The sequence below is a fragment of the Pantherophis guttatus genome, chromosome 2, assembly GCF_059756535.1.
Source record: "Pantherophis guttatus breed Tessera chromosome 2, ASM5975653v1, whole genome shotgun sequence".
In the NCBI taxonomy this organism is placed as follows: Eukaryota; Metazoa; Chordata; class Lepidosauria; order Squamata; family Colubridae; genus Pantherophis; species Pantherophis guttatus.
Genome location: NC_142064.1, coordinates 71,784,130 through 72,246,743, shown reverse-complemented (window position 1 = coordinate 72,246,743; position 462,614 = coordinate 71,784,130). Strand labels below are relative to the sequence as shown.

General features: G+C 38.0%; 10 protein-coding genes and 2 long non-coding RNA genes across 22 annotated transcripts; 5 read left to right on the top strand and 7 right to left on the bottom strand.

Moving 5' to 3' along the window:
- Nucleotides 1-2,688: 2,688 nt before the first annotated feature.
- Nucleotides 2,689-47,628, top strand: ERMP1 (endoplasmic reticulum metallopeptidase 1). The gene is made up of 15 exons (XM_060690504.2): nucleotides 2,689-3,567; nucleotides 9,562-9,857; nucleotides 12,713-12,840; nucleotides 13,795-13,900; nucleotides 16,787-16,933; nucleotides 23,162-23,254; nucleotides 26,048-26,260; nucleotides 30,939-31,159; nucleotides 31,831-32,005; nucleotides 35,941-36,131; nucleotides 37,426-37,578; nucleotides 40,227-40,429; nucleotides 41,490-41,605; nucleotides 42,345-42,511; nucleotides 44,109-47,628. Exons 1-15 carry the CDS (start codon nucleotides 3,230-3,232, stop codon nucleotides 44,271-44,273), a joined length of 2,712 nt encoding a protein of 903 aa, XP_060546487.2. The 5' UTR covers nucleotides 2,689-3,229; the 3' UTR covers nucleotides 44,274-47,628.
- Nucleotides 47,629-53,098: 5,470 nt separating this feature from the next.
- On the bottom strand, nucleotides 53,099-100,188 carry RIC1 (RIC1 partner of RAB6A GEF complex). The gene is made up of 26 exons (XM_034410356.2): nucleotides 99,433-100,188; nucleotides 88,872-88,979; nucleotides 86,058-86,134; nucleotides 78,551-78,658; nucleotides 75,249-75,391; nucleotides 74,466-74,599; nucleotides 73,814-73,905; nucleotides 72,549-72,637; nucleotides 71,210-71,354; nucleotides 70,429-70,477; nucleotides 69,671-69,817; nucleotides 69,189-69,392; nucleotides 68,678-68,716; nucleotides 68,382-68,492; nucleotides 66,259-66,348; nucleotides 64,934-65,094; nucleotides 64,268-64,406; nucleotides 63,523-63,639; nucleotides 62,151-62,879; nucleotides 61,556-61,714; nucleotides 60,390-60,526; nucleotides 59,887-60,173; nucleotides 59,156-59,353; nucleotides 56,148-56,325; nucleotides 55,823-56,011; nucleotides 53,099-55,130 (listed from the first exon to the last, which is right to left on the bottom strand). Exons 1-26 carry the CDS (start codon nucleotides 99,571-99,573, stop codon nucleotides 54,842-54,844), a joined length of 4,260 nt encoding a protein of 1,419 aa, XP_034266247.1. The 5' UTR covers nucleotides 99,574-100,188; the 3' UTR covers nucleotides 53,099-54,841.
- Nucleotides 100,189-105,142: 4,954 nt separating this feature from the next.
- CD274 (CD274 molecule) lies at nucleotides 105,143-138,378 on the bottom strand. Of its 4 annotated transcripts, none has more exons than XM_087886196.1 (7): nucleotides 135,727-138,378; nucleotides 122,463-131,604; nucleotides 117,533-117,601; nucleotides 114,262-114,618; nucleotides 112,907-113,188; nucleotides 110,589-110,724; nucleotides 105,143-109,720 (listed from the first exon to the last, which is right to left on the bottom strand). In XM_087886196.1, exons 3-6 carry the CDS (start codon nucleotides 117,585-117,587, stop codon nucleotides 110,624-110,626), a joined length of 795 nt encoding a protein of 264 aa, XP_087742322.1. In that variant the 5' UTR covers nucleotides 117,588-117,601; nucleotides 122,463-131,604; nucleotides 135,727-138,378; the 3' UTR covers nucleotides 105,143-109,720; nucleotides 110,589-110,623. The 4 variants fall into 4 exon arrangements, with proteins under 4 accessions (XP_087742322.1, XP_034266242.1, XP_087742323.1 ...); XM_034410351.3 differs by having other exon boundaries at nucleotides 122,463-122,587; XM_087886197.1 differs by lacking the exon at nucleotides 117,533-117,601 and having other exon boundaries at nucleotides 135,727-138,377.
- Nucleotides 138,379-143,299: 4,921 nt separating this feature from the next.
- On the top strand, nucleotides 143,300-152,197 carry PLGRKT (plasminogen receptor with a C-terminal lysine). Of its 3 annotated transcripts, none has more exons than XM_034410350.3 (5): nucleotides 143,300-143,460; nucleotides 144,802-144,888; nucleotides 149,548-149,678; nucleotides 151,550-151,659; nucleotides 151,752-152,197. In XM_034410350.3, the coding sequence occupies exons 2-5, from the start codon at nucleotides 144,808-144,810 to the stop codon at nucleotides 151,871-151,873; spliced, it is 444 nt and encodes a 147-aa protein (XP_034266241.2). In that variant the 5' UTR covers nucleotides 143,300-143,460; nucleotides 144,802-144,807; the 3' UTR covers nucleotides 151,874-152,197. The 3 variants fall into 3 exon arrangements, with proteins under 3 accessions (XP_034266241.2, XP_034266239.2, XP_034266240.2); XM_034410348.3 differs by lacking the exon at nucleotides 143,300-143,460 and adding an exon at nucleotides 143,677-143,975; XM_034410349.3 differs by lacking the exon at nucleotides 143,300-143,460 and adding an exon at nucleotides 143,709-144,162.
- Nucleotides 152,198-157,232: 5,035 nt separating this feature from the next.
- JAK2 (Janus kinase 2) lies at nucleotides 157,233-249,464 on the bottom strand. The gene is made up of 24 exons (XM_034410346.3): nucleotides 249,085-249,464; nucleotides 219,615-219,865; nucleotides 205,008-205,131; nucleotides 198,189-198,306; nucleotides 197,798-197,943; nucleotides 196,555-196,876; nucleotides 195,449-195,565; nucleotides 190,683-190,840; nucleotides 188,720-188,831; nucleotides 186,801-186,987; nucleotides 183,880-184,007; nucleotides 182,944-183,078; nucleotides 181,423-181,510; nucleotides 177,572-177,699; nucleotides 176,204-176,342; nucleotides 175,217-175,368; nucleotides 173,486-173,636; nucleotides 173,173-173,309; nucleotides 171,783-171,972; nucleotides 169,363-169,487; nucleotides 166,224-166,396; nucleotides 165,870-165,987; nucleotides 164,322-164,435; nucleotides 157,233-161,287 (listed from the first exon to the last, which is right to left on the bottom strand). Exons 2-24 carry the CDS (start codon nucleotides 219,832-219,834, stop codon nucleotides 161,180-161,182), a joined length of 3,390 nt encoding a protein of 1,129 aa, XP_034266237.1. The 5' UTR covers nucleotides 219,835-219,865; nucleotides 249,085-249,464; the 3' UTR covers nucleotides 157,233-161,179.
- A 7,549-nt stretch (nucleotides 249,465-257,013) lies between these two features.
- RCL1 (RNA terminal phosphate cyclase like 1) lies at nucleotides 257,014-278,896 on the bottom strand. 2 transcript variants are annotated; one of them, XM_034410344.3, is made up of 9 exons: nucleotides 278,504-278,896; nucleotides 269,967-270,038; nucleotides 266,680-266,855; nucleotides 264,588-264,662; nucleotides 264,254-264,378; nucleotides 262,578-262,703; nucleotides 261,624-261,780; nucleotides 260,095-260,198; nucleotides 257,014-258,225 (listed from the first exon to the last, which is right to left on the bottom strand). In XM_034410344.3, the coding sequence occupies exons 1-9, from the start codon at nucleotides 278,637-278,639 to the stop codon at nucleotides 258,075-258,077; spliced, it is 1,122 nt and encodes a 373-aa protein (XP_034266235.1). In that variant the 5' UTR covers nucleotides 278,640-278,896; the 3' UTR covers nucleotides 257,014-258,074. The 2 variants fall into 2 exon arrangements, with proteins under 2 accessions (XP_034266235.1, XP_087742319.1); XM_087886193.1 differs by having other exon boundaries at nucleotides 266,709-266,855; nucleotides 278,504-278,848.
- Nucleotides 278,897-286,486: 7,590 nt separating this feature from the next.
- On the top strand, nucleotides 286,487-302,291 carry AK3 (adenylate kinase 3). The gene is made up of 5 exons (XM_034410342.3): nucleotides 286,487-286,937; nucleotides 294,244-294,363; nucleotides 296,194-296,366; nucleotides 297,893-298,011; nucleotides 301,318-302,291. The coding sequence occupies exons 1-5, from the start codon at nucleotides 286,787-286,789 to the stop codon at nucleotides 301,439-301,441; spliced, it is 687 nt and encodes a 228-aa protein (XP_034266233.2). The 5' UTR covers nucleotides 286,487-286,786; the 3' UTR covers nucleotides 301,442-302,291.
- A 2,848-nt stretch (nucleotides 302,292-305,139) lies between these two features.
- On the bottom strand, nucleotides 305,140-319,546 carry CDC37L1 (cell division cycle 37 like 1, HSP90 cochaperone). Of its 4 annotated transcripts, none has more exons than XM_034410341.3 (7): nucleotides 319,433-319,546; nucleotides 316,608-316,911; nucleotides 315,166-315,256; nucleotides 314,766-314,881; nucleotides 313,306-313,428; nucleotides 310,580-310,738; nucleotides 305,140-309,416 (listed from the first exon to the last, which is right to left on the bottom strand). In XM_034410341.3, the coding sequence occupies exons 1-7, from the start codon at nucleotides 319,438-319,440 to the stop codon at nucleotides 309,330-309,332; spliced, it is 888 nt and encodes a 295-aa protein (XP_034266232.1). In that variant the 5' UTR covers nucleotides 319,441-319,546; the 3' UTR covers nucleotides 305,140-309,329. The 4 variants fall into 4 exon arrangements, with proteins under 4 accessions (XP_034266232.1, XP_034266229.1, XP_034266231.1 ...); XM_034410338.3 differs by having other exon boundaries at nucleotides 316,608-316,889; XM_034410340.3 differs by having other exon boundaries at nucleotides 305,140-305,902; nucleotides 316,608-316,889.
- A 696-nt stretch (nucleotides 319,547-320,242) lies between these two features.
- SPATA6L (spermatogenesis associated 6 like) lies at nucleotides 320,243-350,547 on the top strand. 2 transcript variants are annotated; one of them, XM_034410336.3, is made up of 13 exons: nucleotides 320,243-321,268; nucleotides 324,795-324,932; nucleotides 326,824-326,872; nucleotides 328,349-328,390; nucleotides 336,415-336,539; nucleotides 338,266-338,343; nucleotides 339,362-339,625; nucleotides 342,466-342,577; nucleotides 344,658-344,701; nucleotides 345,187-345,362; nucleotides 347,911-348,004; nucleotides 349,586-349,701; nucleotides 350,370-350,547. In XM_034410336.3, the coding sequence occupies exons 1-12, from the start codon at nucleotides 321,230-321,232 to the stop codon at nucleotides 349,685-349,687; spliced, it is 1,263 nt and encodes a 420-aa protein (XP_034266227.1). In that variant the 5' UTR covers nucleotides 320,243-321,229; the 3' UTR covers nucleotides 349,688-349,701; nucleotides 350,370-350,547. The 2 variants fall into 2 exon arrangements, with proteins under 2 accessions (XP_034266227.1, XP_034266228.1); XM_034410337.3 differs by having other exon boundaries at nucleotides 320,243-321,309.
- On the bottom strand, nucleotides 335,743-339,528 carry LOC148115149 (uncharacterized). The gene is made up of 2 exons (XR_015732266.1): nucleotides 339,426-339,528; nucleotides 335,743-336,566 (listed from the first exon to the last, which is right to left on the bottom strand). It is a non-coding gene; the product is annotated as an uncharacterized LOC148115149 (long non-coding RNA).
- A 12,901-nt stretch (nucleotides 350,548-363,448) lies between the features above and the next one.
- SLC1A1 (solute carrier family 1 member 1) lies at nucleotides 363,449-408,918 on the bottom strand. The gene is made up of 12 exons (XM_034410334.3): nucleotides 408,038-408,918; nucleotides 397,575-397,715; nucleotides 375,402-375,494; nucleotides 374,318-374,432; nucleotides 373,519-373,561; nucleotides 372,737-372,841; nucleotides 372,045-372,229; nucleotides 370,771-370,878; nucleotides 369,882-370,004; nucleotides 369,012-369,206; nucleotides 367,715-367,849; nucleotides 363,449-365,912 (listed from the first exon to the last, which is right to left on the bottom strand). Exons 1-12 carry the CDS (start codon nucleotides 408,135-408,137, stop codon nucleotides 365,672-365,674), a joined length of 1,584 nt encoding a protein of 527 aa, XP_034266225.1. The 5' UTR covers nucleotides 408,138-408,918; the 3' UTR covers nucleotides 363,449-365,671.
- On the top strand, nucleotides 396,055-400,449 carry LOC117661487 (uncharacterized). Its single transcript, XR_004590024.2, has 4 exons — nucleotides 396,055-396,159; nucleotides 396,244-396,347; nucleotides 397,827-397,907; nucleotides 400,323-400,449. It is a non-coding gene; the product is annotated as an uncharacterized LOC117661487 (long non-coding RNA).
- Nucleotides 408,919-462,614: the final 53,696 nt, after the last annotated feature.

Here is a 462,614-nt window from a genome sequence, read left to right as displayed (position 1 = left end):
GTCCCGATTTTTCATTCTGCCTCCTCAGTCCTGCTGCCTCTTGAGCCCCAGCTGATGGCTAGAAGAAAAAAAAACTGTTTAAACTCTTGCCCGGGGCTTCAAAGGGCCGCCCTACAGGCAATCAGTGTAAAGAGTTCCTGAAGCAGTTTTTTTTCTCCCTAGCTAAGCTGCAGAAACGAAACCGAAACCAGGATCTTTGGTGCAACGTGACAAAATGAGGCAGAGAGAGATTTATTTTTATTTTTATTTTTCCTCCCCAAAAAAGGTAGGTGAAAAACTGCAAACAATGGGAAATTTAGGAGGAGAGTTCAAGATTTTAAAACACAAAAGAAAAAAAAGCTGTATTTAACTAGGGAATTGTAATAATTGAGATACTATTAATTGTATATTGTGTTGAAAGCAGAAATGGTTAAGTTGTGGTTCAGAGGAATATATGGGGGAAATTATTTGGTTTATTATTATTGGTAAATATAATTAATTGATTTGTAAGAAATTGGATTGCAGGGAAATAATTGGAATATTCATGTTCATATTGATTAATATACAAAAAAGATAGTTTTATAACTAATTGATTTATATTAAAATGTTGAATTTGTATTAAACAACTGTATTACATAATTACATAATTAAACAATGTGAGGATGGATATAAAAATAGATGACAATGGAAAGGGGTATAATATAGAATAGAAGGGAAAAATTGAATTTGATTAAGATTAGAGATGAGGATGAAGGGTAATATTGGTTTTTTTTAAAAAATAGATGAGGAATAAATATGGCAAAAAGGAAATATAGAAATTGTAAATTTAATTGAAGTGACTAAACACTATTTAAATTTGTGAACCGGCCAAATACTCTGTTCAAAGAAAATAAATTGTATGTTTGTATGTGTGTTTCTAATTACTGCTATTTATTCATATTTGTTCTCTTTTATTCTTTAAAGTTTAACCATTCATTCTTTATCTTAATATCTTTATATTTGTTTGGGGTTGGCTTTCTTCCCTTTCATCTTTTTTATTGTACAGCAATCTTTCTCCTCAAACCTACCACCTCTCTCTTTTCTTTCCTTCTTACTTTCTCTTCCCCCCCTCTTCTTCTCCTCCCTACTTCCTCTTCCTTTCTCCTTCTCCTCCTCTCTTCCTCCCCCTCTTACCCTCACTCCTACTCTAATTTCCCTTCCCTTCCTTCATCCCTCTCTATTGCTGTATCCTTTTATGCATATGGACTACTCAGAGGGCTGAAAAAGTTATTTTTGACTGGTCCTCGCACTTTTGATCAGTCCTCGAACTTACGACTGTCCTCACATTTTACGTTTTTGCCCTATCTTGTCATCATGGTGAAGAAAAGCAGTTGTGAAATGAGTGACATGGTTGTTAAGAAAGCTGCACGGGCATAAATGTGAGGATGGTCATAAGTGTGAGGACCGGTCAAAAGTGCGAGGCCCAGTCAGAAATGACTTTTTTCAGCCCTCTGAAAAAAGTCTATGCACATAGTCACGCCCACCCGGTCACATGATGAGCTAGCCATGCCCACCCGGTCACATGACCAGCTAGCGACGCCCACCCAGTTACATGATTGCCAAGCCACACCTCCAACTAAGCCACGCCCACAGAACCTGTTGTTAAAAAATTGAATCCCACCACTGGTGAAAGGGCCTCATAAGTGGAATAGCCTAGGGCCCCTTTCAAACTAAATCCGGCCCTGGGTATTTCCGGTTCTTATCTTATGTAGATATATACCTGTAATGATGGCTTGTTGGGTGTCCTTCTACGATTAAAACCACTTGAAACAGCGTGGCTTGGTGGGCGTGGTATGGCTTGGTGGGCGTGGCAGGGAAAGGATACTGCAAAATTTCCATTTCCACCCCACTCCAGGGGAAAGATACTGCAAAATCCCCATTCCCTCCCCACTCTGGGACCAGCCAGAGGTGGTATTTGCCGGTTCTCCCAACTACTCAAAATTTCCGCTACCGGTTCTCCAGAACCTGTCAAAACCTGCTGGATTTCACCCCTGGGTAACATCCACTAGCACTGGTCTTACCTAGTTTGGATAATGAATCTGCAAGAAAACAAGGAAGCTCAGAGAGCACCAAGGACCCCGCTTATCTGAGTATTGATTGCTAGCAATGTGAGCGTTCTGGTCTTTTTGTTTCCTTTTTACCTTTTGGAATACAATACAATAGAATAACAAGAGTTGGAAGGGACCTTGAAGGTCTTCTAGTCCAACCTCCTGCTCAGGCAGGAAACCCTATACCATTTCAGACAACTGGTTGTCTAAAAACTCCTAGTGTTGGAGCATTCACAACTTCTGGAGGCAAATTGTTCTACTGACTGTACCTGACAGAACAGACAGTCAGGAACAATCTGTTGTTGTCTCTTTTGAACAGTGTGGGAAAGTGTTTTATCTCCTAGGCCTGTTTTATGGATGTAGTTTCATACACCATTCAAAAATAATTCATTTATACGACACGGGGAGTAGAAAGGCAAAGGAAAAGAGGCAGCAAAGAGAACATGCTGCCCCTGCCAAACTGCCTCCACTCCAATCCAAATTTCAGGTGCTTGGGAAGGTATGAAAAGGGCATGAAATAGGAGGGTGACGCGGGGTGTGGAGGAGGGGGCAGAAAAAGAAAGTGGGAGGAGAGAGGGGGGAGAGAGAGAGGGAGAGAGAGAGGGGGGAAGGCGGGAGTGGCAAATGCCTGGGCAAGAGCGGAGGGGAGACGACAGGAACCGAGGAAAGCCGCTTAGCTCGGCTCAGGAGGGAGAGAGAGAGAGAGAGAGAGAGAGCCATGAGGGGGGGGAGGCGGGGCGCGCGCGAACCTGGGTGAAAGAAAAGGGAGGGGTGAGTTTGAGAGCGAGAGGAGAGCAGAAAAATAAAGGGGAGGGGGGAAAGAGGAGAGACGAGACCAGCCGGAGAGCGAAGTGGACAAACCTGAGACAAAAAAAGAAGAGGAAGCGAAGCTCTCTTTTTTGCCTCTCAGTTTCCCTCCTTTTCCGCCCGCCCCTTTTCTCGGAGCCGCTGCGGCTTCCCGAACGATTGGGGATTCCCGAGCTCCAGGCGATTGGTGGACTCGGAGGAAAGTCCTCCTTCTTCTCTCACCCCCCTCCCTCCGTCGCGAATGAGAAGCGGTACTGATTGCGGGGAGGAAGTTTTGGACCTTTCTCCCTGCCGTAGGCTTCTACACCGCGGCAAGTCCCGACGGGATCTTCAGCAAGGACCGGCTCAGGATTTAGATGGAGCGGAGTTCGGCGGCAGTAAATGCGGTGAAGCGCCTCCGGAGCCAGGCGCCGCCGATGCACAATAACAACCACCACCATCAGCAGCAGCAAGGCCGACGGCGGTGGCAGCAGCAGCATCAGGAGCCTCCGAAGCAACGCTGGGAAAAGGAAGATGATGAGAGAGACGGCAAGAAAAAGCCGGCAGGGAGAGGCGCGAGCTCCCTTCCGGAGCTGCTGACGGCGCTCGTGCTGGTCCTCTACTTGCTGGGTCTTCGCTGGCTCGTGCACCTTTCCTTCCAGCAGTTGGTGACGGGGACGAGCGACCCCGCGGAATTCAACGCCCCGCGCGCCAGGTAATTGACAGCCCCGCGCGCTCGTCCCGCCACCCCCTTCCCTCCGCGTGCTGCTAATAGAGGACAGGTCCTTTATCCGCTTGGAATAAGAAGCACCTGGTCCTAGTGATGGGGTTTTTTTAAAAATATATATATATATATATATTTAAATTTTATTTTATTGTTTTGCAAACTTGGACTTTTTTACTCTCGCTTGAGCTTAACCCTGTCAGTTTGGCAGTTCCTTCACTAAGTGCTAAATAGCGGCACGTTTCGCTCCGTTACACTCCTCACCTGTGAGAGATAAATATGAAGCCTTTTATTAGGACTCCTACGGGCAGTTGCACCTTGTGTTCTTCCCTGTTGTCAAAGTCCGGATTTTCACCATCGCTCCCGCCCCGCCCTCGTTCTTTGTGAGGATTTAGCGATTGTGGCTTTTGGGTTTCCCCCCCCCCTTCACTTATCTCCAAAATGAATCGAGGAGAGTTGCTTTCAAATGCATAGTAACGTTCAGGAGGGTTTCCTATTTTCCACATGCATTTTTGCTAAACGTGAAACTTTGCTGATCGATCTTTGGAGGGAAATTAGGTTTGGGCCAATAGAGTCCTTCAGTAAACCATTAAAAAAAAAGGGGGGGTCTCCTGAATTCCTGGTTTTATCTCACCAGCGTTGTAGCTTCTACATCTTGTATGTAAAAGAGAATAGTGGCCTCTCTGACATTTCCAGTTGGGTATAGAGGAATGTATAGATAACCTTAAGGAAGGGATGCAAGAACATTTAAGGCAAAACAAGAGACAGCTCAGCCCTGGGAATGGAGAAGGTGTGAGAAAGAAATTTGAAATAACACTGCTTTGCTTCTGTTTGGTATAAAGGGGCAGAAGGAAGTTGGCAGGCTTTAAAAGATTATTTTTTTATTATACCCTACAATAGTAAAATGCCATTTGTGGAATCCTTGCTCTGTTTTCTGATCTGGTCTGCATCGACAATACGGGCTGGCAGTAAAAGTCTGTTGGTTATTACTTTGATTCAAGACAGAAAGTACAAAAGCCATCTTTTTCTTTATGCTCCTTTGAAAAATTAACTGTATACTCTATTTGGGCTGTGGTGTGAACAGACCAGGAATAAGAAGAAGGTTCAGCCATAGAAATTCACAGGATGAATTTGGGACAGTCACTCTCCTTCAGTCCAGTTCATCTTAGAGTTCTTATAGGAATGAAATGATGGGAAATCCCTATGCATACAGAAGATAGGTAGACAGACAGACAGACAGACAGACAGATCGATCTTTTTGGGAGAAGAGAGTATATAAAGAAATATATCTAAAGTACATAAATAATATTTGCTGCTCAGTACCAAACGTTTCTCTCTTGAAGTTGAAGAGTTTGTATGTGAGATTTATCTATATATGCAATCTATTTATGCAATGTATTTACACAATGTATTTCACAATGTAATTATGAATTTATTATACTCCCTCAGTCCCCAATAGAGGCTCAGATATTACACAATTCTCATTTGAGCAATCCCTGCTGATTTTTCCTCAGGCCCATTGCATGTGCAGAGAGAACTTGAAGAGAAGTAAGATCAGTCAATCTGTATCACTTTGCATGGAGCATTTGTAGAAGCCAAAATGAGCATAATGAAAAGAGATAGAGTCCCTTTCAATATTTAGAGAATAAGAGTACTTCACCATATAGATGAACATGTTTGATTTGGAGTGAATTGAAGCATACATCAAGCCAGTTAAATATTGAATAGCTTTCTCTTTCTTGCAGTGACCTGAATAATGGGAAGAATAACCACACCAGTAATGAATCTCTCTGAGTGGATGTTAGCCTTTTGTAGATTTTTATATCACCTTACCCAATGTTTACTTTTGTATGGGTCATTTGGTTTATTTAAAACTTTGGTCTAAATTGTGCAACCTTCTTTTGATATGGAAACCATATAGTCAATTTAGTACAATGCTGAATAGACAAATGATCTACATTTGCTATTTCTATTTCTTACAATATTTAAGTAAGGCCCATCTTTATATTTTTGAAAGTTATAAAACCAGGAAAAGACAAGAAGTGGCATATCCCTTTTTTATACTATTTCCATTTCTTTAATTCTCTGAATATTTCTTTCTTATATCGCTATACTGAAGTAGATATGGTATCCACATTTTTATACCAACCTGTATAAATAAATAAACATTTTTCTAGCTTTCTGTGAATATTATTTTGCAGGTTACTCTTGACTTTAAAAATAGGCATGAGTAACAAAACCAGTTAAAACATTTATTTTGATCATATTTAAAACAGTAAAGTGAAAATAATAACATACTGTTCTATTGTACTGTTATTTAAAATCATATTGAATGAATACAACACTATAAAAATGCTTGGACACTTTAATGCAGGTGAAGATGTAGTTCCCTGGACAGGTCATGCCATAAGCAGAAAACAGCTAGGATCCACTAAAAGAAGGATTGGTCCTTCTAGCCTTCTAGTATAGGGAAAAGACAGTAAGTTAAATATTGGCAGCAAATGTTAAGTAGTCATTTTTCTCAGATTTCTATGCAATCCTGAAAAAAAGTTATTGTGCCATCAAGGTGCTATCAACTCTTAGTAATTACATGGCTAAATTTTCTTCCTAATCTGGTGCTTCCGATCTTCCAGTTCCCATTGTTCCCATTGCCATGGTAAATGAGTCACTCCATCTTGCTCCTGCTTATCCTCTTAATTTCTTCCACTTTTCCCAGCATTGTCTTCTCCTGAGTGGAAAAAAAGTTGAGGCCGCTTTACTTAGGGAGATTCTGTGCTTATGTGAAGCTCTTCCAAATAATATTCAAAGCTATAAGAAGAACCAGTTCTCCATTATGGGTGGAGACAGCAGCCAGGATGGGGTGTGCTCGTCTGTTCAGGTTGATAGACTGAGCCTGTCAAAGTTGCTAAGTCCCGCCCTTGGTACTGGGCAGACCCAGCTTTTGGTTCAGTCTGTCAGCTTGGAGAGGCGTGTGGGACTGTTCCTCTGGCCAATTTCTAACTGATTATCTATCTTTCCTGTCATTTGAATTCTGATTCTTCTTGATATTACTGGTTTGACTTGGACTGTGATCTGGACTACTCTTGGACTTCGACTACAAACTGTGAGACTTTTGGTCCCCAGTAACTGGCTTGCCTGGTTATCTGGGGAAGACTTCCCTCAGCCCTTTCACTCCCATCCCATCGTATTGCGCTTCAAACGCTGGTTTTCGGGGGTTGCGTAGCTTCGTGCTCCCATGTGCAGGGCTGCAGGCTTGGTCTCGGTGCCTGAGCTAAATTGGCAGTTGTGGAGTTTTCACGCTCCCCTGGGTATCCTCCGGTGGCCATTTTGAATCGGCTAACAGCCGATAGCTTTTTACTGACTTTTCCGACAGCGCAACGTTGTGGGGCATTAAGAGGCTGATCGGAGCCAGCTAGCAGAGCTTCGCGCTCCCGGCGGTGACAGTTTGAGTGCCTGAGCCGTCCATCTGCTCGGCACCTTGAAGAGGTTTTTTTGCATGCCGCTGCCTGTTTTGGCGTGAAAGTCAGCTGAGGGCGCCATTGCCCTGACCATTTCTCCGCGCCATTTTTTCTGTTTCGCACATTTCGCGCCAATGAGTTAAGCCATGAGGATCTGGACTCCCTGGCTTTTAAAAAGAAATAGGAGGGGTCTCGTGCCCCCATTGGCAGCATTTTTGGCGACCCAGTGAGGAGAGCGATCCTTGTGGAGCTTTGCGCTCCCCTATCAGCGCAGATCGCACAGGGCTCAGTTCGGCTCCATTAGCGAAAGCCCGATCGCTCATATAATTGGTGGAATTTTCCTTGCGCTCCCATTTGACTTATTATTGCCCGTCCATTTGCCTCAGCGTTGTTTGCGCTAATTTTAGGCCTCCAGGCTTCGGCCTGTGCCTTCTGAGGGCTTATTATACCTGGCCTTGCCCGTCTCTGCAACATTGGGCACTGCTCCTACCCTTTGTCTGAAATTTGCGTGTCAGGAGGTTTCTTCTTTGACTGCCTGTTTTTATTAATTGACTGCCGTGTTAATTGACAGTGCCCAAAGCTTCACATAAGTCGAAGCATGGCCGGAAGGCTGGACGCTCGGAGAGCCCCCATTCTCGGGGGGACTCGCCCTCCAGGAAGGACCAATCTACTGTCCCTTCATCTAGACCGATGACCTCTGATGCTCCTCAGTCGCATCATAAGTCCTCCTCCCACTTTGCACCCTCCCGTGCTGAGGCCCGCTGGGATAAGTTCTCAAAAGACTATGTGCAAAGGCAAGCGGACACCAGCCTTCTGCCAGGGAGATTAGTGCTGTCTCTTCGCGGGTGGCCACCACATCTGATCCCGGGGCACAAGTTGACCAAGTTTCCCTCCAGGATTGCCCAGTGGTCATACAACCAGACAGTTTGTGGGGCTCGGGGGCTGCTCTAACACCTATACTTCCACCTGAGTCCTCCCAGGCTCCAGGCTCCTTGGTGACTTTTCCCGAGGCAGCTGCTGCGCCTGCCCCTACTGACCAGGGACCTGGAGTTGGGCAGCAGCGCGATTTTCTGTTGCCAGACCAAATCCAGCAAATCATTGCGGCAGCAGTGCAGCAGTCGTTGGCTTCACAATTTCTACCCGTCAGTAAGGAGGCCTCTATCCGGTCTGGAGTTTCTACTTCTTGAGTGGATGTCCAGCAGGAAGACGCTCTTTCGATCAAAGCTCCGGACTCCCCAGTCTCCTTCGTTGCGAGCCGTGTGTCTTCTCAGGCCGATGAGATATCTCGGGATCTGAATCTGTCAAAAGATGAGGACCTCCCTCTGTTCTTTCGGGGGACGATGTTTCGTACCAGCCTGGTCCCACCCAATTGTAGAGACAGTGAACTTTGGTTTGTCCCATCCTGCTGCTGTCTCCACCCACAATGGAGAAGGGGCGTTGGTCCTACCTGAGACGCACCTTCTCATTGGGTGGAGACAGCAGCCAGACCCTCCCTTCGCCAGTCTGGTCTCTATCTCTCGCCTATTTCCTTTCTCTCTTGTTTGGTGTCCCACACGCCGAGCCTGTCTTCTTGTCTTCGCCAAAAGCTGGGTCTGCCCAGTACCAAGGGCGGGACTTAGCAACTTTGACAGGCTCAGTCTATCAACCTGAACAGACGAGCACACCCCATCCTGGCTGCTGTCTCCACCCAATGAGAAGGTGCATCTCAGGTAGGACCAACGCCCCATATCTCAGTTCCTGTTTAAAAACATCTACAAGTTCCAGGTTTCATGTTCATTTATCAAGGAAAATAGTCCAATAACATTAGAAAAAACTTCCCCACTTGTACAATTTCCTTAACTTTAGAATATTTTGAACCTGAATTATATTCCAGATTGATTTTGTGTTATATACATTAATGCAGTAACTCCACATATGTAATGCTGTGCATATTGAAGGAAAAGTGGTAGTCTTTTATGATAATGTAATACAAAAGTATGTAGGTTTTCTCAATAGTATGACTTTATTCTTATGTATAAATCTGAAGCACAGAAATCAGCAGGTCACATATAAGTATATGAACAGTACGTTGCAGTATTGAAGTCTTCTATAATTTTTCTTGCAGGTAATAGAATGTTACATATGAACCCCATGAACTACAAATCATGAAAAAGTTATTAGAATTATTTCATAGTACATACCAGTCAATTTGATACTTGAGTCAGAATTTATAAGAGCTGTACATTTCACCCATATTTATAGATTGCTGTGTTTTAAGTCACTGATTTTCAATTGGTGCCATATGTACTACTGGTAGGACTCCAAAATAGTTTAAATGGGATATAAATTGTTGAACCTTGAATTGAGTCTTTCAAAACTTACCATACACAATAAATGTAGGGAAAAAACTGACTCTTCTTGTTAGCAAAAGTGGGTAAATTTTTGTTTTTTATAATAATGGGATCTAAATTCTTTAATGGAGTGATTGGTGGGAATTATGAAATATTTTATAATAATTTTCTAAAGTTTTATTTTATATGTCCCACAGGAAATATTTAGAAAATATTACTGCAATTGGTCCAAGAATTGTTGGAAGTCCAGAAAATGAAATTTTCACTGTTGACTACCTCTTGAAACAAATTAAAGCTATTGAAATTAATCATGCCCATACAATCTCTGTAGATATACAGAGGCCAACCGGCACTTTCAGTATTAACTTTCTTGGAGGATTCACCAGTTATTATGACAATATTACTAATGTTGCTGTTAAACTGGAACCCAGAAGAGGAGCTAAACATGCTGTGATGTTGAATTGTCACTTTGACTCTTTACCAAATACTTCAGGTAAATAGATCAAAGAATTTTACAGGATAAATTGTAATTGTTGAATTCTTTTTAATTCCATTGTGTTTCTAGCCATCAAAGACAGTCACAGCACAGTGAGGTATATCTGTTCTATTCAGTGGTGGGATTCAATATTTTTAACAACCGGTTCTGTGGGCGTGGCTTAGTTGGGGGGGTATGGCTTGGTGGTCATGTGACCGGGTGGGCGTGGCTAGCTGGTCATGTGACCGGGTGGGCGTGGCTATGTGCATAGGGACTACTCAGAGGGCTGAAAAAAGAAGAAGGAGAGACAGGGAAGGAAGAGAAGGGAGGAAGGGAAGGGAAATTAGAGTAGGAGTGAGGGTAAGAGAGGGAAGAAGAGAGGAGGAGAAGAAGAGGGGGGGAAGAGAAAGTAAGAAGGAAAGAAAAGAGAGAGGTGGTAGGTTTGAGGAGAAAGATTGCTGTACAGTAAAAAAGATGAAGTGGAAGAAAGGCAACCCCAAACAAATATAAAGATATTAAGATAAAGAATGAATTGTTAAACTTTAAAGAATAAAAGAGAATAAATATGAATAAATAGCAGTAATTAGAAACACACATACAAACATACAATGTATTTTCTTTGAACAGAGTATTTGGCCAGTTCACAAATTTAAACAGTGTTTAGTCATTTCAATTAAATTTACAATTTCTATATTTCCTTTTTGCCATATTTATTCCTTATCTATTTTTTAAAAAAAAAACAATATTACCCTTCATCCTCATCTCTAATCTTAATCAAATTCAATTTTTCCCTTCTATTCTATATTATACCCCTTCTCATTGTCATCTATTTTTATATCCATCCTCACATTGGTTAATTATGTAATATTACAGTTGTTTAATATAAATTCAACATTTTAATATAAATCAATTACTTATATAACTATCTTTTTTGTATATTAATCAATATGAACATGAATATTCCAATTATTTCCATGCAATCCAATTTCTTACAAATCAATTAATTATATTTACCAATAATAATAAACCAAATAATTTCCCCCATATATTCCTCCAAACCACAATTTAACCATTTCTGCTTTCAAGACAATATACAATTAATAGTATCTCAATTATTACAATTCCCTAGTTAAATAGAGCTTTTTTTCTTTTGTATTTTAAAATCTTGAACTCTCCTCTTTTTCCCTAAAGAGGAACTACCTCTTTAGGGAAAACTACCTTTCCACTAAAGGTAGTTTGCACCTACCTTTTTTGGTGAGGAAAAAGAACATAAATCTGCCTGCCTAATTTTCCAACGTTGCAGCAACAGCAAAGCCAACAGCCTGCTTTACTTTCAGTTTCGTTTTTCAGCATAGATAGGGGGAAAAAAATCTGCACTCTTTGCAAGCAAGCAGCAGAGCCCTGAGCAAAACAGCTGAGAGCAAATCAGCTGAGAGTCGGGAGACCAATAGAATCAAGGGGCTAATTAGCCTATGCTGAAGCTCCGCGGGCCAATAAAATTACAAAAAAACACCGAACCGTTTGTTAAATTGCTGGCTCGCCCGCCCCTCGCCCACCACTATTTATTGGCAATAAATAGTGGTGCGGAGGGGCGGGGCAAGGGGTGAGCCAGCAATTTAACAAAGGGTTCGGCTGAACCCCTTAGAACCGGCAGAATCCCACCACTGGTTCTATTCTTAAACAAATGTAGTATAATTGAGTACAGTAACTGTTTCAAAATCATTCTAATTGGATTGAGATATAAAATAGTAGTTCTCTTCTGTTTCAGCTTTTTCTGTTGAACTAATTCTCAGCATATTCATTTAAAATTGCATACTGTTTGTATGAACAATATATTATTTTGTTTAATTAAATGTATAATGCTTAAAAACAAATATAACTTATTCATGTGATTAGATTCTTGCAAATATTTATGAATTTATCTTGGCAATTCAAAACATTGTCCCAATTTATCCTATAGAACATTCCAACTGGAAAAAAAAATCACAGTAGCAATTAATGCTGCAAGTCCTTACAGGTCATGGATTTTCTTCTTTTTATTATTATTCCTCCTGAACAATCTTAATTTTGTAATAGTAAATTTGGCAGTGTTGAGTTCTATAATTCAGTTCCTGTTTGTAATGAACAGTAAACTTTTTTTTTACTTTTTTATATTAAATGGCTTATATTTTATGGACAAAAAGTTATATAAAAATGTCAACTTTTTTTGCATAACCGCAGGTCTATTCCCATTTTATTTTATTATTTTCTGAAATATTCCGTTTCCCATCAATCCAGGCACTTTGGAGATAGTTCATCCAGTCTTCTATACTATGATCTTTTAAAATGTTCTATAACACACCAGAGCAACTAGACACAAGAACAGTTTTTTCCCGAACACCATCACTCTGCTAAACAAATAATCCCCTCAACACTCGCAAACTATTTACTAAATCTGCATTACTATTAATCTTCTCATTGTTCCCATCACCCATCTCCTTCCACTTATGACTTTTTGACTGTAACTTTGTTGCTTGTATCCTTACAATTTATATTGACTGTTTCCTAATATGATTTGATTGCTTATTTGTACCCTATGACTATCATTAAGTGTTGTACCTTATTTTTCTTGATGAACGTATCTTTTTTTTATGTACATTGAGGGCATATGCACCAATACAAATTCCTTGTGTGTCCAATCACACTTGGACAATAAAAAAATTCTATTCTGTTCTATTCTATTCTATTCTATTCTATTCTATTCTATTCTATTCTATTCTATTCTATTCTATTCTATTTTCTATTCTATTTTCTATTCTATTCTATTTTCTATTCTATTCTAATTATGTTTCAGCCTCAGGAAATTAGTGTGTAATATATCTTATTATTTTAAGGTGCTAGTGATGATGCTATCAGCTGTTCTGTAATGCTTGAAATACTGCACATACTTGCAAAATCGTCTGAACCTTTGCAACAATCTGTTATATTCCTGTTTAATGGGGCAGAGGAAAGTATTTTACAGGTAAGAAAGCACTGAGTAGATTCTTAATACGTACTGAGAAAACATACAGAGTTTATTCTTTAATGTCAAACTAAAATTGCTATGAAAGAGTACAAAATTAAAGGATTTGACAGATACTTGAATAAAAGTAAGAATTTTTTTTCTTTCCCATCATGGCAGTGAAACTGAGTTTAGTTCTTACTCTTGATTATGTGCACATGTGTGAGCATGTGTTTCATGAAAACACTATTGCAATTAAGAAAAGAATAGTTTGCTCAACAATGGCTAAGGTGTTGACAGTGCCTATTTAAAATGGTCCTGCCCTCTTTGAGTTAGGAAAACTGTTCTATCAAGCTGTTCCTGCGGAAGAACATCAGAACATCTTGAAAATACATAAAGTGGGTATATATTATGTCATTGCTATTGCCTGCCAAGATTAATCATTTAGATTACTCAGTCTTTCAAATGTGCACGTTCTCTTCTCAGACTATGAAAAAGCTGGCCTGCTTTTTTTTTAAAAAAAATTTGATTTATATGCCGCCCTTCTCCGGAGACTCAAGGCGGCTTTACAATGCGTTAAGCAATAGCCTTCATACTTTTGTATATTTATACAAAGTCAGCTTATTGCCCCCACAAACTGGGTCCTCAATTTACCCACCTTAGAAAGGATGGAAGGCTGAGTTGATCTTGACCTTGCTTAACATTTATTAGTGAATTGTTACATCATTTATTCTTTTTACATTTCATGTTGTATAATGTATAAACACATTTAATATGTTTTATTAGTTTTATTAGTTTTTTGATGCTGGCTTGTAACCTAATAAACTTTGAACTAATTAAGCAAGAAAGCCAAGAGAGCAACAAAACATTTTTCCAGAACTAGAATCATCTTTGTGCAATCAGAAAGTATTTCAAATATAATATATATATATATATATATATATTCTGTCCATTGTCTTTACTGTTTAAATCAAGGCTAGTCATGGCTTCATTACACAACACCCATGGGCCAAATCCGTGAAAGCATTTATTAATCTGGAGGCTGCTGGAGTAGGAGGGAAAGAACTTGTGTTTCAGACTGGTAAGATTTTTAATACTGTTCATGAAAATCTTGTGACAATTTCACTTCAAAATCACAATGCCTACGTTTTCAGTTGAAGATCACAATAAGATTTTCATTTCTGATAAACAATGATTTTGCTTTTGTTACTTGCTGTTAGATGTACTTTTTATTGAGTTTTTAAGCCTGGATAATTGTTAAATGATTATTTGTTACAAAACTGTCCCATTGCTATCACAAAGCTTTTATTGTGGCCTTTTAAAAATAGATTACTGTGATAAAGGGGAATTTGAAGTGGATTTTATTGCTTTTATAAATAGATTTATAAAATTTCATTGGCATATTTGGTAATTGGTTTAAATACAGTTGGTATTTGTGAATGTAAATGTGTGTTGAAAAGTGTGAAATGTAAATGAGGAGAGAGAGCTGGCCTCTTTCCAGAAGCCTTTTGTGACCCAGGCCCTGCTTCTCTGGGCTAAATGTTTATTTTCATCTGGAAGTCAGTACTGTTTAGTCTGCACAAATATATGTTCAGAATGGTGGTATCCCAGGCATTGGTGAACTGTAAAATTTATTACTATCGGTTCTGTGGGCATGGCTTGGTGGGGGGGTTAAGGTGACTGGATGGCCATGGCCAACTTTTTTAAAAAAAAAAAAACTTTTAAAAGCATTTTTTCTACAACCTCTTTGGCCGAAGAGGTTGCAGAAAAAATGCTTTTAAAAGCCTCTGATGATCAGGCAACTCAGCTGGGATCGTTAGAGGCTTTTAAAGGCATTTTTTTCCCCTACAACCTTTTCGGCCGAAGAGGTTGCAGAAAAAAATGCTTTTAAAAGCCTCTGACGATCCCAGCTGAGCTGCGCAATCATCAGAGGCTTTTTTTTTTACTTTTAAAAGCATTTTTTCAGCCAAAGAGGTTGTAGAAAAAATGCTTTTAAAAGTAAAAAAAAACAGCCTCTGATGATCGCGCGGCTCAGCTGGGCATAGGGGGGGCCGCAGGGACTTTTGCTATTGGTTCTCTGAATCACCTGCCGCCATCGCTACCGGATCAGATGATCCAGTCCGAACCCAGAGCATTTCACCCCTGATTCCAGGGCTATATCAGTCTGTGAGAACTGACATGACATTCATTTCTGTTGTATGACATTCCTGCAGCTTGATGGAAAGTGATCTGCCAATATTAACAGAATTAAACATGAAAGAGCTGAAGCTTTAGCTACAGTTTAACATCAACCTGATCTCAGCTTTAGGCAGTTTATAACCTAAGAAAGGCATTAGAAACACATCTGGGTGTAGCAAATATTTGGTTGCTTGCTACAGAAATTTATATAAGGAAGATTCTTCCTTACCTAAACAGCCATCTGAGTGGCATACAACATTTGGGTCAAAGTATTATCTTGGAGGAGTTTTAAGACAGCTTGTACTAATTCATTGTTAGGAAAAAGACATTTTAATGGCTGTTGCAGTTTCTTGTGGGATGGAAAAATCACTATATATTTAACTGGGTTCAGTTGGATTCCACTCTACGTTCATTTTTGGACTTTGGCTCTTTTAGCAAATGCCATGACTTTCAGTTTTTGGAAATTATCTACCAGCCTATTCAGTTTGCAGTGCTGAACTACAGAGCTCATTGGCATTCTAAGTTGCATTGGTGAGCAGGAGATAAGGCCTACATCATCTCCATATAGGACTATTATTTTGGGAGTGTAATAATCTGTGTTAGTCACTGTCTCAGTTAGAGAGTTAAAGAATATTAACAAAGTAGGGCCCAAAATATATTCATGACACATTTGTATGAATATCGCTTCTGAAAGCAGCCCTTGGTTATTATATCTAACTCTGAGGAAGGAGTTGGCATATGAATTTTTGATCACACAAAGAAGATTCATGTTGGTATTCCCGATATTATCCCACAGACTTTCTAATTGTAGAGTCAAAGGTAAATAGAAAGTCCCAAAATGCCACAAATAAGGTTGATTATATAAATTATTCCTGGATAAAATGATGTAATATCAAAATATGGTATACACTGACTGACTATCTCAACTTGTTTGTCCCCTATAATTTCCCTGGATTTCATCCAAATGTAAAGTTTAATACTCACGTTCTTTGCATATAACTTGCCTGGGATATGTATTAAGATAAGTTTGTGATTAGTGAGGTTTTCCTCATTTTTTTAGAAATAGGAACATTTATGGTTATCCCAATCCTTAAACAACTTCTCTATTGAAATTGAGCACAGCATACAAAGTTTCATAATATGCTTCCCGAGTTTGAGTCCTGATTGGCCCTGAGCAGAAATTCACCCAAACCGAGAAGTATTCCTTTTCTTGACAGAAAGGATGTGTTGTTGCTATGCATCTTTCATAGTCTTTAGCTTCTTCTCCCTAAGGATTGATTCATATTGTGATTTGAGATCTTACAAAATTTTACAAATGGCCTAAGATGATAACATTTATAAACAACATAGATGACTTTAATTTTCCTTGTGAGCAGCTGACATTCTCAAACCTTTGTTGATCTTAGTTGTTCCTCTTGAATCAATTTTGCCGATCACCAATCATACAACTGGAAAACTTGTGGTCAATTGACAAATAAATTGAGCAAATTTCTAAAACATCTTTGATGTTTCATCTTCAGCCATTGAGTTGTGGCATTAGCATTTTTTTTACTACCTTTGGGTCATGGTAGAGTGTATCCTCTGAAAAGCTACTCTCAGGTATGTCACGTTAAATGTGGGAAAGGGAATGGGACAAAAGGAATTTAAAATTCTTGTGAATTTGCTTTTGAAATCATATTTAGAATCAAAGCCATGCGTTTTGCTTATGGTAAAGCATAAATTAAAATATAGAACGCTAAATTAAAGTTTATTTTTATTTCACTTCTCTTAATTCTCTTAATTCTTACAGGACCTGAAAACCCTTGGCTGGTACAGGCATACATCTCTGCTGCAAAGCACCCTTTTGGTTCTATCGTGGCTCAAGAGGTGTTTCAGAGTGGTGTCATCCCTGCAGACACAGATTTCCGTATTTACAGAGATTTTGGCAATGTTCCAGGTGTGTTAGATAGGCTTAATAGGATCAGTAGCTTTTGGGCCTATACTTGGAAGAACAATGAAAAATAGGTAGGAGGATTGTCAAGCAAAGAAAAGCTTGTGAACAGAGCTGTCCAATGATGTTCATGTCTAATGTTGATGTGCACATTGCAGATTTTCTGAACCAAGGAAGTGGTAAGATAATGAAGGTGGGATTACAAAGACAATGGTTTTATTAAGAATGGTGAATTGGACAAGGAGAACCTCCCTTGTTCCCCATTATTGCTGGGCCAGTGCATTCTGAGCTAATGTTGGTTTAGCAATAGCAATAGCACTTAGACCTGTATACAACCATAGTGCTTTATAGCACTCTCTGAACACTTTACAGTGTCAGCATATTGCCCCTAACTATCTGGATCTTCATTTTACTGACCTCGGAAGGATGAAAGGCTGAGTCAACCTTGAGCCCCGTCAGAATCAAACTCCATGCTGTGGGCAGAGTTTACCTGCAGTACTGCATTCTACGCTGTCAGCTTTACCAACCAGAGTAATAAAGAACTGTTTATTAATATTTTTCTGAAACATTTTCTGAAGCCACCATGTGAGAAAGCAAGAAAGAAAAGCAACAGCTACAGACTCAGAAAAAAGAATTTGATGTGGGAGATTTAAAAGAATTTATTTCTAAAACTTTGGATGATAAATTTCAAAAATCTCAACAGGAGATAGATGATAAACTTCAAAAATCACATCAGGAATTTATGCAGGAAATTAATGAAGTTAAAGATATGGTGAAACAGAATCAAAACAAGGTGACCAAAAAAATATCAGAAGTGGCATCTGGCCTGGCAGAATTTATTGGGAAAGTTGATTTTAAAGTTGAAGAACTTAAATCAGAAGTTAATGTTAAGATGAAAGACAATGATTATAAAATTGCTGATGTTGACAATAAAATGCAAAGAGTAGAAAACGAGATTGTCATGATACAATTCAGGGCAATGGAGTTTGCTATACGGCTTCGAGGAATTCAAGAGGAGGAAAGACAGGATTTGAGACAAGTTTGTTCTGAGGCCCTGGCCAAGATTTTACAAGTTAATCCTGATGTGGTTTTTCACAAAATAGACAAAATTTACAGAGTGAACTCCTGGCCAGACAAAGACAATTACCTAGAGATGTGGTCATATATTTTACAGATAGAGAAATAAGAAACGATATCCTGCAAAAATCCTTTTACACTTCTGTACAAGTGGGGGGCTCACGAATTGGAATTTATAAAGAATTGCCTCCTAAAATGCTGAAAGCTAGAAAAGAATTTGGCTTTCTTGTTAAGGAATTGCAAAATTTACAGATACCTTTCCGGTGGGACGCACCAGTTGGCATAATTTTCAGATACAAGGGAGAAAGATACCGTTTGAATACCGTGGAGAAGGCACAGCACTTCTATACTACTATCCTTAAGGAAAGAACACCATCTCCACGTACATCTACAGTTTTGGAGATTAAAGAGAGTGAAGAGAAGCAACCTCAACGAGAACTGCAAGAACAGTCTAAGCAGGAATTAGAGGAAGTGCAAGGTGCAGAAGGAGGTTTTCTGGATGAGCCCTTGCTGGAATCTTCTCCAATCTTGGACCTGGTTCGGATGATTGAAGTTAAGGATCAACGTATAACTCGAGCTCAATCTAAGTTACTTAAACAAAAGCAACAACAACAACAGGAAAGACAAGACAAGGAGGCAGTTAAGAGTACTGCACAAGAGACTGGAGCCATGGGGGGAGCGAGATCGAAGCTTTCGGATGACCTTCAATTATTTTGCTCTTTGCTCCAGAAAGAGGGTGATGATGTTTAAGTGTTTATCTTGGAATGTTAATGGGTTGAATTCAGCACAGAAAAGGAAGAAATTATTTACATATTTGAAACAATTTAATAATGATATAATTTGTTTACAAGAAACGCATATCACAACTCAAGATCAAAAATATTTGATAAACTCCAAACTAGGAACACATTTTATATCTTCAACTTCGCAAAAAAAGAATGGTGTGGTTATTTATGTAAATAAAAAGTTAACAGCTAAAGTTATAGAAACAGATGAAGATGGTAGGTTTGTAGCAATTGAATTGCTTACAGTAAATGGCCAAATTCTTTTGATTGGAATTTATGCTCCCAATCAACAACAGGACTATTTCTATAAGATGTTACATACTAAAATATTGCAATGGGATTACAGATCTATTTTAATTATGGGAGACTGGAATGGAGTAATCGACTCTAAATTAGATAAAAAGAGTTTGGCAAAGTCTAGGATCAGATTACCACAGACCTTTTTTGACATGAAAGAAGATATGGAACTAAAAGATGTTTGGAGAATACATAATCCAAAAGAATTGGACTATACTTTTTTTTCTGACAGACACAGATCCTTCTCTAGGATTGACTTTATTTTGTTGACAGATGATTTACTTGTCAAGACAAAAAGAACAAAGATTTTTCCAAGAACTTTGACTGACCATAGCCCAGTATGGATAGAAATTGAGATGGACAAGGTTGAGAGACGTTCTTGGAGATTAAATGAGAATTTGTTTAGATATGAAAAAAATACAACAGAACTTAAAAAGCATTTGAAAGAATTTTTTGAAATAAATTTGAATAAAGGTACCCCAATTGAAATTGTGTGGGATGCAAGTAAAGCTTATATGAGAGGGGTACTTATCTACATGAACTCTAAACATAGACTGTTCCGACAAAAGAAAAGATCTGAACTGGAAATAGAAATAAAGAATAAAGAACAGTTTCTTATTAAAAATCCAACAGATGAAAGAATACGTAGTGCTATAAAACTTTTGAAAGACCAATTTCAAATGCTTATGGCGGAACAAGTTGCAACAAACTTACAATATGCGAAGCATAACACATTTTGTAACGCTAATAAACCGGGCAGATGGTTGGCTTACACATTGAGGAAAAAACAAAGTATACGGACTATTGATAGTACTGATATTGGAGGGAAAGAAATCTTTCAACAAAAATTAATTAAAGAAGCTTTTGTGGACTATTATACTAAATTATATGCTAAAGAGGAGGTGCAGAATGGACTTATAGAAAAATATTTAAACGATAAAAGAGTTACAAAAATTACTGATCAACAAAAGGAAAGAATGAATTATCCTATAACAGAGGAGGAGATAATAGTAGCAATTAAACAGTTAAAAACAGCTAAAGCTCCTGGCACGGATGGCTTGACCGCAGTGTATTACAAAACTTTGCAAGCTGAAATGGTGGAACAACTTAGAGATTTATTTTGCAATATTCAGCAAGGGGGTAAAATACCCCCATCATGGACAACAGCTTACATATCTTTGATACCAAAAGAACAAATTGGTCCTAAAAAACCAGAGAACTATAGACCAATATCTCTTTTGAATACAGATTATAAAATCTTTGCGAAAGTACTAGCCAACAGGTTGATGCCAGTAATTCAAAAGGTGATTCATGATGATCAAGCGGGATTTATCGAGGGCAGATATATGAAGGACAATGTAAGGCAAGTAATAGATTTATTGGAATATCTTGAGAAGAATAAACAGATTCCTGCAGTGCTGGTCTTTTTGGACGCAGAGAAGGCCTTTGATAGAGTGGATTGGAATTTTCTACTAAAGACTTTAAAAAAGATGGACTTTGGGGATCAATTTATACAGGCGATTTCGGCAATTTATCAAGAGCAAAAGGCACAGATCATTATTAATGGAAGTCTGACAACAGAGTTTAAAATTGAAAAAGGAACAAGACAGGGATGTCCGTTGTCCCCACTTTTATTTATTTTAACACTAGAAGTCTTGCTAAATACAATACGGGACTCTAATATCTTGAAAGGTATAAAGATTAGGCAAGAGGATTACAGAATAAAGGCATTTGCAGATGATCTGGTTGTTACCCTATCACAACCAATGGAATCAATAATCTTGATGAAGGACATTATACAAGACTATGGTAAAGTTTCAGGTTTTAGATTGAATCCAAAAAAGACTAAAATGATAGCTAAAAACATGACACAAGATCGTAAACATGAGCTTGAAAGGAGGGCAGGTTTTGAGACTGTACCTAAGGTAAAATATCTAGGAGTTCAGGTTGCAGAATCAAACATGAAATTGTTTCAAAATAACTATGAGGTGTTGTGGCGAGAGGTGCAGAAAGATATGGAGACTTGGAAAAAACTGCAGCTGTCTCTACTTGGAAGAATAGCAGCAGTTAAGATGAATATTTTGCCAAGATTTCTTTTTTTGTTTCAAATGATTCCGGTGCTTAAAAGTGACAAACAATTGAAAGTTTGGCAATCTGGAGTGAATAAGTTTGTCTGGAACGAGAAGAAGCCGAGAGTGAAATTGAAAATTATGCAAGATGTTCCAGAAAGAGGAGGTCTTAAACTTCCAAACCTACAGCTATATTATGATGCAGCAGCTTTAACTTTAACAAGTGATTGGTTTGGGAGTAAAAAGGCTGGAATATTGAATGCAGAAAGTTTTGATCTTGAATTTGGATGGCATGCTTACTTATTTTATGATGACAAAGTTGATAAAGTATTTAAAAGTCATATACTTAGGGACTCTTTGATGAGAGTTTGGAAGAAGCATCGACTCAAATGGGATTATAAAATACCGCTATGGCTGGATCTTGGTCATACTTTGTGGAATACAAATATAATGTCACTCGGGGGGGTTTTATACAAAGAGGTTCTTTTTACAGATGCGGGCAGATGGCAGCTGAAGACATTGCAGACACTGTTGGACGAAGGGATTAATTTCACTTGGTTACAATATAATCAATTACAATTGAGATGGAAAGAGGACCAAAAAACTGGTATTATGTTGCACGAGGAAGAATTGGTTAGACATATAAGAGAGAAAGGTCCAATGCATATCAAAAGGCTTTATAATGTTTTGCTAGAAAGGGACTCAGAAACCGAATTAGTTAAAGACTGTATGATTAAGTGGGCACAAAATTTTGAAGAACCAGTGATGTTGGAAACATGGGAAAAAATTTGGGTTCAGAATGTTAAATTTACACAGTCGCAGAACCTGAGGGAAAATTTCTATAAAATGTTTTATAGATGGCATTTAGATCCCAAAAAGTTGTCATGTATGTACCCTAATGTTCAGCCAAAATGTTGGAGATGTGAATGTTTGGATGCTACGTATTATCATGTTTGGTGGACCTGTAGGAAAGTTAAGGCTTTTTGGATAAAAATTTGGTGGGTCATGCAGAATGTTTTAAAGAAAAAAATTCAATTTTCTCCACAACTGTTTTTATTGGGTATAGTTAAGGGTTTTACATTGGGTGAAACAAAATTGATATTGTATATGATAACAGCAGCAAGATTGTTGATAGGTAAATACTGGAAGAATGAAGCTTTGCCCACTATCGAGGAATGGACTTTGAAGATGGCCAGTTTTGCAGAGATGGTGAAGATTTCAGCATATTTAAAAGATTGTTCACAAGAGACTTATGAATGGGAATGGAAAAGGTGGATAGAATATGTTCAGAACAAATATCAAACTAGAAAGTATCAAATAGCTTTTATTTGAAAATAATGTATTGGAAATATTTTAATGTAAGGAGGTAAAGAGAAAAATTATACAGGGGAGGGAGGGGTTCAAGTTTATATATAAGTGTTATATTAAGGGTTTTTTATGAGTATGAGTATATTATAGGGAAGTCTGGGGGGGAGGGGAGGGTTAGGGAGGGTTAGGGAGGTTGGGAAGTCTGGGGGGGGAGGTGGGGGGGGGGAAAGGGGTGAAAATGTAATTGTAAAACTTTTGCAATAAAAAGAAAGAAAAGCATAAATACTAAGCACACAAAGAAAATTATGAAGCTGTAAGCAAATATTGAAATATGATTGTTTAGTAGAAAATTTCATAGCAATAACACTTAGACTTACATACTGCTTTACAGCCCTCTCTAAATGGTTTACAGAGTTAGCATATTGCCCCCAACAATCTGAGTCCTCATTTTACCAACCTCTGAAAAATAGAAAACTGAGTCAACCTTGAGCCTGGTGAGATTCAAACTGCCAATTGCTGGTAGCCGGCAGTCAGCAGAAGTAGCCTGCAGTACTGCATTCTAACCACTGTGCCACCATGGCTCTTCATAGTTAATTTAACTTTACTTGTCAAATAATTAAATTTAGTTAGGAATACTTTGTAAAGTTACATTACAAAGTTATATTAAATAACATGATTTAATTTAATTATACTGACAGGAATAGATCTGGCTTTCATTGAAAATGGTTACATCTATCATACAAAATATGACACGGTGGATCGAATTTTGACAGATTCTATTCAGAGAGCAGGTAAGTATTTTCAGTTTTTAATGATTTCAATGGCAAGGCAAGATTAAATTATTGTTCCTCTTAACGAAAATTGAAATTAATAGACCCAAAATCTCAGTATCCTAAAGATAATGCTTTGAAAATAAAAAGTTTATGGATAAATGTAACTAGGTAAATTAGTTTTGCTTCTCCTATATTAAGGAGTTTGGGTAAAGTTAATTGATTTTAATTACTACAAACAATTTAGATATGGCTTACTTTTATACACGTTTCCTTGAAATTTCCCCTGGTTATGTCTTACTTGTTTCTTTATCATTATTGGCCCTGCAATATACTAAATTATTTCTCTATTTATATTAAGGTTTTGTAACTACCGTGTTTTTCGCAGTATAAGACGCACCTGAGTATAAGATGCAGCTTAGTTTTTGGGGAGGAAAATAGGGGGAAAAAATCTGCCTACCAGGTATTCATCTGGCTAACGTCCTTAGTCTGGTCAGCTTCAGCACATTAGTTTGCTAGTTTTGAGCATGTGCACACACATACTTTTTATCCCCAGCTTGGGGATAAAAAACAGCTTCTAAAGCACAACTGGAAAGAGAAGCAATGAGAAAAGCAGGCAAAGCATGGAAATCTCTTCACTTGCTAGCGCCTCGTTAGGACCAGGGCTGGATTTTCCTATAGGCTAACTAGGCTTCAGCCTAGGGCCTCAAGATCAAGAGGGTCCTACACAGTGGTGGGATTCTGGGGGTTCTAGGGTAAGGTGACCAGACGTCCCGCTTTTGGCGGGACAGTCCCGATTTTTAGCAATTTGTCCCGCGTCCCGCGGCGTTTCAAAAAAGTCCCGATTTTTCATTCTGCCTCCTCAGTCCTGCTGCCTCTTGAGCCCCAGCTGATGGCTAGAAGAAAAAAAAACTGTTTAAACTCTTGCCCGGGGCTTCAAAGGGCCGCCCTACAGGCAATCAGTGTAAAGTGTTCATGAAGCAGTTTTTTTTTCCCCTAGCTAAGCTGCAGAAACGAAACCGAAACCAGGATCTTTGGTGCAATGTGACAAAATGAGGCAGAGAGAGATTTATTTTTATTTTTATTTTTCCTCCCCAAAAAAGGTAGGTGAAAAACTGCAAACAATGGGAAATTTAGGAGGAGAGTTCAAGATTTTAAAACACAAAAGAAAAAAAAGCTGTATTTAACTAGGGAATTGTAATAATTGAGATACTATTAATTGTATATTGTGTTGAAAGCAGAAATGGTTAAGTTGTGGTTCAGAGGAATATATGGGGAAATTATTTGGTTTATTATTATTGGTAAATATAATTAATTGATTTGTAAGAAATTGGATTGCAGGGAAATAATTGGAATATTCATGTTCATATTGATTAATATACAAAAAAGATAGTTTTATAACTAATTGATTTATATTAAAATGTTGAATTTGTATTAAACAACTGTATTACATAATTACATAATTAAACAATGAGGATGGATATAAAAATAGATGACAATGGAAAGGGGTATAATATAGAATAGAAGGGAAAAATTGAATTTGATTAAGATTAGAGATGAGGATGAAGGGTAATATTGGTTTTTTTAAAAAAATAGATGAGGAATAAATATGGCAAAAAGGAAATATAGAAATTGTAAATTTAATTGAAGTGACTAAACACTATTTAAATTTGTGAACCGGCCAAATACTCTGTTCAAAGAAAATAAATTGTATGTTTGTATGTGTGTTTCTAATTACTGCTATTTATTCATATTTGTTCTCTTTTATTCTTTAAAGTTTAACCATTCATTCTTTATCTTAATATCTTTATATTTGTTTGGGGTTGGCTTTCTTCCCTTTCATCTTTTTTATTGCACAGCAATCTTTCTCCTCAAACCTACCACCTCTCTCTTTTCTTTCCTTCTTACTTTCTCTTCCCCCCCTCTTCTTCTCCTCCCTACTTCCTCTTCCTTTCTCCTTCTCCTCCTCTCTTCCTCCCCCTCTTACCCTCACTCCTACTCTAATTTCCCTTCCCTTCCTTCATCCCTCTCTATTGCTGTATCCTTTTATGCATATGGACTACTCAGAGGGCTGAAAAAGTTATTTTTGACTGGTCCTCGCACTTTTGACCAGTCCTCGAACTTACGACTGTCCTCACATTTTACGTTTTTGCCCTATCTTGTCATCATGGTGAAGAAAAGCAGTTGCGAAATGAGTGACATGGTTGTTAAGAAAGCTGCACGGGCATAAATGTGAGGATGGTCATAAGTGTGAGGACCGGTCAAAAGTGCGAGGCCCAGTCAGAAATGACTTTTTTCAGCCCTCTGAAAAAAGTCTATGCACATAGTCACGCCCACCCGGTCACATGACGAGCTACCCACGCCTACACAGTCACGTGACCAGCTAGCCACGCCCACCCAGTCACATGATTATCAAGCCACACCTCCAACTAAGCCACGCCCACAGAACCTGTTGTTAAAAAATTGAATCCCACCACTGGTGAAAGGGCCTCATAAGTGGAATAGCCTAGGGCCTCTTTCAAACTAAATCCGGCCCTGGTTAGGACTGAAAAAAAGCTTCTAAAGAACAGCTGAGAGTCGGGGGGGAGAGTGTGTCTTATACTCTGAAAAATATGATATATTTTTAAAACTCAGGCCCTCAATATATTGAATTTTATCCAGCCCATTTAATTTTCCCCTTTCAATTTTTATTTGTTTTGCGAATTTAAAAAAAAATCAAATTCCAATTGTTTCATGATATAATATTAATGAAATGGTGTGCTGATATACTTAATAAAAGACAAATCCTTAATATATACTATTTTTCTCCCCAAGGTGACAATATCTTAGCTGTGCTAAAATACTTAGCAAACTCAGATATATCAACCAAATCTCAGGAGTATCGACACGGAAATGTTGTCTTCTTTGATGTTCTTGGCATGTTTATTTTGGCTTACCCAGCTCGTGTTGGTGCCATTATGAATTGCATCATTGCGTCAGTTGCCATGCTTTATCTCGGCAAAAAAGTTCTACAGCCAAGAAAAAGAGGTAAGTTCATTTCATGTTCTGTCCCACACAGGCATTACCCAGGAATATTGTTTTATTTAAGAATAAGCAACCTTATATAAAATATAGAAAAAGAAGTAGGGAGTAAAATACATTAGAAGCAGGAGTTAAAAGTAAAGGAAAACTAAGTAAACCTTGTTTGCATACTGTGCCATATGGATTTCGGGGCCTGGCAAAGCCACTGCTTTTGGAGATGTGAACCAGACATTGGAGTGAGGAGAAAGAGAAAAAAGAAATTTAGCTTTGACAACTCTGCTGTCATAAGGCTGATGAGCTGATCTGCCTACTAGGACCTCCTCAATTGCTATGGGACATGTTGCCAGTTTAACCGAAAATTGGAGATAGAGAGTAAGACAAGGAAGAGAGGAAGAGGGAAAAAAGAGTAAAGTTTATAGCTGGAGCAACCAGAGATGCTGGAAAGAAAAGGATGAAGAGAAATTGGAGAGTAAATCAAAGAACTGAATTGAAGGGCAAGTGTTGGTTCCTGTTTGGGGAGAGGAAAAGAACAATCTAGGGGTTGCTTCCCTAGAAGTCAGGAAACAAACAACCAGAGTCCCAAGATCTTGGAGGACTAGGAGGAGTGTGCCTGGTTGCAAGAAGTAGCTTCACCCACGATTGGAAGAAACAGAGGCAATCAGCTGCTGGTAGGAAAGCTCTGGTTTTGGAGGAAATCTGGACAGAAGACGCTGAGAGAGATTCTTCCCCCTATAGAGGAATGGAAGGTGTTAAGTTGAGATGGGAAAAAGTCAAGTGATACTACGAACACTCCAGTAATCCCAGCCAATTCCTTTCTTTTCTTGTTTCTCACTAATCAAGTCCAAAGGGAAATGGAGAGAAACAGGGAGAAAGCAGGGGAGGTTAAGGGGAATGGTCACTGAGTAGGGAGACACAAAGTCAGAACTGTGATTTATACCCGTTGTAAATTCCTGCTGAAAATAATCTGTATAAAGTCAAAAGCATAAGGCCTCTTCTACTGTTCTGTGTTTCTGTGTCTATTGCTGCCTTTGCTCAGAGATAGACCTCCAGTTCAGAATTAAACCCTGTTACGCTATAACACATAAATGACACCCAATAAGGGGCTAATTATCCCCTTGTTAAAGGGTCAGTTGTTAACACAGAGCATGGATATGAGACAAGGAGGAGTGTTTGCCAAGCTGCAAAATCTAAACGGACCAGTTACCAGAAATTTGCTAAGGCATTGGGGGTGGGGGGGGGGTAGTAAAGGTTTGTAAATGGAAGAGCCAATGCAAAGCATACAGGAGGTGCTACATGGGCAGTGATAACATCTTGTGAGAAGACAGGCTGTCTGCAAAGTGGCCAGTATATGGGCTGCTGCCGCCCTGTTCCATTAAGATCTGAGGGATCCTTGGTGCTGTCTGAGCTTGTTTGCTTTCTTGCAGATGTTTCATTACCTAAAACTACGTAGCATCATCAGTGCTAGTAAGAAGTGGGGTTTGCTCTCAGTTTAAATTCTAGTGGCTTTTCCTGATATATATATATATGTATGTATGTATGTATGTATGTATGTATGTATGTATGTATGTATGTTTGTTTGTTTGTTTGTTTGTTTGTTTGACTTATATGCCGCCTTTTCTCCACAAGGACTCAGGGTGGCTCACAGCAATAAGCAACAAGTCCAAATTAAAATTCAAACAATAAAAGAATCTAAAATTCCTGTTAAAACCCCTTCAGTCCAGGCCAGCCTGGCGAAACAACCATGTTTTAATGTCACGGCGGAAAGAGCGAAGGTCGGGGGCCACCCGGAGCTCCAAGGGGAGCTGATTCCAGAGGGTAGGTGTGCCTACAGAAAAGGCTCGCTCTCTAGGGGCCGTCAACCGACATTGCTTGGCCGACGGAACCCCAAGTAGGCCCTCTCTGTGTGAGCGCACCAGGCGATGGGGAGCTGTTGCTGGCTGCAGGTGATCCGCCAGATACCCCAGGCCTAAGCCATATAGGGCTTTATAGGTAATCACCAACACCTTGAACATATTGTTGGCAGACGTTCTTTGGTTGGGCTGTTTACTGTTGGCTTGTTTGGCAGTTCCTTGATTGGGGTATTGTTTACTTGATTGTTGGTTTGATGTTAATCTTGGAGTTAATCTATGTTCATCTGGGTGCTGATTGCTGGTGGGGAGGTGTTTTGGTCTTTTTGTTTCCTTTTTTGACTTATTGATTGTCTCTTTTGCATGGTATGTAGATATTGTTTATATCTATGTGTCTATTGATGGTTAGTTTGTCAGAAATTCCCTGGCATTTTTGGACTTGGCTTGGATGGTCACAGTTCCCCAATTGAAACTATGGTGGTTTCTGAAACTAAAACATCCTGAAGCAGCCTAAGGCACATAGAAGATTTACTGTTTTCAGAACTAGGGCTCACAAAGAGAAGTAGTAGAGGAACAAGAGTTGTTGTAGTAGTTTTAGGGAAGAATGGTATAGTAAGTAGTGAGTGCTAGCATGTGGGTACTTGTAGGTGTATCATCTAGAGGCCAGGTGGGGTTGTGTTGGCTTTCTGGGGTTTTGGAGCCCACTCCCCTGTATATAAGAACCAGTGACACATCTCAAAGGAAAGAGAGGCAACAGTGAGAGAGTATGAGCCAGGAGTGATTCTCTGGAGGAGTCTGAACAGAAATGAAAGAAATGAGAAAGAAAATTTGAAAGCCAAGAGGGAGCTTTCAAGTAGCTTGTGCAGAAACTGAAAAAGGAGGTGTGGACTGCTTGGAAAAATGTTGGAAAGGGAGGATGTATCTGAGGACAATGTGGGGGCTGAAGCCATATCTGTACCAGTGTAATTATATGGGACAGGGGTGGAGGAAGATGTTCCACAGGACTTTCTTGCTATGTTTGAACAGATGTCAAAAACAAAGTACTGGACAAAAAGGAACATGATGGGTAGATTAGTTGCATGTTTGATAGTTACCAGTACTTAACAGGGTTATGATGGGTGGCTAGATTAACTTTGTGTTGCAATTATGAGTGTTTTAAGATGGAGATTATGGTGCTGTGAAGATGGCAATTCTGCAGCACTTTGAGGTCAAGCTTAGAGGTAGGCTTTCCAGAATTTCATAAAACTCTAACTCTAACCCTAAGGGAGACAAAGGGACTTTAAGCATGGCAGTTCTCATTATATGTAGAAAAACGTCATGGAAGCAAAGCATGTCTAAAGAACAAGGTGCAAACAATTAATTAGACAAGATCTCAAAGAACTGCACAGTTCCTGGTCATGGTCCCAGGTAGGATGAAGTACGCTCCTATGCTGGCTCAACAATCCAAAGCATCCTTGGGAACGCAAGGAAAAATCTCCATTATAGGACTGGAGGTGTGGGCCTGAAAACCACTGCCATGTGAAGGGGTGTGTGTGTCAAGGATTTTCTGCATGATATCATGTTGGGAATGGACATCCTTATCACTTAAGGGAATGTTGGTTGGCATGCCAGCTGCCTCTTCAAGCATCTTAGGTGAGCCCCCTCCACCCTCACCTAGCAAGTGTTGGTTCATGTTTGGGGAGAAGAGAAGAACAATCCAGAAGTAGCTTCCTGGAAGTCAGATGGTGAAGATCCAAAGGCATGAGTTCCATCCAATAAATGCTGTGAAGGATCCAGCTGGTTGTGGGTGGTGTCTTCACCCAAGACCTTGGAAAAGACAGACGGGTGCTGGAAGAGAAGCCCTGGTTTTGGTGCAAAAACTAGGCAGAGGATCCAGATAGGGGTTCACAACCCCTCTTCAAACCTTATTCCCTCAAGCCATACTTTCTTCCATTACACCCATATTACAATTTATACATTTCCCAGAGGTTTATAATTTCATTTTCTGTTTCTGTACCTCCACTGGAGGAAGTGAACAGAAGAAGCTACTTTTAAACTGCAGACTGTAGACAGGAAAAGTATATAAAAGTAAGAACAATTTGGGAAACCCATGAAAAAGAAACTAAGAAATTTAAGCTTTGATAATAGTTCCTTGCATCAACTAAGCCTTTATACATTTTCCCTGTCAGTTATTTAGCATGAATATGATTGAAGTTAGGATTGCCTGAGTTTCTGAAACAGGTCAGAGTAAGGATAGTGGTACATGCACAGAAGTTCAGTTTGTTAGTCTGCAATGTAGGATCTGCAGACTAACAAACTGAACTTCTGTTTGTATCCACAGTTAGTTGGGGACACAACTTACCCAGATTAGTAAATATATAGACATTGGCCTATTACGATTATTGCCTTTCTCCTCTCATAACCTTGATATGATGCTTTTGATGGCGTATGTATGAAATGCTTCTTGGTCTAGAAGAAAAGATAATCGGTAGAAATGCATCTTAGAGAGTAAGTAAAAAATACTGAGTTGAGAGCCATGGTACTAAGCAAAATGAAGTTTTCTGCTAATTTTAATAAGGCACAACCTGCTATATACTGTATAGAAGCAGTTTCTTCCATAAAAGAGTAAAAGCCTTGCCATGTTGCAATTAAGTCCAATCAGAAACACAGTGACTAGAATACAAAAAGGTAAAATATATAGGGCAATAATTTGCAATTCAGTCATGAAAGGAAAAAGCTTTGTGGTTTTTGTTGCCATTTTTATTTTACCAGGAACCACGTCTTATTACTTTAGTCTTCCTAAAAGAAATGGAACGGTATGTCTCTGATTTTAATATTCTTTTCCTTTTCTCCCCCAGCAATTAATTATCTGAAGGAATTTGCCGTTGCTTTAGGCTTTATAGTGCTTGGTGTCTTTGTCACCTTGACTGGCATCCTTCTTGTGGCAACGTTTATTTCTCTTATTGGACAATCTCTTTGCTGGTATACCCACTACTATGTCTCCTATTTTCTCTACGGATCTGCAGCTCTGGCTACACTGATTTTTGTGCATACATTAGCCAAGAAATTTTATTATAAAGTAAGTACTATTATGTTTTATTACATGATTGAATTTAGCAATGATTATTTTCCTTCCATAAATATAAAGACCTCTGTTAGATGAGTCAGACTGCTCAGTAAAACTCTTCTCTAGGCAGAAGTCTATCCCAACTTTCTCTTATTTGGTCCTTGTTGATTAAATGTTTTGATGTTTCCTCTAAATTCCTTAGCGAGGCAAAATTTTCAAGTGAACTTCATTAGAACACAAAAATTGGCAGTTCTCGGACTATGTGAATCCCAGATCATTTTGATCGCCCTTTGACCTTCTCAAAGTTGGGCTAGCAGAATCCAGGGATAAAATTGTGATCTTTGACAGGATGATGCTGACCCTTTCTTAATAATTTAAACCCTACTTCTAGTACATCCACACTTGTTCAAAAATGTGATAAGATTCTGGAAAGCTGCCCTTCTGTTTCACTTAGATTCCTCTTTATACTTGCTTTTTCAAAGACTTCCTTTTGCATCCCTTGTATTTGTAATCAGAAGTAGTAGACAATTTCTGGTTGGGACAGCTCCTGTTTCCACAGGAAGTGGAACTTTGTATATATTGTGTATTAAGAAGCAATTTTCTGCTTTTAAAATGCCTGATGCATTGACTTCAAATTTAAATCAAAGAGAATTGACATTTTTATCTTGTTTTTCTTTTCCCAGCATACAAATGAACAGTTCCTAGGAGAACTCTTCTTTGATGTCCCACTTGCAGTTTGGTCTATTTTAGGGCTTCTGCTTACTTACCAGGGAATTTCCTCTGCATATCTTTGTGCAATATGGGTAGCTTTTCCACTCCTCACAAAACTAATGACTTATAAGGAATTGAAAGAAAAAGGTATGGCAACAAGACTTATCCCCATAAGTTCTGGTAATGCAAGGGTGGGCATCTTTATAGCTGAGACAATATTTTTGTGAACTCTGAGAGCTGATGTTGTAAATGGTGATGATAATGTGATGTCTTCAGTCTGGTATTTTCAGCCCCTTTTGGAACACTTATGGCATCTATTTTGTTCTTAAAACCTCCCAACCCTCCCCATGGGAATTATTAGCCCAATTTTGGTGATTTTATTTAAATAAGATGCTATAAGATACGTAAGATGCTATAAACTTTAAACAAGGTTTATAGTATTCACATTTAGTCCCTATAAAACTCTAAATTGGCAAAAGAATTTTGGCGTCAGCTACTCCAGTGTATTCCAAGGCCATAAGGAGGTACTAGGAATTTTACACTTGCTATAAGCCATGAGGCCACCAAGCCAAAAGCAGCCCCTGATGTAATTTCGTTTCATGTAGTTCTCGTGTCTGACAAGAACGCTTTATGCCCTTCTCAGATGTTCTTATCTTGCACTCTTCAATATGCCATTTTACCTCAGCCTTTGGATCATGTCATCCCTGGAACTGGGAAAGAGGAAACAGAGAGAAATCTTCACTGCTTCTGCCCAATTATTTCATGGTTTAATATAAGAGAGTGTCTTGGCAACTTGGTTCCTAATATAAAATAGGAAAAGGCAATCCAAATGTCTTATAATCAAAGATCTCTAGCCAGGTTGACTGATTTTTGTGAGAGTTCTATTTCTTACACAGCCACAGTTATCGATTTACAATCTGCCCCTTATGTGACATGGAAATGGTCCAGAGGAATTCAGCAGAAATTCTTGGTCTTCATCTCCAGAGGTGCCTCTGTAACAGCTGTTACATCAAACCTTTTGAAACCAACACATCTCATTAAATCCAAGAATTTAGTATCAGGGCTTGGAAAGGGTGCAGTCAAAATTCCCAAGAAAACTAATCCAAATGGTGAAATATGTGCCTAGGTTTGCCCTGAGGTTGGAGGCAAAACTTACAAAACTTGAAATAAGGACATCACTTGTATGTTCAAGTACTCACCAATAGTTCATTTCCAACTTGTTGTCTGACACAGTTAACATTAATTGATAAATACGATTCTTCCTGAAAACTCTAAATTGACAAATAATTATATGAAACTGGATTTTTCAATCCAATTCGTGCTCTTGGGACATGATCAGGTGATATCAGTCCTTAAGCAAAGGATCCTTGATAGAAAACAGAATATCGTAAACTCTCAAAAGTGTAGAACTGGAACATATCAACAGCGCATGCTTCAAAGCAGCCTTTGAAATACCTAGTCAGGTTAATAAACAATACATTTCAGCCAGCAATTATGTTGTTATGGCTCAATATTCTACTATCAGCTAGATAGAAGATTTCATTTCATTTCATATGCAGAAAGACTCCGTCCTTAAGAAGATGGTAACATTGAAACGCAAAGTCATATTCTGTTGTAACTTTTACCATAAATATGTTTATCATAAACTTTTACTAACATGCTTTTATTGGCAAAATAAGATCTCACGGTAACTCTGACTGTTGCAACATTTGTTTTTGCAACGTATAAAACTTGCACATGGTAGACAGCAAATTACAGCTAGTCCTGGAGTTGCCACTACTATTGGGACCAGAATTTTCATTGTGGTCAAGTGACTGGACCCAATTTTACAACCATTTTATGATGGTTGAAAGTTAAATTGCATGACTATAAATGCAAATCCAGCTTAACCAATGTCAGTTTTTTTTCCGGAAAGTGTCCAAAAAAGGTCACACATTGTGATCATGTGACCACAGGACATTATGACCAATTGTAAATGCAACCTAATTGCCAAGCTCCCAAATTATGACCATGTGACCATAGGCGTGGGGCAGTGGTAATAAATTCAAATTTATATTGTAACTTTTTTGGAGGCAACATTAATTCAAGCTATTGTTAAGCAAACGGGGGTAAGTTGAGGACTACCTGTAAATGATTTTATTTGATTTTATTTGATTAAATGGAATTTGATCCTACAGAGCAAAACAAATATTTAAATCAACCTACAGAAATATTAGGCATTTCCCCACATTTGTTGGCTGATTAGATGTTCAGTACAACCAAGGTGCTATGAGTTCAAATGAGTGGAATAAAACAGCAATAAACACAGATCTTCAAATAAATAAAAGTGTGATTTCCTAATAGGTGTGCCTTCTGGCACAGGTTATATGCATACTGTATGTTAAGTCTCTTTAAAGCAAAGTCTTGTAAAGCGATTCACATAACAATACATATAAAGCTACAACACTATGTAGACATTTAAAACAAACAATTTAATGTGGGAATATCAATCATGTAGTTCAAGTTATTTACTTCCTAATATAGCCTTTAAATTTTTTGTACATTTGAATTAATTCTGTGTTGCATTTAAAGTAATTTAAATTTACAAACTAGTTTCAGTAGCAACTTCTTGGATTGAAAAGGCATATTCCTAACCAGGTGAAGAACACTCTATGCCCTTTTTTGGCAGCCTTCTGCATAGAGAGAAGAAATAGGAAGTTGGAAAGAAAAAAGGAAAAACAAAATTGTCAAATTAAAAAATGTACTAGGAATCATATTTACCAATTTTGAACATTGGCATTGCACAATTCTTGTTTATCACCCTTAAAATATGTAAGCTTAGGTATCAATGTTCATACTTTCCTGCTCATCCTTTTAAAATTCATAATTGGTTATTTATACCATAATTGGTTTTGAAGAAAATTGAATGAATTATTTATAATTAGTTCTCGAATATGTTTTAAAAGAGTCTGTGTTACTTTCTAAAGGTCAGTTTGGTCATGCATGGTCATCACAGCTTATTCAAATCAGTTGTTAAAATGTACATGTAAAGTAGCTAAACTATACTAAACACCACGGATATATCCCTTCTAACTTGGCTTTTAACTGGAAGCAAAAACAAACAGGTTCAGTGCAGATAATTTATTGAGTGATGTTGCAAATGATACATATCTTTCCCAATTTACTTGCATTTTGCTGTTGTTGAGACTCCAATGTGGCTCTCAATGTTTGTTCCAGTTTCCCTGAAAGTAAGTTCCACTCAACTCAGTGTACCAGGAAACAGACATACCAATTTATAGAAATGCAAAAATTTGTTTCATGGGCTGTTTAGAGGGTGTTCTGTTCTGGCCAAAAGAATAATTCATGCTATGCTGAAATAACATACTATACCAAATTTGTACCCTCAATTATCAAATCCCTTCTTATTTATCAATCAGAAATAAAGAACCTTGAATTAGCCTTCTTCTTCCACACAATTACTGCTCTCTTTTCAATTTAACTTAAAGAATGCATGAATTACAGACTTGGTCTTTTGTGCCTTGATGCCTTGATGTACAGACTTGCATAAATAGCTGGGGTTTTTTTGTATGATTAAAAAAACCTGGTTGATCTACTTTTTAAACCATTCTTCATGTGATCGAATGAGTATGTAAAATAAATATATCTGCCAAAAGCCAATCTTTTGGCTTTCAGATGAGTTAGAATTATACTCTAGTACTCACTGGAAGGCATTGATTTGTGGAAAATGATAAAAATAGTATCTGTAATTTCTTTCTCTACTTGCACTTCCAGACTTGTTCCATTGTTCCCCTTCTTGAGTAAGCATGTCTTGAGCTGAAAACTTGCTGGCATATCCACTTTTTAAAATGGTTCTACTAGAGCTATGATGATTCATATTGTCAGAAAATCTGGTTGGCCTGCTTTTTAAGCCATTGTTTAATCTATTAAATCAACTTACCTGTTTTGTAAGAAAAACACAATAATTGCCTTCAGACAGAGTTATATTTACATAATACTGTACCAGATAACTTCTAAAATGCTCTGAGTGGGGAAGACAGTAGCTACAATTTCTACATTACAATCCGTTTATGTCTTTGTTACAGGTGCTACAATAAAATTTGTAACTGTTTATCTCCTGGGAATGTTTATTCCATACCTCTATATAATATACCTCATCCGGCTTGTATTTGAAATGCTAGTTCCCATTATGGGGCGCAGTGGTTCTGAAGCTCCACCAGACGTAGTCATGGGTATTTTCATCGTTGTAATGTGCATATTTCTGTCTTCCTATTTGGTAAGATAATGTTAAAAGCTTGACTACTATGTTTGAACTTATTTAATAACTTTTGAACAGTATATTTAAGTGTGTATCCCGTCAGTGTTCTCACCTGAGGGAAAAAAGGCACCATTGGCATGAAAAAAATTGCTATGAAGGAGGAAATACAATCAAAAAAGGAATTTTTTGGGGGGGTATCTGGGACGATTTTGATATGCATATCTTGCTATCTTCCATGTACACAATGAAGAAGACATAAACAGAGAGGCAATATTCCCCTTCTTATTCCAGCCACCTGCTTCTGATATTCGGAAGCAATCTTACTTTTTCAGTAAGCATGTCTATGGTTGGACTGCATATTTTATCAATTGAATCTTTCTTCTATACAATACCTAGTTAGAAATTTCCCATGGCAAAAATTTGAAATCGGGCAACACATTTGTGCTGTACTCAATTCTTTTTTAGTCATTAAAAATAATTTGTAATAATAGATTGGTTTTTCTGATGAGGTACAATTTTCCCTGGGTTGAATGAGAGCACTGTGTTAGCATTCCTTTTGCATCTGAGTATTGTCTCTTGGCTTCCCCTTTTCTCACAAAAACTAAAAGGGAAAAAGAACTCAAAGAACACAGAGAAGTCAAGCTTAAAATTTTTAGACATTTAACTGTATCTTGTAGCTTAAAATGGATAATTTTCCATTCTGTGAACTGAGGTGACCACATCCTGCAGTTCCAAATAACCATTTACAGCTCTCATTCTTCTCCATATCCTCTACCTTTTGTGAATTTTCATTTGTGCAGGGCAACTAGTGCAGTTCACAATCTATGGAATGGGCTTGGAAGTAGAAATAGATCAAAATTCTGTAATAGAAAATAAAGTTTTGTGCCTTTTTTGTTGCAAATTATACCTGCCTTCTTAATTGATCTATATTTTGTAGCTTATTTAGCACCTGCCAAGGGTACTAAATTTCGTTTCTTATGAACTATGATGTTCATAAAGGCATGTTTTGTAGAACAATAGGAAATGTGTACTTGGTTTTTTTCATCCATCTCTCAGTCAAGGGCAGCACAAAATCAAATGCCTGTGCTACATTGCGGATGGATTTGGGGAAGTCCCTAGCTTTCAACATGATCTCTGATTTGCCACAAACTTAAAAAATTAAAATTAAATTGTATAAGTGGAAAGATATGTTTTAAAGAAATAAAATGATTTATTTTTACACGTTTAACATTTATGTTTTGCTTGACACACTTGTTTTCTAGGAATAATTCAATAAAAGTAATCACTTTCTTTTATTTTCCATTTTTTCTAGCTCAGCTTTATTTATCTGTCTAGAAGCACAAAGGTGACCTTAATATCTTTGACAACCATCTTTATAGTCACATTCATCCTTGTTTGCAGTGGAATCTTCTTCCCTTTCAGTTCGGATTTGGCAGACCCAAGGCCTAAGCGAATGCTTTTTCAGGTAAAAAGTGTTTCTGAATTTGCAAGGAAACGTAAGATTTGTTTTTATTTTTTTAAGACTCTCCTTTGAAAGGATGAGTACTTTGCCGTAAATCCAGTGGTTTAAAATTCATACGTGTGCTTTATTTTCATCAACCTCATTCTCAGATGTTCTTATCTTGCACTCTTCAATATGCCATTTTACCTCAGCCTTTGGATCATGTCATCCCTGGAACTGGGAAAGAGGAAACAGAGAAATCTTCACTGATTCTGCCCAATTATTTCATGGTTTAATATAAGAGAGTGTCTTGGCAACTTGGTTCCTAATATAAAATAGGAAAAGGCAATCCAAAATCTTATAATCACAGATCTCTAGCCAGGTTGACTGATTTTTGTGAGAGTTCTATTTCTTACACAGCCACAGTTATCGATTTACAATCTGCCCCTTATGTGACATGGAAATGGTCCAGAGGAATTCAGCAGAAATTCTTGGTCTTCATCTCCAGAGGTGCCTCTGTAACAGCTGTTACATCAAACCTTTTGAAACCAACACATCTCATTAAATCCAGGAATTTAGTATCAGGGCTTGGAAAGGGTGCAGTCAAAATTCCCAAGAAAACTAATCCAAATGGTGAAATATGTGCCTAGGTTTGCCCTGAGGTTGGAGGCAAAACTTACAAAACTTGAAATAAGGACATCACTTGTATGTTCAAGTACTCACCAATAGTTCATTTCCAACTTATTGTCTGACACAGTTAACATTAATTGATAAATACGATTCTTCCTGAAAACTCTAAATTGACAAATAATTATATGAAACTGGATTTTTCAAGGGGACCCTCGTGCTCTTGGGACATGATCAGGTGATGGCAGTGCTTAAGCAAAGGATCCTTGATAGAAAACAGAATATCGTAAACTCTCAAAAGTGTAGAACTGGAACATATCAACAACGCAGGCTTCAAAGCAGCCTTTGAAATACCTAGTCAGGTTAATAAACAATACATTTCAGCCAGCAATTATGTTGTTATGTTGTCAATATTCTACTATCAGCTAGATAGAAGATTTTATTTCATTTCATATGCAGAAAGACTCCGTCCTTAAGAAGATGGTAACATTGAAACGCAAAGTCATATTCTGTTGTAACTTTTACCATGAGTATGTTTATCATAAACTTTTACTAACATGCTTTTATTGGCAAGCTAAGATCTCAAGGTAACTCTGACTGTTGCAACATTTGTTTTTGCAACGTATAAAACTTGCTGGTTAGATGTTCAGTACAACCAAGGTGCTATGTGTTCAAATGGGTGGAATAAAACAGCAATAAACTCAGATCTGTCAAATAAATAAAAGTGTGATTTCCTAATAGGTGTGCCTTCTGGTACAGGTTATATGCATACTGTATGTTAAGTCCCTTTAAAGCAAAGTCTTGTAAAGCGATTCACATAACAATACATATAAAGCTACAACACTATGTAGACATTTAAAACAAACAATTTAATGTGGGAATATCAATCATGTAGTTCAAGTTATTTACTTCCTAATACAGCCTTTAAATCTTTTGTACATTTGAATTAATTCTGTGTTGAATTTAAAGTAATTTAAATTTACAAACTAGTTTCAGTAGCAACTTCTTGGATTGAAAAGGCATATTCCTAACCAGGTGATAAATGAGCATTTTACCATTCTGTACATTTTCTGTGTGTGTGTGTACCAGAATGTAATATAAAATATGTTATGCGCTATTTTAGGAACTGAGGATAGCAGATTGACAAATATATTATTCTGTGAAAATTGCTATTACTGTGAAAAGGGATCAAATTTTTGTAGTGATTTATGTCACTCGCTTGATTTGCCATGTCTGCTGACCTCACTGGGGCAGGTAAATCACAGTGGATAATTTTGGTTATTACGGTTTGTCACATAGTCAGATTATCATATTTATTTGCCACCCATCTCATGGTTTAAGGCAACTCTGAGCAGATTACAACAGCAGCCATTTCTGCAAAACTATATTTTAATCTTGAGTGGGCATGTTGGTGTCCAGAGTGTGCTATTACTGCTTATAACTTGATTAAACTGATAATCACCCTACTTGCTCACTCAGTAACTTCCGCTCTGACCTTTTCTTGCTTTCGTAATATTATCAGCTTCTTCAATCCAAGATGTGATCATAATTCTTTTTTCATGACTAGCAACAGTCATGATTAGTATACTGTTTACCAGGAGTGTCAAACTCAAGGCCTGGGGGCCAGATCTGGCCGTCCCTCCCGAGCTCTGTTTTCATTGGCAGAGGGTTGCAGGGGGCCGTGACAGCCAAAAATAGAGCTTGGGAGTCCATTTTCGCTGGCAGAGCACTTGGGCCACCACAGGCACCTCCAACAGGAGTGACATCAAGCTAGCCATGCCCCCCCCAGCCCCCTGAGGTCAAACACAACCCTGATGCGGCCCTCAATGAAATCAAGTTTGACATACCTGCTGATGACTATCATACAATCAGCTTTATGCCTAGTCCAACAAGCACAGTCAGATTTAATACTCATATTGCGTATTTGAGAAGTCACCCAGACGTTCATAAAGAAAGGACACCCTTTGCCCCAGTGAGCTATTTTGTATCTGCCTCATGGACAGCTGGCAAAGTCTTAGCGGCTTCTTGTCTTGTCATTTTTCCAGCATTTAAACAGAAGATTTCATAGCCTGGACGGTCACTTGGAAAAAAGTGATTCTGGAATATGGATGAATGGGATGGACTACACTGGGATATCACTCGTTACACCCCACCTGCCTGAGCTCAACGACTCTATTGCAGCCACATGTGAGGAAGGATCCCCCCTCTGTGGGTTTCCCTGGATTCTACCAGTGAACTACTTTTTTCGGTTGGTTATGATCTCACCTAATAAACCACTTAGTTTTAACAGAAGTATCAGTTGATACAATATTAGTATCTTCAAGTGAATCAGTAAACCTGTTGCACAATGCCACCAGAAGGAAACCAATTGCAAAATAATGCCCATAAAGCCGCAGTCGGACTGGAAAGAGTCTGAAAATGCAGTTTAGGATTTGTTTTGAAAATTGGGCGAAGAAGTTATATTTTTCTTTCTTCCTGTATCTTTTGCTGGACTGACAGGGCTTCCTAAAACTTCCTGCACGGGACAGGAAGGGTTTTCTGTTTTAATCCCTTTAATCTTGAAAGGCAAAACAGATCTTCAGCATGAAGGCAGCAGGCTAGAAGCAGGAGAGTGTGAGTTGTAGTCCTCTGTTAGGCACAAAGCCAGCTGGGTGATCTAGGGCCAGTGCTTCTCTCTCAACCCTAGAAGAAGGCAATGGCAACCAGTTCTGAAATTATGCCACGAAACAAAGCAGTCACAGTGGTCAACACTGACATGAAAGTACAAAAGAAGAAAAAAAGAATGTTCTGGGTGCCATGCATCAGAACTCTGGCTATTGGGAGGCTGTATGCTTTTGCACCTTTTCTATTTACGCTTAAAGAGTGGTAATGAATCCTAACGTTTTCTGAATAATCTTGGCCTCATCTGTCAGTAATACCATCAACTTATTCCTGTCTCTGTAATAGGGCCTCTTGTCATTCCGCTTTATGAAGGTTTTCAGCTTTGGGCAAAACTTTGTCCCTTTTGTCATTATTTCCTGGGGATCTGATAAACAAGGGTGGGCTTAAAAAAAAATTACAACAAACACTACTTTGACAGATTAATCCTTTTATTTTTATATTAAGATGAAAAAGGCTAATCGCTTTGATTTCTTTTGCATGTAGGGCTGTAACATTTTGCATATTCAGTAGCATTTTAGGATTTAATATACTCAGCCATATTATACTTTGTGTAACAGAATTAACCTGAAACAGTAGTTTGAAATATTTTAAAGGACTCTTACAGTAAATTACATTGATAACTTTTTTAAAAATCCCTTATTTAACAGGAAAACATGGTATCTTCCTGCACCAGCAATTACTCCCCGAAACCCTGTTCACTTTCAGCTTCTTTCCAAAGAGCAAACACAATGGGATTCTACAAAGCTAACCTTTGAAGTAATAGGTGGGTGACCATCTCATCCTTTCTTGCCTTGAGACGATTCTTATAGGGAATTATTTGATCATAACAAGAAGTTAGCTATGGCAATTTATTTAATTCATCTAATTATTTATCCAATTATGATGTAATATTAAATCTGGCACCTTCAGTCAAAGTTGTCAGAGATAGCCAATCAGTGTGAATACAGCATATCACAGATACAGCATGCATTTTACAGGCTGTACCTGAACATATTTTTGACTATGATAAGCAAAGCACTTAAGGACAGGACATGAAATAACAGGTGGAACCTATCAAAGAGAGACCTAGAATTAAAGAGAAATTTCCTGACAGTGAGAACAATTAGTCATTGGAATAGTTTGCCTCTGGAAGTTATGGGTGCTCCATCACTGGAGGTTTTTAAGATTGGACAGTCATTTGTCCAGAATGGTATAAGAATAGGGGGTTGGGCTAGAACACCTCCAAGGTCCCTTCTAGATGTATTATTCTGTATTCTGTAAATTATGCTACAAGTCACTTATGCCAGTCACTTTTCTTAGGATGCATTAAAAATTTCCTAGATGTTTTTAAAAGCATGGGTCATAAATTAATCCAGAGATTAGGAAAATATCCTTTCCATGATATTACGAAAACCTAAATAAGCAATTGGTGTATAATTTGCTTTAGATTGAAAAAAAAGTGGCAGCCCCACTATCCTTTCTTCTGAATTCATGTAGAGATTTTTGTTTATCACTTGCTTCAGGTTCAAGCCACATGGCATTTTATCTTCGACTACATCAAGGCTCAATACTGTCCACTTGGTCTCTTGGAAATGGATCGCCTCTTGTTAATAGCTTGAATGGAGACTATTTTGTGTATTATGCACGTGGGCTCCATGCCAGGCCCTGGCACTTTTGGATAGAGCTGAAGGTGAGTTTGTTCTTTAAAATCACATTCATTTCTTAGATCTCTCCTCTTGTCTTAGTTTATTAATTCATCTTCATCTTTTAAGGTTAACACACAATTGCTTTCTAGTGCTATTAATTTTAATATGCATTTTCTTTTCTTTAAGTATCCTTGACATGACAAGTTTTTATCTTTCATTTCAGGAATACGTTAAATCAAATATGCCCTTGAATATAAGATATTCAAGGGCATTAGTATAAATATTAGTATAATTGAATATGCAATTATACAACCAGCAGATAGAAATTAATCCTGTACTCCTGTATTTGCTTACTTGAAACTCACTGAACTTGCGTGGTGTTTCCAGATACTCACTTAAGATTTATAAATTATCTGTCATTGACTTACTGACCTGGTTATATTAGCAGATGCAAACAGGGTAGCATATACTGTACTATTCGTATATTACTATTGGTTACAGTAAACCAGAGAAGCAAATTAGTATTTGTCTAGAGAGAAGTTCTTGAAAGGTGTCCTTTATCTAACAGCAAAATCTCAAACTGCCTTTATGTCTATAAAATATGAGCACGTTTTCTATCTAGATATATAGAGTCTGAATTACATTTTGATGTAGAATGGTATTGGCAAAAGAAAAGCAACAGAATATCTTGATGTTTGGCTCTATATGTTTGAATTAAGGTTCACTTCCTCAGTTTTTTGAATGGGGACTAAACATATTCTACATCCTCCCGATCCATAAACTAACCTTAACCCTAACCCCAGAAAATGTAATTAACATAGCCTCAGGAATTTAATCTGTTTCTTCCATTTTATTTGCCAGGTATAGTGCAGTGGTGGGTTCCTCCCAGTTTGGCCTGGTTCAGCCGAGCCAGTAGTGGTGACGATATGACATCACCGAACCGGTTCTCCCACCCCATGTTATTCTTACCTTTTATTTGGCCCCGCCCCCAATCTATTCACTGCCTCCCGAGTCCCAGCTGATGGCTAGAAGGAAAAAACCTGTTTAAACTCTTGCTGCGGGGCTTCAAAGGGCCGCCCTACAGCTGATCAGTGTTAAAAGGCAGGGTGGTGGTAGACCGGGACGCTCGAAAAACAAATGGGTAGACCGGAATGCTCAAAAAACAAATGGGTAGACCAGGATGCTCCAAGAACAAATGGGTAGACCAGGACGCTCCAAGACTAAATGGGTAGACCAGGACACTCCAAGAATAAATGGGTAGACTGGTACAGCTCTGCAAGCAGTTAAAAGCCTGGTAGACCAGTATCTCTGCTAAATCCTAAAGAATTGTCACATGACCATCAAGCCACGCCCACAAAATAAGCCACACCCACAGAACCGGTAGTAAAAAATGTTAGAACCCACCCCTGGTATAGTGCTTATGCATCCTGCTTCAGGCTTAAATAACATTTTGTTTTGGAAACAGCCACTTTAACACCATTTCAGTGAGCATCTTGGAATTCTTTAAAACTTTGGTTTCTTTAGCTGATTATACTCTTTAGTTCATTCTTTGCAAGCTTTGAATTCTACCATTACACAGTGCTAATAAGAATAGGATTCAAATAATCAGACATGAGCTTATTTGCTTTTTTCTCTTTTTAGGGTTCGGACAAATCCACGAAAGGAATGGTCACCCTTGCTATAGTTAACCATTATTTTTTTGGAGAAGATCAAAAGTCATCTCAGTTACATGCTTTACTGGAAAGATTGCCCAACTGGATTTATCCCTTAAGCTGGACTTCTACCTATGACCAGTTTATATTTTAATCTAGAATTACAAAAAGGTCAATTGTCTCTCAATTGTTGGATGCCACTTTTGTTCGTAGGGAGCTTGGGTGAGTTGGGAAAGATGACATTCCTGACCGAAAGAAAAACTATGAGGAATAATTTAGCCACAAGTATATATTAATGGCAATATTGATAAGACCGCTTTGGGAAAGGAGGTCTTGTGTTTCTTTAATGCAAAAAAAAAAAAAAAAATCACCAGTTTCTGCCACTTGAATAGTCCCTATCTGCTGACATTATAACATGAAACTGCCTTTTGGAAAGTAGCTTTAGAACACCTGTTCTTGGCTTTTTGCAATAAAAGGAGCTTTTGCACTGGAGCTACAAGCACAAAATAACATACTTTACTGCCTTTAAATAACACAAGTGCTGCCTTGTGCTTAATATTTTGATGTGTTCTCATTGACTAAGGAATTGTTGTAATTAAGCACCGTTAAGGCTATCATGAAGAATATGGAGCTGTTAATGGTAATTGCTGCAATAATGATATTCATTTTGAATGCACTATGTAAGTAAAGCTCTTTTAATTATAATGCTAACAAACATGATGGTCAATCTCACTGAATTCTTAAGTTTGTGTGTTCTGGTTTTACTGTTTTTCCTTTTTTTTCTGAATTCTTTTATGTCTATGAAAGGAAAGTCCATATTTACCTGACTTACGGCAATTAAGCAGTATATGAGCAAAACAGTTGCCTGTTCATCCAGTGTAAGCATCTAGCACTATACTTCTAAGCAGAGTCACCTTTCTGGTCTCCTGTACACACACATATTTTGTATTTTGGTGATAATATGCCCATTAGTTAATTACTGAACTGGTTACTTACAATTATTTTTATTATTTTCCTGATATTTCAGGAGAGTGTCATTTATACTCCATTGGAAGCTGCAAGTTTCTACAAAATTAGGAAAACGTATGGGGAAAATCAAGTTGCATTATTGATCCCTTGTCTATGTGTAAAAAATATTAATTACTTTTACCAAATAAATAGGAATAAATAATTCCTAAGCCGGAGGAACTGTAAAGTTGATATGAGCCTCTCTGTTGAAGAGCGCTAAGGTTTTTTGTCTTCTTTCATGGAGGCAGTAACTCTGGAGTCCTTGAGGGAACGCTCCAGGAGGTACTGAGTAGCCTGACACTCTTTCTCTGTGGCGAAGGGATTCATCCTTGGGGGAACGACATCCAACCTCCCAAATATTATCATTGTAATCTTTGCTGCTCCAGACCTGAAGACCAAATGGGCAGAGATGGATGGGGGAATTGAAGTCCCCTCTGACTGTAAATGCAGGCCGACTGCCAATCACCCAAATTTTGATATTCCAACGACAGTAGCTTCAACACCTGGTCATAATATACCATTTATTTAGCAGCACTGTAATATCCAATGGTCGCTAAATGAATGGTTGTTAAGCAAGGATCATCAAGGATCCCCTATTTTACAAATAATTTGAGAAAATAATGCTGTTATGAGGAATTCAAAGTAAAAAAAGGAGAATTGGTCATTGCTGTTCCATCCATGTTCTATAGAATAGGGATTGGATGAGGCCAAATTGGGCTCTTCCTTTTGCTGTATAGTTGCTCTTTTAGTACCTTGTATTAAGAAAACTGAACAGTGTTCAAAGATTAGAAACCTCAGGGCAGAGGGAAAATAAGTTTTAAAGTAAATCATTTTGCTAAGAGAGAAAGGAGGGATAGAAATTGGGATCTGATCTTATTGGTTAGGGGTTTCTTGAATTTTGGAAAGATACCATTTAAATCTTTATTAAAAAGTATCAAATGAAAACTACCCCAGCCATTTGATTCATTGTATTTTCTCCTCTGTGCGTCTATTTTAGAAAAACTTTTTTAAAAATAATAAATTATTTTATTGTACGGTAACTTGAAAGACAGCTTTTGCACACGGCCAGCTGGGTGACTTTGGGCTAGTTTCTCCCCGAGTCCTAGATATTGGAAACCACTTCTGAAATCTTGCCAAAAAAACGTCAGGGACTGGAAAGCATCCAAAAAATAAAATAAAAAAACTTAGGCGTGGTAAAGCAACAGAAGAGTTCCTGGTAAATGGAGCAGCTTAAGTAGTTACGGATGCAAGGTAACCACTGTTTGGGAACTGCATTGGCTGCCACTTGGCTTCTGAAGACAGTTCAGATCCCTGTTTGACCCTTTTAAAGCTCTACATGACTCAGGGACAGGAAATCTTATTCAGGTTGAATCTGATTCGTCTAGTAAGAGAGAAGGGGAGGAGGGTTTCTTATCTAGGGCAGTGTTTCTCAACCTTAGCAACTTTAAAGTGGGTGGACGTCAACTCCCAGAATTCTCTAGCAATTCCCAAGTTTGAGATATGTCAGTGATAGGTCCCCTTCTTTGTATCAGTTTAACCTGATAGCCAGACAACCCCTTACGGCATTTTCAGAGAGCTGTAAAAGCTCTTTAGAAAGGTCTTCGGAAAGGCATTTGGGAACAGGTCAGATTAGCTGCTGAGGTGAACACTGGATCGACTATATATAATTCTAGTTAATTTTTGTTTTTACATTTATTCTATCAGTGCTGTAATAACTGAGAATCACCAGAAATGTAGCTGTTATATAAATTGCAATAAGAACATCATTATAGACTGGACTGTTCTTCAATATTAAAAATTGGAAAGCCAAAATCTCAGCAATGTTCCAAGTACCATGCACAGATTTCTTCAATCTTGAGATCCTCCTTTTAGAGTTCAGTTTACATAATCTGCAGCCTTTGAGGCCATGCTATCAGGAATTTAGGAGAGTTTCTGCACTATTATTGGAGATTAAATTAAGAAAGATGATGTTAGTATTTTAAGTAAAAAAGCAATGTTATATAAGCATCTTGATTAGTGAAGCTGCAGTGGTATTTTATGCAGTTCTTGGGATTCATAATGGAATCTGTTACGTTGCTACTAGAATATCAAATCACAGGATACTGAATTGTGTTTGGCAGAAAGTGATAAACATAAAAGCAAAAGAGGTAACATCTAGTTTATAATCACTTCAAGTAAATGTGATAAAGTATTCATTGATTTGGAAGTAGCTTTTCAATATTTTCAAGTTTTAACATTTGGTATGACTGTCTAAAAATTATTTGTAGTTGTAAATCAGATAAGCATTGACTTATACTGATTCAGTTTCTTAGAATATATTGGGTAATTATAACAAGCTAGTTACAAAACCTTATGTGTTAGAAGAATGTTCCACTCCATTATGTGTGGTAGAATTTATGATTGATGAAAAAAGTGCCTTTGTCTCATAGTTGTCAATGGGATAGAAATTTAGATTATCATGTTAAAAGAGCTCAATAAATTGTCTGGGACACTCAAATGTCCAGGTGTCGTGGTTGAGTTGTGTATTTGTTCAATATGCCATTTGATCTTAATTAACCAAGAAACATAACAGGAGAATGTTGTAAAATAAGTATCAATAGGCACTTATCCAACTACATTATTTTATGTCTATAAACTGTGTGATGTATATACATACTGTACACCTAAATATCCAAGAACATATTAGAAACGTCAAGAAAACAATTTTCTTTCAAAACAATTGTGTTTGGAAGAAAAACAAAATTGACTAATTCAAGATATATGCTTTATTGTAGGTCAATAAAATGTCAACAATTTAAATAGAAAGTCAGTTATGATAAGATTCCACAATATATTAAGACCTATTAAACCAGTCATTACCTTTTAACATACAGAATTATTTCTTTCAAGAGATTAAACATTAAGGATTAATTTTTGCCATGGCTTCTATTTAAAACACTACTCTTCCTAGAAAAGGAGCTCAGGTTCATTTGCAGATAACCAGTATAAAATGAAAGGAGGTTCATGCAACTCACCAGTCTGTAGAAGCCCATTTTTCTACTGCCTGCAGTCCCATCATAATGTTCTGCAACATTTCCCCATCAACCTCTGAAGATTGCACCAGACTAAACACTTGATTGATGATGGAAGATTCTCGAAGGATTAGTCCTATAATCATGCACTAGTCCAGACATCCTGCTTCTGATTGCATTAAAATATGAGGCAACTATGGTACCAACAAAAAGACCCAAAGGCACAGAAACATGGGGTATTATCCTTGGTCTCCTTCCTCCAAGAACAACTCAAAGGAATCCCAATGACAATACAAACTCCCATCACATTTACTGCAGCTGAACATATGATTTGTGCGACCCTTTGCTGGCTAGCTCCAAAGAGATATCTTCCAATTCAGACTGCGTCCAATTCAAGGTGGAATAATTTTCATCCACCATAGTCCAGTCTCCATCCATAGAGCTTGTTTCTGTCAGATCCGTGGCAGAGCCAATGCTCCCCCTCGCCACCTGTCAAAAAAAGCAAAACAAATACGTTCTCAAAGATGTTTGAGAAAACGCTCACTGAACTTACACAAGAAGGCTGGCAGAGTGCACAGTGATTTGACCAAGAGGTTCCCTTCTATAATCACTAATAGCAAACAACTTTTCTAAAAGAAACCTGGCCCCTTTGAATTCATGTTTTATAATCAGGATTCAGGAAAGTTGGGTAACAGTGGAGTTCAGTACTCTGAGTGATTCAACACTGTCCCTGAAGCCTCTATATTAAGAGCTTCGGATCTCAGGCTCAGAGTTTCTCTGACAGTTGTGCATATTACTTAGATTAGGATGCTTTACATATGAGTTGACCACTGCCTGTCAAATCTCTTGGCACAAGGCAACAACACAAACACAATCAGTTTGGGGAAAGGGGTCCCAGGAGCTACTCTTATAATTCATCCAATGCACACCCATTAAAGGTCACTCAACTCCTTCCAATTTCTCTAGCACATCCACACAGTTGACTTGGCAAAAGTACAGAAAGTTTGCTACTGCCACCTTTTGGCCAAATATCTCCTTTACTTTATGAAACTAAAGAATATCTAGGACCTGTCAGTGTATAAGGGTTCATGAATTGAAATAGTCATAGTAACAGGTCAGCCAATGGGGACTGTTTGGTGACCCAGACAGCTTGGAGCCTGGGCGTGGTTTAGGTTCACTGATGTGTGTGTATATATATATATATGAGTGCTGGTTTTGGATTCTGCTGCATGGGTATTATATAGAAAGAAGTTTCTTATATAAATGAATCCTGCTGAATTATTTACTTGTGTGGTGATTGGATCACTGTAAACTCTAGCAGGACTAAGGCATGAAAATTATTACAGGTAATCCCTGGGTTACACGTGTTCCCTTAGCAAACATTTGAAGTTACGTGATAAGCGTTTACGAACAAGTCCAGAAATTATGAATATTGTAGCACCACAGCAGTTGTTCGCTCTTCCAAACAACTACAGAGGCTCAGCAACATTCACCCCACCTACTCCCCATCCCCTGGCCAGGACTTCATAGGCACTTCATCTGTGGAAACTCACCTTGCGAAGACCTCTGTTGCGCTTTCTTTGCCTGCTTCATTGCTTCAGGTTTTCGGTGCATTTGCAGAGAACAGAGGCCTAATATACTGTGAAATCACGCGAGATCTTGTGCTACTGATCTCATGTAATATCACACTTTAGGCTTCTATTCTCTGCGAATTGAGGCCTCAACATTTGCAAACGGATGGAAGGCTTCAGGCCTTCCCTCAGTTTGTCGTTTCCTTGCCGAAGCCTGCAGGGAGACTGCGTTCCTGTAGGCATGGCAGTCCTCTGCAAAAAGCTTTTGTTGACACCAGCAGAATTTGGGAGGAGAGGGCGTGTCCCTCCAAAGATCTGTTCCTACTGGCAAAGGCTTTTTGAAAAGGGCTAAAGGGACACAACCCTCAAGAGCTTTGCTGACAGGAAAGGAGGTCTGGAGGGCTGCGTCTGGCCTGCCGAGCCTCCTTTCTTGCCGGAAATCCGTTTAATGAGTTTTCATCACTGGAGGCTTCCTCAAGCAGATCTCCAGTGAGAAAGGAGACCCAGAAGGCCACGTGTGGCCCTCTGGGCCTCTTTTTTCATTGTCAGAGCCCTCATCAAGAAAGGAGGAAGCAAGCAAAGAAACAGGCTGGAGAGGAGACATATCTTCATAAGATAAATCAACCTGATGTGGCAGCATGGAGGGGAGCAATTGTGGGGACTTCAGGGGAGGGAGAATGAAGTATCTGTGGGTCGGGAGAGGCCTTGGGGGGTCTGAAGCAGTGGCCTGTTCCATCACTAGGCCCCACCCCATGGCCTTTCCCACCCTGAGATACCTCATGTACACTTAACAAGACATGCTTTTGATTAGGGAATGCGTGGGTGAAAGGAGGGAGTGATCACGTTCAAGGTACAAGATTCATTCCCACGAATCCTTGGGTTACGAATGGAATGGGTAGGCTCCATTATATTCACAACTTGAGGACTACCTGTATTACTGAAAATCTGTTACTTCTTCCATTGCTCAATAGCAACTTACTTTCCTGATTAGGAAACTCAAAAATGTAATTATCAGAACTTTAGACAAATTTTGATTATTTCTTTGTTCAACAAAACCAAGACAAAGTAATAAACTATAGGTGAAATAATACATGTAATGTTGTAATGTAATACATTACATGTACCATATAATGGCACATATGTGGAGTTAAGCATGCTATTGCCTGTGTACAAATGGCATTTCATCTAGAAGTTTTCACCTGTTCTTCAAAAGTTGTGCATTGGTAACACATGGCCAACAAGAAGTCCCTTGGAGTTCAATAAAACTTATTCCCAGGTCAGTGAATGTAGTAATCTGCCTAAGCCTGAAACCTTCAGGCAAATGGAATATCAGTCATCGTGCTAGTCGGAAGTTAGAAGTTGGGAGTTTAATTCATCCGCACAGCACTACATTTGAGATGGTACATGGAATCACAATGTCAGAAATAGGAAAAAAGGAAGACATATAAAATTAATTTGTATTAAGTAACTATCTTGATGAAGAAACAGTTTCCAGGTAAGTACCCCCTCTTAGCAACTGGTTTGTTAGATTTGCGCAAAACAGAGATGTTAATATTGGGTAAGGAAGCAAATCATTTCTAATAAGTTAAATTGCACTTGCATCAGCTTTTCAATTGATGTTGAACATAACATCTTCAGCATCACCTACAAGGGAATGACTCTGAAGCAACTGTGATTCGCTGTATCAGAGGCAGTGAACAGGTCAAGGAGATCAAAATGTGAGATGTTTTGTTTTGGCAGCAAGATCATGATATATTTGTAAGAACAATAACATCATGTGTTAGTAGCACATTAAAACAGTGAACACAGTAGGAATTTGGAAGCAAAGTGTGAAAGAGTTTAGAATGATGAAAGGAATCAGAGTGCAGGGAGGAATCAAGAGAACATTATTAAAAGGACATTTAAGAAAATTAGTTGGGAAAGGAGAGAAATATAAGGTAAATCTCAGGATTGAGAATTTAAAATATTGAACGAAATCCAACTAGTCGAGTTGCTACTCCATTGAAGATTTATTGACTACTATTGTTAGAGGCAAGACATAAATGTCTCTCAATATTCAGTTCCCTTCCTAAACTTGAATTTCAAACTGCCCACATGGCTGTTACCAACTAGGAGAGAGAATAAGAGCGGGTTGTGGGAAGAGATCATACTCCTTTATTTTTGCTTCTTGCAGTAGGCGGCTGATACAATTGCAGAATGGCAGTACTCTTGCCAGTAAGATTTTGAATTGCAGGAATTCTACAATACAGCCTCTATTTTCTAGTCATCCGAAAGGAGAATGTTCCCTACAGGGGTGGGTTCTACTTACCTTTACTACCGGTTCGCAGTGGGGCCGCGCACGCTCACGATGACGTCAGTGTTGGTGGGCGGAGCCGCCCGCTGGTTATACTACCGGTTCTATAGAACCGGTGCGAACCGGGGGCAACCCACCACTGGTTCCCTACTTCAAATAATTGTACCACCTCACTAGACCAGGCAGTTGTATTATTTTCAATCAACAGCAATTCCTTCCTCAATAAAGTGAATAATATACATGCTATATTAATTTCTTCCATCAGATTTTTAGGTGAAAAGTCTTTACTGCTTAATCTATTAGCTAAATTGAATCTTTTCCCATTCTCATCATTTGCTTGCTTGGAGAGAAAGCAGATGCAAAACACAAACAGGCCCTGTACTGTCTCCTAGCAACAGGAAGAATTGTGTTTAAAACTTATTTTCTGAAGTCTAGTGGAACTGTCTGTATGTGTGGATCTCATTCCATCATATAAAACAACTGTGACTTGGTTTCTCCTTTAAACTGGAGAAGACACTCCTTGTATCATCATCTGTCCCAATGAGAGAGACTATTGGACATTCCTCTTGAACTGGAGCTTTAGAAAGTGGCTCAAGTAGCCGTTTCTATGCAATTTTAGATCTGCTGCAAACCAAATGTGGAATGTCTTTCTCTTATATTTATCGTCAAATTAACTATTTAACACCCCCCTTTCAATTTTAACAGTATTATGCAGCTTATTCAGAGGGATATGTTGGTCAATTGGAAATATTTCTACTTTCAGGGCAGCATCCGTCTTCTAATGCGGGTATCAAGTAAGATAAGGAACCTGCTTAACTTCCAAAGAAGGACGATGCCCCCATTTTAGAGGTGTGAAAAGGGCTTATTGAGAGTAACAGAATTAAGAGCACTGGAGATAAGGCATGTGATGAATGCTATTAGGAAAAAAAAAAGCTGCTTAGGCTGGAACCACAGCAGTGTAGTGCTTAATGCTGTGGTAGTAATAATATTAATATGTCCAAGACTACAGTATAGAATAGTAGTACCTCTTTTTTCTGTTGTAAGAAAAGTGACAATTTTTGCACCCGTGATGGTAGACAAAATACAATGTCAGAAATATGGAAAAATTAGGTCATTTCCACCCCTTTATATTTTATTTAAAAGTTATTGCACATGTACCACTACTTATAGTCTTACCAACGGTAAAGGTTACACAACAGCAATAAAAACTGTCTAATTACATTTATCAATAAAAAGACATGACCATGCCTTTCTAAGCAAATATATAAAGTCATAACCAATATTTTTTTGCTGACCCTCTTGACCAGGTTTCCCAACATTAGCAAATTCCAGTTATATGGACTTCAACTCTCAGAATTCCATGGCCATTTTAACCATTGCTGAGAATTCTGGGAGTTGAAGACTGAGACTCACCTTCAATTTGCTAAGGATAGGAAGCAATATTTTTCACTGTTCGTAATATATTCATTCAGAATTTGCAGAGAATTTCATGAACAATGACTGTGGCTGATGCCGATTCTCATACTACCTAAAAGATAAATGATTTTGGTCCATGTATGTATTAATTACACCCATATTATAAAAATAAGTGTTAGGTTTCTGTAGAAAAAGTAGTAGTGTTGCATTTTTCCCAATTGCACAGTACAAGCCATACAATATTTAAATTTTAATACTGTTACAGGTATTTAATATTACACACCAGTATTTATAATACCAATCTGGAGTCAGCAGATTGAAAAAATAAGTACCTCAAGCAAACATGAGATTCTGCTGCAGCCAGTTTTTCATAATATTGTTGTATGAAAGTTAAAATAAACATTTTTTAGTTACAAGTATATGCATTATAAAATATTAGCAAGATGGTGGCTTAAATATATACACTGTACATTGCCATTACAAAGTCTTAATAGCGGTAATATATAAATTGGTTTTATTTACACAAAAATAATCTTGAGGAAAGCATCTTTACAACTGAAATAAATAAGGATTCAGTAATTCATTTAAAATCTTTTTGCTCAGAATGGATCTGAACAGACTAAATGACAAAACGAAGCTGCAAATAATGCCAGATGAAAGTCAGTTGCATTCTGATAGAAGTGAAATTTTACTTTTAGTTTTCTTGGAGTTAAAAGTACAAACATGCAAGATAGATAAAGCTACCCTACACTGTGGAGCGAAGACCAAAAGCATAAACAGTAAACTTGAAAATATACAAGAGTATTCACAAAAGATACAAGGTATTTTATAATTTTTAATATATAATATTTGATGTCAAATTTGTGATACCTGCATAATTTATAGAACAGAATTTAGCTTAATCAGGCCATCATTTCCTTTAGGCAATTAAACTACACAGAATGCATCAAAATTTCATCCCAGCAAGCTTCATTGTCAACTCGTTCAAGTTTTGGTTCAAAAATTGGGTTGGGGATGGTGCGGATGGGTAAATCTTAGAATTGTCTCCAAGATTTTTTTTTCTTTCATTTCAAAAAAAATGCAATAAAGATCATATACACTGATACAGAGTAGGTGTTCTGCATGATTAAGTAAAAATAGAGAAAACTTTACAAGAGCTTCAAATAAATCTTGGAATACAGGTGAATATTGCTGCTTTTCATACAATCAGATAAACAAAAGAACTGAGGAAATTACTGGGAAAGCATTCACAAATTCAAGGAAATTCTCTACTCATGTAAAAAAAAAAGTATTCATTAAAAACAGAAACAAATCAAAACTAAACGTATGTTTTGAAAACAAAAATGATTACTGTACTTTCTTCCAAAAGCTTCAATGCCATCATTATGAAGCTCTACTAAAACAATTATTATATTTGATGCTGTCAGGAGACAGTACAATCATAACTGCCTTCCTGAAGGGGATGGTCTTCCTTTTCCAATCCAATCATGTCCTCATCAGGTCGAATTGAAGTATTAGGACCAGTGTCACTTTGAGGACTAACACTGTGGTTAGTTGAAATCCGGTTCTCCTCTGCCCTTGGACTGGTTTGTTCAGCCACTCTTGATAGATTTGTAGGCTGAAAGGATTCCTGTTGCACCTGTTCCTCCGATACCTCACTCAGTTTCTGCAGTTGTGGCTTGATAATGGTTAAAAATGGCTTATAGCCAGGACTAAACAACATAAGATAAGAAAATAAGCAATTAGCTCAAACATCAAATTCGGTAACTATACTTCTCTGGTTATTAACTTGGTGTAGTAAGCCAGCCCAACAGGTGGATGCCCTTTGCACAATGAAAATATATATGATGCTCAAATTTTCGCTAAAATTCAGCTTGGTTTCAGCTTGGTTTAGTGAATCACATGGATATACTTAAATTTGTTTATATCAACCAGCAAACGGTTTTTCAATGCTTTTATCTGGTGGAGATGGTTCTTGTTTTTCTTCCCATCTAATCTACAATCCTGGAGCTTCCTAGCTTTTTCAAATTAGGCCCAAGTTTGGTACTGCAATGTGCTGCTTTACTATGAGAAATATGCTATTTCAAGATACTGTGCATATCATTGGATACATACTTCTCTGTTCATATTACACATCTTCAAATGTTGAAGTAAGAACTCTTGTCAAGTGTATTGATAGGAACAGTCAGTCAGTTAAAAAATAATTCCACAAATTCTACCAGGTATTATATGCAATATTTCAACATATAGAATACTGTCCTCAAAAAGGTTAAGCATTAAAATTATGTTTTCCTATCTGTTAAATTTTGAATAAGTTAAACAAAATTATTTCTTTGTTTACTGCTGTTTCTTAGAAAAGCAGCTTAAATCATATGTATAGTGAAAGGAGGTTCATGCAACTCACCAGTCTGTAGAAGCCCATCTTTCTACTGCCTGCAGTCCTGTTTTAATGTTCTGCAACATTTCCCCATCAACCTCTGAAGACTGTGCCAGACTAAACACTTGATTGATGATGGAAGATTCTCGAAGGATGAGGCCTATGATCATGCACCAGTCCAGGCATCCTGCTTCCATGAAAATATGAAGCAAATACCTACAAAAAGACCCAAAGCCACTTTCTAAGGCACAGAAACATTCCCTTTTCCCCACAGGATATTATTCTTGGTCCCCATCTGCTAAGAACAACTCAAAGGAATCCCAATGACAATACAAACTCCCATCACATTTACCGCAGCTGAACTTGTGATTTGTGCGGCCCTTTGCTGGCTAGCTCCAAAGAGATATGTTCCAATTCAGACTGTGTCAGACTTAAGGTGGAATAATTTTCATCCACCATAGTCCAGTCACCATCCACAATAGAGCTTGTTTCTGTCAGATCCGTGGCAGAGCCAATGCTCCCCTCGTCACCTGTCAAATACAGCAAAACAAATATAGATGTTTCAATGTCTCTGTGATTTATTTAAAATGTGCAAAAAAACTGCATCTCATCAGTAGAGTACTTGGCTGTTTCATATTTTTTTATGGATAAATATATAAGGATGCTTGTGGAATATGAAAAGTATGAAACCTGCATGTATTTTTGTATGTAGATGATGTCATATTATCAAGCACCACATCTGCAGTGAACACTAGTCTATGTGATGCATGAAAGTGTATCTAAAAAAATTAATGTATCAAAACAAAAGGAGCCTTGGTAGTACAGTGGTTTAATGCACCCTGTTATTAACACAGCTGCCTGCAATTTCTGCAGGTTCGAATCTTACCAGGCTCAAGGTTGACTCAGCCTTCCATCCTTTCTAAGGTAGGTTAAATGAGGACCCAGTTTGTGAGGGCAATAAGCTGACTTTGTATAAATATACAAAAGTATGAAGGCTATTGCTTAACGCATTGTAAGCCGCCCTGAGTCTCCGGAGAAGAGCGGCATATAAATCAAATTAAAAAAAAACAAACAAGTTAATTGTGTTTCTCTGGGAAAACTGAATGAGTAATAACAAATTATACATAAGTAGCCAAAATAGCAGCAAATAAGTGACTTTACTAAAGAAGGGGAAAGAGAGCCTTGGTAGTACAGTGGTCTAAAGCACCCTGTTATTAAGACCAGCTGCCTGCAATTACTGCAGGTTCGAATCTCGCCAGACTCAAGGTTGACTCAGCCTTCCATCCTTTCTAAGGTAGATAAATTGAGGACCCAGTTGTGGGGGCAATAAGCTGACTTTGTATAAATATACAAAAGGATGAAGGCTATTGCTTAACGCATTGTAAGCCGCCCTGAGTCTTCAGAGAAGGGCGGCATATAAATCAAATAAAAAAAAAAATGGGGAAACAAAATTTAAAATATGTAAATACTAGGAGAAAGGCTGAGGATGGCATGTTTTCTGCTGCAAGGAATGGTTGTTTAATGAAAAAAAGTTAAAACAGTTGTGTACTAAAGCATGAATCTCCCCAACGGCCCACCGGCAGCCAGCAGAGCTGGCAGCAGAGTCGGACAGTGAGGAGGTTGGGGAGGAACATGGGCCAGTCCTGGAGGCTGGGGAAAGCTTGGACAAGGGCTCTGCGTTGAAGGCAGAGAGGGAGCTAGACAGCAGTGAGGCAGAGGAACAGCTGGAGTTCCCAGTGTGAGCATGCGCAGAGCTGCTAGAAGACAAGAACAACTAAGAAAGCAGGGTCAACTTGGGAGTAAAGCCACACCTTGGAGATGATTGGCCCTTCCCATAGGAAACAAAAGAGGAGTGAATGGGGAGGGGGCTTTTGCAGGAAACAATTTGTTTGTTCAGTTGTTTCAAGAGTGGGAAGTTCTGTTCGTGACTCTAAGAGACTCTGTGCCAAGTTTTGCCTTACACTACACTTGGAAATAAGTTACGTAGCAGCTTGCCAAGTGAGATAAAGTGTGTGATAAATATTCCTTTGAAAAATTGTTTGGACAAGCCTTGCTGACTGTGAATGAAAGTAATTCACAGTCTTGCAAATAAAAGAGGTTTTGCCGGGACCAAGACTCTGCTTCCTGCTTTTTAAGGAAGCCTAGGTCAGAACAATGAGAATTACTATAGGTATGACTATATTATGGGATATTTAAGAAGTGTATGCTGTACATTTGTTTTTGATTTTTTTTTGAACTATAATAAAAAATTAAAAAAAAGAAGAAGTGTATGCTGTAAAACAAGAGGTAGGATAAGAATCTCTTGGTCAGAGGACCAAGATTCAGGCACTTGGCAATCGGCTTGCAATTAAAATGGCTGCGTGTCCCTCAGTCAGATCATCATCATGTGTGACCTTCACTTTTGTTGGCTTCCAACAAAAGTCAAGGGAGAAGCCAGCAGGTGGTCACAAATGGCAATCATATGATGTCACAATGACTACACAGGATTTGCTTAATAATTGCAACTACAACTGCCACATTAAGTCAGTACAGTCACACACATGTATTTTATGATCACTTTGTGTATATTTTGTGATCGCTTAGTGGTAGTGTTGTTGATTCCAAGTACCTCTTTTAAGGAAGGACTATGTGCAGAGAGAATGAACGTGAATCTAATAGCAAAGCAAATATACAAAGAGTAAACTTGTTGAGAGTAAGAGGACTTTCAGGAGGTTGTGCTTAATGATATCCTTAAGAACAGCAAGTTAAGTAGTTTAGTGATAGTTTGTAAGGACAGACACTGAATGATGTTGATTTGAACAAGAGAGTTTGTTCTAGTGGTTAGGGCACCAGGCTAGTGAGTTCTAGTCCCTCTTTAGGTCTGAAAACCAGCTGGGTGACTTTGGGCCAGTCACTCACTCTTAGCTCAACCAATCTCAGAGGGTTGTTGTGGGGAAAATAGGAGGAGGATTAGATATGTTCACCACCTTGAATTATTTATAAAAATAATAAAGGTGGAATATAAATAAACTTTTTTTTCCAACTTAATATTTATTATTCTTTTTCTGCACTTTGTGAACACTACTTATTCCAGAAGAGACTGGCATGGTCACTATACATACAGGTATGCTATCTTCTGATGAAGTTCTAGATTGCTGCTGCCAATAGAATTCCTATTTTGAATTCATTCTAAATATGAATTTATACATATATTATTGGTTTGTTTTTCCTCTGCTATTTAATCCTTTACCTTCTACATTATTCCCAAGAAAGATGAAGAAGCAAATGGCAGTTGTTATATATGAAAAGTATATTTTTATTTTCAGATAAAATACCCAGAACCACCTAAAAGAAAGCCAAATATCAGAATAAAGAACTCACCCACTTTACTTAACAAAGGTGAGAGGAATGCTTCCTGCATTTGAGGGCCATGGGAAGATGCTGTATCCATCTCTCTTTGTGAGGAGCTGATGGCACCAAACCAGCTATGAGTCCTGGGTACACCTGGGATGCCAGAGTCTATTTCCATGTTTAAAAAGCTGTCAGCAGACTGTGATTTTAAGAGTTGTTCGCCTATTACTGGAAATGAGAGCATGTGAATGAGGTGTTGTTCCAGCCTTAAACATGTTATTTAAGATTTCAAGCTTAATTCATTTCAAGGACTTGTAACCAACTCCTACTGCTTCAGGATGCCTACCATAACCTTCAGTATAGATTAATAATGCCACATATAGTGGAACCTGCACACAATGAAACCAAATTGATTTATTTTCTTTCCTATGAACCCTTTAACTGTAACATTCATCTGGTAGATAGTATCAATTCCAACAATTTCTTGCTATATGTTTTTATTCTTTGTTTAAATACAGTTTAATTTCAAAGACTGAATTAAACATGTTTAATCGTAACGCGCTAAAGTGCAACATCACTTGAATTCAAAATGTCTGCTAAATTTGCCTCTATGGTAGCACCAACAATGGATTTGGTACAAATATGAAAATAATCATCTGATCTGAAAACACAAAATGAAAGGTAACAGCACTGTAAGACTCCATTTACTCTAAAGCTACATTTAAATTCTGGTAAATTAAACGAGAGGGAGGATAAGATACCTGTTCTACATTTTCCGTTCTTCAAAGGTGAATTTATAGAGCACACTGGAATAATGGGATATGGCCAAAGAAAATCATTGTGTAATGTCTTCAAAGCAGACACAAAATCCTCCACACGGGCAGCTCTGTTGCGCTCTTTGCACAACCAGCCTATCAACTCAAAGCCCAGCTGTGCAGCAAAACAACCAAGGTCCTTAAGCCTGATTTCTTCCAGAAGACGACGAGCATGTCTCCACAGCATCATGTCAATGTACATGTTCTCAGCACAATCACTTTCCTTACTCAATCTACAAAGGTGGGAAAATAAGAAGGTTAACACCAAAGACAAACTTCCATTTTATTTATGGATTTGGTCTAATTTTCTAGGAATCAAGTTGGAGTACTGTGAAATTTCATCATCAAACAGAATCAGTATTGTAGTAATAATCTCTGTAATTTAATATATGTAGGGTTGATGCATGAAATATATAGCAAGAGACATATATTCTCTTCTGCTTGATTACCTTTTGCCAGATGGGCCAGATGGCATGCTCAGAGTTTTTTGCAAGTTAAATTTGCCAGCTGGCAGTGTCTCTCCAGATTGAGACAAACTAATACTGCGATGTCTGAAGAACTCAAAGCCACCACTTGAAGTAGGTTCCTACATGGAAGGAAGAAAGGGATAAGAATAGACAGGTTGGAGACTTCATTAGAGTTGGACAGTGTCTAAACTGATTAAATTAAATTTAAAGCAAAGAGCAGACTGGCTGAAAACCAGAAATGCTGAGAGTAGGTTTTATGGTGAAAGAAATATTTCTAATGAATTTCACAATAACGAGTTATTCAAGTAATCCTCCATCAAACAGATGCTCCCTGAAAAAATATCCATTTACTTATAATGACTTCAAAATTTTTTAGATAATAGGTATTTTTTCTTTTGTTTTGTTTTTTTGCTTTCTTGCTATATTATGACATTAAAGTGACTACTGCTTCAGACAGGCTTAATGCTACATTTGGTTATTTTTCAAAAAAGGTCTAAAACTTTTAGGATCAAAAACCCTTAGCTTAAGAGAAGAATGCTTCTGTTCAGACATCTTGCCATCTGCTACCAAAACAGCATAGGCCTGGCTTGGACATCTTGCAGATTGCAGACATCAAAGTATGACTAAAAGCAAATAGTGGGTCTGCTAAGACTGAGAATGTTATGCTATAGTTCTGAAAATATGACTCTTTTCTCCTATTCCCTTGATCAAAATATCCAACTACCCAACTTCAAGGAATTTGAAAGCAACAAGTTTGAAATGGCAAAAGCAGTAGTACGATACGGACTGATGAGTCGTTTTGATTTATAATACTTTTACCACACTTCTGTTTCCAGAATAACACATAAACAAGTCTTATGACATTATACACAAGCAAAGCTAGGCAGACCCTTTGCTTAAGGTGCCAAATACAGGTTGCAAGTTCTAGTTACCCTTAACCATCAGATAATCATGTTCACATACAGTCATTCATTAATAAAAAGGACTATGGTTTAGTGTATGATTAAAATCCATTTATTGAGGAAAATATCTGATATGATAACTGGACAGTTAGCAAATTTCACAAGTGACTTGAACATTTCCTCCTCCAAATTACATCTGGTTTAGTGTCAAAGACATTTATGATAGAGCAATTGTGCCTTTCAAACCTGAGTTGTTGGTGTAGCAGGAGGGGTCTCCGATTCGCCAGAGCCAATGGCTTTCAGAAATCTGATCATGTGTCGACAAAGATCCCACTTTCCTTTCTCTAAAGCTGTATTGAATAGCAGAGTTGCATGCTGCCTACTAACTGCTGGAACTTCCATATTCTGGAACCAATATAAAACACTTTTTACACAGAAGCCACTGATTCTTTTTATTTAGCACATCAATAAGCAAACAGAAAAGGCTGCAGATAAAAGCGTGCATCAAACTTCACACCTTTTGATTTCATTGTCTGAGTCCAATAATCATGGCCCATGATTTTACTGTCCATGACTATGATAGGACTGCTAACTGGAAATGACCTAGAGGCATCTATTATATCAATCAGCTCCTTTATACTTACACATATGACTGTATAGTAGACAATTTCATTCCCAAAGATAATTAGCATCTCTCTCTTATTTTTTATTTCCATCCTTATTTAATAAATATATACTTGTAAGAGACAAAGCTCTATCAAAATAAGATGCTTGTATTCTTTGGGTTGTGTGCTTAGCACACCGTATCACTTTTCCGAATAAAATGAGTGAATATAATTACCTGCAGAATAATAAGGTAAGATGCGGCTGTGTCCAAATCCTGGGCCATTAAACACTCTTCAAACAAGTCTTTTGGATTTCCAACAGCAGCAAAGAGATAATTCCACAGGGCATATTCTGTTTTTCTAGCACAATGAACAACAGTCTGTAGGAAGAGGGGGAACTCTGTAATAAATTTAGCCACAGTGGGAAGGAGAGGATCGGGAATGGGATCCCGCGAGGTAGCTTCTTCTTCCAGCACTTCATGGAGCATCAGTTCTAGTACATGAGGAAAATATGGTAATGTGGCACAAGAGTGAGCCAAAAGCAAGGCTTGTTCACCTAGGTTCCTCACCAAAAGCTGGCGTAAAATGTGATGGAGGTAGATCTGAGATGTTCTCTCAACAATACAGAAGGGGAAGAGGACCTCTAAATGTTCAACAGCACTGCTGTGAGTATATAAACAGTCATAAAGCACAGTGTCATTGACAGCACCAAGAACCAAGGCATCTTCAAACAAAACAGCCAAGGGGTAGATGTTAATGTGGAAAGGCAGCATGATCCGTCTTGAAAGAAAGGAATGTGGTTTGCGATGGTCCCTGGGAAACAAAGGAAGCCAGACCTTCATACCTGATCCCCCGCAGCTGAGCCACAGAGCTTCCAATAAGTGCCGTTTCTGTCTGTTAGAACGGCATGTTGTCCAAACATTTTCTACAGACTGGGCAAGTACAACAGGAGCACAGAATGGCAGCTGAGAACATAGGAATAATACTAATTAGGCTATTTTCTTTTCTCCCTTTATACAAGTTGTTCATCAAGTTTAAATGGCAACACACAAACATTAATTCTGCTGACATCTCATTCTTCCTTAATATAAGCACGATCATGTTAGTTTACTAAATTAATGTAACTCTCCCTAATCTCCATAATTTTCTTCATATTATCCTGTTACTACAAAGTATTTTTCCCATATTTTTAAATAATCAACAATATAGCTTATCTATTTTTCTTCACTCTGTATTAACATAAATGGGTTACCAAAGTACAGAAATGAAGGAAAGGTTCTTTAAAAATAATCTAAAGTTACAGTACTGCCTATATTTGCTACTGATATTAAATCCCTTATTTTTGGTCTCTGCTATGTTTATTAAGATATTGCTACAGTTCACATTGTTAGTTGTGTTTGAAAACAGCCTTCTACATTAGTCACTATTATACAATGTTGGGTAAGCAAGTGCTATTTGAAAAGCAATGTTACAAGAATTCAGAAAAGTTACAGTCATTTATTAATAAAGAACGCTTGCTTTAATTGTAAGATCAACAAAGTATTACACATTCAGATTAATTCACAATGTGCATTCGTTTCATTGAGATTTTTCCATAAGTTAACTCACAAGTTTCCTTTGGTTGGGACTACTTTCTTTTTCTCGTATCTGAGGACCTGATCGATCTCTCTGTACCATGATTAACTGTCCTGCTAAATTTAACATAATGCTCTCTGCTTCACAGGCCTTAAAGAAAAACAAACATTTATTATTCCTTTTCAATTTTGCTGAATTTATTTTTCTGAAAGTTCAAACACATCATTATCAGCACTGTGTTTATAAAAGCATGCTATTCAATATCATTCAATCCACACTGGTCATAAACAAAAAGCTGATGACCCAACTGCCCTCTTCGAAAAGTAAAGCTGACTGTCATTCAGCAGACTGATAACATTATATCCCCTATCCCTCACCATAGTTTATTTTTGATGTTGAACGTCTTAGAGCCATACTGAATCCTCACAAATGTTTTTCAAGTAAACTATCATTCAAAACAACAGCAATTTCTTAGTAACATCAGCTTTAAAAAACAAAAAGCCTACAGGAAGCTGCAAAAACAGCAGCTTATCCAAATCATTCCTTCATAAAGATATTATGCACATTAGGATATTCAATGTTAGTTCAAACACATGCATTTTTCTCTTGTCTTTAACCTAAAACACCATGATTTATCAATTTATCAACCACGTCCTCTCATCTATCTTGCCCCAACAATTGGGGAGATTTAATGAGGGACGGTCTTATATATACTGTTTTCAAGTGGAAAATCTGCTTTCTCTAGCTTTAAAATAATTTTAAAAAACCCTGTAGATACCTGCTGTGGCATTTTCAAGCTGATACCTGTCTCTGTTCTTACTGATGTTAAAGTAACAGACACAACAAGAAACGGGTGAGGAATATAACGTGACATAGAAACCTCTTGTAGAACCTGAATACTTGTAGTGGGATTAGGGCTGAAAGACAAAGAAAAGTCCAGTGGTCAGTCTCCTATTAGCCCCAAATAAACATCTGTGAGGTATTCTAAAATCTTTGTCTATCAGTATGATAATAATTTTCAGATAATACAACAATCCTGACGAGACAAAGATATTGCAAATATTCCATGTAACCAAATAAAGCAAACATTATTGAAAAGTAAGTCAGATTACAATTGGCTATACTGTATATTGAATTATTAACTATATATTCCTTTGGCAATTTTCTAATGCTATTGATTAAGGAAAATATTTTTCATTTTCAAGGTTAGCTTTGTCGAGTTCCCTAACATAAAGTACCTGCTGAGCTAAACATGACTTAATGCCTGTAATACTGAACTCTGTGTTAGTATTTACACACATCAGAATGAACAAGAGCAAAAAGGACACCACTCAAATCTGATTCAAGAGATTTTCACCAAAGGCTTCCTTTCTCCCTCACCCATACTTTAAAACAAAAGTAAAGTAAAATGAATTATGCAATAACATATTTGAAGTATACTCACCCATCAGATTTTCTTTTAATACTATAAAGGCAAATAGAACAGTCTGCTCTGAACAAAATTATGATGTCCCGAAAGACGCTGAGCAATAAAGTTTCTGCCTGCACTTTGGTGATATGAGCAAATGCATTGTCCAGATTGGCTGTTCGTAAATATACTCTTAGCTGAAAGAATAATGAATACTTTTGATCACAAACTTATAAGGAGAATTTAAACTAATTTTCAAGCCTCGTCCTTTCATGAGAACTGGCTGATCCACACCCTAACTACCGGTAGATTTTTCATGGAATGGATTTTTCATCTCTGTTGTGATACTAAATACACTTCATTCATTATCCTTTTCCTATGTATGTTTAAATAATATTGTGATTGGTATTAGAACTGTGTATTAAAACACTGAAATAAAATAATGATTGTACCTTAATACAAATAGATGCAAAGAGTGAAATATGAGAGGTAAGTTAAAAATGAGCAGGATTCAAAGCACCAAAGTGGGCGAGAGATGTTGGATAAAAAGAAAACGTCTTTTGATATAAGAGTGATATGATTAAAAGTTAGAATAGAGACAGAAATAAGAGAAAGGGGAAATATTAGTATACACATTTTTACATAATAAAATGAAAGCAATAACAAGAGGGAAGTTTAGAAATTGAATGGCGGTATTATTATGTATGTTTAAATAATATGGTAATTAGCATTAGAACAATATATTGAAACATGGAATAATTTAATAATGAAAGACTAACTTAATATGTGTACTATTATTAGAAATACATAAACTGGATGAATGTAACAACTATGATTAATATTACTAGTTTTATCTGAATTAAAATGTATAACACCCAGGTGCCACACTGTTCACGCATCGATATGTATGTATAAAATAAAATAAAAAACTTGAAACAAACAAGAAAACAAACAAACAAAAAATTGGGGGATTTCTCTTATTCCAAGTATATCCCAATATAGCCTGCCATAAAATGTCCTTGGAGTTTTAGAAAGAGTCTACTTTCTCCTTTTGGTTTTGTTTGTAAAATATCACTGGGCATTCCTTATCTCAATAAGGTAATATCAGCTGCAATTTAAAAAAACCTGATTTACAAAAATCAGAATTTTGAGGAATATTAATTTTAATCCTGATACTTTCTGAGAACAGAAAGAAAAATGAAAATAACAAATGGTTATTGTTGTTATTTGTAATTGTTATTGCTATGCAGGCAATAAAGTTTCTAATGTAACTAATATAACAGGCAGATTTCTATTTAATGTTGCCATAAAAGTGCACCAACAGGAGAATTTCAGTCTTTTATATTCAAGGTCTGCCTTACCTCTTCCTGGCGGTCACTTAAGTTGTAACATGCAATGACAATGAAGTCATTCCACCATGCTAAGCCTCCAGTAACAGTCATACTTTGTTCCTAAAATTAAGTGAAAAGCTTGAATTATTCAACTTTTTAAAAATCCACTTACCCCAACAGCTTATCCATCAAGGCTAATATAATCAAGGCTAATACAATTATATAATAAAAAGATGTTAATAATTTTGGTAATAACATTTATGGATAAACATTAGAGTATTAATTTTATTAACTCTTCCTTGGCCCCAAGTATTCTAGAAGTCAGTCCTAAATGTTATATTTATACAATTTATAAGAACTGCAGGTAAGAGCTTTGACATCACTATATAATCATTAGGGATTGATCTTGAGAAGATAGCAGAAAGAAACATGCTATCCCACTAGAAAAAAAATTGAGCCAGAAATGTCATTTTGAACTTGAAAGAGCTGTGTCAAGCTTGAGAGGACTGATCTGATCCCACAGGAAATGTTTTGATGCTGTTCTGAACTTGCTGGATTTTTTTTTTAATTTATTTTTTTGGTTTTGGTAAAGTCTGAATGGCACTGAAAAAGGCAGATTTGCTATTGAAAACAGCTGTTTAGCACTCAAAACAAGCTGTTTTCATATTTTAAATATTCTGCATACCTCCCTTGCTATTGAAAGCAATGCTATTGTCTTAAATCTCCAGAAAGAATTTCCTTGAAGTGTTTCTGGCTGAATGATGGAGTTAATTTTACCTAAGTGACAGGTGCACAAATTGGATCTACCACTTCTCCCACTACCACCACCAATATTCCTTCAAGTTGAGGTTTTAAGTTTTAAAAATCTGAACATGAAAGTAGAAGCAGAAGTAGTTTTATAGAATATAGAATAACAGAGTTGGAAGTGACTTTGGAGGTCTTCTAGTCCAACCCCCTGCTTAGGCAGGAAACCTTACACCACTTCAGACAAATGGTTATCTAATCTCTTCTTAAAAACTTCCAGTGTTGGAGCATTCACAACTTCTGGAGGCAAGTTGTTCCACTGATTAATTGTTCTAATTGTCAGGAAATTTCTCCTTAGTTCTAAGTTGCTTCTCTCCTTGATTAGTTTTCATCCATTGCATTGCTTCTTGTTCTACCCTCAGGTGCTTTGGAGAATAGTTTGACTCCCTCTTCTTTTGGCAACCCCTGAGATATTGGAACATTGCTATCATGTCACCCCTAGTCCTTCTTTTCATAAGACTAGACATATCCAGTTCCAGCAACCGTTCTTTATATGTTTTATTCTCAAGTCCCCTAATCATCTTTGTTGCTTCTCTCTGCACTCTTTCTAGAGTTTCAACATCTTTTTTACTTTGTGGTGACCAAAATTGGATGCAGTATTCCAAGTGTGGCCTTACCAAGGCATTATAAAGTGGTATTAACACTTCATGTGATCTTGATTCTATCCCTCTGTTTATGCAGTCTAGAACGGTGTTGGCTTTTTTTTCCTTCCTGATTCCCTCAGTTTATTTTATTTATTACATTATTTAGAACCCATATTTCACAATAACAAATCTCCCAACCAGCTAATATACAATGTAAAAAACAGAAAACTTCCAGGATCCTTCCTACAGAGTTACTTGTTGTAGCTGCCTTTGGCAGAAGAAAGAATCCAGTTAAGCTGTTTTGGGGATAAAGATATCCATGGCCTGCTTTCTCCCCCACCCTTATTATAATCCACCTCCTCCATTCACAAAATTAATAAACAACAGAAACTATATGGCTTCCCTCTTCTCCAAAATAAATTCTGCCAGAATAGCTATTAGCCAACAGTTCTATTTCTTAGCGAAGTTATAAGAAATCCTTTAATTACTGGAATAATATAATTTTATAAGATGCTTTCCTCCTTTCTCCTAAAATACAAAATGTCATATCTATCGCTGAGCACTGACACAAGAAAGTATTTCTATGAGCCTTAATGTAAATGTCTATTATTTAATACATACGTATATTACATACATTACATTACATACATTACACACAACAGATTAGCAAACAGTCTATAAATCTCAATGACATTCTATAAATTGGTAACATTTTTAGACGTAATGTTTCTTTGTCCATTAATTCATTTATAATCAGCCACTCACCTGGGTAATGTTGCCAAACAGTTTCCATTTTTTGGAAAGCAGAGAGCAATGTGCAAAGCCAAATTTGCCAACTACAGCTACATTCTGCCCCATCTTATCAATGGCTGAAAACTGTTTATGAAGAAAACAAATGCAACTTGTCAGATCCTTATTAACAGAAGAATTATACTATTTGCCCTATTTCATTAATAATGATTTCTAATACAAGCTGCCCCATCCAATTCATTTCTATAAAAAGAAATTTCTCTCTCAATACAATCAAAATTGTAAAGTATTCGCGTTTTAAAGCAACTTACCCTTATGGGCCAGTTGATCTCTAAATATATATTGTGAATCTTTAAAAGAAGGGGAAAAAAAGCATTATGAAAATTTATTATAATTATCACATTTCATCAAAGTCAATAAATAAAATATTACATGATTACATCTGCAAATATTTATTCTCATTTTCAGTAGATCATCTCTGGGTAATATAGTAGATATTCATCATTCTTTATTTGCATGTATATTTTATATATTTATTGACATATGTGTATTTATTGGCTTCTATGTGTAGTCTATCAGGAACATAAATAAAAAAATTCAGTTAGGAAGTTTTAACAGTAAAGATATTTTGATCCTACTAGACAATAGAGATTATAGAACTAAGAATAGGTTTCTTATATGAGAGAGTCAAAGCATTTTAAGATGTAGTCTTGGGAAGTCACTAGTTTTTAATCTGGTCTTCTTTCACAGCAGAAGCTGACAGGCATTAAAAAAAATAAGTTGTGAAAAGGGAAGCAGTCAAGTGCCAAGAGAGGAAGTTACCTGTACAACATGCCAATGCCTGTGCCCTAATAAAGTGCTTAAACCCTGAGAATCTAAGCTCTCATATGAAAATTGGCCTCTTTCTCTGACAGTCTTATGTTCAGCATGTGCTGAGGAACTTCTAGGAGTCTGAGCTTGCACTACATCTCCACAGTTCAAGTATAAGCGATCTTCTCCCTGAAGGAGGACCTGCTCCTGGCTGCTCTGTGAATAAACAAAGAAACAAATACTTCAGACAGTGAACAGTAGTAACATAAATAAAGTTTCTAAGAAAATAAAAAAATAAAATTGGGAAAAGATTATTTAAGAATGGTGGCACGTTCATGTTTCAAATAAAGTTTACACAGCAGCATTGTTATATATTCTTTATTTATATTTTCTTTAAAAATATTTTTTAAATATAATTCAAATTAGGCAATGCTTTGACCAAAAATATAATAGAAGTAACCTAGCACTACAAATCATCAAACTTGAATACTTACTATGCAAGGATTAACTGCGAGTGCACTTTTGATGAACTGAAATTGCAAAATACCAAAATGTTGCCCTTTGTTTTTGCTCTCAGTCATTGAATTCCCAGAGTTATTTGCATCGATTACCCATAGATGATAACCTTCAGATCCCCAACTCTAAGAAGAAAAATAAAAAATAAGAGTATATCATTTAAAACAACTAAGAGATTGGAACAGAGAAATACTGTCTAGAATTTTTCTATTCAAAGAATGCCTAATATAAAGTTGACACCAATAAGTTTGATGAAAAGCACAGTTCTCCTCCTTTATATCCCTTTCCCACCATTTACAGATATTTTCACAATTTTGTATACCTTTTACAGCCATGTGTGCTAAGAAAAACCACAGACAAAATCTCTATCCAAAGGTCAGCCTTGTTCTGTGAAATAGTAGTATTTGCTAGAACTGTTATCCAAGACATATTCCAGTTCCTAAGAACTGAATGGTCTTGTTATTCTGACCGAAGGAACATACTGCGGTTTTCTAAGATCTGTCCCTAGCAGGGAATATAATTTGCTTATGAACCTCACTATTTTTCTTTGTGTAAATTAAGTAAATTAAATTTAACCTGAAAATATCTGGATTGTAATATTAATGCAGAAAGAGGCTTAAGTAGAGTGGATAAATCCAAGTTAATTTATTGGTAAAGTATTAGAATAAAATTTAATTGTGTGTACGTACATGAGAAAGAAAAATAAACTAGTAAAGTAATAATAAATGATGCTCACCATAGAGCTGATCTTCAGAGGGTCCTTTTTAGTACCATCAGTTCGATGACTAAAATGAATAGCATAAACAAAATATTGCATTTAAATATTGGATAAAGAGACTTTGTGTTTCAATTCACTACATACATACTAATGGGGGGCATTTTTAATTCCCTATTTCCAAGTCTCACCTTTTCATCCTTGATATATTAAACCTAAATAGCCAAGAAAAATAGGTATGAGATATTTGGGCAAATATTTCTATTTGCCCAACCCTATTCTAGGGATCTTTAATATCATTTGTACTTTTCTACTAATTTAAAAGTATTACATCAGATCAGTTTAATCAACTTCGTCAAGTCTAATAAACAGAGGAAAAAAGGAAACTCTTCTGTAGCTATTAAAAATAGTTCTGAATTTAGAAGGTACAGTATACGTAGCACATAAAAACATAGATCCATATTTTATACAGCAGAGACTGAAGGGAGAACTGATTTTGTAGCTGCAGATAAAAAAGCTGCAGGGAAAATAAGTAGGTGAAAAGTCAGCCGTCCCTTTCCAGATGCCTTCGCTTCTCCTTCTTATGTCAGCACTAGAGTAAATGCAGGTTGAAGTGCTGACATTGTGCATAAAAAAAATGAGCGTTTTGCTTTTCAGCATTTTCCTTTTTACTAATTCAGTTGATAATATATACAGTATGAGATATTAAATAATTAAGCAAAGAAAAATAGTTTTAAAAGCTTTGCGTAGCAAATACAAAATTTACATATTAATATCCTAATATGAAGCAAAAGTTACTTACATAAAGTCACCTCCTAGAGTACAAATAAGCTGGGCCCCAAATACACTCCATAAAGACAGGCCTCCACACTCCCAGGTCACCATAACAACACAATTATCTGGAGACCATCTGATGAGTTTAACAGCTCCTGTTTTGTTCCAAATATCTATTGAAATACAAAAATTGTCAGCAGATTTTAAAAACCTATTTTTAACATTTTTAACTATTTTAAAGATGGGTAGTAGTTTAATATATTTAACTCCCACTTTTCTTCTGGAAATTCAAAATGCTACACAAGGGATTCAATTCACTTCTACAATTGCTATTCTTTTAGGATGAGAAATTTAGCTGCAAGGTGAAGGTGTAGTATATTGGCTCTATGGGATAGGTAATATACTCCAAAATATTAATCCTAACAGGATGCAATTTAATTTTATTAAACAATGCAGAGTTTTATCCTCCTCATGATACACATACAAATGCACGAAAACAGAGTAAGAAGTCATCAGGATGAACAGAAAATGCATATCTACATTCTACCCTCCCTCTTTCCTCTGTATAAATTATTCTTGCTTAAGGATATGAAAAACTTTACCGGAGCTCTTAGCTCAGTTGTCATAGATCTTTGGAGCCCTGCCACAATTCTTTCCAAGCTAGTAAAAAATATTGGAATAGCGTAAGTGAACCTTATAACTGTTTCCAAGCAATTTCTCTATTTCTCTAACAAGCCTGTAGTCAGAGCACAATACCCGGAAATGCAAAGCAAGATTTATAGCTTTCTAAACTATGTGTTAGATGTATAAATGTTGGTGCAAAGGGAACCTTTTTTACTGGTAACTAACCACTCGGTTTCTCTTTGTGTGACTAAGAAACAATGCATTCATGTTGGGTAACTAGTAGAACGTCCTGGGTTGCAAAACCATTACGACCACTAGATTTTAAAAAATATATATTATGGCAAACATAGCTCTTTCCCAACCTCTAGAATTTTTTTAGATTTCTTTTCAGCTCACATCTGCTAGCTCTGTTACTGTTAACTGTTGACTCCTCCTTAAAAGAAAGAAATAACTGTCTTTCCGGAGCTGGTACAGCTATGAGCACAACCTGGCCAGCCTGTACTGTATGATGGGTAATAATAATGATACTTCATAATTTTTGTCAGACATATATTCTCTGCTACAGAATTGTACGGGATATGCATAATTGAATGTGCATAGACCCAGATGATTGGATAGGTAGGTCAGCCTTTTGTATGGCCACTGTATGCTAAACTGTTTACTTGTTATAAATTAATCAGGGAGGGATATCACCAAAAAGATGGTAAACAATCCAACCTGAATGTTAATATAATTGGGCTTACCAGGATATTGCTTGGGTGTTAGTTCCAGTTTGTGAGATAGCTGCATGGCCCCTGTGGAGTGATCTATTGTATACACTTGCACAGAACCACTAGAAAAGCAAAAAAGACAAACAATTCTGTGACAAGAATTTTAAAATTAAGATGAAAATGGGAATGTAAACAATAAGTCCACTTCATATAATTAATTCAAATACAGGTAGTTCTCGATGTACGACCACAATTGAGCCCAAAATTTCTGTTGTTACATGAGACATTGGCTAAATGAATTTTGTCCCATTTTATGAACTTTCTTGCCTCATTTGTTAAGTGAATCACTGCAGCTGATAAGATAGTAACTCTGTTGTTAAGTGAATCCGGCTTCCCCATTGACTTTGCTTGTCAGAAGGTTGCAAAAGGTGATCACATGACTTTGGGACACAGCAAGTCATATAGACCAGTTGCCAAGCACCTGAATTTTGATCACATGATCACGGGAATGCTGGGAAGGTCATAACTGTAAAAAAGGATCATAAGTCACTTTTTTCAGTGCCGTTGTAACTTTGAATGGTCATTAAATGAACTGTTGTAAGGCAAGGACTTCCTATACCTCATTAGTGTCAGAGGGAAGCAGATGTTACAATCATATTAGGACTGTCAAGGGACAAAAGGTGATGGGTATGAATGTAGCATCTGCAGGCCTTCTTAAACCAATTCTAGATTTAAAATGACTTTTTGAAAGAACTGCTGGTGGGTGCTACATAAACATTCTGCATCCAACTGAATCTGTTGGGATCTACTAGATCAGGGGTGTCAAACTCAAGGCCTCAAGGTATTCCACCTTGAATACTCTGTCCAAGTCTTAAAGAAGAATTCAGAAAACTTGAAGAAGTTTAAGAAAGGGCAACAAGGATACTTAATGCACTAAAAACCAAGCATTATGAAGAGAGAGTGAAGGTATTTGGCATTAGTTCTGAGGAGAATGCAGTGGATATGATAGCACACCTCAAATATCTGACAAAAGATCAAAACATGTTCTACATGTGTGCAGAATATAAGACATATAATAATCAACTTATAAGAAGGCAAATTGTACAAAAAACCTTGCAAACATCCGAACAATGTCCCATATTTCAACACCACAACTCTAAAATGTTTTGAACATTCTACCACAGGAAAAAGAAAAGCAGTTCAAAGCAAGCCTTTTGCTCCTTTGTTTTTCAGCCATAAGTATGGCTTGATAATTTAAAAAAAAATATTCCAGTTCTGAGTTAAGATATTCAACTTACTTTGCACAGCCAAATGCCATTAATCTGTACTTGTTGTTTACAGCCACACAAGTCCCATCGAAAACTTCCTGTGCCCAAACACCATGGAGTTGCTGCAAGAGTATTTTATCCAAATTATCTGTTTAGCTTTCAGCACATTGTGTTACATCTTAAAATGAGGCATGACCTATATGCCCTTTTTAAACTGATAACAAGTTTTAAATTGAGTACAGTATCATGCATTTTGAAATATTTGTTTTATATAGTGCTAAATATTAAAGAAAGAATGCATAAATGATGCACAAGGGAACAACGTATTTTAAGTAAATAAATTAACAAGAAACAAAATGGTATAGCTGAAATTTATTAGCAGAATATAATAATGCCAGTATGAGATTATGAAACAAGCTGATATTCTAGAAATATTATTTGTCTACTTCACTCTTTCTTTATAGGGATAATCTTACATTAATATTTTACTGCAAAAAATGAATCTCATTTTATTTAGAATATTTCTGTAAATTAACCCTATTTTCTAGTAAACGAGGCTATATATATTTTCACAATTTCACAGACATAACTCAAATATTACTACAGACTACGACATAAGACCAAATAATTTGCTATATCTTGGAAAAGCTAATCAAACTACTGAACTGCTAAGAAATCTTACCTCTGCTGTGAATCCACTTGACATTGGTGTAATAAAACCAACTCTGCCATCATTAAACACTACAGCAAATCCATCAAGAGTAGCACAGTATTCCATATTTTTTATGTGTACATTTTCAAAACCCAAAAAAGAACCTGGTAAAGAACAGAGTTATTAAAAGCTGCCATTATTAAATTGTAAGTTCTCTTCATCAGTTCTATTTCTATGTAATATAAGAAACTAGCTGAATACCCGTGCTCCACTATGAAACTATGTGATCAGGCTTGATAAATCGACCTTACAGCTTGAAAATTAATGAGTAGTTATGATTGGCCTCTCCTCTCCCCTTCTCTCCCTCAACCTTGCCCCACAGAAGCCTATCCAATCCCCCTTTTCTCCCTCAGCCTTACCCCACAGAGGCCTCCCCTATCCTATTCCCTTCTCTCCCTCAGCCTTGCCCCATACAAACCTCCCCTATCCTATCCCCTGCTTGCTGCTGTGAAAGTAAAACTGAAACTCCTGTCCTCTGCTTGTGTTTTGCATTTGGAACAGATTTCTTGGCAGGTGGGGAGGGGGAGTAGAACTTCCTAGCATCAGAGCGTGTTAAAATAATATAGGAAATACTAATGTTCTGATGGTCATTTTGAAAAATCCTTTCTTAGTGAGCACCTAGAAGCCAAGAGGAACATATGTGGCAAATTTCAAGTTTGTAGGCTTTACGGTTCTGGAGATTTTGTGATGATGCGTGAGTGGTTTTTTGCTTATATATATCTATATATCTATAGATAGATAGATAAGAAATACCTCTAGATGAATGTAGATCCACTGAAAATGGTACTGTATTGAGATTTATGGCTTTCCTTCCATTTGTCAAACCATCCCAGTGAATAAGATGTAGAAGACCATCAGCCGTAGCAATGATCAGATCCTCTAGCATGGACTGTAAACTACAAGCAAGGCACATTGTTTTATCAGACATTTGATACAAAAGAAATGTCATTCTTACCAATATATCAATTCTCTTTAAATTTTTCAACATTTTTGCAGACATAAGCCAACATTACCACCACCTCCAAGATCTGCTCTAAATAATTCTCCAACTTTTTGGAGCTGGATGTAGAGACGGAAGGACAAGAACTTTTGAAAGTAGCCCTGCATTCTGCTAAGAGAAGCAGAATAAATCAGACACAGACCTTTGGGTGCTACTTTAGAGCTTCCCAACTATCTGAAATTAATCAAAAGGTATATACAGTTCATCTTCTATTAAGCTTTCAGAGCCAAGAGAGATGTAATGTTACATTATTTCATGCTTGCACGTATACAAGGTTTTACATGATTTCCATCCCCTTCACTTTAAGGGAAAAGGAAAATGTTCTATTTTTATACAATGTATATATTGTGTTTTCAGTTACACTGGTCACCACTAGGAGGCGTTACAAGACCAGATTTGCCCTCTTTGGGACTTGCCACACAAAGGTAGGCAGTGGGAATTCAAAGGGGTTCAAAACCTGTATTGGCAATTGAAATCATGGATATTTGTACTTTTACATAAATATAGTACAGACTATATACAAGTGGTCCGTTGACTGCTTGTTCAGAGACTGATCAAAGATATGATGCCATTGAAAAAGGAGGCTCATAACCAGTCCTCAAAGTTGCGGCCATCACAGCATCCCCAAAGTCACATGATTGCAATTTAGGCACTTGACAACCAGTGCACATTTACAATGGTTGAGGTATCCTATGGTCACGTGATCGCTATTTGCAACCTCCTCAGCCAGCTTGCAACAAGCAAAATCAACAGGGAAGTCACAAGAACTTGCAAGTTGCAGTCACATGACATTGCACTTAACAACTTGTGGTGATTCACTTAAGAACCACCGGTAGAACTAATGTAAGTCAGTGCAATCACGTAGCATTTCAATTAACAACCACTTTGCTTAGTGACAGATTTTGTGGTTCATAAGTGAGGATTAGTTGTACAGTGCAAAGGCTTTAGGAGTATCCATGTCCTGACACTCAGTGTTGCTGCAGGAAAAGATATACAGAATCTGTCCAAATAGTATCACACACACACACACACACACTCATGAAATAACATTTGGAAGTTCAAAAGTCCTCTCTTGCAGGATCTATATTTCTTATAAATTCAGAATTTTCTTTAGATACTTTGAATATTGTTGGGACATTTTTCAATCCATAAAATATATTGATCTTATTTCAGGAATGCCACGCTGAAAAGATTTAGTAAAAAATTAATTCAAAATTACATATTTTCTAAACTAAAACCATGTCTTAAATGTTGAAATAGAAATTTGCTGAAGTGTTAAAATGTTTGAAATGAAATGGGGCTATGATGCTTGAAAGGTAGCAAAACTCAGTCCTGTTTTTGTTATATAATCTAAATTTCACAAAACAAAACAGAAGGGGTGATATTTCAAACTACAGCCAGCAGTAGACTACAAAAGTATTGTTGTTGGCACCAGTGGTATCCTGACTGTTAATGATCAATTCCATGCTTATTTGTAGATAAACTAGAGCTCTTGGCAATTGATAGAGATCTATGAACACCCTTCTTTTATTTAGCTAACAACCAGTCGATAGCATCCATGGGTCTGGGGGTGGGGGGGCAGTTAGACTCATAACAACTGCCATTTTAACTATTTTAATACTCAAAATAGTTACAGTATGACTATGAACACCAGTGCTATCACCCATACAATTATTCCCCTCAATATATCAAGAATGATTAGAGATATTTGGAAGACGACCATATTTTTCAGAGTATAAAATACACTTTCCTCCCCCCCAAAAGAGGCTGAAAATTTGGGTGCGTCTTATACTCTGAATGTAGCTTTTTCGAAGCTTTTTTTCAGCCCTAATGAGATGCTAGCAAGTGAAGCGATCTCTATGCTTTGCCTGCTTTTCTCATTGCTGCTCCCTCTCAGCTGTGCTTTAGAAGCTGTTTTTGATCCCCAAGCAGGGGATCAAAACCAGCAAACTAATGTGCTGAAGCTGACCAGACTAAGGACACTAGCCAGATGAATACCTGGTAGGCAGATTTCCCCCCTCCCATTTTCCTCCCAAAAAACTAAGCTGCGTCTTATACTCCAAAAAATACGGTAATTGATATATTCTGAGTTTCCAAAAAAAAAAAAAAAATACTAAGGAAAAAATATTGCATTACTACAAACAGAATAAACAGAAGCATTTATTCCAATTTTTATTTTATTATTTATTAAAAATGTTTCTATACTACTTCTCATTACAAATACACTGAACTGAACTACCATGTTCTACTATCAATAACACTAATGATGAACAATCATCGTTTTATCAGAATTAAAGAAACTCAAAATGTCCCAATTAAATAGAAAATTAGAAACAAGAAAAAATGGCCATTTAATTTTGCTGAAAATAATTTCATAAATTCAGAGTGCTTTGAAAAACCAAAAAGGACAAATGGTCTGAAAATAGCTATTCTGAGAATATTTGAAACATACTGCACAACATATTCATTTTCAATACGTAGTGCAGGAAATTCATATTCATAACAAAACTGGTAAAATATAATTCTATCTACTATTCAAGGAAGCTATTTTGCAATCTTGTATTGTTTGCAGAGAGTGAACTTCTGTACGTTATTTTCAATGAAAAAAATGAACCTGTATCATTCACATTTTAAAATAAAATTTCATGTTATTCAACAGTAAATTAATTGCATTTGAATTAGGCATGTAACCACAAAAATGATTATTATAAACAATATGTCTAGAAATAAGATAGCACATGTTTTAGTATTATTTTGTATTCACTGTGAGTCACTTTCTGAATGAGACAGCAGTCAAACTGATAAATAACAATATGTAAGTTTTTTTCCAGAAATTGTTTGGTGGGGATAGTTGCAGCATTTCTGATTAAAAGAATTAGATAGCAGATGATGATAAGGTTTACTAAAGATTCTGAGGAACTGCCAAAAAAATTGATACTCTAAAGCTGGTATTATTCACTTCTACTCTTAATTATACTATATGCTGCATTATTAATCACCTTATTTCCTGCTGTTCTGGTAAATAATTTAAATATATGAATATTAGTCACTGTACCTGGTAATAGCTGCTTGTAAATCTAGCACTTGTTTCTTCTCTAGATTTAATGATGGAGCGCATTGTTCTTCCTTATAATATGGTGTTCCTTTCAGATGGGGGCTTCCTCTTTTAAAAAAAGAACCAACAGTGCTTAATTCATTTCCCCCCCAAGTTCTATATATTAACATACTAATTTAGTCTGTGGTTAAATAAATCCTTAAAATAAGTTCTTAAAATAAATCTTGATCTGAGGAGAAGATACATAATAAAGCAAAACATTCCAAACACCCACCCACACCCACCCCCTTGTAATTTATATTACAAGCTGTGGTCCTGAAAACAATTCTTATAAAAAAAGGCCTGAGGAGACCAATACTCAGTCTAATTCACATTTTTCCTCCAGCAACCAAAGCAAGCTATAAGGAGATGCTCTTCAACCCCAAATTACTGGATGGCATTGAGATTCCTCTACTCATGGAGATATTACTTTATTTTTTTCTTTTTTCTTTGTAAAGTCTTTTATGGTTTTGATTATGAAAATTGTGATACAAATAATTGAAATAAACAAATCTGTTTTTTCTGCACAGATAAGCTTTTCTTGATGAAAATTTCTTTCAAGCTCTTTCAGATTGCAACATACAGCTGTTGTTGATTAGATAGTATCTTTCTGAGCATAAAGTAAGTCTTCAGTCTTTATGATTTTAAAACACTGATTAGATTGTGATCTAGTTATAGGAACTGTGGGAGCTATTTTGCATAAAACTCAGGCTTGCAAAGATAATCTTTCTGAAAAGCTATGAATATTTGATTGTCTTAGTATCACATATTTGATTATATCAAACGTCAAAATAATTTTTAAGTATTTTGCAGTGAAATACTGTTTTTCAAAAATTAACAAATGTTCAGGATCTGATCCACAAGGTATTGGGAGAGATCATTTCAGGGATAAGAGTTAGTCCAGCTGGAATAGGCTCTAAATTACCTTAAAGGGAATACTTTATCATACCATGCAAATTGTTCTTGTAATTTATGAAAAATACTGCTTCAATAGAAAAACCATTACCATTAACTATGAACCATAATAATTTCTCATCGTGTACTGATTATTTTCAGATAATCAAATAAGAACTGACCACTTTGAAATATAATGTATTAATGTGGGAGTCCAAGTCCTTCTAAATTCAACATATGAAACTTAAATGTATACTTCAAACAGAAAAATGCAGTCAAATCAATAAGATAATACTATCATAGAACAAATACTGAATAACAATCAGGTTTCAGTAGAATTTAAAGAGCCTTTTTAAAGTGAGAGAGAATTCCTGCAGTCAGAAAGCATCCTGTTCTCTTTCTACTCTGCTCTCCTCTAAATTTCACTCCCATGATCAAACACTTGCAGAAACATCTAGGCTAAGAGCAATCTGCTACTCCAGCTAACACAGAGAGATTGTAATTAACATTTCATTAATCACATTTTATAATAATGATATAATAGCAAAGACACTACACACTGTTCTTCAGAAGAAGACTGACTACATTGTTACATTAAATAGGGATGAGTACTGATTTCTGAAAGACACTCAGTCCAAAATATATAGCATCCCTTCAGTTTATTGCATTGGATTGTGAAAGTATATAACTCATTACAACAGGCTAGGAAGACACTGGACATATTATAAAGTTATTTAAGAATCTGGAAAGAAAAAAAAGTCAACAATAAATGAAATGAATTACAGTGGGGCAAAAAAGTATTTAGTCAGCCACCAATTGTGCAAGTTCTCCCACTTAAAAAGATGAGAGAGGCCTGTAATTGTCATCATAGGTAGACCTCAACTAAGAGACAAAATGAGAAAACAAATCCAGACAATTACATTGTCTGATTTGGAAAGAATTTATTTGCAAATTATGGTGGAAAATAAGTATTTGGTCAATATCAAAAGTTCATCTCAATACTTTGTTATATATCCTTTGTTGGCAATGACAGAGGTCAAACGTTTTCTGTAAGTCTTCACAAGGTTGACACACACTGTTGCTGGTATGTTGGCCCATTCCTCCATGCAGATCTCCTCCAGAGCAGTGATGTTTTGGGGCTGTCGCTGGGCAACACGGACTTTCAACTCCCTCCAAAGGTTTTCTATGGGGTGGAGATCTGGAGACTGGCTAGGCCTCTCCAGGACCTTGAAATGCTTCTTACGAAGCCACTCCTTCGTTGTCTGGGTGGTGTGTTTGGGATCATTGTCATGCTGACAGACCCAGCCACGTTTCACCTTCAATGGCCTTGCTGATGGAATGAGGTTTGCACTCAAAATCTCACGATACATGGCCCCATTCATTCTTTCCTGTACACGGATCAGTTGTCCTGGTCCCTTTGCAAGAAACAGCCCCAAAGTATGATGTTGCCACCCCCATGCTTCACAGTAGGTATGGTGTTCTTTGGATGCAACTCAGCATTCTCTCTCCTCCAAACACGACGAGTTGTGTTTCTACCAAACAGTTCTACTTTGGTTTCATCTGACCATATGACAATGTCCCAATCCTCTTCTGGATCATCCAATGCTCTCTAGCAAACTTCAGACGGGCCCAGACATGTACTGGCTTAAGCAGGGGAACACGTCTGGCACTGCAGGATCTGAGTCCCTGGCGGCATAGTGTGTTACTGATGGTAGCCTTTGTTACGTTGGTCCCAGCTCTCTGCAGGTCATTCACTAGGTCCCCCCGTATGGTTCTGGGATTTTTGCTCACCGTTCTTGTGATCATTTTGACCCCATAGGGTGAGATCTTGCGTGGAGCCCCAGATCGAGGGAGATTATCAGTCTTGTATGTCTTCCATTTTCTAATTATTGCTCCTACAGTTTATTTCTTCACACCAAGCTGTTTGCCTATTGCAGATTCAGTCTTCCCAGCCTGGTGCAGGTCTACAATTTTGTTTCTGGTGTCCTTCGACAGCTCTTTGGTCTTCACCATAGTGGAGTTTGGAGTGTGACTGTTTGAGGTTATGGACAGGTGTCTTTTATACTGATAACAAGTTCAAACAGGTGCCATTAATACAGGTAATGAGTGGAGGACAGAAGAGCCTCTTAAAGAAGAAGTTACAGGTCTGTGAGAGCCAGAAATCTTGCTTGTTTGTAGGTGATCAAATACTTATTTTCCACCATAATTTGCAAATAAATTCTTTCCAAATCAGACAATGAGATTGTCTGGATTTGTTTTCTCATTTTGTCTCTCATAGTTGAGGTCTACCTATGATGTCAATTACAGGCCTCTCTCATCTTTTTAAGTGGAAGAACTTGCACAATTGGTGGCTGACTAAATACTTTTTTGCCCCACTGTAATATCACCTGAAGACTGTCAGTAGCCTCAACTGAAAAGCAGTCAAAACCAATAGATAAAATAGTTAGGAATATAGCCAGCTGCTTAATTTTATGAGAGAATAATGCAATAAACACATTTTTAAAAACCCAAAAGAACAAAACTTTTTGATAAATCAGAATACTAGCATCTTAAATGCATCTCAGTTTCACTCAAATACAAAGACAATGCAAAATGACAACTATGTATAAAATATAAAAAAAACAATAAAACTGAAATAAGTTGAAGTCCCCTATAAGAAATAATTCTTGGTAACCTCATTTTAAAACAGTCAACAAGCTTAATTAAGATGTCCTGTGTAACAGCAAAAAAAGAAAACAAAATACATGTCAGTAAGTTATGAGATGATGCACTGTGTAGATCAAGCAATCCTTGTCCATTCTAATTCTAGGTAAACAAGAGGTACGTTGTACATTTGGTATTTTCTTTCTTACTTACCTTGATTTTAGTGTGATAGTGAAAGATAGAATTTATGTGCTAAATATGTATTCTTAGACATGAAAGAAATAAGGCAATAAATATGTACTTGTAAACTATCTTGTACAGGTAGTCCTAGATTTATGACCACAGTTGAGCCCAACATTTCTGTTGTTAAGTGAGACAGTTAAGTGAGTTTTGTCTCATTTTACCACCTTTCTTGAATTCACCCATGTTTTGATTCTTACCATATATACATCCACCAAATTGGTTGCTGAACAATTTTGGTAGATATTCATGTGTGTGTATACAAATGCACAAGTGTGGGAAAAAGCAAATCAGTTTGTGAATTCTCTTCCAGGCTTAAAATATCTTTAGCCCTGTAATCCCAAATAATTCAAAAAAGGAGTCTGGTCTCCTAGACCTCCCCTGGCTGCCTCCCCTGCTGGAAGGCACTCACAGGTCATCTGAAACATATGATCAGGAGTTATTTTGAAGGAAATCCTGTTTGTTTTATTCTTTTTTTAATGGCCTATTTTAAGGAGCCTGAAGCTGCTGTTGTAATGAAGTTAGGCAAGTGGCAAGAAAGTTTGCACTCTTTTTCCCTTGGGGGGGTGGGGTGTCTTAAGTAAATAGATTCCCTTGGGTTGACCAAGTACAGCAAGGAGAAAGGCAAAATGGACTGCTAAATTGGCCACGCCCACCCAGTCACATGACCATCTAGCCATGCCCACCCAGCCGGTCTAGCTCTCCCCACAACAGTCTGAGGGACCATGAATCGGCCCCCTGTTCAAAAAGTTTGAGGACCCCTGCTTTAACAGAAATGATTCCACTTATTCTTTTTTTCTTTGTTGATAGCCACTGAAAAAGTTGAAAGATATAAGATGATCACACCCCTTTAAAATACTCAGACACACAAAATAGCCTTGTGAACTTATTTTAGTACTTCAATAGCTTTGACCTTTAAACTCTGAATGTAAGTTGGTGACAGAAGCAGGAAAGAATGTTTCATCTATGTTGCAACATCAACAAGAGCTATATTTCTGCAGTCTCTTATCATAGATGTCTAAAAATTAGGAGAAATGAAAAGGAAGATCTAAAGAACACATGAATGACAGAAGGCAAAAACAACAAATGATTCTATATAAAATGCTTTATATGCATTCATTGTATAGAAATTATAATTCTATTACAAGGAGATATAATGAAGGATTTTCAGCAAAAACGTTTTATAATACTCTTAGAAATTTATTTATAAAGCCTGAGCATTTTTGAACTATATATGTATCCCTACTTCTATCATAAACATCATGTATAGCCTTTCCAAACAATTAAGTTATTGTCCAAGATGATTGTCATTTTTCCATAACAGATTTACAAGTTTGTTTTTTTTTCAATATTGACAGAGTATTAATACTAGAAGCAGCAGTGATGATAAGAGTTTCTGAAGGTGAGTACGGTTTTAATCAAAAGCATAAAGTATTTAATTTTTGGCTGAAAACTAAAAAAATTTCAAAATCGCAGGACACAATTTGATATTAGGAGAAGGAATATTTGGAGTTGTTACATCCTCACATTATTTATGGTAGTTCACTTCCCTAAAAATTAGCTAATCTCTTAACACAGTGAAAGAAGGAAATTAATAGAATTCTGTTTAATATGAAGTAAACACAAAATGGTCAAAACACAATGGCAGATTGTTATTAAATGAAATTGATTTTTTTAATGCAGATTGATTTCTAAAACTTTATTGTCCCTGTTCTTCATACCCAAATTAAGGAACCAAGTGGTAAATATTAAAATGTTCAACTAAGATTTCATTATAAGGATGCTGAAGAGCTCACCGCTTCACAAACAATTCTGGAAAACTCTTAAATCTTCCATTTCAGCCACAGACCATCCCTGGGACATCATTATCCTGGAAAAAGTATACTCTGATGTGGAAGAATTACAGAATGTTCCAAAGTTCTCCTGAAAGTACTATTCCAAACTGGGGAGTTTTATATATCCCCAAATTAATTAATTTGCCTTAGATGCAACTAATTCAAGATAGTGGCTTAATGAAATGGAAATGTCATCAAACACCAGGATCTTATTATCATATGTGGTGGACTTGTCCCGAAGCAAAAAATTATTGGTACAAGATTAAAATCTGGCTGGAAGAAATGATACAATAACGTATTGAATTTAAACCAAAGTTGTTCCTACTGGGTATCTTTCCAGAAAATATTAGGAAGGAAAATGTATATTTGACTATACATGAATTGTGTATGCTCAAAATTGGAAATCAGAGAAAATACCTTTGGAAGAAGAAGTAATAAAAAAAAAAAATTAGACTGCAGAAATGAATAGATTAACTTTGATGATTAAAGATAAGGAAGAATCAGAATATTTTAAAACATGGAATTATTTTTATAGTTGGTTGGAAAAGAGATATAAATGATTGATACTATAATTGTGTATAAATGATGACTATAATATTGATTTAGAATGAAATGTTAGAATGGTTTGGATGAATATGAAGATAGAAGAAATTTATGGAAGATGGAAAAGAAGCCTAGAAGATAACACCGATGCATCACAGGGAAGGGAGGATTGATGTATTAAATTGTTTGTCTGTCTTAAAAAATAAAAAAAAATTGTTAAAAAAAAATAGTGGCTTAGTATCATTTCTATGCCATCATAGCAATTCATCATAGCTTTTAAAGCAAAGCTTTATTACAATGTAACACTTCATATGAAGTGTTAAAATGACAATTATTGGGGTAACTAGATATTGGCTAATTTACATAACACTTCTGAATATACTGAACAACAAACCATTGCCAATACACTGAACCAACAAACCACTTCTAACAAACCACTGCCAACTTCTGAATACACTTGAAACCTGTTCACCCTTTCTCTAGACAACTGATCCAGATATGTATTTTTTCTTATTTATACTTATTCAATAGAATTTTCAAGCGCCTGCTGTTAAAACATAATTTTAAAATTTCATATTATGGAGTAAAAAGAATTGGCAAATATACTGTATACATTACTAATATATCCATATTTTTATGTCATACAAAAAGCAAATTTCTTTGTCTTTCCGTATATTTTCCTGTATGAATAGTTTTCTGGATCAAAAATAATATTTTCAGCAAAATGTTAAAGTACCAAAGCAAATCAGGGAGGGATGGGAAGGAAAATAAAGGAAAATTCCTATTGTGCAACTAGATATTTGTTTCTGTGGTATTGTCAGGGGTGGGCTCCTGGGGGTTTGGGCGATCCTCTAGCCAAGGATCACCAGGGTTCAGCAAAACCCCAAATGCCACCCTTGGCTGGCCACGCCCACCACGCCCCTCCCAGGAATCTCCACGCGGCCCATTCATCATTCCAGGTAAGTGCAGGGGCCGCGCAGAAAGTCTGGGAGGGCAAAACACGGGCCTACCAGGAGACTCCAGAAGTCCAAAAATGAGCCTGTTTCCGGCCTCCGGAGGGCCTCCGGATCCTGGGGGAAGTTGTTTTTGCCCTCCTGGAGGCTCGAGGAAAACCTCCATAGCCTGGGGAGGGTGAAAAACATGACCCCCTCCTGCTGTGGTGCAGGTGGCCGCCTAGGCCACGCCCACCATAGCCATGCCCACCCAGCAACAGGACAGTGAACCTGTTGCTAAAGGATCTGAAGCCCACCCCTGGGTATTGTACATGTAACCCTGTACAGTGGAACAAATAAAAGATTTACAGCAAAACTTACTTGGGATAGACTGGCTCATACAGGTATTTGTCTCTTGCAGAAATAAGATTGAAAAATAATATGTATCCATTTGCAGTCTGAAAGTTAAGATAGACAAAATTAAAAAATGCATAGATTTAAAAGTTTTCCAAAAAATCAGCTGTCAGTAATTTAAACTCCATATATTTAAAACATATGGAATGTTATACTCAGGGGGAAAAATGAAAACAGGTAGTCCTCAACTACAACCATTTTTTCTGTGGCCATTTGAAATTATGACAGCACTGAATGAAGAGACTATCATCCATGTCCAAAATTATAGCCACTGCAATGCCCCCATGTAATCCTATGGTTATGTATTCATAATTAAGGCCCGGTGGTTCACCCAAACTTATAACCGCAGGGGCCCTTCATTTCCCCCACCTGCCTATCTCCTCCTTATCTCTGCAAATGTTCCCTGAGCTAATGATACTTTCCCATTGGGTGAAATTACCTCCAGACTCCCCCATTGGCTGGCATTCTTATTTGCATCTTCCTATTGGGTGAGGCTAGGGAGCCATGTGTACTAAAACATTTAGTGGAAAAGCTGAGGGACCAAGCCCAGAATAGTTTGATTGGGATGGATACTTGCTTAATGATCCACAATTCTCAGTTAATGACTACAATGCGAAGCAACAGGATTGCTGTCATAAGTCTGTGATTATGTAATGTCTCGCTATATGACCATACCAACTGATGACAGTAGTTCCAGTGTCAATTGTGATCATAACTCAAGGTCTACTTGTAAGTCAAATCAAATCAAACTTTATTATGTTCATTGACCAGAATAAATCAAGCACATTCTTTCTTTTAATACTGTTGAACGTGTGTGTGTGTGTGTACACACCTGACTAATTTAGTTTGCTGCCCATATACTTAACCCTAAACTCCTATGGACTTTATTAATTTTCCCCAATATTCAGACAATCTTAATTCTGACTTAATGGGGAATAATCATTTGTTTTCTTAATGAAAAGATTTTCACCTCTATGGTGAGAAGAAGTTTTATATTTTAGTTTTATATTTTAGCCAAATTAATGGCAAAAAAAAGTTTAAGAAAACCTTAAGATAGAAAGAGAGAGGGAGGGAGGGAACACAATATCACAGTTTGAACACCTGATTTTTGAATTTTCATTTTTTAGTTTCAGTATGTTGTTTTATTTATTTAATCCCAACCTCCCCATTTGATGGGTAACTGCCCACAATACTAATAAGCATTTTCCCCAAAATTTAAATTAAAATGGACTCTAAATCAAAAATAGACATTAAAAGAATGTTTACTAGATTCCTTAAATTAAATAATTTAATATATTTCTCAAAGATAGAGGGAGAAAAAAATATAAAGGTTTCAGGTTTCTTTCCAAGCATGATTTCCTGTTTTTCAGTTAAGAATATGATGGAGAAGGAAAGCATATTTCCACAGCTGCTCCTAGTAATACTTTCAATATTTGAAGCAAAACTACTATAAATCCAAAGATAGACAGATTTATTTATATATCTAAGTATGTATTACAATTTCCAGATTATGTTCTAATTAAATTCAGTGTTTGAAAGAAACAAAAGGAACAAGATAGCACTGTCTATTTAATTTTGCATTCTTTACCATTATCTGTCTTTAAATAATTTATTCATTTGCTATGTCATGCTACAAGAAAGTGTAAGACAACACTATGTAGTAGAAGTATCAACCTGACATCAGCATAGATGCACATTCTTGAGTTCCATTTGCCATACAAGTTGATACTGTTACAAGGTTCAGTTCTGTATATACTGACACGAAAAAGGCTGACATATTTAACCTACATTTTTCTGTAACAATTATTATTCCAACTTATTATTTTATATTCAGTTATATAATTTTAAGAAGCTACCACTAACTTTCATTGGAATTTGTATAAGTAAACAGATGTAGATTTAGATACAGATTTTTCCAAAAAATAGCAATTGTCATTATGGAAAGCTACAGCAACCCAGAAGAATGATATCAGTTTTTTTAAGCAATCCAAACCTAATCTTGCCATTCTTAAAAAAAATTAAATGTTTTCACAACTTTGACACAAATATATACAAATAAAAACTGCCTTAAAATAGTGCTTTGGAATGTAATGAGTAAAAAAACAGCTAATGGCCAACTCTGATTCTGAATAAAATTAGCCAATCAAGCAAGTAAACAATGGAGAATAACTATGGCCTCACAATCTCCCTGTGCATCATTCAGAGAACTTTAAGATTGCACTGACAAATTACAGGAATATATTAAAGAATTAAAATAAAGAGTTTCAAATCTTAACAGAAAATGAAGTAAGCATGTTTCACCTCTAAGAGGCTGTCCTATTATTGCTGTATTTGTGTTTAATATATTACAAAGATTAATACAATTTAAAGATGTGAATACATGTTTGAATTAGATACTAAAAATTCAGAATGTATGTCTTTATGAAGAATGATGGTTTTATGAAGCATAATGCAACCCCAAATTCAGATGTAAATTGTTTCTGGAATCATAGGACACTGAATTTTTTATCCCACATACTTGGAGGAAAGACAAAAAAGAGAGCCCAAAGGACTTGTGATAGCCTTGTGTAACAGCCCTAACTGATGACAGCTTAAAGAGATGGCACCTAACTTTCAGATCATGGTTGCTCTAAACAAAAAATATAGATGAAAAATATAGATACCAACTCAATCTACATTTTAAATTTACTTTTTAATTTTCTATCCGTTTCAATAAAACGTTATGTGAAATGTCTCTCTATTAGAATCATCAAATCTCTCTATACAAGGTTCTTTACTTACCGAAACAGCTATTGTGGTACTGTCAGGCTTCCATTCAGCTTGGTCATAATGTCCAAATTGCGACACAGCTTTTAGTGTTTCTTTGTAGCTTACAATTAGCACACTGGGCTGGGATAGGAAGAGAGATAGTACACAGTTACATTCTTTTATATTTCAATGTTATCTTTTTAAAAAAGTTAAATCTACTAGCTATTACTTTCATAAATTGATTTAAACACTTTAAGTGATAGCATACCTACCAGTGGTGGGTTGCCCCCAGTTAGGAAGAAGCGGTAGTAAAACCGGTCGGAGGCTCCGCCCACTGACCCGGACATCATCATAAATGATCTGCGCATGCGCAGAAGAATACGCACACGAGCGAAGCGAGCGTGCGGGCATAATGCGAACCAGTAGTAAAGGTAAGTAGAACCCACCCCTGAAACCTATCTAATTCTTTTTAAAGAAGACTATAGTAGAACTGTAAAAATCATTATTTGTATTTTCTAAAATGTTGTTTTATACCTAAATTCAACGCATAATAACAAAAGCATATATTAACATGTTTAAGAAGCTCCCTCTTAGCAAACTAATTAAGAATTGTGGCTAGGAAAATCTAAGACTTCCTTATTTCAAAACCACAATATAATCTTACTTACTTGACAAGTAATAAATTAAGCATGATGCCTTAAAATGTTCTGCTTTAAAAATATGGCTCATGCACTATTAGTAGTTTCAATCGTTTATTCAAGATGTAGAGTTATCATTCAAAATGGTTCAATTTAGATAGTTAATTATTCCAAAGTGAGCAATGTATTAATAAAAACTAATGTTGCATCACAATTCTCAGGCTTGGAAAGATCAGAACATTCTCTTTTGCTCAGAAATGTTTATTTTAACAAATGACTGAGCATTTGTTCAGGAATTTATTTTATAATAGTGTTTGATTTCTATCATTTACAGTGCAAAGTTTCAGATCTATACTAGAAACATTGGGAAGTAAGCTGATGCTTCACCAAGATGCTAATTTATAAATTCCCTATAGTATCAATAACATACTTCTAGAATCAATTTGATGGGTCCCAGGAGTATATTAAAAGATTGTAAAATAAATATAGTATGTATGCCAAAACTATGGGTTTTTTTCATTTATGAATATCTAAATAAAAATAGAGTACCATTTAAGAACTTGCTTTTATTACAAAACAATAATGTCTTGAATAATTTACTTTTCAAATAATTGTACTCTTTTTTGACATCTGGATAGATTTATGGTTTTTCAATGCTATTTTTTTAAACAAGGCTAGCAGAGTGTTATATGTGGCGTATTTCCATCACAGATCCACAATCAATAGATAGAAAAGCTATGATCATAAATTCTACTACTTATTAATTTTATTGTAATGCTTGGTTTCTAGTATATTCAAATGAATAATCTGATTAATATCTGCATGTTTAATCTTTTAAATGGATATCTGAAAAACTGCTTTTGGCCCCACCTTCTGGAACAGCAGTCCCTCAGAGATAAGGGTGACCTTATCTTTTCCTTTTCTTGTACAAATCTGGAGAGCTTGAAAATCTGGCTTTGGTTGCAGATCTGGGGGCGATGTTTATTATTTGTTTAAGGTCCCTATTATGTAGATTTTGTTTATTACATCATTTTAGTTGGAGCCGTCCATCTGATTCAATGTTTTTAGCCATGTTTATGTTTTGTTTTATATTTTTATACAGTGTCCAGAGTCCATTGGATTTGGGCCATGAATAAAATAAATAATAATAAATATACATTCTTATTGTAACCCATGAAATTTAACAGTGTGAAAAAATTTAGTTTTTAAACTCTGTCAAGCCCAAAGCAGCCCCAAAGTACTATAATACACCAGCACATCATAAATGCATTAACCTCCTTATCTTTATGCTTCAAATACATTTCAATAATTATAGGAATTCAGCTGAAAAGTCATATCTTAAAATGAAGTTATGGAATATTAAGATACTGGTATTCTGGCATGTGCTGTACAATAATATTACTTCAAACTGTTTCAATCTGGTGCCCCTCCACTTGTTTTGAATTACAATTTCCATTTCCTCTACTTCCATTGCCATTTAAGGCCTGCAGTCAAGAACAATGGTTGCTATAATCCAAAACACCTGGAAGGCACCAATTGGGAAAGTCTGATATAGAGTTTAAAGCACAACCTTGCCTATAACATTTAGCAGTAACTAATGGCAACTTGTTCCAGAAGATAAGCTGCTGAGGAAAGCAGCATAATGGGAACAGAGAGCTGCAGCACTTAAGAAGAGCAGTGTTTACTGCCTGTACTACTGTAATGACTTCCTCCTAATCAGAAATACTTGTACTTCATTTCACTATTTTCTCACTAATTTCTTCAATAGAAATTATAGTAAAATTCTAACTTGAATTCTAACATTAAAATTCTCTTATCTTTCAAAACTATTTTACATATAATTTCTTTTATCTCATCCTGCATTTAGCTCAGAAATATTGTATAAATTATATAAAAGGAGACCTACTCCACTCTCTTTCTCAGATTATTTATCAGTATTACTATGGAAATATATTTTGCCATATGAAATTAACAAAAAGAATTACCGTAAATAATCTTATAAGGACCCTATGAAAAGAACCACTTACTAAAATACATATGGTACTTATGCTGGGGACATACCTGCTTTTATAAATAGTTTTAAACAGTTTATTCATATTTACAGAAACTTTCTATACTGAAAGTAATATTAGTACATTTAAGAGGTTCTATTTAAGGATTCTGTTAAACATTACGTTCATATTTTTGGTTATTTGAAGGACTGCCTTTCAGGAAGAACACCCACCCATCCCACTACATTAGGTAGGGTAGACATACTCCCAGAAACCTTCCCATTTGGCAGGAAACTTGGAAGTGTGCCTTTTCTATGGCTGCTCCTACCTTGTGGAACACCCTTCTTGGCAATTCAACAGGCCCCCACCATTCTAACCTTTCAGAAGGCCATTAACACCTGGCTTTTTACTGAGATGCATGGGAGGAGGGCGGCTGAGGGACAATTAGGGTACAGGTTTAATTGTTTTTATGATTGCTTTATTTATTGGTTTTATGATTGTTATAAGCTGCCCAAATTGGCTTAAGATGGATACTCATATAAATCTTTTAAATAATAAGTACTTTTAAATATCTTAGACTCAATGAAAAGAAGTCCTACTTTTTTCCCACAAGGAAAACTGACAATTGTATGGAAGCAAGCACAGTAGCTAGTCTAGGCATATAAGCTTACTTCAAATAAATAACATGCTAAAACAATAAAATTATCTTGTTTTGTTTCAGACAGGCACTAGCAAGACCCATAATCATTCATTAATTTTAAAATGTTTCCCTTTCAGAAGATAGGATAATAATCAAGACTTAAATTTATTATAAATATGTCTTATGTTCACATACTTCTAAAGAAGATTTCACTGCATATCAAAAGAGGAAGAAAATATTTTTATGGATGTAGTATTTATTTACATAGAAGTCTATAAATATTTACCTCATAGAAAATTCCACTGAAAATAATCTTATTTTATATACTGGTAAAATAACTTAGAATTCAAGAAAATGGAAGAGAATAGCAAGGAGAAAGCACAAAAGAAGTTGACCATGTCAAGACTAGGGCTGACAAGCTATTTCAAAAATGCTTCCACAGAAGATAGAACATTTTGGAACTATTCTTCTACAAATAATAAACAAATTCCTATCTCAAATCAACATTGCTACCTTCATCTCGTCAGAAGAATTATTTCAGTTCTTTCAGACATTCTTGGTTTATTCGTTTACTTTACATCCTGATATCAAAGAAGACTTTTTTTTCCCAAAGTCATTTGTAGAAATTTAAGTTTTCCTTATGCATTATCATTTCAAGTGCATTTCACTTTTTCTCATTATTTTCACAAGAGCTTAAACATTTGAAATAAAATGTCACAAAGCACTGATGCATATTATTACCAATTATAAATACTAACTGGTGTTTAAAAGATGACTAAATTTTCAGTCTTCTGACCTTGCTGAAAGATATGCCAAAAGTACTTCCACATTTTAAAACAAATTCTTTAATTGACAACTCAAAATATGAAAATATTTAAGTGTATTCATGTATCAGAAAAAATGACATAAGGACTGCAATTAACAACTTGGTTTCAGTATATTTAGAAGCAATCCTATTTTACCTATTTGTAGTTCATTTACTGGATTCTAAAGGCTATCCTGCTGATTCTAAATGTTGCGTATCATCTCAACTCAGTGGGTTAAAGGACTTTCAAGCATTTGTAAAAGTAATGATGACCCAGTGCAAGCCTTGTCTCCATTTGCTACACAAAACTATCACAATTTGCTTTCAAATGAATTTTTCAGAAATATTCCTTATTTTTTGTTCCATGCATTGTATAGTACAGTTCATTAAATATGCATTGTCAATGATAGGAAATTACAGAGTGATAGCAGAGCACTGTAATAAGCATACGAACAAACTGCCTATATAATCATATGTTATATGTCAACCAATTCTTATGCATCAATTTAAAAAATTCAAGCTCACACTGGATTTTTGAAAATCACAAAGATAAAGAGCTTATAAAGCACTTGAATATAGGAGGTGTTTCCTCTGATGCTACCACCCTACCTTGTTTTTCTTGATTTATGTGTATATGTGCAACATATATTTAGCAAATGGCCTTCAGGAAAAAAAAAAAAGCTAGAGGTAGCAGAGAATACCCAGGAATGGCTCTAACCAATACAAGAGAATATTTGGTCTTCTAAATGTTGCTGAAATATGTGTGTTTACATGCCCACTTTGTTTCTTATGGTGGGCATTTTTGCTAGACAATATGAGGCAAATTGCCTGGGTTTCTTATGTGTGTCCCAAATGTTTTTTCTTGCAATGGTTTGTTTCCTGGTTAAACTGGAAATCCTCACGGAGATGTTCAGAAGACAGCTCACAGAAAAGTACTGACATGAACAATTATCAGAAGCTAATGGGTACTATTCTAAATATTTAGGAAAAATGTAATAGAACAGTTTTGTTTAATGGAAAGTCAGCTCAGCACTACTGGGGGGCCTTAACATGTTAAGAGTTCATTATAAACCGTGGATCAATCTTGCAATACCCCCTGGATGGTATAGATTTCATGAACATTGATAGTGTATCTGAAACATTGAAAAAATGGAAAATGTGCTATAAAGGGACTTGTGAAACTACTAGACTGCACTGAAGTACAGAAAGTCCTTTTTCCACTTAGCATAATTTCAATGAAAATGGAAGAAAAGCTTAAGTTATTAATAATCCATAATTGGGAAAGAAAAATGTAGGGAATGGTTTTTGTCGGTAAGAAAATAATTATGTAAGATGAACAGGAGCTTTCAGGATCCTGTTTTAATATCTATAACTTTCAAATCCAACTGTCTTCAGTAGGATGACATACAGATTGTAAGAATTCATATTTTTTCCCTAACTCTGGCCCTGCTGAACTAGAGTTTTAAATTGTTAAAACTCTACAATGTTTAACTCTACAAAGTTAAAGGTACAATGAAAGCAGCTACAACCTGCCACCTGAAACGACCTCCCCTTAGTCTCTAAATGCGATAACAGCTATCCTATTTAGCCACAGCTTTGGAATTAGTAGCCTTAACCACCAGAATCCCAGAAACATGGGAATGCTCTGAGGAAGAGATCTTCTCACTATAGAAATCCTGAGGGAAACAACTGTAGAACCCTTGGTAAAGTGGAGGAACTTTGAAAGTCATGCAGATAGGTTCACAAATCCCAATGTGATCCCTGTACCGGCTAGCTCTAAACTGTAACTACGTAAGAATCATGAATGAAGGGATGCTTGCCTTATCCCATACATGACTTAGTGTCTTAGCAGCAGCAATTAATTAAAATATAGACAGGTGTAGGACCTACAAGCTCACTAAACTCTTTGTTCCATTATGGGAGTTGAAATAACTTGGAATGGAGCAGGCTGAAACAGACATAAGCTTCTGAAGGAAAGATGGAATAGAGAATAAGCCTAACAAACAAACTTTTTCCTCTAACAGCTATAATTAACTGAAGATGCTACTAATTATTAACAAGCTTTTCATATCTTCTGCATATTTGTAGTTATGACTCATACAATTTAGAACCATTCTGCTAAATTATCTTTAGCCTCAGTACCTTGACTTCAAAAAAAATGGTCACAGCAATATTTAGTGATTTGTTAATAGTTCTCTGATGCTGGCCACTTTATTTAGTACAACTATGGCCCAGTTCCAAATCCATCTATTGGCCCAAAAGGGTTGAAAACTGAAACCTGGAAGTCATATTAAGTATCTTAATTTAACTCCTGCACTGACCCTATTCCTTTCCCTCTACTGCCTTAGATTTTAATAGAGTCATAATCTTATTGTCTTTTTCCAAAAAATGCAAAGGTTACCCAATTCTTCATCCATCCAAAATTGTGTATATATTCATGATGTCAGAAAAAAGTGCTTTACATATTAGAAATATAAAATTGGACTGCAATTTACAAGTGAAAACATGTTTGCAAATGGTTGCTACAAACTGGAATTATATTGTTGATAGTATACATTGATTCAGTAGAGAATATTGTTAGCAATAGAAATGGAAAAGATTCCTCTTTTCAATTGTTTAAATCCCACAACTCAAGGCAGTGTCCATATGTAATGGGCCCGCATCCTCTTTTCTCCATAACAGTCCTGTGAGGTGGGTTGAGCTAAAAGATAGCGACTGGATCAATGTCACCCAGTCATCTCCCATGCCTAAGGGAGGATTAAAATGCATTTTCCTGGTTTCTAGCCCAACTTCTTAGATGCTCCATTGAATTGGTTCTTTTTTTTTTTTACTGCAACCCTTCTACCCCACAAACTGTTCAAAAGGTCTCTCCATTACACAGAACAGAACTGGCTGTAGAGGGAATAAATCATTATTAAATATTGCTTCCATTTCTTACTTTAATGGCAGAAACCTGGATCAAACTCATTTCAGTGATATTTTATCTCGTTGATATAACAAAGCATATAAATAAAGTAGCTCACATTGTTAATAAAATCCCAATTGCAATTAAAAAGGTAAATGTCTAATCTGATAGCAGAGATTGAAAAAAAATTAGCCTCCCAGCAATGCTTATTAATATTGAAAATTATTTACAATTTTGATGCCACTTACATAACACACATTACAAATAATTACTGATATTATTGATGATTATAGACACATGTATAAAACTAGGCATTTTCTAAAAAATATTTATCTATACAAGATGGTAATCTACTCATAGAATCAGAGCTGGAAAGAGCCTTAGTTGTCATCTAATCCAACACCATCTCAAAACAGACTATTACAGCAACTCTGACAATAACCATCCAACTTCTGTTTGAAGATTCTATCAAAGGAGAATTCACAACTTCATGTGAAGTCATTAGGACAGGATGAACAGCAAAATAAAGGTCAGTAATATATTCAAAACTATTGGGATTTGGGCATATAAAATGCAGAAAACGTCTACAAAATTATGCATATGTGAAATACTAGAACAAGATTGAAGATAACAAAGGCTTTTTGTATTTGCATAAAGAACCTAATCATAAGCACAGTATTAATCTGGACAGAAGAAAATAAGAACAATCTTATTACATCATCAAAGGCCCTTATATATAGTAGATAATTTTTAACATGTTTGCAAATGGATTATAAACTTGCCCTCCTCACCAGAAAAATGGAAGGATAAATGATAAATTATAAACAAAAATAAATTATATTCATCTTTTATAACTAACAGCTATCCAAAGGCTAGTATGTAATGGCATAATTCTATCCTTGTTCATTTAAAACTTGATATTCTGTTATTTAGCTCAGTGTTTATTCTCATGTAAGTATATGTAGAACTGCATTCTAAATTGTTTAACGCCATGTAGATGATTAATATGCATTGAGAAAATGAACTGTAGGTAATTATATATTTTCTTTTTCATCCTATATCCGTGATGGCGAACCTATGGCACGAGTGCCACAGATGGCACACGGAGCCATATCTGTGGGCATGCGAGCATTGCCCTAGCTCAGCTCCAGCATGTATGCGTACGCCAGCCAGCTGATTTTTGGACCTTTTGGGCTCACCGGAAATCAGGAAACGGGCAGTTTCTGGCTTCCGGGGAAGTGGGGAAAGCTGTTTTTGCCCTCCCCAGGCTCCTAGAAAGCCTCTGGAGCCTGGGGAGGGCAAAAAAACAGGCCTACTGGGCCCACCGTGCCATAAGCGGGGGGAGCGCGCGTGCATGCACGTGGGGCGGGCACATTGAATTATGGGTGTTGGCACACGTGTGCTCGACTCCCTGCACTCCCCCCCACTTTTGGCACGTGATGGCAAAAAGGTTAGCCATCACTGTCCTATATCTTCCATTGCATTTGATTTACTATTCTTCAGTTCTAGTCTTATACCTGATATTCTTTTTTCATATTCACTTTTTAAATTTCTTCTTTATTACTCCCCCTCTACTTTTTTTTTTGTAAATTGAGAAATCCCAAGAGAAGGTTCTCCAATCATTTTAATTTTAATCACTGTTTTCTGAATTTCCTTCCAGTATTATGTTTTTTATAGACCATCAGATCTCATATAAAAACACATTGCTTTGTCCCAGGCAGATGACACTCTAATACAATCATATGTAGTAGTATTATAAACATGTTTAATATTACTATTTTGAATGATAACTTTGCACGGAATTGTAGACTTACACTAGCTTGACTGTTTTGAAACCAATGCTCACAAAGATATTACTACTGGAACTAACAGACTGCCACTGCAATACAATGTTGCATCATAGATATCAAGTGAATTATAAACTAAGGCATATGGAACAACTAAAATTCAACTTCCTTTCTGGACTTTATAAAATCAATGTGTCGATGCTAAATTTAGACCAACAGATTGATGGGACATTACAAGATATTAAAAAGTTCAGTTACAGAAATATTTGTTAAGGAACGGGCACCATATGGTGTATATAGTAATTGAGTATACAGCACTTATACTGTGTCAGAAATATCATTACTAAGTTGTTATTGAAAGATACTTCACTCTTACACAAAGTTTAAACCCTCTGAATTAGCTTCATCATTACTGTTAGTTACTGGTTCTTTCTAAATATGCCTCTATATAATTTACATAAAAAGCACATCCTACTCCTTTTCCATGGAATTGGATATCCAACGAAATAAGAAATGTATGAAATAAACTCAAATTTATGAAAATTTCAGATGCTAACTTAAATGCCTTTCATAACTATCACATGTATACAAAATGGATATTCAAGAGGAATATGCCTAAAATGTAGATATAAATTAAGAAAATATTGAGAATGCAGTTCTATTACTCCTTTTAAAAGTGGTGAACAGCTTCTTGGAATTATATTTTTCCCCTATGCCCAAGCCACTACAACTACAGGTAGTCCTCAACTTACAACCATTCAGTTAGTGACCATTTGAAGTTACAACAGTGCTGGAAAAAATGACTTATGACCATTTTTCACACTTATGACCACTGTAGCATCCCCTTGGTCATGTGATCAAAATTTAGATGCTTAGCAACTGGCATGCATTTATGATGGTTGCAGTTTTCCAGGGTCATGTAATTATCTTTTGTGATCTCTGACAAGCAAAGTCAATAGAGAAGCCAGATTCAATTAACAACCATGTTACTAACTTAACAACTGCAGTGATTCATTTAACAACTGTGACAAGAAAGGTCATAAAATGGGGCACAGCTAACTGAACAAATGTTTCCTTAGCAAATTTAAATTGAGGACTACCTGTATGTACCTGAAGGCAGGTTTGGAATTGAGATTAAGAAATGCCAGTAAAGTTCAAAAGAATTTTTAAAAAAATTCCTAGGACGATACAACAGAACTGATCTGCAAAACAAGTCCTTTCTTTTTAAGTAAGCATCCCTTACTTAAAAGGGTTTCTGACACATCTAGAGTCCATTAAGTAACTAAAAATACATCTCAACTATGCTGTCAATCTGAAGAGTTAAGAGAAGAGGCAAAGTACCCACATTTAAAAGGATAACATTAACACACATGTTCAGCATTAGCTATACCACAAAGCAAAGCCACAAGTTTTGTTTGAGCCTTTCAAAGTATGTCCCAATTCAGCATCACATCCCAATAAAGGAGGGAGGGATGGATAGATTAGATAGACAGACAGACATAGATAGATAGATTAGATAAAAGATAGATAAGATATACATACAGATACACATATATACGGGTACATCTAGAGACAGACAGATGTAGATATCTATGTCTACACACACACGCATACATGTGTGTATATACACATATACCGGTATATATACCGGCACATACATACACAACACACATATATACCCAATTCTTTCTTACCATTCAAAAACGAGAGGGGGAAGAGGCCAAAGTCAGGTATGGAGCAATCTGGCTCGGGGGGGGGGGGGGAACCAAGGGAGGAGACGGTAGCCAAAAAATAGGCAGGGCGATTATAGGGTGACAACTCTACTCACCCTGTTGTACCAGATGCTGAGCTGGGACGGTGACAACACGGCGAACAAAGTCCTTTGCGGGTCGGCCTGGATCCCGAGCGGGGGTTCCTGAGCCTCTATTGGGCAGAGCAGTCTCTTGGGCCAGCCGCTGAGGAAATACATGGCCGGAGAGCCAACCCGGCGTCCTGGCCAGGCGCCGTCCTAGCAGGCAGAAACGGCGGCCGGAGCCTGAAGGGGTTTCAGCATCTGTCTCGGGCGGCCGGGGCTCCCGAGACGTACCAGCATAATAGCGAAGGAATGGAAGCGCCCCTCGAGAGGCCGGCGTCGCCCCTGGCCAGGCTGAGAGGCGCTCGGAAGAGGAAGGGAGTCGGAGCTGCCTTTCTGGCGGGTTGAAGCAACGGGACGGGGGAGGGAGTAGGGAGGGGGCGTCCTAAGGGGAAAGGACGGTTACAGCTCGAGACGGCGCCCTCGCGACGTCGCCTTAACCTTGCGGGTGCCTCGCGCTCTTCCCGCCGCGGCTTCCTTTGCCGCTGCCGTCGCCGCCGCCGCCATCTCTTTTTCTTTCTGCTACGTCGGCGTCTGGCGGTGGACAGAAAGAGGGGGGCGGGGGTGAAGAAGGAGAAAGAGCGAGCGAGAGACGCGTACAAGCCGAAGGAGGGAGCGAGCCCCGTTTGCCTCAGGACGGCAACTCAGTACTGGTTGGAGAAAAGGGGGCGGAGAATTCGGGCCAGAGGACGCCGCGATTGGCTCCAGGGCCCTTAGGGGAAAAAAAAAAAACCCAACCAGAGGTGACGTTTTGAGATCTGCGGAAGAACCACCGAGAAAGGCTAGAACGGACGAAAATCCTTCCCCCTCCCCCTCCCATTTCCTGTGCAGTGGAGGACTTCTCCATTTTGCGGATTGGATGGCGGTCCCCAGAGCGGTCGGCGAGATCGAGGCGTGCGGGGGGGGGGGGGGAGAAGAGGGGTCTCGGTTTTTCATTTGGCTTTCCCGGGATGCAGAGTCGGGTCTCTTCCTCCACGATGATGCCCAAGGAGTTAGGCAGACGCGCACTTTTCGTGTTCTTATCGGCAAGATATCGTTCTGAAGCCGTCAGTCCAAAATGTACATGTACAGTACAGGTACTCCTCAATTTATGGCAATTGAGCTCAAAATTTATGTTCCTAAGTGAAAAATTTGTTAAGCGCGGCTTGCCCCATTGTACGACCTTAACAACCGTGTTAAGGAGCCTTGGTAGTACAGTGGTCTAAAGCACCCTGTTATTAAGATCAGCTGCCTGCAATTACGGCAGGTTCGAATCTCGCCAGGCTCAAGGTTGACTCAGCCTTCCATCCTTTCTAAGGTGGGTAAATTGAGGACCCAGTTTGTGGGGGCAATAAGATGACTTTGTATAAATATACAAAAGGATGAAGGCTATTGCTTAGCGCATTGTAAGTCGCCCTGAGTCTCCGGAGAAGGGCGGCATATAAATCAAATTAAAAAAACAAAAAAACTTGGTTTCCCCATTGACTTTGCGTGTCAGAGGGTTGCAGAACGGGATCCCGGGATGTGAACCAGTTGTCAAGCATCCAATTGTAAATCAGGTGACCCTGGAGTTGCTGCTAAATAAACGGTAATAAATGTGATAAATGGTCATAACTTTTTTCAGTACCGTTGTAACTTCGATCACTAAGTGAACTGTTGTAAATCGAGGACTACCTGTATTTCGTCAGGGCTTCCCTATCACATTTTATATTTCGTATGCTGTATTTTTATCTGTGTTTTTTTTACCAAAATGTGATGTGAATGTGCCATGTGATAAATACCTGTAAATAATCTCCTACCACAAAGGCAGGTGCATCTTGTAATTTAAGTTCCCCTCCCTATCTCTCCGTGATTAACACATCTAGTGACCAGTTTAATTAGTTTAGACGTTCGTTTTGAAATTGAAACATGAACCTGCACCTAAAGCAGATTTAAAAGGGACACGGTGGCTCAGTGGCTAAGACGCTGAGCTTGCAATAGAAAGATTGGTAGTTTAGCGGTTCGAATCCCTAGTGCCATATAACGGGGTAAGCTCCGGTTACTTGTCCCAGTTTCTTCCAACCTAGCAGTTCGAAATCACGTAAAAAATGCAAGTAGAAAAATAGGGACCTTTGGTGGGAAGGTAACAGTATTCCATGGGCCTTTGGCGTTTAGTCATACCGGCCACATGACCACGGAGACATCTTCAGACAGTGCTGAGTCTTCGGCTTTGAAACGGAGATGAGCACCGCCCTCTAGAGTCAGGAACGACTAGCACATATTTGTGAGGGGAACCTTTACCTTTAGGGCAGATTTTCAGTTACAGAGTTTCTACTCCTTCGCTGCTTGCTGTAAAGATATTTGAGGGTTTTTTTACTAATAGAGGCATTCAAATGCAAAGGTTTCTTTCATATAACAAAGTAGCCATCTTATAATTTGGAGGGGGCTTGATTCATCTGTTGAACTGTATAAGAACATAGGTTTGTGTTGGTTCAAGCAGAAAAGAAAACCTTGGTGTTTTTTTTTTCCTGTGAAAAAATTTCCTGTGAAAGACCTTAGAAACAACAAAACTAAATAAAACGTGTGTGAGAGCAAGAGTGATTTGGAGACTGTACTGTTAGGATATATTTACATTAGAAATGCTTGAGGTGCAAATATTTACCAAAGAAACATTATAATCATGCATTGATTTTACCAGTATAAATTGGAAATGCTGTATTTGCAAATAGTGGAGTTATATCTGTACTCAAAGACTTACTCAAATCTGAATTTACTATTCTAAATAGAAAATTAGGTTTCAATCCCTTAATTATTCTGATTTCATGATTAAATATAAAATTCAAAAGATTATTATGATTGCACTTATTGGCACAGTTAGCATTAAACTATGCTTGAAATAGCTTGAGTGAACATACTGTCTCTGGGAAGTAACAACCATCTGGGTTTCAGGGTTTTTTTTTCCAAGCAGAAATTTCAATTCATACTTAATACTATCAAAAGCCTTTGCTTAAAAACAATAAACAGATGTTGCACAGTATTAATAAATAACTTTTAACAATTCATTTTTTTCAAGGGAGCTTTATGATTTTCTGCTCCAGCCATCATGCAGGAAGCATGAGTGTCTTATGCACATTTTATTGCATTTTGAGTTTGAAACTTTCTTTAAAAGCAGCTCAAAACACAATAGATTGCATTAGTGCAGTTTTTCCTATTGAGTTGCCTTCTAGATATGCTGATCTACATTTTTCCAAACCATCTTCATTAAACAATTGAGTAGGTTTTACAAATATTTTGTTTGCTTTTTTTCCTTCCATACGTTTTGATTCTTGGCGGCTAATTGGACTAATCCATGCCACTTTCTTGTCAAAAATAATTGGTTTGCCTTCTTCCTAGGGAATGACTGGCCCAAAGACATCCAGTTGGCTTTCATGCTTAAGGCAAGATTAAAACTCAGTCCTAGTTGCTGGCCCAGTGCTTTAATACTAGAACAGAAGTAGAGCAGAGTGCCTCTTATCTGGGGATGCTATAGATGATGAAATAAGAGATAATTGATCATTTCTAATGAGCAGGATCCCATTTCTTCTGAGATTTTCCAGTTGTTTTTATTAATAAGATGTAGAACCTCTAGGGCAAACACAGAATATTTGCCTTCATTCGTAACACAGATTATATTCTGCAATATATAAGCACCAAATGTGATCTCAAAGAAGTTTGTAAGCACAGTACGCATATTAAACTTGCAATTAGAAATGACAGCTCATGCCAGCTGGAGATAATTCACTGTAGTTATAGTATGCAGCCAGTTTCTTTTTGTAATGTACTCAGAGTTGGCACTTGGTTATTTTCTCCCATGGGCCTGCATTTTTACTGCAAAATCAAAGTAGCACATACTTATTTTAATAGCTGTGTTGAAAATAATGTTTTTTCCCCTTTACATTCTGGATATTACATTTCTGCATGGATCAGTAAAAGTACTTTTAAATAATATTTTCTAGAGAGTAGCAATATTTGTAACAATAAGAACATTATATATTTTGTTGACAGCCATTTCCATTTTTCTTGTGCAAAAATAGACAATGCTTGTCTTTTTTTTCCCAAGGCTTTTAGTATCTTTAGAAATGGGAACACCTGCTACACATAAATGTAGTCAAGAAAATTACTAGAAGTAGTAGCTTTATTTATTACAGTATGTATTTGTTAATCTCAAATTAAATGTGTGACTTTCTTACTCTAGATGCCCCTTTACTCTTGCTACATGTGTACATGGCTTTACTTTCCATAACCCTCAAAACAACACAATACAGTAAAATACAAACAATAAAAATTCATCATCAGCTATCAGACTTAAGATTTTATTTTTTTGATTTTACAGTAGAGAACTCAAAATTGTTATCTCCACTTCTCCAAAAATTACAAAATAGTCCCTAAAATAGTTCCTTATTTTTAAGCTTTTTTTGATCAAAGCCATCTTGAGATATTCCTGTTGAGCCTCATGCTTCAAGACATAAAATGGGAATATTCAAGATATTGTAATGATAATGCTATGTTTTAGTTAGCTTTGAACATTCTTTACTGAATGAACATCAGATATGTTAATAAAAACGGGTGGTGAGCAATAAGACAAAATTTGATTGAATAAATAATTCTCTTTATTTCCATACTAAAATTGAGTGTTCATCATTTCTGAACAAAAATGATTTGTAATCCAAATACAATAGAAAACACAAGGGGGAGCTGTACCACATCTTATATTGGAAAATAAACTTTAGTTCAAAGCAAAAACATTACAGCTGTCTCAGCTCATTACTTCCTTTCAAAGATTCTGGATCAAAGAATGGAAAAGCCAGTTATACAAATAGTATATTTTCTTTTAGTAACATAATCCCTCTTAATCAGTAATTGCGGGCACCACGAGCTCTGTCCGTTCCTTGTGTTTGTGTAATGTCGGGCATACAAAAATCCCAGAGCAATGCTACTTTCTTTCCGACCCACCTTCTGTCCTACGGGCACGTCTGTTGTTAATTATAAAACCATTGATGGAGTGATAAATCATTTAGGGACCAATTTAAATCGGTAAAGGGATCCATGGGGAATAATACCTTGAAAATAAATGCTGCTAAAATGGTCATTATATTCCTTGTGAAGGGCTTTAATTCCAGCAAGGTAACACTATCAGCCTGAGTGGGAGTACCTTTTACAGAAAGAGCAAGTGCTGAGTTTTGGGAGTGCTCTGGGATCCAAATCTCTCTGTCTGTTAACCAGATTTAAGACAAAGCTAGGATGACCTTTTACCAGCTTTGGTTGACTTGTCCAATGTATCCACCTCTGGAAGATAATGAAAATAATGCACCTGCTGAAAACCCCTGACTCCCCTCCAGCAATGTTTGTACAGGTTGCTTTCGTTCTGTACTACAAACTTCAGCTAGTGCTGATACAGCAGAAGAGAAAAAAAAGGCTTCTCTCAGGCTGCCTGGATCTAAAGCCATTTAAGGCTTTAAGTTTAGAATAAACAAAAGGCGTGGGCGGCCTAAAAAGGAACAGGCAGGCAGCCTTTTCAACAAAGATGTAATGAGGCATTTTTTATTCTTCTCAAGACTAACCCAGCTGCCAAGATTTATACTAACTGAAGCATGGGGTCCTAAGCTCAGTTGCTTTCTTGTAGACATTTCATTTCTAAACTAGATAACATCATCAGGGCTAGAAGGGAGTAGGGTTTGCTCTTTATTTATCTACCCCATTCCCTTCTAGCCCTGACGATGTTACCTAGTTTGGGTAATGAAACTTCTGCAGAAAACCACCAAGCTCACAGCACCAAGGACCCTTCATTTCAACAATGACCTATGGTACAAATATTATTTGAGCTTCCATGCTGCTTGGAATCATCTGAAGAGCTTCACTTACAGTTGCCACCAGAAGTATCTGCGGGGTATGATTTTAAAAAGTCAAAAAGATTTTTAAATATACAATGCATATAAAATGCCCCTGTGGCTGCACTCTGCAGCAGGGGTGGGCAATTAATTTTTTCGAGGAGCCACATGAAAAACTGGATTTATTCATTATTAATGGTGCTTGTCTTTTAAATCAAAAGCTCAGTTAAAACAGTGTTTAATGCCTCAATCTTAAAACTGTCTTGTAAACTGCTGAGAGCAGTAGTTGGCACATTACTAGGTTAGAAGACTAGAATACATTTGTATACCTATGAAATTCCACATGAGAGGGGAAGCATTTCGCCTACTCAAACCGACTTTGTGGATAAACTCTACAGGAATATACCTGTTCATATATTTGTCACATCTGCAGTTGCCAAGAAGGGGTTAAGTTACAAGGTTCCAGCTACCTTGTGATTTCTTCTATAATGTGAAGAAGTTCATGGCTACCTCCCTAACAGAATTAAATTTTATGAAACAAATACAACGGTCTGCAAACTCAACAGACTGCTCATCTGATCAGCAAACACAAGGTCCAAGTCATGCAATGGATGCGTGACATATTTAGAAAGTCCCAGGGTTTTATAGTTAGTTTTACTTTCACTGAAGCATACAAAATACAGAGAGAAAGATTGAGGCTGAGAGACAGCAGGAAGTTTGGGTTTTTTAAATACATTTCATTGCTTTTCTTATAACACTAACTTTTTACCTTAAAAAAAAAATCCAACAAAAAATATAAAAACCAAATATTATAAAAAAACAAAATTTGAGTCATTCCAGAGTGCTATAAGTATAATAATTAGATCTGTATAAAAAATACTATAACTCAAGATGGGACCCTTTGCCCACAGAACCACAGAACCACATGATCCACTGTTTTTTTGTTTTTTTTTTTGTGATAAAAGAACCGTTTCAAAGGCTAACTTTTTTAAAAAATAATTTTTATTGAATAGTTTACATTTTTAAAACCAAAAACATTTTTTTAATCCACTTTTTTGTATCTAGTATTTAGGTGTCTTTCCATGAGCACATAATCTTTTTGGCAACTATTTAATCACGATAGAGCCAAATCTCTTAATAAATGGATAAATTGAGGGACCGTCTCACCCCACTGGGATTGGCCTGTACCACTCATGCTGGCAGAGGAGGCCTGCTGTGGGTCCAGAATACTCATGTGGGCTGAGTATTCCTGCTGGCAGGATCCAGGAGGAAAGCTTTCTCTGCTGTTGCTCCTGCCCTTTGGAACATTTTGCCCACCAATGTGAGGTGGGCCCCAACCCTCCCATCTTTTCGTATGGGCCTAAAGATGTGGCTGTGCCAGTTGGCTTGGGGCTCCAGTGGGGGTGGTTGATTGAGTAATAACAGATCCCACCTTCCCCCCCCCCACTCCACCACCCCCTCCTCCATGTGTGCTTTTGCTTTTAATATTTGTTTCTAACTTTTTATGTTTTAGATTTTATGTAACTGAAAGCCACCCAGAGTTACCCTATGGTAAGACAGGCAGCCAATAAATTTTATAAATAATAAAATAAAATTCCAGATTGTTTAAATATAAAGTAATTGCACATCAATGTCTTTGACCTCCTCCCCAAACTCTGGTTCATTGCATTAAAAACATAGAACCAATAAAATAATTCTAACGAATAGAATCAAAGCATGTGCATTCTATCTGCAACATAAGGACAGTAACCAGAATTATTTAAGCATTCATTAGGAAGTCCAGTAAACCTAAAAAGGGGGGGAGGGCTTTAATCATAAAACACATATTTTACATAAATTAAGACCTGAAACCACTGATTTTGTAGTAAGAAAACTTGAATTCTCTAATCTAGTTTTCTTTCATATTATCCAAATTTATTTTTGTAAACGTTTTAGACTATTGGTGGTACTGAGCTATGATTTTACTCTTGATCAAAACCTATAATATTAAAAAATCAGGGCCTTTGGAGGCTGGCAAAGCATTTGGAACAAAATGAGAATATAACAAGGACTTTAATTACAAGTAGCCCTTGACTTACAACCGTAATTAAGCCTGGAATTACAGTCATAAATCATGGCGATTGTTAAGTAGGTTACTACATGACAGTGCCTGATTTTACAACTTTTTTTTTTTTTTTGCAACAATTGCTAAGCAAACCCCATGGTCATTAAGCAAACCCATTTTCACCAATGGGCATTCTTGCCAGAAACTGGCAGAAAAGCCAGAAATTGCAATCACATGACTCTGGGTGTTTGGTAACACAACTGAATTTATAATTGTTTATAGCATCCCACTGTCAAACCTGACTCGACTCCATAGTCGCCTGTACCTGCTTTCGCTTGCAGCTTTGTCAAAGTGTGGTGGTGAGTGGTGAATTCCTAAGGGTGTTGGGAAGCTATGGAATACAAATGAACCGTCTGTTGCCGGAGGGACATTATCTAAAAAGGCCAAATGATGAAGAATGTTTTGATTGAAGCAAACAGCTTTCCCCAAAGCAAAAGAACTGAACTCAGTTGGTCAATTATGAACTGTGAGTTCATAATTCAGAGGGGAAAAGGGGAGTTACCCATGTGGGTTTTTGCAGGAAAATCCCAGAACTGTCTTTGCTTCTGCCATGCCTAGATGGATTTTTCAAAAAAGCTACCCTCTTAAAGAGCCAGGGATTTCTTTTGTTGAATGTGCCAAATGGCACGGTTAACACCCCCAGTCATGTGACATTTTATGACATTTTTGCTGAAAAACTGGCACTTCTGGTTTTCAGCAAGACTGTGCCATAGGCGGAAAAATGGGTTTGCACTTATTACTTACTGTCATATTCATTTAATGACCATGAAAAAAAGTTGTAAAATCGGACCGGTCACATGACAACTTGTCAATCACAATATATAACCATAATGGGCAGGCTTCATTATATTCACATGTTGAGGACTACCTGCATAGTTGGAACCACATATATATACAGGATTTCAACAGTTCCAAAGCTTGACTTTCCAAATGGCCCATCAGCCAGATCTATTCAGTATTATTTTCATCTGAATGCATTATAGACACTGAATTATATAATTTGCAGTCAGGAAAGTTAGAGCTTCTATTTTCATATGTTTGAAACGGAAATCCTATTTACCATTCAACGGGAACTAAATCAATAATCAATTTGTCTAAACTATCCAGTGGAATCAACAAAAACCATCCTGGTTAATGTATTATCAGTCTTGAGGCAATATTCATTTTTGCTACTTTTAATCTTCCTCAGATTCATAGCGCTTTTCAACTACCTAATATTATCCCCGTTAATCTGAACTATGCATTATTAAATATTCTAATCTACTGAATAGGATACTTTTCCTAGAAATGATTATCTATAATAATTCTTTAATAGACTAAACAAAAAGTAAAAACAAGTGTTATTACCATTTGGCACTTATGAGATTATTCCAATTGATTGTATATTTGTAGCATTTATAGCATAACATCATCTCCACAATAAAGTTTTTTTATCATAATTGAAAAGATCCAGAATGACATTAGCATACAAGAAGCTTGTCTATAGTTGCAGAAGGTTTGAAATGGCACTTATCTGATTTGTAACTCATACTTTGCACATGCTACATTACAATAGTTTATAAATATATTTAAAATGTTAGTTACAATGTTTCATAAGAGCACCGGACAGGACAAAATGGAATCACTACTCTTCATACCCATCCAGAAGCCAACTACTGTACAATAATAGCTAAATTTTAATTTAATAGTAACAGGACAACATTCTCCTTAATGCTTGAGAATATCAGGTTGTCTTACAAGGGAGGAGCCCTATTCCACACAACTGTTTCCTAGGACCTCATCATCTGTTGATTGAGATGCTGCTGTGCAATAACCAATGGTGGAGCTAGCTTTCAGAAAGAACATTTCTATAGCAAAAATGTGAAGTCAGACCAAAGGCACCTGCAGCTAGCCACAAAGGTGCCAACATAAGGAAATGTTCATTGCAATAGTAGAGGATAAGCCCTACCTTTTTATTTAAATCATGACATCACACACAAGCCCATAAGGGCTGGAGTTTGTGTTGCAACAAGAAGAATGTTTTCTTACTGTATATATCACCTGTTCTGTATGAGGCTATAACTGGAAGCTGCAGGGAGTCTTGAAAATAAGCAAATCCCGAATCTCTAACCTGCACATTTTTCACAAGTATTTGGAATGATCAATGGACATACGAAAACCAGAGAGATCAGCATTAATTACAGCGTCCAACTTCCTTAAAGAAGTTTCTAAGAGGAGGAATCGGATCAATGGAGGATCAAACAACAAAGAAGAACTGCTTCTTGTATTTGCTCAGGCTTCTCCATCTGCATCAGTCATCAAACTTTATTCTTGATTTGATGCTCCAGATCTTCTTCTAAAACCAACAGCAGGGAGACAAAGAGATTTACACCAAAAATATTGAGTTGTGGTTAGCCAACCTTTTCCTATGGATATGCCAACATTAAGACTTCTAATAAATGGGCTCAGTGGTACAAACCACAGTTCATACCTCATCGGGAAAGCCCAGCTTCTCAAATTTCTCAACTTTTGTTTCACAAACCAAAACACTTCAGTTCATTTCCAATACAGATTTGACTGTTCAGCAACAGGAAATAGTATAAAACAAAATTCAATATAGGCTTAATGAGATAGAGAAAATATTACTTTCGCTTTTTACATGCCTGATCACACATTTGCATAGACATTTTCAATCCTTAGAGTAAAGGAGCCAAACTTGCTTTTATCAAAAACAGCCATGTCAAAATTATACAGCGGAAATAACGGGGTAAATACAAATTTTGTTATATATATATAGTACATACACACAGCGGGTGGAGGGAGGGAGAGATGTGAAAAAAAATCAAAGTATCAGGTTAGCAAATAAATGTAACCCAATCAATCAAAAATTAGTATATTAAAAATCAAGCTCATCTTTAGTGACTTTGTGGAAACCCCATTTCTTGGCAATAGTATGGAACTGGGATTGCCATGCCACCTGTCTACAGTTTCCCTGTATCTACTATACAGTCTAGCCACAGTGCTCATTTCCCATCCAAATAGTAACCAGAATTTCTTGCTTAGCTGCTAAACTCACACATGATCACACAGCCATGTGCTGATAAATTAAAGGTTAAAGGTTCCCCATAAATACATTAGTATTATATAACTGCCAAGCAATAAATACTTAAGATATCAAACAAAGTTAAATTTCCAATTTCATTGGAAAACAAATAGATACTTACCTTTCTAGGTGTGCAAATGTATTAATTTCCCCCCCTTAGATTTTAGTGATAGTAAATAAAATCATAGCACTATACAAAATTGTTGGGATAAACAAGATCATGGAATTTTTCCCAGTGCCTGATCCATTTCTTTGACCTGCAAAAAAGAAAATACAATGTGTTGGGATTTTTTACAAAACCCGATTCTCTATTGTTAGGTCTAAAAAAAATTGGATAGATGCATCTGTTTTCATAATCCTTACCATGGCAAGATGGGGGTTTTCTTTAACTCCAAGATGCTTTATGTATCACAGAAATGTGACCCTTTACAACAGGGGTATCAAACTCGTTTTCATTAAGGGCCGCATTAGGGTTGTATTTGACCTTGGGGACATGGGGGGCATGGCCAGGGTGGGCATGGCCAGCTTGCCATCACTCATGTCAGGGGCATCTGTGGTGGCCCAAGTGCTCTGCCAGTGAAAACCGGCTCCAGAGTTCCATTTTCAGCTGCGACAACCTCCTGCCACCCTCTGCCAGTGAAAACGGAGCATGCGGCCCTCCCGAGCTCCATTTTCACTGGCAAAGGCACTGCAGGCCAATCCTTTACTGTTTCTAGGGTGTCACCGCAGGCCAGATCCGGCACCTGGGCCTTGAGTTTGACACCCCTGCTTTATAACATGATTGCTATAAGGACTTGCCTGTTCACAACATGGCTATCCAATTTGTCTATTTATTTTTTTTTTAATTTGGGAGGAAGTTGGTAGGCGTATTTCCCATTGCATTCTATTTCAGATGGTTTTTCTCCTGTGCCTTCAAGTTAGTGTTGACTCCTGACAACTGTTTGTGGTTTCCTTGGTAAGATTTCAGAAGTGATTTGCTATCACCTGCTTCCTAGAGCTGAGAGAAAGAGAGTACCTCAGCTTCTTTTGTGCCTCAGGGAAGACTAGAATGTTTTTAACCTGGTCCCTTATCTTATCTGGTGCCATGAAACTGGCATACTCTACCTTGCTTATAATCTGTCCTTAACTGGAATACATCATGCCTTTCTTAGTCCTGAATAAACATTCATTTTGAAAACGACATGCAAATATGCAGAAAAAAAATCTGCAATACATTTGGATGGCAATTCTGAATTACATACAGACTTGAGAGAAGATTTTAGTAATCATTTAGTAATGATTGTTAAGATGAAAGAATATTTTAGTAATCATCTATGGTAGTAATGACTGTTCAGATGAAAGATAAGGAAAGGCAAGACTAAGAAGAGAAGTGGACTTGTGGCTCATAGGAAGATATGTATAACAAATACATCACAGAAACATAATTGGTGTTCTACTTGATTTAAGCAAGCTTGTGAGACATTCTAGATGTCACCCCAAATACTGAAATATTGCATGTTTTTTTAAAAATTGAAGTTCTTTGGAATCTGAAATGTATCAATCCTACACTGAAGTCCTAAGGCTGCAATTATGTCTCAAATCCAATCTGTGGCTCTAAGAGAAAGTGACAAAGTAATTGGTAGACTGGATTAGAGTAATTCCTCCCTATACTTGTTTCAGAAGAAAAAAATACCACCCATCTTCTCTGCCCATGGTTTCTTTCCAGACTCGGCCATGTTCAATTATTCTTCCTAGATGTTAACCCATTGCATCTTAGACTGTTTCTTTCAGCTACCTTACATTTAGGTTCCTTAGCGATCATCTACATGTTTCTAGGGCAGGGGGTCCCCAAGTCCTGCGCCACACCCACTACCACACCATGGCCTATTTGGAATTGGGCCCCATGAGTGGCTGCTTAGAGCACATGCACACTAGTGGTGGGTTGCCCTCAGTTCGGACCGGTTCTATAGAACCAGTAGTAAAACTGGCAGGAAGCTCCGCCCACTGACCCTGACGTCATCGTAAGTAATCTGCGCAATTCTGTTGCAAACTGGTAGTAAAGGTAAGTAGAACCCACCCCTGATGCACATGTGAGTGCAGCTCAACTTGCATGCCCACAAGCAGTGGGCTGGTGGGCATTCGCGCACATGTGCGCCAACCTACCGCTGATGTAAGTTGAGCTGCATGCTGGCCCACCATTTGTATAAGGGCTGCATGTGCACACAGAAGCATATGCCGGCCTACTACTCGTGCAACCAGTTTTCTCCTCCACCCACCAGCCAGGCCACCAAGCCACAAAGATTGGGGACCTCTGTCTTAGGGCATCTTCAATATTGCAGGCCGGTTTTCCCTATCTATTCACACAACACTTTTTATCCTTTCCCATTTTTATGGTTGGAATAGCTTTTCCATTTCTGCCAGGATTAAACTCCCACATAATCAATGCATTTTTCTTTTTACCTATTAGAAATACTGTTCTGTGAGCTGAGGTTTGCCTCAATTCCTTATTTTGGAATATGCAGCTGTAATTTCCAGGAGCATTTGGTTTGATTCTCAAGACACTGGTTATGTTGAAAAGTCCTGTGTCTGTCAGCTTATGTGTAGTGTTTGCATATATCGTGTCATTGATTCTGTTTTCATAAAGCCAAAGAACATCAGCCAGGGGGTATCCTTCTGCCTGGCAAGTTAAGATGTGGTTGTCTTCTTCTTTTCTTTCTTGGATGTTTATCCTCTTGTAAGGCGCTACATAAAAAGAAATAAAGAAGTGTTTATTTTCCTTAGAGGCGATTGACAAAAACATTATACAAGGAAATATATCTTGTGTTGATTTTGTTAAATGCGCTTTTTCATTCACTGTGCAAGTCTTTAAAAAATGTTTGGGGAGAAAACTACAATGGTATTATTAGCAGTTTTCCTTCCAATAACAAAGGCTTAGAAGGAGCCATTTTTATCATGGCCACAGAAAAGAAGAAAGGTTTTAAATCTCTCTTGCTGCCTGTTACATTTTGATAGTTATGAATTCACACACAAGCTCCCAGCTGCATTTTTTTAAAATCTGCATGTTAAAGGTAAAGTATTCATTAATGTTTCAGCCTTCTGATATAAAGGAAAAAATGCAAAGTGCTACAAGTATAAAATATAAGTCTTTTTCAAGATTGGGGGTGGGGAGAGCTAACTTCAGAACTTCCCTTCCAGGGAAATTTCTGCGAAGCCATAAAAATAGGAGGCAGGAAGTAGAATCTCACTTCTTCTATGGATATTCATAGGGATAATTGAGAAGATATGAAGAAAGTCGATCTGTTTATTTGTTATGAAACAAATGATGACAATAATGAGATTTATCACCCTCCGTGATTGCAAGAGTGTGAGGAGGACTGGAGATGACCCTGATTCCACCACTGCCATCTGAGTCACTTTGTTGGAACATAACCAGATTGCCTTCCTTGGGTAGGTTTCTTCCAAGGCTGGTTGGGTAGGCCCTCTACCTGATCTTCTAAAATAAATGAGCCCCTCCCTTGAGATCTTGCCTCTGTATGAAGTCAGCAGAGAAAGAGCAAAGAGGGCCCATAATGTACTTTTATACAATTCTATCTGCATAATGGATTAATATATCAAGTCTTTAAAAATCAAAAGGAGTCAGGATAGCAATTTCCAGGCTAACAATTCTTATCAAGGCATATTTTTGGCCATCATAGACTAATACATCTTTTCTCCTACAGGTAGTCTGAATATATAAAAGGATATTCTGAAATTCTCACTGATAAATAATGACACATCATTCAGATTTTTGTCCGTGACATTCTATGGCTACTAACCTTCAATTTTCAAGTCAATGTACTTGTGATCAGCTTCACGATAGTTGACAACGCAAAGGTAATATCCAGCATCTGTGATCCTTAGATGGGTGATATGTAGCATAGAATAGCCCCTTTTCAATTCCTCATATAATAATGTAGCTCTTCCTTGAAAATGTTGGTGTTGCCCTGACAGGTCTTCGCGCCCATTTTGGAGCTTGTAAACTTCCTTGGCTTCGTCTGACAGTTTTTGCTGCCAGAAGATATTCAGTTGTGTCAAATTCAAGGAATTATCAGTTGGAAAGCGACATCCCATAGTCACGTTGCTTCCATATTCTGCAGAATAATGAGGCTGAATAACACTCACCCTGAATAAAGCTGGAAAAAATATAAAAGAAGCAAACATACTTGAGTATCTACCGGGCAATTAACATTTTTATGCAGGAATATGTGTGCTGTAACTCAATTAACTAAGAACCTGAAGACTAATCATGTGGGGTCCTTGGTGCTCTCTGAACTTGGTAGTTTTCTTGTAGATATTTCATTATCAAACTAGGTAACATCATCAAGGACCCCACAGTTCAACCCTGAGCTACAAATATTCTCTTCTATCGGTATTTTGCAAGTACCAAGATATGCTGAATATCGAAATATTTGCATTTCCAGAGTATAAATGAAACACAACCACTAAGGTTTATGCTAACTGAAGTGTGAGGTCTTTAGTGCTCATTGAGCTTGGTTGTTTTCATGTAGATGTTTCATTATCAAATTAGGTAACAATAATCAGTGCTAGAAGGGAATTGGTTTGCTCTCTTTTTACATACTTTATATAATCAAAACATATACTTTATATAATTGATCTCTAATCAATTAAATGCCTTTGGTTTATACAGGTAGTCCAATGGAGCCTAAAATTTCTGTTGTTAAGTGAGACATTTGTTAACAGAGTTTTGCCCCATTTTACAATCTTTCTTGCCACAATTGTTAAGTGAATCACTGAAGTTGATAAGTCAGTAACCCGGTTGTTAAGTGAATCTGGCTTCTCCATTGATTTTGCTTGTCAGGAGGTCGCAAAAGGGGATCATATGACCTCAGGACACAGCAACGGTCATAAATATGAACCAGTTGCCAAAGCGATCTGAATTTGGATCACATGATTATGGGGCTGCTGCAAAGGTCTGTGAAAAAATGGTCATGAGCTGTTTTTTACAAAGTGCTGTTGTAACTTTGAATGGTCACTAAATGAACTATTGTTAAGTTGAGGACTACCTGTACTAAGGTGACATGTTTTTTTTCTAAGAGATTGCACATTCATGTGCTCAGAATCCTTGCTGCTCCCATAATGCAGAAGTTGGTCAACTGAAAGGGATTGATGGGGTCATCTTAATCATTACAGGCAGTCCAGATGAGTAACTATGATCTCAGAAGTAGTCATTTCCTTTGGTCCTCATTTTAATGTAGACTTATTCAGTAATATCATTTGCATTTCTAGTATGCAAAACAGATAGTTTTTCCTGCTAGCTGTACTTTCACTGATAGTGTGAAAAAGAATCATAACTTAATGAAAGGCGCCCATAGATGATGTTAGGAAAAACATCTACTAAACATAGAACTACTAGGAGAAAAAGATATGAAAATGGGAAAATATTTCTAATCAGATCCTTTTTTTCTCTTTTTGACTTGAACTGATGCAAAATGGGAAACAATCTGTTTGAATTTGAAAATAAGAAAAAAGTGAAGGAGAAGCTAAGCAGCGCCGAGCATGGCGATTGCTTCTAAATGGAGAAGCAGCCAAAGACAGTGCAGAAAGCTACCCAAGATGAGTTCTTCGAAACAATTTCATGGTGAAGAGTCCCTGATTTCTAGCCGGTGTTTTATTTTTATGACACATTTCATAAACTGGGAAATTACTGTGAGATATTCCAGGCATTTTTTTTTTAAAAAAGATACTTTGCAAATATTAAGGGAAATTGATAGTGCAGTTAGTAACATTTTTCTTCTTCTAGTTATGATTACTAAAATGCATGTTATGTTAATTTTAAGGGTCTGCGAATATCAAGATAATTTTTTAAAAACCCTGTAATTCTAGAAATGGAAATCTTCAATAGCATAAATTGGGATGTGGGGCAGCATTTTTGCTGGTACTTGGCATTTAGTCTGTATAGTGAAGGTCTCAGGAATGCCACAAGGATGGTCTTCCCAGCTCATAAACCTGTTATCATGGCTGCATGGTGAATTAAAAAATGAAAAGTCCAGGTGAGACACAGGAAGGGTTGTTGAAGGAGATGCCTTCAGGCACACTGCTGGCCAAAGCATCAGGTTGGTGGTTCCAGCTGATTCCCCCAAGCCTGCTTAGATGTGGCTTCTTCCCTAGAATGTCTCTGGTTCCTGACTGCTTATCCTGAGTTTGAATCCATAACCAGAACCAATCCTTTGGCGATTACTCCAGATATGTAGGGTCCTTGATCTTCTTTGAGCTTTTCTTGCATATGTTTCATTACCTAACTAGGTAAACAATACCTCAATCAAGGAACTACCAACTCAGACAAACAATCAAACAAACAGTAAACAACAGCAATAATCAAGGGATTACCAAGACTGCTCCCACCAATACTGAAGGGACAAGCCACTTGTATACAAACAGACAGAAAATCCCATTCCCTTCCAGCACTGATGATTTTACCTAGTTCAGGAGTTCCCAACCCCTGGTCCATGAACCGTTACCGGGCTGCCGCATGCCAGAAACTGGGCCGCAGAAAGAAGCGAAGCCCCATCTGCAGGATGCAGGCAGCATACGAAACCATGCCCCCTCTGGTCCGTGGAAAAATATCTTCTTACAGAACTGGTCCCTGGTGCCCAAGAGGTTGGAGGCTGCTGATCTAGTTGGATGAATGAAACCTCTGCAAGAAAACAACCAAGCCCAGAGAGCTTCAAGGATGCCACCGTTCAAACCTGAGCTACAAATATTCTGTTCTACTGGTACTCCAGATGTTTGGAAGACCTTTTATGCTGGAATGAATGGAAAAGAGGGAGACACAAGCAACAACACTTGTCCTTTTGAATATCTCCCTATAAACTACAACAGTGCTTGTACCCAAAGGATCACGGCCACACCCAAAGCACTGCAAGCACTGATTCATTTGAGCTTAAAGCCCATTACTGCAACAGTTCTCCTGACCTGAACTTTTAGGGAGTAGTGAACAGTTTAAAGTTCTGGCATAAATCTGAAGTTCTTAATTTGGTGGACAATTCTGAGAATATTATTGGAAAATATCCAATAGAAAACTCTCACCTGCTGTCAACGAAAGCTGGGTTGCAAACAGCAGAACTGGTAGGAACTTGGCCATTTTTCCAGAAATATCTTTAAAAAAGAGTTTTATCATTAATATCATAATACTTCAGCAGGTTGACTCAAGCTAAGGTGCTTTGCAATGTTTTTGTCAATAAAAGCCAATTCACAGAGGACTTTAAAAAAAACAATTGATATGCAAGTAGGAAGATAGATATATTTTTCCTTTGCCACAGAGAAATGGCTCTTTAGCCTACTGTCTTTTAAAAAAAACATCCCTGTCAATTGAGACCATACTCAGGTTCATTCGCCATGTGTCCCCTGACCTTGAAAGGTACTGGGTAGACAGACAGACCCCAAGACATTTGGCTGCCTCCGACTCCAGTTTCACCAGAAGAAATGAGCTAGCATTTGTATCTTCCTGCCTAAAGTCAGTAATGACACGTCTGTCCCATGGCTAGGTGTGCAGGCAATGTTGCGAATTGAGAGCCTAATTTTATAATTCAGCAGAAACTTTGCTGACCTGGTATTCAAGTTTAAAGTTCTTCCACAGAACTTCGCATTTCCTGCTCAGATGGATTAATAGTTGCATTTAACCTGTTAACTTACCTCTTGCATGCTATTTTCGTGCATTATTTTAGTACTAGATGGCGCTTTGTAGTTTTACTTCATGTTTTTATTTAACGGTATGCTTCTATATACCGGTATGCTTTTGGAACCTGCCTTGAAGATGCATGGATAAAGATTTCAATAAATCTAATTTAAAAAACAAGTACTCTCTAGTGCAGAGAGGGTGCCTGACATTAGTTTGGACATCCAACCTACTTTGGATAGTCCTCAACTTACAACCACAATTGAGACTGGAACTTCTGCCATTAAGCAACATGGGTAAGTCAGTTGTGCCCAATTTTATGACCAGTTTTGCCGTGGTTGTTAAGCAAATCACAACATTGTTAAGTAAATCCAAGCTTCCCGATTGATTTTTGTCAGAAAATTGTCAGAATTCCCCTGAGAAGGTTGCAGATGTTGATCACATGACCCTAGGACACCACAGCCATTGTACATACATGCCAGTTGCCAAGCCCCCAAATTGCAATCATGTTATTGATGTAAGGACCTGTCACAAGTCACTTTTTCCAGCATCATCATAATTTTGAATTGCTGTTATATGAATGGTCATAAACTGAGGCTACCTGTATGGCCAAAACAGAAAGAGGCAGGCTGGATCAGACCAAGGACCTATCCAAATGCAATACTTCTATTCATGCATGGTTCTTGGAAAGAGGCATCAATAAGTATATACATATCCAACTGGTAAGGTAAGAAGGAAAATTAATAAGGACAAAAGGTCTTTTCCCCCCAAAGAATAGAAGGGCATTTTTAAATTAAATCCCATGTCCTATGCAAAGGCACCCCAAAGGTCACAGGACAGATCTCATCCTCAAAGAATTGTGGAATCCAATTCTACAAGAGAAATCCCAATCTCTTCTCTGGGTCTGAATCCAATCTCAGGCACAGAGAAATAAAAAACATGGGCTTTGCTGAGTTCTCTCTCTCTCTCTCTCTTTTTTTCTCTGTCTGTCTGTCTCTCATCTATCTACCATCTCTATCTATTATCTCTATCATCTATCATCCCTATCATCTATCGTCTCTATCTATCATCTCTATCATCTCTATCGATCTATCATCTATCTATCATCTATATCTATCATCTCTCTATCATCTATCATATCTATCTATCATCTCTCTCTCTCTTTCATCATTTATTTGTTTGTCTATATGATTTTTATCCTGCGTTTATTATAAGTAACTCAAGGCAGCAAGTATGTCTAATTTTCCTTCCTCCTTGTTTTCCACACAACAACCCTGTGAGGTGGGCTGGGTTGAGAGACAGGGGCTGACCCAAAGGCACCCAGACACTTTCTGGGCCGATGTCTTAATCACTAAACCAAATTGCCGCTGGTGTTGTGCTGGAAAATCTGTGGATGTACAAAATCTACTTTTTAATTATTTTTTTTACCTCGCCCAACCATGCTGCTCATCATTGCCAGCCTGTAGGTCATTCCAATCCAATCCCTTCCAGTAGCTTCAAGGGGAGAGGATTTGCAAAATAAACACATTTTTAAAACCGGGAAGGGGGGGCAGAAATTGGCATGGCCTGCCTCCCTCCTTCCCTCCCTTTTGTGTATCCTGCAGGCTCATAGCTTCTTCTGCTTCTGACCCCCTCTCTCCCAGTGAAAGAGAATTGCTCTATAAATTGGCAGTGTGAGGCAGAATCATAGCATTAATGAGCTAGTTATCAAGTTACTGAACCTAACCCCCTGCTCCAAATTAAACTATTGTAGGTAGGTAGTGTCTGCTCCTGCACAATTGCACGAATGCAGCCAGTGAAGGAAAGTCTTTGGATTGGTTCCACCATCTTATGATGATTTTTTCCACCCTCACTTCCTACCAGAGCTTGCCGGCCTGTACTTTAAATCCGTTGTCCTATATCCTGCCCTCTGGGATGACAGAAAGCAGAACTGGGAACACCCGTCGTTTGCTGATGATTCGGACCACATGATATTCAGACCACATGGTCAAGCTAGCCTTGCATTAAAAATCATGCCTTTGTGCTTTAAACCAGCATATATTTTTTTCTAATGACTCAAGGACCTGGTCATGGTTAGAAGAAAGAGCATGATGGAACAGGATTGAGACACAAATGGGAGTTCCACTTTACCTTTTCCTTTATCATGAGAACAAAAGAACACACAAAGCCAACAGAGGTGAAATGCAGAATGAAAACAGTGGCAGGAACCTAACAATCGCATCTACACAGAGCTTCCCAGAAGAGGCTTGGAAAGTGACAAGGGACGCCGAGGGAGGGGAGAAGGCAGCTGGCCAGCATCCTTTGGCTGTAATTGAGATGCTTGCGTCTTTTTTAACACCCGCTTTCCTCGGTTTAGATGTCATTAGGGAACTGGGTCTGACACGATAACCACTGTACTTAATCTTGTCCTGTGCACAGAATTCCTAAAGCAAAATCAGATGTTTTTCAGTGAATGTCTTCCTTTTCCAGAGAATCCCTGCATTCTGGATTTGATCAATGTTAGGGCTGTCTGGGAGCCCAAATCTGCAATAGTTTTTGAAGCATCCAGAGATGAAGTCTTATCAGTTGCTCTTTCAACTTCCAGCAACTTGTTGGCACCTGGGTTGGTGCATGAGTTCCAGTGGTGACTATAGCAAACTGCTGTTATATCCTCCCCCTGCCCACTCCTGTAAACCCCCATGACTGTTTTACCTACCCTCAAACCAGGGGTGAAATGCTCCTGGTTTGGACCAGATCGCCCAATCCGGTAGCGATGGCAGTGGGTGGTTCGGAGAACCAGTAGCAAAAATCCCTGCGTCCCCCTCACCATGCCCAGCTGAGCCGCACGATCATCAGAGGCTTTTTTTTTTTTTTTACTTTTAAAAGCATTTTTTCTACAACCTCTTCCAAAGAAAAAATGCTTTTAAAAGTAAAAAAAAAAGCCTCTGATGATCGCGCGGCTCAGCTGGGATCATCAGAGGCTTTTCAAAGCATTTTTTTCTGCAACCTCTTGGCCAAAGAGGTGGTAAAAAAAATGCTTTGAAAAGTCTCTGGCAACTCCCAGCTGAGATGCCTGATCGGCAGAAAGGTATTTTTTAAAATGCCTCTCTGACGATGCCAGCTGAGTTGCCTGATTGGCAGAGGCTTTTCAAAGCATTAGAAAAAATGCTTTGAAAAGTTTAAAAAAAAAAAAAGTTGGCCACACCCACCCAGTCACATTAACCCTCACCACCAAGCCACGCCCACAGAACCGGTAGTAACAAATTTTACATTTCACCCCTGCCCCAAACCCCTGTAGACACCAAGCACTATTTTGCACCATCTTTTATATCTGGACTAGAAACTTGCTTTTGAAGATGGCCCTAACCAGTTACCTGAAATATGACCCTCCTTTGCAAATGCACAGAGATTTAAATACAGTTTTTTCTTTAAATTATGCCAAACAGCAAAGCCAAAGGGAAATGAAATGCCATCCCCTAGATTATTTCAGAATCTCTGCTCTTTTGCTGTTATTTGTCATATTCTTCTGAGGATGTTTTTAAAACATTAACTAAAATTTAGCAGCTGGGAATTCTGTCAAATTCAACCTCCAACACACATGGGGAGTTTCAGGCTTGGGAAGGCTTTCCTGGTTCTAATACAGGAAGGCTCCTATTCCCATTCCAGCAATATTTTTATCTACCTGTTACTTTTTACAATCCATCCAATACCTGGAATTCTCTAGGTGTACCATGGGTGATTGAAAATAATTACATAAATAAAAATTATGGAAGCAGCAATATACATAAACTCTATTTATTGTATTATCTGTGTGTCTTCCCCTCTCTCATCCATTTCTCTGTATCAGTGTAATAGCAAACCCTTAAAATAAAATGAAAAATAATAATAATTAAAACACGCCTGAAAGAAGACAAGTCTTAGCCTGGTCCAAAAGAAACATGGGATAAATAGTAGGCATGCTTCCCTTTCTCCTTGGGGCCCCTGAACAAAGGTTTTCCCTAAACAGGATGGATTAAACCCCATAGAAAACCTGGATTTGTACACAGAAAGATTTCACTGAGAGAGCTGCCTGTAAACACAACAGGAGTTGGATGGGCAAGGGAGAGGGCTTTGGCTGGGAGCAACATGAAGTTGAGCCCATGGCTAGAAATGCCTCCTGGTGGATGGAAGCCACAAAGACATTGCACACAGATGCCACTATACAAATTGATGCCATCAGGTATGCAGTAAGAGTTCTTTCCATCACGCACTCGACCCCTTCTGAATTCTCTTCATTTTGAGTGCAAAGGACTTAACACATTAGAGAAACTTGTTCTAGTGCTCTTCAGAGATACCACTGTTGCTTATCAGGATTCTACTCACCTCCGGAGCCGTGTCAGACGATTTCCCTTGATTTCTCTCAAGCAGACTTCCCTCTGCACTGGTTTGAGATAAATGACTAAATGCCACCAGAAAGCAATAATTCTGCTTCCTTTGCAGTCGGCTGGCTGTTAAAAAAAAAAAAAACAAGCAGCAGCAGCAGTGGTTTTTTTTTTCTAGGAAGCAGAATTTGTTTCATTTTCAGCTATAAACACTGTCCATCACTTGTTTGCCCATCAGTGGGAGTTTCCTGACTTGCATCTCATCACAATAGTAATGCTGATGGTATTGGGAGTTTTTTTTCCCCCCCTGCAGTGTGCTTTCATCTCATTTCCCATCTATGAGTAAGGCAGTCTTAGGTCATCCAGAGGTGAATCAGGTGATTTTCCTTTTTTCACAGCAACAGCCTTCTGTGATGTTTTGGGGGAGGGGGTGACAGAAGCCCAGTCAAGTGCACCCATGAGCCACCTGGTGCCTGTTGGCCACTTGAAGCTGTCCAATCAAATGTTTACCCCCACCCACACAAACCATCACTGGACAATACCTGTAAGAAATGTGCCAGATCCTAAAATTGAGAAATGGGGTTATAGTAGAATAGATGGAAGGACAAATCCCTTCTATTGCCTCACATACAAAAAACACAGAGGAATCTAGAAACTGGCATTTGTTGCCTCTATTTAAAAAAATGGAAAAATACAGGAGTATAAGAGGCACCTACCTTGGTGAGGAAAAGAAGAAAAAGAACTCTGCCTCTGAGCAATTTTGTCTCATTACAGCAAACAGCCTGCTTTACTTTCATTTTCGTTTTCAGCATAGCTTGATTAGCACAAGGGAAAAAAAATCTGCTCCAGCAATTTACCTCTTTGCAGCAAATAGAGGAGCTCTGTGCTTTGGCTGAGAGCAAATCAGCTTAGAGTCCGGAGGCAGATCCAATCAACTTGTGCTGAAGCTTGCTGTTTGCTTGCAAGGAGGTAACTGCTGCGAGAAAGAGGCCAAAGGGTGGGGGCCAGTGGTTGGGGGGGGCTACATTCGGTGTATAAGACGCACCTAAATTTTCACCCCCTTTTAGGGGGGAAAAAGGTGTGTCTTATACTCAGAGCAATACGAATTCCAAAGTAATAGTGTGTTTGTTTCCAACTGTTTTTTTTCTTTTTAACTTTCTTTGAATTAGAATGGGATGTTACTGAAGAAGGACATAGAAGGAATCTAAAGATGATGAACGTATCCTGCTGTAGTGGCCTTGATTGGCATGTGTTTTTCTCACTGGCTGGTAGCCTGCAAAGAGGGTGGGCAGCATAGCTTGAAGAATTAACCAATCACTTTGCTCACCCTGCTCTATTCCCACAAAATCAGGGCAGACGTGGCAAGGAATCAAAACAGAGATATAATGAAAACCATGGGAGAAAGAGATGCTGTTAGGGAATGATGAGATAAAAGGGGAAGGAGGTGGCAAGTGAATAACAGGCAGAGAAAGAAGCTTAGAAAGGATCTGCTCTAAATAATCTGTTTGATGTACTTAAGAGCCTGGCAAGAGGTACAGAATAGAAGGTGGCAATGGGGTAGCCAACTTCAAAATGGTACAGGTGGTCCTCATTTAGTGACTGCCTCATTTTCCAACTGTTCACAATTATGACAATGATGAAGAAGTAACTTTGTGGCCAGTCCTTTCATTTACAACTTTGCAGGTCTGTAAAAGCAAAGGAAAGCTAAAGTAAAACTGTAAATCCAACCACAATTACTTAGCAACTGTTTTGTTTAGTGACTGAATTGCCAGTCCCAATTGTAGCTGATAAACCAGGACTACTTGTATAATTTTCTGCCCGCCCAAGAATGGGTAAAGGGTTGAATAGCACATTAACTCTGCAAAATGGAAAGGCCCACATTCATAGCATTTTGTCCAGATTTCTCCAGAACAAAAATATTTTGTTTGTATATAGGAGCCAAACAAATACTTCTCAGCGCACTAATGGAATTTAAGGCCTAGATATGCTGGGTTTTTTTTTCCAGCAGGCAGATCAGGTTGGTTGGTGATGAGGGAACATGGCTGAACACAGGCTGAGAGTTCGGCTACAATCTCCCTCAGCAAAACTGAGACAAAGAAGATTTGTCCAGTCTGCCTTACTCTTTAAAGATACTTTAAAGATACTGACTGAGCCAGGATGAAGGGGCAAGAAAAGACATGTATTTTAGGTTCTGCTCTGGAAGAGAGCAACCAAGGAAACCCCAAAGGCAGCTCAGAAAAATTCCATGTAGGAGGACTACCATCCTTAGATAGCAAAAATTCACCAGCCCTTTCCTTAACAGTCTGTTAAAGTCAGTCAGTCAGTCAGTCAGTCCCCTCTCTTTCACATTGGGTGAGCAACAGTAGTGGGATTCAAAAATTTTTATTACCGGTTCTGGGTGTGGCTTGGTGGGCATGGCATAGCATGGCATGGCTTGGTGGGCGTGGCAGGGGAAGGATACTGTAAAATCTCCATTCCCTCCCCACTCCAGGGGAAGGTTACTGCAAAATCCTCATTTCTTCCCAATCAGCTGGGACTTTAGGAGGCAGAGAATAGATGGGGGCAGGGCCAGTCAGAGGTGGTATTTACCGGTTCTCCGAACTACTCAAAATTTCTGCTACCAGTTCTCCAGAACTGGTCAGAACCTGCTGAATGCCACCTCTGGTGAGCAAGCACAGAAGTACAACCTATCCTGCAGCACTCTTACCGTACCATAACCCTCTGGGAAGTGGCAAGAAGAATTAGCCCTAAATAGTCACAGCAAGTGGAGAGAGGAGGTTACTCAGCTATTCATGTTCCCTTCCTAAGAAAACACAATTGGAAAAAAAGCCAGAAATGTATGGGAAGCAGGGATGCAAAAGAGAGAAGGAAAGCCCTTGAGAGAATTGGAGGGGAGAAGGGAAATACCATAGTAAGTACTTGCAAAATCTGAATGGAAGAAAAAGAATTCCCAGCTTTCTAAAGGATTGTGAGTAATTGCTTCTCAGGAAGGAAGAAGCATGTTCACATTAACTTTATTAATATTTATTAACCCAGCCTTCAACCAACTCTGGGTGGGTCCCAAACATGCTTTCATCTGAAGATACAGAACCAGGGGTGAAATCTAAATTTTTTTGCTACCGGTTCTGTGGGCGTGGCTTAATTAATAGGCATGGCTTGGTGGTAAGGTGACTGGGTGGGCGTGGCCAAGTCAATGTCACTTCTTTGCCCTTTTTAACCTATAAAACACAACACAACACAACACAACTGGCTCACCCACAATGTAAAAGCAGCTGTGCTAGATCCAAAATGGCCCCGCAACAAGCAGGAACCACACACAGCCACAAAAAGCCCAAAAAACCAACTTTCACACTTTACACACACAAAATTCCACATACAGCTTTGTGAGATTTTGTGTGTTTGTGTAGTTAGAGTGAAACACTACAGAAACACACTAAATCTCATTTCCCTTCTCCTCTCCCTCACCCATGTAACCCAGGTGTATCAGCTGGGCATGTTTGGAAACATGGAAACATTCATAGTATCTGACTGATAAAATTCCCACTTCTACTCACTCCACCAAGCCGCTGGAGTTTTAGCAAAAGGGAGGCGGGAAATGGATCTAAGAACGGAGCAAAATTCAATTCAATTCAGCAGAAGGTCCAGACAGAACTGAATTCTTCACCCATCTTTTAGTCATCAGGAAACTATCCTAGCCTGAAACTTGCTGTCTTCATTGCCAGTCCTCATCCCGTTTCTATTCTCTCCCCAGTGATTGCCAGGCATCTGAATTCTTCTCTGGGTAATGGGTGACAAACCTAACAAACACTCTGTGTTGTCAAATTAAGAGAGAAAACATGAATTTAATGATTTAGTATCATAGAGTTCATGATGACCTAACCCTGTCTTATTCAAAGACTCAAACTCAAGGCCCGCGGGCCGGATCTGGCCTGCGGGGTGCTTAGATCTGGCCCATGGGGTTGCCCTGGAAAAAATGAAGGACCAGCCCGCAGTGCCTCTGCCAGCAAAAACGGAGTTCGGGAGCGAAAACGGAGTTCGGGAGGGCCGCGGGCATGCATATAGGGCATGCAAATGGATTGGGCCCTCAATGATATTGTCAAGTGCTTACTCCAACTCCTCAGCAGGGTTTTATAGAAAGTTGCTTCTAGTACCTTCTAAACAGAGCTGCTAACGAAATTGTCACAGGCTAATGTCACACCAGGCTACTCCCTGGCTAAGGGTGGGGTTGAATCTTGCTCTTCCCAGTCTTAATCTAAATCTTATGCACTGTAGCACATTAATTTGAATGTCCCTGGGAGGGCCATGCGTGGGCTGCAGAACATTGAGCTGGCCATGCCCCCCCAGCCATGATTCCCCCCCGAGGTCAAACACAACTCTGATGTGGCCCTCAATGAAATCGAGTTTGACACCCACCCCTGCACTATAGGGAGTAAACTAGAAATATGCATTAGCTTTTAGAATGTTAATTTAATTCACTTTATTTGAGTGTTGGTTTTCAGCAAAAATGTAAAATCTGATATGGACAGCATTTCTCTCACAAAGTCAGTGATCTGTTGCTTTGGATATTACAGAGAAAAATTGTCACAGCTTCCTCTAAACAATTCTAAGAACTGTACTTTGTTCCCATTGTAGAGGACTTTTAAAAATTCCCTTAATTTCCTTATGTCACTAGATATTCCAGGTGTTTTTGAGGAAATAAAAGGCCATTAAGGAAAACATATGAGAAGGACTTTCCAATACTTTAGGATTAAGGGCAAGAGACAGTCCCTGCCTTCTTCAACTGAGAATGCCTCTAGCAGTTGTGCTGGAAAGCTAGAAAATACAACCAAGCACTGTTAAGAGGTCATTATTGGGCCTACACAGTGGCAATAGACATTGTGGCAAAGGATCCATTCTTCTCTTTACCAGTCGCATCTGTGGATCACTACCTGGTGACCCTGTTCAAAGACAAAGTCAACTACTAGGATTTTGGAAGCCAACGCTATAAAACAGCCTCTGTATGGAGATGCAGATGATCCCAACTCTGCTGGTTTTCAAGAAACTGGTAAAAATCTGGCTTTTCTCCCAGGCTCTGGGGCCAGGATGTTGATGGAGCTGGAATGGAGTGGCTGGTGAATGAATGAATGAATGTTTGATTGGGGTCTCAACATATTTAGAACCTGGCTGTCACAAAATCCACTTGGCTTCCTCTGTAACTGGAAAATGGATAACAATCTAGCAACTGGATTATACATTATAACTTAGGGAGTTACAAGTTATACACCAGTAATACTAACTGGTATAAAATATAAACGGATATAGTGAAGCACAAGTCCCAATGTGGCTTCCATGAACATGAATACATCCAGCAATCCCTCCCTTGCTGTTGTCCAGGTTCCAATGCAGGGGTGAAATCCAACAGGTTCTGACAGGTTCTGGAGAATCGGTAACGGAAATTTTGAGCAGTTTGGAGAACCAGTAGCGGAAATTTTGAGTAGTTCAGAGAACTGTCAAACACCACCCCCGTCTGGCCCCAGAGTGGGGTGGGAATGGAGATTTTGCAAAATCCTTCCCCCAAGAGTGGGAAGGGAATGGAAATTTTGCAGTATCCTTCCCCTGCCACGCACACCAAGCCACATCACGCCCACCAAGTCACGCCCACATAACCGATAGTAAAAAAAATTGGATTTCACCACTGTTCCAATGGTTCCTTATTTTATTTTGGTAAAGATATATTTAAATAAAAAGGAATTATAACTATGGGAAGATGGTGTGCTGTAAAGTGTGTTATTAAGAATGAGCACATTTCCCACGATCCCTTTGTGCAAGAACATCTGTAGCAAACCAAGGTTCCGTCAAAATGTGTTGCAATGTCGCAAAGGCAAACTGCAAGCTTTAGAGACTTGGGTATAAATGCCAGGAGGCTACAGAGATGCCAGAGCAATTGCCACAGTTTGTGTTCCCCTAAATTGGTCTCTTGAGGTTCCACATTCCCACTATGCCAACTATTTTGTGCAAGTATCCAAAAGAGCTGCTCAACATTCCAAATCTGGATCCAGAGATTACGGTTTCTTGCATTAAAGGCTAATCCTCAGTGTGTTTACTTGGCATTAAGTATTCCAAATAAGGGAAATGGCGATTTCTTCCAAATAGGTCCAAATTGTCCCATTTCTCAGAAGGCAAAGTTATGAGAGAGTGCATATTCAAAGGTCTCAGTGAAGCAAAGGGGGGGGGAACACCTGTTATTAACATCTGATTTTGAATGATTGAATATTTTTAATTTTTAACTTTAACATTTTAATTTTATGTACTGTTTTATATTCTGATGTTTCATTGTATACCACCCAAAGTTTCTCTTTAAGGGAGAAGGGTGGTTCAAAAATGTGAAAAATAAACAAAGAAATAAAATGTATGAGTTCATTTTTTCCACACATACATATCCATTTGCTTGCTTGAGGTACAATGCAGCTAGATGAGAGATAGAGATGAGAGATAGAGATGAGAGATAGAGATGAGAGAAAGATTGTGTGTGCGTATGTCTGTGTTGTGTGTATGAACTCCATTCTATTCAATTCAACTCAGGTAACTGTACAAAGGATCATCCCCCTTATCTTCATGAAAGACATAACTGTTACACCATAGGAATTTTACGTGTTTCATGTTTCTCTTCTACAGGAGAGATATTGGCCTATGAAGCTTTATCCATCTTATCATCATCCACCATAGGTTCCACACTACTATAGCACAAATCAATAGTAAATCAGGCCTCTAGAAGGAATTCCCCTAGTTTTCTTCACTTGAGGCCTTTGGCTGTAGAAGACAAATGCTTCCCACAGTTCATATTCAGTCATTTCCGGGGCAGATCACAAACATTTTGATTTATCTCAACAGGAAAAGGTTTATCAACAGCTTTATCTCAACAGGAAATCAAAAGATTGGCAGTTCCTGCCTGATACAGTAACAATTCACAAACTACGATAAAAAAAAACGAACACATTGATTTCCTAACATACCGATATCTGAATTATTAGAAACGAAGTAAACCCAGCCACATTCCAGATTCCTGCAGCAAGAAATGCTGCTTATCACTTGCAGGAAATTACTGGCTGAATCAGAAATTGTTAACCACATTCAAATCACATGGTTGTCAGTACTCAATTCTGTAAGAATGACATGCCTAGCAGTTTGGCGTGAGACACTGGGGGAAAAACCTCTGGTCATGTGAAAAAACATTTTAAAGCTCCTCTATGTTGTCTGTCACCCAATATTCCAATTAGACAGCAGATGAGCCCTAGATCTTTAACCCAGATGCTGTATCATAGGCCTATGGTCAGCAATAGAAGCTGGGCTAAAGGTATCCAAGATAGCATCCATTATTCTCAGTTTATACTACATGGCCAATCAGAAATTTTGGGTCAAACTGACAGAAGTTAAAAGGCCTCTGATCTCACCCCTCCCCCTTTTAACAGCTCTCAACTGCCAACCAGTGGTGGGTTGCCCCTGGTTCGCACCGGTTCTGTAGAACCGGTAGTAAAACCGGCGGGAGGCTCCGCCCGACCCCAACATCATCAAAACGCTTCTGCACTTGCGCAGAAGAGCGCGCGCGCGCGAGTGAAGCAGGCACACACACACGGCCCCGCTGCAAACTGGTAGTAAAGGTAAGTAGAATCCATCCCTGTTGCCGACCAGCCTCAGAATAAACATACAATCCTAACGCTTAGATCAGTATCTCATTGACTCAAAGAATGGAATCCCCCCAGAATACAGGGACACACCAGAGTTGGAATCTGCATATCTGAGGGTGATCTTCCTTTCTCAATTTCACATGCAGCTCAGGATCAAAGCTCAGATCAAAAGCATCGTGAACTGCACATCTCCACAGGAAGGACCCACGTTAAAACCAGCATGCACACAAACTACACCCCTGAGCTCCCACCAAGGACCAGTCCCACCCTGTAAAACCAAGTTTCTGAACCCAAGGTTGACTCAGCCTTCCATCCTTTCTAAGGTAGGTAAATTGAGGACCCAGTTGTGGGGGCAATAAGCTGACTTTGTATAAATATACAAAAGGATGAAGGCTATTGCTTAACGCATTGTAAGCCGCCCTGAGTCTCCGGAGAAGGGCGGCATATAAATCAAATTTAAAAAAAAAAAAAAGTTCCTCTGTAATCTCTTTGTTCTTGGGATTAAAATGAATCTCCTTTTTCACAGTGTGTCTGGATTTCATTTTTGATTTGTTCTTGCATCAACCCAATTCCTGGAAACCCCAAGTTATTCTTCTAACAAAATGAAAAAGACAGTTCAGAACAGAAAGCTCTGGACTTCTGAAGAGTGACCCTGGTAGAAGTGTCATGCTTGACCGATGTCCTAGTGCCAGTTCTGAAGAACTTCTGGATGAATCCTCACGATGTTTTTGAGCATTTTGAGATCAGAAACATGTGACATTTATATGTAAAAAGCACATGTAAAAATTGGCAACACAAACCTGCACAGTAATCAGGTTACCATGCCTCATATTGTGAATCAAGTAAAAAAAAAAAAAAACTTGCCTGGGCATAAGTACTTTAATTGAAAGACGTTTTACAAATGGATGTATAGAATGGAAGCTTTAAAAGTGCCTCGTTTTCAACTGATCTTATGATTTTCATTTATTTCTAAGAAATTACAATTCTTAGTAAGAAATTGTGTTCTTTAAATTATTTCTCAAGAAGTCAAAGTCCCATTTTTGAAAAAAATTGTCCCTTCCACTATAAATAACTTCCTTGCAATGCTAACCCCAAAAGAAGAAAGCAAGATCATGACAGTGCATTATTACACTTCTCCTAAAATAACTACGAATTAATACTTAACTCAGAACTCAAAACATTACTTCATGTATCACATTACAAAATGAAGTTCAGCCCATCTGACCTATGTTCAATTTATTAATTTCCCTCTTTTACTATAAAGCATAATTTATTCAAGGCAATTTAGAAAAAGTAAAGTAAGACAACAACACTGAATAAAAGCACCACTGAAGATAGAACATGCAACAATAAAAAAAGAAACACACCAAGGCATTTTCAGAAGCTTATCAAAACAATGCTATAGTTATCCTGATCGAATAGGGATCTCTCTTTGAGGACTCAGTTCCATAGTCTTATGCAGCCACAAAGTCATTTGCTCTGATGGGGAAAGGAGAAAGGAAGAATAAAAATTAAAGGTGTTAAAATGAGAAGCCGGAGCTTTTTTGATAGTCTGAATGTTTAGAGCAGAATTTGTCAACCTTGGCAACTTTAAGATGTGTGGATTTCAACTCCCAGAATTCTGCAGCCAATTGCTGTGTGTCAAGTCTGCACATCTTAAAATTGCCAAGGATGAGAAACACTGGTTTAGGGTCAAAGTTAGTACCTTGAAACTGAATCAGAAAGCAAATTGATAGTCAGCACAGATTGGCAAACAAAAATTCTGAATCTGAATTATCTGCACTTCAGAACCACCTTAAAAGTAGCCCCACCTATAACAGTAATCCATCTTGGAAACATTTAGCACATGGAAGGCTCAGTCAAAGTTTACCTTCTTCTAGAACGGGACTATGATTGTGTGAGAGGATGGCCAAAGTCCACCTGTGACCATTCCAAACTGAATGGTCTGCATGCCGTTGTTGAGCCCCATCATCTTCCAGAGACCAAGTCAGCTGCCTTGATGGAAGGGCAGCTATCAACTCAGTGTTCAGTTCCATGGAATTGGCTGGTGCTGGACCAATGGTGATGGTACTGCCATCTATGCCTCCTGTTTCCATCAGTACTGCTGGTGTCTTAGTTCCGGAGAGATCAAGATATTTCTTCTTGAGTTGTAAGCAGCAGAAGACTTTCTGAGAGGTTATTGGCCTGACAGGAGTGTGGCCTGGATCATAACTCAGATCCAAGGGGACTTGAGCCCCACCTTGGGCCCTATCCAGCACAAGGAGGCACCAGGTCATGTAACTTGACCCTTACAAAGTCATAGTTACCTCCCCAAAAGTGGAAGTAAACATAACTGTGTGTGTACCTTTCTGTGCGGTAAGAGTTGAAACTGATATGTATTACATAAGGACACAGTGGAGGCAATTTGTTTGTCAGAGAACAAAGAAGTGGTAAGAATGGCTGGGGTTGTGTATGAGACTGCTGAGGAAGAGAAGGAACAAAATGTGGAAGTAAAAAGGGATGAGGAGAGAAGAGTGTGTTTGCAAGCATGTACACATGATGTGAGACAGAGGCCACCAGGATGTCCATAGGGTGTTGTCAGAAAAGTAAAAATGCATCGTGTGTGTGTGTGTGTGTGTGTGTGTGTGTGTGTGTGTGTGTGTGAGAGAGAGAGAGAGAGAGAGAGAGAGAGAGAGAGAGAACACATAAAAAAGGCAGCACCTCTATGATCTGCATTTTGACTTTTCTTTAGGCATGTGCTCCAAACATCCCTGGAGGTCACCAATGCCATGAAGCTAGAGGAGGAGAGGCAAACTTGGAGGGAACTTCAGTAGGGAGGGCTCCAGCAGCAACAGAAGTGCCCAGCTCTTCTTCCCCTGAATGAAGGATACCAGCTGGGAGGGACTCAGAACTCAAAAGAGTTACCTCACGGTGAAAGGAAGGAAGGGAGTGTGTACAGACAGGGGTCAGATGAGCTGTGCAAATTCCAAAGAAAACCAAATGAAGGGCAAGGGAGCCGCTGAAGAGAGGCCCTAGAGGGTGCAAGGGGCTCTGGGGAAATTGAGGCAGAGGAAGATAATAAAACACTAAAATTTAACAGTGGTATAAAGCAGGAAAAAAAAAGGGAGCAGGAAACAGAAAAGGTGAAGCGGAATTGGATGGAGACAGACATTCTTAAGGATAATGAAGTGTGTGATTTTACAGTTAAAAAAACCAGAAGCCTAACTACAAGAATGAAGCTATAAACAGTTTGAAGTCAGTTGGAAATAGAGTAAAAAACTGAACTTTAGAAACTGTTGCCAATATCATTGTAATATAAAGCAAAGGACAGATGAATAGAAAATGAAAACTTCAAAAACACAGAGGAGAATAAATTTATGCAAATACAGAGGCAAGGTAAAACTAACAAATCAAAATGCACATTCCGAGTTGTGTTTCTTTCATACACGTTTTTGTAATGAAACATTATTTTTTAGTAGAAGCGAAATGTGTCCTGTCAGATCTGTAACATGCCTAAAATGATCCTGTGACAGATGGACCACAAGTTGTAGACTACTCTCCTGCTCCTCTCTTTTTCCTTTGTTTCTCACTCATATCAGCTATCAAGGAGATCTTAAGAAGCTTAATTTTACTATTTACTTTTATTAATACTATCCAGTATTAATTCTACAAACCCTAAATCTTTTTTGTTCCAACTCCTTTTCTCCTTTCCAACCAATAATACATTTTATTTCAGATTTTATAGTATTCTGTCTCATTCTTGTTTTTGAGTTCTAGTGTCAGAAATGTTTTGATACATTTCTGCATGTATCAAAATCTTCCTTATTATTTTTTCTTCCCGGGGAGATTTCTTCCTTTTTCTAGTACTGTGCATAAACCAACCTGGCTCCTGTTATCACATGAAGCATTAAGTATATTGATTCTTTGCTATGATTCCCTTTTATGATTCCTAGTAGGAATAATTCTGGTTTTAGGTCTATGTTTTGTTCTAATATCTCCTCTAGCCATGCCTGAATTTGGTGCCAGAACTCCCTAGTAAAAATATACTAAATGAAGACAAGGGATATGTATATAAGAACAAAGTAACAATGTATGTTAAATAGTAATTATATTTGTCGTTATGGAAAGAATATGTATGGATATGTTAAGACCAGGAGGGTCACACTGTGTCCAATGTTTATTTAATGTTATTAAATAAAAAACTTTATATATATAAAAAAAGAAGCTTAATTTTATCAGTTCAGACAAGATTATGCTTTCCTGGGACCAGCCATGCATTCCAGTGCCTCTCTCTTCTCATCTGGTCTTGATTATCTGAATTAAATTGGCTAATGATTCAAACTTGGCTCCCTGACATGGATTTTTCCCTAACACTGGCCAACGGTCCTTTCTCCAAGCTGTCAACCAGTTGTAGCTCCATCCAAAACAGATGATATTCTTCCATAAGCTTAAAAACTTCAGCAAACTATATTTTCTGGACTGTTGGCAGTTTTGCTTTCATTCAGTTCCAAATAGGAGTTATAGATTTCTACTGCCTTCCCAGGACTGCATATTGAGGACATCTTGGTCCAATCTCCAAATAAGGCTCTCCAGGTTGATACACAGATATTTAAATAGGATAAACCACTAATCTCTCTCAAATCTCTAAGGTCAGCATAATCAGGCTGGAGAAGAAAAAAAAAACTGACCACAAGTTGGCAAGAAAGAAATACACTGTGGAGTCCTTGCTGTTCTCTGATCCTGTTTTCTTGATACGCTAAACGAGGAGTGTCAAACTCGATTTCACTGAGGGCCTCATCAGGGTTGTGGTTGGTCTTGGGGGGGTGGGCTGGGATGGGGGAGTGGCGTAGATGGGGCATAGCCAGGGTGGCTGTGGCCAGCTTGATGTCGCTCATGTCGGGGAGGCGCCTGTGGTGGCCCGGGGTGAGGTGGGGGCTGGGAAGGTCCATTGTCTCCAGCAGAGGAAGGAGAGACCAGGGCAAGCGCCAAACCCTTGTCCACCAGAGGAGTCTTGCCATTCCTCTCAGGCAGAGGACCCTCGGAAGATGTTGCGGGCTGCCTGGAGCCCTGGACAGTGAAGGTCAAGTACCTAGTCGGCCCTCAAGCTCCCAGGGCATGGGGACCTGTGGTGGGTTGCTCCTGGTTTGCAAGAACTGGTAGTAAAAATTTGTAGTAGTTCGGAGAACCAGTAATAACATTGGCTGGCCACGCCCCCGAACTGGTCCCCGGCCCAGTCACCACTCGCTTACCCCACCCACCTCATCAGTTTTTTTTTTAACTTTTAAAAGCATATTTTCTACAACCTCTTCAGCCGAAAAAATGCTTTTAAAAGTTAAAAAAAAAAAAAGCCTCTGATGATCACGCGGCTCAGCTGGAATCATCAGAGGCTTTTAAAAGCATTTTTTTCTGCAACCTCTTAAGGTTGTAGAAAAAATGCTTTCAAAAGTAAAAAAAAAGTTGGCCACACCCACCCAGTCACATTACCCCCACCACCAAGCCACACCCACAAAATAAGCCACATCCACAGAAGCAGTAGTAAAAAAATTTAGAACCCATCCCTGATGGGGACCCCACAGCCCAGCCCAGCCCTGCTTCCCCAAGGGGGCTCCAGGTTGCACTTACCTTCTCCTCGAGGCTGCTGCTGCTGTGCTCGCTCTCCTTGGCCAGGTTGCTCATGGTGTGTGCAGGAGGGCAAAGTGTGTGGGTCAGAGGGAGCCCCACTCCCTCTCCTTGTGAGGAGACAAAGTAACCAAAGCATCCTCAGAAATAGGATGGGAGACCACGAGGAGAGGTCAGGAAGAGGGGGCAAGAGGATGGCGAAAAGGCAGTAGGGCTGCTGGTGGCTAAGTGCTAAAGCAGGACTTCCCTCAGACCCTCCTCCCTCCTTCTCATTATAATCTCCCTCTCTTCCTTTTTTTCCCCTTTTCTTCTTTTTTCTTCCCTCTTCATTCTTTTCTTTTTTCTTCCTTCCCCTCTTTCCTTTTTTTCCCTTCCTTGCTCTCTTCCCTCCTTCCTTCTTTTTCTTTGTCTTTCCTCTTTCCCTGTCTCCTTTCTGCTTTCCTGTCCCTTCTTGGATGCTCAAATGCAAAAGGGGAAACATTTCTCGATGCCTCCTTGCCTTGTGATCAAATGCCACTTTTGCTAGTACTTTGTGGCCACTTAAAAGACTGAGAACAAAACAGCCTTAATTTATGCCGTGTTTGCATTTAGTCGGGGCGTCCACAGACAACAGTACAGCAAAACTGTTAAAATGGTGGCTGTGATAGTTGATAGAGCTCCTCTGTTTTTTATGTGCAACACCGTTACCATTTAGGAAGTGAGCTAAGTTAGTTGCTATTCTCTTAATACATAATCCTTAAAAGGGCTCTTCTGTAGGGATCCTGCATGGTCTAATTCAGAGGTCCCCAACATTTTTAGCACCAGGGATCGGTTTCACGGAAAACAATTTTTCCATGGATAGGTGTGTGTGTGTGTGTGTGTGTGAGAGAGAGAGAGAGAGAGAGAGGTGTGTTTCAGCAGGTTCGGTCCAGTTCTGGAGAACCGGTATTGGAAATTTTGAGTAGTTCGGAGAACCGGTAGTAAAAATTCTGACTGGCACCACCTCCATCTATTCTCTGCCTCCCAGGTCCCAGCTGATCGGGAGGAAATGGGGATTTTGCAGTAACCTTCTCCTGGATTGGGGAGGGAATGGAGATTTTACAGTATCCTTCCCCTGCCATGCCTACCAAGCCACGCCCATCAAGTCATGCCATGCCTACCAAGCCACGCCCACAGAACCGGTAGTAAAAAAATTTGAAACCCATACTGGTGTGTGTGTGTGTGTTTGTGTGTGACTGAGACTGAGACAAGTGTATAGTTTGGGAAAGAGGCACAAGCAGAAGTGGTAAATTAAATAGTGGGTGGGCCACGCACAGACTAAAATAAGTGTGGGATTCTGACTTAAGGACTGCCACCAGATGATTTTGCTCCAGAAGAAAATCAGAATAAACACATAGGGAACACTTCACTAGAAAGGGCTGTTTTGCTCCAGGAGAAAATCAGAATAAAGACATGGAAAAGTCTTCACCGGAAGAGGGTTTTTTTCTTCTGCTCTGGAAGAAAATTAGAAGACCCAGAGACATCTTCACTGGAAGAGGCTCTCTGCTTCTGCTCCAGAAGAAAACCCCAATCAAAGACCCAGAGAAGCAGAAAGACGGTGAAGAGACCACCACCTGCACTTTTCAATGGTTCAGCACAGTGTTTCCCTTCCAGATTAAACCTGTGACTTTCTACTTCTAAGGAAGTGGGAAGGAAGGTGGGGGAGAAGAGACAATTCTAACTCAGCCTTCCAGCAAAACAAACCGAAGACCCAGCACGTTGGGGAAGTGCTGAAAAAGAAAGGGTTGAAAAAGGCTGAGAAAACCATCGAAAAAGAAAAGATACCCTTGGAGACACAGCACTTAAGAGGGGAGAGGTAGCTTCTCCCCTCCCCCATTCCAAGCCAGGTTGGCACACGCCTGGATTGCAAACTTGGAAAGCTGCAAGGAAGAAAGGAGCATGAACCTTGTTGGGGTGCCAGGACGGGGAGAGGAGGAAAGTGAGGAAAAAGAGGAGAAGAGATAGCAGGAGGAAGTGCTGAAAAAACCATTTAAAAAACCAAACCAACTCGGCATAGCACAATGCCTCTTTGCAAAGTAACCCAAAGCATGCAGTCGCCTCAGTTTGCAAAGGCTTGGACCAAGCAGTGAAAGTCTTTTAAATAAATACACACACAAACACACACCCTAAACCAAACTATGAAAAGCAGGCAGGATGTTGCCAAACCACATGAGGCATCCTCAAGCATCAAAACAAAAGCAAAAAAACTCCAGCTGAAGTGCAACGGATCCCAGCCGTCTTTAAGCGGTGCAAACGAGAGAGGGATTCCCTTGGAGACGCAGCAATTAAGGTGAAAGGTAGCTTCTCCCTGCCCCTATTTGCGCTCTGAGAAAAAGGCATCCACACACACACATACCTTGGTGGGGTCCCCCTCCAATGAGGCCTTGGGGGAGCCCCCAGTTACAAGTTGGGCTACTGCGTGCTTGTCTTGCAAACATGGAGAGGTGCATGAAGGGAGCGTGAGTGCCAGGAGAGGGAAAGGGAAAAAGTGAGGAAGAAGAGGAGGAGGAAGAAGACGACGTAGCTGGAGGAAGAGGAAGCAGGACCAGGAAAAGGAGGAGGAGGCAAAAGCAGACATAGCAGAAGGAGCAACACTGCCCCTGGCCCTGGAGCACTTGTGGGCGCCGGCCTCACTGTCTGAGGGCAGGAACGAAGCCTTCAACTGAATGAAGCCCTCGCAACCACGTTCGGCTCGCCGCGCTGGGGGAGGAATGAGACGCCATTGTCCTGCGGGGTGTGTGCAAATGGAGCGCTTGAAAATGGAGCGATCTTTGAGGGCAATCCCACTGCTGCACTTCAGATTTCTTCAGCTCGCATGGAGCTGGGGCACCCAAGCTGCTGGTGGCGACAGGAGCCATCTGAGCAGCCATGATCCCCCCTCCTCAGCCAGCCAGCCCAACTTACTCCCTGGCTGGTTGGCCAGCCGGCACAAATCCTCACCACTTTCCTCCTTCCTGCTCAAGCAGTGGCGGGCTCCGCGGGACAACGGGTCTCATTTCTCTCCCGGCACGGCAAGCTCTGGCATGTTGGATGCAGGTGTGAGGGCTTTGCTCAATTGAAGGCTTTATTCCTGCCCTCAAACAGTAAGGCCGGCGCACATGAGCAAGCAGCCCACCTGGGCCACGGACAGCATTGGTTTCTGCACCTGGGTCTTAGATACGACCCACCCTGGAGCTAGTGAGAGACACCGCCCTGCTGCCTTGGCCCTGCCCCGTGTGTGCACACAGGAGGCAGCGGGCATGCGAGCACTGGTATCCTGGGTGAAAGAGAAGCACTCAGAATGCCATCAGCCTGTGGGGCAAGATGGTTTCTGGGGCCATGAGGCCCTGGACACATTCGCTGCCTCCTATGCGTGCGCTCAGGGGGAGGGGCAGGGGCGGCCCCCCCGCCAGCTCCAGAGCGGCCCTGTGGATCTAAGGGTGGCTGTGTTCCAGCCCGGATGGCCACCACCAGGTTGTATATTTGCTCCTGGTCAGCCTCAGGCTGGCTGAGGCGCCACGGGCCACTCCTTCACTGTTTCCAGGGCAGCCCTATGGGCCAGATATAACCATATTGTGGGCCGGATCTGGCCCGCGGGCCTTGAGTTTGACACCACTACACTAAACAGTGTTTATTGAACAGCAACTTAATGTTGTATAGACACAACTGGCTGGTGAATTCTGGGAGCTGATGACCAAACATCTTAAGGTTGCCAAATTTGAAAAAAAGTTATTAAATATATCTTTTTCTTACAAACTAGCAGCTATCTAGGTTTTCCAATCCAGTTAAAGTAGTTTTGTTCTAGTTTATACAGGTATATAGCAGCGGTGAAATCCACTTACCTTTTGCTACCAGTTTGGGAACGGGAGTGCACAGGAGCATGCACACTCTGCATGTGCATGCCTCTTCTCCGCAAAGAGTTTAAAATGGGACTTAATGATGTACTGGCAGGTCGGCGGAGCTTCCTGCCACTGGCGCTACCGGTTTGCATGAGCCAGATAGATATGTCCGGATATCACCACTGGTATCTAGCAATAGCAATAGTACTATTGCTATTGCCCCATGGTGCTTTACAGCTCTCTCTGGGCAGTTAACAATGTCAGCATATTGCCTCCATCAATCTGGGTTATTATTTTACTGACCTTGGAAGGATGGACGGCTGAGTCAACCATGAGCCTGTCAGGATCAAACTCCAGATTGTGGGCAGAGTAAACCTGCAATACCGCACTCTAACCACTTTGCCACCATTAATCTTAATTCTTTTTAAACAGGAAGCAGTCATACTTTATTTTGCATTAAACAAGTTTTGAATCAAATTAGGATGTTTACTGGTTACCTAAGTTACTGGTTCACAAAAGTTGGTCAAAGATGGATAATTTTCACAATGCACAGATCCTTTTGAGAGTTTCACACAATGTTGGTGGTGGTACCCTGTGCTTTAGTGTTATGACTAAGAGAGGAAATATGAATATAGGAGCAAAGGCAGGATATTTAGCTGAGGCATGCCAGTAATTGCTGGATTAACAAACCGTTCAGGTATATCTAATCACAATTATATGCAAACTTCAGCTGCCCTAATAGCTGCAGGGTGCTGGACTCTAGAAAAGCAATAGCACCGCCTGGTGTGCAATAGATATAAAGCATCTTACAAAGGCCAATCAAAGTTGTCTTGCACAGATCATATTTACATAAAGCATAAGATTAAAAATATGCTTGGAGGTCTTCCTGTTCTACATTCAAATAATAATCTGCAAGGGGCTGCTAATCAATAGAGACAGGGCAAAGAGTGGGTGGAGCTTCTTTTTTTTCTCCCTGTTTTCTTCCTTACCAAATATAGTTTCTTTGGGCTTTCTGCTTTGACATAATGTCACAATTTATGTCATAATTTGTACAGGGAAACGTTGCAGTCTGTGTACACCTTTGAACTCATTGTTATACCCTCAGGCCCAAACTTAAATGAAATTAGATATATTAATACATTTTGAATGGGGGCGAAATTAAATGCAATCAATGAGATTTTTACTTGGATGTCAATATTGCCTGGATTATCCAAAATTGTGAGAATCAGATCTGAATTTTTATATGTATTAATTGAGACAATATGGGTCTTTCTTGAATCGTCTGCTCTTTCAGTCAGAAAACTGTTGTCCTACAATCTGGGGGACAAGGCTCTTTTTTGGGCCTCCTATTTGAATTGGCAAAAATAGAGCCAGCCAATTCTAAAACATTTCATTCTTTGGTAAAGTGACTAAATTAGTGGACCAGCAAAATGCAGCAGTCATAGTATACTTGGATTTCAGTAAGGCATTTGACAAAGTAGACCACAACCTATTTCTTGGTTAGCTAAAAAAATATATGCGATAGACAGTATTACCACCAGATGGATTTATAATTGGCTGACAAACTGCACTCAATGTGTAGTCCTTAATAGAACCACATCTACATGGAGGGAAGTATGATGTGGGGTACCCCCACAGTTCCGTTTTAGGCCACATACTCTTCAACATCTTCATAAATGATTTAGATGAAGGAATAGGAGAGAAACTCATCAAATTTGTAGATGACACTAAATTGACAGGAATAGCAACACCCCAGAAGCAACGCTCTACTCAAGATCCAGATGGATCTCTACAGACTTGAACACTTGATTCTATCTAAGAAAATGAAGTGCAATGCAGAAAAAAGTAAGGTTTTACACATAGACAAGAAAAAAAAACAAATGTACAGGTGCAGATTAGGTAAAAACTTGGCTCAATAGCAGTATCTCTGAGAGGGATCGTAGAGTCCTAGTGAACAGTCATTTAAATTTGAGCCAGCAGTATGTGGCAGCAGACAAAAAAGCCAATCTAATCCTAGATTGCGTTAACAGAGGAATAAAATCAAGATCATGTGAAGTATTAGTTCCACTTTATAAAGCTTTAGTAAGACCACATTTAGAATACTGCATCCAGTTTTGGTCACCATATTATAAAAAAGATGTTGAGACTCTGGAAAAAGTGCAGAAATGATGTATAGGTAGCTGGAGGCTAAAACATATGAAGAAGGTTGCAGGAATTGGGTATGTCTAGTCTAGTGAAAAGAAGAACTAGGGGTAACATAACAGCAGTGTTCCAATATTTGAGGGGCTGCCACAAAGAGGAGATCAACCTATTTTCCAAAGCACCAGAAGACAAGATAAGAAACAATAGATGGAAACTAATCAAGGAGAGAAGCAACCTAGAACTAAGGAAAAATTTCATAACAGTGAGAACTATTAACCAGTGGAACAGCTTGCCTTCAGAAGTTGTAGGTGCTCCATCACTGAAGACTTCCAAGAAGACACTGGACAGCCACTTGTCTGCTTGAGCCGGAGCTGGACTAGAAGACCTCCAAGACCCTTTCCAACTCTGTTATTATGTTAGACTTTGGTCACCCCTTACCATATCAGGTTTTTTAAAAAAAAAATCTGGGGCCAAGTGAGAAGGCAGAAAAGTCTTTCACATATATTTTTTTTCTGGGGAGTTACTTCCATCTCTTGCTACAAGCCTGGCCGTGGCCGGAGATGCCCTCGACACTTGTCGACACCACAATGGTCGGCTTTGGCCATTGACGCGGGTTTCTCTTCCAGCCCGTTAAGAGAGGGCCAGGCTTCGACCGCAAGGGCGTCGCCGCCTCGTCTTAATTTTGTTTTTAACCCCGCTCTGTGAGGCTCTGTGAAGGGAAGAGTCTCTCCCTGACCATTTTAACTGTTTAAAACTTCATCTATTTACGTCCCGCCTTTATTATTTTTTTATAAACAACCGAAGGCAACGAACATACGCCTTCCTCCTCCGGTTTCCCCCTCAACAAAAACAACCCCGTGAGGTCAACCCTGAGCGCAGTGTGTTCGCGCCTTGTCTTAAACTCGCAACTTTTCCTTAATTTGGCATTTCTGAGCTACGAAGCCCCAATCGGCGTTTGGCCTATTTAGCTGCATAGCAGCGTCAGATGTAGGGTCTCCATCTTAGGCAGGGGGTTGGACTCGATGACCTGCAAGGTCCCTTCCAACTCTGTTAATCTGCTTTTCCAGTGTGTGCGTGTGTGTTGTTGTTGTCGCCGTTGTTTGTTGGTGCCCGATCGTGGCTACACTCAAGAGCACCCCACCACCAAAGGCGTCCCAAAAGGCGTTGCAAAGAGTTGGGTATAACCACCGAGCTTTGTCTTTTTTTAAAAAAAAAAAGAAGAAGAAAAGATGCGTTAGAAAAATGCAATTTTATCATCCAGCCGGTTATGGAGCAAAGGGATGTTGCCTGGCATGAATGATACATAAACCATAGTCCAACCGTCCTGGCCCAAGGCCAAACGAGGAGGTCTCTTACGGTAGCATTTGCAGTCCCGATCTGAGATTCTTTACCCCAATTGACTCTTCCCTCAGGATTGCGTAGTATGGTCGCTAATCAACCCGACACGGGTGATTCCCCCGCACCCCCCCCCGGGTGGTTGTTAGTTGCAACTCGTTAGTTGTTGTTATTGCAAAGCGCATACCGTAGCAGGAGATCCTTCTCTGAGCTGGATCCCCCCCCCATCCCCCCACGCCCCCCCCCTTCCTGCCTCGCTGGCCATTTCCACAACTGTTTCTAATTGTCTTTGCTCTTTTTGAACGCCCATTACGAACTCCGCGCAATCTGTTCGTCGGCCGCGCTGAGCGAATTGTGCCCGGAAGTGTTTTTGCAACCTAGGCTAACTAGGTTCTGAGCGAGCGAAGATCACCTGAAAAAAAAGGTAAAATATGGGAGAGTTTTAGACCAGAGGTCTTCAAACTGGGCAGCTTTAAGACTTGTGGATTTCAACCCCCAGAATTTTCCAGCCAGCTGAATTCTGGGAGTTGAAGTCCACAAGTCTTAAAGCGGCCAAGTTTGAGGACCCCTGGTTTAGACTAAGGCAAGGTGTCCAACCATGGCAACTTTAAAGACCTGTGGACTTCAACTCCCAAAATTCAGTTGGCTGGAGAATTCTGGGAATTGAAATCCACAAGTCTTAAAGCTGCTACACACACACACACACACACACACACACACACAGTCCATGGAAAAATTGTGTTCCATGAAACTGATCCCTGGTGCCAAAAAGTCCACAGCTCTTAAAAGTTGCCATGGTTGGACACCCCCGGGCTAAGGAAAGGCCAAGAAGGGAGAGGAGTTGGGAAGCATGGTCTCTCTTCGTTGCTTATGCACGATCGGGGCTTGGGCAGAGCAGCGACGTCAGGCGCCGCGGTGGTTGGCACGGACTGGGCATCGGTAAGACTCTGGGACTACAACTCCCATCATTCTCCCGCTTGGATACTCGACACCGCGTGGGCGGGCACGTGCATCGCCCGCGTGAGTTTGTGGTGTCTTGACTTTTGCGGACCGCAGCGCCCAGGCTGAGCCTCTCGACAAAGGAAGGAGATCCCACCCCTCCTATTCGCCCGTCTCGGCAATTGTGGTTTGTAAACGACGATTTGTCATTTTAGTTATGTAGTAAGGAAGTGGGAGTACCGTAGCTGGGCTGCAGGTGCCTCCACCGCCACTAAGATAAAAAGAACCTTGGTAGTACAGGGGTTTAAGGCACCCTGTTATTAAGCTGGTTATTAAGACCAGCTGCCTGCAATTACTGCAGGGTTCGAATCTCGCCAAGGCTCAAGGTTGACTCAGCCTTCCATCCTTTCTAAGGTAGGTGAAATGAGGACCCAGTTTGTGGGGGCAATAAGCTGACTTTGTATAAATATACAAAAGGATGAAGGCTATTGCTGAGCACATTGTAAGCCGCCCTGAGTCTTCGGAGAAGGGCGGCATATAAATCAAATTAAAAAAAAAAAAAAAAAGATAGCAAGAACCGAGTTTCTATAGTTTTCGGTTAGGTTTTATGATTCCTTTGTATCCTTTGACCTGGGATTTTTGCAGCCCGGATCTGATAGCCCTCATCACAAATTCAGCCTAGTGTTGGCAACTATAGTTAAAGGCACAGCAAAACTATCCACCCCCACACTCTGGTTTCTTCAAGATATATAGGTTAGCATTATTAGGTGTAAAATGTTTGGGAGATTGTTAACTACGGTTGCAATGCCTTCTTCTCTCCTTTTAGATCAAAATGGGATTCATCTTTTCAAAGTCTGTCAATGAAAGCCTGCAGAATCAGAAGGAATTCATGCTTATGAATTCTCGACTTCAGGTGGGTTTCTTTTTCTTTTTTTTCTTTTTTTTTGCATTATAGAACTTGGTAACAATGTGAAGATTTTAGAAATGCTGTGGGATCCTGTTCTCTCTTCCATTTAAAAAAAAAATCTTTTTAGAGTTAGGGCCAAGTCTCATATAGTACAAAATATAGTAATAGAAAAATAAAAGATAAAATAAGGTGCCCATGTCAGTTCATTTTGTCCAAGTCTAAGGGGGAGATAGTTGATATATTTCATTTGGTAATAAGACTATATCCAATTGACAGCTACTGTAACATATTTTTATTTTATCCTATTTAAGAACTACACAATTCCCTCACAGAGGGAGGCCTTTAATAGCTGAATCCTATATCTGTCTATTCATAAGTACGTCTCATTGAGTTCCAGTTATTATTTTATACAATGTAGAGTTATACTATATATTGCTCTATTTAGAAATCAGTCATTGATTTCAATGTAACTATGCCCAGGTAAGTAGATACTGTATTCTAACATTTGTTTCCTACGTGTAACAATTTTACAGGAGGACATGATTTTGTGCAGTTTGCCACCCACAATATAAATCATACATTTCTCTGTCAACAAACAGATCCTAAACCTCAGTTGTCTGCTTCCTAAGTACAAGGGTGTGAGTGAGGTGTAGGCTTAATTGGTCATCAGTGATCATGGTTTAAGACAGTGGTTCTCAACCTTCCTAATGCTGGGACCCTTTAATACAGTTCCTCATGTTGTGGTGACCCGCAACAATAAAATTATTCCTAAAACCATTGAAAATATGTGTTTTCCAATGGTCTTAGGTGGCCCCTGTGAAAGAGTCATTTGACCCCCAAAGGGGTCCCGACCCACAGGTTGAGAACCACTGGTTTAAGAGTTGTGGTTGCCTCCTCTTCTGACACCAACCTCGGTCTTGTTTCTTCAAGTGTGCAAAATCTCCTATACTTCCCTACTTGCTACCAAAAAGGTGGGCTCACGTGACCAATATTGAGCGTGATCAGAGGTGTACAGGTAGTCCTCGACTTACGACCACAATTGACCCTAACATTTTTGTTGCTAAGTGAGACAGTTGTTAAGTGAGTTTCGCCCCATTTTACAACCTCTTGTGCCACAGTTGTTAAGTGAACAACAGCAGTTGTCAAATTAGTAACACGGTTGTTAAATGAATCTGGCATTGACTTTGCTTGTCAGAAAGTCACAAAAGGTGATCACATGACCCCGGGACACTGCAGCCGTCACAAATATGGGTCAGTTGCCAAGCATTTGAATTTAGATCATGTGACCAAGGGGATGCTACAGTGGTCAAGTGTGAAAAACTTGCCTGGTGGCTCAGCAGACTAAAAGCATTGTGATTAACACCAGCTGTCTGCAATTACTGCAAGTTCAAATCTCACCAGGCTCAAGGTTGACTCAAGGTTTACTCAGCCTTCCATCCCTTCTAAGGTAGGTAAAATGAGGACCCAGTTTGTGGGGGCAATAAGCTGACTTTGTATAAATATACAAAAGTATGAAGGCTATTGCTTAACGCATTGTAAGCCGCCCTGAGTCTCGAGAGGAGGGCGGCATATAAATCAAATTTAAAAAAAACAAAACAGTCATAAGTCACTTTTCTCTGTGCCGTTGCAACTTTGAGCAGTCACTAAATGAACTGTTGTAAGTCAAGGACAACTTGTGTTCAGAAGGATTGGTAAGCATGGATGGCCATTAGCCATCTTTGCTGAGTCCATTTTTCTGACATTTCCATTTTTCCACTTGCATTTTGTTTCTTGCATTCCTTTCACACACTTTACCTAGCTCCTCATTGTTTTCAGTACCAAACTCTATTCAAGCTTCGCAAAAAGCAGAGCAAAATTGCATATATTTATTGGCAGAAGAGAAAGTGCGTGTGTGTGTGTGTGGAGGGGGAGAATTTCTTATGATTCATTTTTATGGACTTCTCCACTTATATCTTTACATAAAGCCACAGCTTTCCCTCATTGTGGTGTCCTGAAAAATAATGAGGGGTATTGAACTGGGCTTTGTAGCTAGGTTGCCAATTTCTCTCTCTTTGCCACTTTCAATCACTCCCATCCCCAGGAAAGAGAGAGGTGGTTCTTCAGCAGCTCTTCCTTGATTGGCTTTGGAGGAGTTAAATGGTTGCGCAGCATGGCAACATTTGTCTATGTCTTCACTAGATCTATTACTGTCCTGGTGCCTTCAGGTGTCTAGTTATAGGCTGTCCTGGTACCTATTATTTACTGTTATATCTCATTGTTTTACACAGTGGGGAGGCTGTGGGGAGGAAGGACAGACAAGTGAGTTCTGAAGTCAGACCCTCCATATCTGCTTAGTGACTTGATTTTTTTCTGTGCTGGCTGATGATATGATAAAAAGGAACTTTAAAAAGCCAGAGAAGCAGTGGTGGGATTCAATTTTTTTTTACTACCAGTTCTGTGGGCGTGGCATGGCTTGGTGGGCGTGGCTTGGTGGGCATGGCAGGGGAAGGATACTGTAAAATCTCCATTCCCACCCCACTCCAGGGGAAGGTTACTGCAAAATCCCCATTTTCTTCTGATCAGCTGGGACTCAGGAGGCAGAGAATAGATGGGGGTGGGGCCAGTCAGAGGTGGCATTTACTGGTTCTCCAAACTACTCAAAATTTCGGCTACCTGTTCTCCAGAACTGGTTAGAACCTGCTGAATACCACCTCTGCAGAGAAGCCAGTCACTTTGCTCATATTACTTACCAGAACATTACCATTTGGCAATAAGACAGACCCAACAGAGGCAGGATGGGCACTGACAACAGGATCAACAAATTTATTCCAGTTTTGTTTTTCTGCCAGGTTTCATTCATAAGTACATAGCTCTTTAACTCCATAGTGGGGTGAGAAAGAAAGAAAAAAGACAGATAGATAGGGACTGAAACTTTTCAGGGCCATGAAGCACTTTATCATGTATCTAGAATTCGTTGCTTTAGAGGTCTGTAGTAGGAGAGTTCTAGAGCATTGATATATACAGGTAGTCCTTGACTTATGACCACAATGGAGCCCAGGACAACAAAAACAAAAATTCTCTTGTTAAGTGGGACATTTGTTAAGTGAGCTTTCCCCCATTTTACAACCTTTCCTGCCACAGTTGTTAAGTGAATCACTGCAGTTGATAAGTTAGTAACCTGGTTGTTAAGTGAATCTGGTTTCCCCATTGACTTTGCTTGTTAGAAGGTCACAAAAGGGGGATCACATGACTCCAGGACACAGCAACAGTCATAAATATAAACCAGTTGCCAAGCAGCTGAATTTTGATCACATGACCATCGGGATGCTGCAACAGTTGTAAGTGTGGAAAATGGTCATAAGTCCCTTTTTTCACTGCCGTTGTAACTTTGAACGGTCACTAAGTGAAGTGTTGTAAGCCGAGGACTACCTGTATCTAATAAACTGAATTGTAACAGCAGAATATATCATTGTAACTATCATTGCATGCTAAAGCACTGATTTGAAACTATTTTGAGATCCAAATGGTGATATATTAAAGTCTCATTTGGACTATGATTCAGGAAATAAAACATGTTGATAATATAATAGAGATACAGATAGTCCTTGACTTAGCAGCCGTAACTGAATGTATGCATAATTATGACTGTAAATCATGAGGGTTATTAAGCAGGTCATCACATGACCACACCTAGTTTTGTGACTTTCTTTGCAGGGGTTGTTAAACAATTACTGTGATCATTAAAAGAAGCCATTGTTTACTGTGGGCGTTTTTGGCTAGAAACCAGGAATAAATGCAGTTTTCTAGCAAAAAGATTGCAAATTTTGATCATGTGACTGGGATGAGAGTGCTCAAAATACAGTCACATGACCATGGGGATGGGGCAGCCATCAGAACTTTGAATCTGGGTTGCAGGTTACTTTTTCAAGATTCATTGTAACTTTAAACAGTTGCTAAGGGATTGGTTGAAAGTCAAAGAGTATCTGTACTTAATAGTCTCCTGTTTTGGAGTATTTGAACCTTGTAGCAGTAATTACATTGACTTGACACCTAGCTATTAATCTTATTTGACATCAGATGGTGACACTGGTAATTTTGAATGATCGAGAATTATGATGTGATACTTAAACGTTTTCTGAAGAAATAACAATATTAGGTTTTCTGTTCATAAAATCTTGGAGCTGACTAGCTGTTAAAAAATTAACAACGTTGGAAGAAATTTGATTGCACTATCACTTTTCACTTTACTAATTCATAAATTAAGAGATAACCAATTACACATGGTGAATCCATGACAATATAATGAATTGAGTCTGGTTTCAAGGGATACACTAAACATACCTTTCACTAGACCAAGTGTCATCAAATTTGCAGATAGTTCTGTAAATGCTTTTAAATAAAAATGTTGCATTCTGACAAATAGAAGTTGTCATAATATTGAGACCTTGTACAGTTTTCCTGTCTCTTTTGTCAGAAGCTGATTAAGTCATCCAAAATGAAAGACGGATATTTATGCAGTAATTTGGACAAGTGTATGATATTTTGTAATCCAACAAGTAGTTTAAGATAATAATTCTTTATCCTGAAATTATGAAAATAGGTACCAAATATATAAAGGCTGAAAACATTGTTATTCTGTGTTACTGAAATGTATAAGTAAAATCTTTTTTTCTTTTTTACATTCAGCTAGAAAGGCAACTTCTGATGCAAAATCAAATGCGTGAGAGACAGATGGCCATGCAGATTGCGGGCACAAGGGAGTTTCTCAAGTATTTTGGATCATTTTATGGCCTTACAACTGTGGGTCTAACAATTGGGTATGCAGTTATTCTCCCCCCCCCTTAAATAGCAAATGAGAGACAGATTTTATTATTTTTACTCTCATTCTTTCAGTTTTTAAAGGATACATTTAAAATAAAACATTAACTAATAAATAAATATAACTGATTGTATATTCCAGTCTAGAGGTGTACATGAAATGAAAAAGGTGCTTTGGTCCAGGCACAGACCAGCTATGCATGCTGTATTAGGGATTACAATCACATTAGTGATTATCTCCCTTTTCTGTTCCTTTCAAATAAGAAATGCTACATCACATAAGGAAGCATCCTTCACAATACTGGTTTATAGTGTATTATGGCAGAATATGCATGCAGTCTGTCACTCCAGCTTGGTTTCTCCTGATAGCAAAAGAAACTAAGCAAAAAAAAAAAAAAAAAAAAAGAGCCTTGGTGGCGCAGCAGACTAAAGCACTGTTAAGTAACACCAGCTGCCTGCAATTACTGCAAGTTCAAATCTCACCAGGCTCAAGGTTGACTCAGCCTTCCATCCTTTTGAGGTAGGTAAAATGAGGACCTGGTTTGTGGGGGCAATAAGCTGACTTTGTATAAAAAAGAACACTGCTGGGGGGGGGAAGCCCTACTAAGCAGGTATATACAAAAGTATGAAGGCTATTGCTTAATGCATTGTAAACCGCCCTGAATCTCCAGAAAAGGGCAGCATATAAATTGAACCAATAAATAAATAAATAAATAAGCAACCTGAGTTGGCTTAATATTAGACCTGAATTGACATTTCTGATTTATATCTCCAGCTGTGATTTCCATTGGAGCCAGCCTAGTTCTATTCTTAGTTTAGCAATATTGGTCTATGAAAAGAGGGATAAACAAAGGCTCCTGATTTGCATTTTTTTTGGTTGGCTTCTGACAAATAGCCCCTGCAGGATTTTGGACATGGTTTGCTATTGCCTTCATCCTAGGACTGAGAGAAAGCAACTGTCTAAAATCACTGAGCTAGCTCTGTGCCTAAGGCAGAACTAGAATTCAGTGTCTCTCAGCTTTTAGCTGCTGTCTTAACCACTACATCATACTTGCTCTATGAAACAACATCAAAACAACACTTCCTAATTGGTTTAACCATTTTCATTTGCTTTTTATTTGCATTTGTTAGGTTTATATCCCACCTTTCCTTCAGGAGTTGAAAGCAGTGTACATAGCACTCCAGCCTCCATTTTTGCCCTTTGAAATAGTTTGGTCTGAGTGATTGGTCCAAATTCACCGAGTGAGCTGCTATAACTAAGGATGGACTTGAAGTTGACTATCTGCATTCTTAGGCTAACATCTTAACCTCTATATCACTCTGGTATATCAAGCAATATGGGCTAGTTAAGCTTGCTTGCTTAGAGTAAACCACTGGAATGGGAGGAGAGAATTTTCTTATCAAGAAGTGCCTTGCATTTTGGTGTGTTGAAAACATATTAGAACAAATATTTATCATAATTATCATAATATGGCCAGAAACAAATTTACATTAAAGGAGTAAAACAGTGGGAGTTTGTTCTGCTATAATCTGGTGAACTGAAAAAACCCTTACAATAATCAATTAAGCAAATGTGGGATTTACAGTTAGCACAGCAAAATATAACTGTTAGCATAATTGTTAGCAATACTACATTAGTAGCATATTAAAAGAACTGAGTATGTGTGAGATTTGGTTATCCATATTATTTGCATAATTATACCAAATGAAAATATAAACTAAAAGCTACAGAGCTTTATTACCACAAAACATGTTTAATTTCAGCATTAAGTAATCTTAATATTTTGCATTTAAAGCATATTTTCTGGATATTGATTATATTACTTTTTATTGCCTATTTATCTAGTATATAATTTTTTTTCCAATACAGAGCAATAAAAAATAAGAGACCTCAACTCTTTATTCCAGTTATACCTCTGAGCTTTATACTTGCCTATCAGTACGATAAGGGATATGGAACTTTACTACAAAGAATGAAATGTAAGTATTGTAAACTCCTTAACAGAAAGTTAGTATCAGTGATTATCTCTGGTCTTACAAAACTGATGCAATATATACATCTTTTTCTTTAGGTGAAGCCGAGAACATAATTGACACAGATTATGCTGTGTTAGAAATGCCAAAAGGACCTATCACTTTTGATGATCTTGAAAAAGCCAGAAGAGCACAAAGCAAACTTTTTATTGAGAAATAAAATAGGTATGTTTATAATCACATTGCTGACTTAAACTCTGACACAAGCATTGTATGTGGGGCCTTTTCTGAAACTTGAAAAGTTCATCATCTGGTCCATCAGAAAAGGAATATAAGGGTGCTAAAACTAGATCTTCGTTCTCCGTCCCAAACAAAGAGAGACATATTTTTAACTATTTTAATTAGGAGCAGGAACAGACAGTTTCTATTGATGATCACTGACTCAAATTGTATAAGTTGACCAAATAAAGTGAAACTTTTTTAAAAGAAGTATTGCCTGTATATCATCTGCTTTATTAAATAAAACCATGTAATTCAATATGAATTCTATTATTTTTTAAATTATTTTTAAACTACTTTTATTTTTTATTTATTTTATTATCTCATCCTTTAGTGTAGGCTGAACTCAATATCCTTTGTAGGTATCCATCATAATAGACCATGAAATACATAGTAATGGCAGAGAATTGAACAGAATACTACTGTTACTAGGAAGAAATCCTACCAACAACCTGTATAAACCTTGTGCACACAGTCAAATCACCTTGCAGCAGGGGTGAAATCCAGCAGGTTCTGACAGGTTCTAGAGAACCGATAGCGGAAATTTTGAGCAGTTCGGAGAACTGGCAAATACCACCTCTGGCTGGCCCCAGAGTAGGGTGGGAATGGAGATTTTGCAATATCCTTCCCCCAGGAGTGGGGAGGGAATGGGGATTTTGCAGTATCCTTCCCCTGGAGTGGGGTGGGAATGGAGATTTTGCAATATCCTTCCTCTGCCACACCCACCAAGCCATGCCCACAGAACTGGTAGTAAAAAAATTTGGATTATAACACTGCCTTGCAGTATTCTCTCTCTCTCTCTTTTAATTTATAATTTTATTAAAACATATATTCGACATTTACACAACATACTACATATATAGATATATAAGATATATAAATGATATATCTTATCATTTTTAAGCATTGTTTCATAGTGATCTTCCATTTGTTACTTTGTTCTTCTTCCCCTATAACTTAGTGTAATACTCCTTCTTCTTCCCCTCGTTTTCCTTTTTTTTTTCCTTCGCTTCCCCCTATGGAGATCTATACATTTTAATTATATCTTTAATACTATGCATTTCTACATTTCTGTTATATTTTTATTCCACTACATGCATTTGTTATATATATATTTTGTACTTCTAATCTTCTCTCCTTATCACTATTGTTCTTTATTTCTAATCTCGAGCCATTTATACCATTTATTCCATATTCTGTAATAATCTGTTTTGCAGTATTCTCATACAAGGGTGCAGCTGCTTTCTAAACTGATGTTTAAGTTTTCCTTATACTTTTCTAGGACACAGGACAAACAGTAATTCAGAAAAAGAACAGAGTGCTTTGAGAGCTGTTCCATTGACCTTATGAGTTGATTTAGATATTTGGACATAGATATTTTCATCTGGGGAAAAAAACACCTTTTCAATCTGAAGGTTCTTTTTCATCAGCACATTGTTCTCTTTAAAAAAAGAACTTCCAAGAGCAATTAATTGAACTGTTAGGTATTTTGGTTCATGAGCATGCAGTCTCGACCACAGTGTGTGTGTGCGTGTGTGAAACACTTGTAACTTTGAGGATGGGTTGTAAATAGACTTTTTAAAAGTCCATTGTAACTTAAAATGGTTGTTCAGCAAGCGGTCACACATCAGGGACTGCTTGTACTTGCAGTAATGGACTGGGAGATTATCTGGGATGTCTTTGCTTCCACAGGTAACAACTAGTTTTCCAGTTTTGTTTGTGGTAGGCCACCAGGAGTCACTGGTAGATGTGGCTGCTAGGAACACAGGTGTGCCATTTGCACAGTCAGAAGCAGCAGGCCTGATTATTAGGGGACAGATTATCATTTTTCACCATTTTTCTCAAAATGTGTTGTGCCTTATTTGATCCTGAGGACATAATACGTACCTATCTGAAGCTTTAGGGGTCAACAGTAATTTTTTATAGCGGTGCAATGGTTTTCATTTATATCTACCTAATATTTGGGTAGGACCTGAATTATTAAATTTCTCATGGTTAGTGATAATTTATTCATTTTCTTTCTAGGTACAATATTCAAATAGAAATGTCCTCATATATTGAATTTCTTATAAGCCGTACAATTATTTGGATTATTTATTTTCTATTACTGATCCATTATGCAGCATTTGTGGAATTGTGGTAAACCATTAATACATATTAGCTATCCAGATGAAATAAATCACTTAAAGTTCATGAATTCTGAGTGCATACAGTACAGGTAGTTCTCAATTTATGACCACAATGGAGCCCCAAATTTCTCTAAGTGAGACATTATTAAGTGAGTTTCGCCCCATTTTATAATCTTTCTTGCCATAGTTGTTAAGTGAATCACTGCAGTTAGTAGCAGAGTTGTTAAGTGAGTCTGGCTTCCCCATTGGCTTTGCTTGTCAGAAGGTAGCAAAAGGTGATCATCTGATCTTGGGACACTGAAACTGTCATAAATAGGAGTTGCCAAACATCTTGAATTTTGATTATGTGACCATGGAAATGCTGCAATGATCCTAAGTGTAAAAAATGCTCATAAATTACTGTTTTCAGTAAACCAAGCTCAGAGACTGCCAAGGACTCCACAGAACTTGCGAAGTGTAGATGTTTGGCAGGTGTTCCAAAAACATTGGGAAAGTTTAACAATGGCCATTCAAGAATGACTCCTTAAAATAGATTTTAGCACACAGACAGCAACCATCCCCCACATAATCTGGTTCTGAAGAAATATGAGCTGTAAGAATGTGTAAGAATGACATTTGAATTGTTTTTGGAAACACTGATAAACGATGAGGGAAAAAACATCTGAGCGCCTGCGTTCAGATATTGTGACACTACAAGCATCTAGAAAAGGAACATCAAGCACTCAGTGCAGTGTTCGGATCATCTTCAGAGGTAATCACATCTCAAGCACAGTAATCCAATTTAGTGGTGATCAAAGACGTAGGCAAAGTGAGCAGATGACATCACTGCTGATAAGGTTACAGCTAGAGTAACATTAAGGGAGGAATAGAACATTATGATAGCTTGTAAATTTATTGGATTGAATAAAAGTATTATTATTTGAAGTTTACCATTTGGAATCACTGCAGGATTGTAGTGTTCTTGGTCTGAACCAGGCAACTGGAACAAGAGGTCAGTGATGGGATCTGTCAACCCCAACATAGCTGGGCGAGATCAAGGAAGCAAGCATAAAGTACTGTTACTATGGAATCAAGATAGAATCTTGGAAACTGCAGTAAGAATTTTAAAGTCTAATTTATACTGAATTATTAAGCCAGTCTCTTTGAATGACCTGGGATATTCATCCCAGATTTTTCTTCAGCTAGGCCCAACTTCCAGTTATGAGATAAGCTGTCAGCTGACTCACCTGCTCCCTCTGAATTGCTTTCCTTTTCTTTTCCTGCCTCTTTGCAACCACCTACAGTGGTGGTTCTCAATCTTGACAAATTGAGAGGTACTTCTTAAAACTGCCAAGTTTGAGAAACACTATAGCACCTGCACAGCATGTTTGCTTCAATGTGTCAGAAAGGCTTAAGCACCTGTGAACAGGCATCAATCAACTCAACAGATTTAGCAGAATGTTTGACCAAACTTTTGATGGATGGCCTGTGTGCTTTGCTTGGGCTTTGGGTTCTTTACTTCCCTGGCTCAGGCACTGGAATTAGATAAGTTCTATTTATTTGCTAAATCTGGTATCGTTAGTATTCTAGCCACTTGTGCCAGTTAGTAACACAAACTGTTTTCCAAATGCAGACATGCAGTGTTCGACCTTCCTTTAATAAATCCTTGACCCATGAATCCTGCACTTATGTAAATTTTACATTAAATAGGATAGGGATTAATTGATAATATGGGCGCTTAAAGTTCTGCAAATCATAACCTTACCGGTAGTTCTTAACGACCACAGTTGAGACTGGAATCTGTCATTGAGCCAAATGATTGTTAAGGGACTTATTCACTAAACAAATACTGTAGAATCCTTGCATCCCCAGTTGTAGTTATTTAAGTAATCTCCAGGGACGCTAACAGGAGTTCCAGGTAGGGAATGCATTGTGCATCTGGAAACCCTGGGAAGTATCCACAGGGGGAGTGGGGAATACATAATTGGGCTGCAGAAATGGAGCTAAGATCTTCAGGATTCTAGCTCTGTTCCTGCAGCCCACCAATCCATCCACTGGTAGGAAATCCTTTGTCGGATTGCAAGAATGGATTTTAATGCTCCTAATACCCAATGAAGGATTTAAACCCCATCCTCCATCCCAAAGGATGCAGGGGAAACCCTTCCTGGGGCTGGAAATGTCAGAAACCACACAGAGCTGGTAGGAAACCCTTTCACTCAAAAGAGCTGTCCTGCTGCCTGGGGATCCCAATTCCACATGGTTAGCAGTTTTTTGAGACAGTTCTCAGAGATGAGACGGAATATTCTTAGGTGGCAGCAGCTTGTAACCTTTTGTGCTGGCTTTCCCATTGACTTTCTGGGGAAGCAGGCAGATTGTACATGATGATCACATGATCATGTGATTTGGTGGCAACCAGCCATTAAATGTGAACAGGTTGCCGATGACCCAGTTCGCAATCATGTGACTTGGAGGGTGGGGAAATGCTTTACAAGAGCCGGAAGTGCCTTATGGACCATAAAGTAACTTTTCTGAGGACATAGTAATTTCAAATGGTGGTTAAATGACTAGTAGTTAAGTCTAAGAGCTCTGGTGGCTCAGCAGACTAAAGCACTGTTGTTAACATCCACTTACATCTGCTGCCTGCAATTACTGCAAGTTCAAATCTCACCAGGCTCAAGGTTGACTCAGCCTTCCATCCTTTCTAAGGTAGGTAAAATGAGGACCCAGATTATGGGGGCAATAAACTGACTTTGTATAAATATACAAAAGTATGAAGGCTATTGCTTAACGCATTGTAAGCCACCCTGAGTCTCCGGAGAAGGGCGGCATATAAATCAAATTTAAAAAATAAAAATAAATAAAAAATAGGATTAGTCTAGGATTTTGACCCTTGAAATCATGCTCAAAGAACAGGTCAAAATCTTCAGCCCAACAAACTGTTGGGAGGCTAAATTCTGCAAATGGGAAGCAGGATATACATTGTTGAAATCTGCCATTTCTTCATGTCTTTCTTTTTTTCTTGCCCTTCAAAGAACGTCCATTTTTAGATACTTTTCTGATTGGTTGATTCTTCTATAAAATGCCTGGATAGTCTACACTCTTTCATAGCAAAGACCTGGATCAAGTGAAATAGCTTTAGTTTTGCAAGTGAAGGAAAGGAGTCAAAAAGTATATGGAAAATAAGAGGAAATGTAGTTTTAAAAAATATTTAATACTCTGTTATCTTAGTATACATTTAAAGCAAATTATTCTGAATTCTATCGTACTGGACCACAGACCAATTAGCAAATAAAAATACAGAAATGTTTTACAAAATACAATCTATTTATATAAAATGGTATAGATTAAAAAAAGTTCTAAAAAGCAGTAGTTGTATTATCACTTTACTCAATGGAGCAGTCTTATCTATGCAGCATTTTTTTTTCCTAAAGCAAGTCACAGCAATTATTGGTATCATGGTAAACCATTATGATAAAGTGAATAGCGCTCTGGGAAAGGGGAAAAAAAACAGAAGATTTGTGGTATCTTTTCATATTAACACATTTTATTAAAATACATCTGCTTTTGTAGGCTACAGCTCACTTCATCAGAAGCATGGAGTGAGTTTAGCTCAAAGAAGCTAAACGTTTTAATAAAATCTGGTAATCTGAAAGGTGCTACAAGATTCCTCCTGATTTTTGGCTTTCATAGACAAACACAGCTTTCTTCCTACAGTGGAATAGGAAAATTACTGAGAACACTATTGATACACAAATGGTATAATAATGTAATGTTTAAATGATATGTACAAAACTGCTATCACAGAATTACAATTTTTATTTGATTGACTGGTTATTATAGTTTTTGAATTGTGTGCATGACCAATATTATTCTGAAAGCACAAATGAAATCAAGACTTCATGCATAATGACAGGAGCCAGACAAATGCAAGAGCTCAGTAAACGTAATTTTTTGAGAACCCTCCTCTCTTGAAAGTCTCTTGTGTCTTTTAAAATCTTGAACCGGAACATTTTTAAAGTAGTCTCCAATCCAGCCTGAAAGACTGTATCCAGAAACTCCTTGAATATGTGGAAATATTTGTGCCAAAAAACAGAATCTGCTTGAATTTCCATTTAAACAGAGCCAAAGTGAATGGAATAAAATGAAAAAGAAATCTGGACAATGCTTTATTTGTGCTTTACAACACAATGCTAATCATGTTCACTTAGAAATAAATCCAAGCTCAAAATGTTTTACTTTGTGTGCAAGCACTTATATGGCTGCAACAATGGACATTCAAAATTGAGTAGGTTTCAAACTCTTAAAGCACTTCAATATTTTTGTTAAATGTTTGAAATTCCTTATATCAGGAAAGTAGAATATTCCACTTCTATTAGATCAAACAAAAAAAAAATCACTTGAAAAAAATAATTATGGAAGAACTTTTATTTGCATTACACAAAATTCCCTGAGTTTTTCTTCCTTTATATGGAATATGAAATCCTTGATCAGATGCAGTTCAAAAACAGACTGATGTTGAACCTGATGCCTCGTGTTGCTTTCAACTTGATGCTACGATAATTTTGGTTAACCGGGAAATCCCACCACCAAGCATTTACCACAATATTCTACAAAACCAAAATGAAGTTTCTGTACAATAAATTTTATATCAATGTACAAATGTGCAATGTATCATCCAAAGCCATTAAAAATATACAGTCAAACTGTCTCTTAAAATACTATTGGAAAAAAATTCAGCCATCAATAACAGGATAACAGACATTTTACAAAACGTTAACTATTTACAATTTCAACCTCCCTGCCCCTTTGTTGCTTAACATAATTTCCTACTCTTTAAAATAAAATTAAGGCTTTACCTGAGCAAATTATGGTAGATAGTGGGATGGCTCCTCTCCTCTAATAAAGGGACTTCCTATCGCCTGCCACCCAATAGAACTATGGTTTGTGCATGGATTCTCCAAAATAGACTGGTCTTGTTCCCTTATCAGCGAGCCAGACTGAGGAAGTTGGCATGTTTGGAAGGGGAGCTTTGCATATATGCCAGGCCTAGTCAGTCCACTTTGATATATATGTTAGTGCTCATAGTGACACAAACAATTTTAAACTGGCACTCACAGGCTGGACATTTTGAGGTACTTGTTCAATCCCATACAAGATTCACATTGCTGTACCTTCTTCTATGCTTGAGGTAGGTAGGTAAGTAAACTGACTATAAAGGCTTATAGAATATGGCCACCTACCCTAAATTTTGCTATAAATGCATTTCAAGTTTTAATTTGGCTTCTGTAGCAAAGAATCACTGCTTCTTTGATCAAACTTACTCATCCGATATTGGGAATTTGAGTTCAAATTTGCTTAAAAGAAACTTTACATTTCAAAAGCAAGACTTGGCAGTCAAACTATGGAAAAGGGAATTCGATTCACTTGCTTTCCTCTGAATTTTTATGGCCAATCCTTAACATAGAGTTTGAAAGCACAAGAGTGCCAGAAACAGCATACTATTTTGCAAACGTGAAGTTGTGCCACTGATACTGACAAGCATAAATCTGCACAGACTAACCCTTATTTCACACGGCTGAAGTCACATACAGCCAAATGATCCAATAACCCAAGAAAAGATGGGCCATGATTATCCTGGTAACATCACAGGCATACTTCTCTTTTCAGGTGAATGAATCATCCTGTAAAAGTTAAAGAAATAACAAGACTAACAAGGATTAAGCTGCTACAATATGGTTTCAATCTTTGCACCTTTAGGCGACATAGTTAAGCTTTACAAGTCCACAAACACAAAGGTAGGAAAATAGACAACTATTTGCTTATTTAAAAAGGCAATTTTAACATATTTTCTTTTAAAAAATACTTATCTGTTCCCCTTCCCTTCCCCCACAAATATATACAGTGCATTATACTGCCTCAACAGGCATATCTGCTTCTTTTGCCGACCCGCCATTGGCTCAGATAGGCATACAGTTGCTCAATCCTACTAAACCTATGATTTGTTCTCTTCACTGGAGCCATAACGCCTCGACATGGTAAAAACTAGCTAAACTAGCATTTTTAAAAAATGCAAGCCCTTGTGTAAGCCATGAAAAAGCATGCGAAACCATTTTGTTTCCTAAAGAAAAGGCAAACAGGAAATCCTGGGGGGCTTTTTGGAATGTAATCCACAGGCACTCAGAATTGCTTTACGAATTCTGGCAGGATAGAGATGTCTTCCTCATTCTGCAAAAGTTTCCTTTTTTGCATGCCACACTGAAAGTCTGGGGATCTTCCACGATATAAAGGCAACTCCAAGAACCAGTTGTGCTATTTTCTCCTCTCACCTTGAGAGCTCTTTGCTTCTCTACCATGTCTTTTTATGTTGAATGCATATTCTCAAAAGAACTGCATAATCATATACAAGAAATATGCAATGGGCAAATGAACAAATGAATCTCATCTGCTTATAGGAAACACAATGGACAAATGGAGACTTTTAAAAAAAAGTGTAGAAATCATTTTTTTCTAATCAGTACAAGTGATCGAGACCACAGTGTGAATCTGATGTCTTAGGCATTGCTAAGCTTCAATTCAAGCATTTGTTCCTCTTCAAAGTGATGCCTTTAGGAATGTGCTTTTCTTTAACAGTTGTGCTGAAGCTGAATAGTATACATTCTGCAGGTAATCTACTGTTTAAGAGCACAATTCTATCTGTTTTCTTAGAATAAGTCTCAAGAAATTAATAGGGTATATCCCATGGAATAGATGATATAGGATTGCAGCCTAAATTTTCTTCAGCTGAGAAAAGAAAAATTCTGTAGACCAACTCTCCACCTTTCCATGACTTTTCTTCTTGACATTTTGATCTGTAAATCCATTTACAGGCGATACTATCCACTGTTTTACTCTTTTAAAAAAGGAATTCCTTTTTCTATCAAAGTGCTTTTCATTGGTGCATTGTGGTAGTGTTCCTGATGAAAAAGCTAAAGCAGAGATCTTCTCCGTTTGTACGTTCTGAGGGGGTGATTTCCTCAAAGTCTCCAACTTCAAAGATGGGAAGAAGATGTATGGGAAGGCTGATAGTCTGCAACTGCTTAAGGAGCAAAGTACATTTGCTCTGCATGTTTTCATGTACCCTTGGATCAAGTTCAGGATTTTCATCCACCCAGGCCTTCCCTTATGACATCCACTCTCAAAGCAAGATCCCTAAAAGATGGCCGCTGACTTGCATTATTATTCCAGCACTCTGACATGATGGCATAAACCTTGATAAGATAAAAACATCAGTATGAGATAACAATAACAATAGCAAAGACATCAATAATAACAATCCAGTGGTGGTATTCAGCCGGTTCTGGTTCGGGCGAACCAGTAGCAGCAGCTGCAGGCGGCTCCGCCCAAATGTCATCACGTCCTGTTTTTGATGCTCTGCGCGTGCGCAGAAGGCCCTGCACATGCACGGAGGTGGCATGTGCGAGAGTAGCAAGCGTGCGTGTGCGCACATTTACGAACCGGTAGCAAAGGTAGAGGGACGTGATGGCTCAGTGGCTAAGACGCTGAGCTTGTCAATCAAAAGGTCGGCAGTTCAGCAGTTCAAATCCCTAGTGCTGCGTAACAGGGTGAGCTCCCGTTACTTGTCCCAGCTTCTGCCAACCTAGCAGTTCGAAAGCACGTAAAAAATGCAAGTAGAAAAATAGGGACCACCTTTGGTGGGAAGGTAACAGCGTTCCTTGCGCCTTTGGTGTTTAGTCATGCCAGCCATGTGACCACGGAGACATCTTTGGACAGCACTGCCTCTTTGGCTTTGAAATGAAGATGAGCACCGCCCCCTAGAGTCGGGAACTACTAGCACATATGTTCAAGGGGGGAACCTTTATCTTTACCTAGCAAATGGATTGTTACCTGAACAATCTTTACCTGAATGGATTGTTACATCCCTGTAACAATCCATTCAGAATCATAAGGGGCTACTAATTTTATCTCAGCTTATTAATAAACTTGGATTATTAATAACCTTGGAGCCAAAGACATTGAACATTTTGGTATACTATACATTAGCTCACATAAATATCTTCCTCTCTTAGTATCATATATTAAATGCATCTAATTTGTAGGCATACAATTCCTTGATTAGGCAAGAACAAGACTGAGGAACTGATTTAGTCTACATCAGGGGTGTAAAAGGCTTGCAGGCTGGATCCCGCCTGTGGGGTGCTTAGATCTGGCCCATGGGGTCACCATGGAAACAGGGGAGGACCAGCTCACGGTGCCTCTACCAGCAAAAACTGAGCTTGGGAGGGCTGCATGCGGCTCTCCCAGACTCTGTTTTTGGCCACAACGTCTTACTGCAGCCCTCTGCCAGTGAAAACAGATCTTGGGGGGCTGCAGGAGGCTGTTGCAGCTGAAAACGGAGCTTGGGAGTCCATTTTCACTGGCAGAATGCTCGGGCCACCAAAAGCACCCTCAACACGAGTGATGCCAAGCTGGCCACACCCACCCTAGCCAATCTCCACCCCAGCCGTCCAAGGTCAAACACAACCCTGAGACAGTCCATAATCAAATTGAGTTTGACAGCTCTGGCCTACATGATATATAATTTTAGAGAAAGAGTATGAAATTTAAACAGTTCTGTGGGGAAAGCAGAAATCTATTACTTTCCCCAATTTCAATTTCCCCCTCTATTTTCATCTCCATCTTACCTATTAAATATCTTCTATTGCCAATGAGGCTGGTAATCATAATTCTAAAGTACTGAGAAAAAATTCTCATTCCATTGAGCCATGAGGTTGTATCCCTCAAGTAAATTTGGGGATGCTGTGTTATACACTTAAGATCATTTCCTACTTGCAAAAGGAATTTATATCTTCTCATTTGAGAATACTTTTATGATATTTTACATTGTGAAGTGAAAACAATCTTATTAAAGTCAATTACAAAAAAACATTATTTGCCTGCTTTGTTATTATGGTACAATAAGAAAACATTTATGACCATAATAAATGTCCATTGATTTCAAAATCCACTGAATTCATTTTCAGGATGACTCTTGTTCAATGTAGTTGGTGGTAGTAGATTTTAAACAAAATATAGGAGGACCTCTAACAGTCAGGAAACTGAAAACAGCCTCAATTCTAAAGGGGATCATTGATTTCACCAACAATTATTACATTTTTAAGGAGCCTGGATAGCTCTGCAGACTAAGCACTGTAATTTAACACCAGCTGTCTGCAATTAAAGTCTTACCAGGCTCAAGGTTGACTCAGCCTTCCATCCTTTCTAAGGTAGGTAAATTGAGGACCCAGTTTGTGGGGGCAATAAGCTGACTTTGTATAAAATATACAAAAGTATGAAGGCTATTGCTTAATCCACTGTAAACTGCCCTGAGTCTCCGGAGAATGGCAGCATATAAATCAAATTAAAAAAAAAAAAACATTTTTAGGCTGCTGCTTTGTTTCTAATTGAAACGGCTAATTAGAAATTAAATTACTTTTGATTTTGTAACACGTCTATTGAGAGGTAGATGCTGATCACAAAATATCAGGTAATCTTTGCTTAGCAACCACTCATTCAGTGGCTGTTTGAAGTTACAACAGCACTGAAAAAGGAGGACCTTTGACTATTCCTTGAAGCTGTTGTTGCAGCATCCCTATCGTCATGTGATTGCGATTCAGGTTGCTTGGCAACTGGCTCACAATTATAATTGTTGAAGCTTCCCGCAATCACACGATCATCATTTGCAACCCTCCCCAGTTGGCTTCTCATAAGCAAAGTCAATGGGGAGACTGGCAGGAGTTTGCAAGCTGGCTCCCACTGCTTTTTCTCCCAGAGAGACTCTGGGTGGCAGGAGGATCTTAGACTCTGTAGTGCCCACCCACACCACTGCCCACTGGTCTGCTTTGCTGGGATGTGGTTTCAGTGGTGTTAGGAAATGTTTCTCGATTCCTACCTCTTGCCATATTGCAGTCATGTGAGGTCCCTTACCTAATGACCTATGCAGTTCTAGCTTAACAAATAACAAGATCGCCTGGATTTTCCCTACCAATTCTGTGGGCGTGGCTTGGTGGTCATGGCTTGGTGGTCATGTGCCTGGGTCAGCGTGGCTTGGTGGTCATGTGACAATGTGCTTCATGACTGCATCATTTAATAATGGAAAGCCCAGTCACAATTGCTGTTGTAACCTGAGGACTACCTGTAGTCTTATGACAGTAAATACAAGCCATTTTTCTCTGATGACACCATCTCTACTAACTGCAGAAATGATTCAGACATTCTCATTACATGCAAGTTATAACCCAATACCTCATCAGGGCATCCATCGGGTCTTGGCAGCCTCCCATTATTCTTCAAAAGCTCTATCAAATGGAACACAATCATCTGGTTTTGCTTATCATTTCCAATCATGCGCATGAACTCCTGAAATAAAAATCCAAAAATGAATTGGATTGAACTGAACAATAATGATAAGGATTATTTTTCTTTTCTTTTTTTTTAAAACAATCAAATTTGGATTATCAGGGCAAATAATAAACACAGACGAAGCAACAATAAACTGGGATGGTGAAAGTTGCAATCACATCACCCAAGGATGCTGTAACCATTATAAATACATATTGGTTGCCAAGTGCCCAAATTTTGATCACATCAGTGGTGAAATTCAAAAATTTCCCCTACCGGTTCTTTGAGCGTGGCTTGGTGGGCGTGGCTTGGTGGTCATGTGACTGGGAAGAACAACTATCACACTTTACACAAAAATAACACAAAAGCTACACAACTGACACACACACAATGCAAAAGCAGCTAGACTTCACACAAAATGGCCCTGCAATAAGCAGGAATCTCACAGAGTCACAGAGAGCTCAAAAACAAACGATCACACTTTACACAAAAATACCGGTTTGGGCAATAGATAGTAAAAAAATGCTTTAAAATGTAAAAAAAAAAAAGTTCTGACCATCATGCAGCACAGCTGATTATCAACTTTTTTTTTTAGCATTTTTTTACTACCTATTTGCCCAAACCGGTAGTTAAAAAATGCTTTTAAAAAGTTTTTTAAAAGTTCAGATGATCAGCTGTGCTGCGTGATTGTTGGAATTTTATATTTTTATTTTTTTTCCTTTTTAAAGCATTTTTTTACTACCAGTTTGGGCGAACCTGTAGCATTTTCATTACTGGTTCGGGCGAACAACCCCGAACCGGTAGCATTTCATCCCTGTCTGGATCACATGACTATGGAGATGCTGCAACAGTTTTAAGTGTGAGGACTGGCCACATGTCACTTTTTTCAGTGACATTGTAACTTTGAACGGTTGCCAAACAAATGGTTGTAAGTTGAGGACTCCCTATAATTGCATCTACAAGTCGCTAGAAGCAGGATCATTGCACTGGTTACACTTAGAAATAAACTCCATTTGGTTCTTCCCACACTTTGAATTTTTTCCATTCAATCTGGTAATTTTATACATGTAGTAATTTTAAGAGTTTGTGTTTTACAATCCTTGCCTTTTTTCTCTCTCTTATATATTCTTTTTTTTTTCCTTGCATTTGTCTTTGGAACACAAGCTGAAACATATTTCCGGCAAGCTGTTTTAGAGATTTTTTTCAACCGAAGAACTGAGAAAAAGTGTGTCAAACAAATAAATAATATTTTTGCATTATATGCTTCAGGTATGATCCTTCAGTGAGTCTCCTGTTATTACTATATTTGATTCAAGCTACTTTTGGTGGTGTGGCAGAAACATATAAGGCAATAGAGCATGCTGCCAAGAAACTAATCTTTTAAGCCAAGAAGATAACCACAACATTATACTTCCACATATAAAAATGTAGGCATATATACACATTACTTACTGCTGGAGGGCTTTTATTCTTGTCTATATAAGTGAAGAGTTCATACAAAACCACACCGAAGCTCCACATATCTGAGGCCACAGAAAACCTGTTGTCTGTCAAGGATTCCAGAGCATACCTGGCATATAAATTAAATAATTAGTTAATTAATTAATTAAACAAACAAACAAACAAACAAACCTGCAGGATAAAATGAGAGGACCCAGAAATTTGCAAATGCAAATATTACTTTGAGCCTAACCAGGTTAAGTGACTTTTTAATTGAGAAATTCATGGTAGTTAAAAGCCAGAAGTCTTATGAAATAATCTATTGTATCCTTCTAGTTTAGACTCTATCACCAATCGGAAACATACCAAAATATAGGACTCTCTCCTGGTTCCTTTACTTTGTAATATTCCTTATCCTGTGGCAAAACTTTTGTCAAGCCAAAGTCTCCAATTTTCACTCTGTTTTCATTCTCCACCAAGATATTTCGTGTTGCCAGATCTCTATGTACATATCTTTTTGAACCCAGATACTCCATGCCCTATATATAGATGAAATCAAAATTAATTGGTTTAGTGAGTACCAAAGTCTTGGTGGAAGACTTTAATGAGTCCTATAACTTTTTCTGAACATTGCATATTTTTTTGCAATAACATCCCATGTTAAGCTGACCAAGAACCAAGGCATTATAAAGCATCAAAAATCATCTTGCATTCTCAGGAGGGAAAAAAAATTTTTTTTACAAGACATGTTGAACAGGAAGTTTCCTGAAACCGATTATAACTCATCATTTTCTGTTAATTACCACTAGATGTCTAGTTACCACTAGATGTCACCGTTAATTACCACTAGATGTCACCGATTATAACTCATCATTTCCTGTTAATTACCACTAGATGTTCATCTTCTTAGGCCAGATGAATGAAATGATAAACTGTTTATTCTTAAAATGGTTTCATCATGCCTTGACATACATACATTACAACTGACTTTTACTATTCTTCACCTTCCATGGCAGAATGAGACTTAGGGGATCTCTAACCCAAACTTGTCTTTCTTTCTTTTAGTTTGTATGACTGTATTTAGCCAATTAGGAAGCTGATATTAAATATTGGTATGCATTATTTATGTGATTCAGATAAGAACAGAAAGAATTATTTCTGTTCCAGGATATCTTTCAGTGGAAACAATCCAAGTAAAAGTTTGGATCCTGTATGTAATTTGTGACTGCAACACTGCTAAAATGAAATGAGTATGGGCTTTATGGTTTCTGGAAAAAACACCTCTGTGTTTGTGTGTATTTGTGTAAGATATAGCTGCCCATCTTTCAACCAACTGTGGTTGGCTCCCAATCAAAGTAAATGACTTACAACCATTCTGTTAGTGACTGTTAGTGATTTATGACTATTTTTCCGCACTTCTAACCATTAGAAGGCATCCTTATGGTCCTATGAGCCAAATTAGGGCACTTGGCAACTGGCATATACTGAAAGTTGCACTGTCTTGGGGTCATGTGATCACAATTTGTGTCTTCCCCAGCTGGCTTCTGAAAAGCAAAGTCAAGGAAGCAAGCTAGATTTGCTTAATGATTGCATGATTGACTTAACAACTGCAGTGATTCACTAAATAACTGTGGCAAAGTCATAAAATGGGGCTAGCTCACTTAACAACTTGCTTAACAATGGAAATTATATGGGCACAATTGTGGTCATAAATCAAGGACCACCTGCATTAAAAAGCTACTTCAGGAACAAATGAAGTAAAAGTATCACTATCAAGGGCAGAAAAAAAATCGGTTGATGCCTAGAACAATCCCACTCTATACCTATAATCAGATTACAAACAGCTTTCACTATTATTATTCACTATTATTACATTATAGAACATTCTCTGGCAGCTACAGAAATGCCTTCCCTCCCCCCCACGATCAGTCAAATGAAGAGGAAACTAGTGCATTCAATTGCTTTTCACTATTAGAAACTAGTGTGTGTCAAGAAACAAGATGTAAAGAAAATTTAAAAAAATAAGCAAGAAGAGTCACGACTGTGTTATGAAAAAAAGATTGATTATAGAAAGGGAATGGATTGATTTTGTGTCACTGATGAGAAAAAAGAACATTTCCCACAAGAATATTTCATGACTAGAATTTATGGAAAACAATGAAGACTGTATATGGAGATTCTCAATCATCCAGATCATGGTTGTCCCAAAGGTGCTTTTTTCTTCTTCTTTTTTTTTATTGAAAAGTTTTACAAAAAGTTTACATATTTCCCCCCCCCCTTCCCTACCTCCACCTCCCCCCTCCCCCCCTCCCCTTCCCAGAACAAATTACAGGGTATAAACTTCAACAATCATAATCAATCCTAGTCTAAACAATTATGACATTCCACATCTCTTGTTTCTTCAATTCCCTAATTACCCGCCTAGCTTTATTACTTAAAGACACACTAAATATCTATATAATCATTCATAACCTATCTGCAATTTCTTATTCCGATATTTATTTTGAATATAATCTATCCATCTTCTCCAGTCTCTTAAATATCTTTCATTTGAATGATCCTTCAAGTACGCCGAGATTTTTGCCATTTCCGCTAGGTTTGTAACTTTCATTGTCCACTCTTGGATTGTAGGTAAATCTTGCTTCTTCCAATATTGTGCCACCAACAGTCTTGCTGCAGTTATTAAATTCAAAATCAATTTGGTCTCTATAACTGTACAATCCATGACTATACATTATTATTATAAATAATAATGGCGATAAGGGACATCCCTGCCTCGTGCCTTTTTCAATTTTAAAAGTTTCTGTCAAACTGCCATTAATAATTATCTGAGCTGTCTGTTCCTGATATATTGCTTTTATGGACTGCATAAAGCAATTCCCAAATTGCATCCTATTAACCACTCTCAATAAAAATTGCCAATCTAATCGATCAAAAGCTTTTTCCGCATCCAGAAATATAAGCACCGCAGGGATTTGGTTATTCCTTTCCAAATGTTCCAATACGTCAACAATTTGTCTTACATTATTTTTCATTTGTCTACCTTGTATAAAACCCGTTTGGTCAGCATGAATCGTCTTCTGCATTACTAGCATTAACCTATTTGCCAATATCTTAGCAAATATTTTATAATCTGTATTCAATAAAGATATAGGTCTATAATTTTTGGGTTGTGTCAAATCTTGATCTTCTTTTGGAATTAACGAAATAAAGGCTGTTTTCCATGAAGGTGGTACCCCTTCACCCAGCTGAATTCTATTGAATAATTCTTTAAGAGGTAAAACCATCTCCAATTGTAAATATTTATAGTACACAGCTGTTAATCCATCCGTACCAGGAGCCTTACCAGGCTTCTTTAGCTCTGAAGAAGCTTCTTGGATGAGAAGCAAAACGTCTTCGAAGAAAAAGCGAAAAGTCCAGTTGCCTCTAGAAAAAGCACCTCTGGGACAATGAAGACTGTAATTCAGTTTAATCCCATAGTAGGTTTAGTAGGATTAATTATTACCTTACATATCTGAGAAGCATACTGTAGGAGTTTCTTATGATCCAACCTGTCCTTGTGTTTCTGGAGATAATCCCGTAAACTGCCATAGGGTAAATATTCCATTATCAACTTCAGATTTCTCCGACCTTTTCAAACAAACATAAATATTTAGAACTATAGTTTAAAGTGATTTCTTCGTATATAGTACTGAAATTCTCCTGCATAAAGCTACTTCTGACATTATGGCTAGCAAATACCTTTCTAAAAAGAGAAGGGAAGAATCGCAATAATTTTCTCCCTTCAGATAGATGCTTGTTGTAATCCAAAACACCAATGCTGAATGATCCTTAATATATATTAAAGCTTCAGAACATTGCGTTTAAAACTCTAACTCTATACAACTACTCTATGCCAATAAAACAGAAAACAGCAATTAATTGAACCCTGGTTTCCATAACTAAAGGCATTATATTATCTGTGTGCTTATCATTCCAAATACATCTTTCAACTCTGAGCCAGCCAAGAGAGTCTGTCTAGATTGCTATTGATAACAATAACAAGATGCTATTAAGACCAAGTGGCAGGGGGTGTTTGGGTCATCCAGATCTCATGATATTCTATATTTGATCTTGCACTTGTATGTTCAAGAGCGTTAGGTAACTTGAAGAGTCTTTCTGGACTCACAGCTCTTGCTTGTTGTGTAAATAGCAACTGTGGCAGGGGGGAAATCCAGCAGGTTCTGGCAGATTCTGGAGAACCGGTAGCGGAAATTTTGAGAAGTTCAGAGAACTGGCAAATACCACCTCTGGCTGGCCCCAGAGTGGGGTGGGAATGGAGATTTTGCAATATCCTTCCCCCAGGAGTGGGGAGGCAATGGGGATTCTGCAGTATCCTTCCCCTGCCACGCCCACCAAGCAACAACCACAGAACTGGTAGTAAAAAAATTTGGATTTCACCACTAAACTGTGGCCAGGAAGGCGTTTGGAATTTCATCTGCTGGGCCAGTTGTGTCCTTTCTTGGATCAGACAGTCACTCATGCCCTGATCACTTCACTGCTGGTCTACTGCAATGTATCCTATGTGAGGCATCCTTGAAGACCACCTACAAGTTTCAACTAGTGCAAAATGCAGCAGCATGGGCAGTGATGGGCATGCCTCAGTATGCCCATTTAACACCTCTGCTTTGTGACCTGCACAGGTTGCCAGTTTGATTCCAGATTCAATTCAAGGTGCTGATTGTTACCTATATAGTTCTACATGGCATGGGCCTGGGTTCTTGAGGGACTACCTGTCTTCCAGAGTATTTGCCCTGACAATGCAATCCAGCAGAGTTGGCGTGCTCCAGTTTCTTCAATTAAATAATGTAATCAATAGGGACTCAGGAAGCGTTCCTTCTCTGTAGCTGTGGCTACCCTCTAGAATGAGATTCCCCCAAGCATCAAATGACCCCCATTGGGCTGGTGTTTTAAAGGCTCTAAGTGAATTCCCTCTGCATTCTTTTTTTCAATCCAGTCAGTTCCTATCATCTTGCTATCTTTTATTCCTTATTTCTATTACCAATTGTATCTTTTAAAAAATGTTTTTACTTGTGAGCTGCCCAAAATCATCGGGAGTTGGATGGACACAAGAGGGAGGGAGGGAGGAAGGAAGGAATGGAGGGAAGGAATATAACTTTTTATCCTGAACTGACAACAGGACACAAATCTGAGAAAATAAAAGCTAGAACTTCTGCTGTTCCCTGGCCAATGAACAAGAAAACAATTGCATTGTGAGCATCACACATGCCCTCAATGAAACAAGTATCTGAAATGAAATTACACCTTTCTCAGGCAGTGAATATAAACACCTACACACTGCTGAACTATAACTCCTAATAGCCTCAGACAGCCTGACTAATACCAACAATAGTGTTTTCCAGTAACATGTGGATGGGCTCAAGCTCACCCGTTTGATACGTAGTAGCTTTTGCGACTATTAGATAGATTTGTGATTAAGACATGAAAGAGAGGCCAGTATTATCTAGCTTGGTTTTGAAATACCATTACTTTGCTTCTAGCATCAATCAGCAGATTTAAAAGTAAAGCAAAACAGGTTTTAGGTCTGATTGTAAACTCTTCCAAGCAAATATGAATATGTACAAGAGATAATCTTTAGAAGTTACAAAGAAATAATTTTGCAATCATTTAAAAGCCACCGCTAAACATAAGTCTATTTCATGCAACAGCAACAACAAAAATAAAAACTAACAAAAGCTCCTCATCATGGAAAAAACAAGCTTTCAAATTTTATGTGCAGCAGAAACTAACCAGAAATATTAAAACACAACAAAGAAAGTAGTAGTTCATTAAAATGCTTCTATACATTAACGGCAAATATTATTCCAGGTCACCAGCATTTTCCTTAAGTATGTAATGAATAATGTGATTAAACGTGCAGGGTACCTGCACTATAGCACACTCCTTTGTACTTGACAATGTTGTCATGTTGCAGAGATTTGAGAATTTCGATTTCTCTTTCGAAATCTCGCAGGTATTCTTCTGTGCTGTGCTGCAGTTTCTTCACAGCTACTACCTCCCCTGTATTATCCTGCAGTGGATCGTATCGACACATTTCCACACTTCCAAAATTACCCTGCAAAATAAAGAAATCGAAGCGTTTTGAAAAATGGAGAGAACAGCCAGAAAAGTAGGTAGTCCTCACTTAGTGACTATTACAACAGACCTAAGGCTACTTATGACCTAGTTCACGAATGCCAACAGATGCACACTCTCCCATGTTCATGTGGTTGCATTTTGGGCATTTGGCAACCGGCTCTCATTTATGGCCATTTGCAGTGTCACACAGAGCAACGGATTCACTTAATGACTGTGGTGTTTGCGTAACAACCATTGCAAAAAAGGTCATAAAATCAGGAATGCTCACATGGTGTCCGACAACCATCACAACTTACAGCCATAATTCTGGGCTCAATTATGGTCAAAGGTTGAGTAATACCTGTACTACAAATTGTTCTTTCAGCCTAATGCAAGGATTGAGGCCGATATATGATGTGCTGTGCAATATTCTGCCTAATAACTGGATCTACCAGCAATTCAATACAAACAGCTGTCCCAGTTTGCATTAATTCACAGGGTATTCAAATGAAGGAAAACCAAATTATATAAACCAAAGAAGAAAATAATAGGTTATGGCCAAGATAATTACACTCCCAGGGATAGGCAATTATTTTCTCAAGGGAAAAACTGAGACTCTTGTGGAGGGCTGAACCAATAGGGCTGTGGTGTGGAGGTGCGTACGCAGGCATGCATGCATGCACATACATAAATTGGAAAAAAAATAGCAGCTACCTTCAAAATAAAAGCAATCCATGGACAAGGACAGCCAAAGGACTGAATGTGGCCTGGAGGCCATAAAATACCAGTGACATAGAAATCTATTCATTAAAAAAATTCTATTCATGAAAAGAAAAAGTTTCTCCTGTCCAGGTGTCTCCTACTCTAGCCAGGGGCAGTGCTCATCTCTATTTCTTAGTGGAGAAATGTCTGAAGACATTTCTGTGTTCATGTGGCAGCATGACTATAGGCTGAAGTGCATGGAAGATTGTTACCCTCCCAACGAAGTCTCGACAACCTGAGTCTTGAACACGGGCTGTCAGTTTTCCAGCTCTGTGTCTTTAACTGCTGAGCCATTGCGCCCCCAAATTCATGAAAATACATATGCAATATGAATTATACTGATTTATGGACCCCTAACATGTTCCAATTCATACAGTAGTGCATAAGTCTGAAAAAAAATGGCATATCACTGCAATAAGCTATCCCAGCTTCTTACCTTGCCAAGTTGCTGCAAGAATTTGAGGTGTCTCTCTTCAAAGTAAGTTGGGTCCCGGCCTTCAAAAGCTTCAGAAAATCCAAGAGCACCAATTCTCATATTTGGTAACATATCATTTTCTGTCAATAATTCGTAATCTTGAAAAAGGAAAAAAATCCTCAATTATTTAAATAGGTAATACAGATTTTACAGATATTACCTTGCTATAATACAACAAACACTAAATCCAGTTACAATATTCAAGTTCCAGAGACTGGATGAAATTCCAAGGGAATCCAAGAAAACGGAGAATTCTTTCCTCCATTTTACCTACCTGGCGTAAATAAGCTGTTCAGATCTCGTATAACTGCTCTGAAAGAGGGGCGGAAATCTGCTTCATATTCCATACAATTGTTTATCAGATTTGCCAGTTCTGTCCAATTGGGAGCAGGAAGCTGATGCCTGTCTTCATAAAATTGTAGCTTCTAGACATTGAGACATTATATGGATTATTAATATGATTTTAGATTAATTTTAAAATGCTTTCTACAGCAAGAGAGACAATTGTTTACGTTTCTTAGCATGCAATAAGCACAACACAAAAGTTGTATTCTGGAACTTACACTCAAAGCTCAATTGAAAACGAGTGTAGGATTTTGTTGTTGCTAATTTCATACTAATTATGCCTATTTAAACTTCTTTCAACAAGATTGTAAAACAGAAGCATTTACTCCCAGTGTTCTGTTAAACATTTCCCCCAAATCCTTTTTTCTCCCAAAAAGCCAATCATTTCAAATAAATCAATAAAACCAAATCTGAATAATGGGTGAATCATCATAAATTAACCAATTAAAAGATGCTTCATAGAGCATTTATTAGCAGAGTTGGGATGTTTTCCCTGAATCAGTGATATCATAAATGAACTGCTTAAGCCTTTTGAAATTCCAGACAAGATCTAGGAGCACCTCTTTTTCTTCTTCTGAACAGAAAATCACCTTAAAATTATTTAATAAGTCACACTGAATTTTCTTAATAATATTATTTTAAAACTTAAGTGATAGCAAAAAACTAAGACAAATTCAACTTAATTAGTACTTGAATGGAAAATGAAAATGAAAGCCTGAGTGGGTGGCTCAGTGGCTAAGACACTGAGCTCATTGATCAGAAAGATCGGCAGTTCAAATCCTAGCACAGGACTCCTGCGTGAGCAGGGGGTTGGACTAGATGACCTCCAAGGTCCCTTTTGACTCTGTTACTGTTACAAATGGAGAGCCACAGGAAATCCACGGACTGAAGGTTGGACTGAAATTTAAGAAAAGGTCAGATGAAAAGCAAACCGCTTCCATACTGTTACCAAGAAAACACTAAAGGTGCAAGTAACAGAGTTTAACCCAAGGAGGCTTACTTAACACAAAGCATGACGAAGTCCTTAGTACTTCTCTTACTTAATGAAATCCAACCAGGGGTGGGTTCTACTTATCTTTCCTAGCGGTTCACAACGGACTTGCGCACATGCGCAGAAGCTTTTGTGCATGCACAGATCACCAATGACGACATCCAGGGCAGTGGACGGGGCTTCCCACCGGTTTTAATATCGGTCCGAACCGGGGGCAACACACCACTGAATCCAACCCTCCTCTCTAAAATGGGGAAGTATTTGTAAGTTCAACAAAAAAAAGTTACAAAGAGGAACCTGAGGGAACCAGCCTTTTCAGCAAAATCCTATGGGACTATAGGTTCTGTTTGATAGACCAGAAAGGCAGGCATGGAAATCATGCCTGCCAGTATGTCAAAAACTATTTTCTAGATCAGGAGTCTCCAACCTTGGCAACTTTAAGACTTGCGGACTTCAACCCCCAGAGTTCCTCAGCTTTGCTGGCTGAGGAACTCTGGGAGTTGAAGTCTGCAAGTCTTAAAGTTGCCAAGGTTGGAGACCCCTGGTCTAGACATTAATGTAAGAGGGAGCCGCAGGAAGAAACTGCACTCAAATGTGAGAGCAACTGGTGTGCCTTAGCATCTAGAAAGTTTCAGTGTAGAGGGACGGAAATTGCTCAATGAGTCTTACCCTTTGAGAATCCAGTGCATTGAGAGGTTTGTCTCCTCCACTGCAGATTTCCCACAGAGTTGTCCCAAAACTCCACTTGTCTGCCGCCTGGCTCAACTGCTTGGGACTTTCAATGCATTCTGGGGCCACCCATGGAATCCTCTCCAGAAGAACTGACCATGGGGGGAAAAAAAAGAGTGAACTTTTACTGGGTAGGAATTATTTTAGACTAAAGATTCCTGGAATGTTTTAATTGCTTTCCAGTTTTATAAGCTCTTGAAGGGAAGTTAATAAAAGTTAGTAGTGAGTTCTAGTCCCGCCTTGGACATGAAGCTGTCTGGGTGAGCTTGAGCCAGTCACTTTCTCTCAGCCCTAGCAAGGAGACAATGGCAAACCACTTCTGAAAAGCTTTGCCAATAAAACTGCAAGGACTTGTCCAGGTGATCTATGAGAATTAGACAGGACTGAAAGGAAGAAAAAAAAATAACAAAGCAAAATAAAATAGATAATTAACTTTGTTAAGAAAGCCAATGCCTTTGGGTAAGAATGACATGATTGTTGTATATATGTTAAGTTTATGCACCGAATTCTTTGCTATAAAATATACTTGCTTCTATATATTAGGCACTATTAGTTACAAAGCAAGAACAGCTGTGTAATTCTGCCAGATTTGTACCAACAGATTATGAGCATTCTGACAGAAAGTAATTACAATATACTGCAAATAAATATTTTGAGCTTATACTCTATGATATTTTTATACTTTTTTCAGCATCGTATTGCGGTATGCAATATCATCTCATAAGAAAGACATATTTATAAATGCAAGCAATTTTAAACAGCATAATTTGTTAGCAGTATGAGGATTAAAATATGTCCCACAATTGTAGAAAGTTCATCTTGAAAATACAAAGGAAAACAGGAATTCCCTGGAATAAAATAGTTAGTGAAATTGGAGAAAGAAAGACATTTTCATAGTATGTTCAAATTGGTGAGTCAGAGACTTACTGTCTTTTGGCAAAACTGTAATGCTGATACCAGGATCACTAAGTTTGATAAAAGGAAGGTTCCCAGACTTCCTATCTTCCTCTCTGATAAGCAAGATATTTTTTGCACATACATTCCCATGTATGAGGTTTTTATCCTCCTGAAAAAGATAAAGGTGAAGATTTGATTATTCATATTTATTTGATTATAAATATGATGTAGTGGTCCGTATTTCACTAACTTTTCAAAGTCAAGCTGTGTTTACTTCAAAACACTATTTAAAAATATTAATCATAAAGAGATTTAAAAACAGTAATATGGTGTAGAGATCTTCTCTAATTCTAATTCAGAGATATGCCACTGTGTTAGGCTTGCTTGTCACATACGGCACTACACAGTATTCAGGATCTTGAGATAGGTGGGATAAAAAGGGAAGGGAGGTTAAAACTCTTTCTAACTTCTTCAATTTATCTATCCTCTTTTAATATATTAGTGCCCCAGCAACTGTAAACTCCTATTCCGAGAGTGTCGAACATCTGGATTCAAGCCAGACACCTACCAACCACTATAGCAGGGATCTCCAAACCTGGGAACTTCAACACTTGTACACTTCAATTCCCAGAATTCCTCAGCTGGACATATTTGGAGAGCTCTGCACTATAGGAACACGATGATTTTAGAACAGCCTTTCTCCAAAGATTATAACATCAAGACAGAAACCAGAGAACAAGACGTTCTGTAAGTGGTTCCTAAACCTTGCCAAAATGGGAATTGCACCATCTAATTTAGCAGAGAGCATGGAAGGTATTTAGGAGACAACTGGTTGCACTTTATGTTGCACTGCCTGATTAATATGCACTACATCTAAAAAAGCTGTGATTTATTTCCAAATCTCAGTTAACCTTTCTTGCTATAGGCTAAAGGAAAGATTTCAATTCAAGCTTTATATAGTGCATTTATGTAGTGCACTGACGTGAAAATCCTTTACCTGGACATGGTAGAAACATTCAGTGGTGTATAAAGGTTAGAAAAGTGGGGGACAGAAAACATGACCCTAAAAGTTATAGCTTGGTGAAGTTGGTCCAATACACAATTTGCCCTAAAACAAACTAATGCATAGTTTCCAAAAGAGAAATTAACACGATTATCCAATAGCTGGTAGGCCTGCATAACTCCAATTTCTCATCCTAGAAAAAGCAGTTTTCTGTATTTGTTTATCAGCAATCTCCAAGTTATGAAAAAAATACAAACTCAAATTCCAAATAACTAAATAATATTCCAACAATGCGAAGTTTATAAAAATGGATAATTATAACCAAAAGCCTAAAATATTCTGAATAAACTTAAAAGAATTTTTACCAATATCAATAAAAACGAAAAAGAACTTACCAAAAAATGCATTGCCATTGCCAGCTGTTTTGCAACTTCTAATTTCCACAAAATATTTATAGAAGTTTTATTTTTCTTCAAGTAAGTATCCAATGATCCAAATTTTACATACTCCTGAACCAGAATATCTGATAAGAAATATATAACAACAAAGTGGAATTCAAATAGTAACTTTTAATTACCAGACTAGTTAATCTTATGTACTGCAGTATACACTGTAAATTACTTAAACTGAAGCTCTCACTCCTAGAATAATTAATGCTAAATAATTCTCGGAAAAGGAACAGATTATAAAGCTGCTTTCATATTCTTTCCATAAAAATGCTAAAATATGGAACACAACGTCTTCTAGGTAGCCAGACAAAACAACTGCACTCAGGAGCATTATCAAGTACAAGTACAGGTAATCCTCAACTTGAAACCACAATTGGGGTCAAAATTTCCATTGCTAAGTAAGGCGGTTCTTAAGTGAATCATGCCCAATTTTACAACCTTTATGCACCATTGTTAAGCGAATCACTGCAGTTGTTAAATAAACCAGGCAGTTGTTAACTGAACAGGCTTACCTGTTTACTTTGCTTGTAGGAAGCTGGCTGGGAAGTCACAAATGGCGATCACATGACCCCAGGATGCTGCACCCATCATTCATTCATTCATTCATTCATTCATTCATTCATTCATTCATTTATTTATTTATTTAATATACTGCCCTTCTCCCAGAAGGACTCAGGGCGGTGTACAGCCAGAATAAAACACAGAGATATAAAATTTAAAAAACAATTTAAGAAATATTAAATAGTTTTTTAAATGCTTGTTGGTTGCCAAGCACCCAAATTGTGATCACGTAAATGTGGGGATGCTGCAATGGTCGTAAATGTGAGGACCAGCCATAAGCCACTTTTTTCAATGCCGTTGTAACTTTGAACGGTTGCTAAATGAATGGTTGTAAGTTGAGAACTACCTGTACTTAATATGACTGTATGTTATGGAATACATAAAGCACAGTCTTTTATTAATTTCTCAAACTCCATCCTGTCTCTGAAAAGTTGGGGACAGTATTAATAACAATACAAGCTGATGCCAAATATGTGCAAGATTAAATTCAGGTAAGCACCAATTACTTTTTCATCGGTTTAGGATGGTAATCAAATCTTTTCTAGTATTTTGCCAGCTAAGCCACCTGAATTACAGCAAAACGACCTCATTGCCCTCCATTTATTACACATTACTGGAAGATGTGAATTTCCTTTTGCTGACTCACAAGCTAAGCAGAAAATTTTTCCCACAATACCAAATACAAAGCAGCAGATCCAAAAAGTGTTTGATCAAGCATCCTAGATAAGCAAAGGTGAATTACAACTTCAGATCAATTTAGCCACAAGTTTCTACTTGCTTATCACATCTTGACATGATAAACAAATATGTTAACTGAAAAGATCCAACCAGATTTCCCCAAATCTTGACTTGGCACGGTTTCACTAAGGATCTCCAACATACAGGCTACACAAGACTCCTTATTCCATACTCAGCAGAAACAACCACAACAGGTGTATGAGTTCTGCCATCGTGAATTTCCAATTTCCACTTAATGTTCCCTTTTTGGTGCTTCTTTCTACCCTTCCTACGATTTAATGAACTTTTTATCCAATACCCTCTTGCCTTGAAGGCAGGTGGTTCTTCATATAACTGACATTCTGCCCTTAAAAAATCTGGTTGGTGGGACACACAGTTTTATTATCATAAAAGTCTCAGGAGCATTTCAAGATTTCAGTGTAAAGAACAAAATAATCAGAATATCCAGGTTTGCTGTGATTTTAATACAAGCCATAAAATCTTACTTTTCAAAGTTGTTTTGATGGATAAGAAGATGATTAAGAGATTTTAATAGTGGGCTATCGTGTGGATATGATGCATAGTTATTATCTTAGACTGTTCAATTTTTTAATGAAGCAAAAATGTACGCCAACATGAAGCAAAAAGGCATTAAGAAAGCACTTAATCAAAAATAACTTTCACACACATATACAGTTGCAAGAAAAAGTATGTGAACCCCTTGGGATTACGTGGAGTTTTGCATGAATTGGTCATAAAATGTGCTCTGAACTTCATCTAAATCACAACAATAGAAAAACACAGTCTGCTTAAAATAATACTACGCAAACATTAGATGTTGCCATGGTTTAATTGAACATAACATGTAAACATTCACAGTGCAGGGAGGAAAAAGTATGTGAACCTTTGGACTTAATAACTGGTTGACCCTCCTTTGGCAGCAATAACCTCAACCAAACATTTCCTGTAGTTGCAGATCAGACCTGCACTATGATCTGGAGTAATTTTGGACCACTCCTCTTTACAAAACCGTTTCAGTGTAGCAATATTCTTGGGATGTCTGGTGTGAATCGCTCTCTTAAGGTCATGCCACAGCATTTCAATCGCGTTGAGGTCAGGACTCTGACTGGGCCACTCCAGAAGGCGTATTCTGTGCTGTTGAAGCCATTTTTTTGTTGAATTACTTGTATGCTTTGGGTCATTGTCCTGTTGCATCACCCATCTTCTGCGGAGCTTCTGTTGACGGACAGATGGTCGTACATTTTCCAGCAAAATGTCTTGATAAACTCTGGAATTCATTTTCCCATCAATGACAACAATCCGTCCAGGCCCTGAGGCAGCAAAGCAGCCCCAAACCATGATGCTCCCTCCGCCATGTTTTACAATGGGGATGAGGTTTTGATGTTGGTGTGCTGTGCCTTTTTTTCTCCACACATAGTGTTGTGTGTTCTTCCCAAATAACTCAATTTTGGTTTCATCTGTCCACAGTATATTTTGCCATTAGTGTTGTGGAACATCCAGGTGCTCTTTTGCAAACTTCAAACATGCTGCAATATTTTTTTTGGACAGCAATGGCTTCCTCCGTGGTGTCCTCCCATGTACTCCATTCTTGTTTAATTTAATTAATTAAGTGGAATTCAAACAGTAACTTTTAATTACCACACTAGTTAATCTTATGTATTGCAGTATACACTGTAAATTACTTAAACTGAAGCTCTCACTCCTAGAATAATTAATGCTAAATAATTCTCCAAAAAGGAACAGATTATAAAGCTGCTTTCATATTCTTTCCGTAAAAATGCCAAAATATGGAACACAATGTCTTCTAGATAGCCAGCTGCTATAGAGAAGGCCTGTTACCAACTTACACTTGTGATTGTCTTGAAAGAATAGAATAGAATAGAATAGAATAGAATAGAATAGAATAGAATAGAATAGAATAGAATAGAATAGAATTCTTTATTGGCCAAGTGTGATTGGACACACAAATAATTTGTCTTGGTGCATATGCTCTCAGTATGCATAAAAGAAAAGATACATTCATCAATAATCATAAGGTACAACACTTAATGATAGTCATAGGGAACAAATAAGCAATCAAATCATATTAGGAAACATGAAATAGAAAGATTCTATTACTAAAGTAAGTGAATGGTTGGTCTGATCCAGCAGGATTCGTATCAATAGAACATTTGCAGCTCAGCCTGGCTATTTTCTTGCAGATGTTTCATTACTAAATTAGATAACATAATCAGTGCTAGCACTGAGATGTTGCCTACTTTGGTATTGGAACATCTGCAAGAAAGCAATCAAGCTCAGAGAGCACTAAGGATTTAACAGCATTTTTCTGTTTTCAAGAAAACACATAATGGTTTTACACAAATGTGGTTAGTGTAAAACCTTCACTATTTCATGTTTTTGCCCTTATTCGTTATTCAAATAATGTCTCTCTACTATAGAAAGAACTTTGAGGGGAAAAAACTCTAATCAGAGTACAAACCATTAACTGGATTACTCACTTTCTTCTCCACAGACACAAACTCCATAATTTAATACTAAATGTTTGTAAGAAAGCTGACTCATCATGCTTGCTGCTTCAAAGAAAGACTACAAGAAAAAGATAACAATAAGAAAGTGAGTCAAAGTAAGAACTGGTTGGAATTAATTCAGTCATATTGTCACACCACTTCATTCCCCGTCTTCTGCTACTTCTACTTGTTGCACAATTAATTCTGCAGGACTGGTCTCAGAATTTTTGCTTCGGAATTCATTTGCCATCATGAACAAGTATTTTAATAATAAATGTTGTGGAATGTGTCAATGGGCTTGGGAAACGAAAGGATGAGGTGCTACCCAGGAAACTACCAGATAAGAGAGGTAGAAACCTCCAGGGGCTTAATAGTCAGAGAAAGAAAGGATCCAACGTAATGGATCAAATGGCAGTGGGAACTTTGTACTTGCAAACTTGCAAATTTCTGTTAATTAAAATAGAATCAGTTCATCTTGTTGTATTTCCTGTCTGGTTTTATCAGGGAGGGCTGACAACAGTGTCATTCACTGGCGAGAGATAAATTTGTGATGAGCATCTGAATGCTCTTCATATTGGATCATAATACTATAGATGGCATACTGATATACAGAAATAAGATTCAACAAAACAAAGATGGGAACAATTAACAAATCAGTCGTTAGGAAATTGCTTTTGAATTCCAAGGTACACAATTTTTTTTATAGTCAGAGACAAACTTTCATAGAGAACTTTTATCAGCTGTATCATATTAGCAAATTCAACACATTTGCTTTCAGAAGGCATGGAAAAAGCTGACACAGTTTATCTCCTAACTGTTGATGGTGCAGAATCATCTTAATTCCTATTTGATATAGACATTTAATCAGTATCTCTTAAAAATTTTCATGGGATAATCAACTTCATAACATCAGAATTTATCAGAACTCCTAGTCAGCAATAAACAACAAATCAGTCTGCACTACCATGAGAAAGACTGGAAGGAGAAGTCTACATTTTTATTTTTCTGAAATCATGAGATCAATTTATTAAAGTACTTAGATTAAAGTATATTTATTTAGAGTAGGTGTAATATTTTAGTACAATCTCTAAGCCAACCCCAATTCAGTACTGAAAAGCTGAAATTCTGCAACTTCAGCAACTTAAGGAAATGGAAGTGTATATTTTGTATAAATTATTTCACTTAAACCATTCATGGGAGAATAAGAAAGAAGAAAAGCTGCCACTCAGATCTATTTTTGTCTCCTGGATATTCAAAATCCTACTGTATATCTAAAATATGAGTAACTTTGCATATTTTTCAACAAAGGAAAATTCATCAGGTTTATTCAACTAAGAAATGGCTATCAACAAATAAATTTGACCTGCATCTTGGGTGTTCCTTTCAGTTGTGATGCTTTTTAATGCTTTGTTTCACTGTATATCATTTCAAACTATTATCATAGCCAGTACTTAAAAAGTAGTGTTTTTTAATTAATATTAACAATAGGACTTTTTAAATTAATATACAAACCTCAGAGTAATGTCTGTGTGTTTTATCCAGAACTTTCAGTAAGACTTCAGTTTGATGCAATTTACCATAGTCTCCTACTTCTTTCCTTACTCCTTTGAAAATTTTAGTAAAGGTGCCCTGTCCAAGGCTTTCATTCTACCCAAAAAACAGAAACAAAAAAGCCAAAATTTGAGATTAAAGGAAAAGATTAGTCAAGCATTTCAGCCCACGTGAAAAACAATCAAACATGAAATTTTTTTAAAAAAAACACTAATACAAGAAGATTGCTTTGGAGCAAGGCACTACTGGGCCTTGAGCTGTTTGGAACCAGGCCATGGAAGTGGGTGAGCGCGTGTGCAATCTATTTGCATGAGTGGTGGGCGCATGTGCCTGCTACTCATGCAAGTGGAGTTGCATGCAGGTGGTCTGCAACCGCTCACATAAGTTGGGGTGCATTCATGGGTGCACTCACCCACCACTTCTGGAACCATCCCCTCTCCCCTGCCCCCACTAGTCCGCAAAGTCAGAAAGGTTAGGGAACTCTGCTTTGGAGCACAGAGATATTTTTAGACAACAAATTAAATAGCCTCATTTTTTAACACTACAGAAGTATAAACTGAGGGTGGGAAGGGCTGTAACAAGATCAGCTCAAGAACTCACCTTTATCTTAATAAAAGCACAAATCTATCTTAAAAAGGAAATGATAACACATCCTATCTTAATGAAAGTACTTGCATAGTAAATGAAATTCAATTTTCAATGAATAATGAGGGGGAACCTTACATCTTATATTTATATGCTTTTATCATAATAAACATCCAGCTTTCGGTAAATACAACAATGTACAAATTATTTCCAGTAGCACATACCACTGAGAAAAAGCCCAAGGATATTTAAATTAATTGAACTTAATTCTAAGATGCTGATAAAACAAGAATACTAATGTATTAATCTTACAAAGATAAGATCTTCATTCCGAATTTTGTGAAAAACCATCTGATTGACATTATTATGTCTCTGCAAAGTAGGTGATGTTGGCATATCAGAATCTCCATTGCTCCTGAAGACAAGAAGGTTGGACTTATCTGGAAGAAGAAGTCAATGGAGTGTTAAGTTGACACAACCATATTTTACTCGCTTGTCTTCTAGCCCAATATATAAATGATTTCCACCAGATAATTATTATATATGCTGATAGAGAATATTAAGAAGGTTCTATGGGAGATGGCTCATTTACAAATAAAAAATGAAAAACAAGCAAATACAAACCTTTGCATATGTAACTAAAAATGTTAAGACAATATATTTTTTTAAATACTTTATTGAGTTTTCTAAAACAAAAAAGAAAATATACAATCTATCTCTCCTTTCGGAGGTGCAGTGTTTTACAATATAGTGAAACAAAAGTTTAAAAAAGACTTCATCCTTAACTATACATTATTTTATACAATACAACTATAGTACATGTGCCAAGTCAAATTCTATAGTCATGTTTTCGTCTTATTGTTCAACCAGTGATACCAAATACCCCATACGTCATAATATTTTGAGTTGTCCTCGTTTTTTAACTCACTTGTCAGTTTCGCCATTTCTGCGCACTCTAGGATCTTATTTATTAGAGTTTCTTCTGAGGGCATAAGTTTGTTTTTCCAGCATTTTGCGAAAGCTAATCTAGCCGCAGTTATAATCTGGATTATCAGTTGGGTTTTGTTGTTATTAAAGCCTTCTTCGGTTATGCCTAGGAGGAAAAGCTCTGGGGCTAGGTCTACCTCCTGTCCCATTATTTCACAGAGCCAGTGTCGGATTTTGGACCAGAACTTTTTAGTCTCAGGGCAGGTCCACCATAGGTGGTAGAAGGTGCCGACCGTTTTTCCACATTTCCAACATGTGGGAGAGAGATTTGGAAACATCTTGGCTAGCCTCGCTGGGGCTAGATACCACCTGTGTAACAATTTGTAATGATTTTCCCTAAACGTTGTCGATTTAGTTATTTTGTAGTTTCTATTCCAAGCTATCTCCCAATCATTAAAATTTAGTCTATGTCCTAGATTTTTTCCCCAGATGTTCAGTTGATTTCTTGCTATGGACTCTGCCCTATCTTCATCTAATAGAAAGTTATAGATTTTCGATAACATTTTCTTATCTGTTCCCCAAATAATTTTGTCAAAGTTCCCAAATTTCGCTGCTATACCAAATTTGTCTCTGTCTTTTTGGAATCTTGAGTTGATCTGAAAATAGTTCCACCAATCCAAATTTAGGCCCTGATCTCTCAATAAATCCAATGATTTAAGTTTCCCTTCTTCATCGAGGATATCCTTGTATGTACCCCATTTGTACTCATCTCTCCTGTTTGGTGCCGCCAACGCTTCCATGATGGAAAGCCAGTTGGGTACTTTCGTATAGATCTTCTGTCTAATTTCGACCCACATGTGAATAAGGGTCTCCCTAATTTTATGTTTATGAAAATAGGATTTTTTCTTGTTCTTTATATCCCAAAGGTGGGAATGCCATCCTTCTATAAGGTCATGTCCTTCCAAGGTCAGGGTTCTCCTATCTTGTAACTTGATCCACTCCTTAATCCAGATTATTTTTGCCGCCTTTTGATATAGTTCCCAGTCAGGGAGCCCAAAACCTCCCAAATTCCTTTTCCCTTGGAGTATCTTAAAAGAAATCCGCGATTTCTTGCCCTCCCACAGAAAATTCCTGATATGTTTGTTCAGGTCCAAAAAGAATTTTTTATCTAAAGATAACGGAATATTTTGGAATAGGAACAAAATTTTTGGTAGGATATTCATCAAAAATGTTAAGACAATATATTACTTTGTTTCACTTTTAACCAAAGGAAAAGCTGATAATTACTACATACAATATTCTGCACTCAGCCTGTGTAAACTTCTATGTAAATTTACATAGTTTCCTATGTAAATTTTGATTAATAAAACTGGGTAATTGTGGGGTCCTCATTGCAACTCTCGACCTAACTTCCCCTCTGACCTAACAAAACTTCCGACCTAACAAAAATGGGGAAAGCAGCAGCCATGGAATAAAAATACAATTAAGTATCTCCCAAAGGTGCTTTTTTCCAGAGGCAACTGGCCTTTCTTTGAAGATGTTTCACTTCTCATCCAAGAAGCATTTTCAAACTTTCCAGAGCACAGCAGCTCCAAAGCTAAGCTTGTATAACAGTGCACAGAATCCAAACAGATTTTAGAATCCTCTAGTTGAGGATGGAAGACTTAAACACTTCCTATGTTTTAGGGTTAGCAACTTACATTCTTTTTTTACTACTTCCCTCCTTATCCTAATCCCAATGTATCACAAATATACAAATATGTATAAACACAAATATCATTTGTGCCATGCATTCTGGACATTCAGTGGAGCATATATCTTTTATTGCAGGAATGTGGAACTTAATCTGGACTGAGAATAAAATCGTTCCCAAACTCCAAAAGATCCAATTATATCGGTCAGTGGGGTAGGGGGGTTGCAAAATGGAGCTTCAGCATCAGTTGCAATCAGCATCCTTCTACATGGCAAAATATTCTCTGCAATGAAGGAGGAAGACAGCAATTGTTCCTCATCCCTCTTTCCTCTTTATCTATCCTTATCTTATCTTATCTCATCTCATCTCATCTATCTAATCTTGCCCATTAATCCTAGTGTCTGTCTGTCTGTCTGTCTTGCTCTATCTAATTTGGAGAGCGTGCCTATGAATATGTATATATGTGCCTATATGAGAACTATGTTGTTAAAACTTCTGCTCTTTTATTGTTTAACGTAGGTCTTTGTATTTTTCTCAAACGACAGCTATTTCTCTACTTCAGTTAGCCACACAATTATTATCATCCTCAACAAATAAAATTCAAATTGCTTACCTTTTGGCTTTGGAGGGCAGCATCTGATAAACTGGAAAACCATACTATTTGCTTGGACAGTTTCTGTACGGTAACAATTCAACAGATCCACAAGGTTGGTAAAACTTTTTCTAGTTCCACTGAGATTATATTCGCCATTTTCATTTTTTGTTATCAAGCAATGTTTATAATCAATTATGCTGTCTTGCTGCAAATTTAAGGAAAGTTTTAAAATGATACTTCAGTTCAATGCTTTTATTTGTAACTTTATAAATTTAATCAAATGTCATGCATAATTCTAGTTTGGCAATCAGGACTAGGAATATATCTTGTAGCCATATTGGATGGGCAAGGGAAGTTAAAAAATTGAGAGAATAGAAAAGAACAGTTTTTATGGCAAAGGAATTGCCATACCAATCTAGTAACTTAATTCATTACTGGTCCCTTTGTAGCTTTCTAACTTTCACTCATCGCACAAACTCTATTACAAACAATGGAATATGTTGGTGGAGGGAACAAAATTATGTTTTAATTTTACTCTGAATATCCAGCTATCATGACATTAATATTTACAGATGTTAAGTGTAAAATCTGATCGATTTTATCTGCTCTATAAATGCCATCTAATGCAAGCCTAATTTTGTTTTAATCTACAACAAAGCTTGCTGAAACAAATGATTGCCACAGCTCAACACTTCAGCTTAGTTTAATACCAAGGAACTGTACTGCTAGGAGTTCCTTTAGTATATAAAAATAAAGTTCTATAGCAAATATTTTGATTTTTTTATAAAGCTCTGAACCTGAATCATTTTAATTGTTTTGCACTCTGCTTAGAAATATCACAATAGCAATAGACACAAAAATTGGCAACTTAAGAAGCTAAAAATGTATGTGAATACCAGCAGCATGTTCTTCAAAATTTATAACTTTTAAAATAAATTGCAGATACTTATGAACAATATACTTTTTTTTTAACAAATGAAGAAACCTTCTTCATTTGTTGATAAGTTACTTCTTGATAAGTTATTCTTTAATAATAAATATTGTGCTGTGTCTTTTGAAGGAAGAACTGAGGCTAATAATCTTTATAAACCATTTCAGAAGTTCCTCTAAGAAGTTCCTGAGACTTCCGGTATCTCTTTCTAAGCTACTGTTCTATTGGCAAATTCACACAAATGGATATAAACCACAACCAAACTCTGAAAATTTAAATATTATATGGCACTTTTCATTTTCATTTTTCATTTTATTTAATTTGTATACCGCCCTACTCAGGACTCAGGGCGGTGAACAGGCACAGGATAAAACACATAGAATACAAAAATTTAAGAGCAGAAGTAAAATCAAATTAAATCAATTTAGCCCAAGACAAATTTAAAACCCCAGGTTAAGAACAAATTAAAATTTACATTAAAATTTACATTAAAAAGAGAATGGGAGAGGTTAGGCCAGACCAGCCTGGTGAAATAAAAAGGTCTTGAGAGCGCGGCGGAAGGTGCATAGATCTGGGACCCTCCTTATCTCCGGGGGGAGCTCGTTCCAGATAGTACGTGCCCCCACAGAGAAGGCTCTCCCCCTGGGGGCCGCCAGCCGACATTGTTTGGCCGACGGCACCCGGAGGAGTCCCTCTCTGTGAGAGCGTACCGGCCAGTGGGAGGCCGTTTGCGGCAGCAGGCGGTCCCACACTTGAATGAACAGTGAGAGCGAATGGGAAAAAATAATAAAATATTGGTCCAATTTGCTGCCAATTTTCATAACTACATATGCTATTCTCAAAACATAGGTACTGATGTTATTCTGAAAACAAAGGATGATTTTTTGCTCCCAAGAGCCAAGAAAAGCAACAGATAAAATATAAATATATCTCCAAAATAAAAGGAACTGAAATCTTGTCTTAAATTTAAGCAAAGCAGTTAGAAATCTGGTTCCTTAATACTAACCTGCACGGCAAAGGTAAGAAAGTATTTATTAAACTCTTTTGGATTGCAACGAAGAACATAATAGCCAGTCTGATTGCCAGCTTTTTTCAATTTACTGATTGCAAAGTCCATGCTGTTTAAAAAAAAAAAAAAAGGAGGAGGAAAAACAAAATATTAAAAAGAGCCAACACTTCTGAATTACAGAATATATTGGGATATAGCAGATTTTTCATAAAAAGAATCTGTCAGCGAAATGGCAATTCTTCTTCTTCTCTCTTGATTGATCTAAGACTGCTCTTTCCACATTTCTTTTAGTAAATAAAAAATTGTTAAAATCATTTCCCATTTCCTCGACCTGTTTTTTCACCAGCAGAATGCCACCAAATAAAATTTACAACTTGTTATAATGGCAATTGGGACCTGAATATCCAACACTAAGCAATGTGGTTGTAGTGTAATGTCACATTAACTCATTAGCAACAGCAATCCAGATGTGTTCCCCTGGCCCTGCTGGACCCATGTGAAGCTCCAAAACATCTCAAGAAGTTTACAAATGATTTGGACAAAGGGCAGGTACAGCCTTAGGAACATGGTTTAGCATAGCCATCAGCTGCCTCACAAATGGCCAGACCAAGCATGTCTCAGAAGCAGTTGCAGGAAGGAGGAGGTAGTGAAGGTCAGCTGTAGGCTGCACAGTCGGCAGGGCCAGTGAATGCAGCATGACAACAATGGCAAGCATAGTACGGTAAAGGTGACAGGGCCAGCAAGTACAGGGTGGCAAAACCAATGGGCTGCCCAAAATGGCAGGGATGGGAGGTAGAGTAGGCAGTTGGAGGGAATTAAACATCCCTAAGGTTTTAAGTACGGGCAGGTTGCCAAGTGCCCAAATTCTGATCACATTATTGTGGGGGGTGTTACTGTTGCAATTGTTTTGGGGACCATGACATAACCTTGAACCATTGCTAAACGAATGGTTGTCCTTTGAGGGCTATCTTTAATTGAATAGGACAAAATGGGATGGATGCAACAGATAGTAAAATAACTAAACATATTTTAATATAAAATGGAACTTCAGAAGAGGTTTGAAGAAATTTGGCAGGCTATAAAGGACACAATTCAGAGAATTATTCGTCCTCCAGTTAGACAAAAAAGAAATTCTGTCTTCCATCATGATAATGTGATTTCCTAAAGACGGAGACCAATATCTGACTTTCTCTGAGTGACATTGTTATGGTGAACTTTTTCCTATGCAATACGCACTTGATTTTATAATTCATCATTACCTTAACTGGAACATGCTAATATATTAAATTGCGCAGAACTGGGACGTATTATACATATCTACTCTGATATATTCTTTTCCTCGTCTTTATGAAAGGAACAGTAAGATGTAGACTGTACCAAGAGTAATTTCTTTTGTTAGCAATTTTCCATATTCCACAACAATCATTGAAATAACTAGTGTGTGTGTGTGCATAGATAAAAACTTATAAAATCTGAGAGTCTGGATGGAGATATGTATCAATTCAAACAAGTTAAAGTGGATCCAAATAACTGTTACTAATGCTTTGTTCATAGGTGCAAACAAGGGTTGGTTGATACAAATGAACATCTATCTCCCTTCCTCCTTATCTGCAGCACTCAGGACCCCTGGCATTCCATCTCCCATCTGCATGACTCCCTGCTAACTACACTAGTCCCATACATTTGCTGATTGGCTCTTGCTTTTGAACTTCCTCTATTGCTAGCAGTAACAATAAGAGCAAGAACAAAGCTATTTTAACCTGCTTCCTCGGGTAGAAAGAAGTTTCTTCCTCAATATGGTCCATGTTGAATCTATAACCATGGAGGCAAGTTGTCTATACAAGTGAGCAGGGCTAATGTACACAATGATTACTGTGTTCCCAAATGCCTAACCTGATGCGCCTCTAGTTCAAAAGGTTATCCATTCCCAAGATAAATGTTAGAACAAAGTATTGCTTACGAAATTGGCCCATGGCAATTGCTCTGGATATTTTCAAGAACTGAAGGAGGTGCCACCTCTTTACAAAGGTAATGATGAGCATCCGCTGTTAATCTATAATATCCATCGATTAATGATACAAAAGAAAGAGCTTCTTTTAATGAATGAAATTCAACTTCCTGTAAAAGACAAGGAGAAAAAATGTGGTAGAGAATGTGAAGCAATAAAATGCAAATTACAAAAAAAAGCATACAGTCAATGCTATGCACTGAGATGAATTTTCTATCTTAACATTATGTTTTTGAATAATGCTATTTAATTTATTTATTCACTTTATTTGACCTCTGCTCATTCCTGAATGCTGTGGGCAGCAATGCAGACACCATAGATGTAATGTAGATTTAAAAGAGTACCAATTAAGAGTAATATTTGTAGCTCACTGCAGTATCCTTGAATAACAGAAAAAAGAAAACAGCATCTATATAACATATTCCAACAAAATGGATATCTACACAACTTTATCAAAAAGTGCTTGTCCCCTCAACCCAATACAGCACAACCACCATCACAAGCCCTAAAAGGCATAACACTGCCATACATCAAGAACACCTCAGAAAACAACAACAGACTATTACAACTACCTGGAATTAGTGTAACATAAAAGCCAACTAAAGCCCTTCAAAACATCCTAAGTAAACCAAAAGACCCAGCAGTCCCAGAAAAAAAACCCAGAAATCATCTGCAACATACAGTGTAATGACTCAAACAGCCACTAGGTAAGACAAACAGGCAGAAGACTGGCAGAATGTATCAATGAACAGCAACTAGAAGTCAGAAGACAGGATGAAAACTCTAATTTCCCAACGTATGAATAGTTTCAATTGGGAAACTGACCATTTCCCAAGCTAAGTCCAAAAATGCTATGAAATTTCTAGAAGACTGCCACTCTGACAAAATAGTCAACCATAGACAGGGGAAAGAAAAAGAGATACCGGCTAGTGCCCAAATTATAAATAAAGTATTAGAGTGCGCTGAGGCGGACAGAATGACATATATGTTGAAAGAAAAAGAGGATTCTGAATTTTTTCAAAGTTGGGACAGTTGGTATCGGTGGTTGAATAAAAGGATTGAGATGAAGTGAGGGTCTAAGTCAATATGAGGAGAGATATACCTATCTAGATTGAAACATAATTGTATGGAAACCATATTTGGGGATTATTTACTTTATTCTGTGTCGTGGGCATAATTATTTATTAATGAGGGCAGGAATATTATCTGCCGGGATAGACGTGTTTGTATGTTTAGTGTTATGAATGGGGGAGGGAGGGAGGGGAATGTATGGTTTTTGTTTTTATGTATAATCAATGTTTTTGTCTCATGTTGATTTTAACCTGGAAAACTTAATAAAATTTATTTAAAAAAAAGACACATAGACATAAACAACATCTACATACTATGCAAAGAGGCAATTAACAAACCCAAAAAGGAACAAAAAGACCAAAACACCTCCCCACCAGCAATCAGCACCCAGATGAACACAGATTAACTCCAAGATTAACATCAGACCAACTATCAAGTAAACAATACCCAAGTAAACAGAACTGCCAAACAAATCAGCAACAAATAGCCTAACCAAAGAACCCTTAAGACTACACCCACCAATACTGATAGGGCAAGCCATTAGAATATAAATTGAGAGCAAACCCCACTCCTTACTAGCACTTATAATATTATCTAGTTTGGGTATTGAAATGTCTGCAAAAAAACAATCAAGCTTAGAGAGCACCAGGCGCCTCTAACTTAAAAGAGTGAACTAAGCCCTTCTTCAGATGATTAACTAAGAACTCCTTCAATGTAGCTAACTTGCCTCTTAGCTGGGATTTGAATTTCTGGCTTACTTAGGTGCAAACAATCAAAGTGGCTCCAGGATTTGGGTCAAGAGGTTCCTTTATTGTTGACTCCACTGTACACAAGAATCTTGCCAAACTCTGTTTTTCCGTGAGAAAGCCAGATAGAAACCTGGCTGGTGTTTGCCTTCATATGCTTCCTCCCATCTATAAAGTTCAGACTGTCCTTTCAGCCACTGATTCCACCAAAGGTTTCAAGTTACAGACAAGGAGGAAGCAATGAAGTTGTTTCGTCCTCCCTGAAAACCTTAGCAAATTCTGTATGCCTTTTTTTATTTTTGCAAGGAACAGGATTCAAGAAGGAGAGGAAGAAGCATTAAAGTGGAAAGCTTACAAATGGTGCTTCTAGACATTTCTGAGATGGAAAAAAAAGTTAGTTGCAGTGAGCATTTGGATCATGTGTTTGCAGCCAATCAATGCCCATCACAATGGGAATATCTAAGGAAGCTGTAAAACAGAGTTGCAAGAATTCTTTGAAATCAGCCAAGTCTCATCTATTGTGACCTAATTATATTGTATTGTAGTGTATTTCAGAACCTGAGGTTCAATGAAGAGTAACAGGAATAGTAAGATACACTTGCCAGTTGCCAGTTGCTTGAGCCTCTCTTGAGGCTCTCTGATCTTTTTGGAGTATTGCCTTTCTTAAGAGGTAGAGATTTTAAGTGGGTCACATAGCTCAACCTGATGATCACTACCAAGAATAAACAAACTGAATATATCTTGAGTCAGATCTAAAAGTACTGAACGTGGCCTTTGAGCTGCTATAAAATTAGTTAAAATTTTAACTTTTTAATGTAAATAAGTATTGTTGGCATCTATCACAGTCCAGCCAGTCAAGGAGAAAATAGAGATTATGTTTTTCAAAAGCAAACTGAAAGGTAAACCTTTCAAAGAGCCACAAATAATGATGGGGAAATTCAATTATCCTGACATCTGTTGGGATACAAACATGGGTTGTTTGTTTTTTTCTTTTCTTTGAATGACTTTAAATCACCAGATCACAAGAACTGCATGCTTCTTTCACCATGCAAGAGGTTGAATTAGATGTCCCTTCCAAGTTTATGATTCTAATAAGACATTATTCAATAGCAAGGAACTATTCAAATTAACCATACTTGGTTTATATATGCTTGAATCAAGTTTTATTTTGATTTAGCGCCTTTCTCTTTTTTTGAAATATAGTGCTTGATCTATCGCTAAAAGGACACAGGCTATATAATAGGTGTGGAAACAGTGGGGAAATGCAGCCAGTTCTATCTGGCTGGGGTGAACAGGTAGCACACCCAGCCGGACATCATCACGTCCTGTTTTTGACACTCTGCACATGTGAAGAAGGTCCTGTGCATGTGCAGAGGTGTCGTGTGCGAGCGAAGCGAGCGCGTGCATACTCCCATTTGCGAAACAGTAGCGAAGGTAAGTGGATTTCACCCCTGTGTGGAAAATAGTTATGGGCCCTGATTTAGGCCCAGTCAGTTCAGGATTTTAAAAGGTCCACATCAGTGTGTATTAGATCTCATACATATATAAGAAGCCTTAGTATATGAGTCATTCCCCATAGTTATCTGTAGATAAAAATATGTGTTCTGTACATGTAATTAATATCTAGAGTACATGATTGTTATGTCAAAACCATCAACTTTCAGAACAAAACATAATTCAAGTCCTACAATTACAAGGGTATCAGCAATTTTACACAGGCTTAGAAAACATGTCATTTATCAAAAGAGTTATCCAACTGAGGTGGAACGAAAATTTGCACACTATCATTTAAAAAAATCGTGTAAGGATGCTCTTATGTGAGGAAAAGGAATAAACATGAATACTTTACATGTCAATCTTATTTAGGCCTGTTTAGATACAAATACCAATAGGTAAATCCCTCCAATATTTCCACACTGAAATGAGACATGGATTTCGGGATATGTGCTTCCCTGTTTTCTACCCTCAAGAATAGAAATCTCTAGAAAATTTGGGAATGTGCTGAAATGAGCAAATTGACATTTGAAATTAGAGAACAGGAAGACAAACAATTTTACTTGATATGGGATTTATTTTGTCAATGGTTAGATAATAAAGCATGGAAATGAAATATGAAATGGATGTAATGATAAAATATATAAAGCGGGATTTTTTATGGGAGATAAGCCACTGTTAAATAATTGGTAAATGAGAATAATAATACAAAGGAATATAATAAATTGTCAAATAAGAGAATTTTGGATATGGGATTAAGCACAAAAGATTTGTAACCGATTGATAGAGTTTCTGTAATTGTAATGGATGATGGTTGTTTTAAGTTTTGTTTAAAAATAAAAAATAAAATAAAAAAAGAATAGAAATCTCTAATATTATAGAGATATTATATAAATCTCTGATATCATAGTAGATAATATATTACTTCAAATTCATTTCCAAAAACAAGATTCAGAGTATCTCGGATTATAAATGTGGTATCTCCCTGCAACTCTTTAAAATAGCTGTATCTTTAGCCACAACTGTGTATGGGAATAGGAAAGCAATGTAGTTGATTTAAAGAATAGCAAACAGGTAGGTGACTGTTATATTTGAGCCTCCCATCCACATATTCTAAATGTTTCTCAGATTGGAAACTGAAACACTGTATAATGCTGACTGTGATATTTAGCAAATAGAACAATCACCCACATTAATCTTGTAAGAGAATAAGTAAGGGTTTTGATGTCACCCTTAAAAGCTTTTCTAACTGGATAATTTTATTGCACATTGTAGAAATAACTGTTTCTATGATTGCCTTCTATGGCTGTATTAGATACCAAAGATACCAAAATGCAAAGCATATTATCCAATCTATTTGACCAATTAATACTCATAGCACAAAGTCACCAAAGTTAGCTACAGTACCAGATTCTTGCTGTGTTTGTGAATGGTTACAATTCTACTTTCTCCAGAACTTTCTTGATTTGCTTGCTTAATACTGACATCTATAATATCAGGAAAATCACAGTAGGTTTGTATGTCCTGCAAAAACAAGATCAAAAAAACAATGTTGCTTTGGAAGATAATCATTTTAAATATTTAGATTGAGATTTGATGCAATTCCAATTTAATGATTATAGATCTGACCTGCCAAACACTTTAGGGGGCCCATTGCTAATAAATATATGTGATGATAGTTTATGTGGCATTAACAGAGATCTTTAGGACAGGAGAACATCCCTCCTCCACTTGCTCCCTTACAACATCTGCAGCCCAGCAGAAATAGGGATTGGAATATAGCCATATGATTAAAAAAATTAATAAAGATTTGGAAAGATTTCCAAAGGTCAACAAGTAGAAGGAATCCATCTGAATAACTGTTGAAAGATTACTCCATCCTCAAGCAGCAACTGCAAATTGTGGTGAAACAATTTCCAAACATTTCTCTTCTGTAGTTATATAAGGAAAACCTCATGAAATACAAAGTTGTAGTATTGCTGTTAAGAGACTGAACATTAAAGGAAAATTTATATTCCAATACCACAGTGAAAAATTGAAAATGCCGTTTTACAATAATTTCTATTGCTAAACCAGTTTTCTCTGCAGTAACAATACTGGTAATCTTAAGTAGTCCAAGTTTGCAATTCTGCTGGTTTTCGGCACAAATTAAGAAGAACTACATGTATATTACTGTGCGTAGGCCTATAGTGAGTGTAGGCCTATATGAAGATTAAGAAGCAACATATAGCTGGAACTCCACAAGATTAACCAAGCTCCTGCATAATTGAGATTGTGGGGAAAGGGCAGGTGCCAACTAAGATTTATAAAGCTTTCAATCTTCCATTCTGCCCATTAATTATCTTCTGGGAAATTATCTACTTAGCTACTGTGTAATTTTTAATCACTGTACAGTGTTGTTTCTAATTAGTTACTATGCATTCTCACGACAAAGCAAAGTCATTCTGTCCATCCAGGTACATCGTAATAGGTTTCTCCTGAATTAAGCATGAAAGAACATAATCAAATATTACCTCATCTGCAAGCATCTCACTGGCATTTTGTTTTCCTCTGGGACACTGTATTCCGCCATTTCCACTTATAATAATGGTTGCAAAAGATTCTGCATTTGAAGGTTCTCTTCCAGGATCCTTCACTTTAAACACTTCTGAGTAAAAGGCAGACTGGAGGTTTTCCAAATTAATGAGATACTTCAGTTTCAGATTTCTGGCAGTTGTTTTGCACTGGCTGAATTGCTGAATAAATTTCCGGAACCTGTACCTTATTCTTTTTCTTGTTAAAATATGATAATCTTGGATTTTTTCTCTGATGCATTTTGGCAAAAACATTTTGTAGCTGTGAATACAAGAACTACCAAATGAGTAATCAAACATCACTAAGAGCAATTCAAAAACAGTTATTTTTCTACAGAAAAAAATCAAGGAGCATTTGTTTCACCAAATATTCTATCTACAGCCAACAAAACTAAGAACTTAAGCAGAAGGGGAAAATATACTGTATTGTATTGAAATATAGATTTAAAAAACAATTCAATACGCTTGCATTTGGATATTGCTTTCCAATAAAATGAAGCACACTACTAGCTCCTTCAAATCTGTCAATATCTCATTTCTGCAATCCAATGTAGTATAATGGACAATATGTACATTTTAGAACTGTGGAGATGAAACTGCTGACATGCTGTAGGTCAGTCATATCTTTCAGAGTTGTACATACTGTACTGAAAGCTTTGGGGAAAAGTACAGCACTGTGCGTTGATTTTAATTTTCAACGTGTGAACAAAATAGAGCTCCCACCCATCCTTCCTTCTGCATAAAACAGATGACTATGCAATGCTGGGATGGATGGTGTGTGTGTGTGAGAGAGTGTGCAAAAGGAAGAAAGGATTGGCATTTCTGCTTGCACAATTACAGTTTGGGGCTTCTGCCAACAGATCTGAAAACCTCAACTACCGGTTGTGAAAAACAGTTAATAGGTTCAGCAGCAGTTATTGTTCTAAACCTAATGGATATGCATGTTTTTGTTAAAGAAAGTAGAAGATTATGACAGAAAGAAGAAATTCCCCTTGATACAACTCTTTGTCATTACTCTTTTAACTTTACTCTCATCTATAGCAGGGGCATTAAGCTTTGCCACCTAATACCAATACTTAGATATGAATTGCAGTGATCTATCTAGATAGCATATATGAGAGTGAGAATGTACTTTTACACATGATGTATAGGCGATTCATCTGTCTTTTCAAAAAAGAATTACCTTACAGAATTGTAAATGGATAATATAGTTTGGTCCGTTTCTTTGGCTATTCTCATCATATCAAGGACGGCCATTCCAAGACATTCTTCCTGTGTTTCATGAGTCACAGCCATTTTTACCCACTCGTGGACAAAATCTTCTCGCCACTGAATCAAAAACAAGAGTGAGAACTCAGGATTAGTGTTTCACTGTGGGTTATTTTTACTGTAACTTGAAAAACCTTCCATAAGAATCAGTCCAAATCACACTGTTCAGCAGTATTTTGATGCTACTCCCAATCTTGCTATACTGAAGGGTATAACCTTTCAAGTGTTTTTAGATAAGCAATATAAGCATAATCAATCTAGGAGTAAATAGCTATAGACCTATCTAATAAATTAACAATTTTTACCTGAGCAAATAGGTAAGACATGACAATATCATCAAGGACGGGACTCTCTGCACTTCGAGAAACGCCATACCGATATGCTCGTATATTGTTTCTAGAATACCAGTGTGGGAAATAAAATCTGTATGGAAACAGTTTGTCACATATTAAAGTTTTTACTTTTTTACAGAATAAAGTTACTAAAATCTAAATGAGAGAAAATTAAGGTTTTGAATATGTATGTTATTCTGTCGGTCAATCAAAATGGTTTTATTTTTTTAAAATTGTTACCTCTAAATTTTTGAAAGTAAACTTCATAAATGTGGGTGCTACGCAAAACTCATGAGAACAATATTCACACCACAATTTTAGCATTTTGTTTTTTATTAAACCAAGCAGTAATTTAATACCGGTATCGAATGTCCTAGATAGCAGGTGCTCGGGAGGTGTGAAATCCACCCACTGTTCATGTGATGGTCGATCTCCAGAATCGTTGGCTCACATTGTATTTACATGCCCCCATTATCGGGAGGTAAGGTCAGAACTTTTCTCTCCCATTTGCCAAAGATTTCCTGGATTATCTGAAAATCTTAGTCTTCGCTTCTTACTCCAGGATACTGATTCTAAGATTACATTAAAGGTAGCAAAAAATTTTTGCTGCAGTCTTGGGATGTAAGAGCCGGGGGAAGGGATGGGCTGGACCCATTGACTGAGGTTAGCTTTATTGATTGCCAGTGGTTGAGTCAGCTGATGGTTGTATAAAGTGCCAATGTGTGGATTTTATGCAAATTGCAATATAGTATTTTCTACCTATGTACAATTTTAATCGACTATAGTCCATATAGACTGGAGCTAAAAATTTAAAATACATGAAACTGTGAGTTTGACGGAGTGGTTTCCACCACTGATCTTGTTGCCGTATGGCACTTCAGTCTGGTTGTGTACCAGCTATGTGCCTTGGATGTTTTGGTTCTTTGGTCTATGACCGCAATAAAGTATACTTACCTACCTACCGGTATATGTCAAAGTAGTTTTCAATTTGAAATAAGATAACTATGTGATTGGGCTTGATAAATCGACACAATTTGAAAATTAATAAGTAGTTACGATCAGCCTCTCCTCTCCCCTTCTCTTCCTTAGCCTTGCCCCACAGAAGCCTATCCTATCCCCCTTCTCTCCCTCAGACTTGCCCCACCGAAGCCTCCCCTATCTTATTCCCTTTTCTCCCTCAGCCTTGCCCCACAGAGGTCTCTCCTATCCTATCCCCTTCTCTCCCTCAGGCTTGCCCCACAGAAGCCTCCCGTACCTTATCCTATTTGCTGCTGTGAAAGTAAAACTGAAACTGAAACTCCTCTCCTCTGCTTGTATTTTGCATTTGGAACAGATTTCTTTTCAAGTGGGGAGGGGGAGTAGAACTCCTTAACATTAGAGGGCTGTTTGGAAAGTGAAACAGTATTTGCTGTGTGAGCAAGGAAACAGGAAGAAGCCTGGCCGCGGCTTAGCTCAACTGTTCTGTAGTAAAGCTGCTTGCTACTGTGAGAGTAAAACTGAAACTGAAACTCCTCTCCTATGCTTGTGTTTTGCATTTGGAACAGATTTCTTTTCAGGTTGGGAGGGGGAGTAGAACTCCTTAGCATCAGAGTGTGTTAATAATAATATAGGAAATACTAATGCTCTGATGGTCATTTCAAAAAAATCCTTTCTTTTTGAGCACCTAGAAGCCAAGAGGAACATACGTGACAAATTTTAAGTTTGTAGGCTTTACAATTCTGGAGATTTTGTGATGATGCGTAAGTCGTATTTCGCTCTGTGTGTGTGTGTGTATACATACACAATGAGTATGCAACCAACTATAATATAAATTATTATGCTAAATGTAGTCAAGTTTGAAAATCAGACTTTTGAAACAGCCTTATGATCGGTGCAGTTGTTATTTTCTCAATGTTTTCTTAAGCCCATTTTAAGAAAAAGCTTTGTATTCCTGCTTAAATAAACTTCTGGTATAGAAGAAAGTAAGAACATCTAAGAATATGGCTTGTGAGAAGAGAAGGCAGATATACCAGTAGTTCTCTAGAGAAAACTATTAATCATGGTACAACTGCTGATGTATATCAATGTAATTCTAGATTCTGTAGGATTGGAGAATAAAATTTTCTCACAACTGCTATCGGGTTACATTATGAAGCTGTGAAGAAAAGGTAGATTGTTTTCCGTATCGGCTATCTGATAAGGAACGGAATAATTTCACTTATGCATGAGACCAAAGACCAATCATCATGTGGGCACTATGATGTGGGAATGTCCAATAACTACTCTTCCAGTTTGAGGCAAATACTTACATTACCTCAAAATTATTTTTCAGATCTGAATAATAATAAAGGCAGGGTATAAATAAATAAATATATCTGCAGAGTGACTCTTCAATCTGCACTTTGCTTGCTCAGAAGCTACAGTGTAATGATGTAAATCCTAACATACTAAAAGAACTGCCATTTTTGACAATGCACAAGTGTCTCTTCACATTCTGCATGTCATACTTCTTCTATCACAGCCTGAATTACATTGTGGCACGATTCAATGTTCTAGGCTAAGTTTCTTAAAATGTGGTTGTAGGACTCCTGGAGATCCTCCAGGATCCTCTCAGGGGTACTCAAAATCAGAATTATTTGGCAGTCTATGTTGAAAAATAATACAATATGAAAATCCCATTAAATAATCATAAAAAGCGGTACAGCAAATTTACAGTAAATATAATTTTAAAAAACTAAAAGCGATGCTGAGGGAAATTTTTTTACGAAACACTGTTATTGACATAGCACATTATTTTTTTCCTTTTTCCTTTATTATCCCTTTGAAATGTTTTTGTTTCACTCAATGACATACATCACGGGTTTCAAACTTGATTTCATTGAGGGCCACATCAGGGTTGGGTTTGACTTGGGGAGGCAAGGCGTGTGTGGCCAGCTTGACATTACTCGTGTCAGGGGTGCCTGAGCTGCATTTTTGGTCGCAACGGCCTACTGCAACTTCCCGAGCTCCATTTTCACTGGCAGAACCACCGTGGGCCTGTCCTTCGTTGTTTCCAGGTTGGCTCCGTGGGCCAGATATAAGAACCCCGCAGGCCAGATGTGGGCTGCGGGCCTTGAGTTTGACACCCCTGACATACTAAGCCCCACTGCTGCCTAATGTCCAATCTTAATAGGCAGTACCAAATATCCCAGATCTAATTTTGACACATAATTTCAAGTTTTGATTTGATATGAGATGTTTTGGTCTCAGCTGGGGTGACAATTCACCCTCACCAACTGCAGACCTAATCAGGATACAAGAAACTGCAACAGCCAAATGGAAGTGACAGCTCAGTTGTTAAGATTGCCTATAGCCACAGGTAGTCCTCTTATCAGTGATAATTATGACCAGCAACTCCATCGCCATGGGGGCACAGCTTTAAGTACAATGTCATGTGACTATGCCAACTTATGATGACATTTTCAGCTGTCTCAGTTGCTGTCATTTTAGTCAAATTCCACATGATTGCAGCATCCCGTGATCATGTGATTGCCAATTGTGGGCTTCTGCCCACTTCCCCATTGACTTCGCTTGTCAAAAGTTGACAGTGAAGGTCACAAATCGCAATCACATAGCTACAAGATGGTTCGACATAATTGCAAGATGGTCACTAAGTGCATGAATCACGATCAAATGACCAAAGGCTGCATCTATAGCGATCCATCTTACATACCCCTTGTCCAGCGCTATAGCAACTTGAAACGGTTGCTGAATGAGTGAAGGTTAAACGAGGACTACTGTATACTATTGCCCAGGTGGGTTAGAGCCATATAAAGCACCAGAAATTATTATTAGCCCGTAAGTCATTTATGCTGAAGGGTACATAAAGACGGAATTTTACCTCTGAGTAAAAAGAATGATAAGGATCATAAAAGGCAACAAATAGCAATAGTAATTAGTCTTATGTACCACTTCAGAGTACTTTACAACTCTCTCTAAGCGATTTATAGAGTCAGCATATTGCCCCCCAATAATCTGGGTCTCATTTTACTGACCTCGGAAGTCCAGGAAGGAACCGAGTTCAGTTGCACTCACTTCCAATATGATGAAGTGTTTTGAGAGGTTGGTAAAAGACTATATGTTGTCATGCCTTCCTCCTACATTTGACTCATTACAGTTTGCCTATTGGAAGAACCGCTTTATAGATGATGCACTTTCCTATGTGCTTCATCTTAGCTTGGCACACCTGGAGGAGAAGAATACTCATGTACAAATGCTGTTTATTGATTTCAGTTTGGCGTTCAACACAATTATTCCTCAGCATTTGGTGAACAAACTGGGCCTATTAGGTTTTAATACTCCTTTATATAATTGGATACTGGATTTCCTTATTGATAGGCCCGTTTGTGTGACTTGGAAGAAAAGTCTCCAACTGCATCTTCTTGAGTACAGCTTCCCCATAGGGCTGTGTCTTGAGTCTGCACTGCACACCAGAACAACTAGACACAAGAACAGTTTTTTCCCGAATGTCATCACTCTGCTAAACAAATAATTCCCTCAACACTGTCAAACTAGTTATTAAGTCTGCATTACTATTAATCTTCTCATCGTTCCTATCACCCATCTCCTCCCACTTATGACTGTATGACTGTAACCTTGTTGCTGGTATCCTTACGACTTATATTGACTGTTTCCTAATATGATTTGATTACTTATTTGTACCCTATGACTATCATTAAATGTTGTACCTTATGATTCTTGACGAATGTATCTTTTCTTTTATGTACACTGAGAGTGTATGCATCAAGACAAATTCCTTGTGTGTCCAATCACACTTGGCCAGTAAAGAATTCTATTCTATTCTATTCTATTCTATTCTATTCTATTCTATTCTATTCTATTCTATTCTATACCTTGATATCCATGACTGCTGTGCCAAATCTGCTACAAATTATATTGTGAAGTATGCAGATGACACGGCAGTGGTGGGTCTTATTCAGGACGACAATGAAGATGCATAGGGAAAAGGTGAAGGTTCTAGTGGATTGGCGCAATAAAAGTAGCCTGGTTCTAAATGTTAATAAAACAAAGGAGATCATCATAGATTTTAGAAAGAGCTGGCATGCTCATACTCCACTCAGTATCAAGGATGCAGCTGTAGTCAACAGTATTAAGTATGAAGTATCTGGGGGTGCAGATAATTAACAATCTAAACTGGTCTCTCCACAAGTCATCCTTGATGAAGCATGCAAACCAGTGTCTGCATTTCCTGCATCGGATGAAGAGACCACATCTTTCTCCTTCTATCCTGGCCACTTTTACAGAGGCACAATTGAGAGTGTTTTAACAAACTGCATCACTGTTTGGTTTGGTGGCAGCAGTGCCTCAAAGTCCATTCAAAGAGTGGTGAAGACAACTGAGAAGATTATAGGAAGCTCGCTTCCTGTCATTCAGGATATTGCTTATAAGCGCTATGTGCTTAGAGCTCAAAGCATTGTTTGAGACCCCACACAACCATTTTACAATCTGCTTCTGCCATCTGGAAGGAGGTTTTGAAGTATTTCCAGCAGGACTTCCAGATACTGTAACAGCTTTGTTCCCTATGGCATCCATCTGGTAAATTCACAAGATTTGTTTCTATCGCCATGTACATGTATACATTCAAACTAGACTGTGTTGTTTCTCCGTGTCATATAATATATGTGGTACATGCATGATTTTGTATTTATTTATATACTTATTTATTTATCTTATCATGTTTATGTAGTGTATATTAGAGGTGGAGACCCTTTGAGAGCTGTATGCAATGAAATTTCATTTTAATGTATGCCGATTAGTGTACATTCAAAGTGACAATAAAGTTATTCTAAGATAGACTGCTGAGTCAGTCTTGAGCCACTCAGAATTGAACTTCTGGAGTGAGCAGAGAGTTAGCCTGCAATACTGCATTCTAACCACTGAGCCACCATGGCAAATCCTCTATATCAGGGGTGTCAAACTGGTGGCCTGTGGGCCAGATGCATCATGTGCAGGCCACGCCCACCCCAGCTCCCCGAAGGGAAAAAACGTCGTGACAGCAATGTGATGCAGCAAGTTTGACACCCATGCTCTATATCCTTCAACTAAGGCTTGCATTGGGCACTGATCCTGACACTCTTAAACTATTTCAAGATGGATGAAATTAAATTCCCAGAGTTTTACAGAATCTTTATCAGCCATGCTGCCCTAAAATCTCTGAGTGACTCTGTTGTTCAAGATTGTCAGTAAAGGGCTAAAAAAATATACTGCTCTTTGTATGAAACACTCTTATTTATGAGGTCGAATTTGGGACCAGAGATTCGTAAACCACCGGGACCAGAGATTTACTCTTCTGAGTTTTCGGACTCGTGCTGGAGCCTATCTTCAGGAAATTTCTCTCTACTGAAATACATGTTTTGGGCTGTTCTATGAGTCATGTTTACATGGTGCCTTCCTATTGGCTGATTGGTGTGTTGATGGCTGGTGATTGGCTGTTGTTTCCTTGTACAGCTAAGCCTTCAGCTCCTAAGTATTTGATAAGCTGGTGGTAATTCAGCATTCCTGTTAATTCTTATTTATATCCACATATTAGAAACTCAGATTAAAGAAACCATTAACTGATACCTGTGGTTCTCTGATTAAAGTTCCTTCTTTATATATGACTGAAAAAAGTCCTTTAAGATGATACATTAGTAAAATCAAATTCTGACACAAACCTTCTCCAGAAATATTAGCTTAGTTTTCAGGAACAAAACACTGCAAACTCACTCCAAACAGAGTCCCATTTACTTCCAATTAAACCACAATTAGCATTACCTTATTCGGTAGAGTACAGTGACAGTAGCTGATCCATCTATTTGGAAGGTGTAATTTGGAGGATACCAACATCGGTCAACCTCATTCATTAGTGCAAACATGTTGTGGTACACAGGCAGGATCCCTATAAGGCAAAAGAGATAGATAGACCTCACTTAAGAATGGTAATTGAGATTGGAATTTCCATAACTAAGCAATGTGGTCATATGACTGTTCTACTTAGCGACAGAGTTCTACTTTGGCACTTCCAGTTGTCATCATTCAGCAAATCACTGTGGGTTAAGTGAGGATGCCACATGTTCATAATTTGTAACCTACCACTTGTTTCCTCATTGATTTGGTAACAGGAAGCCATCAAATGATGATCACATAACTGTGGCGATGCTGTGATCAATGTAAGTACGAGGACCTGTCATAAGTTTGAACAATTGCTGAATGAATGGCAGTTGAATGAGCACAATCTGTAAAGTCTTTATCACACAGAACTTGGTATTAAAAGATGCTTAACTGGCAGCACCCACAAGGTTTCACTCTTTCTTTGGATTTTAAATCTCAAAAGATTATCAATAAAAATTTTTAAAAAGCAAATATCTAGACAGACAGCATTATATCTCAGTAATCCTTTTCAGCAATTTTTAAATAATGTTATACCAATACAAGAGGTATAAACAAACATTATACAGAAAGGAATAGGACTGGATGTCCCTTTAACAGCAGTCACTATATAACCTCCCTTAACTACTGGCTTTGATTTCACAAGTTGGATATATATTCACATGCTAAAAATAGAGAAGATAAACTAAATGGAAACTGTTAATGGTGTGTCTCTGCAAAGAAAAGGCTCTTTGGCCCAGTAGATGCTCATCTGATCAGAATGAGAGTTGATTTCCAGGAATTTTATAGTTAAGACATGCACATGCATGCACACAGACATCACGCTATGTCAATCTGTCCCAGAAAGCTGGAGAATCCTTGTAACACTATGGGACAGTTCAATGTGAACAAGAAAATGACAAAAATCAGCTTCTTCCTTGAATTAGGAAATTTTAATATATGTAATTGGATAGCAAAATCCCCCCTGCCCAAATTCTTTTCAAATCCTTGTCAACATTTTTCCTTATATAGAGAGTACATTGTTTGAATGGCTTTATTCCTTTAAACCCAATTGCTCAAATTATTATCAATGACCTATAAATACATTGGGAATTAAAAATCTGTTTTAGAAAGAATGTATGTATTTATAGTGATATTTGAATTTTTTCTACTTGGTTTTTTGCACCTGCAGAATTTTCCCCTCAAAAGTCTATTATTGTGAAAAAATACAAAACAATGAACTAGACTGATCTTGTCTTTATGAATTGAGAAACAGAGGGTTGAAATATCAACCCTGTAGACAGATCAACATATGTCAATCTGCCACCTCAAATTTGAAAATTCAGATAGTTATATTTTATTCTACTTCCAGCTACAAAGCTAGGTTGTAATGCTAACCTAATAACTATGAATAATAAAATTATCTGGGGAGGCCCTTGAATTCATCTGCAGATCTTTCTATTTGTTCTATGCGAAGCCCCTTGAATCAAGATGAAGTCAGCAACTCCTAGGATTAAAAAACTGCTCCAGACATAACTATACTTTATGATGGAGATAAGTATCTGTTTGGATATTTTAATTGCAAGCTGCTTTGGAAACCAGTTCTAACTGGTTTAATAAATTATGGATATAATTAATTCATGACAAGTAAACCTTATTTATTAATGTACTTTCTCATTCCTTACAAAGGAGTCTAAGTAGCAATAAATTATGCCAAGAAGTATGGAACCAGGTAATATGCTCCTAATTACGTATTTTTTCACTGTTCTGCTCTTTCAGTGTTTCATTATTCCTCCAGGGTAATTCACCATCTTGTCTTACAAGATGATGTCTTAAAATGAATAATGGAGAGAATTTAGTCCTCACATTTTATTGTGGAGCTGGTAAAAATGTTCTCCCAAATGTGCTTTTTCAGGAGGCAATTGGACTTCATTTTTTTCTTTTGAAAACATTTAGCTTCTCATTCAAGAAGCTTCTTCAGCTCTGACAGGATAGTGGGAAATGGAAGGTTTTATATTCTTTGCAGACAGCTGGTCATTTGCATCCTTTTAGAGGGTCATTGAAGCACTTGGAGGTTTATCTGTGTCTTCAGGGTCATTTGAGTAGTGCTCCTGGTTCCTGTAGTCTGCAATTTTTCGTCTGGAAATCCATTCCTACTCCCACACCATTCAAAGGGTGTCCATCCCAAATTGTATAGCAAAACGTCTTCAAAAGAAAAAACAAGAAAGTCCAGTTGCCACCTTTGGGACAACCTTGACCTGGATGACTGAGAATCTCTACAGAATGTGCTAAATGTTCTGAGCTTGAAATATGCTGACTTCAAAGCAGCTATTTCCTTAGTGTTTTGAGCAAAAGTCAAAATATGTGTGTTCTGAAAATTTTGTACACCCACAATACAGCTGCATGTACCTTGTTTTGTTTGAGAATAAGGGCTTTGCTGCTTGTGGGAAACACAGACTACATATTGCTGCCAGCAGTTTTCAGAACAGTTTTGTGATGCTAAGCAAATGCTTTAGTATCCCTATGTAAAACATATATTCAATATTCCTTTTTCTACTGATGTAGGCATGAATCTTCAAGCGTAAGGGTATGCAAGACACTTGATTTGGATGTGTTGGGTTGACTTTTGGTTTTCTAGGTTGTCACCCTCACAGCTGTGAACCCCTATTTAAGATAGTCAGCCTCTGGATTTCTAACGAAAAAACAAGTTAACTAGGGGAGCAATCAGTGCAGCTTCCTTCTTCACCTGTGCTGAAAGAAGAGCCCCCCCCTTCCCCCCCAAAATAATTAATGTCGCTGCAAGAACACTTAGCTTGAAAACTGTCTGCCCATGTGTCACCACTGCTACATGGCTGTATTGTCAGTTGGTTTCCAAGGCAATTCAAGATTCCCTTTGTTAAGCACTGACACGTTGTGGGACTGAGGAATTACTGATATAAAGAGGTAGTCCTCGGACTACTGTGTACACTACACCCAAACATAGGCATGCAGTACATTATAGATATTAGGTCCAAAACAAAAAGCAGCATAAATATCTTACCTCTCTCACACAACTAATGATAAGGATCAGTCATGAGATCTGTCCTGTGCATATTTATGTAGTTTAGTCAGGTGTGCATATCGCATTTTGATCTCTACAATTATTTCAAAACTAAAACAGAAAACACCTCTCTACTTCTTCCTATCAGTGCTTTTAAAGTGCCTTTATTTTTCTCTCCTAGCTGCTTTCTCCACTTCGAGCTAAATTTCTGCTGTTCTAGAAGCAAACTTCTACTCAGTTATGAGTCAGCAGAGACCATGTTCATATTTATAATTTTGAATTTATATTTTATAATAATTAAAACGATGCAATAGTTTATCATCTTTAATGATGATTCAAACATCCAGGTACTGAATTCAAGAGATTGAACGATTTGGTTACATATGTTGGGCTTTTGACTTGAACAGGAATTATGCATTCTAATTGTTTTTCTAGACATAGGTTGTTAGTGTGTTGTTGTTCACCAAATATTTTTTTTAATCGTTATACATCAGCCCCTTAATGTTACAATTTTAACATAAATGTAATTATTGTTCCCTATCTATTAAGAAGAGAATGCTAGTAGATCTTCAAGTAGAAATGTAGGAATTACCATGTTGGGTAAGGAGTATTTGGCAATACAGAGGATTTTTAAAAATCATATAATAGATATTAAAAGAAAGGCATGAAATGAAATACTATTTCCTGGACAAATAATGCCAAAAACTAGTCAGCACCATATCTGGAAAAGCACATGAGCTAAGGCAATAAATGTGAGATGTGAAAAGCTGCAGGACTGTGCTATTTGAACTTTAAAGAATAGTATTTTCAAACCAGTTAGTGCATTTTCACATCAAGTGGCACGCTTATATACAAAGCAGGATATTTTGAGTTTCCTTGGAATATATATACTTAAGCCTTTTCAGGGTATGTTTAAACAACTGAACTTTTATAGCAATGTTAATGGAATCAAATATGGGGGTTAGCAGATATTACCAAGAAGATAACATTTAAAAATACTATTAATATAATCCAATTACGGATAGTTTCTTCTGAGAGGTATACAAAGGCTTTGAGTTTTGGACTATTTTGGAAGCATTTCAAGCTCAAAATACTTCCACATGTCAGCTTTGGAAGCCATATTAGGCCGGAAGCTTCGATGCTGCCACCTTCTCATGTGTGGGAAAGTAGGAGGGGGGATTAAGGAGAGGGGTTGTTAGTAGACATAATAGCATTCTTCCTGTCTGTCAAGGTCAGGGCGATCCAGCATCTGGAGAAGGAGTGGTCAGGGGGCTGGGTCAAGATGGAACGGACGTTGATTGGAGCATGTGATCGACTGGGGAGAAAGGGGATGGTTTTGGGAGCTTTGACTTACTGAAGGAAAACCCGGGCTTTTCAGATTCGGGTTTTCCCAGATGTGCCAGTTTACCTATTCTAGTAAAGAGAACTTTGGAAAAATGCTTGCTTCTGTGTCTTTACTTGGAGTTGGGGTTTTTCTGGAACGCTGACACCACAATGGTTTAAACAATCCATTTTCAAATCAGACTAACGGCTTCAAATTTGAAATGGAATTACTTTAAAATAAAATATGTTTTACTTTACATATTTTATATATTTTGGGTATATCTCATCAGGTCACTGTAATAGCTTCGCTCCATGAGCTGCAATGGTTACCAGTCAAGGGAAGGATGTAATTCAAGTACTAATTATGACCAATAAGCCCTTTGTGGCTTAGGGCCTGGTTAGCTAAAGGACCAGCTGTTCTCCATGGTTTTTGCATGGACTATTCTATTGACTAGAGGTGGCATGCTCCAGGTCCCATCCATCTGATGGGACCTAGGAAACATGCTTTCTCTGCCAAAGCTTCTGTCTTCTGATACATCATCCTCTCCTTGAGCTACACTGCCCCTCTCCCTTAGACCATCCATGGTCATAACAGCTCTGAAACCTGGCTGTATCTCCAATGTCCCACATGGCTTATTGTTTTTTAATGGTTGTTTCCTTTCAGACTTTTTTTGATTTGGGGGGGGGGCATTTGTATTATATTATACTACTGTTTTTAATGTATGTTGCCTAGAGCTGGGTGGCCTTATAAATTATTTAATATATTATATTAATGAATACTAATAAATGAATGCATGAATATTAAATAATTCTCAGCATGTCATTGTTTGGATTTTTATGGTTCATTCAATTCTTTTTAAATAAAATCCATCATAACCCTGTGAAAGCTGATCTATAACTGATCTATAAGATATAAAGAACAATTCTGTTGAAGGGATGGATCTGACCCAATAACTCACAATACAAGCATATGTATTTCTTAAATTCTTTTATTACAGGACTGAATCGATCCTAGGCCTATTCCATTAAATCTAACTGACCTTTGTTCTTTCCCTTGCAGGTATACATCTGGAACTGCTGGACGGTGGAAGGTTTTATACCCAGAGGGAGGAGTCAGGAGGTAAGGTGTGGTTATGGGGATGATGGGATATGTGACTTGTTAACTCTTGCTGGGCTGTGGGGTTGTTGTGTGAGATAGCTAGACATTTAACCTGACAAAAACCCCTCTAAATGTCTAACTGATTACAAGTGCATGGTATTTACATGAGTACATGTTACATACATAAAATTACATTGACTACACATAAACTCATATTTTAGACATGAGGTATGCTTGTTCTTTGTGGGGTAGAGGTTTTGTGAGTATATCGGCTGTCTGCTCCTCAGTGTCACAGTGTACGGCTTTAATAAAACCAATCTCTGAAAATTGCCTAACGTGTTTGCATTTGATATCGATATGTCTTGATCGTTGGCCGACGGCATCGGCCCTTGATATCTCTATTGCTGCCTTATTATCCTCATGAATAATTATTGGATATGATGGTTCAGTCCAAATATCACTGAGTAAGTCATCAAACCATATTAGGTTGTTTGCGGCCTTTGACAAACAGACGAACTCTGCCTCGGTGGTGGATGTGGCTACAAGTTTTTGTTTCCCTGTGTACCAGTGAATAGGGCTGCCATTGAGGAAGATCACATAACCTGAGGTGCTTTTCCTACTCTTGATATCTCCCGCCCAATCAGCTTCAGCTTGGCAGGTCAGCTTTGGTTTCGTGGACAGGTCTGGTTCAAGGCATAATTGTGCATTGATACTGTATTTGAGGTATCTGAGCAACCTTTTGATGGCATCTCAGTGTGATGTCGTATGCTTGCTCACGTGCCTGGACAGTAGGTTGACAGCCAGGGCGATGTCTGGTCTAGTCCAATTGGCTATGTATAGTAGCGACCCTATGGTAGACCTGTATAGCTTGTTGTCAATGAAGGGTTCAGACTCATCATACATACTTTTTAGAAAGTCTGGTTGCATGGGGGTCTCACTGGGCTTCGCCTCTGACATATTGCATTTTGACAGAAGTTCAACGATCTTTTCCTTTTGTGAGGTTCGGAAGCCTTTGTTGGTCTTGGTCACTTGAACCCCTAGGTAATTGTCTATATTCCCTAGTGATTTTAACGAAAAATGGTTCCCCAGTTCAGTGGCAAATTTATCACATTTGTCTTTTTGCTTGCCTATGTACAGAATATCGTCCACATAGACAAGGATGCCCTCAAATGATTCATTTTCCCCTTTTGTAAAGAAGCATTTATCAGCAGAAGTGGCGGTGAAGCCCATAGAGCTTTGGCTAGGCAGTCATACCACCTCTTGCCTGATTGCTTGAGTCCATATAAACTTTTATTCAGAAGCCATGTGTTGTTTTTTCCTTCATTGTATCCTGGTGGGGCTTTGACATAGATTTCTTTGTCCAATTCTGCATGGAGATAGGCGGTCTGCACATCAAATTGGAATACTTCAAGTCCCAGAATAGTGGCTATTACCAGTGCACTCTTGACGCTCTCAGACCTGACTGTAGGCAAGTAGGTGTCGGTGTAGTCCTCTGGATACTTCTGGGCAAATCCTTATGCGACCAGCCTCGCTTTGTACAGTGCCTTGTTGTTTTCCAGTGTCTTTATTCTGAACACCCATTTGGTTCCTATTCGTTTTTTGTTTTCAGGTGCTTGAGCTGGTGAGTATACATGTAGGTCCCTGAGGCTGTCCATTTCTCTTTCCATGGCTTGTTCCCACTTTTCTCTCTCTTCCTGAGGAAGGTTGAGTATTTCTTCATAGGAATTTGGCGTGGGGTTGTTGGAATGTACAGACATAACGTAATCTTTGAGTTTCTTTGGCAATCTGTTCCTACTTGCCCTGACTGGCCTGTCTGGGGGTGTATCTGTTTCATGCATGTACTCGGCTTGTTTGTGAGGCTGTCCAGGTTTAAGGTGTGGTATCCTTCCTTCCATTCCTTGGTCTTTATTTCATGATGTTTGGGTTTGTGTGTCTTGGCCTCCTTCACCTTTTCTGTTATTGTTTCCTCATCTCCTTGGTTATGTGCGAGTGCGTCCCTACCTATGAGAATGTCGTTAGAGTGGAGCCTTGACTAGTTTAAATGTTCATGGAAGTCTGCAGATCTGGATACTACAAACTTGTTGTTGCAGTCTACGAACCTGAAACCTTTCATTCCTGGTTCATACCCCATGAACTTTAACCTCTTGGATATCTTTTCTCCCTTCTTTCTCAACTGTCTGGGAATGTGGACGTCTGCTGGGGCACCAAATATATGTAGGTGGGCCAAGTTGGGCTTTCTCTTATACATTATCTCGTATGGTGTTTTGTTAATCAAACTTGACCATAACCTGTTTAATGTATAGTTGGAACAATGCAGTGCCTCTGACCAAAATGACTGGCCCATTCCTGCGTCCTCTAGGATACACCTCATCATTGTTTGAAGTACACCGTTTTTTCGTTCTATGACCCCATTCTGAAATGGTGAAAAAAGTGAAGAAGTGTAGTGTACTATGCCCTGTTCTCTTAACCATCTTGTAAAGTCTCTGGCCATGAACTCTGACCCTCGGTCGGTCATTATTTGATTTCTGTATCGTGTTGCAATTCTACCCTTTTATGGAACTCTTTGAATTTTTGAAATACTTCATTTTTATGCCTGAGTGAGTAAACATAGCCATACCTGCTATAGTCGTCCACAATGGTTAAGAAGAACCTTTTTCTATACCTAATTGATGGTTTCAATGGCCCTACCAAGTCCATATGTACCAGTTGGAAGATAGAGTCAGTAGTCCGTTCTGACTTCTTTGGCCTTGCCTTAACCTTAATTTTTGATCGCTTACAAACAGAACACTCTAAGTAGTTTTCACAGTCCTTTACTTTTAGGCCCTCGGTACATTCCAGCATTTTTCTTACAACAGGGAAACTGATATGCCCTAGTCTCCTGTGAAGGAGATGTGCGCAGTTATCATGGATGGGCTTTCCCAAAGACATTGTGTTTTTACTTGGTGACTTACTCTCGGTTGCCCCCTGGTGTACCCCCTCAGGTCCCGTGCTTCCCTTTTCTTCCCCATTAGTGTTTGTGTTTATGCTTCTTCTGTTGCTGTCGTTGGGTGTAAAGTAGGGCAGATCTTCATGTATTGTTACCTCCCCAACCTTATTTCTTTGGTTAAATATGTAAGCTTCTCCTCCCTTGAACACTACCTCACTGCTAGTGTCCTGTGTGAGTTTGGTGGTGGCTAATACGTTGTAGGGTATTTCTGGTACATATAATACCCTCTCTATTTTTCCAATTTCTGGGATATGCACGCTACCCTTCCCTATTATTTTGGCGCTACTCTGGTTGGCCACCTTTATCTCGAAATCTGTTTCTGTGAGTGAACTGAATAGCCTTGGGTTGCATGTGGTATGGTTTGTGGCTCCTGAGGCTAAGAGCCACATGTCCTCACTTATTTTTATTTTGGGGTCTGGTTTCCCATATCTGAAACTGTACATGTAACTTGAATTGCTGTCCCTGGAACTGTCCCTACGGTCATTGTGTCGCCTGGGATTGGGGGACCACCCATGCCCTCATTCTCTAAAAGGCCTACGGTCTGGTGATTGTCTCCCCCTGCGATCATTGTATCCCCTGTCCCTGTTGTTCCTGGGGCAATCCCTTTTTAGGTGGTTCCTAGAATCACAAGAAAAACATTCAGGGGTACTCCTTGTCCTATCCTGGAACTCAACTTTCTTAATGGGTCTGGGATCCCTCCTGGATAGATGGCGGTCCCTCCTAAGGTTGTTCTCTGCGATTAGGTGATTTGTGAGTGTGCCTAATGATAGATGCTCTATATTGAGGCTATCTATTTGAGTCACGAAATTGTCCCAGCTGCTGTCTAATGAGTTTATAACTATATCAGCATACTCTCTTCAGTAATTACCTCTCGCCTTTGCATTAGTTCAGCCCTGGTTGCATTAAGTTTCAGTATATGTTCGCTCATGGGGACCCCTGGTCTGAGTCTAGCAGAGTGGAATTCCCTGGATATCCTTGTTGTAGTTGCTCTGTTTTGACTATAGAATAAACCGTATAATTTTTGCATGACCTCATATACAATTAAATTGTTACCTATGCTGGGATACATAGTGGGTGGGATACTGGTTAACAATAGATAAAATGCCTTGTGGTGGACACAGTCAACCTCAAATGACCAAGGCTTTTTTGGAGGTTTGGAAATTAAAAAGAGTACATTTTCTTTCATAAAGACAATTTGTAGCTGCTGGCTCCATTCTAAAAGATTCCCTCCATCTATTTGTAATTTTGGAAAGTTAACAGGTATTGCCCCAGAATTGTTTGAATAGTTACTTACTGAGGGTAGCTGTCCATGGTTTTGTAAATGAGGGAACTCACAATAAGGCACAGGAATGCATGTTGTTACTCTGTATTGACTGGTCTCTGTTTCTTTCCTCTCTCTCTCTGTAGGTGGAGAATGAGCATGCGCGAAGCTCATTTCGTGCCGGAGGTCGTTGGGTGAGGAGCTCGCTGCTGTGGCTCCCAGGCCTAGGCCTAGGCCTACCGTTGGGAAGCTGGACTCACCCCTGGCGTATCTGGACCCTTCGCTGGACGTTGGGATTCGTTGCTGAGTGGCTGGATCTCCGGCGAAGAACGGGAGGAGGTGTGGAGGTGAAGTGGTCATAGGTCGAGGACCTCCGAAGTTCGGCGGCGCAGCACCAGTGACGATGGGCCCCGATTCGCGTTCGTTGGTCTCTGGGCGAGCTGGGAAGCCTGGCGGAGGTTGTGGAACAGGTAAGTAGCTGGCTTGTCTTTCCTCCCTCGGGTCTCGCGTCATTGGTGCGGTGGATGGTGAGTTCGAATCCTGCCGTTGGTTTGTCCCGTAGGCAGTTGGTGCTCGTCACTCATTTTCGGGATGTGTCGTTCCTCTGTGGAGTGGCTGGGCTGGTGCTTCGAAGTCGATGGCCATTCTGTGGTCCTCTTGGCTCCCGGATGTTTCTCTGTGGTTTGTGGCTGGCGCGGGAGGCTTAACGCGGAGCCAAATGCTGCCGCTAGAGTCTCAATTGCTTTTTCTACTTCGAGCTCGGTAAGCGAGCTCCCGTTGGTTTGGATTCTTTCTTCATGGTTGTTTTCGGGTTGTTCCCCATTTATTTTGGGGTTCTCGTTGTTTCGCGCCATTGAATTTGAATCTCGGCTCCCCATTGGTTGTTGGCCATTCCAAGATGGCCACCAGGAGCATGGCGCAAAAATGAAATTGTCCATGTCCGGTGCTTCTGCTTGGGAATGCCTTTCCCTTACCGGATTGGCGGCTTCATGGTTTTGCTCCTGGGCATTCATCGCTGCTCCATGGTTTTCTAGGAGGCCTTGGAGTTTCGCGATGAGCTCTCCCTTGCTGATGGGCGCTTCCATCATTTTCAGTAAGGCCATTCTGAATTCGTTTTTCTCTTGCGGCTTTTCTCTGTCGTGTTCATCTGCTTCCTCTCGTGGTCTCTCGTTTCTGGTAAGTGGGTACGGATCTTCATCCTGCTCACTTTCAGTCATTGTGGTTCTTGCCATGGCACCTTTGAATGCCTGTAGTTCAGCCATTAGTCTGGCGTAGGCTCTTGTGTTTATTCTGTTCTTCATTTCAGAATAAACTACTGGCTCTGTCATTATTCAGAGTTATGGGTAACCATCCTCTGCTACCATATTGTTATAGGGATGGATCTGACCCAATAACTCACAATACAAGCATATGTATTTCTTAAATTCTTTTATTACAGGTCTGAATCGATCCTAGGCCTATTCCATTAAATCTAACTGACCTTTGTTCTTTCCCTTGCAGGTATACATCTGGAACTGCTGGACGACCTCATGGTGGAAGGTTTTATACCAGAGGGAGGAGTCAGGAGGTAAGGTGTGGTTATGGGGATGATGGGATATGTGACTTGTTAACTCTTGCTGGGCTGTGGGGTTGTTGTGTGAGATAGCTAGACATTTAACCTGACAAATTCTAATGTGACTAGATAGCAAAATTTTAAAAAACCACCTTGTTCTTATGTGGTTATTTGGTAATTATTTCATATTGAGAAAATTTACCCTATTTGAGTGAAAAAGAACAGAATGCTTACTATTACTAATAAAAAGAAAACTACAAATATTGAATTTTACTCATCCTAGAATTTTTTTTAATGTTGCTCACTGGATATATTCTGTAGCTATGCAACCTGCCCCCATCAGGAGCAAAAGAATAGATCCATACATGAAGGTTCAATTAAACTGATTTATTGCTAAAAGCCTATGCACAGGAATCTTCTTAATTAATGGTTGGCACCTGTATAGACTTAGATAAGGATCAATGGCACTCAAGGAAGGTTGGAATCAGTTCTCTTATGGCTACATAGGGATTCTGGGCTGATCCCTCTTTTCACTCTGTCCTCAGGTTCTGCCATCCCTTCTCCTCCATGACTCTGCAGAAATTTTAATATGGAAACTAAGTATCAATTCAGACACAGAAAAGCATTCTGGCACTATGATTATGTATCTGGGATGAAAACCAAGTCAGACAGAGGATTAAGATACGTCTGTGACCTTTAGCATTCTTGCCATCACACTGATCATAGCCAAATACTTTCACTTACTGCTTTCTGTAGCAACTGCCAAAGTTAGCAAATCTTGTTTTTACAATGCAAACAATGCTATCTTGTTAAGTTTTTTTTTAGTTTAGTCAGTTACCTGCTGCCAAAATGTTTAAATCAGGGCCCCTCCTTTAAAACAAACAAGTAAAATTTGCAAATACAACTTGACTTGAAAAGTTAGTTTTATGCAAGCATTTATAGGCATCTCCCTGCATATTTTACAATTTAAAATGTGGAATGTGTGTATGTAAATACGAATTCTGTCCTCTAGCTCTCCACTTAATCATCAGGAAGGTGGTCACAAAAAGTTATCTACAATGAGAAACCTGGATAAGTTGGGAATGTAAATGTATGAAGTTAAACATACTTAGAAACCACTTGTAGAACTTCTCAGAAAATATGCAAAATACACTGTTCAGGAATATTGGGGAATGGGCTTGCCTGCACCCCCTATCTTTTCAATACTTTAGCTCTTGTACATGGAAATCAGGCCTACTGTCATACCCCTATTGCTCTTCTTATGCAAGGAAAACACACACTGCAAGACAAAAACAAGGATATTCTTCCAGTGTGAAGTCAATTTTTCCTGAGAGAAATTGATATTACATGCCAGTAGGAGGCAGGGTCAAAGCAAAAAAAACCCAAAAACTTCATATTCAATCACACGTTCAGCCATATGCTTGAAAATAGCCTCCATAATAGTAAGGGTCACCATTTATATCAAACCAATATTAAACTAATATATACCACTGTATTATATAGTATATAATATAACCATGCTAAACCAATATCCATCAAATCACATTATGGCTTATTGCAATGTATGCAAACAGTCAATGAGATATGAGACAGGAAGAGATTAATTCAGGTGCCATGCCATACCATGTCTTGCAAAAAACATACTTTACAGACCCAAATTGCTTTGAAAATCCATATAGGCAAAATATTATTTTTGGTCTATACAAATTCATTCCTGTCACTAGGGAAAGCGGCCAAAGTATTAGTTTCAGACAATTTGAGGCATGATCCAAATTGAACTGCAAGAGCTGTGGTGGCCCAGTGGTTAGAATGCAGTACTGAAGGATACTTCTGCTGACTGCTGGCTGCCTGCAGTTTGGCAGTTCCAAGTCTCATCAGCTCAAGGTTGACTCAGCCTTGCATCCTTCCAAGGTCGATAAAATGAGACCCAGATTGTTGAGAGCAATAGGCTGACTCTGTAAATTGCTTAGAGAGGGCTGTAAGGCACTGTGAAGCAGTATAAATGCTATTACTAATTTCAGAGTTACAGTGGTAAATAAATGATGCAGTAATAAGACTTGCAAGTAAGTCAGCCATGAAGTTATTTCTTATATATATCGGGATGGGCATTTTAACTGTCAAATCTTTGCCAAATTAAAGTAATCAATGCCTCATATTAATTCTGCAAGAGGTGCTTCCAAAGACAGAAGTGTGAACATAGCATCTGTCTGCCACTCCAATAGTCTTTATCTGTTTCCAGGATGACAAAACTACAATGGAAAACTCCATACAACAGTTGCATAATCTTAGCAGCACACACACCCCCTCTCCAAACGTTGCTTTAACAAATTGCAGACAAGCACTGCGTTCATGATCTCATGTGTTCCAAAAACTGCTATCAAATTACTCACTGGATAACAAAGATGCCTGGCACTGTTCTCAAAAATGATTTTGGAAGTAACTGTTCAGATCATGTATCACAGCATGAGTTAAATTACTTTTTAATCTATTTTACATATGATACCATAAACTAAAGGTAAGGATTTAATCAATAAAAAGATACGTAATATGTATCTCTAAATTAGAGTTCAGAGATACATAAATGAGTTCCCATTTCCTCCTTTGGCATGATCAATATAACTTGCTATTTTATTTTAGCACTGTACATAAACTTTGATTAGCCTTATTTTTTATGTATTTTATTTATTTATTATGAAATTTATTTGCCTCCCATCTTGTATTTAATGACTCTGGGTGTCTTACAACATAAAAACATTAAAAAACTTTACAGTGTGAAACTCCCCCATTGGGTCCTAAAACCATCTGGCAGTTCTTATCCAGGGTTTACTGAAAGCACAATTTCTGTAGCTGTACTATAAAGACGCTATGTTTTACATTTGAATGTGATTTTGCGACTGAACTATGGATAAATTAGAAACTGAATTTTTCTGCTGACTATGCCAGAGAAAGGGAGTGGGAAGTAATGGGAGTCTTTGGAGGTGTTAGGTGGCGTACAAACTGAAGAGAAAGAAGAAGAGAGAGAAAGAAAGAAAACAAATACAAAATTTGTCTGAACAAGACTAATACAATGAGCTACCGTTGCATACTGAAAGGGGGAGGGGTCTATTTCAGGAGTTGAACAGACCCATTCATTTGATCCAAAGAAATCACAAAACAAACCCCAAAGTACAAGGTTGTTTCTTACTAAATCCTAACAAAGAAAGACAATATATTATTTGTACAATTTTTTTTTAAAAAAAAGTTATGTTCTTACCACAAGCCTTACAGCAGGCCACGCAAATTTCTTCTGCAACATACTCTCCAGCTGGAAACAGTAGATAGTCACCTTCTGCCTTTCCTGGGGAATTATAAAGGTAAATTCGAAACAGCTGCTCTGAAGGTCGAGAAATAGTAGAATTTCCAACAATGCCACCATTTTGATGAATAGTAGAAGATACTGTTCCTTCCATATCTGTCACTGTAAGTAAGGCCATGATATCTTTACATTCTGTTCAGCATATCTTCCTGCAAGATATTAAAATTAAAATCTGTAAACACTTTTATATTCTAACACATATATATTCTATATATCTAGAATATTTTGCATTAATTTAGATTTAGTTTATACATTTGGTTTATTCAGGGCAGTCCAGCATCCCAAAAATGAATGCATTCTCTCTTTCTCTCTCTCCCCGAAACTCTTAAGAATTTAACATAAGCTGATGACATAGTTTTATAGGATCACTGACTCTCAATTGACCTTCTAAGTAATCTGAAGCAAATGTTTCTTATAGTACAGAACCAACTTCTCAAAAAGACTAAATCCAGCAAAATGTAAATATGTATGCTCTGCTACTACATGGTAACTGAGAAAAGAGATCACTGAAAATTTCAAAAATCCAACCATATTTAACATTTCTTCAACACCAAAAATCATTTGCAGCCCCAAAATCAAATCAAATCAAATCAAGGCCAGACAGGACTTTGAGGACAGAAGTCTAGTAGTTATGCTTGAAGGGAAGGGCGTTGGACTTTGCTGTCCCAGGACCTTGTAAATGACTGTCCTTATTGCTTCATCTCTTGCAGGAATATTAAGCAACTTTCCCAAAGGCATAAACCGAAGACAAAAATCTGGCACCCCATACAAGTGGTGATGCACTCAACTGACACCTGATGTTGCCTTATATGAACATGTATGCAGGGTTCTGTTTTTTAATGTTTCCCAGATCTAACATATTTTATTCCATTCGGTTTTAATTCTGGTTAATTTGCTTTGAGAGGTAGAAGGCTCATTTTTCAGAACTTAAACAAGTCACAATACCTTCTACACATGTACTTGATGACATAATCCAAAGTTCATACAATAATAATGTGACTGCTTTTAAAGTGCCACAAGATATTTGCTACAAGAGATCCCTTCAATACAGTATTGTAAAATGCAGCTCTATTGTAGCCGCTGCAAAATGCAGGCTCACAAAATGGGTATCAGGGGGTTTTTATATGACAGATAAGGAGCTGAAAGGCAGTGAGTCCACCCACACTGAACTGTTACATGAAAAACTTTTCTATCTGACCCTCTTATTAGCTTTAGTAATGTATACTGAATTATCTAATGTGTAATGGTTCAGAAAAGAATAGGTAGGCTCCTGCAAAATATATGCATTTCTTAAAGATAAATGCTTCGTCACAGTCAAGTTAATGAGTTTACAGTATGTTGGATACATTTGATATTAAGGAGAACTTTTGGATCTCACCTCCAACATGCAAAACATAGCAGTCCTGACTGAGATAGGATTTTGTATTATATTTTTAGCTTCAGAATGCCTTAGCCAAATAAGCAAGGCTCTTTAAACTTGCACAAGTGTAGATTGATACTGATTTCTGTGACGGATGAAATTCTAGAGGAAAAAATGATATGTCAGACTGTCCAATTTTTCACCATAGACAGACCAGGTTTATGTTAATATAGTTTCTAATTTTATTCTTATGGAAGGTATTTAATAATACTTCGTACATGCCAAGTGGCCACAATGATGGAAGCCAGCATTTGAGGTGCTATGTCTGGACACAATGGTGAAATATGTCAGGAAGACAATCCAGGAAAAAAATAAAGCTGGCAGACTATGAATAAAATTTAGAAATAGCGTCCTGTAGAGCAGTGCTTTGAGAGTTTTAGACATTTGCATCTCTTTATATAACTCGACTCTGAAATGATCAAATGACGCTTGAGATAAAGATAGTAGCAGAGTTATTAAATATAGTTGCAGGTTGAGAATATAAAAAAAGTTAAATTACTGCCCAACTATCATTAATTTGCCCTTTCATTTTAAACTAATAAAGGTATTATTTTATTTACCCCTAAATGTACTTTAAGTGAGATAAACTTTTAATGACCTAATTTTACTTGTGGACATCAAAAACACAATTGGATGTTTTTCAAGAATCCACAACAGAAAATCCATTTTGAATAAGAATAAGGGGTGAGAAAGTTTCTAAGATTTAGGGACACAACTCTAACCCTCTGAAAAGCCACAAGAGGCCATCTCATTTGGACTACTGCAATGCCCTCTACATGGGGCTGCCCTTGGGATGTACCCGGAGGCTCCAGCTGGTCCAAAATGCGGCCGCCCGGGTTGTTACGGGAGCTTCCCGTTAATCCCGTGTTACACCTCTCCTGCGCAAGCTGCACTGGTCCTTCGGATCCGCTTCAAGGTGCTGGTACTTACCTATAAAGCCCTACATGGCATGGGCCTGGGGTACCTACAGGACCACCTTCTGCCTGCCTCCCACCACCCTGTGCGCTCACATAGGACTGCCCTCCTCCAGGTGCCATCGGCCAGACAATGTCAGCTAGTGGTGCCCAGAATGAGGGCATTCTCTGTGGGCGCACCGACCCTCTGGAATGGGTTACCCACGGGGCTCCGGACCGCCCCCGACCTCCGTTCTTTCTGCCATGACCTGAAGACATGGCTTTTCCAACAAATTTGCTGATCTGATGGGTGATTTTTAATTGGGAGATTTTAATTGATTATTTTAGTAATTATTTTTATTGTTTTCATCGTTTTAATTTCTGTGAGCCGCCCCGAGTCCTTTGGGAGAAGGGCGGCATAGAAGTATAAGAAAAATAAATAAAATAAATAAATCTGACGATTTGAGGTTATTCTTGGAATGAAAATGTTTAATGGGCTTTAATGGTGAGTAGTGTGTATGAGCCAAGCTGTTTTCTGTCTCAACCTAATTTTGAAAAATAGATTGAAATGACTACAGTGAAATTTGGCAGCAATAGAAAGAAAAGTTGGAAATTGAGAAAAGTGTGGGAATATTTTGACCTCTTGAGGCCTTCTATTCTTATTCCTATAGGAGTATAGCATTTCATTTTTGAAAGGGGAAAAAAATGAAATGCTAAAATTCAGCAGCATGGTTTTAGAAGGCTATAAGAAAGCCAGTTTGATGTAGTGGTCAAAGACCCATGCTAGGAACAGGGAGATCCTAAATTCTGCCTTAGACATGAAAGCAGCTGAGTGATCTCAAGCTAGATATTGTCTCTTAAGTTTTAGGAAGAAGGCAATGGCACGCCTATATACAACACACACAGTTTTTAGAAATCTGTGATTCCAAAAAATTCTATTCACAACTCAAAAAGGGGTATTTCAGCATCAAGATATATTAACACAGTTATAAAGAGGTTTGGAAAACAGTGATCATATACTGTGTAATCATCAGTCTGTCAATCATGAACTCATCTGTTGTGAATTATGAACTATTCAACTATTCAATAAATGCTTTAGCAGATAGTAACTATCCTGAAAACAAGTGCTGCAAGATGTTGGTTATGTAGCCATAAACTAAACAATGTGAGCAGCTTCATGTATTCAGAGCATGAATACTTGTGGATCAAAAACATGCAAACACTGTTCTCATTACAAAAAACAAAACAAAAACAAATTACTGTAAAAACAAATACCACTCTCAGAAGCTGGAAAAGTTGGGATATAATTCAATCCTTCCTTTTATGTATATAAAAAAGTAATATTTGGCATGACTATCAGGAAGCTGCAAATGGTCCAGAATGCAGCGGCATGTGCAGTTTTGAGTGCTCTATGGTTCATTCAAATTACATCACTGCTGCATGAACTGCATTTGCTCCAAGTTTCCACTTTCCAGGTAGAATTCAAGCTGCTGGTTATTGTTTTTAAAGTCCTGGACCAGGTTACTTGCAGCACTGCCTGAAGGTATCTGTTTTACCTACAGGTAATTCCCGCGTTATGAGCATTCCCTTAGTGAACGTTCGAAGTTACACAATAAGCGCCCCCTAGTGTTTACGAACAAGTCCCAAAACACAAATGTTGCAGCACCATGGCAGTTGTTCACCCTTATGAACAACTGCAGAGGCTCTGCAACATTCCTCCTGCCTATTTCCTTCCGCTCCGTATTTTGGCAGCCAAAACGGAGCTTCAGAGGGGCGGGCCTGCCCCTCTGATACTCCATTTTGGCTTGCGCAGGCCTCGCCTGACATTTTGAAGGCCAAAACGGAGCGTCAAAGGGGTGGGCCTGCCCCTCCAAAGCTCCGTTTTGGCCAGCAAAATGCTGGACAAGGCCTGTACACATCAAAAGGGAGCTGTGGAGAGGCACGAGAGGCTGGAGAGGAGACAGCTTGCTAGCTCCGCAAGGTAAGTGACCTGGCATGGCAGGTTGGAGGAAGGAAGCAATTGTGGGGAGCATGAAGTATTTCAGTGGGTCAGGGAGGCCTTGTGGGTCAGGGAGGTGGTCTTAAGCAGGTGGCCTTCCCCACCCTGAAATACCTCATGGGCACTTAACGAACCACGCATTCGATTAGTGAATGCGTGGACGAAAAGAGGGAGTGATCGCATTCAAGGTATGAGTTTCACTGCCACGAATCCTTGGGTTACCGATGGAATGGGCAGGCTCCATTACATTCATAACTCAAGGAATACCTGTACTAGATCTGGAGCGTGGTGGCTCATGTTGTTAGAACACTGGGTTGACAATCAGCAAGCCTGTGTGTGAGACCCAAATGCTGCTATGCATTGGGGTGAGCGTGTGTCATTTGCTTCAACTTCTGCCCACCTAGCAGTTTGAAACTGTGAGAGGATAAATAGGAACTACTTCAGTGGGCAATTAATAGGGAAATGAAAGGAGCCCCCAACCGGGCATCCTCTGGGCAATGGTGATGTCATTGTGTAATCTTTTCAACCACAAAGTGCCTCAGCGCTTCTTATACGAAAGCAGCAACCTACTAGATTTCATACGGTCGGCCTCTCTCTTAAATGTTCTCTCCTCAGAGGTGCTCCGAGCCTTTTGGAATGATCTTCCACCTGAGATACAACAGATTTCTACTCTTTTAGATTTCCAGAAGGAAGACTCAGCCATTCCGCCAAACATTGGGATAAGATATGGACTGATCTGGGAGGATCTGAGAGGAAGAGTAGTTTTGTTTCTAGCCTTGTTTATTCCTGGTTGTGAACCACCTAGAATGCATTATATGAGATGAGTGCCAATATCCATAAAAGAAAAAAAAATCAGGTAATATATTCTCCAAGCAAATTCTGCTTTCTCCTGAAAGGTAGCGGAAGGTAGCTTCACACTAAGAAAGAACTATTTTGTGCTTACTAAAATTATTCATGTAAAATAGCAATACATATGCATAATTTTATATTTATAGTCTTAGTTACTTTACTGTTTCAAAGAATTCTACAACAATAACAATTATCAATATGTGGATGCTGAGTTAAATTAAGTGGATTTTTCTTTTTTTTTTTATATGAAAATAATTTTGGGATGTATAGTGATATTTTGAAGACAGGAGGGAGCACAAAAGGATGCAAACCAATCGATACACTGACTGTAACTGTTTGGAATGATGATGTTTTTATGTTTTATTTTTGTTTTAAAATAAAAAAATGATTGAATACAAAAAAGAAAAGAAAAGAAAAGAAAAGAAAAGAAAAGAAAAGAAAAGAAAAACAATTATCAAAAGCAACTGGACGTATGACGGTTTTCACACTTACACATGATCAAAATTTGAGCACTTGGCAACTGGCCTGTATTTATGACAGTTGCACTGTCCCAGACTCAGCTGATCACCATTTATAATTTTCCCAGCCAGCTTCGAACAAGCAAAGTATGAGGGAAACCAGATTCACTTAATGTCTGCATGAGTCACTTAACAATTGCAGTGATTTGCTCAGCAGTGCCAAAAAAGCCAGTAAAATGGATCAAAAGTCACTTAACAACTGCCTTGCCTTTAGCAACAGAAATTTTGGGCTTAATTGTAACTTGAGGACTACCTGTGCTTTGTTCTATTCTCATGGAAAGTACAGATATTAAAACGGGCCTGGTAGCTCAGCAGACTAAAAGCATTGTGATTAACACCAGCTGTCTGAAATTACTGTAAGTTCGAATCTCACCAGGCTCAAGGTTGACTCAGCCTTCCATTCTTTCTAAGGTAGGTTAAATGAGGACCCAGTTTGTGGGGGCAATAAACTGACTTTGTATAAATATACAAAAGTATATTGTAAGTAAGCTATTGCTTACCGCATTGTAAGCCGCCCTGAGTCTCTGGAGAAGGGCGGCATATAAATCAAATTAAATAAATAAAAAAAAAGTTTAATTCCATTTTCCACTATTACACAGGTAGTCCTCAACTTACAATCACAAATGAGCCCAAAATTCATATTGTTAAATGAGAAATTTGTTAAGTGAGTTTTGCCCCACTTTACAACTTTTCTCACCATATTTTTTTATGTGAATCACTGTAGTTCTTAAATTAGTAACACGGTTGTTAAGTGAATCTGGTTTCCCCATTGACTTTGCTTGTCAGAAGGTACCAAAAGGGGATTACATGACTCCAGGAGATTGCAACCGTCATAAATGTGAGTCAGTTGTCAAGCATCCGAATGTAAATCACACAACCATGGGGATGCTGCAACAGTCATAAGTGTGAAAAATGGTCATAATTATTTTTTTCAATGCTGTTGTACCTTTGAATGGACACTAAATGAACTGTTGTACCCTGTTTCCCCCAAAATAAGACATCCCCTGATAATAAGCCCAATCAGGCTTTTGAGTGCATGGCAATAAGGCCAAGTGCTTATTTCAGGGCTCAAAACAATATAAAACAGGGTCTTATTTTCCGGGAAACACGGTAAGTCAAGGACTACCTGTGTATATTGAGAGGGACTCATACACGTTTGTCTCCTGTATAATCTGGAAGGCCCCATTACCCAATCTCTGTTATAGAACCCAATTATTTGATTATTTGATTGCCCAATATTCAAGTGAATGCCCAACTATTGCCCAATCCTAATGTAATATTCATAAAAGAGGAGATGTACTTTCAACCGATGGTAGTTCCTCTAGGGCCGTGATTGCAAACTTATGGCACGCGTGCCACAGGTGGCACACGGAGCCATATCTGTGGGCATGCGAGAGTTGCCCTAGCTCAGCTCCAGCACGCATATGTGTGCTGGCCAGCTGATTTTAGGGCCTTCCGGGCCCACCAGAAGTCAGGAAACGGGCTGGTTCCGGCCTCTGGAGGGCCTCCGGGGGGGAGGCCGTTTTCACCCTCCCCAGGCTCCTAGAAAGCCTCTGGAGCCTGGGGAGGGTGAACAATAGGCCTTTCAGTCCCACTGGACGTCGAGAAACAGGCCATTTCTAGCCTCTGGAGGGCCTCCAAGAAAGCCTCTGGAGCCTGGGGAGGGTGAAAAAAATGGGCCTATTGGGCCTACCGTGCCAAAAGTGGGAGGAGGTCACGCACGCATGTGCGGGGGGTTGGGACATATTGAATTATGGGTGTAGGAACGCACACATGTGATCCCTCAGAGCTCCTCCCACTTTTGGCACGCAATGGCAAAAAGGTTAGCCATCACTGCTCGAAGGAGTGCATGATGAGCCAAACTTCACATTCACTCACCTTTGAATATAATTAAAAAAACTAATGTTCATGGACTCCCAGGAGGCAACCATGACTCTAACCTCCAGACAAAAGCTCTGTTGCTAATGAATGTTCATCTATTTAACCTTCTGTGATGTTCCTGAAAGCCGTATGAATGTTGTGGAAACACAGAGCAGAGTATTCATTTGTCTATAAGGTACATTTTGGTAGAAATAGAAGCAAAGAGACTGGCTAATATAAAGAAGTTGCTGAAAAAAAATAACTTCATAACTGCTTACTGAAGTCATAAGTAGGTAGATAAATAAGAGGATAAGGCTCATTAGTTGGGCAAAAAGTAACTAAAATTTGTGGTGGGATAAACTAACTGAAGAATCATGTCAAATTCCTTTTTACATAGATTGTAGTTATTCAATTTTTAGTAATGGATAACCAAATTGTTCTGGTAAACTTTCGCAAAGATTATGAAGCAACAACACTACAGTCTGTGGCCAACCTCTGGTATTCAGTTACTCTGGCTCTGAATATGGATGTTCTGCTTAATTAAGAAAATTCACTGCAGAGGTTTCCTAAAGATAGAGCTAGAACTGAACTTTGGAGATAAAGCCTGAGAGTTCTGAATGCTCCTTCGAAAATTGCTGGTAAAATATTTTTAACTGACAAAAAAGAAAATGTTTTTATGCCAGACGCACCTTCACATAAGTTTAAATTTAATATAGTTCTCCTTCATTAAATTGAATCCACTTTAAATAAAATTACATTTCTGGAAACATTGAAATATTAATTTCATTTCCTTGTGCCCCAAGTTAATAATAAGTTATATAAAATATATCATATATAGCATACACCATATATTCTCTTGAGACTTCTTTCAAGCCTTATGTGAAATGAAACACATCAAGTGTTAAGTAACAAATTAATAAACAGATAGAACATAGTGTTTTAACAACTGTTTATTTAATATAGTATTTGTCCACCAATGACTATATATTTGCCACATATCTGAAAAGACAGCTAGCCTGTAATCTAGATATAAGTCAACATGCATAATGAAGATCACACTTATCTCTGCCAACACAGCTTGACAGAAAGCAGAAAACCACAAAAACAGACCATGGCTTTGCAAGTAAACATCACTTGTAAAATGGAAAAAAAAAAAAAAAAAAGCACACACACAGAAAAAAAACTGCTGGCGGTAAAAACACTTGTGTTATACTATAAGAAGTTTAAGATCTACAAAACCTTTATAGGTTTTCCTCACCACCTCATAGCCTAGCAACATTTCTTGTTTCAGTTGTTTTGGAAATAGAGATTAATTTGGATTGAAAAGGTTTACATAATTCTTGACCAATTTGAGAATTTAGAAAAAGAACAATCATCCAGTTTTGAGTTCACACATTCTATAATGGGTTATCATTTGCTTAATCACTTACAATTGATTGTATTTAATCTATAAATCATGATTTATTCTGCCTTAGCATGAGTTAATCCTTCCACTAAAGAGTTTGGTCTGTTAGTATTGTTTTAAAAAATCATCTTACTGTAGCAAACAACCCCAGAAACTATCTGCTGTAAAAGGCTTTTATAGGAAAATATGAAATACAGGTAATCCTAGACTTTCAACTACACTTAAGTAAGGTGGTTAAGTAAGAGCCTTGGTGGCGGAGCAGACTAAAGCACTGTTAAGTAACACCAGCTGCCTGCAATTACTGCAAGTTCAAATCTCACCAGGCTCAAGGTTGACTCAGCCTTCCATCCTTTCGAGGTAGGTAAAATGAGGACCCGATTTGTGGGGGCAATAAGCTGACTTTGTATAAAAAAGAACACTGCTTTGGGGGGGTGGGGCGAAAGCCTACTAAGCAGGTATATACAAAAGTATGAAGGCTATTGCTTAACGCATTGTAAGCCGCCCTGAGTCTCCAGAAAAGGGCGGCATATAAATCGAACCAATAAACAATAAACAATAAAATAAAGTTGCACCTGATATTATGACCTTTTTTTAGCATGTTTAAGTGAATAGAGCAGTCATTAAGGGAATCTGGCTTCTTCCATTGACTTTGCTTGTCAGAAGCCAGCTGGGAAGTTGGCAAATGGCAACCACATTGTTCCTGGAATGCTGCAGTTTTTGTAAATACAACAACTGTTTGAGAAGCCCATGAATTTTGAGCAGTGACTGTAGGATGCTGCAACGGTTGTTAAGTGCGAAGACTGGTTGTAACTTACTTCTCTCAATGTCATTGTAAATTCAAACAGTTATGATGTTGTAACAAATGGTTGTAAGTAGAGGACTATCTGTACTATCTCACAAAGACTTTGGCCAGTGATGCAAAATAGTCTAGCCTTGTTTATATCCAAAACAAACATTCATATATTTACTCCTTTTATCGTCAGGTTATAATTTTGCAGGAGTTTATTTTGCAAAAGCAAACAATGTCAGAACACCGTTAATGTTTGGTCTTGATGCTTCTGGCCAACAAACAGAACAGTTAGGAAGTTAATGATTTGGGGTCTTTTTCTAGAAGGTTGAAGTACATTTATAAGCATTTATACAAGTAAAATACTTCATTTAATCATACGTATAATGCCCAAAATATTGTAACTAATATTTTGAAAGGGACAATGAAAAATTACAATTGATTCTGCTCATTGGATTAGTTCTTTGGTTACTATTCAGGTCCACATTTTATGATGATATGACATGAATGTTGGTTTTGTGTTTTTCATAGATATTGATATAATCAAAAGTTTTGTAGACCATGTTTCTGCAATGTCATCAGCACACCCATAAAGTCCTCCTCACTCACCTCAGCTTTTAGAAGTAATTAAGAACTAGGTACTATTCCTCATTTCAACCTTTAAAAGAAGATTCTTAAGTTGTATGGGAGAACAGACTTACAGAGCTTTATGCAGATAGTGGCTGGTTAACAACTACCCTGTATAGTGACCATTTGAACTTACAATGGCACTGAAAAAGTAGCTTTATGATTGGTCCACAATCTTACAATGGTCATATGATTGCTGTTTGGGTGCTTCACAACCGACACACATTTAATACATTCACAGAATAGCTTAAGTCACTTGATCACCATTTGTGAGCTTCAAAACTGGCTCCAAGAAGCAAAATCAATAGAGAAACTAGTAAGTTGCAAGTTGTGGTCATGTGATATCACACTGAAAAATCACCAATGATTTGCTTAATGACAGAACTGGACATTAAGCAAATGTCTGACACACTTATGTGTTGCTTAGCAATGGAGTTTCAGGGCCCAAAGGTGGTAGTTAAGTGAAGACCACCTGTATTTATGTTACCTAACACAAATAATCACACACAACAAATACAGGGGTGACACACTTTTTAATTATTTATAAAATGTAATCAGATTCCATGCTAAGTGAAATGATAACTCAAATGTTACTGATGGATATTTTGAACTACCCCAAGTGCCGGAGAGAAAATATCTCCAACAACAAAAAGCCCTAAGATTTTTCTGTTGCCACAAATGTCTTAAAGCCAGCTGTCTAATTTATTAATCTGTTATGCATGCATTATAATGAAGCAAAATAAGAAAAAGACACATTATGTTACAATGTTCCATTGTACCTCTTTATCTGATCCAGTTCTGAAAAATATACAATTAATGCTTAACAGTGATTACATTTTTTTAAAAATCAGATTGTATAAATTGCCAAAGTCTGATCATTTTCAAACTCTATTTTGGCTGCAGAAAATGGATTTTATCTGAATACATTTCAGAGAAGGCTTTGATCAGTGACTTGTAAGACTACTTCAGTTGCTTTAATATATAAACTACCTTAGAAACTAGAAGAGGAAATACAAAAGCTGTGATACTTCTGAACCACATGGCAGCTTTGGATGGTATTAGTTATAGCATCATTCCCTGCTGCCCTTGTGTAGTGATTGTGATCTTTCCTGTTGGCACATGTTCAGAAAATGGTGCTGGGAGTTACCTTCGAACAATATTTACAGACAGGGCTAATGCCTTTGACAGTAAATATAACTTAACTCCTCCCTCAGGATTAGGTAAATGTAATAGGTGTTTTAGAACGACAACATGAAACTGGTTTAACAATTATTCTGCCAGAAGTATGAGGCTTAAATATGATTTTAAAAATTAATCATCTAAAAGATTATTTTCTTCAGGTAGCTAAAGAAACATATTTGTTCTGAATACAGAGCTTAGTATTTTTCTTCTGAGCTGCTAATTTTTCATTTTCTTGGAAAAAATATTTTAGAGAAAGATATTTACCAAAGCAAGACTTTAAAAATCATCAATATCTGTCAATCCCAGGTCCTTGGAAAGGACTTCATAAATTGATAAAAATGCCAAATCCAGTTTAAATATCTGACTGATTGTGTGATGAAAAAAATGTGAATCCAATCCTTCCTGATATTGTAAACATTTTTTAAACCTTGCATAAACTATTTTTTAACTATGGAAACTGCTTTGAGTATTTCTAAAAAATATAAATACTGTCAGTAACATTAAAAATTTAAACACACAAGTCAAAATAATGCAATTAAAAGACTGAAGATTGAGAAAATGCTAATCCAATTTGCAGGAACAAAAACTGGGTGGAATAAAAACCTAGCAACAAAATTCAGAATAATTTGGTAGGTTAAAGAACTGAAAGGGAAATAATAGTTACATTTATCACAGATAAACGCAAAATTCTTTAATTAGGAAACAAAAATGAAACTCACAGATACAGAATGGAAGATGCCTGGTTAGGCAGTAATATTTGTTTTTAAAAAAAGCCTTAGAACATGAAAAACAATGTAATCCTCAACAGAAGACTATGTTCTGGTCATGGTATTTTAGAGAGACAAATTGTAACACTTTATGTGTTGCAAGCAGAAACTAAGCAGGGGAAAGGTGGGTTTAGATTCTTGGGGGATATAATTATGATTCTGCTATATACATACAAAATTATCCTCTGTCCAGATAAATTAATGCTTTAGATCTCTCTTTTGTGTACAAGCCAACTTAATTGTAAAGTGAGTGTAGGTATGTTTGCAGTAGGTGATTTATAGCAAACAGTGATTTTAATGCTTTTGGCTTTGTTCTTTTATTATACAACTATGCATTTTATATTCTTTTCCTCCCTGTGTAAGAAAGTTACCTTGAACATATGGATGAAAGTCAGTTTTAAAACTAGCATTGAATTCTGTTGCTTAAGCAACACATACAGTATCCAGAGGCCTATGTATACAAAGAGACTTAGGCTATTCATAACTTGTGGGCTACAAATGATATTTCTATCATTTTCCATCTCCTCTAAAATTTCACAGAACTTTCAAAGCTTAGGTGAACTTAAAATCTATATATAAACGCAAAAACCACTAATGCTGTAATCGCGAAAACTCCAGAACCGTAAAGCCTACAAACTTGAAATTTGCCATGTACCGGTATGTTCCTCTTGGCTTCTAGGTGCTCACTAAGAAAGGATTTTTCTAAATGACCATCAGAGCATTAGTATTTCCGATATTATATACTAATAAAAGAGGGAAGTAAAGAAGATAACAAGAAGAATAAATAATATTACTGCAGCCACACTATATACATAGACATTAGACAGAACTGTGAGAATTAGGTTTTCAGCAGAGATGGCACAAATCTAGAAACATAATAAAAGTCCATGAATAAAATCACATGCACAGTGGGATAGAATAATTTTAAAAGCTTCTGGAAAGAAGAATTTCAGCTTACATAAACATGTGAAACTTCATATGAGCCTCCTCTTGATAGGAATAAGTCCAAATCAAGAGTACAACTACCAAATCACCACCATGAACCAGGATGGGTCTCTGAAGATGATCTGAATATAGAGTATCAATATGCAAGCAGGGGGCCTTTTAGATACTGTACACGACTCCAAATTGGAAACAGACCAGGAATTAGTGGAACTGTTTACATAAGTGGAATTAGTGGAATTGTTTCACAAGTGACAAGAAACATTTCTGAGACTGGGTCCTAATAAGTAACCGGGCTGCAATATTCTTGATTTCACTTGCTGTCCGAGCCCTCTTGTACTTTTTATACAAGCTATGCAAGTTGCTGCAGCAATATAATTTGCTTCACACTTTTGGGAAGGAACCAAATCCTTTAACAAGCTAAATAAAATCCATCTGTTAGTGGTTGGTGTACTTTACATTACAGACTCAAGGCAACAGCCATTTATGTGTCAAGTAATTGTATAACAATTTCAGTGAACTAACTTTAAAGACAGAAGGCAAAAAAAATTGATCTAATGTTTAAGGCACTATGTTAGAAAGTAGGAGGCCATGAGTTCAAGTCTCACCTTAGTCAGGAAGGCCAGCTGGATGACCTTGGGCCTTCTCTCAGCCTACCTACCTCACAGGTTGTTGTGGGGAAAAGAGGAAGGATATGTTTGCGGGATACAAATAAATTAAATAAATTAAACCAATCCAATGCTGTGGCAGCTACTTAATTAGCCATAGAAAGAAGGCAGGAGGAGCAGCAAACATTTTAAATGTTTAATAACTGATGTCACAGAAGATTTCTAAAGCTTAGAAATCAGACAAAGGTAAATACAGGCATAGATAACACAGGCCTGCAGACTATTGCTCTAGCTTAAAATGAAAGAGCACTGAACTTATTTTTAAGAGATATTCCTTTTCTACATTACGAAAGATACAGCATATAAAAATGCAACTGGGTATGTAATTATCAGCTAAATACTTCACAGAGTTGTCATTGTATATAAAATAGAAGGCAAGACTATTATGTATGTTTGTCACTTTAATAAAAAAAATACTTTGAATAAAAACCTAATAATAAATAGCACACTCCATGTCTAATTTATAAATGTTACATTAAAAAAAACATTCTGCAGCACTTTACATAATTCAAAATATCACGAGGGAAGGATCATTTGGATGAGATGCATATATTTTAAAACACAGCTGAATTTCAAGTGTTTTTGCACATGCTGCCTGTATGTTTTATTAATTTTAAATTGAATCTGATAATCAAATTTATGAATCTTCTCTTCTTCGGTGCAATCTGTACTTGTCTGAAATGAAATTACTACAAATTAATATCTTAGGCATCAGCAAGTTTCACTATGTTGATAACGTTCCATGTTCCTACTGCAATTCTGTCTTTGCAACGTCAGCTTTTCTTTTCCTGTATGGCAACAGCGACAACTCGACATCCCAAAAGCGTTAATCATAAACCCCATTAGTGCTCCAAAAGATCCCCCGTTTCTCTTCATTGGCATGTTGAGTGTCGTATTACCTGACGGTCTTATCGCCAGGCAATATATCATCAATGATTTCATGTTTTATCTGTTAGATTTTCTTGGTAAAAAATATATGTATGGTTTACACCAGGGGTGTCAAACTTGCGTCATCACAGGACATATCAGGACTTTTTCACCCTTCCCTAAACTGGGAAGGGGCGGGGCAGCACGTGATGCATCTGGCCCACAGGCTGCGAGTTTGAGACCCCTGGTTTACACCATTGCCTTCTCCTGGACAGAATAAATGCATGCCTTGCCATTGTCACTAAGGTGATCACCTGCCTCCTGCATTTTCTTATATTGCTGCTGCTTTATATAGGTGCCTGCCTGTTTGCTTGGATGACCTTCATTCCTTAGGTGACCTAGATGGGAATATATATTCTTGACATACATTCTTTGCTGATCCTTCCAGGAACATCCCCTTGCCACAACAGAATATTACCTATAACATTGAAAAGATGCTAAGAACAAGAATCATGAAACCAATCAAACACTTTCCAGCCATAAAGGTAAATATGAAGACACTTAATGGAATATGAAGGTTACTATACAAGGTGGTGTTATGAAGTCAGATATTACCTCATGGCAACAACTAAACAGTTAATGCTGAATTTTAGTCTTGCAGTCAAATATTACATAAGTTTTAAAGCAGCAAAGCATTCAACACAGTTCTGGCATGAAATGTCATTAGTTTTCAGATTCATAAAAGTTATCCTGCTTACCCAGATCGTTTTGCAGACACTCAGCTTACTTTTAAAAAATAGTCAATATTAAACACAGAGTTTCTTAGTTTGTTCAGATTTTACACAGAAGGGATACACTACAACCTATTATTCAAAATAATATGTTGCAGTCTCCCATCAAATACTAACATAGCACCTCAAAATTTAAGCCACAAAGTTACATATTAAATACAAATTCCAAAAGCAAACTGTGTCTTACTTTTAAAGGAAATTCTGTAGCTGACAGTAATTTCTGATTTGGTCATCTATTAGATTACACTGAAAATATCAAGACAGCACAATAAATACTCCCCAACTGTACAGCTTTCTACAAAAGCATCACTGCATATCGGATATAAGTGTGTGGAGGGGCGGGGGACTTTCATTGTATACATCTGATTCAGGATCACCCTATTTTTTCTTGGACTAGAAATATTATACAGTGTAATTTTTGTAACTGCTTAGAAGTTAAGTAGTCAAAATTATATAGAGAGACTGTTCTATTTGTAAGGAATATTTTTAGTGTGCATTGTTACATGGAAAAATCTTCAATAAATCTGAAAATAATTAGGTCAAAACAAGTAATATCACAACTCAATTTTTTTCTAAATAGTCCAATTCAACTCTGAACTGAATAGTCTACAGATACAGATTAATTTTTTGCTTAAGGGAAAAATTATCTGGTCATTAGCAAGCACATAAATTATTATGAAAAGCACTATGTCATAATAAACATTAGCCTTTAACTGCAGCAAAGTTCAGATTTTTTTAAAAAAATGTGCTTGCTGACATAATGTTCATCTTACAAAAAAAATTTTTTTACTTACAAATCTTTCATAAATACACCATGTTCTGCCACCTATTTAATAATGAAGATATTCAGTTTTTTTTTATTGTGAGTTAATATCAAGGAAACTGAAAAAGAATCATTATGGATTAAGAGTTCCCATTCCTACCATAAACTTCTCAAATTTTAAAAATCTGTTGATAAGCAAAAAAATCTGAGAAATATAGCAGCCAATTAAACCAACTAAATGAGTAAAAAATATTAAAATTGTTCATTGATTTATTAAGGAAAATGATCCAAAGCTACGTATTTGTGTGTGGCAAAAGCATATGAACTTCTAGGATTATCAGTTCATTTGAAGAAGAGTCAGGTACTCCAATCAATGGGATAGTGATCAGATGTGAGGTCCTGCCTTATTTAAACAACAACATACTGGGTATGTAATTTCTAAGTTTGAACTTCACAACATAGGAATGGAGAAATCTGTTAAAATCAACACCACTACCCAACCCACCACTGCATTGTCTTTGCTGCCATGTCAACACACTGCTTCATTCACTACCTTTTAGTGTTAATCCCTGAATATTTGTCTTTTGAGAAGCTCAATTCCATTAATAACTTTCTTAATTTTTCTCTTCACTATTAATTTTCTCTTCATATAGTTCTTTTGAATTCAAACTTCACTTTCTTTTGAGAGTCATCTCTCACAATAGGCCAGGAACTAATATGATTGTATATCTTCAAATGTTTTAAATTTATTTTATAAACAATCAAATTGGTCATGCTTAGATCTATATTCATTTGTTATTTGTATGCATAAACAGAAAAATGTTTAAATCACATATTTGAGATGAAGAAAAAGTTTCTCAAAGTGATATTCATCAGTTGCCATTATTATTATCAGCCCCTCAGCCTGCTGAGCAAAATTAAAGGAGCAAAACCTACTATATTTTCCGGCGTATAAGACGACTTTTTAACACATGAAAATCTTCTCAAAAGTCGGGGGTCGTCTTATACGCCGGGTGTCGTTCTCCTGTAACCAGGCAGACCAGCCCAAAAGGCTCTGACGAGCCTTAAATGGCTCTGGCGATCGAAGCTCTGACGATCTGCTGATCAGGCAACTCAGCTGGGTTCGCCAGAGCCATGGAGAAGAAAAAAACTTTTCTCCTTTCACATGGCTCTGGCGATCCAAGCTCTGACGATCTGCTCATCAGGCAACTCAGCTGGGATCGCCAGAGCCATGGAGAAGGAAAAAACTTTTCTCCTTTCACATGGCTCTGGCGATCCAAGCTCTGACGATCTGCTCATCAGGCAACTCAGCTGGGATCGCCAGAGCCATGGAGAAGAAAAAAACTTTTCTCCTTTCACATGGCTCTGGCGATCCAAGCTCTGACGATCTGCTCATCAGGCAACTCAGCTGGGATCGCCAGAGCCATGGAGAAGAAAAAAACTTTTCTCCTTTCACATGGCTCTGGCGATCCAAGCTCTGACGATCTGCTCATCAGGCAACTCAGCTGGGATCGCCAGAGCCATGGAGAAGAAAAAAACTTTTCTCCTTTCACATGGCTCTGGCGATCCAAGCTCTGACGATCTGCTCATCAGGCAACTCAGCTGGGATCGCCAGAGCCATGGAGAAGAAAAAAAGTTTTCCCCCTCCAGCTTGCTTACCTTAGCTGCTAGTCACAACGCTTGCCTTGCTTCGCTTGCCTGAATCCATTCCATCAGCAAGCAACTCCCTGCCTGCAATCAAGCAGGCAGGGAGTTGTGGACTTCAACTCCCAGAATTCCTCAGGCAGCAAAACAAAGCTGGTTGAGGAATTCTGGGAGTTGAAGTCTACAAGTCTTAAAGTTGCCAAGGTTGAAGACCCCTGTTCTATTGGGTAAGTTTTTTTCCCCTTTGGGATCTTTAAAAAAAATAGTTAATTGGGGTTTTTTTAATTGTTCTTTTTTAGACCTAGCCATTTAAAGTTTAGGAAGTTTTAAATTTAGCTTTCATATAAAAATAAAAATAAAATAAAATAATATTTGTGCAGCTTTCTGAGATTTAGTGTGTTTTTGTAGTGTTTCACTTTAACGACACAAACACACAAGATCTCGCAAAGCTGTATGTGGAATTTTGTGTGTGTAAAGTGTGAAAGTTGTTTTTTTGGGGCTTTTTGTGGCTGTGTGAGGTTCCTGCTTGTTGCAGGGGCCATTTTGGGTCTAGCACAGCTGCTTTTACATTGTGGGTGACCAGTTGTGTTGTGTTGTGTTGTGTTGTGTTGTGTTGTGTGTGTAAAGTGTGAAAGTTGTTTTTTGGGGCTTTTTGTGGCTGTGTGAGGTTCCTGCTTCTTTCAGGGGCCATTTTGGGTCTAGCACAGCTGCTTTTACATTGTGGGTGAGCCAGTTGTGTTGTGTTGTGTGTGTGTAAAGTGTGAAAGTTGTTTTTTTGGGCTTTTTGTGGCTGTGTGAGGTTCCTGCTTGTTGCAGGGGCCATTTTGGGTCTAGCACAGCTGCTTTTACATTGTGAGTGAGCCAGTTGATGTTTTTTAATTTTTATTTGGTGTGCGTTGGAAGAGGGGTAGTTTTATATGGTGAGTATAGCCCAAACCCTATATTTTAACAGGAAAAGTTGGGGGTCGTCTTATACGCCCAGTCATCTTATACGCCGGAAAATACGGTATACAAATGTCACTTTAATACCAGTCTGGGGTAACACAGATTCTTGGAATCTATAAGAGGAATTTCACAGCCTCATTTAAAGTAAGTTATTTAAAACTGAATCTCTCTGACTGATTTGAATTTTTTTACGAATGTACATTGAAGTATGATTATTGAACAATGACCATAATAAACTGTACAAATATCAAAATCCATTAAATAACTCAGTGCCTTTAAATTTCTGTAACAGTCATGCTTCAAACACATAGTTCACTTTTCTAAAATAAAACCAATTATCTTCTTCGGTACTCCTGTCCCTCAGCAATTCTAAGAAAAAATATAGATATTCAGAAATGAAAACTTATGAGTCAGAGATCTCCATTAATTTTACCGTAACTCTGTTAAACACATGTATTTCTGGAACCAAAGCTTATATGTCCAGGTCACATGGACTTGCCTATTTGTAGTCATTACAACCACACCACTTATTAGAATATGGCAAGCTATTTAGAGAGGTTCATAAGGTTTACAATTGTTCAGAGATCCGGTCTAAAGTTTGTCCACCACCCAATTTATGACAAAATGTTTATAATATATTAACTGCTAGCACCAGCTCAGAAAACTGCATAATGGATATCACCATAAAAAATGGCAGATTACACAGTCTGAGAATTTAAGGCCAATGAGGTCACAAGACAATTGATGCATTTACAATGCTAAGGCATAATTCTGCAGAATTCTTGCTTATAATTCATAGCTAAAACTGTTCCTAGTACTAACCTCTTTCATTCAGCATCAAGGGGAAGCAATTAGATATAAAAATATTAATGGACCAATAAAAATTGTATGTTTAGAATTTTTAGAGTTGTCTTTGACCTGAAATCAAAGCTTGTTAGAAAAATGACATTCTGGCTTCTTAGAAGAAAGAGAAGTTAAGATTCTATTCAAACATAATTCCTCTTTTAATTTGTTAGCCAAATCCAATTTCAATAGAAATAACAAGATATATCTGTGAATAATAACCCAGAATTTTAGCTTAAAACGGAGAAGCTAGAATTGAATAGATCCAGGACAATGATTCTGACTAAGCGACATGCACTATTAAGAAAATAGCTCACTTGAAACTCAATGACTGAACTATGACATTAATTAATTCTTTAGGATATCTAAAAGCACACTTTTTTTTTTGCTGTATTCTATTACTAAATAGCTCTTCTTTATTTTCTTGTTTATTATAGAAAATAAAATGTATGTTGCATTCTGTTTCAAGTTTCTATAAATTTATAGGTTCAATATAGACCAGGGATGTCAAACTCAAGGCCCGGGGGCCAGATCCGCTGCGGGGGTGCTTAGATCTGGCCCGTAGGGCTGCCCTAGAAACAGCAAAGGACCGGCCCGCAGTTCCTCTGACAGTGAAAGTGGAGCTCGGGAGGGCCACACGCAGCCCTCCCTGGCTCTGTTTTTGGCTGTGACGGCCTCCTGCCGCCCTCTGCCAGTGGAAACCGAGCTTGGGCTCTGTTTTTGGCTGTGACAGCCTCCTGCCGCCCTCTGCCAGTGGAAACCAAGCTTGGGGGGGCTGTATGCAGCCCTCCCTGGCTGTTTTTGGCTGCGACGGCCTCCTGCTGCCCTCTGCCAGTGAAAATGGAGCTCAGGGGAGCTGCCTGCGCCCCCTGAGCTCTGTTTTCACTGGCAGAGGGCAGCAGGAGGCTGTCGTGGCTGAAGTGAAAACAGAGCTTGTGAGCCCATTTTCGCTGGCAGAGCAGTCAGGCCACCACAGACACCCTTGACACAAGTGACATCAAGCTGGCCACGCCCACCTTGGCCACACACACCCTGGCCCCTGAGGTCAAACACAATCCTGATGCGCCCCTCAATGAAATCGCGTTTGACACCCCTGGTATAGATGCAATAATCCAAAATTAAAGTTTAAATATCTTCCTCACCCAAATCTAAGGGAAATCTAATAAAAGCAAAAGCAAAATCTCAAATGTTATCTTAAAAGATAAATTCTGTTCAGCTACTGAGTTCATAAGAAAATTGTACTCTACTGAGAGCATAAGATAAATTAATTGGACTCAATTACACAATTACACATACTGGAGAGAAAAAATGGATTCTTATCACAGTAAAATCTCTAAAAGCAGCTTAGAAATATGCCTGCATGTGGCAAGTCCAAATTACGTAACAAAATTATCTGAAAAACAACTCAATAATCAGCTTTAAATATGTATTGAGTCTATTAACAATTGAAAAAATATTTTAACTTACTTTGTGGGCATATTTATGCCACAAGAATAAAATAATCTTTTTCCATAGCAGAATTACTTTTCATTTCACCCCTCCCAAGAGCTAATGTTTTAAAATATTTTGTCAATCATAAAATACCTCTCAACTACAGAACCTTATAAAGTAACATTTGCAATTAACTGGTACTGAAATGTAAACGTTGCACAGAAGAGATTTCAGCAACCTTAGCCATTTTAATAGCTTTGCATAGTGCCAAACGCTTAGAAAGAATTCCAGTCAAGATCCGACTTTAACACTTGTGTCACTGATATTAGCAACTCTAGAGAGCAAATATATTTCAGTTTTTCAGTTGATCAAAACTATTTCTAGTTCGTAAGCCTGGATAGTGAGATGGGCAGCATACATATTTAATAAATAAATTTAGTAAATAAATAAACTCTTTTGAAGTTTTCTTTACCATCTCAGTAAAACCAATATCAGTCCTTCCTCTTTGGAAGGCTTCATATTTAATTCCAAAAACTACATAACCTGCATCACAGGGACTACAAGGACCCACAGGAGTTAGGTAAATATCTTTACAATGGTCAGGTCCTCTTATCCCCCCTACCCAATTTCTACATAGATATTCTCTCTGAATCATCCTGCTGCTTTCTTTATAGACATTGTCTTCAGGTTATGACCACTCATTCAGTGACAATTCAAAATGCAATGGTGCTGAACGAGAGGGGAATAGGACAGTCCTCATAATTTTGGTCATCATAGCACGCCCATAGTCATTGTGATCACAATTTGCAATTTTCCTTGCCAGTTTCCCACAAGCAAAGTCAATGGTGAAGCTAGCAGGAAGTTGGAAGTTGTGTTCACGTGAAGTCCTCATTTACTGATAGCAACCAGGACTGCCAGAATTTATTTATTTATTTATTTATTTATTAAACCATTTTTATGGCCACTAAACTGACACACTGTAACTCTGGATAAAATTTTAAAAATATCAAACATTAAAAAAATTAAACATTAAAAAAACAAAATAAAAAACCCATACTCCCCATCTCCCAGGCACGCGCGCGTGCACACACACACACACACACACGGTGGCAACAATACAATCATATCAAGCACTTGATTGGTTCCATATCTGTTTGAAATCACCAGGCCTGCAAATAGAACCACATCTTCCTAAAAAGTAGAGGCCAATCTTATCTTTGGGGGTATTTTCCATAGGGAGGAAGCTACTACTGAGAAGGCCCTTTTTCTTGGTCCTACCAGGTGTATTTCCTGAATAGATGGGACCTGCAACATGCCCTGCCTTCCTGGTAGGTTGGGTAGATATAAGTAGAGAAAGGCAGTCCTTACCATTACCATTCCAGTCCCAATTACCACTGTAATCCACAGATTACCTGTAGGTGGGAAGAAAGTAAGGGAAGGCATATGTCCCGGTGCCTGGAGGCTGTACGGATCTGGATGGGGAGAAACAGGCCCAGACTTAACCCATCAAGCCCGAATGGCTGTGGTTTCCAACGTCCTGATATAGTCAGCTGGTGCCATCGCTGACTATTGGGGGCAAATCATTGGCCCCCACGGAAAGGGCTCGCAACTTGGGTGTCCTCCTGGATTCACGGCTATCTTTAGAAGAGCACTTGATGGCCGTGACCGGGAGGATTTTTCATCAGGTTCGCCTGATCCGCCAGTTGCGTCCCTTTCTAGATCGGGACTCCCTACGCACGGTCACTCATGCCCTCGTCACCTCCCGTCTGGACTATTGTAACGCTCTCTACATGGGGCTCCCCTTGAGGAGCACTCGGAGGCTCCAACTGGCACAGAGTGCGGCCGCGCGGGTGGTAATGGGAGCGATGTGGTGCTCACATGTAACACCTCTCCTGCGCGAGCTGCACTGGCTCCCAGTGGTCTTCCAAGTGCGCTTCAAGGTCTTGGTTATCACCTTTAGAGCGCTCCATGGCTTAGGACCTGGTTATTTGCGGGACCGCCTGCTACCACCAATAGCCTCCCACCGACCAGTACGCTCCCATAGAGAGGGGCTCCTCTGGGTGCCGTTGGCCAAACAATGTCGACTGGCGGCCCCCAGGGGGAGAGCCTTCTCTGTGGGGGCACCTACTGTCTGGAACGAGCTCCCCCCAGAGATACGGAGGATCCTGGATCTGCGTACCTTCTGTTGCGCACTCAAGACGTTCTTATTTCATCAAGCTGGCCTGACCTAAGTTTTTCCCCTTTTTAAATGGAAATTTTAAATTTGGTTTTAAATTATTGGGGTTTTAAATTTTCAGCCAAATTATTTAATTTGTTTTACTTTATTTTAAATTTTGTATTCATATGTTTTATTCTATGGCTGTTCACCGCCCTGAGTCCTTTGGGAGTAGGGCGGTATACAAATTGAAATAATAAATAAATAAATAAATAAGTAAGTAAGTAAATAAATAAATAAATGATTTTTTTTCTCCTTTATTATCATTTAAAACAATTAAGAGGGAAGAAAATAAAAGATAATTTAATTATTATGATCCACTCTCTTGCACTTGACCTGCATTTTTAATTAGCACCTTTGAATTTTAATTAGTAATTCAAAGAAAATAGCTCTTTCTATTCATTCTTTGCAAAGAATCACTCCAAAACTTCCAGCTTTAACCCCAATCAGATAATTATATCTCTTTTTTTGTCATAGCTGGTTCTCAGCACCCGCAAGACACTTAATCCTCATTAATATCTGACCTTCCTTTACTGATGCTGAAGCAGCTCTGGGGGTGGTAGAGGAAAGAAAAGGTTGTAGGGCTGTAAAACTTGCCCAACAAAAGCAAAGACCATACAGTCCTCACCGCTGTGACAGGTGGAGAGGGGAATAATTAAAGAGTAATTAATAGAAACAATTTAAATAAACACAATGCTGTTTATTATAGTCCTGGTATTTCTTTTCATGCCCTCCTGCTTCAGTATCCATCCTGCAAATTTTAAATTAACCAGCATTACAAGAATTTCCTGCAATGCAAGTGTTTCTTGCACATATCCTTTCTTACAGCTGCTACTGTTGGAAGAAGGTGATTTCTCCTCTTAAGGAGACCTAGCTAGTCTCAGAAATCATTTGGAGAAAAAGGGAAGACACAGCTTTGTTTTCCTAATTCTACTCTGCCTTGCCCTAGATTTATGCTGGACCTTGGAGATATCTGTTGGGGTTTATCTTTGCCCCTCAGCATGGCTTCTATTGAATAAAAAGGACAGTACCTAGGACAACATTTGTCAGTGCCTCCATGGACAGGTATGACCTATTTAAAATCAAAAGAAAAGTCTTTTTAACAGTTGTCTCTGGAAGCAATCCAGGCACTGAATGTCCTGTGTCAATGTATACATTTTTCTTTTCCCAGCTTTGGAAGTTCTCATTTTGGGAAATTATTAGGAACTAAATGGAACTAAATTATTAGGAACTAAACAAAATCCTTTGCAGTTGAAGTGTATAGTATTTTTATCTAATCAGGAATACAATGAACAGCCCAGGTTTTACCTCAGGCCTACTTTTATCTCCCAGAGCATGCAACAAAATGGGAGCAGAACGGTTTAGGCCATATTGAAAGTCTAGGTAAGGGGAAGAGCAAGACAAATGAAAGCTTTAGAAATATTAGACCATACTGAGTGGAACACTTCACATGTCTTAGTAAAGAGAGTGTTTCCTGTAGTTGTGGCTAATGATTGTCTCCATTAGGCACAAGGCCTTCATGCTGGCACAAATGAAAATGTACATGCTTCCTATCAGTTATGCTAAGCTGTGATGATATGGTAGTTCACTGAACTTTGGCATCTGAAAGAGCCAATCAAAAAGTTTACCATGACTACATATATGACCTCATCACTTGATGATTATTTTGCTACGTGCAACAGTATATATGGACAATGCCTATGAACGACACAACATCACATTATAATGCCTTGCAAGGAGAACAGAACTACCTGTTTAAGGCAATATGCTGAAAAGTTTTTAGTTGCTCCTCAAAAGGAAGGTGGGATGTGTTTCCTATGTGTCCTGCATTCACATCCTTTTACATCCTGACCAAAATTGCCTTATTAAAAAAGGTGTCTTTATGTATAAAGCAGACATATGTTGCTTAGATACTTAATCCTCATTTATATCTAACCTTCCTTTGCTGATGCCTAAACTAAGCACCTTTGGGGGTGGACGGGGAAAAAAAAGAGGTTGCAGAGCTATAAAACTGCCCAATGAAGCAACTTCTTCATTACTGGAAGTCATCCTGGCAGATGGAAGAGCCCCTAATGCTATAATTAATGGGGACAGCTCTTTAGCTCTTTTTAGGTGTAAATTGGGTTTTAATTGGATTGTTTTAAATTGTGGGCCAAAGCTGTATAATTCTTTTAATTGATTTTAAATTTTGTATTGGTATGTTTTTTATCCTTGGCTGTGCACCGCCCTGAGTCCAATAGGAGAAGGGCGGTATATAAATTGAATAAATAAATAAATAATAAATATGCTGTTTTATTTCAGTTCTGGCACCTTTTTTAATATTATCCTGCTTTGATATGCATCCTACAATTTTTAAAATAGCCAGCAACAGAAAAAAACCATTCTCTTTTAAAATCATTTTATGTAGACTCATCTCCTTTTGCTCTGCCTCTTCTGTCATGTCAAAGGGTAGTACCATTTATGTCCAACAAAGAATATAAAACAGTTCTACACTAATTATGCCTTCTATGAGTTTACTATCTATCTATCTCTGTCCATCACTGGGTGCCCTTTAACTGTGTTGGACACATTCATTTTCTTTACTCCCAGCTCATTACAAACATGCCCAGGTTCGGCTTATGGTCACTCATACACTCACAGCCTGTTGTGACAAATGGCTCTTGTAAACCCACCCCTTTCCTTTCTAGATGGCATTTCCAGATAGGTGCAGCTACAGCAGAAAAGACATATAATTCTGATCAACAGCCAAGAAAAAATTAGCAACACATATAAATCATTTTCAACCAAATACTAAGGCACATAAGGAAAACACAGAGACACAATGAACTTTAAAGTAGCAGCAAACCTTTACTGGTTACAATGTACGTTTCCTCCCAAACACTCATCTCCACTTATTTGATTGTATCTTTAACCTGGTATTGGGAACTGTAACTACATAACTACATAACTACATAAACAGTTTACTTTCTTGAAATCCTTTCTTCCAAAACCTTTCCACTATGCAGAGGGAGGGGGGTAAAGTGCTTTTTGTAAGCAATCTCTCCTTTGCCTGATTCTTTCCTGCAGGTGGTGTAATTGCATTGTTTTCAATGTGTAGAAGAGCAAACAACTTACTGTCTTCTAATCCTTTTCTCTCCAATCTCTCTGCTCTATGGGGAGGAGGAAGAGTCAGGCAAAGGAGAGATTGCCTACAGAAACAGCTTGTTGTCCCCTTAAGAATGGAGAGATTGGAGAGAAAGGAATTTCAAAAGTACTGGAAGCTATTCACATAATGCATCTGCAGCTCCCAGGCCAGGCATGAATACATTGCTTTTGATGTGTAGAAGAGGAGTTTACTCTCTTGCAATCTCTTCCTCTCCAATCTCTATACCCTGCAACAGAGGGGAAAATATATACTGACTGATCATATGACTGAGGAATGTTCTTAAATTACCTGTAAAGTTGAAGGTCACAAATAAGGACTACCTGTAATTATATATAGGATTGAGTGTTTCAGTCAAGTTGGCTCTCTGTCTTCTTCAGATGACCTTTCTTCTTTGATCCTTAGAGATTGCCTCATGTTTCTCTCCAAGGGAACTTTTTGAGAAGATTGACTTAGTCCTCTCTGCTTAAGTGCTTCATCTTTAGGTTATGGCTGCTTCATCTAGTCCTGTGATGGCAAACCTATGGCACGGGTGCCAGAGGTGTCACGCAGCACCCTCTCTGTAGGCACGTGAGTTGTCACCCCAGTTCAGCTCCACCGCGCATGCACGTGCACCTCCCACCAGGCCTGCTGGTCTTTGGGTCTCTGCTGCGGATACATATGCACGTGGGGCAGGGCATGTGCAGGGCGCATGCATGGGAGCTGAGCACGGATTGCATTTTGGGGGTTTGGGCACACGTGCACGCTTTGGTCACTTGATCCAGAAAAGGTTAGCCGTCACTGACCTAGTCTCACACTCCAATGATCTTTGGCAGGTATTTGTATGTATAAATATGTAAATTTGTATGTACATATTCACATGGTCAAAGTCCTAAACTGTGTGCTTGATATAGATATGAAAAAAATATGTTCATCTGAATATTTTACATTGTTTCCTATAGACAAAGCAACACCACTTAATATTACAATGCCATCTCTAGGGGGAAAAAACCTCATTTAGTTGTAGTCTGGAGTCAATTCTTTTCCCCAGGTGAACTTTAAATGTCCAGGATATAATATAATTATTTATTTAAATCCCAGATCATTCCATAATCATGTTAAAGTCAAGAAGATATAAAACGTGGTTTTCTTAGTTTCCTTATTTTTCAAGAGCAGTGTCATTCTGATTTTATTGTCTAATACATACCATATATGTTATACAGATAAGGATAGCAACTTATGGAGGATAGCAATTTACAACATAGTGGACAACCAATCTGATAACAATGAATCTGGATAATCTGCTAAGTAAGACAGCTACTTCTGTGTCCTTCCCAATTTAAAATCATACATGCAAACCTGTGGAAAGAAGGTATTTTCTCTCTCCACAGCTATAAACAGTTCCCTTATCAGAGACCCCTCTATCTTGCTTTTGATTTTTTTAAAATATGGAGAGTTACACCAGAGCATTCATTACACCCATTCACACTTCATTTTGCTGTTTGTGAACCAGCAGTTCCTCTGTAGATTTATAATCCTTTAAAAAAAAACTGTACTACTAAATCCCCATAATTTGTGATCATTCCCCACAAACTACTAATACCTTCCTAGAGGTGCAATTCAACTTTTGAAAAGGAGAAGGATAGACGAAGAAGTCTATCAGATCAAGCAAAAAGAAAGAGTGATAAAATAACATCAGTTCCCTAAAGTTAGTGCTACCAAAAATGTCAATTCTGGCTAGATTCTCATACGCCAAATTGTGGATTCATCACTTGTGCCAAGAGCACGTCGTGGTAGTGATGCGAGAGCAAGCCAGATTGGCGAGAGCAAACCACAACTTCTATCATTCTGAGTAAAGACGTTCGCCACCCCCATTTTTCTTCCTGCACTGAGAAGCCACAGGACCTTTGTCTCCTTTTGAGGACTCATTTCTAAAATGTCAGCTTTATAAGCAGAAAAGAAAAAAAAAAAAAGAAGGCCAAAATCAAATCACACAGGTTATCTTTGAAAAAAGAATCTGCCTAAAGTCTGGGACAGGTCACCCCAAAGTTTTTAAACGTTTAAAAATGCATGCCTTTATCTATATTTTAAAAAACAGCAACATCCTTGGGGTTAAAAAAAGAAAAAGAAAAATATGAAAGAGAGGAGTAAGAGGCCTCTTCTAACCACGGCCGAGTTCATCTCGCCTAAGGCTTTGACAGCCTCAAATAAGAAAATGGTCGGCTTAAAAAAAAAAAAAAGGCGGAAGAAAAGGACACCTCCGGAGCTTCTATCAAATTTATCCCCCGGCTTATTCTGACACATTAGAGACCGTCTTTCGGTTTCGCTTCGACCAGAGGCGAGGGGGATTTCTGAGGGGTAGGCGGTTCGATGAATTTAAAAAAAAAAAACCACCCCAACCTGATCTCTCTCCCCTTAGAATAAATGCCAACGACAACCACGAACGACCGGCAACCTCCCCGCCCTTTTTTCCTTTTTTAAAAAAAAAAATTAAATTAAAAAAAAAATTAAAAAACCACCACACACACTCACATGCAACCTAATTATTACCCGGTTAGTTAATAAAAAAAAAAACCTCTGAGAGCACCAAAAACTCCCAACACCTCAACACCCTGGAGAGTTTTTCCAATTGAGGGGGGGTGCGGGGTGGGAGGTGGGAAAAAAAAAACACCCTAACCCCCCCCCCAAACTTTTTTGCCTTTTGCAAAACTGGCATCTTACACCGGCCGTCCCGCACCCGCTGCCCCTGCAATTAATTGTGGGCGAGTCCCCCCCACACAGATACTCGGAGAAAACCGGACCAAAACGGGCGCCCGGAGAAGTTAACTCACCCGGGTTTCCTCCCAGGAAGGGCTCTAAGTTTCCCTCGGCTCTGTTCCGCCGGGAGGAGGAAGAGGAGCTGTTGCTGCTCCTGCTGCTTCTCGCCCGCCCGCCCGCCCGTCACTGCCGAGCTCGGCCTTCGGCGGCGGTTGCAGCAGGCTCCGTTTTTTTTTTCGCTCGCTCGACAGGTCCTCCTTTCCTGCTTGCTGTTCTTCCGGAGGGAGGGGAGAAAGAAAGAACAGCAGCCGCCACTGCTTCCGCACCACCGCGAAGCAGGCGCCACCGCGCGCGCGCGCGCGCCCTCGTCGGGCCTGCATTCGAATGCACGAGCTGTGTAGCCAAAGAGAGTGGAGAGACGCTGCCTGGCAGGCAGGCAGGCTCCTCCTCCCCTCCCCTCCCCGGGAGAGGGCCCGCTTTCTGAAGTGGCTTCCTTCCGACGTCGGAAAGAGGGCTGGGTGCTTAAATCTTTTAAGAAGCGGGGCCGTCTCGAGACGCCAAAGGTCGCCTACAACGGACAGAAGCAGCAAGGCTTCCTCAGCCATTTGGCCTCCTCCTCACCCCCCCCCTCCCTAAGCTTTACCAAACACGGAACCGGTACAAGAACTAATCAGCCTTGTGATCCCGTGGGGGGGGGGGGGGTTTGCAAGATGCCTTTGATTAGGTGTGTAAGGATAGAATTCTCTTTTAAGAGAATTAGATTTGGGCCTTTGAGGAATCGCTATACTGAAGGTATATCATCATTGCCAAATGAATCTGTCAATAAATTTGCTGAATTTATATCCTGTCCGATTCCGAACGTGTGGCAAGTGATAAATGCATGACTGATTGGTTGTCGAGTCAAATTAATGGTTGAATGAGCAACGTGGAAAAATAGGGGGATTTTGGAATCAAACTGAATATCCATGCTTTTTTTTTTTAAAAAAAAATTTTTTTAAAGCCATTGCTTTCTCAAGCCTGAGTGGACTCTGTAATGACTAGAAATCTTTTATATAAAAAATGGATAAGTATCAGGAAGGTACTGATAGTGTGTGAAAGAAAGTTCCGAGAAGCACAATTGCAAACAATTGTAATGATGAAGACAAAAAGGACCTATAGTGGAGTAAGAAATGGACCAAGTCCCCATGAAGTATCCTGCAAATGTAGAGATGGAAAGTTGAAACTCAGAATGAGCTCAGGTTGGTCAAGGATAGCTGGGATACTTCCCAGACTGGGAACGCTGGATGGGGAGGATATGACTAATAACAATAACAAACAATGAGTATAATTGATCAATGGAACAGGTTGCCTCCCACAGTTGTGGGTCCTCCATCACTGGAGGTTTTTTTTTTTTAAAAAAAAGGCTGGACAGAAAAGAACGACTCTGCAATTTTCTCAAGTTCAGGTAGGTCTAGAGAAAAGAAGCTTAAGGACTTCACTTTAGGATTCCAATTAACTTTAAGAAAAAGTAAATGTTTTAGGCAGAAGCTGTATTAATTTTATTTAGTCTGGAGGTGCTTTAAGTCCAATCTTTTGTATCTCTATGTAAGGTCAGTGATTGAGACCACCAGCTTATGAGCTCTTGGCCCTGCTTACCAGAAGGATACTAAGAACAATAAAGAGGACTTCTTTACATATGTTCAGTATGAATGGAAAATTATCAATGTGGTTAATGCTTGATGAAAAAAGCTAGAGTTGCTTAATTCTTAATTTTCTCCCCTCAAAAAAGAGAACCTTGAGATTCATAGAAACATGATAAGGAAACTCCTATTTACTTTGTGTTTAAATGTCAGATAAATTGCATACCAAGGATATTGTCAGCCCGCCTAGATAAACCAGACAGGAAGCAGGGCTAATTCTAGGCTACATTGCAAGTCTGGAAGGACAAATTTCCCCGCCACCACTTTTAACTGCTTTAGCCATTAGGCGGGTCCTTTCCTAAATTTTTATGGGAGCTCCTGCCTCTCTTCTCGATTGTCTCCTAGGCAGCATCTCTTCCTTTCTTTCCCCCCACCCCCCAGATCATCCACCCATTCCATTACAGATATGAAAGCTGTATCCAATCCTTTGTATGTTTTCTTTGATACTGGAGGCAGAGAACTGTGTTAGTCAATAGTCCCCAAAATCAGACAGGGCTTGGTAGCAACTTTTGTGGAAAAAAAATACGGAAAGGCATAAGCTTTCATTAGTAAGAAAAAAACAACTAAGTAAAATGGCAAATATATTGATCATATCACAGAAAAAAACCCTTGCTTTATTCTGTGATGATTAGTCTTCTACTTCAAGTATGGCATGCAATCATGCCAAATTTTAGTATTTGGAGAAAGTGGAACAGAAAAGGCAATAAGGATGATCAAGTAGGGTAGAAACTGAATCCCATGAAGAAAGATAGAAGGAGCTGGTCATGTTTAGCCTTAAGAAGACTAGAGAGGTTTGAGTGATACTGTTCAAATAGCACAAAAGATGTCACATAGAACTTCCTATTATTGAAACAGCAGGACATGAAATAATGGATTTAAGTTATAGAAAGATACATACATTCTAATTACATTTTATAAAAATGTCCCTGTTACATAAGCAGCTTGTCAGTGGAACCAGTTGCCAAGAGAACTGGTGGGATTGCTTCAGCCAATGACTTAAAGTGAGAAATAGATAATCATCCACTGAGGTGCTTTAATAAATTGGATTTCTGCATTGAGCACTGGATATGACTTGTAGCTTAAATAGACTTGTATGATTCCATGCAACAACAAAAATAATGTTGGGATTGGATTAAATTTTTTTCAGAAACAAATCTGCAAATTCTTTGAAAATGAGTTTTTCTGATTAAAAAATAATGAGCAATCATTCTTAAATTTATTGGGGAACATGGAGGAGAAAACAACAGTTCTTTCCTGGCCTGAAATGAGAAAAGTTTACCCAATATTCCCCTAAATGTAATGTGCAAAATGTTCTAGTACATATCCTACTTTGTCACAAGTTTTGAAAGTCACAATGCTTCAACATCTTTGAAACATCTGAATCAGCCTGAGATTTCATGCATCAGAGTCATGTCTCTCAAAGCTGTACCTTTTCTAGCCCTTGTTTATTAACAGATGTTTTCCTTTACTTGGAACAGAATGGAAAGGTACAGTACTTCAGTGTCTTCTGTTTGAATTCAGTGTAGTACAAAATCCAGCATAAGCTTCAAGAGAGGGAAAATAAGACATTCTGAGCAGATGGATATTGTTGGCAAGGGAATGAGAAGTTGTGTTTTCCGTGCAGGTTAAATCAAATGTGTTCAGAAGGAAATCACTCTGTGTACCTTTAGTGCCAGGGAAATTGTACCAACTCTACTAAGAAGTACAGCTAAAATACATTTTCTCTGTACACTTAAAAAAACCCTAGCTTAAATATCAGCATAAGATACATATTAAATGTGCTGGTAGGATATAAATGAACATGGGGGGGAGGGGGGCTAACTATATTATAGCATGAGCCATGTTTTCCTTATAATAAAGACATGGCCTTTTTCTGCCCCCCTCCCCCATTCTTTCTGTTTTACTATACATTCTCTGCAATATGTTGCAACATGGCATTTCTAAAAGAAAGTACAATACAATGTTGAGAGCTAGAGATGAAATATTGTGCTTTAGCCTAAAATGTATGAGGTCTTGCACAGGAACAGAAGATGCTCCAGGATGAATGGGAAGAAGAAGTAAACAAAAACCAACAAATCCAAGATTTACAAGGTTTGAAGTTTTCTCATCCTGTCTGAGGAATTTATCCTCAGAGTCAGCTCAGCATTGGAATGGAAGGAGTTGTTTACCTTGCAACATATATTTATTATTTTTATTTATTTATTAAATTTATATGCTGCCCATCTCACTAACCAAAGCAACTCTGGGCAGTTTTATCAACCAAGATACTCCTTGGATTGGCCCATCCCTTAGTACACAGCGGGGGTAGGCAACTACAGATAGTCCTTGGCTTACAACCGTAATTGAGCTCAAAATTTCCACTGCTAAGCAGGACAGATAAGTGAGTTGTGCCTCATTTTATCACTCAGAAGGTTGCAAAGGGTGATCACATAAGCCCTGGGCACAGCAACCATCATAAATACATGCCAGCTGCCAAGCATCCACATTTTGATCATGTGACCATGGGGATGCTGCAAGGGATCATGTAAAAAAATGATCATTGCTCACTTTTTTTTTTGTGCCATTATAACTTTGAACGGTCACTAGACAAATGGTTGTACAGCAACTTTATAGCCTGTTGGACTTCAACTCCAAAAATTCCTGAGCCAGCCATGCTGGAGGTCATTCAAAGATATAATGACACTGAAAAAACTGACTTACAACAAGTCCTCACACTTACAACTGTTTCAGCATCCCCGGGTCACAAAATCATCATTTGTAACCTTCCCAGCTAATATTTGATAAGCAAAGTTAATGGGGGGAGCTGGATTCATTTAATGACTGCATGATGCATTTAACATTTAAGTGCAAAAAGGTAAAAAAATCAGGCGTGACTCACGTAACCACCGCCTTGCTTAGCAATGGAAATTTTGATCCCAATTATGGTTGTAAAATCAAGGACTACCTGTACCAATTTAATTAAATTAGAATGTTGTTGTGTTCTCTCTCTCTCTCTCTTTTATAGGGCACAAGATATGGTCAATCTTTTTTCTCCTCATAATCACAATCATAGGATTCATGTGATCCTAAATTGTAACATGGTTTATTTCACTTTGGTTTACCTGTTGTAGGATCTTAAATATTGTAGCTTATTCAATTAACTGTGGGTTAGAGCAATGTATAAATGATATACTTTTGTCAAATTAATACTTGTTCTTGTACAAACTATGTATATGTATTTTGTCTGTATTTAAGGAAAGAGAATAAATTGCAGCTGGGGCAGTTAATCAGCAAATGATACTGGGGAAAAAGTGTCCTCATTCATGTCATTGACCCAATTAGAATTAGTTTCTTATGGCTGGAAGAATTGACTAAATCAAATTTGGCTGAGTTTGCACAACACATAAATGTAGCCATAAATTAGAGAAGGCAATTGTTGGGCGCATGTGACTTTGCATCTTCCAAAACATGCTCCCCAAATTGGAAGCAAAACACTGTTTTAGGAAAATTTGGTATTTTTTTCCCCACTTTTGGGGCAAATATAATGTTGGATTCAAAAATCTAAAGTTAAACAACTTATTTTAAAATTAAACACACTGAGAGATGGGGCATTGTTTATTCAGATGTCTTTCTTTGGTCATTAAAGCAGTTGCTCCATATTTAACAAAGGGAACAGTGAACAGGAGAAAAAGTCAAGTATCAGAACTTGAGACAAGAAAGATTAGATCCCTGTTGCTTTTGTCTCAACTGAGACAGAAAAGTTGTGGCTGTCTACCATACTGAAGTCAGCCAACCACACATTTTAGTCTAGCATATTGTACAAACCCAGCCCTTGGCTATTTTAGGGTTCAGTAGCCATGCAAACCAAGAAAACTGGGTTGAGTAAATAAAATTAAGTTGACCATGAGGACATCATGTGAATCCAGTCAGATATTTAAAAAGTGTCTCATTCTCGGTCTGAATCTCAGGCAACCAATAGCTTTGTTCCAAATAGTTATCCAAAATAACTATTGTGGTATAGTAACTGAAGTGTTAAATTAGTTCTGTGGAGAGCCAGGTGCAGGGTTTTTTTCAGTTGTAGAAATGCACCACAAACCTTTGAACCAAACAAGCACTCTCACCTAGGTTTACTCACATGATAAAATTAGGAGAGATCTTCATGTGAGGCACCTTGAGCTTTGGGAGAAAGGATAGGAGATAAATCTAATAATGTCAGCATCCATAGGGGAAGTAAAAAAAGACAAGGGGGCAAAGATGATAATGCAGCCAAAACTCTGTCACTTTGTATATACATAATGCCATTGTCAAATAAATAAATTGGGAGGAACAAACTGATAAATTGGGAGGAACAAACAGAATTACAAGATATAGCTTGACCATGAAGCAATTATTAGATTTTTATTCTGCTTTTATTATTTTATAAGTAAGTCAAGGCAGCAAGCATACCTACTCCTTCCCCCTCCTATGTTCCTCACAGCAACAACCCTGCGTGCTAGTTGGGCTGAAATTGATTGGCCCTAGGCACCCAGCTGGCTTTCAGGGACTAGAACTCACAACTCATTGGTTTCTAGGGCAGAAACTTAACCATTGCACCAAGTATCATGCTAGGGTGTGGGAATATGTGCATTCCGTGTTTACCCTAACCTCACAAGAGATAGTAATACTTAGCCACACTTGAGTAATCTGAAAAAAAAAAAGGTCACACTTGATGAATATTTGGGTAGATGACTGGAAAATCTGAAACCTGTTGGCTAGACTGGCAAGTTGAAGGAAATACCAAAGATAGCAGTAGTGAACCATTTCTGTATGGTTGGCAGGAAAAAAAAATCATTAAAACACCATGTAGTCCCAGAAATCAAACTTAATCCAAGGAAGATTTACCTTTTCAGATCTGTTACCAGTGTCCACTTTGATAGAGGTCAATAAAGAGCATTAACCTTTACGCTCAAGATCTATCTCTTTTGGCTTAAATGATAAGGCAATTCAAGTGCTTTAGTATTGTTAATGGCACCACTATCCTTCTGGATTAATTCCCATTATTCTATTTCATTTAGAAATAGCAGGAACTCTTCCAACTTGGTGGCTATTCTAAACGGCTACCATTATTGCTTTGGGTTGTACTGTTTTCACTCATGAAATTATTTTTTAATTGAAAAAAGAAACACGTTCATGGTATTAATGGTGTATGCCTCTACTTGCGCTCAATTAGTTTACTGTATATATGTAAATGAATGTTAAAAATGCATGTCCCTCTCCATTCCAAAGCAATCAAGGTGTAATACCTGTACATCTGAACTATTGTGATGTTGAGCCTGAGGATGGTTTAATAAAGTTAAAATTAGCCTGATGAAAGTATTGTTCTTCACCACATATGTGCCAATTTATCTTGTCCTGGTTATTTCTGGTTAAACTTGATTATAAATTAGTAAACCTGTACATTTTTGCAGAATCAGCAGATACAATATGTTAATTTTGTATTGCATTGAATTGCTTTGCTAAAATTATCTACCTTGTGTCACCAGCAGACACCATAAAGTGGATTAAAACATACTCAGGAACTGAGTCTGCTGAGAAGACAGTAAGAAAGATTTGTTCAGTCTCTCTAAAGCAGGGGTCTCCAACCTTGGCAACTTTAAGACTTGTGAACTTCAATTCCCAGAATTCCTCAGCCAGCTTTGCTTTGCTGGCTGAGGAATTCTGGGAGTTGAAGTCCACAGGTCTTAAACTTGCCAAGGTTGGAGACCCCTGTTCTAAAGGGTGCATTCGAGAGCCCATCGTGTACTGGTAGTTCTCAAATTCAACCATTCGTTTAGGGACCATCTGAACTTACAACAGCACTGAAAAAAGTGACTTATGATTGTTTTCTCCACTTTTGACAGTTGAACCGTCCTCATGGGCTCAGACACTTGGCAACTATCAGTTGCTGTATCCTGGGGTCATGTGATCACCTTTTGCGACCTTCTGATGAGCAAAGTCAATGAGGAAGTGGGATTCCCTTAACAATTGCAGTGATAAGAAAAGTTATAAAATGGACAAACTCACTTAACAGCTGCCTTGGTTAGCAATGGAAATTTTGGGCTTAATTCTGGATCTAAGTTGAGGACTATCTAGCAACACCCAACCTGCTGACTGAAAAGTTTTATTCTTTTTTTTAAAAAGGGGATAGAATCAGAAGTTCAAGAAATAAGATTTGCTGCAAGTGGAAGTTTTCCATTTCCCTGAATTTTCCTCAAGCTGGAAAAGTCCAAGTCATTCACAGAAGAACATTTAATTTAGGAAACTTTTATTCCTGTAGAAATAGTAAAAAAATATAGCAAGGGACATGTGTTACATTTTTTATTCCCATTTTTTATTTTGTGTTATTCCCAAGTTCTTTATTTTTGTGCACAAGTGAGGTAACTGATATAATTTCAGCTTTTATTCATACTTCAGGATATGTAGAGTATAAGACAATGGCTTTTCTTTAGAACCTGCTTGTGGTTTGTAATGATAATCCCCAGTGTGAGAGATTGTAGTAGGAGGATGGAAAGGAATAAAAGAGAGCAGATATAAACAATTAAAAAGAATGCATGAATCAGTTGATAGGTTATCTTCCAGGTAGAAAACAGGTTTCAAATCATTCAGAGATACAGAAGAATTTTGCTTGATTGGCAGAAAAACAGCCATCCGTTGTGTAAGATTTCCATGAACCAATTGCTGATTCAGAATTACTTCCAGATACAGAAAATTGAAGTTGCTACACCATGGAATCAATAAGCTTCTGTATCAACTGTTACTACATCTGACTAAGAAAAAACATGTGACAAGTACTTTTAGCATCCATTTACTCAGAATAAAAGGCTAAATCTCTGTTCATACTTCTTTACCCTAAGGTCAAGAAAGAAGATCTTATAGAAAAGAGCTCTTCCTTCTCCATGGAGAGCTGCTTTGCAGTCGATCATCTTTAAAGTTTTCCTTTTTGAAAAAAAGCCTGATAACAAAAATCCACCTTAATTTGACACATACTGAAGAGCTTCCTTGGAAAAATTCAATTACAGTTTTAAGACTGTATGGCACAAATTTATTTATCATTGCATCTGATTTTGAACAAGATTTTAGCACATGCTCTTTCTACAATAAAAGGAAAAAATAGATAATGTAGATTGCATTTCCAGCTCCAAAACCAATTGTAAATGTCTAGAAGTATCTTCAATAAATGTAACCTTCAATATATACACTTAAAGTTCATAATGGAGTCTCAAACATCTTTCAAAGGGATTAAAATGGCAACAACTACTGCTTTAATAAGTGAAAGTCAGTCACACACACAAAATCCACATACTCTTCCTGAATAAAACATGCGCATGAAAGTATATCAATAGAAAATTAATTTTTGTATTTTTTAATTGAAATCCATGAGCAAAGTATCATCTTACTGTTTTGCTAAGATTAGAAAACCCAATGCCAACACAGGTCATTAAGACTTTTTCACCTCCCTTTCGTTCATCTTCAAACGGTTTGGTTTCAATTTTAAACATAACCTGGAAATAACTTCTCAAATGTCGTAGGAATTCAATTCTAAAAGAAAAGGAAAAAACAACTATAAGTATACATCTCTTTTTCTAAACTGTAGTCAACACAAACAACCTCTGCATTTCAAAAGAAGGTGTACTATTCATGAAAAATGTCTACCTGATTATTTATAAAATACATTACTTTTCCATTGTCAAATGTTATAAAAAGTAAAAATAAATAAATATATAGGTGAGCGAAACTGCTTATCTCCAAAGTAAAGTTTCCTATTAATTAAGACAAAAGACAGTTGAAGCTAAAAAGCATTTATGAATAATATTTGGAGAATTCTTTAAAAAGTCTGCATGGAATTTTAACAACATTTCCAAAATATTACTTGGAGAAGTTGGCTTCATAAGCTTATTACCAGTTTAAAAAAGATTTTTTTAATGACTAAGCCATGCAGAATGTTTGCACTTTCCTATATTACTAATGGACTATTATCCATCAATGAGGCATACAAATTCTTCCTCTCCTCCTTCTATCTCAAAAACTCCTACTTGATTCTCAAAAGTATATAACAATGCCCGGCAGTAATTTCATAGTACAACCCATCTCATTGTGATGGCACGATCATTCTTCAGTTATCACAGTACTGTACCTTTCATACATACAGCACCGGTACCATGATAACCGAAAAAGGACAGTTCACAGTCTAGTACATCGAAACACGATAGTCACACTGCAGTAAGAAGAAAAGCTTGATCCATATGAAGGCTAATACCAGCTAAAGAACTGGCAGCCGTAATTTCACATCGTTGTGCTTATAATAACTACCGTGCCTTTATTTTATACAATTCAAGGCAACATATTTAATTTTTATCCTGCCTTTATTATTTATTTTACAAAGAAAGTCAACTTATACATATACATACTACTCCTACCTGCTTATTTTCCCTTCAACTAAATTCCTGTGAGGCGAGCTGAGCTGTGAGGGAATGACTGGCTCAAAGTCACCCAACTGGTTTCCATGCCTAAGGAAGGACTAGAACTCTCAGACTCCCTGGTTCTATCTAGTCCAGTATCCTTACCACTACACCAAACTGGCTCTCAGATCCAACAGAATGGATCTCTGTTTCTCTTGAATACAGTAGTCCTCAAATTATGACCACAATTGAGCCCAAAATTTCTATTGTTAAGTGAGACATTTGTCTTCCTTGCTGCAGTTGTTTCAAGTGAATCACTGCAGTTGATAAGTTAGTAACCTGGTTGTTAAATGAACCTGGCTTCTCCATTGACTTTGCTTGTGAGAAGATTGCAAAGGGTGATCGCATGGCCCTAAGACATTGCAATTGTTATACATACGAACCAACTGCCAAGCATCTGAATTTTGATCACATGATCATGGGCATACTGCAAAGATAGTAACTGTGAAAAATGGTCATAAGTCACATTTTTCAGTGCCATTGTAACTTTGAATGGTCACTAAATGAACTGCTATAAGTTGAGGACTACCTGTACTGACTAGAACATGCTGAAACTTGTGACATGAACATCTGCTATTTCAAAATACTTTCTACTCAATGTCATTGCTATCAAAATTGCAAACCAGGGAGTTACTCCTGACAACAGACACTTTACAAAGGAACATGTTACCATACGTTTATAATTCATGTTTGGCCTGTGTCTATATGAGCAAATGCAATCTGTTCCTGCAAGCTTCATTAGCTTGATTCAGTGAACTGATAAGAAACTTTCTGATGGCATTATATAACAATAATAACATACTGCAGGGCGTGTTCTAAACATTAGCATAAGTGGTTCTTTTGGCAGCCATTAACTGTTCCAAGTAGCAGCCACTAAATGGCTTCCTGTCACTTCAGTTAACAAACTGAGCAAGAATAATCAGTCGTGGGTGTGGTTGAGAAAACTTACGTGTAAGGTGATAATGGTCCTAGAAGGACTTTGGAGACATCTTGCTGCCCAAGAGTCATAAGAAGTAGAATGAGGCTTTGGTTTATAGAGTCCACGCAGCCTCCCTGCAAAGGAAATGCTTTAATCATTAAGCTTTGTGGTAGGCACAAACTATAGATAAAAGGGGAAAAGGAAATTGGAAGACAGCAGAGGGGGGCTCTGCTCTTACATTTCAAAAGTCAAAACATAAATTATTTTCACAAATCCAATTGCACAGCAGTATATTCAAAATTATATCAGAGATATCTGTATATCTTTAAATAATCCTACAACTGCTTCCCAAAATTGAAATTGTGACACACTGTTATCTCACAGTGCTGTGCAATGGTGTAACAGGAGGCACATGGCAATTTGTTTCACAAGGACAGCTTGTTCCATGGAGCCCAACTCAGCCTGGGTGCATGTGAAATACAAAACAAACAAAATCAGAAACTGAAGTGCCCTCAGTCACATAATCAAAACTCTGGTGTTTGGCAGTCGGCCCACACTTAACTGCAGGGGCACTTTGATTATCTCTCCCCCAACTTCCATCTCTACCCATTTGGCCATCTTGGATCATGTACTCCCTCAGCGGCAGTGGCAGCATCAGAAGCATTAGGCTTGAAGTAGAGGACTGGGGTCTTCAGTAGTCTCATTTGTCTGCTGCCCCACCTATCTGGGCCCCTACCCCAGTCCCAGTGCCATCACCTTAAGCCCCACACTGTGGCTAGACTTCTCAGCTGCCACCACCACCTGCTGCCGAGGAGTGCCACTGTGCTGGGTAGCCAAAGGAGCAGATTTTGAGAGAAGGAGTGGAATAGGCCAATTGGAGGAATTCAAGAGGAGCAGTTCCTTATCTTACCAGGGCTCAGAATTGGGAGAGGCCAAGCTAGGAATGACTTTGATGGAGTGGATCCTTGCCCAATGACTGGTGGAACTTGGTTAATGGGGACTCCAGGGACTTCCTTCACTAAGTGATGAATTCATGTGACATCACTTTTTACAATTGCCTCACTTAGCAATGGAAATTCCTCTCCCAATTACCATTGTAACCTGAGGACCATCTTTATAGACTTCTTCCAATTGCTAACCAAAAGAAAGGTGCATTTTATTTGTTGTATTTGGGGAAAAAAGCCTTTATATACAACTCTGCTACTGCCACCTTTTAGAGAATATAAAGCTTATATTGTAATAAAATATGGGCAGAATTAACTAAAATTACATAAACGTAAATATGCACAGGACTAAAATGCATAGGATGATGAGGGAGGCATTAGCACAGGCTTCCTCAGCTTGGTGCCAGATTTTCCAAACAGCATGGAAGAACTCATGAACGAATGCGAGCTTCTAAAAGAATCTTCCCATCTCTGGTGGCTTCCTGATATTTGGGGATCACCACGTCCGGATGGCCAGAATTCTGGAAGCTCAGATTTCAACATATATGGAGGGCACCAGATGTGAGGATGGACTAGCAATTATTCTTCAGAAGAGCCCTAGAATCAGCCACTTACTCGGTGGATCTCTTCAAGGAGTAACTTTGCACAGTTCACACCAAGGTCTTCTGGAAGTACAGCGGCACCCTGGCCCTGGGGATTAGAGGCCAGTTCAGCACTAAGGAAAGTCCCATTTGTAGTCTCAGCCACAAGAGACAGACCAAAGCCAGGAGACCTGAAAGAAAGATGGGTGCAGAGAAGAAACTGAAGAGAACATTTTTTTAATGTATTTACTTTTAAGTCTTTGACATAAGTGTCCAAACCTTGACAGCCAATCACACACAAGTATTTAAAAATACATGGTAGCCAATCCAAACACCGACCACAAATTTGATGCCATTCATTTTTCTTATTATCTAGAAACATAACAAGCAGCCTACCACTGGGTCAAGCAATTGGCTCACTATGCCAGCAATTTCTACTCTGGCCAGCAACAGCTTTCCAAGAAGTCTAACAAGGGTATCTATTAGTCCCTGGTGCTAACCCTAACCCTTTTAAATCAGGATCAAATCAAAGACTTCTGTGGGCAATGCACCTGCTCAACTACCCAATGGTTGACATACAAATGATGACGGAGTGAAAGGAAATCCTTTCCCAGAAGTTTTGAAAACAGGTGGGTGCCAGCAGCTCTAATCAGAAGATCTCTAAGATGTCAGAAGGATGGGAGATAGCTTGCTAGCAGGTTCAAGAAAGAGAGGGCAAGCTCTTTCTCCAAAGAGGTTATCCCTAGGTAGTTATTCCAAAATGAGGTTATATAACCTAATGGCTAAGTAATTAAAAGTTGAATAGACTAAAATAGGCATAAGCCACCCGTGGCCTACATTAAGTTCCCCTTTGGCATCCACAAAGAATTCCTAGATTCTACCGCTGATAACCCTTGATAGCAATAAATACTATTAGATAGTATTGTGATCACATGAAAATCTCTGAAGCCATAATATATACATTCAAAAGAATTATCTGAAAACTTACTTTCCAGAGCTGGTCCCTTTCATATGATCTGTATGAATGTAGATATCTGGTAGGAATTTATTCAAGATGCTCCTCGCAGAATCCACCATTCGGTTTGCTATCTGGGGGGATACCCTGACTGAATAGCTGGTTTAGGAAGCTAAGGAAATATTTTTGAATACATTTGAAAACAAAGAAAGGGTCAAGTACCCGAAGAGGGCTTATGGTGCATTTCTTTCATGAATACATGCACATTTATGCACAATACACATTTGAATATTTTGCAACCACAAAAAGCAAATTGTAAACCAAACTATGCATGTACTATTTATACCAATGCTTTTTCTGGTTCAAAAGTTCATACCAAATCCAATTACTCTGATATTAACCCTGTAGAAAGGCACTGTAGAGTGATGTAATACTGAACTCCAGACAAATTACCAATTTCAAAGCAGCCAACTCAACATGGAAAAAGTGGTGGCAATTCCTCACCTGGATTTGATGTTGAGGAGATGGCTCATGTGGCCTAATGTTAACCAATAATTTAATGTTAACCACCACCACAGAAATCAGATGGTAGTTACCCCCATCCTCTGCAAATAATACCTGAACTTAGCTCCTGTATAGTCATTATTTGTGAGAGATAAAAGTTGGACAGATGAAGATCACACAGGAATCTATTGTATATAACTAATAAAGTACTTTACTCTTATCTTCATGCATTCTTCTCTTGTGAGTTCACAAATGGATTATCTCTTTATTATTTTGTCATGCTATCTCATTGTGTTTTATTAGTAACGGATACCAGTAAAAAAGGTCAGCCATAGTTAATTTACTGATATTAATCAAATTAAACAAGGAATTTAGATATGAATGGACTCATGAGGAATTAAATGCTTGCATGATGTAGCATTGTTTTAGGACTTTGTTCCACAACTAAGGAAAAATATTGTAATTGACCCATCTGAATTCCACCTGCTCACCGTATGTTGTGAAAGTGAATATTTTGCTAGAAAGTTCAGGCTATTTATTCACAGCTCAGTTATTGATGTTCTTGGACTTCACATCCATCATGTGCAGAATCATATCTAATACTGCAAAGCATCCTGTTCTAATTTATCATTTGCTTAATTGTATAAACTACAATTTGTTGAACCTGCATAATATGCTAAGCCATAAATCATGGCTCTTAGAAAGCATAGGTTGGGCTCATATAACACAATAAGCTAAAACAGAGCAAATCACATTTTATAAATTGTGTTTTTATTCCATCTTTTCTGGGAAGCTTAATTCCTTCCTTAAGTCTATCTTCCTTAAGTCAGTCAGTGAGTTCCAGGGTAACCGATCACATAATATTGACCCAGTGTGACATGTGAATTCAATAATTGATCTCAAGAGGGTTTACTTATACATTAAGTCAGGCATTCCAACTTTTGGGCTGCTTGGGTCACACTGAGTGAATAGGAATAGTCTTGGACCACATATAAAATATATAATATAATTAATGTATATAAATAACAAACTTCTTTTATTTTATTTTTATTACAAACTTCTGGGGTTGCATTCCAGCTATCCATGGCCACATGCAGCCCATAGGCCGCAGGTTAGACATGTCTGCATTAAGCGGATATAGAACTAAAAACTCAATCTTTGAATGAAAAGAGCGTCTAGAATTCTCTACATTCAAAGAAGGATACGCCATACCTCTGATACGCTTAATTTTACCAGGGTCAATATATTGAATAGGTTTTAATACTTTCTTCACAGGACAAGCAAAGATCACTTCCCCTCCTCCTTTGGGGGGCATACCCCGCCTTATTATCTGAAAACAATAAAAAAGAGCCTTGATTGTCTGTCAAAAATCCAGAGAATTGATAAGATTCTAATAAATTAATGCAGCTGCCAAAATGAAGAGGAAGAAGATGGGGCTACCAATACTATGGTGAGTTCACAAATTTGAACTCATAGAAATTTATTTTATAAAGACATTTCTTAAATGCAGTGATGTTCCGACCAATAGCAAATTCTTACCTTCAACTCTAATTCTTCACCATCAATTCCAAATCTTTTCAACAAAGGTAGAGCAGTTGCCTTCAGAACATCCACCTGAAAGAGTCATTACAAAACCTTTTTTTATTAAATGAGAACACTTTCAATACTGAGGAAACAAGAAATTGAAAGTACATGATGAAAAAAAGTTAAGTTTGTATATTAACTGACAAGTTAAAAAAGACAAGATCACAAATTAGCAACCAATAAATTATATAAAGAATATCTTTCAATCCTGAGGCACAAATTAGCTACTAATCCATTCTTGTTTCACAGGCACTGAATGCCACCCATAGTCCACTGTTTCTAGGAAAAAAATTCTATGAAAGAAAGTGGTTATTCTTGCAGCACATTCATATAATGTCCTTGCTGCTCTCTGAGCTTAGTGGTTTTCTTGCAGGCATTTCATTACCCAACTAGGTAACATCATCAGTACTAAGGAGTGGGCTTTGCTATCCGTTTATATAGTAGTGGCTTGCCCTGTCATGTTGGTGAGAGTATTGTTTTGTTCTGAGTAGTTCCTTGGACAATTCTTCCCACCAATGCTGACAGTGCAAGTCAGTGGGGATAATATTTTGGCATTCAGTTACAGCCATTTTATCCAACAACACTGAACACTCCACTCTGTACAATCAGCTAACCAAGCCTATATTGGAAAAGGAGTCAACTGGCCAAAAAGAAAAATGTACGATAATTGGTCCTCATCCATTTTTATAAAGTGTTTAAAAGGAGAAGGATATAGTTTGCACCACTTCTCTCCTTGTTTTATCCAAAATGTAGGAAAAGGTAAAAGTGCAGATGGTCCAACTGGTGGAGTGTCTCAGAACCTGTACATGTCTTTCTCTGGCTTGCATTTGTAGACTTGTAGAGTCATTAAGCTATTGGTGAATAGTTATCCAAATACATACATGGAATCCTGAAAATGGATTGCCTTTTCAGTTATGTTTATGTTGGTCAAGATCAACTTATAAGGACCAATGCAGAGGATATATGAGCTGACTGGGGCAAGCAAAGTACTCAGGGATTCTCCCTAAAGCTGTTTTTCCTCAAGACTTACTGACATCGACCTTTAAAAAGGAGAGCCACATAATATTGCATCCTGACCCCAAGGCCACCACTTTACAGACTTTTTCTATATAAGTTACATTAAGACAGAAGACAGAAAAAGAATCTGCAATAATGAAAACACACATAGGTCTGAGCATGTGAAGAAATCTCACATTGTTCTTGGGAGCCATCACATAAAAAAACCCCGCATGGCTCCTTATCAATGGCTTATCTATCTTTCTTCTACGGGCTTCTCTATGCACTGGATGGGGCGCTGCAGCATTTGATAGTATGCTTCCTCTCTCTCTCTTTTTAATGCCCAAATCCTCATTTGCAGGTGGGGTTTCGTAAGGGAATTCCACAGGGGAACTACATATTCAAGAAGACTGTGCCTGTGGAATCAATTAATCCTTTTTCTGTATGGGTCTCATTGCATGTAAAAATGAGGTGGGACTTCAGTGCAAGTAGTCCTTGACTTATGACTACAATTGGGACCATCATTTCCACCGCTAAGCAAAGTAGTTGTTTAGTGATTCATGCCTGAGTTCTGACTTTTTTTTTGGTCATGATTGTGAAGCAAATCACCACAGTTATTAAGTGAATCATGCAGTCGTTAAGCAAATCCAGCTTCCCCCATTGACTTTGTTTGTCTTCAGAAGCCGGCTGAGAAGATAGCAAATTGTGATCACTAGATCCCAGGATGCTGCAATCATTGTAAATTCAAGCTGGCTGCCAAGCGTCTGAATTTTGATCATGTGAGAGTAGGGATGCTATGCCGGTCGTAAATGTGAGGACCAATTATAAGTCACTTTTTTCAGGTCCAGTGTAACTCTGAATGGTTGCTAAACAAATGGTTGTAAGTCGAGAACTACCTGTAGTGTGGATGCATGCTATTTTGACACACACACACTCCCATTCCTATAGGATGCCCCTGACTCTATCCCATCCCTTTCACAATTCTGTGAAAGCACTGTATGAACAATGCACTAGGAATAGGAAAAGATGAATTGGTAGACCTTCAACTTACTGATGGATCTATCTGATCATTGGTTATACCTCTGAGGACAATTCTTAGTGCATGTTTCATGAATGGGGCTAAGCAGAGAAGACTCTCTAGATAATATCCAATACTACGATTTTCACTACAATCATGTTCCAGTGAACCTCCGTGAAGCAGACCAGGCTGGTAGTACAAAGTTGTACCTGTTAAAAAACAACAACAGGAATGTTATTGTAAAAGCTGTGCTATAGAGACAAAAAGCAATACATATGCCTTGCCTGTCAATCAATCTCTATCATATGCACAAATGACTCTACGAACCTACAGAAGAGCTTTGTGGTAGTTAATTCTTACTGTGCAACCAGGACATTATAGCAATGGGTGGGAAAGAAAATAAAGGTCAGGAATGGGAAAAAGCACAGAAAAGAAGTGTTAACGTGCTCTCTCTCTCTCTCTCTCTCCTTCCCTCCCTCCCTCCCTCTCTCTCTCTCTCTCTCACACACACACACACACACAGACTTGCATTGTCCTGTAAGCAGATCTACCCATAATTACAAATAAAAGAAAGCCTTAGAAAACAAGAAAATACATACTTCCTTAGTAGATATAATTTACAGAAATGGCAAAATTGATTTGCTTCATTAGAAAAAAGATAACTATTATATTTGTTAGCACCTGGAAACCTTTTATGAACCTTTTGCTAACAATACAAAAAAATAAACTTGTGATTTATGGGCTTGATTATTAGAAAGAGTAGAACATGGAAAGAAGGGAGTCACAGTGTAACCCGAGAGAGAGAGGATAAAAGTACAAATGCATTTCTAACTGCTGCAAAGAAGATTGGAAGTCACTTCTTTACATTTTTCTTTGTCTCCCCTTTCTCTTTTATTTCTTTTCTATTTACTTTTCATTGCTTAACTTTACTTTTGCTTTTCTTTAATTTTGTATTGTTTTTACTTTGCAAATGTTTCTATAATAAAAATGAATAATAATAAAAAAAGAAAATACCCATTCCCTTTCCCAGATCTCTAAATCCACAAGCTTAAGCACTTGCAACCACTGTATCAATTTATATTTCCTTCCATATCTACTTTCCTATTGAAAGGTGTAACTCTTCAATGGAAGCCCCCTTGTGCTCTGCAAAGTTAGGTTCCCAATGTGATACATGATGACACAAATATGACTACGGGCACCTCCCTTAGAAGCCATTAAGTTCCATGAGCCATCTCTCTTTATGTTGCTTTAATTTTAAAAATTGGAAGCTAGCCTAAGTGGACCCTTTTAACTTTTTTTAAAGAAAAAAATGATGGGCAGTTGCAATATAATGCTTAGTCTGGCCACAGATTCAATTGTCTAGAAAAAGGACATAGTTGAGAAGAAGTAGAAGGAAGGAAGATGTCCAACAAAACAATGGTAGGATAAAAGGAAGGACAGATAACATATTAGTAAAATAGTGCTTTTAAACGACTATCTTCTCCAAAGTTCCAAATATGCCACCAGCTCCAAAAGACTGGAGCTCCATTTATGCTGATAGCACTACATATAAAATAATTATCTGTTTTAGGTATTGCGAAGATTTCTCTATTTTTGGATCTATTGTTCCTAATAGGAAGAGCTCCGGTTTGTATTCTATCTTTTGTAATGTGATTTCCTCCAACCAGCTCTTAATCTTATACCAACATTTTTTTATTTTAGGGCACATCCACCACATGTGGTAGTATGTTCCTAATTTATGGCCACATCTCCAACATTTGGGTGATAGATTTGAAAACATTTTTGCCAATCTTGCTGGTGCCAAATGCCATCTATAGAACATTTTGTACAAATTTTCTATATTAAGGTACCGCGATTGTAAATTTATAATTTCTTTCCCATAATTTGTCCCACTTTTCTAATTCTATATTATGTCCGAGATTTTTTGTCCTACTAATCATAGTTTCTTTTACCGTTTCTTCTTCCATTCTATATCTTAATAAAAGATTTGTAAATTTTTGTAATCATTTTTTTTCAGGTCCTAATAATATTTTGTCTATGTCCAATTGTTCCTTATATATGCCATATTGTTCCTAATCTTTTTTAAATCTGACTTCCTGTGGTGCCGCGAACGCCGATGGCAGCTCCTTTTGGAGCTCCAGCACCGATATTTCGTTAGCCGCTAGAACAGCGAAAAACAGCTGTCTAGCGGCTCAAAACTCTCCCCCGGGGGAAAAGGGGGAGAGAAGAGCAGAGGGGTTTGGGTAGAGCTCCCCTAGATCCCCAGGCTTTCTTTTTTTTTAAGTCTGGAGGTTGCAGGGTGAGAGCTTCCTGGAAGCCCTTTGGTGCTCCGGATCCGGGACGTATCTGCCTCAGGCAGAACGGGGCGTCGCAACCACACCATCTTTTTGAATTTTTTGTAAGAGTGTATCCTATTTGTCTTTTTTAATCGTGGTACACTTTATCAATAGCCATATTCCTATATATTTAATTTTTTTAACTCTCAAGATCCCCAGTTTCTCCTCTAGTTCTTCATTCTGTCTATTCGTTAAATTTTTGGTCAACATTTTAGTTTTATCTTTGTTTATTTTGAGCCCCACCACTTTACCAAATTGGGTTATATCTTGAAATAATAGTTGTCCAGTTTCTAAAGGATCCTCAATAATTAATACCAAATCATCAGCAAATGCCTGTACTTTATATTCCTGTGATTTAATTTTTAATCCCTTTATTTCCGAATTATCTCTAATTTGTGACATTAATATTTCTGTTGAGAGAATGAATAATAGAGGAGGTAGTGGGCATCCCTGTCATACTCCTTTTTCTATATTGAAACTTTCTGTTTGTTCCCCATACTAACGGCAGCAAGGATTACCATTGCACAAGGGTGGAAACAAAATAATATACCACCAGAAGAAATAGTGATTAGGAAAATTTTACAATGTGCAGAAATGGATAAAATGACAATGGACATTAAGGAAAGAGAAGATTCAGACTATTATAGAGTGTGGAACAAATTCTACAAATGGATAGAAAAAAAATCTAAATAAAAATTGGGAAATTTAAGTTAATATCGCTGAAATAAAGAACTATATGTTACTAATTATTAACCTTATAGTATTAATTGTGTAAATAAATATAATGTAAATGTATATATTCAGTAGCAGAACTGAACAAAAATAGACAATATGCATGTCGATACAGAAGGCTGTAAAAATAGCATATAATATATTGTTATGTTTGTCATGTTTTTTACTCCATGTTTGTCCTTGTTCTTTTTTTCTTCTTCTGTTTTTAAAAGTAAAAAGTTTAATAAAAACTATTTTTTAAAAAATAATTACCTGTTTGGTTTATTTCAATCCTAGAACCATTGGTTATCTTGTCAATCAGCCTGAGAAAGTTTGCCTCAAAATCTGTCAGAGAAACACACATCAGATTAGATTGCTAGTATTAATCAACAATTCCAAGAATCTTTAGGGCCATCTTTACAAATCAAACAGCATGTAATTGTGGTCATATTACAGTTAAAATAGTTTGTTAATCATGTGATTAAAATAGACAAAATGAGTAAAATCTACTCCGATTTTGCAATAGAAAAAATCAGTAACAGTAAGATTATTTTCCCTCCAAAAATCTCCTATTTGCCATTTTATGCATACAGTCACAACCTCTCCTCCAAGGAAGTATTCAAAGGTTTCAGTTGGACTGCACTTCCCAATGTTGCAAAATAAAATATCCACTATTGTTTTAACCCAGTTCTATTTTTCTATTTAGACAGTTTCTGGCTTTTTTAAAAAAAGATGATGATGAAAATAAAGAATGAAATAGAGGTAATTTATCTACCAGACACCTCTAACTCTTGTTCCTTATTTTCAGAAAAAGGGGGAAAAATATTGCCAGTGAAATCTATCACTTTTGTAATGAAACATCAGAAGCATCTGGAAGGAAGGGGGGGTACTATCAGGTGTCAGTGCAGTGATGGACAATCATCATGCTTTTGTGTTTGGGTTTACTTAGAAAGATAATGTAGAAAGACCCATGAAACCTAATCTGAAAATATTGCAACACCATAAGACCACCAAATAAGTAAAAGTCATTAATTACTTATATTCTAGTTCCAAACCTTTTCGCTTTCATTCCTTATTTTTTCTCACCTGTTACATTTGGATTTATACCTTACTGTAGTGAAAAAGCAAATTCACTATCCTCCTTTAAGAAATAAATTTGAGAAGCAGGTCAATGATATCAATGCCTGTTCTAATAGCCCTAAACTGGATATATAATATCCAATGCAATTCGGTACTCTTCTCATTCCATTGTCTATTTCGCGACTTATTCAATTATAAATTAATTGAACTCAGTGTGATCAGTCATACTGACTTTCAAATGGACTCAGGACTTTGGTGTTAACCTCTTAAGGCAGAAGAGTGAAACTAGTGATTGAAGCACTACAGTCTTCACAGGGCATGTCAAGTCAAGGGCCTTTTTAAAGACAGGGTTTCAAGAAAGCTTTGCTCGTTAAAATCCCCTTATAACATTGAGACTCACACTTTGTAGTCCACCCATTCCAAGAAAGGCACTGGGTCCTAGAACAGGTACTGCCATGCCTCATTTTCTACAATCCTACAATCCTGTTTTTGCAACAAGAGAAAACACTAGAGAACAAGTACCCAGAATGCAGTCTCGTCTTACATTTGATTGTTTGCAATCATAAAATTGTAGAATGGCAATACTTCATTTAAAACATCCTTTAACATCCTGTAGTGGACAAAAAAACTCTACAGAGAATCATTAAAACTGCCCAGAATATCATTGGGCTCCAGCTACCAGCCCTGGACGACATCTTCGAATCTCGCTGTTTGAGGAAGTTGCATAACATTCTCAGAGACTCTTCCCATCCTGCTTACAATCTTTTTGGACTGTTGTCTTCTGGCAGAAGATACAGAACAATTAAAACTCAGACCACATGTTTTCTGAATAGTTTTTAACCCAGAGCTATAATTGCACTCAACAATGAACTAAAGGGCCACCATCAGTGAGCTGTTGGACAGCATTACTTGGTCTGTTATGTAGATATTTGGGTCGTTTAGGGGTGGGAAATTGTGGTGGGTGGGAGTGTGTTTGGGGATTGTTATGTGTGTTGGACCTGGTCTTTGGGTGTTAAATGAATTTTGTTGTATGGGTATACTGTGTATACAGGTAAAATGACAATCAAGTTATTATTATTATTAATTACTCTACCGTGTTTCCCTGAAAATAAGACTCTGTCTTATATGTTTTTGAACTCTAAAATCAGCGCTTGGCCTTATTTTCGGGGAGGTCTTATTATTTTGGGGTGCATGGAGCAAGATGGGGCTCCTCTTGCCGTCTTACCTGATTTCCAGCTCTATGTTTAAATATTTTTGAGGAGGGCTTATTTTAGGGGGGAGGCTTATTTTAGCACATGCGCTCAAAAGCCCGACTGAGCTTATTATCAGGGAATGTCTCATTTTCGGGAAAACAGGGGTATATCTGCACATACGACAATAAAAAGAAATAGGTTCTGCAGGTTTTGGACACTAACGTTTCTTTAGAGAACAATAGAGTGAGTTTAGTTAGTTATTGATATTGCAATGCTCAAAATGCAACATCACTTCCTATGATGTGGGTCATGCATTGTACAGATTTTGGGGAAGGAAGGAAGGAAGGAGGATACAGGTTATTATATATAAATTATTTTAGGAGATTCATTGCTGTTGTAAATGCTTATGTTCCTTTGATTTATTTTCTGAGGGTTTAGAAATTGTACCAGTAGATAATAGGAAAGATATGGCAGGCTTTTATTGTTGCAAATAATCAATGCAAGGTTGGAATCACACTCATTCTCCATCAGTTATAAATAGTCTGAAAACCCCATCTGTCTCTCTACACTAAAATGGGCTTTCTATTACTGAGAGTCTTATATTGAAGACTATTCATAAATTTGGGGTTTGCATATATTGATACCCTCAATTTTCTTTCTTTCTGGTAAGTCACCTGGCTTAATAGTAATTAAAATTTCTGCTAATAAAGAAGTCATATGGAAGAAAAAAAAAAGAAATAACACATTTACAAAGCAGTGTTATCATTATACAATTATTTGGTGATAACAGTTGTTACACAATTGATTTCCATAATTAGCTGCTCTGGAATGGCTGATGATTAATTTGCATCAGACTCTAGGGTAATTATAATTTGTAGTTGGTATTGCCGCAGTTATGCCCTGTTTTGTTATCTGGAGTACCGGTAGGGGATAAAATGTTCTCTTTTATTCCACAATTAGGAATATGGAGAAAAAAACCAACAACTTTGAATTTCAGGTTTGTTCCTCAACTGGCAAAGAAGCAAGTCTGAGTCATCTTCCATCTAGCCTGAGGAAGACTCATTAAGTGTTAAGTGATTTCCTTTCCACAGCTTGAGGGAAATAGGTTTCCCCAGTTGTAAGAGGGATGTCTGCATGTCCAAATATCTATGGCTTACAGCTCTTTCACCCCTCTGTTTGGCATTAGAAAAGCCATCAAAGAGCCCATCCAAAATATTCCTACTGCTCTTCCACTGACTTGAAGGTACCTGGTGGCGTTGTCACCAGTTTTCAGACGCTGCTGTCAGCTTCAGTGCCGTTCCACGTGCTCCCAGGATAGGAGGTGCCGGGAAGATGAAAGTACCATGATTGGAGTACAGCCACCCCCAAAAATGGGGAGGGCAAGCAGGATTTCTGAGTGTTTTGAGAGAATCATGAATTTAAGGAAGAAAAAAATAATGGGAAATCTAAGAAAAATAAGGTGCAATGAGACCATCAGAGCGGATAAGAGGAAAAAAGGGGGGAACAAAGAAAATGCTAATAAAGTCATTATGGGACGGAAAAGAATACTGGTAGTCCTTGACTTACAATCATTTGTTTAGTGACCATTCAAAGTTATGAGAGCACTGAAAAAAGTGACCTAAGACTGTTTTTCACGCTTACAATCGCTGCAGCATCCCCTCGCGGTCACGTGATCAAAATTTGGACTGCTGGCAATCAGCTCATATTTATGATAGTTAACAGTGTTCTGGGCTCAGGTGATCATCTTTTGCAACCTTCTGACAAGCAAAGTCAACGGGAGGAGCTGGATTCACTTTACAACCGTATTATTAACTTAACATCCACAGCAATTCACTTAACAACTGTGGCAAGAAAGTTGTAAAATGGGGCAAAATACACTTCACAACTGTATTCTTCACTTCAGAATAGCAACTGAAATTTTGGGTTCAATATTTGTCATAAATCAAGGACTATCTGTATTATCTCCTCTACAATATAAAGGAAAAAATGGCACAGCATAATAGAATAAGGGGAGCTATGGTTGCAAAAACAGGGAATGTAAAAGAAAGACATTTGAGCCAGAAAGAAGGCTGAATTAACAGAAAGCAATACAGGTAGTCCTTGATTTATGACCACAATTGAGACCAAAATTTCTGTTGTCAAGCGAGATATTTGTTAAGTGAATTTTGCCTCATTTTACAACCTTTCTTGCCATAGTTGTTAAGTGAATCACTGCAGTTGATAAGTTAATCACCTGGTTGTTAAGTGAATCTGGCTTCCCCATTGATTTCGCTTGTCAGAAGGTCGCAAAAAGTGATCACATGATTCTTGGACAAAGCAATGGTCATAAATATCAACCATTTGCCAAGAATCTGGATTTTGATCATGTGACCATGGGGATGCTGCAAAGGTCATAACTGTGAAAAATGGTCATCAGTCACATTTTTCAGTGCCACAGAAACTTTGAACAGCCACTAAACAAACTGTTGTAAGTCAAGGACTACCCATATTCAGAGAAATTTTCACTGGAACAGAGACCGAAGAGAAAGCATGCTGTATCAGAAAAGAAAGAAGCAGGGAATTGTCAATAAAGGATTAATAAGGAAATGCAGTTAAAATGTTTTCCCAGTTTGATTTGGGATGGAAAAATTAGCCAGACACACGGGGGACAGAGGTACCACACAGCAAGCAAAAGTCAGGCACAGTAGGAACTTCTATATTTGCTTCTATCAATTTTCTTCCAAACATTACAGGATTACAGGAGGCTATATATTTTCAAACCATCAGTGTTTATTAAATTGGCTCCCACAAACACTTCATGTGGCTTGTGAATAGATTTTGAGTGCCGACGTCTTCGCTCACACTTTGTGCTAGTTGCTTTGGGGTCCCTGGCAATTTATTCCACAGGCATGGAAGCAGAAAAATGTTTTACAGAAATGGTGAATGGCAACTACTAACATAAGGCCAGTAAAAAAAGAAAAATAGGATGCTAATTGAGAAAGGGTTAGGGAGAAAAAGGTGTGGAACTTGGAGTCCCAGACCAACAAGGCTCATCAAAGCAGCTTTGGGTGCAGCACTATAGCCGCTGCCAATTGCTGTCAAATTGCAATGGAAATGTGATAGAAGGGGCACAATGGTTAAATAATTGAGTATAATATTAGTTGCACTTAATACCCTGGTTTCTCTTCAAATGACACAAATCTTATCATTTATATCTTCTGCTGAATGCTGGCTGCCTGCAATCTGGCAGTTCAAATCTCACCAGGCTCAAGGTTGACTTAGCCTTTCATCCTTCCGAGGTGAGTAAAATGAGGACCCAAATTGTTGGGGGCAATATGCTGACTCTGTAAATGGCTTAGAGAGGACTGTGAAGCGGTATATAAGTCTAAGTGCTATTGCTATTGCATATAAATGAGATCCAAATCCTCTTCCCTGGTCTTTTCCATCTTTTCCCCTGAACCCACTTAATTCCAGGATTGTGACTCAGGTACAAAAAAGATGAAATGCAACCCTCAGACAGAAAAAGCTTGTGTATTTTTCTATTAAAATGTGTTTATGTTTATATTCCTACTTTCCACTAGGAAATTCTTCCTGAATGGATTCATTTCATTCTCAAGCTTATTTATTTATTATTTATTAGTTCAATTTCTATGCCGCCTTTTCTCCGAAGACTCAAGTCCAGTCTGTAGGTTAGATTTAAGACGTATCAACTGGCCAAAGTGTCACTTCTTATAAATTTGAACTCAGGCATTCCTCATCCATCACACCAAGCACTGAGTAGCCCCAGGTGGTCTCCATCACTTGACAGCTCCTCCTGGCAGCTTGACAATCAATCATTAGTCTACTCTAGTTGTAAACCTCAATTGGATTAGAAAAGCTACCATTGCCAATGTTGGAGATTCTCCAGCCAAATAAAACCTCTAACTTTCTTAATAAACAATAGTAACAGGAAGAATACAATCTAGAGAAAGATCAGCGGAAGAAAAGATGAATCATCCTCTTTTTTCCAGTAAAGGCAGTTATGTTTGTATGGACACCAACTCCTGATCCAGCAGCAGATGTGGGCTTTTAGGCTGAAAATGTTGCCTATCAGTGTTACAAAGTAGTGATGTAAAAAGAGAGATAACTACAATTCTGTCTAAAGAGCAAGGAAATACATTTCAGAACTAACTGCAATGTATTCAGAACATAGTACTGAAGTGTTTGGACCTTCATCAATTAACCAAGTCACTGAGAACTATATTCTTCAGATCATGACAAAGCAATTAACCAACAAAGTGATTGTAGAAGCAACTGATGAAGTAAAATACCAGCCTATCTAATAGGTGCAAAATTTAGAAGGACACTCTAGAAAATTATGCAACAAAAGCTTTTAAAAATATAAAATCAGGAATTGATTCCTACCAAAACATTTTAAAATTGATTTACCTCTAACCTTAGGAGTTAACTGGTTTACAATTTAATAAGAAACATTTGTAAGTGGAACAAATTTTGGCTTCAACACCACACACAATAACAAAGGAATAATTCCCAATAGAGTGGAACTAATGTCCAAGAAAGCAAGTATAATTGCACTGAATATCTTATGTAAAAAATCTATATGCCATATTTTTCATCACATGAGGCAATGTAGAGAATGATTAATTAATGGATTAATTAATGATTCATTTATGGAATAATTCTTTTTGAATTCTGAATGTCTCAGCTGCATGCCCTAATGTGTTCTTAACCCAAACACCACACTGTGCTGAACAGATTCAGTCACACCATCACGCTAAGTTATGGTTTGGTAATATGTGTGAATTTAACATTATAGCTTAGTTAACAAACCATGGTTTGAGAATCTTTGGTTTAGCATGATATATGACAGTAAAAAGCAGCATTCTGAGTCCAAGTAATACTACCTTTTATTCTTAGGAAGGAATATTCTACCGCATAGCTCCCAGCGACCGCTAAGATCCCACAGAGTTGGTCTCCTCCGGGTCCTGTCAGCTAAGCAATGCCGGCTGGTGGGCCCGCGGGGGAGGGCCTTCTCTGTGGCTGCCCCAGCTCTCTGGAACCAGTTACCTCCTGAGGTCCGGACCATCCCTACCCTATTGGCCTTCTGAAAAGCAGTGAAGACCTGGCTTTTCTGGCAGGCCTAGGGCCGTTGATCTCGCTTTGCGATCTGACGAGATCCGGCCATGAATTGTGTGAATGGGTTTTAATGTCTTTAATGTTTTTAATTTTTGAGTGTATTGTGAGTCTTCGGAGAGGGGCGGCATATAAATTGAATGAATGAATGAATAAATAAATAAAATAAATAAATAAATGGGGCAGTGGAAAATTACAGCTCCTTTAAGGTGATTGTGATTAAATCTATTACCAAAGGATTTTCTTAATTAACTTGTTTGGTTCAGTGTATTAATTTTGGGCAGGCTGTTGTCTTAGGAACATCTCACCCAGATATGGCCTGCTGCTGCACAGATAGTTCAGGGAAGGGTTAAAAAAGCCATTGCCATATTCTACAGGTAGTCCTCAACATACAACCATAATTTCTGTTGCTAAGTGAGACATTTGTTAAGTGAGTTGCCCCATTTTAGGACCTTTCTTGACGCAGTTAAGTGAATCAGTGCAACTGTTAAGTTAGTAAATTAAGTGAATCTGGTTTCCCGTTTGATTTGTGCTTGTCTAAAGTTTGCAAAAAGTGATCATGTGACCCAGGGGTGGGTTCTACTTACCTTTACTACCGGTTCGCAACGGTGCCGCATCTGTGCGCTTGGCTTGCACGCTGTTCTGCGCATGTGCGGAAGCTTCTGCACATGCGCAGAAGCATTCTGATGACGTCGGGGTTGGTGGGTGGAGCCTCCCACCGGTTTTACTACCGGTTCTATAGAACCGATCTGAACTGGAGGCAACCCACCACTGATGTGACCCCAGGATTCGACAACTGTCATAAATATGAGTCCATTTCCAAGCTTCCAAATGTTGATCACGTGACCATGGGATGTTGTGACGGGCATAAGTATAAAAAATGGTCACCAGTTCCTTTCTTTCAGTGCCGTTGTTACTTTGAACTGTCACTAAAGGAACTGTTGTAAGTCGAGGACTACCTGCAATCTGAAGGGGAGGGGGAACCATTTGACATTCTCTAAAGCCTGATGTATTTACAGGGACATGGTGCCTAAGCATTGGTAGGGTGGGACTGGCATATCGCCCCATGGTCCTTTAAGCAGATCGCTAACCCAGCAGATCCAACCGAGCTCTTTTTTTTTTTTCACAGCAGCACACAACCTTGCGGATTCCACAGACTCTCTTTTTTTTATCAACAGCCTGATAACTCAGGCTCCTCTCCCAGGCTACGGCGGGCAAAATCAAAGAGTCACCTCTGTCTTTTTTGCGCACCGATGTGAGGTGCGCACCTAGCCGCCTTTGCCTCCACGGGAATTCAATCCACCCGCCAGTCTCCTTTCAGCGGGCGAGCCTCCAACAGGCACTCGCAGAAACCGCCCGCCTCAACCCCCCTCGCCTCCCAAAACGTCCCCAGGGATTCGCCTCGCAGCTCCCGCACTAACCAACCTCTGAGGCCGGGGTTGTCATCCTTGGCTCTGATCTTGCGGATTTTCACCGGCCGCCCGCTCAGCGTGGAGAGCACCAGCCTCTGCCGCAAAAAGTTGCTCCCGACGTAGCTGAGGGAAGGAGCCTGGCTCGCCATTGTTAACTGCCCGGGCGCCGCTTGGACACCGGCCGAACCTCTTCCCACCTCCCCACCCCCACCGCCCCCCCTCCTCAACCGCCAACCGTTCTGGATGCCGGCCGAGCCAACGGACGCCGAAGCTCGCGCCGCTCTTAGGATTCCCCCAACGCCGCCACGGTTTTGCCCCGCAGTGCCCAGCGCGCGTCCACGTGGTTTGGAACAGGAAGATGGAACGCAGAGACAGCGGCGGGGTCAAAGGAGAAGGGGCGGGACCTGCGGAAGCGCCGCCAGCGAGCGAGCTCAGGCGATTGGCTCCGGCGGGAGGAGTAGGAGGAGCTAACGGGAGAATGAGAAGGCGGCTTGCTTGGCCAGGGCATTGACGGCGGGAGGGTTTGGAGCGCTTTCTACCCGAGGACGGCACGGCCGCCAGTAGCATCTTTTCCCGGGCGAGTGGGAGTAGGCTGTGCGGCGCACAGGAGACGGCCAAGCACGAACCAGCCAGCTGATATGACTGGTTGTATGGCCGGTCTTTTCTTTAAAAAAAATCTCCAGTGATGAAGCACCCACCACTTCTTGAAGGCAAAGCTGCTCCACTGGTTAATTGTCCTCAACTGTTAGGAAGTTTCTCCTTAGAATAGGAATAGGAATAGGAATAGGAATAGGAATAGGAATAGGAATAGACTAGACTAGACTAGACTAGACTAGACTAGACTAGACTAGACTAGACTAGACTAGACTAGACTAGAATAGAACAGAACAGAACAGAACAGAACAGAACAGAACAGAACAGAACAGAACAGAACAGAACAGAACAGAACAAACAGAGTTGGATAATAGAACAGAATAGAATAACAGGCAGCGCCCGGGCAGTTAACAATGGCGAGTCAGGCTCCTTCCCTCAGCTACATTGGAAGCAACTTTTTGCAGCAGAGGCTGGTGCTCTCCACGCTGAGCGGGCGGCTGGTGAAAATCTTCTAGTAGTCCAACCCCCTGCCCAGGCAGGAAACCCTACACCACTTCAGACAAATAGTTATCCAACATCTTCTTAAAAACTTCCAGTGTTGGAGCATTCACAACTTCTGCAGGCCAGTTGTTTCACTTATTAATTGTTCTAACTGTCAGGAAATTTCTCCTTAGTTCTAAGTTAGTCCTTGATTAGCTTCCATCCATTGCATTGCTTCTTGTTCTACCCTCAGGTGCTTTGGAGAATAGTTTGACTCCCTCTTCTTTGTGGCAACCCCTGAGATATTGGAACACTGCTATCATGTCTCCCCTAGTCCTTCTCTTCATCAAACTAGACATACCCAGTTCCTGCAACCGTTCTTCATATGTTTTAGCCTCCAGTTCCCTAATCATCTTTGTTGCTCTTCTCTGCACTCTTTCTAGAGTCTCAACATCTTTTTTACATCATGGCAACCAAAACTGAATGCAATATTCCAAGTGTGGCCTTACCAAGGCATTATAAAGTGGTATTAACACTTCACGTGATCTTGATTCTATTCCTTAGTTCTAGGTTGCTTCTCTCCTTGATTAGTTTCCATCCATTGTTTCTTGCCTTGCCTTCAGGTGCTTTGGTAAATAGTTTGTCTCCCTCATCTTTGTGGCAGCACCTCAAATACTGGAACACTGCTATCATGTCTCCCCTAGTCCTTTTTTTCACTAGACTAGATATACCCAATTCCTGCAATCATTCTTCATATGTTTTAGTCTCCAACTGCCTAATCATCTTCACTGTTAGGAAGTTTCTCCTTAATTCCAGGTTGCTTCTCTCCTTGATTCGTTTCCCTCCATTGTTTTGCTTTCTGGTGCTTTAGAAAATAGGTTGTTGCCCCCCCACTTCTTTGTGGCAGCCCCTCAAATACTGGAATACCGCTATCATGTCACTCCTAGTCGGGTGAAATCCAGCAGGTTATGACATGTTCTGGAGAACCGGTAGTGGAAATTTTGAGTAGTTCAATAAAGACAATAACTCTGCCTCTGCTTCGCAGCACAGCAAACAGTCTGCTTTAGTTTCATTTTCAGCACAGCTTGATTAGCACAAGAAAAAAAAAATCTGCCTCCCAGCAATTTGTCTGCTTGCAGGAGGCCGGCTAGGCAATAGGCAATGGCAATCTGCAGCATGAAACAGCTGCAACCCATGGAACAGACAATCAACCAGTGGTGAAATCCAAATTTTTTTACTACCAGTTCTGTGGGCATGGCGTGGAGTGGCGTGGCTTGGTGGGGGTGGCAGGGGAAGGATACTGCAAAATCTCCATTCCCTCCCTACTCGGGGGCCAGCCAGAGGTGGTATTTGCCAGTTCTCAGAACTGCTCAAAATTTCTGCTACCAGTTCTCCAGAACCTGCTGGATTTCACCCCTGCAATCAACTGCTTGTGCTAATCAGGCTTGCTGAAGCTGAAACCAGCTGTTTGCAGTTTGCTGCTTGCTGCAAGGAGGTAAATTGATGGGAGGCAGAGGCCAAAGGGTGTGGGGCAGTGGGTAGGCGGGGCTACATTAGGTGTATACGACACACCCAAATTTTCACCCTCTCTTAGGGGGGGAAAGTGCGTCTTATACTCCAAAAAATATGGTAATGACCTTTTGCCACAGTTGTTAAGCAAACCAGTGTAGTTGTTAAGTGAATCTGGCTTCCCCCATTGACTTTGCTTGTCAGAAACTGGCTGGCAAGGTTACAAACGGTAATCACATATCCAACACATTGCATCTGTCATAAATACATGTCAGTTGCCATGTGCTGGGATTTTGGTCATGTGACCATGGGGATGCTGCAACAGTTGTAGGTGTTAAAACTGGTCATAACTCACTTTGTTCAGTGCCATTGTAACTTTGAACAGTCACTAAGCGAAGGCTCAGCTCGCTTCAGATCAGCTTCCAAGTGCAACACAAACTTTTAACATAGTAGATTTGTAGTTTATGTCTCTGAGCTTACTACTGGGTTAGTAAACATGGTTAGAATTGTAGTCTGAACATTGTGAGCCTTAAAGTTTTATTCTCACAGTTCTTATAGAATTGAATTGACTTCTGCACGTTCTGTGTATATGGAGGAAATTGATGCTGTTAAAAGAGTGGATGTTAGTCAGGAAGATCAACATTTTTGCACTCACATTTTTGGTTCCAGGCAAACTGGTTGTTACAACCGGCAGCAGCCCACCACTGGCAGAAACCGTGATTGCTGCCTGCTCCAGAGCCACAAGGTGAGCTGCAGAAGAGAGGGGCCCTCGGCTGCAAGGTTGCCTGGTGCCATGGGCAGGGCTGTGGCTGGCAAGAGTGCACCAGACACATCTCCAGGCGCCCGGAGAGACAGAACTCCTGGCCCTCGCTGGCTCAGCTGATCCGCAGGCCACAATTAAGGGACCAAGCAGCCATGAGGTGACCGTACCTCCTGCACCTCAAAAAAATCAAGACACCCACCCAAAAGAAACCCTAGCCATTTTGGGGGGGGGGTCAAAAGAAAATAAGATCTGGTCTTATTTTTGGGGAAACACAGTATTAATTTACTGCATTGTGTTATCCTAAAAAATGTGATTGAGTAATTCTGCATAAGCTAACTATTAGTGTCTCCTTCAGAAATAGGCAGTATATTTCAAATCAAATTTTGAATCTTTTCTGCTCTTTTTTTCCCTTAAAAAGACAACATTGTTTCTTCAGTATTGGAAGAATCACAGCAGGTAAGTGTATGCTGTATGCTCCAAACAAACCAATCGTATTATGCAGTGGTGGGTTTCAAAATTTTTTACTACTGGTTCTGTGGGTGTGGCTTGTTAGGCGTAGCATGGCTTGGTGGGCGTGGCATGGGAAGAATACTGCAAAATCCCCATTTCTTCCCAATCAGCTGGGACTCAGGAGGCAGAGAATAGATGGGGGCGGGGCCAGTCAGAATTTTTACTGTCGGTTCTTCGAACTACTCAAAATTTCCGCTACCGGTTCTCCAGAACTGGTCAGAACCTGCTGAAACCCACCTCTGGTATTATAGCTAAGTACAGTGATCTATTTTGAAAAGGAATTGCAGATAATTGGAGCACACTCATTGCCATCCAGATGCCAGACTCTCTTTCTGATCTTTCTAGACATCATTATAGCACTCAGGTCCTATGAGAGGAAGAGCACTTTATTATATAAATAGAATTAATTATATCATTATTAAATCATCATAATCTTCCATTTATAATCCACTCTTCTCTCTTAATCTCTTCTGTTTTCTTTCAATTAAAAATCGTTTGAACAGGAAAAGACTAACTTTTTCCACATAATTCTAAGGCATGGTTTGTTTATTCCTATTTACAGGTAGTCCTCAATTTACAACCATTTATTTAGTGAGTAGTGCAAATGCATGAAATGGGGGTAATCAGGTGATCCTGATGACACAGATAAACCTCCAGATGGCCTCAACAACTCTAAAAGAATGCAAATAACCATCTGTCTGCAAGGAGTATAAATTCTTCTATTCCCCACCATCCAGTCAGAGCTGAAGAAGTTTCTTGGTTGAGAAACAAAATGTCTTCAAATAAAAACCAGAAAGTCCAGTTACCTCTTGAAAAAACACCTTTGGGACAACCATGATTTAGATGATTGAGAATCTCCATAGACAACTAGAAGTCTAGTCTTAATGCAGAATTTAGCAAGCCTAAGATAATTGGGACAGGACTTAATTAAGTCTTAATCTATAAAGCAGATAATTTAGGTAAAAATTAAGATACTAATATGCATCTTTGTATATTTGCAAAACATTCTGGGATTTTTAAAAAGGCTAAGTCTGATTTTACAATGGATAGCAATGACAGCAATGTTTAATAAATATTTTAAATTTAATAGAACAAGACCAAAACGTTTATGAACTCTAGTTGAAATATTAATGTCATTGATTTTAATTTTTTGAAAGTCAAAAAGGAACCCAAACCCCAACAAGCCCTTAAGTAATTCTTGAAATCAGTTATTGTACTACTTTTTAGGAGTAGCTTGATGTTACTTTTCTCTTCCATGCTTTGATTTTAATGGTTAATTTTCAGCTAAGCAAGACAGATGGTGAGTTTTCCCCCATTTTACGACCATTTTGGCCATAGTTGTTAAATGAATCACTGCAATTAAGTTACTAACACGGTTAAGTGAATCTGGCTTCCCCATTGACTTTGTTAGTCAGAAGGTCGCAAGAGGTGATCACATGACCTCGGCACACTGCAACCATCTGGCATTATAAATAAATGCCAGTTGCCAAGCATCTGAATTTTGATCACGTGACTATGGGGATACTACAACGATCATGGAAAAACGGTCATAAGTCACATTTTTCAGTGCCATTGTAACTTCAAACTGTCACTAAATAAATCATCGTAACTCAAAGATTACCTGTATTTGAAATTTGTAACATTGAATGGTTATGATGTGGTCAGACATTATATTTAGTGATGATCAAAGATGTTTGGATAAGAGTAATTACTTTTTAATTATTCAGTATAGCAATCGGCATAAGCTCAGGACATCCTTTAACAAGAGTTCACTATACATGAGAAGGTGATAGACATCTCTTCTCTACATTATTTTAAATGTTATATGTATATGTAACAGCAGTTTATACTAACATAATAATAAAGCTAATGCATGCACATAAACAATGCTTTTTCAGATGAATGAATGACTTTACAGCTACGTATTAGAGTTGCATATAATGGTGAAATGTGATTTCTCTCACCAAAGTGAGAAGCAACTTCATCAGTGTGGAATAAAAAGAGGAGTACGTTCACGGAGGAAAATTTTAAAATCACTACGGTATTTTAAAATGTTTGATAGCATAGTGGAAATATTTGTGTAGTGCATTAAGTATTTGGAACATATATCTCAAAATATGGCTATATGAGTAATGGTATAATTAATTATTTCTGCTTATCTTCCTGCTAAGGATCTTACTTTATCAAAAACCATCCATTTTTAAACTAGTCCTTCCTTAAAATCTATCAGAACCTAAACAGGGCTACTATTCATTAGAAAACAGAAGTACAAAACTCAAGCAGTCTCAGTACTTGAGGTTGCTTGGTGGAAACCTATAGGGGGTTTAAAATAACTTATTTGATCAAAAGAAGAAATGGATGGCACAGTGGTTGTGTTGGATTACCGTGACACTAAAAGGTTGCATAACTTGCCATGTGCATTAGACCCCCTGATTAGAAGCATTGTCAAAAATAGAAACATGGAAAGACTGCTGCCAATTTCCCAGTGTGATATGGAGCTTCTCTACAAGTTTGCTTGGCTTCAAATAATTGTAAGACAGCAAAATGTACATCCCACAAATTGTTTTCCATTGTAAAGAACGTATTAGGGCTTATCCCTAGGAATTCCACTTTTTCTCTCTCAACCATTCTTTCTTTCTTTTTTACAAAATGGAAAGAGATTTTTAGTTTGTTCTTCTACATCTGCTCCCTCACAGTCTGGAGATTTCCAACCCAGAACCCAGTGGAGTGCAGCTATTATCTGTACACTGATAATTGCTCCAAATTTATGCAAAATAGCTTCATAAGTAAGCAGAGGCTCCATGCAGAAGTTAAAAATATGGGAAACAACTTTGATAGAACTTTGTCTCATCCTAGATTCTGGGAGTTAAAGAGCTTGCATTTTAAAGTTGCCCAAGGTTGAATAAAAAACCACTGCTCTACAATTATTTAGGTTTGTCCAATCTTGGCAAATTTAAGATTTTTGGACTTCAATTCCCAGAATTCCCCAGGTGACATGGCTGGCAGCGGAATTCTGAGAGTTGAAGTCCACAAGTCTTAAACAGCAATAGCAACAGCACTTAGACTTATATACTCCTTCATAATGATTTATAGCACTAAAGTTGCCAAGGTTGGACAAACCTAAATAATTGTAGAGCCATGGTTTTTTTTTTTTTTTCAACCTTGGGCAACTTTAAAATGCAAGGTCTTTAACTCCCAGAATTCCCTAGCTAGCATCTTAAAGTTGCCAAGGTTCAAAAACATTATCTCCTTGGATTAATCTGGCTTTACCAGTAACAATCAGAGAGATAGGAGACAGGCAATTATAGATGTTGTGTTGCATGCAAAAATATTTACAGCACTGAAATACATTATTTTGCAGACAAACTTTACAGGTGAGACACCCGAAGTGCTTACTTAAAGTTTATACTTATGGTTATAAGGTGGTGTGGCTTATATTTTAATTACCTTATTTCCACAACAAGCTGATTTATATGTTGTGAAAGGAGTATACTGGAGGCAGACATTCCCAAAGTGACCAACTGTACTGACTTCAAAGTTCAATCAAATTCCTGGAGAGTTAATAAGTTAGCTCTGAGAGGTAACCGAGCAGAGAGAGTAAATCTCAGGCTCCAGTAATGTGCAACCAGATAAATACTGTTTCAAACATATATTTATCTATTTACTTTACATTTTTCAAGCAACTACCCACTTTTGCCATTCATTTTGCCAAGTTTTGGCCCAATGCAATAAAATAAACTTCTTGCTGCCCTATTGGTCATCCTGATTTTTTACAGATCAGATCTGATAATTCTGACTGATAGTGAATTACTGTACAAGTATTGTATCTGTGGCATTCCTTTTAATGTAGGCGAGAAAGGGAAAAAAAGGGAGGGAGGGAGAAAAAAGAAAGGAAAGAAGAAAGGGAGAGAGAGAGAGAGAGAAAGAAAAAAGTAAGGAAGGGGGAGAGAAAAAATGGGAAGGAAGGGGGAGAAAGAAAGAAGGAAGGCAGGCAGAAGGGAGGAAAAAAACAAAGGGAAGGAAGGGAGAGAGAAGGAAGGGAGGGAGAGCGGGAGAGGAAAGAAAAGGAAGGAAGGGGAGAAAAAACAAGTGAAGGAAGGGGAAGAAAGAGAAGGAAGGAAATGAAAGAAGGGAGGGAGAGGCAGAGAGGTTGCAGACAGTGAAATGAGGGGAACGGAGCCCCGCTGACGCCGCCCCTGCAGCGAGGCCTGTTTGCAGCCGGGAGGCCGGGCTTGGGACCGAGGGAGGAGTCATTCCGGGCTGCTTCGTCGACCAGGCGGCGGAGACGCCCATTTTCTTGAGTTGTTGGGCTGATACCTGTCGGGCCGAGGCCGGGACCGGCGTGGCCCTCCGGAGGAGATGCTGTGGATTTAGCGGGCGCCACTGCAAGGCGAGGGAGGGGGACGCTGGGATTCTGCTTTCGTCCCATCCCGCTCGGCCATGGCGGTGCGGGCGGCGCTGATGCGGGCGCTGATCATGGGGGCCCCGGGCTCTGGGAAAGGCACCGTGTCTTCCCGCATCGTCCAGCACTTCGCCCTGAAGCATCTCTCCAGCGGGGACATCCTGAGGGAGAACATGAACAAGAAGACCGGTAAGGAAGGCGAGTGAGGACGCCACCACGTAAAGCGATCTAGTTCAGAAACGGCAGAGTCGCCCTTATCTAGAAAAGTACAGAAATCCAACGGTTATATTTGTTATTCTAGCAAAGATAAGAGTGGGAAATGAAAACGTGCTTTGGGCAAGCCTGGTATTCAGGTGACTTGGTTCACCTATTGTGCTAAGCCAATACTCGACGATTTGCAGGATATGGGAAGCCAGACGTTCAGCCCCCAGCCTGGTGTTAAATGTGAACCAAGCCCTGGTTGATTCAAGATTTGAAATTCTGAACGGGAAGGGTTACAAAATAGTTGAAAATAGTTGCAAAACGTGCTAGAATGAAAAGCTTGCAACTATTATATAAAGGTTTGGTCGGCAGGCCTTGTAACAGTATTCTCTTCATGTGGGTTTGGGGTTTTTATTGCTCCAACATTTATTTATTCCACAGCATATGGTATCCCTGTACCCTGGGCAATGTATGTACCGTAACTGTCATCAATAATTCTTTCCCAACTATCATTAAAACACCGGTAATGAAATTAAATGGAGCTACAAGTGCTTTTATTAATGTACCAACTCTTCATTGGTGTCTGTTTTACTTTCACTGTTTCACCTCATTGAAGAACTTGAATGAAGCTCAGATGTTTTAACAGATGAAGGACCAAATCTGTGGCACAGCAAGTTGAAATTCACTGTAGTCCTCAGAGATCTACTTAGTTATGTTAAGCATAGCTTAAGTCATATTTTTCCGGTGTTTGTAGTGCAAGCCGTCATGCATCCCAAAGAAGCAACATATGTGTGTACATTGTGGAGGTATATTTGGCATGTTTTCTAGCATGCAATATCTTAATAAATTTCAACCTGGCATGGAACACTGGCAGATTCCATCATTGGGCGAGGAGAAGGCTTCTCTGATTGATTACATGATAATTTAAGGGCTGTCCAACCTTGACAACTTTAAGACTTGTGGACTTCACTTCCCAGAATTCCCCAGCCAGTATGGAAGTTGAAGTCCACAAGTCCTAAAGTTGCCAAGCTTGGAAACCACTGATCTCAAAGAATTCAACTTCCTTTATACAAATTTTTTACCTAAATAGCCATTCTGATTTTGATAATCTTTTTAGTATCTCGGGGTAATGGCATTGGGTAATCTGGAAATGGATCCAGTTGTTAACATGGCATTTGATCTGGGGCTGGAGCTAGTTTGTGTTAGATGGATTTATCAGTGTAAAGAGTCACAACTGTTCTAATGTAGCATTGCAGATATACGTTATAGTAATTGAAGGTTGTCTTGGAAACTGAACATTATCAAATGAAATCACTCTAGCCACTACTGTTTGCTCAAATACTGAGGAAGAGCGAACTCTAAAAGAAAAGCTTGCCCCTCATTTCTGATTTAATGAGTACCTAGGGCTAAGAATAAACTGATTATATATTTTAAAACACCTACAGATGATTTAGCTTTATACACAAGATCTGGGGGAAAAAACCCTAGGATAAATACCTGAGGTTTCCCAGCTACACTTAATAGCAGCATCGAAAGCCTAATGTTAGCAACTAATAGCTTCCCATTCAATTAATAAGCTCCTTTCATTTCCTTACCTTATACCAGCCACAGAACAAGGGGAATGCTTTTAGGGCACTATATGGAGAAGAACATTTGCCTGAATCTAAAATAGAACCTAATGTTAACCAGTTCCCTAGTTGGTCCTTTTCTTTCTTACATTAAATCATGTCTCAGATTCTCAGAAACTTGCTGAACAAGTCCTAGCAAGTTTTTTTTTTACAAGCTCTGAAATAACAGGCCTCATAAAACAGTTCAAGCCTAATAAACCTCAGATAATGATTTTATTGCTGCCAAAGTCTTATGCCATAATTGGAAATAACTAGCCTCTGTATTTTTCTCCTCTGTTCATCTACATGGATTGTACCACACAAATGCCCAACAACAGGGGTCTAACCATTATAGAGTGCTTGTTTATTAAGAGGGTACTTCTGAACTGCCTGCTATCGACCCATCAGCCTCTAAGCATAATAAGAAAGCTCTGTGCTAAAGTCAACACAACAAATTGGCTGTCTGGATTAACTGTTAGAGCATATAGAGGCAGATGTGCAAACTGGCTTTAGAGATGGACGCTATCCTCAACTTTGTTCAAGTATGGCAACATTTGGCAGAAAAATATTCATCTAAGGCAGACTCTGCCTCCCTTGTCTTAAGGTCTGCATTTGATTTCATTTCCAAAAGCAAAGTTGTGGAATAAAGTCATAAATTCTTTTATGATAGGTAGATACCTGGTTGCTGTTAATCCATAATCCTTGTGAGAATGCCAGTATAAAGGTTCATTGCAGTATGCAAGGCCATTATGCTAAACAGATCCCAACCCAAAAAACAGTACTTCGCTTTTAACAGAGTAGTATGAAAGCCTTATTTGGCAAAAGTGCATGTACAATTACTGTTTGGTGCTTAGATGGGACCTTACTGTTCTTTTGTCCTATTGCAAAAGGTCTGCTCCGAATTGTTCCAAGTGGCCCCATATTCTCCTAATATAGTATTTAAGGAGGGAGGTAGGATTGATTGAAATTGAAACAGGCTTTGCTTTATTGCATTCTGGTTGAAGCTGTTGTTCTTTTCGGAAGGCTTGGATCCTTTTCTTTTTGCAAAGTTTTTCAAATTTTGAATCAACAAGGAATAGAACAATGTAGCAAAATTGCAGTATTATGGTTTTTCTCCTAGGGAAAATTGAAAATTTCTAATTGATAATTTTCTAATTGTAAATTTCTAATCGATAAACTCTTACTGTACTCAAGCAATGTGCCCAAGATATGAAAACCTAACTGGATCCTTTTGCTCAGGGTCAGCAAGATAGCTACACAACTGTCCCTAAACTGTCCCTAAACTCTGGAGAACACTAACTTTAGTAAGAAAGCTACACAACTCTCCCCAAACTCTGGAGGACATTAACCTTAGCACCCTTTGTCTTCCTGTTTCCATCTGCTCAGTTCACATCAATATTCCAATGGACAGTTAATAGATTTACAGACTTAGCAGAGTATTACCCTAAACTCTGGAGGACACTAACCTTAGCTACGATAGATAGCTAAACAACTGTCCCTAAATTCTGAAAGACACTAACCTTAGCAAGATAGCTATGCATAGATAGCTATGCAGTTGACCTAAACTCTGGAGGATACTAACCTTAGCATGCTTTAATACACTCCCTACAGGGGTTCTTGAGGGCAGATACAAAATAATTCCTGAACTAAGGCTGGGTCCTTATGGAGAATGGTCCATAAAAACCATAATCTGTGTTCTGCCATATTATGTTTTTTTTCTAAGGGTACAACGGTCTTTTGATGAAGTCCCCAGGCAATTCTGAAATATTTAATATACAGTTATTAGACCAGTATGATTCCATTTCTGTGAATGTAGTCAAATTCTGTTACACTGTCAGTAAAACCAGACAGTCCTTGATTTTATCCATGATCTAGACATAAACTGTTTTATTTTGTTCCATCTGATTGTTGTATTCTGATGAGTGACCATATTAAAAGTATGTATGTATGTATGTATGTATGTATGTATGTATGTATGTATCCCCATATCCATCCTTTTTAATGCATCAATTTAGTATTTGGGTTAGGGATAGATTGTCCTGGAGAAAAGTTACGTGGTTGCTAGGAGTCAAAAATAACTTGATGGCACATCTTAGATTAGCACTGGAAATGTGCAAAGAATAAAGAGCAGTTCCTGTTGAATTGGACCCAAATCCTGCCCTGTTCAAACTTTTAAAGAAAAACATGGTTTGGCAGGCCTTCTGAGACCCAAGAAGTATGTGGATATTGCTGATCTTTTAACTGGTTTTATGATTATTTTTAAGTGTTATCTGAATTGTTAGTTGATTGTAAACTGCTCTTTTATATATTGTAACACAGTGTTTTTTATTTGTACATTTCTAAGTGATGCTTAGAGAGCCAGATTAGTGTACAGTTTAAGGCATCAGGCTAGAAATTAGGAGAATGTGACTTCTAGTCCTCCTTAGGCACAAAGCTAGCTGGGTGACCTTGGGCCGGTCACTTTCTCTCAGCCCTAGGAAGGAGACAATGGCAAGCTACTTCTGAAATCTTGCCAAGAAAACTGCAAGAAAGACTTGTCCAGGCAGCCTTGGACATGATTGAAGATAAGAAAAAAAGTGATGCTTAGAAATATGCTGTGTCTGAAATTCAGTTTACTTCACAATTGATTGGTGTTGGGTTGTTCTACTTTGTTTATAATTTTTCCAATTGAACAGATAGTAGAATCTGTTTAGCTACTGAGCATCATTCTCTGACGTGTTTTGCATAACATGTCTAAATGTATTATATTTTACAGAACCAGGATATAAGAAAGCTAATGCATAACCTGCAAAGCCTAAATTTTCTAAATTAACCACTATGATGACTCACACTACAATAATCCATTAGTCTGTAATCTATTAATTTATAATCCATATTAGAAAGATGGGTTGTAGGGAATTTGACAAATGACTCACATCTTGAATTGTGTTTATGAGAATAATTTCCATAATATTATAGCATGGTAAAACAGACTTTGAGATTATTTTTAAATTCTACTATAACCTCATTTTTCCACAGCAAATCTATAAGCAGTGCAAGTAGTCCTCGACTTACGTCCGCAGTTAAGTCCAACATTTATGTTGTTAAGTGAAACATTTGTTAAATGAGTTTTATTTCATTTTATGATTTTTCTTGCAACGGATGTTAAATGCCTCACTAAAATTGCTAAGTTAGTAACAAGGTTGTTAAGTGAATTTGACTTCTTCATTGACTTTGCTCATCAAAAGGACACAGAAGGTGATCAGCTGATTCCAGGATACTGTAACCATCATAAATATGAACCAGTTGCCAAGCGTCCAAATTTTGATCACATGGATGCTGCGAAGGTTGTGGGAAAAATGATCATAAGTCAACTTTTTTCAATCCCCTTGTAACAGTCACTAAATAAACTGTTGTAAGTCGAGGTCTACCTGTAATATAAATAGGGAGGAAAAAATAGCCCAAAATATGAATATGTGAAAAAACACAAAGTGATAGATATGTACTGGATTACTTTTTAGATTTCTAAAGATTAGTATAAAGTCACTAAAAGATATACCCTGTTATTTTGGTTGCAGAATTTCCTCTGCACGCCCTGAAGGCATCTAGCCAGTTTAAATAGTTTCAAGTTCATATAAGTTAAACATTTACTTGTACCGACACTTAAAGGTTAACATCAGTGACTTCGCTGAGTTTAAAGTCTTGCTGTTCTTGGAGCATGTTAGCAGCTGCAGAAAGTATGTTTAATAATAGAGAAAAGAGCACAGATTTAGACTTTTCTTCTTAGGGCAGAAAGATGTTACTTGCTTGAGCAATTCATGAGCTTTCCTTTCTCCATAACAGGGGTGTCAAACTCGATTTCATTGAGGGCCACATCAGGGTTGCGTTTGACCTCATGGGGCCGGGGTGGGTGTAGCTGGGGTCGGCATGGCCCGCTCAACATCACTCGTGTCAGGGGCACCTGTGGTGGCCCGAGAGCTCTGCCAGCGAAAACGGGCTCCCGAGCTCAGTTTTTGGCTGCAACGTCCTCCTGCAACCCTCCTATGATGGTGTGCTTCAATGGTTAAGATGGCCTAGAGATTGGTAGTTGAACATAGATCTTTTTAACATTTATGTTTTATTGTGTTCTACTAATCTAGATGAAATGTTTATATATTGCTAGTCCATGTATGATATGCCATACACTAAATAATATTAATAAATTACTGTTCCTTTTCTTTGACAAAGTTCCTACTTTATGCTAGGAGTTTGAATGGTACATGATGGCTTACATGCAAATTCCAAGATTATATTTACATTTTGTTAAATTCAGTATATTTTAAAAATTAAACTTACACAGGCAATAAGAAACACTACTGTGTTCAGGGAAATGTCTCAATAATTTATGTGTGAGATTATTGGGTGCACTTTCTGCTCTTTGCTATTGAAGCATCATACTAAGTTGCTGACTCCTTCTGTCAGCAGAAGCAACTAAATACACATGCAGCTTTCCCGCTTTATAGTTTGTCTTACCTTTATCATTTGTTTAATGTTTCTTTCAAATTGGAATCAGTTCTTGATTTCCCGAAAAACCAGAATCAGAAACAAATGATAAGATTAAATCTGAAATGACGCAGTTAAAAATAAACAGCGGAAGTCATGTTATTTGAAAGGAAACATGTAATGTAAACATTTAATAGATATGATTATGACAGCCAATTTGCAAGTGTGGTTGTATAGTCTAGGCCCATGATGGCAAACCTATGGCATGCGTGCCCAAAGTGGCACATGAACCCATGTCACCTGGCACGCGTGGCCTTGCCTGTTTGCCTTCCCGGTTTCTAGCGCGCATGCACGGGTGACTATCAGCTGTCCTTCACACACATGGCAGTGCCGAAAACCGGTGTGCACATGCACACTGGCCAGCTGATTGCCGGGTGTGCATGTGCGCCAGAACCCGGAAGTTTGGCTTTTCCAGAGTGCAGTCCCGATTAGTGCGTGCGCGCATGCATAATATTTCCACACAAACTTTTCAGCACACAGTGCCAAAAAGGTTTGCCATCACTGGTCCAGGCTCTCTCTACAATCACTACATGCCGAAGTAAACCACAATAATTCATTAGCACCCTATTTGATCTACCAGTGTTTGTTTAGAAGCCAAAATTATCCCAAGTTATGGAATACTTCCAAACCAAGCTGCAAGGCCATAAACAACCTTAATAGTCTATTAAGTAGTTGATCTGGAAAATGTCCAATGAAACAAAATGGAAATTAATGAAGTGACTTGAATGGAGGAGTAGATGGAATTGAACAGTCTGTAAATGTAAAAGGAGAGGAAAGGAATGAATTAGCTATAGGAGCCAAAAAGCAAAGATTTCAGCTATGGAAGGAAAGAGAAACAAGAAGATATCTGTTGTCCTTAAATACTGAAAATCAAAAGAGTTAATAATTTGAGCAATGCTTATTTTGAACAAGAATAGTTTGATTTTGGTTTTGCAAGAGGATATTTTTTTTTGGCTGTGTTTCTTTAACCTTTACTGAGTCCTTAGTGTAATAGCAACCCTTAGGTGTAGTCTATAATTCTCTGGGAAAAATGTTTTTTTTATTGCTCATTTCCCCACCAATTAAAGATGAATGTTTAGTGAGAGCAAAACAAAACAAAACTATAACACAATTGCCTGCAAGTTCCCACTTCATTAAGATTTTTCTGTTCATTCTTGCTTCCACAGAAATTGGCCTACTGGCTAAGTCATATATTGAAAAGGGGCAATTGATTCCTGATGACGTCATGACCCAGCTGATGCTAAGTGAGCTGAAAACACTAGATCAGAACCATGTGCTGCTGGATGGTGAGAGCTTGCGTTGTACCTTTTTGTAAATGAAAGGTAGTTTCCAGGTAGTGAACCCTATATGTTAAACATAGGATGTTGGTTGATGATAAGGTGTTGGCATGAGTCAAGACTGACTTGAAGGCATACACACACGTATATCCAAGTTGGATTCTTAAACATGAGCTATAAAAGAGCTTGGATCCAGTTGTAGAAAAAAAGATACAAAAGAAAAGTGTCAACATCTATATTACTAGAGCTTTGTTAGACAAAGGATGTAAAAGTCTGTTCAAGCCCCTGATGCATTTTTGTCTGGATCATCTTGAGGGGCTTATTATAAAATTATTATCTGATAATAACCTTCTGAGCTATATAAATCAAGATGAAAAAATGCCAGATGAAGACAATGGAAAGGAATATTGGCAAAATAGTCCGTGTGAGATTAGGTGGCCCCCAAAAAAGCAACTTCCGTTGAATTCTGAAGCATATGCTTAGTGAGCATAATGGCTAAATATGAACATGCTCCCAATACACCAAGGAGGAGGTGGATTTTGAGATCTGGTTAGATTCGACAATGGTTTGATTGAGTTTTAGTTGAAATGAAGTGTTATATAGAAACTATCAGGGTACTGTATTTTAAATGAAATGATGCAGTGCTATATGGGAATATTCCAAAATATATCCATTTTTGGCACTTGGGTGTAAATGTTTCCAATTAATAAGCAGGCCAAGCCACACTCAGTAAGAGAAAAGTGATGATATGTTAGCCGTAAACATCGGCAGATATGTAAGCCTGGTGTGCCTTGCCCAAACAGAACCCAAGTCGGAAAGGTAGACTAAACATTTATTCTTTATTTATGTATACAAGCAAAGAGGGCACCTCACCCATTTGAAGAGCCCCTTAGAAAGGTGGAGAATCAATCAAGGATAATATCTGTAGCTCAGGGTTGAAATTGGGGAGGGGGGGGCTTGGTGCTCTTCAAGATTGCTTGTTTTCTTGCAAATGTTTCATTACCCAAACTAGATAACATCATCAGATAATGGTCTGTATAAGTCTGACCTGAGAGCCCCAAGAACCCCTCATGTGGAGAATCACTTTAACTTTAATCACTTCAATCATAAAGGGCTTGGACTGAGTCCTTTTGCTGGTTCCTATCATTTGACATATCTCTGATGCATGTAGCATGTAACATCTCATAATTTCTTAGTATGAACTTCTTACTGCTCATCTACATATTCAGGAGGTCTCACATTATAATGAGTTTGCAAGTTACTAAAGTTCAAGTCCATGTATGTGAAAAGAGAATCCTCGCCCTTGGTAAGTTTGAACCAGTTCTCTTATCAGGCTGTACTTGCGTAGCTTTCTTTGTTCCTTCAAGAACTAGCAACATTAATCAAAGAAGCATTAAAGAGCTAAAAACATTTTACTAAAGATTAAATATGAATGAACTAAAAACAAAGAACTAGAAAAATTAAATCAGACAGAGCCAATTTAGTCTAGGGCTAAACGAGGCTTGAAAGCAGAAAACTGTGAACAAGTACCACCTTAGTCATGAAGGCTAGCTGTGGGACTTTGATCCAGTCACTCACTCTCAACTCAACCTACCTCACAGGGTTGTTGTTGTGGAGTAAATAGGAGGAAGAAGCTGTGTTGAACATGTTCACTGCCTTGAGTTGTTTATAAAAATAATACAGGTGGGATATAAACAAACAAAATTAATTACTAGAAAACATTAATCAAAGAAACACCCCTCAGCTGCTGCCATCAGCCTGATTGGACTCCATCATACTGACAACTCATTTCTGTGCCTTTAGCTATTTGCAATGCCATTTTGTTTTGTTTTTACACAGGCTTCCCCAGGACTGTCCCACAGGCTGAATCGCTGGATAAGGTGTGCCCAATTGACACCGTGATTGTTTTAGATGTGCCTTTTGAGACCATCAAGCAACGTCTGACTGCACGCTGGATTCATCCTGCTAGTGGCAGGGTGTACAATCTTGAATTCAACCCTCCCAAAGTCTCTGTAAGTTGTGCCTATATCTAGGGCAGCCATGCAAAAACAGATATTGAAAGCTATCTGCTGTTCATGAGTGTTCACCAACTTGTACATCGAATCCCATTTTTCCAGTCAGCAAATGTGTGCTAAATGTTGGCTGATCCCCTCTGTTGCTAACCCCTGAAAAAAGTTCATTGTGATTGTAATCAAAATAGAGTTGTGTTGTCTTTAAATAATTCTGTGAGGTAGGCTGGGATTAGTGTTAGTTGTTTCTCTTTTGTTGTGATGAGTAAACAATCATAGCTGACATGATTTAACAATATCTGGACAACTATGTATAGCAATAGCACTTAGACTTATATACTGCTTCACAGTGCTTTTACAGCCCTCTCTAAGTGGTTTACAGAGTCGGCATATTGCCCCCAACAATTTGGGTCCTCATTTTACCCACCTCGGAAGGATGGAAGGATGAGTCAACTTTGAGCCTGGTGAGAGTTGATCTGCCAATCTGCTGGCAGTGGGTGATTAGCAGAAGCAGCCTGCAGTACTGCACTCTAACCATTGCACCACCGTGGCTCATCCCAGTTTAGTTGGAAAATTGCTCATCTTTTGCAATGATCACAATGTAGGAAATAAATTGGCACTTTTTACTTCCAGAAACTGTATACTATTGGGAATTTAAAAGGAAATAGAAGTATCAGCCTGCTGGGTCGAGAAGCTTTTGATGCTGGGCTTCAGACTTAAAAATAAAAGTCATTTTAAAATGGCTGAAATAAACTAACATGAGATTTCAGTTATTATTTTTTTAAACAATATTCCTTTGGGGATTTTGTGGAGATCTTCTTAAAACATTGCAGATGCTACAGGACAGCCTGCTGAGAATGTCATATTATTTTTTAAATTTTTAATTAAAAGGCAGAGTAAGAATTGGTTGTGATGGCATTTGAGCAATATTTTCATTAGGAGTATTTTAATCAGACTGTAAATAGCTTTTATATTTTTTTCAAGTGACAGAAAATCTAGAAACAGACAATTTACCTTCTAGGTATGTCAGTAATGCCTCCATAAAGCCATTCTAGTTCAGTCCATAACTTGATTTTTTTTTTACCAACTTGCAGTTTTGTTTTTATATTCTTGTACATACATACATACAATAATAGTTTTTTATAGAAATCAGCAGTGATCAAACTTTGTAAAAATAGTAACAATGTTAGAAAGATTGGACACATCTTTTGAAAGATCATGTCATACAATGCAGCCTTTTAATTACCATAGAAACCGTCATTGTCTCCTGCCCAATATTTTAAACCTGTCTCTTAATTGCTCAAGAGATTTCTTGGACTATTGCACGGATGCTGAATATTCATTTATTAAATATAAAGAATACCGCCTGTTACATGATGTGCTAACTTCTGTGATAAAAATGAGGGCAGGATTAGCAGTTTATAGCATAACTCAAAAACCAGAGAGCATGCAGATTCCATAGAAGAAAACTGATAGGTGTATAAACTGCTATTGTTCATAGTAGGGAATCTTCCTTTTCCCATAAACAGGGCCATGATGATCACACAGGGGAGCCTCTTGTTCAGCGTGATGATGATAAACCGGAAACGATTATGAAGAGATTGAAATCTTATGAAGCAGAAACCAAACCTGTCCTGGAGTATTACCGGTAAGCACATTTCAATGTGCAATATTTAGTCTTAATACATTTTCTTTAAACATCTCTGCAACAATTTAGGGATGTTTCAGATGTGCGACACAAACAGTGAGAAAGGAAGCCTAAGCATGGATTTTTGTCTTCCAACTCATGGGGTGGTCTAGGAGAAAAGAGAGAAGCTGTTATGGAGTCCGTGTTTACATCTGAATCTATATAACTAAGAACCAATTAAACTGAGATTAAGTTTGCTTATAATCACACAGGTGTGTGTCATGACTATATATTGATTTTACATCCCTGTAATCCTTTTCAATCCCTTTTTAAGTCCTGCCTGCATGAAGAATACTACTACTGTCTTCTGTCTTTGCACTCTTTTACCAATAGCTCTTCCTCCACACTCACGTTTGATTATATCCATGCTTTCATATTTTCAAAGGAAGTCTTTTAATTTTGTATTAGTAGAAAAAGAGGCATTTTGCTATAGCGATTCAAGGCACCGGACTAGAAACCAGGAGACTCTGAGTTCTAGTTATGCCTTAAGCATGAAGCCACCTGAAGGGCTTGGGGCCAATCACTTTCTCTGAGCCCTAGGAAGAAGGCAATTGCAAACAAATTCTGAAAAAACGAATGACTTTCCCATATATGACATCAGGAATCAAAATTGACTTGAAGACCCCAAAGGGGAAAAAGAGGAATAAGAAACATCTTGCTTTCTCTCATTGATGCCTCTACAGGTAATCCTCGACTTATAACTGCAATGGAGCCTCTCCTTTAGTCGTAAATTGGCATTATCGCACAGCAGAACACCGTGTGACCAGATCTGTTTTTTTGACTTTTTGTGGCATACCCATTGTTTACTATGGACTGTTTTTGCCAAAAAACAGAAGTAAATGCCAGTTTTCAGCAAAAATGTCATAACATGTAGTCAGATGGCTGTGAGCTGCTGCAAAAGGCTGTCAATTCAGGCCAGTTGCCAAGCGCCCACTATGCAGTCATATGACCATGGGGAAGGATGGCCATCAGAACTTCGGAATGGGTACCTTTGGGGGAGTCCATTGTAACTTTCTAAGGTCACTAAGTCACCAGTCATAAGTCAAGGAATTGTTGTGAATTTAGATATCTGTTCTTTTTTGTTGCTATGTGTCCATTCTGAGTGAGTTAGAATTAAAAGAGGAAAAATGCCCAGTGGGAGGAGAAAGGATTTTGAAACAAACATGACAAGACAGTACAATTATTCCTGTTGCTTCAAAACTGGGATGAGAGGATAAATTTAAGGAATGTATCCTTCTTGGTGACTTCTGCGTCATAGGAGTATGCTGTAAGAAAGGTACTTTAGAGCAGGGGTCTTTAACCTTTCCTGCTTGTGGACTGGTGGGGTGGGAAGGAGAGAGAATGGTTCCACGCAAGCAGTGGATCACATACTCGCACACACAGCTCCATAAAAGCACCTGCCACTCAGACAAATGGAGTTTCCCACACGAGTACTGCCGCTTGTCCAAATGGAACTGTGCGTGCTCACCCAACACTTGTATGCCCTGGTTTCGAATGGGCCACGGCCTGGGGATTGGGGACCCCTGCTTTAGAGTCAAATCAACCCTGTTATGGAGTCGCTTGGATTTTTGTAGCACCAAAACAATATTGCATGAATACTGTGCTCTGGCAACCAAAACAGAACTTGGCCAATGGTTATATTAACTTCTGTCATTTCCTAACCAGCTCCTGCTAGATGATTGCTACTGAGAAATGGTTATCTATTATTATTTATTGGTTATCAACTGTTCACTGAGATGATAACTTTATGACTGTACCCTGTGTCTTTATCCTCCAGAAGTTGCTGGTTACTGCATCAGCAGGGCTGTTTTCAGTTGTGGTTATTATTTTCCTGATGATTAAAGTTATACTTTGCCTTTCTTTTTGGATAAACAGTCAAGATGGTTTGCAGCCATTAAAATATATCTTGGAAAACACATAAAATTGCTAGAAGTGAAATAAGAGTTAAGTGCTAAAATGGTATCATTAAAGTTTGCAAGAGAGACACATTTTGGCCGTTTTCCTAAACTTTGGGTGAGAAGGCTAAACACAGCTCTTAGGGAGGGAATCCATTCCGTGATCTGGAAGCTCTACAAGAGAAGGGCCTCTCCCAGATGCCAGATAATTCAGTTTCTGACTGCAAGGCCATCTTCAAATGTCTATCTCCTGCTGAGCCAAGTAACATGTCCTAAGTATAGATTTCAGGCACAGAATAAGAATTGATACAAATTATATGAAGAAAGCAATATAGTTTTTTTATTTATTTATTTTATTTTTTTATATAGTTGACAATATAGTTGACAGGTCCACTATGAACGAAACAGTAGACTTGAAGTAAGGGAAGGCCAAAAGAAAACATGGAAACAGCTTGTAAAGCTGAGGGAGGTTTTAAAACTACTTAATAAAAGAGTGCAAAAGCAAGTAAGGCCGTCCTCAATTTACAACAGTTTGTTTAATAACCATTTGAAGTGACAATAGCACTGAAAAAGTGATTTATTACTGTTTTTGACACTTACAACCACTGCAGTTTCCACATGATCACCTGATGAAATGGAGCTGCATGGCAACTGACTCATATTTATAACAGTTGCAGTGTCCCAGGTTCAAGGAATCACCTTTTGCGACCTTCTGACAAGAAAAGTCAACGGAGAAGCCAGATTCACTTAACAACCATGTTACTAACTTAACAACTGTTAGCAGTATTATAGTATTTAAGGGGCTGCCACAAAGAAGAGGGGGTCAACTTATTTTCCAAAGTACCAGAAGGCAAGACAAGAAACAATGGTGGGAAACTAATTAAGGAGAGAAGCAACCTGGAATTAAAGAGAAACTTCCTAACAGTGAGAACAATTAAGCAGTGGGACAGCTTCCTTTCAGAAGTTGTAGGTGCTTCATCACCTGAGATTTTTAAGAAAAGACTGGACAGTCACCTGTCTGAAGTGGTATGAGGTCTCCACTTGAGCAGGGGTCTGGACTAGAAGACCTCCAAGGTCCCTTCCATGTCTATTCTGATTAACTGCAGTGTTTCACTTAACAACTGTGGCAAGAAAGGTTGTCAAATGAGGCAGAACTCACTTAACAAATGTCTCACTTAGCAACAGAGATTTGAGGCTCAAATTCTCAAATTGATACTACCTGTAGGCATTTTATAAAAGTTTGTATACATGTAGCCATAGAATCTTTGTTTTTTTTCTGCAATTGATCTCTCATTCTGGACTCTCAGAATCTAAGAATTGTGAGAAAAACTGTTAATGTGAAAATAACTAATGTACCTCGTCTTCTCTCTAGCCAAAAAGGAGTGCTGGAATCTTTTTCTGGAACAGAGACCAACAAAATCTGGCCTCATGTTTATCGTTTCCTCCAAACCAAGCTGCCTGAAGTGAGCCAGAAGGTGACTGCTACTCAAAGCTGAACATGATTCGTTTTACTAACACATGCAAACTACTAATATATGGCTAAATATCCAGTTTCCAGCAATCTTTGGAATCATAAAAAATCAGGAACGGACTGTGATGGAATTATGAGCTTGATATATAGTTGTCTGAAATCTCTAAAATGACCATGTTTTAGTTCTGTGCCAAAGTCTAGTAGGACGATTGACTGCTAGTTTTTTGTACTGGGCATACCTGGATTTTGTAAAATGTATTTAATAATAAACCCATTTTTAGCAACATTTAGTTAAAATATCCCTGGAGTTTGTCAAGAAAAGGATAGCAGTTTAAAATCAGTCCCATTTTGAGAATTTACACAAGACCCCTTAAACAGGATGTAAGGTAAAATCATAGTAAAAAGAATGAGGTAGTTTGTCTTGTACTCTATACATGTTGCTGGGCACGAGGCTTCTATAAATGAATAGTAATCTTGAATATATCAGTTTACTATTTTGGATACTTCCCTGAAACATATGTATTAAGAATTCAGACTGAAAACTGTTTAGAACATTTTCAAATGTTTCAAATTCTAGACCACTTTCGTCAATATTTACCAAAATGTTCCAATGCTTTGTGCTACTACGACAGATCTTATGGCTAGCAGTCCTGAAAGTGAAATTTGTACCGTTATGGTGTTTATATCAGGGGTGGACACATTTTTTCATGCCTGGGCATTTAGAATTTAACTTTTTTTTTTTTCAAATCTCCCAACAGTTGTAGAGGGTTTTTTCTTTATGCTGATAGCAGTAGTGGAGGAAGATGCCTCTTTTTGTAGAGTTTCTGGATGGAATTAGTAATTCATAATTAAAGCAGCCATTTTGCTTCTTCAAATGTACCATAATCTCTGTTGTTATCACAAACCCTTCGCTCTTTATCCCACCATCTTAGAAAAAAAGGAAGGCAACAAATTCTATTCAGCCAACAACAGTTAAAACATCATAATGCACAGCTATAAAAAAACCATAAACATAATCATCAGCTGAGAGGAAAAAAACAACCAGCCCCAACAAATGAAGGTAACCATTGCACAGGCTCTGCCATACATCCAAATCCTCAGTGGCAAAACCTTGTGTTTTAAGATCTTATGAAAGGGTAAGGGTTGGGGAGGGGGGTGATATCTAAAGGGAGGATACCATGGCAGCAAATGTTGCCTTCTTGGTCCTGCCAAGATGGCACTTTGAAATAGGACCTGGGGTGTATCTCTTTTGCTGGATCTAATAGCTCATGTAGACATAATTGGGGAGAGGCAGTCCCTCAACCTGGCCTCATGCCATGAAGGGCTTTATAGATCATTACCAGTACCATGAATTGAACCCAGAAGAATACTGGCATCAATGCAGCTCCTGGAGCAAAGGTGTAATGGGCTGACAAGGAGAATACATACCGTATATTTTGGAGTATAAGACACCTTTCCCCCCCCCAAAAAAAGAGGGTGGAAATCTGGGTGCATCTTATACTCTGAATGTGGCCCCGCCCACCCTCTGAAACAGAGGTTTCAGAGGCTGAAAAAAAAGCAGAGCTCACAACCAACAAACCTGTTGCCAAAATTCATCTCTGGGAACAGCTGATTGGGGTATTCCGGGAGGCAGATCCACCCGCCAACCAGCTTTTTTCTTATTTTCTTCCCAACAACTAAGGTGTGTCTTATACTCCAGTGCGTCTTATAGTCAGAAAAATACAGTAATTGCCTGTTTGTAATGGACAGAAGGAATAACCTTGAAGAGGAGGAAGGGCTGCAACTAAGATATTGGTCAGATGAAACAAACCTTGAATCCTGGGCAGAAATGTAATTTGTGAAAGTGTCTCAGGCATGACTCCCCCTAGTTCTCAAGAAGATGAGAGAAAGAGAGGGGACGTATATTCAGGCTTGCAAAATTATGCTACCGTAAATTTATAATACAAGTAGCATTCTTAACTTCAGTTTCCTAGCCTGGTCTACCTTGAAGAGCTGCCAACACATCACTGCATTCTGTATCACTTACTGATTTTGGATGCTCTTCAAGGCAATCCCATCTAAAGCATATTTTGCAAAGGTGACCAAGGCTCATGAGTGATCATGAGCAGAGCCTGCCAGTCGAGGAATGGGCAAAATTGGCACAAACAAGAAGTTGCACGAAGGGGCTTCTGGCCATGACTGCTACCAGTTCCTTGAAGAGAAACCATGAGTCCAGGCGGATTGTGCACAGGTTTTATTTGGGGTAGCACAACCCCACCCAGAGAAAATTCCTAAAACTAGAAAGTTCTAATATTCATAACCACTCAGTCTTGCTAAAGTTGAAGTAAAGCTGTTGTTTCCCTTTCAAACCTCACACCCTTGAGACACAAAGATTGAACTTCCACATTATCATTTGGGCAGGCAGGTACAGTTAAACTGTGTATCAGCATATTATACTGATACCTCACCTGTCCTGTGGGATGACCTTACCAATGGATTCATGCAGATTCTAAACAGGAGTGGAGACACTTTAAGCCTGGTGGAGCAATACACAGCATGGGAAAAGGGCCTGACCATTCCACACCACTCCTCACTGAGTAGAACTGGCTCCAGAGGAAGAAAGAATCAGCACTTATATTTTGAATCTGCAATTGAACCCAGAATTGCAGCCAATGGGTAATAGTAAAAAAACCAAACAACTACAGGAACACCCCCACCCCATTTGACACTCTTCAAAATGATCCAAAGGTACTTTCTTAATAGGCCTATTTTCCTCATATTAGAGCCAATGTTTCTAAATATTTGCAACTTGTCTTTCCATTGTACTTTGGGATACAAGACAAAGTTGAGCTTCTTGTCTTTTGTTTTAGCAAAACACATCAGGCTGGAAGAAATTGAGCTAACATAGTACATCGAGTTTCAGCTATATCCAAATTACCACATAGAAAAATGATTTCTAAACCATTATCAGTTATGTATCGGCCTTTTGCAAAAGGTGCCTTGAATCCTTTTCTTCATTGATACAACAAATATGTGAACGCAAGAAGAGGGCAGTAAACTGGGAAGAAATGGGGTGAGGCAAAAGATAAGGGCATATGGAAAACTAGAACCTAGTAAGGAAGTTTAGATGAAGTGGCGACAACAGAGAAGATGCAGTCAGAATACTAATTTCTTTCTTTCTTTCTTGCAGATAGGAAACATGAATGAACATACAACATAGAGAATTAACTTAGAATAGGTTTAACCTGGTTTAAAGAAAATGAAAATCCTCAAACTTTTGGAAGGTCAAAAGAAAAAAATCCAGAAGATCCCATTGTTTTCCTCCGTCCAACAACCAGACATGTCTTTGGCACTCAGTCACCCAAATAGTGCTAGGTATATTGCCTATCGGTATAATGGACATCTAGATCATCTGGTTTTCATTTAATGAGCAGGGGGTTGGACTAAAAGACTCCAAGGTCCCTTCCAATTGTGTTATTGTATTCTAATTACAAATGGTAAGCTCAAAGTAGAGGTCCTTAGCAGTTGGGAAAGGTCACAAAGATTTAAGGTAGGTTACAAGATCAAAACAACATGGGCCGGCCAGCCCATATTGGCTGATAGCAGTTAATGTGAAAAAGAAAGTAATGCGTTCCCATGCCAAGTGCCCTTTCATGAGATGGTTCTACACCATACATTCCTGTGCTTCCTTTATTAAAATCATGATTCTGGATAAAGTCTCAAGTCATGATTAAATCAAACACATTACAGCAAAAGTACAGTTATTTTATTAATAGCAACTTATATTTTAATTCCAAACTTCATATGGGGCAATCTTAAATTTACAATATATTTCAGACCATGAAGCAAAATTTGCCACATTGCCCTCTTCTTAAGGCTTTGGAAAAGTGCTTTGCAGCAGTGGGGAGGGGCAGATGTATGGACTTCAACTCCCAGAATTCTCAGCAAGGGCCAGGCTGGCTGGGTAATCACAAGAGTTGGTCTGCACACCTGGTAGTTTCCAAGATTTGGAGTCACTGCTTTAGAATAATCTAATGAAGTCACAAGGCAAATTGGCTAGAACTCAAATCAGCACTTCTCAATTTTCCCCTCAAACAAGTGCTTGAAATATACCGGGTGACTATGGATCACTGAAAATGGTTTATTCTACAAATCAAAAGGACAAACATAACTCATATTTTAACAAATGTAATCTTGCCTTTAATGAATACACCTTTTTAATAAGCAAAGGACTATGATGCCAGTATAATTTTTGTCAGTTTTAGCTTTGATCAGCGTCACTGTTCATAGTCCTTCTGTATTTGACTTTGAAAACAGCAAAAAAAAAAAAAAAAATCAAAATCCCATCCCACACAGGTAAAAAGCCTTGCTTTAAATAGCCTCTGCTACCCTAAATGCCAGTCAAATGGAGGGTAAAATTCAGAATACAGGCCTGATGTCATCTGTCTCAGAACAGAACAAAGTTGCTCATAGGCTTTAGTTTCAGAATCTTTGGATTATACAACAGCTGTAAAAAAAAATAATGAAATGATCAACAAAACAAATATGTTTGTGAAAAAACAGATGTTAGGATGAGAAGGTGATTACAGAGACAGAATGGAAAAAAATCACAGGCAAAACAATGTTGTCAGATAAAACACAATTCTTAACTTGTATCAGTTTAATTCTTTCTTTAGCTATGCCCAGAACAATCCAAAGATGAGTACTATTTCCCAACCCATTTTGCAAGCCAGCTAACTAGCAATTTTTAGTGTCCAGATTTTGTACTTGTTATTTTTTGCCTTCAAAAATTGAAATATCTACACTCCTTGTCTTAATCACATTGCTAGAAAAATAGGTACAAAGCCGCACTAGACAGCCATGGCTATTTTTCTATTCTATGTGGATGACCGAATGTTTACATAAAATGGAGTCAACTTCTCTTCTGCCAGATTACTCTCTTGCTTTAAGAATTTATTTCCAATTCAATTACCATCTTAGAAATAAGCTGAGTTCAGAACATTCCAATAACAGAGTATTGGCTAGTTGAAGTTGGATACTGCTTTCTCATGTACCCTTAACATTTCATGCAAAAAAAAAAAGTTCTACTGACTTTAATATTCTTGTTGCTCCCTTGTTCTTATCAAATTTGGTCTCATATTTGCCACCGATTCTGCAACATCAGGTTAAAACCACAGTAGTAATACAGGTAGCTAAAGCCATTTCACAAACTTGTTGCTGATTTACTGTGTTGGGATTGGTCTGAAATTCTAAACAATGCAACTCAACCTATCTACAAGGAACCAGATGGAGAATTCTTTTCTATTGCTTTCATTAAAACTGTAAAAAAAAAATTTTGTTTTAATGTAACTATCCCAGTCCACTTGCATCTAAATTAGAGTTCCATTGGAAAATTTCAGGAGACTGTTTTGCCAATCTTGCAACACACTATATTTGCTATAGTTGATTATTTATGGGGGAATTCAAATAGAACTCAACCACTCCCACGCTCCAATGAAGTGAGATTTATTTTTGGAAAGAAACACTGATTAGTTTTGCTTCATCCCTAATTTTGTTCTACTTGAATTTAAAAAATGCTAATTTTTTGTTTTTCTACTTAAATCACTAGGGGCTTTTTCCCTGCTTGCTCCAAATTACTTTGCCTGCAGATTAATTTTCCCAAGAGCAGACCTAATGGAAAAGAAATCCAGTTTTTAGTCCCAACCATATTTTTCTATTCTCACAGAGCTGAAAACATGACCATGCAAAAGTACCTAGAAATACAGAAGAGAGGCCACAAATTTGAAAAGTATAAAAAGTGATCTCTAAGAAAGTATATTACAATGTTACAATGTAAGCAACCATTTAAAAACAGTAATGGCTGAATTTAAAAGAAGCGATGCTTCAATACAATTCTCCACATCTCAAGATTTATTTCCTCCATTCCGTTATTCTATGAGCATAATCAACCATCATTTCTCACTCAGTTACAAATCAGAATCACACATTATTGTCTCAACCCAAAAAGTTCTGATTAAATTGCAATATTTAATGTCTTTATAAATTAGAGTTTTAAATGGGATTTTCAGACTTAGTTTCTTGCAAATAAGATTCTCTGTTACACAGTTAGTATCATCAAGGCCTATCTGATCTTTTGTCATCTGAACCAACTTGTTAAATCCAGACTTCATCATAATTAAAATAACCAAGACCCAAGACACATCACCGGTTGCTTGTTAGCCAATTCTAACATGGATGTTCCCTTGCTACACTTTAAAAAATTATCCATGGTACCAGGGAATTGCTACTTCATAAAATTATCTTCTCAATCAACCATTGAAAATTAATTTTAAAATCAGTGTCTCATTTTGACCTTTCTTTCTGGATTAGATTTTCAGAAATATGAAATAACTAATCATGATTTACTCTTATGAACACCTCATTATTTGAAGCTATTCTGGGGAACATCCAGAATGATAGATCAGCCTCTATACTTATGACAGGAAGCACCCCCAAGACATAGTACTAAGTGAGACCTAAAGAGATTATGGTTTGCTTTAATCAGAAAACTAACATGAAATTGCATTCAATACAAAAAAACAAGACCCAAAGGAACTTTGTCAATTCTGGGAAGATTGTGTGAATGAGTTGAGACTCAGTTATTTTTACTCAGTATTTCCCACTGTCAATATTCCGTTTAAAGGAGAGAAATTTAGGAAACTAAAGAAAGCAACAAAGCCCTGGTCAATCACATGTCACTCTTATCTTGCATGTCAATATTGCTTCTTAGGGGCTTTATCATAGGCAAGTATGTTTTTGGATAGAATCTACAAATCCTTCCTTACTCTAGAACTGTGATGCTTCAAGACTACTCATTGAATGCAATTATGTATTGATAGCATTTACAAAGTTGTATTTTAACATACTGCTACATCAAGAGTGATTAATTCAGAAGCAGATGGATAGAATAGTAGAAAAAAATGTTTTTCATTATTTTGGGCTTTGTAAACAATTTATAAGAAAAGGTTTACACAGTCTGATGTAAATGACAACATTTCAGTACCAAGTCTGTATCAAAGTAATTTCATGGCTATTTGGGTTATTTGGTTTTAAAATAGTCACTGATTATTTCTTTTGAGGCATTCAACAGTTTACCAAATAAAAGATTATAAGCTCAGATCTGAGGGGGGGAAAAATCAGAATTTGGCACCTGATGAAACACTCAGCAGTGGCTGATGTTTGTCATATTGTTCTCATTTCCAAGATTAAGAAAAGTTAAACTTTCTGTGACATATGCAGATCTGTCTCCAGAAATACTGGTTATAATTCCACTATGGCCACTTACACATCAAGATATGTAAGAATCAAAATAAAACATAGAAGGCTCTCATTCAGAAACAGTAAAAAACATCTCTGTAATATAAATGGCTAGTGCTTTTTTGTGAGCCATCCAGAGATGCAACACCAATAGCAATCATAGATTTATTGCTTTTTGTGATAAAATCAGATTTGAATGCCTAGGATGCAAGCAACGGAACACATTACAATGATCTTTAGTATCCACAGCAACTTTTGGGTAGTATCTAATAAGATTAAAGCAGATTCCTGAAGGAATCAATTGTAAACATTGCAACTGTGCAGATTTCTCATACTTTGATTACTAAAATTAAAAGGCAAGATTTTAGCAGTAGCAGAAAACGTAGTTTCACATTCAGCAAATTACAAGAACATCCCTTTCTTAAAAGTAAGAAACATAGGAAGAAAGATAGCAGCACATTTGTTTTTCAAAGAAAATGATGTGTGTTTCTGCCTTACTCTCTCTCCAAAAGCTCAAAACAAAACAATTCCCCTCCCTCCATTCAAAATAAAGTGCAGCACCCATAAAAAGAAGTCTTAAGAAAATTGCCGTCGTCTTCTCTTGGAAAGAAGTGTACTTGGCTTCAGTCTTAAGAGTACTATACTGTATCCATCATTTTAGCTTCTTCCTCCTCTCTGTGTACCACTAAACCTTGCAAACTGCAGCCTTGAAGCGATTCTGCATTCTGCAACGAAGAGCACACACAGGTCAGAAATCAATTTCTGAAAAACATTTAATTTAAATCTATGCTTTGTGTTGCTGCAGATTTGCATTTTTTTATACCATTGGTGGGACATGTGGACACTTCACTCAAGTTTCATTGTTATCACATCTCAAACTATACTGGACTAAAGGTAGATAAACTAATTTCCACAAGGAATGGAACCCTTCTGAGATTATGCTAACCAAATTCCTACCTGTGATTTCCCACCAAAAGCCAGCAGGCAATAAGTGAAAATAACACTTAAAGCTTCTGAATGGTTCTACCCATGTCTTCAATATTATAGTCCTTCACAAAAAAAACTGGAAAAGGTAGAATAAGTAAAAATCTCAGAAAGAGAGGCCTATCACAGCATCATTCTCCTGTTCCCTTTAGTTTTTCATAAGGGAAAATATATTCAAAAGTTGGGTTGCGTCCCACAAAGTGCTTCATTGACCATGAACCAAGTATGAATTTCCTTCATGTATTACTGCTAAGCAAGTAACTGTTCTTTTAAAAAATAATACAATTATTTTAGCACAGGAACTGGTTACGTAACAGAAACTGACATGACACCCCAAGAAACTATGTCAGGGAATGCAGAATCCAAGCAGAGATTACAATGCGTGCAGTAGACATACTTTATGTGAGGAATTCCTCTGCCAGCTGTTCTGGAAATAGTCCTGCTTAATATTTTAATCAGGCACATTAGCTTATGAAATACACACACATTAGTGAAGGTGGAGAGTTATAGCTTAAATGAATCATCCAATGAACTGAACTAACTGGGAAAAAATGCCCAGTTCACTGTAACGCTTCTTGCTATAACAGGCAACTTTGTAGTAGCCAGAAGCCACACTTAAAAAATAGTGGAAAATACTGCAACAGGGAGACCAGAGGCAGAGAGACAGTGGACACCAAGGTAGGATATTTTTGTAGTAAATAAATAAATGTAAACATTAGCTTTTGTTCTTTTCATTCAACCTACATGGTAAAATGATATATATTAATTACTTAACATTCAAACGAGCCTTAGCTTTCTACCATGGGCTGTGAGAAGGAATGTAGGGAAGTAATACGAAGAAGATGGGAAGTAAAGATTTTTTTTCTTGATACTCCAATAATACATACAATTAAACAAAAGCTACCTGAGGTGCAAGTCCACCTATACAATTCAGATCATTGTGAAATAAAGGATTCTGAACAGGCATAGCTTGACAATTCTGAGATTGTGAACAAATCCTCACTCTTGATTTGAATGCTTCCAGTTCATTTTTAAAAGCTTCCAAATAGCCTTCATCCCCTGTCTGTCAAACAAACACAAAAGCAATTAGATAACCCTGCAATTTAATTTTCAATATTTTGTGCTAAAAAATAAGACATTCCAGCAAAGCAGACTAGAGTTAATCATAGAATCTATATCATTCAGATAAGCGTAGATTTTCACATTTTTTACTTTTGTTTTTGTTCTATGTAGGGTTTTTTTTTAGTTTGGCTAATCATAGTGGAGGATTAATCAGTGACAGGTGTTCAAATCCTGATGAAAGTTATTCAAACAATGTAGTTTATAACACAAGCATTCTTCTTCCCCTCCACATCATTTATACCACAGTGCCCATAATTTTCATCAACATAGCCATTCTGGAGGATGTAAGAATGGGATAAATTGCCACATGAAGAAAAACACCATCTAATGACTCCTTTCTTTCTCAGTCTTAGGATATACCATTAGACTTGCAAACTATGTAAAATCTTTGTCATACCAAATTTGTTAGATATAGAAATATTTTAAAATACTGAACTGTGCTCAGCTGTAATAGATAGAATTAACCTCTCCCAATATTTCTCTTTTAACTTTTCTCTTTAATGTGTAATTGTATATTGAAAGTGAAACCACTTATCTAAAATGGTATAGGGCAGTGGTAAATCTAAAATTTGTTACTACCGGTTCTGTGGGCGTGGCTTGGTGGCGGTGGAGTAATGTGAATGGATGGCGTGGCCAATTTTTTTTTTTAACTTTTAAAAGCATTTTTTCTACAACCTCTTCGAAGAGGTTGTAGAAAAAATGCTTTTAAAAGTAAAAAAAAAGCCTCTGATGATTGTGCGGCTCAGCTGGGCATGGGGGGGGCAGGGATTTTTGCTACCGGTTCTCCGAACCACCCGCCTCCATCGCTACCGGATCAGGCGATCCGGTCCGAACCGAGAGCATTTCATCCCTGATATAGGGTTTCCTGCTTCAGCAGGGCTGGACTAGAAGACCTCCAAGGTCCATTCCAACTCTGTTATTGTTATTCCTCTGCCCCTTAAGGAGGTGCCTGCAAAATGGGTTGAGGGGCCACCTCCACTTGATTACATTTGCCTGTCCCATCAGGTCTGGCAGAAAAACCTTTTCATAATCTTTCATGTGTAAGGCCATCAGTAGATAACTATTTTAGCTATCAGTTTCCTACATTCCGCCCAAAAAGAGACTAAACTAAAAGTGTATACTTAGAATGGCAGAATATACCCTAGAGCTATCAAAAGTCTTCTGGAATTTTACTCATATGCAGAGTTAAAAATGAGCTAATCTACAATTATAAAATTACCACTAATTTAAATAAGTGCTAGTAATTACATTTTAAACTTCCTGAAGTCTCAGAAGACATGTTACAAAGATTTATTCAGCCATTTTAAAGTTATATCTCCAACGAATATTCTTAGTGGGGAATACATCCAATCTGACCATCCATAAATAGTAAAAGCGCTGCTCACAAAGCAAATTTCCCCCCCTTATAATCTTTTCAACAAGATGGACACTCATATTTTTGCCACTGTATGATTCATATTATGTGAATAGCATTCATATTTTCATACATAATTTAGGAAATAATCTTACATTCACTTAAGCTGTTAAAACACAAACAGTATAAAAATGGGTCCCTGTAAAGATGAAGAATCTTTAGAATAGTTTTGGATTGTGCTTGAGGAAGTGAAAAGAGATAAGGAGATAAGGAGAATTCAAAGTCCATTTATGTATATAAATTTACTTGTGTGTCATTATGTAGAATCCATCATTCTTATTAATGAATTTGCATTACAGTGCCCTTTAAAACAGTTTACACTCAACAGGTATTTGTTGAAAATTGTTACCACACACACTGATCAAGCAATGCAACAAAACCCTATGACATAACAATGTCCATAATTCTGTGAGAACGGGTTTTAATGGAAGAAGATGGATAAAAATATAAGGTCCAACAGACGAGGCATGATTTGGATTTCATCTATAAAGAAATAATACCTAGGATACCTTTCTTTGGTTACTTATATGATTGTCACTATGCTGCGACAATCTGCCACTATGCTTACTTATATGTTTGTGTTTTTAATTGATTTTTATTTTATCTTATTAGCCACCCAGAGTTACTGTTTTTAAGATGGGTGGCCATTGACTGAAATAATGACAATGAAAACAGTAATAGCAATAATCCCACCAAACTATTCTCTTGGAAAAGCACTTTAGCATCTAACAACCAAGGAGAAAGTCTGGCTAGGCTTCAAAGAGCCTGTAGTACAGTGGACTAAAGCACTGTGATTAACATCTGCTGCTTGCAATTACTGCAAGTTCAAATCTCACCAGGCTCAAGGTTGACTCATCCTTCCATCCTTTCAAAGGTAGGTGAAATGAGGACCCAGATTGTGGGGGCAATAAGCTGACTTTGTATAAATATACAAAAGTATGAAGGCTATTGTTTAACGATTTGTAAGCCACCCTGAGTCTCCGGAGAAGGGCGGCATATAAATTAAAGAAAAAAAAAAAGTGGATTCCTAAAAACTTTTTAAAATGGCCTCCCTCCCCCTCCCTCCATGTTGAACAGAAAGCACCCCTCCTCACCTTAGCTCTTTGGAAAAATAGGCGAAAACATCCTCGGGGATCCACATTACAGCTCTTGGCCATTTCTATAATGAACTGCATCACTACAGCTTGATGAGCTACTTGTTCCATTAGAGCGCCTTTCTATAAAAGAAACAATTCAAACAATCTGTAAGAAACAATCAGAGTACAAGTAGTCCTCAAACTTATGTCTACATGGGTACCGGAACATCTGTGATTCAATGAATGGTCATTCAATGGGCCATGCCTGATTTTATGACCTTTTTTTTACCACCGTTGTTAAACAAATCAATGTGGTCATTAAGTGAAGCCTTTGAGCTTCCCCTATTGACTTTGCTTGACAGAAGATCACAAATGGTGATTATGTGAACTGGGACAATGCAACCATTGTAAACACATGCTGGTCATCAAGCATCTAAATTCTGATCATGTGACTGCTGGGATGCTGAAATGGTTGTGTAAGCACCAATCGTCATAATTTTCAGCAGCTTTATAACTTCAGTCACTAAGTAAATGTGTACTTTGAGGACTACCTGTACCACATTTGCAAGCTAATAAAGCAACAATTCAAGAAGCCCATATTAAGTGGACCAAACTAAGTTATGCACTAGGAAGCTGCCTTTGATAACCAAAATATATTAGTTAACTGTCAAGGTGTGATGTGAAATACAGGATTCCTATAATTCTTAGAATTATAAGAATTCAATAATTCTTAGTTTTACAAATAATACTTGAAGATGTCCATACAGTATTAGTTCACAGTGTGTTTACAGAAAGACATGCTGTAACTACACAGACCCATATGTAAATATAATACTATAGATAAATCAGTATTTCCAAATGAGTTGCTGTACAGAAGTAGCTCAATCAGTCTGATTCTGAAAACACATTACACAATAGAATTATTATGACTGCAGTCATTAGTTTGCAGTTCAGAATAAAAAAATGTTCAAGGCTGATGCTTAATAAAAAGGGCCATTCAAAGCATTTGGATGATTGTTGTAACAATGGCCAATTATTAATGTAAACCAAACACTACCTTTCAAAATGTACAAATCTGTGGTTAAATATCAATCTAGCACTGTTACATAGAGTAAATGATTTTGAGATTTCAGTTTAAAAATTAATTGCATTATCCACCCACAAATTATTTATATAGAGATTATGTACAGTTATGACTTCAGAATTTGACTTTTATATAATTATTGGTTTTAATGAAGATTCAGTCAGCAAGTAAGAAATCATCTTAAACATGTGATAAGCCATTACAGAATATCTAATTCTCAGTGCTAAAATGAAATACAATTTTGCACTATATTAGGAAGTTAAAATATTTAAGTCCAGAAGAAAATGACACTGAAATTAGTAAATTTCCCAAATATGGACAACCTCAATGCAATTTAGGGTAAATAGAAAAACAGCTTTATTCCAATTACAACATCAAAACACTGAAATTATACCTGTTCTGCTTCTAGATGAAAACACCATAAAAGAAGATATTTTGCTGTTTCTTCACAGACAAGGTATGGGTGATCAGAGAGAAATCTCTGACTATCAAACCATCTGCTCAACATTCCTGAAAAACAATGAGATGCAACAAATAGTTTTCCTAAAACTGAAAAAATGCTTGGTTATAATTGAGTCCCATTTATGTTAGACAGGAATAAATTAGGCGTTTTGGTACTGCTACCCATCCCATAGCAATGAGAGATTAATACTTTGTTTAGTTCAGTTACTCAGAAACAGTGTATCTCAAGGAGCCTACTATGGATTTTAGGCAAAATATTTCACTTGTTAAACTAGAAATGCATTATTACTGTAGATGTAGGTCATGAAATGATTCATAAGTAAAAAACTTACCAAAATGTCTAATTTTCTCCTCATGTTTTTGCATGAATGATTTAGATGCATCTTCCTCAGTTTCTTTCCGTTTCTTTTGATTAATAAAACTCTGGCAAACAAAATATGCAATATACTAAAGTGTCACATCTGACAGTTGCTAATTAATCATTGCTTAATTATCATTGTGAATAGTCCTCAAGGTTATTTTGGACTACGTACATCCATTTCATTTATACTAATTAAAATACACTTAGTCTCTCTATAGTCAGGAGTTACTTATTTAGATTAGAGAAGCTACTCTAATTATGATTATACATCAGTCTGAATCTGAACTGAATCTTTCATTCACTCAGGTTTTATATTTTTTTCTCTGATGCCACCTCATAATTTCCAGTATCTTAAAATATGCTATGTATTTAAATGTTTATTAAATGTTTAAATGCAACAGCAGCTTATTTAGTGTGTACTGAAAATTAATAATTTCTTTTAAAACACTTTAAAAATCTCTAAGACTGTGGCATTTTTAAATTGTTCTTAATGCCCCATTTTCTCTTTCCAGTTAGATCAGGGGTGTCAAACTCAAGGCCCGCAGGCTGAACAGTGTGTGCGGTGATTAGTTCTGGCCCACGGGGCCACTATGGAAACAACAAAGGGCCGGCCCACAGTGCCTTCGCCAGTGAAAACGGAGCTTGGGAGGGCCGCATGCAGCCCTCCCGAGCTCCATTTTCACTGGCAGAGGGTTGCAGGAGGCTGTTGCAACCCAAAACAGAGCTCAGGCGCCCGTTTTCACGGGCAGAGCACTCAGGCCACTACAGCCCCCCCCCATGAGTGATGTCGAGCTGGCCACGCCCCCCCCGAAGTCAAACACAACCCTGATGTGACCCTCAATGAAATCAAGTTTGACACCTCTGAACTAGACCAACTGCACAATACTGTTGTCAATAGTATCAAAGCAGGAAGTGGAGAAAAATGGAATTTTGGTTTCAAAGGATTCATATATCTTGCTGATTTGGAATCAAGCTTTTCCCATAATGCCTCTAGAATATATTCTTCCCACTCTTTTTTTTTTTTTTTTTTTGCAGAGTTGGAGAGAAGATCCAGTAAATCTTCTGGCTACTAGGAAGGCATTCTAGTTTTGCAATAAAGCAATATTAAAGAATCCTACTGTGGAAGCAAGCCTAAATTTAAATACTTTCAATTGCTAATGCCAACAGAAATAAGTCATGTTAACCATTGTAATTTATACATTCCTCTCATGTATCTTGATGTTTTGCTTCAGACTTCAATTAGCATAGTAGTGCTCTACAAAATTACAGTACTTATAGGATTCAGAAGAAACAAACTTTAGTGACCCAATTCTATGAAGAGTTTAGGTATACCTGAAGTTGTTACTTCAGAAACTCAAGACACAAAGAAAACCTGAATACAGAATTTTTTATACAATCTGGATCATTCTATACCTTGTTAAATACCTCTTTGCTAACAAAATCCATATTCCATAAATTCTGTCTCTCTTTCTGTCTTAATACTTCCTCCTTCCGCCGCCATTCTTCTTCTCTCCATCTCAATTCATCAATTTCTGTCTGTGCTTTGGCATGTTCTTGGTCCAGAGATTCTGAATTGTGTAATGCTAAACTTCCAAGTTTTTGCTGGGCTTCTGCTAAATTCCATTTGCATTCCACAGAACTCTTTACAAATTCTTTTTGCTGTTGGCAAGCCAGTTCGATTCCATCATTATAAGTCTGCAAATTAATGTCTCCATTACTATTTGGAAATAAGACAGGCAAAATTACATGAAATTTGGGGATAAATGAACCAATTTTTAAAATGTCTTAAGAAATTGCATATGGAACAGTTACATGGTGCAAATGGGTGAGACTCAGTAAAATATACGGGTGTGCTTCAATTGATCCTGCCTCTGGCCATTCGGTGCGTGTGTGTGTGTGTGTGAGAGAGAGAGAGAGAGAAAATATATACATTGACACACTAGGATCAGATTTTATTACTTCAGTAGTGAATCTGAACGTCTCACTAAATGTACTTATTTACTATGCACATATGCTAATAATGGTACCATGTTACATTTTCTTTATCACATAATTAAGAATCATTCAAAAGCCTTGTACTAGTCAATATAATAAATATTTTTGAACTTGTAGAATGATAGTGAGCAAAGGATAAAATTTAATTGGTTTCCTTAAATCATTTTGACAAACTGAACTTATTCTACACAGGATTATCTTTGTTCACAGGAAGGAATTATAACAATGTTCATTAAAAAAATATAATCAAGGACTTCATACTCCATCTCATTTTAATACATATACTTGAACTATTTCTAAGTACAAGACAGCTAAAGACATAAAAATTAGTTCCTAGCCATGAGAGAAAAAAGCTTAAATTGTCCTTAGGCTGTGTTAATAATAGTATTTTCCCCCCCTTAATCCAAAGGTATCTGTACAATCTATAGAATTTGTTGGGCGTTGTTATCATTACCTTGAATGGAAATCAGTTTACTTCAATGACTTGAAACAGAGACAATAGAGGCACAGAGATTGCCAATGGAGACAGCATATTTCACATCAATATAATTTTCCACCAATTCAAGAGAGATGGACTAACACTTAAAAGCAGGAGTAGGAAAGACCCTTGAATCACAATTGTGGACTTCTGTACTTACAACAAAGCTCAATAGGACTACCTTCTAATTGTGAAAATTAGATTAGCCCTTAGAAGCAAATTTTCACTTATTTGAGAATAGATCCAACACAAATATATTCAGGTAGTCCTCAATTTACAACAGTTCATTTAGTGACTGTTCAAAGTTACAATGGCACTGAAAAGTGACTTATGACCGTTTTTCATACTTACAACCGCTGCAGCATCCCCATGATCATATGATCAAAATTCAGATGCTTGGTAACCAGTTCATACTTATGATGGTTGTGATGTCCTGGGATCACGTGATCTGCTTTTGTGACCTTCTGACAAGCAAAGTCAATGGGGAAGCCAGATTCACTTAACTACCCTGTTACTAACTTAACTACAGTAATACGCTTAACAAAGAAAGGTCATAAAATGGGGCAAAATTCAGTTAACAAACATCTCACTTAGCTACAATTTTGGGTTCAATTGTAGTCATAAATTGAGGACTACCTGTATAGGGATAGTTTGCATGATACTTATTAAATGTATCCCTTACTGCCTACATGAGTGGAATATGCAAACAGGAACAGAATTGGATGACATGGTTCTTTTTAGGGGCATTTATTTCAATAGATTATAGGAAAATTAATACAGATGTTTATATAATAGCCATGCAGAACATATAGGGAGTTTTCTGTGAGCGATGGATGCCTCCCGAGATTAAATTAATCTCAATCCCTCCAAAAAAAGGTGTTTTTTTTTCATTAAATCAAGTCCATTAAGGACAATAGGTCAATACTGAAATGCCTGAGATTATGAGGGAGGGACAGAGGGAGGAAAGGAAGGAGGGAGGGAGGAGAGAAGGAGGGAGGAAAAAAAGGAAGGAGAGAAGGAGTGAGGAAGAAGAGAAGGAAGGAAGGAGGAGGGAGGAGAGAAGGAGGAAGGAAGAAGGGAGGGAGGAGAGGAGGGAGGGAGGAAGGAAGGAGAAAAGGGAGGAAGAAGGGAAAGAGGAGAGAAGAAGGGAGGGAGGAGAGGAGGGAGGGAGGAAGGAGGGAGGAAGGAAGGGGGAAGGAGAGAAGAGGAGGGACCAAGGAGAGAAAGAAGGAAGGAGAGAAGGGAGGGAGGGAGGAGAGAAGGAGGGGGGAGGAGAGAAGGAAGAAAGGAGAGAAGGAGGGAGAAAGGAAGAAAGAAAGGAGGGAGGAAGGAGAGAAGGAGGGGAGGAAGAAGGGAGGGAGGGGAGGAGGGAAAGAAGAAGGAAGGGGAGAAGGAAGGAGGGAGGAAGGAGAGAAAGGAGGAAGGAAGGAGAGAAGAGGAGGGAGTGAGGAGAGAAAGGAGAAGGAAGGAGAGGAGGGAGGAAGGAGGGAGGAGAGAAAGGAGGAAGGAGGGAGGGAGGAGAGGAGGAAGGAAGGAGAGGAGAGAAGGAAGGAAGGAGGGAGGAGGGAAAGAAGAATAAAGGAGAGAAGGAAGGAGGGAGGAGAGAAGGAAGGAAAGAGGGAGAGAGTTAAAGGAAATAAAGTTGGGGTGGGGGGAGTAGCCAGAGCAGAATGAGCAGGCTGAGGGAGATTCATGTTCCACCTGCGGACAAGTCTTTGGAGGGGCCGTGAAAGAAGCGGCGTCGCTACGAAGAAAGTGAGCGTACCTGCGCATTTGGGTGAGAAAAGTCTTCAGCCCGACCCGAAGGTGCCTCACGAGGACGCGGAGGCCAAAGCTCCATTCTCTCGCCGAAGCCCACCCAAAGGCGAGGACCTCCCCCCCTCACCTCCTCCTGGCTTGAGCCGCTACCCGAAACCGTTGCGGACCCCACCGGAAGCGAGAGTGCAAGTCATTTCCGGCAACAACGAAGCGTCCCCTATTTATGATTTCACCGCGCTGCCTCCCTCCTCTGTCTGCCTCTATCGCGTGACGGCCTCGGCATTGACGGGCGGGGAGGACGTTGCTAGGAGACCGGGGAAAGCGCGCTACCACGGCGCGCGCTTGAGCAATTTGTGAATGGTGCCTCGGCTACTCAGTGCGCGGCTGCGGCGGATCCGCTGGCAGTCATTTGTCGGCGCAAAATAAGAAGTTTTATCTCGCTTAAAAAATATAACAGCTATACAAGCGATCCCGCCCGCCTGTGTTTGTATATAAGATCCACGGAGGTTTTTTTTTTTCTTTTAAAGTCACTACACGGGATTGCTGATTTTTGTTGTTGTTGTTGTTGCAAAGAAAAAAAAAAATACAGGAACATGTACGGCGCATCATCCAGCGATCTTTCAAGTATTTGCGTTGCTGTTCTCCAGATAGGCTGAGCTCCCACCAACTCCAATTAGTAGCTGAGCCGACAGATTTAAAGGCTCCCGGTCGGGGAGCCTTGATGGTGCTCCATTTTTCCTTTTGTTTTTTGGGAAGAAATACATCCACACCCGAGAGGGGGGAAGAAGAAAGAAAGAGAAAGTCACACAAGGAGAAAAAAAGAAAAGAAAAGGGAAGTTCTCGGTTCATTATAAGACACTTGGAGTCTGGATTGCACCAAATTCGGAAGCGACGGGCCATTTAATTCAAGCAACTTTCACAACTTGGTCAATACATCCACTCCCGAGAGAGAGAGAGAGGGAGGGAGGAGAGAGAGGGAGAGAGGGAGAGAGAGAGGGAGGGAAGAGGGAGAGAGAGAGAGGAAGAGAGAGAAAGACAAGCAAAGAAAAAAGAAAAGAGAAGATAAGTTCTCAGTTTATTTTCAAACACCTGGAGTCTGGATTGCACCAAATTGGGAAACGACGGACCATTTAATTCAAGCAACTTTCACAACTTGGTCCATACATCCACTCCCGAGAGAGAGAGAGGGAGGGAGGAGAGAGAGAGGGAGGGAGGGAGGAGGGAGAGAGAGAGGGGGAGAGAGAGAAAGGCAAGCAAAGAAAAAAGAAAAGAGAAGAGAAGTTTTCAGTTTATTTTCAAACACCTGGAGTCTGGATTGCACCAAATTGGGAAGCGACGGACCATTTAATTCAAGCAACTTTCAAACAACTTGGTCCGCAATGTAACAGGCTGCATTGAAATCCCTGAACTGTCAATATTGGAAGCGACAAAGGGCTCGATCGGGGCTGGCGATCCCCTTTCCCGAAGGCTGGGCGAGGAGAAACTGAGCGCGCAGAAAGAACAGCCGCGAACCGGGAGTCCAACCGAAGTCGCATCCCCAACGCGACCAGGGATCCTTCCCCCCCCGCTCACCCTCCCCACCTCCCCACGCCTGAAGTTGCGAGGCGACCCGGGCACTCCCGCCTGAAGCCTCCCCGAGGCCCCTCCCCTCCCCTCCCCTCCGCCTAGCCGGGACTGCTGGAACGTTGGCGTCTCCAGGGTGACGCGACGCTTTTTCCTTCCACGGGACAGGTGTCGTGGCCGAGCCCCCCCTTTTTCGCGCCGAGACCTCGGGTGGAGAGCGAGAGCGAGAGAGCTGGTGGGGATGCCACTGAAAGTAGTGGTGGAGCTGCAGATCCATGCGGTGAGAGGGGCGCGGAGCCAGCAAGGGGGAATCTTGCAAAGGTAGCTGGAGCGGGAAATGTTTGCAGCCCCCCCCCCCCATGATCCCGGACTGGGAAATGTGCCTTTTCTACTTTCAGTGGTTCATGGAAGGTGTGCGTGCGTGGTGGTGGTGGTGGTGGGGATAGTTGATAGAAGGTTCGTGTCGTTAGATGCCCTGCTATTCTGCAAAACGTTAGTGAAGCTGCAAAAGAGAATAATTGGAGAAATTTGGCAATTCCCGATCTCGGTGATCCAGCTCTGCTGTCCCTTTACACCCCACCCCAAGACATTTTTGCAATCGTTATTATTGATTCAAATATATTTTTTTTCTAATCCAAAAATGGCATTGAAGAAAAGCAAAAGTCACTTTTTGCTTTCTGTGTTACATGCACTGCTAAAGTGAGCTGCTCCCGACCTAGGTTAATAAGTGTTAAAAATTTTATCCTAACCCTAAACTCAATCTATTAAAGAACAATATTCTGTCAGACATTGCCCTACTTATAAATCTTACTTGATAAATTAACCGAAGATCATCACTATAAAATTGCCTCCTGGTGCTAACCGTCTTGCTAACTTGCTAACAGATTTCTAACTTTAACTTCAACCTTTGGCCATCAGATTATTTTCCCAAAGGATTGTTGCAACACTCAATTTAATTATAATATAAGTTTAAAGGAATTCTATGCATTAAAACTCTCTATAACACTAACCCTGATGCTTACTATTAGCATATACTTTCTGCAATCCTTAACCCTAACTTCATCTAGACTCTAACCTTAACCCATACATAAAAACATATTCACTCCAAAGTGAAAGGAAAGAATAATTCTTAGGGGGGAAATATATATAAAATTAACATGAAGCATAAGTCATTTGAAATATCAATACAAAATTTGAGCTAGGCCTCAACCAATCCTAACCTGTACTGTAACTTCGTCCTAGAGCCAATTCAAATATTCACATTAACACTTATTCCAGCAGGCAATTCCCAATATACTAGAACATAGAATAGCAAAGTTGGAAAGGACCTCAGAGGCCATCCAATCCAACCCCCTGCTTGAGCAGGAGAGTTTATACCATTTCAGACAAATAAATGGCTGTCTAGTCTCTTCTTGAAAGCTCCCAGTGATGGGGCACACCCACAGCTTCTGAAGGCAAGCCATTCCGCTGGTTGATTGTTCTCATTGTTAGGAAATTTCTCCTTAGTTGTAAGGTGCTTCTCTCCTTGATTAGTTTCCATCCATTGTTTCTTGCCTTGCCTTCAGGTTCTTTGGTAAATAGTTTGTCTCCCTCATCTTTGTGGCAGCACCTCAAATACTGGAACACTGCTATCATGTCTCCCCTAGTCCTTTTTTTCACTAGACTAGATATACCCAATTCCTGCAATCATTCTTCATATGTTTTAGTCTCCAACCGCCTAATCATCTTTGTTGCTCTTCTCTGCACTCTTTCCAGATCGCAACATCTTTTTTATATTGTGCTAATCAAAACTGGATGCAATATTCCAAGTGGGGCCATACTAAAGCTTTGTAAAGCAGTACTAATACGTCACATTATGTTGATTCTATCCCTCTATTAATGCAGCCTAGAATTGCATTTGCTTTTTTGGCTACTGCCACACATTGTTGACTCATATTTAAGTGATTGTCCACTTGGACTCCAAGATCCCTCTCAAAGTTACTGGCATTGAGCCAAGTTTGACCTCGTCTGAACCTGTGCAGTTGGTTTTTCTTGCCTAAGTGTAGAACTTTACTTCTACATTGAATTTCATTTATTAATATTAATCAATATTATTACTAATACTATTAATCAACAATCAATATTAATAATCACTACTTCCCATAAGAATGCATTCTAATCCCAGCGCTCATATGAAAGCTTAATTCATTTTTAAGGTATCTTAAACCAAACCAGGATGCAGTGCAATTTTATGGATTGTGTTTTAGACTTTTGTTAATGTGAGAACTGAATAATAGGACAATGGATAGGCAAAACTTTTATATGTATTCAATTTTCTTAAACTTAAAATCCATTAAACTATGATAGGATTTTAAAAATGTTTTAATTGTTTTTAATGTAAAGCTGCCTGGAGTCACACAGCCATATAAGTTTGTTTATTTAATAAATAAATAAAATTGGGGAGCATTATACAGTATTTTTTATGCTTAAAGAGAATCTTCTGCATAATTTGCACTTAAGAATTATTACTGCGGGTCACATTTGGGTGAATAGAATCCCAACTCTAACCTAACCATTACTACCTTCACCAAGTTCAAGGAACCCTAAACCTAGCCGTATCCTTATCCTTACGTATATAAATAATATGTACTTCAGATATTGCTTTAGCACTCTATCTTCCTCATAAGATCAACCAAAGGATAGCACTATGCATAAACATTCATGTTGTATTCTCACCCTCATTTTTATCATAGATTTCAAGGAAATCTAGCCCTAACCTTAACTTCAACTTCAGTCTTTCAGAATATTTTCCTGAAGTATTGCCCCAGAATTCCACCTTAACTTTAATGTCAATTTTTAAAGTATTGCTATGTCCAAAATCTCCTAATGCTAATCCTCAGATTTATTTTTAGGATAAAACATTTAGAACCCTAACCCTAAGTTTATTCTATCCTTATGTCAAACTGTTAAAAAAACTTTAAACAGAAGCACAACATTCACTTGCAGATGGAATGCTATGACCTCCAGCAGGTAGAAGAACATCTGTCCTCCTCAGTCAACCTAACATTACATCCATGCAGTATCACACAGCCATGTGTAACACTTCCTGTGTCAGGTCACAGCAAGCCATGCAGAGTGTGGGATGGTTCCCCACCTATTTTATCTGACAGGTCTTCTTTTTCTACCATGGCAAACATTTCCAAGGAAATATCGAAGCCATCCCATGTCTACATTACTGTGTCTCATTAGAGCTGTACATAATTTTGCAAATGGTAGAAGATGTAGCAATTAGATAATGCTAGATGTGGCAAATGTCCCATTTACAGGTGGTCCTCAATTTATGACCACAATTGAGCCCAAAATTTCTGTTGCTAGAAAGACATTTCTAGCTAGTGAGACATTTATCAAGTGAATTTTGCCCCATTTTATGACCTGTCTTGTCTCAGTTGTTAAGCGAATCACTGCAGTTGATAAGTTAGAAACACAGTTGTTAAGTGAATCGGGCTTCCCCATTGACTTCACATGACCTTGGGACACTGCAACCGTCATAAATAAGAACCAGTTGCCAAGCATCTGAATTTTGATCACGTGATCATGGGGATCCCAAAGGTGGTTTTTCAAGAGGCACCTGGACTTCCTGGTTTTTTCTTTGATGGGGATGTGGCAATGGTTGTAAGTGTGAAAAACAGTCGTAAGTCACTTTTTTCAGTGCCGTAACTTGGAATGGTCACTAAATGAACTGTTGTAAGTCGAGGACTACCTGTATTTTACATTGCGCACTCTGACCACCTCATGATGGTTGTGATCTCATCTCATTTTCATCAAAGGTATCTTGCCCTGGTGTGTATTTGACAGAGAAGAACGATGTTTATCTCACTGTTTGTATCCTGGGCCAGTGCAAGGAGACCGATTGCATTCCTCCAGTGTTCCCTCTCTTGTTCCATGAGAAAATGTGGTTTGAGAAGGTATGTTAAAAACAAACAGAAATGCCCAATGTCTTGGCTTGGTTTCTTATTTAAGTGTAAGCTTTGATTGGACCCATAAGTATGGAAGGTCACAAGCAAGATAGCCTCGTTGGAAATCCCTAAGAGATCATCTGTCCCACCCAATCTCTTGTCAAGGCAGCATCTGTAATGCAAAGGATAATGACAATACTCCTGGCAGATGCCCAGTTATGTCTTAAAGAGTATCTACTTCATTCTAAGGCAGAGTGATGAAATATTAAATAACCCTCGTATTAGGCTGTTTTTCTTAATGCTTGGTGGAAAGCTGTTGTCTGCAGTTTACATTCACCTGTTATAATCCTGTGGGAGGTGTCAATATTTTGAAAGCCATTTTACACATCTAGTACATAGGTAGTTTTTTTTCTTCTTACGATACACGGTTGGTTTGCAGAGATGAAAAAGAATAGAAAGGCACAGGGAAGGGTGTAGGCATAAAAAGGATTAGATAGGATTTCCTTGGCTTTTCTTCTATCCTCTGCCTTTGATGCCTTTTGTATCTTACGCTTTCTCTGCACTTTGTAAATGTTAATTGCCGAGAAAGGGAATAGCCATGGTGGGATCAACAGCTCACCCCAGTTTTATGTATGTTACGTGTACAACGTAAGTGAAAAAGAGCTGGGACTTTGATCACAGATCATGGCTGCAATCTTGACCCGTACCCCGACTGCAGATGTCTTTGAGCCCTTTGTTGGAATCCAACGTTTGAAATGTTTGTTCCAATCATTTCAAATAAGTGTTCTTCAGGATTCTGCTCACTGAATATAAATATCAGGCGAGACATTTACTGTAGAGCAGCTGCCATCCTGATTTTCCATAGTGTCTCTAGGCCTCAGAGGCTGCTTTGGGGGCTCTCTGATGCTGCTTTTTTCATCAGCCACTCAGTGGTTCCTGCCGTAATGCAGCAGCTGCTCCCCTCCCCATCCCTTCCATCTCCATCAGTTTTTCAGAGAGGCAGGATGGGAGCAGAAGGCAAAACTGTGTCCTTTAACCCAGTCCTTTTTTTAAGATGAGTAAACTTTCCCTCTCTCTCTTTTTTTAGCATGGCTTAACTTTGGCCAATTGCTTTCTACCATCATGCAAAGGTTGTCATATACTATGGGTATTATGTGGGTGCTTTTTTAAAGGATTTCTGGTGTGTTTTATTAATGTAAATTAACCTTGCTTTATTTTAATAGTTAATGATGGCAGATTTCTACCACAGTGTCTGCATGCCAGAATCTAACTTAGTAATTCAGACAGTTTTATTTAGTAATGGTTATTTTATCTGATGAATAACAGTAAAGGGTCTTTTAAATTTCCTTCATTAGTACAAAAACATCTATATTGACATTTTGATATTTATGTGTATTTAACTTCAGTCAATTTATTAAAATTTGAAAGGATGAATATTAATCAGATGAAATTTTCTTGAACAAATAGTTATTTCTAACAGTTTTTTTTGAAAAACCTTTATTAACACTTAAAATCCAAAAATACAAGTTAAAATACCTCTATAACAAAAATGCATCCGTAATAATTATACAATTCAACGTCTTTCTGACAGTACTTAATTCTTAACTTTCTTCATCTATTCCCATATATTCCTACTTAATCGACATATTTAATCACATTTTATATCTTATTTTGTTCTATCCATTCCTTATTTTTAATTTAATTTAATTGGAAAATGTCCACTATTCCAACAGACTCTGCAATAATCCGGAAAATTTTTGAATGTGCAGAAATGGACAAACTTACTTTAGAATTAAATAATAAGGAAGACTCGGAATATTACTTAACTTGGGACAATTGGTATCAATGGATAGAAATCTAACAGTTTTATTATCGTCCTTTTTTGTTTCTATTCTTGTAGGTATTTGAAAATGTTACAGATCCTATTACCGTTGTAGAACTGCTAGAAAGTAAGTCTCCCAAAATATATTCCCTGGTCTTCCAAGTAAAATTTGCTTTGAGTGGTCAGTGATCAGTATTATACAAATTTCTTTTAAAGAAGTTAAATACATGAAGACATAAAAATAAAATAATGAGGTATAAAAAGAGATGTTGGAAACACAAAATTAATTATTGAATTACCACAACAACCATCAGACTAATTACTACACATTTAGTAAAAAAAATGAGATAAAGAGATCCCAACATTCTAATTCATTAGTTCTTAAATGTACTTAGGCAATTACAGTAGGTATACAACCCTTAATAAATGAGTAAATAGTACAATATTTACTATCAGTGATATTTAACATTATAAAAATATAAAATGATCATTTTGAAATTCTGGTCATGTATTCACTCTGTTTTTCAGTAATATAGCCATAATTGGCCTGATAGCTGTTGCAGTGCCACAAAACACATGTATAAAAAGGGCATAAAGTGCATTGTGAAGTTGCAATACTTGTATCATCAACAGTCATCTCCCCTAACCTCTTGGGAGTCCATTCTAACTCTGCTTTCCCACTCAACATGCGTTGAGGGAAATACATGTCAATTCACCAAACTAGACCAGATTGAAGGTGCTGTAGGCATTATCACAAAATATAGCCAGAGATGTTACAGATGATCTGGTTCAGACATCATAAACAATCATTTTCCTATTATGTGCCAAAACTTGAGTCATACAAAATCTTTCCCTTCTTTCTGTTCTTGTGTGGCAGTGCATAGGATCAAAAGCAGAACCTTTTTTTTTTTTTTACTTTTAAATTAAATCAGGAACTGCTATCCTGATGTTGTTTGAGCTTGGATGATTGATTTGCTCAAACTATTAATAATGAGATCAAACAAAGATTAAACTGAGCTTTCAGGGTTCAGGTGAAATCACAACTGAAAGTATAGTTTTTAAAAATACAGAATGTGAAGAAAAAAGGGATGCGGTGTGCTGCTCTTTGTATTTCCTTCTTTGTAGTGTTCAGGAATATGTTTGAAGATCATATGTGGCTTGGGAATATTTCAAGAAAGGCTTTTTATTCCCCTCCTACAATAGATTAGAATATTAATAGATGGAAGTAATATTTGGATATCTTAGATATGAAAGTTAACCAGGTGATCTTGGACCAGTCATTCTCTTTCACCCCAACCTACCACACAGGATTGTTGTTGTGAGGAAAATAGGAGGAGGAAGGTGTATTGGATATGTTGGTCACTTTGAGTTGTTTGTAATAATAATAAAGGCGGGAAACAAATAAATCAATAAATGATTTTTCAGTATCTATCTTGCATTAAAGTGAACTAAAATGAAAGGGAGGCCCTTGAAGACTAAAATATGGTAATACCATATGAAGATCTAAGAACATGTTCCTCTTAGGGTTTTGAGCACTTTTGCACATAAGTGTTATATTTGCTTATTACTCTCATGAATAATATGTTTGATCTCTCATTTTCAGAAAACGTGGCAAAGTTTCGATTATCTGAATTGATACCTTCAGGTAAATTTGAGAAATATTTTTTCAATCTCATCTATCCTGTAATGGAAGAGTTAATAAGGAAACAATGAAGTGAGCTTTTTGATCTCTGATGTTGCCATATTTATCACTAGCATTAGTTATAAATGAGGTGGTCTTGAACAGAAGTTATATAGCTGAAGTTTCCAGTATGAAACTTAAATAGTTAGTCCCTGACTTAGGATCACAATTAATTCAAAATATATGTTGCTAACAAAACAGTTAAGTGAGTTTTGCCCTATTTTCCGACCTTTCATGCCACATATATTAAATGAATCACTGCAATTGTTATGTTAGTAATACGGTTGTTAAATGAATTTGGCTTCGCCATTGCCTTTGCTTGTCAGAAAGTCAGAAATCACCTGACCCTACAACACTGCAACCATCATAAATATGAGTCAGTTGCCAAGCATCTGAATTTTGGTCACATGACCACTCGGATGCTGCAATGGTCATAAGTAGGAAAATGGTCATAAGTCACTTTTTTCAGTGCTGTTGTAACTTTGGTGACTAAATGAAGGTAAGTAAAGGTAAGTTGAGGACTACCTGTATATGAAAAATATTATTTCCTCAGAAATCTGTGAAGTTCATTCTTTCTTTGTTAAAGCTTCTTTTTTATGTAACATTTCATGCATAAACAAGACAAATGCTAATTCTTTAGCCCCAGTCCTTATTTCCTTAAGCTACCCCTAGCATTGTAGGAAGTTGATAGTGCCTGGAGGCCAGTGATTGGCATTGAAACCCATTCTGGATCTCTGTTAAAACTAAAAGACAGAAAAGGAGCCTGGAAACCTGAGGTCAACATGAATGATGGGTTCTGGAGTAACTGTGACAATTTTAGAGCAAGGGATATAATCATGGAGATTAAAGCAAGGGCATCCAGTCTTGGCAACTTTAAGTCTCGTGGACTTCAACTCTTAGAATGGACTTCAACTCTCAGCAGCATGGCCGGTTGGAGAATTATGGGAGATGAAGTGCATGGGTCTTAAATTTGCCAAGATTGGACAGGCCTATTTTAAAGGAAATAGTAACATGGTTGTGAAGCGAGGGCTAGAATCCTGAGAAAATTGGAGAATATGAATGGCAGAAGGATGGTGAGTTGGTTCTGTGAGGAATAAACATTCTGAGTGCACTTTTGTGAGCTTGCTGTGTGTAGGATGTATGTCTTTATTTCGTAGGTTCTGTTTGGAAAATTGATTTAGGAGTGATTTTTCTTTTCATGAAAGATACTAAGAATTGCTTTGAGTTTGAGAACTCGGATCTCCACATTTATTTTATATTGAAACACTATGTTTTGTGATTGGTCATGCCTATTCTCCTACAAAAACCATTTAAGGAATAGGCATTACCCACCAGCCCTTACATGTTCTGAAAATTTCTAATGTATTCATTGGCCCACAAAATTGGAAATCATTCTGGGCAAAATAAATGCCCAGAGAGCAGTGCATAATTGAAAGTTCAGGGAAGCCACTATGCTTGCTTGTGTTAAAACGTTCTTGGAAGTGAACACAGGGTGGCAGAATAGGCCTTCTGAGCAAGGACTAAGTCTTTTTAGTCCTACTTTCTGCTTCTCTACTTCTTTTCAATTTAGGTCAATCCGTACTGATACATCTACTTTCACAAAAATATTATTTTTAACAGCAATGTTCAAATATTATTATATTTTTAAATTTTGTTTATATGCCCTCATGAAATGAATCTCTGCAGAAGTAACCCAGCCAAAGTTTTACGGCATGGTACAACAGCAAAGGTTGATCTCTCCTGGCAGTGTTGAAATTGATGACAGCCAAAAGTATTTGTGCTGATCTTTTCTGGTCCTGCAATCTCCAGTTTTAATAACTGGGCCCACTACATGTTGTGGATCAAGCAGGGAAAATATCTTTTTGGGGTGTCAATCTCCATCAATCTGATCCCACATCAACAGTAGATGAGTTGGGGCTTTACAATTGCCTGTGATTCCACTTCAGAATTTGTATCCAATGTTTTCATAAATCAATTCTTCTGCTCTTTGTGCTATCTCATATATACAGTATGTGTATACACACACACCCCTCCACTGGGCAATTTGTTCTTAAGGCAGAAAGATGCTTAATCAATATATTTACATCTTACTTTCTGCTCAACTAAAATCCAGGTTCTTAATTATGGTCTTCGGATGGTCACCAACTCATCAGTTCTTGAGTCAAACTCTGATCTGGGTCCTGCAAAAACATCTAAAGGGATGAAAGAAAACAGTATAAATTAGATCCAGCTTTCTTGGTTTTCTTTGATTATTATTATCTTGACAACTGAATGTGCTTTTTAATTGTTCTGGGAATAAGCAGGTGAAGTAGTTTGAAACTATGATTTCTACTATGTCTGGAAAGCATTAAATTCCCCAAATATAAATTGTGACTTATTTTTCAAGACTGTTACATCGGTTATCACACAGTGAGTGAAGCAACTCTTAACCTTAGGACCTGGTATTTGACCGTGAGTCTTTCTCCCTCAAATTAGAATAAAAATCCAATAAATTAACTCAGTGATTTGCAAACACTGTTTTCTACATTTTCATCTGGCCATTTATGCCAGGCTTAGAGTGAGATTGTGTGCTATCAGTACTTTTGTGGAAGATGTACTTTCTTTTAATTATGTCCAACTGCAAAGCCTGAAAGAGAATAGCCTCATTGCCCCTGAATAAGGTCCCATCTTGGACACTAAGCCTCCATTGGTAGTTCATATGTAGTCTGGCCACTCCTCCAGTGTCTGACCATCTGTAAAACTTCATCTTCATCTATGGTCTTCTGTATTCCCATTGCCTGTCAATAGTGTTAGAAAATGGTTAAGTACTGTAACCTTTATGGATTCTGTGTCCTTCTCTATAAAATCCTCTTTGCTGATTTATAGAGGAATGTTCTGTATGAAGTTTCTCCCAGTGCAAGATGTTCTTGTGGAATTTTCATATATCAAATTATTGTAATTTTATTAAGAGTTCTTGAAACTCTTCAGGGCACCTGGCAACACTTTCTATGCAATACATTTTCAAGGTTTGTGTTCTTATTGGGCCTGCACTGTTTGGCCAAACGAAAACAAATGGAACTTCTCCATGTACAGGCAATAATTCTTTCTCAATGTATGTGTAACTCTGATCACTTTAAAAGAATGCTTGATTAGAATGTACCGTGTAGACTTCCTAGTCATCTCTCTGTTATGTTGTTTTGCAGCAAAAAGCTGTTCTGCTCAACTTTAGTACAGGAGAATAGGGATTTGGGATAGATTTTAATTTTAAAAATAATACCTGCAAATCACTTTCGGATCATTCTCACCCAATGTCCTTATTTTTTGAGTTGTGAGAGTGTTCCACAATGATCTCTTTGCAAAATTCTGCCAGGCTACATATTATGCTGAAGAATTTTTGGATTCCTTTCATGTTCTTTGGTCTTAATATCCTTTACATTGCTTTCCCAAGTCCAGCTTATGGACTCCACTTTCAGCAAGTGTCCATTATAAAGCACTTGTTTCAGTCTTAGCTGGACTTCATTAGGATTCCATTTATTGTGCCACTCTAAGAAAACAAGAAACCTATTTTTAAATTAAGTCTTATATTGTTTCTGTTTCAGTATTTTCTTCTCCAGTAATGAGGATGGCAGCTGTAATTACTTTTCTGCCTGAAAATGCTCCTTATTTATTTATTTATTTTATTTTATTTTTATTTTTATTTATATGCCGCCCTTCTCCGGAGACTCAGGGTGGCTTACAATGCGTTAAGCAATAGCCTTCATATTTTTGTATATTTTATACAAAGTCAGCTTATTGTCCCCACAAACTGGGTCCTCATTTTACCTACCTTAGAAAGGATGGAAGGCTGAGTCAAGCTTGAGTCTGGTGAGAATTGAACTCGCAGTAATTGCAGGCAGCTGGAAGCTAAATACTACCTTTTAACAGTAGCATTAGTCTGCTGTGCCACTCAGGTTCCTCTTTTTGATTTAGGTTTTAATGAAATCCAACAGGGCTTGGGTTGCTGATCCTTGTTTCTTTATTTACTTATTGATTTTTATCGTGCTGTTATTATTTTATAAGTAATTCAAGGCAGAGAACATAAATAATAATCCTTCCTCCTTTGTTTTTCCCACAACAACAACCTGATGAGATGGGATGGGATGGTATGGTCCAAGGCCTAAGGCAGCACTGGAACTCACTATTCTACACCAGGGGTCTCCAACCTTGGCAGCTTTAAGATTTGTGGACTTCAACTCCCAGAATTCCTCGGCCAGCTTTGAAATCCACACATCTTAAAGTTGCCAAGGTTGGAGACCCCTGTTCTACACTATTGTTCAAACAGCAAAGTATCACAGATTCCTAGGACATTTAAGATATGATGACCTGCACAACTCTGTTCCCTTGCAATGGTCTGAATACTGATCCTCCCAAAAAAATAAAATAAAAATTATGAGTTCTTGTTTAAATTTGGAAATCTTAATTTTACCCTTGTCCGCTGCTTTTAGATTTAGCCTATTGTACATAAAAATATACTTAATAGCATGCCATTTATAGGAAGAGAAGACTAGTAGCACATTGAAGGTGGATCCACAATCTAGTTAAAAGAGAATAGGTTGTCTGTTCTGTTGGCTATCATGTTAATGAACAATGGGGATATATTTCATTCTTTCTGATATTATTCACTCTGCGGACATTTGCTAAGACGTGATTTGGAATTCCTGAGTTCAAGTTTTGGATTTCATCACAACGTTTATATTCCTCACTGTCTGCTTGTATCATCTTTACTTTCCAATTGTAAGGTTTCCTCAGTAGATTCAGATTTATCTTGCACATTGCTGAGTAACAAGTCAGCAACATTCAGCGCCAACTGAAGCTCCAGGCCATCTAACAAAGGCTGTTCCTGTGGAGTATATTGCAGAGGTCAAGAGGCAAGGTTATTATAGCATGACTCACCATGTGTGGAAGTTCTGATCCAGAAAGCTCTGTAGTTAGCATTAAAAATAGGCACATGTAGTTGTTATACACTGCAGTGGTGGTTTTCATGAAGATTATACAAACATACTTATAAGTATGTTAACGGTGTTGATAACATACTGGAAAATAACCAATATTCTCACATTGCAATAGTTGTATCTTAACATTCATGATATTGACAACTTTTTAGCCCCTCACAAGCTTCCTAAAATTAATGACCAAGAAATAGAGAATTTAAAAAGTGAATGGTGAACAGAATCTTAATATTATATGTTCTTTGCTGAGACGTGATTTTGAAAGTTGTCTACAAATTAACAGGGCAGTTTGACATTGAATTTTTATAGTCATCATCCATAAATAGAATGTGGTACTAAGGGCTAATCAGCCAAGAGCTTAATATAGCATCACACTCTAGTTTTGCAACATTGCGCCAAGTTTTCATTACAGAAGAAAGCATAACTTCAGGGTTCCTCCTCCTCCCAGGTTATAAACATTAATTATTATACCATGGTAGCCAAATCGGTGGCCTAACAAATCAATTAATTCCAAGGCATGTTCTTGGATTTTGAGACAGAGTTTTCAGCTATTTTTCATCACAAACTCTAGAATAACCAATCCAAAAAGAAAGGGATTTTCGCTGTTCTGATGGTACTTCCATTGCAATGACTTCTGAATGACCGACATTTAAGACCTCTTCATCTTTTTATTTAGACCAATGAGGTACAACAACACAAACCACAAAGAGACTCTTGTGATAAGATAAACAAAAGATGAGTATTTGGAGTTCACAGACAGATGCACCCACGTATCCAGTGTAGAATGACTATTTTCCTGCTTTTTCTCATGGCGTCTTGTATCATCACATGTGGCTATTTCTCAAGAGAACATATAATTTTGTGTTATTATGAGGTGTAGGAATAATCACAATAAACCCTGTGTATCCTTGAAACCTTTGGGGTTTGATTATGCTTTTACATTGGTGTATTTCAACCATTTGGATATGGTTGAAATTTTTTATACCGTTCACTGGGTGAATTCACTGGGATTTATTTTGAAGGAGACATATATATGTTTTCATTGCAAAATCTCCCTCTCTGGTAACTGGACATTGCTGTGAATCTTGCCATTCTGAAATTAAATGTCTTTGCTTTGCTATTGAAAGCTAAAAATAAATCCTTGCTGACAAAATGCGTGAAAGCGAACAGACAATACTTTCTGGTGATACCACATGCTTCAAGATAATGAAGGGTCAAATACAATTATATATAATAATGATGCATCCCGGAGGACAGGGAGAACAGAAAATTAAATCCCATGTCACTGAGAAAAATGACATATTTTACAATAAGAAACAGTCGCATGTGCTATATTTATCCATTTTTCCTATGGCTAGGTTTAAATTATATCAATGCAATTAGCAATTTGCTTCACTGCAGCTGAAGCATGCGCTTGTGCATCTGAAGGGAAAAATCCTCTTTAATCTCTAGTGAAGAATGTTGTTTCATTGATAGCTAAGTAAATTGGCCTTGCTCCTAAATGTTTCATTTTTTGCAAATGGCAAAACAAAATCTAGCTCCTTTTCTAACCAGTTATGCTGGGCTTCCTTTCAGTGTAAGGATTCTTATTTAGAGATTGTTACAAAGGGAGGGGAAAGGTGGTTGGTCTTTGTTTGTCTGTGAGGGGCGGGTTTAAAAAAGTCAGAAGGGCAAATACGAGTATACAGTCTGAAGCCCCGCCCCCTTTTTCCATCATTGATCATGTGGTTGTAGCCACCACCCTGAGTTTTTTTACTTCCACCTCACAGGTCCTCCAAGGCCCCTTCCAACTCTATGATACTATGATGATCCCTCTGCCCTTATAGGATGTACAGGTAAACCTCATTTAGCGACTGCCTCAGGTAGCAACCATTTGCAGTTATAACAACGATGAAAAAATAACTGTGTAACCAATCCTTGAATTTTTCTCTCCCAGTCATGTGTTTGCCATTACAGTCAGTACAAAATCATAAGCAAATGTGAGTCATGCGATTTTTCACTTAGCAATTGCTTTGCTTAACAATCAAGTTGCCAATCCCAATTGCAGTCGCTAAATGAGGACTACCTGTATAGAGCAAATCCTGGAACTGCTTTAGACAGCTTTATCGTCCTAAACTGTATTATAACTCAAGAGAGAAATATGGAAACTGGTGTTCATGATCACCTGAGAACACTGAAGTAATTTCTTGCAAAAAAGGAAAAGATCATCAGTGGAAGAAAGGTTTTATTAAGTGACATTCTCATTCTCTCCCTCCATCTCTCTCTCTCTCTCTCTCACGCACACACACACACACACACAGACACACACACACCAGCAGTGTTCCTAATATGATTCAGCAGCACATTTCAGATATTGAAATCTTTAATTGGATGTATAATATGATATATCCTCTGATTTCAGATAGAAAGGTCTCTGTACAATTGGGGATTCTTGTGTTTTAAAAAGGTGTTGTCATGATTCTTGGAATTTCATCAACATTTTCTTCTTCTTGCACTGAGGCATAAGGATTTAATGCAAAGCTTTTGCATGCAGCACATAAGCTAGTCATTCTTGTAAATGAAACGATTGAGGTTATTAGCTGCCTGTGGGTACAAGCCCTTTTTCAAATTTTACCGTGTTGTTTGACTAGGGGATTTGGGGTTATGAAATCTAAACAAGCCACAATTTGTAAGTCAGTAACAAACCCTGTTTGAAACTGCTTTATATTTTTAGCCCACCTGGGAATAATACAGGGTTTATTCATCATGCAGTGATCTCTCTGTTGGGTTAGTTTATCTGCTTGTGTAAAGAAGAAATAGCTGTACATGTGAACATATTGCTTGTTCCATTTGGCTGAAGAACCCAGGATCCAATGCTTACTATATGTATGAATTCTATTGGTTGTTCATTGTGGGACAGAATGTGCCATAAATGTGTTCCTTGTGGGACTTGTCTTTCTGAAATATGGTACAATGTAATGAAATTGTATGTTTCATTGATCAAATGTATTCATTGGCCACAATTCTCTGTTTACTATTCAGATGGAAAAGAGCTGGCGTTTTATGAAACAAACACTCGGTATTTTCTGTTTCCTGAGCCAAAGCTGACTCCTTCATATCCTGGAGTGGATCGAGAGCTATTAATGAACACCCATCCTTCTTTCCCGGTATGTTGGTATGAAATGAGATTTCATCTACCAAAGAAAGAAATGTCTGCTTAGTAACCCAATCTTGATAGGAATTATTTGATCTATCAACTTCTTGCTTTTTACTTGTGAATGTTATATAGTTAGAAACTCTTCAAAGCACAAAGCCCTTTATAGTAAAATCATTTCTGATCATTCAAAGGGTAAAATATACTACAGTGATAGCCTCAGTTGACATCATGAAAACAGTAGTTAGTAAGTTAGTGATAAACCATTGCACTGTATGGGAAGAGCTTAATTTTTTACTTGGAATTTGGATTATTTTTTAAGTGACAAAGCGTGCGTCAAAGTTTTGGGTGTGATTTTTTTTTTAATCTTATGTGCTAGTGCAGCTTTAATTTAATCTGAAATGGGCCAGAATTAAAACCCCATAATTCTCAGCAGTTGTCTGGACAGCCCCAGAATTATGAAAGATAATAACAAGAGATTTCCTAGGTGGAAATTGTTGGGTTTTCTCCCTCAATTTTTGCCAACTCACATGATTGTTTTATGAAAACATATATTAAAAATTTACAAGAGTTCTAATCGTTCATCTTTATTTTCATCTGATAAAGCTGTTGACGGAGAACTCCTTTCAATCTGTTAATCCTTTTTTGAATATGTATTTAATTCTTGTGCAATGTTGAAAGTGCCTTTTATGTTTCCAAATGGAAATAATGTTGGGAAACAGAAACAGTGACCTTAAGAGCCCTGAGGGATATATGTGTATATATATCATAAATTCAGGCTAGAGATATCAAAAACCTGAAGCTTGATCCCAGGCTAGGGGCATGGCAGAAGCTTTCAAAAAGCTACAATGGCAGCTGTGGCTACCTACTTTTTGAGAGCTTTCCTTCCCAAATTGTGTCATGGTTTATCTAAAGTAGGCACTTATACAGGTAGTTCTTGACTTATGACTGGTCAAAGTTATAACGGACCCCTAAAAGATACTTAAAACCTGGATTTGAAGTTCTGATGGCTGCCTCCCCCCCACCCCCTGCAATTATGAAATCACATTTTAGGCCATCAGCAGCTGGCCCAAGTTGCCCACCATTTACAGTGTCCTGTAGTCATATGACCACAATTTATGATGGTTTTTTGCCAGAAACTGACATCTATTTCTGGTTTATGACAAAAAATACCCATTGTGGACAATTGGCTTGCTTAATGACTATTGAAAAAAAAAAGTAATATCAAGTCAGTCGTGTGACCTGCTTAATGGCCGACATATCTTGCAACCATAATTTCAGGCTCAATTATCACATACGTCAAGGATTACCTATAATAACTAAGTAGGTCTAACAAACTCATTGGTCCCTTCTGCTGGAAGGAAATATAGTCTATATAAAGTTAGAAATTGACATATGTCAATCAAACTAAGCAATTTGCTAATCAACCCTTATGTTGCTGTTCCCTGAGATAACTGAAATGATACGATAGCTCAGCATAACTACTAGCTAGAATCTGAGTTGCAAATAAAAATATTACTTGGAAGCAATCGGTAAGTTTATGATGCAACCTTTACATGCTTATTTGAAGTAATTTATAAGTATATGCACATATTAATTGTTAATTTAAATTGATTTCTGTTTTACCTGATGTTCTTCAACAATGAAAAATAGTTGCACTCTCATGTAGTGCATTAATGTATTATCATGTGCTGCATGCATTTATTTATATTAATTCCTCATGTTAAAATTGTTTAAAGGGCATTGCACCAAAATTAGAATTTTCAACAAGAACAACTATTACAGAACTTCCACTTCTTCACAGCAAGTGGTATAGTGTAAGTAATTTTAATAAATTGTCATTTTTAGAGCCAATTATATTTGCTCAAATCTATTTTTTTCCTTATCTCTATTCTTAATTCAGATAGTCCTCAACGTGTGACCACAATTGAACCCAAAATGTATGTTGCTAAGCAAGAAATTTGTTAAGTGAGTTTTGTCCCATTTTATGACTTTTCTTGCCACATTTGTTAAGTGAATCAGTGCAGTCACACGGTTGTTAAGTGAATCTGGTTTCCCCATTGACTTTGCTTGTCAGAAGGTCACAAAAGGGGATCACATGACCCTGGGACACTACATCCATCATAAATGTGAATCAGTTGTCAAGCATCCGAATGTAAATCATGTGACCATGGGGACGCTGCAATGGTCATAAGTGTGAAAAACTGTCATAACTCACTTTTTTCAGTGCCGTTATAGACTAGACTAGACTAGACTAGACTAGACTAGACTAGACTAGACTAGACTAGAATAGAATAGAATAGAATAGAATAGAATAGAATAGAATAGAATAGAATAGAATAGAATAGAATAACAGAGTTGGAAGGGACATTGGAAGTCTTCTAGTCCAACCCCCTGCTCAGGCAGGAAACCCTACACCACTTCAGACAAATGGTTATCTAATCTCTTCTTAAAAACTTCCAGTGTTGGAGCATTCACAACTTCTGCAGGCAAGTTGTTCCACTGATTAATTGTTCTAACTTTCAGGAAATTTCTCCTTAGTTCTAAGTTGCTTTTCTCCTTGATTAGTTTCCACCCATTGCTTCTTGTCCTGGGAATAATTTGATTCCCTCTTCTTTGTGGCAACCTCTGAGATATTGGAACACTGCTACCATGTCTCCCCTAGTCCTTCTTTTCATTAAACTAGACATACCCAGTTCCTGCAACTGTTCTTCATATGTTTTTCATATGTAACTTCATATGTAATGGTCACTAAGTGAATTGTTGTAAGTGGAGAACTATCTGTATTGCCTTCCCAACTGATTCCTGAGATTACAAACCAGATATATTTTGCAGGATCGCAATAAAATCAAGTTACAAAGGGAGCCTTCAACATCACCCGAAAAAAGGAGCATCTCACCAGTGCAACATAAGGCAGCAAAAAGTCGGAGTTGTAAGAGACTTTCGAGGTCATTTGAGTCCCGCTCCTCATCGCCGAACTCAAGAAGGCGTCTCCATGAAGTCTGCAGAGATAAGGACCCGCCATCATCTTCCCTGAACCTGAGAGGTGTTCGGTTCAAAACAGAAGCGGAGCACAGGCCGCCTTTCGTAGTTAGGCATGTAAGTCCCAAATATACGATGGAAATGTTCAGTTCAATATTGGGGCAGTTTTCTCAATTTAAAGCTTCACGAACATAATGTTGTAGAAAAACAAAATGCATCTTCCTTTTGGGGTGATCGAATAGAACTTATCAGAGCTTCATTCCATAAAAATTAATTTCAATTGAATGATAGGTTTCAGTTGGGACAATAAAGAACACTCCTCAGTGTAAATTGGAGCACAAAGAAGAGGAAAGTAAGAAGTTAAATATTTACCTATTCTACTTCGGAGGGAGCATCTTTCCTTTTTCTCTTCTTTTGTAACATTTATAAGCAATAATAAAGTGCAGATGTTGACTTTAAACTTAAATTATACTTGTTATATATCGTAAAAACTAAATATATGCTGCTTGGTATCTTTTAACAACATTATATTGATAGGCAGTTGTGTAAATTCATTAAGGATCTGTTCATCCATAGGTAATATCTTTTTTTAAATGCACCTTTGCTTTAAATAAAGCAAAAGGATGATGAGGCTCAATTATAGTCATTTTTTTAAAAAAAGAACATACATCAAATTGGGCTGATTAAAATTCAAATTGGGCTGATTTAAATAGATTCTATTTTTTATCTGTGTGCAATCAACATACACTGGAATGTTATCTCTGTTGCTAGATTCTAGAATTTCAGATTGACAATATATGGTTCTGTTGATGGATTGCATCCCATCATCCTCACCATTAACCATGATGGCTTGGTCTGATGAGAGTTGTAAGGACACACTTTTCTTCTCTCTGATGCTAGGCTCTCTCCAGCAACATGCAAATAGCCTTGATTTACCTCAACTTCCCATGTGTGTTTTGCATTGTACAGAAAGTACGTGTGTTTGTACAGATATGCATACATGTACATGTACATACACACACACATACTTTCAGTCAATTCCTTTTACTGCATCTAGCCATAAAATAAAGTTTTGGCTGTCATTTTTTCCTCTGTTATAATAAAAATTGGGGAAGTACATAATTTCTTATTGACTTAAAGATGTTTACAAACATCTATAAGTGCTACCAGTGTGCCTTTACTCGGATGTAAGATGTACATCTATTGGTGAGGATTCTTGCCTAATAAGAGCATTTGGTCTGGATTTCTGATGAATGATGTTCATTGATTTCAAAGAGTTTAATCCAGGTAAGCATGTGTAGGTTTATGGTGTAACCTACTACTGTCATCTTCAGGCAAAGCTGATTGTAATGTTTTCCAAGAAAACTCTCTGGTGCAATTTTCACTTTTCTTCCCTTCCCAAAATTAATGTTCCCTTTCTTGTCTCTTCCCTGCCCATATAGAGGCAGTTACATTGATTTCTTTCTCTATAACTAAAGAAAAAACTTTCTTTAGAAGTTTACATAAATCCAGTATTTCAGTGTTCACAATATAGCCCTTTTCCTCTGTAAATATCAAAAACAAACATCTCAAGATGTCATCAATCCCAGTTAGTAAACCATTTCTCCTATTCTCAAGAAATGCCAGGATTTAATTAACAGCAAACCACTTACTGTGATAGACTTAATACACTTGGGTCTATTTAAACCAGGGATCAGCAATCCGTGACTCTGGAGCTGCATGTGGCTCTTTCATCCTTCTGCTGCGGCTCTCTATTGCTGGTCGGCTCCACAATTGATAGGGCTTTCATTTAGGATAGGTAGAGGAAAAAGGACGCCGTGCTAGGAGGAGACTCTATGGTGGGAGAACCGGACTTCCAGTCAGCAGAGGAAAAAGGACGCTGCACTAGGAGGAGACTGATGGGGGAACTGGACTTCTGGTCAGCTCCAGAATTGATTGGAGGCTTTCGGTTAGGACCTTTGCGGCTCTTTGAGTGTTTAAGATTGCTGACCCCTGATTTAAACAGTATAGGTTTAGATGTAACAAGACAATGATCCTTTTCTATACTTGATAATACAAAAGTGTGTATCACCCACTATTTGGGGGTAGGATAAAGTCAACATTATGCAAGCTTATACACATTGATTTATTATTTTCACAAATAACTCAAGGCTGTGAACACATCCTTCCTCCTTCTATTTTCCCCACAACAACAACTCAGTAAAGTGAGCATGCTGAGAGACTGTGAATGGCCCAAGGTTTTCATGGCTAAGGTGGACTAGAACTCATGATCTCTGGCGTTCTAACCTGGTGCCTTTACCACTAGACCAAACTGCCTCTCAGTAAATTTATCTACACCATTAATTCTGATCCCCCACCCTTACTTTGAAAGAGGAGAGACCAAGGTGCTGATTCATTCAAAGGCATTAGAACTTCCAGTTGCTTCATTGAATTAATTTTGAATAAATAAACAATGTAATCACAATCAATAGAGCAGACTGACCCAAATTAATCAACTAGAACAGTAAGCAATAAGGAAACAGCCATAGTTGGGTTCTTGGGAGTGGAGATAAGTGGATCACAGTGTTTTCAGCTCATAATGTATGGTACATTTTAAGCCAAGAAATGCATTAAAAATTGGAGTATGAAAAATAAATAAATACATAAATAAATGGCATTCCTTCCTATCTACACTATAGATGTGGACCATATAAAGACCTCAAATATCCCTGCATTTGACTTATAGACATCTTAATGTCGGGTCTAAAAGCAGCCCACTTTTTGATCTTAATTCGAGTTTTTAAATAACCAGTTGTTTTAATATTTACCCTGCAATCATATTAAAGCTAATTAAATTAAAGGATGTTATGGGCAAATGTGCATAAGTAATAAGTGTACCACACACCCCTGAAACTTTATTTCAATGATTTCAGTATTGTTTAGGATTCCATTTTGAGATTATTTCCTATTATTTTTAGGTGGATGCTTCTAAAGGATTTTCTGAGGAAGCTCGGTCTCCCTTATCGTATCAAAATGCAAGACAGGGTACCATCACATCAAAAAACCCTCACAAATACCAGTTAAAACGAGGTACTTATTCATTTATTAGGCATTGATTTAAAATGTTAATTGTTTTTATGTCTGTTTACATCTCAGGGTGCTATGTTTTGATGCTATGGAGGCTGAATTTTGTCATTTTTATTTCTTCTGATGAACATATATATGTGTGTGTGTGTGTGTGTATATTATGTGTGTGTGTGTGTGTAAGTTAAAGTATATAAATCACATAATAATGTTAAAATTTTACATCTTGTGAGGTGGCATTAAAACTGTCTAGGGCTGCATGTGGTCTACAGGCCTGATCTAGATGCACTAACTACTTAGATCTTAAATAAATTAGTAGAGTTATTTTAGAGCAAAAGCAGAACCTCTAATTTTATTTAGTAAATAAAAATGTCTGTTTCTGTAAATTACAACAAAGATCGTTATCAGTAATGTGCATTGGAGACCACAAACCACATGGCTGGACTAGTTGAGTAATTTTAGTGAATGACGCACAGTCTCTATGGCCCAGAAGATAACCCAGATCTGTGATTTAAGCCAAGTTGTGTAACTCATTAGTAATCTTGATTCTTTTCTATATCAGATGTTGTGTTAATACCTTTCTTAATGGTATAAAATTAAAATAGAATATGGCACATAAATACAAATCCTTCATAATGCTGTTCATGCTGAGGAAAAATGTTCCTCAGACATCACATTTTGTACCTTCTTTCAGAAGATTCTTCTTGTAGTCATTGCTGCATGCACTTGCTAGATAATATTATGTAGGAAATCTGAAATAGATTATCCGTGAAATAAAGGTGCAGTTGTTACATAAATTTGGAAGAGAGCCAAGTAGCTTTCATTAGAAGTCTTCTCATAGAGAGATTTTTTCCCCTCAAATCATAGATTTCTCTACCTGGGAAACTGCCATCTGTTTCTCTGCTCCTGACCCAAATCTGTCTTTTTTAAAAAAATCATTGTAACTGAGATAAGCTGCTGTCCCAGGTGCTCGTTAGATATCCATGGATTTGCATGTTTCTTCCAACTTCATACCATTTTTGTAACAATTTAAAACATTAAATATTAACTAATTAGATACATTTACACTTTTATATGTCTGGATAAATGTATTGTAAATACTTAATTAGCATGTTACAGTAGAAGGTGCTATCAGTGATGAAAACACTTCTGAGTTACTCAGTTGTGAATAAACTGTGGCATTTAGCCAGCTAATAAATAATCATAAGCATCTATATTACATACAGTTCTTTCTCTGGTTTTCAAAGTAATGTGTGATATGGGAGTTTGCTCTTCCTTGCCAAATCATTTTCTCAACTGCTAATAGAGGGAAACAAGTGAGGTTGTCTCTTTTCTTGAAAGCCCAATTGTATGTTGTCAAAATTCTGGCAAACAAAGGAGCAAAACCTTTCATGCATTAGTATTTCCTTTGTTGAGCTCAACATGTTTCTTTTTCTTGTTAATCAGGAAAAAAAAATACTTTAGTCTAAAAAAAATATTTTAGTCTAAATTTCAGAGAATCAGGGCATTGTGTCATTCTAAACCACTGCATATCACAGAGAAATAGACAACTTTTGTGCTCTCTGTCTGTTTACCTGTTCAATTTCTATCCTTGCCCATCTCAGTCAATGACTCTGGATGGGATACAGTTCAAAGAATATATTGCAACCAAAATATTAAAACATTTTAAAACAATAAAAACAATAGAAATATGCAAAATATACATATACCTAATTCAGTCCAGATTACCCAGTTCCATGCTTTGATCTTCCCCAAATGGCTGCGCTTCAATCTCTAGCTACACTCCAGACCATTAGTTATAGATTGTTCTATTCTTAAGCATTAATCAGAAGTTTTAATTCAGCAGGAAGCTGTAACCATGCCCTGTATTATATACTTTAATAAATGTAGCCAAGATCTACGCCTGAAATTTCAGATTGTACCTGAAAATTGATTAGAGCTGGATGACAAGTATTGCAGAAAATAGATCTAGCCAGACATGTTAAACTGTCCTGTGAGCTTTCATAAACTATCTTTTACCATACAAGATATGTGCAATATAAAAATTATATGCATTAATCAGAATGCTTGTCATTGTTTCTTGTAGCAATTTCGTTTGATAGCTGGAAAACAACATCTCCAGCTGCTAAGGTAAACATTTGGGGAGAGGTTTGTAAAAACATGGCTAATAAGTTAATTGATGAATTCAGAATTCTGGATCATTTAACAAACTATTCCACTGTATAGTTAATATAGCCTTTGATGTGTGAGCTCCACCCCCCACCCCACTCCAATGCTAGAATTCAGAATGGAAAATATATATATATATATATAGATGTATATATAGATATATATATGAAAATCAGGAAGTTACATTTGACCACTTCCTCCCTGGAGGTCTGTTCTGGGAGTCCATTGATTCCATTAATACTCATCAGTGGCAGCCATCTATGTTTTTCTTTTCACAATTAATTTTCCTTGTTCTGACTCCATCTCCTCCATCTTGTTTCCCTCTAGATATGTTTGGAGTCTGTAATTGCCATAATGCTGGTTGGTACTTTGGGGAGTTGTAATCTGAAAAACAGTAGACAACAGCAGACTTCTCTAATTATTGGGAAATTCTTTCTTCTTCATAGGTTATCAGAGAACCAGCTGAAGACCAAAATTTGGATTATGAGTCATCATTTCATGAAACAAGGCCATCTGCTGCCACTTACGCATGGAAGACCCCTGGTCTTTGCCACAGAAGTTCTTCCCCAAACCATTATGAGTCAACGAGTTCTAGTGGAAGATGGGTATCTCCCCAACACAGGTTATCACTCTTAGATAATTAAATGTTAAATGTAGCACCGGTTGTCCATCTATCTAGTTTAGCGCATATCCCCATCACCAGAAATTGTTGACAGCTGCAGTTGATGCTGCTTCTTGCCTTCATTGGTATTAGTAACAGTCATACAATAAAGTTCCATCTCTCTGTCAAGGAAGCCTCAAATTCCCACTTCTTGATTATAATCTCTATTACCAGGAAAGAGGCCTATTTTTGCCTCCCTACCACTGCATAGGCTATGTTAACAGTTGTCAAAGAACTACTGTAGTTGCAAATGAAGTCAGCAATCAAGCTCAGTTCAGTCAAGGCAGCAGATCAAGAAGTTTGTATATACTGTAGCCTGTTTTGGATGCATTATATCTTGCTTGCTCATGTCTTCTTGAATGATCAGTTTTACGACTTATGATTGCATCCAGATCTAGCTTTTTGTGTAGATGCCCACTATTCTCTAGTCCCAAAAACCCTTTTCAGCGATTGGTTGATTTACTAGCAAAATCTCTTTAAGGCTTTTAAAATTTTATTTCATTTCTCTAAACATCTTGTACTGTAGTCTCCCATTGTTGCAGCTGCACAGCAACTAAGATAGTACAGATAAAGACTTACGTAAGCAAGAAATTAAAACAAATGATTGCTTCAACAGAAGAAATAACGTTGATTAGTAGTCTACACTGCAGTAGAACTACAGGACGTGAAGGTTAAAATTAAAAGTAACATTCATGTTAGAGTCCTCCAGAATGCTGTAATTAGGGCTATTTTTGAAGTCGTCTTGGAAACATTAGCTAGCATGAAATTCAGCCACCAGATCTATTGTATGAGATTTAGAAGCTGCCTGATCTGCATAACCTACACTAAAAACAAAAAGAAAATTCCGTGGGTCTGGACATGCACACTGCCTGTATGTAAACATAATTAACAGGATCCCACCAAGATCCTACCCCAAGATCTGGAAGAACACTTAAGATTTGGCTCTTATCCTGATGTTCTGAATCTCTGACTGATATCATTCCGGGTAGGTGCCACTATAGAGAAAACAAATTTCCTGCAGCCCAATAAATGGTGCCATTGAGTGACAGGATCACTCCAGCTCTACCTGGTCTTATCAAACTATAGGAAATAGACAATCCTTCAGATAGCCTGGCCCTTTTATCTGTTTGAATAGATTTGTCCACACTATTGCTAATGCTTAGCAAAATTCCTGCTGCCCGTCTTTTTCTAGACACAGTTCCAAGACATTTAAAGCTTTCAGAAAGGGATCACCATTGACTTTATAGCCCTTTTTCACTCTGAATCATCTGTGAATCTCAGAGACTTTTTCTGAGGTGATTCCAGGACCAGAAACCTTTCATTTGAGCATGTCCCGATTCTTACAATTTAGAGATCAGCTAATAGATTTTATTTATCAAATCTATAGCGATACTGGATGGATTTTATTTAGTCTGTCACAAATTGGAATAGTTATTTTTTATACTCTGTAAAGTTTAGATTAAAATTTTGTTGCAAGCTGCCTCAGAGAATTTTGTTAGGGGGAACAAAATTTTGTTAGGGGAGAAAAGTGCCAATGACTAAATTAGATATATCTATGTATATGTATATACTTGGATGAAAGATGACAATGTCTGGAGTACTTAGCTATTGACAATTTAAAGTGAAAGTCCAAGTGAAAGTCTTCTGCATTTTCTTCTCTCCTGCTGACTAAAGGATACAATGCAGTGATGCTGATCATCTTAGATTAATAAAAATATGAGCTAAGATCTAGGCAAGTCCCATAAACAATTCTGACCTTGTGGTATAAATAGCAAAAAAAAAGGGAGAATTTCACACATTGGAATCGCTTGGTAAAAGAGATTCTTCAGGTTCTTAGTCAGCTCTTTAGCAAAAGTTTATCTCTGCGGCAAAATAGTGACATTTGCTGTTCAAGTTGTGAGCCCAACTTGCAGAAAACAAAAGCTGAACGTATTTTGCAGTCATATTTAGTAGTAAAGAACAAGGGAGATCTGTTATTAATGGGGAACCTGTGGAAATGCCAGCAGACGGAAGTACTTGTGTTATCTGATGGGACCATCTGCCTAGAACGGGTGACCAACCTTGGCAAATTTAAGACCTATGGAGTTCAACTCTCAGAATTCACCAGCCAGCCATGGCCTAGACCAGGGGTCAGCAATCTGCGGCTCTGGAGCCACATGTGACTATTTCACCCCTCTGCTGCGGCTCGCTGTCACTCAAAATATGTGTCACAACCGCCAATGTGTGACACCCGCTGGCACGTGATTTATTGAGCTTTTCAACCCCCAGTAGGCCAACCATGGATAAATCCCAAGAAAAGAAAAGTTTCAGACGTAAACAAAATGTTTAATTCAACTACATATGCTAGATTTGTGGCTGCTCAAGAAATAGTCAGGCACGGGAAGGGTTTTGTGGCTCCCGGTGTTTTCTTTTCTGTAAGAAATGGGTCCAAATGGCTCTTTGAGTGTTTAAGGTTGCAGACCTCCGGCCTAGACAACAGCATGAGTATTGTATGTCGGATGTTTTTCAGGCTTTACTCCAGCCCCAATTTCAGCTGGGAGGAGATTAATGAGAGAGTGAGGAATCTGCTTACCTCTCCTGAAGCCAGAGAACGGCTTTCCATTGTGAGTATAACTTTCTTCACCTTAAAGAGGGCTGTAAACCCTGTGAAGCGGTATATGTGCTATTGCTATTCTCTCTATATATCCTATATAAGTGCTATTGCTATTGCTATCTCTTTATGAGCAAAAACAATGGAACGTGATATATTTGATTCAGGCAGACGATGGTAGCTTTCAAGAGTCAAAACTGGAAGTTTGTTCAGCTTAAATAAGGGGAAAGATGGGTCCTGATTTCCTACATATATCATGTATTAAGCAGCTGTTTGTTAAGACTCTACAACTCTTTGGCTGGTGAATTCTATTTTTTTGTTACATTTATACACTAGCTTTTCTTCCATGGACTGTACTACTGGCAAACTTAATTCCTTGAATGTGGCTATTTGGTAGCCAAAATTGTAACAGCTATGCAGAGGGTCAGATAAAAGAGCTTTTGGGGAGAAATAAAAGTGTCAGGATTCCAAGTAACACCCCCAACAAAAGAAGACTCCAAGGCTAGATGTTCCTCAAAGTTCCACTTTATTAGAGATGTCATATTGGCACTAGTTTCCCAGAGCACTAAATATGGCAGCCCTGAAGATTCAAAGAAAAAGATGGCCTCCAGGGCTGACAAAAAGGATCGTAGGAATTAAAAAAAACTAAGAGGAAAAAGTATCCTACCAATACCCCTTCCGCCATTCAGAAAAAAACTCTTGTCTGTACATAAAATATTAACTCCCCGTTGTAGCAGGGAAACTAGAAAATCAGAAGAAAGAGAGAAAGAAGTATCATAGAAAAGGATTTTTTTGGATTTCTGCCATTCTGACTTTGTATTGCAACTTTTTCTATTTGAATTGAATAACACTCATTTGGGACAGATGACTTTGAATAACAGGCAGGAAAAGCAGCAGATTCTTGTTGCTCTATATCTTTTAGCAAGCTAATCTGATTCCTGTTTGCTAGTTGGATAGTTTGGAACATGGTTATTTAGATATTTAAATGTTGCCATAAATTGTTGCTAAAAAACAACAACCCATAGTCAAATGACACCAGTATCCATTGTTGCAAAATGGCTCATGAGTTGTTTGTCAACCAAGGCTACCTTTAATTTACTATGGTAGAGCCACTTGCTATAGATAAATGCACAGAATTTGTCTTTGTGAATCTGCTGGTTCTTATAATATAAAAGAGATTGTTCTTCTTACTGGTGTACCCACTCCTTTGCACAGCTCATTTCTCTTCAGAAATCAGATGATTTTATCTCACCTCCATAATCCTCTTGTTATGCTCTGTTTAAATCAGAGAAGCTGTTTGCACTCATATCCAGTGCCCTATGTTGGAAGTGCAGATCCATGTGAGTTAACCTACAGTGACATTACTTGCTGTTGTCTCTCTAAAATGATACATACTTGTAATGAACATTAATAGAAAATTATTCTGACCAACAATGTGCAGAGGACAGTGTCATCCATCAGTTCTTCCTGAACATGTAATGATAAGCTGTTTTAATTCTTCCTGTAACAGCTGATATATTTGTTTTTAGTTGGGAACATTTAGCATTGCTGATCACGATGAATGATCCAAGTTAATGGGACAAGTATTTTGCAGGGAGCCACTGATTTTGAGATTGATGATGTCCTTGAGAGAAGGTCCATCTCTTTGAGGAGTTCCCCACACTGTGACTCAACAGAACAGAGATACAGCTTGTAGTTATGGTTGGCAAGGTAGGTTTCTTAAGCAGTCTTGTCTTGGGGGTGGAAGCAATGACATATTTCATGTAGTTTTAAAAAAAAAACTCAAGAAGGCTATAAAATCATGCACAAAAGCTGTAAGATAAGCCATTACAGCAGTATTATAGCCAGACATATTTCTAATGTCCCCGCCCTCCAGAACAGTTGGAAAATAAGGAATCACTTCTATGGAGAAAAATGACATTACATGCCGGATTCTTAATATAAGAGCATAGAAACACTATTTAGCACTGCAAGACAGTCTAAAGTCCAAATGCCAACTGAATGGTTAGCACTGCAAGTCAGTTTAAAGTCCAAACGCTAACTGAACTTGACCTTGGATGCTAGATTAAAGTTATTTAATGGTGTTAACTTTCCTGGGTCCTGGTGGGTCATGCATTCCTGGAAAACATTAAGGTTGAGGGATAGGTGTCTGGATTAGTATGCTCTGATCCATGAAATGTCTTATCTGTTTGTTTTGCTTTAAGCGTTTTTTATCCTGTCATTCATAAGCCTGCAGCCTTCAAATTAGAATAATTCACAGCAATAATGTTGCAGTCTTTTGGAAAATAAAATCTATTTTTGTTCAAAGTGGAGTATTTCATATAGTGTTTTTCTATTTTATCCCCTATAGTAATGGTTAATAAATATCTCTTTTGCAGAAAGAATGCCATGGCTTTGAGATATAGCCTGGAAGATTTATTGCTGGCAAGGTCTTCACTACAAAATGAAGATGATGGAAAGTTCATTATCAGCATGAAGTTATGTCAACATTGATTTGAACACAAGTCACCGCTGTATGGTTGCCTTGATTAAACTGAGGATTTATACATTTTGAAAGGAGTGTAAATATATTGACGTATTAAGGTTGAAGGCATAATCATGCAGATGCATGATTTGAATCATTGTTTCGGGAAGGTTGTGTATTGCTACCTTAAGATGGTACTTAGTGGATTTAAAATTAAATGCCTTACTGAGTTTAGGATAGATTGATAACCAGATATTTTTAGTCAGGTGGGTTAAGGAAGTTACCACATAATGAGAGTCCATCTCAAATAAATTCAGATTTAGAAGGTAAATTCTACATTTTTGGAGAAGGTTCTGGAAGTGCTCAGATATTTAAAGCAGAGATAAGTCCATCGCTGGAAGCTTATTCATTATAGTGATGGAAAAGTTGCCAGTGTCACTCCACGGTTGCTTTCCATGCTGTAGAAGATGATTGGGGAAGCCTTAAATTAAGTACGTTCAAAGTTCTTATGTTCCTACTCAACACAATGTTGACAAAAGAGAGACATTACATCAGACCCAGAGCTGGAGTAATTACTATCCCAGTGAAACCAGTCAGATCACACCAACTTTATAGACTTTGAAAGTGGTGGAGTCTATTCTACATACCTTCTCCAGTGTTATTAGTATTGTTCTCTCTGGATACCATCTTAATTTGTACACTTAATTTGAAAATAACTTAGAATAACTTAAGTCTAATTGGAAGAGCAGCATGGTGGTCTTGCCTCCCACTCAGAAGGTTGAGAGTTCAATCCTAGGCAGTGGTGGATGTTTCTCTCTCTCAAGGTGCAAAGAGAAAATTTTCCGTGAACTCCATGTAGGTGTCAGGAAGGGCATCTGGCCAGTAAACACTCAGCTTCATTCAGTTGCCCTGAATTAAGGGACTGCAGGGCCATAAAAAGAAGTTTAACTGACTTTAATTCTGAGTAGACATATGTACTATTAACAGATGGAATAATAGGATAGACATTTATAATGTTTGAGTTTGTTTGTTTTATTTACACCCACCTTTGTTATTTTTTATAAATAACTCGAAGAGGCTAATGTACCTATTACTTCTTCCTCTTAATTTCCCCACAACAGCTTGTGGAGTGGTTCGGCTGTGAGAGAATGACTGATCCAAAGTCACCTAGCTGGCTTTCATGGCTAAGGTGGGACTAGTATGCACTGTCTTCCAGTTTCTAGCCTGGTGCCTTTACCATTAAGCCAGACTGGCTCTCTGTTTTGTTTGGTCCCCCCTCCTCAGTTCATAAGAGTACTCTGTGCAGCAAAAACCAACATGAATTTTGGAAAGTTCAGAATTAGACATATGACTTCAGGCTTCCTTTGGCTATGCCAGATCCCTGGAGGAGAACTTGTCTCTACAAAGAGACAAGGCTTGTAACTAATGCTCACCTTACAACTTCAATAATAAGTTAAGAGGGCACACGAAAGTTCAGCAAGACATAAACATATGTATAGAGCTGCAGTGGCGCAATGGTTAGAGTGCAGGCTACTTCTGCTGATCACCGGCTGCCAACAGTTTGGCAGATCGAATCTCACCAGGCTCAAGGTTGACTCAGCCTTCCATCCTTCTGAGGTTGGTAAAATGAGGACCCAGATTGTTGGGGGCAATATGCTGACTCTGTAAAACCACTTAGAGAGGGTTGTAAAGCACTGTGAAGTGCTATATAAGTCTTATTGCTATTGCTATATTGGACTCCACCTTACAAATGGAAACCATAATTTTTATTCTTCACTTCATATTTTTAGAGACAATATTGTCTTTTGCTTCATTCACTGGGCTTCATCTCAGATTTGCAAGTATTCATTCAACATTTAAGAATAGAGTTGACTGACAATTATTAAAGTGCCATTAAGTCAGTATCAATCCTTAATAATCACATCAATTTTCTCCAAGATGATCTGTCACCAGCCCAATAGTCAGGTTTTCTAATGGTGCAACAATCACTACTGTAACTGAATTTATCCACCCTGGTATGGGTCATCCTCTTCTTTTTCCTTACACCTTTCCCAGCATCAGAAGAGCCATGGTGGTGCAGTGGTTAGAATGCAGTTTGCAGGCTAACTCTGCATTCCCACTGCCAGGAGTTCAATTCTGATCAGCTCAAGGTTGACTCAGCCTTCTGTCCTTCTGAGGACAGTAAAATGGGGACCCAAATTGTTTGGGAAAATATACTGACTCTGTAAACTGTTTAGGGAGGGCTGTAAAGCACTGTGAAGTGGTATATAAGTCTAAGTGCTATTGCTATCAGAGCATCAGACTAGAGAGCTAATGTGTCCAAAGTAGGAAAATTTGAGCCTTGCGTGAGAATTTTGGGTTTATTTATTTGAACATCAATTTGTTTTCTTGGCTCTTCATGGTATTCTCAGAAACCTTCACTAATCACAAAGTGCAAAAAAATGCTTTCTATCCTGCTTCTTTAGAATATAGGATAGAAAGAGAACGGACGTTGCTTACCTGAACGTCCCTTCTGGGCGCGCTGCTGGAGAATCCAAAGTGTGGGTTATTCTTAGTCTATTAGTCAGAGACTGAGTGTATGTTCCTTTAATTTTTTCTGGTCACGCCTCCTGTGCTCGACTTAGGTCAGTTTTGTTCACGAAGGCAGACTGAGGAGTCCAAACGATAAGTCAAACTCAAGCCAACTAGACCTGAAACACAGAAACTCAACAGGGTGGGTTGGATTCTCCAGCAGCGCGCTCAGAAGGGACGTTCAGGTAAGCAATGTCCGTTCTCCAGTGTGCTGCTTGGAGAATCCAAAGCGTGGGATATACCTAAGCAAGTTCAATTAGGAGGGGACAGCTGACTGGTCTGGGGTGGCCTCCGAAGATCGAACTGATTGTAATACACGGCGACCAAATGATGCTTCAGCCAATGCAAAGGAGTCGACCTTATAGTGTCTGATAAATGGAGACAAGGTTGTCCATGTAACTGCTCTGCAGATTTCGGAGACGGAAGCTTGAGTTGCCTAAACCACGGTTGTAGATGCGCTTCTCATGGAGTGAGCTAGGATTCTCCCCAGTAAGGGCTTGCCTTTGATCGTATACACCTTACAGATGCACGCCTTCAGCCATCTCCCAATGGTGTAAGAGGAGACTTTCTTGCCCAATGAAACCGGGAGGAACGAGACAAATAGGGCTTCGAATCGTCGAAAAGATGCAGTTCTTTTAATGTACCTGCGGAGGGCCCTCCTAACGTCCAAGGTATGCCACTGTTCTTCTAACTGATGCCTCAGGTTCGGACAGAAATCCGGAAGAACAAGTTCTTGCGCGTGATGGAATAGCGAGTTGACCTTGGGCAGGAAGGAGGGGTCCATCCGCAGGACGACCCTATTTGAATGGAAGACACACAGATCGTCTCTCACAGACAAGGCAGCTAGTTCTAAGATTTGGCATGCAGATGTTATCGCTATCAAGAAAGCAACTTTGAGCGTCAGGAGATGGAGACCAATAGATCAAAATGGTTCGAAGGGGGAAGAAGTAAGAGCTTGAAGCACCAGAGAAAGGTCCCATGTAGGATAGCGGTGAACCACAGGAGGCCAGAGGTTGGAAGCACCTCTCAGGAAGCTCCGAATCCGCGAGTTGTGTGAGAGAGAGCACTCATCGCCATTGGAGAGGATCGTGTGCAAGGCCACCACTTGTCTGTGGAGCGTGTTTGGGGCCAGGCGCTTATCAAAGCCTGCTTGCAAGAAGTCAAGGACGTCAGAGACAGATGCAGTAGTTGGATCTGTATGCTTGGTTGCGCACCAGGAACAGAATGAACGCCAAGTAGCATTGTAGATCCTCATCGTAGAAGCCCGCCTGGAAGCCTGAATGGTAGAGATCACCCGCCCCGAGAGATTGTCCTTCCTCAGGAGGATCCTCTCAAGTGCCAGACGGTCAACTGGAGCCATTGAGGCTCTGGATGCAGTATGACCCCCTGGCTGAGAGATATCCTGTCCCCTGGAATCCTCCAGAGACCATCGACAGAGAGGCTCACTAGATCCGCGAACCAGGATCTGAGAGGCCAGTGTGGGGCAATTAGCAGGACTTCTGCCTTCTCCCGCAGCAGCTTCCGAATAACTCTCGGCAGGAGTGGTAAGGAGGGGAAGGCATAGAGTAGGCCCGGAGGCCAAGGGCAGCGGAGAGCGTTGACGCCTTCGGCCGTGGGGCATGGAAACTGGGTGAAGAATCGTGGCAGATGGGTGTTGTTCGGATCCGCAAACAGGTCGAGGACTGAGTGACCAAACCTGTCTGACAATTCGCGGAAGAGGGATGGGTGGAGATGCCACTCCGCATGGTCTATCTGCTGCCTGCTGAGCCAGTCTGCTTGGAGATTGTGCATCCCGGCGATGTGCTCCGCTGTCAGCGACAAGACATGCTTCTCTGCCCAGGTGAGGAGTATCGTTGCCTCCGCCATTAGGGGTACAGACTTTGTCCCGCCATCGCGATTTACATGCGCCTTTGCAGTCACGTTGTCCGTGAGAATCAGGACATGCTGGTCTGCTACAAGGGCCTGAAACTGCCAAAAGGCAAGTCTGATTGCCCGAAGTTCGAGCCAATTGATGTCGTTGATCAACTCCGCGGGAGACTATCGGCCCTGTGCAACGTGGGACTGAAGATGGGCACCCCACCCTAGCAGACTTGCATTTTTGAGAGTATCTCCTCTTATGTTTTAAACCAAATACACAATGATAGGGTGACTTAAGTATTTATCAACTTACAGTTCATTTGAATGTATCTTGAAAAACAGATTACACACTGGCATTGTAATCCTGGGTTTTTCTAAAAAGAAACATGAGTCACTTTTTCCCTTGAAAACAAACCATGAGATCTTACAAGTACACCAAAGTAGTCATTCTGACATCACTGATTTACAATTATAACCACTGCAGACTGAGATGTATATAAATCCTGTTGAAATTAACAGGCTTAAGCACATCTAGTGGTCTAACCTTGAGCTACATATCATGTCATTCTCCTTCTATACCAATGTTGTCCAACCTTGGCAACTTTAAGACTTGTGGACTTCAACTTCCTTGGCTGATTGAGACATTCTGGGAATTGAAGTCCACAAGTCAAAGTTGCCAAGGTTGAACACCACTGGTCGAGACTATCAACTATTTTCCTTTTGTGAGATGCACTGCCAGTGACAATTAATGTATACCACTGCTATGGAAAATGAATGCCATATCACTCTCAGCTATGGCTCAGAGCCAAAGAAAGTTAAACAAAAGGGGTGGAAAGGAGAAGGCTAGGTCCGCCCAGCCTAACAACAATATTTGTGTGGCCTACTATTTAACATCATCATCCCCTGGTCTTGCAGTTTTAGAAGGAAAATTAAAAGGAGGTTCACTAAAGCATTGGAGGATTTTTATTCTCCAGTGACTTTTACTCTGCTTGAAAAGCTGCAACGTATACTGATCTGACCTCTCTAAAGAAAGTATTCTAAACCTCTTCACAAAAGTATAGTTTCCAGTGCACTTGGGGAGTGAGAATTTTTAAAATTGAGTATAGGCATATTTCATGTATATGTCGGACAAGTTAAAGGAACTGATTTTGCATTAACTGGCAGCGGCTATTTACAATTAAGAAATAATGGATTAACTACCGTATCAAGGACAATAGTATCTTCTGAGATTTAGGCCACAGAGGGAAGAGTACACTCAGAATTTTAATTCTATTTATTCAGCTTTACCCATGCCAGAAACATGATATGATAATAGTTTCTCTCAATATCTAAAGAGGGCTTTTAGCTTATTGCCAAGAAGCCCTGGTTTACAATTGGATTCATGTGGGAAGATTTCTAGATTCAGAAAGTGCAACTTCCAGGTAGATTTTGTTTTTTGTTTTCTTGCAAACAAACAATCCATCTCTGATTCTTTTTGGAAAGGCAACACAATTATTTGAGGAGAATATTAACGATTCTTTTTCAATTTTGGAATGCTTTTGCTCAGGAAACAAAAAAATGACCTTGAACTACACAAATTTATTCTTCACAGCAAATTGCTAAGTCAAAATTACGTCTCAACAGTTGGAAGAAGATCAAAGTAATTTTCTCTTAAAATTGCTGTTTTAAACGATTGTTCACCCTTACCACCTTGTAAGAAAATGATTTATACAAATTGAAACTCTAATGGAATGGCAGGCCTCTTTCTTTCCGCTCCGATACTTCACAGTGCACAGACATTGCCATCCCCAATTCATTTCAATCAGCTGAGTTACTTAACCTTGGAAGGAGTAAAATTCCACATCCAAAACTGAACTCGTGATGTACTCCCAGATTTTTAGAATATGCTCTGGGAAAAATTAGAATTATTTTCCTGCTTGCTAATATGAGAATGTTCTTGCACAAATAGGTGACAAATAGTTGGAGCAAAAAACAATGTAGACTTTCAAGACTAAACACAACATTGTATAGAAATATTTTTTTTAGGATTACATATTTTTAAGCAATATATTATTCAATTAGAGCATTAGCAACTGATGATTCTGTTTTAATTTGTGGGGCTGTGGATTGAGGTACAGATTTTATTTATTTGGCCACGTCACCATGAGTAATAACAGCCACAATAATGAAAGGAATAATGAAAGGAAAAAAATAATGACAGGAAAATCCATCTTAGTTCTTGCTAAATTGTTCATTAACCTATAGTTCAGTAACCATGTTTGCATGGCTCATTCAACTGGACTATGAGGTTGGGAGAGAAATCTGTCTCATAAATGATCTGCTTAACTAGGTTAACTAGAACATTTACCTCTTATCAACTCCTACTACTAACAAACAAATTATTTATAGGAGAGCAAAGTATCATTTCTGACATTTGTCACTGGAACAATATATTCCACTTCTGGACCTGTTTTGTTTTTCCTGTCCTGTGGGTTAAATTTGGAGGTGTACAGAAGGTAGGAATCAATAGATGTTGGTAAGGAGTGACATACCATCCCAATTGTGCTACTTTAGATTGTTTTCCTCTATGTGAGTTTTTTTTTAATTAAAATTGGGGTGGGGGGGGAGAGAGAGGTCCTCTGCAGCAGTGAAAGAGCTATAAGAAATGGCAACAGCATGGCAGAAACAGCCAGCACACAAAGATGAGTCATTTAATTTAGGGAGAGGATGACAATGACATCTGTAACATTGAATTATAACTTATTATCTTTTAAAAAATTAAATTGAACAATTTGGATACCAATTAAACCACAATGGTATATAACAAATAATAATGATATATTGAAAATGGGTATGACAGCCCTATTCACTGGATGAACAGACATTATTCCCTGAGTAGCATTAAGAACATAAGGATATAGGGAGTGTGGGGGGATTGGCTGGTACCCTTGGCTCACCTAGTCCAGCAGTTTGTTTTTAGAGTGTCCAAGATAGCCCAATAGTCTTCCAGCAGATGATCTTCAAAGGTAAGCACAACCACCCTCAAGTTTATATACTGTAATATAACCCAAGATTTCCATGAATTAGTCCAATTCTTTTTGGAAACCAGCTATGCTGAATTCCCTTGTGGTAGGGAATTCCAAAACTTAATTAAGATCAGTTGCTTCAATGCCATCAGCCTCAGGAAAAAAAATGAAGGCAAAAAATAACCCACCACAAATTGGAAATGGAGATTAATCTTGGATTAAAAAGATGATGGCCATGATGTCTCATCCTATGATAGTACCTAACCAACTTTGAAGTTTGTTTATTTATTTTTATTTTGAGGCTGCGTAATTCCATAGGCAGCTTACAGATAAAAATTAAAAGAAAACAAAATTTATTAAGAGAGAGAAAAAAAGCAAATGACTAGAAGCCAAAGTTCAAAATATCAAACAGCCAATAACCAACTAAAGGGATTTGATTCTGAACCTAACTCAGCAGCTGAGAGAAGTTAAAATGAGAAAGGTTAAAATAGGTTTAAGCTATTTGGCATTTGGATGAGTTTTTCTTAGGGAATTTCAGAATTGTTAATCAAAATTGGGAAATTAACACATCTAGGAAGAAGGGGGCTGCAAAATATTGGTATACTTGTTGGCAAGAAGACTGAATGATGTGTTTTTGTAGTTACCACTAGTTGAGGTTTTCGTTAACCTTTGTCAAAGCACTTTGGCTGATCTCAAGAAGCTAGACCCAACTAATACCTGGATATACAGCCACCAGGAAAATTCAGTCCTGTAGACTAGATTGGGAAAGCATTTTTTTCCCAGAAGTCAATAGATAAGAATTTTTGTGTTGTTGCTAAAAGAGCTACTTGGACCTGGCTATGTAATAGTTAGGCATTGAGCTTTGACTTTATCTTACAATCATGGTCAAGTACTTCCACATGCTCAGTGCAAACACAAGAGTACGTGGCAGACATGTGACAATATAATCACACCAATGACTTACGAACTTGTGTCAGTTGTCCTGATGCAAATATATGATTGCACCATTTGCAGGACGATGTCATTGCATGCATGTGGTCATTGTCTTTTGGATGCTACTGTGGAAGCATTAAAAAAATCAAACAATAGCAAACTGCCTCCCTGTCCTGTACCTGAATTATAAAGAGAATAATTCAAAGTATACTTGGTATACTTCTGAAATCAACATGATGCATTATACCTGTATGTCCTATTTGCAAAAAAAAAAAAAGTTACCTTTATGTAAATCCATGTAGGGTTGAGCTACAATTGCCTATTTGTTTGAAACTCTTTTCTAAGAACATAAATATAAATTTCTTTTAGTATATTCTCATTCTGTGCAAGTAAAATTAAGTGGACCAAAGCACTTTCTTTTATAGTTTCTATTTTGGTGGAATAATGAAAAATAACTATTTTCCCCTAATATTCTCTATCACAAAACTAAATACTAACTAGCATTCATACTGTTCGGTATCCTTCTGTCCTGGCTTCTACAATATACTGTAATTATGATTTAACATTAGCAGATAACAGATTCAAACACTTTCTTGCTCAAAAGAAAAGTATGTGGATGTGTATGTCTGAGAGATAAAAACCAAAAATAGGAACAGAAAATTATGCAAGGTCAACTGAGGCAGATCAAGACCATGATGTGGGTCCGGGGAGTGGATGGTCTGCTCCTCCTGGCAGCTATTTGTCATGAAGGAATTGTCCTTCAGCACAGAGATGTTGATTGGACTTCCTGGAAAAAAAAAAAAGGCAAGGTGGCTGAGAAGCATTGCCTGATTTTTATGTGAGGTGCAATATTCTTTGGACAGCATGTCAGGGAATTGCGCAGCAGGTATCCAAATGAAGTAATAGATGCTGACACAAACTTGTAGTTTTATATAAATAAGTATATTTTACATCTATCTATCTATCTATCTATCTATCTATCTATCTATCTATCTATCTATCTATCTATCTGTCATCTGTCTATCTATATCTATCCAGCAAACTAGATAGTCCGGCAAACAGGAGCATCATGAGGTAAATCACAGAGCACACAGGGCACACAGAAGAAAAAGGCTGGGAAAAAAGGAAAACTCCCCTTTCATATCCACAGCAACCAATCACAGCACAGATTGCCTCATGCAGGTGCCAGCAATCTCAAACCAATAAATATAATTGTGTGTTCTGGCTCATTGTACAACCCCATTGTACCACTACTAAATTTAAATATCTTAACACAGAGTTTTTGTTCATGCTGTTGTGGCCTCCACATTCTGCAGATACCCCTGCTTAGCACAAGCCACCTACTTCAACTACCCTCCTGTTCCAGTCAGCCATTTCTTTAAAATGCCCATGGCCACATGATGTGAAAGTAACATGTCTTTCAGATCTCTAGAAGGGTCCAAAAGTGATTTGCAAGGGAAGGGCTATGGCAGACATTTATAGAAGTGGGCTGAGCAACACTAAATCGAGCACCAATCTCAAGTCTGGGAACAAAGATAAAAGGCCCAAGAATTAGCACTCAAATATGGCAAGGCTGCCCAGCATTCTGGATGGGCAAATTACCACCTACATATGGGATTGGTAATCACAAATACTATGCACTATTTTTATTATAACCGTCATTCTTCTACTTTTAGCCTTCACCCCCCTGAATTCAGTAAAGGAAATCTCACCTTAAAAGAGCTTTTCTATTTCAGATTTTCCTGTCTTTAATAATTGGGTATGACTTCTCTATCCTCTCCTATATTTCGCATTATAGAGTTGCAAATCTTTCTCTCCTTAATCCTAATTCCTCTCCCACATTACTAATGGCATTAAGACAATTAAAATATTCCAATTGCATACCATTCTACTTCAGAAAATAATTCTATTGAATCAAATATGGTATATAATAAGTTTGCACTGTAATTGTAGCAACACCTTTTTTACTTGTAGGTTTTCAACTATATAAAAGTTAAAAAAAACACTGCAAAAACTGAATTCTTTGCAGGAATTCCAGGGTCATTCTAAACATTTCTACCTTGTCTTTAAAACTATTATTTTTTAAAAAATCCTACACAATACAAATGGCAAGGAAACTAGTTTTAATTGTGATATGAATGCTGTATGGAGGAGTTGTTTCTAATCCAGCTACTGTTTCTGAATTCTGTATTAAAGGATGTGACAATATAGTTTCATGGTTTCATGACTGCAAACAGAATAAATAGAAACCATCAATTACCCATTCTTTTTTATTTCTGAGGTTAGCTTGCTCCTTCTAGTACAATGTGTTACATGAGAATCCTACTCATTCCTCCTCTGCATCTGCTTCATTTCCCAGAATCTGTTAGTATAAATGAAGATCATGTTTCAAAAATCCAACCATGATAAATGAATACTAAAAGCTTAAGCTACCTAACTGCAGTAGGTACAAGACAGGCAAAAAACGTGGTTTGCCCTAATATAAAGAGATGCATTCATGATTTTGTTGGTCACTTCTACTGCTAGAAATCTGCCTGACTCGACCTGAAAATGTCACCCGGCGGAATCTGAATTCTTTACGGGCATATTGGTTAAGCATCTGGATGTGTGGTCAGATGACTAAATTAGGAACACGATTTTGTGTAGAGATGCTGATTTACATCCCTAGTCAATTTCCTGCCTCCTCTTTCTATGATACTATTGTTACTGGAACTATTCAAACATTATTTCATGGGGGAGGCAGGTCTGTCAAGCAGAAAAGATCAGGTCCACACATGATGGTCCAATTAAACTGATGTATTACTACTCATGCCTATGCACAGAAATCTTAACTAATGGTTAGCACCTGCTAGGGAAGGAGTCCCCAACCCTCATGCCGCGACCCACTACCAGGCCTTGAGCCTTTCAGAACTGAGCCGTGGAAGTGGTGGGCGCACGTGGAACCATCCCCTCTTCCTCCCAGTGGTCCGCAAATCTGAAAAGATTGGGGAACTCTGTGCTAAGGATTAGATAAGGGATGAATGAATTCAAAGAGTGGGTGGAATTAGCTTGTTTGTGGCTATGTAGAGATTCTAGGCTGATCCTTTTTTAAACTTCCCCTCCAGGTTCTGCCACTTTTTCCCCTAGGAGGTCCTATTGGAAGGAGTAGCTTATGAAGCAGGGAGAAGGGAGGTACTCTGAGAATCAAACCAAACCAAACCAGTCTGCTCACAAAAGGGTCTCCTGCTCAACTGCAGAGCTCTTCTCTAACAGCTAAGCCTACTCAGCAAGGCCTCTCAGCTCCTAGGTTTCAGGCAGAAATCATGAAGAAGAGATAGAACCTGCCTAGAAATGCCTGAATTCATCCGAAGTATTGAACATAACAGATAACCTATTTATTACTCAATATTTTATACAACGGCAGGGTATAATTATTGAAACATGAACAATTCATTCTTTTTGGGACATAAGAATGGAAGAAAGCCACCTTTGTGCATCTTTGTGACATCTTTGTGCATCTTTGTTTAAATAAAATTAGTTAATATTATAAAGAAATTAGGCTGCATACACAAAGTATTTTAAATATATTTTAATATTTAGAATATAGTATTGATACATACTGTTTGTATATAAGACAACACTGCTATTCTCCCAATAGGAAATTCCTTGCTACTCTTATTCCATGTCTGAAAATGTCCTAGGAATACTATATTTAAAAGGAACTTGAAATGCTCAGGTAATATACAGAAACTCCAATGGAAATGATTAATTTTTGCACATGTAGGCCTCTGAAAGAAGGGATGCAGCCCTTCAACCGGGCACATAATGTACTTCTTTAGGACAGAGCCAATATTTGTGATTTGTTGCTTCAGGCTCTCCATTAGTAAAAAGAAGTAAACTATGTATTGATCATGGCTTAGGATGTGTACACAATTGATTCCATTGCTTAGGATTGTTTCTTATAGGTTGCTTGCTTCTGTCATCCCAAGTATTGAAGCAGTTCTCTTCAAGGTTCTTTAGGAGTTTCAGGTCTAATTCACCACTGTTTCTTTAGGTAAAAATATCTGCTAAATGTATGTTTGTTTGTTATATTATATAAAGCCAGTTTGGTGTAGTGGTTAAGGCACCAGGTTAAGGCCTTAGGCATGAAATATGGCTCGGTGACTTTGGGCGTCAATTTTGTCTCAGTAACCTCACAGGGTTACTTGTTTTGGAGAAAATAGGAGGATGGAATATTAAGTAAATTTGCCACCATTATAAGAAAGTAATAAAGGCAGGATATAAGTAAACCCATCTGGCTTAATTGTAAAACTTTTGTTACTTAAATATAGGCGAATGTTGAAATCCATTAACATAGGAGTCATCAGGAGCCACTTATTTGAGACTAGCTCCTAATATGGCTTTTCACAAAACTATGTCACAAGAAAACTCCACAGCTCTGAACATGCTGGCTGCTTCTCATAATTGACTGGGAAGAAAGAGCCCATTTGTGGGGAACTATGGCATAGGCAGACTGCACAACAGGAAGAGGAATAGAATGGCTGCGTTTTCCTTCTATCCTGCTTTTCTAACTAAAACAGATGAATAGAAGCTCCCATTCTTCATCAGTGCTGATACACAAGTCTAATACAGACATAGAACAAGGATAGACTGGATGATCAAACTATTTATTGAAATCAAAGAAAGGGAACATGTATAGTATTGAAGGGTGCAAGGAAAAGGCAAAATACTATTAAGAACATTTCTCCCCCTAACAATAGCAAAGCTGTACAAATGTTTTTTAAAAAATAATTTTGCACAAGATTTACACTGTACACTCCTTTATTTGTACAAACAGATCAATGTTTGCACTTTGCGCATTTCATTTATAGCTTATTATATTTAAATACATACAGTACAGTATTATGCCTTTCACACAATTAAGGTGCAATTTATCAAAACATGATTATTTGAATAGTTACTTTTCAGTGTTCTTTGGCACGTACCTGGATTATTTATTGAACAGAACAGTGTAAGACTGTCTAAGGCTACAGATTCGTTGTTCGTTGATAGTAATTAAGTGCATTTTTTTCAAATTAGCACAAGCTTATTTACAAAATCATTATCTTCTATGAATTTCAGTTTGTGTTACGTAGCTAACCGGCAATGTCCAAAGAAAAGTTTTATCTTCTGCAATAATGTTTTTCAAGAGAGAATAAAACTGCACCATAGGTATTGGTGTTAAGCACTAACTAGATGAACTATTTAACAGTACGGAATGTTTTCATAAAGAAATCACACTCAAATGGTCCATATGAGAATACATCTCCATTACTCTACACTATGAACTTTCATAAAAGGCTGCTATTTATCTTTCACCAGTCAAGGTGTATATGCTGGTAGACAAGCTGGTATATAATTCACCATAAGCCTGCTTCTCGGTCATGAGACCTGTATTTTGGTACTGCAAGCTTTCTGATTCAGTTACAAGATTAAACAAAGAAGCAAACAAACAACATGCAGTGAATCACATACAGTAAATGCAATACTTTAAAAACATACATTTTCTCTAAGCCATTCAGTGAATAGCTGTGAAGTTAGGGTTGTATTCAATTACACCCTCTCCCTCGATAGAATAGCATCTGCAATGACACATAAGGAATTTGGATTGGAATGGACAGGAGACTAGAGGAAAGATATGAAATTATAGTTTGCTTGTATACCCATGAAATGCATTCTTTTATCTCCTCTATCAAACAGAAAGCTCTAAAATTGTGTCTTACAGCTTCCAAAAGAAGATTACCAAATGAGGAAAACTACATTATTAGGGTTTACTGTAGTTTGCTGCAAAGCTGTTGTGATTGGATTATTCAAGAAGTTCCACTATGTCATAGCTGTAATTTCTAATGGAAATGAAAATATAAAGTTCTCAAGTAATAATTTCCAATTTCAACAACAAGATTTAAAAATACACATATATTTTCAAAAACTTCACACTTACTCCAGAACTATCCTTCTGTTTTTTCTATTTAATAGTTAATTAGCTACAGGAGTAATTATTTTTGCACAGAATCAATTTAAAGAGAAATGTCTCAGTAGCAATTGGAATATAAGAATAGTGAGGATATCATTTTAAAAAATAATTCTGTGCATGGAATTCTGTGCATCTGGAAATACTGTTTTATTATTCCTCATAAATAGCTTGTTCCAGCTCATTGCTCCAACTTCTGGGAATGGTCATAGTAAGCAGACATCTAAGAATCCCTAGAAATACGACACAGCTTTTTAAAAGATTAATATTTTTATAACCTGGCTTTTTCATATATCTGTACACAATGACTGAATCCTGTGATAACTACGAGCCAAAGACAATCTGTCCCAAAGAAATGTATTTATCCTCTGAATCTCGCTAAAAGATTTCAATTCAGAATCTTAGACAGGTGCTGCTGAGGAATCTTAGAGTGCTAACATTCATTCTCAACTATGACGGAACATTTTTTCTGACAACATAACTAGGCTCGAGAATATACTTATATTTCTGTATTGGGCCTCCTGAAGAAATCTCCACAGCTCTGAACATGGATGGCTGCCTCTCATCAATTGACTGGGAAGAACGAGCCCATGTTCCCAGTTGTGGGGAAATATAGTATGGGCAGCCTGTACAACAGGAGGAATGGCTGCATTCTCTGTTTTTGAATGGCTGAGGGAAATGGGAATTGTGAGATATAGATATATATAGATATATATTCTTTTCTCTGTATGCCTGTAGGAATACAGGCAGAAGACAAAGAACAGCATGAGGAATCGATAGTGTAATGATCCCAAGATATGGATTGACTTAGGGTCTCTCATGTCCTTTAATCCAATGTGGTCCTCTGTTAGTCAATCGACTTTAGAATTGTGATGTCTGGGTGAATGATATGGTGTCAGACTTATCAACCGCAAAAGCTCCATTCACATAGGATTTTTTTGTCTCTTTTTCCTCACTGTCGGTTGTTTCCAAAGCAAAAGGATTCACAATGTTAACTTCAGAGATGGTGTCCATCTGCTCTAGTTCCATTTTGGAGAGTTTTTCCACAACTCCAGTTCCAAAGGCATCACCAAGAACATTAACCATTGTTCTGAATCGATCCCTACAAAACAACATTTTTAGGATAGTCAGGATAGGTGGCAATAAATTCAACCTATATATAAACAAGATTTGTATCCCATCATTATCAATATTGGCAAAAATATGTCAGTTTAGAATTCTTACACTGTAACTAAAGATATGATGCAAAGATCAAATAAATTTTGAGGAGTCTCATGTGGCAATCAATAATTCATTTTTCAACATTGGAATTTTAAGTGTCCTTGACCATCAAAGTCCAATCTAATATCTGTTGGCTTTCCCGTTTCTGCAGAGCTATCTGCTTTGGGGTCAACAGAATGACAAAAAAAAATGCTGGGGTCTAGGGTTACATTATACCTACATCTTCATCACTTATGTAGTATTGGAGATTTCTAGGTGGCAAGTACTAGGACCACTGAACTAAAGACACGGTAAGGAAAATACGGAATAGCTATACAAAGTGGGTGAGAGAGAGTAAGGAAAAGGATGGATGAAATGCTGAATGCATCTGGGACAGTGGTGAAATGTAAAATCTGTTACTACTGGTTCTGTGGGCGTGGCTTGGTGTGTGTGGGGGGGTAATGTGACTGGGTAGGCGTGGCCAACTTTTTTTTTTTTACTTTTAAAAGCATTTTTCTACAACCTCTTTGGCTGAAGAGGTTGCAGAAAAAAATGCTTTTAAAAGCCTCTGACAATCCCAGCTGAGCCGCGCAATCAACAGAGGCTTTTTTTTTTACTTTTAAAAGCATTTTTTCAGCCGGGGAGGTTGTAGAAAAAATGCTTTTAAAAGTAAACAAAAAAAAAAAAGCCTCTGATGATTGTGCAGCTCAGCTGGGCCTGGGGCGGGGGGCACAGGGATTTTTGCTACCGGTTCTCCGAACTACCTGCTGCCATCGCTACCGGCTCGGGAGAGCCAGTCCAAACTGGGAGCATTTCACCCCTGAACTGGGAGGACTACAGGTAGGAGACAATATCCTCTGGAATTTTCATCATATTTTGTGAATAAAATAGGGTAACTGTGTGGCAGAGCCTTCTTATAAGCACTGACTTTCTTATACAGTACTTTGGTCATAACTTTTGACCAACCTAAGGGAAATGTCAGTCACCACTGCTATAAATTCAAATTCTAGTAAATGCAATACTACTTCTTCTGCATGAAAGAGTTTTTGGCCTTTGGAAAAAGAAAAACATTAAATCAGGAAATCTAATGACTGTCTTAAGTGTTGGAGTGTTGATTTCCTATTCTCCAGACACATCTTCAGCAGATTGGCAGGGCCTTTTTTAAAAAAAGGTGCTTCCACTTGGCAAAGGTATGCTAAGCACTTAATATAAATTCAGGGATATTGAACCCTGCACTCTGAGTTACTTTTTACAAGGTGAAAGATTATAGAGTTAAGGTAATAAGTGAAACAATGTGAAAATCTTCTAAAGTAATGAATTGCTTGGTATTTCATTCCTTCTGTATATAATTATCATGTCATTTTCTTCCTGCTGAAAGAATATGTCTTCTGAAAAATGCATCAGATGTGATTACAAGTTTATAATGATATTTCAGATGGTGTTAATTTTAGCTACAAATAATGAAAAAGTTCATGCAAAAGAAAAAAAGGGAATATTATTGAATATTCTGGAGCGTTAAAATGAATACTCAGTCCAATACTTATTAATACTGCAACACAGTGTCAACTAAATGTTAATGAAGTTGTGAAATATCTTAACTGGTGCCAGCAGAAAACACTCATTAGAAGTATACTGATTACACAATGCAATGGGTTCATTGATATTTTTCATGTAAAGAGATGCATAAGAAGTGTAGGAACTTACAGAAGCCAGTCCACGGCAATAATGAGGGTAACATCTTCAGCTGGCAGTCCCACTGCACTCAGTACAATCACCATGGTAACAAGGCCCGCCTGTGGTACCCCTGCTGCTCCAATGCTGGCAGCTGTGGCTGTCACACTGCATCCCAAATCAAAAAGACAAAATAACTGAGGTGGGGTCTGACCAACAGAACATAAAATGGTATTTGTAAACTCTGTTGATGGCGCCTGAAACTGCATTTGCCTTGTTTTACAGCTGTTACCACATCACTGATTCATATTTCTTTGTAATCAAAAGACAATGAAAAGGGCAAAACAAGGTGCTTCTGAACAACATGAATGGAATAAAAAAAAATAAAAGTAATGAAATAATTGGATGAAATTGAAGTAGGAAATGGTGGAAGGAATGTTTTAGAGATGTTTATGGGGCAGTGGGATGGTAATATTAAAATGAATGCTGTAAATACTAGGTGGTGGAAAGGAAGCCGTAAGCGATACAAGAATGTTGAGAAATAGGAAGGCTGCAGGAATAAACAGTGTTAACTGGACAACTGCTCAAAGGAATGGCTTACAAATTGTTTGTTATTATTTCCTTGTTTAAGAGCTCCCCATCTTGAGATCCTTTTCTTACTAGCTTCTCCAGACATGGAATAAGACTCATTATTACTCTTTCATAAAAATATTTTGACATTGAAGATGTGTTACACTGCTAACTACTGCCAGCTGAGCCAACTTGCTTGACAGAATACGGTATTCAGAGAAGAGAATATGTCCCAACTTGAAAAACCAACAATCTATAACTCTGTCAAGAAGCTACAAACCTCTTTTCTGCATCTTCCTTCTATTTCTGTTGTCTATCAAGTCAAGCAATTTGTAACATAATATATTTGAAATTAGTTATAAAAGGCAATATGGTGTCCAAATATGATGATCTTAGTTGAGTAATACAGTTAAATTCAGTGATACTCTGAATTTAGCAACACAATGTGTAAATTAGTAATGAATACAGCTAATCGGTTTCAGTGCTAAGGCAATCCACTGAGCACAAAGTTGAGTTTTACTGTTAAGTGTTGAAATATAATCCATGCCACAATTTAATTGTGACCAGAGGTCTTGTTTTTATGAGAGTGTATTGCAGCAAAGCATAATTTTACAGGAAATTCATCTCAGGAAGCTAGATGACCTTCAAGGTCCCTTGCAACATTAAGATTCTCTGATTCTAAATATTATAGATGATGAAAAAAGGTAATGGTTACTGTGAAAATAATAAAATAAAATATGTGATACAGCATAATCCTTACCTTATGGTCACTATTTGGCCAATGTCTAGCTCTAAGTCATTAAGCTGTGCAATAAAAACAGCAGCTACTGCTTCATACAGTGCTGTTCCATCCATGTTGATAGTTGCTCCAACTGGTAAAACAAATCGAGTAATTCTCTTGTCAACATGATTTTTTTCTTCTGCACAGCGAAAAGTTACTGGTAAGGTGGCTGAACTAGATCCCACAAAATCAAGGGGAAAGATAAAGACATTAAGAAGAAATAGTCAGTAAGAAGCCAATGTGCGCATTTATTAATTTCACAGTCAGATTAAGACAAAACTAACATCAATAAAAAATACAGCATGTATGTGATAAAGTCTAAATTAATATTCTTTATCTTTATCTTTATTCAAATTTCTATACCGCCCTTCTCCTTTTGGTGAACAGCCAAAAAATAAAACATTTTATATACAAAAGTTAAAATAAATTTAAAATAATTAAATAAATTTGGCCCATTAATTTAAAACATTCCAATTAAAACCATATCAAAATTATTTAAAACCAATCATAAAATCAGGACAGCCCGGCTAACTGAAAAAAATAGGTTTTGAGAGCCCGACGAAAAGTCCGGAGGTCTGGGATCACTCGTATCTCTGGGGGCAGATTGTTCCAGAGGGTGGGTGCTACCACAGAGAAGGCTCTCCCCCTGGGGGTCGCCAGCCGACATTGCCTGGCCGACGGCACCCTGAGGAGGCCCTCTCTGTGGGAGCGAACTGGCTGGTGGGAGGCAATTGGTGGCAGGAGGCGGTCCCGTAGATATTAAATGAATGTCTGAAATAAATCCATGTGTAAATTCATTTATACTGTATTACCCAAATGTAAGCATAGGAAAAAAACTGTTATCCTTACCTGGAAGAAATCATGAGTGCGGTCAATAGTGCTTGAGCCATACCTATGGCAAACTGGTATGGATTCTTCCGCACTATGATTAAATATATTAGTGGTAGAATTACCACAGAATGGATTGCAAGTCTGAAATAGGAAACATACATTAACTACAGGAATATTTAACATTAGAATCGTAGTGAACAGATGTAGATGGGTTTCAAAATTTATCAACAGTAAGAGAAGCAGATTTTCTTAAAATCTATAAAGCTGTTTAGGCTAGACCACAAATTAGCCCTTTTGTATTCGATAACATAAGGTAGAATGTTTTTAAATACTAATAAAAACTTTCAATTAGTCATTAATTAATCATTAAATGCATGTAAATCAATCTGGATGTCTTTTGTGTTCTATGAAAATAACTGAAAAGTGGCAATGTGGAACAGAGAAGAAAGAATGAAGCAATCTTTCCGTCTCTTCTTTAAGCAAATTTCTTGAAACACATTTGTAGGTATTTGCAAATATCATGCATTAGGAAATCCTCTATTCTCCCAACATTTCTTCCCCACTTGTGCAATGCACCCAAATAATATTCTATTTTACATGAATCTAATAAGGATTTCAGACCATGAATATGCAGCCTAAGAATAGTTCACAATAGTCCACCAATACTCAGATTCAAGTGCTTTCTCTTATCTTTCATATCTGAGGCAATCTGTTTTTTTAATATATTGCCTGAGAACTAACAATTGAATTTAAAATATTATATTCTTAATTCAGTATATTTTCAATGTATCTGAAACACAATGAATATCAATACAATGAAAGTTCCCCTAACTATAGAAAAACCTGATTTATCAATTCAAATTCAAAAGAAAATAAATACATTTTATTAATTAGAGGAATAACGTACCCACTCAACACAGTGGCCATATAAAGACCTAATTTGCGAAAAATCTCCCAGTCTTCAACTTCTATTATCTTTCCAGCAATCAAAAACAAAATACCTAGAGGCATATACCTAGAATGTACAAAGAAACATTACAATTTATGCCAAGATAATTTGCAACTCTTTATTTGCAATTCTTTCTATATAACAAGAATACACAGGGGAGAGGAATGCAGTATTATTTCACAGACAGGATATTTATCTAACTTTTCTTACATCTATTGGAAAGGATGGAAAAACTAAATGGACAGATCTGGATATCTGAATAGTGTTTTTGTAGATTGTTTAGCTGAAGTAAGCACATTTTCCCCAAAAGATCCATACCACAAAGTAAGATAATTGGTGACAGCTTTCTTCTGGCCATTTGAATGGAAACTTTGAGGAACAAAAAGCAATATTTCTAAGAAATCCAAAAGATTAGTAGGATTATTGGAAGTTTGCCAAAAAGATATTGATTATACCAATCCTTTGGGTAGAACCAATTGTACAATTTTGGCATTCCTAATATAAATCTATTTAATCATTCATTTAAAAAGACAGTATTACCATTAAAACATTATAACTAAATAAAAATAATCTTATAGAGTAATCCACAACCAATATTTCAGAAGCTATCAAAATGATTGATTGATTCTGATTGTGAATTATTTTGTTTGAATTTATTCAATTTCAACTTATTGAACAAGAATGGTGCCATTTTCCACAAAAAGATATCTTAAAAAAACAAATGAACCCATCTTAAATCCAAATTTGATGTATCTATGGAAATCATTCAACTATGGCTACTGATGAGTAATTTATCTCATTAATTTCCATGCATCTATTCTAAGCATGATCAAATCTGCATTTAATTTATAATTTGGAACATAAATTTTACTGAAATTCTAATTATTTGGCGACCAAGTTAATTAATTCAACTTAGCATGAGAAGCAATTTCTCAAAATGATATTTTGTTTGATCAAACCATTCAAACTTCCAGGTAGATACTTTTTTTTTTATTATTAGTTGAACTGGATCCTTATGTATATTTTAAATTATTTAGATACACATATGTACATATGTCCCATATGTAGCTACCAAATGCAAAGCATTCAAAGGTGAGGTTTGCAAAATGCATGAGCAAAGCAGCCATATCTTCTCAAAGGGTGGCAGACTTTCTGAAGCCTTTCCCTGCTCTTGGATCAAATGTGCAACCAAGTAGTAAAAAAAATTAATGAAAAAATACTCTCTCACTTACCACATAATTATCTGAACTATATACATTGTGGCATCGTTCAGGGCATTGAAAAAATCCACCAGCACTTGTCCTTTTTCTCCCATTTTCCCAATAACGATTCCGAAGACAAGACAAAAGACTATCAATCCAAGCACATTAATACCATCCGAATACATGCCCACTATTTTGTATTCTTTAGTTTTGTTCTGTAGGTTGAGAAGGGAAGACGGAAATGCTCAACAAGCAATAACATATTTTGCAAAGATGAAGATTAAACAATTAAACTCTTGTCTGGGAGCAGCTTAACCTTGCTATGGGTTTGTTTGTACTCAATTTTTTTGACTATATAGTGTCATAGGGCATCTGTAGCTTGATCTTAAAGGAGTTAGCTTTGCTACCCATTAAATGGGCAGCCCATTAAAAGGGGGTGGAGCTTTGATCATGACACTGGGCCCATCATCAGGCAGATATTGTCCCCTCCTCTACAGACACTCCTGTCTTCAACTTCATGTTATTAGCCATTATTTTAACAACCTGAATTTCACTATACAAATTATTTCTACATTATTTCAGTAATGTGAATGCTATATAATACACATTAGCAGCCATATCATAGGAATCACCTAATAATATCTTAAAGACTTATAGCAATTAAGGATACCGGAATCTTTCTGTTGTGCCACAACAGAATGACACAGTTGCCTTCTCTTTACCTGCGAGGTCTCAGTTGGCATTATAGCTGTGATTGGTTCATCTGTAGGAAAGGTTCCATTTTTATCTGTGCTTGTGATTTTTATTTCTTCACGTTTGGTCTTATACTGGAAGGTAAGAATACATGAGTTGTGTCAGTGGAGAATGATGAAGGAAATGTTTATTTTTAAAGCTCTTTTAAAACTTCGTTAATAGGCAAGGGTTTACATGTACTACTATTGCTTCTAAGACACTATCAGTACCATATCTGTTTTATTTTTTGCTATTCCTTTTTCTCTTATTTTTTTATACAGAGCTTGTTACACATCAAAAACTTAAGAATCTGGGCAGATAGGGATCCTTAAGAAATGGATAATTATGAGTATCTGTGTAACTATCAATTGATGATTGGTTCTTGCTTAAAACTAAGGATTTGATTGAGATACATTTTCTAATATTAAGAAAGAAAAGTTAAAGGTGGTGGGATTTGTTTTTAAGATACAAAAGGTACAGAGTCCAGAAGAAATCATATGGATGTTTATTGACTGCCAACTAGTGATTTGCATTATCTCCTCAACAGTGATTATTGGAAAAGGAAATGGATTCTTAATTACAAAATTTCATATTTCAACATTACATACTTTCATTTGATTTTTGTACACAAAGTCTACATGTGTAAAAATAAAGTTATTTCTTCTGGACCAGGATCTAAAATAATAGGTAATAATAAACAGTCCAACCATTACATAAGAAGATGCCAAAATTTCACAGAACTTCTGCTAATGATTACAAAAATAGAATTTACCTGTTGGAAGCAGGCCTGAACAAGATTTTCTGGGAACATATTTCTGTAAAAGGGTTAAAAGAGATAAACATGTAATTGTTGAAAACATATTCAAGAACCATGATGTAATAAGTCTTTTTCTCTTACTTCAAATCTTTGACTTGGCTTAGTTATTTAACTGTTCAAGATATGAACCCTTAAACTATCTGGGTCCTGTACTTTCTTTTTCTCAAATATATTGTTTTTCCCTAAAATTTCAGTTTACAGCACTTTGTTCTTTGTGTTACACAAAAAGCAAATTCCAGCAAGTAAGGAAGGAATCATTCCATGAAATAAAAGAAAAAAAGCAGACATGAAGAAAGCAGAAATATATTGCCTTCTGAACCTGAACAGCCCTGCATTTTTTCTACAGTTGTATAGCAGATGTTATTCTTTTTTTAAAACTGTGGCTTAAATTGGGAGAAAGTATTTTATTATGCATTTTTAATAAATAAATGAGGAATGAATTCAGAGTAAAACTGAAAAGTGGAAGCTGATTTGCCTGATTTATTTTCTTTTATGAAGAAACATTATCAAGCAACTTTCTGAAAACATAGGGGATAAAGGAAAATAGCAAAATGGACTATATATTCTGGAATGGGAAAGGTCACTCTTGAAAATTTCTCAAAGGTACTATCAATTACTCAGATATTCTCCCTATTTATCCATACCTCAGCACAATTCAATAGGGTCCTCATCTCTCAGGAGAATATTTAGGAGACGGTGTTGCCTTATTAAAGTTTTTAAATTGTGAATGTAATCCATTGTTTTAATGACTCACCTAATTAAGTCTAACATGGCATCCACTGTAGACACTTCCGGAGTGCTACCCATCCTGTCAATTTCATCAGCTTTCTGAGATACTCCTGGTTTGATAGTCACAACCAATACAATCCCTATAATTGGAGGGGGGAGGTTGAAGGGGAAGGGCAGAGAGAACACAGCCTGAACAAGTTGAAAACTTGCAGAAAACATTTTTTTAAAAGATAGCAGCGCAGCTATATAAATGAAAGATGAGAATTATGCTTGCCCTAAATTCAGGCCTTGGTTGTTCCAAACATGTAGTTTATTATTTTCTGACATATAATCAATGCTTTATCTTAGAGTATAGGAACACTACTAAATCAGAGCTGAAGACAAACCTAAGTTATTTTGCTAAACCCTGTGGTTATTTACAGCAAACGGGGGGGGGGAGGGTTTCAGCTATCCTTAATATTTCCAATGACCTTGGAATACAGCTTTGGAATTATGGTTTCCCCTCTGATGATGGTAAACCCATTAGAAAATAGCCATGTTGGTTTCTGCTAAGCTTTATTGTGCAACTATGCTGCTTTTTTCACAGAACCTATAGCAAGCTTAACTGTAAGGTATTTCAATTAGTAATCCTCATAACTTTCCACACCTTTGCTTCTTCTTTTTAATCAGAAAGAGGATTGATTAGAAGCCTTCCATTTAGAAGCACCCCAATTCTGCTGTGATTTATGTACAACTTACTTAATCATTCGACTAACTGTCTCATTTCTGTACCACTACAACTTGATAAAATCTCTTTCAGGAAGCAAAACTAGGAGTTATTCCTTCCAAACTAGATAGTCAATCACATGGTTAAATATTAATTTTGATAGTAAAGAGAAACCTGTATCCTCGTGAAATGGCACACGGAGACTATAACCTGGACAAGAGGTGCAATCTCTTACTGTTTATCATGACACTCTAAGATGGATAATATCCAAGTTTGTTCTTCTCTGTAAATCGAAGTTAGATAAAAATTGACTATTTATTGCTAGTTTGCTAACTTATTAAAAATGCCCCACTACATTTCAAATGTAAGGATTTAATTATTCAAGGGTTGAACGACTTATTACCTAAAATTACAGCTAAGGCAGTAGTGAAGAAGTAGTACACAACTGCTCGCAGGCCAATCTTTCCAGAAACACTGGAGTCCAATGCAGCAACACCTGGAAAGATTTTAAGGAAAAAGAGAATTTTTTACTGTATATATTTATAAATAAACCCAGTGTGATATAGTTGTGATATATTTAACTGCATTCTTCATCTTCCTATAATAAGAATTACCTTTCTGGATTGGGTCATAAATCCAAGTAGTCTTGCACTCTGCTTCCAATATTTGCTGACTATACAATCAATTTTAAGTTCACAAGCAGAATATTATGGCTATCATTCTTGCCTATCTCTTGCATGGATAATCAAAGATACATTGTTCTAAACAGGGAGATCTGACTTGGCTGTCAAATCCAATATTCAGATCTCTTTCCTGCTGTATTATAGTGTATCTATGAGTGTGCATGTGCACGTACAGTATGCATATTTTATTGTTTGAGATAAATACTACTCCTTTAACTTGGTGGAAGAAAAGCCAGCAATTTTTTAAAAATCAAAAGAACCTTAAAGAAATTTAGTTATTATATATCACAAAATACTTAAATCGGAATAAATGTGCTGATCTTTGAGTACATATATTCCCATCATGCTATTATTCAAGATAAACTATACAGGTAGTCCTTGATTTACAACAGTTCAAAATTACAACAGCACTAAAAGTGACATATGACTATTTTTCACACTTACGACCATTGCCACATCCTCATGGTCACATGATCAAAATTCAGCCACTGGGCAATTGACTCATATTTATGACAACTGAAGTGTCCCAGGGTCATGTGATCACCTTTTGTAATCTTTTGACAAGCAAAGTTAATGGGGAAGCCAGATTCACTTAATAACCATGTTACTAACTTTACAACTGCAGGCATTCGCTTAACAACTATGGCAAGAAAGGTCATAAAATGGGGCAAAACTCACTGAACAAATCTCTCACTCAGCAACAGAAAGTTTGGGCTGAACTGTGGCCATAAGTCGAAGATTACTTCTATTATATTAAATTCAGGAAAGCAGTCAGAAATAGTCAAAATATTAAAGGCATGAAGTATAAAAATAAGGAAAAAACAGCTAAACATAGTTATAGCAACATGGTTATTCATAGTGATTCACAATACCTCTTCATACCTTTTTATCTTCATTTCTACCATGTCCATAAACCGCTTCAAATATTGTCTTTTGTGTTTCAAACTTGTTACCCCTCTATTTTTAAAGATCTCATCAACTTTTTGGTCTTCTCTTCCTCTCAAATCTGTTCACACTTCCTTTACCTTGTTGTTTTTTGCAGTTTGATTTTTTTTTTCCTATATGAACAATCTACCTCAATGTACATACAGTATTTCATTGTGATAATTTAGTTTTGCACTTAGCTTGTATTCATTCATCATCCATTCTTCACCCAACTCCTCTTGTTTGGCCTTATTCTTAAATTATTTTTCAGTGCATTCAACTTATTTTTAAGTTGAATAACCAATACAACTAATTGACATGATCAACTCTCACTTTCATTTAACAAAGTTGGCTGAAGAACACTAATGCAGTTATCATTTTCCTTTTTCTTACAAATATTTGTTTCTCTCAACAGACCATATACTTTTCATTACCTTCCAACCAGCATTTGCATGTCTTAAAATTTCTCACTCATTTCCCCATCTTTAGGAAACATCTGACCAAGATGTACACAACAATTTATATATAAATTACTACTGTTTACCACATTCTTCCTGTTGAGCACAACAACCTTTGTTTTTCATATACTAATTTTAGGTTCATACTCCTTGTTAGGTAAATTGTATGATGTAATGTCTACTGAAGATAGTTCTCACCCTTAATATAGCGTTATCTGCATACAAAAGTGTACACATATTTAAGTCCCCACCAACTAACATAGCTCATCACTAAGGTGACCAGACGTCCCGCTTTTGGCGGGACAGTCCCGCTTTTTAGCAATTTGTCCCGCGTCCCGCGGCGTTTCAAAAAAGTCCCGATTTTTCATTCTGCCTCCTCAGTCCCGCTGCCTCTTGAGCCCCAGCTGATGGCTAGAAGAAAAAAAAACTGTTTAAACTCTTGCCCGGGGCTTCAAAGGGCCGCCCTACAGGCAATCAGTGTAAAGAGTTCCTGAAGCAGTTTTTTTTTCCCCTAGCTAAGCTGCAGAAACGAAACCGAAACCAGGATCTTTGGTGGAACGTGACAAAATGAGGCAGAGAGAGATTTATTTTTATTTTTATTTTTCCTCCCCAAAAAAGGTAGGTGAAAAACTGCAAACAATGGGAAATTTAGGAGGAGAGTTCAAGATTTTAAAACACAAAAGAAAAAAAAGCTGTATTTAACTAGGGAATTGTAATAATTGAATTGAGATACTATTAATTGTATATTGTGTTGAAAGCAGAAATGTTTAAGTTGTGGTTCAGAGGAATATATGGGGGAAATTATTTGGTTTATTATTATTGGTAAATATAATTAATTGATTTGTAAGAAATTGGATTGCATGGAAATAATTGGAATATTCATGTTCATATTGATTAATATACAAAAAAGATAGTTTTATAACTAATTGATTTATATTAAAATGTTGAATTTGTATTAAACAACTGTATTACATAATTACATAATTAAACAATGTGAGGATGGATATAAAAATAGATGACAATGGAAAGGGGTATAATATAGAATAGAAGGGAAAAATTGAATTTGATTAAGATTAGAGATGAGGATGAAGGGTAATATTGGTTTTTTAAAAAAAATAGATGAGGAATAAATATGGCAAAAAGGAAATATAGAAATTGTAAATTTAATTGAAGTGACTAAACACTGTTTAAATTTGTGAACCGGCCAAATACTCTGTTCAAAGAAAATAAATTGTATGTTTGTATGTGTGTTTCTAATTACTGCTATTTATTCATATTTGTTCTCTTTTATTCTTTAAAGTTTAACCATTCATTCTTTATCTTAATATCTTTATATTTGTTTGGGGTTGGCTTTCTTCCCTTTCATCTTTTTTATTGTACAGCAATCTTTCTCCTCAAACCTACCACCTCTCTCTTTTCTTTCCTTCTTACTTTCTCTTCCCCCCCTCTTCTTCTCCTCCCTACTTCCTCTTCCTTTCTCCTTCTCCTCTCTTCCTCCCCCTCTTACCCTCACTCCTACTCTAATTTCCCTTCCCTTCCTTCATCCCTCTCTATTGCTGTATCCTTTTGTGCATATGGACTACTCAGAGGGCTGAAAAAGTTATTTTTGATTGATCCTCGCACTTTTGTCCAGTCCTCAAATTTACGACTGTCCTCACATTTTATGTTTTTTGCCCTATCTTGTCATCATGGTGAAGAGAAGCAGTTGTGAAATGAGTGACATGGTTGTTAAGAATGCTGCACGGGCATAAATGTGAGGATGGTCATAAGTGTGAGGACCAGTCAAAAGTGCGAGGACCTGTCAGAAATGATTTTTTCAGCCCTCTGGTTAGTCCTTTTGTGCATATGGACTACTCAGAGGGCTGAAAAAGTTATTTTTGACTGGTCCTCACACTTTTGACCAGTCCTCGAACTTACGACTGTCCTCACATTTTACGTTTTTGCCCTATCTTGTCACCATGGTGAAGAGAAGCAGTTGTGAAATGAGTGACATGGTTGTTAAGAATACTGCACGGGCATAAATGTGAGGATGGTCATAAGTGTGAGGACCAGTCAAAAGTGTGAGGACCTGTCAGAAATGACTTTTCAGCCCTCTGAGTAGTCCCTATACACATAGCCATGGCCACTCGGTCACATGACCAGCTAGCCACGCCCACCCAGTCACATGGCCTCCAAGCCACGCCCACACAATAAGTCACGCCCACAATGGTGTCCTTCTTACCAATGTTAAAATCTGTTCACCTTACCCTATACACATAGCCATGGCCACCCGGTCACATGACCAGCTAGCCACGCCCACCCAGTCACATGACCAGCTAGCCACGCCCACAAAATAAGCCATGCCCACAATGTCCCTCTTTACCAATGTTAAAATCTGGTCACCTTACTCATCACCACACAAGTTCTTTTTACCACTGCATTAAAGTAACATCATACATTTTAATTTTACTCCCTACAAATTTCTAAAATTTTCCCTCCAATATTCCATTTCACCATTTCCTTTTTAATTTGTTACTATAGTGGAGTATGTGTTCGACCCTTTGCCGCTGCTTTCCAAACATTTTATTTCTATTATAATTGTACATATATATTTAATGCACATTATACATTCTCCTCATTTTTTGCAGTAATCAGGCTTTACATACTCTAGGAGGATGACTTTGTTGCAACAGACCAATATGGTTGCCTTTCTGGGATTTAATAATTTTTAAACTGTTTAAGAGATCCGAGAAACCATTTTATAAACCAGAATATTAGTTCATCCATATATCCAAAAAATTTAAAAAATCAATTTTATAAACTTGTATAGCATTGCAGGTAGCAAGCTACTTAGATGGATGTTAGTAATTTTTTTCTTCATAAAAAACAGAATTAATTAATTCAAAGCCTGATCAAGTAACAAATGTTGTGTTAATTGTTCAAAACTAGGATTTTTAGAAGGAAACAAAATAACAAACCATGACTTGTACAATTAAGTACATTTGGCTTGTTTCTTATTAACTTTTTTGGCCTTATCTAGCCCTAATAATAATAAGAACTCATCAGATGTACCATATGAGTATTATTTTCTTCTACCATCTAACCCTAAGGCTATGGTTGGTCCAGAATGCACTGAGGCAGGCAGTAATGAGCATGCCACAGTATGTCGACTGACACCATTGCTCCATGAGTAATATTGGCTTCCAGGTGCAATCCAAGGTGCTGCTTATTACCTGTAAAAGATATAGGTAAAGAGTTTAGAGTTTCATATAGGGTCTGGTTACCTGGCGAACTACCTATGTTTTTCTCTGTCTGGTAAGATTCGCCAGAGTGGGAACACTTTGGATTCTCTCAATTAAGCAATGTCACCTAATGGAGCCTTGGAGGGATGCCTTGTCTGTCACAGTGCCTGCACTCTGGAACAGCATTGCCCTACAGATCTATATGGCTCACATCCTGCTTATGTTCCAAAATACACTGAAAATGCAGCTATTCTTCTAAACCCTAGAGCAGGGTAGTGGTTGAGCCCTTTTAAATTTTTTATGTGGATTCATTTTATGCTATGTATCATCTGTTTCTCAGCATCATCATCATCATCATCATCTTTTATTCATTACACATGAAACTCAGTCAACTGAACATTTAAACATGTATCACAAATATCATTGACTGGCACTGATTGATTGATACGGATTGCTGCCAGCATCCTAGGTATCAACCAAGTTTCTTCTTAAAATGTATGTTTTTGTTGTTGTTGTTGTTGTTATTTAAAGTCCCTGGAATCAACTGGAATCAGGAGTTGTTAAAGTCTGTGTCATAAATAAATTATTAAATTTTAGTCTATGGTTCTTTTGTTGATGAGTGCAAGTTGCCACAGAAGGGCTAGATCAGGGGTGTCATACTGGATTTCATTGAGGGCCGCATCAGGATTGTGTTTGACCTTGGGGGGCCAGGGTAGGCATGGCCAGGATGGGTTTTTGGCCACCACAGCCTCCTGCAGCCCTCTGCCACTGAAAATGGGGCCAGGAGCTCTGTTTTCACTGGCAGAGGCATCCTGGACTGGTCCTTTGCTGTTTTCAGGGCAGCCCTGCAGGCCAGATATAAGCACCCCGCAGGCTGGATCTGCCCCGCGGGCCTTGAGTTTGACACCCTTGGGCTAGATTTAAGGCTTAATCAGGTAAACAGTTTGTAAACAGATGATCAGTCTTTAGTTTCTGTTATAGGTAGTCTAACCTCTAGTTTAAGGTCATACTGAAAACACATGCAGGGGTGAGGGAAAAAAGTTTTTTCTTTTGTATTCTTGATTTTTTTCATAAACTATGTAGTTAGAGCAAAGGTCCAAGTATACCCTACAAAAAAAGCTCTCTGTGATAGAATATTAGGAGAGCTGCTATTCTCTTTTGGATCATAGAGGCAATATTGGTGAATTGGGCACTATTACTAAGGATTTTCAAGTATCTTACATACTCGGCTATTTCACTTGCTCAGTTATTTGGCTCTCTATATACCATTTGTGGATATTGGTACTCTTATAGAAAATCATAACTTTTATTTTTTTGATGATTTATGACATTGTAACTCCCTACAAAACTGAGCCAAGATTCTGAGGAACTTCCTGAAGCTGATTTGGTTTAGTGAAAGATTATAGCAATATCTACATGAAGTAATAGCTGCTCACATGTCAACTTTGTATCTGCAAATCCAGCTCCTATAAGTGTTTTGTCAAGGGATTTAGATAAATGATAAACAAAATAATGCCAGAATATATTCTTGCTTCACTCTTTTTGCAGGTGTAATTAAATTGGCACCTCTTCTATGCAACATTGGTCCCTAAAACTGGTTTTGTTCTACAAATGGTACATTAGTAACATCAGATGTTGGTCTATGGTAGGATTTTTAAGAATATCCCTATGAAGGATTTGGAAATTAAATAGAAGATCATTCTGAAAACAGGGATTCTAAACTTACACTGCAATTATACCTGCCTTTAGTGTAATCTTAATGTATATACCAGTGATGGCTAGCCTTTTTGCCGTCGCATGCCAAAAGCGGGGGGAGGGCGGGGGGGACTGTTGTGCACATATGTGCCCACACCCATACTTCAATGTGCCACACACACCCATGCATGTACACATACCCCCCGCGCTCTCCCTGCTTTTGGCACATGATGGCATGTGGGCCCAGTAGGCCTGTTTTTTGCCCTCCCCAGGCTCCAGAGCGGAAGTCAGGAAAGGGTCATTTCTGGCCTCCCCAGGCTCCAAGAAAGCTTCTGGAACCTGGGGAGAGCAAAAAACGGGCCTTCCCAATCCCCCCGGAGGCCCTACGAAGGCCGGAAACAGCCTGTTTCCCAGCTTCTGGTGGGCCCAGAAGACTCGAAAATCAGCTGGCCAGAGTGCGCATGTATGCAGGAGCTGAGCTAGGGCAATGCTCGTGTGCCAACTGATATAGCTTTGCGTGCCACCTGTGGCCCATGTGCCATAGGTTTGCCATCACGGGTATATACCTTCTCCTAAAAAAACCAAACACCAAAATGAATAATGAAAACAAGGGAAACTCGGGGAAAGATGGATTTGTTGTAACAATATAAATAAAAGGTGGGTACACCCACAGTTTGGGAAACCTGTTCTAAAGTCTAAAAAAAGGAAAATTATCACATTTCTGACTACTGAAAGGCAAGAACTGTTATGGTGATTCCACAGCAGAACATCCTTTTCACATCAATATGAGCTACTATGATATCCCAAGTCATCTTGCAATCTGATCAGCTTGGATTAGTAGGTTGGGTAGAAATTTCAAGATAATTTTTTTCAGTACAATTTTTTTTCAGACACATTAAAATCTGGAAGCAAAAAAGGTAGACGGCTCAAAACTATCTATATTTGCAATTGTTCTCCATGGCTGGTAGACAAATCTATCATTTAAAGCATTAAGGCTCCACCTCTATACTGTAGATGACAGAACAATGATATAGGTTTATTATGGGAGAAAAGCCACAGCAAAGCTTTGTGAACTATACAAATTTCAAGGACATAGCCATAAAAGTGGCTGTAAAACTTCCAGACTCTTGAAATAATATATTATGCATAATTCTTTTCAGCGCGTAGCATACTCAGAAGAAGGTAATTAGAGTCTCCTTGCCAGCTAGCATTTTGTGGCTGAACATGAGGACAGAATGTCAAGAAATTATGTATTTATTAATTAATAATTAATTAATTAATATTTTCTGAATTACTTATTCACATCCTCAGTGAACACCAGTGAACAGTGATAAGCTTGCAGAAGCTGAAGCAGATGGAAGAAAGGCCAGGAAGAGGCCCAGAGACAGGGATGCCAAATCAGGCCTAGGACCATCTAATAGGAACTCCAAAATGGCCAAATTGCTGGATTTGGCAGGGACAGCCATCACCGCCTAGCAGGAGACACCACCAAAGGCATCTTGTGGTAGTAAGTAGTATAGTCACTGAGGATCAGTGGCAGAACAGTAGGGACACAACTGGCTTTACCAGAAGGGCCCCATGGTTGAAGCCCATCAAAGAAGCCTGGCAACAAAGGCTTATCAGAGAGGTTACAGTGGAAATGACCAACCAAAAAAAGTTTGTAGATTGAGTTCAGATGTCACCTTCAAGACATACTCAAACTAGCTAGGATGACTTCCTTGGCAATGGAAGAGGAACAATAAGGAACAAAGCAATATACCACAAGAGGAGATATTTGCATAGTAGAGTTTATACCTGGCCTTGTAGGTTCAGGAGGCCTTGTTAAGCTTTTAAATATGCCGAGAGTAAATCCTGCAGGCTCATGGAGGGACCAGAGTTTGGGATAGTCAGTGTACCCTCAAACCTCTAAAAAGCAATTCAAGTAAGGATTATGCTGATAACCTATAATCAATTTGTCAATTTGCCTTATGTCAAACCTATAGACATAATCCCAAAATGTGACTATAGAAGTTCCAGTCTCACATTTCTCCTTTTTTTTCCCCCCCAGGAAGATTTGACTTGTCAAAATAGTGTAGAATTTCCAAAGCTGCACTGTCAGTTCTACCTCTGAGGATCTTGCAAGAAAGTCATTGTCACAATGGAGAACTAATTTTTGTATTTCGGAAAGGAAAGGTTCCTTGAATTCCCGGGGTACTACAGCAATCAAAACTGAGATCCTTAATCAGAAAAGTAACTTGATAAACAATAAGGGTTTGGAAATCCAATGCTTTACCATCTCACTATAGTGCTCTGGCCAAACCAAGCCTTCCCAAAAAAATTTCAACAAGATGATTTATCTGCTGCTTGACAGCAGACAAAAATTAAGGGCATTGCTTAACTGACATATTCATAATGTATTTGTAATCTCCATCCCATCTAATCGTGCCACTGGGCTTTAACACTGGAACAACTGGAATGGCACAACTAGATTTCTGTAACTTGCTGAAGGATCTTGTTTATTAAGTTGCTTTTCCACCATCTCAGCAGGGAAGACTACTCCCAGTTATACCTGGGCATCACAGAGGTGGCGATATTTATTTGTTAATCCTACTCCATCTGGTGAGATTAGAACAGCTCCATTATAAATGAGTTATTATCTTCCAGGGTGTTGGATCCTTGTGTATTGATAGATAACATCAGGATAAAATGAAGCTTCAGTCCTGCAGTTCATCACATGTTTTAGTGTTGTATGAAGGAGGGGCTTCATGACCTGATCAGATCAAAAACCTGAGTCTAACATAGAGAAGGAAGGACAATTCCTAGTCAGGCTACTGAGTTTGTTTCCCTCCCTCATAGGAACCCCAGGAAGTAGTCTGGCAGAACAGAGCAGAAGAGTAATTATTTCACATAGAGCTACTTGTATTTATTTATTCAAGACAATCCACCCTCTAACATTGAAGAGAGATTCATTGCTCCTACTAACCAGCTAGAATCTCAAAATGCTAGCTTGGATCTGAATAACAAGGCTAAGCAGAACAGTGCATCATTCCCATTGTGATTGTAAGTTGAGAGCTATCTGTACTGTCATATTTATGGCATATATTCTTCTATTACTTTTTCAAGTGTATAGATTTTTATATGTATTCCTATAGGTAGCAACTTTTTCAAGTAACAAAGTTCATAAAATAATTGAATTAAAATAGCCAAAATCTTACTCACGTTTCATGCCTCAATGCTAATTTATAATTATATAATTTGCGATAGCAGCTAGAGATGTTGCAAGATCTCAGTATGTCACTGCTATAGAACAAAACTCTAACAGATTAAATCAGTGCAAATCTTCTAATTCCATTACCAAGAAATGCTCATACTACTGGTTATAAATCTGCTTAGAAGTGCAGCTGTTTTTGAACTATTGCTGCAGTATGTTTCCTTCCCAACCTGGACTGCACACACAAGCACCATTGCAAATATATTATTTTAGTAGCATTTCTTTCAAGAATAGCTAAAATTTATGTTTTACTTTCACGTTTTTCTTTTTTAATCTTTAGTTGTACAAATGCTGATTTATGGCACTCTTCTTTTATGTTACAAACTATATTACACAAGAAGGTTGGAGATTATCATATCTTACTTCTATCTTCCAAACCAAGATCAACTGGATTATATTTAAATCGTATGGAGGCACTTTTCCAGTTTAGTTTAATGTGGGGTTTCTGTTAGGTTTCTATCAACAATCTAGAACTGGAAGAAGGCAGAAGTAGGCTTTGAAAAGTGCAATTATCTGCTAAGTAGGTTTATTGCAAAAACCATCACAGCCGTCACAGAAGATTTCCAGAGACTGCTAGGCAGCAAATGCAAACCCTATTTATAATAAAAGCAAGATGTAAATTTTTCTACATGTTTGTATTGTCCCCTGGGGTAATGGGTTTGAAGCTACTATCTTTTGAGGAATGGGCAGATTTCACCTGTCCCTTGTTTTGCTAACAAATTATCCTGATTTCAGATTGTTTGTATCTGAAATTGTGAGGGTGGCCCTCAGACTTTCTTCTATACAACAGGAGCAAGTTAAGTTGAATCTTCAATGCTATATGCTCTATACTACATTACTGGCCAGTGCATTAGTATATTGATTTACAGAGCCAGGCATTAATATTTCAGCATTTTAAAAGCCTAATTTAATTCACAAAACCTAAGGTTGAATTTATTAAGGCTGACCACTGAAAATTAAGAATTAATTGAGCACACTTCAATTGTGCATAATATGAGGTAGTAAGATAATGTTACTTTGAATATTTTTCTTCATGAGAACTTTCTACCCACTTCTCAAATCAAGATTTTACTTTTTCATGTTGAAATTTGTGTCTTTTAGGCAAGTTTGAAATTAAATTTAGCTGCTTTCAGAAATTAAGCACTGATCAAATGTGAAAGTCCTGGCTGCATATGAATCAGCCCTCTTTTTTCTTTCTCAGAAAGTTTAGCAAAAGCAGAACAGCTGAGAATTTGATAGAATTCAGTTCTTTGTTGATTCCATTTCAGCCCACACAATAAATTGGCTATTAAACAGAACCAGTAAAAAATAGGTCTATTTTACTCCTTCTGCTATTGCAATATTTGATGATCCAATCATAAAGCTTTTCTCTATAGAAATTGATTTCATATTGCATAGTTGGCCAGTTATCAGGGCAGATATAGCAGTTGTGACATTTGCTTTAAATGAAGAGTCCTTAACTAGTTATGTTACTTTTTTTGTCCATGTGACCAGAGGTGGGTTTCAGCAGGTTATGACCAGTTCTGGAGAACCGGTAGAGGAAATTTTGAGTAGTTCGGAGAACCGGTAGTAAAAATTCTGACTGGCTCTGCCCCCATTTATTCTCTGCCTCCCAAGTCCCAGCTGATTGGGAGGAAATGGGGATTCTGCAGTATCATTCCCCTGGAGTGGGGTGGGAATGGAGATTTTACAGTATCCTTTCCCTGCCACGCCCACCAAGCCACGCCATGCTCAAGCCACACCCACAGAACCGGTAGTAAAAAAATTTGAATCCCACTACTGCACTTGACTATTACTTAACCAAACCATATATGTGATGCTCATATATGAGCTTATTCATAGATGTTTGTCCTCCAAATCTGTAAGAGAGTTCATTGTTGTACTACTTCAGAATATGTTAATTCTCAGTAAAGAAAAGCCACTGATACAGCATGAATCAACTCTTAATTGGGAATTATCATCCTATTCCACATTAAGGTCTGACCCATACACTTTAACAAATAAGAATATGGATCTGCATTTTTTTTTTTTGCAATCTTAATGTACATTGTTAGATGTGTAATTGCATCTAAGATATTACTCCTTTTTAAATAAAAATCTAATCTTTTAACATCTTTATTATGTTTTTAGACACAAGCAATATATTATGCTGAAAATATCATTGAGAGGCTGGTTCCTTGTTAACAACTTTTTCTTTTCTTGAATGCACAAAAGGGAGCTACAATAAATCTTTAAAAATACCTTGGTAACATTAAAGATTTATATCTTTAATAATATTCTAAGGAGAATAGAGAACAAAAATATAAAGACAACAAACAAATTATGGAGGGAAGAGTTTCTGTTTATCCCTTGTTAAGAACAAGCACTCTATAATCCCTGAATCCTTTCTTTATAGACTTGAAGAATTGGTGGCAATTTTTCACTATTTTAAATCAGGAAACATTTAAAACAGTAGCACAAGTCCTACAATAGATCTAACATCATTTTAGAAACTGAAAAATCCTACCACTTTCTTCAAGTGGGAAAAAAAAAACATTTCCACCCAATTTTCATCATTAATATGGCCTTCAGATTCCCTTCCAAATTTAAGGCAGGTTACTCGAGGGACTGTCTCTTCCCAATTACATCTAACCATCCATCAGATCCAGCAGGAGAGGCATTTGGTGGGTCTTGTCTGCAAAAGAATTCAATATAATGGGCCCTAGAAGACGAGCCTTTTGTGCCACCATCTGGAACATTGTCCCTCCAAAAGTCAGACTAGTCACAACATTTTTGGCCTTCCAGATAGCATTCAAAATGTGATGTTTTTCAGCCCAAATGGGGATCCCCTGGTAATAGGGAGCCTGGTGTTGGCTACATTCTATGTAATATTTTCCTACTTGCAAACTTATTTTATTTGTGTCTATTGTTTCAATTGTTTTTAACTAGCTTTGTGGAATTTTTTAAACTGTGGGTTTTACTGCATGCCACCCAGAGTTACTTTGTGTAAAATGGGCAACCCAGGAGATAGAAGAAGAGAAAAAACTGGAGAAGATAACAAAATACAAAACTCTGAAAATAAAAATAGAACAACTGTGGCAAATGAAAACAAAGGTAGTATCAATAGTACTAGGCGCCTTGGGTGCACTCTCAGAACACCATCGGCATTGACAAATTCACCAAAAGTCAACTGCAAAAGATGGCTTTATTTGGAACAGTTTACATCCTGCAACAATATCTGCAACACCATCAAACATCATCCACATCGGCCTATCTCAGGTCCTTGGGAAGGACTTGATAGCTGGACAAAAAGATTAAATCCTGTCTAAACAACTGGTTAACTGTGACCAACCAAAATAATTACTTTACCCAGGCACGAAGGAATTGTCCTGCAGTGAGTTGTCCCTTGGCAAGTTGGCCACGGCAAGATGGCCACTGTGAGATGGCTCTGGTGAGTTGTTCTAGACTCATGATTGGAGGCTCTAAATATAAGCATCAGGAGAACTGTGTTCTGTCCAAATAGGGAATCACTAATGAGCTCTGTAATGTACAAAGCAAAATATGGCATGGAAACTACATAATAGTTTGAACAGCCATGTTCCTGACTATGGTGTGAAGACAGACAAAAGAATTGGAAACATCTGTCAGGAAATTATTCCTGTAATATAAGGATGAAAAAGAAAACATGCACCAGTAACACCAGTTTCCTTGGACCTCCTCCAAATACTCATCAAATGAAAATGTGCAAAACATGCTGTAAAATCAATAAATAGGTACAGCTGATATCAACCAAAATCCCAATAATGTGTTGCAAGGAGGGGAATCTGGAACAATATGGAAGCCATAGAAATAAATATAATGGAGAGTGGAAAAGATACACAATCTTTGTTTTATCCATACTGTATTTATCCTGTGGTGATAATGAGAGGACTTCTAAGATCAAAAACTAATAAAACATGACATCATGGCTGACCATGCAGTCATCAAGACCGACAGACTTGAGTATCACCAGCATAACAATGATATTGAAAACCCTGACCATGAACCATAGCACACCAGAGATGAGTATTCGGTTACTTAGCATCCAATACTGATCTCTCAGAGGACATTTTCTAGATTGTAATCTGCCATGTAAAGTTGGAAAAGAACAGTAAGAAAAACAAAATCGACCCAATGAAGTACTTGCCCAATGATGCCAAGAGATTGCAACCTAAATCAGTTGGGTATAGTGCCGTGATGGCAAACCTATGGCACGTGTGCCACAGTTGGCACATAGAGTCCTTTCTGTGGGCAAGCGAACCGTCGCTTAGCTCAGCTCCACCGTGCATGTGCGCATGCACCTCCTGTCGGCCAGCTGATTTTTGGGATGTGTGGGGGGCGGGGGAGGGCGGAGTGCCCCCCCCACAGCCTGTTTCTGGCCCAGGAGGCTACAGGGAGGCCTGCTAGGCCCAAAATGGGGGACAGGAGGTTGCGCACACATGCACAGGGGCTGGGGGAGCATGGGGGGTCATGCGCATATGTGCAGGGGGGCGCACGCATTGCATTATGGGTGCCGGCACTTCTGTACTTTTGGCACACGATGAGAAAAAGGTTAGCCATCACTGGTATAATGGTTAAGGTAACCAGACTAGAAACTGGAAAACTTTTTGAGTTTTAGTCCTGCCTTAGATATGAAAGCCAGCTGGGTGACCTTGGCCCAATCATCTCTCAGCCCAACTCACCTCACAGGACTGCTATTGTGAGGAAAATAAGAGGAAGAAGGAACAATAGGTATATCCACTACCTTGAGTTATTTACAAAAATAATAAAGATGGAATTTTAAAAAGTCTAAAAACCATACTGCCACTGGATACTGCCATTGACTCCATAATGAGCAAGTACTATCAGTATTCAGAATTTGAGAAAGTGTCTCTTAAGTTGAATGACCTGACTGATATGGACAGAGAAGACTATTTAAAGGCATGGGGTGGGCTTATAAAGTATAAGTCCAGAAAAAAAAATCAAGAAACATCCTATCGATGAAATACATGCTCTGAGCAGTGAGAATAAATTTTGCTCAATTCTGGAAAAAAAAGATACAATTCCATCAATATCTGATTGGGAATTTAAATTTGGAGAATACATAAGCAATGGTGGTATATGCTATTCTATTCTATTCAAAATAGAAGTTTAACAAAATTTAAACAACAATGGTTCCCATGTATACAGTACATCATACAGCATGGAAATACGAACATTTACAGTCTGGCTTCTAAGGGGGGGGGAATATTTAAATATTGCAAATTAGCAGAAGCACAATGGAAGGGAAGGGAATTAGAAAGTGAATAGCCGCCTTCTCCTTTTTCCCTTGTATTTTAATTGCTGTCAAAATTGCTTTGTTCATCTCCCCCCCTTTTAAAACATTCACAAATAATGTTAAGTATCAATACAATGGAAGCTTTAATACTAAGTAATCAGTTTAAGATAGAAATCTTTATTGTACAACAACTACTTTGATGCAGTCTGCAGTGTCTTTTTTATTACATTCAGTTCTGGATGAAAAATCTAAATAATCATGCTCATTAAGAGTGACTTCAAGCTGTAATTAATATTAATAGTACTTTTCTCTCTTTTTACCTTCACTCTAAACATTAGAGTGTTAATAAACTTTAATTAATATTGAACAAATACCATTGTATCCAAATATTGTAATGTATTATGTATGTTTTACAATGTAAAAGGAAACATCTGTATAATAAAAAAGGGAAAAAAGGAAAAAAGAATGGAAGGTTGAAGAAACCTAATAAAAATAATGCTTTGGCATGAGATCGAACAGTAGCTTGAAAGAAAGCCTGTTTAGAGTGAAGGTAAAAAGACTATTCTGTACATGTCCTCAGCCAGTACATATTTTCAGATGCCTTTGTAACCATCTAACCAGGATTCTTTGATCTTCACAACTGCAGACATTTATGGCAGAGAAGCCTGGCCCTCAAAATAAATTCATAACAAAGGACTATCCAGAATGCTATGGTGCTACATAAGTAAACAAAGCAGCCAAAAAAGCCACAATAGTAGAATTTACAAAAAAGAAGAGACAGAATGAGATAAATTTGGCAATAAATAGAACTGTGAAGACAGTTCTAAAAGCTGAAAATGAGCCATGTGAGCATTCAACACAGTAATTGTGTAATACACCTATACGAATAGAAAGAGAGAGACAGAGAGACAGAGAGACAGACAGAGAGCCAGACAGATAGACTGATTACCCAGAGGACAAAAGTAAATCCAGGGAATGTGAAATAATTGAAGACAATGCTAAATCAAAGGAAGAAAAAAATTAGACCATACTTTTAAAGAACAGAACAAAACTCCTGTGCCATTGGTAAGGGATCAATACACATATTAAAATCCCCACAAAGGTGTGAAGGACAAATTAGTAAAAGAAATTCACACAGCCACGGAAATAACTCTTCCAGAAATAATTGTGAAATGGGCCCCGTTGATGATAAATAGAGGCCATCAGTAAAAGGGCCAGCTGGTGCCTCAAATTAGTACCAGTCTGAGTGAAAATAAAATAAAAGTTTCCAACAGCCAAGACTGAATGAAAAATCACAACCACCCTTTTCTTCCTACATGAGAAAGCTTGACTGTCATAGCTATTACCTGAAGCTCATTAGATAGCAAGAGTGACTGACTCATTTTTGCAAACTAACTTTCAGTGACTAGTGCCAGAGAGATATAAATATTTATTTATATATCTTATAAGCATGTAAGAGTTAAAAACAGTCATATTAATCATCAATGAATTCAATGTTCAATTCATTCAATTCAGCTCAACCAATCTCATTGTACATATGTTGTACACTGAAAATAAAAATTTGAAATTAAGATGTTATGGCTGCCCACTTGCCAGGCAACCTGACAGCAAGCTTTTTGAAGGTGTCCTCTGGCTGACCTGAGGTGGACCTATTAAGAAACCTGGGGAGAAAAAAAGGGAAGTTGAGCCAGTTGGGTCTATTGGTTATAGGGTCAGGCTAGAAACATAGAGACCACAAGTTCTGGTCCCAGTTTAGGCACAGAGCCAGCCAGGTGACCTTGGACTACTCACTCAATCTCAGATTTTAGAAGCAGGCAATGACAAATCATTTCTGAAAACAAACTTGCCAAGAAAACTGCAGGGACTTGTTCAGGCAGTTGCTAGAAGACAACACTGACTCAAAGGTGTGTGTGATTTGTGACACACGAGAGGGGGGGAGGGAAGAGATAGGGAGAGAGGGGGGGAGGGAGAGGGGAGGAGGGAAAGAGAGAAAGGGAGGGAGGGAGGGAGGGAGAGGGAGAGATATGCTACTCCATCCCAGAAATACTGAGGAGCATACTTTTTCTTTTTACAGTATGACAATAGTAAAATAATTTAAGAAAAATGCAAACTAACCAATAGAAAGAAAAAAAACTACAACATAAAAACAAAGACTATGATTACTGAGGAATAATAAAAATAGAAACAAAACCCAGGGTGGAGGCTCCAACTCTTATACAAGATTTTCTTAAAAAGCCAAATTTGTACAGTTCTCCTAAAACTCAGCCGAGTGGGGGCTCATCTGATCTTGAGATAAACTATTCCAAAGAAGAGGGCTGTGACTGAAAATATTTGATTCCTTGGGTTCGTTATAAGGGTCCTTTGACAGTGTTTCTCAGCCCTGGCAACTTTAAGATGTATGGATCAGCTCCCAGAATTCCTAGCCAGCATGTTGCCTGAGTTGAATTCTACAATCTCAAAGTTGCTCAGGTTAAGAAACACTGACCTAAGAGAAGGGACTCAGAGTAAGCCTGTCCTAATAAATCTTATTGGACAGGCAGTTAGACACTTACATTAAAGTAATCTGCCCAAAACTTCAAAAGTGTATGGGTTTTAGACATATGCCAGGAAGTAGCATGGTTTCTTCAGTTGATGGAAGTGACTCACAGCAAAAGGCTTTTGAATGTTTAACTATCTTACAATGGAGTTTTGATTAGACTCTGATTTTAACACTGTATCAAATGATGCTGTTTGGAAATTGTTAGTCCCAATATTAGCATTAAAATTATGTTATGCAAATCATAGATATAAAAAGGAAAGGAAAGGATTTCATAAAAATGAAAAAGTCAGTGTCTAAATGTGAGAAACTGAAGCTCAAATATTAATGAATCTGAAGAATTCTTTTTGTATCTTTTGAATAATGAATGTGGCTAGTAAAATATAATGAATTCTTCTAAGATTGTTTTCCCCCCTTTTTGTAAAAAATAAATAAAGAAAGAAAAATGTTTTTCCACAATAATTTTCCAAAATATTTATCTTTTAAAAACATCTAAAAACTAAATAATATGCATGGCAATGGCTGCATTAAATGACAGGATATACACTTATCCACAAATATCCATACATACCCATTCCCTTCCCACATCCTGTTACTAGTAGAAGTAGGAAACCTGCAATCTTAGAAAATAATAGAGGAAAGCAATGAAGATGTGTCTCATCCTACACCAACATTGTCTCTAAACTTCTCATTTGCTGCTTAGGAGACCAGGAATTTTGAGCAGGATCACTGGGAAGACAGACCTTTTCCCAATGATCCTATTTAATAAGGCTTGTTTCACAGTTACATTAGCAAAGAAACAACAACACAATAACAACCTGCTCTGGCAAAAAAGCAGTCAGGATTCCTTAAGTCATGAGTTGCCCACTGCTACTTTAGACAATGGCTACCTCCACACAACACTGACTCTATTCTTAACCTCTCCAAAGCAGTTTGAAGCTGCCATTGTGATTGTCTTCACCTCTGCCAACACTGGAATGTTGAAAGCCAGGAAACATCATGTCCTCCCTCCATCTGATTGGCTTGGAAGTATATAAAAATCTTCCGTCAGTATTCACCCATTGACTTGCAAGGCTTCCTGGAGTAACAAAAATTCCCTCACCATCCCCTCCATAGAAAAAGGGAAGTACTAAATTGTAACGCCCTGTCCCCACACCATTTTTACTACAGGCTTTATGTGTTTATCTGTGTTATTGCATGACGGCAAAACTCCTTGGCTGCAAATATTTTGTATGTTCACAGAAAGCTGAGGGCTGAGAGAGATTTGCAAGCACTCAACTGTAGAAACCTGGGGCCTATGTAAATGGGGGGGGGAGGAGGAAGAGAAGGAAACAAGTCCAAAATTCTGTCCAGAACAATAAATGGGCATTTAGAATCAGGATAATGTCAACGTGATACTGGAAGATGAGCCTCCTGACACTCCCCCCACCCAGTTCAGAAAATATGGAACATGATACTGGAGTAACAAGCAAGTATGAGTAGTACTAATGGTTATAGTGCAGCTGGATCAAAGCCAAAAGGAAGCCCAGCTGCTGATGTGCCCAGAAGCAAAGGAAAATGCAATGCTGCATTGGCATGTAAAACTAAAAGCAAACTTCAAGTTTTCACAGTAGAAATGTCAAGATTCAATACTGAAATAAATTAGTAAATAAATAAAAATATTCTAGTATTCAGCAAACTGGAATGGATTAAAATGGATCATTTCATAGCCTCAGCTCTTCTATTGCAGGCTAGAAAATCGCACAAGAAATGAAATAGCGATAGTTATTAACAAAAGGGTATCAAAATTAGTGCTCTGAAACAATCCCAGAAATGATACAATGGTTTCAAAATCTAATGTAAGGCAACCAATATCCCAATGCTTCAAATTCCAGAGGAATCAAAAATTGAATGTGCAACTGGATTACAGTGAGTGATCAACACATCACTCCATCCCAAATGTAATACTAAACATTGTATAAATGTTAATTAATTCATGTAATGTTAATGATGGAAGTAAAATGGCATCAGAATAATGGGAAAAAAATATTCCTAACCTACAGAACAAAGAAGAGACAGATTAAATTTCCAAGAAAATTCAGTCTTTATAGCATATACCGTACCTTATTCCAATATCTTAAAAGATAAATCTATAGATGGACATTACTGGATGCACAATATCAACACTAAACTGACCATATACTCTGCAAACACAGTAGAAAAAACTCCATTCAGTCAGCAAGAACAGGAACTGGTGCTAATTGTAGCTCAGATCAAACTCGTTACAATTCAGAAAAATGAATAAAATCATCAGACCAATAACCTGCAACTTTAGCAATATTCTACATGATTATGTAGCGGTAAAGGTAAATTATAGATATAGTAGATTAGATTTGATAAATATGTGCCTGCAGTACTGCAAGTTGTAACCACCATTCCTATTGCCAAAAGATAAATATATTATCAAACATTCCTTCCAGTGCTGCCAATTAAAAGGTGCCAAAGTGGGTCAACATAAATGTATTCTAGAGACTTATATGTCAATATAAGTCTGTACTGAACTTTCTCTAGTTCCTACTCTGGCAATCTTGTATTAATAGACAGCTTTCTTCCATAACTCATGTTTATTTGAATGATTTAGTTTTAATATTTACAAAAAGGTAATGCAAATATTTTTCCAAGTAGTCATTGTTAATTAACTTCAGGCCTTAATACATGACTCTGTGATTTCCCAACTCTAGAATTACTAGAGTTCATGGCCTGAATCAATCTTGATGTATAGCTTTTTCTGCTTCATTTTTTTTTCTTTCTAATGACAGCTTTATACTACATATGGCTTCCCCCCACCCAGATACAGTTCTTGTGGGATTAGTACCAATTACTATCCACTTATCAGTTGCGGAGTTAGAAATGACCTTAGAATTCACCTAATCCATGCCCCTGCTAAGTGAAGGACTCCATCTTTGACAGATGGCCATTCTGCCTCTGAAGACCTCCAGCAAAGTAATTATGACTTCACGTGGCAACCTGTTCTGTTGCTGACAACTCATATGGACAGACAGTTCCTCCTGCTAGAAACTATTTACTTTTAACTAAGTTAACCAACTGAATCCCAATAATATTTGTATTTTTTTTAAATGGTGAGCTGCCAAGAGCCCTAATAGAGTCTAGCAATTGCTAAATTGTATAATGACAACAATAACAATTCTCCTTCTATCTACTAGGATAATAGATAACCAGTCCACTCCCTCATCTATGTGATTAGCAATATACTGCAAGTCATATAATTTTGTAGCTATGTTACTCCTAATTTGCTTTTAATCACAAGGTTTGTATATTGCCTTTTTTCTTTCTCTTACATCTCTGTTTTCATAAATTGAAATTTATTACATAGAATTTATTATCATCCTCGTTAAATAACAACAAAGTTGTAGGAGATATTCAGAATCCAGCAGGTCTAATATTTCAAGTCTAATAGTTCCTTGCTTTATGGTAAGTTCTAATTATTTTTTTAACTTCCATTTACTTCCATTCCATTGATGTGAAATTGTGCCACCAATCTTAAGCAATAGTGGATAAAAGAATCTCAAGGGCTTCAAAAAACAAAAGCAGCCACTGGCTGTTGGCCCTGATGTTCTGGATTACAACCCCTCTTGTGGTTAGAGGTAAAATTAGGGGGAAGTTTAATGTACCGGTAATTTAAAATTAAAATCCTGGCACTTTCAGGCTGCAAGAAGCCATGTTAAAATTTATCACACTGCAACCCCACTCCACTTCAGAAAGTGTTTTACTTGAAATCAATCCATTTAAAGTAAAAAAATATACAATCTATTATTCATGTGAGACCAATAAAGACCCACCAAATTTGTATACCCCTGCTTCATCTTCTCCATTTACGGATCAATTTTTTTCTTGCCTGGAAAGGAGGAAGTTAAACTGTGAATATAAGCCTTAATTGTTTAAGCCTATTCTAACTTTGGAGTTCCTGGTTATTTTAGCAGAAATAGGATTATTCAGTGTGTGGGTGTATTTCTACCACTGAGTGTGTTCATATTTTGAGTATTTGGGGAAGAGAATTCAGATTTCATTCTACACTGAGTATTTATTTTCAATTGTTAATAGTCAAACTCCATTTCATTGAAAATATTAAAAGAGAGAGAAGAGACAAAGAGAGAAATAACGGTTCCTCAAGCATCCCATTCTCTTATAATGTGCTGTTTCTTTAACAAATTAACAAGATATATTAGAAATTTGTTTTAAAAATATCAGAAAAACAATAGTGCTGTGACTCAATTAGCAACATATTTTTTAAAAGGCAGAAATGTGTTTTTTAGACCTGCTGGATATTTAGATTTTGTTTGGATTGTTTAGGAATCATTTACTTCTCACTGAAAGTTCGATTTTTCTAATATTTTGCAGTAACAAAATTCATTCTCACAAAGTTTGGTCAGTAAACTTGGTAAACTTTTGCTAAAGTCGATACAACACAGACTGAAACCAGTCTAAATATGTAATATTGTTTAACCTCTGTTAAGAAAAAGATCATTTTTCTTACCTGTTATCATACTTGATATAATTAATGGCAATATGATGAGTTTGAGCATTCTCATCAGAACTTCTCCAGGAAATGCAAAGTAAAATTTGTCCAAGTTGGAGAGCTTTCCATATTCCCGAACAGCAACTCCTAGTCCTATTCCTAAAATGTGAAATAAATTACAAAACAAGACATATTAATAAAAAGAGACAAAGGAAACAAAGGGTTGTTAAAGACTGTGTGTAACTTTACCCCCTCCTTTTCCCACCTCAGCCTCAAACAGTCACACTATGGGGAAGCAACATTTGCTGCACAGATCATAACATCATATATGAAGAGCAATTTTTAATTAAGGTATATGACCTTACCATTATGTTTTAATACCTCCCTAGGCATTATGTCTGGAGAAATGAAATATATAAATGTTCAGTTTACTGAACTGTAAGATTAGCTTGATCATCATCAGGCAATGTCGGCTGATGGCACCCAGGATGAGGGCGTTCTCTGTGGGCGCGCCGACCCTCTGGAATGGTTTACGCACCGGGCTCCACACGGCCCCCAATCTCCGCTCCTTCCGTAGGGACCTGAAGACGTGGCTCTTTAAACAAATCGCCTGATCTGCTGGGAGTTTTTTAGTTTTTAGTTTTTCTAAGGGTTTTAATTGGAGTATTTTAATTAACTAAAATTAATTTATTATTTTATTGCGCGATGCTTTTTATTTTTGTGAGCTGCCCCGAGTCCTTCGGGAGAAGGGCGACATATAAATTTGATTAAATAAATAAATAAATAATAAATAAATAAATAAATAAATAAATTTGTATTAACGAGTGTTATTTCCTGCCACCCATTTGGATTCTAACGTGTGGGAGAGATCAGAGGGTTTTGCTCAGAGCCTTTTGATAATTTAGTCATCAATATTAGTAGCCTGGGGCAGATGGAAGTAATGTTTTCCAAACTACAGAGGCTGAGAGTTAAGGTTACCTGTAAATTACTGCTTTATCTCATAGTTTTCAGATTTTAAACTTAAGATTCCAATTGGTGTGTATGTAATGTATGTGTGTGATTGTATGCACATATACTGTACAGACATAGATTAACTTAAAACATGTCTTATTTTGCCTGGCTATTTTTAAAGAATATTATTTAATGTTAGCATGTTTTATTGAACCATATTTTAATGGAGAAATAAAAGTTGCACTTATTTGTAGTGTCTCTTGCTGAAAATGTAGGCTGGTGACCCCCAGGGGGAGGGCCTTCTCGGTGGGGGCTCCTACCCTCTGGAATCAGTTGCCCCCTGAGATAAGGAGAATCCATGACCTCAATGCCTTCCGTCGTTCCCTTAAAACCCATCTTTTCCAGCAAGCCGGGTTGGCTTAAGAAGAAATTTTTAAATTCTTTTAATCAGTCTGTGATTTCTTAACTTTCGGGCCAAAATATATATATATTTTTAAATGTTTTTTTAATATTTGTATTCTATGTTTTTTATCTTGGCTGTACACCGCCCTGAGTCCTCAGGGAGAAGGGCGGTATATAAATTGGAAATTAAATTAAATTAAATTAAATTAAAATACATTGGCAGGAACTATGGGGCAGGTGTTAAGAATGGGCTCCTTACCATGGGGTTCATTATAAAAGGAATCCAAGATTACTAAAATAGCTGGAGTCAGACAATATACTAAGCCAAAATGTATGTTTTTTTAAAATGTGGCTTCATCTGAAATCTCTGAAATTTACAGCAATGTATCTATAATGTAATTAGAAGATTGACTGGTGTAACCTTTTGTCTAATGCCCTATTTGGATCTATGGGATTCTTTTTTCTTTTTAACTCAACCATTACATAATAACACACTTTGTCTTTATTATGAGTTGATCCAGCAAATTAAATTTAATCATAGATAATACTTGTACTAGTAATTTATTTTTGGTTTTAAAGGTACAGGATAGATGTATAAGACAAATATACAGTAGTTTCAATTCTGTAAAACTTTTTCTGAGAATTTTCTCTACTGATTTCCATAGGAGGTTCCTAAGTATATAAATTTGCCTAAAGTTAGATTAATTCAGGTACAATAAATTAGAATATTGCTATTGTTCTGATTTTTCCTACCATTATCTTAATAGATAGCTGAAACTCATTAAATGTAATTCTGTTTTAACAGTAAACTTAACTAAATGCTTATTCAACACCAACTATCTCTATATGGTGGAAACTGCAATAGCTGAAAATAAATTTTGCAAAATGCCAAAATATGTTTTAGAAATCCCATTATGAACACAAAGGCATCACAAATTTCATCTCAGTTGCTTGACTTTTGATATATCATATATTTTCCTTAACTGTTTCAATTGTTTAAAGAGCTATAAATGTAAACTACTTTGTTAATATTTGCACTGAACTAGATAATAGTGACTTGGCTCTCTCTTAAATAGGAACATAAGAATAGGAATTTTGGGTTTATAAATAATTATCTTTTATTAAATACTTCTTTATCTAGTTGACTTTGTACTTCATGAAAAAAACTATACTTTTAATTCAGATTCTGAAAAAATGGTAAACTATGGTATTTAAGATATTTATTTCTTTATGATAATGTAAACAAATCAAAGTTTCATCATGTATATCATCACCCTGTTGATCATAAAACTAGATCATAAAACTGATCTAATTAATTCAGCCTCCTCCTTCCAAATAGAATGTAATAAAGATATGAATACAACTCTCCTCATTGTGTGATATTTTTCACCTTATCCCTTTTGTATTTTCTAGCAACTTTCGTCTTTGCAAGAGAATTACCTGATAACAGGAAAGAATTCTAAGCAATTACTTGGTAAGCCTTTGAAAGGATGAGAATTAAAGCAAGCTAAAATGAAAGAAATAAAACATTGACAATGCATGTATGATGTGGAAATATATTTGGAAATTATATCAAATGATTTAGCTTTTGTTTAAGTTTAGATTACTCATTCGATTTCTAGAAGAGGCACAAAGAATTTATTTTTCAGTATAAACCGAACAGCTATACTTTTGAGATTAGCATTTTCTACCTGAAGAGCCATAGAAATCTCATTTAATGTAACAACAAGGAGGAATAGAGACACCGAAGAAAATAATTGACATCTTGGTAGACAGCTGTAAAATGACTCAGATGAGTTTCGCATTACTCACATTCAACCGCACCCCATTTTTTGTATTTCATTACAATTTCTTTATCCCAATTTAGCTATGCTTTGATTTCCAAAGTTACAATTATCAAATTTTCCACAATAACAAGGTGGATGAAGCCTGGTGAATCCACAAGCATGTTGTAAATATGGGTCCCATCTGTGCATCATATGTAGTTGCCCCTTACACTCATTGTACAAAGGAGCATTAGGAAAATATGCACTGTTCATGATCCAACATTGTACAGATGGTCTTCAATTTACACGGTTAAAACGGTTCATTTAGTAAACATTCAGTTACAATGGCACTGAAAAAAGATATTTATGATTGTTTTTCACACTTACAACCATTGCAGCATTCTCAAGGTCACATGGTCAAAATTCAGATGCTTGTCAACTGACTCATATTTATGAGAGTTGCAATGTCTCGGGGATCACCTTTTGCAACCTTCTGACAAACAAAGTCATTGGGGAAGCCAGATTCACTTAACAACTGTGTAAGTAACTTAATAACTGCAGTGATTCACTTAACAACTGTGGCAAGAAAGGTTGTAAAATGATGCAAAACTCACTTAACAACTGTCTTGCTTAGCAACATAGTTTTGGGCTCAATTGTGGTCGTAACTCAAGGACTAGTTGTATAAGACTATATGTAAAATAAACATCTTTCTACTTTTTAGTATCTTCCTTCTGAATATATCATCTTATATTTGATAGTGTAGTTTGTTTTTCAGGAAGTCTATGAATGTATAATATATATATTTTCTACTCTGCAATAAAATATTCCTGTTTTCTGTTCTCTTCCTTCTGTATTATTAGAGAAATGTCCCTTGAAACGTTGTAGTTCAATTCTATTAGGAGCACTGCATATACGTCGTTGGAGAAGTGCATTCAGCACACTATAGGTGAAAAGTTGCATATCATAGTTTGGAGTCAATGGGGATTTACCAGTGGCTGTTTTATTTCCAGGAAGAATTTAACAAAATCTGACTGGAGCTTGAAATACAACCATTCGTTTAACAACTGTTCAAAGTTACAATGGCACTGAAAAAGTGACTTATGATTAGTTCTTGAAGTTACAAACATTGCAGCATTGCCATGGTCACAGGATCAAAATTTGGGTGTTGGCAAATATTTACAACACTTGCCGCACCTTAGAGTCATGTGATCACTAACTGCACTATCCCACCTGGCTTCTGAAAAGCAGAAGTCAATGAAGGCAACTAGATTCTACATCATTCACTTAAAAACTGCAGTGATTTGCTTAACAATCATGGCAGAAAAGGTTATAAAATTGGGCATGACTTACTAAACAACCACCTTGTTTAACAATGGAAATTCTATCTAGTCCCAATTTTGAGGGCTAGCTGTAAACTCTTTACAGCAGACAGGAGATGAGTTGTGCAGAGGAGGGAGGTGCCTGGCTATCATCTGCCAATTTATCCTTTTGAAATCTACCATTACACTATATTTTGCAATGAAGTATTTTAAAAATCAAATGTATTCATAGATGTATCAGCAAATCCTTTGGAATTTAGCGAGACTGATAACGACACAAAGTTGCACATCAATGCACACTTAATATGCACCGTCTGCAGCTGGAAAACAGAATGTTCAACCAACTCTCTTTAAGCTGCTATTCACTAAGGAAATAAAGAATAAACCATGTTTTGAGTTTTAGTCTCAAAAATATCTGGTGAAGTTGAAATTTGGCAGATTTACAGATTTCAAAATAAATTGAGTTACAAAAGGTTTAATATTGTAATTCGTAAAACTGAAGGTACACTACAGATAGTCTTCAATTTACGATTACAATGGAGCCCAAAATTTATGTTGCTAGGCGAGACAGTTTTTAAGTGAGTTTTGCTCCATTTTACAACCTTTCTTGCTAGAGTTATTAAGTGAATCACTGCAGTTGTTAAGATAATAACACGATTGTTAAGTGAATCTGGCTTCCCTCATTGACTTTGTCAGGAGGTCACCAAAGGGAATTGTATGACTCAAGGACACAAGCATCATAAGTAGTCACCTCCATTGACTTTGCTTTTCAGAAACCAGCTGGAATAGTGTAAATTGAGGCTTACCTGTATTTTATTATGACATATGTTGTGACAGATTGCTTTAAATTATAAAGAAGCAAATATTAAAATACTTCTAGCATAGAAGGGCTTCATAATAACAGTGCTTCAAAATACTGAACATTGTATGTGTGTATATGCAATGCTATTGGTAACTCTTTTACCCTAAAAGATCAAAGCTAAAACTATTCTTCATCAAACTATCAGGATAACAAAACCTTTAATAATAAATCATCACACATCTACTCAGGTAAAATCCCCATTTAATAGAGCTTACTGAACTAATACATTTCTGTTTGAGAGAACCAACAGGAAATATAATGAAACTATGATACATGGGACCTTGATGTAATAGACTTTGCACATACCAAAACTCATATTTGTTGCAATTTGTGTCACTTCCCCAATGATGTAAATTGTCACAATTAGGTAAGTTGTATGTTCTTTCATAATTATATGATCACCCAGTTATTGCTGTAATGTCATACTTGCTGATTTACAGGACATTTGTTAATAACGGGAAATCATCTCTGCAATCGGTTCATTAAAACAAGGCTTCACTATATGAAAATAATGCTTGGTTATTTTGGTGATATTGGCTGTGGATGAAAAAATAGATATAAGGGAATAATTCTGCCAAAAAGGAGGCTGAAAAACAGATAAAGTACAGTGTGTGTGCGTGTATGTGCGTGTGTAAAATAGCTGCAAACAATTAATTCAAAAAGAACAAGGAAAAAGCACATTTAAATGCAGAGTGAAACAGAAGTTTTAGAAGTGAGTGAAAGTAACTAAAACAAGAAACCTCCAATAGAATGAAGGAATGAAAACTAAATGTGTTGAAGTGATATAGAATAATGAAATGAAACAATGCTAGTGTTCTAGGTAAGGGAATGAGAACAATATGTCTAAGAACAAAACTGAAACAGAAGCTATAAATGCCATGAGATTTTTTTTTAAATGGTAAGGCTGCAGGTGTAGCCTATATAGATGGCAAAAATGGATGTTACTTAGGAAAAGGCTGTATGATATTTAAGATACATGTGAAGTCTGAATCTGTGCCCAATAACTGATAGTTCACAGTAATTGTTCCACTACAAGGGAAAGGTAGCAAGAAGGAAAGAAACCAAAAACCAAGAGGGAATAATGTTTGGTGGCAGAATTATGACTACAGGTAGTCCTCGATTTATAACAATTCATGTAGTGATTGTTCAAAGTTACAACTTATGACCAGTTTTCACACTTACGACCGTTGTAGCATACCCATAGTCATGTGAACAAAATTTGATGCTTAGTAGCTGACTTTTATTTATGACGGTTTTTTTATCCCAGGATCATGTGATCCCCTTTTGTGACTTTCTGACAAGCAAAGTCAATGGGGAAGTCAGATTCACTTAACAACAGTTTGACTGATTTAAAAACTGTAGTGATTCATTTAACAACTGTGGCAAGAAACATTGTAAAATGGGGCAAGCTCACTTAATAAATGTTTCACTTAGTAACAGAAATCTTGGGCTCAATTGTGGTCGTAAATTGAGGACTACCTGTTTATAATTAGGGAAGCGTGAAATTAGGAAAGTCTGGTTTGGCTTTGTGCCAGATTATGACTGTGAAGGCCAGATTCTTCCTGTTTAACATCTTAGTAAAAAAAAAAATGATAAAGTGAATTATCATAAAGAGCTTGTATTAAGGAATGTTATTCATGACTCTGAAGTTGAATGTTGATGGTTGAAGATGAGGGCAACATATGATGGAAATAAAACATGAATGAAAATAAATTCCATGATAAGGAATTGGCTGAGTAATAATTTACAGGGAATGTTAAACAAATAATATGTAGTGAGCAATATGGATTTGAAATTAATATTAAAGATAAAAATAGCTGAATTAGACAGGGTAAATGAAATTAATTGTACCTGGTGAAAAACTAGAGCAATTTTTTAAATTTGTGTAAAACATTTAGTACAATTGGAAAAAGAGAGAAATTTTAAGCTATGCAAATACCAGTTTGTTGTGAGGAATCACTGTTTCATAATAGAAGTAAAAAGTGGTGTGAATAAAATTGTCCTTCTACCCACTTTCCTATATAATACTAAGAATTGAGTATCTCAGGAAAAATGTGAAAATAAATTGAATACAATGAGAAGGGTTAGGTAAGAAGTGTGTGTAGTAAAAGAAGCAGAATGAATAATAAATGAATGGGGATTGAATATAAACATTAGTGACCAGTATGAAAAATATACATTCGGGGGGTTTGGTTCTACAATGGGAATGAATGAAGGCCAACATGTAAAACAAAGAAGACCAAAAAGCTATCGTTGGATGGGGATAATGAGATACTCTGAAAGAGAGAAGGAAGACATTTAAAGAACAAAAGGCAATGTATAAAGTAGTAACATGAAACAAAATTGGTTTGTAAGGGTCGAAAGCAGTGGTGAAATTCAAATTTTTTTACTACCGGTTCTGTGGGTGTGGCTTGGTGGGCGTGGCAGGGGAAGGAATGCAAAATCTCCATTCCCACCCCACTCCAGGGGAAAGATACTGCAAAATCCCCATTCCCTTCCCACTCCTGGAGGAAGTATATTGCAAAATCTCCATTCCCACCCCACTCTGGGACCAGCCAGAGATGGTATTTGCTGGTTCTCCGAACTAGTCAAAATTCCCACTACCGGTTCTCCAGAACCTGTCAGAACCTGCTGGATGTCACCCCTGGTCGAAAGGTATGGATCAGTATAATGAATGGTGTCAGCATAAGGCAGATTTGGTATGTTTCTATTTCTTTCGCCACTTCATATGACATCATTATTTCATCTAATTATTTCTTGCTTTTTCTGCACTTTTCATAATGCTGCGTATCTTGAAATGAAGTAATATGATGGGTATGTATGTAATTAATGTCCCAATCCCAAAGCAGTGTCCTGCCTTTAAATCTGAACAGGTTTAATGGAATTTATGAACAGTAAGCAAAAGCTTTTTTATTATTATTTTATTCAGTTACTTAAAATTGAAAGGGATATAGTTTGCTTTGAGATACACACACACATACACACACACACACACTGGGACTATTGAGAGAAATAATAACTGAACAAAAAAGTAACACTGAGAGGAAAAAATGGAAATGGAAGCATATTTTCTCTAGAATTTATTTGTTTCTAACCATTAAGATGTTCCAGCATTTAACTATAGATCAATATTTAATTTACATGTTTAATGGGTATACTAATGCCAAGAAATGAGTTCAGTTATATGGGATATAAAATAATTATTTAATCAATCTTGGCAGGGAACAATAGTGAAGGGTGTTTTATATTTTTGGGGAAATTTAAACTGAAATGAGTTATAGGGTATATTCAAAAACAAGCATCTATCTCTAGTATTCAGTCACACTGGAAAACCAGTTTCTGGCTTGAATAACATAGAAAGTGATAACATTGTTTTCTGGAATGGAAAGTAGATGAAAGTTGCGGTCACCTACATCCTTAAACAAGGTGGGAAAAGCATAGCAACCATGTTTTCCTGAAAGCTTTTCAACTCCTGTACCACCAGCAGCCATGTAATAAACCAATACAACGCTCTGTGTTGTTAAACTAATTCAATACTGTATATTGAATCTCTCTGCATTTGTGAGGGTCTAATCACAATGGAGTACGTGTGCTGCCTCTGAGTTTCTGTATTCCTCCTGTTGTGTTGCATTAGTGGATGGTTCTGAATTTGCACACAACGCAGACTGCAAATTCTGTGTTCTGGGTCACATGACCGCAGGGGAGGAGGGAGCCTTAGAATGAACGGGGTGAAAAATATTCCACCTTGCTGCTTTACTGCATCTCCCATAAGGATACATTGGGGAATTTTTTCCCCCTTCAAACCCAGACTAAAGAGGCCCAGTTTCAAACTTGCTTGCTTTTGTTGACTTCATCTTCCATACCAAACTTGACAAACTTGGCATGCTGACAGGGGAATATTGAAGATTTGAAATCTATACATCCGAAAGTTGCCAAGATTGAAAAACATTGCAGCACACCAAATACTGTCTCATTCTATTACACCTTGAGACAATTATCTTACTGATGGTTAGAGAGACCATGCCGCTTTACCTATTTTCTTTTCAACATTTCTTTGGTTTGGAAAAAGTAGATATCTCAAGTCAAATTCCCAGTGGTTGGAAAAGGTCATTTGTTTGCTTGACAATAACATGGAAGTGGTTCATTACTGTCTACTTCTGTGATGTTTTTTCCAAATGCTTATTGCCCTCCTTTCAAATAGGATCCAACCTGGCTATCTGAGACAGCCAACTCCACCCATGTTGCCGCTTGGATTTTTAAAGTCCTACTTGGGTATAAGTGCCACTAAACACAGAACAACCTGTTTCTAAATAAACACAGTTAATCTCTCACTGCTGACAACCCCTACATCTACTTAGAAACAGATTTCATCCAGTTTCACTTTAGGTTAGACAAGGCATTTGTAATAAAACATTCACTGAAGGGAACTGGAACCTTCATAATTTTGTCATTATCATGACCTACATGATAGAAGACTGGAGAAAAGCAGAAACATTTTAATGGAAAGGAAAGGAATGTTCATTTGGATAAATATACTCAATTAATTAACAGCAATGGGACCAGTCCTGTGAAAAGATGTAACTTTATAAACTGAATCACACCTGACACCAAGGTAGACATGAAGCTGTGGAATTCCATGGGACCCAGTTCTAAATAGATACAGCTTTAGAATCATCTGGGCAGAATAGAAAGATTTTGCCATTTAAGTGCTGCGATTTCTTAATTTTAACAACTTTTACAGAGGGCGGTACTGAACCAGCTCTTCGATCCCGGCAGTATTTCACCTTACCAGCAATTTTGGATATTTAATGAAGGATTTAGAGTTTTGTCCACAATGGCAACAGGACTGATGAACTTTCCTTATAACGTAGTGCATACGATTGTGATGTCACCCGGGGCACCTTATTCCTCAGCCGGTCTAACCCTCCTCCCAGCCGGCTAATTTATCTTCCTCTGCTCCCAAGAGCATAGCCCTTCTTCGGGAGGAGTGCCAGAAGGAAACGGCAAGCCCGGGTAGTCTTTCAAGGAACCTTTCCAGTTTTTGCGCGATTTGCACACTGAACCACCTTTCTTGCGGGTCTCCATTGTCTTCTCCCACGAAACGCGGGCAGGGGGCGAGAGGAGACGAGCGCCACCGCCGCCCGCCTTTCCCTCCCCGAAAGGTTTCCCCCGCGACTCACCCAGAACCACGGCTAGGATGGTGCTGAGAAGCAGCCAGTTGTTCTTCAGGAACCGCTTGCAATCGCATCCCTCCTTCTTGCCCGGCGGTTCCTTCCCCATGGCGTCTCCGTTCAGTCGCTGCCGCCCAAGAGAGGCTGGGTCGGGAAGCTGGAGGGACACGGGCGGCCCGGAGGGATCTGGGAGGGCGGCGTGGGAAGGCAGGTGGAGAAGCGGAGGGACCGCCGAAGCGTCAACGGCAGCAAGGCTCCGGCTCAAGCTCTCCGGGCTGCCCTCGCGTTCCAGCGCGGCTCTGCCTGGGTGCGTGTCTGGGGGACGCGCGTGGGGGGGACGCCGAGGTTTCCGCCGTGCTCGCGGCGGCCGGGCGCGTTCGCAGCTCTGCGGGTCTCCTCCGCTTCTGCCGCTGCTGTCTGGGGCTGCTCGACGCAGAGGCGGAGAAGCGGCTCTGGTGCGCGCGCGTTCGCTCTCTCGCTCTCCTCTCTTTCTCCCCGTCTCTCGCCTCCGCCGCGCTCTGCCGCCTTCGGACAGAAGCGCCCGCCCAGCCCTTGCCCAGCTGCCCTGCGCTCCATTTGCGCCATCCTGTTTGCAGAGAGTGGGAGGGGGGCGTCGCCCAAGCCGCTTTCGACGGCTGGAAGGGCAAGGAAGAGGAAGCAGTTCGAGGCGTAGGGGCAGAAGGGCTTTTCCCAGCCCAACCTCACCCTGAGGTAAATTTGTGTATGAAGAAAAGGAGCCTTAGAGGAAATGGACGTTTTCCAACTCCCTACACACCCCATTAAGAGAGAGTCATCCCTTGCTTCTATCCCAGTTGGGAAAGGCTGTGGCCCACCAGCAAATGGCCGAGCCTATTGCTTGGATGAGAGACCCAACAGGAAATCTTAGGGTCCTGGGGGTCCTCGTTGCTCTAATGAACTTGATTGTTTTCTTGCAGAGGCGTCATTGCCCAACTACAGGTAGTCCTCGACTTACAACAGTTCATTTAGTGACCGTTCAAAGTTACAGCGGCACTGAAAAAAGTGACTTGTGACTGTTTCTTCACATTCAGGACCTTGCAGCATCTCCATGGTCACGTGATCAAAATTCAGACGCTTGGCAAATTCATGTTTATGACGGTTGCAGTGTCCCGAGGTCGTGTGATCAGCTTTTGCAACCTTCTGACAAGCAAAGTCAATGGGGACTCCAGATTCACTTAACAACCGTGTTATTAACTTAATGAATGCAATGATTCACTTAACTGTGGCAAGAAAAGTCGTAAAGTGGGGCAAACTCACTTCACAAATGTTTCATTTGGCAACATGAATTTTGGATTCAATTATGGTCGTAACTCGAGGACTACCTGTAGATAATATCACTGTGCCACAATGCAATGAAATGTCTACAAGCAAACAACAAAACCAAGTACCTCACAATTCAACCCTGAGCTACAAATATTCTCTTCTATTGAAATCTTAGAGCAGGGGTCCTCAAACTTTTTAAACGGGGCCAATTCACGGTCCCTCAAACTGTTGGGGGGCCGGATCGGCTGGGAGGGCGTGGCTAGGTGGTCATGTGACTGGGTGAGCGTGGCCAATATAACAGTCCATTGAACAATGCACACAAGTTAAACTTTACTTTGTTTTGCTCCTGGGGGTGTTTTATTTGCTTTTATTTGCATGTTCCTCTTTTGGTTGCCTTTTCTTTTTTCATTTTTTTCAGTTGTTTAGGAGTCTAGTTTCAGGAAACTCAGTTTTGCTACAATTCTTCTCAGCCCCCAGGAGCTTGAGAAATCTCTCTCTATCTCTCTCTTATCTCTTTGTCTCCCTCTCTTTCCTTCTCTCTCCCTCTCTTTTTCTTTTTTTTCTCTCTCTCTTTCTCTCTCTACTTCTCTCTCCTTCTGTCTCTCTTTCTCTGTCTGTCTCTTTCTTTCTCTAACTCCCTCTCTCTCCCTCTCCCTCTCTCTCCCTTTCTCTCTCCTTCTCTCTCTCCCCTCTTTCATTCATTATTTCTTTTTCTTTCTCTCTCTCTATTTCTCTTCCCTCTCTTTCTTTCTCTTTCTCTCTCTCTTTCTGTCTCTCTCTCTCTCTCTCTCTCTATCTTGTGGAGGCGGTAAAGGTGAAAAAATGGGCGTTTTTGCCTGTTTTTTTGCCTTTTCACATACACCCCCACCTCCACAAGCATTCTACAGCCTAAAACCAGGCAAAAATGGCTTGCTTTTTGGCCAAAAATGGGCCATTTTTGCCTGTTTTTTGCCTCCTTTCACTCCCCCCACCTCCACAAGCATTCTACAGCCTAAAACCAGGCAAAAATGGCTTGCTTTTTGGCCAAAAACGGGCCATTTTTGCCTGTTATTTTGCCTCTTCTAACCCCCCCCCCCTGCCACCTCCACAAGCATTCTGCAGGCTAAAATTGTTGAGCTTACCTTTTGGTTCCAGCCTCTAGCTCTCCCGAAGGCAAGTCCTGCACTCTGCTGAAGGGTGGGTTGGGTGATGTGGGTGGGGCAAAGTCGTGGTGCTCCGCGGGCCGGATTAATTGGTTCAGCGGACCGCATGCGGCCTGCGGGCTGTAGTTTGAGGACCCATGTCTTAGAGCATTAAAACTAAATGGGGGAGTTTAAAGCATTCTGGCTTGATCATTGTACCTTTGCCAAACCAAAACCAAACCAAAACCCAGATATGTTGATGTAACTACCTCAATGTATCTAGAAGGGCAAGATTCTAGATATCTAGAATCTAGAAGGACAAGATTGATCAGGACCATAGATGAGAGCTGATGGACCAATTATAAACCATGGTTATTTATAACGATGGTTTATTGAATAAATAATGATGACTTGATTCAGACAGGATGTAGAATAGGGATGGATGGGTTCATCTCTCCTTACAACCCCAAAACAAGCCATATTTTGTGAACCAGGCTGTTTGCTGAATAGCCCAGCCACCATGTCTAGGAATAATACTGATGAAAATGAATTCCCTCCCCTTCCTGTTTCACACAATATTAGAATTTATTAAAACAAAAAGCTAATGGAGAGAAATCTTTGCTATTATCAAGTTATTCTTCAGACTGTTACTCTGATGATTTTGGCAGATGAAACAAGAATGAGGGGAAAAATTTCCCAGTTGCACCATAACAAATTGTAATGACTTACTACATATTAACTTTACAGCAGTTAACGTTGAAACAGCACTACGTAACCTAAAGCCATCTCTATCTATTGGCCCTGATGGATTATGTGCCTACTTGAAAAAGCTTGCCACTGCCTTAGCTGAACCTCTAAGCACAATCTATGAGGTATATTTCAGAACCAGCTCCTTGCCTGACTTATGGTCATTAGCCACGGTCATACCTATTTTTAAAAAGAGAGACCCTAGTCTAGTAGAAAATTAAAGAGCAATCTTTCTGTGTTGCGTCACCTGTAAAGTCATGGAATCGATTATAAACTAGGGGTGAAATGCTCCCAGTTTGGACCAGATCACCCGATCTGGTAGCGATGGCGGCGGATGGTTCGGAGAACTGGTAGCAAAAATCCCTGCTCCCCCCCATGCCCAGCTGAGCTGTACAGTCATGAGAGGCTTTTTTTATTATTTTTAAAAGCATTTTTTTTACAACCTCTTCAGCCAAAGAGACTGTAGAAAAAATGGTTTTAAAAGTAAAAAAAAAAAGTTGGCCATGCCCACCCAGTCACATTACCCCCCCACCAAGCCACGCCCACAGAACCAGTAGTAACAAATTTTACATTTCACCACTGTTATAAACCCCATCACCCTCCACTTAGAAACAAACAACCTGCTTTCTAACAAGCAGTTTGGTTTCAAAAAGAATCTGTCCTGTAATCTGCAACTCCTACACTGCAGAAACATTTGGACCACACATCTTGATCAAGGTGAAGCAATAGACACAATTTTCATAGACTTCTGCAAAGCCTTTGATTCAGTGGTGCATGATAAACTACTGCTGAAACTTAGTTCTTCCAGCATCTCCGGATCCCTGCACAAGTGGATAGCCACATTCCTGTCAAAAAGGTAACAAATGGTAAAAATAGGGTGGGCCCTATCAAATCCAGCACCAGTTAATAGCAGTGTCCCCCAAGGCAGTGTCTTAGGACCTACACTCTTTCTGCTTTATATCAACAACCTATGTGATCACATTAAAAGCAGCTGCATCCTTTTCGCCGATGATGTAAAATTATTTAACACCACCAACAATGCTGCTGCCTTACAAAGTGACCTAGACTATGTGTCAGAATGGTCACGTAATTGGCAACTCCAAATTTCAACTAACAAATGCTCTGTCCTACACACTGGCAAAAAAAATCAGAACACCAAATACAAGTTAGGCAGAAACGACCTAGGAGCAGGGGTGAAATGCTCCCGGTCCGGACCAGATCACCCGATCCGGTAGTGATGGCAGCGGGTGATTCAGAGAACTGATAGCAAAAATCCCTGTGCTCCCCCACCACCATGCCCAGCTGAGCCGCACGATCATCAAAAGCTTTTTTTTTAACTTTTAAAAGCATTTTTTCTACAACCTCTTCCGACGAAAAAATGCTTTTAAAAGTAAAAAAAAAAAAAGCCTCTGATGATCGCGCAGCTCAGCTGGGATCGTCAGAGGCTTTTCAAAGCATTTTTTTCTGCAACCTCTTGGCTGAAGAGGTAGTAAAAAAAATGCTTTGAAAAGTCTCTGACGATCCCAGCTGAGTTGCCTGATCGGCAGAGGCTTTTCAAAGCATTAGAAAAAATGCTTTGAAAAGTTTTTTCACCCCTGTCTAGGAGTACTTATCTCAAATGATCTAAGCCCCAGAGCTCACTGTAACACATTGCCAAAAAGGCCTTAAGTGTTGTTAACCTTATTTTGCGAAGCTTTTTCTCAGGTAACATTGAATTGTTAACTTGGGCATACAAAACTTTTGCCAGGCCAATTCTCGAATACAGCTCGTCTGTCTGGAATCCACACTGTATATCGGACATTAATACGATTGAGCGGGTCCAGAGATATTTCACGAGAAGTGTACTCCACTCCTCTACTCACAACAGAATCCCTTATGCCACCAGGCTTGAAATTTTGGACTTGGACAATCTGGAACTGCGCCACCTGTGGTCTGATCTAAGCATAGTACACAAAATTGTCTGCTACAACATCTTACCTGTCAATGACTTCTTCAACTTCAACCTCAATAATACATGGGCAAACAATCGATACAAACTCAAGGTAAACCGCTCCAAACTCGATTGCAGAAAATACGACTTCAGCAACAGAGTGGTCAACGCCTGGAATGCTCTACCCGACTCTGTTGTTACATCCTCAGACCCTCACAGCTTCAACCTTAAACTGTCTACTGTAGACCTCACCCCATTCCTGAGAGGTCCGTAAAGGGGGCATGCATAAGTGCACCAGCGTGCCTACTGTCCCTGTCTTACATTTATCTGTATTTACTTCCTTTTTTTCATGCTTATGTTCATACTTATACTTGCTACCTTGTATATGTTTGACAAACAAACAAAATAAAAATAAATAAAAATAAAATAATAAGTTGTCATTCACCCCATCTTAACTTACATGTTGTATCTTCTTTACCATAAAGGCCATTTTTTCTTTTTTTGGTCCTTGAGGAGAGAAAAAAGTGAAATATTTATTTAGCTTATTCCTCCTTTGACCCAGGGTTACTAGCATGTAAAAAGTATAGCTATTTCCATTTTTCCATATTTTCAAACATGCTGAATATTTGCAAGGATGAACTGAATAAGTAAAATTGTAGTATTACAATACTTGGAGAGCTGGTTAGGCATAGTCGTTAAGGCATCATGCTAGAAACTGGGAGACCGTGAGGCATAAAACCTCAGAGATCGCTTTAGGCATAAAACCAGATAGGTGACTTCGGGTCAGTCACTCTCTCCCAGCCTTAGGAGACAGGCAAACCATTTCTGAAATCTTGCCAAAAATACTGCAGAGACTTGTCTAAGCAATCTCCAGGAGTCAACACTGATTCAAGGGCACAAAAATAAAGAAATAATTTATAACACTAAAACCCTTAAAGGCTGCTCATTTTGAGAACTGCTACATTGAAATGTACAGTGTAAATTATTTTGACCAGGAACAATTAAATTGAATTATGAACTACTAAACCAATAGTTGAATTTAACTGTGATGATAATTATCTTTTAATCTATTAATCTGCTTTGATGATAAACTAAAATAATGTCACGAAAGATAAGTGAGATAAATTGGAGGAATATATATTTTATCTCAAAACAAGAAAAGGGTGAAACACAGATAATGTAAATAACATGAAGAATAAAAATGTTTTTATTTCTTAGAATTTAATGTGAATTCCATCAGGGTACATATTATTTTTTTCTGGTACATGCCAACAATTATGAATGAGGAGAAAAATTCCAAACTGATGTTAGAAATAGAGTCTTGAAAAATTTGGATGAATAAGCAGTTCTTTTTTAAAACTGGTTTTAATATGGAGGTTGACAGATATTGGCAACCTGGATATCCTGGTAAAGATTCAATTTAGCATTTTCTGTATGGGCAACCAAATACAAATCTGTAATAAATATGTCCCAATCAAATGAAAAAGAATTAAACGTATCACAAACCAATGCATCAGTCCTAAAATTGCTGAAGTTGTTTAAAAAATTAACACAATAATGGAAAAGAATACCCGAGAACTTTTACTCTGGAAACATTTGTAACTTTCTAATTCTAAATCATATAATCAGTGAATATACTCGGCCAGCAACAAAAGGCAATATTTTATTTGATTGTTTTTAAGTATTTTCTAAATCTTTATATAGTATTGATTTCCTCTTAACATTTTTCTCTAACAATGACCTTAAACAATTAGTTCCAAAAATAGTACACATGGAAAACACTGCACTAGAATTAGCCAAATCTGCCAAATTATTTGGAAAGTTCATATCCTGCTAAAAGGATTATATTTAAAAAAAAGCGCTGAATTTTGGAGATCACAAACTAAAATAAAATGTAAGCTAGCCAAATTGGTTATTCTGCAAACTCAGCTACTCTGATTAGTTTATGGTTTTTGAAATACTGGGTAAATAAACCAGGGTTCAATTAATCCAGAGTAAGTATCATGTAAATAAAGACAAAGTTCTTCAACTGATAATCTCTGTCAATGATCTGTAGTTTGGTCTTTGAATCAAAGTTATTTCAACTTTTGATACTATTGAGTCAGGTGTATTAGTGTATATTGTCTGTGAGATCCTTACCTTGCTTTTTCACAGCAAAAGCACAACAATTTTATGCCCAGTTTTGTTGGATACAGCCTATCTGTCAACAGGAGCCTTTTCATTGACTTTTTATGGTGGGGCTTCCTAAAAGTATGTGGGACAAGGAAGATAAACAGTAATAGACAGGACAAAACTGTATAGATTTATTTCATTTTTCAGTTTCATATTTAAAATAGTGAAAGATTCCTGGTGTTTGGGGGAGCTGCATGCAGCCATGGAGACTTAATGGTACATCACTGCTGTAGAAAATTGATAAACCACTGTAACCCTTCTAGATTTGCTCATATTCCTTTTCAAGTCTTTTCCATTGCCTAGATTTCTTGGTCTTGCTATCTTTCAGAAGTAGCAGAGAGCAATTTGCAACAATCTCAGAAGATAAAGAAAGTTGATTTAGAAGGAGACTTGACTTGCCACTTGTCTGCCTAGTTATTTATTCAGGCCTTCTTCTAAGTAGACTTGAATAAAGCTTTGGAATCCTTGGCTGCTCATGGTCAAAATGTCTTTACAGTCAGGGATTTTTTACTCCAATAGAAGAGAATATTTGTAGCTCAGGATTAAACGGGGAGGGCCTTGATTCTCTCTGTGATTGGTTGTTTTCTTGAAGATATTTCTAGAAGCACCTTGTAACACTGATGATGTTAGCTAGTTTGGTAATGAAATGTCTTCAAGAAAACAACCAAGCTCAGAGAGTACCAAGGACCCCATGAATTTTATTCCATTTGCTCGTCAAGCTAAGTTGTTAGAAAAATCTGGCTGCTGATATCATTGGGAAGCCCTTAGTCCTGAAGGCTGAGCTCACTTTATTCTTTCCATTCTGATGGGGTGGTTGTGGTGGACATTTTGCTTGCATCAATGTATGAGCATGTGCAGAAAGGTGAACCCTCCTTCTCTGGATTAATGGATGTTTATGGATGTTTGGGCCTATCCCTAAGGAATATGTGAGTTGGGTTGGGAAGAAACTATTTGAGAGCAACTATTGACTGGTTACTGGCAGTTCAATATAGACATTATTACTGTTCTCTCCTTCTTACTGCAGAGCCAAGTTGAGGAACTGCAGGTAATGAGTTGGGTGGAACCACAGAAGAACTCTTGGGTGAATGAGATCAAGCATGTTTTAAAATCCTCTTGGAGCTCTGTTCAGAACTGGTGGAGACTATGATGGTTGCTTCTTTCTTTCCATTGTGTTTCAGTACAGTACAGGCCTCATTGTCTGCTTTTTTGGTGTGTGTTCTCAGAGCAATTGCGGGCTCTCTGTGAATGGTTTGCTGCATCCTTTGATGATAAAGTTGCTCAGATCTGTGTTAGCTTGGACTTTAGCATCAGGGAAAAAGTATGATGATGCTACTATGGCAACAACCTGTTCTTTTCTTGCTAAGAATTTAAATGATGGTCAAATTTGCAGAGGTAAGGGCTACCATTGATACTGTCATCCTTGCCATTTCTGATTAAAATAATCAGGAGACATTTGGCTCCCATGCTTAAGGAAGGTAATTAATATTTGCTGGAAGGAAGTTATATTTCTTCCTATCTATGATGACAGTGATGAAAGTGTCAGCCTCTTTCAAATGTACTACTAGTTCTAGTTATTTCTAGTTATAATACTGGTAGTCCTCAATTTACAACCTCAACTGACTTCCGGTGGCTCTGTATTCCCCGAATGGACGCTCCTTTAGGAGCTCCAGCCCCATGATTCCGTTTGCCGCTAGAACAGCAAAAATCAGCTGTTCTAGCGGCTCGAAACTCTCCCCCAGGGAAAAAGGGGGAGAGAAGAGCAGAAGGGTCTGGGTAGAGCTCCCCTAGACCCCCAGGCTTTTTTTTTTAAGCCTGGGGTTTGCAGGGTGAGAGCTCCCTGAAAGCCCTTCAGTGCTCCGGATCCGGGACGATTCTGCTCTATGCAGAACAAGTGGTCGTGACCACACCAGCAGTGCAATTTTAAGGACTATGAGAAAATTCGAACCTGGATGCTGGCAAATCAGGAGAACAGAAAATGCAAGTATTAAACTTTAACTCCGTTTAAAAGAAAAAGGAAAAAAGATGGCGCTTAAGGGCGTTTAAAACAAAACTTACAAGTGAAAGTGATCGTTAAAGCTGCAACATTGTAAAAGCTACCGGATTACGCGGCAAGAAAAAGATTTAAAGTGCTAGTGAAATGAAAAAGACTATGGTATTGACCTTAACTACTTTATACTTCTAAATTGTGTGGAAAATTATTGGATTTATTGACCTGATAGCTGAACAAACTTAAACTGGGAATTGAAATATGGTTGACATCAAGGATGGAGGATCATTACTATATGAGCCAGCAAATTCACAAGTTGTTACTGTACAGGTTTTACAAGAACTTTTAAATTTCTATACTTCTGCTATACTGGAATCAATTGAAAGGACTATTCAAAATTATAATCTGGAGAACAAAAATGATTTGCTGGCTGGAAAAGAGGAAGAAAATCAAACTAATTTGTCTTTGGAGCAGGGAAAAGAGGCTGTCAGGAACACGATGGAAGTTACCACATTGAAAACAGAGGTTTTGGCAGAGGCTTCTATGCAGTTAATTGAAAAGCAGCAAATAGACTCTTTCCTGCAGACCGATAAATTTTATCATGACAATTCTTGGTTTTATAGACAGAATCAATTTTTAAGAGAGGAAGTGACTGATTATATAAGCAGGAAGAGTCGAAATGGAGGTTTCAAAATGAAAGAGATAACTTTTAGGAGAGAGCGATCTTCAAAGATGCATCAGTCTCAAATCTACATTCAAAAATTTTCGAAAACAAAAGCAGGGGGAGGAGCAATGCTGAAGGAGAAAGTATTATTGAAGAAGAAGGATTGGAAGAAATATGGAAAGAAAGGAAGAATTGAAGATTAATTTCTTTTGGGGAGGATCTTAATAATAAATTTAAAAAGTCTATTGAAATTAGCATTTTTTTTTAAGTTTAAGTAAAAATGTTTAACTAAAAATGGATAGCTTTTTTAAAAAAATGACTGTAGTATTAAAATAGTTAACTTTAAAGTTAATGGATAGTTTTCTGAAAGTTTTGAAACTGATATTTTGAAGAATGAATTTAAGAGTTAGAAATAACTAAACTCAATGGATTAATAGTATCTTTGGGGTTATATTCTGAAGAATATTTTATTGAAGTATTTTTTTTGAGAGAGAAAAAAAAGAACTTAATGAAGTACTAAAATGGTTAATTTAAAATTGAATGGATGCAAAATATTTTTTTTCTTTTTCTTAAAGAGATATGCTTCAAAGAAAGTTTTAAAATGTTTAAATTAGAATTTTAAAAGGGGAGGCTGATGAACAATTTTTAAAAGAGGAGTTAAAGAGGGTGAGGGAGTTTTGAATCTTATAGCAAGTTAGTATATTTTAGCTTATGTTTAGTTTAATGCTATACCCTGTTTTTGCTCTGGAAAGCTGGGGGTGGGGGTGGGGAGGGGTGGGGGTTGAAGGTTGTGTAGGGATAAAATGGTTGTCTAATTTTTAATATAATTAAAAGATAGATTAAGGTATTAATAGAGAAGTAAGAAAAATGGAGTAAATGTTATAATAAAGGGAATGACAATATTAAGATATGATAAATATTGGAGGAGCAAAAAGAAGACTTAAAAGATGTATTCAGAAGATATATTGAATGATTGATTATGTATTGTTTGTTTGTTTGTTTATAAAATAAAAAAAAACTTTTTAAAAAAATTTACAACCTCAGCTGAGCCCAAAATATCTGTTGTTAAGTGAGACAATTGTTAAGTGAATTTCCCCCCAAATTTACTACCTTTCTTGTCACAATTTTTAAGTGAATCACTACAGTTGTTAAGTTAGTAACACAATAGTTAAGTGAATCTGACTTCCCCGTTGACTTTGCTTGTCAGAAGGTTGCAAAAGGACACTACAACTATCAAAAATATGAGTCAGTTGCCAAGCGTCTGCATTTTGAGCACATCAACATGGAGATGCTGCAACAGTCATAAGTGTGAAAAATGGTCAGAAGTCACTTTTTTAGTGCAGTTGTGACTTTGAACAGTTACTAAATGAATTGTTGTAAGTCAAGGATCATTTGTAATGGTAGGATTTAAATGATGTGAATAAGTAAATGGTTCTTGTCATAATGTCATATGGCAGAGATAGTCAGTTTCTGTATTTTGGGTAGTACAACTCCCACCTACTATTGACTATGGTAGCTGGGACTGATAGGTGTTGAACATCAAAATATATGGAGGGGACTTCTTCCTTCTACTGGCATTCAGTTTTCAAGTATTGATTATTGTGATTGAATTAATTATTCCAGTTTGGAATAAATTATTAAATAGGCATCTGTTCAGATTAATTTACAATCATTCTTCATATTGTTGGTTCTTAAATATGATGCAGAAAGTGTGAGCCTAGTTAAGATTAATTAATCCATTTTTCTTTTCTATTTGCCATTTAGCTTATACCTGGATTCAAAACCATTGCGAGCTCAAATGTGCAAAACATTTATCTAGTTAGGTTCTTCTAAGGGCATATAATCCTAGAAGACTTATTTTATAACATGGCAAACAACTGAATAGGGACAAGGGATGTGGGGATTCTGGCTGTATCCTGTGAAGCAGAAAGGATGCTTCATTTCTAATGCCAAAGATGATGCCTGCTTATATCTTTGCTATATAAATTTTTGATCCTTATTTCTAATTGTCTGCATATGGCAGGGAAATAAAATAAACAATTGGAATTTAGGAGCTTCTGAAAAGAGTGTATTCTTCTATCCTCAGAAGAATTTACAGACATTATTTTATGAACTTTTGAGTTACAAACTTTAGCCAGTATAAACTGTCCAACACAGAAGGTGCTGGAAGTTTGAGAAGGTGGGAAAGAGTTTATAGTGCACGGCATAGGTAAATTTGTGTGAGCCTCCTACTGAGAAGGATAGCTATGAGCGGCTGGTTATATGCCATGGGAGGGTGCTATGGTGTTTAGGGACAGATACATTTGTAATATTGGTATCCTTGAGAGAGGCTTGAACATGGCTAGAAAATTCAGACAAAGAATACAGCCGTGCGGAACAGAAATTTTGTCTTTTGATTAAACTTTCCAACTAAAAACGTGGCTTTCAGAACATTAACATGAAGAACTAAAATATTCCTGATTGAAAATGTTTCTTGAATGATGCTTTTATCAAATTAAATTATTTGATAAAAAACTAGTATCTGATTATCCTACATAGATTTGATCTAGTTTTGTTCCTGGTACAAAAATAGCAGAAACTACAGTTCAGGAAATTATCATTATCTGTACAAAGCCACACCTTAAGAATGTCAGGAGCATTATAAATTACAGAATGATTTGAATGCTAAATAATCCATGTAATCTTTATGAAGAAACAGCATAATAAAAAGTTATGCAACTGATAAATACTTATAAGTATCATCTATTTCCATTTGGTGTACAGATTGCAGCATAGGGTTATAAATAGAACTGTAGAAGGAGTGACAAAATCTGAGGGTGGAGTTAAAAGAGCCTTGAATGAATCCCTATGTAGCCACACAAGTAGATTATGCCCAATCCCCCTTAACTTTGGTTGACCCTTATCTAACTCTAAGCAAGTGCTAACTGTTAGTTGAGAAGATTTCTGTGCATAGACTTTTTAGCAATAAATCAGTTTAATTGGATCTTCAGGTGAGGAGCTGGTTTTTGCTCTTGAAAAGAACCCATTGCAATTTTGCTTTCATACATAACATTTGCTACAGTGTTGGGTTATATACAAAAGAAATCCATAATTGATCAAGTAAAGTCCAAAAATGCCAGACAATTCATGGAAGCCTGGCACTCAGACAAATTGGCCATCAAGAGGGACATGGAGATAAACAACATCTATATGCTACTCAAAAGAGACAGTCAAAAGGCTAAAAAGGTAACAAAAGACCAAAACACTTCCCTATGAGCATCCAACACCCATATGACCAAAAATTAACACCAAGACTAATACTAAACCAACAATCAAGAAATAAACAATATTCCAGTCAAGGAACTACCAATGCAAACAAACAAGCTAACAGTAGAAAACAGCCTAATCAAGGAACCACCAAGTCCATTCCCACCAATACTGATATTGCATGCCACTAGTATATAAAAATAAGCAAACTTCATTCCCTTCTAATATTGATGATGTTACCTAGTTTGGTAATGAAACGTCTGCAAGAAATCAACCAAGCTCAGAGAGCACTAAGGATCCCTCATTTCAATCCTGAGTACAAATATTCTCCTTTATTGATAAATTGACTTCTATTAAGATGATGGAATGTTTTCCTCTCTCCATCCCCTTGAAGCCTCTTAAATGTCCTCAGATTTGCTTTGGAAATTGCGGAGGTCAAGAGTACATTTTCAGGACATCGAGAGAAAGAATCACATACCTCTCAGGACTTCTGATGGATGGAAGCAGTCTAAACAGCAAAATACTATATAGTACTGTATTTCATACTATCTCTTAAATCAGTGAAATGTAGGATAATCATCAAGATAACCTTTCTGAGGGATCCACAAAATCAAAATTATTTGCCAGCCTATGTTGAAATATAATAAAATATTAAAATCCGATCACACAATTGTGAGAAATAGTAGTGGCATCAGAATGGTGTCAGAAAGGCTAAACCCTTTATTTTTTTCTGTTTGCCAAGTAGGGAATATAATGAAAATCCCCAGACAGTCAATGAAGAGTCAAGGGAAATATTTTTATTCAATCCAAAGTTTCAGCTTTCCATGGGCAGCCTTGAAAAACTGCCCTTTGTCTTAATTTTAAATAGGGATTTTTAGTTTAAAAATTTACCCAATCATTATCAATGGAGTGTTAATTTATTACAATAGTTTCTACTCAATCAGCACACACATCTTCCTCTTATATAATCCTTCCTTCCTTCTATATCCTTTATCTTGTTACCTTAAGATTACAGCAAACATCCTTATTATAGTTAAACAGATGTCTCTTTTATCTAGAGCTTAAACAATGGCTGTTTATCTTTCCTATACTTGCCTTCTTCTATACGTAATATATAAACCTTCCTTTACATAGATTTACATGTAATCTCCTACCAGTCCACATTTTGTGAACATCACTAAAGAACTGACAACACATAAAGGCATACTTTCCTCCAACCACGTACCAATCTTACAATTTCACTTTTTTTTTTTTGCAAGATTGCTTTTGCATGTTCAACCGTGCTCCTTATTTCTATGCTATGATCCCATATATATCATTCAGCAAAAGGCCACTGGTATTCATACTGTTGAGATGTTGCACTTGTTTTCATGATACCATGGTTTTATTTTTATAGCCCACCATCAGTTCTGTTTTCTCCTGATTTATATTTAGCTCATTAAATTTGCTTAAGTAAATTTGTGAAATTTTCTTACTATTTGCCAGTTTTCCCTAGTAGTTGTTTAATTATCTGTGTTTCAGATCCGTTTTGTTATATGCCTACTTCTGCTGGTTTCTGAACTTCCTCAAAATGATTTGCAAATGACACTAAAATGTGTGCCTGGCTAAATAATTCTAAAAATTGATTATATTTTCTTGTGATGATATTATATGACATTTGGCATACCAACTATTGTCCCTAGTCCTGGGTTGGATTTTAGATTTTGTGACTGCTGGCTAGTTTATGTTGCAGAAAAGAAACCTATCAGTGTTTTGCAAATAGCTCAGACTTGCTGCTAGTTTTGGTGTTAATTCAGCTTTGTAGCAAAGCTAACCAACTAAAATATCTTCTTTTTCCATAAAAAAAAAAATCTGAGGCCAATTTCACATAGTGATGCTTAATGTTTTTTAGCATTTTCTGCAATGATTATGAGCACATAAGACTTGAAATGTCTTATATGATTTGCTTTTAATAGTACACTTCTGCTTTCCAATTACACATCTATTGTATAGTTATAAGTATCAAGCATCCAGGCCTGCTTAGTATCCATTGTACAAATGTCAGTGTGAGGTTGGCTTGATTAAGTGGTAATGCTAGAGTTTCAGTAAACAAATATTGAATAACAGATCAAACGTAACTACAAAATAAGTGTCCTTTGTGAGCTAAAAACACAAAGGTGCACTGATCATAAGTTTGGAGCAGGGCCATGTTTTCTGCTTATTTAATGAACTAAAAGTTGCCTTTGCCTAGAGACTTTTGGGTGAATGTGTTCAAGACCATTTGAAATCCCTCACTTGGAAGGGTCATCAGCCAAAGCAGTTTAGGAATGAATGTTCTGGTAGTCCTAGAGTTACATTCACATGATATTTGTCTAAATATTTGAGACCGCCTTCTACCGCATAGCTCCCAGCGACCGTTAAGATCCCACAGAATTGGTCTCCTCCGGGTCCCGTCAGCTAAACAATGCCAGTTGGTGGTCCTGCAGGGGAGGGTCTTCTCTGTGGCTGCCCCAGCTCTCTGGAACCAGTTACCTCCTGAGGTCTGGACCATCCTCACCCTATTGGCCTTCTGAAAAGCGGTGAAGACCTGGCTTTTCCAGCAGGCCTTGGGTCATTGATCTCACTTTGCGATCTGATGAGATCCGGCCATGAATGGTGTGAATGGGTTTTAATGTCTTTAATGTTTTTAATTTTTAAATATTTTTAGTGATTATAGTGATTTTTTGAGTGTATTGTGAGCCGCCCTGGGTCTTCGGAGAGGGGCGGCATATAAATTGAATAAATAAATAAATAAATAAATAAATGGCTTTGTCCATGTGATGAATAACCAAGGAAAATTCATCTGAGAAAAATGTTAAAATACAACCTGGTAGTATAGTTTTTAAATTCCTCCTCTTCAAACATCTTGTGCAATGTAATTCAGAACATTGACAGTAATGACACTTACAATGAAATTAACCTGACAGCTGGACAAGTAAGTTTAAAAAACAACATTTGACAGCCTTATCCTTAAAGAAGTTATGGATGCTAAAATATTAGACTCACCTGCCTTTTTTTGCAAGTGGAAAATGTTAACAATTATTTAAGATTGGTTGGCTTTTTCTGCAAAATAATAAGACAGATGAAAGATTGCAAAATGAAAGATATAGTAATAATTTTTAACACAGAGAAGTGGGGGTGGTGGAATCTGGAAATCAAATATAAATCCGATTCAGATTTAGTCACTGATTTCAATGGTTAATTTAAATTCTGTTTATTTTAATAGGTCTAATCTATGAATGGCTAGGTCCAATTCAATACTGCCATAAAATAGTCAATCACTATTATATATCTATATATATAAATGCGAAAAACATTCATCCAGAATCACGAAATCTCCAGTACCATAAAGCCTACAAACTTGAAATTTGGCATATATGTTCCTCTTGGCTTCTAGGTGCTCGCTAAGAAAGGATTTTTCGAAATGACCATCAGATCATTAGTATTTCTTATATTACACATTCTGATGCTAATTAGTTAGACATTCTACTCCTCCTCCCACCTTGAAAATAACTGGAGAGAAGGGAATAGCATAGGAGAGGTTTCTGTGGGGCAAGCCTGAGGGAGAGAAGGGGCTAGAAAGCCTGAGGGAGAGAAGGGGAGAGGAGAGGCCGATTGTAACTACTCATTAATTTTCAACCTGTAAGTGTCGATTTATCAAACCTGATCACATAGTTTCATAGCAGAGCACGGGTATTCAGCTAGTCATATATAGCATGGAAAACTACCATAGTTATAACTACAGGTGGGCTGTTGCCGGTTTGGACCGGTTCAGACAAACCGGTTGTTACGATTCTATGCAGTTTGGCGAATCAGCAAATCCCACCTCTGGCTGGCCCTGCCTGCCCCGCTACATCCCGCCCTATCTCGCCTTACCCACCTTGGCCGGTGGCTAGAGTCACGCCCGCACCCAGCTATACTCTGGCTCCTTCTTTCACTCGCTTGCCCAGACCATACAACCCAGCTGATCTCCGTGCCTCACCCCCTTGCCTGCCTTCACCATGCCCTACAATGCTGGCAATATGGCCCAACTGATCTCGGCACCTCGCTCACTCTGCTCATTGCTGCTGCCCGCAAAGGTAAGGCATCAGGTCCTGCCTCTGGCCTTCCCAAGGGCCTATGGGCAGATGCCGCCCACTCGCCCTTCATCTCAGGTTGGGGAATGTACCAGTTCCTTCCTTTCTAAAGGGACACACTTCCCCACTGCCACTGCCCCGCCAAATCGGCTTGCTTACTGCAGGCAGGAGGCCCAGCAGCTGCCGAGAATTTGGGTGGAGTGTGAGATGTGGGCTGAGGGGGAGCCGAGTGGTGACAGCTCAGCTTTGACTCACCTTCCCCTCTGCCACCAGCTGTGGAGGAAGGTAAGGTCATGGTCACAGCCAGCCGGGAAAGCTGAACTGCTGCCCAGCCCAGAGTTGTCGGCCGGGGTGGGCAAGGCTGCAGCTTGCACCTCGCTTGAAGTTCCCAGCCCTTCGTTTGAAAATCTCCCAAAAAAAGAGAGGGGAAGAAGTCCCGCCCCCGGCCCCTTTGTTGGACCCAGAAGCCTTGCCTGCTGGGCTTTCCAGGCAATGCGGAGTCGGGCGCGATGCCATGATTATCCCTTTGCGTCCGGTCTCCGGGAGACTGGCCAGGAGCACTTGGCAGGCTCGGGCTTTTTTCTTCGGAGGGAAAGGCGCACTCATTCTTTCCCTCTACAACCGGCCTTGGAAAAGCTCACCCTCCTAATCGGACTCCCTTTCTTTCAATACTTGTGCGGGGAACCCAGGCTTGGAGCAGCAGCAATGGTTTGGAGCTTGTTAAGGAGAACTGCTCTGCCCCAGCCATGTGTTTCCTAGGGATGCTTGGAGTGAAAAGGATGCAATATTCTCCAGGGTTCCTTGCATGAGCGCTGGAAGAAAATTGGCCGATGGTCAGCTGCAGCCAGGCTCTGGGCTTGGAGCTGCAGCCGCAAACAGAGTTCAGAGTGCACAATCTACTCCTCAAGCTCCCTTGCCATGAGTGATGTTGAGTTGGCCACTCCCACTCAGTCACATGACATTCCCCAAGCCATGCCCACCCAACCAGTCACTAGGCAAACCGGTTGTTAAATTATTTGAAGCCCATCACTAGTTATAAAAGTAATATCAGTTATTTAATTAGGTATAATTATAGAATATCAACAAGAAATATCACAGCTTACTGAGATATATGGCCATGACTGCAAGAATAAACTTTGCCCAATATTATAAGAAAGATATCCGCAATAGAAGTTGATAAAATTTAAACAGAAATGCTTTCCATATATATAAAATATATCATGCAGTAATGAAATATAAATACTTACAAATACTTTTCTTTTTTCTTTTCTTTTCTTTTTTTTATTAATATTCACAATCAACATTCACAACCATAATCAAGATCAGTGATCTCAGTATTATCAAGCTAAAGATTTCAACCAAAAGATAATATAAGAAATCCTCATTATACAGTATTACAAAATAATTAAATAAATGAATGCATTTCTAAAGCCTATCAATACTGCACTTAGTTTTAATTGTGCAGTTTATGCAACCTTATGTCATGCAGCATCTCAGAATTATAGTTAACATTGACATAAAACCTTTTTTTTCTTATCTTTCTTATCTTTATATTTTCTTCTTATCTTTCTTTACATTTAAAGAGTTATCTTTAAATGTAAATCATTACCTAAATTATAATGCCTGCAGTTTTTATTTTATATTGTATAAATCCTGCAGCATCTAATGTCTGAATTCCATAATGTGTTACTTGCATCTTAAAATACAATAAAGCAATTAATTACAAAAATAATTGAAAATGTATTTCCCAAAAGGTGGCTTGTTCAATTTGAGCATTGGTGGGGACCAGTGATAACATCTAGAAGTCTTATTTCTTTTAAAAATATTTTGAGGCTGCTTATAAAATGAAAATTCTACCAAAGTAACTTACGCATAAAGAAATAACACATTAGTTATGTTAGTTAATTTTAATTTCCTGTAGGATTGTGATTGTCCACAATCACTCCCCTAGCCTGCTGATGACTTATTGCTGTGTATATTTAGTTTACTTATTTATTAAATAAAATTTATGTATTTATTGAATAAAAGTTATTTATTTATTTTTATTTGCCACATATCTTGTAATCACACAACCTTGGGCAGCTTACAATTTAATAAAGATATTATAAAAAATTAAAATAGTTACAACTATTATTACATAAAATAACATAAAATGCAAGGTTGAGATTCCCTCTTTTGGACTCTGTTCCCTCCCTGAACAATCTGCCACCGACTGCTCTTCACTACTTGCTCTGTAGTTGCTTCTGTAGTGGCACTCTGCTGTGCCCCATTTCAATGTTAGAACCCAGGCTGGTTACTGGTACTCTGGCCTAGTTACAGGTACTTGGTCAGGGCTGGTGTCAGTACTTGGTCACTTCTAAATGCCAATGTCTGTGCCACTTGGAGGAGACTTTACACTAGCCTTCAAATGGCTGGGGCCATAATGGCTTGGCTGGAGATTTTCTGAGTTCTCAACTGCAATTGACATTCCCGATTGTCAACTTTGCATTAATTTTGCTGCCAGCAAGGCTCAAATTGTTGATCTCCCGATGTCTGTAAGTACAGATAGTCCTTACTTACCAATAGTAATTGGGATCAGAACTTCCGTTGTGGAGCATAAAGCATGATGTCAAATGACCATACTGACTTACCACAATTCCAGCAGTCCCAACTGCCACTATCAGATGAATCCACATGCTTGCAGCATCTGGTGGTCACATGATCACCATCTGCAATCTCCTGCTGGCTTCCCCATTGATTTTCCTTGTCAAAAACCAGCAATGAAGATCACAAAATGCAATCGTATGACCGTGGGTTGCTGTGACACTATTATGTGAGCCAATTGCCGAGCACCTGAATTGCGATTGTCTGGGTATGGGAATGCTGCGGCAGCCACAACTGCAAAAACCAGTTGTATATTGCCGTTGTTCACTGCCATCAAAACTTTAGTTGGTTGACCAACTTTGAATGGTCACTTAACAAATGCTACCTCTATTTTATTTTCAACTCAACAGTTATTGAAGCTTATGTAAGATTCTCTGTGCATATGTATATATACATAGACACATGCTCATTTTTATTGTTTCTTCCTTTCCTTTATTCTGTTTTAATAAAGTTTTTTTAAAAAAAATAAATAGTATTTTCTATCTAGCCACTCTTTTTACCCTTTTTTGTTCCTTTTTCTTTCACTGCCACCTCCACATTTTCTGTTACAGCCAAGCATTTTTAAAAGGGATAATCACATCAATAATAGTGTGTGTTGAGTGTACTTAAAAGAGAAAAGAAGGAAGGCTGCATGTGTTTCAGCTGTCCTTTCTTTCACAGTAAGGCACATCTTGCCTCATTTATTATGTACATACTATGGTTTTAAGCAATGCCATTGAGAAGGTAAAGATGCTAATTTTAAATAACAACTACCTGTGCTTTCCCCGACATAGAGAGGAGAGATTGTAAGGCATTTATGTAAAACCTACAAATGTCTTTCAAAATTTGTAGCATCGTCATTTGCTGCATTATCAATATTAATTGCAGATAGTTTCATTAGTTGCTCAGCTGAATAATTAGTTGCTGAATAATCACATATAATGAAAGTGTTTTGTTGCTCCACAATTCTTATGTGCTGGTATAAATAATGAAAGAGTCGTGTTTTCCTGTTACACTTTTAGTAAGAATATATCACAAAGGTTTCTTATTGGTGAATTCTGTATTAATAAAAAATATAAATGCTTTCTGGGAAAGGAAAAGAATCTAGAAGTGCTACTAAGAAAAGAAGACACAGCTTTGTGTCGCAAATGTTCTGAACATATTGGGGAATAGGAATAGAAAATAGATTGTACACAGTGTTCCAGCCCACTGCTGTGATTGATTAATACATGTACTGCGATCCCTTGTTTCCATACAGTTAGACTGCCTTTAAGTCTCCAGAAATTAATAGGGTCAAAAGGTTCATGTGCAGTATTCTACCTTTAAACCTTTGAAACTGAAGTAAAAATAATATGTGTGTATGTTTAAGGAAGTGCTAAAACGTATTAAAATATGCATTGATGTTATATGCAGATTTTATTATTTGTCAGCTTTATATTGTACTTTTCTTCCAGAATCCAGAGTGTTTAGAGCAGAGCTCTGCAAAGCAATCCCTGCAAAAAAAGGAATAAGTGCTTCTGACTCATGAAAGCACAGCATCTCTCTGCTAGTCATTAAAGCAGGCTGACTTTCTCCGCCCCCCACCCCCATGTTCACATGGGCTTCCCACCCCAGATTGCTTTAGAATTGACAAATCATACATACCAGGGGTGGGCAACTAAGGCAACTTTGCCACCTGTGGACTTCAACTTCCATAATTCCTGAGCCAGCAGGAATTAAAGTCCACAGGTCATAAAGTTGCCATAGTTGCCCACCCCTGGTATGTATGATTTGATATAATTGCTCACTACTGATATATAGTATTTCCCTCCCACAGCAAAAGCCTTCCCACTATCTAGGAGTAGATAGCGATTGGCCCAAAATAATGCTGAGAAATAATGCCGATTCAAAATGTGTTGCACCTGCTAAAAAAGCCAATGTAATCCTAGGCTGCATTAAAAGAGGGATAGTATTAAGAACATGCAAAGCGCTAGTACTGCTTTACATTGCTTTGGTAAAATCACACTCAGAATACTGCATCCAGTTTTGGTCACTACGATACAAAAAAGATGTTGAGACTCTACAAAAAGTGCACAGAAGAGCAATAAAGATGATTAGAAATCTGGAAGCTAAAGCATACAATGAATGGTTTTGGGAACTGGGAATGTCTAGTCTAGTCTAATGAAGAGAAGGACTAGAGGTAACATGATAGCAGTTTTTCAGTACTTGAGGGCAGGGGTGGGTTCTACTTACCTTTACTACCCGTTTGCATCGTGCCTGCGCACACACTCTTCTGCGCATGTGCAGGTCACTTATGATGAGGTCCAGGTCAGTGGGCGGAGCCTCCTACCAGTTTTACTACCGGTTCTATAGAATCGATCCGAACTGGGGGCAACCCACCACTGCGTGAGGGGCTGTCACAGAGAGGAAGGGTTAGACCTATTCTCCAAAGAAATTGAAGGCAGGACAAGAAGCAATGATGGAAACTTAATCTAAGAGAGAAGCAACCTAGAACTAAGGAGAAATTTCCTGACAATGAGAACAATGACGTCAAATAGCTTGCTTTCAGAAGTTGTGGGTGCTCCATCACTGGAGATTTTTAAGAAAAGATAGAACAGCCAGTTGTCCAGAATGGAATAGGGTCTCCTGCTTGAGCTGGGGGTTGGACTAGAATACCTCCAAAGTCCCGTCCAACTCTTGTTACTCTGTTACTCTTTTACATATAGAATGAAGCTGGACTCAAGTCTCCAGTCCTCTCCCAACACCCAAATCACTATACAGGTTCTAGGGCTGAAAATTTCTAGGATTTTAAATAGAATAGAATAAAAAATCTTTATTGGCCAAACGTGATTGGACACACAAGGAATTTGTCTCCTGTGCATAAGCTCATGGTGTACATATAAACAGGAAGGTCATAGATTACGGAAAAGATGCCTAGAGAGCTGTTGGAGGGCTAGTCTTTCTGAATCCGACTGAACACTGGTAAGATCTCATGTTAGGAGTTACCTAGTGGCGATAAAAGCAGCAAAATGCACTCATTTTGCTGCTCTTATTGCATCATCAGATAATTGCCCGGCCGCCCTGTTTAGGGTGACCCACTCCCTGCTCCACCAGGAAGCGCGGGAGGACCCCTTGGAGGGAAGAGCTGAGGATTTTGTTCAGTATCTGCATGACAAAATCACTCGATTCGGGCAGGTCTGGACTCTGACTGGATAGATCCAGTGAGGGTGACGGAGGCAGGTCTTGAGACTGTTATCTGGGATGAGTTTGATCCTGTGACCCCAGATGACGTGGACAGGATTCTGGGTAGATTGAACGCGACCACATGTTTGTTGGACCCGTGCCCCTCCTGGTTAGTGCTGGCTTCCCGGGAGGTGACGCGAGGCTGGCTCCAGGGGATTATAAATGCTTCATTGGGTGAGGGTGTCTTCCCCACCGCCCTGAAAGAGGCGGTGGTAAGGCCCCTCCTCAAGAAGCCTTCCCTGGACCCGGCAGTATTGGCTAATTATCGTCCAGTCTCCAACCTTTGCTTCGTTGCGAAGGTTGTTGAGAGTGTGGTTGCGCGACAGCTTCCCCAGTACCTGGATGAAGCGTCGTATCTGGATCCGTTCCAGTCGGGCTTCAGGCCTGGGTACAGCACGGAAACGGCATTGGTCGCGTTGGTTGATGATCTCTGGAGGGCTCGGGACAGGGGTTGTTCCTCTGTCAGGGTCCTGTTAGATCTCTCAGCAGCTTTTGATACCATCGACCATGGTATCATGCTGCACCGGCTGGAAGGGTTGGGGGTGGGAGGCACCGTTTTACGATGGTTCTCCTCCTTTCTCTCTGACCGGTCGCAGTCTGTGGTGACAGGGGGGCAGAGATCGACCCCGAGGCCCCTTATATGTGGGGTGCCGCAGGGATCGGTTCTCTCGCCCCTTTTGTTCAACATTTATGTAAAGCCGCTGGGCGAAATCATCCGTGGTTTCGGGGTGAAGTACCATCGGTACGCTGACGACACCCAGCTGTACATCTCCACCCTGGACCACCCCAACGATGCCCTTGAAGTGATGTCCCAGTGCCTGGAGGCCGTACGGATCTGGATGGGGAGAAACGGGCTCAGGCTCAACCCATCCAAGACCGAGTGGCTGTGGTTTCCAACGTCCCGATATAGTCAGCTGGCGCCATCGCTGGCTATTGGGGGCGAATCATTGGCCCCCACGGAAAGGGCTCGTAACTTGGGCGTCCTCCTGGATTCATGGCTGTCTTTAGAAGAGCACTTGACGGCCGTGACCGGGAGGATTTTTCATCAGGTTCGCCTGATTCGCCAGTTGCATCCCTTTCTAGATCGGGACTTGTTACGTACCGACGATCTGGAACGAGCTCCCCCCAGAGATACGGAGGATCCCAGATCTGCGCACCTTCCGCCGCGAGCTGAAGACTCTTTTATTTCATCAAGCTGGCCTCACCTAAATCTTCTCCCTTTTAAGTGCAAATTTTAAATTTTAATGTGTTTTAAAATATGGGTATTTTAAATTATGGGTATTAATTCAGCCAAATTTATTTAATTCATTTTATTCGATTTTAAATTTTTATATGTATGTGTTTTATTTCGTGGCTGTTCACCGCCCTGAGTCCTTCGGGAGTAGGGCGGTATAGAAATTCAATAAAATAAATAAAAATAAAATAAATAAAAATAAAATAAAATAAATAAAATAAATAAATAGATTAGGGGTGGGCAAATGTGGCCAAGCTGTCTCAGGAATTCTGGGAGTTGAAGTCCATTTGCCCACCCCTGTCATAGATAATAAATCATAGTTACAATCATTAATCATAAGTTACAAACAAATGATAAATCATAAGAAACCAATAGAAGAAGACAGTAAGAAAGATGAGAGGATGAGAAAAAAATGAGAAATGAGACAGTGCTTGGGAATTAAGTGTTCAGAGGAGTGATGCCACGGGGAAAAAAAAACTTTGTGTCTGATTGTTTTGGCATGCAATGCTCTTTAGCAGCTTCCTGAGGGGAGAAGTTTGAAATAGATGCAAAGGGTACATAACAAGGAAATGTTTAACAAATGGATCAAATTTCTAATACTCTTCTTCTTCCCACAGCCTTCTTCCACCTTAACTTTAACGTAACTAGTTTTTCTACTTTACAATCCTCTTGTGGTTGAATGATCAGATGTCCGAAAACCACAGTGATTAAAAATCTCAGCAAATTATATTCCTATGGCTTTATCATTTAGATAAGTCTAAACAGAGGTGCTAAAGCTTTTTTTTTTTTTAAATCAGTGCGATACTCTTATTGAAAGGCTGTATAGTTACATTAACTGCTGTTTATCTCACACATGGAAGAATTGACTATCTAAAATTTAAACACCAGGAAGTGTTACCTAAAACTGATCAAGTGGGAATATCTTGCCCATTTTGTCCGGGCATATAGAGTTGGCCCTGATTAAAATCTGGATAGGGAATCCCAGTGATGTAGGCTGCATGGGGAAGTTTTAAAAAATCCCAAAAGATGACAGTGACAAATCACTTCTACTCCTTCCAAGAAAACTAAATTATGTAATTATGAAATCATTAAAATACTCCTTCCAAGAAAACTGAATTATGTAATTATGAAGTCATCAAAATATGAGCTGTTTTATGGAGAAGTATTAAAACTATAGCTCAAGCTTGAGTTTATACCAGAGGTGGGTGGCATATGAATTAACAACCGGTTCGCCCAGCACCGAAAATGTGACTGCGCGCATGCACGCAGCTTAATAAACGTGGATAAATAGGACAGCATAGCACTGGGGCGGGTGGGTGGCCCGCAAGTGCAACTACCGGTTTGCCTGAACTGGTCCAAACCAGAAGCACCCCACCACTGGTTAAAATTAAAACCTACAATATGAGTCAGGCTGGTTAAATCTTACTGTTGCCTTGAGTGAGCACTTCAGTGCCTACCTCAAATATGAGAGTGACACAAATTAAGACATTGCCCAGATTAAAAAGGTATGTGTCAGATGTTGGAGAGACAGCACAATCTGTTGATAAGTGAGCAACCATACATGGATAAGACAAGAGAAGCTGGAATTAATTGGATGTTAACACAACAATAAATCTAATGAGAGACATTTTATGAAGTGTATGAGGGAATTATGAGTGGAGACAAGACCTTCATCCACATTAACTGAGAAATATTGAAGTGGTAACACTTCAACATAGTGAAGAAGACACTGCTTTCATTCCTTGAGATAGATCAACTACACATTACATTCCAGACTCAGAAAGACCTAGAATGACAACTGGATGTGAAGCCAACACCTGAAACTAGAATGTTACTGCCATCCCCTTCATTACAGAACACGACAGCTAATGTGAGGAATAAGATCATGGAACCACAGCCAGTCCTTGAGACTGATTACCAAGGTTCAGTGGAGAACCTTGTACATCAGATTACATCAGAGTACATCAGATAGTACTCTAGAAGATGCCAATAGGGCCCTCATAACAATCCCTACTATCACCATAATTCAAACCAATGAACTAGTATGCATTATAGCTGCTGTAATTTGGAGACATTTGGTTACATGATCAGTAATTAGTTACATAATCAGTAATCTATATATATAAAAGTGAAAACCACTCACACCGTATTCACGAAATTTCCAGAACCATAAAGCCTACAAATTTGAAATTTGCCACATATATTCCTCTTGGCTTCTAGGTGCTCACTAAGAAAGGATTTTTCAAAATGACCATCAGAGCATTAATATTTCCTATATTATTATTAACAGGCTGTGATGCTAAGGAATTCTACTCTCCCTCCCCACCTGAAAAGAAATCTGTTCCAAATGCAAAACACAAGCAGAGGAGAGGAGTTTCAGTTTTAGTTTTACTTTCACAGCAGCAACCAGGGGATAGGATAGGGGAGCCTTCTGTGGGGAAGCCTGAGAGAGCAAAGGGGATAGAATAGGAGATGTTTCTGTGGGGCAAGGCTGAGGGAGAGAAGGGGAGAGAAGAGGCCGATCATAATTACTCAGTAATTTTCAAGCTGTAAGTGTCGATTTATCAAGCCCAATCACATAGTTTTGTAGCGAAGCATGGGTATCCAGTTAGTAGCAGTATATACTGGAAAATGAGGATGGAGCTAAGATCTGGAGGGAAAGCCAGCTTTCTGTCAAGGAGAGAGAGAGAGAGACTCAGCTGGTAGAACTACAGAAAGGTGTGGAGATTAAGGATAAGACAGCTACTGAAAAAAACACAATGACTTGAAATCTTAGACCAGGGATAGGCAACTATGGCAACTTTACAACCTGTGGACTTCAATTCCTAGAATTCCATGGCTGGCTCTGGAATTCTGGGAGTTGAAGTTCACAGGTTGTAAGGTTGCCATAGTTGTCCATCCATTTTCTGATGAGGATGATGCTGATGATGCCCTAAAGCAGAGGTTTTGAACTCATGTCATCACGGCGGCATCATGTGATGTATTGGGACTCCCCCCCTTTGCTAAACTAGGTGTGGGCATGGCCAGTGTGTGATGTTTCTGGCCAATGGGCCGGGAGTCTCCTGCTCTAGAGATTGCTAAAGAAAGGCTAACAACACTGGTTACCAGGCTAAGGAGGTAGATTAGAGAAGCAGAGGTCATGAAGATAAATGTTCATATAACGTAACATGCAAAGTGGTTGTAGGACCAGAGAGCAAACCATAGAAATCTCCCTAAAGAGGAACCAATCACCATCACTTGATAACTTTAAGAGTTGAAAAGTTAAAGCTTGGTTGAGGTGTCTCATGTGTTCTATGGATGAGATGAAGGCAATGTTATAATATGACATAAATAAGATTGTATACTTCAAATGTAAAATGAGCTTTAAATGTCCACAAAATCTATCTAATAATTAGTTTTGACATAAGGGTTAATTCTAAAATGCTAATGTTAATATTAAATAACTAACAATGCTTTTGCGAAACATCAGGCTTCCATGACTACACAAATTTAATATTACTTGCCTGGAAAGACCTTTTCTCACTTTTTTAAAAGAGGAAATTCCATAATCACCAAAGTGTGTCTTAAGTGTTAATTGGTAATGAGTCAACAAGGAAGACTTAACAGATTCTTTGGGAAATCAGTTATGATGCAAGACTTTGTGTTAGCCAACCTTTTGTCTGTTGATATCAACCAAGTGTTAATGCCAGTGAATAAATGCAGATTGTTTCTCTATTGCATCTTCCTGCTTGTTTAACATAGTTTCTTTACGAAGGCAGCGGATTTCTAAAGCAGCTTATAACCTGCAAGACCAGCCTTGCCATTCAGGGGAGTGAGTTACCCACTTAGGCAGCAGATACTATGGGTTCAGACATAAAGTGGCAGCTGTGTTGAGAATCAGAGATTTATATGCCACACGGCTGTTCTGGCAATCCAATAGTCTGTTTTCAATGTTGAGATAGTGTTGCCAGTGTCAAACTATGATTTAATTTCCAGTTTGATAAGCTTCTGCGTGTGGACTGCTGCCAGGGATATCAAAGCAGCCAGCTCTAGTAATAGCTCTTGTTTCCATTGAGGGTATTCTCAAGTGCAAAATGCCTTTCCTCAAGGATAAGTTCTTAAATTCCCCATTCCTCTGGAATGATATGGTAAATGCTTTCCAGGATGATAACCATATTAGAAATAATTGAAACTCAAGGGATTTTTTTTTCCAGAATTTCTTCTTGAGGTTTTGTGGGATGACTAAATGCTTCCTAAGGTACATTTTAAGCAAGCAGTGCATAAAGTAGTATTGATCTGTTTTTAACTGTATTCAATTGTTTTCATTGCTGGAAGATAAAGAGTGGTTAATTATTAATTCCATAGGTGGTTTTTCTTGATAGGTGTTCTGCTACATCTAATATTTGTGTTTTAAATAAGCAAGACTACAAACAGTAAGGAGAGATTTCTCTAAAATTCACAATATAGGCAGTCCCTGACTTATAATCGGTCACTTAGCAACCATTTCAAAGTTATGATGGACCTCCCTGAGCGTACTTATGAACTGGACTTCTTCTGATTACCCTCCCTTCACAGCTACATGATCACACTTGACATCAAGCTGAGCACCCAAAGTGTTTACCCATTTGTGGCCATTTGCAGTGTTCCATTCAAGTGATCTTGTTTAATGATGGTTTTGTCGAAAACTGGCATTTACTTTTGGTTTTCAGCAAAACTGGCCCATAGCAAATTATTGGCTCGCTTAATGTCCACCACAAAAAAAAGGCTGTAAAATCAGACAGTCACATGGATGACTTGATTTATAACCATCATGAATTATGACTGTGATGGCCAGGCTCCATTGCAGTTACAACTCAAGGACTACCTGTAACATTTGATATTTATAAAGTGGCACAATAATAAATCAGACTGTGGACCACATAGATTTAGCAAAGTTAATCCTCTCCTTTTCTGCACAGAATAAGTATCTGTGCAGATGCCCTATCTTGGTCTTTGTTTTTTCTCTCTGGCAACCAATAGCTTTAAGATATGTTGTATAATACTTGTTCTGAAAGCTACTGGAAGCCAGGTACTACACAAGTTGGAAATGACTGTTCCCTGCTGGCAAAAAACTCTTGATGAGTTTCCTTTTATTAGAGCAGTGGGATAAAGAATAAACTGGAGGCATTATGTGAGCTGCTGTGACTGAGGCCAATTTCAAAGGATAAATGGACCTAACTGACTTGTAAAGGTATGATCAGAAAATAAGGCAACATTGGACAAACACAGCTACATATATTTCATATTATTGCTGTTGAAAATTATGGTAGCTAATTTCTAGTTTGCATCTAGTACACTCCCAGTAAGCCGCTATATTCAGATAAAAGTAAGCATACACTGTACACTAGCTAGTTCAGCAACCAAAAATACAGTTGACATTTCTTAGCCATGCAGTCCAATTAAATCTTTGTCCTTACAATTTCCAACTTCAGCACTCCAACTACAAGCAACATATCTTATTTTCAGGTTCTATCAATTTCAGACTGAACTTGACTATGAAACTTGTCAACTTCCTTTTCTGTATCAGTGGGTGAAGCACAGATTTGCTTAACTTTCGAATTAAGGGGATGTCCACCTGTAGTCTAAATGATATTATTCAGTCATTGCCTGTGTTGTACCTAGGTCTGTCATTCCTATATCTTTTTCAACTATGAAAGCAATACTGTTCCTCCAGCATCTTCCTGTGTCGCTGCTGCCCAATATATGTACCTGCTTGCTTTGGCTGGGCAGCTGGGATGACCTTCATGCTTTGGTGTGAGCCTGCTGGGAGTTTATATTCTTGGCATACACTCCTGTTATTCAAAGCTAGCCTTCCCCACAAACACCACCCAAATGAGCTGGGGGGGAATATATCTTAGAATTAAATAATTCTAACCCCAGAAATTAAAACTACAATTGCTTGCCCAACTGTTTACTTATTTTCTTCATTTCAACAGTACAATTAAGACAGGGAGAGTCATTTTGTTGCTGCTTTGGAAATTGGAAACTCTTATCTGATCTACAGCAGAAATCCCAGAGATTTATCAGAAGATTACATGAACCTTATATCTATTACTTCTTACAGGAGATGTTCTTCATGCAGTACATATAGATAAGAGGTTTATCGCTTTCCTGGGCAATTATGGATTAAAAAGTCACTTCACACAGTCAAACATTAGTTATGGCACGCATATTTCTACCTCATTCATTATCTGTCCTGTTCTCCTGGCTCCCAAAGTGACAACAGGGCAAGGTCCAAGATCCAGCAGGAAACCCAGTAATTACTGTGGAACCCAGTACTGTCCTTTGTACATTGAGAAAGAGATGATCCACAGTCTTACGACAATTGACACAAAAATCCTGCTGCTAGCAATTCTTACTTCATTATCAAGGGATGACAACGAAAGTTCTATGTGGATGATTAGAGCTATCTATATGCTGATAGTGGAAAAGTCAGATTGAGTTCACATTTTGCAATGAACTGTGGTTTATTTTGATAATAGAAAAGAAGGCACAGTGATCCATTTCACACACAGTCCCTAAATTCAAATAAAAAAACAGTCCATTATATGAATCCCACAGACTCTGAGATATGTAGATCCCAGGCTCTGAATAAAATTTAAGGCAAGAAACTGCATTTTGAATCACCTTTGATATATTGATTTTACATATTCATTACTTCCCGGACGTAGTAGCATAAAGCAGCATTTTGCACTTGAGAAACATCCTAAAGACTAGCACCACATGGAATAATCAAGTCCAGAAATGGCAAAATACATCTAAAATCTGACAGAAGGCCAATCTATAGTGATTTTTATCACTATAATAAAATTAAATGATACCAGAGGTGGGTTTCAGCAGGTTCTGACCAGTTCTGGAAAACCGGTAACGGAAATTTTGAGTAGTTCGGAGAACCGGTAGTAAAAATTCTGACTGCCCCGCCCCCATCTATTCTCTGCCTCCCAAGTCCCAGCTGATTGGGATGAAATGGGGATTTTGCAGTAAACTTCCCCTGGATTGGGGAGGGAATGGAGATTTTACAGTATCCTTCCCCTGCCACGCCCACCAAGCCACACCCACCAAGCCACGCCACGCCCACCAAGCCACGCCCACAGAACCGGTAGTAAAAAAATTTGAAACCCACCACTGTATGATACAATGTGCCTATGTATGCATCTGAGCCCAACACACTTTGTCCTTGAGACTGATTGGGATGAGCGCATATTTGTTACCTCTGTGTGTTTCTACTTTCCTCTTGAATTGCATCTGTGGTGTTTATGTGTGTACTGGGAAACACAGCACAAACTGATATGCCCTCTCTAGGTCACATGACCAGAGGGGAAGAAGGGCAAGGGCACAGAATAGTTAGTCACACCTCAGCCCATTTTTGAACTTTATCTTTCTTTTGATGGTTTCTCCTGCAAAATGACATTTTTTCCCATTCTATCCAGTTTTTTAAAAAGTATATTGACAATGAATAGATAAAGAAGAGTCTGAAGCTTTTTTACTTAGTTCCCTTCCAACAATCTCTTGAATTGGAGACATTGATAAATGAGAAGAGTTAGACTGTTCCCTACCATCCTAAAAAACAGTTACCATGTTTTCCCGAAAATAAGACACTGTCTTATATATTTTTTTTAATCCTGAACTAAGCATTTGGGCCTTATTGCCATGTGCTCAAAAGCCCGATTGGTCTTATTATCAGGGGATGTCTTATTTTGGGGGAAACAGGGTAAAAAGAGCCTTGATAGTACAGGGGTTTAGTGCACCCTGTCATTAACACAGCTGCCTGCAATTTCTGCTGGTTCGAATCTCTCCAAGGCTCAAGGTTGACTCAGCCTTCCATCCTTTCTAAGGTAGGTGAAATGAGGACCCAGTTTGTGGGGGCAATAAGCTGACTTTGTATAAAATATACAAAAGAATGAAGGCTATTGCTTAACGCATTGTAAGCCGCCCTGAGTCTCCGGAGAAGGGCGGCATATAAATCAAATTAAAAAAAAAAAAGTCTTTAAAAAATAGAATACCCACCAACAGCTGGAAAACACCCTAATTGTTTTCCAGTTGACAACTGAAACAAGTTATCTGTATTCACCACCTGCTTCCTCTCCGGTGTCAAAGATACCTGGGTGGCAGTGGTGAAATCCAAATTATTTTACTACCAGTTCTATGGGTGTGGCTTGGTGGGTGTGGCAGGGGAAGGATACTGCAAAATCTCCATTCCCACCCTACTCTGGGGCCAGCCAGAGGTGGCATTTGTGGGTTCTCCGAACTACTCAAAATTTCCCCTACCAGTTCTCCAGAACCTGTCAGAACCTGCTGGATTTCACCCCTGCTGGATGGGCTCATTTGTAAGCAACCTGAATATTTCAGTTTCAGCCACTGAAAAATATCCTGGAAAAAGGCAAAGGGGAGCTATCCTGTATCCTTTCCATCCTGTTGTCAAGAAAACTACTTGAATAAATCCATTAAATCACTAGGAATCAAGCTGAACTTGAAATATTTTTTATAGAAACATCAGAAAGGTGAGATCCATTTGGACAATAAAGATGCTTCTGATTACTTCCTCATAAGAGTGGTATATACTGCACGTGTCTGTGTAGATGAACTTGTGCTGATGATAGTGCTTTTCTAGTTATAACTGAGCTTTAAAACTGTTACAAAAAAATCAATTTACAGTTTAAGTAATTTAATAGTTTTCTGAAACTTGCTTTTTATAAACAACAGTAGCCACATAATGATAGAATCCAGTCTTTTAGTTTTATTTGGGTTTATTTTAGCTGAATTCTAATCAATTTATTAGAGGGTTTGTGTTCTTGATATAAATAATTTTACCATGTTTTCCCAAAAATAAGACCCTGTCTTATATTTTTTTGAACCCTGAAATAAGCACTTGGCCTTATTGCCATGCGCTCAAAAGCCCGATTGGGCTTATTATCAGGGAATGACTTATTTTGGGGGAAACAGGGTAGTTCTAGATAGACATATCATATATGTATCAGGCCAGCACACAGCAGTTTTTAAATAATAATTCTACCTTCTTGAATTCCCTTTAATTTGGCTGTGATGACATCTTGTGGTAAATTAACTTAACTGGAACTTTCATCCTGTTAGACCTACTAAGATGAATAACTTTCTCTCATAGAACAGAAACACATTCTTTCCACAAGGGTGCATGTTTTTCAGTCTTCTGTCAGTAACAGATTTATAAATGACAGCATTACTATGAAAGATAATAGTGCTTAATCTCAGCAATGGAGACATGAGGTATTCTGGCACCCTCTTTGTAGCGGGATTACTATCTCCTGAATAAATTGTGGAACTTGCAAAAGTGTATGCACTTATCTGGAACAGCCTCAAAAAGCATCACACCTACTCCTCATGAGATAAAACTTTCTTTAGTCTACATGAAATAGGCTCTAGAAAGGATCTACTCATGGACATCCTTTGGATAATATTAAAAGAGAAGATTACCTTAGAGTGCTTCAGTAATTAGCATTTCTTAAGAGGAGAAAGTGCTGAAAGACAACAATGACAATTCAGAGCATTCATAGTTCTCACTTGAGGACAATTGTAAATCTTGCTGGATTTGGATACTGGTAAATCTGGGCTGTGATCCCGTAAAGGCATAAATCTCATCAATGTTTTGGAAAAATACCATAATGTTTATGGTGACATGCCTGCCCTTTGCCACAGAAAGCTTATCTATGGGCTTGGGCAAAGGTGACTGCCTCTTCTATCTATGGGACACACTGTTCCATGCTTTTGAGGAGAATAGCATTATAGAGTTGTCTTTGTATAATTTAGGGTTAAAACCTAAAACAAAACAGCATTCACTGTTAGAAGAGGTGGAGAAAATTGAGCAGAGATGTTATGAAGTAATGGTTGGTGTCCTCAGCTATTGGAGAAGAAAGGAATTTAGTATTGGCATGTGTTTGAAGTCTAGAACTATCTTTTGGTCAGAGAAAGATTAACAATAAGGTTTAGGTAGTAAACCCAGGAAATTTTGTGGTAACTGCAAAATATTTCTGTTTTACATAATGTACCGTTTCCCTATTGCCACAGTTCTCCATCTTTGTGTGCGTCACATGAGGCCACAGAGAATTGACCCCTTGATTCTGTTGTCTGACCTAATAGGAAGCCTCATACTATTGCACAAGCACGTGCTCTTCTCACGTTCTTGTATGGGCTCTGTTTTTGAGGAGGCTCAAGTTTGTTTGTTTTTTAGCTATACCCAACTGGCTCTCATTACTTCTGCCAATCTTTGGGGAAAGGCAGGGGTGGGTTCTACTTACCTTTACTATCGGTTCACAATGGGATCACACACGCGCGCTTGCTTCGCTCACACACGCACCTTGCTTCTGTGCATGTGCCTTGCTTTTGCACATGCGCAGATTGTTTCTGATGACATCAGGGTCAGTGGGTGGAGCCTCCCACCGGTTTTACTACCGGTTCTATAGAATCGGTCCGAACCGGGGGCAACCCACCACTGGGGAAAGGTGGACATACTGCATTACTGTACTTCCAAACCATGCTATAAATAGCAGCTTCTCATCATATTTGTCTTTTGAGAAAATATATATGGTCCAAATGCTGCCTCTGCAACAACAACAATAAAAAAAGCTGAAGAAACAATGATGCACCTAGTTAACTGTTGTAAGATCAGACTGACTACAAATATCAGCATGACAAAGTAGCAACAATGGTGCTGTGGAATACCTGCAACAAATACCATCTCTCTGCAAGCAAGTATATGATGAAAGGAAATGTTCTGTGGATGCTTCTGTATGTCTGGGTGCCATATTGAGAATTTAGGACTAAATTGTTATAAAATAACAAACAATGTGTTTTAAAGTTTAGCTTCCACAACATCATTTTCTGAGAGTTATCCACTGGAGATCAGAATGTGGATTTGACATAGTCTTTATAGAAACAAATGACAATTCTCTTTCATTACAAAGAAGATGATAGTGGATTGACTTCAAGAAAAGCCCAGAGCATATGTAATTTAGGGCCTGTGAGAAGGAAATCGTGGCTTTGGTTTGTGGCCTTATCTAACAAATCCAATGCTGTAATGTTGTTTGGATGGCATACACACAGAAGCTTCTTGTGTCTCTCCTTGACAGCTACCGGAAGCAACAATTGGTACTCCTGGCTGAGACACTGAGGGGACACACACAACACACTTTATTTATTTATTTATTTTATTAGTCATATTTCTATGCCGCCCACTCTCCAAGGACTCTGGGTGGCTTACACCAAAGACAGTATACTAAATAGCATATTGCCCCCAACAATCTGGGTCCTCATTTTACCCACCTCAGAAGGATGGAAGGCTGAGTCAACCTTGAGCAGATGAGATTTGATCCGCTGATCTGCTGAACTAGCAGTCAGCTGAAGTAGCTGCAGTATTATACTCCAACCACTGCGCCACCTCGGCTCATTTAATGAGGTTTTCTGTTAATGGCATTGGGAGCTCAGCAAGATACAAAGTGAGAAACAACAACAGAAGAATAACATAAACCCAGCTACAGGATTTTTTTAAAAAAAGAGAGGAAAAGGAACAATGAGCTAGAATTGGGGTCCACATTTTGATAGTAAGGTACACGTTTTTGGAAATGTTTTATTGTATATTATATGTTTACATAGCTATAACTTTCATTAAGTTATTTATTGATTGCTGTTTATTTGCATTGTAGAATTATACTGCTAGTGTGAAAGTACTCACTCATATTCAATTGTACATGATTTTTAAAATATCTAGTAATCACAATTGTAATTGGGACTAGGCTTGCTGCATCCAATGCAACAGAGAATTCCAGATGTTTCAAAAACTTGTTTACGACACTCTGACCTTTTTGTTGACCTGCCCAAAAAGTATTACACTTTTACTACTTCTAGATTTTTACATAATGGATCACCTTCTTACCTACACGTACCAAGATTTGTGAGTGAATCCGTTTTTTGAACTGCCCTTTAGAGGGCACTAGAAACTTACAACTGATTAAAAAATACCTTGTTTTTAAAAAACATTTAGCACAATGAGATTCTATATCTTATCAGGTTATATGATAAATTCATAAAAATAAAACCATGGTTTGTACTATTTGACTTTATCTTAAATTTTTAATAATACAAAAAATGGCCAAAGCTCCAAGAGAAATCTGTCTCTGCAATTTTCAATCATATATGAAAGCGATTATATAAATGAAATACAAAATCTCAGTGTCAAGCTGACTGGAAGTGTTTATGTCTTTTTCCCTTGTAATCATCACCATAACTGCCATGAGTTTGTACATATTCACCATGTGTTTATTTACAGATATCTTTTTTAAAAATAACCTTTCACTTATCAGTTGCCAAAGGAGATTTGGGTGACACATATAGCTGTTTTCCACTATAATTTTATTCCTAACAACTTTTTGAGTTACATTACATGGAGAAAAACCTGACTATTTTGACTGTATATTTTGAAAGAAAAACTGCAATTATTATATCTGGTAGCAGGGTAATCTTACAAATGTTATCCCACAGTATTTCTCATGAAGATAGAATTTCATCACCATGCTATCAAATCTATTTCTTTAATTTTAATATTATATTTATACTAATATTATGATTTATTTATCAGAGAAGTTATTAAATTATGTGCCTCTGATAAATGTTAAGACATTATCAAAATGTTAAATCAGGTTTAAATATATACTGCAAAGTCAAAATAGCCTAATTTTGCGATTTTTCTTAAATTTACAAAAATCAAAATACATCTAATTTCACTAAAATAAGCTGATGTAGACTTATTTATATTTATAGATATGTTGATAGTAAAATTCTGTAATATCAGTTAAGGATATGGAGAAGTTTTGGAGGCCTGGCAAGACATCAAAATGTCACCTAAACGTCAACCTTTAGGAGAAAAAAAGGTTAGTAGCAAGAATATTTGCTTAATGGACTTGGGAAGCTCAAACAAAGGTTCTGAACACCAATTCTTTTCCTTTTTTTTTCAGTAATGGTAGCAAAAGATAATAGAAGTGATATTTAGATGAAGAAATCAGGAGTTGGCTGCAGCAAGTTGGCCGTGGCAAGTTGTTGTAGACCCATTTTTAAATATATTTTTAGGATAGGGGTTTATTTCCTGAATTAATATCCCCCCAATAATTTTTAATGCATTAAGAATTATATATATTCTCTTGCTAATGTAGTAACTTACAAGATTTTAAATCTGATATTCTTCTGGGCTCCACTTCCAAGATCCACAATGAGCAGCATGTTTGAAAAGTGATTTATAACATCTAATGTTATTTCTAGAATTGTATGAATCATTTCTTCAATAGAGATGCAGCATCTAAGCTAAGGCTTACTATCAGATGCTATCACTATTGTGGAACTGGCCAGAGAGGTACAAATATTTTTAGTAATGAATTCATAAAGAATAACTCTAAAATAAATCCTAAAATTCCTCTAGAAGTTCAAATGTATAAATCATACAAAATGCACTATCATCATATGTTTAGCTGCAGTTTCATATAAATTTACTTTGCAGAAAATCCTGTTATGGTGCTAAAGCTTGTTTTTAATTATGTATCTATAGAATTGTACTGTAAAACTGCAATCATATGTATTTAGTTGCAAATATTTATTTGAATTCAGAGGATTTAGATAATCTGAAAATAAATCCATAGAATTATATAATTATTGTAAAATAAAAGAATATTTGTTTGATGCTGAGATTATACAAGTTTATCCTTTCCCCCATCCTCATCAGTGGTGGGTTGCTCCTGGTTCTGTCTGGTTCTTTAGAACAGGTAGTAAAAGCAGTGGGAGGCTCCGCCCACCTGCCCGGATGTCATAATTGACGATTTGTGCATGCGCAGAAGTGGGTGCGCATGCGCAGAAGTGCAACAGAGAGAGCAAAGCTTCTGCATGCACGCGCTCCCATTGCAAACTGGTAGTGAAGGTAAGTAGAACACACCCCTGATCCTCATGGTTTTGAATATAATTATTTGATGATTAAAACATGTTTATATCTCTCACATTTATAGCACTATGATAAACCTTTTTTGTAATATTATGATTTATAATTTGTAGAAGTAACATTTCTGCTTATATCCTTAGACACAAATATTCTTATCTGCCAATATGGAGTTTTTATTCCTTCTGTAACTCATATCTGTTTGTACAGTGACAAATAAAAATGCTATTTACTATGTAAAAAAGATCTAATATAAATGTAGCAGCATGTTATTATCCCCAAAAATTAACTGAAAACCAGATTCTGGTGTTTTGCAGGTTATTCTACATTTTGTCCTTTAACCCTGGACTTTAAATTACAATCAGGCAGTTCCTGCTACTTTACATATTTCTTCCTTTTTAAAGTAAATCTGCTGAGATTCTTCACAAATATTCCTATAAAGTAGATGAACTTTCAAGCAATTAAACCTGAAATGCTAAAAAAAGAATTATTGTAAGACTGCTTATTTGCAAATGCTCATTTATACTTGTACAAGGACAATGATCTGACCTTAAATGAAAAACTCCAAAACATCAGCTGTCTTCATATTCCTAATCATTATAGTCAACTGCTATACCTAATTTTGACATTGAAAAGGTCAGACAAGCATGTAAATAAATGTTCTTGGTTAAATATTTCAGTTATCATTATTTTCTATTGCTTTTGTCTGTAATGTCTATAATGAAAAAATTCCATTCTATCTTACCAAAGAGTAAAATTAGTGTAGAGAATTAGCTCTGCTTTTCAAATGTTAATAATGATTTCAAATGTTAATAAGTTTTCATTTCTCTCAATTTATGGTCAGTGTCAGCTCAAACAAATATATTATTGTTCTTGGTTCTTTTAGGGCAGCGAGGGCTAACCTTTTTGCCGTCATGTGCCAAAAGTGTGTGGGGGGGGGTCGTGTGCACAATTCAATGCACCCTGCCCCCCGTGCATGCACGCGATTCCCTATGCTCCCCCCACTTTTGGCATGCAATGGCACGGGGGCCCAGTAGGCCTGTTTTTCACACTCCCTAGGCTCCAGATGCTTTCTTGGAGCCTGGGGAGGGCGAAAAGGCCTTCTTCCCCCCAGAGGCCCTCTGGAGGCTGGAAACGGCCCATTTGATAATTTCTGGTGGGTCCAAATGCATGCGCCGGAGCTGAGCTAGGGCAACGCTCGCGTGCCTACCAATATGGCTCCGCGTGCCACCTGTGGCACGTGTGCCATAGGTTCACCATCATGGTTTTAGGGGATCAGGTAGAAAGAAACAACCAATAATTGAATCCCATTAATGGGATTATCCAGAAATCTTCAGGTTCTCTGGTGGTTTCCATATTATCTCTGGGTGGGGCTGCTCTCACCCTTCTGAGAAATTATGGGGAAGTTGGGAAATGGGCAGGAACCTGAGAAGAAATGGTTCAAAATCTCTGCCTTAATAAATCTATCAATAAACGAGGACGGGAAATTCATCTTGCAGTTTCCAATATTTTACTCCTAATTCTAGCATTACAGACTTCTTAGTGAACTCTTTGTTGATCTTGTTAACCCTAAAGAAGTAGATTTACAATTTGGGGGTTCTCCTGGATCTACAGTTCTTACTGGAACAGAGGTAGAACAGTTGATCTTTGTTCAGCTTATCTGGCCTACCAGTATCTACCTTCTTTTAAAAGGAAAGGGAAAGGTAAATGTTTCCCCTGTCCAGTCAGGTCCAACTCTAGTGGGTGGATCTCATCTTTGTTTCTTAGCCAAGGGAGCATTGTCTGAAGGCATTTTCGTGGTCATGTGGCTACAGTATGGCTATGCGCCAAAGGCTCAAGGAACACTGTTACCTTCCCACCAAAGTCGTACCTATTTATCTATTTGCATTTGAATGTTTTCAAGCTGCTAGGTGGGCAGGAGCAGGGACAAAAATGGGAGCTCACCCCATCGTGTGGCACTTCAGACTTGAAACTGCTGAGCCATTGCACCCCTTAGCAATTGTTCTCATACATGAGTTTGGATGTGCAAAATTCTTGCAAAGCATTCAAAATATTATCCAACACACTCAAAATATTATTCTAGCAACAACTGAACATATAGGATACATAAGATCCTATATAACATGGGATCTGGTTACACTCAGGACTGAATTCTTCAGATGGAATCTGCCTATTTAATCCAGTCTTTTCAGGGTGAAATGCTATGGATTCTCTTACCTCCTCTCATTATGAGGTTACAGGGCTAGAGATAACTAAGAGATGACCACAAGGGAAATCAGCAAGAATCATTACAGAAACACACTCTTTCCAGGATTGGTATTTTTTTTTATACCAGAAAAATAATGGCAAAGCTTCATGGCATTAACAACTTCCTTCACTAGGAATATGCAGATAATAGCAAGCACAGATTAGTCATTGTAGCTTACTTTTTACAGGAAAAACTGAATCCAGTCGTTAAGTGAATCCAGCTTCCCCATTGACTTTGCTTGTCTGGGAATGTTACAGATGGCAATCACATGACCCTTGGATGCTCAAACCACTGTAAATACATGCTGGTTGCCAATAGCCTGAATCATGATCTGCAACAGTTGTAAATGTATGTACCAGTCATAAGTCACTTTTTTCAGCACTGTTGTAATTTTGAACAGTTGCTACGGAAATAGTTGTAAGTTGAGGACTATCTGTATCTATCTAAGGGAACTTTACAATATGTGAGGCTTATGATATTGCCATAAGAAGCTGTTGTTCTTTCTTGCTGAGTTGTATTAAATTATTCATGGATTTGTTGCAAATATCACTAATTTAAATAATCCAAATATGGGGACCTTATTTTTAACCCCAATTGTTTTGTTGCTTTATCCAGGCCATTATTTAATAGTAAGAGCTAACAGGGAATGTCTATTGCTGGCTTGCACAACTGATAGAGTGGAAAAGCTGCATTGATAAATTACAAATCATAGTGGGCTGTAAAGGAATACCTGGTGTGCTGATCAGCTATTTGATGGCTAGCAGAGCAGAGGAATTGACATTGGTAGTGGCTATGAGGTACGGAAGCATTAGAGATACCCATCATCCTCTCTACCCCAAAATCTTTTGGGTTGGTGAGAGTGAAAGTATTGTCAGGCATGAAAGATCAAGACCACACATGAAGTTCCAATTAAATAGATTTATTACTAATCATGTCTATGCACAAGAATCTACTCAACTATCAGTTAGTACTATCTTGGCATTAGATAAGGGTCAATGGAATTCAAAAGGGGTTGGATTTAGTCTGTGTGTGACTACATAGAAATTCTAGGCTGATTTTTCTTTTGATTCCACCCCAAGGTTTTGCCACTCCCACTCCTACATGTACTGTATTGACTTTTTAAAAATGCCTATGTGCCACATAAGGCTGTTTGGTGGGCTACATGTGGTATAGGTCTGGTCTATCATCAACTTACAGTTTAACACAGTATGGCTAGTATTTAATATAAACAAATGATTTCATATGTAATGCTATCCCTGATTACAGTTAAATCAAAAGCTAGCTATCCTTACACAATTAACCTCTTTAGTCTTATTATGGAATTTTTCTCACTGGAAATGAGGTTAGCTCCATTCCTCTTAACATTGCACAAGTCCCTCAAGGCCTGGCTACATCATCAAGCCTGGGGCGGGGGGCGGGGGGAGGCTGTGTCCCAGGAGATTGGGGAGATCTTGTGATGCTTCCCTTATTGAGGTTAACATTATCCTCTCTTGTTCTTGTTCTAGCTATGCTTTTAATTATGAATGCTTTTATATATTTATTGTGTTTTAATTACATATTATACACTACCCAAAGTCACTTTTGTGAGATGGTTGGCCATACAAATTTGATAAATAAATAAATATATAAATAGTTTAGCATACCTAAAAGTAATGAATTCTCTAATAAAGTAGCTAACCCACTGTAGGAAGCTAATATTTATTACAGTATAAAATTATTTGCAGCAAGTGCCTATAGTCTAGAAAACCACATTTCCCTCGCTTAACTTAGATAATGATAATTCTGAGTTTGGGGTACACTGTTAGCCTGCCTCTTAAGTTAAATAAAGGTAGTCCTCAACTTATGACCACAATTGAGTCCCAAATCTATGTTGTTAGGCAAGACCAGTGGTGAAATTCAATTTTTTTTAGTACCAGTTCTGTGGGCGTGGCTTGGTGGGCATGGCGTGGCTTGGTGGGCATGGCAGGGGAAGGATACTGCAAAATCTCCATTCCCTCCCCACTCCTGGGGGAAGGATATTGCAAAATCTCCATTCCCACCCCACTCTGGGGCCAGCCAGAGGTGGTATTTGCCGGTTCTCCAAACTACTTAAAATTTTTGCTACCGGTTCTCCAGAACCTGTCAGAACCTGCTGGATTTCACCCCTGGGCAAGACACTTGTTAAGTGAGTTTTGCCCCATTTTACGACCTTTCCTGCCACATTTGTTAAGTGAATCACTGCAGTTGTTAAATTAGTAACACAGTTGTTAAGTGAATCTGGGTTCCCCATTGACTTTGCTTGTCAGAAGGTGGCAAAAGGGGATCACATGACTTTGGGACACTGCAACCGTCATGAGTCAGTTGTCAAGCATCTGAATGTAGATCACATGACCATGACGATGCCACAATGGTCAGAAGTGTGAAAAATGGTTGTAAATCACTATTTTTCAGTGCCATTGTAACTTCGAATGCTCGCTAAATGAACTGTTGTAAGTCGAGGACTAACCATAACTACAAAGAAATGAAAACTGTCCCATAGAGAAAGTGGTATCAGAAAGCTCCATTTTACAGTGGTGAAATTACTGGTTGCTATAAAAGTGACTCCCAATGGGTGAGTTCAAGGGACATCAATCATTATATTTAAATTATCTGTTAACTATTACAGTTAGTGCAAGGTGTCAGGTGATGTTGGAAATGGCCAAGGGTTTTGTTTAAAATAATCTAGTACAGGTAGTCCTCAATTTACAACAGTTCGTCTAGTAGTGTTCGAAGTTTTGATGGCACTGAAAAAAGTGATTTATGACTATTTTTCACATAACAGTTACAGCATCTCCGTGATCACCTGATCAAAACTCAGATGCTGTGCAACTTCCTTATTTATGATGGCTCCACTGTCCTGAGGTCATGTGATCACCTTTTGAGGCCTTCTGACGAACAAAAATAATAGGAAAGCCAGCTTCACTTAACAACCATGTTACTAACTTAACAACTGCAGCGGTTCACTTAACAATTGCGGCAAGAAAAGTTGTAAAATAGGACAAAAATCACTTCGCAATTGTCCTCCTTGGCAACAAAAATTTGGGTTCAATTGTGGTCGTAAATCGAGGACTATCTGCATTCCTATGTATATTAGATTCTGGACACCACAGGTTTTAGATTCTTTCTTATTCTACAAGAGATTTGTTTCTTAGGCAATATTGGGGTCAGTTGGTGCGTGTGTCTGTGTGTGTGTGTGTGTTTGAGAGAGAGAGAGAGACAGACAGAGAGTGTGTAGTAATAGATTTTACATCAGACGAACAACAGAAAATGACTATGTCCACCCACTCGCCAACCTCAAGTGGAGAGTATAATAAAGAACAAGAACAAATGAAAGACTGAAATTGTATGCATGCCACTAGGTTGATTTCAATAAAGCTGGTGCTAGGAAACAAGAAAAGTGAGTTTTAGCACAGTGCTTATCTGCTGTTCAATCTTGAGCTACAGGTTTTAAGCTTATACAAGCAATTGATATTAATATCTAGAAATCTTAATATAGAACAAAGAAATACTAGTTGGTTGATTTCCCGTCTTATTTCTAAAATATTTAGTTATTTAAAAGAAATTAACTTTCCTTGCTTTCTAAAAGACTGACACATGGTAGTTCCAATATTACTTTCAATATAGAACAATGGCTATATTCCAAGTGAAATGACAAGAGTTAAGACTGAGGCCAAAAATATCACAGCTTAAAAAAACTAAATGTGATTGTAAATCAAGTTGTGATTAATTCCAGATGAAGTGAAAACTCAGTCTTGATACACTTAGCGATACTATAAATATTTGGCATGATCCTATCCTGGGTCATGTTGATTTCAAAGAGTCTTACTACCAGATAGGTGTGTTTAGAATTGCATATTAATGTGACAAAACTATGCGCTAAGAATAGTTTCTGACTCAATTGCTCTGCATGATGCAGAACAAATTATTCAGTTTTTTGGATTCTAAAAACTAAGTCAGGGAAGGTTTCTTTTCTTGGCAACGACTTTGATTATCTTTCTGTTTCCATAGAAAGGCATGCTATGCACTTAAAAATGATAGTTTATTGAAACTATGCCCAAGTGAGACTAGCATTCTCCCAAATGGGAAGATGTCCAATTTTCTTTGGAAGGTTAAAAAGAGTAAGGGCAATGTAAGTTTTATCATCCATTTTTAATTTTTCAGATAGTGAGCAAGCAGACACACAGGCTGGTATTGTGAACCCAAGTCAATCTTCCTAGATGCTAAAAAGAAGTAGTCCACTTTTAAGTGTTATCTGGGATTCACTATCCCTCACCGTTGTAAATTTTAAATATGCATAATCTACTTCTGCAATCAGCACCCTATTTGGGAAAAGTTAAAACCATAAACATCAACAAAATCAAACAATTAGATGATAAATATTTGAAAATGTTTTAATTGATGCAGAACACTGTGAATGAAGTTTCAGTGTAATCTGTACAGTGCCAAAAATTCAATTTTTCATTACCTTGGATATTATGTCAGGTAACCAATACTTGGTGTGAGATTTTTGGAGAAGATTGGGAGGCATGAACGTGCTTCTTTCCTTCTGATTCCAGCCAGTTTTTACTTTGCTCAATTCTTTCCACCCTTACCCCTCTCAATCTGAATTTGATTTCCTAATTGCTTTCAAGAAGAAGAAAAAAGCAGACACCTCCATGATTCAATTGAGAAGGGGAAAAATTGTTCAGGCAATGTCTGGGTTATCTTAGAGCACTATTTGTTTGTTTGTTTGTTTGTTTGTCAAACATGTACAAGATAGCAGGTATAAGTATGAACATGGACATGAACGAAGGAATGAATACAAATAAATGGGGACAGTAGGACAGGGATGGTAGGCACCCTGGTGCGTTTATGCATGCCCCCTTTACAGACCTCTTAGGAATGGGGTGAGGTCCATGGTAGACAGTTTAAGGTTGAAACTGTGAGGATTTGAGGATGTAACAATGGAGTCAGGTACAGCATTCCATGTGTTGACCGCTTGGTTGCTGAAGTCGTATTTTCTGCGAGTTTGAAGCGGTTTACTTTTAGTTTGTATCAATTGTTTGCCCATGTATTATTAAGGTTGGAGCTGAAGAAGTTGTTGACAGGTAGGACATTGTAGCAGACAATTTTGTGTACTAGCTCAGACTGCAGGCAGCGCAGTTCCAGGTTGTCCAAGCCCAAAATTTGAAGCCTGGTGGCATAAGGGATTCTATTGTGAGTAGAGGAGTGGAGTACTCTTCTCGTGAAATACCACTGGACCCGCTCAATTGTATTAATGTCCGATATACAATGTGGATTCCAGGCAGACAAGCTGTATTCGAGAATAGACGAGCTGTATTTGAGAACTGTATTTGAGAATCAACAAGTTTCTTGTTGAAACTTGCCAATCTGTCCTCTCAGTGGGACCTATAAGCTCCATTTTGCACTGCATTCTGCAGATCAGACCCTCTTTCCGTCCATCATGCCTTGGCTTGGCAGCAAAGGGGCAAGTACTTGGCCCCTCTGTTGAATCTGAAGACCCAAAGTGTCAGATTGAGGCGGTGACAGAATGACAGCTTCCATAGCATATGCAGGTAAGTTTGTGTGGACAGACTAGAGTAGAACAGATGATCAGACGTCACCCCTTTGAATCTCTCAGCTAGCCTGGAGCTGAACCCTTTGAGTCAGTGGTGAAATTCAAATTTTTTTACTACCATTTCTGTAGGCGTGGCTTGGTGGGCATAGTGTGGCTTGGTGAGCGTGGCTTGGTGGGCATGGCAGGGGAAAGATACTGCAAAATCTCCATTCTCACCCCACTCCAGGGGAAGGATGCTGCAAAATCCCCATTTCCTCCCCACTCCTGGGGGAAGGCTATTGCAAAATCTCCATTCCCACCCCACTCTGGGACCAGCCAGAGGTGGTATTTGTTGGTTCTCCAAACTACTCAAAATTTCTGCTACCGGTTCTCCAGGACCTGTTAGAACCTGCTGGATTTCACCCCTGCTTTGAGCATTCTGGCTTCAAGAAGATGCTTAAGATATTTCTGCAGAGAAAAACCTAGAAAAACTATTCAGCTGCTATGAGTGAGTGAGAGAAAAGAGGGAAAGAGGGCATCCTAAGCCATCTAATTCTCCCTGTAGAAGTAGAACCTCTCCCTCGCCTCTTGATATAAGATGAAATATATTGCATGGGAGTCTTCTTGGAATGTAATTTACTACGGTGCCTACATTTTGCAAGCAAGGTTCTTCTTAATAAATTGGCAGCATAACCTTGCCATTATATGTGAAATAGTTCGTAGGTCAGATAAGCTGCAGATGGGTAGACTGATTAACCCTTTCCTATAGCTGGTGTATATAGGCTGCAAAAGTACTAAATGGCAGCAAAGAGATATATAAACCTCTGTGTGGATTTGTACCACCCAGATACAATAGTTCCACTCTATTTGTCTACTAGTTCTTCCCTATAAATATCTTCCTTGGCTTGATTTTAGCCTGTGATTTCCCCCCCACCCCCATAATTGGAATAGCAAGTTCTCTTTCACAATAAAGAAGCTTTTAATTTTTCCTAGGACCACCATAAACAGAAGTATTAAACCGTTGTTGGGAATACTGCATCTGCTTGTTAAACATACACACACTAACACATTTAGTGTTAATTTAGGTCAGCTTTGTGGAATAAAGATGACAGTTTTGAATATCACAAGAATTGGTTTGAAGTAATTGCATAAGAGAACCCCTTTTCTTTCAGTTTTAATTTCATGTTATATAAAGCTGACACAGCTTCTAAAGACATTAACTTGCAATTAGCAAAATATCTTTTCTTTTAAACTAGCAGTATTTATCTGAATAGATCAGTAATAAAAATAACATAATCCTACCCTGCTTTTTCATCATATTGTCTGCAATAAAATTCTAAAAGGGTGGTACATGTTTATCAGTTCTGCAATTAAGTAATGGTGTGTGATAACGATATATCTGTTTGGAACATTTCAACATATAGTGAAAACAGAGAGAATGTAATTTATCTTCCATCATTGCTATCCTCCATCATTGTTGATAACTTTAGAGAGAATATAAAATAGAAATAATTGCTGTGTAAAATCAAATTTCCTAATACATTTCACTTTATCTACCTTAATGAAGAAACTAACTGTGAATATTAGTCATATGACTATTGTATAACATGGTGGTAGCCAGGCCTAAAAGAAAATTAGTTATATCTATGTCCTCTTGAAAAAGATGGAAAATGTTAGTTTGACTTGGCTGAAATTACACAGAAAGCAATAGGATTTAGGAGCATTGCTTATTTTAGATTTGGACATTTAACTTAACCCAAGCTAGTTAAATTAACGTAAAATGTGCCAGTACTTAAAATGTAATTATAATAATAAATAATAATAACTTTATTGTCATTGTACTTATATACACAGTATACCCATACAATGAAATTCACTTAACACCCAAAGACCAGGTCCAATATACTAACAATCCCCAAACACACTCCCACCCACCACAAATTCCTCGCCCCTACATCACCCAAACATCCACGCAACAGACCAAATAATGCTGTCCAACAGCTTACTGATGGTGGCCCTTTAGTTCATTGTTGAGTGCAATTATAGCTCTGGGATAAAAACTATTCAGAAAACGTATACACCTTTATTTTGAAGTAAACTTCTTCAAATTCAGTGAGTCTTACTTCTGTTTGTTTTAGGATTGTATCCATGTATTTAGAATTAAGATAATTGGAAATAATTTTAATATATGTATATCTAGAACAGGAGACCTATAATGTTTTTAAATTATACTTATTAATTTTATTTATTTTTATTTATTTCTTTTTAATTTCTTTTTTATTAATTATACTTATAATCACTGTTAAGATTTTCAAGAAATGGGTGAAAATTCAGCCCATATTATGAGGAAAATATATGAATATAACATACATTTTCTGTGTTAACAAATAAAGTTGGTAGATTAAGAAAAACAGTTCCTCATTTTTGCACAAAGATAGGACTCTGAAACATAAAATTAATTCGTCTATCATTTCCACTTTAAATTAAAATTGTGCTCATATTCAGCAACATTACAGTATGAAACTGTAATGTTCATTTATAATCTTAATTTTAGTTATCAATATTAAAATGTACTCAAGAACATGCTATAGGTAACACATTCTCTACATAATTTAAGGGATTTTATCCACTGTAATCTAAATAAGATGCATTTTGTGACACCTTCCCCATCAAATTCTGGTTTATTGATATGAAGAATTATGTACTTTTCATTAAAGTTTATATTCATTGACAAAGAATATACAGTGAAAATAAGCTGTAAACTATAAAATCTTAATTGAACACACAGGAAAGCACATAGAACTTTATTTTTCAGCCTTGAGATTACTAAGCAATTACAATAATTACTTTTTAAACTGTTATCTAAGTGTAAAATTATATACCATAGTTACATTGCTGCCTGTTGGGTTTCAGGTTTGTAGTTATATAGTTTCATTAGGAAAATCCCTAACAACTCTGTTTTTCTAGAACTGGGCTGAAAAGAGAAACCATGGTAAGAAAGGCTAAGAACTCTCTAACTAGTCAGGTAAGAAAGAATCTGGAGGTTTAGTCTGATCTGGAGGTTTAGTCTGACTAAGTCTATCACGGGGGGGGGGGGGAGGGTCAAACTCTCATCGTCATGTGACGTATCATGACTTTTCCCCCCTTCGCTAAACTGGGTGTGGGCATGATGCATCTGGCCTGTGGGCCACAAGTTTGACAGCCCTGGTCTATCATAAATGTCTTTTATTTGGATACTCTTGGAAGAAAGGATTTTCCTGGAAGACTTAAATTAGCTCCTTTCCCAGTTTCTAATATTTAGGAATGTAAGGAATATACTACATTTCTAAATATTATGAATTCACTGCAAATAGGAGAATGCAGCTTCTAAAGCAGGGATTGCTAGCTGGTGGGCACTGTTAGATCAAGGAGGACATTTGGGATTTGTCATGCCTTAGGTTCTAATTTGTACAATGCTATAACTAGCTGAAAAAGATTACTGTTGCTTCAGCAATACAAGATTATCAGAATACAGTTTAAATATTTTAATTAAATATCAAACATTTTAAGTGAACTGATTTAATCCTTAAACACAAGCTTAACACAACATTCTGTTCTTCTCACTGTATAGCTTTGGGACAATCACTGTCTCTCAACCTTAGAACCCATAAATTGATCCAAATATTTTAGTATGGTGTTGTGATGCAACAACTGAGTGTAACATTATTCAAATTACAATTGATATATATATGCTAAGTGGTAGAAGTTAGAAAAGGTGCTGTAGTTTCTCTACATTTTTTCTTGTACATATATCTACCAATGAATAATTACCATCCGTATAAATCTCTCTTAGTATTCATGGTTCTTTGGTTGATCTGTTAGCACAATGAAGAGGGTAAATCTCAGAGGTAGAATCTATCATACCAATATTAAGATTAAAGCAGAATTAAATTTGTGTTCTCTCATTTACATATTTAATACATTTTCAATATTATTGCCTAGTATATGAAAACATCTGTTTGGAGTTCATGTAGTGGTACATAATTGCTCAAGATTATTTACAGGGACTCTTAATTTAGTTGTCAAAAATATTTGCCTGGTGCCAAGATATTAAAGCAACTTCCTATTTCCTTTGCATAAATGAGTAATTGAGATACAGAGAACACATAATTTCACCCACATTCTATTCCTACTTTAAGAGGCTATTAAATAAGCCTACTAGTAAGGCAAAATTGCATTTCTTGTCTCTTTCAGCCTACACAAAAACACAGAACAGAAAAGCACTCTTAATCAATTTCATACAAAAGGTGAATTTAGCTTGCAATTCAAAACAGTAGTAAGCAACTTCTTATTGTAGATTCTTTTCCTCAAATATATATATATATATATTTGAACAGTTCTCAGAGTAGAGCAGCACACACTTAGAAAATGATTCAGCAGAAATGTTTCGGAGCTCGGATGACCCCAGCAACCTTCTACTATTTGTTAAAAATTGTCATTTTAAAGGCAAGCTTAAAGACTAGCCAAAGAAGTAATGCTGCTGATTTAAGAGTCTTGTTAAAGACATACTGCTTTGATGATTTGATTCATTAAAGCAGCAACATCTGTTTTCAGGTTTACAAAGAAGCCTGAAAAAAATGGAAAATTTTAATGAGCCCTGGGGTGTGCTAAGCTTACCCACATGGAAAGTCCAGAGCACTTAATTCAAAACAGTTCTGAAGCAGGCACTACCCACTTTATGGAAAATTTTAGATGTTTATAAGAAATCCTTTGTAAATTATGAATGTGAAGATGGAATATGATGTATTGAAAAACATATGCTTGGTTTTCAATTTTACTGTTCAAACCTAAGACTGTTAATCTGTGTTAAAGTCTTAAGAAATATAAATTAACACTAACAAAAATTTCATTTCTGACATGGATTTGTAGTTGATAGTAATGCACCATTGGTCACTGGCATGCAGAGAAAACCTATGGGTGCTGATAATACAGCTTCCAATTTATTTAAAAAATGCAAAAGTGCATGCAAATAGAAATGCTTATAAACCATATCTGAAAAACAACTGCTAGTATCAGATAAACTACAGCATCAATTTCAGATAGAAGTCCATTTCATTAGAATGACAAAACACGCTTCATGATGTCATACCACAATTGTACATATTTGAATGCAACATAACACAAGTGCAAAAGGGTGGAGTTTACAGCTTTTCTCATCTGCCCTATATCCCATAGATAGCTGTGCACATAACTCTTAGAATTCATGAGCCAGGTTGCATTCACATTACAGGAGAAGTATCTCCATGATTTATCAGCTCTTCAGAAGCTGCAATTGAGTTTTTGTACGGCCAGCAAAAGATGCTATTCACTGCCAATAGCTTTATTTATGCAACTCTGACCATTTGATGTTATTTTCACAGGTGATAAAAGCAATCCTATAGTTCTAATTCAACTGGTCATTTTTGTTAACATTAGCTGAGGACCTAAAAAATACCTTCCCTAATCCTAATGTCACTAATCCTTGAAATTTAGCCTTCAAGTATATGAATCCAGTTGTTCTTTTAACTCTCACTTTAATAATATGTTTCATATGTCCAAATCTGATGTACAAGAGGAAGGAAAATCTTTTCAGGGTAACTACGGTATGTACTGCACTTATTTCTGGAACAAACAAGGTATCATTTGGCCGTTTTTTGGGGATTTATTTTGTTCCTATTGCTCCTAAACTGCAGTCTGAGCAAAAGTGCAGTCTTTCAGATCTCCACAGATCTTCCATTTATTTTTTTATTTTTTAAATTTGATTTATATGCCGCCCTTCTCCGGAGACTCAGGGCGGCTTACAATGTGTTAAGCAATAGCCTTCATACTTTTGTATATTTATACAAAGTCAGCTTATTGCCCCCACAAACTGGGTCCTCATTTTACCTACCTTAGAAAGGATGGAAGGCTGAGTCAACCTTGAGCCTGGTGAGATTCGAACTTACAGTAGTTGCAGACAGCTGGTGTTAATCACAATGCTTTTAGTCTGCTGAGCCACCAGGCCCAGAAAAATTTATATTTTAGTTTACTGAGCCACCAGAAAAATTTATATTTTTCAAACTGGATTTTTTCCCAAAGTAGCTTCATGTTCTTACATGACTTTTCCAAGTTAGATGTTAGAGCTATTTGTATGAATGGTAATTTATTTTCATTGAAGATAGTTTTTGAGGAATCAATGAACAAGTGTCACTCGCATTGTGTTCATAGCCGAGAGCCTCCATAAGTGAACAAACATCTTCACAATAGAGTTTTATATTCTATTATATACCCATGATGGTGGCACACAGAGCCCTCTATGGGCACGCGCACCGTCAGCCGCTCTTCTGGTTTCCGGCATGCACATGCACGCTAGCCAGCTGGTTTTTGCGGGTCTGAGCGCCAGAAAATGGTCCAAAAAATGGCCTGAAAATGGCCAAAAAACAGGCACGCACGTGCCTGCCAGCTGGTCTTCAGATTTCCAGTGCTCCAATATGTGCGAAGACCAGCTGGCCAGGGAGCATGTGCGTGCCGGAAACCTGAAGACCAGCTGGGCGGTGCGCGCATGCATGCATGTTCTGGTTTGGACACTTGGTGCTGAAAAGGTTCACCATCACTGTTATAGACCATCTACTTGGAAGAATTTGTTAAATTCATCACACAGCTATGTGTGTGTGTGTGGGGGGAAATTAAATATCATGGAAGAGAAGATCTAGCCTTTTAATCTCAAAACTAAAAGTTCAGTTTACAACATAAGTTCAAATCGTGAAAAGATCATTCAGATCCTCTTATGTCAACAAATGGGACTCATATGAAGAGCAACAATTTAAAATATTGGGTGAGAATTAGTGTTTTCCTTTTTCCACTCTGAATAGGCATAGGCATTATCATCACCACTAAATTAATTGCAACTAAACACTTCGTTTTTTCTGGAGGTTTTGGTACAGGCACCTCCTTAGGATATGGAACTGGTCTTATTGTAGATGATAAATGAGGATAAATCAATTCTTCCATGCTGTAGGAATGGCAAACGGCATATAGTATAAATCTAACACTTCACCCAGCAAATGTTGATGGCCCAATTCTCTGTGTCACCTGTTTTACAATCAAAATAAAGTTTATAGCATCTTTTAACAAGTGGGGTGAAGTTTCCTTTCTGGGACCTAAATGTTTACTCACCACAAACACAATAAAAAGTATCAGAATTTACACAATCTTCTGGCATGGCAATAGTATATAGGTAAACACAACACTTACAATCAGTTTAATATTAATTTGAATACAGAGACTATATAGTTAAACTGTTTATATTGTATGTTCTGGCCCCAGACCAATAAGGAACTGCTTTCCAGGAAGAGACTGGGCTCATGTTTGACATGTTCGACATGTTCAAACATGATTCAACCTGCAGTCTGCTGTCCTGTGGTAGTTATCATGTGTTCTTTCTTTGTCTTGGGATTATTTGTACTAGAGAACAATAATAACAACTTGATTTTGTTCAATAACTATTACAAATATGCTACTATAGTTAAAATATAGTACCATGATATTAAGTGAACAGATGGGATCACAAATAAATTAATCTTTTTCAAAAAAACCTGAATTTATTTTGAAATTCAGCATGGAAAAAGTCTGCTGAGAATATACTATATATTACAGTCCACATGACAAAATGGTTGTTGACCAGTAGTTTCAAAGAGGCATCTGTTTGGCTAGTGTTGTTAATAGAATACTCCATTAGATTATTATTATTATTATTTTTATTGAATAAACAAGATTATTACAATTCGACGTTTTCGGTTTGGCTACGTGCAATTATGCTATATACATTATGTAAATAGTATCGAATAAAGTTTATATAATTTAAAATTTAAATATTCAGTATTTATACGTTATTACATTGTCAGTTATAGTAGATCTTATTACTTTAGAATACTCCATTAGATTAATCCTTGGTATGTATTAGTTCCTTCATCTTCATTCATTGCTGATTCTGTGCTTGCAATGTAACTTGTAGATATCATAATTCCAGGAATAAATCTTGTAGCTCCAATTTAAAATTAGAAAGGAAAAATGCAAATATTAATCTTTCTCATGTGCCCCACCAAAGGTTTTTCTTATCAAATAATTTACCACTGAAATCTGTCATTGGCTAAAAATATATTTCATACTTTGAAATTTCTTACCGTTAAGAGATAACCCATACAAGCATTTTAAATTTCTGCAACTTAAAATTGTATTTTTGCACAAACACAGTGGTATTTTGATAAAAGTACCATAGTAATTAATGGTAGTATTAGTTCTCAAACTAAACCTTTTTTGAATCTCAAAGAAGGGGGAGAGGCGCTGATATCCCCTACCTACAATCTTTGTTACTTCTTCATAAATATGTTTGTAGAGTGGGATACAGATTTGGCTAAAATTGCTAGAATTTTAAGTGAAGTGTTTATAAAGCCGATCTAAACTCTAAAGAGATGCCTAACACTACTGTCCCATACTACTTA

What these genes read in the sequence shown, in the direction of transcription:
- SPATA6L (XM_034410336.3), top strand. Translation starts at nt 321,230, where the DNA reads ATGCCACTGAAAGTAGTGGTGGAGCTGCAGATCCATGCG. An exon ending in TTCACAGCAAGTGGTATAGT is followed by an intron (nt 338,344 to 339,361) that starts GTAAGTAATTTT and finishes TATATTTTGCAG; the next exon opens with GATCGCAATAAAATCAAGTT. An exon ending in CGCCTTTCGTAGTTAGGCAT is followed by an intron (nt 339,626 to 342,465) that starts GTAAGTCCCAAA and finishes TATTATTTTTAG; the next exon opens with GTGGATGCTTCTAAAGGATT.
- CD274 (XM_087886195.1), bottom strand. Translation starts at nt 117,632, where the DNA reads ATGATATTAATGATAAAACTCTTTTTTAAAGATATTTCTGGAAAAATG. An exon ending in CCAGCTTTCGTTGACAGCAG is followed by an intron (nt 114,619 to 117,532) that starts GTGAGAGTTTTC and finishes TATTTTTTCCAG; the next exon opens with CTTTATTCAGGGTGAGTGTT. An exon ending in CATTGACTTGAAAATTGAAG is followed by an intron (nt 113,189 to 114,261) that starts GTTAGTAGCCAT and finishes CTTTTTATGTAG; the next exon opens with CGCCTTACAAGAGGATAAAC.
- JAK2 (XM_034410346.3), bottom strand. Translation starts at nt 219,834, where the DNA reads ATGGCCTTACTTACAGTGACAGATATGGAAGGAACAGTATCTTCTACT. An exon ending in ATGCTTCTCAGATATGTAAG is followed by an intron (nt 166,397 to 169,362) that starts GTAATAATTAAT and finishes ATCTATATATAG; the next exon opens with GGCATGGAGTATCTGGGTTC. An exon ending in GGAGAGAGTCCTATATTTTG is followed by an intron (nt 165,988 to 166,223) that starts GTATGTTTCCGA and finishes TTTATATGCCAG; the next exon opens with GTATGCTCTGGAATCCTTGA.
- AK3 (XM_034410342.3), top strand. Translation starts at nt 286,787, where the DNA reads ATGGCGGTGCGGGCGGCGCTGATGCGGGCGCTGATCATGGGGGCCCCG. An exon ending in GAACCATGTGCTGCTGGATG is followed by an intron (nt 294,364 to 296,193) that starts GTGAGAGCTTGC and finishes GTTTTTACACAG; the next exon opens with GCTTCCCCAGGACTGTCCCA. An exon ending in TCAACCCTCCCAAAGTCTCT is followed by an intron (nt 296,367 to 297,892) that starts GTAAGTTGTGCC and finishes TCCCATAAACAG; the next exon opens with GGCCATGATGATCACACAGG.
- PLGRKT (XM_034410348.3), top strand. Translation starts at nt 143,907, where the DNA reads ATGCACGATCGGGGCTTGGGCAGAGCAGCGACGTCAGGCGCCGCGGTG. An exon ending in TTGGCACGGACTGGGCATCG is followed by an intron (nt 143,976 to 144,801) that starts GTAAGACTCTGG and finishes CTCTCCTTTTAG; the next exon opens with ATCAAAATGGGATTCATCTT. An exon ending in TTATGAATTCTCGACTTCAG is followed by an intron (nt 144,889 to 149,547) that starts GTGGGTTTCTTT and finishes TTTTACATTCAG; the next exon opens with CTAGAAAGGCAACTTCTGAT.
- RIC1 (XM_034410356.2), bottom strand. Translation starts at nt 99,573, where the DNA reads ATGTATTTCCTCAGCGGCTGGCCCAAGAGACTGCTCTGCCCAATAGAG. An exon ending in CAAGTGGATTCACAGCAGAG is followed by an intron (nt 73,906 to 74,465) that starts GTAAGATTTCTT and finishes ATACTCTTGCAG; the next exon opens with CAACTCCATGGTGTTTGGGC. An exon ending in GAACGGAAAATGTAGAACAG is followed by an intron (nt 59,354 to 59,886) that starts GTATCTTATCCT and finishes TCTCATTTCCAG; the next exon opens with TAATAGGCGAACAACTCTTA.
- ERMP1 (XM_060690504.2), top strand. Translation starts at nt 3,230, where the DNA reads ATGGAGCGGAGTTCGGCGGCAGTAAATGCGGTGAAGCGCCTCCGGAGC. An exon ending in AGATTTTGGCAATGTTCCAG is followed by an intron (nt 16,934 to 23,161) that starts GTGTGTTAGATA and finishes TTATACTGACAG; the next exon opens with GAATAGATCTGGCTTTCATT. An exon ending in AGATTCTATTCAGAGAGCAG is followed by an intron (nt 23,255 to 26,047) that starts GTAAGTATTTTC and finishes TTTCTCCCCAAG; the next exon opens with GTGACAATATCTTAGCTGTG.
- CDC37L1 (XM_034410338.3), bottom strand. Translation starts at nt 319,507, where the DNA reads ATGGAGCTTTGGCCTCCGCGTCCTCGTGAGGCACCTTCGGGTCGGGCT. An exon ending in GCAAAGAGGTATTTAACAAG is followed by an intron (nt 315,257 to 316,607) that starts GTATAGAATGAT and finishes TTTGTTTGCCAG; the next exon opens with AGTTTTATTAATCAAAAGAA. An exon ending in GGAGAAAATTAGACATTTTG is followed by an intron (nt 314,882 to 315,165) that starts GTAAGTTTTTTA and finishes ATTGTTTTTCAG; the next exon opens with GAATGTTGAGCAGATGGTTT.
- SLC1A1 (XM_034410334.3), bottom strand. Translation starts at nt 408,137, where the DNA reads ATGGGGAAGGAACCGCCGGGCAAGAAGGAGGGATGCGATTGCAAGCGG. An exon ending in ATAGTTCAGATAATTATGTG is followed by an intron (nt 370,879 to 372,044) that starts GTAAGTGAGAGA and finishes TGTACATTCTAG; the next exon opens with GTATATGCCTCTAGGTATTT. An exon ending in GCACTCATGATTTCTTCCAG is followed by an intron (nt 369,207 to 369,881) that starts GTAAGGATAACA and finishes TGTGGGATCTAG; the next exon opens with TTCAGCCACCTTACCAGTAA.
- RCL1 (XM_034410344.3), bottom strand. Translation starts at nt 278,639, where the DNA reads ATGGCGAGCCAGGCTCCTTCCCTCAGCTACGTCGGGAGCAACTTTTTG. An exon ending in TGACAACCCCGGCCTCAGAG is followed by an intron (nt 270,039 to 278,503) that starts GTTGGTTAGTGC and finishes TTTCTCTGACAG; the next exon opens with ATTTTGAGGCAAACTTTCTC. An exon ending in ATGATCAGATAGATCCATCA is followed by an intron (nt 264,663 to 266,679) that starts GTAAGTTGAAGG and finishes TGACTCTTTCAG; the next exon opens with GTGGATGTTCTGAAGGCAAC.